The sequence below is a fragment of the Marmota flaviventris genome, chromosome 9 (assembly GCF_047511675.1).
Source record: "Marmota flaviventris isolate mMarFla1 chromosome 9, mMarFla1.hap1, whole genome shotgun sequence".
NCBI classification, from domain to species: Eukaryota; Metazoa; Chordata; class Mammalia; order Rodentia; family Sciuridae; genus Marmota; species Marmota flaviventris.
Genome location: NC_092506.1, coordinates 30,836,139 through 31,355,105, shown reverse-complemented (window position 1 = coordinate 31,355,105; position 518,967 = coordinate 30,836,139). Strand labels below are relative to the sequence as shown.

The 518,967-nt window shown below is 44.1% G+C and overlaps 5 protein-coding genes and 1 long non-coding RNA gene across 21 annotated transcripts; 3 read left to right on the top strand and 3 right to left on the bottom strand.

Moving 5' to 3' along the window:
* Positions 1-75,183: 75,183 nt before the first annotated feature.
* On the bottom strand, positions 75,184-95,652 carry Lmo2 (LIM domain only 2). Of its 7 annotated transcripts, none has more exons than XM_027936446.3 (5): positions 87,486-88,077; positions 86,508-86,745; positions 81,833-82,048; positions 77,197-77,443; positions 75,184-75,673 (listed from the first exon to the last, which is right to left on the bottom strand). In XM_027936446.3, exons 1-4 carry the CDS (start codon positions 87,784-87,786, stop codon positions 77,224-77,226), a joined length of 975 nt encoding a protein of 324 aa, XP_027792247.2. In that variant the 5' UTR covers positions 87,787-88,077; the 3' UTR covers positions 75,184-75,673; positions 77,197-77,223. The 7 variants fall into 7 exon arrangements, with proteins under 7 accessions (XP_027792247.2, XP_071472408.1, XP_071472409.1 ...); XM_071616307.1 differs by lacking the exon at positions 75,184-75,673 and adding an exon at positions 95,621-95,652 and having other exon boundaries at positions 76,437-77,443; positions 87,486-87,718; XM_071616308.1 differs by lacking the exon at positions 75,184-75,673 and adding an exon at positions 95,621-95,652 and having other exon boundaries at positions 76,437-77,443; positions 87,486-87,643.
* A 1,924-nt stretch (positions 95,653-97,576) lies between these two features.
* Positions 97,577-248,470, bottom strand: LOC139706869 (endogenous retrovirus group K member 7 Gag polyprotein-like). 7 transcript variants are annotated; one of them, XR_011708541.1, is made up of 5 exons: positions 248,362-248,470; positions 235,166-235,268; positions 219,850-219,948; positions 114,530-114,789; positions 97,577-97,667 (listed from the first exon to the last, which is right to left on the bottom strand). XR_011708541.1 is itself a non-coding variant. In XM_071616304.1 (3 exons), exon 3 carries the CDS (start codon positions 232,736-232,738, stop codon positions 230,627-230,629), a length of 2,112 nt encoding a protein of 703 aa, XP_071472405.1. In that variant the 5' UTR covers positions 232,739-233,282; positions 235,166-235,268; positions 248,362-248,470; the 3' UTR covers positions 228,956-230,626. The 7 variants fall into 7 exon arrangements, 2 of the variants coding, with proteins under 2 accessions (XP_071472405.1, XP_071472406.1); XR_011708540.1 differs by lacking the exon at positions 97,577-97,667 and adding an exon at positions 110,165-110,413; XR_011708542.1 differs by lacking the exon at positions 97,577-97,667 and adding an exon at positions 113,823-114,336.
* On the top strand, positions 144,613-154,853 carry LOC114093591 (uncharacterized). The gene is made up of 3 exons (XR_003582915.3): positions 144,613-144,676; positions 153,789-153,877; positions 154,621-154,853. It is a non-coding gene; the product is annotated as an uncharacterized lncRNA (long non-coding RNA).
* Positions 248,141-287,769, top strand: Caprin1 (cell cycle associated protein 1). Of its 3 annotated transcripts, XM_027936412.2 has the most exons (19): positions 248,141-248,297; positions 248,816-249,031; positions 263,445-263,507; positions 263,611-263,697; positions 266,101-266,339; positions 266,432-266,514; positions 269,864-270,001; positions 271,532-271,584; positions 271,665-271,754; positions 274,158-274,313; positions 274,396-274,504; positions 276,560-276,621; positions 277,639-277,749; positions 277,929-278,078; positions 279,151-279,301; positions 283,131-283,325; positions 283,824-283,924; positions 284,268-284,331; positions 285,879-287,769. In XM_027936412.2, the coding sequence occupies exons 2-19, from the start codon at positions 248,816-248,818 to the stop codon at positions 285,941-285,943; spliced, it is 2,133 nt and encodes a 710-aa protein (XP_027792213.1). In that variant the 5' UTR covers positions 248,141-248,297; the 3' UTR covers positions 285,944-287,769. The 3 variants fall into 3 exon arrangements, with proteins under 3 accessions (XP_027792213.1, XP_027792214.1, XP_071472404.1); XM_027936413.2 differs by lacking the exon at positions 248,141-248,297 and having other exon boundaries at positions 248,697-249,031; XM_071616303.1 differs by lacking the exons at positions 248,141-248,297; positions 248,816-249,031 and adding an exon at positions 249,422-249,565.
* A 4,118-nt stretch (positions 287,770-291,887) lies between these two features.
* On the top strand, positions 291,888-331,096 carry Nat10 (N-acetyltransferase 10). 2 transcript variants are annotated; one of them, XM_071616302.1, is made up of 30 exons: positions 291,888-292,042; positions 292,378-292,424; positions 293,978-294,100; positions 294,505-294,596; positions 298,502-298,673; positions 300,177-300,299; positions 302,418-302,479; positions 303,818-303,932; positions 304,014-304,121; positions 307,597-307,730; positions 309,132-309,225; positions 309,353-309,451; positions 312,097-312,233; positions 315,946-316,070; positions 316,509-316,659; positions 317,047-317,143; positions 318,713-318,829; positions 318,996-319,097; positions 319,189-319,263; positions 319,864-319,980; positions 320,950-321,080; positions 321,245-321,293; positions 323,440-323,536; positions 323,623-323,733; positions 324,631-324,803; positions 325,308-325,427; positions 325,798-325,896; positions 326,185-326,258; positions 327,304-327,387; positions 330,250-331,096. In XM_071616302.1, the coding sequence occupies exons 3-30, from the start codon at positions 293,993-293,995 to the stop codon at positions 330,359-330,361; spliced, it is 3,078 nt and encodes a 1,025-aa protein (XP_071472403.1). In that variant the 5' UTR covers positions 291,888-292,042; positions 292,378-292,424; positions 293,978-293,992; the 3' UTR covers positions 330,362-331,096. The 2 variants fall into 2 exon arrangements, with proteins under 2 accessions (XP_071472403.1, XP_027792258.2); XM_027936457.2 differs by lacking the exon at positions 291,888-292,042 and having other exon boundaries at positions 292,079-292,424.
* A 3,787-nt stretch (positions 331,097-334,883) lies between these two features.
* Abtb2 (ankyrin repeat and BTB domain containing 2) lies at positions 334,884-496,814 on the bottom strand. The gene is made up of 17 exons (XM_027936622.2): positions 495,506-496,814; positions 377,332-377,478; positions 371,087-371,300; positions 352,959-353,111; positions 352,011-352,176; positions 350,102-350,191; positions 348,578-348,679; positions 346,887-346,983; positions 346,375-346,510; positions 344,672-344,901; positions 343,133-343,311; positions 342,806-342,911; positions 342,587-342,689; positions 342,024-342,114; positions 338,297-338,365; positions 337,644-337,757; positions 334,884-336,373 (listed from the first exon to the last, which is right to left on the bottom strand). Exons 1-17 carry the CDS (start codon positions 496,386-496,388, stop codon positions 336,176-336,178), a joined length of 3,078 nt encoding a protein of 1,025 aa, XP_027792423.2. The 5' UTR covers positions 496,389-496,814; the 3' UTR covers positions 334,884-336,175.
* Between the last annotated feature and the right edge of the window lie 22,153 nt (positions 496,815-518,967).

Sequence of the window (518,967 nt, the reverse complement as noted above, 5' to 3'; positions counted from 1 at the left end):
CTTTTGTTCATGTTTTCTTACAGCCCATGAAACTTCTGGAACTGCCATTTGGATATATTTTAAGTGTTCCCTATTTGTGTCTTCTAATATGGTGGACTAAGTGTGTCTACAGCCAAGAATGGCCTGTAATCTCAAAGCCTGCCAAGATTGCTTTATTGAAATAAAGTCTCCCACCAGGCAAAGACAAAATGCACTATTCTCAACCAAGATGTAATACTGGCCAGGGTGCTGAACACCACCACCCACCAGTTCAATAGCGCTACAGGGCTGGGGCAGCCCTTAGTGTCTAGAGTCTGCCTGTGTCCTGTGGAAGCTTAAACAGTTCAATGGTTGCTGTTGATCTTGCACTGACATTGTACATAGGCTTGCATGGGCAAGTATTTGCTTTTTTATACTGTACAGGAAGAGAAGAAAAACAGGCTCTATCCCTTTCTGTACCCCAGAAGACTGATCTCTACAAACTCCTTCACCTGGGCTTCCTTGTTATCCAGCCTGGTGGGGCTTAGTCAAAGTTAAGCATTGGTGGGATATGGAAAGGCTGCCCGTGCCTCGCCAGGGGGTCCTTCTTTCTGCCCAGGAGGATGTAAGCCACCAGAAAAAATAAGTCAGAAATGATTCACGAAAAACCAAAGAGACAGAGTCAGAAAAATAGTTTTAAAGCAGAGACTCTGATAGATCCAGCTCACACAGGAGCTGGGGCTGGACGATTAAAAAAATGGCTCCTGTGGTTTATTTAAGGGGATGCAGCAAAGGCAGGGATAAGGTTTCAGGGGAGGAGTCTTGCTTCATGGTGTCTTGCAGTCAGCAGATTGACTGGCATCTTGGCCAGTTACACCCATCTCTGAGAGGCTGTGTGGCTGCAGCAGGTCACCCCATCTCCCGTGCTCTTGCATTTGGGTGATCTATTCCGATGGGACTGCCAAGGGAAGTTTCCAATGCCAGATCTACCCCCTCACTGGCTATGATGCTGATGTCATCCACACACAGCCCACAGATGGCCCCCGACAGTGGGATACTGGGGACAGAAAGAGAAAAGAGAAATCAAGGCATTTACTGTCCATCTGTGGAGGTTTGGGTTGTGACTGTGTTCCTCTGTGCAGACTCCTTTGGATGCCTGGTGCCCAATTCCCTCTTTCCTATCTTCAGATCCCCTAATTCAGATAAAACTGCCCCCTCACATTGCTCTTTCGGGATAGTAACAGCTCCCCTCTGGTGCTAACCCCTGGGCACCTCACTATCCTTAGTCCAGCTCAGAGCTCTGTTAGTACTCTCCTCACTGAACTCTGTTATGTTCCTTGGAATGCTTTGTCTATTTCTTGAGAGGACTGACATCATTTGCCTTCATCTACCAAGGCAAGTGATGCTGTAACAAACTCCCCAGTATACCTTATCAGTGAGCTGAACAAATGCCAATATAGTGACAACTGCAGGTTTGGACCAAACCTTCCACTCTACTGATGACACCTCGACTGAGTGTACTTGTGCATTCCACTGCACCTTATCTTAGAAAAGTTGGCCCAAAATGAATGGGTTTCCAAGGAAGAAGAAATAATCCTGCCTCCCAGGTGAACTTCTCAGGGACTTCTGTGCCACAGCCCAAAGAGACATCCTACTAATCTATTAAAGACCAAGTTCTTCTCCTGTGGAGGATGGCAGGGATGGAGGCCCAACCTCTCACTGTCCTGTTTTGGAAACAGCACTCTCCATATCTAAGAATTTTACTATAGGATTTGCATAAGAGATAAGTAACTACATTGGGGGCGGGGGGCCCTGTGGATACCTATGGCAGAAACCGTGAAAGCAATACAATCATCAGCAAAGCAAACCGTGTCCTGGAGTCTCCCATCATCATCTTCAGACCCACGGAGTCACAGATTATAGGGATCAACCTCACAGTGGATTGAGACTTTGGAAGTGGGATTCTACTTTCTTACCAGTCAAGTCCACAAGGGCTTCCTTCTGCTGCCAAGGCTGAAACTAACCCCCTCTGAGAAAAGAGAATATTACTGGAAAGGATATATGAAGATTCTGACACCTCATATCTTCACCTCATGTTGAGTCCTATCTGAATGGAAATACTCAGTTCTGTAGCAAAATGGAAATAGAACCTGCAAACAGAGCTTCAACCTGGTCCCTGATACCTTAACCAACATCAGGAACAGGTGGTGATCTACCCTTGAGACACAGGAAGTTCCACTCACTGGAAAACCTAGCCATTGGGCTCACTGGGGACTCTTTGGTAAGACTCCCATCTGACAGGCATGGCTCACTGATGGCTTGTCTCTGAGATGGGGGAACACACACACCACTGTCATAAATTGTTGGGGCCCACACACTCGATATGCTGAAACATCAGCCAAATGCCAGGTGCTATTTTTGGCTATAGAATAGACAACTCCAAGATTGATGGAAAGAAACCTTCACATTGTATTTCAATTAGAATCCTCCAAGAACTAAATGCCAAGACAGGATTAAATTAATGAAAGGTAGACTGGTATAGGAGTGGGAAGGCTTGTGAGGGACAAAAGGGAGGGAGCAGGAGTAGCCTTGAGACCATGACACAGGCCTAACACTTGTTTTTGTTGGGAGGGGTTTTGTTTGTTTGTGGTACCAGGAATTGAACCCAGGGGCACTTAACCACGGAACCACATCCCCAGCAGGGTCTTGCTTAGTTGCTGAGGCTGGCCTGGAACTTGCAATCCTTCTGCCTCAGCCTCCCTAGCTGCTGGGATGACAAGCATGGGCCATTTATGAAGAGACAAAAGAAGGATGATTGGGCAGAACGTTGGAGTGGACCACAGCTCGGGGAATGATTCAGCTAAGACGAGGAAGAGTCCTCAAGCCAAAGTTGTCATTTGAAGAAGTGTGGAGACCCCAAGATGGACCAACGTTAAGACCCTGTTGGACTTAGTCATTGGCTGGGAGCCACTCAGGGAAAGGATGGCCTTAATCCTTGTCATTCAGCCTTCTCCCAGGCCGTCACACACAGGAACATCACTAACCACCTGGCTATTTTGTCAGGACCTGGAGCCATCCAAAGACTGAATTAGTGAAGGCATCCATTATGGCACACCCCATGGAAAAGGTTAGGAGACAAAAGCTAAAGAGCTTAGTAACAGGCCTGATGGAGTAAGCAAGTTCATCTAGTTCATCTACAGGTTCATCTACAACAGCCCATTCAATCTACGCTCTGACCCACTAAAGTAATGAAGCCATCAGGACTGGGGACACCCAACCAGAACTTCATTCAACACATGGAAGCCAGTGTTACTGGGTAAGTTTGTACTTTTGGCCAACTCCGCCAGTCTGTCCATCAGTGGTGAACTCATGATGTCTACAGGCCACACATGAACACATGATGTCTCAGACCGGGTAACTCACAGCAAATGCTCTGAAGTTAGTGTTTCCAGATTTAACATGCCCACACACCACCAGCAGCACCACCAGGAGTAAAATTTTAAAAAGGGGGTAAAAAAATTTAAATGAGAACCAAACAACAAACGCCAAGAAACCCAGTTGAATTTGAATTATTTGTACTTGCCTATGCATATGTACATTAAAATAGAAATACCACATAGGACATACACTAAAAAAAAGTATTCATTCTTTATCTGAAATAATAAGCACATAAACTACCTACCTAGTTTTTCAAGTTATACTTTCTGATGATTTGGCTCACCTTAATATTTCCTTGCTTTACATTTGCCTAGAAAATTCCTTGTATTTGCAGACCATTTCATTTATATTGTAGTGGTTTATACAGTAGTCACATCCAACTCTTATTTTGGGGGGAAGGGGGACCAAGGGATGAATTCAGTGGCACACGACCACTGAGTCACATTCCTAGTCCTTTTTTATATTTTATTTAGAAACAGGGTCTCACTGAGTTGCTTAGCGCCTCACTGTTGCTGAGGCTGGTTTTGAACTCAGGATCCTCCTGCCTCAGCCACCTGAGCCGCTGGGTTTACAGGCGTGCGCCATCGCGCATGGAACATTCAACTCATTTTTTTCTCTGGTCCACTGAACACTCACTAATGAAAAAAAGATGTTCAATAATAACATCTTGGGCTGGCCAGCAGAATACTGTTTGCCACTGATTGGCTGCTTTTCAGAAACCTGGGTCTATTGGTGATTGGCTGAGCTACAAATGTGTGGTTATTACCATGAGGCTTCAAGGACTGGTTGGTTTTCGGAGCACGTTATCACAATTAGTGGTGGTTACTTGTTTGTAACTTGGACCTTGGACCAAAGAAAGATTTCTTCCTTTCTTGAATATGAAAAATCAGTACTATCAATGCTCATTTTTCCTTTTTGATCTAGCCTCATCCAAATTTGTGGAAAACACCATATGGGATGGTCTGCAGCTTTATGTGGAGATACAATCTTCAGCTATCTTGCATTTAAGTAACTTAAGCTTTAAATGTTGTGATAGAAAAATAACTCTAACTGCCAATATTTTATAATTTATTCAAAGAACAAGCTGAATACGGGACATGTAGGGTACTCTGGCAAAGTCAATACAGAATACAGGACTCAAACATTAAATACAAGACCTCTCCAGATTATAGAGGCCCCTGATAAAGCCACTCAAAGGGGATGTTTTCTGGTTGGTACTTGGACCTTTGACAAGGACAACCTCACAGTGGGTACTTTGGATCCTGAAAGGACACCATCGGGCTGAATATCAGAGCCCTTGAGACCTCTGAAGGGAGGCTGGTAGAACTTGGAAACAAGAGAATCCTCCAACTCCTGTAGCCTTCCAGTCTCCCACCAGTACCCCCCACGGATAGTATGAAACATAAGTTCAACATCAGAGAAATGTAGTTTTCAGCCCTGCAGGGCTCAGCACCAAACACATTATATAAAAGTGGCTCAAGCCAAGAGACAAGGTAGTTAATGCAAAGCGTGACACTACCCTCCTCTTTCCTCACTGTGTCTTTAGAGAATGGAGGGAATGTTCTCATAACTCAGATCAGGGATGGGCTGACTTTGCTTCAGATAATTCCCAGGGTAACTATTCCTTGTTTTATTCAGTTGTTACAGCAGGCTTTGTGAAAAAGCAAAAGTCATCATGAACTAATCTGCAATTTGCATATTTTACAATGAGCTCCAGGCTTCAACAGGACCTTGAATCTTCCTATGTCTCCCTGTTTCTTATATTTCCTTTTATCCAGGCTGTCAGAATAGCTTCCCAGTTGCTCTCCTTGAAGTACTTAATTATATTTATCCACTTAAAACTATATATATATATATATATATATATATATATATATATATATATATATATATATATATATTGTTTACCACATAGTTCTTCCCAAAGCAATGATTTCATTCTTTGCCTTTTTTTAAATCTTCTACAGCCAGATGAGGTGGCACATGCTTGTAATGTTAATGACTAGGGAGGCTGAGGCAGGAGGATCACAAGTTTGAGGCCAGCCTCAGCAACTTAGCAAGACCCTGTCTCAAAATATAAATAAATAATAAATACAAAGGGCTGGGGAAGTACCCAGTTGGTATGTATGTATGAATAAATAAATAAATAAATAAATAAATCTGCTACAGTGTTAACCACAGAATATTATCAAACCTCTTTAATTTAGCTTTTGAGATCTTCTGCAAACCTCTGTTTATTCAACAAACAGTTCTTTTCATTACACAAGTAACTTGTGGGACTATAAAAAGGAAAAAAAAAAAGTATCTTTCCCAAATCTCATTGCATCTTAGCTGTGTGTTTTCCTCATACAGACATATAAGAAATGTTGTGGTTTTTTAAAAGGGGGTTATGCTTATACTGTTGTATAAACTTTTAAAAACAAATTATGAATACGTTTCCTTCTTAGGAGACATTAATCTGAATTTAATACAAATGCCTGATGAGTATTGCTTAATATGAATGCATCATACTGTATTTAATCAGTCTCCTATTGAGATAGTTAGAAATTATCCAATTGTATTGCAATTAAACAACACTGTGATAAATATTCATATACCTTTGTGTTGGAATTGTTTTAGTTGTGTATATTGCATACATTTTAGATGTGGAATTGCTGGGTTAAAAGTCACAAGCTTTTTTCATTTGTCACATATTTCTAAGTGGCTCCCAAAATGACAAAACATGGAGTTCCAGATGTAGCAGTACAGACCACATTCTCTGGCCCACATACAGTGAAATCAGGAATGTATAATAAGTACGTGATCCAAAAAGCCCACTGACCTTAAAAAAGTGAATAAAAACAACCTCTTAATTCTTTGGTCAAAAAATTAAAACAGATATTATAAAATTATGTGGCAGTAAGACAGAATGACATGCAATTTTTATGTCTCTGCCAAAACTGTACCTTGAGCAAATTTAAAACTTTAAATTTTTTTTTGAGCAAGAAAGAAAAAAATATATATTAAGCATTTTGCTGAAATTAGAAAAGAACGCCATGCGTGGTGGTATACACCTATAATCTCAGTGGCTTGGGAGGCTGAGGCAGGAGGATCGAAAGTTCAAAGCCATTCTCAGCATCACATTACCAGACCTCAAATTATACTACAGAGCTACAGTAACAAAAACAGCATGGTATTGGCACCAAAACAGACATGAAAACCAATGTTACAGAATAGAAGACACAGAGACAAACCCACATAAATATAGTTATCTCATACTAAACAAAGACACCATAAACATACATTGGAGAAAATTCAGCCTCCTCAACAAATGTATGCATATGTAATAAAATGAAATTAGACCTCTATCTCTCACCCTGCACAAAACTCAACTCAAAGTGGATCAGGGATGTAGGCATTAGACCAGAGACTCTATGCTTACTAGAAGAAAAAATAGACCCAACTCTCCATCATGTCAGGCTAGGAACCAAACTCTTCAATAAGACTTCTAAAACACAAGAAGTAAAATCAAGAATCAATAAATGGGATGGTATCAAACTAAAAAGCTTCTTCCCAGCCAAGGAAACAATCAAGAGCATGAAGTGAAAACCTACAGAATAGGAGAAAATCTTTGCCACTTGCAACTCTATAGATAGAGCACTAATCTCCAGGATATATAAAAAAGTCAAAAACCTTAATACCAAAACCCAAATAACCCAATCAATAAATAGGCAAAGAAACTAAACAGACACTTCACAGAAGAAAAAATACATATGGTCAATAAATAGATGAAAAGAGAAATGCAAATTAAAACTACACTGAGATTTCCTCTCACTCCAGTCAGAATGGTAATTATCAAGAATACAAGTAACAATAAATGTTGATGAGGCTGTGGGGGAAAAGGCTCACTCATACATTGCTGGTGGGACTGCAAATTAGTACAATCACTCTGGAAAGTAGTATGGAGATTCTTCAGAAGACTTCAAATGGAACCACCATTTGACCCAGTTATTCCACTCCTTGGTCTATACCCAAAGGATTTAAAATCAACATACTACAGTGATGCAGCCACATTAATATTTATAGCAGCTCAATTCACAATAGCTAATCTATGGAACCAACATAGTTGCCCTTCCACAGATGAATGGATAAAGAAAATGTCATACATTTACACAATGAAATATTACTCTGCCATAAGAAAGAATGAATTTATGGTATTTGTCATTAAATAAATGAAACTGGAAACTGTCACAGTAAGTGAAATAAGCCAATCACTAAATACCCAAGACCTAATGTTCTCTCTGATACGTGGATGCTAACTCATAATAGGTGCGGGGCTGGAGGGGGGCGGGATGGGAAAGAATAGAAGGAATAGGACATAACTTTCCTATGTTCATAAACAAATACGTGACCAGTGTAACTCCACACTACACACAACCAAAAGAATGGGAAGTTAGGCAGGGCGCGGTGGCGCATGCCTGTAAACCCAGAGGCTCAGGAGGCAGAAGAAGGAGGATCTCAAGTTCAAAGCCAACCTCAGCAACTTAGCAAGGCCCTAAGCAACTCAGTGAGATCGCATCCTTAAATAAAATATAAAAATGGGCTGGGGATGTGACTCAGTGGTTTAGAGCCCCTGGGTTCAATACCCAGTACAAGAACAAACAAAGAATAAATACACCCAGGGGAAGAAGATACAGATAAATCAAGGTGAAATGAGAATGGAAGGAACCGGGGACAGGAAATAGTGAAATTGGCAAGTTCAAAATCTTGCTGTGTATGTACATGTGCACTCACGCACTCACACGCCTGGAATCAGCCCACATTTTGGTGATGGTTCGGCAGACAAGAGAAACTTGTGTGTGAGTGACATTCACAGTGGGATGAACTGGGATAACATCATTGCCAACACAAGGCACAGGTGGAAGTGATTAATTTAGTGGGTACATCAGTGAAGGGAAGCTTTGCACAGAAGGTGACAGCTGAGTTGAGCATCTTGCTAAAGGTAGGATTTGCCAAGTAAAATGACTGCAGAGACAGAGGTGTGGCGGTATCTAGGGGGGATGGTTTCAAGGTCTAGAATTTTTTTCCATGCCTCATCAGTTCTAGACTGATTAATTATACAATCTTATCAATTATAATAATATTCTTTCTTTTACAGCTGGAATTATTTTGATTCAGGTGCTCTAATTTTAAAGGCTGTTCTATATTATTAGGAATTATTATAGAAATAACTTCCTAGAAATTAACTATGCCATTTTATTTCTTATCTGTAATTAGCTGAAGAGGTTAGCATGCAAAGATATACTCAGTTCCAGGTTACCATATTCGAGATTTAAATGTGGTTGAGGAATGGAAGTCCATAAAATCCCAATGGAAATACTTTTTTTTTTTTTTTTCAGTACTGGAGATTGAACTCAGTGGCACTCAACCACTGAGCCACATCCCCAACTCTATTTTGTATTTTATTTAGAGACAGGGTCTCACTGAGTTCTTAGTGCCTCACTGTTGCTGAGGCTGGCTTTGAACTCTTTATTCTCCTGCCTCAGTCTCAAGCTACTGGGATTACAGGAGTTCACCATCATGCCCAGATCCCAAAGGAAATACTTTAATTTTAAATTTTTAGGCATTTATCTGTTGGGTGTCCCATGTCTACATTATGGTATTTTAAAATAAGTATATAATAAGAATGAGGTATAGAGCACTTCTTTTCCTAAGAAGTTACCTCAACCTCACAATTATTGCTGATCCATCTTTATGTCCTCTACAACTCTAATGAAATGTCACTCACATAGCTAGTATTAAAAAGCACAAGAGTTACACAGGAAGCAAAGAAAGTGGAGAAGACCATGCCCACAAGATGCTTCTAGTCTGAGTGGGCAGAAAATATGTATCAAGCTGAACTGCAAAAGACCTTGCAAAATAGAGCAAAGGCTCTCTCCATAAGTGCTGTACAATAAACCATTACATTACTTGGTAATTTCTTGAATAACAGCCTGCCCTAGGTGGCCCCAGAGTGCAAAGAGGGAGCAACACTGTAGTTGGTGGATGGATGGAGGAATCACCCACAAAGCCACTGGAGGAAAGGGAATGGGAGAAGGAGTGTGACTTGATACCCTGTTAATATTAGCAGTAGAAATGAAGGATAGAGTACTGAGCTCCTCCCAACACTAGACCCCAGGGAAAGAAATGTAACCAAAACAGCTGAGCAGAGTACCCTGCCCCCTTCGAAAAAAAATTTTTGGCATAGCTTCCCCACACTCATGAAATGTTATAGTCAGTAAAGTTGGGCCTCATAGAAGCCAAGAAACACAAAGACACAAAATTAGGAGGGGCTGTGGCTAGAAATAAAACATGGACCCACCTTCAAAGCACCTCCTTCTATTCCACCAGGCTGCCTCTCCCAGCAGCAAACAGGGTGGAGCTAAGTGGAGTTACACTGGTCATGTATTCATATATGAACATAGGAAAGTTAGGTCTGATTCATTCTATTGTCTTTCTTATACCTATCTCTTCTCTTCCCTTCATTCCCCTTTGTCTAATACAGTGTACTTCTATTCCCCCCCTTATTGTGGGTTACCATGCTTTTGGTTTTTTGGGATTGGCTCATTTTGCTTAGCATGATAGTATCCAGTTCAAACCATTTAGCAGCAAATACTATACTTTCTTTCTTATTTATGACTGAGTAATATTCCATTGTAGTTTTAAGTTGCATTTCTCTAATTGCTAGAGATGTCGAACATTTTTTCACGTTAGTTGACCAGTCGATTTATGGACACTCTTGTCCTTCAGTTCAATGAGTTTTAATAAGTGTCTAAATCTGTGTAACCACTGTCACATGTTCTCCATCCTCATCTCCCTCAGAGATTCTCTCATCCTGGCTGTCACTCCTTCCTGCATCTCCAGACCCAAGCACCTGATCTACTTTCTGTCTCTGTAGGTAAGTTTTACCTCTTCTAGAATTTACTATCCATGAACTCATCGTCTTGCATGTCTGGTGTATTCAGTGGTGAAATGTTGAAAAATTCCCTTTGAGACTGAGAATGAAACATGGCTATCCACTATCACTGCTTCAATTCAGCACTGCACTGAGGGATTTAGTCAGTGAAGTAAAGCAAGATAATAAAATACATGGTAAAAAATATCCTGGAAACCAGCTGAGCACACCGGTGGTCCCAGCTACTCAGGATGCGGAAGCAGTGGAATTGCTCATTGGAGGCCAGCCTCAGCAACTTAGCAAGATCCCGTCCCTGTCTCAAAAGAAAAATTAAAAAGAGCTGGGGATGTAGCTCAGTGGTAGAGAGCCCAGAGTTCAATCCCCAATACAAAAAAAAAAAAAAAAAGCTGACGTGATATGTAGATGATTCAATTATATGTTTGGAAAATTCAAAGGAAATCTACAGAAAATTTATAGAATATGAATGTGTCTTAAGTTTTCTCAGTATAAAACCAACATAGAAAATTACATTTCTACCCATGAATAAAATTAGAAAACTGAAATTTAAATTACATTCACTATAGCAATGAAAAATAGAAAGCACCTGGAAATAAATCCAACAGATATATGCAAGATTATTTGGAAAACTATGTAAAGACGTTAAAGAAACACTTAAACAAAACGAGAGCTTTTACTTTTTAAAATTTATTACAAATACATTTGAAGCAGTAGTAGCACCAAAATATAAATGATCCAAAATTAATCTGAGTATTCAACAAGAAAAATACAAACCCCAACAGATATCTTACTAAAACTTGACAAGCTTATTTAAATATTCATATGGAAGAGGAAAAGTTGAAAAGTCAAACCCCTTGATGAAGAAGAGCAAGGCGTGGGGAATTGCCCTACCAGATATAAATCTATATCAACTAGTTCAGTGTGATATTGTCCCAGGGACAGAAAACAAAGCAAACTAATGCAATAAAACAGCTCATAAGAGCACGAGATGTGTGAGAATATTGTTTCTTATGGAAACGGTGCTGTCTATAGCAGATCGGTAGAGGAAAGGTTGAATTTTTTCAGTAAAAGGTTCTGGGATCACATGGATCAAATGAAAAAAGAGGAGCAATAAAAATATGTAAGATATGTATAAAGCAAATGGCAAAATGGCAGATGTAAATCCTACCAGATACTAATTGCATAAGCATAAATGGGTTAAACACTTCAATTAAAAAGTAGATATTGGCAGAGTGGACTAAAAATCAAAAAAAAAAAAAAAAAAAAAACTCAAAAAGCAAACACAATTCAAATATATGCTGACCAAAGTGAATACTTCATTTTTCAAAGAAACAATTAGGTTGAAAGTATAAGCATGGAAAATGTATACCATGCAAAAAATAATCAGAAGAAACCCAGAGTAGCTATGCTAATGAAAAACAAAATAGACTTGAAGAATTGCTACTACAAAGCCTTAACAGGGAGCCAGGCGCCATGGTGCATACCTGTAATCCCAGCAGCTCGGGAGGCTGAGGCAGGGGGATCAGGGGTTCAAGGCAGCCTCAGCAATTTAGGGAGGCCCTGTCTCTAAATAAAATATAAAAGAGGGGGGCTGGAGTTGTAGCTCAGCAATAGAGCACTTGCCTCGCACATGTGAAGCAGTGGGTTCAATTCTCAGTACTGCATATAAATAAGTGAATAAAATAAAGGTCCATCAACAACTAAACAATATTAATACATTAATTTATATTAACATTAATATATTATTTATATTTATTAATAAATCAATCTATATTCAATTAGTGTGTTATATTACAAATTAATACACTATATTGATTTATATTTCTATTCATATATTATTTATGTTTATATATGTGTGTGTATATAATATATATACTTATATATATTTATATATATATTATATATATATTATATATATATATATATATATATATATATATATATATATAAAAAAGGGCTGGGGATGTGGCTCAGTGGTTAAGTGCCCTGGGTTCAATCCCTAGTACCAGAAAAAAAAAAAAAGACTTAACAGTGAAAGATCAACCCATCAAAAAGATGAAACTATTATATATATGGAGAACTCCAAAGCATGTGAAGCAAAAACTTAGAACAATAGTTGCAGACTTCAATACCCATCTTGCATTACTAGACAGAACATGGAAACTGAAAATTTGAGCAATACTGTAAACTGACCAGACCTAACAGACAGCTATAGAGGACTGCACCCCAAAATACCAGAACATGTTCTCTCACATGAGACTTTCTCCATGACAGACCAGAGAACAATCTCAATAAATTTAAGAAGACCAAGTATGTTCATGGACCACAATGAAATGAAGTTAGAAATCAATATAGTTTATTTCTATTGGTTTCTGGAGGGTGGGAAGTCAGGTCTAGCTGTCTCACAGGGCAGAAGTACGGAAACACGGAAGAGACCAAAGTCCCTCTCTCGAGCCCTTTTACACAAACAGCCATCCACTCATGACCTTGCTGCCCTCCTGACTCATCACCCGGCAGAGGCCCAGAATTTAATATTGTTGCACTGGGGGTTCATTTTCCATGAGTTTGGAGAGGGACACAAACAACAGTATCATAACATATTTGACTTCAGTGAAGCTCCACCCTTGTGTCACAGGCCAGTTCCCAAAGCACAGGGACAATCCATGGCCTCAGCATGCTAATGAGGGTGGACGAGCTCATGTGCACACATCCTGGAAGCCAGCCAGTGCTCATTTTGGTTCCAGTAGCCTGGTCACCAGAACCAGGTCACCCTGCTCACTGCTGCAAAAAGGCGTCCTCAGCACTGGGATCCCAAACTCTCCGGCAGCAGCTGCCCACAGTGAGAGGACAATGTGGGGCATGCCAGCACGAGGAGCGGCTGTGTTGCAGAAATCCAGGGGAGCAGGTGACAATGACCTCTGTGAGGGAACTCAGAGAAACCAGATCTGGGCAGAGGGAAGGAAGGGCAGCCAGGCCCCACAGCCCTGTTTACAGGTCAGGCTGTGTCCCTTCAGCACCCCCTACCAGGCTCTGCTTCTCATTTAGAGAAAAAAACAAAACAAAACAACAAAAAAAAAAAGAACATCTTTAGCCTTTGAACATGGCTTTCCAATTACAATTTTTAAAAAGTTAAAAAATTAAAAGTCATAAGCTTCTAAATAATTACATATGTTCATAATGCAGGGGGTGGTCCAAAATTCGCAAGTCTCTTGCTTCAGATGAAATACATTAAGCCTCTATGATTTGAATTCCGTGTCTGCCAAGACAAGGCGCTGATACAACATACCACACGGATGAATTGGGAAGTGGTTTACTCCTGTTATGTTGGAGCTGATTTAGAGAAACACTCCTGTACAACAGCCTCAGAAGTCAAGAAAACATCTTCTCTGCTGCACTCCCCTGAGGGGAGGTTTAGGGAACCAGCAGGCTTCCTGGTGACTCCCCAGAAGCCCTCCACTCCAGTCCCTGCACCGTGAAGCTCCACTTTCAAGTGCTTTACCAGTGCAGGTTCTGGGTAAGATTCCTCCTGCCCAAATGTTGTTTGTGGCTAAGGAAAACTATAGAGCTCACTGAACCGTCCAAACCCTTCCCTGCAGCTGTTTTCATAAGTAACAAAATCATCTTCCAGGTTTCTAAGCTTGCTCAAAAACAGTGCCATACAAACACAGAGTATCCTTCCTTTTGAAAATGAGAACCAAGCCAGAAATCAGAGGAAACAGCAAGAATGGACTTCCACAGAATAACAATGGCTGGCCAACGGGATTTGTAGCATCATTGGAACACATTAAATCTAAGTGCATTGGAGGGCTCACCAGGGGAGCTGGAGGTACAAAGCAGGAAGAACCTTGGAACTCAGTACCCACAATTTAACTCAGGATCTCTGTTTTTTTGTTTTTTCTTTTTTGTTCCACATTTTTTATTGGTGCATTATAGTTGTACATAATGATGGAATTTGCTGTTACATATTCATACATGCATATAATAGAACAATTTAAATTTGGCCAGTGTCACTCCCTAGCATGTCCCCTACTCCTTCCCCACCTTTACCCCTTCATGGTCCCTTCCTCTACCGATCTCCCTTTGGTTTTCATGAGTCAACCCCCACCTTTCTTTTTCCTTTTTCCGCTCTAGCTTCTGCATATGAGAGTAACCATAGGGCACTTGACTTCCTGAGTTTGACTTATTTTGCTTAACATAATGGTCTCTAGTTCCATTTTCCTGCAAATGCATAATTTCATTTTCCTTTATGGCTGAATAAAATCCTACTGTGTAAATATATATATATATATATATATATATATATATATATATATATATATACACTCCATTTTCTATATCCATTCAACTGTTGATGGGTATTGTTTTAGTTAGTTTTTTTTGCTGCTGTGACCAAAAGATTTAACAAGAACAACTGTAGAGGAGGAAAAGTTTATTTGAGGGCTCACAGTTTCAGAGGTCTCTGTCCATCGACAGCCATTGACACCTCTGTGCTGGAGGTAAGGCTGATTATCATGTCAGAAGAGTGTGGCAGAGGGAAGTGGCTCACCTATCCATCAGAAGGTAGAGAGAGCTCTACTTGCCAAATACAAATATCTACCCCAAAGCCACGCCCCCCAGTGACCCACCTTTTCAAGCCACACCCCACCTGCCTGAGTTAACACCAAGTTAATCCCATCCGATACCTAGGCTGGTTCCATAGTTTGGCTATTGTGAATTATACTGCTATAAACATGGGTGTACATGTGTCACTGTAGTATGACGACTTTAATTCCTCAGGACAAATACCAACTATAACTGGGTCATGGGGTGGTTCCTTGCCTAGTTTTTTGAGAACTCCATCCTGATTTCCAAAGTGGCTGTACTAATTTACAATCCCACAAACAGTGTAAAAGTGTTCCTTTTCTCCACATCCTCTCCAGCATTTATTGTTTATATTCTTGTAGGCTGCCATTCTGATTGATATGAGATCTCAGTGTAGTTTTGATTTGCATCTCTCTAATTAATTGATAATGATGTTGAACATTTTTTCCTATATTTGTTGGCCATTTGAATTTCTTTTGAGAAGTGTCTGTTTAATTCATCTATCCATTTATTAACTGGATTATTTGATTTTTTTTGGTGTAAAGTTTTTTGAGTTCTTTATATATTCTAGATATGAATCATCTGTCCGAAGAGTAGCTAGCAAAGATTCTCTTCCCATTCTGTAGCTTCTCTCTTTATATTCCTAATTATTTCCTTTGCTGTGCAGAAGCTTTTTAATTTGATGCCATCCCATTTATTATCTCTTGGCAATATTTCCTGAGCTTTAGGGGTCTGATTGAGAAAGTTGTTGCCTCAGTCTATATGCTGGAGTGTTGATCCTATGTTTTCTTCTAGGATTTACATAGTTTCTGATCTAATTCCTAGGTATTTGATCCATTTTGAGTTGATTTTGTGTAGGGTGAGAGGTAAGGATCTAGTCTTATTCTTCAATATGTGGATAACCAGTTTTCCTAGCACCCTTTGTTAAAAGGCTGTCTTTTCTCTAATGTATGGTTTTGGGACCTTTGTCAAGGATCAGATGGCTGTAGATGTGTGGGTTTGTTTCTGTGTCTTCTATTCTGTACTATTGGCCAAAGTTGGCCAAGGACCTCTATTTTATCATTGCCAGTTACAGAACCATTATTAGAAGTTCTCCAACTGTAGTATGGGGGAAAGAAGGCAGTCAGCTGAAAATACACAACCCCAGCAGTAAACTTCTGGTTACCCAGAAGACAGGCAATGAAAGAAGAAAAGTGCCCCAAACCATCATTTGCATGAGAACATTGTGCAAATGCAGTGGTTCAAAAATTGTGCAAATGCAGTGGTTCCTTTAAAGAATGCAGTGAAAAGTTGCTTCCACCTGAAAAAGCACACACACACACACACACACAAAAAAAAAAAAAAAAAAAAAACCTGCCTCCCCCCTCCCCAAAAGCAACACAACAAAATAGCCAAATGAACCCTAGGATGTTCAAAAAACTCTCCTGTGAAGAGGGATGCACAGGTGAAAAACTAATGTGAATCCACCTGATTTTAAATAAAAACATACCCTCCTGTCCCTGGAAGGGAGGAAGCTGGTCTTTCCTGTAGTAAAAGGGCTAGGAGTCCTGCAGTTTGTCTCACAACTGTGCAAACACCTGGGGGAACTGGTTTACCCTGGTTTACGCTCAATCCATGGACCAGAGAGCTGGGATCAAAACCAACTATTGGACCAAGAGTGATGGTGACAATACTCAAGGAATAGGAAGCTTTAGAAAATGACTTGTGGAGAAGTAATAATTCAAGGACACAGGAGCATTATCAAATGGCAGATTTTTTCTTCTCTTCATTCATAATTTGTGGTTTTTATTTAAACATATGAAACAAACATACCCAAAATGTTAATCATCAAAGTACATGATGCTGCTATAGTGATAGCACATATATTCCCTCTTCCAAATCCTCAAATCATTTCACCAGTTAACAAGTGTCAATGAGGTCCATTATTCCTTCTTCCTACCCAGGCTAAATAGTCCCGGGGTGAAAGTCAAGCACTGTCGTGTTTGGCCTGGTGGTCTCGGAAGGCGGGCAAAACCCAACTGGACTCTCTGGAGATGTGGTTGACCTTCTCGGATGAAATGAAGAGATCTCTGGGTGGTGTGTACCCACACCACATGCTGGAAGAGAACCCCACTCCTTTCTAATACTGAAGCTTCTGTATCCAAAGATGAGAAGGGAGGATCCCGAAGTGCCCTGCTGGAACTGTGGCTGGGGAGTTCAGGACATGGGCCCATTGCATCCGAAAAGCATCCTGAGGCAGCACAGTGTTATGACTTTTGATATAACCTATTAGGGAATTTACATACTTTTACTTTACGGAATAAAAAGCTGAAATAGCTGGGCATGGTGGAGCAGACCTGTAATCCCAGTGACCTGGGAGGCTAAGGCAGGAGGATCACAAGTTCAAAGCCAGCCTCAGCAATTTAGCAAGGCCCTAAGCAACTTAGCAAGACCCTGTCTCAAAATAAAAAACAAAATGGGCCGGGGATGTGACTCAGTGGCAAAGCACCCCTGGGTTCAATGCTCGTACCCCCCCCCCCCAAAAAAAAGCCAAAACAGAATTCCAAATGAATATGAATACCTCTTACTGACTTATTAAGGATTCTGAAAAGGAACAGTACTTTTGTTAATTGTGATAGCAATAAAAAAGTAAAAAGTTTTGAATTGGTTTGAGTACAACAATGTGCTAATAAGGCTAATTACACACACAAACAAAGAAGTACTTAAAAACAAAGGAAGAATTTTGCAGTTTTCTAAAATGAGACCAGGAAAAAAAAAATCCCTTTACCCTTTTTGGGCTCTGCTTTCTCCCTTCCCCTCTTTGCTGCTTGAATTTCACAGGCATTAACTATGGGCCTCCCTGAACACTGCTTTAGGGTCAACAGAAAGGTCCAGAAGGTTCATGGCTACCAGTCAGTTCTCAAGTACCAGAAGGACTTTACCTATGTTAGTTGGTTCTTTGCTACTGTCACAAAATCCCAGAGATAATCAACTTAAAAAGAGGAATATTTTGTTTGTTTTTGGTTCACAGTTTTAAAGATTAGTCAGCCCAGCTGCTTTTTGGCCTGTGGAGAACACCACCACCCAGGTAGGAATGTACGGCGGAGGAAGCCAGTTTATCTCCTAGTCAGGAACTAAATAGAAAGAGGAAGAGACAGGGGCCCCACAGTCTCCTTCAAGGGCATGCCGCCAACGACCTAAAATTTTCTAGTAGTCCCTCCTCCTAAGAGCTCCACCATCTACCAATAGTGCTACAGGCCAGAGTCCACGTCTTTAACACCTGAGCCTTTCTGGGACGTTCTATGTCCAAATCCTTTACTAAATCCTGTTGCCTGCCAGGTGCTTCACGTGCATTATCTCCTTTTATGGTCACCAGAAGCCCAGGATGTAGGGGGGATTTGCATCCATTTGGTGGATGGGCACAGAGAAGTGAAAGTGAGGTTAGGAATTTGCTCACAAAAGCTAGCTACCATCCCTACCTCTCATTCCACTGCACAAACCATCTTCACTATGTTGATGGCAGGCCACGTGCTCACTGCTGCACCTGCAAGTTCTCTGAGCTTAGGCTTGTAAGGCACCCAGGATCACGGATCATCCTAGACATTTGCCCTTTCCAGGGACACAGCTCAATTCAACCGAAATGACCAATCAAGATCATTCCCACCCACCTTCCAGCACACCCCAGACTTGAGGGGAGATGACACCTGCCAAGCTGCTGTGTCAATTTCAGGCTGTGGCAATACTCTGTTCCTTTTCCTGCCATTGTTTCAGCATCCAAGAATATCTGTTAACAAGCTTTTATTCTCTACTCCACCTAAAAACAGATGAAGAATCGAACACTTCAATGATTCACAGCCAACTAAAATGAAAAGACTAATTTAAAAAAAAAGCACACCATGATTTGTCACTTTAACCACTTTAAAAGTGGTTTTAAATACCCAAAATATCACTGCTTTCCATTCTGAGGACTAAAGAGTGCTACTTCATATAATAACGTAAAGCAGAGTATAATGTTCACAGTAATAATTCATGTAATGGGAATGTTTTTATAAGACAACACAAATTAAGTTAGAATAAAGAAAAATCAGACACCAAAAGTAATTCATACAGCTCAAAAAGAAAAATCTACAGCTTTGCCCTCACCCATACTGTGAGACTTTATCTAAATGTTAGTACTGAACACAGACATTATCTTAGACTGCTCAAGACATCAGAGATCTGAATGTTAGTCTCCACTATGCCATCTCCTGGCATCTGGGGGGAAAGCACATTTTGCAATGGATGGTAATACCCATTTTGTAACTTGATTGCAATATCTCTTGATGTGTTAGTGTCATCACTTTAGAAGGTGTGATATTGTGAAATATATATTTGGTCTTCCTGAGAAACAGCTCCTAAAATCCGTGGCATCTTGGAAGTCATATTGTCATGAAATGACTAGTGGCTGGAGACTGGTCACAGTAAAGATCAAGGCAAGATTAGAGGGTGGGACTTTCCCCAACTCCAAAGTCCAGGGAAGAGAGAAGAGCTAAAAGTTATATTGATCACCAATGACCAAGGATGTCATCAGTGATGCATATAAAATGAAGATTCCACAAAACCCCAACAGGACAGGGTTCAGAGCTTCTGCATTGGCGAGAACATCCACATCCCATGAGGATGGCCAGCCTCTGTTTGTGCAGATATGCTTAGGATTCTCCCAGACCTCACCCTATGCATCTTCTCATTTGCATGTTCATCCATATACTTTACTAAACCTTTAATTGATAAACTGAAGTGTTTCCCTGAGAGCTGTGAGCTGCTCTAGCAAATCAATCAGATCCAGCAAGGCTGCCATTTGCTTCTTGTGAGTATCTGGAGGTTATCCGTCAGGGCTTGATCAGCTTACAAGAGGAACTAAAGAGCAGCCTCTTAGATCCCAACCACTGCCTCTTCCAGGCCTTGGGACGAACATGGTAGAGGAGTTGGAGATGAGCTGGCCTCTGGGCCGGGCTCTAACGCTGACCCTGTGCGCAACTTGGCAGACCCTCCACCTGGTTTTTACCCATTGGTTTCTTTGGCTGTTCTTTTAAGAGACTCAAATGACTGTCTGCATTCAAAGGTTAAGGAAGCCTCTGATCAACCTGGGGGTTTCCACAGGGGTCGAGTCCCCTGTAATAAAATCAAGCAACTTGAATCATTGTAATTAGGTCCTCACGGTATATATTTTAATTTCATGAAATCAAAACATGTTTTTAACTTCTCATAACTCTAAACCCAAACAAATTACAAAGAGGTGAACAAAACGAACTTCCAAATAGACTTCTGTAGTAGGTGAGATCTGGCACCCACTCAGAGCACATAACAAAAACAAATTTTAAAAATAACTTAAGTGACTTGAAAGAAACCAAAAGCATGCTGTGGATAGTGAGTAAGAGTAAATCCAATGACAACTGTTTCCCATCAGCTACTTTTAAAATGTTTTCAGAAAAAAAAAAAAAAAGCTCAATTTCCCTTGTTAGCAATTCCTTCCATTAATCTTTTAATGTTCTAACTTCCGTTTTTTATTGTTTTGACACTGATGTGGTTGGAATATTTTAATAAAAATTCACAAAAATTTAAAACCTTTTTGAAAGAAAAAAAGACTTGGGGGTGGGGGCTGGGGCTTAGTGGTAACACGCTTGCCTGACATGTGTGAGGCACTGGGTTCAATTTTCAACACCACATATAAGTAAATATACTAGGTAAAGGTCTAGCAACAACTAAATATATATGTATAAAAAGAAGGATACTACACTTTTGCATGGCTGCTTATTAATTCTGAAATTCAGCAGCATCTTGGGACTAGTTACAAGTTTAGCAAAACAATTGCTTTCTAAGAAATAGAGAAATCAAACATGAGAACACATTACATTACTATGAAACAATCAGGATGCTGTATCTGAGAAATATATACTCCTGCCTCTAATCCAAGCTGGTTGTTAAAATATATACCTTCACCATAATTTTATCTAGTGGTTCACTCATCAGTCTTTTTTTCTTTCCATTCTGCAGTAACTTCCAGCACACAGGAGGCTTCCTGATGATCACGAATTTCTCAGATGAGTGAGTACCTGCCAGATCTGGAAATATCCTTAAGGTGGAAATAGTTTTGTTTTTGAAATTCATCAGCACCAACTGTCAGAACATCAGCTATAAGAATGACCAGAGTTCAGACAGTGAACGTGTCAACTTGCATTCTCTCTTGATTTCCTCCTTCAAAACCACAACAATGGAGACACTTTCACAGAGATCTGAAGAGACAGGCCACTGAGGCTGACGCACATTTCACCTGTACTTCTGGCTCCTGGATCCTCAGAAGTCTTCCTCCAAAACCACTACAGACAAAAAACACACCTACCCTGTATGGCACCAGTAACTTTCTTCTAAAGAATTTGAGAAAGTTAAACAAGCACTAGCGTCTCACATGTGGACTAATGACATGCCCAATGACTAATACTTGTGCACAGTTCCAGAAATTAGTTCTACCCGGCACTTTTTTTTTTCCTTGTAGTGTTGGGGATTAAACCCAGGGCCTTGCCCATACTAGGCAGGTATTCTACCACTGAGCCACATGCCCAGGTACCCAGCACCTTAGATGTTTTTATCCTCATTTTCACAACTATATCTTTGATATTTTATATGTATCATATGAATACCAGAAAGAGCTTAATAGAACCACTGGTCTAGGTTCCATTGGAAAAGCAGATACGAAGATGGTAAAGCAGTGGTACAGTTGAACTTGAAATTCAGGTTTCCCGAAGGCCAAGTTCAAGGAAATCTTTTGCAACATAGGAAGCAGCTAAAACAAACAAAAACAAAACAAAACAACCAAGAAACCTCTATCAACTCAAGAAGAAAGGTGTGAAAATAAACGGTTAGCCAGGAGGGCATCCTACCTTACCCATTCCATCCTCACCTGATACCTGATGTCAAATTCTCTGTCAAGCTCAAATACCAGAGCAGTTCCTAGCCACTCTGGGAAAACCCACAGGTCCACCTTCAGTCTGCACTGAGCAGGTGAGAACACCTGTGTGGTTCTAATATTTGCTTAGGAAAATACTTCTTAAAAAAGGACTTGTTTGCGTTTTATTAAAAAACACCGAGGAGGGCTGGGGTTGTAGCTCAGTGGTAGAGCGCTCGCCTAGCACGTGTGAGGCCCTGGGTTCACTCCTTAACGCCACATAAAAATAAATAAAATAAAGATATTGTGTCCAACTACAACTAAAAAATAAATATTTAAAAAAAACACTAAGGAAACTCCATAGCATTCAGAAGGAACATGATTATCAAAGATGCAAGATCATTAAGCATGCTACTTATTTTATATAAACAATTAAATTATTCATGATATTACATTTTTTTAATATTCACAATGACTTACAAAAATGTCCCCCAGAAAGAAGCCTGGGACTCACTTGTTCAAGATGTTTCTAGGGGAAAAATACATACATAGTTCTATATACACAAATGATGTTTTCTTAAAGTAAATTTGAGATTCACATTTTATCAAAAGATATATATTTAGGAGCACCATATCCACAGTGTGATCACACTTTATTAAATCTTAAAGCAGAAAAAGTTGTACTTGTGAATGTATTTGATATTTTCAAATACATTTTTACAAGAAATATGTATATGTCTAAGTTACAAAAATCCAAAATTTACATGCATCCTTAGCAATACTAGCATGACTAATACACACTCAAGCAATAATAAATGATAATGAAATCCTTCAAAATAAAAATTAAGGTTCTGATGCTTAATTATATTTCTGTATTTAAGGAAATTCATATGTATCTTACTAGGCTCACTTTCAGAATGATAGTCCTCTCCTAAAAGAGAATATATGCCAAGAGATGTGCACAGTGAATAGAACATAATAACTATTTTTAAATTAGACATATCATAAAATAGATTCATTTCACTAAACTTTTCTTCATCAATTTTAATTGAGTCCCAAACAAGTCTGTTTCAAATTGGAGGAGACTCATTATTCTTTGGAAGTAGGTAAAATATACTTCAACTGCTTAAGTGTGAGTTCAAATAACAACTTGGGCCACAGTAAGAATTTCATTTGGCTACTACCCATGCTCTACCCAGCCTTGCCTTGCCCCTACCATCCCATCTCACTCCCTAAACCAGCACATCTAGAAGGTTCACCTGCACAAATTCAGTGACACAACAGTGATGAGTTCTGGAGTATAAGTGCCATTTCTCTGAAGCACAGGACAATGTGAGTCCATATTATTCAACTACGCTTTGAAATGGTGATTCCCAAGATGATTCTTTCTACTTCTTCATTCCCAACTCAGTGACCAAGCCCTCTGCAATCAGGATTGTGTTGCCACAACTGGCTCCATACAAATACTTTCCATGATGTCCCCCAAACACGGACTAACTCCCAGACCCCGTGGAACCCTCCTGCCACAAACCCTTCCTATGGAAACTGCCAGGGTTCTCCTTCATTTAGAGTGCCCTTCACTTGCCTTCCAACCCCCGTCCACCATCTTGGTCCCATCTACCAACATCCCCACCCAGCTCCCAGCCTCCTTTATGTATCCAGAGACTAGGAAGGGTGTCTCACTACCTCCCTAATCTGGGAATCTGATCTCCACTTCTAGAGACACTCTGAGTCTCTCCCAGACAACATCACAGAATCATGGCCCTCACATAGCCATGCCCAGTCCAAACATACTCCCTGGCCTTCCACTTCCCCTGACACAGCTTCACCCTCCATGCAGGCCATTAAACCATGCTCCATTATTTCTCTCCCTCCAATGACTACAGACAACCAGAACTAATGATTATCGGTAGTTATGACAAAGGAAAAGTTGGGAAATAATGGCAGTGAACAGCAGCTTTGAGTACTCGCTACATGCCAGACACTCTGCATTTATTCAATTACATATTCAACTTGTATTTATTCAAATAGATATTCAATGACTCATGCAATTGCATGCAGGATCACCATCTGCAACCTTCCCCCAGTAAACCTGGAGCAAGACTACAACTGAGGCAGATGTTTCTGGCTGTGAATTTGCACCCTAATACTTATACATGGTTCAGAGGTTCTCTTTACCTGGCCTGGGGTAGGAACTGAGCCCCATCATCAGTATTTTCAAAACCTCTCCTGGTGACTGTATGTGTAGCCAGGATGGAGAATCACTGGACTGGAATTGATCTTGATCACTCTTCTGTTCCTTAAAATCTACTCCCCCATAGTGTATTGCCACTTCTCTTCCTCCAAGTTTTCCCAGATGCCTTCCCGCTGTGTGGAAATCTCTACCTCAGGAGTTCCAAGGTATCCAAGAAGTGAGAGCTCATAGGACCCATCCGTTGAAAACTTCCCTCCATTACACAAGTTGGTTGCAGGCCTTTGGTGATCCATTTACTCCACTGCCAAATAGTAGCTTCCTCATTAGCTTATTGGTCTATGAGACTGAAGCACAGATGCTATGTCTTGTGACCTGCATTCCTCAGCACCTGACTTGACACAGATGCTCAATAAAGTAAAATGTGAGTACATGAATCTTCACACCATTTTTTTTTTCTTTTCTTTTCTGGTACCAGGAGTTGAACCCAGGGGCTCTTAACCACCAAGCCACATCCCCAGCCCTTTTTTATATTTTATTACAGACAGGGTCTCACCGAGTTGCTTAGAGCCTCATTAAGTTGCTGAGGCTGGCTTTGAACTTGTGGTCCTTCTGCACACCCCCCCAGCCTCCTGAGCTGCTGGGATTACAGGCCTCTGTCACCGTGCCCAGCTTTCACATAGCTTTGAAGTAACAAAGGAAACTCCACCATAGTCCCTCAAAATCTGATGGTTACATCTCAAGACTGAGATCTCAGCAGGTTACAATATTTTCTAGAGATGGACCAAGTATACATCTGGATGGGGATGAATAGAAGTGTGCAACACCACAGAAAGAGGACATGGATCAGGTCACAGGAATGGGACTTGAAGATGGATTAGGAAGAGATGGTGCTGGGATGAAGGGTAGGGTTTGGGCCTTGCAGTGGGCCTGGAGAGCTCAGGAGGGCGAAGGAAAGGGAGTAAGACCAGTTGCTTCCACCAGGATGAAAGTAGCAGTGGAACAAACCAAGATATAAAGGCAAGACGGAACCATCCAAGTGCAATAAAATAGCAGGCATTCACAAAATGGTTAAGGTGGGCTGGGGTTGTGGCTCAGTGGTAGAGCACTTGCCTGGCATGTGTGAGGCCCCTGGGTTTGATCCTCAGCACCACATATAAAGAAATAAAATAAAGGTATTGTGCCCCCCTACAACTAATAATAATAATAATAATAATAATAATGGTTGAGGCTCAGTGCTGGGAGCTGAGTTTAGCCCAGCAGCATGAAGTCAAGTGCTTGGTCATGGAATAGACAAGGCTGCGGCTGGGACCAAGCCTGGGACTGGGCGTGTGGCTGAGGCCAGTGAATGGAAAAGGGCTGAGGGCACTGATTCAGGCACATGCCTTCATGATAGAAAAAGTGGCCATGGGAAGAAGCCAAAACTTACAGGCCAGGACTGGAAGGCCAGCCAAGAAGTTGGTTGCAATGGGTCGAGAGTTTGTGGCAATGTTTGGACATGAGTTTAGTCCAGATGGATAAAGCCAAGGAGGTTGGATGATAGGATGGGAAGAGGTCAGGACAGGGCTGGGCTGGGGCTGGGGCTGATGAGTAGGAAACTGTTGAGGCCTCTGATTAAGGCTCATGGATTTTGGTGGCAAAGGTGACAATAGGGAGTGGACTTACTTAACGGCCAAGACTTTTAGGCCAGGGATATAGAGATCTATTTCCAAAGGACCAAGTGTTTAGGACAAGGCTGAATGCCAACAGCTGAAGCCAATGGGGGTTGAGGCCGGGGTGGATAACTGTCAAGGACAGGATGGAGGCCCAATATTCCAGGAGGAAAAAAGTGCAGTGGGTAGAGGCCAATCCGTATAGAGCAAGACTTGAAGGTCTGATCTGTGAAGCCAGCTGGAATGAACCAAGTGGCTTCAGGCCAAGCATTGGGGAAATAGCTTATCCCAGTGGCATAAAACCAAGAGGGGTGGATCAAGGGAATGGGCAGGGGTATGCACAGGGCTGGGGCAGGGGATTGTTGACTGGATAATGGTTGAGGCCAGCAGTTAAAGCTGGTGGCTTTAGGTAGGGAAAATGGCTGTGGGGCGTGGCCAATGCTTAAAGGCCAGGATTATAAGGCCAACAATGTCAGCTGCTCCAATGGACCAAGTAGTGAGGGCCAAGTATTCTGGACATGATTCAGCCCAGCAGAATGAAGCCATGGGTGTTCCATCATGGAAATGGTATGGAGAGGGCTGGGGCTAGACCTAGGCCCAGGGTGGGATTCTCCACTCACAGATCAAATGCAGACTCCTTAGCATGGGGATGAGGGCTAAAGGATCAGAGCTGCCACTCCTGCTCCACAGCCTCACCTCACCTCCCTTCCAACTCCCCTTCCCCTCAATAGGTCCCCCGGCCCCCACCTCAGGACTCAATCCAGGCATTCCCCCCCGCCCAGGAGTTCCAAGAATATACAAACTACAACTACATCGAGCTTGGGCCTCAAGTAATCTGGATGCTCACACTAAATAAGCTAATTAACCATATGAAAGAAAAAATAAACTACACAAAATTACCTGTATTTAGTGTTAAAATTCAGGTCTGTTCCCCTTGGGCTTCTGTTTAAATGAGTTTATATTTGCAATTTGTTCTCAATGACAGAAGCAAAGCTAACGTTCACATTTTCCTGTCAATAATGGGAAAAGGTTTAGCATCCTTAATTTATGCGTTGGAAGCAAACTGAGACAAACTATAGTAACAGCTGAAAGGAAAAACAGCAGGGGGCATTTCACTAATTCACAAGGAAATGTAATGTTTTAAAAGCAAAGTGTTCATTTCTGAATCACACATGTGCCATCTGAAGCCAGGCATGGTGGCACTTGCTGTATTCCCAGCTACTCAGGAGGCTGAGACTAGAGAGGGTCACTTGAGCCCACCAGTTTGGGCAAAATAGGGAAGTCTCCCCCCCACACCCCACCTGCATCTCAAAACAATAAATAAAACAGATGCCATCTGGATGGGATATAATTGAAAATGTCACCTATCAGGATAAACAAGTTTTGTGGGGTTTAAAATCATTATTTATCTGAGTGATGTTAGAAGGGAATTCAAATGGTTTCTCTTCTCCATTCTGATGGAAGGAAGCAGAACTTGGCACATCTTTTTGGCATCTCAAAGATGAGTATGCTCAAACACATAAAAGCACGCACATAAATGCTCCAGGAATGCATCCTAGGAATCCTGGATTTGTGTGAACTTGAGAGGATAAAACTGGAAACTGTAGGAATCCCCAGGAACTGGGGACTGGATAACAACTTGTGGCTTATACACAAAGCAGCAAGGGCAGATGCTTTTCAACTCCAGTGATTTATTTGCCAAATTAACTGCCATTCTGTGCTTTCCTGTAAAATGCTAGTGGCTGACAGGACTCTCTTGGCCAATCTGCACATGTGGGCTCCAAAAACCTCAGCATCATGCCATCTAAGACTCAGCCATGTCTTAGATGAGCTCCTCTTTAAGCCAGTTGTACTTGGTTACAATCGTGGAGAAACGTGCAAACACTTCAACAGGTAGCCATGTCTTTTCTGCTCTCCATCCAAGTTACAGAAATCAAAACTGGATATGCTGGGTATGGTTTATGCAAGAACTTCAAATAAGTGACCTTGATCTGCAAGAAAGAACTTTCAGACCACAACCAAAACATTGGTGAATGGAAATATATTCGTTTGAAATTAAAATGAAGTATCTAGGTATGATAATTATTATATTTCTTGTGTTAATTCACTTTATTTTTGGTATGGGGACTGGACCCTGGGTGCTTTACCATTGAGCTACATTCTCCAACCCTTTTTATTCCTTATTTTGAGACAGATCAAAAACACATATTGCTGCTAAATACATGTAGTTAAGAAAAAAAAAAAAAGACTGACATAGGGAAATAATACAAAGAAATGAAAAAGATTAGAAATGGAATGTATAGTGCATTCAAATATTTTTAAAGTATGCTTTTATTATTTAGAACTAGTTATAAATCCAAAAGGAATATATTTCAAAATTCCCCTGAGATATTAGATATTTGTTTTTGTAGAATTTGCAAGTTTTTCTACAACTAGCCAGGTACTATAATCCCAGTGACTTGGGAAACTGAGGCAAGAGGATTGCAAGTTTGAGGCCAGCCTCAGCAACTTAGGCCCTAAGCAACTAAGCAAGACCCTGTCTCAAAATAAAAAATAAAAAGGGTTGGGAATGTTGCTCAGTGGTTAAGCACCCGTGGATTTAATCCCTGGTACTCCCCTACAAAAGATATTTTCTACAACTTATAAGATTACTTCCAAAATCAAAAGAAATGTTACCTGAAGTTTTGTTTAGTATTTCAAACTATTTTTTTTTTTGGTAGAAATTCTACTAAATAGATAATCAAAAGAGGAATTCTGATTTGAAAAGCCTGCAAGTAGAAGAGGCCCGCCAACAAAGGTCATTCAACAAGACAAAAAGTGGGGCTGGGGATATAGCTCAGTTGGTAGAGTGCTTGCCTAGCATGCACAGAATCCCAGGTTCCATCCCCAACACCACCCCTCACAAAAAAGACAAAAAGTATTTCCCCTAAGAAGAGATAGTGGTCTTGAAGAATAATTTCCTTGACAAGATGAGCCACAAAGGAACAAGAGGCCCACAGCACACCTGTGACTTTGGCAAGGAGGACAACTAAGACATACACCAGAGAGGAAGGCCAGCAGGGCCCAGCTAGGGGGCAGCTCTGGCCACATCCTAACTTTCTGGACCTGCCCAGACCAGTTTTCTGCTCACCTTCTTGCTTTTCATCTATCAGAGCTGGTCACATGGCTCAGGGATCCTGAACTCCATGTCCTCAGGGGAAAGCTCATTCAGTGAGTAGATGAATTCACAAAAAAATGCACATCTTAGTAAGGCTTCAAGAAAGAGAAACAAGGTTGCAGACTAGAGCGCTGGGGTGCAATTTAGGATGGGGCAAGGACAAGCCTAAGGAGACCCACTTGAGTCTCAGGAATTCAGGAAAGGGAGCAGCTGAGACTGCCCCGGATCAAGTGCAAGACAGAGGGGGTGTGGCCAGTGAACATGTGGAAACACTGGAAAGCGTAATGCACACCATTCTGTGCAGTCCTCACCATCATCATGCATTGGCTCCAGAGTGGGAAGCCATTCTCACATGTGATTGGGCACCTCCCTGATTGGGTGTGAGGCTCTCTGGCCAAACTGAGTCGGAGCTAATCCCCACCCTCTCCAGGTGCGAGAGCCTGTCCGTGTGGGGGTGTGACTGACCATTGACCCTGAGACCAATCACTGACCCTGACCTTGGAATGCTATTCCCCTCAACATTCATTGGATGGAATTTTCCCCTGAATTTCTTGTTCCCCAATAAAAGGCCACTCCCTGGTGTGCTCTCTCTCTCTCTCCTGCTAGTCCTGAGTAAGCCTTGCTGCCCCACCGGGTGGTTCGAGGTGAGAGCCAGAGGGGAGAGCCTTCTCGGACTTGGTCATAGAAAAAGGTAATTGAGTCTGTGTGTTTATTTCCATCTCACTAGTTAACTTCTATGCTACGAACCTCTTTAATGAAACCAGCGTGCTGGTCGCGTGGTGGACTCCGGCCCATACATTTGTATATAATTGCATTTCTGGAGATTTCTCCTTCTAAGCAAAGGGCACAACCGGGGTCATTGCCCAAAGTAATGAACATTGAGAAGAATTCCCTTCATGACTGTCTTCCTAGGATGTCCCAGAAAGTGAAAGAAGTGCTACAGATGTCCACTTGTGGGTGGTGCCTGCATATAGTGCCTGGCCATCATCAGAGGCCATAGGTATCCTATACATTTCCCTTGGGATGTGACGTATGAGCCTTGGCATAATTAGTGCTGATGCCAAAGACTCTCAGGGATTTTATTCATCTGCCCTGTGTGGTCCCCATCCATGAAACACACTCATGCCACGTGTCCTACCACACACTGGGAGCTGTTCAGTCCACCCCTTTAATTCCACTCCTCCTGAGCCGAGCCTTACCTATAAGCTTTAAGCATGGAAGACCTGCCTACTTTTAAATTTTCTATAAATATTATATATATAGATCACATTGAGATGATGAAGTAATACTTTCAAGCACACTCTTTAATTTTATGTTAAGCAACAATCTCCCTCGTGTTTTTAAGGCTCACAACCATGTGTGGAAATTTCCATGGTGTATCAAGGGGGCAGGAGTTTGGAGAATTTGTAATCTGTTAAGGTTCCTTGGCTCTTGACAGAGACTTGTCTATTAGTACATTAGACATTAGAGACATGTCTATTAGCCAAGTAGTGTGGTATGGTGGGCAGGGATTGCCCAGGCTCAGAGAGTTGATCTTGCCCAAAGTGACAATGACTGGTAAATAATAATAAAGCTAATGCTGAGTATTCCTTTTTTCTAGGCCTCGTTATCTTTACTCTCATTATCTCAAACCTCCTGCTCGGCTCTCCTCCTCCCTAAGCCTAGCACCTTCTCAAATACCCTTACACCCAGTCTATGGGGATACAGGGAGTTTTTCATGCTTAATGCTGACCTGACTACCTATTAGGCTCACTTTCCCATTTATGTATTTGTTTGTTGATGTAGTGCTGGGAATTGAACCCGAGGCCTTGCACATGCTGGCCAAATGCTCTGCCACTGAGCTACATCCCCGGCCCTTCACTTTATTTACCACGGGGGAAAGTGGTAAGGGGGAATACCTGTGAGTCTGTGACCCCTTGGGTCACAGGGAAGCCAAGCTGCTCCTTTTCCTCCTTTCTCTTCTATCTTTCATTACATTTTTCCTGCTCCAGTTTGCAACCCTTAGATGCAGAGAATTCTGCCTGAAGTAAGAGGCATGACCAGCAGGGGACAGCATGAGGCCATAACTTTGCCTGCGTAAAAAGTAATTTTTTTTTTAATAGAAATAGGGTCTCGCTATCTTGTCCACACTGGCCCCTAGAACTCAGGATCCTCCTGCTTCTGCCTCCTGAGCTGGGATTATAGGCACACGCCACCATGTGGGGTAAAATCAGCAGATCTTAATTGGCTGTTCTCCCCTGCCAAATCTGTCACCCTCAGGTTCCCAGCCCTGTCTGCATGTGAGAATCATCTCAGAAGGTTTTGTTTGCTTTTGAGACAGGGTCTGACTATTCCCCAGGCTGGCCCCGTGCTCCTGGGCTCACATGATCCTTCTGCCTCAGCATCCTGAGAAGCTGGGACTACAGGTGCCGGCTATCATGACCAGCTGGAAGAGCTAATGGCTGGTGCGTGGCCTCCACCTCAAGCCGGTTGCACTTTTTATCCCTGGGAGTGGCAGCCCAGGCACTGCTATTACTTTAGAAGTTCCTCAGGTGTTCTTGGCATGCAAAGTTGAAAAGCGCTAATGGAAAACACTGAGTCTCTTAGAAGTGTGAATGCTTTTAGGAATCACTTAGCCCAGCCCATTTGTTCCCATTTCACAACTCTAGGATAAACAGTGGGCTTAGGAGTTCCTGGGAGACAGAACCACAACCCAGGGACCCTGACATTTGGCCCAGTTCTTCTTCCTCCATAGCACATGCTCTTCCATATTTAAGCTGGACAGACCCTGAGAGGACACTAAGGAATGTCTCTTTCCTCCCCTCTGCGCTCAGGGTTGAGGGCCCTGGCTCAAGGATCTCCTCATGGGCAGGAGAAGTCCAGACCTGCCTGTAGGAATCACCTGGAGAACAGTCCCAGCCATGCAGGTGCCTATGTATGTGTTCCAGGAGACCAGAGGAGGGAGAGAGGAAGAGCTATAATTCCAGAAGTATTTCCCGGAGATTTCGGCAGAAGTGAAAGATTGATTGGATTTCAATGGCCCATGAATGGTGGGGGTTACATTTCAAACCAGAGGATCAGGATAAATCATGGGCATTGATGAAATCATCTAAGACGTGGAGAGCCATGGGCATTGCCGCCATAGACACAGAAAGGGCACCGCATGTGGACACTGACCTTGACAGGAGACCGAGGAACCAAAGATCTTCATGAAATGTGCCAGGGTTCAGCCTGAATGCAGTGAAGACTTGGGAAGGGTCTGAACCTGGGATGGATGCAGGACAGCTGGGCCTTAGAAAGATGCCTCTGGGGGAGGATGGGCTGGGGCAGAGATGGAGGCAGCACCCAGGGAGTTCCCTTGGGATCCTTCCTCTTGAAACCCTCAGAACATGGAAGGGATGTGACCTTTCTGGGGACTCTTCTAGGTCTGACAACTTATGAGAGTGTCACAACCTCAGGATAGTGGTGCTAAGAGTGAAAAGACATCTTTCCCCTCCTCCTTCTCTTCTAGTCAGGATGTTCTTAGCCCCAGAAACTCCACCCTGAGCAAGCTCCAGAGCGCAGCATTAACCCTCCACCCCACCTGCGTCTTCAGAGTGCATGATGGGCTGTGTCCAGGCCAGCTCTGCCCAGCCTCATCCTCCTCTCTGTACGACGACAGGTCTCCCCAGGCAAACTCTACCCTATATTTACACCACATAGCACTAGTGTTATGTGCCCCTGTCCTTCTTCCAAGACATCTGGCCACCACATTTTTTCCAATGCTGCGTGTTTCTGGAAAGGGCCTTGTCCAACCAGGTTTCCGTGTGGGTAATGTTTGGCTCATAAACATCCTGGCAAGTCCTGATGTTTATAAGATCAGGGTGGAGAGAAATGAGAGTAGCCAATTAATGTATCCTCTATTTCTTTTTCTTTCTTTCTTTTTTTTTTTTGGTGCCAGGGATTAAACTCGGGGGCACTCGACCACTGAGCCACATCCCCAGCCCTATTTTGTATTTTATTTAGAGACAGGGTCTCACTGAGTGGCTTAGTGCCTTGCTTTTTGCTGAGGCTGGCTTTGAACTCATGATCCTCCTGTCTCAGCCTCCCGAGCCACTGGGATCACAGGTGCTCACCACAGAGCCTGGCTATATCCTCTATTTGTAAAACAACACAAACTTTTCAGAACAGCTTGTCTGCTCCCTCTTTCATTGTTCACCAGAACCTTCTGAGGTAGACAGGGCAGACCACAGTGGGCAAGGATGCCAGTTCAGTCTGGCCAGTCGGGTAACAGAGAAAAGGTGTCCTTTAGCAGGCATTGGTGGAATTCATGGAGCTGAGGGACTAACTAACTGTGTGGGAACAAAATGAACAGACTACAGCTCTAGGCATTAATACACGGGTAATTTCACAAATATATACATGGAAAATGATTCTATTTATGTCAAGTAAGAAGGAGGAGGAAAGGGCTGGGGTATAGCTCAGTTGGTAGAGTGCTTGCCTTCTGTGCACAAGACCCTGGGTTCAATCCCTACCACAAAAAAAAAAAAAAAGGGAAGAGAAACATGTAAGCAGCATTGTTCAGGAATAAATTCCTGTGTAGTAAAACAATAAAGAAAAAGGCGTAGAAACATTTCATACAACCACCATATTGATAGGTCTTCTGGGCAGGGATTAGGACGCTCACTTTAGTCTTATTCTTTGAACTGAGCGTGTTACTTTGTTATGCTGGTATATGTGTGTATAACACATTTTACAATAAAGCAAATGAAAAAATAGCATATAGGAAATGAGAAATTGCCGCAGTCTGGCTAGGCAAAATAACCGGGGGATGACAAGCAACTTGTGAAGATTGAAACAGCGGGAGCTGCTTTATTACGGGACAGCAGAGGTATATATACCCAACTAATTACACAGAGCTTAACTTAATTAACATCATCTAGATACAGCAGTCAGTCATCAAGGAATTCTCATCATCTTAATGGCTCGCTGGCGTTACTTCACAAACCACTCCTCCTGGCAAAGTGCCAGGCACCATCTTGACTTAGTTGTGGCCCTCAACATCTCCCCCCTTTTGTTTAATTAAACAGCAAGTATGTGGCTTAGGGACTGTGCCTGTTTTTAGGTTGTCTGATACTACATACGGTCCTTACCCGTCATTGGATGGTCTGACCTCAAATCGTCAGCCTCCTTTCTTAGGTTGGTACCATTGTAATTGGATCTTACCCGTCTTTGACTACTGGCCCAACACACTTAATCATACTTGTGGATAGTGGTTTTTAACCTGCTACAAGCAGAAAGGGGAGGATACAAAATGCCAAGATACCAAGCCAATTGACGGCTCCTTTTGGAAAAATTGTACCACCGATGACACCATCAGCAAAGATACCCCGGTACTACCACAATTCATTGCATCAACAGATAGTTCACAATGCATACAAGTGACACACAGTCCAGGTAAGTTCTGCAAGCAGCTTAAAGCAAAGGAATCCACTAATCTGTCTATTTCTTCTTGAAGTAAATATTGTCGCAGAAGCTGTTGCAGCAGCAGCAGAAACAGCAACAGCTGTGATGATGGTGGCTGTAATTCCAAAGTCTCGTTTGGTTTTTAGTAACACTGGAAATCCCTCCACCCTTGTCCTCACCAGCACTGGGACGAAGGCAGGAACTCTGGCAATGATGGCTAAAGAAAATCGTGTAGCATTCCAGCAGGCACTAAAAAAACAACCTTCTGAACAATTTAGTACATTATCTCAAGGTTTTTTATATTTGAAATAGGCCTTAATGGTGCTCTTTATTCATTAGCCTCCAGGTGTGGGAGAACCATTATCGCAGATGTAAGGATCTTTTTGGTCTGTAGAAATCGCTTTAGTTAGTCTCTCTGGAATCACACAAACAGATCCCCAACTCCAGACAATCACTGGGTCAGGACCTTTAATGATAATAACTGTAAGCTGATGTAGCTGTGGTAAAAGCTGTAAATGCTATCACCATAATTGAAAACTGGAGTTCAGCTGTTATGGATTTGAGATATTGCTAACCCTGCATTTATCCACAGGAATAGCAAGGAGTCCCATGGCAGCACCTGCAGCAAATAGGGAAAAACTGACAACTCATTAGTTATTGGCATTAGAAATGGCCAAACTTCAGGGACGCTGGGCGCGTCCTCCGCTGCCCGCTGTAGCGTCCCCGGGCAGCCCCAGACGGCCCCGGGGAGTGTCCCGGAGTCAAACTGCCACCTGGCACAGGGAGCAAGAGCCTGCGAGACTGTGCCTCCAGGTCAGGTCTGGGTTTGGGCTCGTGGCAGTGGTGTGCTGCTCCCCAGGCGGGGGATGGGGAAGGGTGGCCGCTGCCGCTTGGAAAGTCCCTGCTGCGCTGTGACCGGCTCGCGCATGCACAGCCGCCGCGCTGCTTCACGCACCCTCCAGTAAAGAAAAGTATTTAGTAGTAGCCTTTTGTTGCAACTCCTTCCCTGATAGTCCTTCCTCCTCTGAACTTTCTTCCTCTTTCTGACTAGAGTTCCTGGGCTTTTATCAACGTATGCCCTAACTGTTCTTTGTTTTACTGGGGTGCCTCCTTCCTTCAGCAATTTACTTAACACCCTTTCAGCTTGATTTCCACCAACTTCTGATCCCATACTTCCGTAACAAAGACAATACAACACACCAAGACAAAACAAGACAAAAACACAATGTATCAATCTTCTCCATTTTCTCGAAATGGCCATCCTTCCTCTCGCCCTATCTGCTTCTAGGGACGAGCAGGTTTGCTCCCGTCCTATCTATTTCTAGGGATGGGCAGCTTTCCTTGTCACTTACCCCCGAGCGTCCCGGGGCTCCCCGTACAGGCCACCATCTGCCACAGTCTGGCTGGGCAAAATAACCGGGGGGTGACAAGCAACTTGTGAAGATTGAAACAGCAGGAGCTGCTTTATTACTACGGGACAGCAGAAGTGTATATACCCAACTAATTACACATAGCTTAACTTAATTAACATCACCTAGATACAGCAGTCAGTCATCAAGGAATCCTCATCATCTTAATGGCTCACTGACGTTGCTTCACAAACCACTCCTCCTGGTAAAGTGCCAGGCACCATCTTGACTTAGTTGTGGCCCGCAACAAGAAATTGGAGAAACAAGTACAGACACTTTCTCTGAGACATCTTCTATTTTCACAGCCACTTAAAAGTCATGCCAGTAAGCTAAGCATGCCTTCCCTGAGTCCCCCTGGCTGTGTGGCTCGTCTCAGATGGTAGACATTCCAGGGGTCTGTTTAATCTCCAGCTTTCCTCATAGGGTTGATGCACACTTCGCTTCTAGCTATTCTCACTTTTCTTTCTCTTCCTCCCTCCTCCCCTCCCTCCCTTCCTTTCTGTGCTGCTGGGGATCTGCCCCAGGGCCTTGGGTGTGCTAGGCAAGCACTCTACACCCTCTACACCGAGCTAAAACCCCTAGCCCTCCTTGCTTTTCATTTCTTGGCTTCAGAGTTCATCTTCTGGTTTTGCAGTGCTGGGGGTTGAGCCCAGGGCAGGGCGCAGGCCAGGCAAGTGCTCTGCCCCGAGCCACATCCCAGCCCTTCCTTCTCATCTTTGTGGACCAATTCTCCCTCTTTCAGTTATTTATAAAATGCCCCATGAGCTTATCACTGGGAGACAGGAGGCAATGCAACCCCACATTTTCCTCTGTGTGAACCGGAAAACTCATGTGCGGTGCCCAACCATGGAGAGACTTTATTTATTTTTTGCATCATACATTAATTAGTTCATTGAAGAGAAGTCATATGGGGAAAAAAGCCTCCTATATTTTTAAGAAGCACATGCTTTTCCTAAACACATAGGAACACTAGACAACACCCCATTTTTACTCAACAAATACCCATCAATACCTTATGGAAACAGTTATGTGTCCTGCATTTCTGATCTGAACTACTCACCAGTGAGACTTTGAAAGAAGTGATGTAATTGACTTCTGATCATGATCTGGATCTGTCATGATCAGATCTGCAGCATCTGATTTGTGCCCTGAAGAGCTATCAGCCACATTTGTATTTTATGAAACCACTTATGGTTCATGTATCTTTAATGATTCATGTATCTTTATTTATTTTATTTTACTTTGAGACTGGAAATTGAACCCAGGGGCTCCTTACCTCAGAGCCACATCCCTAACCTTTTTTATATTTTATTTTTTGAGACAGGGTCTCGCTAAGTTGTTGAGGCTGGCCTCAAACTTGCAATCCTCCTGCCTCAGCCCCTTGAGTTGCTAGGATTACAGGCATGTTCCACTGCGCTTGGAAGTTAAGATACTTATTATAACTAAAACTTGGACTGTGTTATTGGGTTAAATAACCTGGTGTTATTAACCTAATCTGTGGTGACTGACACTTGTACATATTGGAACAGTGCAAACTGAGGACTGCCTATAAATACATAAGTATGTGTGTACTTATAAATACAACATGCTACATAGTCAAAATTTATGTATATTATGTGCACATAATTTATGTCCTATATACACTTGGGCCAATGCTGCAGCTTATCGCTCCTGGGATACACACCTGTGCATCGTGTGACTGTACTAAATTCTGTAAGCTATTGTAACACAGTGGCAAGTATTTGTGTATCTCAACATACAAAAAGTATTGTAAAAAAATATATAGTATAAAAGATAAAAAATGATGCCATTGGATGGGGCACTTGCCCTGAGTGTAGCTTAAGGGAATAGAAACTGCTCCATCATGTGGGCAAGTGAATTCAAAGGCTGGGGACATGACGATATGCTATTTTAAGTTTAATAGATGCTACACACATACACTATCTGAATTGAACATTTTTTAAGATTTCTTCAACCATAAATTAATCTTATAAAATTTTAAGTTGTTAAAAAAAACTTTTTGACCCTGGTATTGCACTTAGCTTACAAATTCATTGTACAGCTATACAAAAATATTTTCTTTCTTTAGGTCTTATTCTATAAGTTTTTTTCTATTTAAGTTTTTTAATTTTTTTATTTACTTTTTAAATTTTTGTTGTTGTTAAAAATTAAGACATAAACACACATTAGCCTAGGAGCACACAGGGTCAGGATCATCAATATCCTGCCTTTATTGGGAGATCTTTGGGTCTTTGTTACACACAGGGAGCTGTCACCTCCCATGAGAATGATGCCTTCTTCTGGAATCCTTCCTGAAGAAACTGTCTAAGGCTGATTCCAGTTAATTTTTAAAAAATTATTTGAAAGAGCACATTCTAAAGTAATGCTTAAAATGTTTAGTAAACACGTAAACCAATAGCACAATCATATATAAGTATTACGTACCGTACGTAATTTTGTGTTTTTTTTATGACTGGCGGAGCAAAGGGTTTGTTTATACCAGTATCACCACAATCACATGAATAATATATTGTAATGCCACAATATTACAACAGCCATGATGTCACTAGGCCATGGGAAATTTTCAGCTCCATTGTAATCTTATAGGACACCAAGGTCATATACAGCCTGTCACTGACTGAAATGTTGTTATGTGGCACATGACTCTCTCTCTCTCTCTCTCACACACACACACACACACACACACAAATGGCTAAGATCAGGGGGAGAAATCTGACCACATCATGCGTGCTGCACCTGGAACCCCTCACAGATTGCTACTGAGATGAAAAATGCTATGACCACTTTGGAAAACAGTTTGGGAGCTTCTAATGAAATTAAAAACAGGTGTTTACTCAAGAGAAATGCTAACATATGTCTACACAAAGACTCATATATGAGCCAGGCACAGTGGCACACACCTGTAGCCCCAGCTATTTGGGAGGTTAAAAGTCACCATCCGCAAAGCAAGAACTAGTTTCAAAATAAAAAAATATTTTAAAAAGTAGAAAGGGCTGGGGGTTAACTCAGTGGTCAAGTGTCCCTGGGTTCAATCCCAAGTACACAAGAAGAAAAAAAAAAGCAACCCCCAATGTGAATGTTCACTGCACTTCTTATTTATAATAGCCAATCAGCAGAAACAACACAACTGTCCACCAACAGAATTCATCAGGACAAATAAATACAACTGTGCTCTTTCCACATGAGGGAATTGCACTCAGCCTTGGGCAACCTTTGGGGTGACGGTAGCAAAAATTACATGAGCATATACATTTGTCAAATGCCATCTCACTTTACACTTAAAATGGGCACATTTTAAACCCACATTATACTTCAATAGAGTTCCACATGATCTCATTGCTCAAAACTGAGCCCATAAAAGGGGAAAATTGATGCAGGTGGACAGAGGTCAATTGCAGGAGGGGCGTCCTTGAATAAGAAGTAGGGTGGGACCCAGTGCCTAAGCAGAACAGCGGGCTATTGGTAAAGTCAGGACAGTTTTGTGTTTTATCCGTGACACGGGAGGCAAAGCAGCAGTGGGCGAGACCAAGAGGAGCCACTGGTAGTGGGCTGTGCAGAGATGGAACATCAGTGCACAGTGAGGAGGAAAAAAAAAAATGGTCCCCAGGTCTGCAGCTCGCCCCTTTCCCCCTTCATGGTGACCTCTCCGTCTCCCACTCCTTCACCCCGTCACGGTCTTGATTTGAGCAGCTTCACGAGGCAGCGCCTTCAGCTTGTCGCGATCCTGCGGGAGCTCCAGGCCTGTGGCCTGAGATTGGCCTTGCAGGGGCAGGTCAGGGGTCTGTGGAGTGGGTGGCCAGTTTCCCTCCCTCCATGTTACCGGTGGTGTCCTGAAAAGCCTCTGCTTCGGTCCCCAGGTCCCTCCAACTCCCAAAGCTCTGGGGTCTGGGGTAGGCAGCAGGCTCCCAGAAGCGGTCTGCAAGCGGGAGCCCCATTAACTGAGTGGATGCTTGGGGGGGGGTCAGGAGAGGGCCCTCCAGGAATGGAGTGACAAAGGTGGTGACAGGAACCAAGAGGAGGGGCCTGGCTTGGCAGGTACAGGGCAGTACTGAAGGCCAAGCTGTCTGCCAGGCGGGGATGTGGGGAGGGACTAAGGCCTCCCAGAGGGAAGTCCTGGTACTGAGACATGGCTCCCCCCTGCTGCTTCTGGCCCCTTCTTCCCAGCTACCTTTAACAGTGACTGTGCAAGAAGGCAGCTCTAACCAGAGCTAGGTCTCCCAGCTCTCGGAACCATCCAGAGCAGTGTCTTCCTGCGCCCTGGCTCTCTACCTCTCCACCCTCCCACCGCTGTCCCAGGCCCTCCAGCTCCCACACTGGGCTCTTCCTGTGGCTAGAGGCTGTGGGCTGGGCTTTTCCCAGGGCTGCCAAGTAGAAGTGTAGCCAGGGAATCCGACGGGCTCTTCCAACCTGCTAGAGGATGCCAACTCCAACCTAGTCCATGTGGACCAGTTCCTCATGGGGTGGGGGGATGGGGGATGTTATGGACATCTGTCACTTCTTCAACTTTGATTTCTGTCGTGTCTGACCCTGAGGGGATTCTTACTTGGGTCTTTCCCAGCGTAAGAGAGAGACAAGCCTTCTGAATCTTGACTTTTCTGTGTCTATGGGCGCTTGACCTGCCAGAGTCCACTCTGAGCTCTGCGGTTTTAAAAACAGTATTCACCACTGAAAGCCACCTAAAAACCTGTGGCCTGAGAATGAAGTGCCTGTTATCGGTCGCCATTTAGTAGTTATGGACCTAGAACACCATTCGAAATGGAAAGCTTTTAAACAATCTTTTTTTTTTCTTCTAATATGTTTTTAGCTCCCTAAATAATCATCAGTTCAAGGTGGCTTGTGAAGCACAGGGCCACGGCCCCAAGGTTGGTGGAGACTGGGACCTGGGTAGACTTCCTTCCCTGTGGCCCTTCAGAGGGTGGGCAATAGCACTGAGGCCTAAAGGAGTCATCTGGTTCAAGGAACGTCACTCTTGAGCCATTCATCTTTGGTGCCAGGTGCTCCTCAGGCAGAGGTGGTGCCTGAGACCCAGGTGGGACAGACAGCAGCTCTGCTGGTCCAGCATGTTCCAGGACAACTTGGCATTGCAATGAGTCACCCCAAGTCACCTCACCCGCTCCCCAGGGGAGAAGCAACCAAGTTGCACATTCAGAGCCTCAAGCAATGCCGGATCTTCTTCCTGATGCAGACCGAAAGGCCAGGGAAGGACACTGGTGGTTTCCACCAGCCCTGTATGATCAGAAAATGCGGTAGGAATGAAATCCCTATTCAAAATACCAACCCTCCCCCAACAAACATATGAATTAGCATCAGAGAAGTCATTGCCAGGCCCTGGGGAATCTGTTTATTTCGTTGAACAGGGCAGTGGGTATTCAGGTGATATCCAGGCCTCAATGTCCTTCTCTGATGGTCAGAGATGGGGCTTTCCCGCCAGAAACATGCAGCAAACTGGGACCCTGGATGCTCCCAGGAAGTGAGAGGACAAGAGGAGGAGGAGAGACAAAGGAATTACCCGGGAGAGTGGGAGATGAAGGGACCAGATCTCACCAAGACCCCACTTGACTCTCTTGAGGCTAAAGACAATCTTTATAACAAAAGTCATGAAGAATCGTGCAACTGTAGCCCCGTGAGATTTGAAGAGGTGTGAGGATACTTCAAGGTTGGGTTCTACTACACTCAAGCCGTGTGACCTTAAAAAATAAAATCACCCAACTTCTCTGACCCTCTCTTTCCTCATTGACAACAAGGACAGCAAAGCACCCCTTCCGCTGGGTTGTTGTGAGCATTAAATGGTGTACTTTGTAGGCCAGCGCTTCCGGTGCACGGGAGCACTAGAGTTGGGGGTACCACTTGGATTGCGAGTCCTGTGGTCAAGATGGTTCACAGGCACCCATACTACCCAGAGAATCCCCAGCTCGGTGCTGTCGAGCACCTGCAGTCACTCCACTTTCCCAGTTCCTGGACTCCTGCAAAGCCCCCCCCCCAAGTTGCCCCCTCCCCTGGGGACCCCCATGAACAGCTCAGATATTCTCACAATTCCTCTCTGGCTGAGCCAAGCCTTTGCTCTGAAACAACCTCCAGATACTCTTCTGGTCAAAAAGTCAGCCACTGGAGCCTGGCCTCAAGGCCCCTCGGGATGAAATCTTCCCCAGGCATCTCCCCAGACTCCCACACACAGGTTCTAAACGGTTGGCCCAAGTCCTCAGCCTCAGGCACAGAGAGTCTGCAGGGTGGCCCTGCCATTCGCACGGTGCCATTCTCACTCCTAGGAAATATAGTGGGGACCCCTTCCTTTGCATGTGGCCAGCTAAGCCTCAGCTTCCTGTCATCTCCTCCTCTGCCCCTAAATTATGGAGTCCTTTGTATAAAAACAGTAAATAGGACCCTCCCCTGCCATGTGGAGTGACGGAATCCAAGCTCAGAGCAGCTCCCCATGTGGTCTGGCTGCCTGGAGGGAGGGCTCTAGGAGTCCCCTTGCTCAATTCTTTCCTGTCTCCTTCAGAGAAGCTATGGAAAAAATGGACCTCCTCTTTCCTCACCTCCAGCCTTTGCCCTTCCCAGCTTCCCCTGCCGGAGGCCAGCCCTTGCATGCCAGCCTCCTCAGGACATCCACCATCCATCCATCCCCTCCTGTCTTTGGGCCTTTGCCCCCTCTCTGCTGGAACCTTCCCATCAGTGTCTGAATAAGCTCCAGTCTTCAAAATCCAAGCCAGTCCTTGACTTTCTCGTGTTTCCCAGGCTGAGCAGGCTCCCTGTCCCTGGGAAGACTAGACAGAACATTTCTACCTACTGTGCCTAGAGTTGTGACATCAAGGTCAGGTTGACACTGCCCAAGTTATCAACCCTTTCCCATATCTCTTCCAAACCATTGTCCCACAGTGCCAGCTGCCTGCTGGACGCGACTCTCTAGACGTCTTGCACGCACATCAAAGCCCACTTTCTAAGCTGAGCTTCCTTCTTCCCCCTTCCTCATACAGATACCCTCCCGCCCAAGTGTGAAGTTCTTGCTGAAGCAAACACCTCATCCTTGCCATTGCCAGGACTTCCAGGTTCTTCTCTGGACTAGCCCTTTTCTTTTTCTTTCTTTTTATTTTTTTTTGTTTTTGTTTGAGATGGGGTCTTGCTATATTGCCCAGTCTGGCCTCCAACTCCTGGGGGCTCAGGTCATCCTCTCATCTCAGCCTCCCAAGTAGCTGGGACTACATGTGCGTGCCACTGCGCCCCGTTTGGACTATTTCTTGATTCTGCCAAGGTCATCTCAGCTGCATGACCACTCTACCTTAGGCCTTGCCTTTATGCATCGTGACTTCCTGGGTGTGCCCCCCACAGCACAATTCACTTCAGAGTTACAGCATCCCTTCCTGAAACTGCCAATCTACCTGTCAGTCTGTGTGCTAGACTGTGAGTGGCATTGCTGAAGATAGCATCGCTGTCTCTTGCTAAATTTGACAATCTAGTTAGTCTTAACAATCTGTCCTGTACCTCCATGGATGGGTGTGTGGATGGACAGAGCTCGGGCTGGTCTGGTTACTTGTTTTCTCTGTCCCCTCTCCCGCAGCCCTTGTACAAACGTACGAGCAGGTGAGTCCCACGAGCTCACCAGATACCTGGCTCCAGGTGGGGTTCAGGTGATCCTCCCACAGAGGAGAAGAGGGACCCGGGTCTCTTTTGATAAGGTAATAAATTCCTTCTCAGCTATTTTTTTTTCACAAAAGACCCTTGTCCCTCTCCAGTGTGTAGCTCTCACTGAAGCAAAACACCATTGTCCCAACTCTAGAGCCTTCTCGCCGTTCTTTTCCTTTTGTCTGAAACGAAGTTCCTGCAGCTGTGGCCCTGAAGTCACCCCTTCCCATTTCCCAAAGAGTCTTTCCCCATTAACTGCTTCCCACAACCTCTTCTCCATTTCCTCCTGATTTGAAAACCAGTCCCATATTCCCACTCTACATAACCACCAGGGGACCCCTTCATGCCCCCCCAAGCTGTTGCCTCATTCCTCACCAAAGTTCTTGGACAGCAAGTTCCACCCCCCACATCCCTTCCTCTCTCTGCCCTGTTGTGCCCCTCCACTACCCGGATCAGTTGGCTCCTCTTCCCCTTAAGCCCACTGCCTCTTCCTTGGTCTTCATGCTCCAATTCCAACTGCACCTCTGTCCAACTAAGCAACCTTGTGCCAGTCGCTTCCTGCCTGGGAGCCTCACTTTCCTCATCTGCAATTCTGAGCTGAGTTGCATGAGATAATAGCTCCCCGCAGCGTTGCATGAGAATGAATGAAATAATGCTCTCACGTGTTCCGTGTGTACTTCCTGTGGTCTTCCTGTCCCCATTCTCCCTATTAAAACTCTCCTCCCCTGTTCCCAGACTTCATGATGTTGCAGTACTTAGTGCTGCTGAGCGCCTTTCCCTCCTGGTGCGCTCAGAGCTGGTTAACACCAATTGAACTCAGTACCAACCAAGCAAAGCCCCCCACATTTTCCTTTATGTAGCTATTGTCATAGTAACCCGTTTAACGGATGGAGGCATTAAGGCACAGTGAAGGTACTAACAGCCCAAGAACACACGGCCAATGAGGGCGGATCAAGTTCAAATCACTTTTAAGGCCACACACACACTAGGCTATTTGCCACTCCTCTCTTCTGCCTCCAGTTCCCTGAAGGATCCAGGCTAGGTCTTGGGCTCCTCTTTCCTCCTCAACAGCTCTCCCTTTCCCTAATTCATTTATTTGTGTATTTATTTCCCAAATCTCAGTGCCCAACCTGCTTCCCACGTATGGGTTTGCCCTCAGTTTCCGCAGGCCTCTGGCCACCTCCTGCTTCCTCATCTCAGAATACAATAAGAACCTGTGGTTCCCCGGGCTCTGAGCTGAGTTTGCAGCTCGGTGAGAGACTTCCCTCAGCCCTGCAGGGTAGCTTCTTGCGAGCTGGCCTGTGCCCTGACTTGGATCACGAGTGTCTTCTCAGTGACCCTTTCTGCTACATGCACAGTAAATGAAGATGAAACTCTGTCCCAGATCATATCCCCTCCCTACAAGGCTATTTCTGCTCAGGAAACTATTAGGCATTCTGCCCTTGCCTCATTTTCTTCTTCTTTTTTTGGTACTGGGGATTGAACCCAGGGGTGCTTAACCGCTGAGTCACATCCCCAGCCCTATATTTTATTTAGAGATAGGGTCTCACGAATTTGCTTAGGGCCTCGCTAAGTTGCTGAGGCTGGCTCTGATCTCATGATCCTCCTGCCTCAGCCTCCCGAGCCTCTGGGATTACAGGTGTGAACTCTCACGGTGCCCAGCACCCTTGCCTCATTCGTGATCTCTGTTCCCCACAGCCCACCTCTCTGGGTAGGACAGCTTCCAACTGTCTCAGATTCTTCCCAGCTTCCTCATTCCAACTGCCCAACTGCCATCCCAGCCTTGACCTTTCCCTACCTGACCACCACAACGGGGCTCTGCCTCTCTCTTGATTTTTAAATGTTGATTCTAATAACATAAAGTCATTAAGAAAAATCCCCAAACACACGTACCCTGAATACAGCTGTGGGTCACCCATTCACTCCCTGTGGGCTAGAGACCAATAACTGGACCTGGGAAGGAACGCCTCGATGGAAGGGTACTGTTGGGTTCTGCTCTCGATGGTCCCAGTGATTGCTCCTTCCTAGTTTTTATGCCTTTGTGTGGCTTCAAGATTAGTCTGTGTGACCATGGAATATGGCAGAAGTGAAGATATGTCATTTCTGAGGATCGTTTATAAGAGCTATTGGACCTAGTGGCCCATCCCCACCCCAAAAAGCTCAGTGTGAGGGAAGGGCGCTGCTATGTTGCAGGGACACTCAGATGGTCCGTGAGGTGGGGCCTTCTATGAAAAGCCATGTCACGTGAGTGACCCACCTTGGTGGCAGATCCTTCAGAAGACTGCAGCCCTGACCGTAGCTTGCCCGAGCCCAAACCACCCACCCAGGCAGGCTGCTCTCGGCTTCTCGGCCTTCAAAAGCTATGGGATAATAAGTGTTTGTTACTTGATCTGAGGGTAGTCTGTTACCTGGCAATAGATAACTATTATAGAAAATGGGATCCGTTCCCATTCATGCCAGCACTTAATATATCTCTTTTGAGCTACAACGGGTCAGGTGCCTCCTGGGAAGGCAACAGTAAACAAATTCTTTGCCATCCTGCACCTTTTCACCTTGGCTGGAGGAGGCAGATCATTAAGAGAAAGATTGAGATGCCAGGTGGTCCTGCTCACGACCTGCGTGGGGAGCGAGTAGGTAACCGTGGGAGGTGTAGGCCGGGTGAAATAAAGACTAGGAAGTAATATTAAGAAATAAGCACAAAAGGCGAGAATTATATATATTAAAAGCTTGATGGGTAGAAGAGACCTAACAAGGAGAAAAGCCCACGAGTGCTTTATTTATAGTGGAACACACCAAAGGGACTCGGTAGGGAGTTTCTTCAGGAAAACAGGATAAGAGTGGGGAAAACAGGTTGTTTGGTGGTTGGCAGGTCACGCCCATCTCCGGGCGGCTGCCTTTGAACCTAGGGCTGTAAGCTAAGGAAGGCAGGGCACCAGCATGCTCTCAGGCTTCCTGCCTTATAATGGATTAAACAAATCCATAGCTCCTATACGGCTTCCAACAAGGTGGCATTAAGTGCTATGGAGAAAACTCAGTGCGAGGGAGAAACCAAGTCATGCATCACATGGGAAAGAGATGCTGCTGCTCCATGCAGGCTGGTGGGGAGAGCCTTCTCTGTCAAAGTGCTATTTGAGCAGAGACCTGAAGAAGATGCACAGGCACACACAGGGAAGAGCACAGAAGGCCAAGTAACTACGGACACAACTTGTGGCGTGGCATGTACTTGCTCTGAGGATAGGTTGTTTCCTGTCTGGTGGAGACTGCTGTCACAGCCTCCTCTCTTCCTGCCAGTGTCTTGCCAATTAGAACTTTCAATCTTCAGTAATATCAATTCCTTTCTACTGAAACCTCACAAGGATTCTTTGTTTCATACAGAATAAAAACTGAAATTCTTTTTTTTTGGTACTGGGGATTGAACCCAGGAATGTTTAATCACCGAGCCACATCCCTAGCCCTTCTTATATTTTATTTAGAGGCAGGGTCTCTCTAAGTTGCTTAGGCCCTCTCTAAGTTGCTTAGGGCCTCACTAAGTTGCTGAGGCTGGCTTTGAACTCACGATCCTCCCGCCTCAGCCTCCCAAGCTGCTAGGATTATAAGTGTGTGCCCAGCTGAAATTCTTCTCTTGACCTATTACATAAGCCCTAGAAAAACTGGCTCTCAGTTACTTCCTTGATCCTTTCAGCCCGTCATATTAACTCTCTCACTTGCTCTACCCCAGTTACATGGGTCTCCTTGCTCCTACAACTTGCCAGCAAACTCCTGCAGGAGACCTTCACTCTACCTGCGCTTTCTGCCTAGAATAGTTTTTCCTCCTTATTTTCTGAATGTCTTTTGTTTGAATCTCATCGTCTCAGGCCTACCTTGACCACACTATTGAATTCTGAAATCTGCCTCCCACTCTGGGTCCAAGCTCATTACACTTGATCTATTTTTTCTTTTCTCCATAGCACTAACCTCTTCCAATTCTAAACAACTTATTATATTTTTAATTTATTATGTATTCCACCCATTAGAATGTATGTGCAAAAACTGAAAATATCCTTTTTTAATTTCCTGGTGTTTCCCAAGTACCTGTGCTCCAGACACACAGTGGACACTCTATCCGTATTGGTTAAATAAGAGAATTAGTGAATGATTGAATGTGTGTTCCCATTTTCCCATTGATTGATTTGTGACATGGAGCAAGAAACTTCTCTAGTCTTGCTTCTTCTTCAGAAGAGTATGAGAGTGGTACATGTACACAATGGAATATTACTCAGCCATATAGAAGAATGAAATTATGGTATTTGCTGGTAAATGCATAGAACTGGAGACTATCATGCTAAGCGAAATAAGCCAAATCCCAAAAAAACAAAGTCCGAATGTTCTCTCCGACATGCAGATGCTGACTTACAATAGCTGAAGGGGTAGGGGGCTGTGGGGGGAGGGAAGGGAGGGGGAATGGGAATGGGAAAGATAGTAGAATGAATTGGGCATAAGTTTCCTATGTTAATATATGAATATGTGATTAGTGTAACTCCACGTACAACCACAAGAACGGTAAGTTTTACCCCATGTATGTACGATATGTCAAATACTTTCTACTGTCATGTATAACTAAAAAGAAAAAAACAAATTTAAAAAATCCTTACTTCATTAAAAAAAAAATTGGTATACCTCCACCAACACATACACCTAGAGCCTGTGTTTTTCAGCTTCCATTGTCTTCTAAATCCATGTCTTTGGTGTTCTAAGTAGTCACTCTGCTTTCAGAGAGCAATTCTCCAATCCATTATCTTTAGCATAAAGAATTAAGGGCTGGGGTTGTGGCTTAGTGGTAGAGTGCTTGCCTAGCATGCTTAGGCACTGGCTTCGAACCCCAGCACCACATTTAAAAAAAAAACAAAAACAAACAAACAAAATAAAGGTACTGTGTCCATCTACAACTAAAAATATTTTTTAAAAAATAATTATTGTGTAACTGTCTTGCTGACAACTTTGATTTATTTTCTACTGTACTCTCAAAAACACTATAATCTCCTCCTCATAGGTTACAAGAACTATGCACACTCTTCCTTGCTCACCACACACCAGACACACTGGCTTTCTCTCAGATCTTTAAACCTTTCAAGATCTCCTGCGACATCTCAGGACTTTGGACATGTGCTTCCCTCACCTACACCTCCCTCAGTTGCAGGATTCTGCTTCTTTGTAGAGAATTCTTCTCAGCCTCTATACTACTGTTTTTCTGTTGTTGCTGTTAAAATATCTCATAGCCCTTTCTAACTTTAATCCACTGCAATGACTGAAAGTTATAAACACACATTCATTCGTATGATTATTGCCTTTAAATATGTATTCCCCAGTGATCTTGAAGCTTCAAAAAAGCAGAATCTGTGCTTTGTTTGTGTCTGTATAGTTTTGGGGATATAATCAGAAGTCAATTATTTGTTGAATAAACAAATGAATAGATGAATTAAAAGGAAATAAGATGACGATGTCTTTACTTGTGATATTACAGTGCCTAGCAAATAAATATAGCCAAATTATATTGTTATATTGTATATTGTGTAATAATGAATGCCATCAGTATCATCAGTATGTACAACTACAATGCACCAATGAAAATGTTGGAAAGAAGAAAGAGAGAGACTCTGAGAGAGAGAGAGAGAGAGAGAGAGAGAGAGAGAGAGAGAGAGAGGGAGAGAGAGAGAATGAGCTTGCTCCCTTCAAGCTGTTCTGGGTAACAGCATCTTGCAAAATCCACCCGGATGATAGACAAAAGATATGGACAATGAGATCTCAACCCCAGGATTTCAACCATTCGTCCCTTCATATTGCACCAGGGGGACAAAACTCACGGAAAAACATCTCTTACTGTAGGAACAGTCAACTGACTTGGTCATGTACTACACCCCTCCATAATGTCCCACTGTGTAAAATTTGGGGTGTGGATATACAGACCAGCAAAGGAACTGGGGACTCATTAAGAAGCACCTTTGAAGGACGTGGATAGTCCAATGACAACTGTGAAAATCAAACACAGAAAGCCATAATGATATTCTTCTATTGGGTGTATATCCACATAGAAAAGTATGCTATATGTGAGAACCAATCACATATTCCATTAAGGTGGCTAACTCTGGGGTTAATGGTGTCAGGCAGGGGTACTTGAAGTTGTAGGCCATCGTTGTATCTGCAATGTTTATTTCCCGGAGAAAGAGAATTCTGAAGCAAATATTTCAAAATATCTGTCAACATTGTTAAATCCAATGGACAGCCTTCTGGTTTTATGCCTGCTCTCTATTTGACATGATTTAAACTTGAAAGAGCTATTTTTAAGTGCCTACCACAGAAAGGTCCACCCTAGCACCTGCTCAGTCATAGCTGAGGCAGGTTGTCTCCATCACGTGGGAAAGAGCACGCTCTGTGGTTCCCGGTAGGAAACCGGCGGGGGGGGGGGGGTGGGGGGTGGGGGGGGGTGGGGGGGTGGGGGGGGGTGGGGGGGTGGGGGTGGGGATCAGGTCAGAATTGTGATCACCAGAAAACAAAGGTGGCGCTCTGGTTGCTGTAGCCCAGCTTTTGTTTTCCCCTCCTGGCCTGCTTTGTCTGGGAGAACATGACATTGAGGTGAACATCTGAGATCTGTACCTATCCATCCCAGTTAATAAAAAATAGCCATAAAACCCAGAATTTGAAAAATCTCTGATTTTACTAACTCACAAAAATTGACTTCTTTGGGTGCTGAGGTAGCATAACTAGTGAGAGCCTTAATGCCCTCCAACAGCATGGAATTGTCCGGCAGCTTCTTTTTATTGAGCAATTACTATGGGGGCCAAGCTCTGGGTTAAGCACTTTACAAACACTAATTTCTGTACTGCAAATTGTACCTTAAAATATACTTACATGAGTGGCTGGGGTTGTGGCTCAGTGGTGGAGCATTTGCCTAGCATGTGTGAAGCACTGGGTTTGATTCTCAGGACCATATATAAATATATAAATAAAATAAAGGTCCATCAACGTCTAAAAAGTTTTAAAAACATATATACTTACATGATTTATTCTAGGACTTTGAAAGTTTTCTTAAAAAAAAAATATTGTCACAGCCAGGCACAGTTGTACACTCCTGTAACCCCAGGAGCTCGGGAGGCTGAGGCAGGAGAATGGTGAGATCAAAGCCAGCCTCTGCAACTTAGAGAGGACTCAAGCAACTTTAAAAAAATCTGAGAATGTGGCTTAGTGGTTAAGCACCCCTGGGTTCAATCCCTGGTATGCCCCTCTCCCCCAAAAGAGTCATTTTTCATCATGATTATAAAACACACACACACACACACACACACACACACACACTTTTTATTGGTATATCACAATGATTGCAGAACCCCTCTGTGCAGAGCTCAGCTCCTATTGTCTCATTTGGGGAGACAGCAGGGTGGAGCAGAAATAACTAGGCACTCAGAAGTTCCCAATCAGACCATCTAAGAGAGTGTTGCTTTTTATTAAAAAAAAAAAAAAAACTTATAAGATGAGGGTGGCTCCAAGCAGAACTGAACAGCTTTTTTTATTTTTTATTTGTTTTTTATGCCCCAGGTTGAGACCTGGTGTCAAAGAATCAAATATTGGTTAATATTTCTTTCCCTTTTCCTCTGCACTGGACGTTGGGTACAGCCTCTGTCACCATGCAAGTCCTTCTTATTAAACCTACCTCTCAACTGCACCCCCACTTTCCCTTTGACCTTTCTCCTCTACCCTGCTGCCTCCCCAATAGCTGGCCTGAAACCCCTGGGTTCCAGCGATCCTCCTGCCTCGGCCTTCCTAGAGGCAGGGACTATGGGTGTGAGCTACCAAGCCTGGTTATCTAATAACTATTATTCATCCTCCTCTTAATCATCATCATCAAACCAAGTTGATACTTAAAACTTCATATACATTATAAGAGGAGGTGTCAAAACCTGAACCCTGGACAGTTGGCTGCATTTTCCATTACCTTTCTATTAAATACTAAACCACACTGATATTTGTTTTCTTTTGGGGGCTGGGGATTGAACCCATGGCCTCTGGCATAAACTTTACCACTAAGACACACCCTCAGCCCCCATCCCCGTAAATGCAGCCAATAAAACATTGTCCTCAGCTTGTGTGAGCAATACAGTCATTTCAAGATATTAGATCCATTATCTCCGACTCCTTGCAGAGTCCAGGTCTCTCTGCGTTCCATCTGGAAGCGAGACTCTCCTGCTGCTCTGGGGGCGCCCTGGAGCAGCCACAGAGCGAGACCTGGCCCCTGGGACCTGGAGAGGCGCCTCAAAAGCGAACCTGGAGCCGGAGCCTGCTCGGGCTTGAATCCTCGCTCCCCGTCACCACCACCCTTCTCCTTGGGTCCCTCCCAAATATCAAGTCGGGCCCCCTTGTCTCTGCATACTCCTGTGCCCTCCTGTTCCTCACCTTAGCCTAGGGCGAAGAGTGACCCGCGATGCCCCGAAGGTGGAGCAGCGCCACGGGGCGTGGGAGCCTCGGGGCTACCCCTCTGCGCTGGGCACTTGGAGCTCCGCGGCCGCGGGCAGGAGCCACCACGCCATGCAAAGAGCCCGCGCGGAAAATCGCCGGGGCTTGTCCACCCCGGGCAAGGTCACCCTCGTGTTCCCTCCGAAAGGCGACCCTAGGAGGAAATACAGAGGCCGGGAGTAGCTCAAGGCAGGGGTACGGGGGTCGTCATCTTGGCCTCTGGGCTGGGAGGGAGGTCCCAGCCCACGCCCGCCGCGCACACCTGGGCGGAAAGCCAAGCGCAGGGAGGAAACTGTTCCCTGGAAATCAGATTACAAGGATCCAGGTTTTCTTTGGATGCTGAGATCATTGAAGTTGCAAGGTTCCGTCCTTATTTAGCGACGCAACGGGGTTAACTGGAGCTTCAAGGATTGGGACATTGCCAGAGAGGGAGCACCCCCTGGTGGTCAGTGCGAAGGTGGCAGCAGTTATCAACCTGAACTTCACAGGAAGGGGCGAGACCAGACTCCAGCCACTCCAGACACCCTTTGGCTGTCAGGGACACTCCCCCATCCAGACCCCACCCCTCTTTCTACCCCCAGCTCCATCTGGCAGTAGGAGGGGACTCCAAAGCATATACGTGGACACGTTGGTCCCCACGTTAAAGCTCTGTCCACACCGTCCTCAGAGCCTAGAATGGCGCATCTGAGGGTCCCTTTAATCTTGGGATAATGTGATTAAAAGAGGGTAGTTCCTGGCAGTGGAGTTCCTGCCATGTGGACGGGGAATCCGAGTCCTAATTGGCCAGTAGAAGGGTCACAGGCCGAGGGAGGACAGCCGTTTGCATCCATGATGGTGGGGTCTCTCGGTGGGGACTAAGGACAGCATTGTCTCTTTTCATATTTCTGCCTCTGTCATCTGCACTCCTGGTAATCCCACCTACTGGTGAGACTGAGGCAGGAAGATCCCAAGTTCCAGGCCAGCCTGGGCAATTTAAAGACACCCTGTCTTAAAAACTAAAAAGGGCTGGGGATGTGTGAGGCCCTGGGTTCCATCCCCCCACCTCCCTAGGGGTGGGGGAAATCAAAAAAGAAGAATAATCCACTGCCTCTCCACCCACTTCTTGTGATCCAGGTCACCAGGTCTAGTGGCCCCTGGCAGGACTGAGCTTCCTTGCTGGACATGTTACCCTGCTGTCCTGACCTCTCCTGTCTCGGGTGCCTGCTGGATGCTCCTGTCTTGCTCAGCCATTGTCTCCACCCAGGTGCCTTTCCTCTAGGTCTTTGCCTGCTAACATCCTGCCTCCTGGACAGGACTGGACTCAATTAGCCCCTGGGGGGAAGCCTTCCCCAAGCCCCATTCCTACCTCCTCAGAGTTCACACAGTGCTTTTAGGACAACATAACTAGTGGGCTGGCCGCAGCTTGGGCAGCTGGGGCTCGGTAGGCCCTGGAGTAGCCATCAGTAATATTAAATTTCACCATTTGGGAGTCGAGAAACAGACTCACTTGATATTTACTTCAAGTGCCTGGGGTTGTGTGATGGGGAGTTTGCATCACCCTGCCATTTAAGATTCTCCTACTTGTGGAATTAGAAAATATACCCAAGGATCTTGTTTCTAAGCAAGGTAGGGCCAAGGCCACGTCACCCTTTTCTTTGTAAGTTTGTGAGTTTGCACTGAAGCTTTACAACTAAGATGCTCAAAGCTCTCTCCACTCCCCTCGCTTTAAGCTCCTTTGTTTAGGAAGCCTGCTGGCTCGACTCCCGGGTTTTAGGGAGAATTTTTTTTCCTTTTGAGAGTTTGCATGGGCTCTCCCCTGACCCCCTCTTTCACTTCCTGCAGGGTCAGTGGATTCAGCCCTGGGGAGATTCCAACTACAGCTCTGCCCTCTGTCCTGGGGCAAGTGATGAAAGTCTTGAGCTCCCAGTCTGACTTGCTAGAGTGGGTGGCCCTCTTTAGAATTGTTTGCTATGTTCCCCCTCCCCTGTTTTTCCACCCACAGTGTGACTGAACATAATCAGATTCGGCTCCATGAATGTTCTTACAGTTATGAATTTCCTCCTTAGGCAGAAGATGGAAAGCAGTGCAAGTTAACTAGAGATAGAGATGGGTTGGGGGCAGCCAAGTATGGTTGTCTAGGTTGGGCAACATACAAGTGCTCTTTGTCTCAAAGAGGGCACAATTCACCTTTATCTGAGTATTTTATACAATTATTATGTTTACAGAAAAGATGGATTTTTTTAACAACCTCCCTGCAGATGGCAGTGAAGTGTCTTGTTTTAAGAGGCTTAGTGTTTTTTATTTTGCTTCTGCTCACAAAGGAAAAATGAGTCAATAATCAAAATCAACAACAGATCTAAAATAAATTCTACCTCTAAATAGGAAACTACTTTTTTTTAAAATTTTTTATTGTTGGTTGTTCAAAACATTACATGTTTCTTGATATATCATATTTCACACTTTGATTCAAGTGGGTTATGAACTCCCATTTTTACCCCGTATACAGATTGCAGAATCATATCAGTTACACATCCATTGATTTACATGTTGCCATACTAGTGTCTGTTGTATTCTGCTGCCTTTCCTATCCTCTACTATCCCCCCTCCCCTCCCCTCCCCTCCCCTCCCCTCTTCTCTCTCTACCCCCTCTACTGTCATTCATTTCTCCCCCTAGGAAACTACTTTTTGTAAATCATCTGTTGATAGATAAATACATATTACAAATTAAAAAAAAATCACTGTTGTTATTAGTGTACTGGCTAATTTAGCATTCCATACAATTGTATTCCATTTCACAGTTTGCTGTACCCAAAAAGTATTGCTGAATTCTCATTTGAAACTTACAGGAACTTTCATTTTTATACGAATTACCATCAAATTACATATGCTTAAATAATCTGCAAAATAAATCTTGTGACCATAAATTAGAGATTACCACTTAATGATCTGATAATTAGGTAATCGAAATTGCTTGTTGTGGATATCCTGTTAAAACTACTGATACCATTTAGAAATATACATGAGAGAAGATTATTGAGGAAAATAGCACAATGATGGAAAGTGTCTTCCTTTGGCAAAAGCTTACATAACGGCACATTGACATCAAACAACACTACACTTTAAAAAATTTTTTTTTAGTTATTGATGGACCTTTATTTTATTCATTTATTTATATGAGGTGCTGAGACTCTAACCCAGTGACTCACACATGCGAGAGAAGCCCTCTACCACTGAGCCACAACCCCAGTCCCAACACTGCACTTTTTTAAAAGAATGAAATACAAAACCAAAATAGTTGAAACTGCAGCAGAGGCAATGAATGAATAAATATTGAGCAAAGGTTAGAGATGCTGCATATTACTCTCGATTGTTGTAGACACAACCCCTGATAAAGCCACAGAGAACAGATAAAGCTGTGAGGACTGTGGCTGTCTAAAGAGAAAACATTTCACTTGCGGATGTTTGGGTGCCTGAGTGTGTCCCGTAGAGGAGAAGACAAAAGAAAGCACGGAAACTGTCGCGGGCCAGCCAAGGGCTGTGTGTGTGAGCTGTGAGCATTTTGAGTGCATGGGAGGACTGGGCTGGTGTCACTGCACTGTCTGGGCTGTGCCATGTACCTGTCCTTTTTGCTGGCTCCGCCTTTTGATCCCACACAGCACCTGAGATGGGTGTGACCTTCCAAGATGTCAGTCAATCTGCTGATTGCAAGACCTCAGGAAGCTAGACTCCACCCCCTGAAACCTGACCCCTTGCCTCATTTGGGTAGCACCTTCTGAAGTGTCTTCCCCTCAATCAAAAGGGCTTCAGACCGTGCTCCTGGCTCTTTTTTGTCTGCCCCCCCTTGTGGGAGCTGTGGCTAAGGAGCTGTCACCGAACCCAAAGAACAAGGTACTTTCTGTGTCTGTGTCTTTAGTCAGCCCAAATTCATCTGGAGTGACCCTGGGTTCAAACCCCAGCACCCATAAATAAGTAATCAAATCTAAAGGAGAGTCACGTACAGGAATGCCACCAGAAAACACAAGATATCTCAACAGAAGAGCCTAAAGAATATTCTAGGGCATTGTGTACTTTTTGTTTTGCATCTTTACATTTGGTATTGAATGATGCAGCACAAAATCTAGTTTGACAAGACTGAATTTTTTAATATCATCCAAGAAATTATATAACTACGCCTTTTGCCTCAACCAAACATTGGCATACATTGAAAAGGCATTTACGGAACATAAAATTTGAAATCATTGTTGAATATGGGATGAGAAAATTGAGTAGAGGCCATCTTACTGCTAAAACTTAATTAGAGGGAAGATGAGATGCATATTGATGATGGGAACAAAAACGTGGATTCTAAAATACAAGTATGCATACTTCTGCAAATATCATCTTTAAAATGCATCGCTGTGGGAGGCAATGGTGCACACCTGTAAACCCAGTGACTCGGGAGGCTGAGGCAGAAGGATCACGAGTTTAAACCAGCCTCAGCAACTTAGGCCCTAAGCAACTCAGTGAGACCCTGCCTCAAAATAAAAATAAAAAGGGTTTGGGATGTAGCTCAGTTGTAAAGTGGCCTGAATTCAATCCCTAGTATCAAAAAAGAAAAAAAAAAGTATTGTTCAGTATTGATTAGGATGGATTATAAAATTGTTATGAGCAAAATAGATAGGAACATAATGTTAATGTGTATCATTCCATTGAATGTATATGGTGAGTTTAGAAACTCAAGAAAAATTGTATTTACAAAAAGATATTATTGCTGCTAAACAAATTGCAGAGTTTGTTGACACTGATCCCAACTTCTCCAATATAAAAACACCAGAAGGAGAAAAAAAGATTCATTTAAAATGTTATTTCCTCAATCATTCCACCTATGATCCAAAGTCTGTACCTGTTTATTTTTTTTTCTATTTTGTCAAAAATATTTATTTATTTACAGATACTGATGAATGAACCCGGGGCCTTGTGTATACTAGGCAAGCTCTGCACCACTGAGCTACATCACCAGCCCATCATATTATCTTTAAAGGGAATGTTTATTTATTGATTGAGAAGGGGTCTCACGATGTTGCCCAGGCTGGTCTCCAGCTCCGGCAAATCAGGTGAGCCTCCAGCCTCAGTCTCCTCAGTAGCTGTGACTATCATCATGGGCCATATCACTGGGTTTAAAGGAAACATTTCTGTTGCTAAAAAAACACCATGACCTTTCCAGAGTCTTATATCAGTACTTCTCAAATGTTTAAATGCCTATAGAGCACTGAGGATCTTATTAAAATGCAAAATCTGATTCAGTAATCTGCATTGCGACTTGAGATTCTGCAATCCAACAAGTTCTTGGTGATGTTCTGATGCTGGGACCAGGGTCTGGATAGCTCATGGTTTTGAAGAATTGCTGTGGATATGAAATCAAAGTCCAGATAAAAATGTACCATTGAGGAGCTTGGGTGGTAGCTCCCTGGTAGAATACTTGCCTAACAAAATATGCTCCAGGCCCTGAAATCTATCCCTAGAACTGCAAAAAAGGGAAAATAAATAAAACAAGTCCAGCTGAAACTGGCTGATAAGTATGCTAAAGTGTATCATTTGTCAATGTATGTTGTTTAAAAAGCTGTCTTTTTAATATCAGGGGCTGGAGTGCTCAGTGATAGAGCACTTGCCTAGTATGTGTGAGGTACTGGGTTCGATCTTTAGCACCACAATAAAAATAAATAAATAAAGGTATTGTGTATATCTACAACTAAAAAAATATTTTTAAAAATATAATATCTTCATACAAAATATCACAATGTTTTTGTGGTAATAATTTACCATATCCATTTGCAAATAACATCGTGTCTTTCAAGCGGCAACTAATTTTGCCCATGATCTATCAGTGGAGAGTGTGGCTTATCAAAATTAAATGCAGCAGCTCTCTCTGTTCCCTGGTTACTATGAAATGAGCAGCTTCCCTCCACCATGCCCTTCAACCGTGATGTTCTGCCTCACCTGAGGCCCAGTGCAGTGGAATCAGCCACCCATGGATTGAGACCTCTGAAATTGTGGGGAAATCAAGACTCAAACATTCAAATAGCCAAGCTACCCAATTCAAAGGCAGATTGGAGGTAGACCTGAAGGTTTCAGAGATGACTCAGAGATCCCTAATTTAGTCATCATTCTGGAACAGAGAGCAAGATGTGGAAGAACAAGACCCAACAAACATCACGCTCTGCCAATCAGGGAGGAGAGACGTGCTGGACCAGTCTCCAGTTATTCCCAGGGCTCAGCAAGTCTCAGTGCATGGTGGATGCTTGGCAGCATGTACTGAATGGAATGTGGATGTGTTAATGTGGAGATCAACATTACATTGTGCATACTTTTTTTTTTTTTTGAACACTCTAAGCAGGCCTTACCTATTGGTATCCATAAGGACATTTAACTACAAAAATAAAGACTTCATTGGGTGCAGTGGTGCACACCTGTAATTCTAGCTGCTCAGGAGGCTGAGACAGGAGGATCGCGAGTTCAAAGCTAGCCTCAGCAATGGCGAGGCGCTAAGCAATTTAGTGAGACCCTGTCTCTAATAAAATACAAAATAGGGCTGGGGATGTTCAATTCCCCCCACCAAAAAAAAAAAAAATTTTTAATGTAGACTTAAAAAAAAAAAAAAAACTTAATAGCTTTCTGCCATCCCTCAATGTGCCTCCTTTTTAAAGGACTGAGAACTTAGATGCAGAAATGTTCAGGTGGATGCTATGATGCACCCACACTACGCAGAGCAAACGAGACATTTTCTGTTATTCGTCCCAGTTATATTTTATTTATTTGGTTTGTACTTTGCCTCTTCCTAAAGGGATTTGATATTCCATATGAAATTATGTGGGAGACCAACCTCGCACATGACTAAGTTAACTCCCCTGCTGGGCCATGTGGCGTCAGGCACCCATGCTACTAAACTGCCCCGCTCTTCTAGGGTTTGAGTGATTTGGGTCTTGCTACAGCCACATGGGTGGAGCTATGCTCACCTGTTCCTTTGTAATATAACCCCTTGCCCTGTTTAGGATAGAATCTTCCATGGAAGTGCCTTGTGTGTGTCCCCTCCTCTTACTGTGCCCTTGGGTGTGGCCTACCCAGGTGTCAGTCAACCTGCTGACAGTGGACATCATGAAGATAGACTCAGCCCCCTGAAACCTGACCCCTTGCCTCATTTGAATAGCTTCTCCTCAATAAAAGGGGTCAGCGTGTGCTCTCCCTCTCTCTCTCTCTTGCTGCGGACCCTTAAGGTCAGAGGAGCCATCACAGTGACCTCAAAGAAAAAGGTATTTGTGTCTCTTGTGTGGTTATTTCGTGCAGCCCAGTTAGCCCAGTTTAACTGGAGTGACCCCTGAGGCTTTTAGTCGTGAACAGAAACCCGGCAAAATTACGTTAATATAAAAGTTACAATTAAAAAAGAATAAAACAGCAATCACTTAAAAGGGAGCAAGGAGGACAGGCTTCCTGGCTGCCCAAATGAACCCTTTGCTATAGCAGGGACACGGATTTTGCCTCCACTCTGTTTCCTAATAGTCAAGGCAAAGGTCAAAGAGGGTGGATATAATTTTTGTTATTGGTTTAAAAAAAAAAAAAAGTCATATTCATCTGGAGTGAAAACTTTTCCAAGAACCAAAATCTAAAAGGAATTTTCATATAGATTCTTGTGTAATTGGTTCCAGAGCAGATGATGGCTTCGGAGGAATTTCCCCGGGTATCCAGCCACGCCCCGCCCCTCTTCTTTGCTTCCCATAGGGGAGGAAGGCATTGAACTAAGAACCTGGGAGACGTTGATTGCCAGGGAGCTAGTTGTGTCCTTTAAAAGTGTCTATGCATTTTTTTTTTAATTATAAAGGAGCCCATTTGGATAAATTAAGAAACAAAATATAATAAAATAAAACTCATTTGTAACTTTGTCATCACAGTTAATAGTTTGATATATTGCCCGCAATGAATAAATACATGAGTCCAAGCATACTAATTTAAATTTATATGATACTCAGATGTGTAAATGTATAAATATGAACACATATAGTGTTTATAAGCCTTTAGAATTGATTTATTTACATAGATATAGTTTGTATTTGTCTTTCCCTTAGTAATAAATCATGACCATTTCCCCATGAAAATTATTTTAATGGCTAATAATTCTTCATGAGAATAAGCCATAATTCAACTGTTTCTTGGTTGCTGGGAAATTTATAGAGTATTTTATTTTATTAAAGATATTACTTTGATATTTATGGCAAATATTTTCATAGTCTATGATTTGCCTTTTAGCTTAATTTTTCAGTGTCTGAAGCAGTAGTCTGTCTTTAGACTTCTGCATCGTGATTTTGCTCTTTGCTTTTTGCCTATAATGTCTTTCTCCTTAGATTCAGTTATTTGTTCAGGTTCAAAAAGCTGAAACTTGGATGCTCATTGTTCCTACTAAAGCATAGACTTCAGCAAGTAATTACTTTTAATTAGAAAAAGATAATAGTCACAGCCATAGGATATAAATTAAAATAGTGAGGAGGAAAAAATATGACCAAAAGGACAAAGTACCAAGTCTTCCTAAGAAGACTGTTCCCACTATGTTCTCTTCCTTGCCCACACCCTTGGAAATGCCCACCCTTGACCCAATTCTGAGTGTGCAGCTACCTTTCCTTCTAGTCCTTTCATAGTCTCTTCTCCTACACCTCCTTATATCCACTGGGATTATTTAATCTGATGTCTTGAGATCTATTTGGTTTCAAATTAGTCTATTTACTAATTTAATACTATTTATCAACAGATTGACCTTTCCTACCGATTGGAAATGATATTTGCTAATGTTCTATTATACCCGGTTTGTTACAATTCTCCCCCTCCTTCCCTCCCTCCCAGTATTTATTACCAAAATTGTTTGTAGCTTTCTCTTTACCTCTTACATTTTGTCAAAAATTCTACATTGCCAATATACTGATTTTATTAAACGTTTTAAAAACAGTATTACACATGGGCCCCCTGGTGCACACCTGTAATTCCAGAGACTCAGGAGGCTCACGCAAGAGGATGGCAAGTTCAAGGTCAGTCTCAGTAACTTAAGGAGACCCTGTCTCAAACAAAGAAAACAAAAAGATCTGGGGATGTAGCTTGGTGGTAAAGCACCTGGGTTCAATCCCCAGTGCCCCCCTAAAAATAGCATTACACACTTATTAATACTCTCAGAGTTCATAGAACATGAAGAGTATCTTTGTTCCTTGACACTTGAAGAATGTCACTTATGCAAGTTATATCCCAGAGCCTGCCTTGTAGGCCATTCCTCCGATTTAAAAACTAACATTTATAGCTAGGGGCCTATTAAGATATTTCACTTCTATTAAGTCTATCTTGATTATATTTTCTAACAAAACTACCATTACAGACAATATTTATAATTTTATATTTAAAAATATTTGTATAAAAATTTATGTGTATTCTCTTATATCAAGTATTCTCTTATAATTAAAAGATCCTGTGTCTTGGTTATATGGGCATTCTCATTAGTTTAAAAAAATAAATACATCAAGGGCTGGGACTGTAGCTCAGTGGTAGAACACTTACCTAGCATGTGTGAGGCACTGGGTTCGACCCTCAGCACCACATACAAACAAATAAAATAAAAATATTGTGTCCATCTACAACTAAAAATATTTTAAAATAAATAAATACTTCAAAATCACTGTAAGCCCACAATCAATTAAAATTAGACATCTTAAATATGTTTAAACCAATGGGAAGTCCATAAACAACTAGAAAAGTTTGCCCATCTGATGATCATATCCATAAAACACGAGCTATCAAACAAATAAGCTTTAAAACCATCAAAAAGAATTTTACTTTCTTGAAGACAGAAGTCTGACTGTTTTACACCAAATTATTAGATCTCAGTGATTGTGAGCTTCTAATAATGAATCATTTTTAATTTTCCATTATTTTATAATGAGTCATTTATATAACTTATGTAGAACAAGTGTCTTTAATAATTGTTATTGAGGAATCTTTTTTAATGTGAGGGAGGGTTTGCTAGTCACCTTTCTGTGGCTGTGACAAAAATACCTGAGGAAAACAACTTAAGGGAGGAAAGATTTATTCTGGCTTACGGTTTCAGTCCTTGGCCCAGAGTTTCCACTACCTCCCAAGAGAACCACCAGCTGGGGACCAAGTTCCCCACACACAAACCTTTGGGAGGCATTCCAGGTCCAAACTATAGCAAAGAGATAGCTCTACCAAATGTGTACCAAACAAAGCCCAGGTGGGCTGCTGGTAGCTCTGGTTTGGGTGGTATATTTAATATAAAGAATCAAATGACCCAAGAAATCCATTTGCCTATCTCAGGCTCCTGGCATCCTGAAAAATCCTGTTTCCTGTATTTGATGAAAAGAAACAAAATGTAGTCTGATCCAGGAGGAGACTTTCCTGAGCCTGGTAAGGACACGTAGGGTACTAAGGAAAACAGGAATCTTGGCTGTGGGTCTATCTCCTGCACATCCAGGAAAACCGACCCTCATACACCTCCCGGAAAAAGAGGAGCTGTGGCCCTGCCTGGCCCAGAACCCTAGAATCGGAACCTTGCCTGGAGCCTGCAGCAGCTGCAGCTCTGAAGTGTCTGGATCTCCAGTCACTCAAGTGCCTCCTTTCCCCACTCCTCCCTGCCTCTTCCCCTTCTCTTTACACCTGTTCTCTGGGTGGCTCAATTCATGGGAGAGAATCCACTAGGCTAACAAGGCCGCTCTTGCTCCTTCTGTACAAATCTCTCTTCACTGGGACCCCAGGCGTCCTCCTGCTTAGAAGGGGCAGCGGGCAGGAGTGAGCCAGGGGCTGACCAGGTAGTCAGCCTCTTGAAAAAATAGTCCTTTCCTTCAAAAGCACTCTGGAAAGAAGTTATCTTTACAAAGAGCATTTATTTCGCTGACGGTAAAAGTAACGCCTGTTGGTTTTTGAAAATACAGAAAAAGGTAAAGAAGACACATAAAATAATCACTGTTCATTTGGGGGTATATTTTCTTCTGCTTAATTATGTATAGTTGTGGATTATCTCTGTGCATATTTAAAACACATAAATTTGGGATTATATTATGTATTCCTCTTTCAACTATGTTGTGAAATTTTCCCTCTGTCTTAAAATGATTCTTCAAAACCACCCCTGCTTAATGAGCTCCCTCCTATTCCAACAAGAGACGGGCTATTGTCAACCGAATCACGAGGATAGGACAGATGTCGATTTGAACCAGATTCCATCTGTATGAATTTTCAAGTACAGGAGGGGCGGCTGTGGGGACAGCTCGGTTCGTTGGTGCTTTGGGGTTTTACCCCCAGGCCTGATTGCAAAAATAACTGGCTTCTGTGCCCAGGTCTCCTCTGGCAGCGGGGACGCCATCCACCAACAAAGGGGGAAGGCCTGGCACAGGGAAGGGGCTGGTGGCAAAGGGTTACAGGATTAGAGAGCTAAGCTGCAGGGCCGCACCTGGAGGCAGCCCCACGCACTGAATTTACAACAGGGGCCTGGGAGTCGTATAAATGACTGATGCTTCCTGATGCTCTTTTCCAAGCGAGCTGCAAAAATTGGCAGGGGCCCTTCAGTGTGCTGTCGATGTGTCTGGAATTCAAATAATTTGATTCCGAGATACAATGACAACGGGAAGCAAGGCGTTACCTTGAGACAATGATGCAGAGACGGCTGCAACCCATATTCATGGAAGAGAAGCACTCGGGGTTCTTTGCCATTCGTGGTCCACTTGGAAATCTCCATCATGCCTCGCTGCCGATGCCCTTACTCAAGGGCATTAAATTAAAAAGTAATGTGGCTGGTAATTCTTTTTTTTTTCTTTTTCCCTCACCCAGTCAGTGAAGAATGGGGAAAATAAAATAAAAACCTTGACTGAAACTGATATGTCTCTTTAAAAAAATGATGCTGACATTAGACACAGCTCAGGAGAGTACAATTTGAATACCGGCTTGGCATGGCAGCGAGCCACAGCCCTCGCTTTCTCCTCTTTTAGATTTGTCTTTGTTGGCTGCGCACGTTAATATTTTTCCAAGGTGTAATAGCTGGGAGGATTCCATCAGTAATAACAGGAGATCTGGTGAGCTGGTTCTGTTATCCTTCGAATCACAGGGCATTCTGCTTGGGCTGGTTGTCATTTCCATTAGAGGAACTGATAAGCAGATTCTGACTTTATATATTTGCCCAAATGGAGTGCTCTTGTTTGTAGAATGCTCAGATTTTCTGAATCACTTTAGTTTTTAAGCCTTTTCTTTTTTTAATGGCATTGCATTCTGGAGAAAAACCCTGGACAGGGACCATTATTATCTATTTGTTAGGATTTCAGGCTTCCCAGCGTGGCTTTCTCTGTCCATCTAGAAAAGGAAAGTGCTGGTCTTTCCCCTCCCCAGCTCCCTGATTCTGTTATCTCATGTGACCATTTATCACCCATGGAGGCCTTGGCAAGTTCCCAGGTAGGTTGACTCCATCTTTCCCACAAAAATCACAAGTCATTTATTGATCAAATTATGCTGTGTGCATGTATGAATATATCACAATGAATTTCGCTATTATATACAATCATAATGTACCAATAAAAATTTTTAAAGGTGAATTTAGCATATTTAACCTTGGAGGTTTTTTTTTCTTAACCTAAAGGTTCTCAGAATATGAACACTTAAAAATCATTTCAACCAATTAATCAAATCTCAGTATCTGTGGGGGTGATGGCTCCAGGATCCTTCTTAGACACCCAAGTCCTTGGATGCTCAAGTCCCTTATATAAAATGGCACAGTATGCAAGGCATGGTAGTACGTCCCAGTAATCCCAGCAACTCAGGAGGCTGAGGTGGAAAGATCGCAAGTTTGAGGCCAGCCTTGCCAACTTGATGAGACCTCACCTCAAAATAAATAATAGAAAGGGATGAAGATGTAGCTCAGTGGGAAAGCTCCCCTAGGTTCATTCCCCAGTATCACAAAAGTAAAACAAACAAAAAACCCACATAAGTATTTGCATATAACTAATGCACATCCCACATGTTTAAATTTATCTCTAGATTACTGGTCACACCTAATTCAATGTAATAGCATATCAATAGTTCTTATATGTATTAGGGAGAACGACAAGCAAAGTTTGTACATGTTCAGTACAGATCCAGGGGTTTTTGCTTTGTCTTTGGTTTGGGTACTGGGGATTGAACTCAGGGACCATTGAGCCACATCTCCAGCCCTATGTTGTATGTTATTTAGAGACAGGGTCTCACTGAGTTGCTTAGCACCTCGATTTTGCTGAGGCTGGCTTTGAACTCATGATTCTCCTGCCTCTGCTTCCCAAGCTACAGGGATTACAGGGGTGTGCCACCGCTCCTGGTAGATGCAGGTTTTTAAGAAATATTTTCAATCTGTAGTTGGTTGAATTTGTGCATGCAGAACCCAGGACAGAGGCACAAATATACCCAGCATTCACTGGGCAGCAGACTTGGTTCCCATTCTTTCTCTCTCACACAACCACCCTGTGAGGTACGTGGGTGTGTAGGGATTGTTATTCTAATTTTTATAATTGTGAGAAATAATTTATACATTGCCTTGTTTCTGCTACACAGGTACCTTGACAGACTGTCAAAAAGGGATGAATAGATAAAAATTCATCAACAACATACCCCCAGATCCAGTCTTTCTAGTTTCATGAATTTAGGGATTTTAGAGAACTTATGACATCAGGTTAATGCTCAAATAGCCAAGATAAATTCAGCAATAGAATCCATCCAATCTCATGAAACTTGCCCAGGAATGTAGTCAGAGGTCCATACTGAGATGTTCTGATTATCTTAAAGGTGTTTTGCTGGCTGTAGCAAAATAACCGGGGGGTGACGAATAACTTGTGTACGTTGATACAGCAGGAGTAGGAGCCGTTTATTGTAGGACAGGAGCAGTATTTATACATTCCACACAGCTTATCTAATTAGCATAAACTAGATACAGCAGTCAACCAATCAGGAATCTCCACACTTAATGGCTCGCTTTTGTTACTTCTCAAACCACTCCCTCTGGCATTTTGCCAGGCACCATCCAGACTTGTTTACGAACTCTAACATTCCCCTGGCAAAATGCCAGGTGTTATTTTGACTTGTTTACAGACTCTAACATTTTGCTACAGAGTCAGAATTACAGCCAGCCAGCATGGAGAACACTAGTCCTTACCAACCAGCAATTGTTTCATTTGCAGCTGTTTTTCCTGGAGCAACAACCAACTGGTGTGCCGGGGAGCCCGGGTATGCCTGGAAAGGGTTACGTTGGGTCCTATATGGCCAATACCCCTGGAAAGGCTGCTGGGCCATAGGAAGCTTCCCCCTTTACTGCAGGGGTTCTGTTGGGGCTGGGGCATGGAAACAGTCGGGAAACACAAGTACAGAATGTCTTCTTTTTACTTGTTCTTAACTGGGAATGAGAATTCAACCAAAATGTCCATTTCAATTCCTCATGGGCACACAAATGAGAAAATCATTCATAAAACAAGTCTCTCAAAAATAATTCAGGATTATGCCTGTTCTAATCTTGAAGAGTTCCTTTAAGAAAATCATATTTTGGTGGTCTCTCTCTCTCTCTCCCCACCCCCACCATGTGTGTGTATTTTTAAAGTGACACACAGGTCAGCCCTCTAGAATTTATTGCCGCCCTCTTGCCTTATTACTAGGCCAGGATGGCCTACAAGAGGTGCCAGGGGAGTCCATTCAGCAGGCCTCCTTTATTCCACACAATCTAGAGAGTCAGGTCCTCATGCTTGCAGTTAGCCACAGACATACCATCTTACTGGCATCCCATAGATACTAACCAAACTTAAGAGAGATTAAATTATAACCCAGAATACAATTTTAACATTCTAAATTCAAATGATTCAGAGAACTGGATGTTCCTGGGTCCACTCTCCCTGTAAGCAACTCATGAGGGAAGGCAGCCATAAGAGAAGGTAGCTGAGTGAGTTGAGGAGGCTGTTGAATAAGAACAAAGGCAGAAGGCTTAGAAATTGCTCTGAGTTCATGACTGGATTATCTGACATTGTATAAGGTGATTATATATGTGTGTGTATGTGTGTGTGTACATATACATATATATATAATTTGTTTAATTATATATAATTTAATAATAATCTGTAACATTCTGTTATTACTCTTGTGTTATACCTGAGGAGGAGACTAAGACTCAGAGAATTAAATTACCCAGTATCACACAGCTTTATGTGTGAGAGTAATATGGTTCAAAGATCAGAAAAGCGTATATTAATATATTCTAGTTCTATCAGTAAGAAATCATATCTAACATTTTAAAATAAGTTTTATTGAGATATGATTTACATATGACAAAATTCACTGTTTATTTTTTTACACAGAGCTATGGATAGAATCCAGGGCCTTGCTCCTGCTAGGCCCTCAGCCCAAACTTCACCCATGTTAAGTATTCAACATGTCTTAACAAATTTGCAATCATGTAACCATGACCACAGTCATAATAGAGAACAATATCACTCTGCCCTCATCCCCACATTCTAGCAACCATTGCCTTGGTTTTTGATCATATGGCAGTCCCTTTCCTTGAGTTTGTATAAATAGAATCACTCTGTATGTCGTTTTTGTGTCTGGGTTCTAGCTTAGTGCAAAGCTTTTGAGGTCCATTATGTTTTGTCCATCAGTAGGGTTCTTCTTTTTATTGCTGAGTAGTTTTCCATTTGTATATCTTCTTTAGTGAAGTTATCTATTCAAATCCTTGAGTTCCCTTCTAATGAATTGTAAGAATTCTTTATGTATTCAGTATGCAAGTCCTTTACATTTTTTGCAAGTATTTTCTCCTTGTGTATACCATTTAGAGAAAGTTTGTGCTTACTTCTTCCTAGTGAGACAGGGAAGTCACTGACCCAATGCAAATTTTTATTATAATATCTTGGACCAGGAGTAATGGTCATTCCTGGACCGTGTGTTATAGATCCAGAACCTGTATAAGTGGTGGCCTGAGGTTTGGAGTTCTCAGGGGAGACTTTTGTCTCATCCAGCATCCAGGCAGAGATCACAGACTTCCTTGGCATCTCTGTCTGCCTATGGAATTTTTAGTCCACCCTTTAACTGTGGATACAGCTCTTTTCCATCTCTATTTTACGTAGGTTTCTCACTCCGGACCTCCTGTATACAGCAATCCTCAGCTCTTATCCTTGCATGAAACTGCAGAGTAGTGATCAGAGGAGAATCTCAGCAAGTTTTCTGAACTCTGCTCTGGACCTAATAGTTTCTATATTTGCTTTTTCTGCAAATCAATTTTGCATTTAAAATATCTTTGAACTTACAGGTGGTGTAGGCTATTGTAGTCCTCTGTCTTGCTCAAATGAAACATTCTCCAGTTTAGATTTTATTTCATCTTTGTATACAGCTGGTCTGACTCATTGCATCTTCCCCATCTTCAGTTGTGCTGGGTTGGTTCCTCTCTGGTCATCTTCTTTTCGTATCAGCCATGGTGGGTGGCTTCCCCAGATTCACATTCTTGTCTAATGATCCCAGTTGGCCAGCAGTTACTATGATCTTGTCTCCTCAATCACCAAATAATGCAGGAAAGATTGTGTCCATATTCAAATGGACTTTTTCTTTTCTTAGCTCATTCCTTCTAATCACATTAAGCAATCAAAACTTTAGAGAACAAGCAAATTGTTTTGTAAGAGATACTCTAAAGCAATATTTCTTCAATGAAACATTATGCCCAGGATGGTTTAAAAGCTTCTAGTAATAGTGATGATTAAAAAAAACAAAACATTTTTTAGTACCTATTAAGTCATCTTAGCTACCTCTGAAAGCTTATCTGCATCATTTTTCTCCATCTCCATTGTAAATACCTAGTCCAAGCTACCACCATCCCTCACCTAAATTACATAATAGCCTACACCCGATCTGTCTAGAGTCCTGCAAGCACACAGCAGCTCGAGTGATATTTTAAAACTCTTTTGTCAGAGTATGTATTCCCACACCTGTAATCCCTGCGGCTCGGGAGGCTGAGGCAGGAGGATTGTGAGTTCAAAGCCAGGCTCAGCAATTTAGCAAGGCCCTAAGCAACTTAGCCAGATCCTGTCTCAAAATAAAATATTAAAAGGTCAGGGGATGTGACTCAATGGTTAAGCGCCCCTAGGTTCAATCCCTGGTACCAAAAAGGAACAGAAGAAAGAAAAAAACCATAAAGGCTCCGCACTTCAGTTAGAATAAAATCTGAGATCATCTGCAGATTTAGAAGATTCTGTGGGATTTGGCCTCATGGACCTCCTTTCCTTTCTGGATACTTTGGACTTCTTAGTGTTGTCTGAACTCTCCAAACTTGTTCTTGAATTATGACCTCTTTAAATTATGGCCGTGTCTATTCCCTCTGTTCTTAAGTGTCTATATGGCTGGATCCTTCCTGGCATTTGGCCCTAGCTCAAAGCCACTTCCACATGGAGGCCTTCCCCAACCAGCCCTTCCCAAGTGAAAACATCCCTCCACACCCCTTTGCTGTCTCTCACATGATCCTCTCTTACCTTCTTAATTTCATTTGCCATTATCTGAAATGAACATGTTCACTTATTGATTTATTTTGTCTCCTCCCTCTGGAAGGTAAGTGCTGTGACGACAGGGACTCTGTCTTGCTCACCCCTGGGTCTTCATCACCAAGAACAGTGCCTGGCCCACGGGAAACGCTCAATTCATATTTATTGAATGCATGCGTCAATGCCAGGAGCTATTCTCATTGCTTTCGGTAGATTTACCCATAATTTTTACAATAATATGCTAAAGTAAGTATTGTTGTCATCCCCATTTTACAGATGAGAAGACTGTTCATAACTAGACCCAGGTCCATTGGTCTCCAGAGCCCATTCATCTACACTACAGCCTCTGCCATTTTGTCAGGTAACATTAAATGTCATTTTTAAAAAGTTCCACGTTGGCAAATGCTTTGGACATTGTTTTCATTGATTACATCAGGATTTGAATTATATATATATATTTAGGTGTAGATGGACACAACACAATGCCTTTATTTTTATGTGGTGCTGAGGATCGAACCCGGGACCCACCCGTGCTAGGCGAGCGCTCTACTGCTGAGCCACAATCTCAGCCCCAGGATTTGAATTCTTTCTCCTTGGAGAAATAATCTCCAGCAGGCAGAGAAACATCTCTCATTTTGTCATATGAAATGAAATTGGGTTTAAATAAATCAATGAAGCTAGCGGCCACATAGTGTGTCTGGAGTGAGATGGCTGGATTGGGTAAAGTTCAGCCTTTCCCCCAGCCTCAATTTATCTCTTCTATAAAATTAGAATAGAAGTATCTTCTGCTTAGGGTTTTGGTAAAGACCATAATATTCATAGGATGGTGCATTTGCATGTCAAATGCTTAATAAACATTGATTGTGATAATGCTGCCAAGAATCAGAATTTTATTGCTGGAAAACTCTTAAGAGACAGTTTACCACTGATCGAGAGCTTAGACTGGATAATCTCCAAAGCCTTTTTACCTCTCCACTAAGACTGCATGATTCCGATCATTGCTTTTCAATCTCTCTGTGGGTGGGACCCATTTTTTAAAAAAAAATTTCAATCCACCATGAACCGAACTTTTGTATAATGCCACAAAAATTGGATGACTAGAACCACACAACTTTTAAAAAGCCACTCAAAATAAAAGTCCCAAATGGTTATCATTAGATGCAACAGACATGAAATTACTTCTTCAGATTGCCATAAAAGTTTCTAAATGTGTTTTAATTATAGCTCGTTGCATAAGAAATTACCCCATAACTCAGTGACTTAAAACAACAATTATCTATCTTACACAATTTCTGTGGGTTAGAAATTCAGGAGCAGTTATGTTAACTGATTCTGGGAGTTTCTTGTGAGAGTGTATCAAGATACAAGCCTGAAGGCCTGGAGTGGAGGATCCGCTTTCCAGGTGCCTCATTTACATGATTGGCAAATGAGTGCTGGCTGTTGGCAAGAGGCCTGGGTTCCTCCTTCACCCACAGGGACCTCCCCACAGGGCTGTCTGTGTGTCTTCATAGCGTGGCAGCTGGTTTCTTCCACAACAGTGATCCAAAGACGGCAAGTCAGAAGTCGGACAGTCTTTTCTAACCTACCCTCAGAAATCACATTTCATCAACTGTTCAGTGTCCTCCTACAGGTTAGACACAGGAGCCCTACTTGACATAGGTGGAGGAGGCAGCAATCACTGGGGACATCTTAACGAACGAACGGCTACCACAAATGCTCCTGACTTCCACATTTACCTGTCTGTCACCCAAGTTCTGAGTACCAAAAATTCCTAGAGATAATGGAAGTTCCTTGTTTTGCAAATGAGGAAACTAAAATCTGATGAAAGACATGTCCCTAAATAGTTGCAAAATCTGGACTCTTGATTTCGGCGACCTCTCACGTAGCCTTCATATCTGTTTTACCGACTGTATAACGAATGGGGAGCTTTTGCTTCGAGCAGCTCACTAAGCAATCAGAATGACTGGGGTGGGGACACTGACATGCTGAGATACTGCTGTTGTGGGTTCTCTTGGGATCACCACAAAGCCATCTTCAAGGTGGCCGTCAAATAGGACTATTCAGTGAGCCAAGTTCAAAAGTGTCACAATGTGACAATGGAAATTGATTTAAGCTTCAAAGATTCTTATTAACTTAGAGAAATGATGATTTTCCAGAAGAATTAATACATAGCCACTGGTAGAGAACAGAAGAGACTTTAGGGCTTTGAAGCATCTTTTCACTCAGTTTCACTCAGTTCTTAGATGTACATATAAAGTGTGCTAGTTTAGATTCCTGTCCCAATAATTCGCACATTTCATGGCCGAGTGATTAAATCTTGATGCTAATCACAAAGGAAATGTGGACATTTTTGTAAGCTCATTGAATGAGGTTGAGAAATAACCTGCTTTATACTAAGCAAATCCTCCTGAACACATTGCTCACATTATGCGGATGTGTGCAGAGGGGTTACTTGCTTGGGATAGAGTCTCTATTTATATGGTCGACAGTACATTAAAATTGTGACAAATGAATATGGTGTATCACTCAATTCTGGACTATATTTTTCTTCTCCTTCATCTCCCTTATTCTCCTAATTGAATCAAAAACCCTAAACAAGAAAAAGCGAAGCATCCTTAGTTTAAAAACAACTTTATGTTTGGAAATAGTTCCAAACGTAGAAAGGTTACAAGGTTACAAGAATAATAGGCATGTCTTTTCTTAGATTTGCTTTTTTTTTTTTTTTTTTTTTTTTCTGGTTATAGGGATTGAACTCAGGGGCACTCCACCACTTAGCCACATCTCCAGCCTTATTTTGTATTTTATTTAGAAATGGTATCACAGAGTTGCTTAGCACTTCACTTTTGCTGAGGCTGGCTTTGAACTCGTGATACTCCTGTCTCAGCCTCCTGAACCACTGGGATTATAAGTGCGTGCCACTGCACCCGGATAGATTGGCCTTTTGTTAATTTTTTAAGTACTGGGGTTTGAACCCAAGCACATTCTGCCACTGACCTACATCCCCATCGCTTTTGAGATAGGGTCTTGCTAAGTTCCTGAAGTTCTCACTAAATTGCTGAGACTGGCCTCAGGCTTTCCATCCTCCTGCCTCAGCCTCTCCCAAGTTGCTAGGATTATGGGTGCATGCCTCAGCATCTGGCTCATCTCCCCTATTATAGAATCACCAGGCTTCCCTCTTACCTGTTCATCCCATAAAAATGTATTCTTCTTTTCCCATATGTGTAACTTTGGCCTAATGCCATCAGTGATGGTAAAGAACTAGGTGCTTTACAAATATGAACTCCTGAAATCCACACAACAGCCTCCTGTGACAATTCCTATTTATTGTCACCACTGAGAAAACTGAAGCCCAGACAGGTTAAGGAACTTGCCTGAGGTCCTACAGCTAATAAGGGACAGAAGTGCCTCAACTAAGGCTCTTAACCCTGTGCTCTGCTAGTTTGAGAAAAGGCCTTCTTCCCAAATGAAGTTTTAAAGTACAGAACAAAATTTAAAAGAAAACAAAGTATATCAGGCAATAAATGCTACAAAAGTTTCTGAGCGTCTAAAATCATTTCAACATATACTATGTGTCAGGCAGGGCTAGGGTCTGGAGAAACAGGGACAAATGAGTCTCTCTCTCTCTCTCTCTCTCTCTCTCTCTCTCTCTCTCTCAATGGAATCTTCCTGTGTTGTCTGGCTGACCTTGAACGTCTGAATTCCCGTAGTCCTCCTGGCTCAGTTTCCCAAGTTTCTGGGATTAGAAGCTCATGCCACCGCACTTGGCTTAGCTGCAATTTCTTTTTATTTGGGTGGGGGTACTGGGGATTGAACCCAAGGTGCTTTACTACTGAGCTACATTGCCCAGCCCTTTTTATTTTTTTAAATAGTTTCTTGCTAAGTTGCTGAGGGCCTCACTAAATTGCTGAGGCTGGCCTTGAACTTGTGATCCTCCTGTCTCAGCCTCTTGAGTCGCTGGGATTACACTGCACCCCACTGGCTGCAATTTCTTAGTGAAATCAGGAAACAACTTTCACAAGCACAAGTGGAGGAAGGGGCATTGCTCAGGACGGTGTAGATTGCTGGGCCTCAGGGAAGAGAACTTGATCCTGTGGATACACAGTTCAACCCTGGAGCTGGCCTATTTCTAGCCTCTATCCTCTCCTATCAATTAGGAGACTCCTAGGCACTGCAGTCTGAGACCCACCAGGTGAGTAGCTGCAAATGGGGTCATCGAAGAGGAGGGGCTTGAACTGAGAGTCCAGGGTGAGGTGAAGTCAGAAATCAGCAGTGTTCACTCAGACCCATGTCTTTGCCTGTAAAGGAACTGAGTTTACATGTCACCCTCCCAGAAAGTGACAAAATCATGTTTTTTTGTTTTGTTTTGTTTTGTTTTGTTTTTAGCAGTGTTGAGGATCGAACCCAGGACCTGATGCATGACAGGAAGCGCTCTATCACTGAGTGACAGTGGTAGCTTAGTTCCAGAAGAGGAATTGAAACCCCTCACCCAGATGATGGCCTCAGCCCCTCCCCAACCAATGCCCAAACCACCACCCATAAACTCTGGGCTTACCTGCAGACTTGCTCTACCTACTTAAGGCCTCTGATCTTTGCCCATCCTACTCCCAGGTCTAGGACCATTTCAAATGTCACCTCCTCTTTACTTCAGACAGCTGCCCTTGGGCTAATTTCCCCTCCTCTGTGTTTCCATAGCAGTTTTTACATATCTTCATTACTGTGCTTTGTTTCCAGTTCTGGCCAAACTAAATTCAAATAGCCTCCAATAATCTGGGGTGAAAGGTCTTGGTTTTCCTTTTTCTGTGGATGAGACAGTGCCTGCGGGGTGAGGTGAGCTAGTGGAGGCAGCAGCGCACAGGGCAGAGAGTCCTGGGTTAAGCCAGCTGCTGCTTATTGGCCACAGGACCTCAGGAAAGTGACTTCACCTGTCCATGCTTGGGTTTCCTCAACTGTGACTGCTCAATTGACAACAAGTAGCAATCGACACAGAGGGCTATTATGTGGATTCAAGGAGTTAATAGTTACAAAGTGACCTAGAAGAATGCCTGGAATTCGGGAAGTGCTGTGTAAATGTTTCCGAAGTCATTTGTCATTGAAGTTCAAGTCCAAGACTTCGGATGTAATGCTCTTCCCAAGTGCTTTACTTTAACTTTGTAGGACTTCCAAGTTTTCCTGAGAAGTCTGATTCTTTAATTAGAGGCAGCAACGAAAGGTTTGAGCAGAAGACACTAATGAAGTGGGAGAAAGAGAAATGTTGCTGCAAACTGCTGAATCAAGGTGTAGGTCTGGGGAGGGTCTAGGGCGTGCAGTACAGAACCAGGCACTGACCACCAGAGGGGACTCCAGGAGATGGTTCCCTCTTTATAAATCTCTGAATGCCCTTCCTTGCAGGTCAGTTGTGGGTTAGACATTTTGGCACCTGGGCGACTTGCTACAGAGACTCTGCCTGAGCATTCTTGATTCTGCAAAATGGTGCTGCTGACAACTGCCAAGTGTCAGGTTCCTGCTTTGCTGAGGATGGAGAAGGGCTTGGCTGATTTCTTAAAATTTACGAGTGTTGCTACAATAGGGATTAGGAATAAAGCTTACATTTCCAAGGCAAGAAACTCAATACTACTTATAAGATCATTGCATAAATAAAAATCAATAATTATTATTACTAACATTGATATGATTAAAAATGATGACTTGAATTGCAATTGATCTGGTAGGCAAAGCCCAAGATGAACATTAGCTGAGTGATAAAGAATATGTAAGTTTTCAGTTTAGGGCTCATGGGTAAACAGTGTTTGACAACATATAGAAGAGTTATTCACTGATTAATCTGCTTGTCAAATACTGAATATTAACTTAGAATGCAAGTCTTCCTACCTGGGGGATGATTTAAAACAGCCATTCTCAAATTGTGTTTTAAAATTTGTTTAGTTGTTGATAGACCTTTATTTTAATCATTTATTTATATGTGGTGCTGGGAACCGAACCCAGTGCCTCACACATGCCAGGCAAGCGCTCTACCACTGAGCCACAACCCCAGAGCCCCCGTCTTCTCAAATTTGAGCGTGAGTCAGAATCACCCTCAGAGCTTGTTAAAACACAAATTACTGAGGCCCATCCCCAAAGTTTCTGATTCAGGGTGTTAAGGTGAAGCCCATGAATCTGCGAATCTTTTTAGCAAGTTTCCCAGGTGATGCTGATACTGCTGGTTCAGGGACCGAAGTTTGAGAACCGCTGAGTTGGAGCAAATGTCCCCTCGCCGGCAGCACATCCCCACCACCTGTGCTGGGATGCGATCTAATTGGATTTGTTTTAAATAGGCCACCTTAAGCAGTCAAATTTCCCAACCACTTTTAGTGTGTTACAGGCCAAAAGAGACATTATTTCATTATTTCTCCTCTAGAAGAAAAAGAAAAAAAAAAAGCCTTAGTGATAGAGCCTTTAAAGGACTCGGTTAATTAGCTGTAGCCCTAGCTGAATTTTCTGACATCTTGATAATTAAACACATTTAGACTTCTTGTTGTTTGCCAATCTTTTCATGAAATAATTGAAAAGCACATTCTTGGTGGAGGCTTCTCCTTCACCAGGATGCTCTGGGGCCAGTGTGCTGAGAGGTGAAGACCAGCAGGTGGCGCTTGGAGTCAGTTCATGATGGCAGCCAGGATGGAATGAAGGCAAAGCAGCCAAGATGCCTGCTTTAAATCCTCCAAGTAAGGTCCCCTTAACCGCTTGTCATAAAATACCCTGAGACACACGTCTTGGAAAATCGAAGTGTCAAGCTCAGCATCTTTGCCACATTTCAAACTAGGTAATTACCTTCTCTCCCAAAGGGAATCTGTTTTATGTATTTGTGTGCTTTCTAGGTTACAAGTTCCCCAAAGGCAATGATCTTGCTGCCTTCCTCTCCCTCCATACAATGCTGAAGTGAAATGCACATTTTACAATAACAATTTAATTATTCTACATCCCTCTGAGCTGCGTGATGACCTGTTATATAATTGCCAGTAATATAGAAACCTATATAAACCTCATATACACCCTTGCAATAAATTGAGGTTTTTATTTGACCTAGAAGTAAAAGGCTTATTTACTCCTCCTTTACAACAGAAAGAGCAGACTGTTTTCCTGCCATCCCAGATTGTAAGTCATTATCAAACAACACTGCATTTTGGTCGGTCATTTTTATTGTCTGCAGAAGTGTTTTTTTTTTCTTTACTACACACAACAAATACTTTGATATAATCTAAGATAATAAAATAGTTGAACAGCTTTGATTTTTTTTTTTAGATTTACATTTGTATAGAAACAATCTGTGGAACGCCTCACCTTAAAATGAAGGTGTCTAAAAACAGTAATTCATCAGCATTGCTTTAAATAATTGGTTAAAAGTTGTGGTCTCTATTCCCAACTGAAATGTGTCTCCATGCAGTTTCCCTTGGGTCCAAAGCTTAAGGCCTTGAGAGGGTGGCCAAGGATAAAAAGATGGCCACTCTCCTCTCTGTCCTTTCCCTGTGTAGAGGAGAGTGATTGGAACAGGGTTGTTACAAAAGCCAGGGACAAATGAAATCAACTGCACATCTCTTGTTTGCAAACATCAAAGTCATAAAGAGTCTTTATACAGCAACTCTCATCTATAGACGGGAAATTCCATCATGATGGCACAGTGCCTGCTTGCCCCCAAATGTTCCATTCTTCCTCTAATCATGTCAGTTACTATGGATAGGCTGTGGCCATCAGTTCTCTCTAAGGGCTGCTCCTTTGTCTCACTGAAGTCTTGGCCCTTGGATTATTTCAATCAGATGCTACAGCTTGGTGCCCAGTTAAGGGTCCACCATCCCCCAAGAAATGCCTTGCCCTACCCTCAAATCCCCAAAGTGCCTAAGAGTGAAGACCCCCATGGAGACAGTGTCTTTAGTGAATACCTCCCAAAGATGCCTGGGGACTCTGGCCTATATCATCCCGTTGATCTTAGTCCACTCGTAGATGTCCTGTTCGCACACGATGTCGGAGTTGATGAGGAGATATCTGTCCCCAACACAGAAGTGCTTCTGACAGGCGGCGCATTTGAAACACTCCAGGTGGTACACTTTATCCTTCACCCGCATGGTCATCTCATAGGCACGGATCCGCTTGTCACAGGATGCGCACAGACCATCTTGGCCAAAAAGCCTGTGACAAAAAGAAAGAAAAACTAAGATTCAGGGCAGAGGCAAATACCAAGAGAAGGGGCTGAGCAATGCAATGGGTTCCATCACGAAGGTTAAACTCCCGGGAAGCCAGGAAGCTAGGGAAAGCTGGACCAGTCTTTTCCAGGATGCAAAGAGTAGGCTGAGTGACACTGTGGCATTTCCTTTGGTGTTACTCCTTCCTCTTCTGAGCCTGCTCCCTGCCTTCAGCAACCACTCGCCATACCTCTAGGCTGCCCAGACTACCACTGTGGAAGAGACCCAGCTGAAGTGACTTGTGAGGGTCCCCTCCCAGGGGAACTTGCACTATAGAAGGGGAGCTGGAATGAGAGCCTTGGGCTCCTTTGAGAGGCGACCAGGAGTCTTTCTGAAGCCCCCAACTCTACCATGTTGACCGCCACTATTTTACCCACAGGGAGGTGGGCCTTGAATTCCCCACAAGTTGCCAAGCCCACTGCCCGGCTGCCAGGAGCTGCAGGAGTCTCCCTGCAGACACATGGGAGAATTAATTGTGCCTCAGAGACCTAGAGAACTAACAGCATTTCTCTACAATGAACAGAAGGTCTTAATTCATGGTCCTCACCACCCCCTTGGCATGAATCTCTGGGGACACCTCTCTTCTAACATCTAAATCAGGACTCTCCCTAGCCTCAGCAGTTTAACCACTTATTTCAAGCAATATTCAGTATCAGGGTGGGAGATGCGACTTGGGAGAGGTCAGTGTGATGCTTCTCAAAGTACTGGTCCCAGGAACCAGCAGTCAGCTTTGCCCAGAACTTAAATACACATTCTCAGCCCTGTACCCCAACCTGACAGAAATGCTGGGGAGAAGGTTCAGCAGTCTGTGTATTAAGGAGCCCTTTCAGAGCACTCTGATGCAGGCTCAAGTTTGAGACTAAGCCTTCTGAAATAGAATAACACAATCCTGGGATCAGAAGACCCAGACTCCAGAACCAGCCCTGAGTGCCTAAGTGACTCTGGTCTGGCCTTCGATTTTTCTGAGCCTCAGTGAATTGGCAGCAGTCTCAGTATCTTCCTCACTCCTGGCTATCAGAAGCATCATAAGGGCACATCAGGGCACCAAGAATCCAGGGCTAAGCCAACACCAGCTATATTTGCACAGATCCCAAGTGTGATCCAGCCATGCCTGTCTGTTGCACATCAATTTTCACACATGGCTGGTTACATAGCTTGTTAGCAGGTAGTTTCCACCTAAGACCTTTAGGACCATTTTAGGTAGATGCTTGTTCTTATGGGAAGTTTTTATTAACTTAAGAAAATCGGATAATCCATTGGTTCATTCTTAGAATTTGCAGGGAGGTGAGGGCAATTGCCAATATTTGGGCAAAATGAGTGAATGGCCTCAGAAGAGGTGGTCGGTGGGTAGAGAACTCACTGTCAGCACCAGGGCCAGTTCAGTTCCCCCAGATTCCAGCTTTCCACTGGGTGATCTCCGAGTATTTTCAAAGCACCGCCTGGGAGCAAAACTCATTAGTGGGGGAGAACATTTTATCCCACCGTAGCAGATGGTGGAGCTGTAGGTAACTGTAGCATTGGAGGTCACCGAGTGGAACGAGTTCTGGTTTCCTGACTGTTCAGTAAGTAAAGCTGGGGCCTAAGCAAAACGTACAGCCGAGAGAACAGTGTGCTTGGATCTGAGTCCAACTGCCTGAGGTGCGGGAACCTTAAGGAAGGAGGGAGCTTATTAGAGGGCAGTCAGGGGGTAAATTACAGCACATCAGGCAGCTAATGAAGGGAAAAACAAAGAACAAATATTTGGGAAACAAGTTCAGGTCCCAGCATCACGTCTAGCCAGGTCACTTAAGCAAATGACATCCCCTGCTCACACTTCTCTGTCTTCGGCTATAAAGCAAAGGGCCCTGTAGCCCCTTCCAACTCAGGTACTTTGAGAGTCTAATAGTGGTAAAACTAAACCAGGATACTTAACTGCAGCATTAACCTCAGGAACAAAGAATTGGTGTCTCAGGCTGGGTATCCCAGGAGCAGACCCTGTGGTGAGGATTTATGTGCAAATGATTCACTAAGGCTGCCCCAGGGGAGAGGTGGCAGAGGGGGAGGAAACCAAGCTGTTGCAGTCTCAGGAAGAGCCCTTGGAGGTAGCTCTGGCCTGATGCTCAGGGAACTCTGCAATGTAAGTCACAAGTCACATTTCCAAGTCTCCCTGGTCCTAGGCAAGGCTGTGGGGCTCTGGGACTCCTGCAGTGTGTGTCTCTGGCTAAGGCCCACAGGGGTCTAGTGGGGACCTGCACACTCATGCTCTAATAGATGCTGGTTAGATGCAGGTGCTGGCTGCTGAAAGTATACCTACGGGGGACAAAGGGGTGCTGCACACAAAGAATCGAATCTAGGGATCTGGGTTGGGCACCAACTAATGGCTGCAGTTATGTTCCCAGCAACACAACAGCAGCAGGGTTTAAGTTCTTTATGGGGGTCTCATGAGTGTTTGAGGCTAAATGTCTGAAAAGGACTGTATCAGGCGAGTCGGCCATTGGAAATTCCCACAGGGAGCTTATTCTAGGGTAAAGAGGGACTGAACCCCATTAGAGGACCCACTGAGTCATTCCTCCAACTTCCCTTGTTCAATTCAAGATACCGCCAGATATGCTAATGATGCTAGCAAACAAGTCCCCAGCTAAAGGACCATCCCTGCAGCAAAAATCATTTTTCTCCTCTGTCAAGAGGTGTCACATCTTAAGCTTTCTGCTGCCCATTTTAATAACAATAATATAAATATTAAAGGATGGAGGCGACGCCTGCACTAACGCAGAGTTAATTAACATGTTGCCTGGGAATGTAGCGGGGAGAAGAATTATTTCATGTCACCAAGACACAAGTTAATTAACATTGGGTTCTCCCAGACTATTTTTTCCTCTCCTTTTTGAAAATGGAAAAGATTAACAAGCCCAGGCAGCACTGATTTTATTCTTGAATGTTATATAAAACCGTGGAGATAGGGAGAAACCCGGCTCTTTTGACCTTACTGTATCTGCACTTCATTTAATAAGATTCAAATGATTCGACAGGGATGTAGTCAGGGGCCCAGTGGGAATCATTTACCCAGTCTGCTTTCTGACTGATTTGGCAGACTGGGACTGAGCAAAACCAGGTCTGTATTTATTGAGTTCTATTTTCTTGTGACTTAAAAAAAAGAAAAGAAAAATGAACAAAATGATAATCGTGATCATTGGGGGAAAAACCCTATTTTTTCAGAACAGCTAAATTTACAAAAACTTTATCTGGGAATTTTTTGGGGGGAGGGAGCTAATTCTATCAGTTTTTGAGTAAATACCTGCAGCATTCCCCCTGCCCTTCACATGTATAGTGTTTTTAGGGCAGATTAGGGATGAAGCTGCCCTAGTAGTAGCTTCCATGGGCTGGATGGGCCTAATGTTTTAGGGCTGCATGCTCTGCAGACCCTCTGCCACAGGAAGATGGCCAAGAACTGACAGCTACACAGTTGAGCAGATCTGACAGCAGAGGGCACAGAATTACCTCTGTGCCCTAATATGGCACAGCTAATATAGAAGTATGAGATACTAGAACATTCCAGGCAAAGGTATTCATTGAGAGCTGGAAAATTCCCATGACCGATAGTATGACCCAGGACAGAAAAGATGTCCTCAGCTCCCGTCCCACTCTGTGTTGTAAACTTCCTAGTCTACTCTTCCATTCTTTCATCTTCTTGTCCATTAGATTGGAAACTACTTCATGACACCGTCAGGAGGGCAAATTATAGAGGCAGCTAATGTCTACTTGACATGCACACACTTAGCCAAGTCCTCCACATGTATTATTCCATCCGCGCCTCCCCACTTCCTTGGAAGCAGGTACTGTTACTAGCTCCATTTTGCAGATGAGGAAACTGAGGATTCCAGAAGCTTGCCCAAGGTTATGGAGCTAGGAGATAATGGTGCTGGGACTCAACCTCCCCTGACGCGGGGGCCTTTGCCTTTATGTGCGTTGACTGTCGCCTTCCTACCACAAGAGTAGATGCTTGGAGCTCCATGGTGAGAATATGCTATTATTAAATTTCTCATCACGTAATATTGGAATCATACAAAAGATTTTTTATAACCTATATATGTTTTGAAGTATTAAAATGAGCTCCCAAGAACCCACCCCCAAACTTCTTTACAGCGCCCCCCCCAGTTCCTATGGCACTCCCTTATGTCCCTCCCCAATCCCATCCCCTATCTGCCTCCAGGGAGAACCACTATTCTGACTTCTGAGTTTATTCTTCTCTTGCCTCCACTGCCCAACCTCCTGCGGGCAGGCACCTCAGAGCCCAAGTGGGAGCTGGGGCCATACCCCAGACTCAGATGTGCCAGGGCTTGGGAGGGTCGGGAGGTACCTGAGATAGTCCCTTCGGCAGAGCTTCCGGCCCAGCTTGTAGTAGAGGCGCCGGCCCACCTCACCCAGCCGGCAGCCACAGAGGTCACAGCTGAGGCAGTCCTCATGCCAGTACTGGTCGATGGCCTTCAGGAAGTAGCGGTCCCCAATGTTCTGCTGGCAGCCACCGCATGTCAGCAGGGATGGGGGGATCTGCAGCACCTCATCCACTGGTTCCCTGGAGAGGAGGCCAAGCATTAGGGACAAGTTTACCAGGAGGAAGAAGGGCCCTGGGGCTCAGGAATCTCTCTGGGCCAAACAGGGAAACTTACTCCATTGCCTCCTGGTAACAGAAGGAGAGGGGACAGGACAACACACTCCAAGGTCAGATTGCCCAGAGACCCTGGCAGCCTTGAGTTAAGACAGAAGAGAGCTAGACTTCACGTCCTAGATCCTGGAAGTAACCTCAAGGCACCCAGAGGCATCCAAGGTGCCTGCAGGTGGCGCTGGACCCCTACCCACCACCCAGCACCATTGGGGACACCTCTGGCCTCCCTTTTGCTCCTCCCACCTTCTCCTCCTAGTGTCCTATGTCTTCCCAGTCCTCCCTCTTTTTGTTCCTCCTGTACCCAGGACCCTAGGCACTGCCTAAGCACAGAGAAAGCACCTGGCACCAAAGGAGTTGCTTGCTGTGGGGACATGTGACTACCGAGAGTGCTAAAATCTGCAAATCCCCCACTGAAGCCCCACGTCAGTGCACCTTAAGCCCCCCCACACCCCCACAACTCACAAAAACAGAGAGGATGCAGAAAGAAGAAGGCAACTCAAATTTTATGTTAGGTTGCTTTCTCTTTCCAAGAGAAAAACTTCATCAGGATAAAATAGGAATTCTCATTTTCTTTTAACAGAAATTCTACATCCCATCCTTTCTGAATGAATCCTTGGGGGAAAATCGCAGATATTAAGGCCACAGTCAAACTGATGTAGGACATCAGTTACACTTTCCTTACATGAAAATTTCTACAACGGCAAAACTGATTTGAATAAAGATGACTTAGGAAAGAAAGTGGGAAGGGGATGAAAACAGTGATCTTAAAGAAAAGAGTGGAAGGCAATTAAACAGCCAAAGGAATCTCAATCCAGGCAATTCCTTCACAATGAGGTTTTTTTTACAAAGCCATGCGTATGGGCTCCTGTTCACTTTACTTCACTAGAACCTGAACACTTTTGATTTAAATTACTGCCAAAAGAGAAAAGGAGTGGAAGGAATGATTCTAGCACCTGCTGGGAGATAGGAAAAACTTGTTGGTTTGTAATAATTAACATGTGCTGTCTGGAATCTTGTTCAAATACAAATCTATTTTTTTTAAGTCTATTATGTTTTTAAAAATGGACCTTCTTCCAATTGTGAAATTCCCAAAGGGACTTTCCTCTTGGGAACCTTGGAACTATAAATCTGTGTCTCCTATTTCTAGCTGGCACTCTTACCAGGTGACCTTGTGTCCTAATTGGCCTGAACCCACAAAGCTCAGCACCTATTATACTTAGGGACAATAAGACTCAGGGCATCAGTGTTTATAGCACTTTTACAACTTCAGGTGACTCTGTCCAGGAATGGATGAAGTACTCCTTAAAAATAGTTAATTAAGGATGCTGGAATTAAATCCATGCTTTGCAGACAGAGTATAAGATTGTCTTCTTTTAATAAAAGGAAAAGTGAAGCTGAAGCCAGTTTCTTTTTTTTAAGTATTTTATTTTTTAGTTACAGTTGGACACAATACCTTTATTTTATTTATAATTATATGGTGCTGAGGATCGAACCCAGGGCCTCAAACATGCTAGGCGAGTGCTCTACTGCTGAGCCCCAGCCCCCTGAAGCCAGTTTCTTTCGGGGGGGGGGGGGGGGTGGAATCAAGACCTTAAATATTTTTAAAGAATTCACTGAGGTCTTTGTTTTTATAGATTTACATAAGAACTTTGATTCTGACTTCTAAAAAATAGCAAATACCCTTGGCCATTTCTCCTGCATCAATTTAGAACTGCTTCTCTTCTTTCCACAGCCCAGTCTTACTTTGGGCTTTTAAAGCACTCATGGAGCCACAACCATGCTGGATGCCCCTGATGCTGCTGCTCACCATCTGTGAAGGAGGAGAATTTGCACTCAACTGATGCAAAACTGCCTTTAAAAATGAACTCCTTGGACTGGGGTTGTGGCTCAGTGGTAGAGCACTTGCCTCGCATGTGTGAGGCACTGGGTTTGATTCTCAGCATATAAATAAATGAATAAAATAAGGGTTCATCAACATCTAAAAAATATTTTTAAAAAATGAACTGCTCTTGTTACTCACAGGGTGGCAGAAGGGCCACCAACTGCATGACAGAGGAAATCTCCGTGTTCATGAACACTGGCTGGCTTTCTGTCGATAAACTTCATTTGCATATGCCTCGGGAAGTTTTTATCTGTATTTGGAGGTATGAATGTCATGACTCAAGTTGGCTTCCAACAAGCATGCAAGAAGCATCTAGCAAGGCATCAAGACCCAGTAAAAATGTAAAGCAAAAAGAGCAACAACAACGGTGATGGGCTGAGACAGAGGACAGACTAAGATACTGGCTCCAGCTATCTTTTTATAATTAATGATAAAGTCGGGGCTGGGGTTGTGGCTCAGGGGTAGAGCGCTTGCCTAGCATGCGTGAGGCACTGAGTTCGAGTTCAATTCCCAGCACCACATAAAAATAAATGCATTCTGTCCATCTACAACTAAAAAAATTTTTTAAAAAATTAATGATAAAGTCACATTATTTTGGGGGGAATGATTCAAGCCAATGACTGAGGGAGATTCACCCTCAAATTAGTATTTGACATCCTCCCAGAGCCTATCCTGGATTTCTGATAAAAATTCTCAATAATCTCCAAGAGAAAGGAGGAAAGATGGGCTGCAGCGACTTCTCACCTGGGCACACAGCAGAGGAAGGATGGGATACATGTACCCACACAGCAAGTATCTGCTGTATTATGAAGTTAGGATGTTTCCATTTTCTAATCTCAGGACGAAAAGCACAAACTTTGGAAAGAGCAAACTTCCTTTAGGTAACCAAACCCTCCAGATGTATCTTCTAATAAAAGGATTAGTGACTAAGTCCTGCTGCCTGGAAAAGACACTAGGCACAAATTCCTAGGATCTGCTCCCTTACTGTATGACTATGGTTTTGCCCAGTCTCTGAAAACTCTGGGCTCGGCTGTAATTCTAGATATATATATACACACACATACATACATACACACACACACACATACTTTAAATCCACTGTTTGCATATACTTAAAAAGAAAAAAAAGGAATGTTATTTTTCTCCTGAGAATTGGATTAAGGAAGCTGGGTCTTTGTTAAAAGAAACCTAGCTCCTCATAGAGCTGGTGTCTTAACCTTCAAGACTCAAGAGTAATGTTTATAATCTCATTGGATCCTGGTACTTCCTGTGTTTTATGAGAACATGCTGAGTTTTTATGCTGGCAACTGAGGGTAAAAACCCAGGTAAATAAACACCATAGAAGGCTGAAATTGGGGAGGGGGGTACGTGACTTCAAGCAGGAAAGCACGATTCTTTTAAAGCAGGAAAAGAAAAAACAAAACAAATGCCTCTTAAAAGCACAAATGGACAAGTCATTAACCAGCTCCTTTGGTCTTGTGTAACAAATCCCTTCAAAGGATTAGATGGGGACTTCAAAGGAATAAAAATTCAAAACCAGACAGCTAATGACTCTTAAAAGGGCATTTGTGTTGAGGAAAAATGATACGTTAAACCCCCTTTGCTCCCCACGTTAACACTAGAGAATGGGTTGGGATATAGGTTGGGAATAGGGAATGTTCAACACAAACCAGAGCAGGGGTTCGAAAAATTGCAGCACATGGTCATTAGAGCTCTGGTTTCTCCACCCCGCAATCCTTTGAAAGTGTGACATAAAAGAGAAAAAGAAAAAAACTTGTGAGACTCCACTCTCCAGAAAAAATACACCTATACTACACAAAATGGTGAGCTAATTTTTAAGGTTCACAGACCCCCATCGGTGGATTCCGGGTGGGGAGCCAGTGCAAATACCCAAATTAATTCCGGATTAGTTGTTCTAGAAGTCTCTGGAGCCCAGAGCAAGCTCCCAGGTGAACAGGTGGACCTCTGGTGCGCTGGTTACCCACGCTGCTGACAGCCGCTCCACCTGCGGACCCGGAAAGGGGCCATCGGGGACTCCGGAGGCCTTCACTTGAAATATCCCCCTTTCCAGGACCAAATGGACAAAGAGAAAGGGAGCCAAGAAAGGGCAAGAAGGGAGAAGGAAGCAGAATAAAGCCCTGAACACTCTCTGGGCTCCACCTGCGCTCCTCCGAGCTCCCCGGTGCCCGCGCCAGTGCAAACTTTCTGGCCCGCGGTGGCTTTGGGGAACGTCCCAGGTAGCCCATTGGGGGCCCGCAGAGGGACTGGGCCGGATCAGGTTCCTGTCCCCTTCCGCCCGGTGGGTCTCCGGGTGCCCTCAGAGAGTCACTCGCGAGGAAGGGGGAGCCCCGCGCAAGGCAGAGGGGTCCAAGGACATGGTGCAGGCGCGCACCTGGAGCCCCTCGCGGGCCGCCGGCGCCACCCGGTCGCTCCGGGGCGCGTGGCCGCGGACACCGTGGGTGGCAGGGGCAGGGGCGCCACACTTACTCAGTCGGGTCCAGGCTCTTCCTCTCGATGGCCGAGGACATTGGGGAGGGAGGCGGCGTGCCGGGCGGCGGGGGCGCTCCCTTTGTGGCGCGGGGCTGACCGGCTGCTGGGGCTCGGACCCCCTCGGGTGCTCGGGCGCCGCCGCCGCCGCCGCCGCCGCCGCTCCTGCGCCTCCTCTTGCTCCGGCGCTCCGGCGGCGAGCTCGCCCCTCCGCGCTCAAGGACAGTCACCGCGCTCCCTTCAAACGCCAAAGAGAGAGAGCGAATCACCGGGCTGCGGGAGCGCGGCGGCCGAGACGGGGGCCGGGGAGCGCAGCCTGGCCCCGGGCGGCTGCAGCAGCTGCTGCTACTCAGGACTTAACCTTCCATCCCGGTCCCGCCGCCGCGCCGCCGCCGCCGCCCGGTCCCGCTCGCGCGCTGTCGCCAGCTCCGCGTCGCCCGCGGGGATGGTGCGCGCCCGCCCGGCTGCCGGGAGCCCCTCGCACCTTCGGCCAGTGTCGCGGCGCGCCGCTCGCTGCCGAGGGCAGAGAGGGGGCGGCGGCCTGGGGGCGGGGAGGGGACCTAGCCTCTCTCCCCGGGCTTCCTCCTCTCTCGGGAAGGTCTATTTTCGCTCAGCTTCCCTCTGTCTCTGGTTTCATTTCCTTTTTCCTGATCACGATTCAAATACAATAGAAGGAAATCACATTTAAAGAGACAGATGCCCGTCCCCCCTCCCCTTTTTTTTCTTCCTATTTTTTTTTAACGGGGCTCCTGGGGATTAGCAATACAAACAGCAGCAGCAGCAGGACTGATTTGCCTTCTTAAAGGGGCCAGCGTCGGGGACAGAGTCGCTCAGTGAACACCTATCCTTGGAGAGGAGGCTAGGCTGCCACTAAATCATTCCTCAAGGCTTCCCCTCTTCCGCGTTTCCCTTTTGGTTTAACTAAGGCCGAAAGTATCCACCCGACATCTCAAGCAATAAAGAATGTGAAATAAGCACCTACAGGAATGCAGGCGTTCCGAGTGGCTGTCGCGCGCGCCCGTCCCGGGTTCGAGGTCCCAGGTCCACGGTCGCGGTGCGCGCGGATGCCCCGGACAGCGCGGCTCTGCTGGCGGCGGGCTTGTAGCTGCGTCTGCGCTCCAGAGAGGCAACTGGAGCTGTGCGAGCAGGGAACGCACGGACTGGGTACGCCTGAGCAGTGCTGGGGACAGCTAATCCTGTAGGGAGGGTGGCTGGGAGGGACCACGTTGGTCTGGGTCTCCTCTCCATCTGCTGGCGGCAGAACTCCCTCCCTCAGCATCTTTCAAAGAGCGAACTCCTGCGGTTAGACTAACCCCCTGTAAAGTGCCAGTAATACCCGACCAGAGAAAGTGTTTTTCCAAAGATCAAGAACATTAGTTGAGAGATGATTTTTGCCCTAAGTCAAAGAAAACGAAGGCAGACCTCATTTGGACATTCAGGTTTCTCCTTCAAGCTCGAGGCTGAGTTCTAGGAAGAGAAAGGAATGCCGAAGGGGAGAGGAGGAGGCAAATAGGTTGCCCTTCCATGGAGAAAAACTTGAGTACCTCTGGGCCTCAGAGTTCCGTGAAAATGTCTGCGTTCAGAAATTATTATTCAAGGCCCATTTGTGTATGATGCAAGTCATCAGGCTTGTAAAGAGGAAACGATCAAGTACTTTCAGAATCTGTAGTTTTTATATGAGTAGCATGGATCATCACGGTCACAGACATTTTATTCCCATTTGAAGCTTTATCTTCCCTGTTCAGAGCCAGATCCTCACACATATGACCTGAAATTACCATTGTCTTTGGATTCTTGTCATTTTCTTGTCTCCCTAAGCTAAGGCTTGGGTCCCTAATTTGTATGATTAAAACCTGTGTGTGTGTGTGTGTGTGTGTGTGTGATTGCCCTTTTGTATGCTTATGTCAAAGGAAGCCTCATAGGCACTTTTGGGTCCAAGGTGGACCTTCAGTATGTACAAATGACAATTTCCTGATCAGACCTTGTTTTCAACTTAAAAAAGAAAATCCCTAGAATTTTTAGCCAAGCCTAAATTATGTGATAAATATATAAATATGATAAATATGTAATCACTCTACTTTCATATCTATCAGAAAGGAGAATAAATATATAGGTTGTGATTGACATTCTAACTATAATGAGTCAATGTGATAATTAATACTGGAACTCTGGAACCAGGCTACCTGGGTTTGACTTAGGTTCTTAACTCATCAGCTAACGTGAGCAGGGAAAATTACTAAATCTAAGGAGGTACTGTTTGGTAAGTGGTTGAGTAATCCAGCTGCTTCTGTTCTAACCCACTTTGAACCACCTGTGTGAACTTGGGCTAACAACAGGATCCTCATCTATAAAATGAGAATGACAGGATTGATTACATGGATTGCTGTAAGGATTAAACAAATTAATGTGTGCAAAGTGTGGCATATAGATTTGTAATGGGATCAGGGTAATAATTGTTACAAAATGTATTGCATGGAAAGCAATGGACATATATTAAATTATCATAAATGGCAGTTGCTATGTTTTTTCAAAAAGATCATTGAGATAAAACAAGTTGGAAATTAAATCTAAAGTTTAAATGGAGATTTTAAATAAGAATTTCTCACTCAAATTTAAACAAACAGCTATTTCCCTGTGTGTGTGTGTGTGTGTGTGTGTGTGTGTGTGTTGGGTCTTGTTTGAGACAGGGTCTGACTATGTTGCCTAGGCTGACTTCAAACTCACAATCCCCCAGCCTCGGCCTCCTGAATAACTGGGACTGCAGGCACACACCATTGCCCCCAGAAACATTCCCTGTTTTTAAAAAGCAAATAGAGCAAGATCCCTTTGCCTCATTCCCTACTGCTCCTAAACAAAACGTAAATGCCTTTTCCTTTTTAATGTTCATTAAAATGGAACAACTAGATGCTTTTTGTGCATCTGCTTGCTTTTATTAAACCTGATAAAGTTGTTACTTTTCTTGCAACCATTTTCCATGAGGCTCAAGTCAGTTGTTAAAATTAAAGTATCCTTGGGTTCCAAAGGTAACCTCAAAATGGCCAACTTTTGGGCATAAACTTTTCTTTAAATAATATGCTTCTGCTTTGACGAGTGTGTCAAGAGAAAGAGATGACTGCGTATGACTTTGGGTCAGTTTCTTATCTTTCACAACTCTTTGGGGAGAACTTCCTGGAGAAGGTGCATATTTGAAATGGTATCTTAAGATTTCAATTTCACACACAGTGGCTGTAAGAAATAACTTCCTACTGGCGGGATTTCATTTCTATTCAACGGGCAATTAAATCGCTCAAATTTAAGTTTAACATTTAGAATCAAGTCTCAAAATGTGTTTTTATTATGAATAATTTTAAAGCAATCATGACCTTATTGTATCCTCCCATAGCAACTAGAGCCTTCTTTATGCAGGAGAGAGAGTCAGTCGAAATGAGGCGATTTGAACATGTAGAGTAGAGGAAATCTGTTCTTGATCCCTACACAATGGGACTGAAATTTAATTCCCTCTCCCTCTCCCCCCACTCCTTGCAAATCTCAAATACCCTGAAATTTAGAAATGTTCCAAGTTTTCCTTCCTGAATAAGAATGTTGGAAGAAGACTGAATCAATGTGCATGATGAATCTGACCCCAGATGGATCATATTTTTTTTTTTCCCAGTGGGCATTTTCTATTCTTTCAGCTTATTACATTTACAATTGTTTTCTAGGGAAGAACAGTTTCAAGTGACTAAGACTACATTCCTTTGCTAAAGTGGACTTCTGATAGAAATGTAAATGCAAATGTCATTGGGAAAATGCTAACGATGACAATGTACCTCTTTTTTCCCCAACCATTAGAAGCCAAGTTGAACATATGCCTTGCTAGTGGTGACATTCACAGAAATAAAAATATCTCTAATGTGGCTTCAGCTCCCATGCAAAATTCTTTAAACTACTGGGTTGTCACAGGCATCTGGCTCCCAAGCTCATTCGGAACATTTCAGGGTCAGCTGATGGATGTGTTTGCACAAAATGTTGGTTCTATTAGTAACCTCAGTGATAAATAAAGTCTGGTTTCCTATACAATAGAAAAGGGCCCTGAATAAATCTTCTAAAAAAAAAATCCATATCAACTGAGGGTTAGGAGGATGAGCACAGCTCAGCTGTTTACTTGCTGTGTGATTTGGGGGAAGTTACTTCACCTTTCTGAACCTCAGTTGCTATAGGCCACATGGGTCTCCTGGAATAGTAAGACTCAGCAGGGCCAAGATTAGGGTAAACCATGGGGATGCCTAGGAATTTTCCTAGGATTCAATATGATAACGTGTGTAAAAACGCTTTGCACAGCAGTGATGCAATGATAGCTGTTGCCATTACCCCATCTTTCAGAAATGATCACCACTATATCAGGAAGCAACAGTCTCCCAGCCAATCAGGACATCTGCCAGAGAATGTGAAGACTGGGGTGTTGAGCTCGTGACATCAGCAAACTTCAGGCTTTGGGAGCTCCATCTTTCAGCCATGAGCTTAGGACTGTGCCCAGTTGGGCCCTGGGTAGGCTGCTACAATGTCATTGCTTCAGTCACATCCCTGATTTGTCTATCCGATTTTCTCCCTTCTAATCTTTTGCAACTAAAAAAGGGGCAAAACCAAGTGCTACAAGAACTGCCCCCATGTCGGAAGCCGTGTCACATCTCCACAGCAAGTTCTTGGCAGAGGTAAGCCCATAGCATGTTCCAGTGTCAGGAGCCTGAGAATGTGACTTCCTAGCTGTCTCCTTAGAACCGGAGCCCAAAAGCTCCTCCCTCCTGGGCTTCACCCATCCCTGTTCCACCTGCAGCAGCTCTGAATTTATTGACCTTGATCTCTGCACTTTAGTTTCCATGTCTGTAAAGTGGGAATATGCAGCGTATATATCTCACAGAGCTTTTATAGGATTCTATGAATGAAACTTACTATATGTCAATTTCAGAGAGGAAATTGACATATAGTAAGTTTCTATGAAATATGGAAGCCTCCATGCCATCTTTAATGTAATATCTTGAAGAGATTCCAGGTGTAAGATAGTTGGACTCCCATTGATAATTCAAACCCTTTGATGGTCGAGGCAAACGAGACATAGAGTCCGCCGTTTCTTCTTCCCCTGTGGCCTCCATTGAACCCTTTTCCACTTCTCTCTTGGGTACTGGACCCTAAGCTTATTTGTTGTTCAAGGTGAGAGTTGGAGTGGAGCTGACTCTGTGCAATCTCTCTCCCTTCTCTGTAGCTAGGTGGAGACAGACACACCTGAGTGACACATCACAGTGTCCAGGATCCTGGACTGAACATTTGAGATCCAAACTCCTAACTGTGGCCCAGGCCCTATTGGCTGGCCTCTCTTATCCTCCTGACCTCTTCTCCAGCGCCTCTCCTCACTTCCCGGTGGAGTCACACTGGCCTTCTTCCTGCTCCTTAAGACAAATGGAGTTGATGTCTGGATGGCTTTTGCCTTTGTACTTTTGCCTGAGATGCTCTTTCTCTACACGATTCCTTAGCTCTTATGTGCTTCATTAAGTCTCTGTCCAGACATCTTATCCTCAGAAGGACCTTTTAAAATCCCACTTTTCATCACTCTCTAGTCCCTGGATTTTCTCCCTAGTATCAGCACGACTTCCTCTTTACTACCTATGCATTTGTAGGTTGTTGTTGTTTTGTTTTTTGGTGCTGGGGATTGAACCCAGGGCCTTGTACATGCAAGACAAGTACTCTACCAACTGAGCTACATCCCCGGCCCACATTTGTATGGTTGTATTGTCAGGCTTTGTTTTGGCCTTTCTTCTTGATGAGAATGTAAACTCCGTGATGATAGAAACTCTTCTGATTTGTTTCCAGTTGGATCTTTAGCACCCAAAATGTGTCTAGCCCATGACTGGCCCTCAATAAATAATCTTTGAGTCAATGAAATACAAATGGCAGCCCTCCCCCCTGAACAAAGCATGCAGGCACAATGCTAAGGTAAAAGTAGAGAAGGAATCTGAAGGCACCTTTTCCTTCTTGAACATCTCTTTTGAAATAAGAACATAAGCCCAGATATCATTCAGATTTGGGCCTAAGATTGATTTTGTGTGTGGGGGGGGAGTAGTTACTGGGGATTGAACCCAGGAATGCTTAACCACTGAGCCACATCCCCAGCCCTTTTTTATATTTCATCTAGAAACAGGGTCTTGCTGAGTTTCTTAGGTCCTTGCTAAGTTGCTAAGGCTGGCTTCAACCCTGCGATCCTCCTTCCTCAGCCTCCTGAGCTGCTAGGATTACAGGTATGTACCACTGGGCCCAGTTAAGATTGATTTTTTTTTTTTTTTTGACAGAGATCAGGCTCTTGGCTGCTAGAAATGCTAAGGCACTGTCAGCAAAGATGGCATTCTGACACATGACCCTCCTCTGCAGTCCCCCCTCCCACGAAGACTCATGTGTAGATGACAGTGAATCTACATGCAAAAGTACGGGCTTTGGAGACAGGTTTATGTCTGTCTCCTGGCTCTTTGACATGGTTTTAGGCAAGTTATGTAACAGCTCTGAGCCTCAGTTTCATTATGAGCAAAATAGGGATAATGATCTCTTTATCACCGGGTTGTAAGAATAAAATGAGATCATGCATGCCAAATGCTTAGCACAGTGATCAACATGGAGTAAGCACTCGATGGTGGCAGCTATTATTAGAATTAATTAAGCAAAGAGAACCTCTGTCAGGAGCAGAGTCAATCAGGGCAGGCTATTCTTGGCTGGAGATATATGTATGATGAATGGTGCCACATGGGAGCTCAGCTCAAGCAGGGTGGGGTCAATGTCCTTGCATGGGGTTCTTGTCTTACCTTTCCTGCTAGGGCCACCCTTGTGGGACAGGGGGGTTAAGTTCACAGAAGCCTAGCTCAGCCTCAGGTCAGGGAGGCAACATCAAGAGGAAGTGCCAGGAGCTGGCCCTAGTCACTGACTCTTCAGAGTCAGGAACTCTGGTGTGGGACAGTGAACCCTAGACCGTGGGGACCAGGCCACTGCTGGGGAAGCTGAGTTTTCCAGCATTCCTTCATAACTGAGGGCACTGAGCCTGCCAGAAGAAGGTGGCTCTGCCCTTTATGATGACATCTGCCTTCTGCCACCTGTCTCCCTGCCTTCCTGAGTGCAAACCTCAGTGAGAAGGAGCAGAGCTGGGATCTCCCCTATGGTGCTTTTGAGAAATAACCATCACTGAGGTTAGGTCCCCTTCAGCACAAACCAGGGAAAGAGCTGTTGGGCCCTTCTTGCCAGTTTTCTCTGCTTCCCTTCAGGCCCCACTCCTGTGTCTTACTGCTAAACTCTCTGGAGTGCCACTCTCTCCCCTATCAGCACCCAGCTCAAGGATTTGCGAGGGTTCCCTTTCATGCATTGTTGAACCTCTTGAGACCTTAGTTTTCTCATGTTCCTAGAGGGAGGAGATGGACTAGAAGATTAGAGCTGAAACTGTCTGTGTGACTCTGTCGTTCTAGCAGTTCAAGACCCAATTCCCCAGGCCTCCATTAAGATGCCCTATAACCCTGCCCACTGCATGGACCCGACTTTCTATCCCGCAAGCCTGGACTCTGAGCCTTGGCATCCAACCTGCCCTGGTCTCAGACACTGTGCTTCTGTCTATTTCTGTGTGTGGCCTGCTCTTTTCAGCTTTGCGCCTCTTTCTTGGCCTTGGTGCTAAAATAATAGAATGGCGAAGTGAAGAGGCTTTGGTATAAATAAACCTGATTTCTGAGTCTTTACTTTAGAATTTACTGTTTGGGTAATCTGAGGCAAATCTCTGGGCTTCAGTGCCTGCAGTGATAACATAGAGGCAATGATACATACAGGATTTGGAGTGGTCATTGAGATGTATGCAGTGTGCCTGTCACATAGTAAGTGCTCAGTGAACAGCAATGGTTATTATTATGGGTACAAAAGCAATCCTCTCATCTCTGATAATGGATCTTATCCATCAACCTTGACCCAGCTCAAGCTACATCTTTATCCCTAAGGTTTCTTGTTCCTAAAGCTTGTGGTGATCATCCCTTCCTGAACTCTTACAGCTCTTGGCTCTGGGACCTAGGTAGGTGCCTGGTTAGATTTCATGTGTGAACAGCTTCTTGCCACTTCAAAAGAGGACTCTTGCCTTAAGTTCTTGGAGAAGTCATGATTTTTATTTTTTGCTACCTCCCAGGATGCTGACATAAATTTGAAGATCCTCAGTTCTTCCTTTTGAATTGAGATGAATATCACACCCATGTTATCAATTCTCAAATATTCACAGTGACATTCACAAAGACCTGAAGGTCTCCCCATTGGTGAGGAAGGTGTCCCCAGAATCAGGATTGAGGATGGTTCATCACTGTTAGTCATAGACCTGGTAGTTAGAATTATAACACTCCTAGCAGAAAATAGGGGGAAAGCTTCATGACATTGGATTTGGCATTGATTTCTTGGATATGACATTAAAGGCACAGACAACTAAATTAAAAATGGGCAAATTGGACTACATCAAAAAAGACCTCTGAGCACCCAGCAGACTGAAAAGGCAACTCCTAAGAGTTAATAAAGAGATAATACATCTACAAATAAAGAGAAAATACATCTACAAATGATCTGTCTGCTGAGAGGTGAAGATCCTGAACATAGAAAGAACTCTTACAACTCAACAACAGCAACAAAAAACAAACAACCCAGTTAAAAAGTGGACCAAGAACTTAAATAGACATTTCTGTAAAGAAGACAAAATACATGGCCAATAGCGATGTTGAAAAGATGTTCAACATCACTAGCCAATTGGAGAAATGTAAATCAAAACCACAATGAGATAACACACCCATCAGGATGGCTATTATTTGAAACAAAACAAAACAAAATGAAAAACAGGGGCTGGGGGTGTAGCTCAGTGGTAGAGCACATGCATGTGGTCTTGGCTTTCATCCCCAACACCAAACCAAACAAAAACCTAAAAACAAAAAACCCATAAACAAACCAACAATCAGAAAATAACAGGTGTTGGTGAGGATCTGGAGTGTTGGGAAGACTTGTACATTATTGCTGACAGGGATGCAAAATGGGAGAGCCCCAATGGAAAACAGCACAGCAGTTTCTCAAAAACTTAATAATAGACTTACCATGTGATCCAGCAATTCAGCTTCTGCATGTATGTCCTAAACAATTGAAAACAGGGACTCGGACAGATGATTTGTACACTGCTGTTCATAGCAGTATTATCCACGATAGCCAAAATGTAGAAGCAACCAAGAGTTCATGGAAGATGAATGGATTAGCAAAGAGTGGCATCTGGGTACAGTGCGATATTATCCATGTATTGGAGCAAGTTCCAATACATGCTGCCTATACGGATGGACCTTGACGACACTGAGCTAAGTCAAATAGGCCAGGCAGGACAAACACTCTATGATTCCACATTTCTGAGGACCTTAGAGTTCCTGAAGATAATTTCTTAAAGACAGAAAGTAGAATGGTGGTTGCCAGGGACTGTGGGCAGAGGGGACTCATGGTTGAATGGGTAAAGCATTTCCGTTGGGGAAGATAAAAAAAAATGTTCTGGAGATGAATGGTGGTGGTGGTTATACGACAACGTGAATGTGAGTAATGCTGTACTTGGGAATGGTTAAATAGTAAATTTTATGTTGCATATATTTTACCACTTGCACCAAAAATACCTGGTAAGAATTAAAGACCATTCCCCAGGTGCACCTCTGTCTTAGGTGCAGAATTCCACATGTCAGGAAGCCCATAGCCCTCATAGGCTCTCCAACCTCTGAACAACCCTAGTGTGGTGAGGTCAGTCCCATGAGCTCTGAGACAGTTTTCAGGTCCCCAGTGGCAATCCCTACCCACTTAGGCCTTTGTGAACAGTGCCAGTCCCTCGCACCTGCAGAACCTTCTTTGCAGAAGAATGTGGGGCTCCAAATACAGGTAAAAAGTGTGTCATTTCTTATTATATAAAGCCACATCATTAAAGGAACTCAATACGCTTACATACATCTGCCCTCTCTGAGAATCCAAGAATGAAAAGAAAGTGTAGCAGGCACTGGAACCATTGTGGGGTGGGGGAGGGAGGATCTTATATGTAGAATATATAATTATATTATAATTATATATATATATATAATTATATAATTATTATTATTTTGGTACTGGGGATTGAATCCAAGGGCCCAGGGGTGCTCTGCCACTGAGCTATATCTCCAGCCCTTTTTACTTTTTATTTTGAAGCAGGGTCATGGCTAAATTGCTGAGGATCTCACTAAGCTTGCTGAGGCTGGCCAGGAGCCTGTGATCCTCCTGCCTCAGCCTCCCAAGTCTCTGGGATTACGTGTACACCACCACACTCAGCTATTAAAGTAACTTTAATGCCCCTTCAGGCCTCAGCCCATTTCCAAAGGTGGCAGAGCTGCTCTGGGCCAGCTGAACCTCTTCTCTCATGCTTTCAAGCTACCAGGTCTCCACTCTTATTACAGAAGGCACCTTGGGTCATATATTGCAAAGGATGAGCTATTTTAAAATATTCCATTTGTATTTACTGCATGGCCCTCCATCTGGAAATACCTTTTATCTGGCAACTTTTGCAAAGTGAACTGAATCTTGAAGGAGGTTCTGGCAGGTTTATGCTGGCTTCTCTATCATTCCAATGAGTTATTTCCATCCTGACCTTCGCAAGGGTTGAGCAATCGTGATTTGATATTGGAAACAGGACTGGCATGGAATGGCAGCAAGTCTTCCAGACCCTAAGAGGCATCTTTTTAGCCCTAAAAACACCCACTTGGAGGGCATGAGTCTAGCAGATTGACGTCCACGCTCTCCCTGCGATCGAGCATTATTTCCTTGTGATGTCCTCCCCATGGTGCCCCCATGACTAGGTCAGGACCCACTGTTACAGATCCTGCTCCAAGTTCAAGTCACATTTTATAATTCTGCATTTCATAATTGCTAGATTTTTCCTGGCTCCACCAACAACTGCTAGCACCTTCTGCTCAGAATTGAAACTGTAGCTCAGTATGAGGCACACGAGAAATATTGAATAAATGAATGAATGAGTTAAACAATTAAATCCATCTTACCTGCCTGCCTCTCCACCTGTGACTTCAAAATCCAGGTTGAAAAAAAAAATCTTCTTTTCAGAAAATGATAGGAACCCTCTGGTTTAGGTAACTAGGAGAAAGGAGAAAGAGAAAAAAAGAAAAAAAAAAAAAAGACTCCTTATCTTCAGTTGGGGGAATGTTTCCACAGGTCCTTGATAAACTAGGGGAAAATGCCCTCAGGGCTTTCTGATAGGGGACAGTGTCCTTGATACAGCACTGGGTGGGGCAGGCGGAGCTTTGGCACCAGGCAAAGGGATGGATTCTAACGGTTTTCTTGCTGGTTGAAGGGGCTGCTTCCTGCCCAGCTTCCCCCCACCCACTTCTTGTTCTTCTTCATGTACCAGCCCAGCTTATAAATGTGAAGGAGTGGCCCCTTCTCCAAACGTGTTGGGGTGGCCTGTCAGGAGTTGTCCTTATCGCTACTATGTGGCCTTTCAGTTGGATCTCCGCTGGCCTGAGGACAGTTCTGTTTGTCTCTGACATCCCTTTGAGCCTCATTGATCTCTCCAAAAGTTGGAGAGAGCAGCTAGCTTTCCGTTTGATAGGAGAGGAAATTAGACCAAAGCCTTTCAGATCTTAAGTCTGCCTAAACTCAAGAATCCCAGGGCACCTACTCATTAAATTCTGGCATTCTTGCTTTTTTTGAGAATTTATTTTCAAGAGGAAGGAGGTCTTCCTGAGGTAAAATTCAATACAGAGACCACATCACCTAATGAGTGGCATTTGTTGGATTTGCGTTTTGAGTAGATCAGACAAAAGATATCAGTTATAAGTAGATATGCCTGTGGTTGCAAATAATAGCTACCTTTTATTGAGCACTTATTATGTGCTGGACAATTTTTAATGTTTTGTCTTATTTAATCCTGATAACGAGCTCCTGAGATTGGTGATAGTATTAATTCCAACTTTACAGATAACAGAAACTGAGGGAGAAGTTTAACAACATGTCCAGGGACCTCCAGCTGCACACAGGAGATCAAATTTAAACCTCAGTCTTCTGACTCTATACCTTCACCCTCTTCACTATGCCAATGTCCCCTGAATTTCCTACATTCGCATGTTAACAGTACATATTCTTAGGCCCAAGTCTACCAGATGGAAACTTTCAGGGACATCAGAAGGCCTTTTCCAGTCTAAAGCAGCCTCCCTCGACCCCAGGTACAAACACACTACTATTTTATCTTCATTGCTATACTTCTCTCTATCTAATGTTTTCTTTTTCCCATATTTTATATTTTCTTATTTATGTGTTTGCATGTTGTCCTTCTTCTCCACTAAGGAATAAGCTCTATTATTACAGAGAAAAGACATCCAAAGTTTTATCTCCTGGACATCGAACACAGGGTAGTGCTTAGTAAGTACAAAATATTCAGTCATTGAATAAATTAGTAGACTGTCCAAAGCACCGTGTGAAGAATTATGAGTGTGGACCCAGGCTCTGGGGGAAAGAGGATCAGGTAGAATACCCATGTGTCTCCTGAGGCTGTGCAGAGGCCCGTGTTGGCACTTAGGAAAGGTATTTTCCATCCTAGAGAAAGAAACTCAATCCTAAGAAAGTTAAGTTCAAGCCAGACACAGTGGCACACATCTGTAATCCCAGCAGCTCAGGAGGCTGAGGCAGGATTGTGAGTTCAAAGCCAGCCTCAGCAACTTAGCAAGGCCCTAAGCAATTTAGTGAGACCCTGTCTCTAAATAAAATATAAAAAGGTCTGAGGATGAGGCTCAGTGGTTGTGGCCCTGGATTCAATCCCTAGTACCCCCCCGCCCAAAAAAAAAAAAAAGTTCAGCTCATGATGACATGGTGAGTCAGAAGGAGAGCAGGGCAAATGCGGCCCTTTCCTTCAAGGACCTTTCTCTCTTACTTAGGAAGTCAAAATGAACGCACACATCACAGAGAACAAATGCACCTGCACAGTGAGATGCTGAGTGGGGTGAGGGGCCCTTGGAGTGGGAGCGGGCCTGGAAGGCCATCTGGAGGAGGTGGCCATGGACCTGCCCCTCAGTGAGTACACACCTGGGAGCGCCTCGTATCAGGCTCATACTATGATCTTTGCACAGTGTTTCCTTTGGTCCTTACCAACCCCAATAAAGTAAGTATCGTGACTCTCGTTCTGTGGTTGAGGAAAAACTGAGCCACACACAGGCTAAAAAACTTGCTTTGGTTCACCAAGCTGTCAGACTAAGGAGGGATGAACAGTCAGTGACTTCTAAACTGGCTCTCTTAACCAAACCAGCAGAGAGAGGTACGTTTGGCAGAAAACAGCCCAAGTAAGGGTGTGGGTGTGGGGTTAGGAGTTCGAGGTACGGTACAGGGGTAGTGACGGATAATTCTGAGACTGAGTCTGAGGTTCTTTCTCTTTTCTTTTCTCCCCCTTTGTGCGGGGTCCAGATTTGATGACATCAATCAATGTCCTTTCAGCCTGGCACAGCATAGGAGACAGCAAGGCCTAGACCAGTAACATTGGTTGCTGGGTTTATGGTGCACAGAGAGAGTAGCCTGTTCATGGGGGAAGACAGCAAGCCCAATGTTGCGTGAAATCCAGCTCCTGGAATGTGGCCTTAGCCAGGTGCACATACAAATGAGCCTGGTGACGACCTTAAGCAGCAGGCTTGCTTTGGAAAGCCCAGGAGGGGAAGTTTCAGCCACAATGGGAAAGAGGTTTACTATGCCCAAAGGAGCGGTGGGGGGAGGAGAGATTTATCACTTTGGTGGTTTCTCAGATATGTGACATATGCTGAGTCAAGGGTCTCCTAGGAAGGATGTTTGTGCTCTGGCAGGAGGCACCATGGTGAGTGGTATTCTTCGGGGTGTGATGGGCTGGGCTGTGGTCATTACCTGCAATGGCTGGATGACTCCCTGAGCCAGCATAACTCTCAAGTCAGATGCAGGCCATGAAGGCATAGGCTGACATGGGGAAGGCTGTCACAAGATGTGCAAAGGAGGAAGGGTGCTTGGAGCACATTTAGCTCTGCATGGGCCGTCGGCCAGGCATCATAACTGGGGTAAAGATAGCTGGGCAACCTGGAAGGATCTAGAAGTGCAGGCCACACCCCTTTTGTTTGCCCTGATGGCTGCTCAGGATCATGTAATACTGCTGGTCTGAATATATACCAACGAAGAGTCGTATATTCCAAACTGAGAGGGATGACACCATGAGTGCCATATTGCCCAGGTGTCCTGGCATGGAGTAGGGAAACTGTCCCAGATCCAGGCCATCAGCTGCATCAGGCTTAGCCAGGTAGTGTTAACCAGGAGACTCCTAAATCACATTTTTAGGTTTAAGGGTTCCATAATGGCATTTAGGGCTGCCCATTTACAATGACAAGGGACATCTGCATCCCACAGCTGTGAGTGGCTGTCCACATTTTGGCATCTGTGGTAGGAATAGATAGCCTCAAACGTGCTATTTTAGAATATTGCTGTTGGCGACCAGGCTCTCTTTCGTCTTCTCCAAGGTCCACATGGTGGTGGGTGTCAGGCCAGAAGCTAATACTTCTGTCCCCTGTGGGATGGTCGCTGGGTTAGCCAGCCTGAAATCCATAACTGATGGGTGTTTTAGGAGACAGTAGTCCCTGCTTTCCAGACTGGTAGAAGCGGACTGTCAAGCATTTTGCTCTTCTCTCTACAGCCAGCAGGGTTTTCATAATTTTCTCCCCTTAGTCTGGCACTAATCCTTTGCGAATGGAGCTCATGTTTTGAAAGGTTAGAGGGCCAGGCACCGTGGTGCACGCCTGTAATCCTAGTGGCTTGGGAGGCTGAAGCAGGAGGATCACGACTTCAAAGCCAGACTCAAGCAATTTAGCAAGATCCTAAGCAACTTAGCAAGGCCCTGTCTCAAAATTAAATATAAAAAGGGCTCGGTGGTTAAGCATCGCTGGGTTCAATTCCTGGTACCAAAAGGAAAAAAAAAAAAGAAGAGAAAAGAAAGTAGAGGAATGGAGGAGCAGAGGAACTTGAACTGGGAGCAGGCAGTCAGATACGGGAACCCGTCATTTGGAGTCTGGCTTCTACAGTAACTTGATGAGAGAACTGACCCCGTAATGGGCAGGTGTATGCGTCCACCCTGGCTAGGATACACAAGGTGGCCCAGGGAATCTGGGGCAAAGGCTCATCACATCAATTTGCTATCATGAGTGCAGGCAGTTTCCGCTGTCATTCTACTGGGAGTGACATATTGTGTCCAGCTCTGTTTCTCCATGGATATGCAATATGCCTGGGGTAGGAGTAGAAATAGGTGGGAAGGGAAGGTAGCAGGGTCTTGTGGGAGACCTTGAAGGCTGCCTCCAGGGGTGTGAATTTAATGAGCCATTAGTCCAGAGAAGACTTTGGGACCAGGAAGGATGTAAGTGGCATTGCACTTGAGTTGGACCAGAGTGGGGAGCAGCAGGAGGCGGTGCTACCACGCAGGAGCTTCAACATTAGTCAAAGGCTGGAGAGGGAGGTGTGGGGCAGAGGGGGTGACTGAGTGGGCAAGGGCAGGGGGGACCCTGCATGACCAACCAAGCCTTGCCCTCGGGAAACAAGGCCGGTGCAGCCAGCACAGCCCCACAGCTCCTGGGTTGAGCACTTACTCTCTGCCAGGCTTTTCCAAGCACATTAATGCATCGTCTCATTTGTTCCTCACACTAACCCTGGGAGGTACAAATGACCAGCCTTCTGCATATGTGCCAGCTGCACAGACCATTCTCCATGCCAATGCCAGGAGGCTTCTTTATAACCCATGTCACAGCATCTCACACTCCTGCGTGAAACTCCAAAACTTCCTTCCAGCCAGAGCAAAAGCTGAAGTTCCACAGGCCCTACATGTCTGACCCTGACCCTTTCTGTGTCCCCTTCTCCTACATTATGTCCTTCTGTTTCAGCCACATAGACCCACTGGTCATCCTTCAAACTATCTTTAGGGTCTTTGCTTTTTTCCTTCTCTCTGGAACATTCTTCCCCAGATGCCAGTTGCTCTTGTTGGAAAGGTCTTCCTTCGTCACCTGAATAAGATGCTCACAACTCTGGTACCTGTTCCCTGACCCCTCACTGTATCTGCCCGTGTTACTTTTCTCCCTCGTGCATATCGCCTTCTGACATACCATATGTTTATTTGCTTATTCATTCCATCTGTCTACCTCTCTCTAGCTTGTGAGCTCTATTCAGGCAAGATCAATGTGTACCTTGTTGACATCTATGTGTCCCCTGTTTCTGGAATGGTTCCTGCCACTTATTACATACCAAAAAAAAAAAAAATGCTTGCTGAATGAATAACTAAAGCAAGAGTTGTCATCCTGATATGATGGAAGGGGAAAACCAGGCAGGACAGCTTGTGGTTGCCAAAGCCAAGTTCAAGCTCAGAAATTCTGGCCACTGAGTCTGAACTCTTATCCATTATGGCAGAGTACTCTCAAAGAACTTCAGACTTTTGTAAATGAGACAAGAGGTGGTTAATCAACATAAATGGGAAAAATTGGATGGGTTTGGATGATGATAGAGGACAGATGACAAATTCACAAGGGACTCTGCTCCTCTGATTCTGGCTGAACATCAGAGTCCAGGGATAGCCATTTGAGCACTTCCTGTGTGCCAGGTGCTATACTGGACACTAAGGATTTAAGAATAAATAAGATTGGCCCCCACCCTTGAGGACCATGACATCTTATGCTTAGATGGTGAAGTGTCAAAGACACACTCATGAATTCATGGTGCAGCAGCTAAACACTGCCAGCCAGGAGACGGGCTCAGAGCCAGACCCTGCAGGCCAGGCACTGGCAGGGTAAAGCATTGAACTTTCTGCATTTATTCAACAGAACAGGTGTATTGTGCCAAAGTAGGGACATGAGAGATAGAGAAGTAGGTCAGATAACGGACTATACTCAGGAGCTCACCAAAGTGAGGTGCAGACAAATATAATCATGTGCCACCTCACGATGTTTCAGTCAACAATGGACCACATGTACAACCGGGGTCCCATAAGATCATAACAGAAGTGAAAAATTCTTATAGCCTGCAATGTGTTCACATTTTAAGCTGTTTTATTACTAATGAGTCCAAAAGTTTAAAATTTTTCAAATTTATAATGTAAAAATATTACAGTAAATTACGGTTACGTTATATAAGAAAGAAATATTTAAGTAAAATCATAGCCTAAGTGTACGTACAGTGTTAATAACATCTACAGGGGCTGGGGTTGTGGCTCATTGGTTGAGTGCTCGCCTAGCAAGTGCAAGGCCCTGGGTTCGATCCTCAGCACCACATAAAAATAAGTGAGTAGAATAAAAGTATTGTGTCAACTTAAAAAAAATAAAATAACATCTACAGCAGTGCAGTCGAGGCCTGGGCCTTCCTGCTCACTTACCACTCACTCACTGACTCGCCCAGGGCAACTTCCAGCCCAGCAGGCGTCCCTCACAGCAAGTGCCCTGTATGATGGCATCATTTTTTTTATCTTTGACGCCATATTCTTACTCTAAGTTTCCTGTGTTTAGATACACAAACACTTCCCATTGCAATACAGTCGCCTACAGAATTCAGTACAGTGACGTGCTGCACAGGTTTGTGACAGGCTACCGCTGGCCCACGTGTGTAGCAGGCTGCACCACAGGCTTGGGTAAGTGCTGTCCACACAGTGATGTCCACACAGTGATGTCCACACAATGACGGAACCACCTGAGGATGGCATTTATCAGAAACTATCCCTGTCTAAGTGATGCTTGGCTGAACTTTCATTTATTCCTTCATTTGCCAGCTAGGAAATGAGCGCTCATCTTGTGCCAAACACTCCCAGGCTCTGGGTATAAAACGATGATGGATAAAGTAGATACCGTCCCTAATGCAAGGAATTTACAACCTAGGGGCAAATCATTACAATAAGTGATATTATTATTATTATTATTATTATTATTCCCATTCTTCACAACAAGATAACTAGCAAGGACAAAGGGCCAGCCACTGTTCAGGCCCTTGCATGATTTCTTTCATTTATTCCTCACAAGGGCTATGGGTAGCTCTACACTATGTCACAGATTAGGAAACAGAAGCTGCCGTCTCCCTGAAATCCAAAATGGTTTTCCAGGAGCACAAAAGAGAGCTTCACTCATTTAACCAGATAAAATCAGGAAGGCTTCATTGAAAATTCAACTTTCCAGGTGATGCCTAAGGCGGACAAGTTTGTCTAAGCAGAAACATCAGAGCAAAAACCTGAAATATGGAGAAATATGGAAGTATGATATCTTTTTCAAATGGGAATTATAAGATGTCAGCAAGATATGTCAAACCTAGCACCGTGCCTGGCACAAGGTACAGCTCCCAAATATGTGTTCCCCTCCACTGGTCCTCTGGAGTGGCTGCACTTTTTTTTTTTTTTTTAATATTTTTTAGTTGTCAATGGACCTTTATTTATTTATTTATTTATATGCAGTGCTGAGACTCAAACCCAGTGCCTCACACATGCTAGGCAAGCACTCTACCACTGAGCCACAACCCCAGCCCCTGGCTGAACCTCCCTCACAGTGTGTGTGTACACATACACACACACACACACACACAGACACTGTTTCTAGGGAGATCATGGTAAATACCAGCTTCTCTTTTGGATCCAAATAATTGAGTGGTCTCCCTTTGTGGTTGGTATGGAGGAACAAATTAGATGGGTAAATTAGCAGTTCCTAAAGACATTAGCAACTGCCAGCTAGCACAGCGAGCACCCGACACTCGGTGGGCCTCTCCGATCTCAGCCTGTGCTCTTCCTCCCTCTACGAGAGAAGCCGGAGCATCCAGAACACCATGGGGAAGGCTTAAAGGCTTGTGCCCTCTTCAGAATCTTTTTATTTTTAAAGGCAATTTTAATTACCACTTCTTCTGGCTCCTTGAAGAAGAAACGTGCTCCCTTGCAATCCCCCATGAGCTAGAGAATGCATGAAGCCTGCTCCCCAGCAGAGGATGCAAGCCCGGTGGGTCTGCCATCAGATGGAGGCTGTCTGCCCCCACGGACACCTTCTGGGCTAATTGCCCTGCTTTGCACCTGTTCCTTCTCGGGAGGCACTGGCACCTCAGCACCTGGTGCCAGAGCCACCTCTTCTCTTTGCCAGGACCCCCGCAGGCACCTGTGGACAGGAAGGTCCACTCTACAGCCCTGGGGAGGGGCATTTCGTTCTCATTTCTTGAGGTCAGGTGCTGTTCTTTGAGGGTGTTGCAGACCCAGAGTTTGGAGGGCTGGCCTATGGGGTGGGGGGTGAGCTTGTCCATCGGATAAGCTTGCACTGGGCTTTCTTGTGCCCGAAGCATGCTGTGCGGGAATCCCTAAGCCATTGGGGAGATCCGCTGCTGTGCCAGACGGCAAGCTCCGCATGGCCCAAATCTAACTCAGTTCTTCCTTCTCTGGCTCAGAGCGTGAAGGACACTCATGATCCTCAGCTCTGAATGGGCTCCAGGGCATCCTGCAGTTCTCAGGAAACCATCTTTGACTCTGCTCCCATGTTGCTCCCTGTCCCTCCTCTGGACATCTTCCCTGCACCCCCAGCCAATGTTTACTTTTCCCTCTTGCTCAATGTACCACTCTATTTCGGTAGAGAGGAGCCACAGGCTCTTACCAGAAAGTTCAGACACTCACACAGGCCTAGATTGGAATCTTGGTTCAGCCCCTTACTAGCGCGACAAACTTAGATGAGATACACAGTCTCTGGAAACCTCAGCACCCTCACTTGTAAAATAGGGACAACGATACCCACTTTGCAAGGTTGTCAAGTGGCTTAAACAAGATAACAGCAGGAGAGTTTGCACAAGGGCTATGTTATGTAATACATGCCACATTGTCTTACCCAGTAATAATTTCAGTTTATGGATTTGATCATCTCTTAAGTAGATATTAAATTCTTTTACCTTGACACTTCTTTTGACACCCTTAGGGCTGGAAGCAGTGCAAGAAGTCACTTATAAGTAGTTGCTTCTTTATTAGCTGAATAAAAGGAGACTCCAGGCTTGCTTTTTATTTATTTATTTATTTATTTTTTTGCCTTCATCACAAAACTCTTATCAGCTGTTCTCTGGGGTCTGCCTCCTTGATCCTAGACTCTGTGGCTGCTGCAGACATTCCTTTCCTTATGTGCCCCCCAAATCCCCCTGCCCTGCACTGTGAACTCTCTGGGTCCTGAAATCCCAGTTTGCATGTGCTCCTTGCCATTCTCCGAAATGATGGGCCTTAGCTTCCTCCCTTGCTTACATTGTCTGACTGCTGGGCCAGGTCCTATCCTAGGGTGACAGCTCACCCAGCCTCACCCCCAAGTCTCTTCCAAGCATTAGGTGCTCACTCGGATCCAAAGATAACTTTTATAGTCGATCTCTGATGGCACCTCCTACTTTCCAATTAGGAGCCTGTCAACCCCTGGGCCATCACTCTTCCTGCAGCGGCTGACAAGAGAGGCGACCGCTGAGACTGCGCTGAGAGAGTTGAGCAAAATTATTTCCATGGTGGTGATGGCATTGAGCACGAGAGTTGGAATCTCTAGTCCAGATTCCTCCTTCTCCAAGGAGGTACCTTATTCCTCTTTAAATCTGCAGCACAAACGTAGCACCTGGCACGCAGTAGGTACCTGATCAATGAACGTACAGAACTTGGAAAGGACAAAGACACATTGTTAGCCAGGGGATCTCCTTTCCCAGTGCTTTCGGAGAAATATTACATATTTCTTTTTCTTGTATAAGTAAATAAGAACGTTATCTCAGAAGTGATCTTTCACCAACTTTCCTTTCCTTGACTTCTGTAGCTAAAAATAAACTTACATCAGAAAAGAGACAGAGCTGACCCCTTTGTCCTCCCACTTCCATCCCTTCTGCATCCTCAGGTCATGGTGAGGCTCGCTAACATTCAGGGCCATTTTCAGAAACTAGAGCTGTGAAGGAAGTATGACACAATCCAACATTCTCTTATCTGGCAGTGTGGTCTGGTGGTTTGCACGGGGGCTCTGCAAGTCGGAAGTCTGGCTTTCTATTTCTGGGGCTGAAGGGAAACCGGGTAACAACAGTCTTTGCAGATCCACTCACTTGCTTTCTCTTTCTCGGGGTCCGTGTCATGAACGTGCATTGGATGGGCTTACAGGTTAGTCATTCAGGCAAGACAGGAAAGGCACCACCCTGCTCACCCTGCGCAAACCTTGGGTGGGGGGGGAAGCCTAGTGGTAATGGATGAAAGATAATGCAAAGAAATAGAAATTGAGGATGCTGAGCAAGAGGGTTTGAGGGTCTGACTGCTAGATTCCCTCCAACACTACCATTTCTCCTCCTACTACTAGTGACTCTGAAATCATGGGTGGCTCTCGGAGGTGGAGCTCCGGCTGGTTAAGGGGTATCCTGAGTTCCTGGCAAAGGTGGTAGGGAGGGAGCTAACCTAGTTTTGCCCCCGAGGAAGTAAAGGCAGAAGCAAGGAAACGAACAAGTTCTTTGATCTGAAGTAGAAAAAGGTGGGGGGGGAAAAGGGAGCAAAACCAAGAGTGGCCACAAATTTAATGGCATCAAAAAGGGACAAAAAGGAGAGGAGAACATGAAGATCAGATCCTCTGAAGGCCGACAACTGTAATGACACACTTTCTTTATTGCTGGACCTAGGGCAGTTTATACAGTGGCTTCAGAGAGGCCTCCAGAGAGGTTATCTGCGTCAAACCAGCCTGGCAGAGATAGAAACAGAAACCTCCGAGGAATTCGATCGCACCCCAGACTCCAAAGTAGGTAGAGCTTTGAATAGCCTTGAAATCAATAGAAAACTTTCAGCATTTAATCGATCGAATTATTGCACTATAACTACTTGAGATCTTGGGCTTTAACTAGAAAGAACAGGACCAGATGGGGAAAAATAGTCATTTCAACATGCCATTTCCTTCCTCATTTTTACCCCCCAGATCTTGAGGTCTCAATTCCTGCTACTGTAGTTGTTGTTTTAACAACCAGAAAGCTGAGAGACCTTTTTGAGGCTATCTTGAGAGAAAGATCCTGCAGAAGTTTCAAGCTAAGACTTGGGCGGGGTGATCCGTGGCATTTGCTGTGGGCTAACTATTAATTGGGGTCCGGAGCATTTTCCTCTCCTGTGTTTCCAGGTTAACTGCAATATGCAGCAAGCAGAATGGCAGACTCCTGTGGGAAAATTGTGTTGTGGCATCCCAGGATTCGTATCTCAGCAAAGGCTAGCTGGCTCGGTACAATCTGGGGTGCTTGGAAGAAAAAGCAATTTTCTCTGGAAGAGGTGATACCCAGAGAAGGACTCTTGCTTTGTAATCAGAAAAACCTGGATTTGAATTCCATCTCAGCCACTTACTCTCTCTATCTCTACTTTTTTTTATATATCAATAAATGGAGATGGTTAAACTCTCTGCTAAGAGAATTTAGTAAGCTAATACAATATATATAATTAGTATAATTTCTCATATGTCGTCAGCTGTGAGGTACTGTCCCTCTGTCCCAAGTGTTCTGAGACTAATTTCTTTTTAATTTTTATTTATTTGCTATGCTGGTCTCACTATGCCGCCCAAGCTAGTCTTGAACTCCTGGGTTCAAAAACTAATTTTCAAATACTAAAAAAAGTTGCCACTGGACTCCCAGCTTGTGGACATTCATGGAGAGAAGAATTAACTGTTGGCTCTCGAAGTGGCTGAGCCGATTTCAGGATAGTGACTGTGCCCCGTGATGTCCTCCTATTAAATAGAGCCCAGCGGTGTTAAGCAAGGACCCCATGCTGCACTTCCAGACAGCAGGCAAGAGCTTGCCTCCTTTTCTTTCCAGTGTGTTTCCATCTTTATTGACAGACTAGGTAGCTTTAGCTGGGTCTAGACAAGTCTGAACTACGCTAGATGCCCGCAGGGCACCCTCTACACCCCAGCAACTAATTACTGCAGGATCGAGGGACTTTTCAGAGGACAACTTGTCCTAAGGAAAAGCAAAGTTGAAGGGGGCATTTGTCTCATTTGAGGACAACAAGTAAGAACAGAGGGAGGGCAGAAATGTTTCTGAGAACAGCTCTGGGGCCCCCGTGGAGTCCTAGAGCAAGTAGCTATAATAAGAGGGAGTGAAAATTGAATCAAAGGCTTTTCACTGAAATGTCCAGGGAACAGCAAGGCCCGGGCATCGGGGCTGGCTGTTGGACTGTGAACAAAGATGATGACACTAGTGGCTTCAGAAGATGGTGCCCCTGAGGGTCAGGTTCAGTTGCTGTGGTTTTGGGCAACAGCACCCAATTCTAAGGTCATCACTAATTCACTAACAAGTTCATTCATTTTTTCAACACATTTTTCGACTACCTGTTATGTGTCCGGTTGGACATCAGTGCTTTTGGGGAAGAAATAATTGTCCTTGATACATGTGAGTTTCCACGAAGCATTCCTGGGGATTTTTTCTCCAAACCCATGGGAGGAGGGGGAGGATGTGATGTGGGGTCTGGAGCCCCCCCCCCCCCCAAGACCAGGAGCCAGGGAACAGTGAACTCCGGCCTGGTTACTATCTCTGCCAGACTATTGTTATCTGCTGGCTTGTGTGGTTTAGGGCTGACCCGTGTTGCTCGTCTGTAAAATGAATTGGCTCCATTATGTTGACTCCTAAGATCTATGTTTTATTTAAACTTCTACAGATTGGAACTCCAAGTCCTTATAATAAGCAATAATGAATTATGAACCAGGCATTTTAAAAAGCAGCTGATATTACCTTGTGGTCCTGCTCTGGATTATCAGCTTCTGGAATGGTCCACATCCCTCACTCCTAGCTTTTAACCCTCTTTGTGGTGGGATCAAGTGCTTCCTCCATTCAGCCTCTTGCTGCCATTCGGATTCACAGGCTCAGAAATAACAGCTAATCTGGATTTCAAAGCAAATTCTTTTAGTCTTTAAGTATTGGCAAATAATTTAAAAATCTTTCAAATTATTTAAGCATCCTTCCCCTACTAAAGACTGCCCATCCAATCAAATCCTGCTCACCCTCCCAGGTCTAAATCAAACAACAACCCCCTACATTCTCTAGGGGGACACCGTTTGCTTCAAGAGTCCTCAGAGATGCACATTGACCTGTCATACCACTTTTAGCACCAATTTGAGCCGGGTATTGCTGCCTTGCCTCTCCTGCTCAGGTGTGAGAGAGCAGGGAGCTGTTTTGCTCATCTCTATATCTCTAGGACCTGTGTAAGAAAACTGCATCTCTGCATCTCTCAATACCGTCATTGAGCAGGGCCCTTGTGTAACAGTATTTCAATTCTATTAATTGCTTCTAATAATTTAATTTTTAATCATTTAATATTTTTCATTATAATGCCTTGGATACAGTGTGCCTGGTGCCCTTCTGAGTCCTGCTAGGTGGGTGCTGTTTTCTCCAACAGAAGTCCAGGGATGGGCAGTCAACTGCTGTGGCTGAGCTAGTATATGGCAGAGTGACTTGGACAGAGATCCTTGTGACTCTGGAGCCCAGATGCTGATTGCCTCTCCCTTGAGGGAGTGGACAGTAGGGATGGTGCCATGGCCCTGTTTGCTTACTCTGGGCAGGACAAGGTGCACAGTTAGGCAGTGGGTTCTGAGCAGCTGTCCCTTGGGCACATGGGCAGACTCCCAGGGGTAGGTCAAGGCTGGAGAGAGGGCGTGTCCCTGGGAGGCTTCTGCAGACTTCACCTCCAGCTGGTGGCCCTTCACTTCTTATAACTGCACTGCAGAAAGGCCCCTTTGCCTCTCTGGCTGGGGACACATTTCCCCAGATTCCCCCTTTACCTGGGTTTCAGATCACATGCTCATCTCTGTCCACAGAGGCACCATTTCCACAGTAGGGCTAGGAGAGTTTGTCTTTTTTATGATGACATTAAAAAAAAAGTCTTTTTCCTTCCCACAAGGAGCTTTTAGCTCGAATGTCGTAACTAACGCTAGATGTCTTGTTACAAAGCTCTTCCTGCCTGGGGAGAAATATTTTGCACTCAAAACTCATTAAAATGAGTGGGGAAAACTGGGGGAAAGCAAAGCCTCAGTTATTGAGCACAGCCTGTCCACCTGTACCCCTGCCGCACAGGGTTCTGGGGGCAGTACTGATGGGCCACAGCAGTGGCTGTCAAAGGGCAGGCCTCTGACCTCCCACCATGGTTGCCTGGTCTGTCTCTTTTTCTGCCCTTGTCCTCCTTCCTCTTCAAATTCTCATTTTCTTATTTCCCATTTTCTCTCACCTCCTCACAGGCCTTAAATCTCTCAGGCATTGCATGGCCCCGCTGGGGGTACTCAGCCCAGAAAATATTTTGATGTGGTTTCCGAGCTCCAGCTGACCACGTCAGAGGCCCCCTCCCAACAGCAAGTGACTTCTTTATTAAAGGCTGTGAGGTCCAGATTCTAGAGTAAGCTCAAAAGGTCAGAATCGGGAACCAACACCTGAACTTAAAAAGGGAAAGGCCCACATTTAAAGAGCCAGGTTGACCCAGAGAGATCACCTTTCTCTCCAGTCCTGCCCTGCCCAGTTTCAGGCCTCCTACATTAGTTATTCTAACCTTGGCATCCTGATTCTGAGCCCCTATGTTCCTGGACTGACTCTGTCCCAGTTTGTGACATTGGTTAAAACTAATCTTTAGGTTAAGACCGGCCTGAAACCAGTTGCCAACTCCAGGAGGTGCCTCTGCTTTGGTTTGGGATTTTCCATCTGGGATGTCTTGGCTGTTAAAACCCTTTATATGACATAAACTTCTGCTCCTAAAGTTTTAGGAGCACTATAATGGGGAGGTTAAGATTGAACCCACTTCTGGTGGTGCATGCCTGTAATCCCAGCAGCTCCAGAAGCTGAGGCAGGAGGATTACAAGTCCAAAGCCAACCTCAGCAATTCAGCGAGACCCTAAGTAACTCAGCAAGACCTTGTGTATAAATAAAATATTAAAAAGATCAGGGGATGTGGCTGACTGGTTAAGCACCACTGGGTTCAATCCCTGGTTAAAAAAAAAAAAAAAAAGATTAAACCCAGGTGAATTCTACCACCGAGCTACATACCCAACCCTTTTTTATTTTTTCTTTTGAGACAGGGTCTCACTGAATTGCCCAGACTGGCCTCAAACTTGTAATCCTCCTGCCTCAACCTCCCAAGTAGCTGGAATTACAGGTGTGTGCCACCATGCCCAAAATAATATCAGCTGTTATCATTATTTTTAGAGACATTTTTATTACTTTCTAAATAAGAAACAAATTTTTTCCTTTTTCCTGAGACCTGAAAGTTTTTAAAAGATGCTTTTCATGGAAAACCTACCACTGAAGGATTCTGAATTTCCCTGAGATGGATGGGTCTTACCCATGTAGGTGGCATTAGAGAGAAATAGTTCATGGCTGCCTCTCTGGGCCTCTGGGAAGCCCACAGTTCTGCTTGCTTCCACCTGGCTCAGGTGTTTTCTGCACCAAAAAGGTACAGCACAGTGCTATCACCTGAACTAAGCACCTGCTTACTTCTGGTACTCGCTGTGATTTGCCTCCATCCTTCCCTTTCTGGTCCTTGAGAGTCCCTGGGGAGCCAACCCTTCCCCCTACCCTCAGTCCCTGTTCTCTGGATGGTGTTCCCACAATCCCACAGAGATGGCCATGTGACCATGTCTGGCCAATCACAGCCTTGTGTCTCCCTGGTTCCTGGAATCAGTTCAGAGAAGAACAGTCACCTCAGGTAGCTGATGTGGCTGCAGACATCTTGTCACCAAGTGGTGCTAAGATTGAAGGATGAAAAAGAACAGAGTCAAGAGGAGAGGCAGGGTTGGAGGGGAAGGGAGGGGGCATGGGTTTATCAATGATGGTGGAATGTGATGATCACTGTTATCCAAAGTACAGGTATGAAGACACGAATTGGTGTGGATATACTATGTGTACAACCAGAGATATGAAAAATTGTGCTCTATATGTGTAGTAAGAATTGTAATGGGGCTGGGGATGTGGCTCAAGCGGTAGCGTGCTCGCCTGGCATGCGTGCGGCCCGGGTTCGATCCTCAGCACCACATACAAAGATGTTGTGTCCACCGAAAACTAAAAAATAAATATTAAAAAAAATTCTCTCTCTCTCTAAAAAAAATTAAAAAAAAGAATTGTAATGCATTCTGCTGTCATATATATATATATATGTATATATATATATATATATATATATATATATGTATATGTATATATATATATATATATATATATAGAGAGAGAGAGAGAGAGAGAGAGAGGAGAGAGAGAGAGAGAGAGAGAGAGAGAGAGAGAGAGAGGAGAAGTAGAGGAAGATCAGGTCCCTGGAGCCAGTGTTGTATATTGATAAATTCCCTATTAGCTTTATGAGCTTGGTTTGAGTTTTCTGTGACTCTTTTAACCAAAAACATCCCAATGAAGGTTTAAGCAGTGGAAGAGAGTCTATTTCCAGACCTCATTTACTCATTAATCGAGAGCAAGTTCCTGGGGTACTATGAGGCCATGATACCATGGGTCCAGGTTCTCGGTGGGTACTCTGGCAAGGCTGTGTTTGCAGAGCAGTGACCAGGGATACAGAAAAACGTGGTCTTCCTGATGTCTTTTATCCTTATATTCTGCTCTAATATTTCCTTCTCCTATCGAAGGAGTTCACGGGACTACCACCATTTTGGAGGACATGGTGAACAATTACACTTTACTTTCAAAAAGTATCTTTCATCTTCCTCTCTCTCTTGGCCTGGAAGAATCCCGATGGAGAAAGTGTCCATATGATCCTACTGGGAGAAGGCAAGCCCCCGGGGCCAGGCATAATGAGCACTCCAGCTCCTTTGAGCTTGTTCATCTATGACAAATAGAAGTAGTCACAGCTGTTAAGTAGGTGATTATTCCTCATCTCTTCCTTCCTACCCGCATAAAATTGAAGACCTAGTTGTTATATATAGTTAAATTAGTATAACTAGTGAAACAACAAACTCAACATGTATAATGACTCAGCATAATTGAAGCGTCCCTCTTGTCCCCATAAAGGTACTTACTGAGTTGCCCGCAGTTGGCAGGGTGGGCTTCTTCTGCACCGTGGCTCAGATCCAAGATGATGGAGGCTCTGCCATCTTCAGTGTTGGGGTCCCCTCCTTTCCAGTCAGTTGAGTGGGGAAAGGAGCCCCAAGGGGAGCATTGTGGGGGCCAAACTTCAAGATGATGCATGTGACTTTCAATCTCATTCCATTGGATTCAGGTGGTGAATTCAGAATTGGATTGAGAATTCAGATAGTGGCCATAGCTGAATGGACAGCGCCTTGTGTGCCCAGGAAGAAGAGAAAAACATGGATTTGGCGATTAACTAGGAGTCTCTTCTATGCCAGATGGTGTTTCTTTTCTGAATCTGACTGGCACTTTGAGCTTGCGATTTCCTTTTCGTTTTTTTTTTTTTTCTTGAAGAATGCTAGCTAGATTGGGGTGATAAGGCCCACCCTACAGAAGCCAATTATTTCCTTTTTGTGCATTCAGGTAGATACTCAATACAGATTGGTTGAATGGATAAGTAAATCCAAAAAGATAAAAAGAAATGGAGCTTGTTAAATGGAATATATTGTTTATCAGATTGAGCAGTTTCAGTTGTAAATAACAACTAGAAATCTACCTTTCTTTGAATTTTCTATAACCAGTTATCTTCTTTCATCATCTTAGTTTGTTTTTTTCCTTTGGGGGGGGGGGGCACTATGCCACTAAATTACATCCCCAGTCTTTTTTAATTTTTTGTTTGTTTAAATTTCGAGACTGGGTCTTGCTAAATTGCAGAGGCTGGCCTTGAACTTGGTATCCTCCTGCCTCAGCCTCTCAAGTCACTGGGATTACAGGTATGTACCACCACACCAACATCATCTTAGTTTTATAGATACATAAATATTATAGAAAAAGTTAAAAGTTGTAGAAACAGATACAGATGCTCTTTCCCATTAAACTCATCTATTACCAAGTACCTCTGCACTGGGGCATTCCTTTGTGTGTCTAAGGAAACAGTGCCCTTTATCTCTTATCTATGCCTCCAGCATAAAAGAGCCCTGAGCACTTATTAGAGTCTCCTGTAAGGCTGCTCAGGCTAGAATATTGACAATCACATGACCCCGCTGTACCACTCCTCAGTATTTACCCACAAGAATTAAGCCCGCATACTGTATTGATACATGCATACCCATGTTTATCGCAGCTCAATTCACAATAGCCAAGTTATAGGACCAGCCTAGGTGTCCATCACTAGATGAATGGATAAAGAAAATATGGTATAGACACACAAGGGAGTTTTATTCAGCCATAAAGAAGAATGAAATTATGTCCTTTGCAGGAAAATGGATGGAACTGAGGAACATAATTTTGAGTGTAATAACTCAGACTCAGAAAAGTATTCTGCCTTTTCTCATATGTGGAAACTAGAAGAAAAAAATGGTGAAAAATAGAAGCCATGAAATTAGAAGGGAGAACATCAGGGTAGAAGATGGGGATGAGATGGGGGCAGGGAAGGGTGGCTGAGGTAAGGGAGAGTAAAATTGATGAAATTCTGATTTTTTTATATATATATTTCTATGTGCCACAATGAAGCCCATCATTCTGCATATGCACCAATAAAAAAAAATGTCTTTCTCTCTGTTTTTATTGGTGCATGATAGTTGTACATAATGATGGAAAAAATAAATTTAAAGACATTTTTAAAAGAAGTGTGTTTAATTTCCCAATTTAAAAAAAGAAAGAAAAATAAAATCTTCCTGCAGGCTTTTCAATAGCATAGTTTCCCCTTGCAACATTGGCATCTTAACTTCTTATTTTAAAACACTTGCTTTTCCATGGGCTGAGGTTGTAGCCCAGTGGTAGAGCGCTTGCCTTGCATGTATGAGACCCTGGGTTCGATCCTCAGCACCACATAAAATAAAAATAAAGATATTTAAAAAAACCTTGCTTTTTGAGTTGTTTTTATAGCTGGGATCTTATTCAGTCTTCACAACACCTGTGAAGGGGTTGTGAAGTCATCACGATTGCCAGGGACTTTATAAAGTCTCTGATACCCGGACAGTTGTTGATGTGTGTTTCTGTGGTTCACACACTGAGGTGGGCGTTGAGCTAGTGCTAACCAGGTCCTCTGCCTGCCCACTAGACCACTGCCCAGACAAGGGAGCTGTATTAATGTCAGATCACTGCCCCTGCCCAGTCCTGACTCCTCTTTTCTATTCTAAGTCAGAACTAGGAAAAGAAAAAAGACAAAAAAAAATCAAGATCAAGCTATCCCTCCTTTCTTCTATTTAACACAGCATCTGTAGCCAACCCAGAAAGCAGTCCCCACCCACAGACCAGGAGTTTGTCCACTCAACCTCCTGCCTACCGCATTTATCAACAAGAAATTTGCATGACTTCTCCATATTGTAAGCTCAGAGGCTTTCTGTGGTTATAGGCTGCCTCTCCCGGAGTAGACCCATTTCCCTCTAAACATTTAGAAATGTATTTTGAGTATAGCAGAACAGGGTTTTGATTTGATTTGTTTCTTAAATTACACAGTGGCTTCCTCACTTCTATAATCACAAGTCACTTGTTGGCACTGTATCACTAGGGGCTTACAGAGAGAAACAGGGTGATTTCAACATAATGATCCAAATAAAAAAGAATGAGAAATGAACCCTGAGCCACCAAGCCCACAGCAGTGTATATAACTGGTTTATGTTTAGCAGCGACCATGGCAAGTTTCTCTGATTTGTGAGCACAAAACATAAAGCATTTTTCCTGTGGATTATTTCTAACCTGCACATTTTTTTTTCCCATAGCCAGATTTGCCTTGACCCCAGGGGTGAACTTTAGAGAGCAATGCCTCTCACCAGCAGTTCCCATGATACTATTAATCCTGTTGTACGGCCAACGATTAATTATAACAATGAGAAGACATTATTCATCCAGACCTCCCTTCCTGCTCTTAAATTTATAAAGTCCCTGATACCCGGACAGTTGTTGATGTGTGTTTCTGTGTGTGTGTGTGTGTGTGTTTGCACGCACGTGCATGTATGTAGCACGCATGCCCAAAATAACCCAATTAAAATTGGGTGTAAAATACCCAAATGAAAAACTGAAAAGAAAAACATTAAAATAATGAAAGTAGTTGTATAAATGTATACACCACTATAAATAGTGATGCTATTAATGAAAGGTGTGTCTTTTACTGTATTCTCTTTGTCTAAAATAATTGCATTGTGGTTTTATTACTTAAATAATTAGAATCAATATTATTAATTTTAGATTCATTCAGCACACACACACACACCAAAAAAAAATACTCAAGCAGTTTATTATTCCTTCTGTGTTAATTGAGTATCTACTATGAGTATTGAGTATCTTGAGTATCTACTCAGTTGAGTATCTACTATGCACCATGGTCTGAATGGTAAGGATGAATAAGACACAATTCCCTCTCCTATGAGGGTTCTACTCAAATAGGGGAGACAGGTCATAAACAAGTGATTATGTACAGTAATTAATTAATGTAATCAACAAACATTTACTGAGAATCTACTATGTGCCCCAAATGTCTTTAGGGTTGTGGCTCAGCCATGAACAAAGCCTTCATGGAGTCTGCATTCTGACACATAAAGCTGTGTGATTCTCAATTAGCATGAGGACCTCAAAGGAAAGTGCTTGGCCACCTGACCTAGCCTGAAAGATCGGAATGAATTTCCCATGGAAGCGACAATGATTTTTAAGTGCCTCTGATAAAGCAGGACTTGGTTTGGCTGTCCAGGCCTGGAGAGCTCCCGTGGAAGGGGCAGAAGTAGCAATGCGACTGAATTCTGGGGGATGCTCCCTGCTGAGGTGTCTCTTGGTTCCATCTGCAAGCAGCAGAGGACCACCCGGGTGCAAGGGATGCTCCAGGCGACCTGTGGCCTCCAGGGGGATTTTGGAACTGAGCGTCCATTAGTAGTCTCTGTCCATTTTGGCCACCGTGCATTGTTTCTGGGAAGTCCTGATACAGACTCCAGCAAGGCCATTCTTCCCTGGCCGTGCAGACAGTAACTAATGGGCCTTCCTTCTGCAGACGGGAAAACTGGAGTGCAGAAGACAAATCCAGCCTGAGCTGGGGGCCTCTGCTTCGCTGGTCAGGAGCAACTCGATTTCTGGTTTGCCCCTCGGAGTGCGGAGCTCCGGGTCACCAGCCTGAACCGCTTAATGCACATCACGCCTGGGTCTACTTGGAAATGGCTGAAGGCGTTTAAATGGAACTCCCAACCTTTGTCCTCAGCCCCGAAACCACAGGTGAATATTTTGGTCTGTGTTGTATCGATCATGCCTCCCACCGGCACCGGGAAAAACGCTGTGAAGCAAGTCAACTTTCCAGTGACAAGGGAAGTCATTCTCCTAATCCGCTCTCACTGGACAATCAGGTTGACAAAAACCATTAAGTTTTCTGAGATTAGAAATTCACTGTCAGAGGGAGCCGTGTAGAGAGTTTTCCACTCCATTACACCCAGGACAATAACCAGAGGCCAAGTGACAGGAAAAGGCTGGGACTTTTTCAAGTTTCCTGTGTCCTTGGGTAGAAGGAAATAAATTCACAAGTGTCTCTTTTTGTAGGACAGGGGATATATATTATCTCATTAATCAATGTAACAACCGGTGAGGCGGAGTCTATTTATTGCATTGGACAGCAAAATATACTGGGGCTCAGCAAGATCGGGGCTAAGATCACCCCAGCTATTTTGTGGAAGACAGAGCTGAGTATCAGAGTCACTGGACTGGAGAGGTCCAGAGGCTAATCACCTACTTTCCTCTAGGCAGACCCACCCTTTAACTGCCCTTGAACCTGCTGCCCTTTGAAAGAGTCTGCGATTCTGTAGCAAGGAGAAGCTGGCTGGGGAAGTGATTGAGACCACAGCTGTGATGACTGCCAGATTTCTCTACCTCCTGCTGTGTGTCTTTGAGCAAGTTCCTATTCCTCTCTGAGCTTCCTCCTTCTCTTACTCATGAAGTGCTAATAACCTAAAATGTAAGGGCTCTTAGAATTAAATGAGGTCACACATGTCAAGCATTTATCATACTGACACATGGCAGGTACTTTGGAAAAAAAGGGAGTCAGTTGGTGAAGGAAGTGGCTTTGTTGCTCATATTTTTACTATAAACTTATATAACCACATAACTGAATATTTGGAAAAATACAAAAAAGAAAAAAATCACCTGTTTTCAAACAACTATAGTCATTATGCTGTATTTCTTTCGGTATTTTTTTCAGTGAATCTATTTTTCCACAGATAAAATTATTTTTTTTCTGTGTACCATTGCATCCTGCTCTTTTTCACTTAGCATTAGATTAAAATCACGTATTCGGGTTGCTTCCATTTTTATCTTAATAGCTGTATAATATTCCATCCTGTGGATATTCCATAACTGACTTCTCCACCCCGCCCATTGCCTGACATTTCAACTTTTTCACCCAAGTTCCCCTCTTATAAGCAATGCCTGGTTGAGCACTTCTGTGCATTGATATTCATACATACCTCTATCTGAACATGTACCACACTGGATTGGAATGATCTGTTTGGATGCTACCTTCTCTAAGAGACTGGAAGCTTCTGAAAGTCTGGAGTGGGTTTCCTTATCATTGTACCCCCACCATTGAGCATAGATGTGACCCAGAGCCTGAGAGTCGGTTAAGTCAAATATTTTCCCTATTTTGAATATTGACTTCAGATATTCACTCAGATGGGTTCCCAGAAATAGGATTACTGAATTAAAATATATGGTCTTTGGGAAGTGTTGCCAAATTGCTTTTCAAAGGGATTATATGAACTGACCCTGCCACCAGTCAGAAATGGCTTTTCATGTTCTTTGTGAAGAAACTAAGGGAGAAAAAAATTCCAGGACCCCAAAAACAAAAACAAATAAAACTTTGAAGAAGAGAAGAACAAGATGAGAAGACTTTAAATTTACCAAATTTAAACACATATAAATCCATCATAATTAAGTGTATGTCATATTAGCACAAGGATAGACAGAGAAGCTGACAGAATAGAGCAGGGAGCCCAGATATAGACCTAAACATGTACCTATATTTGCTTTATGGCAAAAATAGCCCTATAGAACAGTGGGGGAGGGGTGGCCTTTAATAAATGGTGTGGGAAAAATTAGTATCCATAAAATAGAATTGGATCCCTACCTCACACCATGCACAAAAGTCAACACCAGGTGACTTATGCCCTAAATTGAAAGGTAGAATAACAAAGCTAATAAAAGATAATATAGAGCCAGGAGCTGTGGCACATTCCTGTAATCCCAGTGACTCGAGAGGCTGAGGCAGGAGGATGGCAAGTTGAAAGCCAGCCTCAGCAACTTTGTGAGGTCCTAAGCAATTTAGCAAGACCTGGCCTAAAATAAATAAATAAATAAATAAATAAATAAATAAATATTTTAAAAAGGCCAGGAATGTGGCTCAGTGGTTAAGTGCCCCTGAAGGGCCAGCGTTCGCTCAATAAATACTTGAGCCCATTGCGGTGGCTCATGCCTGTAATCCCAGCGGTTTGGGAGTTTGAGGCAGGAGGATTAGGAGTTCAAAGCCAGCCTCAACAACTTAGTAAGGCCCTAGGCAACTTAGTGAGACTCTGTCTCTAAATAAAATATAAAAAGGGCTGGGGATATGACTCAGTTGTTGACGGCCCCTGGGTTCAATCCCCAGTACCAAAAACCAAAAAGTCAAAACCTTTCTGAGCCCATGGAAGATCTAAGGCAGGTGGTGAGCCAGGGTTGGCCTGCGGGCAGCAGTTTGCCCACCCCTGTCCTGTCGTGTGGCCACAGGAGAGAAAACACCCCAGTGTCTGGGAACAGCAAAATGCCCAAAAGCAGTAAAATAGATAAATAGAATAATATTCAGTAATAAAAATGAATAAACTAGAGTCTACGTAATATGGATAAATATTTAAGAGATAATATTGGTTACTGGTCCAGGGGTCAATAACAATAATAATCACTGAATAATTTTTTGGAAATGAGAACTTCTGGGTCCCACTGACTCATCAGAATCTCAAGGCAAAGGACCAGGAAAGTGCATTTTTGCAAGCTGACTGGCTATTTTTATATACACTGAAGTCTGAGAATCACACCTGGAGAGAAACTCACAAATACGTACACAAGAGTAGATGTCCACCCATGTTCCTATCAGCATTATTTGTAATAAACCTAAACAGAAAACACTCCAAATGTCCGAAAGCAGTAAAATAGATATATAGAATAATATTGAGTAGTAAAATGAATAAACCAGAACCTTAGGCAATGTGGATAAATATTTAAGAGAGAATATTGAGCACAGAATCCAGAAATCAAGGCCCAAAAGCATTGCGGACTTAAAGATTCTGTACAATGTCAATTTCAAAAGTAGACAAACTAAACTCTTTAACATTTGGGGACACATACTTCATTGACGAAACAAAAGAGAGAGAGAGAGAGAGAGAGAGAGAGAGAAGTTATCCTCATTACTCATTAAAATCAAAATCATTGTCTTTGCAGGAAAAGAGGGCTGTGTTTAGAGGGGAACATGGGGACTTCATAAGAGCCAGCAATGTCCTATTTCTTGACCTGAGCGATTGTTACATGCGAATTCACTTTATCATAATTTGTGAAAGTGTACAGCTCTGTTTTATGCATTTTTGTATGTGTGATATATTTCACAATAAAAAATTAAAAAGAAAAAAAAATAACTGCCAGGAATGGCAACTTTTTGAGCTAGCCCTGCGTGTGGAACCTGCCAGATCCACTTCACACCTTGACTTCCTGCTTGGCCGATTCCCCATAGCCCACCCAACTGCAAGTTGCAAATTTATAGGCCAACTGAGCCCAGATGGTTTCCTGCGATAGCTGCTAGGGGCGCGATAATGAATACGCGTCTCCCCGCACGGTCCTGAATGCGTTTTGGCAGGATTTTTACTGCAGGCGGTAAAACCTTGTTACAAAGTCCCTTGCTGTCTCAGGGGCTCGGCCACACTGCAGTTGAGCCACACTGCCTCTTGTTCCTGGCAGCCTGTCATCCCTGTCCCACATAGCATCCTCGAGAGCTGGCTTTTGCTCCATTGTCCTAGGAGGCTGTTTGATTGATTGTTACTAATAATCATTGCATTTCAGAAACCCGATTCCTGTCCTCACAGCTGGAACTTCCTCTTTGCACTAATTGGAAAAACATCCTCCGGGAAATGGGGCATTTTTATTGAGTCAGTCTTTGGCGATGACTGCATCAACTGGCAAGATGAAGTTTACAGCCGGGAGATAGAGGCTCTGAAACTCTCCTGGTGCGCTGGTCCCAGACCTGAGTCCAGGAAGCCAGGCTGACCTGACAGCTATCCAGACCCCTGTTAGAAGAAACTAAGGGTCACACTAGGGAGGAGCTAACCAGAGAGGCTCAAGTCAACCCAGGAGTCAAAGAGCCATCCTGGCTAGTGCTTTCCCAATTTTCTTTTCCTTCCTCATGAACAGTAGTTTTGAATATTAGATGCATAATTAAGACCACATTTCCCAGACTTCCTTGCAGTTAGGTCTGGTCATCTGACGAAATTCTGACTAATGAGAATGCAAGCAGATATGGTATATGGAACTTGTAGGAAGAGTCCTTAAAGAAAGGACCCATGTCCTTCTCCCTTCTTTCCCTGGCTGTTGGTTAGAATGTGATTGGAGCTTTAGCAGCCATTTTGAAAAATGAGCTAACTTTGGAAATGACATCCATGCCAATGGATAGCAAAATGCCGTAGTAGCCCTGAACTTTTGCAAAAGAGAATCTTCTACCTTGGTTAAGCTACTGCTTTGGGACATTCTCTGTCACTTGTAGTTGAATCCAAATTCAACTGATACAACTTTTTTTTTTTCCGCTTCCTGCATTGGGATTGAACTCAGTGCCTCATGCATGCTAGGCAAAGACTCTACCTCTGAGTTATTTCCCCAGCCCTTTTTTTCAAAAGTATTTTTATTTTGCAACAGGGTTTCATGAAGTTGCTCAAGCTGGCCTTGAACTTCTCATCCTCCCACCTCAGTCTCTCAAGTAGCTGTGATTAAAGGCATGTATCACAGTGCCTGCCTATTACAAACATTTTTTTTATATAAGAAGTGGAAAACAACCTCAGTGGTCCACAAGAAAGGATTGATTAAATTTCTTCACTCATCTGCTTATGCATTCATTAAATTTTTAAAGAGTGCCTACCATGTGCTTTGCTGTGATCTAGACTCTGATCTATTGGGGATATAGTGGTAAAAGACATCTTGTCTCTACCCTCAAGAACTGTTAGGAGGCAGGAGGCATAAATACGTGGACACCTACAATGTAGCATAATTAGTGGAACCATAGAGGCTGAGTAGTTAAAAAATATTTTAATGAGATAGGGAAAATGTGGGTGGCATATTGCTGAAAACAGTGGGTTATTAAAGATCATGCACAGTGAATCCAATTTGTAAAACAGCATACATATGATTTGTAGGGAGAAAAGAGCTGAACAGATGCAGACTTTGCCTGAACACCTTGCTCAGTGCTAGCACTTGGTAGGTGAACAATAAATGGTTCATGAATGAAATAATCTTCTGCAGGATGGAGGGGGGTTTATTCTCTATATTTTCTATACTTCCTCAAAGTTCCCCCAATAAATATGTATTCATTTTTTAATAAGGAAAAAATAACACCATTGGGAAGTGTGTGATGGATGGAGTTGAGGATCGAGGCAGAGCGCGCAGGGTAGTGATTTTCATTAGAAAGCCATCTAAGTGGTGCTAACCGGTCTCAAAAAAGAAACTCAAGCCCGAGGTGTGAGTTTGGCCTCTCCCTGGGGGCGGGAGTCTGCAAGGGTCTGGCTGCTCACCCCATGCAGGGTCTGGAAGCAGGCAGGGAAGTATGCCATGGGCTTTGTTCTACATTTTTAGTGGGGCAGGGCCCACGGCAGCCAAGTTATTAAGCACTAGCCCTATCACTTCGCTTCCCATGGCTCCTCTCCACTGGGCCCCCGGCCCCACCATTAAGGCAGCTGTTGTTGTTTTGTGGAGGCTAATTAACTCCACACTGCATGAAGCCAGACACTAATTGGCCCACTCACTTAATCAACTTTAATGTCTCTCTTCTGTTGGACTCGGCTGCTGCTTTCTGTTCCCCTGATCACCAACAAATGCAATTCCAGGGGAGCAGCAGCAGCAAGAGCCTCGGTGGGCACAGACGTCCCTAGCCCTGTCACCTACTATGAGGTGGGAGCGAGGCCATTTTGACTCTTCCTGAACTCAGTGGCCAGACCCTGAAGTTCCTGATCACCAGAGCATCTTGGGACCTGCACTTATTGCTTCTCTTCCAAGCATTACATGATGATCTGAGTCATCAGATGGTTGGTTCCTTCAGAGAATTGGCCTCCTCTCTGTCTTTGCTGACACATATTTAAGGCTCTAAAAGTCTAACTAACTTACATAACTACTACAACTACCTCTCATCCTGTGGGGTTTTTCTCTGCAGCCCTTTCTGATGCAATGTGAACACAGCATTGCACAGAGTAGCAACTGAAGTGTCCTATTTATCAGATGAAGATGCTAGGAATAAAAATATTTACATCTGTGATTAAAATAATACGCATTTTCCTGTAAGATTAGGACCAAGAAGTATTATAATCTGCATTTGGGGGGAGAGATGGAGGTTATCAGAGGGGAAAAATGACTTCCCACCAGCTATAGAGTGTGCTAGATAGTCCACTGTTCAAATCCTAATCCCTAGGACCTTGGATGTGTTACCTTACATGGCAAAATGACTTGCCGATGTGATTAAATTAGCATCTGGGGATGGAAAAATCTCAGAGGAGTTATACAGGTGGGCCCAGTGTAATTACAAAGTACTTACAAAGGGAAGACAGGAGAATTGGAGTCAAAGAGAGATGTCAGAACTGAAGTAGAAGACAGATAGAAGTGCTAAGCTACTGGCTTTGAAGATGGAGGAAGGGGCCACAAGCCCAGGAATGCAAGTAGCTTTTAGAAGCTGGAAAGAATAAGAAAACCCATTTCCTCCTGAAGCCTCCAGAAGGAACACAGGCCTTACCACACCTTGATTTTTGACTTCTGATCTCCAGAAATGTAAGCGAATGAATTCATATTGTCTCGAGTCACTAGATTTGTGGTAATTTGTTATAGCAGCCATAGGAAACTAATGCTGATTTTGTTACAAAATAAACAGAAAATGAACGTACTGTAAATATAAGAGTTAAAGGACTTGAATTCTAGCTCTCATGACATGAAGTCTATTTTTGACTGAATCAACAAGATTTTCCCATACCTAATCAGTCATGGTGATTTTGAATTCTAATTCCCCTAAGATGATGGTAACCGTGCAGGTGGAGCTGGGGCTTGGCTTCTTCTCCCAGCCAGCACACCAAATGCTTTCTTCCCAGTTCATTCCACACTTGCCACCTTCTTTGATGTCATCATCTTCCCCAAGCATCTAAAACCCAAAACCTCGCAATACAATCATCTGGGAAAACCACGGCTCTGTCTCTATCTGAAGATCATCTTTGAATCTCAGAACAGAGTGAATCACAGAGCTTGTGAGGGTTTGGTGTTTGAGAGAGTTGAGCATTTGGATTCTACCCTCCTCTTATGGTTTGGATATGAGATGTCCCCCAAAAGCTCTTGTGGGAATATTCAGAGGTGAAACGATTGGATTGTGAGAATTGGAACCTGATCAGTCCACGCTAGTTTGAATGGACTGACGGTGGTAACCCAAGGCAAGTGGGGCATGGCCAGAGGAAGTGGGTCATTGGGGACTGCCGTGAAAGGGCTCATCTTCCCTGCAGTCCCTTCCCCCTCTCTCTGCTTCCCGACTACCAAGAAGTGAGCAGCTTTCCTCCACCCTGCCCTTTCGACATAATGTCCTGCCTCACCTTGGGCCCAGAGTAATGGATTTGGACATCCAAGAATGAAACTTTTAAAACTGTGAGCTCCAAAGAAACTCTCTCCTCTATTTTTCTTGTCAGGTATCTTGGTCACAACAATGCAAAAATAACTAAAACACCACTCCTACTTACTTAAAACACACCTCCATTTCATCTTCTATTGTAAGGATGAACCAAGGTAACCCACTTCACAGACTTAGCATAACATTTGCTGTGATAAATATACAGTAGGTATTGGTAATAATAACACTGACTCAAATCAAGCTCCTGGTTCATGGAAGCCTGAGGCCCACTCCTTCACCCTAGCTATACTGATGTCCTTGGACCTGCAGAACTGTGAGCTGAATAACTCCCCTTTCTTTATAAAGTACCCTGCCTTCAGCATTTTGTTATGGTAACAGAAAGCAGACTAATACATCAGGTAATGGGGATTCAACTGCCCCACCATAAAGCAGTGGTTCTCAAATTGTTTTGTTTTTTTTTTTTTAATTGTTAGTAGTGTGGTTTTGTTGTTGCTGCTGCTGCTGCTGGTTTTTGATTTGGGAGGGGTTAGGGCACACTGGGGATTAAACCAAGGGGTGCTCAACAACTGAGTCACATCCCTGGCCCTTCCTATTTTGTTTTTGGACAGGGTCTCAGTAAATTGTTTAGGGTTTCACTAAGTTGCTGAGGCTGGTATCAAACTTTTGATCCTCCTGCCTCAGCCTCCTGAGTCACTGGGATTACAGGTGAGTGCCCCCATGCCAGGCTGGTGGTGCTTTTTTTGGTATTATTTTGGGCCCTGGAGACTGAGCCCTGGGTGTTCTATGACAGCTACATCCCCAGCCCTTTTTATTTTTTGAGACAGGTTCTCTCTAAGTTGCCATGTCTGGCCTCAAACTTGAGATCCTCCTGCCTCAGCCTCCTGAGTTGCTGGGATTACAGGCATGCACCACCATGCCTGGCAGTGGTTCTCAAATTGTAGCATGCTCCAGATTCACCTGGAAGGGACTGAGACCCACTTCCAAAATTTCTGATTTCAGAAGTCTGCAGTGGAGCCCAAGCATTTACCTGCTTGACATGTTCCCAAGTGACACACTCTGGATATGGTCTGTCCCCCAGAGGTTCATGTGTTGGATACTTAGTCTTCAGGGTTGTCATGTAGAGGTGAGGGGACCTTTAAGGGGTAGTGTCCAGTGGCAGTTCACTGGGGAAGCTGCTCTCATAAGGAATTATGATAGACCTCATGGAACCCCTGAGTTAGTTCTCTCAAGAGCAATTTGTTGTAAAATTCTGAGTGAGTCTGACTCCTGAATCGCTCTCTGGGCTTCCTGTCTGGTGATGTGTTCTCTCCCTCTTGCATATGCTACCACCGTTGTGATCCCATCTATCATGAGGCCTTTACCCCAGCTACACTGATGCCTGTGCTATGTCCTTGAACCTGCAGAACTGTGAGCTGAATAACTCCCCTTTCTTTATAAAGTAGCCTGCCTTCAGCATTTTGTTATGGTAACAGAAAACAGACTAATACATCAGGTAGTGGGGATTCAACTGCCCCAGGGACCACACTTTGGGAACCACGGATTTAGAGCTCAAAGATGGTGCCTTCTTGGCTATTTTTCCCTAGTGCCAAGCACAGTGTTTGATATATAATGGGCACTCAACAAATATTTGTGCAATGAGTATGTTGCCCCCCCCCTCACCCAGACCCATCTCCCTTGAGGCTTTAAATGTCGGGAAGCTGCCCTTCACCATAAAAGAATTCCATTCTCTATCTTTTTTATCGCCATCATATTTACTACAACTTGGCGCCGACAATCTCCTCTTCATAGACTCCCTGTTTTCCCCTTGAATACCCTCCATTTCCCCAGTGAGTGTCTCTCCCCTGGATCTCAACCTTTTCCATTAACTCCATGCACTTCACAGTCTGTTCCAGGACATCAAACTTTAATTTAAACAGAAAATAATCAATAAGCTTAGCAAATTGCCCATGGCAACCTCTGCTGAGTGAATCAAAGGGTTTTATAGGTAATTTAAAGGGTGTCTTCACTCATCCCTCAAGGTAAAGCTTAGCACATTGACAAGAGCCCTTTTCCGCCCTGGCCCAGGAAGCCCTGGAAGGAAACGGAAGAAAAAGGACTTAGGTCCTTGGGCGGGGGGAGGGTGGGCCAGGAAAGAAAGCCCTGTCTTTTAGGATTAAAAGCTTCTAAGGAAAAAAAGCACTTGACATTCAGTATTGAACCCTGTGTGAGGTTTTTTTTTTTTTTGTTACAAGCAAAAGAGACAGACTCCAGATACTTCAGAAAATAAAAGTAATGCCACACTAGAGGATGTAATTGAAGAAAAAAGCTTATAAATAGCTGGGTCTCAGAAATATTAGAAATGAGGGTCATTCTCACATAAGCACTATTGAGGGATGCACACATGCTCTTTTCTGTTTCTTTAAAAAATTTTTTTTTAATTTTTGTAGTTGTTGATGGATGGCATACGTTTATTTTATTTGTTTATTTGTATGTGGGGCTGAGGATCGAACCCAGTGTCTCACATGGGCAAGGCAAGCACTCTACCACTGAGCTACAGCCCCAGCCCCATGTTTCTTATCTTTTGATTCAGAATTCATCTTCCAAGTGACCATCTGCCCATGCAGAACAGTTCCACTAAGAATAAAAAAAAAAAGTAAGTGGAGAGGGAGGAAAGAATATCAAGGTGTGGAGTTATAGAAGAAGAAAATGGTAAAGTCGGGCCGGCAAAGACATGTTTCTATTATAGAATTTTTCTGGTGTTTGTGAGTAACTTTTTCCAAATGTGAGTGCCCAATCTATGAGGATTTATGTGATCCTGGGGCCTGTGTAGACTTTGAAAAGCCATCAAACACACAGCCTGGTTATCTACCCATGCCAGAGAAATGTCTATCATTTTCTGAGACTCTCTTCAGCCTCCTCTGAAGAGATTGCCCAACTCCTAAATTCTTGCAGACCAGCCATTCTTTTCTCTATCTAGGGTGATATTTAAAAATGTTTAAACTGGTTCTCAATAGGCATGGACTGATCAAAATGATCAAAGCTGTAAAAAACCCATAAAACCAGACTGGGACATGCTAGTTCTGTCCACTTTCTATTGCTATAACTTAATTCCACTGACTAGGTAATTCATAATTTAAAAAAAAAAAGAAAGAAAGAAAGAAATTTATTTGACTCAAGGTTCTGAAATTTGGGAAGTTCAAGAACAGGTGATTCTATCTGGTAAGACCCTTCTTGCTAGTGAGGACCCTGCAGAGTTCCAAGTTGGCTCATGGCATCCCATATGCAAGAGGAACTGAGCATGTTAGTTCAGGTCCCTCATCCCCTTCTTTAAAGGCCACAGTCCCACTGAATTAGAGCCCCACTCTTATGGCCTCGTTTAACTTTCATTACTTCTCAAAGGTCCCACCTCCAAATACTGTAGCCAGATTAAGTTTCCACCTCCTAATACCCTACAATGGAAACTAAATGTCAACATGAGTTTTGGGGCCATTCAAACCATAGCACCAACTGACCTTCAGTTTGGTGTCTCCTTAACCTAAGTGGGGCATTGAAACCTGACCCTTGTGATCTCCATAGTGAATACCTAAAATAGCTCCTCCGTCCTTGAGAAGTACTGGGTTCTTCTTTCCTGACCCAGAGCTTTAAAATCTCCTAAGGAAATGCCATGCAGTCTGCTACTTTCTTCCACCTGTTGGGTTCTGGAGCCACATTGCCTGGTTTGAAACCCAGCTCTGCTACATGCCACCTCTGTGACCAAGTGATTCACTTGCAATGAGCCTACCTGTTCATTTTTAAAAAGGAGATGTTAATAGGCCTGCTTCATAAAGGTTGTTGTAAGAATGAACTGAATTAAAGCTTAAAAGGTCATAGTTGAGTCAGGCACACCTGTAATCCCAGCAGCTCAGGAGGCCAAGGCAGGAGAATCACAAGTTTGAGGCCAACCTCAGCAATATAGCAAGGCCCTGAGCAACTTAGGGAGACCCTGTCTCAAAAGAAAAAAAAATAAAAAGAGCATAGTTGGCATTCAATAAATGCTAACTGTTGTTACTAATACTATTAACATTTATCTTCTGAAAACATTAAAAATATAGAGTCCCAGAACCAAAAAGAAATCAGGGTCCTCAAGAAAATTGGTGTTGAAAGATTCTTTGGAACCAAATGTGTTCAATCCCTTTCTTGGATAGAAAGGACACTGAGGCCCTGGGCGAGGAGTCATTTGCCTAAGGCCATACAGCAGTTAGTGGAGCACCTTGACATTGAGCCAGACTGCTGCACTGAATGAGCAGCATGTGTGCATATAGTGCTCTGGTCAGCCTCATGCGTGGACCAAGAAGGTCAGTCCCTATGAGGAGGGCCTGGGGCGACTGATAATGGAACTTACCTTGACACTGCCTGTGCCTTGCACCATGCTGTCCCAGCGTACCCTGCTACCCCTGGGAGAGGTGATGGGGAAGGTAAGGTGGGCAGTGAGAGACCCCAAAATTAGAATCAGAAAACCTGACTGCTAATCCTAATCTAGCTTAGCCACATCCTTGTGGGAGCAACTAGCATTTCTGGGCACCCTTATTCATCTCAGTGTTTTTAATACCATACCATCTTATTGAATTCCACTCCACCTTGCAAGATTAAGAATAAGTAGTGTGCTTACAAAATGAGAAGTATGTTTAAGTGAGTCAGATTTAATCCATGTTTTAAAACTTTTTATTATGGGAATTTCTAGACATGCATAAAAGAAAAGAAAAGAAAGAAGATCATGAGTCTCCATTTATCCATTCAGAGCTTCAACAATGATCTCACATGGCCACTCTTATTTTATCAGTATTATTCTGCCTCATGCTTTTTCTCCTCTACCATATAGCAAATTCCATACCTATCATTTCATCTCTAAATATAACTCTAAATGATAAGGACTCTTTTGTAAAGGTTACCACAGTACCATAATTCTTTTATATCATCAGGTAACTTTCCTCTGGTACTTACATAATATTCTAATTGTTTTCTTAAAACAGTAGTTATTATTTTAACTTTATATCGTATCATTAACATTTTACTATACCATTAAACATTTTTCTAAAATGCAATATTTGAGCATGCCTGGATCGGTTATTAACACCAGTCATGTTTTTAGGTATTTACATTATTTCCAAATTTTTACTATTAGAAGTGCTTCAAATAACCACCTATGGTGGATGGCTAGGTGTCTCCAAATATACATTTTCCCCTTATTTCTTGGAGCAAAACCCCAATTTTACTTGGTGTGACAAAAGATAACTAAAAATTCCCCTCGAAGTTAACTGAGGCCAAGTGAACAGGTGTCAGCCTGGGAGATATAAGTAGAAGGGTAGATGTCCCTGAGAAGGCTGCGGAGAGGGGCTCCCTCAGCTAGGAAATACTCTATTTTTGTCCTCTTCCCCTTCTCATTCCTCCTGCTTAGGATACCCGTGGGATGGCTGGTGATGGTGGGCAGGTGCCATGTTGAGCCATTTAAATGGAAGCCACATAATAAGGTGGTTTAACAGAAGGATAGAAAGACCCTGGGTCTCTGATGATCCCAGAGTCAGGGGTCTGTTTACCTCCAGACCTCCTCTGTGTGGGCCAAAGCAATAGATGTCTCCATTGTTAAGCCTTTGTTTATTGGGATTCTCCTTTGTATGCCATTGAACAAAATTCAACAAAAATCTTTGTAAGTGCCATGATTATTGTGTATGACACCTCAAATTCTTACCTTGTGCAGTTGGCTCTCAAACAACATGGGTTGGAACTGGGCAGATCCTCTTATACTTGAACTTTTTTTGAACAAAACAATTTCTAATTTACAGACAGCCTGGCGCAGCACCACACACCTGTAATCCCAGTGGCTCAGGAGGCTGAGGCAGAAGGATTGAAAGTTCAAAGCCAGCTTCAGCAACAGTGAGTCACTAAGCAATTCAGTGAGACCCTGTCTCTAAATCAAATACAAAATAGGGCTGGGGATGTGGCTCAGAGGCCAAGTGTCCCTGAGTTCAATCCCTGGTACAAAAAAAAACAAAACAAAAAAAACCTTGCAGACAAATCATGTAGCCTAAAGTATCAAAAAACTTAGAAAAAAATAAGTATGTCAAGAATGCATGAAATATATGTAGATAATAATCTACTTTATCATTTACTGTTATAAAAAATACACACAAATATATTGTAAAAAGTTAAAATTTAGCAAAATTTACGCACACGTACAGGCTGTACATGGCACCATTTGCAGTCAAGAGAAATGTAAAGATTCGGTGTTAAATCATTACTGCATAAAGATAACTATAGCGCATGCTGTACTGTAATAGTTTTGTAGCCACCTCCTGTTGGTGTTATAGTGAGTTCAAGTATTGCCAGTATCCACTGAAACCTTCCTGGGACAATGATCATCACCCCATGAACAGTTCATCTCTCCTAAAAATTACATATGGCAGTAAAAATTAATGTCTCCTCATTCTCACATAATTTTTTTACTATATATAATACATATCCAAAATATGCATTAATCAACTATTCATGTTATCAATAAGGCTTCCAATTAACAACAGGTTACTCATAGTTTACTTTTGGGGGAGTCAAAAGTTATAAGTGGATTATAAGGGTGCTGTTGGCATCCCTAATTCCTGTTATTCAAGGGTCAAGTATATTATAGATACTTGTGTTTTCGTCTCCCTCTCCCACTAATCTGTAACCCTTGAGGAGTTTTATCTTTTTATCCCACATAATACCTATTCCAGTGCCTTGCCCAAAATAGAAGTTTAAAAACTTTTTTTTAATGAATGAGCATATGAACGGGGGAATGTGTGACCTTGAGCAATTGACTTAGTTTCATGAAAACTCAGTGACCTGTTATTGAAAACTAGACAGTGTAAGAGTTTATCATGAAGGGGAACAAGAGAGCACAGCACTGAGCAGGCCTCGAGGTGGGAATACTCCGGCCTCCACACAGAACAGCAGGACCATCTGAGGCTGGAGTAGAGTTATCAAGTGGAAGAGGGGCAGGTATGAGATTGGAGAGGACTTTTGCTGCCCAGGCCGAAGATTTCTATTCTACATGTGAACTTGCCTCCTAATGACATGACCTCATAGACAGTGCTTACCATGGCCCCTGCCACAGCATAAGTGTTTAAGACATGGTAATTGTCATTATTCCCATGACAGGTGATAATGTCATTACTAACAGGGAGAGATAACTGAAAGAGAATGGGTCAGGAGTCAAACTTGTGGTCCACTGATGAGTTAGGAAATTACTCAGTCTCAAGACACTAGACAAGTGGAGATGCAGATGACAGAAGACCAGACAAATGACTGACAAACTTATGTTAGCCTCAGGACTCTTCACTCTAATGGAATATTTCATGAGCAGTGGATAGCAACAGATGAGAGTGGACAGAACAGCAGGACCATCAGACTAAAGGTGTGGGGTTCTCGAATATCATTGCCACCTGCTCAGCATTCCCTTCTTCCTCACCATGGTGGGCCCTCAGGGGGCTCTCAAAGCCCTATCTAAAAACCACGAGACTGATGCTGAGTGCCATTAGTCATTAGAGAAATGCAAATCAAAACCACAAGGAGGGGCTGGGGATGTGGCTCAAGCGGTAGCACGCTCGCCTCGCCTGGCATGCGTGCGGCCCGGGTTCAATCCTCAGCACCACATACAAACAAAGATGTTGTCCGCCGAAAACTAAAAAAAAAAAAAATATTAAAAAATTCTCGGGCTGGGGCTGTAGTTCAGTGGTACAGCACTTGCCTAGCATGTGCGAGGCACTGGGTTTGATTCTCAGCACCATGTATAAATAAATGAACAAAATAAAGGCCCATCAACAACTTAAAAACATTAAAAAAAAAAAAAAAAACCACAAGGAGGCAAGGCACAGGAATTTTAGGGCCGTGAAATTACCCATTCAGACTAGGATACCATAATGGTAGACATGTCATTACCCATTTGACAAAACCTGTGGAATGTACAACACTGAGCATGAACCTAATGTAAACTGGGGATTGGGGTGATAATGTTTTGATGGTCCCCTGATGTAACAGATGCACCTCTGTGATGCAAGATGTCCGTAGTGGAAAAAATGTGAGGGTGCATGTGTCAGGAGGGGGGTGTATGGGAACTCTTTGTATTTTCTTCTTAATTTTTCTGTGAACCTAAAATAGCTCTAAAAAGTAAGATATATTAATTTTCTATGAACCTATAACGAGATGCCTCTTCACATCCACTAGTGTAGCTATAACAAAATTTTTAAAAGGAGGAGGGGATAAGGAGTTGGCAAGAATATAGAGAAATTGATTGGAACCATACCACATGGCTGGTGAAAATATAAAATGGTTTGGCCACACTGGCCATTCCTCACAAAATTAAAAATAGAACTACCATATGGCCAACAAAGCTACTCCTAGATATTTGCCCAAAAGAAGTAAAATAGGCATTGAAAAAAAAAAACATGTATATAATATTCATAGCATCACTGTTCACAGTAATCAAAGGGTGGAAACAACCCAAATGTTCATGGAAAGACAAACAGATAAATAAAATCTGGTATATCTGTGTAGTAGAATATTATTCAGCAATAAAAAGGAATGAAGTACTGATAGATGCTACCACATGGATGAACATCAAAAACATTACGTTAAGTGAAGAAGCCATAGACAAAAAGGTCACATGCTGGGTAATCTAATTTAGATGACATCTCCAGATAAGGCAAATCCATAAAGACACAAAGCAGATTAGTGATTAGCAGGGACAGGGGGAGGAAGGGGGATGAGAAATAACTGCATAATGGCTATGTTTTATTAAGTATATTTTGACTAATAGCTATTATTTATCATCATCATCATCATCATTACCTAAACCCTAAGGGGGAAGGGAATCCTGGAAAAGTAAGTTTTGAAAGGGTAAAGGAAGTACAGAAAGGACCAGAACATGAAACACGGACAGGTGTAAATGTGGTATATTTACACCTGAAGCCCTGGAAATTTACCAGATACCATCTCTGAGAGTAATGGAGACAATTATATAGTTGGAGGGCTAAATAGAGAGCTATCTGTAGCCAGATCTAAAGATTGGGTTCTTCATAGCCAACGAAGGTGAAACAAGATACCCTCCAGGGCTCCAAGTTCAAGAGGAAGGACTGATAGAGAAAAAAAAAAAAAGCATGTAAAAGTGGCTCACTAATCATGATTTATATTGATTATATGTTGAGATAAAAATATTTCACAAGTAGTGAGTCAAATAAATATATTATTTAAATAAATCCCCCCTTTTTATGTGGCTACTAGAAATTTCTGCACTTCCGTTATACTTCCATAGGACAGCACTGCCCATTAGAATTACATTCTTCTTCCAGGACAGAAGTGGAACTGTCCAAGGTTTCTTGGTAGAATCTATCCAGCCTGAAGTGCCACCTGGGCATTCAAACTTCCCACACGGTTCCTGGGGATACATGGACATCTCCGTCCCAAAATAACACAACCAACAGAATCCATGAAGCAAATCAAATTTTTCTTGAATTGTGGATATGAATAGGTTTCTTTTTATTGATTTTTTTAAAAAAATAAATGATAGTGGAATGCATTACAATTCTTATTACACATATATACCACAATTTTTCATATCTCTGTATAAAAAGTATGTTGACACCCAATTCGTGTCTTCATACATGTACTTTGAATAATGATGTCCCTCACATTCCACCATCCTTGCTAATCCCCTGCCCCCTCCCATCCCCTCCCACCCCTCTTCCCTATCTAGAATTCATCTATTCCTCCCATGCTCCCCATCTACCCCACTAGGAGTCAGCTTCCTTATATTAGAGAAAACATTTGGCATTTGTTTTGGGGGGATGGGTTAACTTCACTTAGCATTATCCTGTCCAATGCCATCTGTTTACGTGCAAATGCCATGATTTTATTCTCTTTTATTGCTGAGTAAAATTCCATTGTGTATATATGCCACATTTTTTTTATCCTAAATAGTTGTTTTAATTAGCTTTTTCGCTGCTGCTACTGAAAGACCTGACCAGACAATATTAGAGGACCAAAAGTTTTTTGGGGGCTCAGTTTCAGAGGTCTCAGTCCATAGAAGTCCAGCTCCACGTGAGGCTGAACATCATGGCAGAAGAGTGTAGCAGAGGAACAGCTCACATGGTGATCAGGAGAGAAAGAGAGAGAGACCAAGTGCCAGATACAAACATATACCTAAAGCCACGCCCCAATTCCCAGGGCCTCCTCCACCACACCCTATCACTTCAGTTACCACTCAGTAATCCCAATCAGAGGATTATTCATTAATTGGGTTAAGACTTTTAAAACCCAATCATTTCTCCACTGAACTTTCTTGTATTTTCTTACAGGTGAGCTCTTGGGGGACACCTCACATCCAAACCTTAACACAGGTACACTCAAAACTTAGTTCTTTAAAGTAATTGATTTTCTCAAAAGAATGGTGGGACTATAAATGTAGTGTCCTTAGCGGGGAGAGGCCCCAAAACACCCTTCCTCCACACCCAATATGTCTTTCAGAGACCCAGATGGATAAATGGAATAGAATTTGCAAAACCACTCGAAGTCAGTCAGGAAACTGTGAAATATTTATTCCGTGGCAGAGTAAAGATTGCACATTTTCTATCAAGATAGAAAATAAGAACAAAGATACAAATAGCTAGTCCCCTGAACCACCATTTTAGTCATAGCCTGTCTGTGCTTTTGGCTATGTTACAAAATGAAATAAATCCCCTTATAATCCTTCACACTGGCTCCCAAATATATTTTCACAAGCACCAGAGCAGACCCTTCGGGCATTTCTTCCCATAAATGCTCATCTCCACTCACTTCCCCTGCTCCCCATCCTATCCTTTTACAAAAATGGTGAACTGAAATGATTTTTGTGCAGATTGTCAGAAGGGGATGGGAAGGGGGGGGGGGCAATGGCAGTGGTCCAAACAGAAATCACCCTCTCACGCTCAACATCCTTCCCGAACTCTCCATAATCCTCTCCAGATCGCACACCTTGCTTGGCTTCTCCCTTCACTCAACACATCAGAATATCCATTTTCTGCCTAGCAACATTCTCTCACATTGTTTAACCCCTGCGTTGTTACTTAACACCTCACACCATTTCTAGGGTCTTTGAATACTGCGACACTTCCCATTAACCTTCACCCCTGTCCCTAGCTCAGTCTGACTTCACGTAACATGCAATAAAAATTTGTGGAATGACTGAATGGAGTTGAATCTGATATTTGCCAACTCTGATAAAATAGAGGAAATCAATGTCAGTTTTTGCAGCTAGATAGGGAAACAGGACAGCTATATAAAATGATCTGTAGGAGAAATTGCTTCCAACACTTTACTTTCAGTTCTCTGAAGGAAGCTGTTATAACAATGGACTATAAATACAGGGTGAATGCTATATCAGTACAGAAGCAATTCTAACAGTGGTCTGGAAGAGCCAAGAAAATCCAGCTTCTTCGCCTCACATATATACACAGGTGCGCTGAGTGGAATGAAATCCACTTAACTTGATTTTATGGACAGTGATTCATGCAAACTCAGTTCCAAACTGCTCAGCATGGCTCAGTTAAATAAATTACAGCAGGAGTAAGCCAGCCAGCGGTAAGGCAAAAGACAGAAAATAAACTGGAGGTTGAGGATTGAAATTTTAGGAGAGCCTGGTGTGCCAGAATCATCTGTCTTCTGTGTGTTCTGAAGGGTCCTTCAAGGTTGAGGCCCTGATTTGACTGATGAAGAAACTGAGTCCCAGAGAGAACTGCATACATGTCCAAAGTCACTCAGAATGTAGCTGGCAGAATCAGGGCTGCTGGGTCCCAGGTTGGAGGGTGGGGGCGTGTCATCAGGATCTTGAATGTCTTGTTCACTGCCACAGTGCCAGGCACACCTGAGAGGGTCACTAAAGTCTGAGTCTGCCAGGCTAGGGACAGCAAGGATCAACCTGAAGGTCAGAGAGGGAAAGATATATCTAAGACCTAGCACAAATTCCCACATGTTCAGCTATGGAGGATACAGCTCCAGGCTGCCCTCCCTAGATCTCCATCTTCTAGCCTTCATCCTGGGGAGGCACAACCAGCCTACACTTGTGGCTTACACTCTGCTGCTCAGTGACAGGCCTACCATAGTGTCCCACCCCTCCCTGGAAGCTTCAAATCTCTGGTATCACTGCCCAGGTGTGCTAATACATCAGCAAGGGTGAATTTGCCTCACCAACCCCTTAGCGCCCACCAGCACTGAGCAGAAAATAGGACTACAGTGACATTTTTGGAGTGCTTTGTCAGATAATATTGTGTCCTTATAATTGCCTGTCTTTTATTTATTTATTTATTTTTGCCCCCAAGTTATCTTGAATTATTTATTGTTTTTCCATTGAAAAGATTCTTACACAAAGGAAATAGTCTTAGCAATTAGGAAAACTGCAAGATAAATGTAATGCATGGCAGTTTTAAAGCAGCTGCAAATTCTTTAATAATTGTCCCATCAAGAAATGAGGTCTAACGCTGGGCTCCGTAGTGCACACCTGTAATCCCAGCAACTTGGGAGACTGAAGCAGGAGGATCACAAGTTTGAGGCCAGACTGGGCAACTTAGCAAGACCTTGTCTCAAAATAAAAACACAAAGGGGTGGGGATGTAGTTCACTGGTAAAGAACCCCTGGGTTCCATCCCCAGTATCAGGAAAAAAGAAGAAAGGAAGGAAAGAAGAGAGGGAGGGAGGGAGGAAGAGAGGAGGGAAAGAGAGAAAGAGAAAGAGAAAGAGGGGGGGGGGGAGGAATGATATATCCCCTCCCTTTGAACCTGGGCATCTGGGCAACCAGTGCCTCTCTTAGAGTATGGGGGAGGTGAATGTATATATGAGTTCCAAAAAGGAGTCATGAAAGATTATAGAATTCACCTTGTATTTCTAGACCATCCATTCTTTTTTTTTTTAATTAGAGTTTTATATTTTTACATAGTAGTTGGGTTCATCCTGACAAACTCATACATGTTTGAAATTCTATCTTAGTTTATGACCCCTCCTTTTTCCCACTCCCCCTTTTCCCTCCCATTTCCCTCCCTTCTCCTCATCTATTCTACTAGACCTCCTTTTACTCGCTTTCCTGAGGTCCTGGGTTGGATCCCCAGAACCACCAAAAAAGGGGGGGGGGGTAAGATTGTAGGATACTTAATGATGTGGATGGATGTGGAAGATTTATAGCTTAAATAAGCAAGATACTAATTGTGTATATGGTGGTGAGCTTTTTTGGTTCTTCCACACTACCCAGCACAATTGTAGGTGTGCCACGAGGGTTCAATAACTCCTTGTTGATCAATACTAGAACATCAGGAATAAAAGCTTAGGCTATCTCCTCTCCCATCAAAGTATCATTTTCCTGATTTCAACTACTTTTCAACTTTGGTCTTCATCTTATTCTAAATCCACTCACGAATAAGTATGAAAAAGTGCTCATTCTCATTAACTATCCAGGACAAGCAAATCAAAACCACACTGAGATAACACTCAGCACCTGCTGAAATTAAAAAGATGAACTGTAGAAAGTGTTGGTGAGGAAGTAGAGCAATAGCCACTTATGTATACCACTTTGAGAATATTTTGATTTGAGTTATAAACCAAACACGTACACCAGCGATGTATGACCCAGCAGCCTGCGCCTGGTTAATACTCAGCATAAATGGGTGGGCAGTGGCACTAACAGACACACACAGAGGGAGACTCAGAGCAGCATCATTCAGAATGGCCACAAGCTGGAAACCACCCATGTTGCCCTTTATAATAACATTGCTAACCTGAGTTACATTCATGTGGAGAACTCTCTGTAGTAATGACAGTGAGTGAGGTACAGCTTCAAGCAAGCAACAAGACAAAGTAGAACAAAAGAAGACCCACACTAAAATATATATATACTCACATTATTATGTAGTTCCATTTATATAAAGTTTAAATATCTAAAATGAAACCATAGTATTAGAACTCAACACAGAACTTATTTTGGTGGAGCTAGGTGAAGGAGTGATTGGGTAGGCATGAGGGACCTAGACGGGAATCACCCAGTGTTTGCTTCATAACTCATTGAGCTGTATATTTAATGACCCATGTGCTTTTCATGCATATGGGATATACTTTGCAGTACATTTTGAAATATAATAAATTAAAAGTGAATCATACAATAGACATGGCTTTACAACACTTTCTAAGAGTAAATGCCTAACACATTGGGGGTGACTGTCTTTTCTGATCCTCAGGGGACAAACGGGTGTCCCTCTTCGACTTAACCTAAATTCGCAGGAGCCTTGGGGTACTGCCTAAACAAGAGGCACAGCCCAGCTCCTGATGGTGGAGCCCAATCTGGCAACAAAGTGAGGCCAGCAGAAATCCTAGTTGGGGAATTTCTGCAAAGAAATAAACAAGGTAGGAGACCCACCCTGTGAGCACTGGTGGCCCAGGGGAGTCAGTCCCTCTGCCTGGGGTGGAGATAGGCAGGCATTTGGAACTGAACAAAGCTCCTACCAGCCCCCACTGAAGGAGCTGTTTGTTTCCAAAGGCCTGATGGAACAACTAACTGTAAGCTAGGGAGAGGAAATTACACAATGGATGTTGAAATGTGGGCTTGTTGAAAAGTTGTCACTCGAGTAATGAATGCCCTATTTCCTGTTTTTTTGCTGAAAGTTAAATGTTGGGCATAATTAGCTAGTAAAAAAGCAAGCTTGGCAGCAGAACAAAAATAGCACATTTTGGGAGCCCAGGCCAATTAAAATTGTTTATGCAGCCATTTAGCAATATTTTTCTCCAAACTATTATGACTGGGAAATATGCAGCATGAGACTGTAAGGCAAGTTCCTCAGAAGAAAAATGGCCCACACAATGATCCTTTAAACAGCCTGCTGTTCTCAGGGGATTTTATAATAAGAATGAGCACTTCCATCCTCCTGCTCCCTGGGCCTCCTCGAGATCTTGAGAACGGTATCAGTCACTCTGGAGCGGGCAGCCCTCCACGAGGCACTGCAACCTGCTAATGTTAAGATTAGCCAGGCTCCCCTATGTGCTAGAGAGGCCAACGATTATGGATTTAGCAGCCTAATGCAGTCATTTAAATCATCTGGCCGATGCCATAATCAGACCGAGTGAAACGTTTCTGTTAATAACCGGACAGTCTGGCTGGGGTTAGGATTAGTTGATAGAACTCAGCAAAATTGCCTTTGGCCAAGTTTGTGGCAATGCCAGCTCTTCTCCTTGCTCTCTCCACCACTTTATGTGCCCCTGATAATCTTCCATCTCCAGTGCTCAGATTATTTCTTTCTTTCCCTCTCCGGCCTCCCTATCAAAACCTGCTTTCAGATTCTTCATTTATAGTAGGGTGTAATGATCCGATAACAGCTTTAAATGTTAGTGATCACAGCTTCTAGCTAAGAGATGAAGCTTTGATTATGGAATTTCAGACACTATCCAACAGGCTCAAGGGACAGGGTGGACAGTTTGGAGGCAGGGAGCTTCTCAACATCCCTAAAACTTTATCCAAGGGAAGTGGCCTGTTTTACTTGACTTACAAGGTTAACCCACTTGGCTGAACCCCATTGTTGGCTGATAGCAGAGACATCTCTGGAGGTCTTCACCAACTATAGATGTTGAATGGCCCAAGAGCGCCGGCACATTTTGTCTTAGCTTGGCCATATTCTCTGCTAGAGTTCTAGAAGGCAATTCACAAATAGCTTTTCATCCTAAAGACACTGAGGTGACAGCTGCTCATGGCGTGGGCGGGGGCACCTAAATCTTTAAGCCTTCTGCCATTGTGGGTAGTGGACAGAATTATTCAAACAGCACAACACTCATTCACATGCAAATTTTATACATATAGATAGAGATATGTGTGTGTGTGTGTGTGTAATTAGAAACAATAATTGAGCTTGTTGTCAAGGGCTCTCCTTGGCTTGACCAGCATCCCTGTCCCCCTTTTCTATGACTACTCTTACTGACTTTGTCAGAACTTCTGGCAGCAGAAGACCATACCATTTGTCTCACTTTTGTGCCTTGTCCAGTCTCTGTCCCCTGCCTGTGCTCCTTTCTCTGCATGAATCCAGATCTCTCCCATCAGATAAGGTCAACCTGACTCCGATTTTTATCCTCAAAGATACCTCTGGCCACGATGGTCTCCTACTCATCTGAATTCCTAAAGCAATTACTCTTCAACCCGCCTTAGTCAACAACTACCTTCCACGTGTCCGGTTTTGCTATTTAACATGGTGGGGGAAGGTAGGAAGCATGGTAGAGGGTCAGCCTCCCTCCCTCCACCCTATAGACATTTGAATCAGAAGGGAACCCTGGTCAGCTTTTCCAGACCAGAACTAAATGAAGTTCCTGTCTACGGTCCCACCCTTGGGTCCTCACAGGAATTTCCTGTTAACCAACCACCCCTCACCCCCCTGCCATTTCCTTTCCTCCAGGCCTCACCTCTGAATCATGAATTTCCCTGCTGCCTTCTCCATTCTCTCTCTCTTTCTACTTTGATAAGCATTACAAGGTTTTCCAAAATAAAACCTTAGGAGATCCACTCCATAGACCCAAACAAGCCACCAAGAGACTTTACTCCAATCGTCAGGGAGATGTGGGGCAGTGACTATAACCCTTAGGTTGTCAGTCTTGTGTCATTCATTCATTTGTTCATTCAGAAAATATTTTCGGAACCTATCCAAGTGTCATTGTCTATGCTGGTCCCAAAGGAGACAGCAGTGAACAGATAGCCAGCCACTGCCCTCCTTCTTCAAGGTGCAGGTGGTCCAGCGCACGATCCAGGTGGGTCAATGAGCAGATTCTATACGGTGGTGATGAGAGAGGGCTAATGTCTCCCATGCCCATGAAATTCTGTCTTGTTACCCAGTACCTGTCCAAAATAGGGCCCATAGTACTCTTCTGTAGCATTTCCAGAAGCTAAAAGTTCTTCAAAAATCTCAGGTTGTGGGGCTGAGGCTGTAGCTCAGTGGTAAAGCGCTTGCCTTGTGTGTGTGTATGTGTGAGGCACTGGGTTCAATCCTCAGCGCCACATAGAAATAAATAAAGATACTGTGTGTTCATCTACGACTAAATAAACATTTTTTTAAAATCTCAGGTTGTTCCCACTACCTGTTAAAATTAGCAGCAATCTTAAGAGAGGAAAAAAAAATGTGTTGGTCACAACACTTAGAGGATTCTTCATGGATTTCAAGACAGTAATTGGGTCATGCATCCAGCCTTCTGCCAGGTGCTTTAACTGCCTAATGTTTAAAATTAGGTGACAAAGGCAGTAATTTGAGCACTAATGCTAAGCTATCACTTACTAAACACGTGTGTGTCCACTGTGGAGAACTTCGCATAGGTCCTAACTTTCACTTCTCATACAGGGTTAGCAGAGAGGGTCTGATTCAGCATACCCTGGACCAGACACCTCCTTTGGGGCCTCTAGCCCCAGTTCGTCTACCAGTGAACTTCATTATTTTTGCCTCATCTGCCCCCACACCCTCCTCTTTTCACTCACCTGCTTTAGATACAGACCATCTTACTGTCCTGTCGCCCTTTGGCCAGAGGGGAAATAAGTGACTGGAACTAGACACAATCAATGTCCTTTCCCTTGAACTTGAGTTCTGAGAAGCTTGGCTGGTGCTGATCTAGCCTCACTACTGAGTTCCAAACAGACTTTCCATTATATCTTCCTTTGCTTACGTCCACACAGTTGATTTCTGTTGCTTGCAACCAGCAAACCATAACCCAAACTGTCGCTAATTACAACGTGATGCTGACAAATACAAACCTCATCATTCTTGTTTTGTTCTGAAGAGAGAAAGCCTATGCTTTCCAGAATTTGCAAACCCCCCTTCAGCGCTTTGTGGGAAAAGGAAGGCTCTGGCGCCAGGGCCGTGGACCGTGCAACGCTAGAGAGAAGAACTGCCTGACAAACAGCCAATGTGCCAGATGAACGCTTTCAGGGGAACAAGGGTTGCCTGAACACTATCGATTCTGGACCCACTGATGGTTCAGGCTGGGAGACTGGGTGTGACAGCTCGGCCTTGCTCCGTGCGGTAACACACCTCCTTGTCAGGCCTATTTTCCAGCGTCAGCTGGGAAATGGGAGACTATTAAGGAAGCACCTTATCAGGAACCCAGCTCAGCGTCACTGGGGAGACGGTGGCAATTAACATGATGGAAGCTGTGAAGCCACCCAGCTCCTCCTGGCCAGGTGCAGAAGAAATTAGCAGGAGGCCTCTTAACTGACTGGCTCCAATAAGGTAGGGAGGGGCCCTGGGCAAACACTGATGCTCCATTTTCTCTGACTGGGAAGATTCCCACCTATTCCTAGCCATCTTGTGATCTGCTTCCCACACACCTTTGCTGGTATCTATCTATATCACCCTTGTCCCAGTTGCAGAAGCAATAGTAACCTCTGTCATCTAAATGGTGTTCTCACAATTATGCCAGGCATACAGTGTGGTTAAGGGCCCCAGCTTTGAAAACCAGAGTGTCTGGGACAGATGGGTGAATAAGAGAGACGCTGTCTTTACTGTTGGGGCTTTCCAGCTAGAGGAAGCTGGGAGAGAATGTGTGAGCAATCTTGTTTTGAAGAAATTCTCACACCAGTGTCATTGCTTCTGTACCCTCCCATTCCAAACACATACGATATAAAGGAAATAAAAGCTCATCTACAAACTGGGAGACCCATTTCCTGCCCTGCAGGAATTCACAGTGCGACCTCAGAAAAATCCCTTTGCCTCTCTGAGCTCAGGTTTTTCTGAAATATAAAATGAGGTAATTACTAGCTGTTCTCTGACTTAGTCTTCCTCCCCTAAGAAGCAGATGCTAAGAGGGGATTGGACGTGTGAGGATGTAATGAGGGGAAAGGCCCGTGGGGAACACAGAGAGTCGAAGATCTAGATCTGAGAGAGCCTCAGACCATGACATAGGCCTGACTATGAATCACAAAGAAAGAAGGGGTAAGTGGAAGCACCTTAGACTGTCCTGTAGATGAAGGGAGGTTCAGCAAGGCTACCAGGGAGGCCTTAAGCCAAACCTCAGAGTTCCCCTGCTGCACTCTGTGGTCTGCAGCAGCCATGCAATGTGTGGCCTCTGAGCAAACACAGAGATAGGTCTGGAGACCTCCTGTAGTTAGAGGTCTGTAGGATGCATCCCTTTGGCCACCATAATCTCTGTACTTCCTGGATGCTCTGATGTTCGACGTGCCGACAGACCCAAGACCTATGGTGGCCTCCAAGGGTCTGACAGCTCACTGGCCGGTGGGTGAACTCTTGACCAGCCCCTGCAGGGCAGCTGCTCTCGGGCACTCCCTGATGGCAGAGTTGGCAGGATGTTTATGTTCACTTGACACTTTGGGATCAAATGCTTCCTGTCTCTACTATTTTGGGCCTGGCTTTGGTCTACAGAGAAGGGAAGTCAGGGGCTTTAGTTTTCCTCCTGTCGTCTTTGTTTGAAGTGAGGCCAAACAAAAGAGGCCCTACGCGGATTACATCTGTCCTGCCCTTCCTAGAGACCCCGCGCACCCCACCCCCAAGCCCTGCAGCTCCCATGAACGTGTTCACCCGTAGGAACGTCCAGATGGGTCTGGGTCAGAAGAACCTGGACTTGGGTTTCTGCTCCACCACGTCTAGCTGTGGAACCCTGGACACATGACCATCTCAGTGAGGCTTCACTTTCTCATCCATAAAACAGACCCGTAGTCCCTCTCTCATAGAGTCATTTTGGGGATCGAATAAGGCCCAGAATATCTTTAGTACACGACACTTGTCAGTGGTGGCATTTCCTACATACCGCCTGTCTAGTCTGATCATAATTACCTTCAGTATTATCTGAGATGTTGCAGTCTCAGAAATTTCTCCTGTCCTTGGGAAGCGTGCAGTCTAGGACAAGAATACACACTGAGATTAGCTGCTGGGGTTTGGGGGGTTGGCTTGGAGAAATTTGTCACAATCAGATCAGCCTCGTTCCTTTCTCAATTTCTGCAGGACTTTTCTCTCGTGTCTGCACCTCTGATCTCCTGTGCTCATCTCAGACCAGCACACAGTACCATGTAGAAATGGGATCAAGGGCACTGAAGGTGCAGGAAAGTGCCAGATAGGTCAGGATAGTGCCAGATAGGACGCATGACAGACAAAACAGGAGCAAGAGGTGGGCCACCAACTCCAGGTGATGAAGGGCCTTGTCGACCACATTAAAGAATTGGACTTGATCTGAAGGTAAAGGGGGTGCCGTGGGTGGGTTTTGAGTAGGAGAATGATGTCATCAGATTTGTCTGATGGCTTCAGGACAGTTTGCCAGTGTTAGCTCCCTGTCCTGAGGAGAGCTTGTTCTCTGGAGAGGAAAATATGAAGACAAAGTCCTGAAGCTGCCCCCACCCTTTAAAACCACTGCCTGCTCAAACTTTCCCTGACCTGTCCCATCTGAACAAAAGCCCCTGGGCCAGCTGGAGAGGTGCCTCGTTGATTACTTGTTGATGACTCACGATTCCCTTCCCCGAGAGGACGGGCGCTGATGTGTTTTCTCTTGATAACTCTGGCTCCTTTCGAGCAATAGGACTTCCTGTCTGATCTGAGAGCAATTGCTATACCTCAGAGGAGAAAATGCTTTAAGCAAATCCAGTGATAACAGAGGCATTTGCTCAACCATTAGCACTGGGTTTAAGAATGAGCCTTTGGGTCCCCTCATATCCAGACCAGTGTCTCTAGATCCATTTGGTGGAAGATTGCAGTGGCCAAAAGGAACCTTTCCCCAGGGTAACCAGGACTCACGCCCCTAAGCACTCCTGGCTCCTCTGATCCCACCCCCAGAGGCCAGCTCCAGGGGCCTGTGAACAATAACCCCAAAGTTTGGTCTTCTTGAGGCAAGTATGAGCTACTCAGGTCAAACTGTGCCCCTGGATCTGTCTGTGTGAATGGGCCTTCAGGAAATCTGCATGAAGACAACAGCAGAATAACAACTGTCTTTTTCCCTACCTTGAGAAATTTGGAAATAGAAAATTCCACCTCCAGCCAGGCACAGTGGCACACACCTGTAATCCCAGTAGCTCTGGAGGCTGAGACAAGACCAGGAGTTCAAAGCCAGCCTCAGCAACTTAGTGAGGCCCTTAGCAACTTAGCAAGACCCTGTCCCAAAATAAAATATAAAAAAGGGCTGGGGATGTGGCTTAATGGTTGAGTATCCCTGGCTTCAATTCCTGGTACTCAAAAAAAAAAAAAAAAAAAAAGATAATTATACCTCCAAATGAGCATTCCTACCAGAGATCATTAGGTGCCAAAACTGTAAGTTTCTGGTATCTTCTAGAATATCCCTAATTCTTTGCTTGCTATGTTAAGACTGAGAAAGAGATAAGAGGGAGACAAGAACATTCATTGAATTTGCTTGGCAATATACCACTATTCTAAGCTCTGTGCATATGTATGCCACAGCATGTAATCCTCCTGATGATCCTACCATACAAGTACTATTATTATTCCCTTTTTAAAAAAGGGAACTGGTCACAGAGGGGTTAAGAATCTTGAAGTTTCTAGAAGGCACTCATCTCTGCCTCCTTGTCACTTAGCGCCTAGTTGAAACTCAAGTATTTGCTAAATAAATACTATGATGTGCTGACCACTGACCAGACACTTAATCCCCTCAGGGTCTGTGTGCCTTGTTAGTAGCACTCTCTCTCTCTCTCTCTCTCTCTGTGTTGCAATCTTTGCGCTCATTACCATTCTCACAAGTGACCCCTTTGTGTCTCAAGGGGAGACTGTAAGATTCTGCGGTCTTCTTTAGCAGGAAGTTCTGTCCAAAATTAGATGCTTCGTCAGTGCTATTATCTGATTTTTATCCATTTTCCTTCATGCTGGATGTGGTGAGTAAAATAATGCTCCCCCAAAACACCCTAATCCACAGAACCCATGGATGTGCTGTGCTGTATAGCAAAGGGGGATTACATGGAAAGATGGAATTAAGGCTGCTGCTCGGCTGACCTTGAGCTGGGAGAATCTCCTGGACAAGGGTGCTTATAACTGAGCATTAAAGTCAGCCCTGAAGATGGAACATTGCTGACTTTGAAGGTGGAGGAAGGGGCCATGAGCCAAGGAACTTGGGCAACCTCTAGACTACCTCCCAGGGACTTCAGAAGAATGCAGCCTCTTATACCTTGGTTTCAGCCCCATGAGATCCATTTCAGTTCCAGAAGCCAAATACTTTTGTAAGATAATAAACTCATGTTCTTTTAAGCTGCTAAATTTGTGATCGTTTTTTACAGCAGCCATAAAAAATAAAAATGAACACACTGGTACTGAATATACAGTGATGAACAAAATACACATGGTCTCTGTTCTTAAAGACAGCTGGTTGGATATTCCCAATGTGTAGGGACCCTGACCTGGCAACAGTCCCTAAAGCACATTAGGTCCCAGGAGCATTTCTGGGGCAGTGAGAGATCTGCCCTTTCTGGGGCCAAGAGCCTGTTGGTGGCACCAGGGCTCCCCTAGGCCTACTCAACTTCCCTACTGGGGCTACCATTATTATTTTCTATTTGGGTGAGACCACACTGAGTGTTTTGCATACATATCTAATTTCATCCTGGTCACGGCGGCTCTGAGAGAGAGATTTTAATTTCCATTTACCATTTAAGAAACTGAGGCTCTGAGAAGAAAAGTAGCTTTCCTAAGAGCACACAACTGGTAGGTAGCAGGTGTGAACCCAAGACATATCTGACTCTTGAGCCACACAGGCAGATCAGCTCCTCTCGGCCTCCCCACCCCCATTCCCATCTGTAGGCAGTTGCAGGGCCCACTTGCCAGTTCCTGTAACAGGGTGGAGTCCTTTGTTTGGGCAAAGATTGTTCCCACCCTTGTGCACAGAGGGTGTTTTTTTCCCAGAAGCTAAGATAAGCATGATTCAGGATAGTTCATGAGGGGTTGTTCTGGATAAAAATCCTTGGATAGAGTGGGTGGGCCAGGGCAGCACCCAGCGGTATGGAGAGGCATGCCAAGCCTGTGACCAGGGAAAGGGGTTCTGTTTGTGGGAGCTCTGGCCCAGGGAATGGCCTCTAAGGAAGCTGAGACTGGAACCTACTCCTCAGCCCAGGCTTCATGGCCAGCCAGCTTCATCCTTCCCCTGCCCTCCTCCGAGTAGAGTCAACTTGATCCAGCCCTCGGTAGACTTGCTTTGGGGAAAATAGGAGGGAGTCATTAACAGCAGCAATGCCACCAACAATAATAAGAATAACCACTATTTATTAAATGTTTATGCACATTAAACTAATTCCATTCAATCCTCATAGTCTCTGATCCTCCCCACTTGATAAATGGGGAGACTCAAAGAATGAACTTCCCAGAATCACACAGCCAGTGAATGCAGGACCTGGTCTCCTTAATTCCAAAGCACATGCTGTCTTGGAGTTGGGGACACACTTTTGATTGCTCATATGAGAGATGTAGGAGGGTGCTCCATTTCTGCCTCCATTTCTCCCATGATCCTGGCCGTGGGGAGGCTCTGACCGCCCATGTGAGAACCTTGCTGTGGGACTTGGGACTCTCTGGCCAGCAAAGGGTGCCTATGACTATGGGCTGAGCCACGCTATCACACTGAAGTGGAGTGGAGAGGAAGTGACTCAATCATCAAAGGCCTGGTCTTCCTCGGGGAACTGTCCCTAATCACAATTATCCCACTACAATAATACCGTTTCAGAGAGGCTGCGAGCCGGGGCACTATGTAGCCATGTAAACTGCTTCCTGTATCTGCCAAACCCAACAGCATTCGGCAATTAATAGAATCCAGCTCGGCCAACTTCTCTGATAAGACCAGAGCCATGCTCCGGCCGGCCTTGTTGTTCTAATGACGAATCGCCCTCGTGTTGCAAAGTCATTCTCAGCAGCCTGGGGGGGTGGGGAGGCCAAGGAGAGCCACGCACATTCTGTTTGGTTCTGAAATTTCATGGAGGTAAAAATTATTTTCATCCTCCTGCTAAAGAAAGGTCGTGACTATCTGGGCCATCCCCAAGACCCTGGTGTTTAATGAACACTGGGATTGAGCAGGACTCCTGCAGCCTAGAACACAGACCCACACACAAGCAGTCTTCATGAGGGGGTTCCAGGGAAGAAGGAGTTAGAACAAGTGAATACAGTGTGGCCTCTGAATTGTATCTGGGACATTCAAGATCCTCATCGTAACCTGCTTTTCAGGGCCTAGAGAAACACTGGAGAAAATGACCTAGCCCCACAAAAATTCTTTGTGGTGCTCTGGATGCTGTTGGGAGGCCACTTTCCCACAGTTAGAGGACCTCACGGAATCTCCATTGGTTGACTAAAGATGGCAGCCGGGTGCAACTCTGCTGCCCACAGTTCAGGGTCAAAGCTGGTATGTTACTGCTACTCTTCCCATTTTCCTATTTTCCTTTGGTGACCAGCGCCCTCATTTCTTGTCACTGGGTGGGGCATTTTCATTTTCTTGTGAAGGGTCAAATGTCTACATTCTCTGGGGGGGGAAGCTGACTAATTAATTTGACTTGCTTCAGACCCCTAGGTCACATTCCCACGAAGTCACGCCTGGTCAAGCAGAATGAGGGGTGACTCTGCCTGTCCTCTCAGGGGAGCTCTCAGGGGACTTGCTCACTTTCCCCTCCAGAGAACAATGCAAATGAAGGCAAAGGGATTTTTGCCTGAGCAAGGCCCCAATAACCTTTGGGGAGGAGGGCGAGGCCCAGAGGATGTGGGTGTTTTAAAATTGGCCCTGGCTTTGCCGGAAGACTCTCTTGAAGTGATTTGCAAATAGTACCCAAGCAGGGTAATTTCCTCTGATTTAGGCCTTTTGTGTTGCTGTTCTATGTTGAGCCCATTCTGATGAATTTTCTTGGTAGAAATCTCTCTTTTAAACTCTTTAGTTTTTCTGCCCTAGTAGAAGGGATTGGGGAAGGAAAGCGGAGGCAGAAGTAAGGAGGACTATTTTTTTTTTTTTAATTTTTAGTTGTAGTTGGACACAATACCTTTATTTTATCTATCTATTTATTTTTTTGTGTGGTGCTGAGGATTGAACCCAGCGCCTTGCAAGTGCTAGGTGAGCATTCTACCACTGAGCCATAACCCCAGTCCCTAAGGAGATCAATTTTGCATGATGAGAAGTCATTTGGCTGTTAGGATCCCAGTTTTGTGGATGTCCAGTGCTTTTTAAATTTTTTTTTATTTTTTATTTTGATATAGGGTCTCACTAAGGTGCTTAGGGCCTCACTAAATTGCTGAGGCTGGCCTCAAACTTGAGATTCTCCTGCCTCAACCTCCTGAGTCACTGGAATTACAGGTGTGTGATACTGTGCTCAGCTCCACTCAGAATTTTTGAGAGTTTCCTTTCCTGAAGTTGGCCATTCTCATTGGAGCCTGTCCCCACCCATCAATTTCATGGAAGGATGAGCAAGATCAAAGAAATCAGAAGACTCATCCAACTTTTTAAGCACCTAGCACTTGCAAGGCGCTGGGTTCAATCCTCAGCACCACACACAAAAAATAAATAGATAAATAAAATAAAGGTATTGTGTCCAACTACAACAGTTGACAGGAAATGCTTTGAGAGTTTCATGTGTTTTATTATGGAGGAATCTCCACTCCTCTGACAATCAAACAGTTGGAGGTGACTTATGGGAGCTTGTTCTGGAGACCAAGCCCACCCCAGTGCCCCTTGATGGGTGGAACATTTCCTTCATCAAACGTACTGGACGGAGCTTGATAGAAAGATGCAGGGGCTCTCAGAGGTAGGGCCGTGGCTCTGCTCCTCCAACGCCAGGAGGTTGGGCCAGATAACAACTGGGTAGAGGCTTCAGGGAGCCACAGGAAGAGGAGCACTAATCTCTCAGGCCAGGTTGTGTGAGCAACTGGAAAGGGATCTGGAAAGGAATACTATGGTCTTTGATGCCCTCTATTTGAGCCCAGAGGTCCTCCCACACCCTTCTTTGAATCTAACAGTTAGCTGCCTCTGAGAATGATCTTTAGACTCTATCACACCAAGTTCAAAGAGAAAGCCTGACTTTAAGTTGCTACCTAATGAGAATTGCAGTTCAAATCCCTTGGTTTATGGTCATATTAAGCAATCATTACTATCACACACATTAGAACCTTAAGTTACTTTGGTAACTTAACCTTAAGTTACTTTTTACATCCTGGGCACTTAGAAAAAAAATCTATTCATCCATCTATCCAATCATTCACCCATTCACCCATCCATCCATCCATTTACTTATTCAACAACTTGCTTCTGAGTTCCCACTGTGTAACAGATGCTGTGGTAGTAGGTATGGGGAATTACAGTGAGTAAAACCAGACAGATTCCTGCCCTTACAGAATTTAAGAAGTGTTGGAAACATTTATCAATCCAATAAGTATTGAAAAGTGCACAGAACAACAAATCAAATCAAGTGTTATGAAGAAAAGAGACAAAGTTCTGAAGGAGCTATTCACAAAGGATCCTATGAGACTGTGGGAACCAGCAAGGGTCTTGCTGAGAAAGCCCCCAAGGAGATGGTGTGTATCTAATTCACTCATTTCCCATGTTTCCCAGAGTGTCTGGAATAGTCTCAGAACATGGTGGGTATTTGATAAATTTTGATGGTGCAGGAGTTCGTGCATGTGTTGGCCATGTTGCCTGTTACTATGATTAATAGGCTGAATGAAGTTTATATCCATGTTACTCTCTAGAGTTTATATGTTTTCACATGCATAATTTTTTTGATCCTAGAATGCCCTGAGTAGTAGGAAAGATGGGTATTTTTCTCCTTGTTTGATGAGTAAGAGAACTTACAAATTCCCCTGGGGTGGTATGGTGGATAAAATTGGTTTCTGAATATGTCTCTAAGTTTTTTTTTTTTTTTAAATGAGATTGATGTATGAACCGGTTAAAGCAGACTGAGTAAAGCAGATATCCCTCTCCCATGCAATGGGCCTCAGCCAATCAGTTGAAGGTCTCAATAGGCCAAAGAGATAGACCCTCCTGAGAAGGACAGAGAACTCTTCCTGCTGACTGCCTTCAAACTGGGTCGTGGGTTTTTCCCCAGCATTTGGACTGGAACCACACCATTAACAACCCTGGTGTCGGGTCTTGACACTCACACTGGAACTTACACCATTGGCTCTCCTGTGTCTCCACCTTGTTGACTGCAGGTCATGGGACTCGTCAATTTCCAAACTTGTGTAATTGTATAAAATAATTCCCTCTAACCTGTGTGTTTGCTCTCTCGCTCTCTCTCTGTCCACACACACACACACACACACACACACACACACAATGGATATATAATCTCTATATCTATATATGTCTCTCTTGTCTATAGCTATCTATCTCCTACTGGTTCTGTTTCTTAGGTAAGTCCTAACTAATTTCCCTCCCTTACAGATAAGGAAAATGATGCCCAGCTCTTTTCAACCTATCCCAAACTCAACCCATCATCTTCCCTCCCGGCCACACACCCCTGGGAACTGAAGGTAAGCATCCTGCTGGCCTCCCTGGATTTCTCTGATCTCTTAGATCTTGACATTATTTGTACTCTTTGGGGTTCCCCTTCCTCTTTTCGCTCCTGCTGCTGATCCCCACTGCCAGATCCTCAGCTCTTCCCTCTGGGTGGAGGCAGCATCACCTGAAGGACTTCCATAGCTGCAGAACCCCCTGACCACTCACAGTCAGAATCATCCTGACCCAGCTCCTCCATCTCCAGGTCTTGCCAGCCATCAGGGGCTTTGAGTACCAGGTCCAGGGCCACAAGTTCTTTGGGCTCCAGGGTAATGTTTTAGGTCTCAAAAGGTGTGTTTTAGTTGACACCAAACATGAAAAGAAGAATTGACATTAATAAATGTTCAGACAGGACTGGGGCTGTAACTCAGTGGTAGAGCGCTTGCCTTGCATGTGTGAGGCACTGGGTTCAATCCTCAGCACCACATAAGAATAAATAAAGATACAGTGTGTTCATCTACACCTAAATAAATATTAAATTTTAAAATAAATAATAAATAAATAAATGTTCAGACAATGCTGAAAAAAATAATTTGCCGAACTTTATAAAATTTCACCTTAATAGAAAATAGGTTCTTTTTTTTTTATCACTTTGAAAGAATTTCTGAGCATGCATAATGATTATTGCGTCGTTACAGATATATGTAAAAGAAATGTGTTTGTAAGTAAATAATTTCAAGAGTGACAATCACCAAAATCTTGTGTGCTTTTCCTACAGGAAACAAAAACACGTGCATTTAACATGAGATGTAACATTCCTGGGGCCTCTTAAAATGCTCTCTTCATCTCCAGCCTTCCCTGCTTCAATACCTACTGCCATCACTCATGCACACCCTGGGCCCCTGCACATTCGCACCCACCTCTGGTATTCAGGGTCCTCCATAGTCCAGCCCCTCCTGCCCTGTACCATTCATTCATTCAACAAAGTCAGTTGATACTTGTTGTCATTGATCTTCTGACTTGGGCCTGGTTCTAAGAGGGATACAGCACAAAGCAAGACCAACATGTTTCCCACTCTGCAAAAACTTGCACTAGATTGGGGGGTCTAGAAGGGGAGTAGGACCTGGAGATAGCCAATAAGCACATAAACAAATAATGAGAAAAAAAACTATCAAGCTTATTTGAAAGAAAAATAAATAAAGGTAAGGAACTTAGGTATGGTTAGAGGGCAGGTGCTCTTTTTGCAGTGGGTGGCTAGAGAAAGTCTCTCCAAGCTTACCACCCTGAGGCCAAGACAAGGATTAAACCAAGGAACTAGCCAGGCAAAGGTCTGAGGGGAGAGAGTTCCAGGCAGAGGGCACAGCCAGTGCAAAGACCCCGAGGTAGCTATGGGTCTGGCAGGTTGAGGAAGAGCCAGGCTGCCAGGGCATCTGCAGCCAGAGTGAACAAGAGGCTAGTGTTTGGAATTGAGGTCAAAGAGCTGGGGTGGAGGAGGCAGGATATGGAGGACTCTGGTCAAGCCTCAGCTCCCCTGCTCTCCAGTATGTTCCTTCAGCTGCTCCACTCGCAAATGCTGCCATGGTGTGGGAGGCACTTTAATGGCTGACTGGTTCATTAAGCAGCAGCAGCAGTTTGCAGAGCCACAGGGCATCATGGATCTGCCAACACCTCCCTGCGACAGGCATCTCTGTGGGCCGGGCTAGCCAGGCACAAATTACCTCACTAAACAGCCACCACCTGCCAATTCCAGCAAAGGCTTTCATGCCCCCCCTTGGCTTTGTTGCCGTAAGAGTCCCACTTGACGCCCACTAGTTTCCTCTTAAATGCCAATTGCCCCCATCGTGTCAGTCCTCACAACTAGGAGCCGGATGTCTTTTGCCTTGACTGGGTATCACAGCAGACAGGCCCAACGTGGCTCCTTCACGGTCATATTCTGACTTAGTATTCATGATTCTTAAAATGTAGCAGGAGTTAAATGAAAGCAATAGAATTCAGGGCTCTCCTAGTTTAGAACTCTGTGGGGACTTGTAAATATTTTTTCCCATGGATGGAACACATTTGGCTTCTATCGAAAGGTGTTTGGGGTTGGCTGAATTGCAGCTAAACTTGACCAATAATATTTACAGAGCACCTCGGTGTCAGGCACTGTTTGAGACACCAGTAGAACAGTGACCATGACACACCAAATCCTTCTGGAAGGAACTTTCACACAGAGGGGGAGAGAAACAGCCAATGACCAAGTACATAATAAATGATGAGGCATGTTTCAATAGTGATAATCCCTGTGGGAAAACGGAATGAGATGAGATAGTGGCTGGAGAGTGGGGGCTGCCAGAGGTGTAGGCAATACTTATATCCAGTGGCCCAAAACAGCCTCTTCCAGAGGATGGCCTCCCAGAGAAGACCTGAAGGAAAATAGAGAACCAGCCATGGTCAAGACTCAACTCTCAAGGGACAAAAAGTACATACAAAGGCACTGAGACAGGAATGGGTTAGCCCTTGGGGAACAGAGGGCCAGTGTGATTGGAAGGCAGTTAACACAGAAGAGAGGGTTAGAGAGGAAGCTGGCATGGGCATCCAGAGCTGGGTTGTGTAAGGTGGAGTGGGCCATGGTAAGAGGCTTGGATGATTTTATTTTAAGACAGGGTTTTGCTAAGTTGCCCAGCCTGGTCTTAAACTCCTGGGCTCGAGCCATCCTTCTGCCTCAGCCTCCCAAATTGCGGGGACTAACAGCATGGGTCACCTCACCCAGATCGCATGATAAGGCAAGAGAACCCCTTGAGGACTTTTAGGCTTGCTTAGTGGTTTAAACAGTCTACTATGGCTTCCAGGTAAGAAGCCACCAACAATTGAACCTTTTATTCTTACAGTGCTTTATTGTTTACAGGGACCTTTCATGTTTGCAGTGCCATTAGCATCACATTACAAATGAGATGAATAGAACTCTTTCTATTTTATAATGGAAAACTGAGGCCCAGAGAGCTTTATGTGACTAAGCCACGTAAGAGAGCCAGCAAGTGGTAGGACTCAATCAAAAGTACTTAGTGCAGTGTCTGCTTCTTAGGAAAAGTTCCATGGATATGGATTGGAAAGAACTTGACGAGCAGTGACAGTTCCACCCATCTGCTCTTTTGCTGTGGCCAGAAACAGCACAAACATGACTGCCTTGTTCTTTTTGCATGGCTTCAGCCAGAGGAGCACTCTCCTCTTCCAACCAACCACCAGAATGTATATCAGGATGCTTAATCGTGGTTCCATGGGAGATCCTTGTACCTTATATCATAACCATGTTCTGCAGATGCCCATCCCCTCAAATTGTTAGTACCCACAAACACAAAGCTAATTCCTGGGCTATAACTGAGCATGTAATAGGCGTTCATATAAAACAGAAATCTTTCCAATGCTTCCTATCTTCCAAGCACTGATTATTAGTATCGTCCCAAAATTGTTTCAGTTAATTCTAACAGCAACCATCTTTGAGAAAGGGACTATTATTATCATTTTATACATGAAGAAACAGAAGCTCCGAGATGTTAATAAGGCGCAAATGAGTCCAAAGCCCATGCTGTTAATCTCTGTTGTACTTCCTTCTTATTCGAGGTATGGTATCTCTGTTTTTTCAGCCTTGATACTTGGAACTTTAAGTGTTAGAAGTAGGACTCCAAAAACAAACAAAGTGTTTTCTGCTGCAAACACATGGAAGAGTACTGTGAAACTCTCTGAGATTAATCATTAATCCACTGGTCTACACATCTGTCCATCCATCCATCCATCCTAGTAATCACCTTTCCCTCTAATTTATGTTAACACTTAGAAGAAAATATAAGTACATCCTATAGGGGCTGGGGTTGTGGCTCTGGGCTAGAGCACTTGCCTAGCATGCATGAGGCACTGGGTTCTATCTGTGGCACCACGTAAAAGTGAATAAATAAAATGAAGGTATTGTGTCCACCTACAACTAAAAATATATTTTTTAAAAATAAGTACACCCTACAGATGGTGGGGGGGGGGGGGTCACAGGGGAAAATTGAACGAGGTCTGGTTCTTTCATACCACTTGTTCCTTCCTAAATTACGCCCGTTGCACTGCAGAAGAAACAGAAGATGGGTGACAGCCATGTTGAAAAAACAGGCTCTTTACCTCTTCCTCTCATTATTACTGCTCCTGTCATCTGTGGGAGGGGTCTGTCTGGAGCCTCTGCCTAATTTGTCGTCCCAGGAAGGCCAAGTGTATCTCAGAAGCTCACACTCAGACATGCAATCTGTTGCTCATCTGGATCAGTGGGGCCTGGGAAAGCAGAAAGGCATGTAGGTGCAGTGCAGTGCAGAGGGTGTCCAAGGACCTCATGGTGTCCTCCTCCTGCAATGCACCTTGTCCAGCTCCTTAACCTCCCAGCTTCAGTTTCTTCATTTGTTTAATAGAGTATTAGGTCCGGATTTTCTTTTTCCCTCATCTCCTTTATTTTCTCCAACACAAAGCCTCTGATATGAAAGAGGAGTTCTTGTAAGATAAAAATAAAGATGGAGGCTTTGTTAATAATGAGTCAAAATGAGACAAAGATCAGTAGGAGTGGGTAATATTAACGAGAGGCAGGTTTGTAGATCCTGTAGCTATTAACCCCTAGACTCAAACAAGCAAATCAGAGGAAACAAACTAAAACATCTGGAAAGATCAGGCAGGTAAGAGAAATGAATAAGAGCCATGACTGTCCACACAATAGGGACTTGTGAAGGCGGCATGAGAGATGTGACTAGGTAGGATACAGTACTCACACCTGCAGCTCAGTTCCAAGATTCAGTGCCATACAAGGAAGCCATCTCAGTGCTAACAGATCATTCTGGCTTTTCAAGAAAATCCCTAGATTCTGGTTGTATGTAAAATACTTTTTTTTAACATTATCTGGTAAATCAACTTTAAAACATGATATGGGCCAATAAAATATGATGTGTTAAGGGAAGATACTTATTCCCTTCTTGATGACTCCTCATTAGAACAGACTCTATAAAGGCAACATTCCTGGCCTCTCCTGACCCTTCACTCATCCCTCTCCCAATGGGGAATAGTACCTTATGATTGGTGGGTTTGGCAGGAGAAACTGGCATCCATCACAGACTGCCTTCCTCACCCCTTTCCTCTGGGTCCTGCATGCTCCCAGGGGACATGAGGTAAGCTCTGATGAGGGCAGCCTACCCCAGTCCAGCATGGGTAAGTCTGCCTAATTCTGGGATTCCACACTCAGAATACTGTTAACCTACAGCTGCAAGCTGTGTTTTCCAATATTCGTTTTCTTACTGGTTAACTATCACCTCCATCAGATTGCTAGCTAGTCTTATTTCTGAGTTGTTTCATAATTAAGGCAGAGAAAAGGGGCTCTATTCATTGGCTCTACCTCAAGACTCCAAGAGTTAGCTCTGGAGGGGGCAGGGGTGTGGCTGGGGTTGTGGCTCAGCAGTAGAGCACTCCCCTAGCACATGAGGCACTGGGTTTGATTCTCAGCACCACATATAAATAAATAATATAAAGGTATTGTGTCCACCTACAACTAAAAAAAAAAAAGATTTTTTTTAAGAGTTAGCTCTGGTCTCAAGTCATAAATATGTTCCCCATGGCTACAAAAAGAACCTTTGGATGCATAATTAGGACCTGTCCTCATCCATCCAATCATGGCAAACACAGAAGTCCTGCTTAGAGCTTTGAGTATCTTTTGGTGATTCTCCAGGATGGACCTTGGAAAGATGGGGTAGAAAAGGTCCAAGAGATTGTGGAAGATAGGAAAAGAGGAAGGGGAATACAAAAGGGACATCAACATCTAGATAGCTATCAGAGGAGGATATTATATGGATTAAAAAATGACTTGTTGGAGAGACAAAAGAATGTTTAGTACCATCTCCTGAACATCTCGCATATTTGGGTTGACCTAATGATGTTATTTCCTTTTAAGTAATAGTCGATACCTATGTACCCTTCTTAAAGATAACATTAAAATAGTCACATCTCCCATGCCGCCTTCACAAGGCAAAAGGATCAAATGAGTTACCTTTTGAGAATCTGATCATAAAACCCTTGTTATCTGTATCGTCAATAAAATAATTCAAGATGCCAAGAAGAGTCAAAATCACTTCTCCTAAAACTCACTTTCCAAAACCCCAGAGCCCTAAAATCATATGTTCTTTTCTTGAGATGATTTAACTGCCACTGGGAACAAGAGAAACTAAGACCAAGAACAAATGTTAAATAGCAAAATAAACCATTTTGAGACTGATTCATCAGACATTTATTGAGCATTTACTACGTGACTGCAGCAGGTCTGAGAAATGGAGATGCAAAATTGAATAAGTCCCCTGAACAAAAAGAGTTTAGAGCGGTGGCAATTTCCGGCAATTCAATGTGCTATGTTTTTGTTTTGTCTTATTTTAACTGAAAGTATATTTTTAAAGAATGTTTGGGAATTATAGCCCTACAATAAAATATGTTTTGTTTCACTTCCTTTAGCTGTTATTTTATGACAGCACTGACCTTCTGACCAAAAGCAAAGTTTTGGCCTTTCTAAATATCCCATATTGGCTGGGCTTAATGGGTTTTCAAAATAAATGGATTGGATTTTTCAACCTGTCAAAATACAGAGCACAAGGGCTTTTTAAACTTGAGAGGCCTGCTCTGAGTGCAGATTCAGGGTCCACCCATCTGCGCAGGGGAGCGAAGGGCCAGCTTATCAGCAACCTGTTATTTTTGATGGAAGCAGAGGTGACCAGAACAAAGAAATGAGCTCAGGGAGGTCAGACCAACTTAAACAGGATGTCACCTGGGGTAATCAAGGCGTGAGATGTCCTGGACTCTCTCAGAAGGGAGTTTAGGAGGATTTTAGCTCAGACAGAATCCTAAGCTCCTGACAGCTCCTGCAGTACCAGCCCAGGAAGGGCCCAAGTAGGAGCCCAGGAAGGGGGCGGGTGAGGCCGCCAGGAAGGTGATCTGGTGCCCAGTGCACCTTAGAAAGGGTTAGCTATAAACGATGCTCTGCGTTGCCAGCAATGGAGGGATGAAAGACGCTTCAGCATTCAGCCCGTCTGGATTTGTACCCTAGCCTCTCTACTTTCTAGCCACGTGGCCTTCAGGAGAGCCTCAGTTTCTCCCTCAGTGCAGTGGAGCTGATAATAGTCCCAACTTTATAGAGCTGTTGAGATGGCCAATATAACAACCAAATAGAATAAGTTCTCCCATAAATGGACACCTTCTGACAGCCCAAGTACTCCATGATCATGTCCAGGGTCTCTCAGAGGTCAAGGGGCTCTTTACAAGTGAAGAAACATAAAAATGGGATCAAAGGGAAATCGTGATGTTTTAATGGTTGAATTCTGTCAGTGTGTCTTTGTGTCTGCATCTTAAGTTCATTTAGACATAATATATAGGACTGGAGATACAGCTCAGTTGGTAGAGTGCTTGCCTAGCATGCACAAGGCCCTGGGTTCAACCCCTGGCACCACCAAAAACAAAAAAAAAAGTTAAATCTGGGGCCACTGTAAAAGTCCCCTCCCACCCTAAGGCCCTCTTTTCTCCTTATATACGAGAGGGCTTTATGACTCTTAAGTCCTGTTTCCTCAGATCTCCTCCCGCCCCCACTACCATATTTGCTGTATAATTTTTAAAGACTTGATTCCAAAGTACATGGAAAAGAGGAGGAGAGGATTCCAGAGGTCATTTATGATACCTCAAGGGACAGAAAAGCCTCACAAGGAAGGAGCCTCCTCTGCAGGAAGTGCCTTTACCCGTACCATTAACAAAGGGAAAGGCAACCCCTTCTAGAGCATATTTCTCCCTCAAGGCCACAGGAGCTAGACCTCTCTGCTACCCCGAGGTTAAACTCCTTGCTCTGAATGAATTCTAGGAGCCAATTACTCTATGACTGTGTGCTTCCTCTGTTGGAACAGACTCAATGGTACTCTTCTTCCCCTTTCCACGTGGGCAAGAACTGTTGTCAAGATCAACAGGAAGAATCCTACTTGATGAAGACCTAGAGTCTTCATAAAGCGGGGTGGGTAGGGGTTAAACAAGCCAGACAAAAAAGAGAAAAAGGGAGGGAGAGAGAAAGGGAACCAATTACTAACTCTGTCTGGCCACATTTAATAGCTCCTTCTTGCCAAATGGGTTGGGAGATCAGGAGCACGTTTCAGAAGGAGGCTCATGAGAATCCTGCTCAGACTAGGCAGTGTAGGGGGTACAAGAACCCAGCAGGACAATCCCACATTTCTATTCTGCTGGCTCTGGGTCCTAGCAGATCATTAAATGAACATCAAGAGCTGTCCCAGGTGTTGGGAATTATGGGACAGAAGGGTTTCCAGCCAGGGTGTGACATAAATCAGGGAATGGATGCCCACAAACAAAGGGAAGCACCTATCAGCACTTGGCCAGTGAACAACCTGGGAGCTACAATGGCATAAAGCAGAGAAGGTTGATGTTGCCAGTTTATATTGCTTCTGTCTAACTGTTACTATGAATTGCAGGCCAGGGAGCAATGTCAGGAGCATATTGAACTAGAAAAGCATAGTCCATGATGCTCCCAAGTTTGTCTTCTTTTTATTCTTTATTATCCTTATCACCTTGACCTTCACCAGGAGCACGGTTATCATCATTATTGATCATTTCTATCATCATACCTTGCTGTGCACAATCTCTCACAGTTTATAGAGAACTTCTTTATCCACAATGACAATTTGATCATCACAGTAACTCTTTGAAGTGGAAAAGGCAGTATTAATATCCCCATTTTCCCAAAGTGTAAACCAAGGCTTGCAGGAGGCAAAAGGCTAACACTAAATCACACACAAGTTCAGGTCTTTTGTAAACACTGACCATCTACAACACTAAAACTTTACTCTGAGAACATCAAAATATTTAACAACTGATAAGATATGGGTACCAATCAATCAGGACAAATACCACGCACAAGTCATGGATGTGGCCATTCTGGTTCATGTACCTGAACGTATCCCAGATGTTGGACCTGAGACCACTCCTCCAAACGCTGCCATAGTGTGTCTTTGGGTCCAACCTTCTCTGCCAGTTGACATAAGTTCCCAAATTGAATAGCAAGATGAGGCATTAAGAGGCAAGAGAGTGGGTTATCCTAATAAAGGGGGGCCTTTCAGTCTGTTCTCCTTGACAGTCTTTGGACCAGGGAGTAAGGGAGGGAGGCATGTAGAGGGGGAGGGTAAGGTGGCTATGTCATGGGTCTTTGAAGTCTGAGTTCTTCAGAGCTGCAATGTTGAGTTCACGCCAAGCCTTAAGAGTGCCCTGAGGGAACCACAGGGCTTCAGACAGGAGAAAAAGCCAGGAATCCGGAGGCAAGTAGAAATGGGATTGGAGTGGGAGCCAGTCAGGAATGAAATGAGGAGCCTTTTTCTCATCGGAAAGTAAATCTGCTCTTGCTTCTCCTGGATCTAGAAAATGGATAGATATATTGATCTGGCTCAGATACAGGGATGTGGGTGGACAACAGGTAGTCAGCACTTTCATCAAAGCCAACAGAGAATGTGCACAGTATGAACTCAGAAATGACCGGAAGATAGTCAGCTTCAGAAGCCACCCCTATTTTCCATTAATGTTACTCATTCTATTTTCATACCTAGTTTTATCAACTCTTCCTATGTATATTCTTTGAAAAGGATCTTATTCATCTCAAAAGTAATATGTATTCACAGTGAGAAAATTAATATAAATAAGCAAAAAAAAAAAGAAAATTAAAACCATCTATAATTTCTCTATCTAGAAATAACAGCTTAATGTTTATAGACATCCTTTGAGACTTTTCCCCATGCATAAAACGATCATCATCATTACAATGATTTACAAAAATTTATTTATTTTGTGCCTAATGTCTTGTCTACCTACCGTACCTGAAGTTTAGAGTCATTATCTTTCTTTGACAATGTGGACTTAATACCAGGAATCTGAAAATATTTTATTGCTTGGGTATCTTGTTGATATCATAAAATCAGAGGCAGAATAATATTTATTAGAAATATCCAAGCCCAGGGCTCAGAAACAAATCGCTTGTGCCTGAGCAGCATTCTGTGTTTTCAAAGTGGCCATGTAAAACTCAAAGCTCAGTGGAACCATATATCACGACTACATAAACAATAATAACAATTCTTGATTTATATCTTCATATTTTCTGCCTTGTTCTTGCAGAAAAGTTGGTAAAGGCTGATTAGACTGTTACACCTACTTTTTTTTTAGAAGATGGAAGATAGGAGAAAATATTACCACAATGAAAGGAGGAGAAAGCCCAAAGGAAAAATCTGTTTTTTAAAAATCGAGAACTTGTCAGCATGATACACAGCTCTGAAGATTAGAGCAAAGCAAAACAAATGTGTGAGTTATTTCTCAGATCAAAAGTTTCAATCATCTTTTGGGCTCACTTCTTAGATATTTGGATATCTGTGAATGATAAGCAAGATGGCAAACTGAAAAGAAAATTCCAGAATGAGACATTCAGGTGAAAGGGTCTTTAACCGTGTTTCTGGCTGCGGTCTTCATCAAAAGCATTTCTCTTAGTGGGGGGGAGTGGAGCTTAACATTAAGATAAAGGTGCGTTCCTCTTTTATGATGATAATCCTGCGAAATTGATAGGAAGCAGAAATGTGTGCAGAGATATGTCACCAAGCAAAGGGCCCCAGCCTCTCCACGTAAGCAGACCTGGAAGAAATTATTCTGCAGGGTTTTTTTATAACACATTATTATGTGATGACTTCTCAGAGAATTTCTATACAAAAATCATTTGTTAATTTGGTTAATTCAATTTAGTTTGCCGAAGGGTCGTAACAATTTCCGAATCCATTTATTTGGAATCTATGACATCTTCAGCCTAGCCTATCTGAGTCTTAGTGACTTTTTTTAAGTGTTGATGATAAACCCCCTGGTGTTTATTGGTGTTTGCTTGTCCTGCTACTCAGCCAGTTGCTCTCTGAGGTGAAAAAGAAATTCGGTTTAGTCTGCATCTTCATTAAGCAGAAAAGCCTTACTCATAGGAAAATGTAAGAAAAGACCAAAAGAACGCAATGTTTAGTTTCTACTGAGAAAGTTTCAGAAAAAATAAAATAAAATTGGTGAGGGCTGAGGAGCTGAATTCGATACTGATTCTTACATGCTAAAAGCAATAAGGAGAGAAAAGAGAAGAAAACTAAAAAAAAAAAAAAAGCCGAAATCAGTTCTCTACTCCATTGTTTCATATCTCAGGAAAACAAGCAATAAAAGAAAATTCAGGTAAAAAAGCAATGCGGGGGAGGCAATAGAATAATAGAAATCAAAAAAAGTGGGAAAGGATGCTGTGAACAGAAGAACAGTTTGTGATGCTCATTAAAACAAATATTTACTGAGCACCTATATTAGGTACGAGTGCTAGGCATAAAGGTAAAGGAGACAGGCATGGCCCTGGGCCCTCCCATGAGTGGGAGGGACAAAAACCAAGTAAACAAATATGTAGACAAGGTGAACATGGCCTTGGTAATTACAGTGCATCAGTGCATGGTGATGGGGAAGAAGGGGCAGTAGGGAACCTACTTTCAATAGGGTGGCCACAAAAGTCTCAATAAAGAAGGCACTTTTAAATCTAAAGAATGAGAGTAGCCCCCGGGCACTCTTGTTTTAGGTACAGGGAATGGCAGTGCAAGAACATCAAAGCAGGAAGAGGGGGAGAAAGAAGACCTTGCAGTGAGGAACTTGGATTTTGTTCTAAGAGAAGTAGAAGGTAGTAAGGAATTTCAACAGGGAAGTTCTGAATCTGGTTTGTGTTTTTAAAAGATCACGTGGCTCTACATCATACCATATGCATAACTAACTCAAAATGGATTGTAGGGGCCAAGCATGGTGGCACACACCTGAAACCCAGTAGCTTAAGAGGCTGAGGTGGGGGGATCGCAAGTTCAAAGCCAGCCTCAGCAACAGTGAGGCACTAAGCAACTCAGTGAGACCCTGTCTCTAAATCAAATACAAAATAATATTGGGGATGTGGCTTGGTGGTTGAGTGGCCCTGAGTTTAATCCCAAGTACCCCCCCCCAAAAAAAAAAATGGATTGTAGACCTAAATGTGAGAGCTAAAGCTACAAAACATTAGAAGAAAATACAGGAGTCAATCTCTGTGACCTTCGGTTAGGCAATGGTTTTTCAAATATGTCATCAAAGCTCAAGTAACAAAAAAAGAAAGAAATTATTATTCTCAAAATTAAAGATTTTTGTATACCTCGCAGAAAATGAAAATATACCTCATAAGCTAGGATATAACATCTGAAAATAATATACCCGATAAGGAACTGTATGCAGAAAATTAAAGAACTCTTACAATTAATGGTAAAAAGATAACTCAATTTTAAAAATGGGCAAAGAACATCAGATATACAAATGGACAATAAGCACATGAGAAGGCGTTCCATGTCATTAATAATTAGGGAAATGCAAATCAAAATCACAACACAGCACCACTTTATACCTACTAGGGTGGCTATATTAAGAAACACAGACAATAACTAGTGTTGGTAAGGATGCAGAGAAATTGTAAAATGGTATAGCCACTTTGAAAAAAGATTTTGGTAGCCTCTCAAAAATGTCAAACATAGTTAGCTGGGTGTGGTGTTGCAAGCCTATAATCCCGGCAGCTCAGGAGGCTGAGACAGGAGGATTGCAAGTTCAAAGCCAGCCTCAGCAATTGTGAGGCACTAAGCAACTCAGTGAGACCCTGTCTCTAAATAAAATACAAAATAGGGCTGGGGATGTGGCTCAGTGGTCGAGTGCTCTTGAGTTCAATCCCTGATACAAAAAAAAAAGGAAAAGAAAAGAAGGCGGCTATATGGTCACTGAGAGGTGAGTGGAGGGAAATCATGGGATTTCAGGCTGGGTGGAGGGTGGTGCCATTTACCATCCTCCATCAACTACAGGATCAAATTTGGGTCCAAACAAGAAAACCTATATTGAATCATGTTCTTATCCCTAAGAGGTGGGTATGTTTATCCCCATTTATGATTTAAGATACATGGCTCAAAGAAGTTAAAATAAACACCCTATAAGCATCGGTACTATGACTCCATTGTTTCATTGTTTCACACCTGATTCTGACATTAGAAATGGGGAGAGATTTTTAAAACAGAAAAAGTAGGGAGAGAGGAAAAACAGGAGAGTTATACTAGAAGGAAGACCAACAAGGAAAGGTCAGGCATCTGTCTGGATCACTTTTGCCTCTTGCTTTTGGCCTAAACCTTGCCCACGTTGTTGCCAAGAACCAGAGGACCCTCCCAACTTTTGTCCTTAGCTTCTAGTTTGTAGCCAGAGGCCGTTAATAAGTCTTTGCTGAATGAATCCTCAGTTAGTAGAAGATGGTTACTCATTTGTTCAACAAATATTTAAGGGTGTGGCCTACACTGTTCTGGTGCTGGCACAAAGCAAGAGTCAGACAGATGTTCAACCTCACCCATGGTGAAGAAACCCCCTTCCCCTACATTCCCAACAGATGGCCATCCCACCTCTGCTTCAAGATGGAAGGTCACTGCACTAAAATGTAACACCTTTTAATTTTAGACAGCAACACCTTTTATTTTTAGATAGTTCCTAAATTCTTTTTTCTAAAAGAGAGTGGCCTCCTCCAGCTTTCTATCTGAAGACCAGAAAACCACAGCATGGTGGCCCACGCCTGTAATCCCAACAGCTCAGGAGGCTGAGGCAGAAGGATCATGAGTTCAAAGCCAGCCTCAGCAGCTTAGCAAGGCCCTAAGCAACTCAGTGAGACCTTGTCTCTAAACAAAATACAAAAAAGATCTGGGGATGTGGCTCAGTGGTTAAGCACCCTGAGTTCAATCCGCAGTAGCAAAAAAAAAAAAAAAAAAAAAAAAAGATACAACATTTTTCTAGAATTTCGTGCATATGACAACCTGTTGCATATTTGTAGATGATTCTTATGTCTCTCTCAGGTCTTTCTTCTAGTTTAGACTAAATTCCCTTGGTTCCTGCATAAGTTCATGCTCTGATATCATTTCTACAGGAGACACTTTTCATTCCCTCATTCATTTAAACTTTACCAATGATTTATTAAGATACTTTGCTAGATCTCATGAATGAAGAAATGAAGGGCATCGTCCCTTCCCTTAACAAATGCACGTTTCACTAGGGGAAAGAGGCATTTAAAGAAACAACTTGAACATGTCCTATTTTTATGGGGACACGGTGCTGCTGAATGGAACCACTGAGTCTACAGATGAATTTTAACCTGTGCACTATGGAATTGTTCTGTTTTGCATGTCATTATCATATTGCATAATGACCACCAGAACTAAAAAGATGGTAGGAATTCTTTTTTTACATTTATTTTTTAGTTTTAGGTGGATACAATGTCTTTATTTTACATTTATATGGTGCTGAGGTTCGAACCCAGGGCCTCATGCATGCTAGGCAAACACTCTACCACTGAGCCACAATCCCAGCCCCAAAGATGATAGGAATTCTGAAAAAGAATATCTTCACCACCCAGATCTGAATGTTGTAAATCTACAGCTGCAGACCAGGACTCTAATTAGTCAGTCCTCCAGTATCCATGGGTTCCACATCCTTGGAAACAATCTTCCATGGATCAAAAATTTTTGAAAATAATAACAGTACAAAAATAAAAATTATAAACTATAGTATAACAAACTATAGTATAACATAGTATTTTCATTCTATTAGGTGTCATAGGTAATCTTGAGGTGATTTAAAGCAACAGGAGGCTATGCACAGGTTACAGGTAAATACTATGCCATTTTACATAAGAAACTTGAGCAAACATAGATTTTGTATATGCAGGGAGTCCTAGAACCCATCTTCTATGGCTACCGAGGGACAACTATAATTTATTTAGCAGGTGGCTAGCTAAAAAAAAAAAAAACCCTGATATTAATTTCATGAACTGGTATCAGGCCCATCTTGTACTAATGAAATGAAAGAGAGAGAGAGATACAATTATTTTTCTTTTATTTATTTTGGTACTAGGGATTGAATCCGGGGGTGTCTCACTTAGAGATATCCCCAGACCTTTTTATTTTTTATTTTGGGACAGGGTCTCACTAAGTTGCTTAGGGCCTCACTAAATTGCTGAGGCTGGCTTTGAACTTTCGATCCTCCTGCCTCCGCCTCCCAAGTTGTCAGGATTACAGGCAGGCATCATTGTGCCCAACCATTTTTTCATTTATTAATCTCTGATAAATACCTTCTCATTTTAGTCTGGCAAAGCTCTCAGATATAATACCAGGCCTAGGAACCAAGGTTCAGTTTCAAGTTCTTCTACTTCTACCTTCAGGACCTGCCTTATGATCTGTTCAGGGGATTAAAAGAAATAATAAATAAAAATATCTGGCATATTTTCCAGTCCCATGGCTTGGAGTCAATAAATGCTAGCGGTGCATATACATGGCTTATTGGTTCTTCACGATTCTTTAAAGCCCGGGTCTGGATACCCAGTGCGAGAGTTGATGCCTCAACTTCTGTCAACTGCAAACTTCAAGTGCCTTCGCATTTTCAATCACTCCACCCCAACTTGGGCCTCCCCCGCATCTGCTTCCCCTCAATTCCAGGCTTTTCTTGGCCCACGCTTAGGGCTCTCAGAAGGTCAACAAACCAGCATCGCCACCTGGAGGACAGCATGAGAATCTGGGTAGGAAAACAATTGCGTGGCACCAGATAGAGCAACTCAGCTGTTTTGAGCTGGCGCTAACGAGGCCAAGTTCACAGGTTCATCCCCAAAGGGGCCAATTAGCTTTACACTGAGAGACTCTTCAGAGCGCAGCCCCAGCCTCTGCCCTTGGGCCCCGAGTCACACGTGTGTGGCTGTTGCTTAGAAAGTGGATTCATCAGGCTCAGACCATTTTTCATAATTTCTTTAAGAAACCAATTGTAAAGCAGAGTGGAAACAACCAAAAACGAACAAGACCCGCTCCCTACTCTTAAGGAAGCATTAGGCTACAGTGGTGTTTCCCCCAGAGTCCTACGACATTAATAAGAGTTATGTGAATAAATGGCTCCAGTGTTAAATTAGTTGGGAAAACATTGATCTAATCCAGGTCGGAGCTTTTGACATGCTTTTTACATGTGTCCTGCTAATTTTCCAGGAAGGAAGTATAATGTGCAAGTCTCCCAGATTTGGACAGCCACAGGCATCACCCCCCACACACTAATCATTAAAAAAAAAAAAAAGAATAGTAATGAATCATTTGCCCAGAGCATGGCTATTTCTACCAGAATGTCTATTTTAAGAAGTAACTCATCCACAGGGAAAGGTTCATGGTCTATTGCTAAGATTAAAAGTTTTAAAAAGCAGATTATAGAACAGTATCCCATTTTGAAAAGATAGAACAAAGATGTATGTGCACTTGGGAAAAAAGGGCATAAGTTGAAACGTTAATAGTGGTGATCATTTTGTTGGAGTGGTGGTTATTTTCCCAGTTTTCTGCAGTGAACATGCATGTAAAGTTTACAATAACACCACAAAGTAGGCATTCTAGGACAGAATGCTATCTTCATATGATTATTACTATACAACACTCTAACATTTAGTGAATGATAACTAACCCATGAATTGCCAGACTATCTTATCTCAACTCCTCATTTACCCAATAGGCATGCTAGCATTTTTTGCCCCCAATTTAAAAATAGAAAAAAAAAAAAGAAGAAACAGAAATAAACCCTCTAGAGCCAGAACTTGCACCCATTACATGCCTCTTTGCCATTTGCTCCCAACGCCCAACAGCCATAAATGCACATGCACATACATATACACAACACAAAGAAAGGTGACATTGTTCCTCCAGGAGAGACAAGAGGGGAACAACAAGATGGCCTTGCTACACGACTACTCACTGCCATTTAGTAAATGCTCATTCATGCCACAAAGTACTCTTCTTTGTCATATATGAACATGTAAATAGATAATAGCTGGGCTCTCCTAGCTCCTTAAGATCTGCCTTCTGCAATATTGCTTGGGGCGCCTCTCTCTTTTCCATCCCTTACTAGCCACCCAAATCCCCCTAGAACTATTTATTTCCCCCATTTTATCGGATAGATCAATTCAGTCCTCTCCAGCCTCTCTGCCCACAGTCAGCTCCAGTCTCCCCTTGGTACAGCCCAACACCATCACTGTGCTCCGTTAAACAGCTGCTCTTGTACCCAAGCATATACTAATTCCTCCCACTCATGACTTTCTATCAATCTCTGGGGAAGGGCACAAAGAAAAATTCTGTTTCCCTACTGATATCAAGCAGGCCCACCTCCCTTAAAAGGCAGAAGTGGCTATTGTCAGTTTTGGTTTAAAATGCTATTTTTCTTTTCCATTACACATATCTTATGCAAGTAGATTCTTTCATTAATTCCATTCTACAGATGAACAAACTGAGGTCAGGTAACTTGCCTATGGCCCAGCACAGGTTCATGGCTGGATCATTGTTTGAACCTCATGTCTCCATCCTCAAGATATAGAGAACGAGGACACTGAGCTTCAGGACACAAGATGTAACTGTTATAATATGAAAACTTCCTTGGTCGACTCATTTTCTTCAACATAAGTTAGGATCAGCCAGCTGGGAGAGACCCCAAGTGAAGCAAGCACACAGTTCTTCAGCCTTCAGGTCCCACAACCCAGTTTTTAAATAGTTATTTATGGTTTACCTCACTGACATAAGTGACCCATTAATAGAAAAATCCCTGCTTTTTCTTCTGCCCTCTAACCCTATTCCTGTTTCCCCTTTTGGGGGAGGGGAGTCATCATATCCAGAAGTCATGCAAATTCAGTATATTTAATTTTTTTTTTAGAGATCTTTTACTTGGCCCTTCTTGGGTCCAAGCAAAGATGGTTACCAGGCCCTTTCCTTCACTGTGTGGCACCTTTCACCCAGTCCAAGGCCCCAGATTCCTACAAAGTTGAACAAGCAAGTTTTTTTTTTTTTGTCCTTCCATGCCCTCTGGGTGAGCTTCCGGCCCACTTTTCCCATCAGCTGGATCTTAAAAGAGTGAGCTGGGCATGGGCAGAAAGCAGCACAAAGCCATCCTAGACAACTTGTGTCATTACATCTGCAAAATGCCACCAGCACCTTTGACCAAACGCTAATACTGCATGACTTTGACATCTCGTGATGTAGCCGGAGTTTGAGAAATAGGGCTGGGGGTTGATTGGGGTCCTCAAAATAAATCTTTTCTATTGCCATGAAGCAGTTACAGTTGCACAACTGAAATACCAGCCCTTCGGAAAAGCTATCAAACCCACTCATGCAGTTGGGTAATAGCATCATCCAAGGCATTTCGTGGATGCCTGGTATTCGAAGCACAGTACAGACTGAGTTAAACAGACACAATCCATTATGTGAGACATTTCCAAGACAGGATATGTTTCTGGTGCTTGCAGTGAAACGGGCTCAGACAGATGCCAAAGTACCCCTCTCAGAGGCCAACATGGTATATTATAATAATAACTAACGTTTATTGGGTCCCTTCCATTTGCCAGGTCCATGCTACATGTCCCACATATATTGTCACATAATCTCAGAGCAACCTTTGAGGAAGGGGCTATTATTACCCCTGGCTTACAGATGGGGAAAAGCAGACTGCTAGTTGTTAAATAACAGCCCAAGAGGACAAAGCTAGTAAACCCTTGAGCAGATTCAAATCCAAGTCCCAGCAACCATGGTCCACACCTTGTTCACAGCAACACACCTGTATGATTCTGGCAGAGTGGCTCCGGAGTGAGCTTCAGAGTTGGATGGCCATGGATTCCAATTTGGGCCTCATGACTCCAACAAACCACATATATAATCTCTCTATGTTAGTTAGCTTTCTGTTTCTGGAAAAAATACCTGAGACAAATAGTTAGGTGGAGAATAGGCTTCAGTCCATGGTCGGTTGGCCCTCTGGCTTTTGGGCCTGTGGTGAGGCAGCCCATCCTGGGAAGGAAGTGCATAATGCAGCTAAGCACTTATCCTCTGATGGAAAAAAAAGAGAGAGAGAGAAAGGAAGGAGGAGGGTCCCACTGTCCCCTACAGGGCACGCTCCCCATGACCAGAAGACTTCCCAGTAGGCCTCACCTCTTCAAGTTTCTACCACCTCCCAATAGCACCAAGTTGGGGACCAAGCTTTTAACACATAGGCCTTTGGGGGACATTCCAAATCTAAATTATAACAACCCCTAAACTTTAATCGCTTTTTCTGCAAAACATGGTTACACTGATGCCTAACTTGCAAGGAAGTAAATAAAGAGATATTTTTGTAACCATATTAATCCAAAGACCCACGTGGATCTGTCCCAGAACCAAATCCTGTTTTAAGTGCATAGCAGGAAGAAAAAGACTCCTATGTTGAAAATTGTTGTTTTGCTTCATTTATCAAACCTCTAATCCACAGTAGGCACTCAATTATTTGTAGCTGTGATAATTCTTCTCTTTTTTAATTTTTTTATTTTTAGGTTAAATCTTTAAATAACCAGCCCAACCCATCTAATTGAACCATCCTACATCTCCTCCACCATCTTTTCAAAAACTATGTTTCTCCTCATTTGTACCAAATCAGAACGGGGAATGGGTAGCAGCAATTCCACCTTGGCAGCCCCAAGCCATGTTCCTTTTCCTGTCCTGTGCACTCATCTCTCTGGTTTCTAGTCCTTGACGACACCTTGGATTTCAGCAGAGTTTCTGCCTTCCTCAGCCTGGAACCTGTTTGGATGTCACTGTCACTCAGCTCCCACTCAACTCTTGGCTCCACCGTTCCCTGGATTTCAGCACCACTCATACCTTTGCTTGAGAGACACTTTCTCTGTCATCCCAGGCTATTTCTCAGTGAACAGGGTTCTGTTTGGGGTCAGCCAGCCCATGTGGGAAGAAGAAGACTTCCCCCTAAGAAGCCCACTTGGACCCCTGTGCCTCGAAGCAGCTAAAGCAAAAACAGAAATTTATATCACTCTAAGGGGAAATTTATGTCACTGAAGAATCACTCTTCTCAGTGATTTTTCCACATGCCAGGCAGCCAAAATCCACTGGGCTATCCAGATAATTGGACTTTGGGGATGTGGCTAAATCTTGCCTGACCAGAGAAATTGTCTCGCCCTGGAAGGATACTTCTTCCTCATCTCGGTGGTGGCTCACTAAGCCAGTCTGTCATGAGTGGGCTGTAGCCTGTTTCCTGCTACACAAAGAAAGCAATGAAGGTCAACCACCACTGCTACTATCCTGTATCAAACTCCATACTCAGTACTAGGTGTCAGAGCTCTGTGTTCATCATCTCACTTAATTTTCACAATAAAAGTAAGGTAGGTATTATCCCCATTTAACAGATGACAAAGCCAAAGTTCAGATACAGTTGAAATAATTTGTTCAAGGTCGTATAACAAATGCACAGGAGTGTCTGAACTTCTGACTCCAAAAACCATGCCCATAATCCTTACCGGCTTAAGTAGTTGGTTATGGGTCCCTTCACACACCCCATGCACACCAAATCACAGACTCCTTAAGGACCAGGACTTTTTTCTTGTTCATCATCCCAGGAACTGACACTTAGGTGGTCATTTTGTAAACGTATTCCTAATGGTATTACATTAGTGTTATAATTTGTACACAACATAATTAATAGATTAATATAAATATCCATTGTCATAATGATACTCCGGTTATTGATGACTAATTCTGCTCCCTCATATGTTGAAGTATAACATTAGAGAAACACGCCGAGGCAAGCATATAAAGCAGGGTTTATTTAAATAGGGGTAACATAGACTTCTCCCGGGAGGGAGAAGGGGGCCATAGCTTGCATCCTGGAATCCCAAGAAGTGAGGGTGTTTTGCCTTTTTATATGTCCTAGGCTTCCTTTGTTCTTCTGCCCTCTTCCTCTTATCTTTTATGATTAGGCCAGAGGGGCCAAGTTGGAGTGATCTGGGCAGGAAGGGGGCGTAATTAACAACTCCCTGTAGGGAGGGGCCATTCCTGGGACAGGTTACCACAGCAACAGGTTGGAGCAGGGGCAGGTTCTTGATAAGGGTGGAGAAAGGCCTCTGAAGGAATTAGCATTGCAATCCCTCCATTCTCTGGATCTGACCCTTGCCTATCTGCCTGCCTAATTCTGGCTTTATTAACATATCACTGATGGCTTTCCTTACTAACTGGCCATTTGGACTATTTCCAATGTTTAGGTTTAATAGCTAATATATTAATTGGTTCTTACTGGAACATGAAACGGGAGTGAGAAGTAGAAGATGAACCTAATAAGAGAGAGAAAAAAATCTGCTTATTTCATGAAACTGTTTGGGGTGAATCCAATTGAGTTATATACTAATTACAAAAAAAAAAAAAAAAGAGAGAAACAGTTCTGAAATCATGATGACAAAATTACCTTTTCTGGTAAACTTAAATATCACAATTTTCATGAGAAAAATGCTCACATTTAATATATTGTAAAATGCTCACATCCCTCTCTCTAGGTAAGATACAAAAATTGTTCACAAGAGAGAATCGGTCTACAAATTGGAAAGTGCAATTTGGTGGTGGGGGATATGGCCATCTTTTAGTAAACTGAATTTGATTAGTAATGTTCCAGAAGGGAGGGAGGGAGGGAGGGAGGGAGGGAGGGAGAGAGAGAGAGAGAGAGAGAGAGAGAGAGAGAGAGAGAGAGAGAGACTATATCACTTTAGATCTGTGGTTTCTAGCTCAGATTTTTAAATTTGGTTTCCCGAGTGCTTTTGTTAGGTAACTCTCAGGTACCCTCTAGTGGATGAGATGAAGAACACTTTGAAGCCTGAGGAACCATCTGTGCATTGTGTGCCTGAAAGTAACCACAGCTCAGTTTCCAGGTTTATATATTGAAGGAAACAGGAAAATTGATTATTTTAAAGAAAGACTTTATATGTTTATAGTTATAGCTGATGGCAGCATTTGATTTTAGACTTATTGATGTGAATAGGCTTTAGGCTTGTCAATTTTAAGTAACTGGTACTAAAAATTTCCCTTTGTCACAGCAATAATTAATACAGCAGAAGGCATTGACGCATTTATTGTTTGATGTTAAGCCAGACATAATACATGATTGACGTAATGTTTTTACTGATGGAAATTGCTTATCATACTATCCCTATGTATTGTAACAATTAACACTAGATATCAAGATAGAAACTAAGAACCTAGTCTACTGCTGTATATTATTTGCAGACCTGTTGCTATCCTTGGGCTCCTCGCTCAATCTGTGAGGTACTAGTCACATAGAGGGACACTATAAACTCATAAGGTAGAAACTCCACAACATCAGATCCGTCCAGATAGATGTGTAGACATACAAACAATATGAAAAAGCAAGAGAAAAAAAAAACTATCTCAAATAACCCAGACTGCCTCAACAGTAGACTCCAGACACCACAGTGGAAGAAATGTCAGAGATGGAATTCAGAAAGTTCATGGTCAAACTCATCTACGAGGTAAAAGATGACATAAGAAATTAAATCAGAAAATATAAGAAGTGAAAGATTATTTCAACAAGGAGATAGAGATCCTGAAGGACAATCAGTCAGAAATCCTCAAAATGAAGTGATCAATAAACTAAATAAAAAATTTAATGGAGGCCAGGCATGGTGGTATACACCTGAAATCCCAGTGGTTCAGGAGGCTGAGGCAAGAGGATCGCCAGTTCAAAGCCAGCTTCAGCAACTGTGAGGCATTAAGCAACTCAGTGAGAACCCTGTCCCTAAATCAAATACAAAATAGGGCTGGGGATGTACTCAGTGGCCAAGTGCCCCTTTCAATTCCTGGTCCTGTCCCCCAAGAAAAATTCAATGAAAAACATCACCAATAGACTAGACCCCTTGTAACAGAGTTTTAGACAATGAAGACAAAATATATAATCTAGAAAATAAAGCTGACCATGGGAAAAAGATGTTAAGAGACCATGAACAGAACTTCCAAGAAATATGGGACAGCATGAAAAGACCAAACATGATTTATTGGGATAGATGAAGGATCAGATATACAAACTAAAGAAATGCACAGTCTTTTCAATGAAATGATATCAGAAAATTTCCCAAACTTTAAGAATGAAATGGAAAACCAAATACAAGCGACTTACAGGGCTTCAAATACGCAAAATTACAACAGATGCGCACCAAGACACATTATTATGAAAATGCCTAACATACAGAATAAGGATAGAATTTTAATGGCTGCCAGAGAAAAGCAATAAATAACATTTAGAGTGAAACCAACCCAGATTTAAGCTGATTTTTCAACTCAAGCCCTCAAATCTAGAAGGTCTTAGAATAATATATACCAAGCTCTGAAAGAAAATGGATGCCAGCCAAGAATACTATACCAAGCAAAATTAAGCTTCAGAATTGACGATGAAATTAAAAACCTTCCACAATAAACAAAAGTTAAAAGAATTCATAACTGGAAAACCTGCACTATAAAACATATTCAATAAAGTATTTCATGAAGAAGAAATGAAAAATAAAAGTGAAAACAGCAAAGGGAGAAACTAGAAGAATAGTCAATCAAAGGAGAAACTAATTTAAATTAAAAACCAGAAATAAATCAAAATGACAGCAAATAAAAATCATATCTCAATAATAACATTGAATTAAATGGCCTGAAAGATGTAGACTGGCAGATTGGATTAAAAAACAAGACCCAACAATATGCTATCTCTAAGAGACTCACCTCATAAGCAAAGACATCCACAGACTGAAGGTAAAATGAGGGGGAAAAAACATATCATTCACATAAAAAATATATCATGGATCTTGGAAACAAGCAGGGGTTTCTATCCTCTTATCAGATAAACTAGACATCAAGCCAGAGCTAATCAGAAGGGCCAAGAAGGACATTTCATACTGCTTAAGGGAATTATTCATCAACAAGAAATAATAGTCATAAATATTTATGCCCTAAACAATGGAGCATCTTTGTATATCAAACAAACCCTTCTCAATTTCAAGAAGCAAATGGACCACAACACAATAATACTAGGTGACTTTAAAATGTCCCTCTCATCAATAGATAGATCCTCCAAACAAAAACTAAATTAAAAAGCTATTGAACTAATAAATACAATTAATAATTTAGGCTTAACAGATATATATAGAATATTTCATCCATCAAGGACCAAATACACTTTCTTCTCTGTAAAATAGACCATATCTTATGCCTCAAAGCAATTCTTAGCAAATATTAAAAAAGAGATAATACTTTGCATTCTAGCAGATCATAATGGAATTAAATTAGAAATCAATGACAAGATAAAAAGAATAGAAGCTACTCTAACACTTAGAGATGAAATAATACACTATTGAATGACCAATGATAATAGGAGAAATCAGGATGAAATAAAAAAAAATACTTAGAGGTAAATGAGAATTATGACAAGACTTATTAAAATCTCTGGGACACTATGAAGGCAGTGCTAAGAGGAAAATTCATTGCACTGAGTGCATTCTTTAAAAAAAATAGAAAGTCACCAAATAAATAACCTAACATTACATCTCAAAGCCCTAGAAAAAGAAGAACAAATCAACCCTAAAATCAGTAGAAGACAGGAAATAATTAAAATCAGAGCCAAAATCAATGAAATTGAAACAAATAAACAAAAGAAAATAAAAAATAGATAAAACAAAAAGTTGGTTCTTTGAAAAATAAATAAAATCAATAAACCCTTAGCCAAGCTAACAAAGAGAAAGAGAGAAAAAACTCAAATCACTAAAAATTTATGATGAACAGGAAATATCACCATGGACACTATTGAAATTCAGATGATAATCAAAAAATGTTTTTGAAAATCTATACTCCAATAAAAAAGAGAATCATGCTGACATGGACACATTTCTAGAGACATGATCTACCCAAATTGAAACAGGAAGACATGGAAAATTTAAGCAGATCAATTTCAAACAATGAAATTAAAGATGCCATCAAAAGCCTACCAACAAAGAAAAGCCCAGGACCAGATGGATTCTCAGCCAAGTTCTACCAGACCTTTCAAGAAAAACTAACACCAATGCTCCTCAAATTATCCCATGACATAGAAAAGGAGGGACCCTTCCAAACTCAATTCTATGAAGCAAGTATCACTATGCTATCAAAACCAGACAAAGACACATCAAGAAAAGAAAACTTCAGACCAAAATCCCTCTTGAACCTAGATGCAAAAATTCTTTATAAAATCCTGGCAAATTGCTTACAAAAGCATATTTAAAAGATAGTGCACCATTGCCGCAGTCTGGCTGGGCACAAAATCACGAGCCACTCACAGCCTTGTAGATTCAAACAGCAATTCTTTATTGCCAAACTCACACCGGCATTCTACAAACACAAACACGTTCTGGGCCAAACCCACGTTCTGGGCAAAATCCACCCACTCCACCGGGCTCTGAATCCCAAATACTCTCTGAGTCCCGCGAGAACTCAACAGGAACTCAAGGAGCGGGCGCCCTGAGGCAGCAGGATACGCCTTATTCCCAGCAGGGTACACCTTAAACCTGGAACCGCCCTAAACCCAAGGAGCAGGATACTCCCTAATCCCAGCAGGATACACCCTAAACCTGGATCCGCCCTGGTCCTTGAGCAAGGTCACCTTACATGCAATGTCACTGCAAATGACCTGGGTCCAAAGGCAAGCCCATTTCTACAATGGAGAGTCCTTCCTCTAAGCAACATGGAGTAGGCTGACAAAGAAATTGCCATGCATCATTCCTACTTGGCAATGGCTCTCAGCACACCATGATCAAGTGGGATTCATTCTAGGGATTCAGTGTTCGTTCAACGTACAGAAATCAATAAATGTAATTCATCACTTCAACAGACTTAGAGAACCACATGATTATCTCAATAGATGCAGAAAAAGCATTTGACAAAATTCAGCATCCATTCATGTTCAAAACCCTAGAAAAACTAAGGATAGTAGGAACATACCTTAACATTATAAAAGCTATATATGCTAAATCCAAGGCCAATATTACTTTAATGGAGAAAAATTCAAAGCATTCCCTCTAAAACCTGGAGCAAGACAGGAATGCCCTTTTTCATCACCTCTGTTCAACATAGTCCTTGAAACCCTAGTCAGAGCAATTAGACAAAAGAAAGAAATTAAAGGGATACCAATAGGAAAAGAAGAGCTCAAACTGTCCCTATTTGCCAATGACATGATTCTATATTTAGAAGAAAAAAACACATCAAAAAGCTTCTTGAACTCAAACAATTTCATCAAAGTAGCAGGATTAAAATTAACACACATAAATCAATTGTATCCTAAATACCAATGACTTATCAGCTGAAAGAGAAATTAGAGAAAACTATCCCATTCACAATAGCCTCAAAAAAAAAAAAAAAAAAAAAACCTTGAGAATCAATCTAACAAAAGAGATGAAAGACGTTACCATGAAAACTATAGAATAGTAAAGAAAGAAATTGAAGAAGACCTTAGAAAATGGAAAGACGTCCCATGTTCTTGGCTAGGCAGAATTAATATTGTCAAGATGGCCAAACTACCAAAAGCACTATACAGGTTTAATGCAAATCCCATTAAAATTCCAATAAAATTCTTCATAGAAATAGAAAAATCAGTCATGAAATTTATATGGAAAAATAAGAGGCCCGGAATAGCCAAAACAATCCTTGGTAAGAAAAGTGAAGTAGAAGGCATCACAATACCAGAGCTTAAACTGTATTGCAAAGCTATAGTAACAAAAACTGCATGGTATTGGCACCAAAATAAATATGTGGACCAAAGTTACATAATAAAGTACACTGAGACAAACCTACATGAATATAGTTATCTCAATTAGGCAAAGGCACCATAAACATACATTGGAGAAAAGATAGCCTCTTCAACAAATGGTGCTGGGAAAACTGGATATTGACATGTAGTAGATTAAAATTGAACCCCTATATCTTACCCTGCACTAAATTCAACTCAAAGTGTATTAAGGACCTTGGATTACACCAGAGACCTGTGCATACTAGAAGAAAAAGTAGGCCCAACTCTCCATCATACTGTCTCAGGAACAGACTTCCTCAAAAAGATTCCTAAAGCACAAGAAATAAAATCAAGAATCAATATATGGGATGGCATAAAATTAAAAAGCTTCTTCATAGCAAAGGAAATAATCAAGAACAAGAACAGAGAGACTACAGAATGGGAGAAAATTTTTACCACCTGCACCTCAGATAAGAGCATTAATCTCCAGGACATACAAAGAACTCAAAAAACTTAATACCAAAAAAAACCAAAAACAAATAACCCAATCAATAAATGGGCAAAGGAACTGAACAGGCACTTCACAGAAGAAGAAGTATATATATGTATGTGTGTTTATATATGTGTGTATGTGAATATATATGTGAAAAACATATATATATGAAAAATGTTCAATATCTCTAGCAATTAGAGAAATGAAAATTAAATAAACTGAGATTCCATCTCACACCAGTCAGAATGGCAATTATTAAGAATACAATAACAATAAATGTTGGCAAGGATGTGGGAGAAAATTTTCACTCATACATTGCTTGAGGCACTACAAATTGGTGCAAACACTCTGGAAAGCAGTAAGGAGATTCCTCTTGGAATGGAACCACCATTTGACCCAGTTATACCACTCCTCAGCTTATACTCAAAGGACTTAAAATCAACATACTACAGTGATGCAGCCACATCAATGTTCATAGCTGCTCAATTCACAATGGCCAAGCTATGGAATCAATCTAGGTGCCCTTTAACTGATGAATGGATAAAGAAAATGTGATTATATATATATATATATATATATATATATATATATATATATACAAAAAATGGAATATTACTCAGCTGTAAAGAAGAATGAAATTCTGGCATTTGCTGATAAATGGATGGAACTGGAGAATACCATTCTAAGTGAAATAAGCAAGTCACAAAAAACCAAAGGTTGAATGTTCTCTCTGATATGTGGATGCTAACACATAATAAAGGAAGATAGGGAGGGGAAGTATAGAAGATCATTGGATAGACAAAGGGGAATGAAGGGAAAGGAGGAGGGATGAGAATAGGAAAGACAGTAGAATGAATCTGACATAACTTTCATATTGTTCATATATGAATACATGACCCATGTAACACCACATACATTCAACATACAAGAATGGGATCAAAATTGTAATAGGTTGCACCCCATGTTCATATAATATGTCAAAATATACCCTACTGTCCTGTTTACCTAAAAACAACAAATAATTTTTTTTTTAATTTCCCTTTCACCACTTTCTTTTAAAATGTGAGTAAAAAATTAGTCGGATGGTTTTAATCATTTAAATAGATCATGAAGCATCTTTTCAAAGGACTCATATGTAGGTTAAAGAAAACTATTTTCACCCAAATGTAAGGAAAAAAAAGTAACAATATAACCCAGTTATAATTTGTGTATTAAGAAAATGACATAGAGAAGATCAACAAAATGTGATCTGTAATATATTTGCCCCCAGATGGTATGTTCTCTTAGCTGAGAGTCTACAGAAGTTTAACTCATCCCTTCTGTTTTGGTTTTACACTGAGATCATGAACTTCTAATAATGTGTCTTTTTGTGGTAGTCACTCATGGGAAGAGAATGTTCTGGGCCACAAGGCACAAGCTTTCCAGTTTGCTTTATAGCTCAGGTTATATTTGTGAATTTAAATGTCAGCATTCTTATTTATGCAAAAACGTGTTCTTGTATACACATTTACTTGTTTAACTAGCTAGTTAGTTAATATAATTATAATAACCATACCCAACTCTTAAGCATGTGTGTTTTCCCCCCCTTTTGGGGAAAGGGGCATGAGAGTGAATAACATAGGGAACTTTATATTTTCTCTAATATTTGAAGTTTTTTACAATAGTCATGCTTAACTTTTAAATCATAGATGCATTTAATTGCTGTATTCAATTATAGAAATTGAGAAGTTAAAAAAATTCCTCAACAAAGTCCCCAAATGCATCTCTCAATATCCCACATGCCTAGACTAGCAGAAAGAAATTTAATTTTCCTAAGCACAGTCTATCCACTGGAACACCTATTTCTCTCCAAAAATCCCCTGTCTGTGCTTATATCCAGAGGACAAGCTCTGGCTAGATGCTCCTGAGTCCCTAGTACCGAAGCTTTGGGTGCCCCCTTGAGGCTTAAGTACTCCACAGCACTACCCAGCTCTGGCGGTTTGAGAAGATGCAACCCACAAAGGTGACATGGTGTCAGAGCTGAGATGGGACAGTTCTTTAAGATCATCTTGTCACTGCTGTTCTTGGTGACCTTTAAGTTCTTTGTGAAAATCGTTTCTTTCAATGGAAAAAAAAAATAGAAAGGTCATCCTCATCAAACACTAAACTTCTACTAGTTCTCCCCCTCCCTCCTTCATCTCTCATCACCCTCCTTAAGCTTGTCACCCTCTCTCTCTTCTTCCCCCTCCCTCCTCCACACACATCATTGTTGTCCAGTATTGTAAGCACACCCCCTAATTTATAGCTTCACCCTCAGCATGCTGACAAAATCAGATTTCCACACCTACAGAATGAAGACCAGAGCCCAGGTCAGAACTAACTCATCAGAGTAAATGCCATCCCCTGGGGATCTGGGAGCTGTGCAAATTCTCCTTGTGACATTCTTCTTGTCTCCATGTGCAATGAGAATCTAACCTCCAGGGCGTGGTAATAAGCTAACATTTATTGAACATTTAATATATGCCAGGAAATGTTCTCCGAATTTAATTTTATAAATAATTCATTTAAACTTTACAACATCCCTCCCTGATAGGTGCTATCCCTCTTTCCATTGTATGGATGAGAAAACTGAGGTCCAAAGAGCCTCCAGCCAGGCCTTGTGCTCTGCTCCAAATGCCACATGAGTTCTCAGCTTCTTGTAAGAAAGGAGCATGAGAGCCAGGCACAGTGGCACACAACTGTAATCCCAGTGGCTGGAGAGGCTGAGGCAGGAGAATCATGAGTTCAAAGCCAGCCTCAGCAACTTAGCGAGGCCCTAAGCAACTCAGTGAGGCGTTGTCTCTAAATAAAATATTTAAAAAGGGCTGGGGGGCTGGGGATATAGCTCAGTTGGTAGAGTGCTTGCCTTGCATCCACAAGACCCTGGGTTCAGTCCCCAGTACCCCCCCCACACACACACACACACAAATACACACACACAAACACAAAAGGGTTGGGGATATAACTCAGTGGTTAAGCACCTCTGGGTTAGATCCCTGGTACCAAAAAAAGTGGGGGGGGCATGAAATTTGTATGGGGTGATTCTGTCAAAATCACCTGCTACTTCTCATGCAAAAGGCCCTGGGTTCAATCCCCAGTACCACAAAAAAAAAAAAAAAAAATCACCTACTAAAGAGCTCTGCAGTCTGTACCTAGAATGGGTTAAGTCCAGGCTTTTCATGCTGGGCTGCACATATTTCCTAGACAGGCAGACTGCCATGGATTAGCCATGCCAATATGGTGGGTTCATTATTCAGGAGTATCAATTTTCCTTCAAGCTTTTTTTCGAGAATTATTATTTTATAGTAAAACTAATTGATGAGTTAAGGAGTATAAATGCAACATTTTGTATTTTTAAAATTAAAATAAAAGAAAACAAAATTGAAAACATCCCCCTGGTGAAGGGTTGTATCATGGAATCTTCTAGGACTTTTCATGAGTTAACTTGCATTCCTGCAACTGTATCACCTGCTGGCAGGGTTGGCTTCATGGGTGTGAGACCTACGTAATTGTAACAACCATACTTACTTTAATGCTCTGCAGCTACCATTTTGAAAATCTTGTGAATTTTAAACTAGGGGCTGTGCATTTTCATTTTGGATTGGGTCCTGCAAATTAGACAGTTGATCCTACCAGGGATCTTGTTAATTTGCAGGTCTTGATTCAGTATATTTAGGGTAAGGTCAAGTTACTGCAATTCTGACAGGCTCTTAGTCATGCCTGCTGTTGGTCCAAGGACCATGCCTTGAGTGGCAAGACCTGGCCTTTCTCTCTTTTTTCCTATTTGTAGAATCAACTGGGGAAGAGAAGAGTGAATCACAGTGATCAAAATCATAGAAGTTAAAAACTTGGGTTTTTACTACCACTTTCTCTGTAAAAAATCCACAAATTTATTATTCTCCTTACGGCTCAATTTCCCCATCTGCAAAATGCAAATAAGAGTCACTTCATAAGATCACTTTAAGGATTAAATGTGTGTGAAGCTTCTCACTTTCAGATTGCTCAATAAAGACAAGTACTTTATGGGCTGGGATTGTGGCTCAGCAATAGAGCGCTCATGTAGTATATTGTGAGGCCCTGGGTTTCAGCCTCAGCACCACATCTAAATAAAGAAAATAAAGGTATTGTGTTCACTTACAACTAAAAAAAAAAATTACAAAAAAAAAAAAAAAAGACAAGTACTTTAAATGCCTTAAATGGTAGCTAAGCTCAAATTCCCAGAGGAAAAGAAAACATAATGAGAAAATAACCTCTTCCATTTTCCAGTCTTGCACCTGGGAAAAAATACTCTCAGAAACAGCAATTCTATTAAAGAGAGCTCATAGAACCTGCTTATACTTTATGGAAACACACTTTGCCCACTCCATGGGAAATGCAATCAGTAACAAGAGTTATAAATACTATGCGAGTTTGCTAGGATTGTTATAACAAAGTGGTACAGAATGGGCAGCTTAAACAACAGAAATTTGTTTTCCATAGTTCTGGAGGCTAGGAGTCCAAAATCAAAATATTGGCAGGGTTGGCATAGCTCTGGCCTCTTTCCTTTACTTGGAGATGGTCGTTGTCTTCATTTGGGATGCCATAACAGATTGGCATAGACTGGGTGTCTTAGATAACACTTACTCCCAAAGTCAAGAAAGCTGGGAAGTACAAGACTATGGTGCCAGTAGAACCAGCATCCAGTGAGAGCCCCCTTCCTGGCTTACAGATGGCTGTTTTCTCATTGTATCCTCACATGACAGAGGTCATGTGTCCCTTCTTAAAAAAGCACTAATCCCAACGTGAGAACTCCACCCCCAGACTTAATTACCTCCCAAAGGCCCAACCTACTAATACTATCCCTTGGCATTAGGTTTCCAGCATGAGAATTCAAGGAGAAAAAAAGACATTTGGTCCGTAATAGTCACCCTCTTCCTATGTCCTCACAAGTTCTTCCCTCTGTACATACCTGTCCTCATCTCCTCTTCTTGTAAGGACACCAGTCATTGGATTAGGGCTCATCTTTATGAACTTATTTTACCTTAATTGCCTCTTTCAAGACCCTATCTCCAAACACAGTCACATTTCGAGTTATTAGGGGTTGGGACTTTAACATAAGAGCTGGGGTCAGGGGGACGGCTACATAATTCAGCCCAAAACAAATACAGAGAACAAAACCAACTGGAAATAGTATCAATGGACCAATGGGAAAGCCATTCTTAATTATGGCATTCATTGCCACTTATTCTTAAGTGAACACTACTTATTAAGAATTTTTCTTCTGTGGTAGCATGTGCAAAGGGCTTTTGAGTCCAAAAGAGCTGGTTTTGAATCTCTGTTTGGCCACTGTTCGCTGAAAGCATGGGCAAATACTTCTTGCCTCTGGGCCTTAGTGTTCTTATAAAATGAGAATAACAATAATACCTACTTCACAGGGTTATTGTGAAGATTAAATTAAATAATTTTTGTGTAACAATTTTTTTTACCATTCTTATGTGGCAAAAGAAACTGTTGGCAGTTTGGCATAGATGACCTTTGAAGATATCTTTACAGCTTCCTTACCTAGGGAAACATCCAGGGGGCCTGAGCGATGACTTTGGCGATGAGCCCACTAAGTGGGTGTGGCCCACCTTTAAAGCTTAAATAACAGAGAAGACTCCCTCCTGGCTTGCAGGGCTCTGGGGACAGAGCTAGGCGCCAGTTTGCAGAGCAAGCTCAAGGATATTCTCAAGGGAAAGACTCTATTCCCTTTCCCTCCTCCCAAACCTTCTCCCTGAAATGTAGAATTAGAGAGATATATTGGGATGAATCTGGGCAACCCAAAGAGAGTTCCAAGAAAGAAAAAGCAATGGATCCAAGGAGGTAAACAGATATGGGAATTGTAGCCAGCCTTGACAGTGAACCAGAAAGGATATTATCAGATGCTGATTCTGGGTCCTTCAAGGGCTGGATGCTTTAGGCCAGTATAGTTGATAAATAAACTGGTGGCTAAAAGCAACTTTAGAGGCTCAGCTCTTTTAAGGGTGACAAGGGGCATCTGCACTGATGAAGACACTTCCCTGGAAAGCTGTTGGTGAGCCACTGAGTTGGTGAAATGGGGTCCCACTCCTGCTGCAAGGCTCTGACCCCCTATCACAAGCAAAAGAGACTGGGAGGCACATCAGCATCAGCCCTTCTGTGGCCATCTTGTGATGTTATGGAGAAGCTAGGGCATCTCGTCACCATTATGGAGCAGACTGGCTCCCTAAGGACATGGAAAAGAATAAGAACCTGGGATGAGAACCTTGGCGACGAGCCCACTAAGTGGGTGTGGCCCACCTTCAAAGAGTTCCTCCACCCCATCAATCAGCAGATTCCACTCTAGCAACTGTGGTCATATAGGAGCAGAGAACTGAGAACTAGCTCCTGGATTTGGCCACTGTCCACCGTGGCCAGCTTCCACCACCCTCAGTACAATCAACCCAATTAAATAAAATCAAATCAGTCTGAACTTCTCCACCTTGAGACACTTGTCAGGGTTCTTGGGTTCCAGGACACCTAAAGGAAAGGAGGATGGAGCCATGGAACCATGTGGACAGGGTAATTGGACTTCAAAACTTGCAGCTCTAGCCAGCAGGTGGAGCCTCAAACAATGCAAACTGGGAACAGACTGAAAAGATGATATTCAATCAGAGGGAAACTTCCAACAGACAGCAACCTCTCTGACACAGAAACTAACCTTTGAAAACATGGTAGCTATTACTATGAGAAACTCAATTATTCATGCAATAACCTTCTGTCCCCTCCTCCGCCATTTAATTTTCACAAAATGAAAAGGAGGAATTTCTCCCTAATAGTGGAAGAGAGAAACTCCAGTCAGGAATAAAATTTCCCCTCAACTTTAGGGGATTGTGTAGAAGCTACGAAAAGTTCTCCCTTGCACTTTCTCACCTCTCCTTCTACCCCTACTCTTTTTAAGTTTCAGTCGCCCACCATAGCTATAACCATAGCAACCCAGCGGGTGGGAAATGATGGAGACTCCTACTCATTCTTTTAGATTCAGGTAAGTCTTTACCTTATCTGTGAAGCCATTTCCAATCCTCCCCTTCCGCCTAGGAGGAGACTATCTTGTTGTGATCACATTGAGGACGTCCCAGGCACAGCTGTATTAGGACACTTGTCTCATTGTTTGAGAACCCTATTCACCTGTCTCCATCCTTGTACCACAGTCCCCTTGTTCATAGTTCACCTTCAGTGCAAGGAGGTGCACGAGGGCCTGGCTCATGGGAGATGCTCAGGGCATTTCCCACTTATGAATATTGGAAACTGAAGGGAGGAAGTGAGGTGACATCATATGACACTGGGGTGGGAAGGACTGGAAATCAGGTTGTCCCAGTAATGGAGCTGCGCCAGAGTGGCCTAAGAGGCACTGACAAGACAGCCAGGAAGAAAATGGAAATCATCCATAGCCAGTAAAAGGGTGTCTGGCACGCAGGCAGGCTGCGAGGGGAACAAAGGGAGGGAAGAAACTGGAGAAAGCAATGAAGATAGAAACCCGAGAGCAGAGGTGAGGGTGGGGCAGAGAGGGAGAAGCTGAAGTTCAGATCAGTCTACAGGATAAGAGATTCATGACTGAGACCTGGGGAGAGGGGGCAGGAGACCTAGTTTTAAATGGCACCAACTGAATTGTGGAAGGAGAGAGGGAATCTTGCAGGATTCCACCATAAAGTCAGGGAAAGACATCTGTGCCAAATGTTCCTCATTGGCTCAGGGAGATGAGAAAGGAATAGATTTGGTGTGAACACCTTATAATCACACTGGCAACCTTTTAAGCCATTACAGATGTCATCTAAAAGCAATATGGAGTGATAGCCAAGCCCACCTCAGCTCACATACCAGCTGTTCCACTTACTGTTGATGCAAATTTAGATAAGTCACCTCATGTCTCTGAGCTTCACTGTTTCCTATAAATGGAGGACATTAAAACCTTCCTCAAGGGCTGAATTTGTGGCTCAGTGGCAGAGCGCTTGCCTAGCATGTGTGAGGCACTGAGTTCAATTCTCAGCAATGCATATAAATAAATACAATAAAAAGGTCCATTGACAACTTAAAAAAATATTAAAAAAAAAAAACTTCCTCAAAGGACTAATGAGAAAATTGAAGATAAGGTTTGTAAAGTGCTTAGCACAGGGCCTGACACAGGGAGCCACTTAACACTAATTCTACCCTTGTTCTGGTTCTTTCTTTTTGATGTCAGCCAGGGTTCCTCAAATGTTTCTTCCTAAATCTATCTAAACTGCACCAAATCTTAATCACGAATTATTTTTTAAATGAGGAGGGAGGTAAATGTTCAATATGACTGCATAATCCAAAATTAGGACAGATGTTCCTTTTCAGAGTTTGCAGAAGACCATGTGGGTACTAGCTAGCTTTTGAACTCCATTCTTCTCCCTATCATCTGTTAACCTGGAGGACGCAATGGATGCAATCTGTGCCATTTTCCCTCTGTTCTTTCACCTTTGAGTGATGAGGCAATAATCATTGCTGCTGGAGCATTTACTCAGCCAAGCTATTTCACCAGCTTTTCATCCTCAAATATACTCTTTGTTCCCCAACTGAAAATTGGGCTGTCTTTCATGAACAGAGATGACACCCTGATACTCTCCACTTTCAGTGGGCTTTGTTAGCTTTCTTAGGATAACAATAGGTAGTGGTGAGCTGTCCATAAACTACTTCCCCTGGGATCTCAGCCTTATTAGTCAGAAACATGATTGGAAGGCTGAAGCAGTGGGCTAGAAATTTGTGCAATTACAGTGCCAACCTTAGCCATAAAACTGTCCCGCATCAAAGGATAGATGGGTGGACACATAGACTGAAATTTCAAATAAGAAACCTCGAAGATGATATCATCTCTTTGTATGATAACCATCTTACCTAGGGATGGAGGGGATAGTCTCTTATATATTATATCATTATCTATTCTCAGCACATCACCTGTTGTTTGTCACTCGATTATAGTTAAAATGAGATTCTGTAAGCACACTGGGAGATATAAGGTCTACAAGGAATCAGTGTTCAATGCATGGCCAAACTAAGGGCAAAAGCTACATTTTATCCAGTTCACCACTGAGAGATATTTGGACACTCAGTAGCTCTCTTTTTGACACAAATCTGATCATTGAAAAATTACCCAGTGAAATGATTAGCATATCCTAATGAACTAAAGTCTACACATGCTTTATTCCCAAATGAAAGTGGGTCCTATGTGGATTTTGCCAGTTGTTAGATATGTGACTTTTGTTTGGTTTGTATGTATCCTCTCTGAATCTCAGTTTTGTCTGTAAATTAGAAAAATAGTAATAAAATAGGAAGAGAGGAGTTTACAAACAAGGCACAAGTATAATATTAAACAACAAATAATTAGAAGAAAAGAAAGGAGATTCCAGTTAAGGGGTTTTCAGTTCCTTATATTGTCTAGGAGTGAGAGATATTTTTGCTAAAATATTTATACCTTTTATTGAGTAACCAATATAAGAATAAAAATAGAATATGTTATGGTTTGGATATAAGGTATTCCCCAAGAAGCTCATGTGATAGATAATGTAGCAATGATCAGAAGTGAAATGATCAAATCATGAGATTAATTAGCGAATTAATCCAGTTCATGGATTAATAATTTGAAAGGACTACTGTTCTGGTGATGACTATAGACAGGTAGGGTGTGACTGGGGCATGCCTTTGGGGTTTTTATTTTGTCCCTGGTACCTTCCTTGCTCTCTGCTTCTGGGCTCCCATGAGCTAAGGTGCTTTCCTTTGCCATGTCCTTCCACCATGATGTTCGGCCTCATTTGGGCCCAGAGCAATGGAGTTGGCCAACCATGGACTGAACCTCTGAAACCATGAATCCAAAATAAACATTTCTGGGCTGGGGATGTGGCTCAAGCAGTAGCGCGCTCGCCTGGCATGCGTGCAGCCCGGGTTCGATCCTCAGCACTACATACAAACAAAGATGTTGTGTCCGCCAAAAACTAAAAAATAAATATTTAAAAAAAGAAGGATTAACATTCAGTCTAAAAGACACAGTCAATACTTTTGAAAAAAAATAAACATTTCCTCCTATAAGTTGTTCTTGTCAGATATTTTGGTCACAGCAATGAAAACTGACCAACACGTAGTATAATTTTCTTATGAATAGAAGAGAAGGGAGGAAATATAAAAAAGTCAACTCATGAAGGTAGGAATTGAGTAAAAATAAATAAACAAAGCTTAGCAAGAAAAACCAAAATAAGATGATAGATGTGATGTTGTGAAAGAGACATTTGCTCTTCATTCTGTTTCCTGACATACAGCTCTGGAAATCCCGGAGTGATAGGAGTATCTTTTTTATGATAATAAGTCCACGGAGGTCATGAAGACCTCTAGATAGCTTTGGGATGGGGGCTGGTCACTTGCAAACCAAGCAGTCATTAGAAGGTAGGGACCTTGAGCCCCCACCTCCAAACCTCCAGAGAGGAGAATGAGGCTGAAGGTTCAATTGATCACTGATGTGCAATGACTTAATCAACCATGTTTACATGATGAAACATCCATAAAAACCCCCAACGAACAAAATACAGGGAGCTTCCAGACAGCTGAACACATAAAGGTATCTAAAGAGTAGTGTGTACAAACAAGGAGTGGGGACTCCATGTCCCTTCTATGCAGCTCTTCATTTGGTTGTTTATCTGTACCTTTTGTAATAGCCTTTATAATAAATGGGTAAATGTGACTAAAGTTCTGTGGACTGCTCTAGCAGGTTAGTCAAACCCAAGGAAGGAATCATGGGGACCTCAATTAGTAGCCTGTTGGTCAGAAGCAGAAGTCACAACCCAAGGCTTGCAACTGACATCTAAAGTAGGAGGGGGACAGTGTTATAGGCCTGGATGCTCAACCTGTGGAATCTGAAACTATCTCCAGGTAGACAGTGTCAGAACTGACCAAATTAGAGGATATACCACTGGTGTCCTCTGTAGAATCCACTGGAAGATTGTTTGGTTTGTATGTGGGAAAATAGTCCTTACACATGGGGGTAAGTATTCTGTGTTGAATGTTGAATGTTAAGAATAAGGAAATATGGGTTAGGGTTGTGGCTCAGTGGTAGAACATTTGCCTAGCACGTGTGAGGCATTGGATTTGATTCTCAACACCGCATATAAATAAATAAAATAAAGTTCATTTTGACAACTAAAAAAAATTTTTTTTAAAGAAAAGGAAATATACCACCTTGGTTGGTTTTTCTTAGGTCATCTTTAGCAGAAATAACTCAATACACGTCAGTAATAGTAATAAATGTAAAAGGATTAAACTCACTAGTTGAAATGCAGAGATTCTCTCAGATTTTTTAAAAGAAGAAAAACCAACCATTTGCTTTTTAAAAGAAATATCTTTAACAAAACAAACAAACAAATAAGAAATATCATTTTAAAAAGATGGAAACTACTTACCTAAATAAGCTACCTAAAACTCTGTGTGTGTGTGTGTGTGTGTATATATATATACACTTGCTGATGCAGGACCTCATGTATAGGACCTCAAGCACGCTGGGCAAGAGATTTATCACAGAATATACTCCCTCCTAAAATTAACACTTACACAGAAGTAAACTGAAATAAAACTGATGTAGGTACATTCTTATTACACAAAATTGACTTAAAAAAGTAAAAGCATCACTAGGAAAAGACAGTATTATCTTGGAATGATAAAACAAATAGTTTACTAGATGGTTATAAATATTCCTGAACTTTTATGTCCCAAACAATATGGCTTCAAAATATTTATGACAAAATGGCTAGATTTACAAAAATAAATTGATGATTTCTAATCATAACCTGGAAATTTTAATATGCTGCTTTCAGGAACTGGTCTGAAACTCATCAGCCTCTGCCACATTGAAGGGCAGCAACCATGGCTCTACCCAGCCCAGAGTCATGGGTTTCACAAGGGCCACAAGGAGACCAAGCAGTGAACAGACTGAGGTACACATGCTGCTACAGGTACCTGATCAGGCATACACCAAGTGTGTGGGGAAAGTGATCAAAGAAGTGTGTGACTTTGCCCTATATGAGTGGTGAGCCACAGAACTTCCTAAGGTCTCCAAGGACAAACAGGCCTTTGAATTCAAGAAAAGGGTGGGGACACTCATCTGTGCCAAGAGGAAGCAAGACAGCTGAGCAATGCCTGGCTGTCATGAGGAAAGCAGATGCCAAGAAGGGCTAAGTCCCATCTCCCCTCTGCACATGATAGGTCCTTTACAGGAAAGAAAGAAAGAGAGAGACCGGAATGAAAAAGACTGATAAAGTGGACAAAAGAAAATTAAAAAGAATGTTTAAAATTTAAGTTGATTTAACCAAAAGACATATAATATTCTATATTCAATAATTCAATAGTACACATTCTTTCTAAGCATTTGTGGAACATTTACAAAAGTAGACCCCAATCTAGGTCCCAGAGAAGTCTCAACAAGCATAAAATCATTTCTTTCATCCAAACTACATTTATCTGTCTAAAATACAACAAAATTAGAAATCCTTTAGAAAAACATAACCGCTAGGCGTGGTGGCACATACCTGTAATCCCAGTGACTTGGGAGGCTGAGACACAAGGATTTTGAGTTCTAAGCCAGCCTCAGCAATTTAATGAGGCCCTGAGTGCCGCAGTCTGGCTGGGCACAATTCAGGAGCCACTTGTCAAAAGAAACGAACTTTATTTTTAGAACCACACACACCAAACAAAACAGCTCCTCAGGAAAAACCTTCAGAGCCCAACTGCCACCACTGGCTTCCCACAAGCCTCTCAACCTCCCCCACTCCTCCTGCTCTTGAGGCCAATTGGCTGGGTCATGTGGGCGGAACCAAAAAAAGTCCCCCAATGAGCAGCTCCATAGTCTGAAAGGGCGGGGAAACAGCCTAATGAGCATCACCGCAGAGGAGCCAATCAGCTAGAAGTTGCTGGGGCCACTGTGAGCCAATCATCAGCTGGCAGTATGAAAGTTTGCTGGAGCCCCTTCGGCTGTGGCTCTCAACACCTGAGCAACTCATTGAGACCTTGTCTCTAATAAAATATAAAAAAGGGCTGGTAGGATGTGGCTTGGTGATTAAGCACCAATCCTTGTTAAAAAAAAAAAAAAAAAAAAAAAAAAAATATATATATATATATATATATATATATATATATATCACCTTATCACAGTGTACCTCTAATATAATGTCATTGTTTGGATAAGTGTCCCCAGAGGCCTATGTTAAAGTCTAAGTCACCAACCTATGGAATTATTGGAAGGTGGTAGAAACTTTAAGAGTAAGGACTTGGTGGAAGCAAGTCGGGTCATTGGGGTGTGCTCTTGAACGGAATATGAGGATCCCAGTTCCTTCTTCTCTCTTTGCTTTCTGGCTTCTATGAAGTGAGCAGCTTTCTCTATCACATGCTTCCACCATGATGTGCATTCTGGCCATAAGCCCAAAAGTGATGGACCAACTAACCATGAATTGAAATCTCCAAAACTATGAGCCAAAATAAATCTTATTTATTGATTTATTTATTTGTTTATTTGTTTGTTTGTTTATTTATTTATTTTGTACTGGGGATTGAACTCAGGGGCACTCAACCACTGAGCCAGCCCTATTTTTTGTATTTTATTTAGAGACAGGGTCTCACTGAGTTGTTTAGCACCTCGCCATTGCTGAGGCTGTCTTTGAACTTGAGATCCTCTTGTCTCAGCCTCCCAAGCTGCTGAGATCATAGGCGTGCACCACCGCGCCCAGCTCCAAAATAAATCTTTACTAGTTTTTATTAACTCAGGTATTTTGTTACAGTATCAGGAAGCTGACCAATACATGTAGTTAAATATCAATTAAGAAATTATGATGAAAAATGTTCCATATTAGTAGCTAAATGACAATCAAGTTACCATATAACAGCAGCTAAAGTGCTTTTGAAGACAAATTTATAACTTTAAATTCATATGTTAGAAATAAAGTTTAAAAAAATAATTTGCACGCAATTAAAGAAGTTAGGAAAAGATCTACAAGGTCATATCACGAAAAAAGAAAAGTCTAAAGACAGGCACAGAAGTCAGACATGGTAGTGCATACCTGTAGTCCCAGCTACTCAGAAGGCTGAGACAGAAGGATTGTAAATTTGAGGCCAGTCTAGGATATTTAGGAAGAACTTATTTCAAAATTTTTTAATTTTTTCAAGAAGGTGGGGAAGGTAGTTAGGTGGTATAGCACTTGGTTAGCACGGATAAGGCCTGGTTCAATTCCCAGCACCATGAACACACACACAAACACAAGGCACAGAAGTTAATAAAATAGCAAATAAAGAATAAGAATATCAATAACACAGACTTGTTTTGTTTTTGTTTTTGTTTTTGTTTTTTGCTTTTTGAAAGATTAACATAACAGACAATAATAAACAATATCAGAAGTGAAAAGGTCTACATGATTGTTACAGATGTTCCCCAAAGGCCCTGTGTTAAAGGCTTGGTCTCCAGCTTGTGACACTGTTGGGAAGTGGTGGAACCTTTAAGAGGCTGGGCCTAGTGGAAATAGGTGAGGTCATTGGGGGTGTGCCCTTGAAGGAGATGATGGAACCCTGTCCTCTTCCACTTTCAGTCTTTGCTTCCAGGATGCCAAGCAATGAGCAGCTTTGTTCCACCACCATGGAACAAAGGCACAGGGACAATTGACTGTGTACTGAAACCTCTGAAACTGTGAGCCAAAACAAACATGTCTTCCTTTTAAGTTGTTTATCTCAAATATTTTGTCACAGTGATAGAAAACAGTCTAATGCAATAATGGAGTAAATTTTAAAATAATAAGAAAATACCATAACCAACTTTATGACAAGATATATGAAAGGTAAATAATTAAACAACTTTTTTTAATATTTATTTTTAGGTGTAGATTGACACAACACAATGTCTTTATTTTTTTATGTGGTGCTGAGGATCGAACCCGGATCCCGCCCGTGCTAGGCAAGCACTCTACTGCTGAGCCACCATCCCAGCCCCAGTTAAACAACTTTTTGGAAAATATAACCTACCGTAATTGAGTCAAGAAGAAATAGAAAATATCAGGAGACTTCATAAATCAGTGAAAAGTTGAATCAGTAATTTAAAAATCTAACAATAATAGAACATTGAGAAATTATTTCTTAGCAGTCAGATTAACCAAACTCAAAATCTCTGACAATGTCAAGAGTTGTCAAAGACAAAGGAAAAATAGAATTCTCAAACTCAGATAATGAGAATGAAAATTGGTGCCATCACTGAGAGAGCAATTGGCAATATGGCTAAAATTATACATCTATACATACGCTATGCCCCAGCAATTCTACTTCTAGGAATTTGTTCTAAAAAAAAGTCTGGCACATGCATACAAGAACAGATGCACAAAACTGGCCATCATAGTATCTTTTGATATGGTTAAAGAAAAAGAAAATAGAAAGTTCTGTTAATTTCTATCAGGGAACTAGATGAATAATACCTACAGTTAACCCTCTATATCCATGGCTTCCACATCTGAAGGTTCTACCAAGAACTGAAAAAAAAAAAAAAGAATTGATAAAATAATTGCATCAGTAGTGAACATGGATAGACTTTTTTCTTATCATTATTCCCTTAACAATATAGTACAACAACTGTTTATATAGCCTTTATAGTGTAGTAGGTATTATAGGTAATCTAGAGATGATTAAAGTATACAGGAGGATTGTGTAGGTTATATGTAAATACTACACCATTTTATATAAGAAACTTGAGCATCTGCAGATTTTAGTGTTCCTGAGGGGTCCTGGAATCAATCACCTGCAGATACCAAGAACAACCACATATGTATATGCATCTTACCAGGTGTTGGGGGCTCACTACATAGTGGGGAAAATGAATGAACCCAGGGACATATTTCAACATAAATCAATCTCTCTCTCTCTCTCTCTCTCTCTCTCTCTCTCTCTCTCTCTCTCTCTCTCGGTACTATATCCCCAACCTTTTAATATTTTATTTAGAGATAGGGTCTCACTGAGTTACTTAGGATCTTGCTAAGTTGCTGAGACTGGTTTTGAACACGCAGTCCTCCTGCCTCAGCCTCCCACACTGCTGGAATTACAGGCATGTGCCACTGTGCCCGGCTCAACATAGATAAATCTTTAAAATATAACCTTGAAAAATAAGTTGCAGGGCTGGGGTTGTAGCTCAGTGGTAGAGCACTTGCCTAGCATGTGTCAGGCACTGGGTTCAAATCTCAGCACCATATTTAAATAAATAAACAAATGAAGGCCCATTGGCAAATGAAAAAAAAAATTTAAATAAGATGCAAAAGGGCACCAACAGTGTAATAAGTATATAAAAGTGTTAAGAATACCCAAAATAGGGCTGGGGATGTGGCTCAAGCGGTAGCGCGCTCGCCTGGTATGCGTGCGGCCTGGGTTCGATCCTCAGCACCACATACAAACAAAGATGTTGTGTCCGCCGAGAACTAAAAAAATTAAAAATTATTAAAAAAAAGAATACCCAAAATAATAATTCAGATAAATAGATAAATACATGGATAGTTTTAAAACCTGGACCGGAAGATTCAAACCAACTCAAAAGTAGTAGATTCTCTAAGAAAAAGGGAAGGAAATGGGACGGGAAGGTACTCAATCACATCTCTAACATTTTATTTCTTTAAGGAAAAATAAACTCAAATGTGTCCATTCATAGCAGTGTTCATGGATATCCATTAGTCTATGTATTCCCTTCATGTGCTTGAAATGTTATGACACATTTTAAAAATAGGGAAAAAGAAATAGTACCTGCTCTGTCTTCTTTTATAAACATCTAAGATATTTTTCTAGTGTTCTGTAAACAGCTGTCCTGACAGTGGATGTCCATGACAGAGCCTGGGGCCGGATGGGAAGCCAAGCCTGAGCCTCTCTTGCCTGCAGTTCCCACAAGGTCAATGTTAAGATCATTTCCAAGAGGGACTGCTGACTTGAGCTCACATGTCATGTCAAAAATGAGTATAGCTGAAGTATGGGCAGCCACTCAGGAGTGAAGAAAGGGGGCCAAAAGGAGGCACAATGTCCCGGGGAAGTGAAAACGAGAGCCCAGGGATTTAAAAACACAAAGAGGGAGGCAGCAAGAACAAATTCTGGAGATGAAGATGGAGGTCGGTGACAGGCAGATTGGTACAGCAGCTTTATGGGAAGGGTCCAGAAAGGAGCAGGCAGGGGGCAGGGTTGTCACTACCTCTGTGAGAAGTGTTACTTTGCAGTTTTGTGACATTAGTTTCCCTTGTTCCGGTGGCTTCATTGAGGATGCTTCTTGGGCTGGATTCTCAAACTCCCTTTCAAACACATTTCGCTTTGTGTTGCAGAGAAGAAGAAAAAAAAGGTTATATTTGTTGTTGATTAAGAGTATGGACACCAAGGTCAATCACACTAGAAGCTGATTTCTGGCTCTAAAACACAGTAGCTGTGTGCTCTTGGAAAAGTTGTTTTAATTTCTCTGAACCTTCACTTTCTAGCTGTAAGATGGAGTCATAGAGAGGCCTCCAGCACAACGATGTTAAGGAAATAATTAGCAGCATGGTGCCTGGCACATGAAACACTGAATAAGTGTTGACTGTTTTCTGGGAAAAAATAATAATCATATCATGGCTCTATGTACTGTGAGTCATCTAAAAAGAAAGAATGCACTTCAGCAAATGTAGACTCTTTTCTTGTTCTAGAGCAGCCTCCGGAGAGATCATTCTAATGACCCAACTAACAAAAGGCAATTGGTCCTTTCCAGGCTAGTCCCTTTGCAAACAAATGCTCAGTGTGGGTTTCCAGGCAGCAGGGCCCTTGCCTCTGCTGTTAATCATAGCTGATTACAGAAGCCTTGTCAGACCAGTCGATCAGGACGCATGGCTTTAAGAAATCTCTCTTCGTTTCCTGTCTAGCCAAGTGTATAAACTGAGGTAACAGAGGAAATTGGCTCTAACACTTGATTAAAAAAAGAGAGAGAGAATTAAAAGAAACTATATTCTGGAACCAAATAATGGTGAGGGTTGCACAGCCTTGGGAATGTATTAGATGTCACTGATGATAAATTTAGGTTATGTGTACTTTATCACAATGAGAGAGAGAGGGAGAGAGAGAATGATGCAAAGTTTACCCCTGAAACCTACCAGGTACACAGAATTGCTACAATTCCAGTAAAGAGCAGAGGAGATAAGTAGTCATGTGTGAACTAACAGAGCTTAATGAAAAAATACCATGCATATAAGACAAAAGTAGAGCCGGGTACAGTGGTGCAACTCCAGAGGCTGAGGCAGGAAGATTGCAAGTTCTAGGCCAGCCTCAGCAACTTAGCAAAACCCTCAGCAACTTAATGAGACCCTGTCTCAAAATTAAAAATAAAAAGGGCTGGGCAAGTGGCTCAGTAGGTAAGCACCTTTGGGTTCAATACCTACTACAAAAAAAAAAAAAAAAAAAAAACTGGGTAGAATTTACATTTCTTAAGAGCAGCTTAAAATTTACCAACTCTCCTTTTCCTAGAATTAAAGTCAAACATGGGTTATTTTTAGCTTCATATATTTGAATTCGAAACAAGAATGCGTTAATTAGAAAACTTCTGACATGTAAGATCTTTTGCTATATGTTAAAGTATATCCAAAGCGACCAAACTTGCATTAGAACCTCACTTTTGACCTTCAAAGACTAGCTCAGGAAGGAAAATCTCTTGTAAGGGAAAGGTCCCAACTCTATCTCAGCAGTCATGTGTTGCTTAACGAGGGTGATACAGTCAGAGAAATGTGTGGTTAGGCAATTTCGTTGTTGTGTAAACATTAAGAGTATACTTAATCAAACTAAGATGGCTATGACATGACTAGGCAATATAACCTTATGGGACCACCATGGCACATTGGTGGCTAAAATGTCATTTTTCGGTACTCGATTATATATGCAATAGGCATTACTGAGAGATTATGCTGTGCCCAGCACTTTGCTCCACTCATTACAAATCTTATCACATTTCAACATCACAAAAATTGTATGGAGGCAGGTACTTCCGTTATTCACATTTTACAAATCTGAAGTTGGGAGCTATTAAGCAATTTTCCAAAAGTCTCAGTGGTTAAAAGCAGCAGAGGCAGGATTAGAATTCAGGATGGTATGATGCCAAATCTTGTGCTCTTAACACTAGCTATGTGGCCTCTCTGTCCCCCCAGTGGAAAACTCAATTTGACCATTTTTGCTCCACCTCCTGGTTCTACTTCCCTCTGAGTTGGCTTTGTTCTCACTAAGGCTTAGTCCACCTGGCAGCAAAATGGCCCACCAGCTCTGGGATTGTGTGGTTCTTAGCATCTGTGATTTCCAAAGGGGAACAGGAAGAACAATAGTCCGAGGGGCACTCTGTGGTAGGTTCCCTGCCAAATGGTTACCAACAATTCTTTCCTTTCCTGTGTGGGCATGTTGCCCCTCCCATCAAAAGGGGGCATCTATTTCCTTTCTTCTTGAACCTGAGAGGGTTTCTTTGACCAATACTCCTTCTGAGACTTCTGAGGCCAGGCTTTTAGAAGACTGGTAGCCTCTGTTTCTGCTGCCTTGGAACCTGGCTGCAGTGCCCTAAAGGAAGTCCATTCTACCACTGGAGAAAGGCCACACAGGAGGCCTGCAGATGAGACGCCACATGGAAGGAGGCACACAGAGGCACCTCAGCTGTCAGTCATCACCAGAGCCTCAGACCTTCCAGCTCAGCCCAGCCACCAGCTGAGCACAGCTGTGGAGTTTACCCAGCCAATGCCAAAGGGAGCAAAAGAGCACTCTGTCAACCCCCGGCATCATGAGAAATCATGAATCAATGTTGTTTGAGGCCACTAAGTTTTTGGGTGGATGGCTACACAGCAATTGGCTTGGCATGGGGACGCACCTGTTTCTACCTATCATGGTTCCTGGAGCATGCAGCCTCTGATTTAGAAAAGATGTTCTTTATTTGTGTCTTCCGTTGAAAGCTCTGTGAGTATTCATAAAATGCTGGGCAGATGGAAGGAAAAAAAAAAAACAAAACTGTGTCACTTGTTTTCTGTGGGTTTCTGTTAATGCAGTAGAAAGAACAAGGACTTTGGGGTCAAAATACCAGAATGTGATTATAGGGCTCTTCCTCTTTCTGATATCACTTTTGTAAAACCTTAGAAATAACCTTAATTTTTCCCTTTTGCAGAGATGACGTAAGATTTATTGCACAAACATTCTCTGAGCTTTTTCCAGTAGACCTGACACTATCTATTACTTTGTAAGCTCTTTGAGGACAAGTTCTTCGTGCCATCTCTTTTTCTAAAGTTCCCAAAATAATTTTTGAATGAATGAATCATGACAGATCCCGGTGACACAAGGATAAATGCAGAATTGATTTCCGAAAACTCAGAGTTCATGGCAAAGAATGTGTACAAAACTACAAAATGATATGCAAAATTTAGTTATTATTATTTCACCTTTTAAATACAATGATTCCTTAATTTATTCATTAATTTACTACCTCTTGCCACCTTATTCCCAAGAGGATTCGCAGAAGCTTTTAAAAATATCCTTAAAGGACAAAATACAGATAAAAAATCAGGGCAAAGGGAAAAGAAGGGTCAGGAAAATGTTATTAATCTATAACTTAATTGCAACATACTGTGGCTTTTAACCTTAAATTTTTAAAGCCAACATCCATTGCATTATTTTTATTGCAACATTGATTGATTTAAGCCAGTACCATCACTTAAGATAATTAATCTATTACTAGTGCCAAGATTTCTAGAAGCAACAAAGTCAGTTAAATTAGCCAATTATAGTTGTGCCATAAATATTTCCACCTGGATTTCACTGTACATTTCAATTAATTTCACTCAGTAGGAAGGGTCCTGGAAAAACCACCTCTCCCCTAGTTGGGTTAAATTGATCTGTTCAGGTTAGGAATCTACCCACTGTGTATATCGGGATCAAACGGGAAATAGTAGAGACTAGTAGATTAAAAATGAGGAAGCACCTAGCTAGAAAACAAGCCTAAGACCCCTTCCTCTATCACTTACTAGATAGGTGACTTTGAGAAAGTCACCACTCCAAGATTCTTTCCTTGTCAGTAAAATGGGTGGAATAATAGTACTTATAAGATAGGTTTGTTGCAAGAATTAAATGAGATATTCTGCGTAGCACATATACTACATTGCCATAAACATTACCTTTTATCCCCATAGTAGTAGAGAGAGAGTGGATTACAGAAGGGTCTTTGGTTCTTGGAAGCTGTACCTTTAAGTCTGAGCAGGTGGGTATTAATTAGGACACTTTGGTAGCAAGTGGATTGGAAGTGTTACTGGTAGTTTGAAAATTATTAATGGGCTTCTATATTTAGCTTGCCAGAACACATGGTTTTCACTCTAGTCTTCATGAGAATCCTTCTGCCTAGGAAGATTTAAAATGTCCCAGAAGAATGCAAAGAGGAAATCTAGCTTCTGGCATTCTGCACTCCTCAAGCTTTGCAATTCTGACCACGAAGGGAGGATTTTATTTCTTCCTGCACCATTGCATTATTTTTATTGCAACATTTATTTGTCAGGGTCCAGACCAGTGTACTACAGAGTTCCATACAGGAGGATGAAAGTAGGAAAGTCTGCGTGCCCCTTCCTGGTATCAGGGGTATTGGGGGAGGAAGGCTAAAGAAAAGAAGGCAAACCAAGCATATAAATGTGGGTTCTAGTTTTCCCTTTCTGGGCTTCAGCAAGCGTCTAGTGCTGCATCATCAGTTTGGTCTCCATGGCAGAGACATCTTGAGGGCTGTTCTAAAGCAACAAGCAGAGCAGCCACAGCCCTTAAATATGGTAGCTGGGTCAGGCAGAGGGCTTCTTGAGGTTTAGGTTTCAGAGCTGCTTTCAACATCCAGAGCCTGCAAGAAACTTGCTGTGATGGAACAAAGCTATCCATTCTGTTGCACAAGATGGTGGACACTGGTGGGGATGGACCCTTGGCCCAGGGCCACAAGAAGAATGAGACAGAGGCTCAGAGGTCTGCAGCCAAGAATGAAGAGAGGAGGCCAAGTCAGCAAAAGGAAGAATTCACCACCTCCTCTATCTCTACCTCCACCTTCCAGCACCCTCTCCATAATGTGGTTCAAAGAAACTTGTTCCATAAGATCTTAGTTAGACCCCTTTCTGGGAGTTCACTACTTCATCTCTATAATGAAGAAATGGCAAAATCTCCAAATATCCCTCTAGTCATAAATTTTGATGATTCTGCAATTCAAGCCAACATCAAATCTTATTCTTATGCACACTCTTGCAGTATTAATACAACCTGCTAGAGACTTAAGGTCAAAAGGCAAACCTGGTGTCCCAAGAATTGCAGTAGCATTATAAAGTCTCACATTTAATGAATCTCAGAGATTCAACCTCAGACAACTAACCTCTGTTATTGTGTTCAAGTAAGAGATTATACGTAATTAACACACTTCTACTTCATGAATTTCAAGGATCAGCTATTAAAACTACATTTCTTACTGTTCAGCATTAAAAAGAAACAAACTATTGATTCGTGTGACATAGATGAATCTTGAAATAATTATACTGAGTAAAAGTAGCTGGACATAAAAAAGTTCATGCCGTCTGATTCCATCTGTGTAACACTTTCTGCCTATAGTGACAGAAGGTAGATTAAAGGTTGCTTGGAAAGGAGGTTAAAGGACCCAGGGGCGATTACCAGGAGTCATGAGGAAATTTGGAGGTGATGGATGTGTTTACTATCTTGATGGTGGTGGTTTCATAGGTGTATATCTATGACAAAAACATGAAACTGAACACTTTACATGTGTGAAGTTAATTGTTTACCATTTGCCTGACAATAAATCTGTTCTTAAAAACATTAAAATTTTTAAGGTTAAAAAAAATTATGTATTCCTTCATTTGTCAATTGCAAGAGCTAATATGTACTGAAATTCAAATGTAACTATTATACATAAGGGGAAAATAGTAAAAGAGGGTGCATGTGTGTGGAGAGAGAAAGAAGAAAAGTCCAAAGCAAGACTGAAACCCTCCCCCCCCCCTTTTTTTTTTTGCAACACTGGAGATCAAACCTACAGCTTCATGCATGCTAGGCAAGTATTTCACCACTGAACTATTAGTCTAGATTGGCTAGACTTGACTAAAAAGTGGTCATCACTTTAGAAAGTAATAAAATGTTATGATAGTATGTATCTTATATTTCTCACATATTCATGGTTCAGGATATTTAAAGTTCAAGAACTTAAAAAAAAACAATATTGTCATTTGTTTAGGTTTCTCATGTCAGCAAATAAGATGCCTTTTTTTTTTTTTAAAGCTTTGCCTGCAACTAAAGTATGCTGTCACCAGTGAACAGTTATGTCTCAGTTACAGGTACAAGATACAATTGGCAATCCTCCTACCTCAGGCATAGTTAACCAGGAAAAAGCAGGAGAAATGAGTATTCACCTTTATTTTTTTTTTTTAATATTTATTTATTTTTTTAGTTATCGGCAGACACAACATCTTTGTTGGTATGTGGTGCTGAGGATCGAACCCGGGCCGCACGCATGCCAGACGAGCGCGCTACCACTTGAGCCACATCTCCAGCCCAGAGTATTCACCTTTAAAAGACTAAATGAAAACTCTTAAAGGTGATGCTTATCAATATTGGTTATGATCATTTGATTTAATTTAAATGGAATAAGAATTTTAGAAATCAATACTGATTCAATCAGTAATTGTGTTCTTTTCTTGCAAATTCCTAATTGTTTTATCTTTCAGTCCTCTCCTTCAGAAAGGAAAGCTTTTAGGAAGCAAGCACTATAACTCAACACAAAAACATGAAAAAAAAAAAAACAAGTGTGTCAGAATGGCCCAAACAAAACTCCCTTGTTCTGCAGAGATCTGTGGATTCAAAAAGATTATCAGAAGACCAGCTCAGTTTATGTAAGAGCACATACACACTGTTAGTGAGATATGCAGAACACTTTCTGTCTCCAAGGCACTGAACTGGGATGCAGCATGATTAGGGTCATTATGACAGTGGGCTTTGCTTGTCCAAAGTCTAAAATTGACTTTAGATTTCTTCTTTTCCAGGTAGTGAGGTTTTCAAAGCCAAGTTTCAGGGCACATGGTGACAACTTTTGTGGGATAGGCTGACAATTCCAGCTATATCTCAAATTCAATGAAGGACCCCTTTATTCGGGAGTAGTAATTGAAAACGCAGACTCTTAGAGTCAGCGATTATGTCTCATCTTCCTGTCATTATATAAGTACCAATGGAGTGCAGTGGCACATGCCCTATAATTCTAGCAGCTTAGGAGGCTGAGGCCTGAGGGTGGCAAGTTCAAAGCCAGCCTCAACATAGTAAGGTCCTAAGCAACTTAGCAGGATCCTAAGCAACTTAAGGAGACCCTGTCTCAAAAAAAAAAAAAAAAAAAAAAAAAGAAAAGAAAAGAAAAGAAAGTGCTGGGGATGTGGCTCAGTGGTTAAGTACTCCTGGATTCAATCCCTGGTAACAAAAAAAAAAAAAAAAATGTAGACTGGGCCAGAGTACCACTGAGTAAGAAGATATAAATAAGGAAGATAAAATGTGAAGTCATTTCTTCTGGGATGGTGGGTGGTAAGGGGGCAGGACAAAGTATTTGCAGTGAACATTTCCTTTATGAGTAATAACTCCAGGGTATGCTTATAAAGAAGCACTCCTCCCCCGTTTTAGTCACTTGCTTTAGGTTGGATGAATCCAGCTCCAATTCTATAATAAACCATGTGATTTCCTTAAGCCAGTCACTGTGCCCTAGCTCCCCTGGGTACCATGATCTTTCCAAAATAGGCCCACAATATAGTTTAAGACAACTAGACATGAGGAGACATGGGGACATCTGGACAGGGGAGAGTTTCCTTTCCCACCAGTGGGAGGACCATGAGACATCCTGTTCTCCAAAAGAGTGGTTATGAGGACTAGAGGTTTGACCTGGCTAGTGGTTTTTTGTTTGGGTTTGTCTCTTTTAACTGAAAGCAGAGAGCTTGGAGCTGCCAGGAATTCACTTTGTGGATAATAAAATCACTGCAAGAATGGGAGTGTAGCTTAGTGGTAGGTAGAGGGCTTGCATAGAATACACAATGTCCTAGGTTTGATATTAAACAAACAAATAAAATCAGTACATCACAGGGCAGAGAAAAAATATGGAAAGAAACAAGTTTTTAGTTGAAATTATTTGAGCTGTTGGATTAAAACATACCCTGAAGTCAATTCTACTGCACTTCCCTTAGGTAAACCATTAACCCCTCCTTCATTGTTTAAATGAATTTTTTTAAATGTGAACTTTAAGGAGTTCTTAGTAATCATTGATTATTTTATGAGTTGTGGACAGACCTAAAGATTCAAGACAAAAATGGTCATAATGGTAAGTTTTTATGTTATGGAAATTTTATCATAAATTGTTAAAATGCAACAACATCTGGAAGGAAATGATGCCCAAGTTCATGTATCTGGAACTCCTGAATACCCTGAGGTCCTAGAACGGTCACACTGTTATTCCAAACCCACGTGTTCATAGTCCTCCAGGAAGACATTTTTCTACCTTAATGCAGTAGCTTTTGTTGTTTTATTATTTCTAGGCCATTTGGGAGAGTGCTAGCTTTCAATTAGGTACTTATTCTGTACCAAGTACTGTGCTGAGTAGTTTCTGTGTATTATCCAAGTTTCTTTTTGTAGCTACTATGATTACCACCCCCAATTCTATAGCTGGAAACACTGAGGGTTAGAGGAGGTAAGGAACTTGCCTATGCTCACGGTTGGCAAGTAACAGGACTAAGATTTGAATTCCTTTGGGACCACGCTCAAGGGTAAAGGCTCCCCTATTAATGTTAGTTATTGGTGGAGGAAGCCAAAAAGGCTGGTCCAAAGCCTCTGAGGCATACAGAAGCTCTAGCCAATGTTTCCTCCTCTCCAGGCAACAAAAACAGAAAAACAAACAGTGGGTTACTAGCACATTTACTTCTGCATCAATTATATGGAACCCTAGAATCGTTTATTTCTGATAAGAAATTTCCCAAACAATTCTGCTTTGGGCAGGAAAGCAGACAGCTTCTGCATTTGCTGCTTTCAGATTGTCATTGTATATGCCAGATTGTGTCAGCTGTGGGTAAAGAAGATGGGGGTGGGGCAGGACAAGAGTTGGAAAGGGGGACTGAAGAAGAGACTTTACGGATTCTGTCTGACTTAAAGGCTGTGGGTTTGGACATGTGCCCTGAGAACAAAGGTGAATGTGAGATGTGGCATGAGTTGCTCTCCAAAGAGATGGACTGGGGATGCCCCAAATTCTAGAATGGGCTGATTATATAGCAAAGAATAGGTAGAGACTGGTGTCCAGATCTCCAAGTCTGTCAGGAATGGTCTATCAGAATATCCAGGCTGGGACTGTTAACCAAATGTCCTTTCCAGAAAAAAATTGCAGGGAGAAATTGTTGAAATTGCTGCTAAATGTGAGCACAAGGAAATGTCAACAGCACCTAGTATTTGAGATTCATTTGGTGTGAAGTACCATGCAAGCTTTTTTTTGCATTATCTCATTTATTCATCTTCTGCAAGGTCTATATAGGTGAGAAAAGTGAAGCTGGGAGAGTCAGTTAGCTCACCAAGATCTCTAGTCTCTCTAACTACAGATACCTGACTCTTAATATGATTTCCATGGGGGAGGAACTGAGCTGAGACCTTGAGACTGGGAATAGCATTTTGGCTTGTTGGTCCATGTATAGAAGCCTGAGACTGCTATGGTTTAACACTTATCAGAGTGGGACAGACTCTGGAGAATTGATTCTCTGAGTAGTCATAACTTTCATAATTTGTCAAAAAAAATAATTGCTAAGCTGAGTGCAGTGGCACATGCCTGTAAACCCAGCTGCGCGGGAGGCTGAGGCAGGGGGATGGCGAGTTCAAAGCCAGCTGCCCCAAAAGCTAGGCGCTAAGTACTCAGTGAGACCCTGTCTCTAAATAAAATACAAAAAAATAGGGCTGAGGATGTGGCTCAGTGGTCGAGTGCCTCTGGCACTCTACCCAGGATGGCTGGAAGATTGGGTCTGGTTGGCATGCTTTTCTTTTGCAGTCCTGGAGATGGAACCCCTGAGTTCAATCCCCAGTACGCACCCTCCAAAAACATTGCTGAGCTGTAATGGTAGCTGATTATCATAAATGATAATGGCTTTGAAACTTTTTCCATCTTTTGCATCATATGTAGACAAACTGGTTCATTTGACAAATGTTCACTGATGTCCTACTATGTGTTAAGCATTGTTCTTGCATCTAGGAGTATAAAAGTAACCAGGATATTTCCTGTCTTCAGGGAGCTTATCATTTACTGGGAAAATAAAATACTATGTGCCAAGTGCTAACATAGAGGTATATGAATAACTCTGCCACAGAAGCGTTACAAAGATAATACTACAGCTGGGTTGTGAAGGATAAGAACGCTTCCAGAACAATACAGGAAGAAAAATTCTAGGCAAAAGAATTGGGGTCTGCAAGTATGTGAAAGAATGCAGTCTGTTTCCAGAATAGTATCATAATTTCTGAAGCTAGAGCATGGGCTGAAGAAGGATTTGGTAGGAGAGGAACAGGATGGAAGAGGCACAATTCCAGAACAATTCATATGTCAAAAGGACTTTAAAATATATTCTCAATATTTTTTTTTGATTGGCTGAGAGGTAAGAACAGGGTACAAGATTTGTATATCAGTTTGTGTGTAATCAAGAAGGAGAAACCATATAATAATTATAGCATGAAAGTTTAATATAAAAAATTATCAACTGTAACAGGGGACTGGAGTAACAGAGGATCAAGTATTAAGAAGAGAACGCTAAGGAATGTAGGAATAGCAAATATATCATATAATAGCAATTCTTAAATAACTAACAGCCATTAACCCTGGGCTGAGTTAGATGAGGGATACTGGGGATTGAAATTGATCGAATTGTGGGTTGTTGTTTTTTTAAAAAAAGTTGTAGATGGACACAATACCTTTATTGTTTATTTAGTTTTATATGGTGCTGGGGATTGAACCCAGGGTCTCACACATGCTAGGCAAGCGCTCTGCTAAGAGTCAGCCAAGTATATGATGCATGGCATTTTTGGTTGAAAGGTGACTCCAGCAAGCCATTGAGATGATATGATTATGTTAAGATTTGCATTCATATGGATATTGGACTCCTGCTGTTCACCTCGGCCTGCTAGGGACTCCTGGAGAGTTCCCATTGGTTGGGGAAGTACAGTAGGAGGGAGTTCCGGGGGAGGAACTTCCTCTGGAGGGGCCGGGAGAACGCCACATGGGTGGATCAGCGATCTTCCCGGGGGCGTACAGAACATTGGCGGCAGTTTCAAAAAATAAAGTTTGTTCCTGCTTGAGTGGCTCATGATTTTGTGCCTAGCCAGACTGCGGCATTTGGTGGCCTGTACGGGGAACTCCTGAAGCTTGGAGGTGAGTAAAATTGCTCGCCCCTGAGGGAAGGCGACAAAATGGGTGACCATTTCAAAAAACAATGTGTTCTTGTTTTGATTTATTTTGTTTTTGTTTCAAGCTGCCTATCCCTAGAATTTTCTCAGGCAAACTGGGAAAAATGGTTGGCTCAAGGTTTGAAGTTGTTCGGCCCTGAGAAAGAGAAATTGATACAACTATTCTTTGTTCCGTTTTTGTTTCATTCTGTTTCGGTTTTGTTTTATGCTATCTTATTGGGTTGCATTACCTTTATAGTAGATTAGAAACTAGTAAAAAACAAACCAAAAAACTGTGAAGTAATGTTTTGAACAACCAACAATAAAAAATTTAAAAAAAAAAAACTGTGAAGTAAATTGTTAGAGGTCCAGACTGTGGTAGAAAACATGTTAGGTCAAGCAAAAGAGAAGGTCTCTCGAGCTAGTCAGACAGAGGAAAATTTGAAGAAAGAAAGCTTAGAGGAAAAACAACCATCAGGTGGGGAATTACAACAGGAGGCTGCTACTAACTCCGTTCTATCACCAGAGGGCGTAATTCAACCAACAGCTCCATCTACAGCTGAGCGGCCCTCAACTCCTGTAGTTGATGGATGGAATCCTGAGGCAGGACCCCAAAGATTAGCATGCCCTGTACTTGAGCAGGCAGGAGGGCAACGAATTCACCGTGCTTTAGATTTCAAAACAGTGAAGCAATTAAAGGAGGCTGTAACAACCTATGGGCCGCAAGCACCTTCACTGTGAGCATGGTCGAATCCATTACCAACTTAGACATGACGCCAGCAGATTGGGCTAACATGTGTCGATCTGTGCTAAATGGAGGACAATATTTGTTATGGAAGGTTGCCAATGAGGAATTTTGCATGGAGACAGCTAGGCGAAATGCAGCAGCCGGTTACCCTCAAAGAAATCTAGATATGTTATTAGGAAAAGGACCTTATGAGGGTCAATGGTAACAAATTGAATATGATCCTGGTGTATACCCACAAATTGCTGTAGATGCAGTTAGGGCATGGAAAACTTTACAGGGGCATGGAGATTTACAAGGATAATTATCTAAGGTAATACAAGGAACTAATGAACCTTACGCTGAATTTGTAGATAGGCTTATTCAAACAGCTTCTAGAATATTTGGAGATACAGAACAGGCAATGCCATTTATAAAACAACTGGCTTATGACCAAGCAAATCGTTGCTGCAGAGAGGTCATTAGACCATGGAGACATGAAGATTTAAACACATATATTAAATTATGTAGAGACATTAATGAACAAGGGCAAGTCTTAGCAGCAGTACAACAGGCTTTAGATGCCAGGCCAAAAACATGCTATAATTGTGATCAAACAGGACATTTTAAAAGGAGTTGCCCCATAGGAGGAGGGTTTAACAAAGGTAGGTATCAAAGGAATAGAATACCGGGTATTTGCCCACGATGCCGTAGAGGGAAATATTGGGCTAATGAATGCCGTTCTCAAACCACCATAGATGGTATTCCATTATCAAAAAACAGACAAAAACCAAGTGTTTACCCACGATATCATGGAGAAAGGCATCAGGCTCCATTGCCAAAAAACGGACTGGAGGGCCCAATGCTCCGGGGCCCAAAACCACAAATATACGGGGCAATGGAGGAACCCAGCAGCACCATCAAGGTAGTGCCCAGGACGCATTATCCATTAAATCCCTCATCAGACAAACTAGAGGGAGCACAGGGTTGGACATCTGCGCCTCTGCCAGAGCAATACTAACTCCAGATATGGGAGTTCAAATCATTCCCACAGGAGTAAAAGGACCTCTTCCCCAAGGAACAGTAGGCTTATTATTGGGACGCAGTTCTTCAACACTAAAAGGACTTATGATAAGTCCTGGGGTAATTGATCCCGATTATGAGGGTGAAATAAAAATTATAGCTAGTTCTCCAAGAGGTATATCAGTAATTTCACCAGGAGATAGAATAGCACAGTTATTAATAATACCCAGCCTGCATGATAAATTTTCCAGTCGTACTGTAGAAAGAGGTTCCAAGGGATTAGGCTCCACAGATGTATATTGGGCTATGCTGTCTTTAAATTTAGATTCTCACCCCATGCTAAAACTAAATATTCAAGGACATGACTTTAATGGGCTACTGGACACAGGTGCTGACCTTAGCATCATATCTCGTCAAGAATGGCCAAAACATTGGCCATTACAACAAGCCACTCAAACGCTTCGAGGCCTAGGAGTGTCAACTAATCCCCATAGAAGTGCAATGGTATTAGATTGGAAGGATCCTGAAGGATGTGAAGGAACTATACAGCCCTATGTATTGGATCATCTTCCTATAAATTTATGGGGACGAGATGTCCTAGATCAATTAGGTTTGACATTAACAAATAACATCAATCCTAATGTGCCCACTACTAGGGCTAGACAAGGCTTTAGGAAAGAAAAAAGATTAAGAGAACAAGAACAAGGTATGACAGCACCAATTCAAATATATCAAGAAATAAATAGACATGGATTGGGTTTTCAGAAAGGGCCACTGAGACAATCAAAATTACTTGGAAATCAGAAAGACCAGTGTGGGTTCCTCAGTGGCCCCTGACTAAAGAAAAGATACAAGTAGCCCATGACCTGGTCAAACAACAATTAGCGGAGGGACATATACAACCTTCTGTATCTCCCCATAATACTCCCATTTTTGTCATTAAAAAGAAATCTGGTAAATGGAGATTACTGCAAGATTTAAGAGCCATTAATAATGAGATGGTTATTATGGGACCTGCTCAATCAGGGATTCCCCAATTGTCTGCTTTACCAAAAACCTGGTATGTTTTAGCTATAGATATTAAAGATTGTTTTTTTTCAATTCCAATTCATCCCGAGGATAGTCCACATTTTGCATTTACTATCCCTGCACTAAATCATGAAGGTCCTGATCAGAGATATGAATGGAAAGTACTCCCTCAAGGGATGGCTAATAGTCCAACTATGTATCAAATTTATGTTAACAAAGCAATCCAGCCACTTAGAAATCAAAATCCTGAACTACAAATATTTCACTATATGGATGATATGTTATTGGCACATAAAGATAAAAACACATTGCTAGAATGTTATGCCACACTTACAAATTTATTAAAAAATTATAATCTAGAGATAGCAATAGATAAAGTACAATTAAATCTTCCAATTAATTATTTAGGAGTTCTATTATCCTCAACCATGGTCGGTCCACCAAAAATTCAAATACAAGTAGATCAACTCAAATCACTTAACGACTTTCAAAAGTTATTGGCAGACATAAATTGGATAAGGCCTTATCTAGGCATACCAACAGGAGAGTTGGGACCTTTATTTGATATTCTAAAAGGTCCATCAGATCCAAATTCACCCCACATGTTGACGCCTGAAGCAAGAAAGGCATTAAAAATCATTGAAACATATATGGAAAATATGCATTTGGATAGAATTGATATAAGTTTGCCTTTATTATTTATTGTACTACCAACAAAAAATATTCCTACAGGAGTATTTTGGCAAGAAGGTCCATTATTGTGGATACATTTATCTTATTCTCCTAACACTATTCTTACTAGGTATCCTGAGGCTGTAGGACAATTAATACTCAAAGGAATAAAAGCAGCAAAGGGAGTGTTTGGGATTTCTCCCAATAAAATTATTACTCCATATACTATGGATCAAATTGATGAGTTAGCTAATGAGTTAAATACTTGGGCAATAATCATGTGTAAATCTAATGTTTCATTTGATAATCACTTACCATCTAATCCTTTGTTGTCTTTTTGGTCTAAGCATCCTGTAGTTTTTCCAAAGATGACAAGAAAAACCCCTATCATGAATGCTCCAAATATATTCACTGATGGGTCAAATAATGGTACAGCAGCAGTAGTTACCCCTGATCAAACTTTTACATTTTTAGTACCCAAACAATCAGCTCAAAAGGTAGAGCTTAATGCAATATTACAAGCTTTTATGATGTTTAAAGATTCTGTATTTAATTTATTTTCTGATAGTCAGTATGTAGTTAATGCTATAGTATCCCTTGAAGATGCTGGTAGGATTTCCCCTTCTTCTACTGTTTTCTCTTTGTTTTCCACTATACAAAGTCTAATCTGGGACAGAAATGATCCATTCTTTATAGGACATATCAGGGCACATACAGGATTGCCTGGAGCCCTTAGTTTGGGCAATGAATTAGCAGATAAATCTACACATGACATACATATTTTCTCCACAATAGAAGAAGCTATAAATTTTCATAAAAGTTTCCATGTCAGTGCTAATACTTTACAAAAGCATTTTAAAATAACTAAAGAACAAGCCCGACATATAATAAAACAATGTCAAAATTGTGTGACATTTTTACCATAAGTTAATCTTGGAGTCAATCCTAGAGGACTGATACCTAACCATATTTGGCAGATGGACATCACACACTTGCCAGAATTTGGAAAATTAAAATATTTGCATGTTACAGTTGATACTTCTTCCGGATTTTTGATGGGCTCCCTTCATGCTGGAAAAAAACTAAAGATGTTATAGCTCATTGCTTACAAAATTTTGCCACTGTGGGCGTTCCAAAACAGTTAAAAACAGATAATGGTCCTGGTTATGCTTCTACCTCTTTTAAACAATTTTGCTCATCATTTGGCATTACTCATATAACAGGAATTCCATACAATCCACAAGGACAAGGCATAATTGAAAGAGCTCATCAAACTATTAAAATGTACTTATTAAAACAGAAGGAGGGAATTGGAAAGGGGTATATATCCCCCAAAGATAAACTTAAAATAACCCTTTTTACTCTAAACTTTTTAAATTTGGATTCACCAGGGCTTAGTGCTGCGGAAAGACATTTGTATCCAAAAAATGTACATAAGCCTAAGGTACTTTGGAAGGATATTCTAACAGGACAATGGAAAGGTCCTGACCCAGTGATTGTCTGGAGTCGGGGCTCTGTTTGTGTTTTTCCATAGGGAGAACAGCAGCCGATTTGGATTCCAGAGAGATTAACCAAAACAATTTCTACAGACCAAAAGGAAGATGATTTGACTCAAATCCATAACAGCTGATATCCAGAACTCCAGCTTGGCTATTCTTACATCTGCAACAGTGATTAACCAGGATGCTTTTTTCAATATCTATTTTATTATTGCTTTTTCCCACATCATAACGTTCTATTTTATTTTTGAGCTCATACAGACCTAGGTTAATGTTTTTCTGATCAGTTTTATTTTTTGACTGTGGTGTTTTTAAACATTGCAATGGAGATTTCACCTAGGTAAAGCTACAAGGCCTTTACTATTGTCTTATGTGTTGTATGTTACGTGTGCACACTTCTGTTTTGTGTTGTATGTCTGTATGTGCGTATGTCCATATATCATATATGAGGAGTGCTCATGAATATGGATCCGAATTTTTTTTATTATTCACGTGATTTTAATAGTTTAATTTAATTTGGGTAAACAGCTGTTGAGGATTGTTTTAATATATGAACAAATAGGAGGTTAACAGATCTGTTTGTTTACTTTCACCTTTCCTTTTCATTATATTTAATAATTCTGTTCAGGATAATGTAAATTGTTCTAAAAATTGTTTTCTTAGTACCTGTTGAAATGTTACATATTTTTTTTTAGCATCATTGTCAGAATTCCTATTTTCATCCCAGTGCCGGTGAAGACAAAGATGAAACCAAACTACAACTTCTTCGAGAGTTATCACAACAAACTGTATAAACTGATACATCAATGATTAATAACTCAACAAGTAATGCTCAATCAATGAGTTGATTTATTTTGGGAGGATATGGACATATTGATAGATTCCTCCGCTTTGAACTGCTTACAGAACTTGCCTGGACTATGTATCACTTGTATGCATTGTGATCTATCTGTTGATGCAGCGAATTATGGTAGTGCTAGTGTATCTTTGCTGATGTGTCACCAGTGATGCAATTTTTCCTAGGAGCCGTCAATTGACTTGGTGTTGTGGCATTTCTGTATCCTCCTCCCTTCTACTAGTGATGGTCTAATTTTGGGGGCCAACAGAGGTGAGGCAAAGAACCTCACCCCCCCACTGGCACCAAGGCCAAATTTGGGGGCCAACAGAGGTGAGGCAAAAAACCTCACCCCCCCACAGGTGCATAGGCCTATCCACAAGTATGGCTATATGCTGGACTGGTAATCAGTGATGGGTATGATCCATTTGCAGTGGTATCAACCTAAGACAGGAGGCTGATGCCTAGAGGTCAGTTTTCTGATGACCGGTAAGAACCATATGTTGAGGGCTGGGGATATGGCTCAAGCGGTAGCACGCTCGCCTGGCATGCGTGCGGCCCAGGTTCGATCCTCGGCACCACATACAAACAAAGATGTTGTGTCCACCGAAAACTGAAAAATAAATATTAAAAAAAAAAAAAGAACCATATGTTGAATTGGACAAACCTAACAGGCACGGTCCCTAGCCACATTGCTTGTTGCTTAATTAAACAGAAGGGGGGAGATGCTAAGAGTCAGCCAAGTATATGATGCATGGCATTTTTGGTTGAAAGGTGACTCCAGCAAGCCATTGAGATGATATGATTATGTTAAGATTTGCATTCATATGGATATTGGACTCCTGCTGTTCACCTCGGCCTGCTAGGGACTCCTGGAGAGTTCCCATTGGTTGGGGAAGTACAGTGGAGGGAGTTCGGGGGGGAGGAACTTCCTCTGGGGGGGCTGGGAGAACACCGCGTGGGTGGATCGGCGATCTTCCCGCGGGTGTACAGAACATTGGCGGCAGTTTCAAAAAATAAAGTTTGTTCCTGCTTGAGTGGCTCGTGATTTTGTGCCTAGCCAGACTGTGGCAGCGCTCTACCACTGAGCTACAACCCCGGATCCCCAATTGTGTTTTTATTTATGTGTGAATATGCCACAATGAAACCCACCATTCTGAAAACAGATTTTTTTTTTTTCTTTTTTCTTTTGCAGTCCTGGAGATAGAACCCAAGGCCTCACATGCTAGGAACATACTCTCCGGTAAGCTACATCACTAGTCCCGAAAGACACCATTCTGTGTAATGCAACTGAACCAAATTAAAGAAAAAAAGAAAGAGTTTTAGTAGTTGGTCTCCAAAGTTGGTTCCATGAACCATTCCTTCCAGTGGCCATGCTCTTGCATAGTCCCCACCCACAAAGAATCCCGGATGGCTTTACTACTTGCTTGAACCAATGGAATGCAATGGAATGCAATGGAAGCGATACTGGGCCTCTTCTGGGCCTAAGCCTTGAGACTCTGGTAATTTCTGCATCCTACATTGAGGAGCTATGAACTGCCATAAAAAGAATTCTGACTGCCCTATTGGAAAGACCACACAGGGAAAGAGATGCCCTGACACTCTATAGAGAAAGTGGCCAGGCCCTCTCAGCATGCCAGCCAGACCCAGTCTTCCAGTCATCCTGGGCATGATGTGAGTGAGCCCTCTGAGACATGGTAGCTTCATGGAGACCCCAAATGATTACAGTCCCTGCTGGGATCCCAAGGAGCAGGAGAACCAACCAGATCAGCCCAATCAACCACAGAATTGTGAGAGCTTTTTTTTTTAAAAAAAAAAAAAAAAATTACTTTAAGTCATTAAATTCTGTGATAGTTTGTAATGAAACAAAAGATAACTAGAAAGAGGCATCACAAAAATTATCAGAGAAGCCAGGCATGATGGTGCCTCTCAAGTTAGGTGGGAGGATCCCCTGAGTTCAAGACCAGCCTGTGCAACACATCAAGATCCCATCTCAACAAAAGCAACACTATCAGAAAGATCATCCATCCAAACATTCTCATCTGGCATGAGTTTATTAAAGACCTAAGAGTTTTTTCAAGAACACAGATTATTTGGGGGCTCGAACAGAAATAGGATTCTGGTCTCAACTTTTAGTTGAATATTCTTTTTGCTATGTCCTGAAGTATGAAGAGAGGAGCCTTAACTGAGGGTTTTTTTTGTTTTGTTTTGTTTTGTTTTAATGATGAAGAGTAGTTTTGCTTGAACAGAACCATACAATTACTTGGGCTTTAACTTAATATTCATTTCATAAAAGTTGTCAATTGAGTTTTTTCTTACATTTCTAAGTTTAATTTATGGATCTCATTTTAATTATAAATTTAGCAATGGTTTTTAATATTCAGTTGGTTAAAATTTAACAGAGTAAATTCTCCCAAATAACTACACGTGCTCCTTGACTGAGGATGGGGTAATGTCCCATAAACCCATCAGAAGTTGAAAATACTATAACTTGAAAATTCACCTAACACACCCAGCCTGCAAAACATCATGGCTTAGACAAGAACTTCAGTGTGATCAGAACACTTTCATTAGCCTGCAGTTGAACATCGGAAGAGTTTTTATGATATATTTAAAGCCTGGGAAAAGGTCAAAATTTAAAATTCAAAGTATGATTTCTATTGAACTCGTATCACTTTCTCAACATCATTATAAAGTTGAAATTCATAAGTCAGGGACTGGAAATATAGCTCAGTTGGTAGAGTGCTTGCCTCACATGCACAAGGTCCTGGGTTCAATCCTCAGCATCACCAAAAAAAAAAAAAAAAAACAAAACCATAAGTCAAGCTATTTTGGGGCTGGGGTTGTGGCCACTGGTAGAGCACTCACTCGGCCACTGGTAGAGCACTCACCTTGCAAAACCTGAGTTTGATCCTCAGCACCACATAAAAATAAATAAATAAAATAAGGGTATTGTGTCCAACTACAACTAAAAAATAAATATTAAAAAAATTAATCAAGCTATTTTAAGTCAGGGACCATTTGTAGTAACTAATAATATTATAAATTAAATTTGCATAATACTGCCCCACTTCCCCAAGCACTTCAAATAATTTACAGGACAGACTTGCAACTCATATTTGCAAAATCTTCTTAAACACTTAAACAATTATTGTAATAAATCAAATAATTTTATGTAATAAATCAGCTTCTCAGAGAATCTAATTCTGTTAAAAATTATCTAATGTTCTTCAGTTTAAAATGACAAATCTAAATAAAGATAAAACAAGATAATTTATGAGATTCTTTAAGATAAGACTGGCTAATTTGTGAGATTCTCTAATGTGCTTTAGACTCTTAAATATTAGACATAACATTGGTCAGAATACTCTAGGTCATGCTGTAATAACAAACATTCCAAAAAATCTCAGTGACTTCACATAACAACTTGATTTCTCACTCACACTAAATATTCGCTTTAGATTAACTGAGGGATCTGTTCTAGGTCCTGCTCCCTGTGGGACCAAGGCTGATGCAGAAGCCACTAAATAAAGCATTTAAGGTAGAGGGAGAAAAAGAGTATGCCAACTTGTGTGTTAGGTCTTAAAGCTTTTACCCCAAAGCCATGCGCATTATTTCTGCTCACATTTCTTCAGCTAAAATAAACAAATACTTACCCACCACTAACTCCAAGCAACCAGGAAAGTAAAGTTTTTAATCATATTTCTTAACTTATAATAAAGTGGAGACCTAGAAATACTTCATAAAAATATCACTAACAGGGGCTGGAGTTGTAGCACTTGCTTAGCACATCTGAGGCACTGGGTTCGATCCTCAGCACCTTTTAAGTCAGGGACCATTTGTAGCAACTAATAAAACAACCATCACAGACATGCCAAGTAGGAAATGTGTATGCGATCATGAGAAGCATAACACTAAACTTAAATTATGTTATTGGTTTGACATGCCCAGTAGTGTGTTGAAGAAGCCAGTTTGTACCAGCTTGTTAGCTGATTGTTAAATTTTCAGGAAATTTGCAAGCCCGTTTTAAAGTCATTATTAAATATTAAATTATGTAGGGCTGGGGTTGTAGCTCAGAGGTAGAGTGCTTGCGTTGCGCATGTGAGGCCCTGGGTTCGATCCTCAGCACCACATAAAAATAAACAAATAAAAATAAAGTTATTGTGTCCATCTACAACTAAAAAAAATTTTTTTTTAAATTTAAAAAATAAATTATCTTAACTTATCATTAAATAAGTAACATTTAAAACAAAAGGCTAACAAATACCCAAACACATTATTCTCTAAATATTCAACTACATTCTACTATTGTCTGGGCTCTGAAGGTTATTTACATCTGTTGTATCTGTAATGGTACAAATATTTTATAATAGTCTTCTGTTATACATCTCTTCCAAACTCTGTTCAGTGACATCTTATTGTTAGTCTACCTAATTAGGGATGGTGGAAATATTGGTTTTCCATTGCTATGACAAAATGCTTGACAAAATACTGCATACATACAAAGAAAAGAGATTTGTTTAGCTCACAGTGTTGGAGGTTCAAAGGGATGGCACTGGCATCCACTTTGCTCTGGTTAGGGGACTCTTGGATTTGTCACTTGGTAAATAACATCAAGGTGGGAGTACCTGAGAGAAAGAGAGGGGGAGAGAGGGAGAGAGAGAGAGATCACATGGTAAGACAGGAAGCCAGGGAGTCTGAGGAGGGGCTGGTCTTGCTTTCTTTTAACAACCATCTTTCAAGAACTAACCAAGGTCCCACAAGGACTATATTAATTCCTTTCAAGGGCAGCACTCCCACTAGGCCCCACCTCTAGAAGTTTCCATCACCTCCTACTTTGTCACACTGGGGACCAATCTTCTAACACATGAACACTTCAGGGATAAACCACATCAAAACCATAGCAGTGGGAGTGGTTACACTATGGAAATCAGCAGATACCACAAGTCAGGGCTTGATTTATTGTTATGTTGATTGTCTAGACTCAAAAAAGTGATGGAGAAAATGTTAATAATACAGTTTAAAGTATGTGGTATCTATAATGGCTTTGTTGTGAATGGCACAAAAGATGGAGGGAACATTCTTCCAGTATTCCAAAACTACCGTCTTGGCTGGGCACAGTGGTGCACGTCTGTAATCCCAGCATCTTGGGAGGCTGCAGCAGGAGGATCATGAGTTCAAAGCCAGCCTCAGAAAAAACAAGGCGCTAAGCAACTCAGTGAGACCCGGTCTCTAATAAAATACAAAACAGGGCTGGGAATGTGGCTCAGTAGTCGAGTGCCTGAGTTCAATCCCTGATACCAAAATAAATCAATAAATACTATCATCTTACTAGGTAAAGAAGTGGCTCATGTCACTGAGAAACAAGTGGAGTTTGTTTCATTTTTTCTCACTGATTGATGTAAAGGAAAATGATTGACACTGTCCATATTGAAACTAGGCTTGCCACTTGTAACCACTGTAAGAGTTAGGCAAAAATCAACAGAAGTATTTTGTGACGATCAATTTGCCCTATAGAATTTTAAATAAAAAGCATTATATGTCTTATTTGTAAGTTGTTTTTATTACATTAAAATATAAACATATGCACATATATACATATAAATGTATTTACAATATATGAGAGACACACACATGTTCTAAGAAGATAGGGAAAAACAGTTTTTCCTATCCTGCTATCTCCTCTCATACAGTCACTCAACACTTCTGACACCAGATGGGAGGTAGATTCCCACACACCAAGCAATTCTGCAGATTTTCCAGAAGAATAGCTGGGTCTCCTCTAATTCAATTCATTTCTAACAGTTCCTAAGGATAATGTCAGATCCCACAGGTTGAGGCCTCAGTCCCATAAGACTTCCCCCACCCCAACTTCGGATACTAGTCCCAAGCACATATTGTGATCTGTGCTTCTAACCAATCAGCCATATAGTAGGGTTCTCACAATCCTTTCCTCAGGTTCAAAGGATACAGGTGAACAACTAGATAAAAAGATACATGGGGTAAGGTGTAGAAGTATCCCAAATGCAGAAACTTCCCTTCCAAAGTTCAGGTGTTTGCCAACCTGGATGCTCTCCAAAACCAGTTCTTTGGGGGGGTTTATGGCACCTTCATTACCTAAGCATAACCATGGACCATTGGGGATTAACTCAACTATTAGTACCTTTTCTCTCCCTACAGGTAAAAGGGTGGGGCTGAAAGTTCCCACCCTCTAATTATACAGTTAACTCTCTGGTGATCAGTTCCCATCCTGCCACTATCCAGGAACCACTAACAGACAACTCCCTAGAACAAAAAATGCTCACTCAGAAAATGATACTGTTCTTAGGAGCTCTGTGAAAGGATCTGAGGACAAAGACCAAACATGGAAATGAAAAGATTCTCCTAGTGCCCCTACCTATGAAATGGGAACAAAGATAAAATATATATTTCACAATATTACACATGTGTATAAACTTTTCCCCCAGAGCACCGGTTGTTAAACATTCACCAGCATATTGCTCCTACAGTCTTAATATACCTTCCTGGACTTTTAATCTCCTGCAAAGGATTAAGTCCTCAACCTTTGTAGTGTAAACGTTGACGTTAATGAAACCTTCCAGAGTAAGCCTGAGAGACACAAAATGCCTGTGGCCAGAAAGACAATAATAATTATCATCATCATCTTCCTCCTCCTCATCATCACTGTGGCAAAACTTCCCACGAAGATAAAAAGAACTTGAACAATGGGCTCCCTTTTGCATCATGCAAAAGAAAACTGAAGGTTCTAAGTCCATGAGAAGATTCTGGGTTTCAAGAAATGAAAGGGTCAATGACGCTGAAGAGCTGTGGCAGAGGGAATCCAGGGTGATCTTGGTTGAGAGCACCCTGGGTATTGACTATCAGTCCAGATCTAGAGACTACCCTGCCAGAGTTTGTGTGTGCAGAGAGGCCCGGCTCCAGGGCAACAGTGTTAAGCTCAGGTTTCAGCTGAGCAAGCAGGCAGCCATCTAGGAGCAGAAAAAGCCAGGCTCAAACCTTCAGTCTAATATTCAGCTTCAAAGCTTTGGGAGGCAAGCCGTGCTAATGCCCCAATTTCAGAAGACTTTTGGCTCTAAGTTTCAGTGTTAGCTGAGATTTGTTTTCTAGCGAGGTAAGAGAAGCTTAATTTTTAAAAAGGAAGAGGGAAAGGGGGAAGCGGTGGAAGACCAATCTTAAGCTGGGTTCAAATCCAGCACCATGGCAAAGAATGTGACAATCAGTTTTAAGACAGAATGGAATGATAATGAGGGTTCTCACCTATACAAATCTTATCAGGTTGCCAAAGGCAGTGTCTCACCAGAGGTAGGGAGATAAAGGTAGAGAATGTTTCCTAAAGGAAGGAAGGTACTTAAAACATAGTCTTTCTTTTAATTAAAAAATTTTTGCCTTCTAAATTTAGGTCCAACATCAGACAACTCAGACACTCTAATCTAAATAGTATCTCTAGATCTTAGCTAAGTTATTTAAATCTCTATATCTCTGTTCTTTATTATTGGTAAAATGGGGAGAACAACACTTACCTTGCTGGGTTGTTGTGCAAATGGGACCATATTTGAAGAGCTCAGCATTTAGTAGGTGGTCAATAAGTGGTAATTTTAATTATTTTTACTTAGGCCTCTCAATCAGAATCAGACCAACAGTGTTTAATACTAGATTTTTTTTTTTAAGCATAAGAAAGTACCTGACTTTTCTTAGGACTTATTTCTTTAATATTTTCCTCTAAAATTAGTAACTGCTTTAGTAATGATTTTGGCAGAAAGGTTATTTGGGATGTTATTAGAGTAGGTTACCTAGGATTTGAGAAAAACTGTCTGGTTGAACAGGTACCATCTTCATTCACATTTTTATATTACCTAAATTTCAAACATCATGTGTAGGAAGAAATAAATAGCCTCTGAAGGACTGTGCAAGGCAAATGTATAAAAATATCTGTATACTTTGGGAAAAAGTGCCCCTGGCTATTCTGATATGTGTCCATAAATATTTATTTGAATGAATGGATGTCCAATCCCTCAAGCCCCACAGTGAAGAACCTCTGGGAACATATTCAAATTCTATTGCCAAGCTGTGTTTACTTGCCCTAATTTCCAGTTAACTTTAACTTGCCCAGAGGGTATGTGGCACTACACTTTCACAGACCTTCTAAGGATTCCTGGTGGGTCCTTGGCTCTGCCCTAGCCCAGAGCCAGAATATACACAGGTATTTGTGGGTTGCCCCACTTGTTTTCCCACAGTCAATTAAAGGGAAGGACCCAATATAAATCCAGTCTCATTTTTTTTTTTTTTTTGGTGGTGGTGCTAGGGATTGAACCCAGGACCTCGTGCATGAAAGGCAAGCACCCTACCAACTGAGCTATCTCCCCAGTCCCAATCTCATTTTGAGAAGCATAGAAGTGGGATTAATTTTGCTCTTTTCATGAGAGCAAACCATGTGTTAACTTTGGGTTGTCAGCCTCTTTTGAAGACTCCACAGAGATTGTTGTATCCTTTTAGGACTCTGGTGCCAGAGGGGGAATTCCACCCACAGTCCCCAAAGATTGACTGGGCTCTGACTCAAAATGCCACTGATTTCTCTACTGTACTTCCTCATTTTGTTCAGACTGAATTTCTCACATTCTTCTTCTTACATTCTAGTGTGTCTGCCTGAAGCACTGGACCCATGATTTGCCTCTCCACTAACAGGATCTCAGCAAATGATAGTCAGAAGTGATTCATGGAATTTCACTAATGTTAGGGGAGAGTGAAAGCTGAGAGGTGCCTTCACACCCTCGCATCAACAATGATGAGCTTGCAGCTTTGAAATTCTGGAGTCAAGGTTCACAAGATCCCAGAATTCTAAACCAAGTGTCATTGAGGCTACTCTTGTGAGAATATTCCAAATTTCAGTTCTACAACCTCTTTCCAAATATTTTTGAGGAAAACTCTGGAATCCTGCTAGTCAACTGGGTAAGGTCTTAGAGCATCAAGATTAAAGGTATTGACATAATTATGACTTCATTTATACTCTAGCTTGTGAAGTCTGAGACCTGAGAGTTATGGGTAGCTCTATGTCATTGCTGTTCTAGTCTAGTTGTCTATGCCTAGAAGTCCTTTTCTAGAAGTCCTTGGTTGCCACAAGTACCACTGCCACTTGTTAGCAGAGCCAGATTATATCACTGCTGAGATTTCACAGGCTAAACTCTGACAATCTCGCCAGGGTGCAACTTTAGTCTGATATCTAATTCCATTGGATTTAGTATAAATACTCTTCGATTCACAAGGCAGTAATGCTCTGTGATAGACTCCTGAAAGGGATGTTGCATGTCCCGTCCGGCAGGACACATCAACGTGGGCAGCGAACCTAGATGGGGAGGAATGAAGGGACAAGAGACACAGAAGGATGACAGCAAGACAAAAATTCTGATCAAGCTGCAAACTTTTATTGTTCACACAGGGGTATTTATATGCTGGGGATGGGGAAGCTCTCTAATCAACAACTGCTGGATGTGGGTGGTAAAACTGCCAGGTGCAAGATGTCTGATGATCCTGATAACCGCAGGATGTTCCAGGGAGATAGGTGGCTGCAGGATGTTCCAGGGAGATAGGTGGCTGCAGGATGCCTCCCAGGCAGGATGTCTCCCAGGGGGCTGTCAGGCTAATCTTTGAAGGAGAATTTCCTTCTAGTCCCTGACATCTCCCCCTTTCTTATATAAAATATTTGACCATACTTTACCGGCCATGTTTTTAGGGGGTGATAGAGGCTCTGTTCCTCTAGGAGGCCTTAGAATATCTCCTGATCTGAGCGAGCGTCTTCACTAGGAGATTTCGTGGTGGCCTTGGCATGTTTTTGGAGGAGACGGCTTTGAGGGGGAAGCATGCCAACCGCCATGCACCAGAGCGTGTCACTCAGAGGTCTTGGGTTTTGGGATCCGTGGATCCATCCTCCTGCAGTCCTTCCTGCACCCTCCGTCATTATGGCCTAACGTCCTCACTCCATGGGTGAGTCCTCCCCCAAGCGGAGGAGCCCATGGAGGAGTGAACCCTTATGGCAAGGGCAGAAGATGGTTGGTCAGAGCTGTTACTTATACTTTTATATAAGAAAGAGAGATCTGTGGGGATGTAAACTTAAGAAATAAGCCTGAGAGAAGGGTAGAACATCCTTTTAAATGTTGGCAGCGCGGTCTTCCATCTCCAGATGATGATAGTGAACCTGTATGGGCTTAGAGGCCAAAATATTAATCTGTTCTTTAATAAATTGTACCAGCCTGTTTATAATGCAGGGTCCTATGGACACCATTAAAAGCAAACCCAACAAAGGGCCTAATAAGGGAAGAAGGTAGGGTAAAAATCCATTAAGCCCAGTCCAGAGGGGATTTTCAAATAGTTCCCTTCGTCTCTTTTCTAGATCTTCTTGAAGCTGCTTAATTTTAGTGCGTACTATGCCTGATTTATTGGCATAAAAGCAGCATCTTTCCCCTAAGGCCAAGCAAATACCTCCCTGGTTAGCTGTCAGCAAATCTAAGCCTCGTCTGTTTTGAAGGACCACTTCCGCCAGGGAGTCTATTTGGTCCTGTAAATCTTTAATAGTTCCTGATAGAGTTTGTACATCATCTATAAGTTGTTGAGATAGGCGACGGTAAGAGTGTATAGCCGTGCCTAAGCCAGCTGTACCTGTGCCCACAGCAGCTGTTATTCCAAGGCTGGCAAGGAGTGGTAAGGCCTGTATTGCCCGCCTGTGTCTTTTGACTAAGGTGTCTAGGCTAGGAATGGGTAGAGGTTCATCTCCTGGGACAATAGTTATATCAGGGAGTAATAAGGCAAGAACACAGCCACCGGTCCAATTCGCTGGAAGCCTGGGGAAGGCTGAGTTTCCTCCACACATAAAAACTGTGCCATTGGGGGGACAAAGAGATGGGGTGGGTGAGGAGTAATTTTTTACTGTTGAGCAATTTCCAAAGGAAGTAACTCCAACATCAATATCATAGGTATTATTCTGCATCGTGCCTAAAAGACATGATGTAAAAGTGCCTATAGGCTGTACTTTAAAAGGAAATCCAGGTTGGCATGTATTATCACTGTCTATGATAGAATTAATAGCAACTGCCATAGGCATGATTGCCCCTGTTGTCATGCAGAGCCAGCAATCACCAGCAAGGGTGGGGTTGGAATTATTAAGCAAGGAGAAGGTAGTTTCCAAAATATCTAATGTATTGGTATCTAAATCTGGGAGCTGGGATTTAGGCAGCATTAAGGGATGATATGTGAGCTCAGGGATTTGGGGTTTCAAAAGTTTGATTATCTGAAGATGCTTGACAGCATCAGTGGGTCCTCCACCATCAGAGACCCCTGTAGGGGCCTTAATGGGCCAGCAGGAGGGTTTACCAACAGTGCCTTGGCACCCAGCTGACTGTAACTTGGTATATATGCCTTCTCCTCCCCGGTCAAAGAGGAGGGGGGTATAATGAATAGTGGTCCCCTCTGCTGCATGAGTTTTAGTTAGGGTGGCTTCAAAAAATTGTTCTCCCTGCTTGTTAACACAAATTGAGGCTGACGCATAACAAGAGACATGCATAGCCTGGGTATGCATACAAGTTGCAGAACAATTTTGGAGAGCTTTACTTGTACTGGGGGGAATAATCTTTGGCTTGTTAACACATACCCATTCAGGCTGATGAAATCCTCCGAGTTGATGGTTAACCTCAGCACGGAGGTAAGCCACCTTAGTCAAGCAGTCAGCAGTCTGGGTCCAACTAGTGGGAGCCTGAGTCCAAGATCCTCCCCTGCATTCACAGGGGGGGCCAAAAAGGTACTCCCTGATGTTGGAAGGTGGAGGGCTAAGGCCTCCGTATACAAACCTGTCCAGCAGAAGTGCCTTAAGCAGGATCCTCACACAGATCATTGGCTGCATCTGCAAAAGAGGAAAATTTGTCCTCAGGGGGAGGGCCTCCGTCCCTGGGTTGAGGTAAGTCATTAACCTGTTTAACCAGGCGTTCTGGTAACCATCTTGGGGCTGCTTGCTCTTGGTCCAAAACACAAGCTGAGCCTCGTCCCCAGATGAGGACAGGATCTGGGCCTTTCCATTTATTTGTAAGGGGATCGCGCCACATTACAGGTGGGCGAACAGAATTGGACGAGGGATGCCAGTGTCTGTCTGCGGCCGAATGGCCTTCACTGTCTAGGGTAAGAAAATTAAGGGCAAATAATGCATGGTTAAGGCGATCCCTGGGAGTGGTAAATACAAGGGCAGAAGCCTTAAGGCGGGTTAGCCAAGTCTTTAAGGTAAGGTGGGCACGTTCCACAATGCCTTGGCCCTGAGGGTTGTATGGAATTCCCGTAGTATGACAAATTTGTAAGGTAGCACAAAACTGTTTAAACTTGGCACTGGTATATGCAGGACCATTATCTGTTTTAATATGTATTGGTTTACCCATTACAGAAAAGGCTGAAACAAGATGAGAAAGGACATCTTTGGTAGCCTCTCCAGAATGTGGTGATGCAAAAATAAAGCCACTGAAGGTATCTATAGAAACGTGTATATATTTGGTTTTTCCAAATTCAGGAAAATGAGTAACATCCATTTGCCAAACCTGATTGGGCAGTAATCCTCGGGGGTTAACTCCCAAGTATTGAATGGGGAGGGAAACAGCGCAAGCAGGACATGTTTTTACTATTTCTCGTGCCTGTTGCCTGGTAATTTTACAAAGTAATTTAAGGCTCTGGGAATTTAAATGGTGAAGATTGTGTAACTCCGTGGCCTTTTGAACAGAGCCAACAAAAATTGGAAAGATGGAATGAGTTGTTGTATCAGCTTGGGCATTACCTTGTGTTAGAGGGCCGGGAAGATCAGAGTGTGCCCTGATGTGTCCTAAGAAAAATGGGTGTTGTCTGGCCTGAATTAGCTGCTGAAGCTGGTGAAACAGAAAGGCCGCATTGGAAGAAGCCTTAATGGCGGGTGAAATCTCCAGCAGGGGCACAGAGTGAGCAATGTAGGCACTGTCTGTATAAATATTAATAGGCTTATCAAAAAATGTTATAAAAACTTGTGTTATGGCAAACAATTCCACAAGCTGTGCTGACTGATAGACAGTATCAAAGGTGGTAGGCTGGTTATTGACAACAAAGACTGTTCGGCCATTACTGGAACCGTCTGTAAAGACAGTAAGGGCTTGAGGAATGGGAGCCTTTTGAGTAATTTTGGGAAAAATAAATGGATGTAATTGGGCAAAATGTAAAAGGGGGTCATTGGGGAGGTGGTTATCAATTGTTCCCAAAAAGCCTGATAGGGCAATACCCCATTCATCCCCTGTCTGTAGTAAAAATTGGGTTTGGTCCTTAGTATATGGAATTAAAATATTATCAGGGTCTTTGCCAAAATGTTGTCGAGAAAGCAAGCGACCTTTGATAATAATAGAAGCTACCTGAGCAGGATAAACAGTAATAACCTTGGAGGATGTGGTGGGTAAATGGACCCAAAGCAAGGGGCAGCCTTTATTTTTAAAATGTGGATCCCGCTGCCAAAATATTCCTGTGGGTGTATGAGGAGTGTGTAAAATAACTAGAACCAGAGGAAGGTTATAAGAAATTTGTGTAACAAACTGTTGGGCAATGGCTTCTGTGACTTGGTTTAATGCCTGTCGTGCCTTGGAAGTAAGCTTTCGAGGGGAGGAGGGGTGGGAATCACCTCTCAAAATATCATTAAGGGGCAAAAGTACACAAGTGGGTAATTTTAAATATGGTCTTAGCCATTGAATATCTCCCAGTAATTTTTGAAAATCATTAAGGGTGTGAAGATGGCCAACACGTAGTTGTATTTTAGGAATTTGGATCTGATTATCTTGAAGTTTAAGGCCCAAATAGGTATAAGGGTCCTGTGTTTGAACCTTATCAGGAGCTATCTGTAGTCCCAAGGTAGTGAGGGCTTTGTAAAGGCTCAAGTAACAATTATTAAGGTCATGGGTATTATGTGCAGCAATTAACAAATCATCCATATAATGTAAAATATAAATTTGTGGCCATCGCTCTCTCACAGGGTCTACTGCTTGAGCCACGTATTTTTGGCAAAGACTAGGGCTGTTGGCCATACCTTGGGGAAGAACCTTCCATTGAAATCTCTGCATAGGGCCCTGAAAATTAATGCGAGGGAGACTAAAGGCAAAATAGGGTCTATCCTCAGGATGTAAAGGAATGGTAAAAAAGCAATCTTTTAAGTCAATAACCATTTTACAATAGTTTTTGGGAATAGCCACTGGTGTGGGAATGCCTGGCTGTAGTGCTCCCATCGGGCGCATAACTTTATTAATGGCGTGCAAATCTTGTAAAAGGCGCCACTTGCCTGATTTTTTTTTGATAACAAAAATAGGAGTATTCCATGGTGAGGTTGAGGGCTCTACATGGCCGGCTGCCAGCTGTTCCTGCACTAACATGGAGGCAGCCTCCAATTTTTCTTGGGTAAGGGGCCACTGATCCACCCACACAGGAGTCTGAGTCTCCCAAATAATCTTATCTGCATGGGGTACAGGAGGGTCAGGGACCGACACTAAAAATCTGAATACCCAAGTCCATACGTATTTGTTTTTTGTATGGGTTGTATGGGCTCAACCAGTCCTTGTCTCAGTCTCCCAAGGCCTGTACCAGGGACAAAATTTATACGAAGCATTTGATGAGTCACCATGGAATTGGGACTGGCAAGAATAACTTTCATTTGACTCAAAATATCTCGGCCCCATAGGTTAACAGGGAGGTCAGGAACAACGAAAGGAGTGACAGTTCCCTTATTACCCTCTTTGTCAGTCCAGCTAAGAGCCCTAGAGCTGACCAGAGGATTTTTTGACTGTCCTATCCCTTTAAGGTCAGTCAAGGATGGGGTGAGGGGCCAACCTGATGGCCAGTATTTTTGAGAGATAATTGTGGCATCAGCCCCAGTATCTAGGATTCCTTGGAAGTCCTTTCCTTCAATAAGTAAGGTAAGGGTGGGTCTATTGTGAGAAATGGGCTGAACCCAATACACATCAGAGGAGCCCAAGGAGGCAGTTCCCCACGGTAGGGTTTGGGCAGTGGAAGTGCCTCCTGAATCTAAGGGAAAGAGTATTAATTGTGCAAGTCTTGTTCCTGCTGGGATGGCCGCAACTCCATTAATAGCTGTGGCCAGTATTTTTATTTCTCCAGTGAAATCATTATCAATAATGCCAGGGAAGACCTGAACACCTTGTAAGGTAATAGAGGCTCTTCCAAGAATAAGGGCACACGTATGAGATGGAGGGGGACCCATAATTCCAGTGGGTATTATCTGGGGCCCTTGTATGGAGTCTAATATTGTATTGGTGGTGGCACAGAGGTCCAGTCCTGCGCTGCCTGGGGTGGCTCGTTTGAGGGAGGCAATTGTGGAGAAGGATTTTGAGGTAGGTTGGGAGTTTGGGAGGGAACAAACCTTATTGCCCCTGGGTTTGTCCTGGGGGAGGTCGGGGCCAGGGGCTGGCCCCGCAGGGAGTTTCCCGAGAAGCAGGAAGAAATAGGCTGTCCAAGGGCATTTGTCTTAGATCTACACTCATTAGCCCAGTGACGACCTTTACCACATCTAGGGCAAAGGGTGGCTGGGGGCAGTTTAGCCCCAGTTTGAGGAGACGCTATCCCTAGGCTTTGTTTGCCTGTCGGACACTCTCGTGCAAAATGGCCAGGTTGTTTACAAGTAAAGCAAGTACGTGAGCCAGGATTGCGAAAGGCCTTGGTAAAGGCAGCACCTATGGCAAGACCCATAGCATGGGCTGTACCCACCCCGGCACAGAGTCTAATAAAGTCAGAAAGTTCCCCTTTGTCCTTATGTGGTCGAAGAACATCCTGACATGCGGGGTTGGCGTTTTCAAAGGCAAGATATTTTACAAAGGTGCTTTTGCTTTCGCTTGGTCCAAGTAGGCGCTCCGCGGCTAAGTTAAGCCGGGCAACAAAGTCGCTATAAGGCTCGTCAGGCCCTTGTCGAATTTTTGCCAGGGAAGTGGTAGCCGAGCCCTTTTGAGGGAGGCGTCTCCAAGCCTGTAAGCCAGCCCTCTGAATCTGCGCCAAAAGTCCAGCAGGGAAACGCGCCTGTTTAGGGTTAGTGTCAAAAGGCGCAATGCCCACTAGCTTAACATAAGTCCAGGATTTAGAGGAGGCCTTAGTTAAATTTTTTTGAGCAGTTTCCCGACAGTGCTCTTTGAAATCTGCATTCCATAACAGGAAGTCTCCGGCACTGAGGGTAGCTCGGGCTAAAAATTTCCAATCATTGGGAGTAAGCCACTGTGCGCTGTGGCTCTCTAGTAAAGCCAATGTGTAAGGCGCAGTGGGGCCATAGTGAGCACAAGCCTTTTTAAGTTTTTCAAGAAAACGCAGGCTTAATTTTTTGTAGACACTCTGGGTTTCTTCCTGCCTAGGGGTGAACTCCTCATCCTCTGAGCCCTGATCTTCCTCTTGCCCTTCCCCCGCTTCGTCCCCTTGATCCCTTTCTGCCACTTCCTCCTCTAGATCCTCCTCTGAGTCTTCAGCCTGGGCGGGCTTATCTGTCTGACTGCGGGTGACTGGGAAGGCGAGAACTGGCCGATGGCTCGGCTTAGCCTTTGGGCCAGCTCGGGTTGACTCCGTGCCTAAGGCTAATGAGCGGAGCTCAGAGTCAAGGGATCTTAATTCTTTTAAAAGTTGGATCTGTTCCCGTCTATGTTGGAGAGACTCTCGCAAGGGAGCCAGGTCAGGCAGGGGAAGTGGAGAAAAGATATCTGAGGGGGCAGTTGGCCCCTGAAGGGCCGGAGCACAAAAGGCAGGAGGGATATAGGAGGGAGGTGGATGTGTGAGTCCTATAGACTGTGGCAGGGTCCTGAGAGGTGGCGGGTCTTCTGAGTGGTAGGGGGCTGCTTCCTTCTCCAAGGTAGCCTCCTCCCCAGGGGTCAATGTGTCTCCAGGATTTAAAACTGGATAAAGGTGGTTGGAAACCGTTGGAGCCTTATTTATTAGGGTGGGGTTTTGAGCGGGACCAGGAAGGTTCCCAGGGTCCTGGGGAGACTGAGAAGGGTCTGTGTCTATACTAACTGAAGGGCATGCTGAGGGGGGACGAGAGGTCTTTTGCATAGCCTCTTCCCCAATCCTGACAAGTTTTAAGGTACCATTATCAAAGGGTGAACTTTTAAGAATTTCATTAATTAAGTTCCAGTAAGAAAAGGTGGGAACAGGCACCTTTTCTGGGCCAAAGGATTCATAATAATCTTTTAAACAGTCTCCTACTCTAAGCCATCTTTTACCATCAATGGTCCCTTCAAGGGGAAACCACGGACACAATTCTCCTATGTATGAAAAGAATAATCTTAAGTCCTTTTTTTTAACACACGCCCCCCGTGTCTTGAGGGCCTCCTTGAGGCCTGACAAAAATAACTCATGTGACGAAACTGCTTGTCCCATGGTGGGTCACTCACCTTGCGTCGTCCTCACTCTCCTCCTGGATCTGTCTCTCGGTCGTGTCTGCTGAGGCGATCTCGCGCTCCCGCTTGGCCAAGTCTTCCCGGAGGACGGCGTTCCTTCTCAGTCAAAGGCTCGAGCCCCACGTTGGGCGCCAAATGTCCCGTCCGGCAGGACACATCAACGTGGGCAGCGAACCTAGATGGGGAGGAATGAAGGGACAAGAGACACAGAAGGATGACAGCAAGACAAAAATTCTGATCAAGCTGCAAACTTTTATTGTTCACACAGGGGTATTTATATGCTGGGGATGGGGAAGCTCTCTAATCAACAACTGCTGGATGTGGGTGGTAAAACTGCCAGGTGCAAGATGTCTGATGATCCTGATAACCGCAGGATGTTCCAGGGAGATAGGTGGCTGCAGGATGCCTCCCAGGCAGGATGTCTCCCAGGGGGCTGTCAGGCTAATCTTTGAAGGAGAATTTCCTTCTAGTCCCTGACAGTTGCATAGTAAAGATTTCTGGATCCACTGGTATATGCTCTGGAACTAAATTGGCACCATTGGAATTAAGAGCAGACCTTCACACCATTCCCAAGTTTAACATACTGAGGCCATTGGTGTTAAGTCAATATCACCTACAGCAGACGGAGCCAAGTTCTGTCCATTGGCCCAGGGCCTAACATCCTTTGAGAGATGATTGGGACTGATCCACTCTGTCTTTTCATGCCTGTTTTCATTGCCACACTCGTCACTGGTCTTCCATCACATCAGTTGAAAGAAAGCGTGGTCCTTAGACCAGCAACATCCATAATATTACTTTGTAACTTACAATGAAATCTTCAGGCTCCACCCCAGATCTACTCAGTTGGAAACTCTGGAATTGGGGCCTAAGAATCTGTGTTTTAGCAAGCTCTCCTTGTAATTCTGATGCACACTGAAGTGTGAGAATGACTGTGACTATACCATGAGCCCCATGGTACTAGCTGGGTCCTGACTCAGCTTCTCACTCTCCTCCTGTACCACCCCTGTATGCTCTGGAGCACCTACTCTGTGATCCGAGCAGATTTCCCTATACCTTCCACTTCTTCCCATGCCTGCTTGCATTAGTTGAACCTCATCTCTGTGGTTGTAAATCTGTATGTAGATCTATTTACTACAGGACAGACTCTTATCTCCTTTTTTTTCCACCAATATTTCTAGACTACTACCTTTTCCCCATGCTTGTAAAAATTCCTATTCCTTTGAGGGTCCTGTCTTGTGATGGTTAATTTTATGTGTCAATTTCACTGGGATGCCCAGATATCTGGTAAGACATTATTTCTGAATATGTCTGTGAGGTTGTTTCCAGAGGAAGAGATTAGCATTTGAATCAGCAGATAAGAAAAATGAAGACCTACCCTCACCCATGTGCAAGGACATCATCAAATCCATCCAGGGCCCAAACAGAACAAAAATGTGGGGACGAAGGGCAAATTCTCAAATTTCCGTCTTTCTTCATGAACTGGGACATTCATCTCCTCTGCTAATATGGTTCTTGGGACTTGGGACTCCAGGACTTATACTTAGAACTCTGTTTCTAGGGACATGGGAAGTCATTGAAGAATTTTAAGCAGCTGATGCAAATGGCCTTTCTTTTGAAAAGAAAGGATTGGCTAGTGTGGAGAAAATAGAGTGTGGGGGAGGCATGGACAAGGCTGAGACACAGTGAAGAGGATTCTGTGGTGTGACAGGGAGATGAAGGTGGTGGACTAGGGAGGGAACCGAATGCTTTCTCTGTGCTTTTCTCTGGTTCTAGAACCAGTAGCATCCAACCTCAGGGCAGAGTCTCAGGCCTCGCCCCTTACTCCCCCTCACCCACCGACTTTCATTTAACTTCTAATCCTTTATGTCCTCTCTCATTCACAGCAAATAACCTTCACCTCTTACTTTACAGGAAAAATAAAAACAAAAAGAATCCATCATGCAGGAATTCCTGCCATTTCTAGCCACAGTACCTATGAATAGCTACAAGTGATTTTTTTTTGGTCCATTCATTCTAAAAGAAGTATCGCTCTGACCATCACTAAACACTCTTTCTGTGCTCACCATTCATGCATGCTCAAATCTCTGCCTACATATTTAAAAAATGTAAATAACCCTCCTCCACCTCCAGCTGTCCTTCTGTCCCAAAGCCAAACATCCTAGAAGAAATTTTATACAATTTACTTTCTTTACTCTCCAATCACTTCTCCAACCTTTTTGTCCTGGCTTTGGCTCCATCTCTTACCAGGGTTTTTAATCAACTCTTGCTGCTAAAACTATAGAAAACATTCAGTCATTCACACTAGTGTGCCCATACTTACTATAAGTTGTTGAAATGCTTTTGTACCGGTTTTAAAAGGAACTGTTGTCCCAAATCCATGAATACAGCTGGGCATGGTGGTACATACCTGTAATTCCAGCAGCTTGGGAGGCTGAGGCAGGAGGATTTTGAGTTCAAAGGCAGTCCTAGCAACTTAGTGAGGCACTTAGCAACTCAGCAAGACACTGTCTCTTAAAAAAAAAAAAAAAAAGTCAGGGAATGTGGCTCAGTGGTTAAGCACCCAGTACCAAAAAAAAAAAAAGAAAGAAAAGAAAAAATCCCTGAATCCCTGAATGCCTGTTTCCTGCTCACTGTTTCAACATGCCCCCATAATTCCTCATCATCTGGTAAGTAAAGAGTTAAGGCCAGGCACAGCAAGGTTCCTTCCACCCTGCTCCTACATCAGGCTAACATTCATTCCAATTGGTTGGTGTCCAAGCCACACCAATAGTTAAATATTTTCAGTAAAACTCACCCCAGCTAAAATCACCAGATTTCCCAGTCTCCATCTTGCTTGTTCAAAATTATTTAACACAGTTGATTCTTTGAAACAGTTTCTTCCTTTGACTTCTTTATGCCATCACTCCTGGTTTTCTTTTCTTTTCTCTTTGTTTTAAAATTTCCTTTTTCCTGCACTTCTGTTTCCTGGACTGCCTTATCCTATCCTCAGATCCTTTAAGTATTGGCATTGTCTTAAGTCCTCTTACCTTTTCTTTTTTGGTACCAGGGATTGAACTCAGGGGCACTCCACCACTGAGCCACATCCCCAGCCCTATTTTGATTTAGAGACAGGGTCTCGCTGAGTTGCTTAGCGCCTTGCCATTGCTGAGGCTGGCTTTGAACTCTCCATCTTCCTCCCTCAGCCTCCCGAGCTGCTGGGATTACAGGTGTGCACTGGTGCCCAGCTGGTCCTCTTATTTTTAATATCTCAACAGCTCTCATTTATTCTTACCACGAGGTTTCAGTTACACTCTCAATTTGAATGAATCCCACACCGAAGGTTTAACCAAGGTCTCTCCCCTCAACTCTACGACGATTCAATCATGTGCTTGGCAAATCCATTTGGATGTCTCATAACCCAACAAACTTAACGTGTATAAAAGTGAACTTCCATTTCCTAGCACCCCATCTGGTCCTTCTTCAGGGATGGTTCTACCATCCACCCAATGCACAAATCAGAAACCTAGGAGTCATCTGTGACTCCTCTCTCTTTCTCACCACCTTCCCACATTCATTCAATTACCATGTTCTATTTATTCCACCTCTGAAATACTGTATACATAATATATGTATATTAAATCCATTGAAATTGCTCCCTATGGTTCACGCTACTGTGGCCTCTATGATTATAGTGGCCTCTTGTTATTCTTGCATCCATATCTGCCTTCCTCTAATCTATTTTTTGCAAAGCAGCCAGAGTGATCTTTTAAAAATGCAAATCTGATTAGACCAATATATCCTGTTTCACTCTCCTGAGGTTCAAAATGAGGTCACATTCCTCTCAATGTTCAAATCAGATGACTTGGAGCCTTCAACTCGTCTCCCTTGTGTGATAACTTCGGATTCCAAAGGTTCAGGTTGTCTTAATAAATAGAACTGGAAATTTTGCTCAGATTCTTTTTGCTTGCTGTGAGAGTAAAACACAAGATTCTACTCGATCCTCTATCCTTGTGTAGTCCTTATTTATTGCTGTGTGATCTGCTGTGACCAGACAAAATGTCCACCAAATAGCTCAGGGCAATCCTCATTCAATGAAAGAAAGTATTTTGATGATCTGGGGGCCCAGCAGCATTTCAATACTACAAGTAGGAATTAAAATTTTTTTAAAAAAGTGTTACATTCAGTTACGATGGCTCCGTGCCATGGTAAACCTAGGATCCAAATGTTCAATCTCTTCCCTTACATCTCTCTTTTAGTTCCAACACAGAGATAAATCATGCTTGTAGGTGTCAGAATTTGTTTTTATTTTCCAAGGCAAAGCCTTAATGGCTTTGTGAATTAGGGCACGCAGATTGATTTGTTTCTGTCCAAGTCTACTCTAGCAGCACACAAGGCCTAAATGCATATGGTGCCACCGGAGTCAAGGAGCCTGGGCCCCAATACCCACCATCAGGAGGCACTGGAAGTCTATGGAGTCAGGGTGTCTTCAACTTCCTTCCAAGTAATTATGCCTCAGTTCAGTTCATTTTTAAATAAAATGTCTTTGGTGCTTCCTAGTTTCTGTCTTTAATTGGTGTTCTAAAAGCAGGAATCCCACAAGCAACCTTCTTCCTAAGTCCTCACATGAAATCAGCAACCCCCTCCTGTTTTTTCTTTGCAGTGCTGGGGACTGAACTCAGGACCTAGCACATGGTAGGCAAGTGCTATACCACTGACTACATCCCCAGCCCCTTATCTTGAAAACCTTACCTATGAATATCTTTAGGTTTCTGTTCTGATACTGCTTACTTTAAGCCCTTTTCTGTTCTTTTACCATTTTAATCAGTTCCTATGGGTCATCCTAACTCAGTTTCCAATCTAACTTCCATATTGCATCCACTGGTCTTTCTAACTAATCCTGCCACTGTTCTTCTTGCAGCTCTTTAATTAATCCCTGTTATCTGTTGCAAAGAAAGAATTCTTATTGTGAGATCCATGAAACAGGAGTCCATACACAGTATCAGAAGAAATGTGAATTATTTCCATACTTTTGTATGTGCATTTTCCCAGTGAGATGGCCCATAATTTTCTTGAGAACATCAGGGGAATATATTTTCATAACAAGGCTAAGGGCTACAGTTCAAGTTCAAGCTGTTTAACTGGATGAAAGGGGCTTTCATGAACTTGTCATTAGTAGGTCTTATCATCTGTAGCTCCCTCCTGAAATCCCTCCCCAATTACTGCTCCAACAAAATAGAATTGTTTGTGATTCCTAAAACATACTCTATGATTTTATGCCTCTATGAGCTTTTGGGCTTATTATTAGGGCTTACCTCTTTACTCACTTTTGTATGTTTGTTTAAAAATAAATAAATAAATTATATATATATGTGTGTGTGTGTGTGTGTGTACACACACACACACACACGTATCTTCCAAAGTCCAGCTCCAGCAACATTTCTAGAAAGTCTTTTTCTGATTTCCTTCCATAAAGAGTTAAGCACCCCCACTCATGTGCCACCGTTCCTGGTACGGGCTTTTGGTTTTACCCTTAAAAAAATGAAATACTTTAAGTTGACATTTCAATTGAAGTATGACATACTTATACAAGAGTGCAAATTATAAGCAAATAGCTTAATTGAGTTTTATAAAGTGAATATTCCCATATAAATACCACTCTGATCAAAAGACAGAATATTAATTACTAAGACCTCAAAAGCCTCTCTTCTCCCTCACTCCAGTTGTTACCTAATCCTGGAGGTAACCACTGTTCTGATTTATCTTGCTATAGATTAGTAGTTTACCCATGTTGTATTGTTCTCTGTTTTTATGTGTCTAGTTTCTTTGATTACATTATATGTGTTATGTTCCTCCATGTCATTGCTAATAACCATGATCTGTTCATTTTCACTGCTGTATAATATTTCAACAAATATACCACTTAGATCCTACTATTGATATACATTTAAGTTGTTTCCATTTTTGGTTACTAAAAGGTCACAATGTTACTATAAAAAATTCTTGTACATGTCTTTCAATAACTGTACATTTGCATTTCTACTAAATATATACATACATAGAATTTCTGTATTATAGGATACATTGAATATGCAATTTGAAGAGATAATGCTAAATAGGATTCTAAAATGGTGTGAGCAGTGTATGCTCCCACCAGCAGAGTATGAGACTTCTAGTTGTTCTATGTTCCTTGTACATTTCAATTTTTAAAACTTTAACCATTTTGGTGACTGTGTACTGATACCTCATGCGGTATACTACCCTAGATTTTATTTCTTTTTCTGTCTACCGTCTTCAACACTGATTTCCTCAAGGCCATAGTATTATGTCTTATTCAATATGTGAATCAACATGTACAGCCTGGCACACATAAATTGCCGAGTGCTGTTAAGTAGATAGATTTGCAGGAATAATAAGGAGCTGGAGACTCCTTCCTTATGCTAAAATCAAACTTTTAGGCAAGCAACTGTCTATCTTGCCTAAGTTTAAGTCAAGTCCGAATTATTAGACATGCTTGCATATCCACCCATTGCCGGTATATTTTCCTGGAACTCTCTTCCTAAAGTCTCATCACCTAGGTACTTTGTAGCATTGGCTGGCAGTGTAGACATCAGAGCTGTGACAATCCTGATTTATAAAGTATAAGACCTTGAAATGTGATTCTCTTTCCCAGGTTTTCTGGCAAACTCATACCTAAACCACCCAAAGAAGGGAAGAATCTAACTCTTGTTTAAAAATAGCCAGCAAAGCAGATCTAAACCACAGTGAGATACTACTTTTCATTGTGATACACTCACTAAGGGCTGGGGATGTAGCTCAGTGGTAGAGTACTTGCCTAGCATACACAAGGGTTCAATTCCCAATACTAAAAGGAAAGAGAGACACACTCAGATATTCACTAGTACAGCTAGGTTAAAAAGACAATAATATTAAAGGCTGTATGCTCACATTCTAAAACCTTAAAAAAAAAAAAAGACAATAACAAGAGTTGAGAAGGATGTGAAGAAATTGGAACCCTCTTGTATGGCTGGTGGGAATAGAATGGTACAGTCACTTTGAAAAAGACTTTGGCAGTTGCTTAAAAAGTTAGAGGGGCTGGGGTTGTGGCTCAGTGGTAGAGTGCTTGCCTAGCACTTGTGAGGCCCTGGGTTCGTTTCTCAGCACCACATAAAATAAATAAATAAATAAAAGAATCGAGTCCATCTACAACTAAAAAAAAAAATATTAAAAAAAAAAAGTTAAACAGAGTTACCATATAACCCAACAATTTTACTCTAGGTATATACCTAGCAACTTAAAAACATGTTCACACTACAGACTTGTACATGAATGCTCACAGCAGCCTTATTAATATAAATCAAAAAGTGGAAATAATCTACAAGTCTATTAGCTGATGAATGGATATGTGGAATTATTAGTACAATGGGATATTGGTCATTGAATGAAATACATGCTTCAACATGGATGGATCTTGAAAATACTAAATGAAATCATCCAGACACAAAGGCCACAAATTGTAAGGTACCATCTACATAAAGTGTCCAGAATGAGTAAATCCATAGATACAGAAAATAGACTAGTGAAAACCTGGGCCTGGAGAGAAGGATAAACAGAGTGATTGCTAATGGAGTACTAATTACTTGGGGGGGGATGATAAAAATATAGCAAAGTTAAATAATGGTGATAGTTGCTTTACCTTCCAAATATATTAAAAACTGCTGAATTGTACACTTTGGGTTGAATTTATGATGTGTTACATGAGAATAAAGTTGTTATACAACAGTTTTATTTTTTTGCACAATTTATTTCTTAGCTGAATTATTTGCAATAAGCTTGTATGACTTGCAATTCCTTAAAAAGCAGAGGTTTAAAAAATGTTTTTTTTTTCTGTGAAAAAGTTACACAAATGTATTCCTTGCCACACTATCATCCCTCCCTTCTCCTCCTCCCCCTCCTCTTTTACCCTCCTCCTCCTCCTTCTTTTTTTTTTTTTTAATTTTCTTATCAAACCAGCCTGGATCCTCTTAAAGAATTGTACTTTTTTTTTTTCTTTAGGTGAATAGGAGCACAGAATTCAGCTTTACCTCCAAAAAACATACAGTAATGTAATCTTGCAGTAGGACTGTCAGAGGCTTTGGGATTAGACAAGGAGGGCCTAGAGAAAAATTGGCTTGTTCCTTCTCTCATTGCCCTCTGAAAGCAAAATCTGGAGAGAGGATGACTAGCCTGTTTAATATAAAACAAAAACCAGCAGCAGAAAGTATTATTTTATAATATACTATATTATCTTGGATTACTTTGAAAAATATCTTCCCCTTAGATTTTTCCTTGCTTCTATAGTTAATCTTTTTAAAAGTTGCTCTAATTCAATAGTTCTTAAAATGTCGTCCCCAGACCTGGAGAATCAACATCACTATAAAACTTACAGGAGTCTTAAAGCGCATGGTATGCAAACATCGGCCCCGCCCCGCCTCTACTCATTCAGAAGCTCAGGGGGTGGGTCCAGCTAGCAGGGCTTTAACAAGGCCGGCCAGAGATTGGAGGATCGCCGCAGTCTAACTGTTCCAACCCGCCCTCCTTTTTCTTGCCTATCAGCTTTTCCAATGTAATGTACCTTAGTGCACTGCAGACTTGCTGAGTCACCCTTCCCTTCCCTCACCCTCACCTGCTATTCACCATTCTGAGTGCATTCTTTTCTCAGCAGGTCTCTCTCCACATTCTCTCCTCCCCCATCTTGGAATCCATTTGTTTCTTCCAGAATCAGCACTTGAGTTCGCTGTCCTTTTCTACCTGCCAAGCCATTGTCAACCTGCCCTACTTAAGAGATTCTTAAAACACTCCCTGAGAGAAAAAAAGGCAACCATGAAAAAAATTTTGTTTGAATATTCTTGGCACTTATTTTTGTGTGTGAAAATGAGTGGCATGTACAGTCAGTCTTCTAATATGGAACAGAGATTCACAAACTTGAATGTGCAAAGGGGAGTTTTTTGTTTTTGTTTTTTTTTTTTGAGAGAAATTTTTAATATTTATTTTTCAGTTTTCGATGGACACATCTCTATTTTTATGTGGTGCTAGGATCAAACCCAGTGCCCCGCGCATGCCAGGCGAGCGCGCTACCGCTTGAGCCACATCCCCAGCCCCCAAAGGGGAGTTTTGAGTTTTAAAATGTTTAGCTGTAGGTCTCAGATTCTTGAATGTAGATGCTCTATCCCTGATGGAGTCCAGGAATCTTCATTTCAACAAGAATCCCAGGTGATTTTGAAGTTGGTGGTCCTTGCCCACTCGAGAAGCATAGCATCAAGGATGAGAACTAGTGAGGTTTTATACCTCTCCCCTTTGCAAATTTGAATCCACTGGAAATCTATACAAGTGGAAAAAATCCAAAATACAGGACCTATATCTTTCCATAACATTTTTCATGTCTTCAACGATTTAGTGCTTAGGAGACCTTTAAAATTTTAGATTCTCAGGATTAAAAAAATAAATCAGCCAAAAGCTGTGGCACACTCCTGTAATCCCAGCAACTGGGGAGGCTGAGGCATGAGGATTGCAAGTTTGAGGCCATTCCAGCAATTTAGTAACATCCTGTCTCAAAAAATAAATAAAAAGGGCTGGAGATGTAGCTCAGTGCTCCTGGATTCAATTCCCAGTACTGGGAGAAAGAAATTATTAATGCCTGAAGGGTATTACCTTTGAGGGAGTTGTGCTGTTAAGTATTCTCATTTCTGAAATAATATATATCCTGACTAGTTGTACTTACAACTTTGAATAAGCTAATGACTTTTTATATTCTCCCACTGTGTAATTTTGAGATACATAATGTTTTAAACCTTATAAAATTTGTGGAGCAGTTATCACTTGAAGGGAATTATTTTTCTCCAATTATTGTTCACCGAGGGTTGTGTTAGTGGGAGTAATGATACACAGTATATGTGCTGCCTGAAAAAGACCAGGATTAGGCTGCCAAGATGGAAGATGATGATCTGTTCCTAGTTTAACTTTATTTTACACTTTATTTTCCAACAAACTACCCCCCCCACCCCCAATGTCATTTCAGTGTTTTTGTTAAGTGCTAGAATGAATAACTATTATTTTTGGTCTCTTAGAACAGACATTCCCAACCTTGGCTTTATTGACATTTTGGCCTGAATAATTCTGTGTAGTTTGTTCTATGCATTGTAGGATGTTTAAGGAGCATCCTTGGCCTCTACCTACTAGATGCAATAATACCATCCCCTCGAATTGCGACAATTAAAAAATATCTCTGGACATTTCCAAATGTCCCTGAGGAACAAAATCACCACAGTTTGAAGACCACTGATATAGAAACCCTGTTAAAACAATATGCAGTTCACATAAGTACATGGAAGATTTTAATTTTAGAACCATTGACCAAAGTATTTTTCCTCTTATGTTGAAAACCGTGTCTAGTTTTAAGACTGTTCCTTAAGAAACAACAGTATTATTGGTTATAGTTGTGCATGCCTATAATCCCAGCAATTCAGGAGGCTGAGGCAGGAGGGTTGCAAGTTCGAGGCCCCTCAGCAACATAGCAAGCAAGGCCTTAAGCAACTTAGTGAGACAACAGTATTTTGTGAAATCTAAGAAAACTGAACTTATTCTCTACAAAACATGAAGCTCTATTTCTTTTTTTTTTTTAAAGAAAGAGAGAATTTTAATACTTATTTTTTAGTATTTGGCGGACACAACATCTTTGTTTGTATGTGGTGCTGAGGATCGAATCCGGGCCGCACGCATGCCAGGCGAGCGTGCTACCGCTTGAGTCACATCCCCAGCCCATGAAGCTCTATTTCTAAGTGTAATATTACAGTTAAGAAGTGGGTGCACCAGATTGGACAGGGGGGCATCGGTGAATGGGAATGGGAAAGACAGTAGAATGAATTGGACATAACTTTCCTATGTTCATATATGAATAACTGCTGTCTTCCCCTTAAAAAATCTCAGGTTAGTGGTGGCTCATGGACACATAGCCAATTAATTTGGTGAAATTGTCACTGAAAAAGCAGTACTGGAAAAATTATGACAAACATCCACTGATGATTTGGGAGACTATTTATAAACATTCTGTTTTCTATTTATAAACATTCTGTTTTCCTACTTATTTGCTGAGAAAAACCTTTAAATGTCCTATTTCTACTATTGCCTGGCTTTGCATTAGGAACAGAACAAAGTTAAACTGGGTGTGCTGGCACAAACCTCTAATCCCAGCGACTTGAGGAGTTAAGCAGCAATTTAGTGAGGTCCTAGTTTGCAAGACCCTGTCTCAAAATACTATAAAGCATAAAAAGGGCTGGGGATGTAGCTTAGTGGTAAAGCACCCTTGGATTCAAACCCTAGTACAAAAACAAAAAAAAGTTAAAGCATCAAGAAACTGACAGAAACAGTCTCAGACCCCTTTCTGACAAGTAGGAAATAGACAAACTTGGCTTACTGAGATCACGGCACTGAACTGCGCAGGAAGTCAGCCTAAAAACAGTTTTGCATTATATTTATTGGTCTTCTGGACCTGCTGACACTGCAAGAATTCACAAAATCAAGGAAATGGAATCGAGATGACATACTATAGGAAGTGAAAGCACAATAGCTATATATGTTCACCAGATATATTGGGTTCACCCAGTTTCTTACCAGGCATCTGCTAGAATAGCATTTCTTGATCCTCTTATGAAGGGGTAATGTAACCTGGCACACATTGCATGTCTGGACCAATTTGACTACCAGAGACACTCTCCTTATGGGCACAATTATTAGCAACACCTGAGATATGGCTTCACCATCAGCTTGAATCTACTGAGTGACCACTAGGAGCAAAGCCTTCGGTTGAACTGTGATGGATGTATGCCAATTATTGCTTTAAGCCAAGAATTTGTGAACTTTCTTGGTAAAGGAAGAGATGGTATTTTGTTATGCACACCCTACTCTCTGTGTCACAACTATTCAACTCTGCTTTGTGTGGCATGCAATTGACCATAGAGCATTTCTTTATGAAGGGATGTGGCTGTTTTATTTATAAAAACAGATGGAAGGGCCTGGGGTTGTGGCTCAGTGGTAGAGCACATGCCTTGAATGCACAAAGCACTGGGTTAGATCTTCAGCACCACATAAAAATATTGTGTGCATCTATAACTAAAAAAAATATTAAAAAACCAAAACAGGGATGGGGTATAGCTCAGTTGGTAGAGTGCTTGTCTAGCATGCACAAGGCACTGAGTTCAATCCCCAGCACCACAAAAAAACAAAAACAAAAACAAAAAAAATCAAACAGATGGAGGGCCACTTGGACACAGGACTGTAGTCTGAGGATTCCAGTGTTAAGTCACAGAACTTTCAGGGTCACTACTGTGGAATAATTTAGCTTAGCTTGCTATCCTATGGGTTGTGAAATGGACTCATTTGATATCCTATGGGATAAGTTGAACCCCCAAAAGAGAATCTTTGTTTTCTGTGTTGACTCACTCATCTTCTCATCTTGCTTCCACTTAAACATCTTTTCTTTTTCTTGAAGATCCTAATTTAGCTACCATCAGTTTTTACCTGGGGTAACTGCTGCTTGGTTAAATATCAAGGAAAAGCGGAAGGGATCTCTCTTTAGCACATCACAAACCCTTTTCAAATCAAACCTGAATCATTAGAAGTCTCTCTTTTTTTAAAAAAAATATATATATAAATATATATATTTATAGTTGGACACAATACCTTTATTTTTATGTGGTACTAAGGATCGAACCTAGGGCCTCAGATGTACTAGGTGAGTGCTCTACCACTGAGCCACAACCCCAGCCCCTAGAAGTCTCTTTCTCATACTATGACATGCACCAGAATCACCCAGGAAGCTTATTAAATCACAAATTGCTGGGCTTCACAGAAATTTCTGCAGGTCTGAGAATTTGTCTACTGGACTATATATCTGATCTCAATAACAATGGTCAAGTTCTGAGGAATCAGTTATTTTTCAAACTTTAATGTACATAATAACCTCCTGAAGATTTATTAAAATGCAGATTAACTCAATAGTCTGGGCTGAAGTCGGTGTTAATGTGATGATAGTTGATAGTGGTTGGGTAGAGTATACTTGGAGTTGCATTTCTTGTAATCTTTCTTTCCAGCCTCTAGGCCAAGTATAATTGTTTATCATAGTGCTAAGTATAGTTTAGGTCCTTACATCTTGAATAACCTTAGATCAACTTTCACTTCTCTCATATCTGACATACAACTGGTTAGCAAATCTGCTGGCTCCACTTTTACAATACATAATGAATCAACCCTAGTCATGACCTTCACTGTTTGACCTTGTCCCTAGCTACCAAATTTGGGCTGGATTATTTCAATGGCCTCCCACTGGTTTCCTAGCTTCTGCTCTTGCTCCACCCTATCACCTCCAAAACACTTTCTGTTAATTCTATCCACAGCTGCAATAGTGGTTAAACCACAGGTTGACCAAGAAACTGAGACTCCCTCTTTCACTCAGCAAATGCCACAGTCCTCATAGTAGCCTATCAGGCTGTACAAGCCTGGCTCCTTTTTGTCTTGGACTTCACCTCCTATTGTGCTTCAGCCATGGTGGTCTCCCTGCTTATCTTGGTACTCTGTGTTCCTTTAACTGAAAATTCTTCAAGGTAATTGTTTGGCATTCTTCTGCACTTCCTTCAGCAGTCCTGGTTCTTATTATCACTCAGCAAAGCTTTCCCTTTATCAGTTCAGACATGCACCTGTCTTCCCCCTACTTTAGACTGTAAGCTTCCTGAAACCGAAGCCAGATTTGAGGATAGGTAGTTAGTGTAGTTAGGTAAATAGGGTCTAATATCAAGTAAGATAAAGATAATGGAGGCCGTTATAGAGAATGCAGAACAGCACTTGGGGAAATTGAAATGTTCATGTCCCCAAGGCCCCAACTCATCCTAAGGAACTGTTAATGAAACAGCTCCCAGCAAAGTGCTAATCAAAAACCGCCCCAGGCCCTTCCTGCCCAGATTTCTCCTTCAGCCCACCTATCTCCCACCTTTTGAGTCTTTCCACCTGCATTCTATCACTGCAAGATAAAGGGAAACAAAAGACTTGAGTATGGGAAAACTTAGCTATAAAAAAAGGGAAGATCTCCCTCTTCCACAAATTCTGCCTTTTGGGTCCCCTTCTTCCTCAGGGGAGAAGTCTTTCTGCTGTCCTTTAATAAAGCCTCCACTTTCCACTCTACACTTGCCTCTGCGTGCTTCTCTGTGTTATACTTCAGCATTTGGGGAAGCAAGGACTTGTCACCGGTAAACAGCTGTAACAAAACTAGAGATTTTGATCACAATCCGTAGCACCAAAGAGTTCCTAGCATACACTAAGGTGTTCAATAAATATTTGAATGACTATTATAAAGAGACTTTGCAGCTAACTGTAATATCTCAAGGCCAGAGGCTGTTGTTTCCCCAGGATCCCTCAGGATGCACAGTTGCCAGCCAGTATTACACATTTTATTCCTTAGGGAATAGTGGGTTTGGTAGAACTTTCATCCAAATCTCCTTTTTCATGGAATTTAAATTATAAATTGATAATGTACTGTTTCTATACAACATTATTTTGCTGAATTTTCCACTGATTATAATCCTTTTAATACATTTCCCTCCAGCAGTTGGTTTCTCATTTTATTTGCTGTCCACACCCACCCCACCCCAAGCCCGGAATAATTCTCTTGGAGGGAGAAAAAAATGGTATTCCATTCAACACTCTTTTAAAGTTTTAGGTAAATCTAAAACAAACGAAATGCCTAATAATTCATAATACTTAGGCCTATAGACACATGTCAGCCCAGAGCGGCCGAAAATGATTTTTAACTTGAGCCCGTAGTTTCAAGACTTCAAAAGCCCCCAACCACGCTCATTCCCCACGCATTCTACAGAGAACTCCTGGGTCACTGGGTGATTGTTTTGTGGGGAAGAAGCCAATTGTCCTTTTTTTTCAGAAGACCTCTTGGGGTGAGGAAGTTTACACGCTCTGCATTACAAAAGGAATTCTAGAAACAGGGAATGCACCATCCACCCACCCCACGCCCCTTTGCCCCCACTCCAACCAAATAAGGGATCTTCCTGGGGCAGTGGCCAGCTCCACAGCAGCTGCTTGACACCTATTGTCCCCGTTTGGACGCCAAGCGACTTCGCCTGAAGGACCCCAGCTTCGATTTTGCTCAAAACTCAACACACCGCTACTACGAACTCCAGGGTCCGTTCCGACCTGCTCCATGTGGCCGGCCCCCGGCTCAAGGGCTTAGACCATGCGGGGAGGGGGCAGGACAGGCGCTTCCCGGCAGGCGTTCGCGCCGGGCAGCCCGACGGCTGCGAAGGCCCCAGCGCCCCGCTTCTCCCGCCCCCCGCGCCCCGAGGGCTGGCTGGCTAAGTCCCTCCCGCTGCCGGCGCTCGCCACACTAGGAGCGGCTCTCGGTGCAGCGGGGACAGGGCGAAGCTGCCTGCGCCCACGGAGCGCACGACACTCCTCGGAACGCAGCGCCACCCTCGCCCCCTCAGCTGCCCACTCGGGATCTCTAGCGGCTCCGCGCGCGCACGGTGAGCGCCACCTGGACCGAGGCGCTGAAGGGGAAGAGGGCCGCTGCACCCGAGTGTCCTTTACCTCCGGACCGGCCGGAGCGTCGCGAGGGGCTTGTCCTCAAGTCCTCCCCACTCCTCCAGCCATTTTCAGTTCCCTTCTCCACCCCTGGCCCTGACCTCTCTCTCCCCTCCCTCGGAAGGCGACGAGTCCTGGCCCGCCCCGGTGGGACCGTTGTACTGGCTGTTGGCGGCCGCGCTGGGAGGCCCCGCCCCCGGCCCGAGTACGGTGCCCCGGGGCGGGCGGGCCGAGCCTGGGCTCGCGCGGGGGAGGGGCGGGGCGGCCGGGCGCCCCGCTGGCGGGTCGCGCGCGCGCCCGCGCTCTCTTCCTGCCGGCGGCGCGCGCCGCCCCCTCCCCCACCACTCGCGCAAGCTCCCGCCGGCTGCGCGTTTTGTCCCGCGTCTCGCTCCGTCCGTCTCCTGACTCGCCGCTCTTGTCCTTCCTCCCGCTTTTTCTTCTCTCTCCTCTCGGTCTAAAGATGCCCTCGGCCACCAGCCACAGCGGAAGCGGCAGCAAGTCGTCTGGACCGCCACCGCCGTCGGGTTCCTCCGGGAGTGAGGCGGCGGCGGGGGCCGGAGCAGCTGCGCCGGCTTCTCAGCACCCAGCAACCGGCACCGGCGCTGTCCAGACCGAGGCCATGAAGCAGATTCTCGGGGTGATCGACAAGAAACTTCGGAACCTGGAGAAGAAAAAGGTGCTAGTAGTTGGCGGGAGAGGGAGGGCTTGCGGCGGCCGGGACCGGCGCCCCCCGACCCTGCAGCCGTAGCTTTGACTTCCTCCCATGTCTGGCGCTTCACCAGGTCCCGCCGCCCCCACGCCGCGTCTCCACGGTGAACCGGCGCTCGATGCCCGCAAAACGGGCTCCTAGGGGAGGTGCCTGTCACCTGATGCGGACTCGCGCTGCCCCAGGCCTCTTTAGTCCTCCCGCTGTGGGTCTGGCCTCTTGGCCTGCGGGGGTAGGATGCCAAGGGCGGGGGCCTGTAGCCAGGACCTCTCTCTCACCGAGGCCGGGTGTCTTTGATGGGGCCAGTGGGGAAGAAATGGAGCGGGCCGGGTGGGGGACAAGGGCTCAACCGACTGCCTCGTGGAGTTGGGTGGCCTGCGTCCCCTTGCCGTGGGGTTTGTCCTCTCCGTTACCGGCTCCTCGAGGCCTGAGTGGCCCCTGTGCTTCCCCGGCAGCGAAGTGTGTTTAGAGCCTGGAGTAGGGTCGCTCTGTCGTCGGGCCCAGGTGGAGTGGGTCTTGGATTTGCGGTCCTCCGCCCCCCTCTGGGGGGCTCCCCTGCGTCTCCCTCTTTGTTTCAATTGTGTAGGTGCCCCCGGAGCCTCAGACCCAGGACTGTCGTGAGATGATTTTTTGCTGCGACTTTTTGCCCCTGGGGGACTCTTAAGGGGCAAGGGGACTGCAATGATTGAGATTCGCCGGGGGTGGGCCAAGGGTGGACTGGAGACGGTCGCTAGGTCTCCGGGCACATGGAGAGAGTGTCTAACATGGCGGCGGCTGCGGGGAGAGGGAAGCGCTGTACAGGAGCTGCATTGTGAGCACAAAGCGAAAGCAGAGGGGGAGGGCAGAGACCAGCAGCCGCCCGGACTGGCCTCCCTCGCCCCCCTCCAAAAAATCGAGCCACACCCACAGTTTAAAAAAATTAATTATTTAACTATTCTAGGCCATAACGGTGAGATGTGTCTTCATGTGTCTTCAAGTCGGCCTTTTGTTTTATGCTTTCAGCGCAGGACAGTGTATCAGCTGTGTGTTTGTGTTTGTGTGTGTGTGTATGTGTGTGTGTAGAACTAGGTAGAGAAAGGATCTTCACAGAGTAATTCAACTTTTCAGTAAGATTAGCAGTGGAAAGGGTGACACAAATAGGTAGTACAAAAAATGGGGTGATTACATCTGATTATTGTACTAACTTGCCTTTTACCTTAAAAAGTGAAATATAACTTTGATAGCTTCTAATTGCCTGTTTCTAGTGCATTTAGTGTAACATCTCAAATTATAAAGAAATCACATTAAAATGCATATTTAGCCAGCCACCTGGCTGTTACTTCAGGTGTTGATAATGTTTGGCTCAAATTTGGGCTGTGTGAAGTAAATTGGAAAAAAATGGCGATATTTAGGTCTCAGTTATTTTAATTGCTTATTTACATTTTGGGGAGAGTTTTAAAACAAATAGTAAGCTTTGATATTCTTCTCATTTCCTTCAGTGTTGAAGGTTGGGGACTTTACTTGAATTTCCTGGACTTTATTTGAAATTGAGAGAGATTAAATCTTGAGATCTAGTTCTTTTGATTATTGTTTTGGTATACAAATATGTCTTAATATAAGTAATTGGAATAATAGATTTATGTATTAATGAGGTAAAAAGTATTTTAAATAACTATAAAGGTGGAATAGAGTAAGCTTACCTAAGGCAACTATCTTCTGAGTCTTGTGGTTTAGCTTTTGCTACCCTATTTTGAAATTGAGACTAACTAGGGTATCTTTTTAAATTCTCTTTTTAAAAAATATTTTATAGTAGACGAACACAATACATTTGTTTTATTTTTATGTGGTGCTGAGGATCGAACTCAGTGCCTCACACTTGCTAGGCAAGTGCTCTACCAACTGTTATAACTCTAGCCTTTAAATCCTTTTAATTCAGTAAACATTTCTGTTAATCTGGCTGATGCTTGAATGGCTTAACTTTCAGAATTTCCAGGAATTGTCTTATTTTCTTTTAGAATGGGAATATTAATGGTGTAAAATGTAAATATAGAAATGTATATCCTTCAAAGGCATTCATATAAAGTCATATACTGATTAGCAGCCAATCTATTAATAAGGTGGCTTTTGGATACTAGTGTTTAGTTTATCTGAAAAAGTACAAGAAAGCTAATTTATAAGCCCTCGAGAGAACTTGAATCAAATGATCACTGGTGTATAGTTGTGTATTAATTACTATACATTGGCATCCTTTTTCCCTAAATGATGGCAGAGAAAGAAATGTATTTGGTAATATTAATTATAGAGATTATTGACGGGGCAAATAGTACTGAAAGATTGCCTTGTAATGATGGAGATTCAACAAACTGCACAAAATTAACATATTTAGTATCTCAGTTTCTGTCTCTGTGTTTTGGGGTGCTAAATAGAGGTGGAAAGATCAAGTTACAGTTTGGTTAGACTTTCTTTTTAAAAAAAAATATTTATTTTTTAGTTGTAGTTGGACACAGTATCTTTATTCATTTTATGAGGATCAAACCCAGGGCCCCGGACTTGGGAGGCACCACTGAGCCACAACCCTAGCCCTTTGGTGAGACTTCTTGATAAGTCACAGACTTACCTACTTGTTAAATAGTTGAGGTAACAGTACTTATATTTTTTACTTATACATTTTACTTTATGAGAAACTCAAGGCTTTCTCCTAATTTAAACACATGGTTTTTATTTTTTAACTAAATGATTGCTGTGTGAGAGGATTTAATAACTGTTTTTTTCAGAAGTGAGCCCTATTTCTAATGCAAAAATAGAGGATTTGCCTTACAATTCGGTTTTGAATTCCTTTTTAGAAAAACTCCTTTCTTTTCAACTGGATTATTATTTTTTTTTTTAGTCAATTTAATTGCAACTTGTGTTTGAACTGTATCTCATTCTTACCAGTCAACACTGGAACCTTCTGGGCCAAAATGCTGGATTGTAAAATCAAGTATGTTAACAGAAATGACTAATAGATGATATAGTATCACTTTAAAAGAGAATTGAAATGAGTGTATTTCATTTGGAAAAAAGTTACGCATTTTCTGATTATTTGAGCCTTTAGAGGAAAGCTAAGCATCTGTTCAGTGAAAATGCATGCTTAACGTTGATGAAATATGATCCTATTACATAATGCAAGAAAATGGCTAGGTGTTTTTTTTAATTTGGGCTAATAAAAAGTACATGAATGTTAAGGAAGAGAAAAAATACAGTTGTGATAAAGAGAATCAAATGTAAAACTTGATTCACAAATTTTTTAACTGATTATAAAATAGTAATATTGGATTGAGTGATTTACTACCTAGTTTTCATCATCAGTTCATTTGTACAGAATTGGGCCTTAGGCTATGCAAGATAGTATTTTGAAACCAAGTCCTAATGTTAACTGAAAAGAAAATTCACTTGATACTATAACATGAAATCAATTTTGAAGTAGAATAAGGGATGTGTGAGTAGATGATATTTAAATGTTATACTCTGTAAATATAATAGTTTTACACTCTAGTGACTTTGGTAGATGAAAGATTAACCAGTGTTCTCTTGCTTAAAACAAAACAAAAAACCTGTAACCAATATGTAACCAAAACTGATGCCAAAAAGTAGTGTTTTTATACTGCTCCCTAAAGTCTTTAGGTACTTTATGTCTTTGTAGTTAATATTATTTATGTAAAAAAGAATGTGAGTTGTGAGGATACTTTTTAGAACATTGCTCTGTGCCTCTACTTAGAATTTTTGATGCAGCTGTTGTACAGGATTTATTTTAAGTATTTTGGAGTAAACCCATCCTTAACTATTTTATAAGTAAAATCTTTTTTGGGGCTAACATCTGAATTTTCTTGACATTTAGGATCTCCAATGTATCAGCTTCTCCATTGGTTGCAAGAGCTATTCCTCTGCAATGCAGAAGGCAAGGTTACTTTGTTTTGCATTCACCTTGTCTCAGAAAAAAAGGCTGTAATGCTTAATTTGAGGACAAGATTACTTTGTTTTGCATTCACCTTGCCACAGGAAAAAAAGTTATATTGCTTAATATTTCTCTCTTTCTCTCCACATGCGTATGTATCAAGGAAGTAGTTTAAAAGGTTAAGCTGTGAATTTCTATGATAATATAGGTCTGTCTCTTTCAGAGGTGAGCACAGAATCATAAGTATTATAATGGAATGGATTTTTTTTTTAACCTGGCCAAAATATTTTACTTTAGCATTTTTTGTGTGTGGCAAATATTTGAATATATTTTGTGTGATTTACAGATTGAGCTACAATTTACCATAATTTTAAGTAATTTCTTAGGGCTATGTGAAGATTAGTACTATTTCATATTTTAAAAAAAGCATGTTTGCTTGTAAAAGATTAAACCACATTGTTATAGAATCTTTTTTTAAGTTTTTTTTTTTTTTTTTAAGGAGCTGAAAGACACCCTAGAATTTAGCCACAGTTAATTTTATAGAAGAGGAAATAGAGATGCTTATATAAAAAGACCCAGGTTGGAATGGGTGATTTCCAATGTCTCTTGTAATGTTTTATGGGGGTAATTAGAATTTGTAGCGTTCTACAATATTAGTGTAATTCTTAGTATTTAATTGTTGTGTAGAACCAAGTAAGACCTTTTGCTTCAAATCCTTTAAATTAGAATTTCTTCGTTTTGACAAGCTAAATGAGAAAGAAAAATGCTTTTCATTTTCAAATTTTTTGATCTTTACTAATATCTTATTGCTGAACTTTCTAGGTTGTCCACATAATGGGGTTCTGAGAACATCAGTATGGTGAAGTCCGGTGTATCAGCTATTGTTGTAATGATATTTACTTTTTAAAAAAACATTTATTTTTTCTAATTAGTTGAAATTAACTTTTAAAGCTTAAATTGTGAAGTTTTTCTTCTTGAGTAGGTAAGCCCCAAATGTACATTTGCCATTTTCCACTAAAGCGCCTGGTATATTGTAAACCAGAAAAATTTTGGGAAAGCATTACCAGTGGAGAGAAATAGCAGGTGTGACAACCTTTCCACCTCAATTCTTGTGTTCCAAGTTCCTAGATATCTTCTAGTAAGTGGTTCTTCTCCCCCCCCCCCCCCCCCCCCCGCCCAGGAAGTAAATGATAGATATACATTGGCGAAGAGAGAGAAGTGTCAGAAGGGAAGTTCAGCCAGTTAGAACTGAAAATTGTTTAGCTTGAGCTCATTTTAAAATTTTTTTCTACTAATGATATTGTTAGATAGAAATATGAGTGTAAAAACCACAAATAGAAAGAGACCTTTATTGGGTAGAGTTCAAAATTCATACTTCCTGAGGAAAGAGGAAGGTGTGCTTTTTGACTAAGCTCAATTAAAGTAGTCTGTTTCCTTTAATAACTTTTACTACCTATTGTCTCTACCCCTCACATCCTTGACATTTTTTACTGCTTTATGTTCTTAACCTTGATGTTTTTCTAGTTGGTGGTAATCTAATTGGGGCCAGAGATTATCAATTTTTGTATTCCATTGTGTGTCAGACCGAGTGCTTCGTTGCACATATATGTTAAGTATATTTACAAGTTTGATTGTCATTACGAAGAGATATGTGTAGCTTCATTAACAAAACTCCTAAGATGGGAGGGAAAATCCATTAAAATTGATTAATCCATGAGGGTAAAAATGCTTTTTGTACAGTTATTTACTTGCAGTGATTTTTTTTTTTAAGTTAAAATGGAATTTTTATTATTGTTTCAGGTGGGCAGCAATTAAAATACTCTGGATAATAAGCAAAATTTGGGAATAGTCATTTAGGAGAGCAAAGATAATGCTTCACATTAGAACTGTCATAAGTTAGACATTTTTGCATTTCGGCCAATACTGTTATTTAAACATAGAATTAACTGTTATGTACTTTTTTTTTTTTTTTAAGAATTTTAATATTTATTTTTTTTTTAGTTTTTGGCGGACACAACATGTGAACCCGGGCCGTACGCATGCCAGGCGAGCACGCTACTGCTTGAGCCACATCCCAGCCCCTGTTATATACTTTAATCACTAAAAAACCCCTCCTGGTCTCCATTTCGAATTAAGATTCACATCTTTTTGCATTGAACTCTCAAGGAATGTGAAATCCTCATGAGTAGCTTGGTTAAAGCAACTAATAATTCAAAAGGTATCCTTTGACACTGTAATCATTTGTTTTTTTCAAGTTTACAAGCTTTAGACCTTTTTTTTTTTTTTTTTTTTGTGGTGCTGGGAATTGAACCCAGGGCCTTGTTCGTGCCGGGCAGTATACTTTACCACTGAGCTACATGCCAAATCCAAGCTTTAGATTTTTCTTAAAGTGGTTTTTTTTTTTTTTGATACCTGGGGTTGAATCCAGAGGTGCTTAACCATTAGGCCATGTCCCCAGCGATTTTTTTTTTTTTTTAAATTTTTGTTTTATTGAGAGACAGAATCTTGCTAAGTTGCTCAGGGCTTTGCTGAGTTGCAAAAGATTTAAACTTGGCCTCCTTAGCCAAACTGCTGGGATTATAGGCCTGTGCCACCCTGCCCCGTGACTTTTTAAGATACTTAATTCAAAATAAGTGATACTAGAACATATAATTTTTTTTAAGGTGGACACAATATCTTTATTTTTATGTGGTGCTGAGGATCGAACCCAGTGCCTCACTCATGCCAGGCGAGCATCTTACCACTTGAGCCACATCCCTAGCCTGATACTAGAACTCTTTATATTTTTATATTTATATCTTCATATATACTTTTTGAAAAAGGGTCTCACAGGCTGGCTGGGAATTTGTGATCCTCCTGCCTTACTTAGCCTCCCGATTTCCTGAGATTGCAGGAGTGCACCAACACACTTAGCTATCTTTTTTTAAACTCCTGAATACTTTTAACCTGCTTGAAAAATTATCCTGTAATGAGTTCTTAGATGACATCTGATTTAGCATTCTTTAACTGTTCTCAGTGTTCAGATATCTGTCATTCCTGACAGATGTTCATTTATTCTTTGCTTTACCTAGTTTTCTAGGGCCTGGTAAAAGCTAATTTTTGAGTCTGTTTAAAATTTGGACTTTCTTAAGTTGTTGACGTTAAGAATTATATTCACCCCCACCAATCTTAAATATTCTTTCCTGTGTTCTGGAATAGCAGACACTATGAGTATGCTTCCGGCATTTGAAAATAGTTGTTAATGGATCTTCTATGAATTGCTGTGTATGTTTCTCTACTGTTGTTTTAAAAGCTGATGGAACTTTTACTTATTATCTTTCTTGTCTCATGAATTTTATAGTTACTGAGTCTCATTTTAATTTAGGGAAAGTGAATGGAAAGCAGAACTCAACTTGTCTGTTAACTTGAGCAAAGTCAGAACTGATGTTTCTCTAGGTGAAGAGTGGGGTCTGCAGGCATTGATGACTTGAAATAATATCTGGAAAAGCCAATCAAGATTATGGAATGTTGAGGAAAAGAAATCTTTATCTTTCATTGTCTGCATTTGTTTTTCTGTACTCTAGAAGCTATTTGACCTGAATACATAAAAGTATATCTAGGTGGTCTTACTTTTTTATTTTAGACTTAATTTTTAATTATTGTGTCCCAGTTTAGAGGTCTCCTTAATTAAGAATAGGAGTTACATGGCTTCCCTGGATAACAAGATTAGTTTTTTTCAGATTTTATTTGTTTCCTGTCAATCTTATGACTGCGGTTACCTAGTTGAAGAATATTTATTTATTTATTTTTGAGTTCTCTCATCTCCCCATTTTTTTTGAATGTATAATTTAAAAATATCCCATTCGTTTATGGAATTTGTTGGATATAATAGTAAAGGGGCAAAGCTTAGAGGGACATTTGTCTTGGATATCCATCTTGCAGTACTGATTGAAAAACCCATTCAGTAATGAAAGTTTGATGATGAAAAGCTCAGGGAAGACTGGAAGATTCAGATGTACTGTGATTCAGCAACGTAATCTAATTTGTGAAGGGAAAGGAGGAAAACATCTCACCAGAAGCAGAAATGAAGTGTGGCAACAGCTGGAATCCAGGGAGGGGGACTGAAGCACAAAAAGTTTTTCTGTGACTTTAGGCAAGTTATTTAACTACTGTCTCAGTTTAGGATAAGGTGAAGTAGGATTGATAATAGACGCCCCTTCCCACCCCAACCCTCCATAGGGTTAGCTGCCTGATAGTTTAAATTTGAGTGTGACTTAGTGAATCAAAGAAATAAATGGGAGATACAGTGGGACTAGGTAGTGGGGTAATTATTTCTCAGTACCACATGACTCTAAAGCCTTTTGACATGAATGTAGTCACATCTCTGTTCCATGATTCCTTTTCAGAGACTTGGTAATCTGGGAGATGACCTGATTTTTATCTTGCCCAGGTGATGCTATAAATCAATTTTTGGCCAGGGTGGAGGTACTGGGATTGAACTCAGGGGCACTCGACCACTGAGCCACATACCCAGCCCTATTTTGTATTTTATTTAGAGACAGGATCTCAATGAGTTGCTTAGTGCCTTGCTTTTTGCCGAGGCTGGCTTTGAATTCGTGATTCTCCTGCCTTGGCCTCCCAAGCTCCTGGGATTACAGGTGTGTGCGACATTTCTGAAGAAGCAAATCTTTTTTTTTTTAATATTTATTTTTTTAGTTGTAGATGGACAGCATGCCTTTATTTCACTTACTTATTTTTATGTGGTGCTGAGGATCACATATGTGAGGTGAGCGTGCTACCACTTGAGCCATATCCCCAGCCCCTGAAGAAGCAATCTAATGCTAGAAAAATAGCTGGAGAAAAATTCTCCAGAAAAAAATGCTTAATATTCATTTTATGTATTTGATATGAGTAGTTGGTCAATTTTTCTTTATCACCATTTTAGGCAGACAAGTTCTAACCTGGGAAAGAACAAAGCTGTGTTTGTCTGGAATTGTTTTCTCCTATCTTACCCCTGTTTTTGTTGTTAGTGTTGGACCTGTCAGTGTAACAAGCAAGTCCTTTTATGTTGACTTGTTCATACTACAAATTTTAAATCCAAATGGAAAGATAGTCTAATTGGGCTTTGTGTAAGTCACTTGAATAGTCCATAACAATAGGAATTAAAAGGCCATAATAATGATATCATTTCCGAGTAGTCTATTCTTTCAAAGATGAGGCAACTTGTAGTATTTGGACCAATGCAATGCTATATCCTTTCCCTTATCACCTAAAGCTACCTGTTTTGCAAAGCAGAAATTGGATGAATTGATTGTCCTAAAGAAGCTTTTTGTTTCTAGTGCAAATTTTCACATCACTGAATTTAATCATAAAGTATTTTTTCTGGGGTTAATTCACAATGAAAAGATATGATAAAAGTACCACTTAGGGATACAATGTAGTAACAGATCACAAGTGAATCTTATGCAGGTGTTAACTAGATTTATAAGCTGACTGGAAATCACCAGTCAAGTTTTCAATTTTTTTTGCTACTGGAAATTTAATGCAGGGACACTTTACCACCCTGAGCCATATCCCCAGCCCTTTTTTATGTTTTATTTTGAGATAGGGTCTTGCTGAGTTGCTTAGGGCCTCACTAAGTTGCTCAGGCTGGCCTTGAATTTGTGGTCATCCTGCCTCAGCCTCCTGAGTTGCTGGGATTACAAGGTGCACCATTGTGCCCCACAAGTTTTCTGAATTCTTTAGAGCTGAACTTTTTTTTTTTTTTTTTTTTTTTGAGAGAGAGAGTTTTTAAAAATATTTATTTCTGGGCTGGGTCGTGGCTCAGTGGTAGAGCACTTGCCTCTCATGCATGAGACTCTGGGTTCAATCCTCAGCACCACATAAAAATAAATAAAAATAAAGATTTTTTTTAAAAAAAATATTCTTAGTTTTCGGCGGACACAACATCTTTGTTTGTATGTGGTGCTGAGGATCGAACCCGGGCCACAGTCATGCCAGGCAAGCGCGCTACCGCTTGAGCCACATCCCCAGCCCCTAGAGCTGACTTTTAAGTGACGTATTTCCAAATTGAGGTTGCCTTGTGCTGGTTTCTAAGGCCACAAATTTTATCTTTTTTTTTTTTTTTTATATTAAGGATTGGACCCAGGGGCACTAAACCACCGAGCCACATCACCAGTCCTTTTTTATTTTGAGATAGGGTCTTACCAAATTAAGGCGTTGCTAAATTGTTGAGGCTGGTCTCAAACTTGAGATTCTCCTGCTTCAGCCTCCTGAGTCATTGGGATTACAGGTGTGTATCACTCCACCTGGCAGAGTACTGTATGAGTGATTCAAAATAGTTTCTTACTTCTCAGTACTATTGGATTTGCTATTATAAGAGAATTATAATGTTTTTGACCTATGTGAGTGTTTCTCAAAATTAGGTATGCACAGTCACCCAGTAAGAGTTTGGTAAAACAGATTGCTGGGTCCTAATTCAGTAGATTTAGGGTAGTGCCTGAGACATTGAATTTCTAACAGTTTCCCAGTTGATACTGATGTTGCTGGTTTGAGAATTATGAGCATCATTGATAGACCAGCATAGAGTCTTTGCTGTGTAAGATCTGATTATATATAACAGTGGAGAGAGATCCTACATTATACTGGTAAAGAAAAAAACTAGTGTCCTCTAAAACAGTCTTTTTTTTTTTTTTTTTTAATTGTGATTCAGTTGTTTTGTTATTGAGTTTTGGTTACTTCTTCAGTGAATGCATTTCTTAGTATTTTGGCCAGGCTTAGAAACCTACTTTTCTGAAGTGTGAGCAAGGTTCAAGGGATAGACAATGTATTTCTAATAGTAGTGTAGAAGGTATTAATTGTTAACAGAAGAACTTTTGTAATGCTATGACAAAACTCTATTGTTATTAGAAACTATAGCTTGCATTCATTTAGCTTACTGCATTTTTTTTTTTTAGCGGGGACGGGCGAGTACTAGGGATTGAACTTGGGGACACTTGGTCACTGGGCCACATCCCTGACCCTATTTTGTATTTTATTTAGAGACAGGGTCTCACTGAGTTGATTAGTGTCTCACTTTTGCTGAGACTCTCGCTTTGAACTCGGGATTCTCCTTCCTCAGCTCCCCAGCCTCTGGGATTACATGCATGTTGGGATTACTGCATTTTTTGATTGGGAAATTCAACTAAGTATAAGAAACTGTGGTGTGCTTTTTGGGAATCCTATGTTAGAGATTTTTGAGATTGTTCAGTTATGACTTGACATACTTCTTTCATCATAGTTAACTATTTGTTGTGGTTGTAGACATCCTTCTCACTTCAAGAATTTCAGCTTTCGAATTGTTATGGGTTGGAAAGCAAAAAACATGTTAACAATAATATAAAATTTATGTGAGTTTAGTAAAATACATCTTTGCTTTGGCAGTGCAGAGTTCTTTTTATTTTTTGTTTGGTCACATTGGGGATTGAAGCTGGTTGTGCCCAGCCGCTGAGCTACATTCCCAACTGTTTTAGAAATTTTAAAATTTTGAGAGAGTCTTGCTAAATTGCCCAAACTAGCCTCAAACTTGCAATCCTTCTGCCTCAGCCTCCTGAGTAGCTGGGATTATAGGCATGTACCATTTTGGCCTCGCTTCTTTTACATAATTTGCATTGACAATATTCTTTACAGATGTTTGTACAGATGTTTGTGTACCAGGAAGCTAGAGTTTCATTGGTGGCTACTTTTCATTTTTCTTTTAACCTTGTTCCAGTTATTACCTTGTAACAGACTAATCCAGAATTTAAGGTCTTAAAACCATACATTTTATTACGCTCACAGATTTCTGCTTATCTCTCAGGGATTCAGACAGGGCACACAACAGGGTTGATGTCTTTGTTCTATATTGCCTGAGGAAGAAAGACTGACTTTTTCACTCATGTTGAATGTCTGGCCTGGGGTGACTTGAACACAGTATTGCTGACCAGAGCTTTTAAATGAGACCTCCCTTCATGGCTTGCTTCATTTTTAGCATGGCAACCTCAGGGTTATTGGATTTCTTGTATAATGGCCAAGGGCTCCAAATACAAGTGATATAGTGACTAGTAAACAAGGCAGAGATGCATAGCTTTTATGGCTTGGCCTTGAAAGTCAGACAGGATCACTTATACTGTACTGGTTTGAGCCCATAAAGGTACAGTAGCAGGGGAATTGTTCTAGTTCTTAATGGGGGAGTACCAAGGTCACATTGTAAATCATATATGGGGCTGCAGATGTTGTAGCTATTTTGGGAAAATGTAATCTGCCATAGCTCTCAGGTAGGCTGAATATTAAATTTGTTATTGTGCGAAAAATTGAAGCTTTTTTGCTATTGATAGCTTATCCTACTATACGATAGTACAGGCTCACAGCTCTTGAAAGTCCTAACAATATCCTGAAATCTTTCCCATCTTATCTTTCAAATTGCATGTAATTATAATCATTTTTATTATATGTTCATTGCAGAATATTTAATTAAAGAGTACAAAATAACTCTGAGAGAGATATATAGTATACTGTGTATTAATTTCTAGGTTTAACAAAAATTTCTTTATATACTAATATAGGAAAAAAGGAAGATAATAAATGAAGAAAATAGTAAATGCAGTGTCACTAGCACGCCCTACCTTCTGCCCCACTGTACTTTGTTTAGTTCAGAATTTTTGCTATAAATTAGCACTGAATTTTAGGCCCTTCTGTTTGCAAATCTTCTATTTATCTGTATTTGTTTAGGTAATGGATATTGAACTCATAGGTACTTTACCACTGAGCTACATCCCTAACTCTTTTAAATTTTGTATTTTGAGATAGGGTCATATTGCCACTGCTAACCTTGAACTTGTGGTCCTTCTGCCTCAGTCTCCCAAGTCACTGGGATTGTGGGAGTGTGTCATCACACCTGGCTATTATCTTTACATTTCTAAATTTAGGATTCTGACTGTAACTCTTTTTATTTTGGAATATCCTGAGTCATAAATTAAAAGCAGAGCTTGTTTAGTTTCTTGTTCCTAAAAAGAAAAACAGATGCTGGCAACAGCAGTGCATGCCTGTTAATCCCAGAAACTTCAGAGACTGAGGCAGGAGGATCACAAGTTTGAGGCCAGCCTCAGTGACTTAGTGAGACCCACAACAACTTTGTGAGACTCTCAGCAAAGGACTGGGGATATGACACAGTGGAAAAGTGCCCTGGGTTAAATCTGTAGTTCCAGGGAAAAAGAAAAATAGCCTTTTCTTTCTAAAAAGGAATGAGCTGTTTTTGTTGACCCTTAGAGTGTTCTAAGGTATTTGAGCACATCTTTTGCAATTGGGGTTATGCTCACCAGATCAGTGTAAACTATTTTTCAACCAGTAGACTTGAATTTTATACCTCTTTAGCTGAAGACTTATAGATAGTGTGAAGTAGTTCAACTAAATAAAATTGCATACTTTCCTTAACTTTTAATGTTTTAATAATTATCTTGGTTTTATTTACATCCAGTGTGACTCATTGTGATACCTTTAAATTAAGGATAGGGTGGTTATGCAAGTTGATTTGTTTCTGGTACAAAGAAAATGGATTATTTAACCTAACAAAAACAAAACCAAAAAAATTTCTATTGCTTTTAACCTGGTTTCTGAAGCCTCTTTATCAAAATGTTGCTTTGTATTTGGTTTTTTAGTTAGTGTTACTATTGCTAAGTAACTATATATCTTCAAAATTTATTATGGTTATTTTTCCTCTTAGTTTAGATTTGTTTTATTTCCTATCTTCCAACCCTTAACTGAATTCTTGACTCTTCTATTACCTAAGTATCTTTTTTCTTTAGGATCTTATCTAATAGTAGTAGTCTGGGAAACCTTCAAAATTTTCAACTTAGTAAATAGTGGTCATCTTAAACTAGAAGATCATTTTTTTACCTTTATCTTTAATTACTAGCAAAGTTGTTGATTGGTGTACTGCCCATAGGTGAAAATAGTAACTTCGAAATATCTCATGTTGTTCAAAGATGCATAAAGTGTATCAAAGACAATTTGCCCATGGATTTATTCAGGAAGATACCCTCTTTTTGTACTATGTATTCATATGGATCCTTTGAAGGAGGGGAGAAGGGAAGGGAGGCCACAAAAATTTAACACTATAAATGTCGGATATGCTTATTGGGTGGAAACAGAATCCTCACCAAATTGTGACTCTCTCCTATGTGATTAGGAACCATATACCTGGCCTATCTACCACTTTTTTGAGTACCCTGAAAGATAACCGATGTTGTTTCATTGATTTACAGGTATTTGATATCATTAAGCAATGGTGATTATTTAAATTTATTTTTTAGTTCAATATTAAATGTACTGTTTAATATGTTACTTAATCTGGAGTATATCTCAAGCATTCTTACAACAAAATTTGAGAAAAACATTGAAGACTGCTTGGTTTTGTCAGTTTTAACTTAAGCTGGTATATACTTTGTGAAATGTAATTTTTTTTGTTTTTAATAGGGGAAGCTTGATGATTACCAGGAACGAATGAATAAAGGGGAAAGGCTTAATCAAGATCAGCTGGTAAAGATGTTATATTTTATTAAAGATTTTGTGCTTACTATTTTGAAGAATTTTGTAGTTCTCATGATTCTAGTAAAGTTGGGTTCTGTTTTTGTCATTTTAGGATGCTGTATCAAAATACCAGGAAGTCACAAATAATTTGGAGTTTGCAAAAGAACTACAGAGAAGTTTCATGGCATTAAGTCAAGATGTATGTAAACGATAATATATGTTTATGAAATGCTAAAAATAGGGTTAGTGGAAAAATTTGTGTTTTGGATTTTAGTTCTTCCATTACATTTATAAGCTCTCTACGAGGTGAGAAGATTGGATCCAGTTATATCTTTTTTGGTACCAGAGATTCAACCCAGGGCTGCTTAACCACTGAGTCACATCCTCATTCCTTTTTTTGTTTTATTTTGAGACAGTCTTGCTAAATTGCCTAGGGCCTCACTAAATTGCAGAGGCTGGTCTCTTTCTGCCTTAGTCTCCCGAGTCACTGGGATTGCAGTTGTGTGCCACCAGGCCCAGAGGATCCAGTTGTATCTAAGATACCTTCCAATTCTGTGTATTTTGTTGTAACACCTGAAAGATGTCTTTTAAAAGAACTAAGTTTTGAGATAGGACAAAAGTCATAAAATAGTTACCTTAAAAATCTCATTGGTGGGGCTGGGGTTGTGGATCAGAGGCAGAATGCTCGCCTCTCACATGCGAGTTACTGTGTTCGATCATCAGCACCACATAAAAACAAGTAAATAAAATAAAGGTATTGTGACCAATTACAACTAAGAAAAAAAAATTGAAAAATCTCATTGGTATAAAAAGTTAGCTGTGCAAATATACATAAACATTTTCCATATTTCCTTTAGTTCTACTGATCATCTTGCAGTTCCACTAATTAACAGAAAATACAGAAAATTAAGTGTTCTGAATAAGTAGTTTGAGGAAAGGCTAGCAACTTTGAAATTATAAAGTTATCTCTGATTTGATAAAATGACAGTCTACTACATGGGAAGTAATACAATACAAGGATTAGGAGATCTGACTCAGGAAACAGATTGTCTAGGTTAAATCTGATTCTACCACTTGTTGTGTGACTTTGGATGAGTTACTGTACCTGTATTAATTAAGGTGTTCCAGAGAAACAGAACCAGAAGACAGGGAAGAAAGGCCATCATAATACATCAGTTTTCTAGTCTATAAAGTGGTGATAGTAGTAGTCCCTATTCATAGGATTGTGCCTAGAAGAGTATTTGATTCATAACTAATATATTTTAAGCACTTAATGCTATCTTATTATATTTGATGAAGGAAAAAATTTTGATGATTTGCCACAAACCGTAATGTCTTAGTTTGTTTTGTGCTTCAATAACACCATAGACTGGGTAATTCATAAAAAATGAAAATTTATTTCTCATAGTTTGGGAGGCTGGGAAGTCCAAGACCAAAGCACCAGCCTCTGGTGAGGACCTCCTTGCTGTATCCTTTTATGTGGTGGAGGTGGAAAGGCAGGAGGGTGAACTCACTTCAGTAATCCCTTTTAACAGCAGCATTTATCCATTGATTAACTTTTAATCTTTGTATTGAGGAGATTAAATTTCCAACACACGAACTTTTGGGGACTCCGGTAGTTCCAGGTAGGGGTGTGTTCCACTTAGAATACAACATTTCTGAAACCACTGTCACTGAATAAATTATAATATCTGTATTCTTCTTTAACAAAACTTTTGTCTGAACCTTTAACTTCATTGGCAGTAAATTTATTTAATATTCAAGAACTTAAACCTGGCTCTAGCCTACCTTTTCTGGTTTTCAACTTATTCCCTACTTGTGCTATTTAATTAAAAGTAGCTATCTTTATTACTTCTTTTTTTTTCTTCCTTTCATATTCCTGCCTCTTTGTGTTTTCTATCTCTAGCTACCTAAAAGAGACATTAAACTGCCCCTCCTAAGATTTAAATACCATTTATTTTAATGGGTGTCACTTTCTCCTTGAAAGCTTTCTTGTCCTATCCTAACTTATCTGTTCATATATATCATTCATTTACTTTCCATTTATTGGTAATGTCTCATTTGTCCACTCTGCTACCGTTTATGGATTTGTCTTGTAACCTTTATCATTTCTCCAAGGCCTCTTCCATTTCTCCCTTTAATATAGATTTCATATGCCCCCCACCCTTTTTTAATTGTACTGGGGATTGAACCCAGGGGTGATCAACCCCATTGAGCCACATCCCATTTTTTTTTTTTTTTTTTTAATTTTGGGACGGGGTCTGCCTGAGTTGCTTAGGGCCTTGCTAAGTTGCTGAGGCTGACTTTGAATTTGAGATGCTCCTGGCTTAGCCTCCCAAGGCTGGTTGAATTACAGGTGTGCACCCTTGTGCCTGGCTTTTTTTTTTTTTTTTTTTAATTTGTGTTAGTTGGTTCTTGTGAAGTCTGAGAAAGGAGAAAGGTGGAAAGGAAAACACTGCAGTGACTTCAAAAGACTAACCTTTTTGTATCCCCAAACTGATGCTAAACATTAAAAAGGAAGAGAGAAATATTTCTTGTAAGTTAGTGGAAGGTACTTAAAAGCTGTAATTTTGGTGTCTTATAGTTTTATATTCTCTTACAGATTCAGAAAACAATAAAGAAGACAGCACGCCGGGAACAGCTAATGAGAGAAGAAGCTGAACAGAAACGTTTAAAAACTGTTCTTGAGCTACAGTATGTTTTGGATAAATTGGGAGATGATGAAGTGCGAACTGACTTGAAACAAGGGTTGAATGGAGTACCAATATTATCTGAAGAGGAATTGTCATTGTTGGATGAATTCTACAAGTTAGTAGACCCTGAACGGGACATGAGCTTAAGGTATAGTCCTATTTGATAATAGAAACTTCTGAGTATTCAGTTGTTAATAACTGAAAGGTAATTAATTAGCTGTTTATTATTTTTATTATAAGGCTGAACGAGCAATATGAACATGCCTCCATTCATTTGTGGGACTTGCTGGAAGGGAAGGAAAAATCTGTATGTGGAACAACTTGTAAGTATTAAAAATGTCAGTTTTCTAACTTTTAAGAATTTTTCTTCTTAACAGTAATGTTTAAAATTTAGAAGTGCATAAGTTGCACTCATCTACTGTTTACTTTTATATTTCCTTTTTGCATCCTTTTTGGGCATGTTTGTGATATGTGTTTTGTCAGAACTAGTGACTGCTGGGCACTATTGCACAGGCCTATAATTCCTGCCACTTAGAAGGATGAGGCAGGAGAAACGAAGGTTCAAGGCCAACCTCATCAACTTAAGGAAACCTTCTCTGAAAATAAGTAATTAAAAGGACTGGGGCTGAAGTTCAGTGGGAAAGTATCCTTGAGTTTAGTCCCTAGTACCCCAACAAATCCAAAAAACCACTAGTGATAGTCTATAAAAATAGAAGTCCTAACTTACGGTTTTGTGTTTTTTGTGGTGCTGGATGTTAATCAACTTTTTGTTACTATGACAAAATTCCTGAGATGGTAGGAAGGAAATAATTTCAGAGATTTTGGTACATGGTTAGCTGGCTCTGTTGGTTTGGGACTGTGGCAAGGCCAACATTATGGGGAACCTGTGGTGGAACAAAGTTGCTCATTTCAACACAGTTGGGAAGCAGATAGCCAGGAGGGCCATAGGGTACCAATATTTCCTTTAAGAGTGCATCCCCAATGACCTAACTTCCTTCCACTAGATTTTGTCCCTTCGTTTTTTTTAACCTTTATTTTATTTATTTATTTTTTAAAATATATTTTTTTAAATTTTATTTGTTTTTATGTGGTGCTGAGGATAGAACCCAGTGCTTCACACATGCTGGGCAGGCACTGGACTGCTGAGCTACAACCCCAGCCCCAGACTTTTCTCTTGATGGTTCCCATCTCATAGCACCACAGGCTGTCAACCAAGCCTTTACCATGGATCATTGGGGGATACTTCTAAGCCATTGCATTAGGTGTCTAACACAAGCCCTTGCGCATTTTAGCTAGGCAAGCTCTTTACCACTGTGCTATATCCAAGTCACTTGACATGGTTTTACATATAACTTTAATTGTGCTTGAACTAGATTTATATCAGATTGACTTTCTAAAGTTGTTGGTGTTAAGTAGGGACTGGTTTTTCCTTATGGCTGAAATTTTGTGAGAACATTTTATCTTATACATTTTACCCATGGTTATTGCTTTAGCCTTTACTCTTTAGTTCTTAGACTGCTGTTAATTGGACTCATTATACCTCAAATATGCAGTGAGAAATTGTTTTTCAAAAGGTTGTTGAAGTTTTACTATGTCACTAAATCAAGTTTTTTAACTATGGTAAATCAGGGGGTGATTTTCTTTTTTTTTTTTTGGTAGGGGCAGGTACTAGGGATTGAAACAAGGGGGCATTGTACCCCTGAATTTCATCATCCCAGGTTTATTTAAAATTTTTTTTATTTTTGGTATCTGGGATTGAACCCAGGGATGCTTAAGCACTGAGCCACATCCCCAGCACTTTTTATATTTTGTTTCTAGAGATAGGGCCTTGCTATGTTACTGAGGCTGGCTTTGACTCATGAGCCTCCTGCCTCAGCCTTCTGAGCTGCTGGCATTACAGGTGAACACCATTGCATCTGGCTTTTTAAAAAATGTTGAGACAGGGACTCACCGAGTTGATATAGCTGACCTTGAACTTAGAATCCTCCTGTTTCAGCTTCCCGAGTTCCTGAGATTACAGGTGTGTGCCACGGTGCCTGGTTTAGAATGGAATTTTGTCTTTGCTGTTTAGAAGATTGAATTAGGGAATTACATTTTTGAAAATACTAAGGCAAACATGTATATTTATACATTGTTTCTTAGCTCTTAGAATTGACTTGGATTATTTGCTTTCATTGGCAAAACTATGAATTTTTAAAAAATTTTAAATATTTATTTTTTAATTGGATGCAATATATTTTATTTATTTTTGTGTGGTGCTGAGGATTGAACCCAGGGCCTCGCACATGCTAGATGAGTGCTCTACTGCTGAGCCGCAACCCCAGCCTGGCAAAACTATGATTTAATTAGCAAGATTTTAAATATATTTGCTTTAAGAAAATATGAAGTGCAATGCATTTCTGTCTCTTCATGTAAGAAATCATTTTCTTGATTTGTTAGCTTTTATTACATGTGTTTCTTTATACAGCTCTTCGGCTTTTTAAGTTTTATTACAAATGTGGATTTAATTTATCATTGGAGGAGGTTTGATAAATTGTTGGCTTTATTAAATTGTTGGCTTTATCAAGACTCATCAAATTTTCTTGCATTATTGTGTGTAATAATAAGGATTACATTTCTAAGTTTGTAGTTTGTTTTTTGATTACAGGCATGCACTACTGTACCTGGCTGATAATAGTTTTTGTTTTTGTCTTTAATATTTTTTTAGTTGTTGATGGACCTTTTTAAGATTTAAATGTGGTGCTGAGAGTGAAACCCTTCATACATGCTAGGCAAGCGCTTTACCAGGGGTTACCAACCCTAGACCCTAGAAATAGTTTTATTAGGATTACTTTTATAAAACTTTCATAATAAATATGGCCCTCAAAGTTTATTTTTCTGTACAGTGACCAATCAGGGAATGGCCTTATTATATACAGATTTATAATACAAGGCGAGTTAATCCAGAATAATTTTGTGTATACCTTCCTAGCTCCTTACTTTTTCAATATCCTAGCATACTATATAGACTCTTTTTGTTTGCCGTTTGAGTTTATCTACTTCTCTCTTTTTCTTCTACTTTTATGTCTTTTTATATAATACAGTTGCTTAACTGAATCTACTTCCTTTCCTCCCCTTGAAAATCTTTCAAAGACCTTGATTTAATATATTTTACATGCATTTTTCCTTTACTTTTAGGGCATTCACAATGTGGCCTTTATCCAGTCTTCTCCAGCATCATCTTTACTACTATGCTTTTTCTTATTCCTTGTGCTTGAGTCACAGTGATCCTTTTCTTTGCTTGAATTTGGCACTCTTCTTTGCATAGGACTGTATAAATGCTCTTTCCTCTGCCTTGAAACACTTTGTTTACCTTTTCTCATCTCTCAGCTTTTGTAGCAGTTACAACAGGAAAACCTTGTGTGGTCTGACTAGATCCAATATTTTAGGCCTGTGTGTATTACTTCTCATGATGTAATTTTACTGTGTTTTTTTTTTCTTTTTGGACACAAAGCTTAAATAGGTTCTTCTTTATCACTCTGTAATACTTTTCTGTTCTCAGTGAAATTTATAATCTTATGTATACATGTTTTCGTGACACATGTAGGTGTTTTTCTTCTCACAGTATTTGTAGAATGTTGAATCTTTGCTCATCTGATACTCTTAACTTTCTAATTCACATTCTTTTTTTAGATAAAGCTCTAAAGGAAATTGTTGAGCGTGTTTTTCAGTCAAACTACTTTGATAGCACCCACAACCACCAGAATGGGCTGTGTGAAGAGGAAGAGGCAGCCTCTGCACCTATAGTGGAAGACCAGGTAGCCGAAGCTGGTGAGTACCTAGGCAGATATGAACTTTTGATTTAGAGTTCTGAAGTTTACTTTGTTTTGCTACAAGTTTTCTACTTATTTAGTTATTATATACATAAAAACAAATTTTTAAAGAAACTTTAGAATTTCTTTTAAAGTTGTTGGTGGATAAAATGTCTTTATTTCATTTATCTTTATGTGGTGCTGAAGATTGAACCCAGTGCCTCATATGTGTTAGGCAAGCACTCTACCACTAAACCGCGTTCCCAGTCCTGAAAGAAACTTTTAAGTGTGACAAAATGTTAAAAACAAAGTATACCAAGAGTAATTCCCTCTCAGAGAAAAAATGAACAGTAAAGTCCTTCCTTGAAATATTCACTCCATCATTTGTTTTATGATTTTGATCATCACAGTTACAAACTGGTAGTTCTCTTGCTACAGAATTGATGGGCAGGAGTTTGGGTGAAAGCCACTTCTTGGTAGGGTTTTGAAATAGAATTTTGTCTGACGTGTCATATTTACTGCTATTTATCATACCTGTCTATAGGGTGAATAATGCAAGTTTTTTTTTAATTTTTTGGTAACATCTTAATTTTGAACTATTAATGTGTCAGTGACGCGGTCTTTTCTAAGTGGTTTTTAATACCTAGTAGAATATTTTAAATTATGTTAGATACTGTGACTACTTTTAAAATGAGTAAAACTGTGAGTACATTGGACATTGTCAGAGTAATAGTAAAAGCATGAGTTCTAGAATCAAGACTATTTGGGTTCAAATCTCTGCTTCAGTGCCTACCAGATATAGAACTTTGGACAAGTTATTGAAGCTGTTTGTACCTCGGGTTCTCCATTTAGAATGTAATATGTAAAGTGTATGAAGTACCAAGTTCATGGTTATCATTGTACAAGTGTTAGTTATAAAGTTGAAACCAGAAGTACATTGTTGAAATTGATAGTAGCAGATCAACAATATAGGGCAGTGCTTTTATTTTTCCTACGAAATATGTTAAAATGGAGAATAAGATCTTAATTTGTATGCTGCTTTATACTTAAGAGAATAGAGAAGGAATTTAATGTGCTAGCTCCGTATTTACATTATACACCATGTAGAATAATCTTTACTAATACTAAAGTAATTTATGTTGCAATAAAGGGAAAGAAAACTTTGTAAATAGGTTACTAAAAAATGGTGAAATATAGGACCTTAAAAGATTGAGATGTTGAACTATTATTTGGACTTCAAATAAGAATTGTTGGTTTTTTTGTATCATTTTAACATCTAGAATATTTTTTAGAGCAATTTAGTTTCACAGGAACATTGAACAGAGATTATGGAGATTATCCACTTAATTCTACCCATACATCAGAGTGGTACATTTGTTACAATTGATAGGCTGACTTTGGCATGTCACCCAAAATCCAGTTTAGCATTAGAGTTCACTCTTGGCATTGTGTATTCTACAAGTTTGAACAGATAAGAATCCACCATTATAGTATTAAACTATTTTCACTGATTTAAAATCCTCTTTTTTATCATGTTTTAACCTTTTAGAACCTGAGCCAGCAGAAGAATACACTGAACAGAGTGAAGTTGAATCAACAGAGGTATGAATTTTTTCTTTTTATGCTACCTTTACCTTTCTGTGTCTCAAACCGACATCTCAAACATTTACTTTACTTTGCAGTATGTAAATAGACAATTTATGGCAGAAACACAGTTCAGCAGTGGTGAAAAGGAGCAGGTGGTAGATGAGTGGACAGTTGAAACGGTTGAGGTAAGATTTCTGTATTACAAGGTGATTCTTTTTGTCTTCAGTAATTTTTTTCTCTCCTGAGGACCAACTAAGATTTTTTTCAGCATTTTATTATAATAACAAATTCACTATACAAGACTGTTAAAGATCATTCATTTATTCCTGTGTATATGTACTAGAATTGTTGCTTACTGATTTGATAAAAAATTGTTTGTATAAAATTTATGAGTTAATCTGTCAAGTAGAGAATTAGGGTCTCTTACTTCAGATTGATCTGTTAAAATCTGATCCTCCCATATTGGTATCTTCAAAAGAACCCACCTCTTTGGGAATAAGATGGGGTGTCTTCTGGAGGACTTCTTCGCCCTAATGCTGTTTTGGTCACCAGGCTTTGGATTTCCTCATGTTTCTTGGTCTTTTCTCTCATTAAGCATTTTTTTCAGGTCCTCATCTCTAGTTCATTGGCCCTCTTCGTATTCCTTCTCTCTGCTCTCAGAATAGAGAACTTATCCTGGCATAAGTTAGAAGAAAAGCTAGCTTAGTACTTGTACTTGAATTTCCTCCTTGGTATGCCTTGTTACTATAAGAGATTTAAAAAAAAAACAAAAACAAAAAACCTTACTGGTTGGTCCTAGCTGTGTGTGTGTGTTGCTGGGATTTGAACTCAGGGCCTTGTGCATGTGAGGCAAGCACTGGTCCTACCTAACCTTTTAAAATCCACTTTTAGTGTCTCCTTTATACCTCCAAAGTGTAGGAAATACTTTTAAGCTGAGGGTAGTGTTTCTCTGCTATCAGATTATTCTCCAAAAGTATAATTACATTAGTACCTTCAGGTCTATGTTGAAGTATCAAAATGCACTGTTGATAAAATGGGTAAAAGATTGGGCCTTGGGCCCGGGGCTATGGCTCAGTGGTAGTGCACATGCGTAGCATGTATGAGGCATTGGGTTCGATTATCAGTACTGCATATAAATAAAGGTCTATCAACAACTAACACCAGAAGGATACTTAATAGGGATGAAAATACTATTCCTGTGAAACCCTAACAACAAAATAACGTATGTTTGCCAATAAGGAGTGCATTTCAAAAATGTTACAAGAGGCTTAGAAGTACAGTTCAAAAAGATCTCTAGTGTTATGAGTTGTATAAGAGGTGTGCCAATTAGGTGGAATAAGTAGTTATATGTTTTAGTGGAGTCAGGTAATTGGTATGTTTTAGAATGGATATAGAAGTGGAAGTGAAAGTTGGGCATGGTGGCACATCCCTGTACTATGAATGACTCAGGAGGCCAAGCACAAGGACAAGATAGCTTTGGAAACGGCAAGATCCTGTCTCAAAAATCAAAAATAAAAATGTCTGGGAATATAGCTCAGTGGTACAGCACCCCTGGGTTCACAGTGTATGTTTGAGGGTGGGAGGGAGTAGAAGTGAATTATTAGCATATTTGTTTTAATAACAAACAAAGATTTGTGTTGCTATAGGAAAAGGTTGGGAACTAACACACAGTGCTTTGAAGTTGAATGTTTGCATTTTATTTGACATGCATATTATTGTACTTAACCACTGTGTTAATGATTTGTTCTTAATATCTGGTCAGTGGGTCTTTTAAGGGCTAACCATATAGGATTCTGGGAATTTTTGGAACATCTGAAGTTGCTAGAAGTCAGATAAGTTGGTTTTTATAATTAATAGCTTAGTGATTTTTATCTTAGTGATTTTCCTTTTGTTTATAAAGGAAATAAGATGATTTCTCCAGGCTAAACAGATATAATTTTCATGATCTTAAAAACCAGAGAGTATGAATTTGAAGTAATAAAGTAGTGAGGATTTCTAAGCAGACTAGAGATTTGTCAAATAATTTCCTTCTCCTGGTTATGGTTCTCCATAACCAGGAGAAGGAAATTATTAGAGTTGGGGGAAAGACTGGTAGAATGAACTTGGCTTTTGTAGCAGTTTAGGTTGGATGGTAGAGTTTGATCCTACCTTGTTAAATGGAAGAAGAAATGTAAGAAATACAAATTTTGATGATAATAATAGCCAACACTTCTTAAATGCTATCTCATATATATATATATACACACACACACACACACATATGATGTAGATATATATGATGTATATAACAGATCAAGTTACTATAGAGGAAATAGTAGTTTAAGCAAAGTACATTTTTGGAATAAAGCAAAGGGAGTCTCTCTTTGAAAACAGTTCATAAAGTAAATTTGAGATGCTATATAGTATCCTGTGAGATTGAGAATATGGTAGAAGTGATGCCATTAAGTCTGGTATACTGTTGTCTATTTGAGTAACTACTTCAAAGCCTGTTGTCTTTGCTGTATAGATGGCAAATGTAACTTGGGGACCACTTAATAATAATATAATGAGCGGAGTTTTATTCTTTCAACACTTTCTCTCCACTTTAGGTAGTAAATTCACTCCAGCAGCAACCTCAGGCTGCATCTCCTTCAGTACCAGAGCCTCATTCTTTGACTCCTGTGGCTCAGGCAGATCCTCTAGTGAGAAGACAGCGAGTACAAGATCTTATGGCACAAATGCAGGGGCCTTATAATTTTATACAGGTAAGTATGGTTTAGTACTTTATAATAGAAGATTTAAGTGTTCCCACTATTTGATTTAATTTCATTATATTGTAACTTACAGGATTCTATGCTGGATTTTGAAAACCAGACACTTGATCCTGCCATTGTATCTGCACAACCTATGAATCCAACACAAAACATGGACATGCCCCAACTGGTTTGCCCTCCTGGTTAGTAACGGTACATTTTTATGTGAGATAAAATATAGGACCCACTAGTGGTTTCAGGGTTCACAGAGATATTTTAATGCTTGCTTAACTTATTTTTTTTTTTAAAGAGAGACAATTTTTTTTTAATATTTATTTTTTAGTTTTCGGCAGACACAACATCCTTATTTGTATGTGGTGCTGAGGATCGAACCCGGGCCGCACGCATGCCAGGCGAGCGTGCTACCGCTTGAGCCACATCCTCAGCCCCTGCTTGCTTAACTTTTGATCCTTCTCTTTTAATTTGAAGAGAAATTTCAGTTGTAATTCCTTAGTTTTTTAACTTTTTTGACATACAGACATACAGAAAAATGCATGCTCATTTGGTGAGTTTTCACAAACTGAACTCACCAGCATCCAGATTAAGAAAGTATCTTGTGTCCCCTTTCAGTTACTAGTTAACCTCTTCCCTAACTTCATGGGAACCACCCAATTTGCCTCACACATGAGGCAAACACTCTATCACTGAGTTACAATTCCAGCCCACCCAATTTCTTCTTGACTTTATGGACCATTTTTTCCTGTTATTGTACTTTTGCAATTTTGCTTCAAACTTAGCCATAAAAATAAAGGTGACTCTCTATGGAATCTTTTTAGGAGATTTTCTGAGCATTTTCCTATATCAACTCTTCACATTATTTGAACTAACACCAAATAGTGTCAGTACTTTGTATTGGGTTAAATGGATTTTCTCTCCAGGACTATCAGTAATTCTGAGTCTTCTTGTTTTTTCCCTCCAGAGTATATCAGTGTAGTGGCACAAAGTGGTAAACTAACAGTGTTGCATAATTCAAAGTGTCATAAAAAGTTGCTGAGTACAAGCATGTTCAGTGACATCATTTTGGTAAGGTAGTTAGCATTTCTTGATAAGTTAAAGGAGTTCATATCTCTACCAAGAATTACAAACAGTCAAAGGCATGCTAGAAAATAGCCCCAGTTTTTAATGTTCATTTTCTGAGCTCTACCAGAAAAATAAGATGTGTACTGTTCCTAGCCTGTAAATTGTGCCAAAGTCAATACTTATAATATGGACACGGCTTATAAGACTGTTAGATATACAGGTAATGCTAGTCTGTTAGACTCTTTAGTGGAAATTGGTAGTTTCTAAATGACTAATCAGTGGTTCTTTTTTATTTTATTTTTTTGGTCCATGTCTTATTTTCATATTGCCATTAATTTCAAAGTATTATTGATTTTTGATGATCTATTTAACCATGGTTTAGGAAATGACAAGGGTCAGCAGTGGGCGTTATTAATAAGATGCAATTAGACATCTTTTTAAAGCATTTTATAATTTGTTTTTTCCTGTGGAGTGCAATAATAGGGATTGCACTCAGTGCCTCCTGCATGCTAGGCAAGCACTCCACTACTGAGCCCAGCCCCCCCCAAATTTTTAAAATATATTGTAGTTTATAATGCTAAGATTGTAAATTGAATGTTATCTAAGTTCTTGAGTATGCTTAGTGTTCCTTTTCCCATATAATAGGCTTTCTTTTGGATAACACTGACAGTGATTCTTTTTTTTCCTCTCTTTTCATATACTTTCTCACTGACATCTTCAACTCTTCCAAAACACAAAATGAAAGCAATTTTGAGAGTAAACTGATAATCACTATCAGCAAACCCCAAAATGTTCTATTAAAAGCTAAAATCTCACCTGTACACTTTATATCTTTTTATTTTTTAATGTACCAGGAATTGAACTCCGGGGCACTTGGGCTTTGAGCCATATCCCCAGCCCTATTTTTTTGTATTTTATTTAGAGACAGGGTCTCACTGAGTTGTTTAGCACCTTGCTTTTTGATGAGGCTGGCTTTGAACTGAGATTCTCCTGCCTTAGCCTCTGGGTTTACAGGCGTGTGCCACTGTGCCTGGCCTTGCATCTTCTTTTTGTCTTGATCAAAATATCATTAATAATTTGGTCATAGAAATTTGCCGTTAGCAGCCATATTAAAAGTATTTAGACATTTCTTTAAGAAACCTGATTTTGTGTAACAATAGTTTTTGTTGATTTTTCAGTTCATTCTGAATCTAGGCTTCCTCAGCCTAATCAAGTTCCTGTTCAACCAGAAGCTACACAGGTAAGAGTGATCAAGTGTATCAATTTTTAGCCCTGTGAATATTAGCGTTGGTTTATTTATTTACTTTTTAACACATTTATTTTTTGGTACTGGGGATTGAACCCAGGGGTGTTTTACCACTGAGCTACATTTCTAGTCCTTTTATTGTTGATTTTTTTTTTTTAAAGAGAGAATTTTAATATTTTTTAGTTTTCGGCGGACACAACATCTGTATTTGTATGTGGTGCTGAGGATCGAACCCAGGCCGCACGCATGCCAGGCGAGCACGCTACCGCTTGAGCCACATCCGCAGCTCCTTTATTGATGATTTTTAAGGGAGGATTTTGCTGTTGTCCACGCTGGCCTTGAAGTTGGAATCATCCTGCTTTAGCCTTCTGGTTGCTGGGATGACAAGTGTGGGTTACCACACTCAGCCTAGTTGGCTTATTATATTTTATTTTTAAAATATTTTTTAGTTGTAGATGGACACAGTGCCTTTATTTTGTTTATTAATTTTTTTATGTGGTTGCAAGAATCGAACCCAGTGCCTCATACATGCTAGGCAAGCGTTCAACCACTGAGCCACAATCCCAACCCATTTAGTAGGCTGCTTACTTTTTTTAAAATTCTGACTCCACTCCTTTTTTTTTTTTAATATTTATTTTTTAGTTGTAGTTAGACACAATACCTTTATTTTATTCTATTCATTTTTACTTGGTGCTGAGGATCAAACCCAGGGCCTTACACGTTTTAGGCAAGTGCTCTACTGCTAAGCCATAACCCCAGCCCAAGTAGTAGCAGACTTATTTTTTAAAAAAAAATTTTTTTTTTTTTTAAAGAGAGAGAATTTTAATATTTATTCTTTAGTTTTTGGCGGACACAACATCTTTGTATGTGGTGCTGAGGATTGAACCCAGGCCGCACGCATGCCAGGCGAGCACGCTACCACTGGAGCCACATCCCCAGTCCCGCAGGCTTATTTTTTGACAATTCAGTTTTGTAAGAAGAAAGAAACCTGATTTCTCAATTTCTGTCTAGGTTCCCTTGGTTTCATCCACAAGTGAGGGGTACACAGCATCTCAACCCTTGTACCAGCCTTCTCATGCTACAGAGCAACGGCCACAAAAGGAACCAATTGATCAGATTCAGGCAAGTCCTACTATAAGACTATATAACTTGTTGAGGCGTTTATTGATGAATTAGGCAAAGATACTTTATCATTTGTACTGTGGCCTTTTTGAACCTACGTTGCTTTCATGAAATAGTTGAGCTCTTGACACACACAGAAAATTTTGTGTTAGCTAACTATTTATTCGTTTTGTGTTTAGGCAACAATCTCTTTAAACACAGACCAGGCTACAGCATCATCATCCCTTCCTGCTGCTTCTCAGCCTCAGGTATTTCAGGCTGGGACAAGCAAACCTTTACATAGCAGTGGAATCAATGTAAATGCAGCTCCATTCCAATCCATGCAGACGGTAAGCAAATTAATTCAACTAATATTAATTACTTAAGTGTGTACTATGAATCATGCTATATTGTCAACAAAGAAGATTCATTTAACGTCTTGAACCTGTATCTACTATAACTGCAGGGTTATATTTATTTGTTTATTGTGTGTGGTACTGGGGATTGAACCCAGGGCCTTGTGAATGTGAGGCAAGCACTCTACCAATTGTTCTCTGTCCCCAGCCCAGGGTTATATTTAATTAAACATCTAACTCTGTTAGAATTCTCAAAGGTAAATTTGAACATATTAGTTGTGTACTTGAATCTTCTTCTTCTTTTTTTTTTGATATCGAGGATTGAACTCAGGGGCACACAACCAGTCACATCCCCAGCCCTGTTTTGTATTTTATTTAGAGACAGGGTCTCACAGAGTTGCTGAGGGTGGCTTTGAACTCATGATTCTCCTGCCTCAGCCTCCCTCGCCACTGGGATTACAGCCATGTGCCACTGTGCCCAGCCTCCATCTTCTTTTTGTCAGTTTTCCCCTTTTGACTTGATTAACAAAGTTTAAACATACAAAAAGTAGGCCAATACAACATCTTTATAGTCCTATCTTAGATTTAAATAGTTGATATTTTGCCCTATTTGCTTAATCTTTTTATTTACCGGAATATTTCCAAGTAAAATTCAGACGTTATACTTTACCGTGATTCAACAAAGCATCTTAAAATTGGGGAGTTTTTATAAAATAATGATAATGAAATACTGTAATCTGTGGGATACAGCTAAATCAATGCTGAGAGGGATGTTTAAAGTGGTAAATACTTAAAAGTATTAACTTGATTAAAACATGAATAAAAGAAAAAAATAAATTTATAATTTTCTACAAGTGATATTACATTAGGAACTAAAATTGATCTTTCATATGTAAAAAGCTTAAGGCTGCTGTGTGCATGTTAAGTGGTATATGGTAATATATGTACTCATACATACATTTTCCCACATTGAGGTTCATTGCGGGTTATTGTTTACTAGCATCAAGATCTGCCACATTCAAAGAAGGCAATAAAGGGAGAAACTAATCATTTATTCACTTAACAGGTGTTCAATATGAATGCCCCTGTTCCTCCTGTAAATGAACCAGAAACTTTAAAACAGCAAAATCAGTACCAGGCCAGTTACAACCAGAGTTTTTCCAGTCAGCCTCACCAAGTGGAACAAACAGAGCTTCAGCAAGAACAACTTCAAACAGGTAGTCAAACCAGTGTCACTTTTTTGGTTGCTTGCTTTCCAACAGTTATTGATAGTATTAGGACAGTTTAAACTTCAGAGTACTGGTGGTCAAAAGTTTTTGTTTTTAGTAGTGGATCGTATGAATTATTTTCATTGCTAATCCTGAGTTGGGTCCATACTTTGTGTGAATTTTGTGCAGTTTTGGAGGCCTTGTGCCTTTTTCCCTCTGATCACTGAGCTTTTATAAATATATTTTTTTGCATAGTTTTACTGGAATTAATCTTGTTTGACTTAGTATAAATTTTTATCTTTCAGATCACTTTTAATTACTTATTGTTTAGACCCTGCTACCATGCATGATATATGGCAATAAATCAGTCATATAAAGTTGAATTGGGAATTGGTTTGATTTTTTTTTTTTTTTTATTAGTAACATTTGTGAATAAATTTTAGTGACTTTATTTTGTGACAAGGTTGAAACAAAATCCTTTTTGGCAAGTAAGTTCATAATATGGCCAATTCTTACACCTATCATAGTAATAATGTGAATAGATACATTTAGATTTCTTTATATGTAAGATCTCTAGAGTATCCTCTTTAGGTTTTTGGTTAACTCCTAGGAATTTTAGTGGAATCCTTCAACAAACTAGCAAATCCTCCTAAAGTGTGAAGAGTTAATGTCTTAATCTTACCAGACAGTTTAAAAAAAATCTGAAATTTTCTAATTATTCCATTTCTTGATAATCTGAATCAGCATTTAAAATTTTTTTCAGTAGTAAAGTCTTAACAAAACCTATAATATTAATACTTGTAATTAATATGGAGGTTGAATCATCTATAGTCTGGTAGAAATTTGTCAAGTTATGCTTATGCTCAGCTTCTGAATGTTAACCTAGGCTTCTTGCTCTGAGGCTCCTTTATCTACTTATCCTCTGTATCCATAAAGTTATGTGTGGTACAGGTTTATTTTAAGCCTTTAAATATCACACTGATATACTTATGTTTTAGCCATCTTTTTGATGATGTGATGAAATTAATAACTATATCATTTGACTTGGTTAATTTGCCCTTTGTCGTTGGATTTGAAACTCCTTCCCCTTTGTGTTCTATTTGATATTTTCTAATTTTGAATCACTTGAGCTAGATAAACTTTTGTTACCATTTCAAAATACACATTTATAACATTTACAGTAAAAATGAAAATGAGTCCATACACCTTGCTTTATTGATTGATTGCGGATACTCTACCGTTGAGCCATATTCTCAAACCTTTTAACTATTTTGTTATTTATTTTGAGACAGTGTCTTGCTTAGTTGGTAAGGCTAGCCTCAAACTTAATCCTGCTTCAGTCCTCCAAGTAGTTGGGATTATAAGCATTGTTTAAAAAAAAAAAATTTTTTTTCCCACTGAGCATGTTTAAGGCCCTGGATCCAATCTAAGCACATGCTCTACCACTGAGCTACATACTCAGCCCCCATCTTGTTCTTGTGAACAATTTCATACCACCACTGTAATAATCATATCCTGTCTGGACTACTAGAGTTGTCACTTAACTTTTTACTCCCTTGACTAACTAATCTTTTAGCCTGCTCTATTGTCCACACAGTAACCAGAATGATCATTTTAAAAAAGTACATCAGATGTCTCCTATTCAAAACCTTTCTGTACCTTCTCATTACATTTAGAAAAGATACTCAAACACCTTGGTTTAAAAGATTGTTTCTGATCTGGTCCCTGCCTTTATCCTAGTCTGTATCTTATGTATCTGTCCATTTTCTTCCTATATATCTACACCAGCCACCGAAAAGTTCTCTGTGACCCATTTCTTTTTAACATAAAACTATCATCCACTGACAGTTGTATGGCTGCTTTTATTTCTATTAAAAAAAAAAAAAAGACATTTTTTATTAAGTGATCAAAAAATGTTTGTGTAAAACTGTATATATGTCATGTACATATACACATATTGAAATGGCTAAATTGAGCTAATTACACATAAATTGTATCATACTTCTACCAGCTTTTGTGATGCGCATATACAACTACTCTTGATTTGCAAGAATACCGTACAGACTTTAGTTACCATATAGTATAATAGATTTCTTGAACTTATGCTCTTGCATTGCTTGCTTCTTTTTTCAGGTCTGTGCTCAAATATCAACTCACAGAGACCTCTTTTTGTTACTGTTTCCAAACATAGCTCACTTTTGGTGACACATTTATCCTATTTTATCATTTCTCATTAGAAAAAAGCTTATACATGGAGAATTATAATAAGGAACAACATGAAAAAGATCTGACAAAGATCTTTGCGTTTTCCTTTTTTGTTCTTTATTTTTTTTTAAATTTTATTTTGAGACAAAAGTCTTGCTAAGATGTCAAGGTTGGCTTGAATTTGTGATGCTCCTGCCTCAGTGTCCTGAGTAGCTGAGATACAGATGTGTGTCACTGCACATGGCTTGGCTTTTCTTTATAGAATATTAAGCTTATATTTTACAAATGCTTACATGGAAGCTCTGCTATTTTAAAATAAAGGTCACACTTGAATTGTTCTGCTGAGAGTTTCTTGCAGTGAGGTTTGACCAAAATGAATAAATTTCTTGTTGATAAATGATTTGAATATTAAATTTTTGACTACATGCGTGTGAATGAATGTTTAGATAGAAAATTTTATGTGTATTTGATACTTGTAATTTTAAATTTGGGGAATGTATTAAAAAGTTAATTTGTGTAAGAAGTTTATACCTTGAGAAGTATAGTTTGGGGCAATAAGGAATTCAGAAAGGCGTGTCTCTTCTTCCTAGGTATTCTCTAGATTTTTCATTGCAAAATAGAATTCTAAAAACTAAAACTGTATCTTGAGTTTCTTGAGGGCATAAAATAGCTCAGTAAATATTTTCAAGAGTTACAGACCCTTTTCTCTCTGCTTCAAAATGGGAAATCTCTGGCAGGCTGTTGATTTGACCATTGTTCCTATGTTACGGGCTTTCCTTTGTCTTGTTACTACTATTCTTTACCTCCCAGAGGCACTTCTAGCAAATGTTTTTTTCTTCCCTGTGAACATTGTCATACCAGATATGTGCCACAATATTTAGTTTTTGGAAATTTTTACATCTAGAATTATCTGTGGAAGGGAGGGTGTGTGTGCAAGGTAATGTGAGCTTTTTAGAATCTTACCTTCAAGTGGGTTGAGTTGCTAGTTTACCATTTAACTGTCTGGCTATACTTGTTATTGTGAAGACTTTGAAATGGGATCAGGCATCGTGGGTTATAAGGCGGAGGCATTTGCTAATTTAGCCGTGTTATTGATGATATATTCTGCCATTTTGCTGCTTAGTTATGAGAGCATGGATTTATGCATTTCACTAAGTTCCAAGGATAATTTGAAAACAACAAAAATACTAATTAGGAGCTTTATAATGGAAAGAAGTATTTAAATGGCACACATAGTAATTACAGTGGGTCCCTTTTGCTAAAGTGTAGATGGCACACATAGTAATTACAGTGGGTCCCTTTTGCTAAAGTGTAGACGTCTTTCAGAAGGTGTTAATAATACTTGCCTTTTCAAATCATCTGTTTGAAAGGGTACAATTTTGTATGTCTTGCTTTCAAAGATTTGGAATCATTGTTGGAGAACTTTAACCCCCTTAAATTTAATCTGTGTGAAGGAGAAAAACAGGACTTTCATTAATGTATTGTTTTTCCTATTAATAGGTAAAATTTTTAAAAAGCAGAACTAAACTTTAAGGAGACACTAGAAGATAGTGCTTACAGAAAGCTTTTGAGAGAACAAATGGTAGTGATCTGTGTTTATTATACAATATTTAAACTATTTTTCTTACTATAGTGGTTGGCACTTACCATGGTTCCCAGGACCAGCCCCATCAAGTGACTGGTAATCACCAGCAGCCTCCTCAGCAGAACACTGGATTTCCACGGAGCAGTCAACCTTATTACAATAGTCGTGGTGTGTCTCGTGGAGGTTCCCGTGGTGCTAGAGGGTTGATGAATGGATACCGGGGCCCTGCCAATGGATTCAGAGGTAAAAGGGGAGGGGAAAAAAAGTTTGAAATACTTTTTACTGTTTCAAGTTCTTTTCTTTTTTTCCAAGTTCTTTTCTGATTTGTAAAATATATAGAAATATCATGGTTTTGAGGAAAGGTTATAGCCATCTCCACATTATCTCTTGGGTATAATTTAAACATTTGAAGTGTATATGTATTCAGTTATTTAAATGACAGAGTTGAGAAAAACTTGTTATTTTCAAATCACTGTCAGTCTTTTGAGAGAGAATGGTCTTGTGTATTACTAGACCTTATGGGGATTTGCTTTTTTTCCTTTAATGTATGTGTCTTTTCATATGTGGGTGAAAATCGCATGTTCTAAAGCAATTGGTACTTACAGATACTTATAAAACATATTGGGTTAGCATAAGGGATTAGAACTAGCATGACTTAGGGTTTTCTAATTCTTTGTCATTAATAAGAAAGTAAAAATTCCTTGTGAAGATATTATTATTATTTTTTGTCCTAAATTTTAGGAGGATACGATGGTTACCGCCCTTCATTCTCTAATACTCCAAACAGTGGTTATACACAGTCTCAGTTCAGTGCTCCCCGGGACTACTCTGGTTATCAGCGGGTAAGTAAACATAGGATGGGTCTCAATAACTAATTTGGGATTAATTTTATAGTGTCCAAGATATTTTTTAATAGAAAATGATCACATTGACTTTTCTTAGCATTCAGTGTAGATCATTTAAATAAAGTCTGACAAAGAATTTTGAGAGCAGAGGTATATATCTCATGGAATATTTTTGAGAATAATACAAGTACAGTAATTACAGAATAGCTTTTAGCTGTGATATTGGAATGTCTTCAAAGAATAAGAATTCTGTATTATGCAAATGTTAGATTGTAAGAATAGTTAAATGGGTAAGCATTTTTTAAAAAGTCTTTTCAGTACTAACTAGCTTGTCTTTTAGGATGGATATCAGCAGAATTTCAAGCGAGGCTCTGGGCAGAGTGGACCACGGGGAGCCCCACGAGGTAATATTTTGTGGTGGTGATCCTAGCTCCCAAGTGGAGCTTCTGTTCTGGCCTTGGAAGAGCTGTTCATAGTCTGCATGTAGGTTACATGTTAGGAATACATTTATCTTTTCCAGACTTGTTGCTAGGGATTAAATGAAATGCTCTGTTTCTAAAAAATATAATCTTGAATCCAAATTTTAATTTTTGAATGACTTTCCCTGTTACTATATAAAATTGTCTTGAAAATGAGAACATTTTCTCTTCCTCAGAAAAAGTGTTTTTCCAACTGGAAATTATTTTTCAGGTCCTAAAACCTGCTAAATGTTTTTAGGAAGTACTTATTAAGACATTTTTGTAAGACATTTTTGGAATGAGATTGAACATTTATATAAATTTATTATTCCTCTTTCATTTTTGAAACATGCATATTATATTTTAGGACCAGAACCCCTTTAATGGCCAAATAAGCCATAGTTACATTTAGAGAACCATTTAGAAATGGTAGAACTAATTAAAATTTGAATACCTTTTAGACCACTATTAGTGATCAAAAGATCGAGTTATTTCCAACTTTAAAATGGAACCCCCCCAAATTCTTACTAACATAACTGAACTGTACTTAAAAATTAGGTTTTCAGAGTTTTTTCTGTTTTGTCTTTTACTATTGCGAAACTACTTCCTATTTGAGCAGGAAGATCACCTATTTCACAGTTAGATCTAGCATTTCATGTAATCTGAAGTTCTAAATGGTTCTCTGGTTTGAGGAACGTTAAACAACAAGTAAGTTTCCTCTAGCTATTGGCCATAACATGTATAAAATGTATATTAAAGAGGAATTACAAAGTACTTTGATTTGAATGCTATAGCAATCGGCCAGCAAAAAGGTGCATTTTTTTTTAAGTTAATGGATCACTCCGGAATTACTGACTTGACTAGAAGTATCACAGATTATTTGCATGTGAATGTGGGTCATGTTCTTTCCCACCTTGTAGCATATTCTATGAAAGTTGAGTTAATTGATAGCCAAAAATTGTTTTAACAGCATGTAAAAAGTTATTTTATCTGTTACAAGTCATTATACAATTTTGAATGTTATGTAGTTTCTTTTTAACAGTTTAGGTAAAAAGGTCTGTTTTCATTCTGGTGCTTTTATTAATTTTGATAGTATGATGTTACTACTGAAATGTAAGCTAGAGTGTACACTAGAATGTGAGCTCCATGAGAGCAGGTACCTTGTCTGTCTTCACTGCTGTATCTATTCCCAACGCCTGATGACAGTGCCTGGCACATAGTAGGCACTCAATAAATACTTGTTGAATGAATGAATGAATGAGTACTGGTGGAATACTCCATTAGCTCTACCCTTCCTTTAGCTAGAGAACATTAGCAAATTTGCGCATGACAACTTCCAAGAGGTGAAACTTGAACGCAGAAGAATTGACCTCTTAAACCTAATAATGTGGTGACAAGCTGCCCACATGCTTCTTGACTTCAGATGAAAATCTGCTTGAAGGCAAAACAAATAATATTTGAAAGAAAAATCAAATGCCATTTTTGTCTTCTAGGTCGTGGAGGGCCCCCAAGACCCAACAGAGGGATGCCGCAAATGAACACTCAGCAAGTGAATTAATCTGATTCACAGGATTATGTTTAATCGCCAAAAACACACTGGCCAGTGTACCATAATATGTTACCAGAAGAGTTATTATCTATTTGTTCTCCCTTTCAGGAAACTTATTGTAAAGGGACTGTTTTCATCCCATAAAGACAGGACTACAATTGTCAGCTTTATATTATCTGGATATGGAAGGAAACTATTTTTACTCTGCATGTTCTGTCCTAAGCGTCATCTTGAGCCTTGCACATGATACTCAGATTCCTCACCCTTGCTTAGGAGTAAAACATAATATACTTTACGGGGTGATAATATCTCCATAGTTATTTGGGTGATAATATCTCCATAGTTATTTGAAGTGACTTGAAGAAAGAAAGAAAACAAGTATGACTTTTTGACATTGGATAAAAGCTACAAATCAGCCCCAGAGTTATTTAATTCAATGGTAATTGACAAAACAAAAATATTTTCCTTGAAAGGAAGATGGAAGGAGTGGAGTGTGGTTTGAGAGAACAACTGCATTTCACAACTTTTTCCAGTTAAATTGGAGCACGGAACGTTTAGATGCATACCAAATTATGCATGGGTCCTTAGTCACACATGTAAGGGTGGCTACCAGCTTTGACATAGCACTCTTCATCCGGCCAAACAACTGTGATTAAAAACACATGTAAACTGCTTTTTTAACAGCTGATACTGTATTAAGACAAAGCCAACCTGCAAATCAGGCTTTGATTGGCACTTTTTGAAAAACATGCAACAAATATGGGATATAATCTGGATGGGCTGCTTCTGTACTTAATGTGAAGTATGTAGATACCTTTTGAACACTTAACAACTTCTTTGAGACAATGACTTTTATAAGGATTGGTAGTATATATCATTCCTTATGACATGCACATTGTCATCACTAATCCCTGGATCTTGTATCGTTACCTGAATTGGTACAGGTACCTATGAAAATCTAGTGGATAATCGTAACACTCTTGGTCACGTGTTTTTCCTGCAGCTTGAAAGTTTTTAAAAGAAAAGGATATCAAATGCCTGCTGCTACCACCCTTTTAAAATTGCTATCTTTTGAAAAGCACCAGTATGTGTTTTAGATTGATTTCCCTGTTTAGGGAAATGACAAGACAGTAGCTTCAGCTCTGATGGTATAAGCAAAACAAATAAAAACATGTTTATAAAAGTTGTATCTTGAAACACTGGTGTTCAACAGCTAGCAGCTTATGTGATTCACCCCATGCATTGTTAGTGTATTTTATGGTTATCTCCAGCAGCTGTTTCTGTAGTACTTGCATTTATCTTTTGTCTAATTTAATTCTAATTGAATTCCCCTTTCTTCATGGAGGCATTCATGTTCAAAGTGGTGATTCGATTCCTTAGATGCATAGGGAAGAGCCTCAAGTTTGATGGAGATGGTGGACAGTTTAGTAGTGAATTAGCCATATGTACTACATTGAATTTGTGCTAGCAGTTTGAGCACTAGTTCTTTATGCCTATGAACCTAATGCTGCTTGTTGTCCCGTTCCACCTTGACTTCATGGAGAATTAATCCCACCTATTAAGCAAAGGCTACTAAGTTAATGATATTCTCTGTGCAGAAATTAAAATTTTATTTTTTAGCCTTTAAAGAATTTTTCCAGTAGGTACTTGGCTCCTTAAAAACGAAAATTATTCTCAAAACATTCATCATGAGACAACTGGAGTTTTTGCTGGTTTTGTAACCTAAAATGGATAGGTTGTTGAACATTCCACATTCACAAGTTTTGTAGGGTGGTGGGTAATGGGGGAATCTTCAATGTTTATTTTAAAATAAATAAAATAAGTTCTTGACTTTTCTCATGTGTGGTTGTGGTACATCATATTGGAAGGGTTATCTGTTTACTTTTGCAAATGAGTATTTCTTTTGCTAGCACCTCCCCTTGTGTGCTTTAAATGACATCTGCCTGGGATGTACCACAACCATATGTTAGTTGTCCTTTAGGGGGATGGGTAAAATTTTCATGCTTCATTGGCTAATCCCTAGATGATGTGTGCTTGCAATCCTATGAAAAACTAAATTTGCTATCTATAGAAAATAGTTTCATGACATTTAAAAATCAAAGTAAACTTGGTCTTTATTCAGTGATCAATTAGTATGAATCAATTCAGAGATGGGAGAAATGCCTTCTAGGTTTCAAACTTCTGTGCATTAGTGCAGATGTGAATGTGTAAAGGTATTCATAGTTTGGTAACATGTATTTTTAAAAAGAACTGTTTGTTCATTTCAAAATACTATAATACGGGGGTGGCATTCTGTTATCACATTTTAAATGTAAACCTTTCATTTGTTAATTCAGACCACATTTTTTTAAGGAATGCCTGATAGGGCAGAGAACTTTTCAAAAATCTCATCAGGATCTGAATCTTGGTACTCAGTATTCTGTATAATATGTGAATGCTTGTCTTAGCTGCAGAAGGCCTTCTATTTGCTCAAGTGAGTATTTTAGCAGTTAAAAGGAAGTGGTTACTATATAGTATCTTGGTATAGCAAGAACACATATAAAATACTTTTGTACGTGCACAATTTTAGTCATTCACAAGGATAATGAAACTTCTTTTTTCAAAGTTTCACTAAAGGTAGAATGTCATTGATGACCTGAACTGATTAGCACAGTTTTATTCCCAGATTCTAGTATTCATAAAGAATATGGGAGAGATTTCTGATCATTGTATCTTGATATTAAAACAAATGACTTCTCAGTGTTTTTTAATTAACTTTTAACAATTCTTTTGTTTCCCTATACATACAACTTTGTTGTGCGGGAGACTTTCCATTTAAACACGAGACATGAAAATGTGTGCTTATTGTCAGGTTTATTGAGGTGCTCAGTTGACAACCAGTTCATTTTTGTAGAAGGTTATTGAGCAAGTGAGCTTTCTAAGTGTTTTAGGAAATTTATTATACTGTTCATTGTATTTTCAGTGATGTATTTAATTAGAAGAAATGAAATGCAGATAAGCACTGAATTCGTACCATTCTTTTCAGCCTTAAGCTCCCAAATCTGCAGTCCATTGGAGTTCTTTCTAAGCACAGTTATTGACTTTAAATTTTAGTTCAAAGAATCAGTAATTGCCCCGACTTGTCCCTTTTATAAGAAGTAAATGGGGCGAAGAAATTCCTAGGAAAATTAAAAATAAATTGTTAAGGTTTATTTCTCTGTCCTTTCCAAACTCCCAGGAAAATAAAGATAAATTGAGCCTCATCTCTTTTTCCCATTTTGAGTTCTGTTAAGTTACTGGAAAAGACTAGTAATGTTTTTAATCACATTAGATTAAATTATACGAAAACTTGTTTCCTACTTATCTTTGAACAAAGTCTACTCAGTTGTATATAGCATTTAGCAAAGCTCTAAATGAAGACATGTTTGTGAAAGAAGAAAAGGCTTAAATCTGTCTGGTAGTCTCATCTTTTAAGAAGGCGAGACAACTACTTTTCTGTTCCTGTCCTACTTTAACAAGGTGTTCTGAGGCCTAATCCCACTTTGATGCAGCAGTCTGGCTCTTTGAGTATTTCAAAAGTTTATCTCTGGTCTACTGAAAGCATTTTTTAAAGTATTTTTTTAAAAATACTTAGTTATAGGTGGGCCCAATATCTTTATTTTTTTTTTTATGTGTGGTGAGGATCGAACCCAGTACCTTACGCGTGCTAAACAAGAGCTCTACCTCTGAGCCACAACCCCAGCCCTAAGGTATTAAAATTTGTGTTTACATTCCTGTAAGTATTTAGGCACTTAACCACTAACTAGGCTCCATTTTGAGTTCTATTAAGCACTAGCCATTCAGTAAGAATCACTGTGGTCCCAGCTTCCATTAAAAAACAAAAAATGTGACTATAGCAACATAGTTGGCAGTAGATATTAAGGCCATTACTCCTGCATGGCCTAGTTAAGATAGATTGGAGGATAATCAATCTAAGGCTTGAAGGATAAGTGGTAAACTAGATCAGGGAAAGAAGCACATCCAAAGATCCAGTCTACATTGACAAAGAATACTTGACTGGATGAAGTGCAAAGGGTAAGGGTTAATAGAGGTTGGAAACACCAGTAAGGACTATTACGAGCAGCTTTACAATTAATGATTCATGTTAAATTTACCTCTTATGAAGAGATGGAAACCACTGGAGGTTTAAAAGCTTATTTTTCAGGGTGGGGATAGTGGGTCACCCAATAAAATTGCTGTTGGGGCATTCATTGCACTGTTGAGAACAAAATAATGTGGGCCAGGAGAAATAACGTAGGTAGTACATGCTGAAGTAGCTTTCTACTGTGATTGTAACATAAGGTGGGAATTGCTAGTAAGTGGATGTTATAGATTTCACTGGCCACTGCTTGGCATCTTTCTGATTTTCTCCAGTCCTTGGTTGTCAGACTTCATCTATCACCAAGTGATCTCATCCAATCCCACGATTTTGAATAAGTGTTTCAGTTAAAAGTATTTGCAGTTCCTAAACTCCATCCTAACTAAATGTCTTGATTTTGAGTGTTTCTGGTCTTTCAGATTGACCTTTATTGATTGCCACTCACTGGCTGCTTTCAATTTATGGAATTGTTCAGGGCAGTTATTTTGGGTACCATCTTTTTCTTTGAAACCCTGTATCTAATCCTTAAACATCTGTTTCTACTGGGAAGTATCCCGAGTCACCTAATACTACCATTCTAGAACAGTAATAGCTTATGTTCCTTCTCTGTTTTTAGCCCTCCTGTGATTATTATTATTATTATCATTTTTGCACAGCAGCCTGAGTGAACCTTTCTAGAGGGCAAATCACTTCCTTTTCACGACCCTGTCCCCCCAAATGAAGTGGTTTTCCAGCAAATAGAATTGAATTCTAAATCTGGTCCACATTATGTTGGGCTGCTTGCCTACCACATTTCACTTGCTTGCAGTCTTCTGGCCTCATTGACTGCTAAGCGTTTTTATCTCCTTGGAGCCTTTACATTTTTTGGTGTGGGAAGACTATTCACTAACATTCTTGAAGCTCACTCTAGATTAAGGTCTTTTTTTCCCGGTACTACCTCAAAAACAGTACCCTTAGTGGATACTTTAACATTTAGAATTTACCTTAAAGGGGCAGGATCATTATGAACTAATCCCCTGTGAACAGAACCGTCTAGCATATTGACGTTTTTGTTGAATCAATTTATAAAATTGTGATGATGGGTATTGGACAAATGCCCGTTGTAGTGTAGCTGGTCACATTAAAATCTGAAATGCCTGTTTGGGAAAGGAACTTCAAGAATAAGAATTCGGTTTCTGACTAGTTATGATAAGGGATCTGTCCCTCTTCCTCCCCAAAATAATGACTACAAAAGTATGTGTGGGTAGTCACGTTCTTGCACTGGGAGCTGGAGGGGATATTGAAGAGCAGAAATCTAGGATTAGTATTAGAGAACAGGTCTAAGGGGACCCTACAAAGGTCGGAAATCAGGTGGAAAATCTGCAGAACTCCACAGACAGGTTCATGAGATCAGTACCACGAGAGTTGAGGGTCTAGTGAGATGAATTAAAAAAAAGATCGGTGGTCTGAGCTTCCTCATCGTGTCACATCAAAGGCAAGTACTTTAAATACTTGCACATCCCTGGAGGCACCGCCTTTCGCATAACGAGGGCAACAGTGAAAACCCTGAACACCGCGTGCTGCACCTGGCCTGTGGAGACACCTGCTGCTAGCTCCCTACACTGCGCCAGGCACTGGTGGTGTGGACATGAAAGCGTTTGTCTTGCGTTGCGTAGTAGGCTTAGCAAACACATAATTGCACTTGGGGTCCGCTTCAGCCACCAGAAACTTACGCAGCGCAGTCGCGGTGGGGAGTCCTGCGGTAGCTCCGCCTCCGCGGCCTCTGACGCCATCATTCGCCGACCGCGTTGAGAAAGGTCCCTTCCCCGTCGCCGAGTCTTTGGTGTGCTCGTGCACTCTCTGTCTGCCGGCGCCTGGGCGGAACCGCGGCGGAGTGCGGAAAACTCTGCTGACGGCCAGGCACTCGCTAGGGGCAGCCTACAGCATCCTGCCCTTCTGGAGTTGTTCCGTTTCCCCACGTGCTTCCGCTTCGCGCTGGGCTCCCGGCGCAGGTACGTGTCGCGGGGCGTGCGGGGCGGCTGGAGATTCCTGCTAAGATGGGCGTTCGTGTGGTTCCTGGGTCAGAAGCGGACTGGCCGGAGGAGGAAGCTTGTGCATCTAGGCTAACGCGTGGCCCGCCCCCACGGCCCCCTCTCTAGGACGCTCCTACAGGGCAGATTCCCCTTCTGCGAGACACAGCGTCTTGGGCTTGCTTCCCTGCGCTCTCGGGGATTGCGTGGAGTAGTCTCCGCCATCCAGGGATCTCTAACTAGGGCCTAGTGGAGAATGGGTGGGTGACAGCACTTGCCTCTTGCGGAACTGACTCCCTCGCTGTTCGTTCTTGTAGCCTAGGCTTTGAACCGAAGCTCTCTGATCCAGGATTCTCCAGTGCTCGTGAGTATTTAACTATGCGCACACATTCATACTCCTTGTTTGGTAGTCGTATTTAGGACTTTATATTATTTGACAGTACAGCTAATGATGCCTGGCACGTAGTCATTATGTGTAGATAGATGAACAAATGAGTGAATGAAAAAATAAACATCTTTACGTGTCGTCAAGGCCCTCTTCATCTTTTACGCCTTCCGTGACAGCTCTATCCACAGTAATATCAGACCTTCATCAGACCCCTTATTGTAGCTGCTATTTGCACGTCTAATTTATATATATATATGTATATATATATATATATATATATATATATATATATATATATATATATTTGTCCTTTATGTCTTTTTCTTTTTAATATCCCCCTTAGAGAGAATGAAAGTTTGAAATCAAGGATTTTGTCTGATACCTCTGGGGCTCCCATAGTAACTGGAACAAAAAGCAATCTCCAATAGTTACTTTTTTTTCGTGGAGTCTTTATGTGGCTAGAAATATAATGCCTACAAGCTGAGTAGATTGGCAGACTGGAAAGAGCTCAGGCTTTGGAGTCAGATTTAAGTGTGAATCCTATCCTATCACTTTTCTGCTTTGGGATACTTGATTTTTTTTTTTTTTTTAAATAATAGTTGTCTCTTTACTTATAAATAGGGACCACTGATTTTGACAGTGTTTTAATAATAACACATGCTTGGAAATGTTAAAAGGGACAGTTAAAGCACAGTTAAGGTTCCATTAATAGCTTTATTAAAGCTTAGAATTAAGCAAATACTGGAGATTCTTGGTAGTGTGGTATTTTATGTTGTAGTGGTGTAATTGATATTTGTGATATTTGATGTATGTATTATGGTAATGATGCAGCATTTTATCATGGGTAATCACATAACGGGTATGTGTGTGTGTGTCTGGCAATGAACCCAGGGCCTCAAGTATGCTGGGCATTCCCCCTACCATTAAGCTATATTGAGGTCTGTCTTTACAAAAGCTTCAATATGGTTTTCCATCACTTGCATAAACTTGTTTTTGACCTGACAGAATTCCAATCAGTTGATTTCTTTTCCTTAACTTTATGAGTAACATATTTAAAAATCAATCAATAAATCAATCAGCCCATTCAGAAAAAACTACATTGCATCTTGGCCTTTCTTTTTTAACCTCTCTGAGTCAATGGTATCATAACTACTAGGACATCCTCTCATAAGCATCTATATCCATATCTTGAGGTAGTTTGGAAAATGCCTTTGATATATGGCTATATCACTATATATTTTGTATTCCTAATTTTTTGAACGTTCAAGTCCTGATTTTTCTTAAGCTCCCTGGAAGAGTTATGAGGTTTGCCTCCCTGCTGACCTCCCATGCTGAGGGAATAATTTCTTTACTCCCAAGCCTGAGTTTCCTGATTTTAAAAGCAGGCTGATATCTTTCCTATGGAGGATCAAGATGATACATTAAAAGTGGCTGGCGCAACCCCTTGCCCCAGAAGAGACAGCTAACTAGTGCTCCTTACCCATAATCTGCTATTTTGTCCAGTTGTATTTCCTTTCTTTCTCTTTTAGTGATAGTTTTTCACCATGCATCGGAAGAAGGTGGATAATCGAATCCGGATTCTCATTGAGAATGGGGTAGCTGAGCGACAAAGGTCTCTCTTTGTTGTAGTTGGGGATCATGGAAAAGATCAGGTAAGACCTGGTAAATACTCTCTGAGTTATCTTGTGTCCTGCCCCAGAGTCAGTATGTTACAACAGGCCCTCTGGGGTTTTAACATGTCAATTACGATCCCTTTGACTGCTAAGGTGCCTAGTAAGAACCTTTCTTTCATTTCTTAATCGTGGTAAATTCTCTCTACTTTGATTTATTAGCAAACAAGCCAAAAGTCTGTGATGCTTAGGGTGGTGTACTGACCATCAGGCTCAGTGTATGTGACCTAGCTTCTATTCCCCATCTGTTCTCTACTTGCCTGTGATCTTGGATGCCTCCCTCCCCTGGCTGTCAGTTTAATTTCTAATCTGTCAAATGAGGACTTGGGCCTAGTGGTCTCTGTGGTCTCCTTGGTCCCTGAGGTTCTGACTTTTTTCTTTGGCAGGTGGTAATCCTCCATCACATGTTGTCCAAAGCAACTGTGAAGGCTCGGCCTTCAGTGCTGTGGTGCTATAAGAAAGAATTGGGGTTTAGCAGGTAAGCTTGGCCCTTAGATGACACAATCCTCTTATTTTAAAAGTAGGCTGATGTCTTTTCCTGTGGAGGCTTAAGATGATACTTTAAAGGTGCCTAGCACAACCCCTTAATTAACAATTCCTGCTGGTTAAAACCCAGGAAACAATTCCTTGACACAGATTATCACAATCTTTAGTGGAGATGACATTTCAGAGGATATTTCTAAGTGGGGAAAAAAATGGAGCAGATATCCTTTCTTCATTCCCAACAATAAATTTCAGATAATTTTCATACTCTTTGAGGTGTACCCAGCCCAGTGCCTTGTTTTAAGGTTCTCTTCCTGTTTTTCTGAGCTGATCAAGCCCATCTAATGCAAATTCCTTCAGTAGCCTTTCACTCTCCTTTTTTCCTTTGCAAAGAGGGGATTTTCCTCATCCTGTGTCCAAGGAAAACTCTAGGTCTCCTGTCTGTTTTTCAGGACCTTTACTGGTTTTCTTCTGTTGGTCACTGCACATCCTTTTGAATTTTCTTCTTTTTCCTATAAACATGCTCAGTTTTCCCCATGCTCAGAAAATGATTAGCTCCATACCTAGCTAAATGTCCTTAGGCTAGCATTTGCCTTCAATTTTACTGACACACACCTTAAAACGAGCCTCATTTACTCCCTACCTATGTTCTTTGTGGTCTCGCTTCTGAAATGTACTTGTAGACATCCCCTGAGACCTGAGGCCTAGCACAGCAATTTTTCTTCCCTCTTTCTCCTTTTCAGAGCTCTTCTACCACTTCGCTGCTATATGGTAACAGTTATTTGCTGAAGTCTCAATAGCCCAGACTTCTGGCTGTAAACACCAGACCTCCACACAAATACTCTTAAGCACCAGGGGGAAAATGTTGAAGTATCTGGGATAGTTCATGGAGCCTAAGAGGCTACTACCATTTCTGCTCTGCTCAGGGGTGGTCTGGAGCCAGAATGCCCTTGCTTCCCATTCTTTCTATCTCTGCTGCCTACTCTGTGCTTTTTCATTGCAGACCAGCTTTCTGTTTTCTCCTGTCTCTTGGTAGAAACAGAACTTGATTTTTATGTGTTTCAGGTCTAACCATGTGGAAATCAGACTTTATCCCAAAATTTTTATAGAAAGATGCTTACAAGGTGGGGCATTACACAGTGATGGGGGTTGGTCACATTAGTAGAAACCTTGCAGTTCTCCTTACAACTCAGCCTGGAGGAGTTTGGGGTGGAGTGGGGAGTACTGTTTCTTGGCAGAGAACCCATTCTGTGGTCACCTTAGAAGTATTCCCTTTTTTTGGTCTTTGTGCTTACTTGGACCACCTTCCTGAGCTCTTCCCTTGCCTATCATGATATCTCCTACTGTAAACCTAGCCAGCATCTATGGTTCTGTCCTTGGGTGTCTTCTCACTCCTTCACCTCCAAGTATGCTGTCTTTGATGTTGACTCTCAGATCCTGTCTCTGCCTCTGGCTACTCCATGCTACATCAAACCTCCCTGCTCTTAGCTCATGCCATCTCCTCTGCCTGGTATTCTTCTCCACCTCTCTGTTACCACCTACTGACATCCTCCCCAGTTTTCAGCACCTGCCTCTTTGATGAAGCCTTTCTGAGTTCCTCAGTCATACTTGATGGTTCCTCTTGTCTTCAGTGCTTGTCCTCATCTTAAATGCATGTTACCTATGCTCTTGTGTTGGAATACAGTCACTTCTATACTGTGACTTAGGGTATTTTTTTTTTTTTTTTTTACTTCCAAGTGATAAGGTTATTTATCTTTATATATTTTTATCTTATTTATCTTTATATATATATATATTTTTTACTTTTACATTATCTAGCATGTTTGTGGTGGGCATGCAGTTAATATTTGTTAAGTTGGATTTATTATTAACAGGTTCTGAAATTATTTTATTTAAAAATACTTGAGCTAGGTGTAGTGGTACATGCCTGCTCAAGTGACTCAGGAGGCAGAGGCAGGAGGATCGCAAGTTCAAGACCAAGTTCAGCAATTTAGTGAGAATCTGTCTCAAAGTGAAAAATAAAAAAGGGGTGGGGACGTAGCTCAGTAGTTGAGCATCCCTAGGTTCAATCCCCAATATTACACACACACATAAAAAGAAGCTTGCTTCTGCCTAAAAGAAATCAGATTTTGAGTAAATAACTCAACCTTTTTAAAGTTATGAAAGTCTTATTATAAGAAATATCAGCCGGGCGCTGTGGTGCATGCCTGTAATCCCAACGGCTCAGGAAGCTGAGTCAGGAGGTTTGTGAGTTCAAAGCCAGCCTTAGCAACTTAGCAAGGCCTAAGCAGCTCAGCGAGATCCTGTCTCTAAATAAAATGTAAAAAAGGGCTGGGGATGTGGATCAGTGGTAAAGTACTCCTGGGTTCAATCCTGGTATTAAATAAAAGAAAAAAAAAAGTAAACAAAATGCAAAAATACAGAAAAAAATACAAAAATGCAGAAAAACAAAGATAAGCCAGGCATGATGGTGCACACTTGCCTATAAAACCAGCTATTCTGGTGGCTGAGGCAGCAGGATTGCAATTTTAAGGTCAATCTGTGCAAGATTGTGAGACCCTGTCTCAAAAAAGAAACGACAGGGGATGTAGCTCAGTGGTAGAGCACTCCTGAATTCAATACCCTGTTCTGAAAAACAAACAAAACCGAAAAATGAAAATAAAAAGTACTCATAATCTTACCACATGGGCCTTGTTAACATTTAGGTGTCTATCACTGGTATATAGTTATAAATCATGATTTGTATTTAGTTGTGCATAATTGTTCATAATTAAGCATGTCATTACCACTGAGCTAAGTCCCTGGCCCCAAGCATTTTTAATATAGGTTAAGAATAAGAATAAATCCTGTTGCCTTTTTTTTTTTTTTTTTTTCAGTACTGGAGATTGAACTCAGGGCCTTGTACCTGCTGGGCAAGTGCTATACCACTGAACTTCATCCCTAGCCTCTGTTGCATATCTTTGAATTTTGTTTTGAGGGCTTCTGATTTGTAGTATTTTTTATTTGGTAAATGTGAGATTGATGTGGAATCATGCAGTTCACACAGTGTTTTGGGAAGATTTGTCTTTTAAATTTAACCCACCTGGTTAAATTATAAATTATGCCTCTTGTAGTTCTCCCCCCGCCTCCTTGTCTTGATCTGGCAGAACATCATGCCAAGTCATGAACCCCAGGCACACGCTATGAGGAGAGGTGGAGATCACCTCACCCATCTGCCTCTGCTCACGGAGGAAGTGGAGGTCTGCAGGGGGAAGGGCTTTCATTTTAGCTGTAAATTAGAGAACCAGTTATAAGCCATCATTCTGGAATGGGGAGTAAATCTTTCTGTAAAGGAAAGGTAAATCTCAATTGAATATTCAGGGCTTTTAAGATCAGAAACAGTTCAGGGATTTCTGAGCCATGTCCACCTTCCATTCTAATCCTTGTATCCTGTATCGTTATTGTTTTAGATAAGAGCTGCCCTTGAGGACATGATCCCATACTCTGGGCAAAGAAGTAGAGGAATTCATTTAGGAAACATGAGTGCAGTAACCTGCCATTGCCCTGTCTCTCCCAGGCCTCTGGGGAGTAGCAGTGTAGTTGAAACTTTGGCTTGAAACTAAGGTACCAAGGCCATTTAGGTTTGGATTCAAGCTCTGGCCAAAGGCAAGGTTTAAGTGCTAGTTTTTTAAAGCAGAATAATTTGCTCAAGGTACAACAAAATAAGGGAATAGTTCACACATAGGCTGATCTGCGACTTAATCTTTCTGCTCCAGTGCCTCTTCATGTTGCTTCTCTAAAATGAAGGAGTCCAAGTTCCCTACTAGCTCTGGAGGGTGATCACCAAGTCTCTCCTCTGTTTCCATGTCCTTTACCTCTCTGGTTAATTGGCTCTTATGGGTTGGGGGGTGGCGATTGCAGTCACCGGAAGAAGAGAATGCGACAGCTGCAGAAGAAAATTAAGAATGGGACCTTGAACATAAAGCAAGATGACCCCTTTGAGCTCTTTGTAGCGGCCACAAACATTCGCTATTGCTACTACAATGAGACCCACAAGATCTTGGGCAATACCTTCGGCATGTGTGTCCTCCAGGTGAGTGACTTCCTCCAGCCTGTGTATTGCTTCCACACTGAGAACTGATATATGATAAGAACAGGTTCTTACCCCCGATATACCAAGCATTATTAATGGAAGACTTGGCCACTTTGCCAAGGAAACCAGATCACTAACCCTATAAAACAAAGAATTTTCTGCTTAAGTTAGCAGCTGTCTGGAGACCCCAGAACTTACAATGATGTGCCAGCTAGGTGATCCTAAATTAAAGCTAATAAAGCAAGCACGGGGAAATTTGACTGACCCTGGAACCTCAGATCCTTATGGGCACGCATGGAGACTTCCCTGACCCATGAACAGTGCAGCTTGTTTAACCAGCTGGATAGAAAAGTTTGCATCCACTTGTGTTGGCTCCTGAGTGTTTGGTAGCATAACCCCACATACCCTAAAATCCCTTGCTTCACCCCAGAAAGCTGCTTGGTGAATTTATCCACAGATATACATTCTCTTATCGGGAAAGTTAATAGACTTAAGTTTCTCATGTTTCTTTCTTTTTATTTCTGGTGGGTATTTGTTTTAGTCTGTGATTTTTAAAAAATCCACAACAACCCCTTTCTAAAAAAATTTTCATACACAAATTCATGTTTTTAAAAAATACTTATTTTTTATTTATTTATTTTAGTTGTTGTTGAACACAATACATTTATTTTTATTTATTTATTTTTATGTGGTGCTGAGGATCGAACCCAGGTCCTCACACATGATAGGTGAGCGTTCTACCGCTGAGCCACAACTCCCGCCCCAAATTCATATGTTTTTGTACTTATTATGTTATGCACTTTGATCATGATTATGTAAATTATAAATCATATTTAAGAGAATATAAATTAAGAAATGGGGAAATCAAGAACAGAAGTTCTGTTTTCCTTGCATTCCAGTGGGTTGTTTAATACACTGCTCACTAGAAAAGAGCCTCAGCCTCCTTTGTCTTTATCACTAATTTGTCAGGAGTGTTGTGCTCCCAGCCTTTACCTGGTGCTGGAATGAGGGCTTCTTTAAGCATTAGCTCCCCCGTGTGGTGCAGTTGAGTTTTGCCAAACAACTTCCATCTGTAGACATGTTAGAAAATGTAAACATGTTTCTGAAATTTGACTATAAATCAAATGAAGTTTGGAAGACTTACCTCCACACAGGATTTTATTAGAGATTATTAGAAACTTTTTTTGTGTGTGTGTGGTGCTGGAGATTGAATTCATGGCCCTGTGCGTGTGAGGCAAGCACTCTACCAACTGAGCTGTATCCCCAGCCCTAGAAACATTTTTGACATATAAAACCATGTCTTCCTAACCCTAAGGACCAGACTCTCTTTCATGGTGCCCCTAAGGGGTTGTGAGTGTGTTATGTGTTTCTTGGTGAGCCAGAGTGGGGGTATATGGTCTTGGGTTTCTACCCGAAGCCCGGATTTTGGCTTATCACCTGGCCTTTGGTTAAGTATCTCTGGGGTGCTGTTTGCATTACCAACCCTCTAAGGTCTCCTTGTAGGATTTTGAAGCCTTAACTCCAAACTTGTTGGCCAGGACTGTAGAAACAGTGGAAGGTGGCGGACTGGTGGTTATCCTGCTCCGGACCATGAACTCACTCAAACAGTTGTACACGATGACCATGGTAAGGGTCGGGGTTTTTTATTTTTTAAACATAATCGTCGGCGTTCATATCAGTCTGATTTTGCTCTAGTCTGCTGTAAGATTTCCTATTAGAAGGTAGATAGCCTCTGGGAGCTCTTTGAGAACAACTAATGAAAAAGTCACTGTAGCTGAATCTCAGGGGCTCTGAGTATGCCTAGAAATATGAAATTCAGATATGATGCAGACTATATGTAACTAAATATTAAATATTTTTAATATAATAATAATTAAATATTCTTAATATAATAGTAATAATAAGCCAGATATGGTGATTTAATCCCAGTGACTTGGTGGGCTGAGGCAGGAGGATTGCGAGTTCAAGACTAGCCTCAGCAATTTAGGGAGGCCCTAAACAACTCGGCAAGACCCTATCTCAAAATAAAAAATAAAAAGGGCTGGGGGTGTGGCTTAGTGGTCAATCCCCAGTACCAAAAATATATATATATTTTTTTTTCCTAGAATAATATTCTGCTAGAGCTTATTTGTGTTTTGCAACAAAGGGACAATTGGCAGAATTCTCTCTGGCCCTCATCTTCTAATAGTTAATGAAGCAACGTTTGCCAGCTTTGCTTTCAGTTTGGCAAGAATTTCAAATATGGGAGTGGTAGTTTACTTCCTAAACCATGACTGAGGACATGGTTCAGAGTGGGGTGTGTTTAAAACAGATGCAGAGCTGGTCTCCTGGCTGGTATTGCCACATTGGTGTTCTTAGAGGCAGTTTCTAAGAGCTGCCCATGACCCAGCAGCTCAGAAATGGTGTCAGGATTGGCCTCTGGGTTGAATGAGCTATGTTTTTCTGGTGAGATGGACTTTCCTCAAATCTTGAGGCTGCTTCCTGCGTTTATCACTCCTGCTGTCACTTGCCACTGTAGCCCCTCTTCACACATGACCAGCACACTTTCACCCCTGGGCTTTGCACTTGCTGTTTCCTCTGGCATGTGCTCTTTTGGATTTCATCATGACTCACATCCTTACTGCCTTCAAGTTCCTGTTCCAGTATCTCCCCATGAGTGTGATCTTTCTTCATACTGTTTAGAAGAAGTGGTTCCAGCTGTAACTCTTTAATCTTTATTATTCTTCAAAGTACTTGACAACGACTTTTAGTTACATATTTGTTTTTTTGTCTGTTCTCCTACATTAGTCACTTAACTTGATGGAAGCAGGAACTTAGTTTTGTTTTTTTTTTTTTTTTTAGTTGCAGGTGGACACAATACCTTTATTTTATTTATGTGGTGCTGAGGATTGAACCTAGAGCCTCACACATGCGAGAGGAGCACTCTACCGCTGAGTCCCAGCCCCAGTTGTTTTTTTTAGTTGTAGGTGGATATAATACCTTTCTTTATTTAATGTGGTACTGAAAATTGAACCCAGGGCCGCGTCACACGTGCTAGGCAAGCACTGTACCACTGAGCTACAACCCTAGCCCTAGGACTTAGTTTTTCTTATTGTTGTTTTTCTTACTGATATTTTCCCAGATCCTAGAAGAGTGCCTGGCATGTTGTAAGAACTCACTAGATATTTGCACATGACTGAAAGACTTTGTGCCAATAACACTTTGTTTGTTCTTCCTGTTTCTCTTAACATGGCTGACTGCTTACTCTTCCAATCTCAGCTTATCATCTCTGAGAGACCCTCCCTTTCTGCCATATATAAACAGGCCCCTCTCATTGTTATCCCCACACCCTGTATTTCATTTGTAGCATTTGCCAAAATGTGTATGTATTTACTCATTGTCTTCCTCCAACCATTGGACTGTAAATCACATGAGAGCAGAAGTCTTGCTTCATTCATCAGTGTGTACCCAAAAGTCTGGTCCACCTAGTTAGCAGGTATATTTTATTGAGTCAGGGTGCTGGATCAAATGTTGAAAATGTCAGAGATGAGGTGAGGGGAAGTTGATTGGGATTAGAAGCATTGTGTTTGGTGTCTGATCCCAGTTCTAGCAAAGAGCACTTAGCCAGTTCAGCAGAGCAGATGGGAGTGGATTTTCTTTCCCACAGGGTTGCTCATGTCTCCTGTGATAGAACTTTGTATCTGAGCCCTGGGCCTCAGTGTTATTTAGATGACTTTGTTAATGGATGTTGTCTTGCTTTCTTAGGATGTGCATTCCAGGTACAGGACTGAGGCCCATCAGGATGTCGTGGGACGATTTAATGAGAGGTAGGTCTTAAGGATATTTCTCAGTTCCTTCCAGTTGTTGGGAAGCCAAGGTGGGAGAAATATTTTTATCTTGGACCCAACTGAAAGCTTTTGTGTCAGCAGAGGCAGTACAGGCTTCCAAAATGTGCAATTCTTCAGCAGCTGCAGCTGGGAAATGATCTGGGTACAGTGCAAGGGGGTGGAAAGCTGGTGTCGGGGTTTGGGACACCTGGACTCAGTCTTGCTGCTGGCTCTGACCAACCCAGTGGCCTTAGCCACGTTCCTATCCCTCTCTGGCTTTAGCCTACTCATCTTTGAGAGGTTGGGAGTGGTCTATCTGGATCACCATTTCCTGTATTTCACAGAACAGTTGTCTTTTAGAGGGACCTTGTGACAAGAAGACTCTGGCCAGCTGAGTGGGACATGCTGACACTGTTTTTCCATTATGAAGAGTCTCACTTACCTATTCTAGCCTCAGAAAAGTCTTGCAACAGCTGGCACTTGTTTGATTGTTTCCCATTCCCAAATTAATTTTACCATTGAGCCTCCTTGTAGGGACCATCAGTTAACAGCCTGTGTAATACCTTGAGAAACTGGCCTAGATCAGTGTTCCCTTTGGGATTATTGGCAATGTTGGGAGACATTTGGACTGTCTTGACTTTGGGGGTGCTGAGGGAGAGAGCTACTGGCAACAGGTGATTGGAAACCAGGATGCTGCTTAAAAGAAATCATTATCTGGTAAAAATGTCTGTAGTGCTGAGGTTCAGAAATCCTAGCCTTGATGAACCTGGGGCCTCTCTGATTTTTTAACATCCTCTCATGCTTTGGCTCAGTAGAATAAGGACAGGAGGAGCAGCTGCATGTTACTCAACAGGACAGAAGCCTGTGGAAGTATCAGGAAAGGCCCTTTTCTTGTGGCATGGAGGATGTTTGAATTGTGTAGCAAGTTAATTTTTCTGTATATAGGGAATTCAGTGTTGTATTTCTTCAGGGAGCTTTCTTTTCTCCTTATTCATTTGTGTGTGTTGTGTTTCCATGTGTGACTGGTGGCCATATGGGGCTTTTGGAGTAGAGCCACATTAGTGCTAAAGGGCTCCAGATGATAAGAAAAGGACTAGAGGACCTAGCAAAAGCAATCATGGTTGTGCATCTGGGATCTTGGTTTTCTTGATTGCCACATAAAATGTGTTCAGGTGTCTTGTAGAGGAGGCTCTGATTATCTCATTGCTCTCTAGTTGGGTTCTGGCTTTCTGAGATGTGGGGCCCAGTGATCTTCCTGAAGAAAAGCAACTTGTCCCCTCTTGTGCAGCATTGTCTGCCTCCTCAGCACCTCACCTCAGGGCTGCTTTTGTCCCTCAGGTTTATCCTCTCTCTGGCATCTTGTAAGAAGTGCCTTGTCATCGATGACCAGCTCAACATCCTGCCCATCTCCTCCCACGTGGCCAGCATCGAGGCCTTACCTCCACAGGCTCTGGTGAGTCTGGGTCCAGGGCTCAGGGATTTGGGGGAGCTGTGATTTCTGTAGTGGCAAACCTCTTCCTCTTTTCTCTGGTAGGATGAGAATCTCAGCCCTTCTGCTCTGGAGCTGCAGGAGTTGAAAGAGAGCTTGCAGGACACCCAGCCTGTGGGTGTGTTGGTGGACTGCTGCAAGACCCTAGACCAGGTGAGTGTGGGTTTAGAACTGCCCTATCCCAGGGTCAATGACACAAGGATAAAACGGTGTGCACAGAGCAGCCACGGCCCACTCAGGATGAGTCAAGACTAGAGACGCCTAGAAGGGCCTTTTTTCTTGTTCCCAGGTGTGCTCCACAGCAGCAGGGCTGTTCTTCATGTCTGGGTTTGCAAAGGAGCTAATTCAGGGAGCGGGGGTCATGGGAGATGGACAGATGAGATTTCCAGAAGAATCTTCTCAGTGCTTTTTCCATGATAGGGTATTTATAATAGCTAAAAACCTGGAAGAACACAGGATGTGTTTAATTTCAGCTGTGTTGGTGGTGTAGAGGTTTTGCTTATGGCTCCTGTAGAATTGAGGAGAGGGGAGCGTGTGAGGCCCCTTGTACTTACTTCATTCCAGTGTGAACCTGATGAGAGCCCCTGGGGTGGCATGAACAGCAGGCTGGGTGGGAACTGCCAGGATGCATTTCTTTGCTCTATGACGTAGCCAGCACTAGTAAACTCAGCTTCTCCAGTGTCTTTCTGCCAGCTGGGCACACCCCAGAGGACTTCAGGCTGCCAGGTGTGTTCAGGATTCTGGTCCAGCCTGAGCCAGATGAGTGGCACAGGCCTCTTAGCATTTGGCTTTGCCTTCAGAATGGAAAACAGCTGCAGTGACCCCGCCTACTGGGGCCTGAGTCCCAAGAGGCTGGTTTTCCTAGTCATCCTGGAAATATAATCACTAGCTCCATAGCTCTGTATGTAGCCCAGGCTGCAGGCTCTAGGCTGCTTTGAACCTTTTCTGGTACCTTCTGTATCACCAATCAGAGGGATGAGAAATAGGATAGAGGAAGGGAGAGAAACTACGGTACTAGTAATAATGTTATAAAAAAGCAAATGGCCAAGCAACACAAACGACATCAGTATGAAAGCGAACACATTGAGAAAACGGTATTTCCACTTGGCAGTCCCACTCTGCAGAGACACTGCTGTTCAGGGTTTATCATGTGTCCTTTGACCTTTCCCTGCACATGTCAATGGATATTTCACTGTATAAGGTGAGAGTGGCTCCTGGTAGACATTTGGGCTGGTTCCAGCTTTTTTTTTGCTATTATAAACAGTATTATCAGGGTACATCTGTGGGCATTGTATCTAGGACATGCTTCTGAAAAAGAAATTGCTGGGTCAGGGGCTGTGGGCATTAGAGTGGGTGTCACACAGTTGACCGAGCTTCCGACAGTGTGCAGAAATGCCTTTTGCTCTGCGGCCCGGCCTGCACTGAGTGCAGCTAAACTTGTCAGTTTTCACCAGTCTCATGGGAACTTCTGATGGTTGCTTTAATTGTTACTGTTATTATGAGGGAGACAGGTACTTTCTTCGTCTAATCATAGGTCACCTCTTTTTGAGGTGAACCAGTTTGCTTGTGACTGCCCATTTGTTAATTGGATTGTTGTCTTTTGTCTGTGTGTGTGTGGGTTTTTCATTTTAGAGTGTGTTTTTAGTCCAGTTAGGTTTAGTCAGCGTTCACAGGTTGCCTAAAGTAAAACAAAAGATAACAGTATTTAGCAAGGGCCAGGTTAAGACAACTAGTACCTGGATCCCCATTGAGCATTGCCATCTGGAGAGACTCTGGCTTCCTGAAGCTGCTCCCTTCCACCCTGTCAGCCTCCTTGCTGGTCCTAGAGAAACCAAGCTGCACTTCCACCTCAGGCCTAAACATTTGTTGATCCCTCTGCTAAAGTACTCGCCCTAAGAGAGACACAGGGCTACTTCCTCAACTTCCTGAAGCTGCTCCATTTCCTCTCTGTCCATCTGTCCATCTATCTGCTCAGGCCGGCATCTCTTTAGTGTTTTTCTAGTTTGCTGCCTTAATGAGCGAGACTGCTTCCTAGAAGTGGACAGGCCAGGCTGACCATGCACCCCGCTTTGCAGCTGGGAATCCAAGTTTGCGGTAGTGTCACCTCTCTTCAGTGCTCCTGGCATCTTGCTTCCCCTCTAGGTGCGAGGCCTTCCTAGATGCTGGGCTTAAGAGTTAATGAGGGACACCTGCTTCTTGGAGTGTGCCTTCTAATGGATGAGACGGGCCCTGCTTAAATGAAATTAGGAAATTATGGTGTAGTAGAAACTGCTGTGTATAACATAGAAAAAGAAAAGTGGCCAAGAGGGTGGGGGCATGCCAAGATGGGGGTTTTGTGGTTCTAGATACAGTGTTCAGGGTGGCCTCATTCAGGTGACATTTGGATCAAGCCTTGGAGAAGTTGAGGAAGTAGCCCTGTGTCTGTCTTAGGGCGAGTACTTTAGCAGAGGGATCAACAAATGTTTAGGCCTGAGGTGGAGGTGCAGCTTGGTTTCTCTAGGACCAGCAAGGAGGCTGACAGGATGGAAGCCATGTGAGGGGGAAAGAGTGGAGGGCCATGCAGGCCACACGGAAAGGGCTGTGGCACTTACACTGTGAGGGATGATTGAAGTGGAGGGTTTAAATATAGTCTTGTCTCCCCACAGCTTCCAGAGGCATCCCCAGGCTTATTTGTAAAAGGATCCTCTGGTTTGAGCTGCACATGGGCTGTGGTGGAAAGTTGGTGGAACTAGGAAGGCCAGTTATATGGCTGCTGTCATAGGGGAGGCAGGACAGAATGGTGGCCGTGAGCAGTGTGGTGGAGGAGGATGGTGAGGGCTGTGTTGAAGGGTTACTGCCTTGCTGACAAGATTTGATGATGAATAAGGGATGGAGGAGAATGCTGAGAATGCTTTTGGCCTAGATAATCAGACAGTTAACTGAGATGAGAAGCTTGTAGTGGAGGAGGTTTGGGGGAACATTAAGCATCAGTTTCAAGTTTGAGGTGTCTGTTGCACAGTGGAGCTGTACAGGAAGTAGTTGCATGTACCCAAGAGTCTGGAGTGTGGGGAAGAGGTCTGGAATGGAGATATGAAATTGTCTTGATCATCTGATTGGTATTTAAGGCCTTGGCACTGAGAAGAGATCAAGGCAGGGACCATCATACTGAGGACAGCAAATGCACTTCTGGGCCTTGGCTCATGGTCTGACAGGAGACCCAGGAGCTTGCTCTGGGTTGCCCTTAACCAGTGTCAGCTTTGCATCATTGGCTTATGGGTGCCCCGTGCGTTCTCTTGAAGAGCTGCAGTAACTTGTCTTCAGCACAGGGCAAAATGCTTGAGTTGAGTGCCAGCGAACATTCCCACCCCTTTAGGAGACCAATAAAATGAGCTCCCTGCTTTCGTACTGGGAGCCCTCTTGATAAGTTCTTGTCAGAGTTGTGTCTCCCTAAATGGAAGTCCTAGTTGCCTGTGAGTTTGCTTGCTTGGCTTGATCTCATTTTTGTGATTGTTTTTGGTCAAAATATCCTAGTGTCTGGCATCATGACCCAGGATTGAAAATTCCAGGTGATGAGCAGTGCTTTTTGGCCTGTAAGAAGTGCCCTGTGCCTTTCTCAACTCACCTGATATGTTTGTTTCTCTTTCTACAGGCCAAAGCCGTCTTGAAATTCATCGAGGGCATCTCGGAGAAGACCCTGAGGAGTACTGTTGCCCTCACTGCTGCCCGTGGACGGGGAAAATCTGCAGCCCTGGGATTGGCTATTGCTGGGGCAGTAGCATTTGGGTAAGGGGTCTGACTCTCCATCTATAGGACCTCTGAGCTTTGAGGGGATAGTGTGCAGGTTTTGAGGTCAGGAGACTGGCAGAACTGTTAGCTCAGGTTCCCCATTCTCAGCTGGTTCACTGTGATTTCTCAAAGTCTTGGGTGCCTGCCTGGAAACAGCAACAGTTTCCCCCAGGACACCCAGAGGTGCTGTGTGCACACACACCCCACCAGGGCCTTTGTTTTTTGTTGTTTACAGTTGAACAAACACAAAAGCAAAGGATGTGGGGTCAGAAACTTTAAAATTTCAGGGATGAGAATATATGTACTTTACTGACCAAAGTACAAGTTGGATATTTTAATGATCTTGATTATTAGGTCTTATGCCAGGTGCAGTGGTGCACACCTGTAATCCTAGTGACTTAGGAGGGTGAGGCAGAAGGATTGCAAGTTTGAGGCCATCCTTTGCAACTTAGCAAGAACATAACTTGCAAAAGGGTTGGGGGTATAGCTTGGAGGTAGAGCACCCCTGAGTTCAATCCTCAGTACAAAAAGAAAAAGGTTTGGGGAATGGGTATGTGATGTAGTTCTGTGGTAAGGTAGTGCTTGGCACTAGCATGTTTAAAGCCTGGGTTTGACTTCCTCAGTAATAGGAGGGTGGGGGAAAAAGTCTATTTTTGAGGAGTTGCCTTTGAGTATGTTACTTTTTTTCTTTAGTCCTGGGTGGAAGATTTATGCAGTTGCTAATATAATGTGTGCTCCCATGCAGATATGATAGTGGACCTAGAATTTTCTTTGTTCTATATGCATAATCTTCCTTGGCCCTCATTTCACCCCTGTGGTCATTTTATAGTTAGGTAAACTGAGGCCCAGGGTGGTCCAGTGACACCCAGGATCTCCCATCAAGTCACTGGGGTAGATTTGGGGCTTAACCTTAGCTCCTGACTTCAGCTCTGTCCTTCCTGCTGCTCCATCCATACCACTCAGCCTCTTGGCCATGAGCTTCCTTTGTACTTAGCTAGGATTCTGGAGGTCATTTGTGGCCTTCACCTGGCCGTGTTTGGAAACCTCAGTGCAGCTAGTGCCGAGTATGAGGCTCATCCTCTTGTCAGGACGCTGGACTGAGGCAGTTTGCTGGTTCTGCACGCTGACAGTTGTCCCCGCAGTGCCTCTTGTGCTTTGCCATTGCAGGTGTTGGTAGTTGAATGTTGCCTTTTGTACCTTGTTAATGTGTTTTCATTGCTTTGGGAAGAAAAATTTCCTCGGGTCTGGAGATACTTTCCTTCTCTGGCAGGTGTCTGCCTTTTTATCCTGCTATTGTCTCTGGTTATCCCCAGAGTGACAGGAGCAAACAAAAATAGTTTTGCGTTTTTAATTTTCTTCAATTTCTTAACAGATCCTCCCTTTTTTTTCTTTCTGTAGGTACTCCAATATTTTTGTTACCTCTCCAAGCCCTGATAATCTCCACACACTGTTTGAATTTGTATTTAAAGGATTTGATGCTCTGCAGTATCAGGTTAGAAATCGGGATAATTTCTTTTGATTTAGTGCTGGTTTTAAATCTAGGTGGTCTTTGTAATGTTTGCTTGCTTCTTAATATTGAATTTCTAAAGCTCGTCATTGGTTTGACCTTTTCCCCCTAGGAACATCTGGATTATGAGATTATTCAGTCTCTCAACCCTGAGTTCAATAAAGCAGTGATCAGAGTGAATGTCTTCCGGGAACACAGGCAGACCATTCAGGTGAGGCTCGTGCTCAGATCCTGGAGGATGTAACGGACTCTCTGAATTTTCTTCCAGGTGTCCTGTGCACGGTGTAATTGTTGTAACAGTATTATATTATGAGAAACTGTTTCCAGATTTCCAGCTTTTTCTAAAGATGGGCATTAAGTCAACAAATGTGTGTAGTTTGATTGAAAAGTTGTAGTTCTGCCCCACGAGTATGGACTGTGGGATTGAGATTAAGCTGATAAGCAAAGAGAATCATTGTTCTGACATCAGTTCTCATTTTGTTTAGTTACTGCAGGTTTTGAAATGGTGCATCTGTACCTAGAACAATGACTTCACTATTTAAAAGAAAAAAAAACTTTGCAAACTGTGCTCTTTGTGGTTTAGCCAGTGACCTATTTTCTTTTTTAAACAGTATTTTCCCCAAAGCTCCATAAATCTTGGGTGCTCTGTAAACCTGAATGCTCTGCTCTTAGTCCAAAGGCTGCAATTTTGTTCAGTCTCTTAAAGGCATCTGTGTGACAGGCTTATAGAAGGGACCAAGTCTGCCAGACTCTTATCGTAGTGGATTCTATGATTATTTTTGGAGTTGTTGTGGGGGAGGGAAGTGAGCTAGGTGAACTTGGCAGTTTATGTTCTTGAACTTTAGTGCATATCAGAGCATATGATGTGCCTGTTGAGTAGGAGTCTTTGATAAAAGAATCCAGATGATAAACAGTGTCCTGTGTCCATGCCTTTTACACCTGAAGGATCTTAATTTTTCTCATTGGGTCTTTTTCTAGAATCTTCGTTCTACGTACTTCTTCCCACCTTTTTTTTTTTTAATATTTATTTTTTTGGTCATAGGTGGACACAATATCTATTTTTATGTGGTGCTGAGGATCAAACCCAGTGCTTCGCTCTCTACCTCTGAGCCACAACTCTAGCCCCTTCTTCCCAATTTTGCTTGATTTCATTAGCAACAGCAGTCTTTTCTCCTCTCAGCTTTGTGTTGGGGGTGGGGCTGGAGGCAGCTGCAGGCTATGAGAATAAAGAGACCTGTTAAAAAATCGAAAAATACACTGGTCAAGAAGGAAAACATTTCTCTGAAAGACTCTGGCTCAGCCCTTGCTCGCTCTCAGATTTATAATCAAATACTGGGTTCCTTTTGTCTCCAGACTACAGTATGAGTGCAGAGGAGGTGAACCGGCTTGTGAGACCCCGTTTATGTTCCTTTGAGACATTCTTCTTGCTGGAGGAGAAGGCCTTTAGATTAAAGTGTCCATGACCCCTGGGCCGCGTTCTGTGCTTCCATGACAAGCTTGTTTAGTTTCTGCCCTTGAAAGTAAAGACATGGGGCCTGTTGAGAATGTGTGTCCTGTTGCCAGAAGTGAGTAGGCTTGTTCTCTCCCTGACCCAGAAGCTTCAGTTAAGCAAACAGTTAATGGGATTGGGATGAAATATTTCAAAGCTGCAGGCAAATATTAAAATAACACTGAAATATCCAGCGCTGAGATTTTAAGGAATGTTGACATGTTGCTGATTTCATGATTAAGGGTCATTTTTATTTTTGAGAACTTGCACATCAGATGCAGTTGAAGTTCCTCTTGTATCCCTCCCATTTCCTCCTGCCACTCCCTGTAGGTAACGGATTCTGAAATTGGTGCATTTCCTTTCCGTTTCAGTAGTTATTACATAATTTATGTCCATGAACAGTAGTGTACGTACTTGTCCTCCATGGTGCACCTTTCCTTACTCAACATTCACTTTGAAGATTTGTCAGGTTGAAGCTTATAGATCTGATGGATTCATTTTTAAGCACTTCATGAGTAAATTTGTTTCTAGAAGTGGAATCCCTGGGTCTTAGGGTATGCATAGATTTTCAGCTTTCTTCTGAGTTTGTTTCACTAAGTCCTCACCCAATACTGGGTGCTTAACAGCAATTTGTTTTGTCTGTCTCTGTGTGAAATGGTATCCTCTTTATTGTCTTTAGCAGTTCCCCAATTATTCATGAGGTTGAATTATCTTTGAGTATGTTAATTGGCTATTCAGGTTTCCTCTCCTGTAAAATACCTCTTCATGGTGTTTTTAAAACCACTTGGAAAATAGCAGGAAGCCCTGCAGAAACTGAAGGGGTTGTTTGTATGCATAAGGACATGAGTATGTTGGTTAAGAATAGTCCAGAAATTTTCCCACCAGTGTAGGGGGATTGGTGGTCTTACACGGGGGTGTGTGTGAGGGTGTAGCATCCAGTTTGAGAACCTGAGGTTCACCTTGGGGGTCCAGCTGTGCCACTGGCTCCCTAATCTGAGTCTGGGGAAAAATGGGAAGAGGCATGAAGAGGGAGGGGAAAAGCAGCCACATCTGTCAGCTGTGTAAGTCAGGCTCTTCTGCATAGTTGTCTTACTTCTTTCTAGAGCAGCCATAAGGCAGTAGGTACTTCCTGTTTTACAGAAGAGGAATCTGAGGCCCTGTGACCTGTGCAGGGCCACACAGCTAGTGGCTGAACTGTTGGAACCCAGGCGTCCCACTCCATCCCTGTTCCATTCTTGCTCTGCCAAGTAAATGGAGAGAAGAGAAAGGGAACGGGAGGCGGGATGGAGTGCCTCTGTCTGCAGTTGCCAGTCCTCGCCGCTGAGGCTTTATGGCCATATTCGTAATCTGAACACTCTCTCCCACAGTACATACACCCTGCAGATGCTGTGAAACTGGGCCAGGCTGAACTCGTTGTGATAGATGAAGCTGCCGCCATCCCGCTGCCCCTGGTGAAGAGCCTGCTCGGGCCCTACCTTGTTTTCATGGCATCCACCATCAATGGGTAAGGCACCGTGGGTACGAATGGTTGCTCTTAGGTTCTTGCAGATCAGGTGGCATGTAATGAACGTGGCCTGGGCCTGCAAACCAAGTCTGAGGCTCCAAGGCTGCTTCATTCTTTTCTCAAACTTGACTCGACCACTTCATAAATTTTTACTCCCCTCTGGTCTGACATTAAGTGAGCAGCATGAAGCTGAAAAATTTCAGAACCTGGGGCTGGAAATGTAGCTCAGCAGTAGAACACTTGCCTAGCACGGGTGAGGCTTTGGGTTCAATCCCCAGCATTGTGCCGCCAAAAAAAAAGGTGCGGGGGTGGGGTGTGGAGACAGAGGTGGGGCTGTAGCTCAGTGACAGAGTGCTGGCCTGACATACAAGTCTGAGTTCTGTCTCCAGCCTGCCAAATGAGTGTAGTTACATGTGATGTGCTGGGGAGGCCAAAGCAACACAGCCCTGAGTTCATTTAAAAAAAAATTGAGGAGTCTATGTGATGGGTGTCTCCTGAATGTGTTTTTTAATAAAGAACACAGATTGAGCTGGATGCTGTGGTGCATGTTTATAATCCCAGCGGCTAGGGAGGCTGAAACAGGAGGATCGCAAATTCAAAGCCCCTCAGCAACTTAGGCCCTATGCAACTTAGACCCTGTCTCAAAGTTAAAAAAAAAAAAAAAAAAAGGGGGGTGGGTGGGGTGGGGATGTGGCTTAATGGTAAAGCACCCAGGTTCAATTTTGAGGGGAAGGGTACATGCATGTACCTCAAAAAAAGTACATGCATGGGAATATCAAATTATGTCTTAGAATTATGTGAAATAGCAGGTTTATATTGGCATAAGAACTTTTTGAAAATTTGAAATATTCAGCTGATTTGCTATGGAAAAATTAGAAAATAAGCAAGGGAAAAAAAATCAGGGGCTGTGGATGTAACTCAGTGGTAGAGCATGTGCTTAGCATCTGTGAAACCCTGGGTTTGATTCCTAGCATCAAAAAGAAAAAGCACCTTAATCCAGCCATCCAAAGATAGCTTTCTTTAGAATTTTACTTTGTTTTCTGTGCATCTATTTTACTTTGGTTTTGAACAAGGAAAACACTTTGTATTATTATAAATTTGCCTTTCTTATGTAACAATACATTAACTCTTTTGAGATCCATAAACATGTATTTTTTTCACATACATATTTTTTGGTTGTAGATGGACTCAATACCTTTATATTTTTTTATGTGGTGAGGATCAAACCCAGTGCCTCTCATGTGCTAGGCAAGTTCTCTACCACTAAGCTACAACTAGAGCCCCAATATGTATTTTCATTAATATCACTATCCACAATGAAAGTATTATGCTGAAAATAGTAAGTAAAATGGATTTTTTACCCTTTTAACAGCTTTGGGATATAATTCGTATACTATATTTACCCATTTAAATTGGTGTTTAGTAAATTCAGAGTTGTGTGACCATGTGTACTACAATCAACTCTAGAACATTTTTATTACTCTAAAAGACATTCTATACATCATTCTCCAATCCCTCTACTCTCTCCAAACCCAGGGAGCCACTCTTTGTAGATTTGCCTATTCTGGATTTTTCATACAAATGTAATAATACGATTTTTTTTTTAACTGGGGGTTGAATTTAGGACCATTTTACCACTGAACTGCATCCTTAGCCCTTTTTGTGTTTTATTGAGGCAAAGTCATGCTAAGTTGCTGTGAGTGGTAGGTTGCTGAGGCTGGCCTTGATGCTTGCGAGTCTCTGCCTCAGCCTCCCGAATTGCTGGCATTATAGGCGTGTGCCACTGCATCTGGTTCAATATGTGGTCATGTTTTAGTGGTTGGCCTTTTTCCACTCAAGCCAGTGTTTTGCAAATTCATCCATGTATCATCTGTATCAGCACTCAGTATGGATGTACCAGTTTTATTTATCCATTCATCTGTTGGTACACATTTGAGTCTCTGCCTTTTGACTGTTAGGAGTAATGGCACAATGATCATTCATCTGTAGGTTTCTGTGTGGATGTGTTTTGGGTTCTCTTGGATGTATGCCAAGGAGTGGAATTGCTGGCTCAAATGGTGACTGTGTTTGACCATGTGATGAACTGCCAGATGGTTTTTCTAAGTAACTGCACCATTTTAAATTCCCACAAATAAGCAGTGCTTGGTAGTCCCCTACCTGAGGTTTTCACTGTGGTCAACTGCAGTCGAAAAATATCAATGGAAAATTAAATAACTTACTAGAGCATATTTTAAAAAAGTTTTATTGTTAATCTCTTATTGTGCCTAGTTTATAAATTCCTTTATTGTAGTTATGTATATTCATGGACCATCTTGGAATATGTTCCCTGAAGATAAGGAGGGTGACTTTATGAGGACTCTAACTCTCCCACGTCCTTGCTAATACTTGTTGTGTCTTGTTGATGACAGGTGTTTCTGGTGGTTGTGAAGTGATATCTCCTGGTTTTTATTTGCTTTACCCTGGTAACTAGTGATGTTAGACATCCTCTGCTTGAGTCCCTTCCTTATCAGATACATGATTTACAAAAGTTTTCTCCCATTTTGAAGGTTTTCCCACTTTATTGATAAACTTTTGTGCACCAAGATTTTTTTTTTTTTTTTGGTCATGCCAGGGATTGAACTCGGGACCTTACACATGCTAGGCAAGTCCTGCATTACTGAGCTATATCTCCAGCTCTAGTTTTTCAAATTCTGTTGTGCACATGTGTGTACATATATATGCACACATATATGAGATACATGGAATTCCTTTTGAGAGAACTTTGTTATTGTGAAATGGGGAGGAATGAAGCACTTAATCTAGCTTTTTGATCATGATGTGACAGTATTTGAGTAAGCATTTAAACAGTCCTCAGTGCCGTGAAATGATGTAATACTAACAGTGAAATGGAAAACCTGTGGAATAGCATGTGCCCTGAAGTCACACATTCTTGTGACTTAGACAAGAATGAAATGCTCAAAAATGAAGATAGCTTGTTCCATGACCAGATTATAAATGATTTAACATTTTTCCAAGTATTTTGTCAGTTGTTTTATATCACCTTTAAGTGAAACTAGTGATGAAAAGAATCTCTTGGGTAATGGATTTATCTTGAATTCCAGTGTGTGGGTCAGTCCCGGTTAACTCATGTGTGCTACTTCTAGTAGCGGCTTCCCCCATATTAGTTGACATTTAACTTTGTACTGGTTTCCCTGTGCTAAAGGCTTTAACTTGTGTCATCTTTTAGTCCTTGTTTATTGTACCAGGAACTGAGCCCAGGGGCACTTACCCACTGAGCCACATCCCTAGCTCTTTTGTTTAATTTTATTTGGAGATAGGGTCTCGCTAAATTGCTTAGTGCCTTGCTAAGTTGCTGAGGCTGGCTTTGAACTTTTGATCCTGCCTCAGCCTCCTGAGCTGCTGGGATTACAGGCATGTGCCACTGTACCCAGCCTCAGTCCTTATTTTTTTGATTCAAGACAATTGGCCCAAGTGTGTAGAATAATGTTCTTTGGAGGATGAAGCTAAAAGAGACCCCATTCTTTGCCTGAATGGCTCCGAGCCAGGCCATCAGGCTGCCTTCTGGATGTGTGTGTGCTGTGCTGGAAGTCAGATGAGCAAGACTATCCTTGAGGAGCAAGACCTGGTGTTTCAGCAGGCTGGTCCCACCCCCATCCCCTCAGGGTGGGCTGGGGTCCCCGCCCCGCGCCTGACTGCCATGCATTTTTCCTAGCTATGAGGGCACTGGCCGGTCACTGTCCCTCAAGTTAATTCAACAGCTCCGTCAGCAGAGTGCCCAGAGCCAGGTCAGCACCACCGCCGAGAACAAGACCACGACGACAGCCAGACTGGCATCAGGTACCCTCGGAACCCTGACAGGGCTCTGAGGTTCACAGCAGGTCCCCTCAGACCCTCGTGCTGCATCCTTGCTTCTCTGTGACCTCTTGGGCAGTTACCAAGCTTTCCTGTCAGAGAGAGATGGGGTCCCCAGGAGGACTTTTCTTTTTCTGGCTATAGCTGTCGGGGGACCACGTGGGAGCCTCACTTGGGCCCTCTGGAGGCTGGACCCTTGTCGTCCCTGTCCTGGCACATGGTTGCATTGACTTAGCAGACCCCTGTGGGGTTGTTCTTGTGGCAAGTTGACTATCCACCAGAATAATTTAAAACTACCCCCTTTAAATACTCAAGACTTGGGTGTCTGGGTACCACGTGACAGAGATAAGGGTAGCATTCTTTCTTGCTCTGTTAGTGCATATTTAGTAATCAGTTCTAATGGTGTGTGTGTGACTTGAACAGCACGAACACTGCATGAGGTTTCCCTCCAGGAGTCAATCCGATATGCCCCCGGGGACGCTGTGGAAAAGTGGCTGAATGACTTGCTGTGCCTGGATTGCCTCAACATCACACGAATCGTCTCTGGCTGCCCCTTACCTGAAGCCTGTGAGCTGTATCCTCTGGGCCCCACTGGCCCTGTGAAAGGGAGGGGGGGCGGTACAAGAATTAAGAGGTTTGGGGAGAGGTACAAGTTGAACATTCTTGCTGGGTATTGTGTCACTTCTAGTCCCGTGTCCTGACTTGGGGGAGACTAAGACAGGAGGATTGCTTGAGCCAGCAAACGGTTCAGGGCCAGCCTGGGCAACATAGTGGGACACCGTTTCTCAAAAAAAAAAAAAAAAAAAAAAAAAGTTTCTAGATTTCCTCCCTCCTTTCTTCTCCAACCTTTGTGTGTGTGCTCTGGGTGCTGGGCTCCTCCTCACAACTGAGGGGAAACCTATACTTCCAGGGTTCCTGTTAGGGCCCTCTGGTTTGTTTTGATTGCTTAACTCCCAGCCAGGTACTATGTTAACAGGGATACCCTCTTCTGCTACCACAAGGCCTCTGAAGTTTTCCTCCAGCGGCTTATGGCCCTCTACGTGGCTTCACATTACAAGGTAACTGCGCTAACCCTGCAGAGAGCTTCCACACGGAGCAGCTGAAACTCCCTTGGCAGTCCTTTTACTTGTCTTTTCATGCCTTTTGTTACCTGGTGGCTCAGGGGACCTTTCCACTGGGACTTTAAATGTCCCAATGGTGGTGAGGTCCCATGGTCTCACTGGAGAAGTTGTATCCCCGGCGTAGTTTGTGTGGCTAGTGTTGGGCTTCTGGCTTTGCACAGAGTACAGAATTCTTTTTTTTTTTTTTTTTTTTTTTATTAGTTGCTCAAAACATTACAATGATCTTGACATATCATACATTTGATTCAAGTGGGATATGAATTCTTTTTTTTTTTTTCCCGTGTGTACAGATTGCAGTATCACATTGGTTTTACAGCCACATTTATACATATAGCCATATTAGTGTCTATTGTATTCTGCTACCCTTCCTATTCGCCCCCCCCCTTCCCCTCCCATCACCTCTCTACCCACTCTGACACTTTACTCTTTTTTTTTTCTTCCTCACACCATCTTATATGTAATTTTGCAGTGGGGGTCTCCTTCCATCTTCCGTGCGATTTCCCCTTCTCTCTCCCATTCCCATGCATCTCTCATCCCTATTTAATGGTAATCTTCTTCTCATGCTCTTCCTCCCTGCTCTGTTTTGAGTCGCCCCCTTTATATCAAAGAAGACATTCGGCACTTGCTCCTTAGGGATTGGCTAGCTTCATTCAGCATAATCTGCTCTAATGCCATCCATTTCCCTGCAAATGCCATGATTTTGTTATTTTTTTGGTGCTGAGTAATATTCCATTGTGTATAAATTCCACATTTTTTTTAATCCATTCATTTATTGAAGGGCATCTGGGTTGGTTCCACGGTCTAGCTATTGTGAATTGTGCTGCTATGAACATTGATATAGCTGTGTCCCTGTAATACAGAATTCTTCATGTAGTTCTGAGAGTGGGAGCTGGAGAAGATGGAGAGCTTCGCCTGTTTTTAAAGAGCACTTGTATTTCTCACCTGCCTACTAACCTGACAGGTTGAGATACCATCGCACTTACTGTAACCCAACTGGCCTGAGACCAGCTTTGTACTGCTGAACTCTTTTGTTTTTAAGAAGTGAATCTGATGGCTTAGAATATTGGGACCCTTAAAAAATTAATGGGCGGGTTGGGAAGGATACTTTTTGAAGCTCTGCATGGTATTTTTATGGATATTACAGATAGCCTTTAATGGAAAGCTGAAGAGTTAGATTTGATGGTGATTTTTCTTGAAATTGCAGCCTCTGGAGGAAGTTCACTTATTGGCTATGAAATGGTGCTAAACCTCTTATTCCACTCAGTGGCCTCAGCACTGAGAGGGCAGCAGGCTTTGGAGGTTCAGTCCTTCCTAAGCCATCGTGAAGAGTCTCAGCCTATTGTGATGCTAGAAAGGTGCCTGGCTGGGTTCTAGTGCCTAATTGGCTGTGGGGATGGTGGTACTGCCAGTACCCCATGGCTCTAAAGAGGCATTGAGTCTCTTGAGTCAAGGACAAGAGAAGGTAAACATTCCCTGCTGACCTGAGCTTTGTGCTTGTACCTGCAGAACTCTCCCAATGATCTCCAGATGCTCTCTGATGCACCTGCTCATCACCTCTTCTGCCTTTTGCCTCCCGTGCCCCCCACCCAGAATGCCCTTCCCGAAGTGCTTGCAGTTGTCCAGGTACAGAAGCAGAGGCATCCTTGTGGCATTGCCTTGGGGAGCACTTGGACATCAGTGTGGGAGGGGAAGCTGCTGACTCCTGGCCTTGAGCCAAGTGACAGGATCTGTTGGGGTAGGTGATCTGGTGTTGTTCAGAATTTGGAGCTGTCTCCACTGTCTCCCTCAGGTGTGTCTTGAAGGGGAGATTTCTCGTCAGTCCATCTTGAATAGCCTGTCTCGAGGCAAGAAGGCTTCAGGGGACCTGATTCCATGGACAGTGTCAGAACAGGTAAAGGGCTGTCCCTGGCACATCTGAGCAAAGCTGGTGGTGTTAGGAGATGTTTGTGTTGCTAAGTTACTGCTTTGTGTGTCTTACATAGTTCCAAGATCCGGACTTCGGTGGCCTTTCTGGTGGAAGGGTCGTTCGTATTGCTGTTCACCCGGATTATCAAGGGGTAACATGTTCACATGCCTTTCGACCCTGGTGTGCTGTTGGCTTTGGTCATGTTGCTGGCAACTGTTTGGGGCAGATGTACTTAGTTGCTTGAATAAGAAGCTGGTTAAAAAGCAAGTGAAGTTCTAGGCTTTTCTCTGCTCTGGAGATTTTAGCCAGTGCTCGGGGGTAGCCCGGCAGACAGGATGATGGGGTATGCTTCCTCTTGAGAATAGGGAACTTGAACCAGGTTGGCTTTCTGTAAGTACCCTCTGTCACTTGGAAAGGCCCATAAGAAATTAATTGTAGAAACATCCCTGTCAGTGGTATAGTAACAGCCCTGCTTTGGGGCTTGCTAATCTGGAAACCAAATAGCATAGCCAGCCATCCTTGGCCTCAAGTAGCAAATGGGCTGTTCTTGATGGGGTAGACCTTTGTAAGAATTGGGGTGACCCTTCGTTCAGTCTTGAGTCTCGTCTCTAACTGCATTGAGGGATTTCATTGGTACCCTTTATCAAGTGTAGTTTAACCAGGAGTGAAGGCTCTAGAAGTGATGTGGGGACTAGAAGTAGCTTTGCCTAAGAACATCTCTTCCCTTTGCCCATCCCCCATTTGCTCGTAGATGGGCTATGGCAGCCGAGCTCTGCAGCTGCTGCAGATGTACTACGAAGGCAGGTTCCCTTGTCTGGAGGAAAAAGTCCTCGAGACATCCCAAGAAATCCACACCGTAAACAGTGAGGTGAGTGTGTTTGGGCAGGACACCTGTGCTGGGTGTGGGAGGATAGTTCTTTGGGACTTGAGGGGCACCACTGAGAACTGTGTAGAGGTCTAGGCTCTTCTCTACTTAGGGAGGGGGCTGCTTCTCCAGCCTAGTGCTTGAATGGAGATCCTCAGACCAGTACCATTAATATCACCTGGAAACTTGTTAAAAATGCACATTTGTAGCTGGTGTGGTGCATGCCTGTAATCCCAGTGACTTGGGAGGCTGAGGCAAGAGGATGGCAAGTTCAAGGTCAGTCTCAGCAACTTGGTGACACCCTGTCTAAAAATTAAAAAAATAAAAAGGTGTGTGTGTGGGGTGTACTCTGGCGCTGTTGCTTAGTGATAGACCACTCTTGCATTCTCTAGTGGGGGGATTGTGATCCCCACCCCAGATCTGCTGAATTGGACTCTAGTGGTGGCTCCCCAGTCTATCCAGTGTCTGACGTATGGTCAAGTTTGAGAAGCCTTGCTGTGCAGCATCCCCCTTGTTAGATCTCAGACTATGAAAGTTCATCAGTCCTTGCTAAGGATAATAGCAGTTGATTGACAGCTTTTCACATGTACTCATTGGTCTTCATAGTGCCTGTGTGGGAGCTAGGGAAGGGATTTTGTTTAATGTCGGACACAAGACATTTTGTCATTTTTTTCAAGGTCCCAGAGCTGTCAGGTGACAGAACCTGGACTGGATCTTCAGAACCCTACCTCTGTGGGTTCTTAATTTTATTAGTTTTTCTCAGCTCTTTTCCTGCCTTCTCGACCCAGAGCAGTGTGATTCCACACATACCCAGGGTTTAGGATACCTGGGAGTGATCACCTGACTCATTGAAATTGTTTGAAAACTGCAGGAACAAAGAAAGAAATGTCTTCTGGTTTAGGTGTGTGGGGTGCTTAAGAATGTCGCTAACGCCCTCCCTCTGGGTGGTGTCCTTTCCCTTTGTCTCCCTAGGTCAGCTTGTTGGAGGAAGTTGTCACTCCCCGGAAGGACCTCCCTCCCTTACTCCTCAAACTGAATGAGAGGACCGCTGAGCGCCTGGATTACCTGGGTGTGTCCTATGGCCTGACCCCTAGGCTCCTCAAGTAAGTGCCTACCTATCCTGTTTCCCTGGCATCACCTCGATAGTGAAAGACTTCTGTGGGCCCTGTGTCCTGGGCAGCCAGTGTCTGTATGCCAATTCCCTGTTCCTCCTGGCCCTTGCCACTCCCCAGAGGGTACACATGATGATCTGTTCTCCTTTTTGCAGGTTTTGGAAACGAGCTGGATTTGTTCCCGTCTATTTGAGACAGACCCCGGTGAGTGAGGCATTGGGCAGAGCCTTGGTGAGGAATGAGGTCACCATTGGCAGCAGGTCTGTCCTTGCACAGAGCTCTGGTGTCTACTTATGTGCCCTAAGCAGCTGTCCCTGCTCCTCTGCATAGAGGTAGTATTTTGAGGACACTGAAGGAGCCTCCTCCTTTCGAGGCCATATAATCATGCATACAAGGGGCATGCCTAGCACATCTAAGCTTTATGCTTCATTATAGAACAGCAGAGGTACACATGGACTTGTTCATCAGACTGTAGAATCCTATAAACTTGGGGTGGGGTGCCTGAACTTTAGGAGTACAGATGAGCAGTCTTGTATTTCAAGTTGCTATCTGAAGGAGGCACGAAAATATGTGGCTATGACAGAGCTGCTGGATTATTGAGGGCAGATGTGAGAATTAGGGACTTTCAGTTCACTTAAAAATATATTAGCACCTGCAGAGAATCGGGTGGTTTAAAGAGATAAACCATGAAGCTTTTTTTCTAATGGATATAAATGGCAGAAAACTGAACACAAGCTATCTTCAGAGAGTGAGATGTTCCGTGAAGAAATCTAGATTCTAGCATAATCTGGCACCAAGCTGAGGGGCAGCCTTCGTACTGCATTCCCTGGACCTGCACCACTTGACCCTAGAGCTGAAGGAGGCAGTGGGGCTGGAGATGAAGTTTGGAGGGTCACCAGCACAGTCATACTAGAATATAATCCATGAGAGTGAGGATTCTTAGGTCTGTTTTGTTCACTCATGGGTTCTCGGCACGTGTTCAGAGAATGGATGAATATTGACGAAGCTACTGGACATAGAAGGGTGTGAGGCCTTGGCTTAATGTGTAGGAGGAGGAGCAGGGAGACGCAGGCTGGGAGACTGAGAAGGAGCGGCCTGATCTGCAGGAGGTCAGGGAGTGTGGTGTTAGAAATTGGGAGTAAGGAGTTTCAAGGAGGGGACTCAGTTGCTGTTTAGAGAGTAAGAGGACAGAATTGACAAGTGGATTTGCCAGCACTGGTGATGGGAATGGGTTGAAGCTTGCCATCTGATTGGAGACAGTGCGGGGGGTGGGGGGGTGGGGGGGTGAAGGACACAGAACACAAATGGACGTCCTTTTCTGATGCAAAAGGGAGCAAAGAAACAAGGTGGCTAGCGGGAGAGCGGCAGGGAAGGTTTGTCAGGTGGGAGAGTCTCGAAGTTATGCCTGCACCCTGCAGGGATGGTGTCCGTGGTGGCACAGGTGGAGAGGGCTGAGTGCAGGCCTGGAGGTGAGGGGTGGGACTCGAGCAAACGGGCAGCCACTTCATCCCACAGCAGGAAGGCAGGCTGAGTGTGGGTACTGAGGATGCTGGGCAACATTTAGAAGGATGGATTCTTGGATTGCTTGTTTCCCTAGTGAGGGGAACAGCCGAGGGAGTGTGGGAAGTGTGATTTGGAGCATGCAGAACTGGTACACCCTGGGTCATATAGTGTCCACTTGAGGGTTCAGAGTGGACCTAATGAAGACTGCTGGGTGTTCAGCCACTTGTGTGGGTGCGGAACAGCACATGCATGGGGTATGTCCTTGTCAGTGCACCTGGTTGGGACTGGGTGGATTTGGCCATTGAGGGCAGGAGAGTGCAGGGTGGTAAGCTTCAGCGCAGCCCTGCCTCGCCCTGGTCTTGTGCTGCTTGTGACTTGGTGTTTTGTTCCCTGAGTGCTCTTCTATGGCAAGTCACTAGGTATTTTTTGTGCTGTGGAATTTGTTATGTAGTAAAAAAAAAAAAAAACTTAAACTGTGGTCTCACCATCACTGTGTTAGCCTGAGCTCGCACGCCGACTGCCAGTTTGGGATTGAGGGCGTGGCCCTGGAGTCTGTATTGTAGGGCACCAAAACCACATTGACTGGATCAGGCTGCGTGTAAGCTGTCAGTCCTGAGGTCAGAACCTACACCTTTAGGAAGTTGTGTGCAGGTGATCTCTGAAAGCTTGTGTGGGAACTGAGGTGCTGTGGGGAATGAGGGCGAGGCCCTGCCACCAAGGGTCTCTGCTGGCTGGGGAAGGAGAAGGGGTTGCAGCACAGAGCCCTCCTCTATGTGCTCACCCTTCACCACCAGTGGACCCTTTGGATAAGGGGTTCTCGGTGCCAAGGAGGAACATTTGTCTCCAGAATGACCTGACTGGAGAACACTCGTGCATCATGCTGAAGACTTTGACTGACGAGGACGAGGCTGACCAGGGAGCCTGGCTCTCAGCCTTTTGGAAAGGTAAACGCAGGCGGAGTGGAGAGGGCACAGGGGGTTGAGGAGCCGGGATGCCTGCAGCTCACTAACTCTGCCTGATGGTCCCGCAGATTTCCGAAGGCGATTCCTTGCCTTGTTGTCCTACCAGTTCAGCACCTTCTCTCCTTCCCTGGCTCTGAACATCATTCAGAACAGGCACGCGGGGAAGCCAGCCCAACCTGGTGAGTTGGGTGGGATGGTGGTGGAGAAGGGAGTGTGTGGGTTGTGGAGTGGGGTTGAGGGCCTGGTTCTAACGTCTCCCACCCACACCTCCCTTCACCATGACCTCTGGGATATGACTAGACATAAGAGTTATCACAGAAGTTCAGACAGCAGCTAGCTCTGGGGCCTGATTTAAGTCCTGGAATCTAGGGGTAGTGACATTGTACAAGGGGTACATGGCCAATCTGTGGAAGTACTTTGTGCACATCAATTTTGTTTGAATAGTTAAAATGTGAATATTTTAAAAATATATTGTTAATAGCTGTTTTGTTTCCAGTTATAGATATACATATGTGTGTATACATAATTTTATATATTTATATAACACGTGTCTATATACTTTTTTTGCCAATTGCATTTTTAAAGATTTTTTTATTGTGGATAGACTTTTTTTTTTTTTTTAAATATGTGGTGCTGAGAATTGAACCCAGTGCTTCCACACATGCTAGGCAAGTGCACTACTGCTGAGCCCCTGCCCCTTGCCAGTTGCATTTTAATGGAAAAAAATCATGAGTCCCTTTGGCTGCACTGGGCAGAGCAGAGCACGTATACTTTCTGTGAGGCTGGATTCTGAGGAACAGTGATGGTGGGAGAAGGGTGGTGTTGTGTCCCTTTGACCTTAGGGCTCGGGAAGCCTTTCCTGGACTGGGTATTGGTGTGGGGACTCTGTCCAAGTCACATGCCAGTTGTCCCTCTGCCTGGCGTGGAACTGCCCCCTCCTTTGGGAGGAGTCTGTGCACAGTCAGCTCAGGTTGTGTTGGGTCGGTGGCCAGGCACTTGTAGGTGGGTGCTGCATGTGCGGGTGCCATCCCTTGGCTCCTGGAGTCCTGGCCATCTGACTTTTATCACCCCTGCAGCCCTAGGCCGAGGGGAGCTGGAGGCACTCTTCCTCCCCTATGACCTGAAGCGACTAGAGATGTATTCACGGAACATGGTTGACTATCACCTCATCATGGACCTGATCCCGGCCATCTCCCGCTTGTATTTCCTGAACCAACTGGGGGACCTGGCCTTGTCTGCTGCCCAGTCGGTAGGTTACTGGTGCTCATGTGGGGGCAGAGCAGGGAGGGCTGTGGAGGTATCTATGTGCCGGGCATTGGGTTGGGCTCTTTGACATAGATTGACATAGCTGATAGGTAGGTCTCGGCCTTATCCTACAGGTCTAGGGTTAAACGCTGTACCCAGCTGTACATTTAGTAAGTGGTCAGCAGCACTTGAGTCCACGTTCTTCCCCCCCAACACGTTGCTTTGATGCCTAATTCTGCCTTACCAGAAGCCCAGGAAACCCCAGGCATGTAATGCAGTCCTGAAGCAGGTGTTTGTCAAGATAATAAAAATGAGATTGGGGATTTCAGGAGGGAGTGTTTCTTGATGGTTTCAGTGACAAGGTGAAAGAGATGCCAGAATAAACAACGTGGGGCTGTGACTTCTACCAGATAGGTTTGGTTAAAAGGAGGATAGCTGGTTCTCGGGGCCATTTTAATGGGTCAGGGCCCGTCCTGGAGGCAACTCCAGCTGTATTTTTATCTTCTAGGCTCTTCTCTTGGGGATTGGCCTACAGCATAAGTCTGTGGACCAGCTGGAAAAGGAGATTGAGCTGCCTTCGGGCCAATTAATGGGACTTTTCAACCGGATCATCCGCAAAGTGGTAAAGGTAATCTCGGCCTGAGAAGAGTTTGGTCTTTACAATAATATGACAAATCCACTCCCTGCCCTGTGTCTGAATGACTGTTAACGGGTGGTAGTATTTGCTGCAAATCTACACAAACGCGCGCGCACACACACACACACACACACACACACACGTAGACGTTTGGGACATTGGCTGAATCTCTTAAAGTTCTGGGTTCTCTCCTGGGGTCCATTTTGCGTGTCTCCCCATTGTGTTTGTATGCTCTGAGTGCTCCTGAACTCTAGAGCACAGCTCTGCATCTTGGAGATGTACCTTTAAGACACTAAATGCCTGGGTAATGAGTGACTGAGTTCCTGTTGCTTTGTCACCTTCTCCACATTGTCTTTTGTAGCTGTTTAATGAGGTGCAAGAAAAGGCCATTGAAGAGCAGATGGTGGCAGTGAAGGATGTGGTCATGGAGCCCACGATGAAGACCCTGAGTGATGACTTGGTATGTCCCTGCTCAGGGCTTCAGAGTCCAGAGTTTGTTCTCGTCAGTGTGGCCTGTGATTGTGGGATATCTTCCCCATCCCCTCGTCGAGTCCCTGTGCTGTCTAAGCCAAGTAACACTCTGCAGGTCTGAGCCTGCGTCTTTGTTGCACATGGGCCTAGTGGTACCTCCTGCCGAGTGTGTGGAAGGATAGGAACTCGGCGTCTACTGGTGTAACTGTTCTGTCCTTTGGGGTACTCTCTGCTCCTGTGTATTGTTCATCCCTTGACTCTGGGTCCTTGACCACAGGATGAAGCAGCAAAGGAATTCCAGGAGAAACACAAGAAAGAAGTGGGGAAGCTGAAGAACATGGACCTCTCTCAGTAAGGCCCCTCTTGTTTAAGGGAAGGGTCAGCTTTAGGGCCTGCATCCTTCTGCAGGTCTCTCCTCAGCCACAACCTTGGTGCCCTGGAAGCTGGTCCAGGGAACCAGTTTCAGGAGCCTAACAGCTAGAGAACCCTGAAGAATTGAGACTGAAGTTTCAGAGGAATTGGTTTTCCCAGATCCCTTCAAGTTGCACTCACTAGGTCCCTGGAGTTCTGTGTCATGCCTCAGAGGCCCCTCTCGGAAGAGGGGATGGTAAGCAGATGAGCACCTACTTTTTAGGGGTCACATCTGTGCATTTGACTCTTCGTGTGAATTTGTTTGAAGAAAGTATTCTGTTTCCCCAAATCGAAATTCCCTGCGCGATAGCCTTCTGTGCTGGGCATCTTGTTCTCTTTTGAGCTTCATCTGCAGTGTCCTCTTTCCCTCTACACCTGAAGGTCAATGGATTTGACAGTCCCTGTATGTCAGGACTGATACCTCTAGAATTAATGACCTGTGACCCTTTGTGCTGTGTTGTCTGTGACCTGGTCATGAGTGATGTGGTTGGTGTGAGTTGGGGTGGCCAGGATTCCCAGGTCAGTGTATTGAGTGCAGTTTCTGCCCTCCCCTTTGCCGGATTAACACTCTTGATGTTCCAGGACTATTGGATCCAAAAGAGGTGGGTCAGGGCGGAAGGCGGAGCTCTGGGCAGATGCCTGCAGGTGGGAACGAGGAACGGGATTGCAGGGGCCAGTGGCTGTTCTGGGCAGTTGATGAGAGTCTCGTGAGAAGCCAGCAGGCTGCCTTCCATGTGGGACTGTCCTCTCACTGGCGCCTGATGGCAGGCCTTGCCAGCTCTGTTGTTATGATACTTCTGTCCTGTGGAGTGAAGCTGCACGACTCAGCCCAGCCGCGTGCCTGTCCTTTTCCCTCTGTTCTTCAGACCTTAACATGGTTCATCCTGGCTTTCACGGCAGGAGCTGAGAGTGTTGTCACTGATCTGTTTTCTTTTAAGAGTCCTCTCCTCTCTGTCAGGTTTTGACATTTCCCCTCTTTTTGTAGGTACATAATCCGTGGGGATGATGAAGAGTGGAATGAAGTTTTGAACAAAGCTGGGCAGAATGCCTCGATCGTCAGCCTGAAGAGGTGAGGGTAGAAGTGTCGCGTTCCACGACTAAACACTCAGGGTTCCTCCAGGTGAACTGGGCGGCACAAAGTAATCGTGCAGAGATGGAGAAATACCTTTTTCTTTGGGTCCTGTGACGGCTCCTCTGACCTTAGGGGTCTGTAGAAAAAGAGCGAGGAGCACGTGCTGAACCCTTCTATTGGAGAAGCCATTCAAATGAGGCAAGGAGTCAGGTTTCAGGGGGTTGAATGTAGGTTCCTGATTTCTGCTGTCAGCAGGTTGGCTGACATCTAAATAGGCCATGCCCATCTCGAGAGCTGCGTGGGGATAATGGCAGAGCAAGCGAAAAGACCAGAGCGAGGCCTGCCCAGGCAGAGGGGCAACATCGGTTCAGTCTACTCTGTGCTCAGTGCCTATAGCTTGCGCGCGCACGCTCGCTCGCTCTCTCTCTCTCTCACTCACACACACACACACACAGAGCCTGTGCCTGGCTTTTGCCACATCTCCACATTCTCATCACTCAGGGCTAGGGGGCGCTCGTTTCCTATGTGGCAGCTCCTGACTTACAGTCCCACACAATGACAGGAGCCTGGTGTAGATGCTTTGAGACAGAAGCCATGGCTTGTCTTTCTGCTGAGTGTGCCAGGGCCCCCTTTGTACAAACCAGGCCGGGCTGTCTCGGCCTGGGTCTCCTCCCTCCTTGGGTACACCAGCATGGCTGGGGGCGTCGCACTGCCACTGGCTGAGGCTGACTAGGCTTCAGTGCCACCGTCTGCCACAGAACAGCAGCATGAGGGTTGTTTTATTATCTTCATTACTTTAATGATGAAAAATGAAGTCTCTGTGTAGGTGACTTCCCAAGAAGCACCCAGCTAGTGAGGTACAGAGCCAGATTTGGGACCAGGTGTGTCCATTGCCAAAACTAAGTTTGAGCTGCCACCCCATCCTTCCTCAAAACTAGCAGTTCTCAAAATTTGGGTCTTAGAATTCCTTTCTGTCTTTAAAAAGAATGAGAACCTTTGCCCATGTGGGTATACTAGCTGTTGCTTCCCATACTAAGAGTTAAAAACTGAGAAACTTTAAAAATATCTAGCAATTTGAAATTAACAATGGACTCATTGTGAGTTTTTGTTTTATTATGTGCTGGGATTGAACCCAGGACCTGGCATATGCTATGCAAGTGTTCTACCACTGAGCTGCACTCTCGACCCTCATTTGGTTTCTTGTTTTGAAAAGTGTATATTTTTTTTCTTTCACCAAAATCTGTGAAACAAATCTGAGCCCAACATGACTCTGATAGCGATGCTTGTTCCTCCTGTTCGGCACATTTACTCTGTTGTGCTGTTTTTAGTGCTCTCTGGAAAACTGAACATTTGTGAGAGAATGAAACCAAAAAGCAAATGATGTTATCATGAAAATAGTTCTGAGCTCTAGACTTTCCCAGTGGTCCCTCAGCTGCTCTTGAAAACCTTCACTCCAGGCTTCATCTGCCAAGTGCTGTGTTTGCCATCGACAGCATGGATGCTTGACCTGGAATCTTCTAAGTTTCCCTTAGGAATAGCATGAGGCCCCCTCTGCTCAGGGTCTTGCCAGATGAGACTGGAACTGCTGGTTTGGGGTCAGTGGGGAGGGTGAATTCTTTTTTTTTTTTTTTTTTTAATGTCACTAAAGATTTAACCCAGGGGATACTTCACTGTTAAGCTACATTCCTGGACTCTCTATTTTTTTTGAGACAGGGCCTTTCTTAGTTGCTTAGGACCTCACTAAATTGCTGAGACTGGCCTTGAACTTATGATTCTCCTGTCTTAGCCTCCCAAACCACTGGGATTACATGGTGCGTGCGCTACAGTGCCCAGCAAGGGTGAATTCTTGGCATTGCTGTGGTTACTGATGGGGTTTCCTTAAAGAGTTTATATTTTGGGGCTGGGGTATAGCTTGGTGATAGAGCACTTGCTATCGTGCATGAGGCCCTGGGTTCAGTTCCCAGCACTGTAAAAAGAAAAAGGAAAAAAAAAGAGTTAGAAGCATTTTGAAAGGAGGCCTGTGGACTTCATGTAATGTTAATGGTGTCTGGGCTGAACTGCTTCTTGTTCTCATCTATTCCCAGAGCAAAATGCAGGAGAGGACAATTTACCTCTGAGGCTTCCTCCCTGGAGAGGCGGCCATCAGCAGGCACCCAGGGGCCAGCTGCAAGGTGGAGCCCAGTGGTTTCCCCTTTGGGTTTCCTTCTACTTAGGAAAAATTAAGTAACAGCAGCACATCAGAAATGATGGTGGGCTTTCCTTGGAGTCTTGTGCTTTGCTTTTTTTTTTTTGAGAGAATTTTTTAATATTTATTTTTTAGTTTTCGGCGGACACAACATCTTTGTTTGTATGTGGTGCTGAGGATCGAACCCAGGCCGCATGCGTGCCAGGCGAGCACGCTACCACTTGAGCCACATCCCCAGCCTGAGTCTTGTGCTTTGTGTTAAGAACTATCTTTGGAATCATGGGGATGATTTGTCTGGTTTCCATGGTAACCTGGATGGTAGGAGGGGATCTCCCTTGCACCTTAGATGTTTCTTAAGGTGAGGTCTTGGAGGGGAGGAGGTGCAGCACCCTGAAGAGAACCTAGAGTTCTGGTTTTAAGATATAGATTGGGTCCTCCACAGACTCAAAGCTCAGTTGGGGTAGGTGCTGAGGTCTGTGTGGCATATCTTGGACCCCCAGCGTGACACCTGTCCTCCCTTCCCATGGGTTAGCAGAGAACATTCTGTCTGATGGGGTGTTGTTGCGTCAAGTTGCAGACGGCAGAGACCATTTTTCAGACAAAGCAGATAGAGGTGTTTCAGGTCTGTGCTGTTTCATTGTTTCTTTCTATTTCTGGTGTGTTTTTTCCTTCAGTGACAAGAAAAGGAAGTTGGAAACCAAACAAGAACCTAAACAGAACAAGAAGTTGAAGAAAAACAGAGATCTAAAGAACAAAAAAGATATGAAACTGAAGCGGAAGAAATAGTGAAGAAAAACTTGGGTCTCAATGGCCGCCTGTGAGGAGGTACCTGACTTCCTAAGCCATCTCTGGGTGGCAGCCTGGACGATTAGAAACAATTGGGGTCCCAACAAACGCACAGGTGGGCTGTGATGAAGTCTGTAGGCCTGACTGTGCCCCTCTGTGGGCCCTACTGACTGAAGACCAAGTGACTCCCACACGCTTCTGCTTCCAGCGTGGTGGCTGGGCCGCCTCTGCACCACCAGGAGTGTGTCTCTCTCGGCCTCCATCCTGGCCCTCCTTTCCCATAGGTTTGGATTTCACTGTGGCCAGCTTCTCGGCCCGGTTCCCACATGTGGGAAAGCCATGCTGACTGTCCCTTCCCAGGCCCTGAAGTATTCAACTTCCTGGTGATGTTCAGGAGGATGCTCAGTGGCTGCTGGGTCTCATCTTGGACTGTCCCAGTGCCCTGAGACTCTAGTGCACCCAGTGGCCGCTGTTGTGTGCACCAGGGTTTGTGGATGCCATATCCTGTTCCACTCCTGGCTTAGGCTTGTTGCCCTCAGAGTCTCAGAAGAGCTCGAGCCTTTAATTTAAGTCGTATGTGACATCTGAGTCCTCAAGACCTGTTATATCATCATTTGGGAAAAAATGTTGGGCAAGGCCCTTTTGCTAGCAGGGTTGAGGGGAGGGATAGAGAATCTATTTTTAATAAATAACATCCTAGCAAGACTATTTGCCTGTGGATGCTTCTGAAATTCATGTCTCTGAATTTGCTTCTTACCCTGTTTGTTACCCCTGTGGATCTGGGCTGCTGGGTAGAATTTGGAGGGTTTGGTGTCAAGGCTAAGGATGGGCAGCGTGCTCGAGCTCCCAGCCCAGGAGCCTGTGGGAGAAGCGGCAGGTACTGAGAATGGTGGTGTGGGGCCAGGAGTCGGCTAGCTGGGCCTCCTTTCCTTCCTAGCTCCTGTTAGGTTTTTTTGGTCCATCCTGTTTGGAGACAAATTATCTGGTGGCTTCACAAATACACTGGTGTGTGTCTGGTTTACACTGTAACCCGAGTGATGGAGGCTTGTTTAGGCCAAGTCCAACTTACCTTGCTCCACTCCGGATGTAACCTGGGCTGGTAGAAGTCTAATGGAAGGGTGGTGGCTGGATGCGAGGGTATTAATTAAATTCACGACTCCTGGGACTCTTCCCAGTGGGGGAAGTGCAAGCTTCCATGCCTTTTCTTAGGACTGCTGTGACTCCTGTCTGGGACAATGGGGCCCTGGGTGAGGGGGCCTTTGTTTCCTGGATCTGCTGTTTCCTGCTGCAGACCTTGTGTTGGGACTTCAGGAAGGTCTGCTTAAAGGACACGGGAAGGTAACTTCATCTGTTTCTTCAGGTGGGTGCCTGAGCCTGCCTGCCTTAGCAAAGTGTGGCCCCAAAGCGGAGTGAGCGCTGGGTGGCCAGAGGATGGTTTAAATTACTGAGCACATCATCTGCCAGGTAAGGAGGCCCTTGTTGAGACTCTCCAGCCCTGCAGCCTGTCCAGCTGGCTCTGCTGTTGGGTACAAGGTGAGAGGCTCTGAGCCAGGTGCCCATAAATGCTGCCCTGACCCTCACGGAGACCTTGGGCACTTATGGTTCAAATGTTCACACCAAATTTGCATTGAAATTTTAATCTCCATTGTGAGAGATGAAGAGGTGCCATTGTAAGAGAAGATTGAGTCAGGAAGGCTCTGTTCTGTGAAGGGACTGTTATTAAAGTCATCCTGTCCCACAGATGAGCCCACTCGCTGTGCGAGGCCCTGTGCTTCCTCAGGCTCCCTAGGGTCTCCACAGCAAGCAGGCCCTCATCAGATGTGGCCCCTCAACCTGGACTTCTCAGCCTTCAGAACTGTAAGAGAAACTTACTTTCTTTATAAGCTACCCAGTTTCAGGTATTTAGTATCAGCAACAGAAAGTGGACATATGACCTCACTCTGTGTGCATTCCAGGTTCATGTGTCACGTGTGAGTGGTATGCTAGAAACCACCTCCCAGCTGAGGGGACCAGTCGAGGGAGTAGATGGGGAAGAGCTTAGCACTGTATAACTGGCACGGCGAGTGCCAATACCCAGATCTAACTAGGGGAGCTGCTCAGCCATGTGCCAGCTCTAAGACAAATGCCTGCTATTTTCTAAGCAGTCCTGAGCTAAAAAAGTCTCATATGGACAGCAGAGCATGCCTGTACCTGGACCTTTGGTTCAGGGTGATAGCTCCATGTCTTGAGATAAGGTGCCTAACTTCTGAAATATCTTCATCCTCTGCAACCAAAAAGGCAGTCAATGTCCCACCAGCTGTGTGGAGTTCTGGCTCTTTTATTTGCAAAGCGAGTGTTCCTAAATGGGTCTCTGTGTTCTGCAGTCTCTTGAGTTCTCCTTCAAACCTGAAAGGACAAGCCTCCCCCAGACCTCACCATCTGGCCCCCAGACAGTGTCATCTGTAAAGCTCTACTGTTGCGCAGGAGATGTCACTTGTAAAATGAATTCAGATAGGCCATCTCTGAATGCTGTCACGAGGACAAGGAAGAGGCTGAGAAGCCTGAACAAAGGATTCCTGAATAGCCTCCCCCACCCCCAAGCCAGGAGGGGCTTGTGCTAGCCGGCTTCCTGGCTTCCACAGCTCATCTGGTCCTGCCAGTCCCAGGGGACTCAGGAGTGACCAGGAGACACAAAGGGATTGCTGAGGCTGGGAGGTGGGGGAGGGACAGAAATAAGTGACCGTCACCTTGGAAAAATGTAGGCTCGTTATCTAAGGCCCTTACAAACGGTAGGCAGCCTGGGGGCCTGGAGAAGGGTGGCTCCAAGGAAGGCCCTGGGGCTCAGGCTGGGGAGGGGTGATGGAGCTCTTGATTCTGTAAACAACTGGTTAAAACGAGCAGTTTCTGCAAAGGGCTTCAAAGGCCTGGGCTTCCTGGTAGTGTTTTTGGTTGGCTCTGGAGAAAGCTATGACCACCCTGCCTCTGGCATGGGGAACGTCTGGTGGGGAAGGGTAACAGGCAGAGTGCAGAAAGGAAAGTGAAGTATTGGGCGGGGGATGCAGAGGCCACCACCTGGAAGGAAGGTGGCCCAGGGTCGACTCTGGCACCCCTGGTGTCTGGAGAGGGACCTCCTTAGGGGGTGAAGGCCCAGGCACCTGCTGTGCAAATGCTGCCCGCTCAGTGCCATGCACTAGAGTGAACTCTGTGTTCTGAACTCATGCTTTCAGCTGGGCACCCTGGGGCTCCTGTCTGGCTGCTAGTAGCCTGAAGCTGGCAGCTGAGAAATGCCCCACCATGATCCTGATCAGTGGCCCTGGATTATAGGGAATCCAGCTGCTGGGGTAAGTGAGCAGGTACTTCCCAGCCCCTGAGAAGAAAGTCTTTTTGTTGTTGTTTTAAACCTTTGTATTTCTGCTATACATAGGCTCAGAGGGGCTTTTTAGCCTCCCTACCCCTCTTCTCCCAAAAGAGAACCACTGATCCACCTGGAACCAGAGCATAACTAGACCTTCCTTGCCTTTGAGGCTGGAAGTGGCCCTGCTTGGGGTGGGAGGGTTGGACATAGACTCCTGAAGGGCAGCCCCTCTAGATCACCAGTCTTGGGGAGGGACACCCTCTCCACCACCTTCAGGGCTTTTGTACAAGGTGGTGCTGAGTGTGCTTCCTCCCTGTGGCCCCCAGATGGCGCTGTGTTCTACATGGTGCAGAGCTCCCTCACCCTGCTGGGTCCAGTGCCCAAGCTGGGCCTCAAGCCACCCTACTTGGCCCCCACCCCAGCAAAGCCAGGAAACAGGCCTTTCCCTGGACTGGGACTGACTGCTGAAGGTCGTCGTTCCCCACTCTGAATCCCGGTGTGTTACTAAACCACAGCCACTCTGGGTCAGGTTCCCAATGACCGGAAGAGTTATTCTTCTAGACTAGGAACATTTAAAAAAATTTCTGCCTGGAATTTGCACCTAAAACTACAACAGGGCCTAGGAAAACTTTGGTCCTGAGTCACTGGCTTACCATACTCCTCTACTGTCTCTGCCGGGGTCTCTGTACTTGGACAGTCCACTGAGCAGAGTGTACAGGCAGCAGCCCCCACCCCAGGGGCAGGTACCTCTCATCAGGCCAGGCCTGCATGGAGGTACTGTGTGGGCCCAGTTTGCGGATACCCACAGAGCTTCTTCATCCCTTCCGTGGAAGGGCCTGGATCCGGAGGTCAGGAAAGCCCCCATACCTCTCCCATTCCTCAGTCTGGCTCCTGTCCAGTCTGATGCCACATCTGTGCTTAATAAATCATCATCTACCTCATTTTACAGGTGAGAATAACCAAGCCCTAGTGAGGGACAGATCAAGACAGAGGTTCCTGAGGTGAGTGTGGCCACAGCACTGCTTTGGAAGGGGATCCCCCCCACACACACACCCTAACCCGTTCAAAAACCCAGAACTGAGTTCCCGGGAGAGACCGGGAACTCAGTTCTGGGTTTTTGAATTGGTCCTTCTGGCCCCTCCCAACCCCTGACAGAGCAACCCTCTACCAGGAGCACTGAGGCCAAAGTTACTGTTAATGAGTTTATTGTTAATAAAACCATGGTACATTTACAATAAGTGACATTAATATACAGTTACTGTATCATACAATATTACAGCAATAAAATAACACCTATTCCTTTGTACATCCAGCTCAAGCAGCTAGTTGAAAATATTTTCTAGGATTGCAAGCCCCAGGGGCTTTTCAGGCTGAGCAAGTGACATCTCCTGAAAATGCCTGGGGCTTTTGATGAATAAATAGTTTCTAAGGTGCAGCCAGGCTCCACCTAGAGCAAGCTGTCTTTGACGTTGCCCCAATGTCTGGTCCATAATAAACAGGCCAGTTTTTGGTCTCTCTCTACCCCAGGAGAGCCCAAAGACTGGGAAGTTGTGGGGGTACCCTGCTGAAGGGCCTCTTCTCCCAGCCCTTCCACCACTGCCCTGTCCTTTTTGCCCAAGAGCCACAATGAGAAGTGGGCCCTCTCTCTAGTCCTGAGTTAAAGAAACCTTTCATTTGAGAGACTCGGCCAGGGAGGACGAGTAGGTGCTGCCGCCTGAGCCAACAGGTAGCCTAGGTCTAGGCCTGAGGTTCCAGAATCCCCCCTTTACTTTGGACCCTAACAACAGCAGCCATAGCTAAGGCCACTGAGCTCTGCCAGCACCCTGGCCTCAGAAGCCATCAGCTGGAATTGCAAGTTAGCAGTCCTAAAAAGAGGGTCTCTGTCGGCCCAGGCTCCAGAGAAAATGGAAGACTCAAAGCAGGCCCCTGCCAAGCCTTTCAAAGGCACAGCCTGAAGGACAGGTGCGGGAATTTGGGCGGCCTTTCCTCTGGACACTTAGGAAAATACCAGCTTTTGCACCGAATGGTCTGGGCTCAGAGGTTACATTCTGTACATTCATTAGTATGCCCACCGTCCCAAGAGCCCCAGCTTCGATGGTCAGAGCTCAGTGAGGCCCAGGGGCAGGTACAGCTTGGAGCAGGGATAAGTTCAGGAGCAGGTCTGACCATCTGAGGGGAAAGGGCATGCGGTGGGGGTGCTGGGAAGTCCTTAAGGTAAAAATGTACAGAGAAGTGCCATACGCCCCTTTGCCAGTCACTGGCTGTTGAATCCATTAGCTCAGGGTTGAGGCTGCCTAGCATGATGGGTTGGCTCAGGGCCATCTGCCTACCCAGGATCTATCAACACCAGGGTGGGTGTCTGGGGGAAGGAAGGGAACAGCCCCATGAGCGCCTATGTCTCCTCTTCAGGGCCCTGGTGGTTCTGTTCCTGGCACCTTTATGTACCCCCATGGTGTGGGCCAGCTGTTCCCGCTTCTGCCTCACACTCGGGAAGTGACGTAGACAGAGTGCACACGCTCGGCCAGGGTGCTCTGCAGGTCCTGCAGCGGGTCCAGGCCCTGCACTTTGCTGCTGCGGCCGTAGATGAGCTGCCGGAAGGCGTCCTGCTCCAGCAGGGCTTTCATGTGCTTGAGGAAGAAGCCCTCGCAGAACAGGGCCAGTTCTGGGGCATTGTGGATCTGTGGGCAGGGAGAAGAGGGGTGAGGTACACTTGCACAGACTACCTGCAACTGCCCCCCCCCCCAACCTCAACCCCAGATGTCACCCACCCAGGGCCAAAGCCCAGCTTAAACTTTGCCCTGGCCCCAGGGGAAGTGTTCCCCATCTGCATCTTGAGGCCACCTCCCCCATATCTGAGTCCCTTCCATAAGCACCTGGGAGCAGGTCCCATTGGTTCAAGTCCTAGCTGTGCCATCAAGAGTATTATTGAAGTCTTTCTTTGCCTATGTCACATGAGTGACATCTTATTGAACAGCAGTCATCCCCCTTGCTAAGAGAAGGGACTGTCTAGCGTCCAGCACAAGGCTTAGCACAGGAGTGCCCACTTGGTGGATGCTCATAACTTAACTGAACACACGTCAGCTGGCTCTGGGCATTAGGTGCTGAGGTCACGTCTCTACAAGGCTCTCTGCAGCTAATGTTCTGGGATGGGGGAGACAACAGCCAAGGAATCAGCCAGATAAGGTGATTGCAGACAGTGCCCAAGGCTGCCAAGGAGATAAAAGCTGGTGATGTAGAGTGATAGGGTGGCTTGTGGGAGGTCTGGGGACATCTGACGCAAAGGGCTGGACTTGGGAAGAGGGAATGGTTTTCACAGGAGACCTGGGCAAGCTGAGAAGGCAGGCTAGTGTGTCAAGGCAGGGGTTGTGCTGTGGTTCCTGGGGAGCACGTTGAGGGTTGGCTCTTTAGTTTGCAAGCAGTGGGAAACCTCTGAGGGCCTCAATTAGGGGGTGATATTTGGACTTTCAAAAGAACCTTTTGGATGGCAGAAGAGAGGCAAGGGAGTAGGGGGATGAGGCCAAGGCAGTTATCAGAGATGAGGTTGCAGAGTGGGGACAGGAGATGGAACGGACAGACTGCTGATGTCTAGCAGAAGTAGGTGACCAAGATGTGGGAGGTTTTTTTTTAAAAAAAAAATCAAAACTAATGGGTTTTGAGTCAAGCAGATTACAGTACTATTTGCTGGAATGTGGAAGACAGGGTGGTGGGAGGAAGCCAAGGGAACTTGAGGAGTTGATTTGACACAGACTCGGTTACCGCTCTGGTCCACAGAGCTCCATGGCGTGGGGCCAAGCTGGAATATGACCATGTGTGGGTGGCAGTGATCACAGAGGGGGTTGCTGCTAACACCTCAGCACCCTCCACTGCCCTTCCCATGGTGTGGCCACTGAGCAGAGCCAGTGGAGTAGTGTGTGACTGGGAGGTGGCTTCAGTGTCCCTAGTGCTCACCTTGGCATATTTGTAGGTGTTCACAGCGCTCTCCACACTGAGGGTCTGTGAGCACAGGATCTCGCAGTGCCTCTGCAGGGCGTCCAGCTGGAACAGGCTGGCAGCAGACAGCAGCTGGTAGGGAGGCAAAGCAGACTTGAGTACTTGTGACCAGGCTTGTGGCCTGGGCATCAGAGAGTGTGCCCTGCTTCCTCCAAGCCTTAGGCCCAGCCTCGTTGTTGTTCAGTTGCGGGGCAGAGGTGATGGCCTGGATTTGTTTTTGCTCTAGGCCATCTCGGTATTAACAGGGACAATGGGGGAGGCACAGAATGGGTGACAAGCAATGTCAGGTCTGAGTCATGTGCTTCATCTACATGAGCTGCTGAACCAAGCACCCAGGCCAGCAGTGGCCAGGTGAGTGAGAGGCCCAGGAACCATCTGTCCTTTTTTTAACCTGTGGGCTCAGTGCTGTACACAATTCCCAGTCTCCAAACTTATTTCAGAACTGTTCTTGGCAGATGAAAGGAAGGATCCAACAAGGAAGCATGAGGTCCTCACAGAAGTCACCTTCCTCCCCTTTTACCCCTCCAAATGTTGTTTTTGAGAGTGGGGCTGAGGCCTACAGGCGCCTAGAGCTGGAGAGCACACATGCAGAGAAGATGAGGGACGCTCACCTCCAAGATGTCAGCAGTGGGGATTTCCATGGACTCTGTCCCTCCGTAGTACAGGTACTGCATCATCATCTGCCATGGAAGAAGCCCTTGGTGAGAACCAGTCAGACACAGCGTGCAGGTCCATACCCAGCCCCCAGGGTGCTCCCCTGGGCCTTCCCATCTTGCCTTGCTGCAGTCCCCTAACTTTGTCTTTTTGCTTAGAGTGGGATTCTCAAATGCTGTGTTTTCCCTGAAATGCCACCTCTTGCAGCCATCTCCAAGACCATCTCCTGACACCTTCCTTGGATGATGGGCTCCTGTCCCTGGGGTGGGTGGGGCTTCCCTTTTAGCCTCATGACAGCCCTGGAGGGAAGAGGGCTTGGCTTGAGTCAGCCACTCATGTCTCCACACTGCTCTTGGCTTGTGTTGTTTAAATTCTACACGTGGAGCCAGGAAGGAGGCGAGTCTCCGAGGGGACAACTGTCTAACTTGCCACCCTCAGAAGGCCATATGTGAACACTCAGGCAGGTCTGTCCCCTAAAAACAAAGTGTAGAGCCTAGGTCCTCATCTGGGGCTCACATCTCTGCCTGGGGCTCTCAGGAATTTGGTGGGGGGTCTGCCATCACACTGGAGCCTGGTGAGGTTCCCAGCTGGAAAAAGAAAAACAATTCTCTCGGGTTGGCTGAAGAAACAGCCCCAGCAGGGCCCTGGCAAGCGACTAGGTAAACAGGCTCCAGCCCTCCAGCCGGCGCAATTGGGCTCTAACGGACTGGCCTTCAGGCCAGAGAAGCACCAGAGGGTCTGGGAGACAGCCCAGCGGTGGGAAGAGGAGCAGCCTGCAGGGGCCAGGTACTGGGAGACATCAGCCTGTCCCCAGGAAAGTGGGCCTCGTGGGCCTTGTGCAGCCCTGGAGGGAAGCTGCATAGTCATATTATAATTGCACTTCCACTGTCTGTCCCTTGGGATGGTGCATGTCTTAGCCCTTCTGTGCTGAGTGGCAGTGCCTGCAGGACAAGGCACAGATGCTAGATGCCCAGGGTTGGAACAGGGTAGGTGGGTCAAATCTTCCAGGATTCTTTGCTAAGGGATGGCCTCAGAGCAGCCTCTTGGCAAGAGGTTGGGGATCTAGGCAGCCAGCTTGTGGTCCCCTGCCACAGCCTGGAAGGCCACCTCGTGCTGGCTTTTAGGAGCTGATTTCTGTAAGCCCCTGCCAGCAGTAGTGCGTGGACCTCCCTGGGGTCTTCCCGATGCATATGGTCCCCAGAAGCCAGGTCAGAACTGCTCCCTTGGAGCCTTGTGGAGGGAGGCTAATTTTGCATTGCCTGGCAGCCCCCAACAGATGGGGTCACCTGCCCTAAGGGCTGCCAGAGGAAATGCCACAGGCAGGACCAGCTGTAGAGGGATGGCAGGCTTTCCTTCTGCTGTGAGTGGGCCACCAGGAGACTGTAGTGCAGAGACAGGACCTCAGAAGCCATGTCAGAATGGCAGGATTGGGACCTTTGGGGCTGTTCTTCAAAGGCCTAGGTTTACCATGCTTGTTAAGTCTCTAGACCTACCATCCAATATGCTAGCCCTGGCCAGATGTGGCTTCCAAGCACTTGAGCTGTGACTCGTCTGGATTAAGTTACGCTGTGTAAATACACACTGGATTTTGAAATCTTGGTATAAAACATCTCAGTAATTACATATTAAAATTAATTTAAACTTTTTTTTTTGGTTGGCAGGTAGGTACTAGGATTGAACCAGGAATGCTTTACCACTGAGCTACATCCCCAGCGCTTTTAATATTTAGTTGGTGAGGCTGACCTTCAACTTGTGATCCTCTGGCCTCAGCCTCCTGAATTGCTCAGATTACAGGCATATACCAGCACATCCAGTTAATTTAGTGTTTTAAAAAATCTGACTACGATATTTTAATCTGTAATATGTGATTCTCATTATCTTTATATGAGATTTGATCTCCTCAGGTTTCTGTTTCCTCCATTAGAAAACAAAGGTGATGAGCTCTTTCCTTCCTTCTCAGTTCTATGAGAGCTACTGAGGTATCTGGGGGTGGCTCTGTTAGGAAACCCTGATCCTGGCTTGTGGCTGTAGGCTGATCCCTCCAGGGGAGCCTGGAAATCAGGAGTGGATGTTTGGGGGGGCCTCTCCTAACTGCAGAGTCTGTATACATAGACCCCCCAAGGGATAAGTCCACCATCAGCCTCAGAGGCCTGGGGAGGAGGCAGTACTTTCAAAGCCATGTGTGCCACAAATATTGGTCCTGTTCCTATTTAACCTCTCGACTAAGCCTGATCTGCTCTGCCCTCCCTTGGCCCAGCAGGTAAGCAAAGTAGCTTTGCTGGGCAGCCAGCTCCACATGTCCCAGCGGTGTCACTCTGTCCCCACTCTCCTCCAGATCCGCCTCTGTTATGACTCCACTGTGTTCTCCACCTCACCTGAACTTTGGGTTTCTGGACCAAACAAGTATGTGAAGCTGCCCCAGTGAGTTTGACAAGGGATGAGAAAGAGGGAAGGGGAGACGCCTCCACACTCAGGCCAGAACCTAGGGTCTCTTCCCTGCTTCCCCCACCCCCATTCTCCCCTGGTCAGTTACTGCGTCCCATCCATTCACCCTGGTCCACTTTCCTCTATCTCCTGCTGGGGCTCCAGGTAGAGTCGTGCCCTCTGGTCCTTTCTAAATGTAAATGCTGCACAGGTCTGGAGTTTGAATCTTGGCTCTATCACTTCCCAACTGTGTAACCTAAGCCAATACTCAACTTCTCTGTGCTTCTGATTCATCAGCCAAACAGGGGATAACAATATGCCTATGTCCCCTAGGGCTGTGATGAGAGCCCATCCTCCCCAAAGCCTTTGAAGCTTCCCCAGTCCAGTTTTTGGGTCCAAGTCCTTCAGGCCATGGCTTATTCCTGGTGGTTCCGAATTGATAACCCATGGCCTCTGCATTTGCTGTTCCCTCTACCTGGAGCTCCTTCTCACTGGTCTTTGAGACGGGAAGATGTGCCCCCTCATCTCCTCACTTTTGGGGGAAACACCCTTTTCCTGTACCACCAGACCCCATGCATACCCCTCTGTTTCATTTCTTGTCTTGCTGAGACTGGAGATCCTGTTACCTCTCTATAGTAAACATGTGACTCAAGGGAGCATGGGAAAGGAAATCAGCCATTCTGTTGGTGGCTCCCTGTACATCCATGCCATGCTATGCTTTCTGTTATTTCTTTCCTTAGATGAAACCCTCTTGGCCTCTGGAGGAGTTCAGCCGGAGAGGCTCCTCAGTTTTTCCTGTCTGGCCAGGGTTTGATGCTTGGGGAATGGAGCGTCTCTCATACCAGCCTTTCCCCAGCTGCACTATGTGAGTGACCCACCTGGGCAGCTTATGAAGGTGTAGGGTCTGGGGCAGGAGGCCGGGGTGGGCCAGGGCCTGTTTCCAGCAAGCCCTCAAGGAGGCTCATTGCCGGGAGCTCACGCTGATACAAGGGCCCACACTTCAGGCATATGCCCATCTGAAGATGGTCTGGAGCTTCAAGTTCAGGACCCATGACAGGCTCTGAAGCCACAGCCCCACACTGGGATGGCTCTCTGTACACAGGAGGACCTGAACATTCTCATCTGACCACGAAAATCAGAGGGCATGAGGGACAGTGGAAGAGCAAGGCCAACTCATAGCTGTACCTAACCCCAGAGGGACAAGGGTAGGCTTGGGGGAAGGCACCCCGTCCCAGAAGAGCATAGCACTGAGCTACATACCTGAAAAATGTGGTACTTCATGTCGCTGATCTCGATGGTCTTGCTGCTGTCCCCATCTTGTTCTGATCTATTGGTCATTAGTGTCTTGAACCTGGGGCAAAAAAGATGAACCAAGGAGAGGCTTGAACATGACTTCTCACTCCATCATCGTGGCGGAAGGCACCGTCTGTCGCCTGACCAGCAATTGGAAGACGGAGCACTGTAAAAAATGACTGCTGTGTTCCCAAAATAACTTGAGGCAAGTGACATTTTATATCATCCTGGGATGATGGCTGGCCTGATGACTCTGGTGGAGCCCTGCCTCTTCATTTCAGAAGCAATAATTCAGCAGGACGGACAGCCCTTCCTCTGAGCTCTCCTGTTACACTCTGGACCCTGCTCCTACTGTGCCTGCTATGCAGTCTGTCTCAGCACCCCGCCCCCCCCCCCCCCCCCATACACACACACACCAGGGGTAGAGGGGACTCTGGTGACAGGAAGGGCCTGCAAGTGCTACTGCTTCTGGCTGCTCTGCTCTAGCACCTCCAATCTGACTAGCTGCCGCTGTTACCCGTGGCTCGTACCTGTTGGAAGCTGTCACCAGCAGGACTTTGTGTGCATAAAACAGCTTTCCTTCTACCAGGAAGGTCACATCTGACATCTCCTTGTTGTTCAGAAAGTGAGGGTCTGTGAAAAGGGTAAGACGGGAAACTGGCGGAGGTGCCCACATCTAGGGCTCCTAAGTGTGCTGAGGGAGGGGATGGGGCACAAAGGGCAGAAAAGGAAGAGGAGACAGGCCTCACCTAGCCTGGCTGGCAGGGTCTTCCGGATCTCTGGGATGCTGGGGATGGGGCTGCTGCCGTAGCAGTGTGTGAAGATGGTGGCCAGCTGCTGGATGACTGAGTCATTCTGTGGGAGGCGGAGAGGGCCCATGAACCACCACTGCCCCTCTATTGCTGCAGATATGTCAGTTTATTTCAAGGTTTAGGCTAGGATTACAGCAGCCGCTGTCTTGTTCTGCTGGAACTGGCTTGGCCAGACTACAGCCCAGATAGAGCTTCGGCCTCTGCCCTCGCAGCCAGGCTGGACAAGCCCCGCTGCTAGGGTGCCCATGTCTTGGTCACACTCACCTTGCTGGTCTTGAGGATGTCAAACATGAGCTGCAAACCCTCGGTCACCAGCTCCTCATTGTATTCCTCCTCCTTGATGGAGCTGAAGTCCCGCAGCAGGCTCTGCACCACCGAGTACCTCGACTGGGAGAAGGAGGTCCGCAGAGACTCGATCCAGATGTGCAGCTTCCAGGGGACACCTGCCAGTGGGGGAGGCGTCATTCACCTCGCAAGGCACTTCAGCACAGACCCTATGACAGGCTCTCACCATGACCCCCTACCTGGCCACCTGCCCCATCCCTGTGAACTGAGTGACAACTCCCAGTGTGGCTGTGTGATGAGAGCACTAATTCATGTAGAGGCCTCACTGGTCAGCCAGAGGGCCATCTCAGGTTCTCATCACCTGAGGTGGAGGAATGACTTCAGCCCAAGTGCAGGGGATCCAATCTCTAAAAATCCACCACCAAACCTGTGGATCTCTTTCCTCATTGCTTGTTGGGCCCTAGAATTATTTGCTGGGGAAGATCCACTAATTCTGGAGGGGTGGCCAGGTAGACGTGGATACCCCAGAAAGTATGCAGGACATTCAAGAACAAGGGCCCCATCCTATACAGAAACCTGAAATGAACCCTGTCCTATCACAGAGGGGTTCCCAGCAGCCAGCTTGGTATGCCAGTGCACATCTAGGTGTATAATGTTTACCAGTTCCCTGGAGTGTGTCAGCGGGGCCACAGAGTAATTTAAAACTGCTATGTGAAGTTCAAGACAAAAACCAGTCATTCCTGGCACTTAGAGTGGTAGCTTCTCACCCCGCAGCCTGACGGAATTAAAAAGGCCCCGTGGCCTTGCCCAGAGACCCAGGGAGGTGGGTGGGGCCAGCACACTGGGCAGGAGTGATGTCCCCATTTCCCAGCAGAGCCGCCTCGCTGCTTTTCTGGCCCAGCCCTGAGGGTTTGTGCACTATGGCCCTGGGTAATAACAACATTGCTATCACAGTGGGTACCAGGTATCATAGTGGGTACCAGGCCTCGTGCTTCGGGTGATGCCTTCCCATTCTTAGTTGATCATCAGCACTAAACCCATGGGAAGAGAGGCATCTGGGACTCGGGTACTGCATGGTGTGCAGCTAACAGGACCTGGCTCAAGTAGGTCTGTCTGACCAGCCTCCCTGGAGGACACAAAGTCCTCAGCCTTGTACACCCAAGCACTGAAAGGTTGGGCAAGCAACCGGACCTGGTGACTCTGTGTACAAATCCTCAGGGTGCCACAGAAGCTCCCAGTGCTCTGTTTCTGGGCTGTGACCAGGGAGGAGGGCAGGCCAGAGGCACTAGCAGGCATGGGGCCATGACTTCCTGATTTGTCACTGCTAAGGACCATCTGAGGCCCAGGGCATCACTTGTCCTGGTCAGGGAGCAGACATGCCCCAGCCACACCTGTGCTCAGCTGCCCAGAGGCCTCGGTCTACCCTGCAGGTCCCAGCCCTCTGGCCTGCTGGGTGACTGCATGCCCGGGTGTAGGTGTGCTTGCTGTGTGCATGTCTGCACGCCTGCGGGGCCTCACCCAGTGCCCTCAGCTCCATGGTGATGTCCACGTAGCCGTGCTCAGCGCTGTAGTACATGGCCTCCTGCAGGGCCTTCGTGCGTGTTCGGCTCAGCCGCATGGGCCCCTCGCTGCCGCTGCCCTGGCTCGAGGTGTCACTTTCCTCCACGCCTTCAGCCAGGATCTCCTCCAGGGACAGCACATCTGCTTTGGCCTGTTGTGGCTGAGTCAGGAGCTTCCTCAGGACATTCCTGTGGGCCAAAGGATAAGACCTGAGGTCCCCTACATGAATGGGCAGTGCCCATCTGAGCGGCCTTCTAGAGCCTTGTGGCCCAGATGGGCTGCTGCAGGGCACCTGAGGGCTCCTTCCCCTCCCACAAAGGTACCCATCTCCAGCCATCTGCAAGAGAAAAGGGAGGGTGCAAGGGACCCCACCCTTCTGCTATCCTGTATTACTGAGGTATCAAAGGCTTTGGGGCTAAGCAGTCCCTGACATCTTGGCTATGGGATCTCACATAGACTGAGCCCTGACTGCTCTGTCACCTGTAAGACGGGGCACTAGCATCACCCTCTCCAGACGCTGATATTAAGCCACTGTGCGCCTGCAGAGCCTGACGTGTGGCAGCAACTCCTGTACAGCAGCACACATAAAAGTGCCTGAAACAGGGACACACCTAGGCAGTCCGCATTTGTTCTCGAGTCAATGAGGAGGAAGTGAATAAGACAGTACGTAAGCAGTCCGGTCCCCGTGCCGTCCTATGTGGAACTCATACAAATGTAGAATGGGAGGCTCAACAAGTGCCGCGTCCCCCAGGCTTCACCGGTTACAGATTAAGACCGACCACATCTTGCTCTAGGTCACGCTGGGAGCAGTGCAGACCAGCCTCCTCCTGTGACATCCTGGGGTGGCTTCAGCACAGTGGGACCCAAATGTCACCTAGGGGCCAGGCCTTCTCCACACCTCTCCAAACTCACAGAGCCTGTGTCCCAGAGAGGCAGAGAAACAAACAGCTGCCCACAGGGTGGAGAGGCCACTGGGGGGTAAACACAGTGCAGAGTGGGGCAGAGAGGCCCAGGCAGGATGGACAGACTGGACCAGAAGGGAGGTGAATTTAGGTGGGTGAGTACAGAGGACAAGAATGGGGGACCAGGCACTGCAAGAACACAAGACTTGTGGTGAGAAGCCACCTGAGAGCTGCAAGCAGGTGACTGGCCCACCAGCCCTTTTCTGGCTCCTCCTTTGCCCTCTAATAACCTCTTTTTTCCTCTGCCTGCCCCGCCACTCCAGGACGGTCTTGCTGTAGTTTGACTGTTAAAACCCTGGGAAGATCCACCATCTGTTTCTGGAGCAAAATGTGATTTCCTGCAGAGCCACAGGAGCTTCCACCTGGGTGAGCCATACACTTTGTGAAAGTCCCTAAGGTACCCTGAAATTGCCACTAAGCATGAAGGGGAAGTGATCTTGAGCAGACCCTGCAGCTAACTTATTGGAAAATGGGACTGTCTACTCAGTTCCAGTCTCTGAGCCACCCACCACCAGTGTCCCCAGGCCTCCACTGTTTAGGCCCCTGTGGATCTGCATCTTTCTCATTGACATAGGCTCTAGCTTCTGGAAAGGCTGCTCTTCTGCTACCACTTGGGGTGTGTGTGTGTGTGTCCAGGCTGCTGAGAGGTTGTTTTAATGCCCCCAGGTCAGGTGGGGCAGGCACCCTGGGGGCAGGTACCTGTGGCCGTGGGCGGCTGAGTGGCTGAAGCAGTTCATGTCTTCGTGGAGGGAGGACGCCATGCCATTGGCCTCGAGCATGCTGAGGAGGGGGTCGGCGCCTCGGCCCAGCAGCAAGCTGACCAGTTCGTAGTTCCCTAAAAGACAAGGGGTTAATGCCAGGTGGCTGACCAGGAATGCTGAGGCAAAAGAGATGGGGACAGGGGCACTCTAAACTCTGAATACGGGCGTGGGGAGCCACGCTGACTGCATGTGGTGCAGATGGAGTGCTGGTGAGAGGTAGAGAGGAGGAAGGTGTATCCTGACCCACCTCCCCTGCTGACCTGTCTGGGGACCACACTCAGCAGAAACACTGATGGATGGGGACAAGGGGAAACTCCCAGTGGCCCAGGAGGGATTTCAAGCATCCCCAAAGGGAGTGTGTGGCCAAATGCCCAGCCTGGTGATTCCACAGGGTAGACGGAGCCTCCTGGCAATGAGCGGTCTGGCTGGGCAGGGCAGTGGGGTACCTACCAGCCGCAGAGGCCAGCTGCAGGGGTGTCTCCGCATAGCTGTCCTCACCACTGTTCACTGCTGAGCCCTCCACATGGGCACCAGCATCCAGCAGCAGCTGCCAGGACACAGGGGGAGGACATCACTCAGTGCACAGGGGGGCTGGGGGACAGTTCTCCCCAGGCATGTGATCAAGACACGGCTCATCCTGGCCCCTGAAGAACTGGACTTTTAGAACTCCTGGTTACCCTCAGGGCTCAGAAATTCTAGAAGCTTCAACTCCACTCTTGTGAACCTGGGCCATGAAATTATGAGTCACTGCTCTTTTTCAAATGCTTTCCCAAATGCGTCAGTTACCTTTCTGAGAACTCATACAGATGACAGAATAGAGAGTGTCACTTGTGACCTACAGTGGGAAACTGAGGCCCTGGGAGGCAGCAGGGTGCCGTTCTGGACACTGACCAGTGAGTGACCCAGGGCAGAGACATCAACACCCTGAGCTTCAGTCTTCCCTGTCTGCAAGATGGGAGGAGAGGCCTGCCCTGTGGTGCTGCCGAGATTAAATGAAGTGAATCGGCTCAGCCCACGATGGGCTGAAGAGCTAGTACCCCAGGCTGGCAAGTGAGGGAGCCGGGCAGAATGTCACACACTGTCCAGGACAACAAATGGCCTCTCCTTGCTCCATCAGGGGCAGGCTTAACAGATACCAAGTAGTTCCAGGAGGGCTGGGCCTGGCCTGGCCCTTGGGCAGGGGCAGTGCCTAGGCTGACTCTCAGATCCACTCGAGGGTGGGGGGGTGGGGGCCACCTGCTGGAGGCTTGTCAGTCAGAAATCAGTCACTCCCACTGCCTGGGTCAGTGCAGAGGAAGGCCTGCCCGACAGGGTGAAACTGGGCGCTAGTCCAGGCAAGCCCAGGGCACACCCTATGGGCCCTCTGCTCAGGTGCTCATAGGGCAGTAACTGCAAAGCAGGCCAGGTGAGGTAGCCAGCCAGGCAATGACCACTTGGAGTCCCTAGTATAGGTCAGGGTTAGGTTGACAAACACTAATAAGCTCGATACAATCTGTGCCCTCAGAACTTCCAATCTATCAGGGGACAAGAGATAATATGGGCTTCCATGAGGAAGGGCCAGGAAACCCTGCAGGCACCAGTGACCCGAGGACCTGGGAGTTGAGTGGTGTGTGGCCGTGTGCCTGCTGCTCTGCCCACAGCTTCCATTCCTAGAACCCCCACCCTACCCCACGCCAGCGGGGCATCCTAGGCCAAGGTGGGCAGCAATGTAGCTTGGCTTGACAGCTGAGCTGTGCCAGCTATCCTCTCTCAGGACCTGGAAACAGACCAAGCCTATACATGGGGAGGGGGCAGAACTGGAAGGACACCAAGGCATAGAGCCAGATTGTCAGTACACACAGAGGTCAGAGGTGAGAAGCTCCAGCATGTGCTTAGGGTGCACATGTGAGAGGAACTGAGGCCTGACTTGTTCTGCTTGGGTCTGGTTCTTGTTTCCCACAATTCTACACATATCCTTCTACTTGCTCCTTTCTCGAGGCACACTGGGTGGGCTGCTGCCCTGCTGATCAGGGAGCCGGCTTTAAACAGTCTCTCTGAGGTCTGATTCACAGCAGCTGCCCTTAGGGGTGACACTGGGGCGATGCTTGGGGCCCAGTCCACCTGGGAAGCAGGGGCATGCTGTGCACCTGGGAGGGGCTCACCTGGACTACAGAGATGTGTCCATGCAGCACGGCAAATGTCAGGGAGGTCCAGTGCCTGCTATCAGGGTGGATGGAGGGGTGCCTGGGAGAGTTGCTTGGAACCTGGAGAAAACAACACATGATTAGGGTAGATGACCTTAGGGTAGGTGACATTCCTGGGCAGGTGACACAGGCATCTTAATGAAGGGGATGGTGAACTGGAGTCAATTCAAGTGCTTTCTACCTACATTCAGTTGGTAACGTCTATCTGGAGCACTGTGTGGATAAAGCTCAAAAAGAAAGGGTAGCAATTAAAGAAATGCAAATTAAAACTACACTGAGATTCCATCTTACTCCAATCAAAATGGCAGTTATAAAGGATACAAGGGACAATAAATGTTCGTGTGGATGTGGTGAGAAAGGTACTCTCATACATTGCTGGTGGATATTGGTGCAACCAATTATGCAAAGCAGCATGGAGATTCCTTAGAAAACTTGGAATGGAGCCACCATTTGATCCAGTTATCCCACTCCTCAGTCTATACCCCAAAGACTTAAAAACAGCCTACTACAGTGACGCAGCCACATCCTTTTTTTTTTTTTTTTTTTGTGGTGCTGGGGATGGAACCCAGGCCTTGTGCCTGCGAGGAAAGTACTCTATCAACTGAGCTATATCCCCAGCCCCACATCCATGTTTATAGCAGCTCAACTCACAATAGCTAAGCTATGGAAACAACCTAGGTGTCCTTTAATGGATGAATGGATAAAGAAAATGTGTGGGGTATGTGTGTATGTATGTATATACACACACACACAATGGAATATTCTTCAGCCATAAAGAAGAATGAAATTATGGCATTTGCCAGTAAATGGATGGAACTAGAGAATATCATGCTAAGTGAAATAAGCCTATCTGAAAAAACCAAAGGCCAAATGTCCTCTGATTTGCGGAATAATAGAAATAGATTGGACTAGACAAAGGGTAATGAAGGGAAGGGAATAGGAAAGACAGTAGAATTAATTGATCATAACTTTCCTGGCCTTGTATTTGTATACACAAACGGTAAGTCCACATCATGTACGACCACAAGAGTGGGAACCTAATAGAGTAAGTTATACTTTGTATTTTGACAGAATATAAATATATATTCTATCAGGTATAACTAAAAATAAAAAAATTTAAAAGGGTAGATGTCCAATTAATGATGTAAATATTCTTGGGCAAAAGATGGCAGAAGACCACATTATGTCTCAGAGACACAGGGAGAAGTATTTGGGTATGATGGGGAGGGCTTGGGGTTAGGCTGGTAAACGGGGAATGGTTCTGTAGAAAAAGAATCCTGGCCATTCTCTTTCCCGTCAGCTTACCCTCTCAGCCCAAATGTTAAGGAAACTGTTCTTTGTAATGATCTCTGTGTATTTTTTATTTCTATTCTCTTGAGACATCGACCCAGTTGTCTGAAAAATCACCCACAGCCTGTCTAGTGGAGACCCTGGGGTGCTCTTGCCAAGTGAGGGCCTGGCACTGTCCTGCTGCTTGCTCACCTGGACATCCAGATTTGCCCCAGCATCAATGAGCATCTGTACCATGGCCTCGTCCCCCGCAGCACACGCGTACATCAGCGGTGTCATACCCTGTGTGAACCAAAGGCAGGTGCTCAGCGGTCTGGAACAGGACACGACACCCCATATCCCGTAGGCCTTTGCCTCAGAAATGCCAGACGTGGGTCTCCTGCCTGACCCAACTGCTCATCCCGAAGTCCCCTGCACCTTGTGCATCCTAGGCCCCTTGGACACAGGGCACCCGCAGGCTGAGCAGTTGCAATCCCACAAGCTCCGCAGATACCAGAGGGAGACAAGCAAGGGCCCACAGCCAGACTTGGGCACAACAGCTACCTCTGCCGAGGGAACTATAAACTGTACAAGTTACGAGTCCTCTCTGGGCCTCGGTTTCGTCCTCTTTAGCACAGGAATGACAGCTGTGTCTACCTCACAGGGCTGCAGAAAAGAGGGTGAGTTTATACATAGACGGGGCTGAGCACAGGGAGTAGGCTGGCATCGCCACTGTTATGGAGGAGGACTGCAGGGGCCCACCCTCCCTGCCAGGGCAGGGGTCACTATGGGTGGGCCACATACAGCAGCTGGCTTGGTCACTGGGCTGTTCCCGCGAGGCAGGCTCTACTATGAGCTCCGCTTCACGGATGAGAAGCTGAAAAGGGGAATTAACTGCGGAACTGGGACAGGAACCCAGGTCTATGTGAGCTCTGAAGCCGGTGCTTTGCAGCGTCACAAGAGAGAGACCGAGATTCCTATTTTGTGTGGCAGAGTAGTCCACGTAGGGGCTCCCTCCTGGTTTGGCGGGCAGTTCCCAGCGCTGCCTCCATGGCGGGTGACAGGGCAGGGGGAGAGTGCGGAGCTATCTCTCAGGTGTAAGTGTGTAGATGAGTCTCTTTACCTCACAATCCTTGCCTAGTGCCCAGAGATACAGAAATGGCCTGGTCACCCACACATCATTCTACTAACGCCAAGTTTAAGGAACAATAGGCTGAGCCTTTGTAGAAAAGTCAACAGCAAAAGAATGAAAATTTGGCTTGTTTCACCCCTCTGTTCACACACTTGACTTTTTGCTCCATGCATCTGTTCACAAGTCTAAGCTTAATGTAGGCTCGAAGCCCTGGAGGAACTACCTTTCGGGTTGTTTCTACCCCGTTTTCAGGGACATCCAGAGGCTAGCGAGGCCTCGATGGACAGATTCTAGGAGCACCATCATACTGCCAGCAACCTGAACAATCATATCAATAGCAAAGCCCAGAGTGAATATCTACTGAGCATGCACTAGCTGTTAGTGGAGAATTCTCAGCATCACCCCACATGGCGGTACTATGACTCCATCTTAGAGGTGGGGCCATAGCTCCCTGGGGAGGTATTGTGACTTGTCCAAGGTAGACTAAACCCTCAGTTTGTCGAAGCTAAAGTCCACGGGCTTCCACATTGTGCTGCTGAGGGAGGGGGACAGCAGCCAGATGAAGGCTCCCGTGAAGCCCTGGCACCTGTTTTGACAGAGAGGCCTGTGCGAGATCCAGTGAGAATGTCAAGTCCACAAAGGCAAAGGGTTTCCATGGGCCTGGTACAAGCAGGCCCGTAGGTGTTAGGGATCACGATCCATAGCTTGAGGCTGAACTGACTCCTCTGAGCTCTTTCCCAGCCTTGTACCAGCTGAGACAGTCACCAGTCCTCTAGACAGGGAAGAAGAAGTCACATTCCCAGGGTTGTCCAAGGGGTGCCTGGGAACGTCCAGGCTGACATTCTATCTAGAATGGGAGACAGCTCACCTCTCTGAAGCACAGAGCTGAGTAACTCTCAGGTTTCTGACAGAGGGGACTATGTCTCTGGCAATTTGTCAATCCCTGAGTCTGGTCCCTAAGCCCCTCCTCGTGGAGCTCTCAGAAGTTACCTGGTCATCCATGGTGTTCACCCCATCCGGCCCCAGGGCCTCGATGGCCTGGTTGATGAGGTCCGTCCTCCCGCAGTTGAGCATGCGGAAACCCAGGTCCTGGTTGAATTTTTCAGTAGCAGCTCGGGCATCCAGCCTCCGGAAGGAACTGAAACAGCACTCGGGTCTGCACAGAAGAGACCAGGAGGTGTGTGAGCGCGACATACTAGGACCCTGCCTGTCAATGACCCACGACACAGCTGGACTGGGCTAACGTGTACAGTGAGCATGGCTAGGGTGGGGGAAGGACTGGGACCAACACTCGGGTCAGTCGTGGTGGTCTCACCATGTTCTGTAACAAGAAGAGCACACACTTGTTTTTCTATAAACAGGTTAAATAAGTGTGCCGAGCTCTGGAGAGCTGTCAACTGTCAGGGATCAAGCTCTGAACTAAAATAACCTCCCAGGGGCTGCTCTGCAGAGGAAACATTGGCCGATTGGACCTTTGCTCAGAGCAGGCTGCCCTCTACCTAGAGTGTGCTTATGGTGGCCAAGTTCTAGTTGCCGCTGTGTCTCTCTTTAAGAGTTCCAGGGGAGGCCCAGAAGTCCCAAAGGTAGGGAGAGGTCTGGAATCTCACTTGCAATCGACTACTAAGGAGAGTTGCAGATAAAATGTGCGTCTACAGAGGGCAAATGGCAGATGCCCAACGGGCAGCTTCCGCTGTGATCGTTGGTTGGGTCAGTGTGGAGCATGGTTCAGGCCTGGGCCATGCAGATCAAGGAGGCCATAATTGGGGTTTGGGCAGAGGTAAAAAATTTGGGTTTGGACAACACTCGGTCTTGGCATTTGTAGAGAACACCCTTAGAGCAGCTTGAATGGGCTGTAGCCCCAGCTCTCTGACCCCCTCCCACCACTAGAGGAAAAAGGGAGAAGAGGAGAATTTCCAGTGGCTGGACACGGGTACTTACTTGAGCTGTCGGGGCTCGCAGTCCAGGCCGGGTAGCAGGAGCCGGGCCGCCTGCCGGATGTCGCCGCTGTCCACCGTGAGGCTGCGGCGGTGCTCTGCATAGGTAATGGCCACGCGCATCCACTCCATCAGCGGTGGCAGCAGCATGAAGGGCCTGGGAGCAGCAGAGAGAGGTCAGGTCTCGGTGGGACGCTTCCTGAAGCAAGGGGGCCCCTTCGGTTCATGTGGTCTCAGAAAATGGCCACGAAGTCGAATCACCCCATAACCTGCAGGCTGCGAGGTGTGGAGGGGACCTGGTCCTTCTGCTCAGAGACCTCAACTGCCCCCCATTCCACAGAAAGCTCGTCAAGGGTCAGGAGGAATTGCCATGATGGCTGTACTAAGCAGAGCTCAGGGTCTATAAATGGCAGTGAGAGGAGGCCTGCCCCCTCCAGGGATTCAGTGGCCAGGTTCTCTCTCTGAAGGGGGGAAAGGTTGTCCCCTGAATAGTAGATGCAGACCCAAACTCTAGACACGTTAGTGTCACCTCAGCATCCAAAATACCGTCTTTAACTGCCGTAGAGTGCAACCTGGGTTTTCCGGGGCTGCGGGGCAGCTGGATGAGATGAGACACGTCACACCACACATGTATAGTTCACGGCCATTGCTCCCTTGGCTGGAGCCCAGGCTGAGGTGGTCCCTACAACCTCCTGGGTCAGCCCAGGGTGGCTCCAGCCTGGTACTCAGGGAGGAGTCGCAGTCCAAAGTCCTATGGGGAGATCAGTCCCAGGAGGCCTCTGTGACACCAAAAGCCCACGGCCATGGTGCAGGACAACTGAAGGGTCGCCAGTAAAGCTGCTGAGTTGCAAGTTCCAGGGGACACCTTTCAAAGCATGCTATGTGCCACCAGGGGGCGCCATTCACGCCATTCATGGTGACTCGATGGTCACCCAGCCTGCTGTCCATCCGGAATGGGCTTCCCTCACAGGAGCCCAAGAAGGCAGCCCTGGAACCCCGCCCCTCACGGCTGTTCTCTCTGATGATAGCCCAAGAGTTGGCCTCCTGTCTAAGTCCCCAGCCCCTCCTGATGCCCCATCCCACAACCCTTCCTTTTAAGCTAAGCCAGGGAGCAGGCGCCAGGCCAGGGCAGGCAGCCAGGCCCCACACACACCACTTCCTGATACCCGGGGCTCTCAGGCAGTGGGCCTGTGTGCCACCGTCTTTCCGCTTGACACACTCCAAAGCACTCCAGCCAGGAAAAAGATGTGCTCTCTCCCTGCTCAGTTTCTTCAGGTAACCTCCAAAGACTGCCCTGTCACTTATCCCATGTCTCTAAAACCTCAGGCTATTGCCATAGTTTTAAAAGTTCCTCTCCTTGAGGGCAAAAGATGCTTAAAACACACACACACACACACACAGTGAGTGAGAGAGAAATCAGATGTGACCTTGAAAGTGGCTCTTTTGGGAAGCTATTCTGATGTTCTGGTTCTGCTGGTACAGAAAATCTATCTGGGTTTGTGTCACTGAACTGGTCTACCATGTGGACACAGGGAGGCCACAGGCTGGAAAGGCCTCACAGTGTCCTGACCTTCAAGGGGGCCCAGAGCCTCACTCCACTTTATCTGGCCCTGAATACCTGTTACCAGGACATGGCTGACCAGCAGCCCTTGAGGTTCTCCAGCCCACCCTGCCCACTCCCAACTCTTCGTCAGAGGGGTCAGTTTTCGACTCTGCCTGTCTAGATTCTATTTGTCCTTCAAGGCCCCATTCCAATGTCACCTCTTTCCAGAAGCCTTCCCAAATTCTCTCTCAAAGCCATCTCTTCCTGCTCTGAAACCCCCTAGACCTCAGTCTTCCAGCAGTAAAGCTGTGTCCCGTGTTCCTGCTAATGTCAGGAGTGGTGCCCTCCTCATCTCTGTATTCTCCAAAGCCTGTGCAACAGATCCTCTGTGAATGTTTGCTGAATGGCTGAAAGTAGGGATCAGCATCAGCATCACATATCCAGGCCTTCAGTTATGGGCCAAGTCACGTTTCTTCCCAGTTAAGAATGACGTCTGATTTTGAAGGGCACAGTGTTGACTCACTAGAGTAGGAAGTTAGAACTTTATGGGGGAACTTGTGTAATCTAGAGAGGAAAAACAAGCCGTTCACAAATTATCCCTCTGCTAACAAGATCTCCCTTGATTATAACTGCTCATGTGAATTCCCCCCTGCCAAATATTTTTTTGTGAATTTCAAAAAAATACCATTCAAAAATTCATTACAAGGCTGGAAGACAATCTCAGAGAGACACTTGTACCTACCAGTCCTCCTAATCTGAGGAGACGACTTTGGTTAAACCATTAGCAGTGGTGACTGACGTGTAAATAAAAAGATAACTGGTGGCTCTGCCAGCCATTCTTTCCTATTGTGGCCAGAAGCCAGGATGATGTGCCAAGTGCGGCTGCTAAAGCTCTAAGTGGGCATCTCCCAGCTGCACTATGGGAAACCCAAGAGGGAGTTTGGGAAATCATGAAGCCTAACCAGATGGTGTCTTGACTCATTCTCCCGCTTCATGCCTCTTAGAACTCAGCACATGAGAAAATGCAGTATTGATAACCTCAGTGGGTGTATGCTGGGGACTGGCTCATGCTGCCTCCATTGTATCATCTTGCTTAGGCACTGGAAAGTTGAAAACCATACTTCCCAGACTCCTTTGCACCTGGGGTTCAACATTCAAATTAGATTTCCCCATTAAGATGCTGCTTATGAGTTCCTGTAAGTGACTGTGAGGCAGAGGCCACCTTTGTGTTCTCTCTGTTTTTGTTAGTAAATGAGGTCATGAAAGCATCAGATCTTTTTCCCCCCTACATACAGAACATTCCAATGTCTACTTTCTTTCTTCCTTATGTTCCAGAGGCAGTGCAGTGGTGGTAAAAGCAGCAAAGACTTCCTGATTCTGGCTTTAAGGTGTTGTCCTTGCAGCCATTCCTGAAGGCTCGGTCTAGAATCTGCTCCTGAGGCCCTTCCCGTAATTCTGTTAGTGCCCAATACCCTTCCTTAAATCCCTTCCTACTTAAAATACTTAGTGCAGTTTCTGTTTCCTGAATTAAACTTTGATCAATATTCTTATAATACAGAGAAATTTAGATCATCCCTCTGCTTCTGGGTAGTGGTTAGTACCCATCCACTGCCAAATAAGGCTGTACCTGCCCCAGTCCAACTTTGTCAGGCCTTTCTCCTTAGCCAACTCACTCCCTGGCCTGAGGTCCTAGAACAGGTGAAGAGATAAGCGATTCACAGGCTTTCTCAGCAACATGCCCCCCCCCCCCCCCGGGGGGCTATGGGTTTCAGGATGCTGTTTCCTTTCTGGTAATTTCAACTAGCCCACTGAGCTTGTTGAGTAGAGCTGGCCTACATTACTGGACATTCTGGAAAATCCCTATAAAAATTCCCATCTGCAATGGCCATGACTGTGTTCTAAGTCCAGGGTAAAAGGGCCTGGAGGAGCAAGGCTGAGGACCACTGATGCATGTGCTTTCCTCAAGGTCTCTCTGCCTTGTTCCTTCCCAAAGCAGAAGGCCATTTCCCACTTCTTGCCTCTGCCGGGCCTAAGCCCAGTTGCAAGTCTTTCTGTGCCAGAGTGTAGGTGTCAGGACCAGGAAACCTGCCTTGCCCAGTCCTTCTGCCTCATGAGTTTCTCTCAGCCTGGGTCTGATAACTCAAGAGTAGTGGTTCTCAGATAGTTTTGGTTTCAGGACACTTTTCATACTTCTAAAAATTATCAAGAACCTCAAAGAGATTTTAGGTGTGTTATTCTATTGATGCATGGCCATCAGAAATTGAAACCGAGAAAATGCTAAAATGCATGAATCTATAACTAACTCCATATCCCATTAGCTGTTAGAGTGACATCACCATCACATCACATGGTGTCTGGAAACCCCTCTCTCCCATGACAAGGATGAAAATACAAATAACATCTTTTTTTTTTTTTGTGGTACAGGGGATTGAATCTGCTCCTGAGGCCCTTGAATGTACTAGGCAAGTGCTCTGAGCTATACCCTCAGCCCTTTATATTTTATTTTGAAACAAGGTCTTGTTAAGTTGCTGAGGTTGGCCTTGAACTTGAGATTCTTCTGCTTTAGCTTCCAGAGTGGCTGGGATTACAGGTGGGGGCCACTGTGCCTGGCTGCAAATAGTATCTTCTGAAAACAAGCTGTGGACTCCTAGAAAGAGTCTCTGGGACCACACTGGAAGGACCTCAGCCTTAGAAGACCATGGTGGATCCCTAAGACAACACTGCTTGGGGTGGGCAGGCAGTAGAGGCATGGGGCAGGACTCTCCCCTCTGGTGGCACAAGATCTGGGGAAAATGCCAGTGTGGCATATGGTTTGCATGCACAATCCTGGCACAGGGATCTGAGGCTCCTAGACCCCTTCCCTGAGGCTTCCTCACTTGGAGAAAGTTCTAGTTTCTTCAATACAATTGAACTTGGGCATATCATTACTCTCCTCGGGCCGGGCCTGTTTTTCTATTGAGAAAGTGGTGAAGTTAGTGGCTTGTAGACTTTTTCAATGATGAAAACCCCTCTCCTCTTGTTTCAGTGATTCCACATGAAAGTAGCTGTGCCTTCTGCAGAGTTCAAGTGCACGGGCTCTGGGGCATTCCCAATGAATCAAACGTGTGACTCCATGCATGTTGGCTCCCCTCTCCCAGCCTCAGTTGCCTCATGAGCAAAAGGGGTCTAAATCAGAAAACCACCTCCTAAGATGGTGGGAAACACATATGCAAAGTGCTGAGCTCAGTGATTGGAACGTGGTCGTTCTCTGCAAACCTTAACTATGACTGTGAGTTTAGTATCTGTTGATAGAAAAAACACACAACAGCAACAAAGGCCATAGGAATCTGGTTCTATTAAATGCCTCAGCCCCAGCCCTCCCAGTCCAGCCAACCACCCCGCCTCCTCCCTGACAGCAAGTATAAACACGTAAAGCCAGCAGAAGCCTGCCCGCGAGCGGCCCACCAGTGCTCAGCCCGGCTCATAAACCAGAGAAAACAAATGCAACCACTATGCTGAGTGTGGGCTGCGGGCTCTCTGGCAGCACCGGCTCTCCGCCTTGGCAGCAAAGAAACAGAGACAGGAGACCCAGGTGTCACTACTGTTCGGTTTCTTTTCATCTCTCCCTTGACATGAATCACGTCAATGAACCCAACAGTATTGATCTGAAGGCTTCTAAGGCTCCTCACTAGGACCAAGGCTACAAGACCCATTTTCCCCCTTAGGAAAAAAAAAAAAAAGAATACACTTCTTAAGGTCTTGGTTTTAAGAGATCCCTGCAGCCTGGGGTGGGGCAGGGCGGCCGGTGGTGGGGGGAGAACCCTGCCTACTCCACAAATGTATGATTTATTGGGATTACAGTCCTATAAGCAGTGTCTTAACATGGAACAGGAAACGCCTCCAATTTCCAGCTTAAAGCAGGCTCTGTTCTCTCTTGAGGTGGGCAGGGCCTGGGGCAAGAGTCAGGTTGGCAGATGGGCAAAGGCCGGTAACTGGAGGCCAAGTAACTGAGCCCCAGGCAGGAGGATGCCTTGTGCCTCTATCCCCAATCTAATGTGCTGAGTGTCTACAGCCAGCAGCTTTGTCCCCCTCTGTGCCCTAGAGGAACTGGGCACAAAGACTGCATGTGTTGGCTGGGAAGGGCCATGAGACCAGGCCCAAGCTTGGCCTTGGGAAGCAGGGCCACCCCCGGTTTCACTCCCCGCCCCCCGGCTGTGTGCACGGCAACTCGGGGGTGCGGGCCTGATTTCCTGGGCTGCAGGTAGGGGAGGCACATCATGCCTTGCTCCCTCAGGAGATTTCCCCATCAGCCTCTAAGTTCGGCCCGCCCCTCCTGAAAGCATCCTCCGAGCCCAGGAAAGCATGAGCCAGAGAAGTACAGGTGATGATCAAGGGAGGGGGCCTCCACCAAGCTTCCTACCCTCAGACCTAAATTCTTCCGCCAACTTTGCTCCACCTTGAGTGGGAGTCGGAGGCAAACTCAGGGTTGAATAGGGTCAGGTCCCCTCACACTCCCCGCTTCTCACAGATCTTCCTGTGAAACACGCTGCTCCCATGCCCCTCCCCATCTTGCCGTCTGGGCTGGGTCTGGAGGTGGCAAGTAGTACTGCAAAGATGGCCTGATTTTCCCAATCAAGCGGTGGCTCCACAAACACAGACTTCTCTGAGAAGGTCGGGGTTGGCTTGGAGTGCTGGCCCTGAGGCCCTCTCCGTGGCTTCCCCGAGATTTCCACAGAGCCACTGTGGCCCAAAACCAAGCCAAAACATCCATGTAGAATAAAACCAACATTGTCCCACCGAAGTCAGATTCCACTCCCAGCACAAAGGAAGCAATTCTAGTCCGGCTCACATCTTGGACTAATTATTTTTCTAGAATTGCTGGGTAAACCAGAATGGTTTGGCTCAGCTTAGAGTCAGTGTTGGGCATGTTTCTCTCTTCGGACCCCCAGGCCTGTCTCACCCTGCCTGAGTCAGGCTGCTGGGCAGCTGACCTGTGTGTGTGGTCAGGTGACTTCCGTTTGAGGTGGGGCTTTAGACTTTCTGTGGGGGAAAATATACTTTTCTTATTAAGACTCATCTGAAACAGATTAGAGGTGCCTGATAAAGCTTGCCCAGACATGCATTTGATAATTTCTAGGTTTTTTTTTTTTTTCCCCCCACTATTGGGGTTGATGTGCATGCCAAGCACTTATTCTACCTTTGCCACATGCCCGACCCTATAGGGTCATTTATTTATTTATTTTGAACAAGGTCTCACTAATGTTCAGGCTGGCTATGGGCTCCTAGACTTGAGCAATCTTCCTGCCTCAGCCTCACTAGTGGCTGAGACTACAGGTGTGCACCACCACACCTGGCTGGGGATACATATGGAGAGCCATTTAGAACCACGTGAATCATGATGAGCTGGGAATCATTGCCCTGCTTTTGTCCCATGGTTGAAGGGCAGCCTAACTGCAGTGGGATGGAAGTCAACTATGTGACACAATTGGGGTACGTAGGAATAAGAGGAAACCACTCACAATCAGCACGTACAGTACAGAGTGTACAACACACCAGGCACTGTTTTACATCTATTGACTGATTTACTCCTCATACCTGCTTTGTGAAGCTGGTATTATCACAATGCCTACGTTACATCTGGGGAAACTGAGGGCTAAAGAGGTGAAGAGATTTGCCCCACATCACGCACCCAGCCAGTGGCAGCGCTGGGCTGTAAACCCAGGCAGCGTGCTTCGAGTCCGAGATCCTGGACGTACACTCACTGACATGGGTCAGTCATCTGGCCCTGGTTTGCATCGTCTTAGAGATGAGTTTTAGGCACTGTAACCTCATATAGTAACTTCAGATGATGTGACTTAGTCTTCCGACTTGTATGGGGCAAAAGTGCACCCATACAACTATTCTTTTTGCACTTTTGGCATGGTACTCAATAAATTAGACCTGGAACCCTTCATTATAAAACAGGTTTGTGTGACATGGTTCTGCCCCACTGCAGGCTTGTTTATAGTAGGCTGGGCTAAGCCAGGATCCTCAGTGGGTTGGACGTATTAAACACGACATGCACTTTCCACTTACAGCATTTGCAACTTACGGTGGGTTTATTGGGATGTACCCCATCTCACACTGAGGAAGATCTGGAATGTGTCACCCAACATGGACCACTCTTCAGAGGGAAGAGGGTTGCTACGACTATCAGCATCAGGACAACCAGGCAGGAGGTAGAACTGCTGTGTCAACACAGTGTTAGGTCACTTGGCTAAAGACCCTTTGCCCCCACGTCCCTCTGCCTGGCCCATGCTGCCCTCAGGCAGCGGGTGGTCCTGTCCCTCCCCCAAGCCAGCTCTGCAGGTCTCTGTTCTCTCCTCCAGCTCTGCACTCTGCCCCCACACAGTACTAACCCAATTTGTAATGCTTTCATTTGTTTCTGTGGGGTTTTGTCTGCTTTCTCCTTTGGACTATAATTTTTCTGAGGGCAGAGACTATTTTGCTCACTGGCGTCTCCCCATCCCTCAGCACAGGAACCCACCAGGAACTCAATTATTGAATACATAAGTAAGGCCAGGCACGTTTGCCATCCTGGAGGCCGAATCCTCTGGCTGCCAGCATGTTCTCAGGGCTCTGTTCTTACTCCAGAGCTCTCTTGTGAAGGGGAACTACTTTATCTCTGGTCCTGGAGGCTTGGGTAGACTTGGGTATTGGCAAATGATTTTCTTTTCTTTTCTTTTTCCCCTTAAAGTATATTTTTATTTGTAGATGGATACAATACCTTTATTTATTTATTTTTTATGTGGTGCTGAACCCAGCCCTCACACATGCTAGGCGAGGGCTCTACGACTGAGCTACAACCTCAGCCCTGGCAAATGATTTTCTTCAGATAAAATGAAAATAATTTCCAGATAAAAAGAGAACTGTTTCCCATGAGAGCTTCCCAATCAGGAACATGTGACAGCTCAGGGCTAGGCAGTCTTTGGGAAGGTGGCTGGGATGTTGGGGTGGAATTTTGCTGGGGAAGGAAAAAGGTAGATGTGGTTGTGCTAATCTCCATGAGACCTTAGGCCTTGGTGGAGGATACACAGCCATCTTTTCCTTGGTGGCTGGGACTGACTCTGGGTGGGTGAGATGGGCTACATTCCAGTGGGGAGTGCACGTGGGCCACTGCCCCTTTACCCTTTCCCATGCAGCAGGGAAGGCCGTGCCTGAGCCTTGCAAGGTGCAGGGCATCTGCCCCATTTCCCAGGCCACAACTTCCCAGCATGACTGCCTAGAGGGTGGGTGGCTGGTCCAGCAGGCCAGGGTATCACCACGTCCCACACACTGGATGGAACAGTGTAACAGCAGGCCTCCTCTACTTCCTGGGGAATGTGGCTCTCTTGGCTAATGGGTCACATCTCACCTACAGGGCCCCATGGCTGCCATATGTCAGAGACTTGTTTTCTTCTTCCTTGCTTGGGGTCTGTGGTAACTGACCAGAGACCACAGCTCTTTCACTATCTGGAAGCCAGAGAAGTGAGGGCCTCTAATCTACTCAAATACACTTCCCTTCCATGAGCACTTGCCTCTGCCAACAAGGCAACCTTGGGAGAACCCCAGGGTTCACCCGTCCTGCTTTGCTCATCTAGTGGGACAGGGATGGGGGTCTTTCTATTCAAATGCCAGGCTGTGGGACAGGGATGGGATCTTTTTGTCTAGGCTCTAGGAAAAGGTAATTCTGTTCAAATTCAGCCTAGTGTAATCTCACAGCACCTCTGTCTGAGGCTGAAAGATGACCAATGTTACATGAAAAGCTTCTGGAAACTTCTGAGAGGAAGCAAAAGCATGCAGCTCTTGAGGCTGAAAAGGATTATGCATGTAAGAAATTCTTAACAGGCAAATAGTGGCTTTGTTGATGGAGATGGGGCACTGGGAATGGGTATGTATCCGAAAAGACAAAGAACAGGCTCCTAGGGTGGGGCCTTGACTCTATTTTCTGCACCCACATCCCAACTACAGCCTCAGGTAAGGCTCCAGCATGGGCTTTTAAGCAGCACACCATCACTTCTGGGATTTGCTGAGGGCCTAGTACATGCCAAGAAAGCACGAGGCCATTTACTATATTATCTCTAATCCTTACAGCCACCCTGCAAGGGAGGTATATTATTAGTATGTATTGAACAAAAGTGAAAACTGACCAAGACTAGTTAGCTAGTCAATGGTGGTTTTTCTGCCCTTAATAAAAACAAAATGAGCACCCTAGGATCTGTCACGATACCAACCTGTGGAGGAAATGCCCCCCTGGCCAGCAGAGAACCAGAAGGAGGCATTATTGAGCACCTGTGCCTTGGGTTCATGTCACCAATCTGCCCAAACTTCAGCTTTTGTACTCAAAGCCTTATCAGGCCGCAAAGTTGGCTGGGACTGCAGGCTGGACCCCAAAGCTTCAGGGATGGACCCCAAGTTTAAGAAGGCTTAAGAGCTTCCTTCCAAACCTACCAATAGTAAGGAGCGTGGAGGGCGAGTCACAGCTATCAGAGGTGCTGGTGTTGGGGGAGGAGAGAACTCTGAAGAGCTGCTTGGCAGGCAAGTAGGAGCAGGCCAGAAAGCAGCCCAGCCTGGCTCCCGACAGGCCTCAGCTCCCATCCTGCTCCCATCCTCAGGGGCCAAAAAATCTCCAGCTCAGCCTCAGAAGCTGCCTTAAGAAAGCAAAATCAATTCGCTTTAGAGCTGGGATTTCCCTGCACCAAGGCGCTCTTAGAATCCTGGAGGACTGTGGACAAAGGGGATTGTTCCTGCCTGTGTTAGAAAAACACTCCAAACCAACACCAAGCCTGGGGCCCCGGCAGTTCCCAGTCGTCTTTTCTGTGAGGACTAGCGGGTACAACAATGGGACAGGAAGTTGTACGCACAGGGCAGCCCCCTGGGGGCACTTGTCCCGGGCTAGGATCCCATCTTGTCTTCGTGCTGTTATCTGGCACCGCCACTTCCTTTGTCTGCTCCAAATCCCTGGCTTGCTCCTTCCCTTATGCTGGGCAGATGCCCACACTCAGGCTGGCCACCCAGAGACAGCAAACTCAAATCTGACGGGAAAGAGGCCCTAAGTTGCTGGGCACTAGCTGCCCAGGGCACACTGGGAAGAGGAAGTGCTGACGGAGAGACCCAGTCCCTGAGTCTGGACCTCGCTCTCTGGGAGGGGAGGATTTACCACAGTGTGAAGTCACTGCATGAGCACAATCCAACATCCTGCCTGAGCTCAGCTGCCTCTTCCCTGCTGTGACCTTGGGCATGCATTGGACCCTCTGGGCCTCAGTTTGCTCATTCATAAATGGGAATGGAAGCAGCTTCCCTTAAGAGCTGTGGTGCGGATCAGCTAGGACGCTGTGTAATGTGCTTCACAGGCGCTAAAGCTTTGTCTTGATGCCTCTAGTCTGTGCAAAATAACCAGATCATATCACTCCCAGGTTGGTAATGGCAGCCCATTATGCATAGGCTGCATGGCCAAACCCGCGAGCACCAGCGACACGATACACCATTGACTACAGAGAGTACCTGATACTTGGTGTGCTTGGTGTTTGATCCCATGGCAGAGAAAATATCCAGGTTGTATAGTTCTTTGAAATCCTTGGGTGGTGGGTTTGTAGAAGTCTTTGTTCAAATCAATCTCTTGGGGACATCTGGTTTACCTCATTTTCTCTTACTCACCTGGCTCCTGGGCTACCAGGAACTTATCTGATCCGAGTTAAGGTGAAAATAAGGGCAGGGACCAAGGAGGGAGGTATATAAGTAAGAGAGAGAGAAAACATGCAATTCTGAGTAGATACAACTTTTAAATTCACCAATGTTTTTGGATTATTTGTGCATTAAACGTGATCTAGCTATTTTAGTCCTTCCATAGGTTTACGATAATAGTAATGATACTGATGTGAGCAGCTACCATATATGGGGAGCTTATTCTGTGACAAGCCCTTTTCATGTATTACCTCATCTGATCCCCACAAAATCCTTTGGAAGTAGGTCAAGTCATTTTCCGTTTCAAGCTGGGGAAATGGTAGCTTGGGAAATTAAATAACTTGCCCAAAGTCACATAACTAGTAAATGACAGAGCAGGGACCCCATATTATAGCCTAACTCTTAAGGAGCTGAACCATGAGTCTCTACCGCCTATTTTGTGAACTGAACAAAATACTGTGTGCCAGGGACTATTCTATGTGCTGAGGACCTCAGGAACAAAGCAGATCTGTGGTCTTTCCATTAAAGGGGTCGGGAAGGGATAGACAAGTAAACAATTACTTAAGCAAGGCAATTTCAGAGAGAAAACAAGAGGGTGAGGTGATAGGGAACAGCTGGGGTAGGCGGGACAGCTCCCTGGGTGCACTGCACACTACCAACAAGTCGGTTTGGGAGTTACTGGCTACGCCAGCCTGGGGAATACATGGAAGCAAGTTCTTAACTCACCCAATAGCTATTATTTCATTTACTTCCATTTTGGGTAAACAGATGGAAATTTAATGCACAGAAAGGGGGAGAGGAAGAGAAAAAAGAGCTTAACATTGCAAATCTTCTTGAAATGGTATTTAGGGGAATCACAAGTCAGTAGCATAAAGCCACCACTGCCATCATCTCTATTATTTGATAAGAAAACACTTTCGCAAGCTGAGCAAAAGATTAACGAGCCTGCTTCTTTAGACTGAACACACAGCCTATCGGTGGGTGCCTCTGATTTATGTAAAAAGCTCTTCGAGGGGAGCACTCCCCCTTGTGCATCTGGAAGGGAACAAAGAGGTGCCTGTCCTCACAATGGGGCGTCGCTTGTGTCGGGGCCACTTGCCCAGAACTTGGGGTTCCACCCAAAGAAGCAGGCTTGGATCTCTACTTTAATGGGGAAAAAACATCAAGGCTGACTTAATCAGCTCAAGAGTCAGAGGAGGAGGGGCTGGACTTGACCCTGAGACCCTAGCTCTGTGAGGATGCGCTTCTCCACTGGAAACCTCTGACCTGCAGCCTGACCTTGAACCATTTGCTCAACAACAATCAGTGCTGGCTTAGGGAAAGAACTAAGTTTTGTTTGTTTTGTTTTTGCAGTGCTGGGGACTGAACCCACTAAGTTACATCCCCAGTCTTTTTTATTTATTTTGAGATAGGGTCTCACCGAGTTGCTCAGGCTGGCTTTGAACTTGCCATCCTCCTGCCTCAGTCTCCTGAGTTGCTGGGATTACAGGTATGCATCAATGCACCTGGCTAAGTTTTGTGTTTCTGAAATGTGGATCCGTTTCTGTCATGAAACATGTGCTTTGAAATACTAGAAGTCCTTCTGTGACTTTTGCTGCTGAAGTCACCCTACCCATTTGAATCTCTTGTAGCTGTCCCTCAAGGCCCAGGTAGCCTGCTCCGCACCCCTCCCCCAACTACTCCAGCCTTTCCAAAGACCCTCCAGAATGTGGTGAAGGTGACGAGACTACCACAGAGACAGACTGTGCCAGATACTGTTCTAAGTGCTTCATGTACATTAATAATGAACGCTACCCCACCCCGATGAAGCTGGCACAACTGGGGCTTGGGACCTAAATGACATGCAGGAGGCTGGATAGTTCACAAGCGGCTGGGCTGGGATTTGGATCCAGCAGACTGAGGGCTGACCTACTAATGCTCTGTCCTGCAGCTGAGCTTCCTCTTTACATGGGCTGTGGTTTTGCTCACTTCTTATTTCTCTCTTGTTTTTCTTGCCCTCATTGGGCTACAGACTCAAACACTGACGCCAGTCTTTAAAATTCTCATTTATCCCTTCTCCACTGATCAACAGAAGTACAGGGAGAAATATGAGTTAATAAGTAAAGCACTTCCAGTGTGTCTGTCCTTAATGTGTGCTCTCTAATGGTGGCTGTGACTCACTGTTGTCATGGTGTTTATAATAGTGGTAACGCTATTCCTAGTTGTATCATTAATCATTATTATTAATGGTAGTGGTCATATCAGCAGTACTATTGGTAGTGGTATGAAGAATGGAAGTAGTAGTCTCACTGACCCAGATGTCACCTGAGAATCACGTTTTAAGAACTGCCACACTAAAGCTACATATCTATGGATGCTTGATATTAGTCAGATTGGACAATGCAAATCTGTGGAAAAAAGATGAACTTTACAACAAGAGTTCTGATTTGAACAAAACCCACATTTTAAAGTGAGGTATACAGCAAAATTTGGGCATTGAATGGATATTTGATGTTCATAAGCATTATTCTCTATTTGAGGTCTGATAATTGTTCTGACCTTTTAGTGAAACATTGAAATATTTATTTACAAAGGACATGAGTTCTGGTGCTTGCTTTCTGGATATATGCTATCATACATAGACACCACTGTCTGGAGAGTTGATAATATTAAGCAATTAGTGTTCATTTTGTGCTGGTGTGACAATGGTTACATTTTTAACCTTTATCTTTTAAAAATACAAACTAAAATATTTATAAACTAAATATGATGTTAGCATTCATTGCAGAATAACCTGAGGTTTGGGAAATGGCTGAATGAGATGATTATCTGTGAGTTGAAAACTGTTGAAAGTGGGTGATAGTAGACACACAGGTGTCTATTATAACTGCTTTATCCAATGTATGTTTGAAATTTTCCATAATAAAAAGTTTGAAAATAAATGCAGAGAGAGGCTATTCCGAATGTAAAATGGGTCATCTAAATTTATTTATGATCATTATAATAACAGGAGGAAGATGGCACTTTTTAAAGTGTCAGGCTCTGTATTGCCTCATTTAACCAAAGTAGCCACCCTGCTGTAGCCATTATTTTGCTGATGAGGAAATGGAGGCCCAGGAAGACAAGCTGAAGTGTCATGCTGCTAGGAGACAGCACACCTAGAACGACCCAAGGGCCTTGTGGAAGCTTCCATCACTGGGCGGCCTCCGAAGCCACAGGTAGGGGCTTCAGGTAGAGTGGGTGAAACCTACACTGCCTCCAAGGCTTCCAAACTCTGTTCACATACTTGCTGGAAACTTCTTGGCTAGCATGACAGGGATCAAGGCAGCTGAGAGGTGGACCAGACATACATTTATCTTCCCCCAGGATTCACCTGGACCACAACCTCAACTTCTGAGCGTGCCCCAGGAGCCCCAGCAAAAGAACTCTGTGGGAAATGGGGACTAAGATTAGTATCACAGCAGCTTCATGTCCCTCCTGAAGCTGCCTGGTGGTGCAGGGCCACATCACACTGCGATGGGCGCGTGTCTGGGTGGGTCTGGGTGGGGCTCTCCCTCAAGCACAAGGCACACAGTGACAAGGAGCTTCTGGACCCTCTACTGCCTCCTTCCCCGAGAGGCTCACACTCTTGGAAGAGGGAAGAGCGAGGAATAAAACCCAGCCATGAGAAAGAGCTGGACTGTGGGAGAGGGGACCTTCTTGGCCACAAGCTCAGAACTCTCCTCACTTTGGTCCTCAAATCCTGGCTCTCTGGAGCTTCATTCTCTGCCACACTGCCCCTTACCTCTCCTGGGTACCTGTTTCTTCTTGCCACATGGTCACTGCCTATGTGGCTCCCTCCGTCTAACATAAATCAGCTCATAATCATAGGAGTGAATACTTAGCAGGCTTGTGTCCCAGGACAGTTCTGAAAGTGTGCTCACTCATCTCCCCTCACCTCATGGGTGACAGTGAGAACTCCTGATAACGGTCCACAGAACCTGGGCCTTGACAGCTTTACTGACTGGCTGGAGGTTCAACGGAGCAGTAGGGTACAGTTTGAAGGCTGGCCTTGGGACAGCAGTTCCCTCCTCAGGCCTACTTCAGTTGGAGTCATGACACCAGGTAGTCATGACGCTAGGCTCCATCCCAGCCTGGGCTCTCCCAGCTTATGTCCTGGACACGGCAGGCCCCAGGCCTCCCTCCATAGAGGGTCATCATGCAGGACTGGGACAGGCTGGGGCTTAAGCAGGACAGGTCAGATGGTGGCCCACCACCATGGCCGCTCTTCCTGGCTGTCACTCCTTCAGCGCCCCTTGAAGCAGAGGACTGGTTCAGCTCCCATGTACCTCATTCCTGTACCTCTAGCCATGTGTCTCTCCCTTCTTGCTTCTCGATGACACTATCATCCAGGTATTTTTAGGATATCCTCCTTTTAGTATTGAAATTTTAAAAATTAGAATTTTTCTCCCTAATGGTGGTTCCAATTTTCTCTTGAGCCTAATACTCAACTGAAATGATTCATGGAAAAATACCTTTGCAAGCAGTTGACTTGTGCCGCAGACTGTGGCTTTAGATAATTTGGCATCTAAACACACACGTGTGTGTTACCACCAGAGCTCAGCTGTGACAACACATGCAGATAAGCCGCAGAGAAACCCGAGGCTGTGTGTCAGAGCCCTGGGGCTGGGAACTCCTGGGGGAAAGCCAGAAGCTGCTTCTACACAGAGACAGAGCCACGTCACGGCCTCAGGGCCAAGAGGCCCAGCCCCGGGCAGTAGGCCTGGAGAGAGCTCTTGTCCTCTTCTCCCAGCCACCTTTGCTTGGGTGGGTGCCCGGATCTGGGCCTCGCACCCTCGGGAACCTTACCAAACAGCAAGCAAGTCCCCTCTGCTGCTCCCCAGATGTCTGCCTTGCCCCTCTCCTTCCCAGCCAACTCCTCTGACCACAAGGCTGTCGCCTCAAAGCAGAAACAGCTGGAGCACAGAGCGCTCTGGCTCCCCCTCCCACTGGATGCTCCTTTCAGAATGCCTGGATCTTTCTGAAGCCTCTCATCCTATGTCAGGCCCCGAGTGTCCTCTGCGACCTTGCATTTACTTTCCAACTTCCAGAGAAACACAGTGATGACGGCATCATGATGACACTGGTAATAATAGTGCGGCAGCATTCACTGGGAATATATACCATGCACATATCACTTACCAGGCCACAGTTCTTTGTGGCCTCCCAGTGACAGATGGTTAGGTGGAGGTATGAGGAGCACGGTCTGTGTGGCCTTGGTCAGTTACTGAGTCTCTCCATGCCTCCATTTACTCATCTGTAAAATGGGGCTATGAAGAGCACGACTTTCCTGGTAGCGTACATACCTGTAAAGTGCCCCACACAGTGCTAGCACCTGGTAAAGCTCCATCAATGCTGCCATCTCTGGATAACCCTCCCACCTGCCTCCTTTACCACAGGGGAAGCTTGGAACCTGGCATAAAGGCCCCAGGGTCCCTGAATGCCAGAGCTACTGTTGGTGGCCAGGCCACCTGATTCCAAGGCCACTGCACTCCCAGCTTCTGGTGTTGCTGTCTGTCCACAGGCTGGCCACCACTTTTCCAGTGGCTATTTTTAATGAACCGCGAAGCAGGAACTGACCTTGGCCCCTGTATATTCTCTGTTCATTGGAGAGGTGCCTGGCTATGGAGCAGATGATGCCATGCAGTGCCACTCCAAGACCACGGGCAGCTGGGGCAAGGTCGCAGGCCACCTTCCTCCACATGGCCTCGCCTGGGCCCTACTGTGTGGTGAAATGGATGCAGACGGGGTTTCCTAAGCCGAGTGCTATCATCCCTGCTACCTGGACCATCAAGCACACAACCTCCGAGCCCCTGGGGGTATCCTGCCTTGAATGGCCACCTAGTGGCTTCCAGATGAGACTCATGCCAGCACATATAGGACTCAGGGTAATTATCAAAAAGCATATCCTCTAGGGAGAGGATTTTAAAACAGGTAGCCATCTAAGTGGACCAATTAGAAAAGGCGTCCTGTCCTCAGGCCGACATGGCCCTCCTGGGTCACCCTTGTACAATACACGACCTGTTTGTTCTTAGTGGTCCTGTCCTCAGCTGGGAAAGGGCCGGGGCCTTGTGGAGACGGCACTGGCAGGGAGACAGCAGACTTGGATGCTGGGCCTATTTAGGCACAAATCTGATGGAGATGAAAGAAATTCCAGGGCCCCAATGTTCTCATCTGTAAAATGAGCACACGGAGCAAAATGTGCCCAAGATCCCTAACAAAAATGATGACCAGCTTGACATCATCAGCATCAAAAGAGGTGACGGTACCAATGTCAGAGCCAGTTACCAATGAGCCACTGTCCTGGGTGCTTTTTCTTAAAGCATCAGCTCATCCAATCCTCAAGTAGAGAGAAGGATCTCATTTTATCTATCTATCTATCTATCTATTTATTTTATTCATTCATTCATTCATTTATGGCACTGGGATATGGCACCCAGTACCTCAGATGCCTCTGAGCTGCATCCTCACCCTGTTTTTTTTTTTTGAAACAGAATCTTAGTAAGTTGCCCAAACTTGAATTTGTGATCCTCCTGCCTCAGCCTCCCAATTAACTGAGATTACAAGCATATGCCACCAAGCAGAATATTTTGTTCTTAAAGGAGCAACTGAGTTTCAGAGAGCCCAGCTAGTGGGTACTAGAGGTGGCACATATAACACTGAGGCTAAAGCCCATGGTCTGAGCTTCACTGACCCCATGCTGTGACTGCCCTGGGGTTAAAAAAAAAAAAGAATCCCAGGCAGCCCCTGTAAACTCCCAGGCCACCTCCTCACAGTCAGGTGGCCTGCTCCAGGGCCCTTCTTGCCTTGCCAGTCAGCTGTCAGTCAGTTGGCCAATGCACATTTGTAAACACATCCTACTAGGAGGTCCATCCAAGGATGATCCCTACCGTTCATTGTTCAGGGTCATTCTTGGGGGATCCAGGTTGGGATTCTCCATGGACTCCATCTGTGGACACCGCAGGAAGTAGTAGAGTGTGTGGAGGGCATCCGGGGACCAGGTGATGGGCTGCGGCGGCTGGCGGGCCTGGCGGGCGGGGCTGGTGCCTGGACACAAGGGGTGGCGCCCCTGCATGTGGTGCATGGCTCGAGAGACCAGGTCACCTGGGGAGGGGGGGAGAGGGAGAGAAACCCAAGACAAAATGAGATCACAGCCCACATGTCCCAGGGATGCTTGTGCTTAAGAGAACCAGCTCCTTTCCCTTCCTGCATAATTACTATTTACCCCAGAGTCAACAGGCGGAGGTGGAAACTGTCACCTAGATGCACAATAGCAATTTAGTTTCCCTTTCATTTCCAGTCTTGCCTTAACAGCTAGTTAAACACTTGGCTGGGCTGGTCTCCTCCAGAATTTATGCTAATGTGGTTTCTTTTTCAACATCCCCACTCTCTCCACCACCCCAGGGGCCTTTACCTAGCTGTTTGACCAAGGGAATTTCCCTGGGTCTCTCCTCCCAGCCTCCAACAGCCAGTGACAAGCTCTGTGGAAATTCTCCCCTATGCTGTCATGTGCAAAGTCCCAGGACTTCAGAGCAGAGAGGTACTTTGACCTCGATCACTCAATGCCAATGGCCACCATCATCCAATAAGTGCCACTATGTGCCAAGGGTGCAGTTCCCTAGAAACATGATTTGATTCTTATGATGCTCAGGGGTCAAGTTTTATTCTCATTTTATAGATGAGGAAATTGAGGCTTATTTGATGAATAAATTCCCTGGCCCCATGCATTCTCCTGGTCACGGGGAAGCTGAGGGGCGCATAGGTGGGGTTTAACTAGTTGTGGTCATGGCTAATGAACAGAAGAGTCTATATTTGAATCCAGGTCTGTTTGACTCCAAAGTCCATGAACTTCACTGTGAACTGGGCTGAAACCTGCCCTATTGGAGTCTGTGGGGTCCCAGGCCCCCATATCCTGTGTTGCTTCTGTCCAAGTTGAATCTTTTCAACATCCCACCAGCCCTGGACAGGAAATGTCCCATCATTGTTTGAGGTCACAATGCTGAGAAAGGATGGGCTGAAATAGCCCCAGACACCTGCAGGCACCTCTGTTCTGGAAAAGTGGCGCCGCTGCATTCTCCTCAGGCCTGAGAACTCTGGGGGCTTCCCTTAGGGGTCATCATGTCCCCCTCCCATGGTGGGTCCTCACAGACCCTTCTATAGGAAGCCCTAGGACATGGCTTACCCTAGGGCGGCAGACATGAACAGGTTATAATTTGACAAGTGAAGTTTCTTTAAATGTACAGCAGAGCCAATCCATTCATTTATCCAATTAATCTTCATTATGCAGCTCTAGGAGTCTGGAGCTGCTTTGTAGTATCCCGGGAGCCCTGCACAGGGTCTCCTGCACACTAGGTGCTCGGCAAACGTTTGGAGAGTGAACAAAGAAAGCCTTGTGCATGCATCTCATTTGTAAAGACAACTCTGGTAAGGCATGACTTAAGCTTATTTACTGCCAAATTTTCCCAGGACAAGCACAGGGACGGTGTCTGGCTTCCAAACAGGTATGAGTGACACTCATAGAATTAGAGCTCTCTCCAGAGTCCTCCAGGTCCCCACTCTCCCCACACTGCTCATCCTGCAGTTGTAGTTAGCTGCTGGGGTGCTCCTGGTAAACCCCAAAACTGCGACAGCTGGGGGCAGCGAGGTGCTGACACCCAGCTTGTGTCCAGAGACTGAGTGTATGGGTCTGGGGCAGGACTCTAGCATTTGTAGTTTGTGAAAGGTCTCTGGATGATTCTAATGTCTAGTCAGGTTTGAAAGTCCTCAGAAAACTGATCAGAGCCTAGATTCCAGAGTCAGATAGGTGTGGCTTCAAATCAGGGCTCTGCTCCTCCCAGGCTGTGTGCCCTAGTATAATTGTGAGAGCCTCAGCTTCCTCATCGGTAAAATGGAAATGACAGTACCTACTCTGCCAATTTCTAGGATTCAAAGAAATAATAAATGTCAAACACTTCGCATTGCATTTGGCACAGAGTAAGTGCTTGGGGAGGTTGAATATAACACTAATATTATTCATTATTTATTAATTGCTATTATTCCTCTTTCTACAGTTACCTCCCGAGGAGCTCTTCCTTCCAGGACCACTGCCTGTGGCCAAACACTGCCCCATGATTCCCAGGACGGGAGGAGCCTGAGCCCTGACTTGCTAGATCCCAGCCCTGCCCTCAGGCTCCTGGGTGGCAGAAACCGGCATCCCAACCAGCAGGCCACTGGCCTCCCACAGCCAGTTGCACGGCTAAGCTGAAACCTGGCTCCTGTTTCTCCAGGTCTAAATGTCATAACATTTGGCAGGACCACAGGACCACAAGAGGGAGAAATCAGAGTCTGTGATACCATCAAAGAGACATGCTGTTGAAATATCATTCCAAAGGCTCAACAAGGTAGAAGTCATTATCATTAATTATTTTTATTGTTGTTTTATTGTTATTGGTGGAGAACCCTTTGGCAGCACATTTCTAGCCAGATTGCAGGAAAAGAAAAGGAAGCTGTCCCTAAAGACTTCCTAGTAGGGAAGCCAGGAACTAAGAGGTTCCCCAAAGCTTTAGGAGGACCGTGAAGGTGGCGGGAGCTGGAGGTTCCCGTCTTCTTCTATCCAAGTCCCCCTATGAATGGTTTTCTCTCCAAGTCCAAAAAGACTAGATGCCAAACATTAAGACCAAAAGCTTACACGGTTCTGTAGCCCATTTACGGCCAAAGACAGAAGCTTGCTCTGGTGATTTTTCTCCTTGGCTACCTTTTGTTTTCTAGGCTGTGTGACAGATAAACTCTCATTTAATCTCAAAACCACCTTGGAAGAGAGGCATTTCCATTTCACAGAGAAGGAAACAAGCTCACGGAGGGTCGGTGATCTGTGCCGGTTGTACAGCTAGTATGTGAATCAGCCTCCCATGCGTGTGCTCCAGACGGCTGTACCCTACTACTGAAAGTGGTCTGTGAATTGGAACAGGTCCCCAGACTGTTATTGGTTCACCAGTTAACTTCAGAAGTGGACAGTGAATTTAAAAAAAAAAAAAAAAAAAAAAAAAGCCCATAGCAATTTGACAAGAGTAATTTTATGTCTAATAATAATCTGAAAAAATTGGGCTTGCATTTCACATAGTCATAGTTTTGTCTATCTTATTTCATTTTTCTAGACATTCATTTTTATGGTACTTTACTAAGTTTCTATCTGTAAGGGAATGGCGGGGATGTCATCCTTGGCCCTTCCCCAGGGCTAGTTTATGAAGCCCTGGTCCTGCCGGGCTGGGCTCCTTCTGGAACACAGGTGGCTGCTTCCTTGTACTTGAGAATCCATTGATCCTAGGCTCAATGAAACCTTGGTCTGAAGCCCAGAAACACCCACCAGGCAGGGAAAAACAAGCCCTCAGCCCTTGTTAACCATGAAAGACTTGATTAGAGGTGCTATGGGTTTCACTCTGGTCTTTCCAACCCTCATTATGAGCCATCAAATAAAAACAGCAGGCGAGAGAGTCTGGAATTTAGCACTGTCTTCAAAAATAAGGCCTTTAACATCTGGCTGCCTTTAAAAAAGAAGTGCTTCGTTTTGTTTATTTCTTATTCCTTCCCTTTAAAATTTTCATGGGTACAGAGGGACAGAGCAAAAACATTAGGACCTGAGTTCTCGGTGTAGCTGGACCTTATACAAGAATGAAACCTCTTAACCTACCTGGCAGGCTGGTCTTGGCAGGGGGTAGAGAGTTAACGCATGTAAAAACCAGGGTAAACTTGAAGGTCCAAGGTGCTTGTTGCCAAGTATCACTAGCCTCATTAAGTTCTTTAGTCTCAGAGAGAAAAATTACAATATCTGCCTCTACCTCTGTCTCCTCCCTCCTCCACAGCAGGTTAGTAAAACTTCCAGTTTCAGAGGGAGGGACAGAGGGAACATGGTGCGTGACATAGCCTGTCTCTGAAGAGATGCTCTGCAGTGACCTGAGCAGTGGCGGGGCCGGGATGGGGACCACGCCGGGGTTTAGGAGATGGAGTTGGGTAGGATAGAACTCATTCCTTCTAGAGCACACCTGTGCACAAATGCATGCTCACCAATACACACATAAATCCTCAGGTGCAGTTCGCTGTGCCAGGGACTGTTCTATGCACTGGGGACAAAGCAGTGGACCAAAGAGAACAAGTCTCAGTCCTCATGGAGCTGACACTCTAGTCAGAGAGGAGAGATGAATGGCTATTTATAAGTAAATATGAGGGTCAAGTGGTGGTCAGCATAACCCCAAAGCCACAGAGGGTAGCAGAGGGATGAGGGCGGGAGCTGAATTATACAGTGCCATTTGGGTGGAGGCTTGAAAAAGTGAAGGACCCAGGTGTTTGGGTGACAATGTGGCAGGCAGAGTGGAAAGTTGGCTGGGGACAAGGAGGGCACTTGACCCAGGCTGATTGGCTGTAGTGTGGTCGTGAGAGAAGAGTGGCAGGGGAAGAAGCCAGATCATACATCAGCTCGTGGGCTATGGTGATGATTTGGGGCTTTAATGAGTGTGCTGAGAAGTCATCGGGGGAGAGGATAGATATTGAGCAGATGAGTGACATAGACCGTTGCATGTTTTAAGTGGCTTCAACTTGGGCAGAGTTGGTAGCAGCAGAGGTGGTAGAAAGGGGCAGACTAGAACTCAGGATAGTTTTAGAAGGTACAGTCAACAGAGCTTAGTCCCCGCTGGGGAGGCTTCTGAGTATCCCCCATGTGCTTGGCTTGGACTGTAATGGGTGCCAGAGCCTGATCTTGGCCTTGGCTGTCAGATGCTAGATGTAGGCTGTTGGCCACAACTGGGAAGCCTACAGCCATAAGCAGCTGAGCACGCAGAAAGCCAGACCCCTTGGGAGGCGAGCTCTGATCCCTGTCCCTGTGACTGTGGGGACAGCACTTTTCTTCTCTAACCTCAGTTCTCCCATCAGGACAAGCCTGACTGAATTGTTCTGAGGAGTAAATGAGATCAGTGGCAGAGGTTGGGCCTTGCACAGGTTAAACCCTCAATTAATATTCAGTGGCTAAAGGAACCCAAGCTGCTCTCTCATGCATGGAGGTCTAAGAGACCTCACTGTGCTCAGGCAGGAGAGCTCATCAGAACACAGACTGTGCGTGGCCCAGGATAGCTCACCGTCCAGGAGACATTTGTCAGGGTGGAGATCAAGCCTCACCCCAGAGCCCACTTCCTTTAGGGTCCCTCTAGGGCAGGGGACCCAGGCCACCAAGCACCAGCTCTGTCAGCTGTCAGGAGACAGGAAGCTGGAAGTCCTCTGTGACCTTGAACCTTCATTTCCTGTCCTGGGATGTGGCAAGAATAGAGGAAGCAGTATTGTGGAGGAACAGAAAGACTTGTCCTTCACTGTTCAGAGGCCAGAAAACAAACAAACAAACAAACAAAAAACCACAAAAAAACAAAAAACTAAAAACAAATTAAAACAAACCCTCACAAACAGGGAAGGCTGGACAGAATGAAGCTTTGTTTCCCATGCTGTGACCCTTGGGATGTGTCACCATCCTCCACTGGGTGGTCTCAACAGGGTAAGGGAGAAATAAGGAGGCAGAGTATGCAGTTTGACTTCTTAAATAAGTGGGGTAGGTAAGGAGAGGGAGAGTGCAGGATACAGCCTGGGATTCCCAACTGTGTCCCACAGAACCCCGGGGTCCTGGCAGATGCCGCAGCTGGCAGACGGGGGGCAGGAGCCATGGACCACACCCTCCTTCAGCCAGGGGGACACAACTGTTCCCTTCTGTTTACTATACTGAAGCGTTAGAAACAGTATTGGTTGTAAATTCGGAGGCTTTTAGGTCAGGCAGGTGACATGAACAAAGAAGGCCAGTTCTGTAGCAAAGCAGGGAGACTCCAGGCCACCCAACCAACTGCGGCTTAGCTCCGGGCAGGGCTGGGGAGCAGGGCTACTAGGACATCAGAGATTTCAAGAGAAACCAGAAGTCCAGATTTTATGTGTGGTTATGTCCACATGCTGACCAAGTCTTACATGTCCGTGGGCCACTAGTCTGCCACCTTAGGCCTACGAGGATCTAGCTTTCAGGGGGGCACATGGAGTTTAGAGGTAGTGGCCAGAACCAGATGGCGGACCCTTCCTTGCCCCCCCCCCTCAGACCCCTGCTCTGCAGTCCGTACAGATGCCGAGGCCAACTTACTCAGCTCCGAGATGCTGCCCACGCAGGTGGCCAGGAGAGACTGCTCCAGGGTCCGGAGCTCCAGCTGGGCATAGGCATCGGCTCGCTCATCGTGGCCCAGGGACCCTCCATTGTAGGGACTGAAGTACGCGGGGAGGGAGAGGACACCTGTGGGGAAGCAAGATGGAGAGGTCACACTCGGGAAGGCAGGAAAGCTCCTGGGGCCTCGGTCGCCATGGCGGGGCTCAGCCCCCATCCCCTTCCTCTGATGCAGAGGGGCCAGAAGGGTGCACCTCTCCCTGAGCCTTGAGGACATGGGCCTTTTTGCTGTGCCTGGTACTAAGGGGGTCAGAATGAGAAGTGGCCCACCGTGGCTGTGGCTTTAACCTGCTGGATACCAGCCTTTGATGGAGTTGCTCCAGGACCTGGCCTACGCAGGCTCCCAGGCCACTCACTGAGTATCTACCGCAGGCCTGACTGGCCCCAGGATTGTGCTCCTCAGTGTTGTGTGATGACAGAGACGGTTTTGTTTCCATGGTGCTCAGGGGTGGCTGAGTCAGAGGTGCTCTCCTGCCCACCTAGAGGCCAGTGTCACCCACGGAGGCCTCTCATTTCCCCAAGTTATCCCCTTTCTTCTTCAAGCCTACATGGGGCTGGGAGCTGCCACTGAAGAGGAACACTGCCCTCTCCACTCCAAGAAGGGGACTCATCCTAGCCCTTGGCCAAGTCCAATTAGCGTTTCTCATTAGCACTTCAACAGCCAGGGAGCAGAGCTGTCAGGATAGATCCCAGGGGGTGACAACATGCAAGTCTCTCCAACTCATTGTGTGTCTTCTTAGAAAGCACCAGAAAAAGAAGACAACTGGCCATTTGGTTTTTTGGGATTGGCTCACTTTATTTAGCATTATATTCTCCAACTCCAACTATTTACCTGCAAATGCCGTGATTTTATTCTCTTTTAATGCTGAGTAATATTCCATTGTGTATATATGCCACATTTTCTTTATCCATTCATCTACTGAAGGGCATCTAGGTTGGATCCACATTTTAGCTATTGTGAATTGTGCTGCTATAAACAATTGATGTGGCTGTGGGAAGGTGGGTAGGAAAGATGGTAGAATGAGACGGACATCATTACCCTAAGTACATGTATGAAAACACGAATGGTGTGACTCTGTGTTCAACCAGAGATGAAAAATTGCGCTCCATTTGTGTAATATGAATTGAATTGCATTCTGCTGTCATATATAATTAATTAGAATAAATAAATTTTTTTTTTTAAAAAAAGAAAGCACCTACAAAACACAATCAGCCTGTTAAAATTACATGTTGCTTCTTTAAAGCATGTGGCCACAGAGATTCCAGTTGCCATCAGAGCCTGGGATTCCCAACTTCTGGTAACTGCTGTTTCTCTCTCAGTGCTATTTTTTTGTCCCAACCTTCCACCCCATTTTTTTTTTTTTCTTAAGAAAAATACCCACAGAGATTTAGTCACCTTTGGGAAAAGCCTCCTAAAATTTCTTGAGATAACTGGACAGCCCCTGGGCTGTGGCCAAGTCTGGGTTAGAACCCCTTGTCCTGAGCCCGTGTGATGTGACCAGGATGCACTGGGTGCTGCAGCAGAGCAGGACCACGGGGCCTTGGAGTGGAAGTTCTAGGCTGGCACTTGACCAGTGGGGTGCTCTCGGGAAGGTTCCTTAGCCTCTCTATGCCTCAGGCCATCATCGAGAGCCCCAGTCCACAGTACCAGTCGTCAATTCCTGCACCAGCACATGGCTCAGAGCGAGGGCTATCCTGGTGCTATTTTATTTTATTTGGGAACACAGGCTTTATTTATCTGTCTCATTCATTCTCCATATTCAAAATCGAAGGACTGACACTGGAAGAGCATCCAAAACTCGCTCAGGTAGGCAATGGAACTAAGATTCAAATTCAGGTCGGGATGACACTAGAACATGAACACATCACCCAGGCTCCCCACTGGCTGACCCCGTCTGGTGGGTCTTGTGTGATGACAGCCCCTTCCCACCCATGGACACCCCCTACTGAGCCTTGAGTCTCTCTCTCTGGGTGCAGGGCAGCCTTCCCCTAGCCCAGGCCCCGGGGTGTCTTCCTCCACCATTCTGTAGGTTCAGTGATTGATACATATCGGCTCTTCCCCAGAGCCAGGCCTCCCTGTCCTCCTTCACGCTGAAGTGACCGAAGCCTGCCCCCATGTGCCTCTCTTCAACCCTTGTAGATGACAGCAGGCCTGCCACCGGAGCCAGCGCTGACCCTGCAAAACATGGCATCAAAGCAGTTGTTTCCCAGGGAAAGCTTTGTTTCCCTAGAGGAGGAGGAAGAGCATGTGACGAGGTCTCCCCCAACCTCCTGCCCAGGCCCTGTTCCTCAAGCAGCAATTCTCCCTGACCACTGAGTAACCAAACACATTAGGAAGAGCGGGTAAAACAAAAGAGAAGGCCATCCCAACGACAAGCTGCAACCCACAGTCGGGCCCACAGCTGCCAGAGCCCTGGCTCAGCCCGGCTCCTCCCCTCCTCTCCCTTACTCCACTATAGAAACGACGCTGGAGACATGTGGATCAAATTTACAGTGCTTAGGGCAAGGGGACAGGAAATTCAGCTGATTTGTCAAAGGATTCCCAGAGAGAAACATTATGTCAATAGATCCAGTAACAGGAGCTGGCAGCTCCATTAATACCAGTCTCCATTTTCGTAGTCCTCACCCACCCAAAGGGGCTTTCACTTAATACCATGGCAAAAGTAATTATGAACCTATCGTTAATAATAGCAATGGATAGCATCATGTTTCTGTGTGCCTTTTGCTTTTAAGAGACTCCTGACATCTAGTAACTGATTATTCTAGCGAGGGAGTCGGGCAGTGGTGGTATGGGAGGACCACAGCTGACTTTCACTGAGGGCTTGCTTATGTGCCAGGTACTGCAATAGCAGTTTGCATATGTCACCACCTTTATGCCCAGGACCGCAGGAGGTATTACCCCATCTCACAGATGGGGAAACTGAGGCAGGACAAAGTTTAGTGCCTTACAGAGGTTACCAGAAGCTGAATGGGGCTGGAAACTAATCTCTTCATTCTTGAGCTCCTGAAATGAAATGACTTCCTCCTTTGGGGCACCTTGTCCTTCTACAATTAAGCAACCCCTAGGATATTTAAGGAAAGTCTGTTTGGGCCTGAGGTTTGATGGGAAGAAATGCAAAGACAGAAAAAGGACTCCTGGAGGCCTCCCCTGAAACCACAGCGGGAAGGCCCCCCCCCCCCCCCCCCCCCCGTCTTTCCATGCAGCTTGTCTTCCCGCTCTGCTCCTGAAGAAAGCCTCCTTCGCATCAATCCTAAGTTTTTCTCGGTCCCACATAAGCTCATTGTTCATCAATTCTTATTAAACACGGAAAATATTTCCTTTACACTCTCTCATTGACTCCATGTCTTCTTTTCCCAATTCCCACAGGGGCCCGGGGGCAAGGTCATGTCTGGGAACAGGAATTTCAAAAACAAAGGAAAACCCCTAAACCAAAACAAAAACAAGAGAAAAGGCATCCCTTTTCTTTCATTCAGTAGAATCCTTACGAAAATTTATTTGTTCTAGTCATGATGGAAAAGCAGGCATGCAGGAGTGTTCCCTTCACTCCTTTATTAATTAATAAGGACCCCAAATCAATTCCTGCTACCGAGGAGACCCACCAGCAACACTGGGCTCATCACTGTGCAGATGATGAGACAGAGCACGTGACCGGGTTGTCCTCTGCCTCGTTCTTCTATAAATTCTGCATTTCTGTTGGGACAGCGCTCTACTCAACGTGCTTTTGGTAAGGTGAAGCCTCCACATCTCCCCAGCGATAAACAGGACCATAATCTTCAATTTTTCTCATTCTGGCTGCCTAACCCTTGAACCTTGGAATTCTTATCTTGCTCCTTTACTGTCTGCTCTCTGAGTGCAACAGGGCATCCACCGGGTGCCCACAAGAGACTCTGAGTCATCCCTACTAGCCGTCTCCTCCTCCCGCACCTCCAACCCACCACTGGGCCTTGCTGCTTCTGCCGCCTTAATATCTCAAAAACCTGTCCCTCATTCTGGAGCCTTCCAGGATCCCCACCGCCCTCCTGAAGAAATCCAAATACCTCTGCACAGGTAAGAATACATAACATCTTTCCTTTAGATTAAGGAAGAAAATAATTCTGCCAGTAAACTGGCACCTCCCAGGACATCGACAGGTATGAAGCCTAACACCCCAGAGCCTCGTTTCTATAGCCTGTGTTCCAAGTCTTGGTTCTGCTATGGTCCCTGGGGTTGGGGTTGAGGTGGAGATGGGGCAGGAGCCAGCCCATTTACTTTCCAGGTGATTTTCCACTAGTGCCCAGAGAAGGCGCTATTGAGTGAGGTGGGCAACCCGACTGGTCCTGGAGGCCACCATCTGGGAATCTAACCTGGATTTCTGCTTGCAGAGGTACAGCCTCCTTCCAGCAAGTGCCAAGCCAGAGCAGATGGCGGCACACTGGGTTGACAAACCAGACTTTCAGTGCAAAGGAATCGATGGGGATTTCATCTATGTATCTGCCCAGATGGGGGGTTAATTTGATGTCCGGCACTGGTCTCTAGGCACCCACTGACCCCTAGAAGCATTTCCCCCTTATCAGCTCAGAGTTGAACTTCTGAACTGTCAGCAGTGGGAACATAGTGGGAACACAGCCTATTGCTATTTCCTATGGTTTAATTTCCCTCCCAGCTATGACACCATGCTCCCATGCAGGCTTTTCAATGCAAAGACATCCTTTCTGTGCAAACTGGATGGGGGTGTAGTTCAGCTTTTCTGACCATTTGTCAAAAAGCCATCAAGGCTGGAACTTAACTGACCTCCAAACTCAGCAGCCCATTACTGACACACGACTTGTCAATGTGCCTTCTGAGAATGACCCCATGGTCTGATGCCTCGAGAATCTCTGCACAGAGCCATTGCTGTCCCTCTGCCACGACCCCCCGCCCCCAGATCTGCCAGCCCTGGCAGGGATTTCACTGGCCAAGGCAGCAAAGGCCACTGCCTGTCCCGCTTCTTTGAAATGAAAACCAGGATGCAGGGGATTACTCCTTTATGGCCCTTGTGAGGAAACGCACAAGGCAGGGCCTCTTCTGCCAGCTTTCTTAGGCGCTGGAAGCTTGGGTGGAGTTCAATTCGTAAGCTTCTGAAAATAAAAATTATACTGCCCCACTGAATGGTTTCCAAAGAGTCCACATGACCCAGATCTTTTATTTTATTTTTTAAAAGTGTTTCCACCCTCTGATCTTGGGTTTTATATATAGGACATTTAATGCCCAATTGTCGTCTATTAGTCATCCTCGAACAAAGCACTGAAAAGCCAAAGGATGGAAATCCTCCAGAGAGACACAAGCGGGCACAAGGACGGCCTCAATGAACGGTCACTCGACACTCTGAGTTCAAAGAGGCTGGGGACACGGGGTTGAATTAAGGGGACACTGCAGGAACTAAGGGGAAAAACCTTGACGTGGCGTGAAACAGGCCTGATCAGCTGCCATCATCCGCCTATCCGTGACTCATCAAGAATGATCAAGAGCTAATTCCTGGGCAAAGCTATTGCCTTGAGATGTGACCACTATGTTGTAATGCCCAAGAGTTCAAGTAGAGAGAAGATGTTAGGAGATGACCAGGGGAGGGTGTGCGTGTGCGCGTGCGGCGGGGAGGAGAGAATGCGCGCGAGTGTGTGTGTGTGTGTGTGTGTGTGTATAAGGGGTCTAAAATGAGTTGAGGAAGCACTTTTTTTAAATCATAAGTTAATGATCCATGGAGTTGGGTGCTCACAAACAGGGATGGGATCAATAAGCATCTGAACCCCTTCAAAGAAACCCAGCAGGGGCTGCTATCACAGTGCCCCCCGTGCCTCTGAGGGACACAAGCTTAGATGGGCTGGGTCACTTGATTAAGTATGCAGCTTAATGGCAGAGGTGGGATCCTGACCCAGTGTGCCACCCCAGGGGACCCCGGAATTCACACAGCACTGCCTCTCCTGAAGGGGCCAGGGTCCAGCTTGGGAAGGAAAAGCCCACCAGGCTCTCCCTAGTCACTCCGGGCCCAGGGCTGTTCCCCAACCCTCGCCCCCCCAGCTTTCCCCCTTCTCGAAGGGCAGGAAATTAAAAGCAAATAATAACCATGCTCTGGTTAACACCTCACCTGGCTAAGTTACCAGAACACCACCAGTGAAAGGTGGTCTTCCGGCAAAGTCCGGCCCGGGGCCAAGAGCTCACCATTAAGCAGTAAAATAATAACACACGTTTATGACTGCCCAGGGAGCAGGTGGCCAGGGAACCCAGGGCGAGATCAAAGGGTGATGGAGCACAACATGCTCCTGGCCAGCAACCCCCTTCCTCCTCAGAGTGGTAAAAAGCAAACCTTTCCCAATGGTGGGCTGGGATTTACCTCCCTCTGGAACGCTCCATCCCTCGAGCTGCTCGAGGAGTTGGTGGTGGGCTGCCCCTTCTCATGCAGCCAGCTCCTTCAAATCTCAGAGGAGCTCCAAGCTGGGCAAGGACTCGGAGGGGAAGAGAAGGACCACCATAAAACCAGAGGGCATCACAAGTCAGTGCAGGTGACCCTGGGAGTGCTGTCCTAGTCGCGTTATGGTGATTCATTTAATTAAGGTAAATATCAGTTCTCTCATAGACCTAGAGGGTGACTATGGGGTGCTTGTAAAAATAAACAAACTAGTAGAGATCATGGGATTGCTATCTGATTTTTTTTTTTTGAAGCAAAAACTCAATAAGATGCAGTCTGTTCCCTGCTGTTTCCCCATTTTTGCAAGAGAGTAAAATAAAGCCAGAGTAACCATGCAGATCAATTTCAGGAAATTAAACCTAAAGGTGAACTCTGGAAAAACCAGCAATCGTCACAACATTGGGCAGTGTGGGGCAGAAAACCAACATTTGAACTACTGAGGTTTTTCCAGTGGAAAAAGATCTCTATGTTATTTTGAATACTTTTAAAGAGATTCTGGGTGGCCTCGATCCAAAGGATTGATGTAACACACCAAGAACTTGAGTGACCTCGGAAGCACGAGTCTTGGAATAACCTCCCACTAAAAAAAGGAAAACCCCAGCACATGACCGTGGTCCTTTGTCACAATCTGTTCTTGACCCACAGCGGTGAGTGCACTAATTCCTGGAGGCCAAGGACAACAGTGAGCCACTTTTGTGTACGGACGATATATTTAATAGACACATACAGTGTAGCTGTACCGAAGAGTGCCTGTCTAGCATACATGAGGCCCAGGGTTCAATCCCCAGCACCACAAGAAAACAACAAAAAAGACATAGTCCCAGAGAGAACTTTCAGAACTTAAAGACAGGGCGGAACTGGACAGTTGAGAGTCAGACCCTGAAGTATCAACCCTTTCCCCAGCTGATCCTCCCAGCCGCCCAGGTGAGGCTGGTGCTCACCGCGCTGGTGTTATAATAATGCTTTCTGAATTACTACGTTTTCCAAACATTTATAAATATGATTTGTGGGTGAAATAAAAGCAGTTGTCGTGAGAGCTGAGAGGGGACAGACATGTCATCAGAGGCTGAAGAGGTGACAGAATGTTTCTTTTGAAGCAAAGCTACACCTTTTACTTCAACTAATGCACAAAACTGGTTATTTGAAGTTAAACTTTTAAATAAAGTGTTAAAACACTATTAACTAGTTACCCATACAGAGCTCAGACTGGAGGTCCTCTAATATCAAAGATGGTTACTTTTGCAAGGTAGAAGTGTACATTACTTTCCCCCCATTCATCTTCAGACTTTTTAACAAAAAACCATTATTACTATAACCATCATGAGCTCACGGAGGCAAAAAGAAAAATAAATCAAATAAAAGGAAAGCCTAGTGGTTTTTATAGAGACTTTACAAGTAAATTAATAATAAAAACAAATAGTAGATAAGGGAAAAGATTCTGCTAGACTCAGGTAGAGGCGGTTCCATGCTAATAACAGCAGGTGAGATCTGTCTAGTGTCTCACCCCAGACTCGGCCTTGCTGAGAGCCAGCCCTTTCACCTGGCCCCAGGTGGTTCTGACACAGACCTGGGTCCCCCCGTGGGACTTTCTGGGCCATGCGTTGCTGCTGTGTTTCTGTGCAAGCCTGCAGCCACAGATGGTCCGACCCTCCCGCACCACAGTGGCCTGGCCAGGTTGCACTCTGCTGAGGTCTGAGAACAGGGAGAGTCCAGCCCCACAGCCCAAATCCCTGCTGAGAAAACGGAGGCTGGCCTGCCCTGCCTGGGTGGGGAGCAGACAGGACGGGCGGGAGGGGGAGCAAGGCTGTGCCTGCCCCAGTGATTCCGGAGCTGCTAGGGAGCAGAGTGCCAGAGGGCAAGGAGGGGACAGGGTCAGGGCTCCCAGCATCAGCTCAGACATAGGGAAGAAGAGTGCTGCATACCCGGGACAGACACAAGTCACTCCTTGGGGGTTAAAAACACTGCAAATATTGCAAGGTCCAGGACAGATGGCCAAGGCATCTAACATGAGCGTGTTAGAGAGAAATATACTGCACTAGAGTCCTGCTCACAAACAACCAGCTTCAGCCCATTTGGGTTCCAATTCCAAAGGGGTCTGAACATTAGACTCCCCAGATAATGTACGAGTAGGCGTCAAGAGAGACGAGGGTTTGGAACCCAGCTCTCCTACTTACTAGCTATGCGACTCTGGACTAGTTACTTCTCCTTTCTGAGCCTCCACTTGCTCATCTGTATAATACGCCTACTGATAGCTCCTGATTTGTTAGATTGTTTAAGGATTAAAAGAAATGATGGAGGAGGATACTTGGGGAAAGACCTCACACATAAGACGCATACAGTAAATAGAAATATTTCTATGAATGGTCTCACTGTCAAGGGCCAGTGGCTTTGGGATAAAGCCACGAGATACTATATAAAAGCTATTAACACCATGGGGAGGAGGGGAGGAGCCCATGGCCTCTCTACCCTGTTTTCTTAGAGGCCGCTGCGGCTCACATTTGTACAAAATCATGCTGCACTGGCTGCAGATGGGTCATTTATTTTGCATTTGTTCACTCATTTACTCAAAGTGGTGTCCTGATTACCTGGTGTGCTAGCAGCAGCTGTGCTCTGGGGACAGGAATAAAGGGGAACAGAGGGCCTCCACCCTTGTGAAGGCAGAGCACTCAATACTGCACTCCAAGGGCCCCAAGGGAGCCAGCAAGAGGAGGAGGAGGAGGAAGGTCCCTGAGACCCGCTGTCCTGGCCTGAAGTGGGGGGGAGGGAAGGCGGGGGAGAGGCCATGGGGAGGAGAGTCAGCTTGGCAGAGCGGCTGGATGGGTCTTCCCCTTTCCTCAAAGGTCAGAGTAGCAGCTCTACGCAGCTTTGCGGACTATGCGATCTCTCAACCTCTCAACTCTGCCAGTGTCATGTGACTAGACAAACAAGTACGGCTGTGTTTCGTGAATGAAACCATGGACCCTGAAATTTGAATTTCACATTATCTTCATGTGTCATGAATATTTTTCAACCATTCAAAAATGTTAGATCCACTCTTGGCTGGGGGGCCGTAAAAAAACAGGCAGGGGGTGGGGCCCGGGGCCAGGAACCCTTAGGAGGACTCAAGAGGGACAGCCAGAGAGTGTGACAAGCTACAGGCACAAAAGCCTAGGGACTCACACTCTGCCAGAGAACCAGGAGGACCCACTGAAGGGATTTGAGTGGGTGAGCGACAGGGTCATCTGTACACTCGAGGAGGTGGTGGCCAGGGCTCAGGAGAGTACCATCCCAAGGGTCCACTGCTGGCCGGAGACACATGCCCTGCTATGGAATTCACAGCCCAAATCCCAGGGGGCCAGCCACTGCCTGCGCTCTCCCCATCCAGCCGCCCATTCCTGTCAGTGTTTGTACTGATCGCTGGTTGCTTCCACCATTCAGCAACTGTGAATGAAGCTGCTATAAACATCTGTGAGCAGGATTTTGTGTGGACATAAGTTTTCAGCTCCTTTGGGCAAATACTAAGGAGTGCAATTGCTGGACTGTGACGAACACAGTTTGTTTGGGAAGGAAATGCCAAGCTGTCCTGTTACGTGGCTGTGCCATCTGGCACCCCCAGCAACGCACGAGAGTTCCTGTTCCTCCACGTCCTCACCAGCCATGGCTGGTGTCAGAGTTCAGGATTTTGGTCAGTCCAACAGGTGCAAAGTGGTGTCTCATTGCTGTTTTAATCTGCAGTTCCCTGATGACAAATGATGACAGGCATCATTTCCTGTGCTCATTTGCTACCTGATGTCTTCTTTGGTCTGATAAGGTCTTTTGCCCATCCTAATTTAATTTTTTATTGCAGTGCTGGGATTGAACCCAGGGCCTGGAGCATGCTAGGCAAATGCCACTGAGCTACATCCCCAGCCCTGGCCCATTTGTAAACTGGGTTGTTTTCTTCCTTTTGAATTCTAACAGTTGCTTGTGGATTTTGGATAGCGGTCCTTCATCAGATGTGTCTTTTGCAAATATTTTTTCCTCATGTGTGGCTCATCTTTTCACTTTCTTGACAGAGTCTCTTTCTCACAGAGCAAAAACTTTTCATGGTAATAAAGTGCAGCTTATCAATTTTTTCATAGACTGTGCTTTTGGTGGTATCTATTTAAAGTCACCCCCAAATCCACAATCACTCGATTTTCTTGTAGGCCATTTTCTAAAAGTTTTATAGTGTTGCATTTTACATTTAGGTCTGAGACCCACTGTGAGTTCACCTAGGGGAGAGCGAAGGTCTAGGTTCCTTTACGGCATGTGAATGTTTAAGTTCCAGCACCATCTCTGGGTAAGGCTGTCTCGGCCTTGGCTCCCTTATCAAAGGTCAGCTGATGGTGTCTGTGTGGGTCTATTTCCAGGCTCTGTTCTGTTCCACTCATCTCTTTGTGCTGAAATTGCTGTGCTGTGCTATGCTCAGCATTCACCCACTTATTCAAATCTCCATCATATGCCCGTCAAGTACAGAGCTTGGTGCTGGGAATACAGAGGTGAATGAGACCTGGGTTCCTGTTCTAGGAGAGGAGAATCACGTGGGCAAATAAAACCTCCGTGACAAAGACCAGAGGGGGCAGCTGCAGTAGGACTAGAAGTATAGAAGGGGAGCCCCACAACAGGGCAAGGGAGGAAAGGCAACAAGATGTTTCAGAAAGCCCCCGCCTCCCTTTACCAAAAGACTCTAAAGGGCTTGTTCAGAGTTGAAGAGAAACAGCCACTCCCTGGTCATCCCATGGCTGAGCAAACTGCATGGTACAGAGTGTGGCAGGGGTGGAGGAGGACAGAGGAGGAAGCTCTTTTACTGAGAGGAAGTTCCTGTAGAACATTCATTCTCAGAGGGCACACCCCTCCCAGAGTTCACTGTGCCACTTCCAGGATCTTGGAGGGCACCCCGATCTTTCCCTGAAAAGATGTAAGAGAATGGCCACTGTGAAGCCCCTCTCAAGTGACCTGTCCACCACCTTCCTGGCTAACAGAATCCCAACACTGTCTAGAATGTTATGCAATATGCCAGGGGACCTGGCAGACACCTACCCAGGCTCCCTAACAGATTATCTCATTGTCCTTAACACATATCAAAGTCTTCAGGAGTTTTGGAAAGTATTTTGTATTTATTTATTTATTTTCTGATTAAACGGGATAGGTTTCCTGGATGGCAGGGCTTTTGCTTTTTTCAACTGCCTAGACTGTGATGCATTCACTGAAGAAGGTGCAGCAGCAGCCAGTGTACCTCCAGAAGGCAGGTCCTGCTGTATCACATGAAGGGGTAAGAGGGAGACCAGAGCCAACATGCTGGGGGCGGGGGTGTGTGTGAACAAAAGGTAGGAAGAAATGGGTTTCTTGATGGTCTCACCAGGCAGCTAAATCACACTGTGAACTCCCTGCCCCTGAACTTGTGAAAAGTAGGCCCCTCCTTGTCTCAGTTTGCTAGGACTATGGAAACAATACACAACAGGATAGCTTAAACAACAAAAATGTATTTTTTTTCAAAGTTCTAGGGGCTAGACCCTGGAGATGTGTCCACGTGTCAGCACGTTCCTCCTGAGGTCTTCTCCTTGGCTTGCAGATGGCCGTCTCCTCCCTGGGCTTCTCTCTGTGCTTGCCTGTGTCTTCACCTCTTATAAGGACACTAGACATTTAAGGCCTGTCCTCATGGCCTTATTTTACATTCATTGTCTCTTTAAAGGTCCCGGATCCAAATGTGGTCACATTCCCAGATACCGAAGGTTAGGGTTTCAGTATCAGATTTTCATGGGGAATAAGACGCAAACCAAAGCAATTGTGCTTTCTGTGATTTGCAGATAAAGCGACTGTCTGATATGAGAGAGTTGCTATAAACCAGTAGCTTTGTAAAACAAAACAATTTCAAACTCTGGAATCCTTTGTTCAAACAAAATCACATGAAGAGTCCCAAGGCAAAGCAGACCCCAGCCTCAGGACCGACATCTCTGAGAAGCAGGCTGAAAATGAAGGATCCAAGCTCTCTGTCTGGTCTGGCTGGAGTGCGCATGCCCTTGGCCTGCACAGAGAACAGGTGGCTCTGGCTGAGTCTTCCGAGGGCTCAGGTGGCAAAGGCAACCCCAGCAGCATTTAGCGTAGACAGAGGAGCGAAGCCGCCTGCCTCCCCAGCCTCCCCAGCCAGTTCAGTGCTGCCATGAAGTCTGCGGAACTCTACTGCTTGTGGTTTAATTTAAAAACATCAGATAGACAAGAAGGGGAAGAAAGACTACCGCAATTTTACTGCTCTGAGATGGCATGTCCTTCGGACTTCAGGCTGCGCACCAGCACGTGTAAGTTTTAAAAAGATGTCCCTGCATGCACGGGAGGACTTTCTCACCTGACACCGCACGGCTGTCCTTCTGCAGCCTCAAGTGCTGTTCCTATCATTTTCAATGGCTGCAGTGCACATCATCCTAAAGGTCCACAGCACGTACTACTGCTACTCTGGGGGAGTCAGGAGGGCCCTCTCCAGGGCGGCGGCGTGGTGGGCAGTGGTCCCCGAGTCACATCACACCCCAGGGCTCTAGCGCTGCAGGAGCATCCTCAAGTGAGGGAGGTGCCTTGCCTTCTACCTGGGGCCTGCAGACAAGGTCAACGCAGCAGGCTCCTGCGGGCAGTGTCCAGCTCTATCTTAACCTGAAAGCCAGCCCTCCCAGACAGGAGTTCCTTACCCAGCGCCTTGGGACCACAGGCTCTCCTGCCCAGAAGACTCTAAGGGTGTGAGACGAGCACTTGAGGCCTTCAGGTGCACACAGGCCTGTTCCCGAACCCAGAGGTCCCTGCCTCCCTGTGGGAAAGCCAGGACCCTCCTGCTTCCCAGGGAGGTCTCTTGCTAAGCCTCTCCCTTTCTGGGGGGAAGACAGAGCCTGGAGCCAGCTGTCCTGGGAGGGTGGGCCTTCTCTCTCTGGGGAGTACCTCCGCAGGGACGCCCTGGGCATGGAGAAGCCCCCGCCTGTCTGCAGAGCTGTGTGTGACCTGTGTACTCAACACTGCAACTTTGGGCTTTGGCCCGAAGCCCCTCGCTGTTTGTTTTACAAACTCCTACTTACAGTCTCAAATTAGGCTCATTAAAAAGCCAGCTCCCTGTGGGGCTATAAACGTCACATGGACAAGCGGAGAGTGAGTTTACGAGGCTGGTGTGTGATCTGCCCACCAACACTGCAGAGCGGGACCCAGTGGAAACAGTGAATCAGCCTGTTTCGGCAGCATCCCTCTCCGAGCTGAATCGGGGTTGGCAACCAGCCAGAGAAGAGGTGGTGGGTGTAGCCAGTGCAGGGGGCGGGGGGGGGGGGGAGGGTGGGGTGGGGGCTCGGGACAGTCTCTGCATCTTCTTTGGGTCTGAGCAGTTCAACTGAGGGGATGTCGCTCCTGGAATTCTCTCCTTTCCTGCTCCTTTGAAGCCCCCCAGCTCCACTTCCATCCCCCAGAACCATCAAGAGCTGCGTCCTGCCAGCTCTGGCTCATCCATTGAGCACACTGACCTTATCCTTCCACCTGTGTTTCCCCTGCCTGGGGGCCCCCATCCCAGCAGGGGAACTGACACCTCTGCTTACCATTTCTGCAGTGCCAGGTGCCCTGTCTCGAGGACGGCAGCAGGTCTGCAGCTCCCCAGGATCCGTCTCATTACTCGAATCATCGACCAGTCAGCATGTCTCAAATTACATGGGAGCAGAGGCAGTGTTCCTCCTGGATCTTACTGTCCATACCCCTAGTCAACTGCCCGTGGCAAAACTGAGGTACAGTCAAAATCTTTTAATCTCCTTGACTAAGTCTCAGCAGGCAATTTCTCTGGCCCAGGCAGGGCCTTAGCCCAACCCAGAACACGCACTCTGTAGAGCCACAGCTGGAAGGGACCACAGAAAGCACCCAGCCTCTGGTCCTGCTTGAGCCTGTTCAGTCATGTCCCATCTTTGATATGTTGTCCTTGTTCTCATGTCTGTCCCTCCTTACAATACCCTATGTGGCTGTGGGAGGGCACAGTACCAGTGACCAAGAACTCAGTCTCCCTAAGAGAGCTCATCTGCAGCTCCAACAGCTAGAAAAGTTCTCCATTAAAGCATTAAACACATCTGTCTTTTGGCAGTTTCCACGCCTAGGCCTGTGTCTGGGCCCTGCAAGGTTAGCGGTCTTCCTGTGGTGGGGACCTGTGTCTGCCATGGCTCCTCACATGAGATGGCTCAGCCCTGCCTAGGATCCAGCAGCCCAAGACTTCATGCACAACCGGGGGTTGTACTGTCTGGGCAAACCCCAACTGGTACAGGGAGTCAGAGGACCAAACCCTTCCTGGACACTGGAGGGCTCATGACCATGACCTCCACACTGATGGCTCCCTCTCTTTCTACCCAGAGACTCTTCTTCACAGAACTTCCCCTACTGTGCACAGGGGAGGGTTAAGAACACCAGCTCACAGGCTGGATGAACCCCGTCTTACTTGCAGGGGGGCCTTGGACAAGAACATCTTCTCTGGCTTCACTTTGCTTGTCTGTAAAATGGCAACAGCGTCTGAGCGAAGACTGACCAGGACCATGCACATGTGTGCTCAGCACAGTGGCACATAGTGGACAGAAGGTGTCGTTTGTCTCAGGGGGTCATGTGACCTCTAATGGCTTCTACACTCTGCCCCTCTCCATGGTTCTCAGGCTTGAGGTAGGCACAATCTGTACACCCATCATGGTTTTACTAGATTTCTGGCTTAGAGAGGCCAGAAACTATATTCTTTGTCATATTGCTTTCTTTTCTCTACCCCTATGCAATTCACTTAGCTCCAAAAACATGGCAGGTTGTAAGTCTGCCTGTAAGTCTGAAAAACTGTTCAGAGAGGGTGGGTTGATGTCAGCCTTAAGCTTCAGTAAAAAGATTGAGATATACTCAGTAGTAAAGCAAACTAGTGGCTTTGTCTTCAGGTGGCACTGTAAGTTAAAGGCAAAAACATGTACCCGTGACGTAATCCCTCCAACTGCATGTCTAGTGTGGAGGTGGCCAACAGCCAGGGCACAGATGTTGGAGGACAGAAAAACTGCCTGCTCCAGCGTGGACTTCAAACATACAGAAAAGAGAGGCCTGTCAGTCTGGCCTCCAACGGGGCCCTCCTCAGCCCTGGTCCTGGGCCAATAGATGGCCCTGGAGAGCAGAGCGCTGAAGTGTTGGTCTGCGAGGCCCCGCCACTGTTATGGCTGATGTCGCCATCTGCAAACAACAGCTCTGCGGCACTCATTCTAGCTCTTCTATGCCTTTCCCTTAAAAAGAAAGATGTGGGGGGAGAGAGAGGGAGAGAGGAAGATGGAAGGAGGGAAAGAGAGAGGAGGGAAGAGGGAGAGAGGGAAGAAAGGATCTGCATGAAAAATAAACACCCATGCCACGCAAGTACTTTGAACTTGGAAGCCCCGTGGCATTTTCATAACTGCAAGTTTTAGAAGAAGCCACTGTCTATTTGGCTTGTTCTGCCTCAAATAAACACTGGGAATGCAGAGGCGAGACGAGCCATCACTGCCTCCCCTCCACTCCCGGAGCCCAGCCTCTTAGAGGGGATGGCGTTCACAGAGGCTCCCTTATAGGGGGAGAAAGCAAAACCAAGACCCCCTAACACAAATGGCAACCCTGTTTCCTAAGGGAACAGCTGACACTGGGCGGAGGAGAAGGAGGAGGAGCAGCAGCAGCAATGGGCTCAGAGCAAACTGTCCCAAGGACTCTATGACCTAACAGTGTCCCCATTTACCATAAGATAACAGATGCCCCCAGCATTAAGTAACCTGCCCAAGACAGCACAGCCAGCCAGCAGCGGCCCATGCTCTCCACTCCACTATGGGGAGACAGGCCCAGCATTTATGAGTCCAAGATGGTAATTTAAAAAAAAATTGAAATATAACTCACATAGCATAACACTCACCCTTTAAAAAGGAATAGTTCAGTGGTGTTTAGTCCCTTCAGAGCTATGAAACCTTAACGGCTATTTGATTTCACAACATGCTCATCCTCCGCAAAGAAAGAGGCACCCATTTGCACTCATTTCCCATTCTCAACCCCTGAACCACCAACCCAGTTCCTATCTCTATGGGTTGGCCTATTCTGGATATTTCATATGCACGCAATCACACAAAGTGTGGCCTTTTGCATCTGGCTCCTTTTCTCTGGCATGTGTTTAAGGCGCTTCCATGTGGCAGCACGTATCTGTGCTGTGAGACTTCTTTTTGTGGCTGAATGACATTTATTGCATAGACACACCACACTTTGTCTCTTCAACTTTGATGGACATTGGGTTTGTTTCCACTTTTTTGGTTATTATAAATAGTGCTGCTTTGGACCATACAAGTTTTTGTGTGAACGTAAACTTTCACTTCTCTTGGGTGTATACTTAGGAGTGGAATTGCCCGATCATGTGGTAATTCTGTATTTCACTTTCTGAAGAACCACTAGCCTGTTTCCCACAGTGACTGCACCATTTTACATTCCCACCAGCGGTATGAGGGTTCCAACTCCTTGTTGTCCTTGCCAACACCTCTCATTCTGGCCACAGCACTCCTAGTGAAGTGGTATTCCATTATGTGATAGTTTCAGAAAATTATTTATTGTTTCCTGATCAATTGGTAATGAGTTCTGTGCTAGAACACTCTTCTTTAAAAGAAGTGTCACCACAAAGGACATGGAAAAATAAAAGCACATTTAACAAGAAATCAGTTCATGAGATTTGAGATAATTCTTAAGGATTGAGTTCTCCCGCTAGCATCCTATTCAATTATCATTAGAAGAATAATCAATGCACATTCACTACAGCAAATATGGTCAAGAGCAGGAGAGAGAATAAAAATCACTCACAATCCTATCACTTAGAGAGAAGAGTTGTGGATACATTTTTATGACTACAGTGGTTTTTGTTTCTTTTATTGTCTCAAAAAGTATTTTCTGTGCCATTATATGTCTTTGAAGGTCACTGCCACCTGTCTCAGATCTCCTAGCCCACATCATTCCTGTTCCTCCAGATGGGTTCACTCTCTTGGGAGATCACCTATGTTCAGTGCTCAGTGCCTGCACTGATCTCCCTGTCGACCGGGGAGGGGGAAGAACTCTCTGCAGCAGCCCCTGGGGAGCCTGCAGGGTGGATGGGCACACACACCTCCTGCACACTCTGCCTTTCCACCTCCCTGTGATGGGGTTTTGATGTGAGAAAGCAGAGCAGGGGAGCGGGTCCATTCCAGTTCTCATACCCATGCCACCATCCCGTGGGGATGCTAATCCATCTCATGCTAAGAGGCAGCACAGCTCTGTGAAAAATGTGAAGGTCCTATGGGGGTCTGAATGGGAGAGCCTAGAGCAGTGCCTAGAACACAGGATAGGCTCAAGAATGGTACCTGGGGCAGGTGTTAGGCAGGGAAGGCTCTGATAAGTTGCCAGAGGGATGACAATCGCCTCACCCAAATGACAACAGCCCCTCCCTAAAGCACTGGTGGCCACTGACTTGCCGGGTTATAGCACCCCTGCCCTGCGTGCAGGGGCCACAGACCTTCGTCCTGTCTGCTGGAGCTGACCTGGCAGATGACTCAGCGCCTCTTCCACTCCTTCCCCTTATATTCTTATCAGAAGATCTTAATGCAGATCTGGCAACTCTTTTCCAGCTCCTGAAATCCTCCGTGTCTGGAGAAGGGGTTTTCCCTATTCCTGCCTCCTTCCCGGCTGGCTGGGGTCAGGGCCAGGTAGGCTGTCCCCGGAGGAGGTGCTCAAAGCAGCCCGTGAGCTCACACAGAGGAGCTTCCGGTGAGATCACGCAGAGGAGCTATTTGTGGACACCTTGGCGGGGCCAGCTGATCGCTGACTCAGTGAGGCAGTGGGAAGGGAGGGGGACTCCCATCTCAAGTGGGAACCTGGTGACAGTTGAGAACCAGAACTACTAGGTTCTCTCCTCCCTGGCCTTCTGGAAAAGTCATGTGGCAATTCTTTATCTTCTGGAGAGGAGAGGCAGTAATCAGAACCTCAGAGTTGCTGGAAATGACCCCAGGCTTCCCCATCGGGAGATTCCTGCCTTACTTTCACTGATAACAAGACTGAGTACCACACCCAGGTGAGGCTCGCCAGGGAGAAACTGGGACCGGTCCACTCCTCAGAGGAGAGATGCAACTCCCTCCTGAGCCAGCTCCTGAGCCACCTCTCACAGGACTTGGGCAAGGTGCTTCATGCAGAATCTTTTTCTAATGAAGATACACAGCTATCAGGCAGTGGTAAGCCTTGGGGACATTCAGGTAACAAATTGCCTAGCACTGAGCCCGTCCCAGGTTAACATGGTAATGCTTCCTGTTCCTGCTACACTTAGAGGATCTGGGAATCCCAGTCAGTTCTGCCACAGAACAGGGCCCTTTTTGCTCCTTTGAAGCACATATACAGATTGCCGTATTTATTTGCTTACATGTTCAATGCCTGGCAACTCTCCCCACCCCGCAAAACGCAAGCAATGCCTACACAATGTTAGACATATAGTACATGCTCAATAACATCTTCTGGAAATAAATGAATGCCATCAACAACAACAATGCCAACAACAACAACCTGGGTAAGTTATTAACTTTGGACCCTAGTTTCTTCATCTGTAAAGTGGACTTGTTTTTTTTCCACCGGTTATGCACAAATCATATAAAGCACTAACCCCAATGCCTAACATACAGCAGAGTTCAATAAATAAATGGACTCTGTTATCACCTGCATCAGAAGGGAGGAGAATCCTGAACTGCTACATACCAAGTCCTTAGTGAATTAGCCTATGTTAATGAGCCGCACTGGAGCTGGGAAGAAAGAGAGGAAGATCAAAAGGAGCTGGTGGCTACGATCCCACCTTCCTAAGAGGATTTGCCTATCAGAGCTGTCCAGGATGCTGAGTGGGGGTCCCCTTGGCTTCTCAGCCACAAGCTAAGGGTCCTGCTGACACCCCTCCTAGGCGGTAGACACAAGGAATCCATCACTAATTGCCATGTTCCAGGGCTTTTCCTGACCCAGGCTAAAGGCACTAACTGGCTGCAGGAGATCAGTATTAGCTGATTGAACAGTTTTTGTGCCTCAGGTAAAGAGACAAGGCCAGGAAGTCAGAGAGGCGCCGGTCCTCCTTGAAACAGGCCTTATGGGTAGCACAGGCCTAAATAAGAGAGAGCGAAAGAGACAGAGAGAGAGAGAGAGAGAGAGAGAGAGGTTTTTTTTTTTTTTTTTAATCTGAGGGACAGAAAGTGCATGAGCAAGCTGTGGGCAGGGCAGGAATGCAGCCGGGTCCCTGAGGCCCAGGCCCAGAGGCAGGCTGACCCTGGAGAGGTGTGGGTAGAAGGTCGTCCCTGCAGGGTCTGGTGGGGACAGCTCTACATGGAAGATGTTGGGTGGGAAGTCCCTGCAGATTCTTGTTGGGAGAGGAAGATTAAAAATGGAAAAAAGAGATAGACTGGAGATAAAGGGAAAAGAAAAAAGAATCGAAATACAGTTTTTCCCTTTGAAAGAAGATGTCATGGGAATAGTCTCTTCATTGGAAATGCAAAAACAAAACAACAAAAAAAGAAAAACACATTTTGGAATAGTTGAGAAAATATGGAAATTTTCTCCTTCCTTTGCTCTTGTAAACTTAGAGAAATTACATTTGTCTTCCACCTCTGGCCTTGTGCAAAAGGCAGAACACACACAACTCAACTTTATATACTTTTTAAAGAAAAAAAAATTCTTTCTGATTTGGGCTGGTTCGTCTGATGGGTTCAGAGAGCTTAATTCTAGCTGGAGAAGGACCGCGGGGCTCCCGAGTTCCCTGATGGCAGTATTTTAAGCAGCAGATTATAGGTAGCTGACAGCCAGAGGACCCATTCTCTTTTGATGCCCTCCCTGCGTCCCTCCCCCGTTCCCTGATTTACTCCAGAGGCCTCAGGGCCCAAGGCCAGGCGGGGATCTCCAGGGGAACAGAAGTGATTGAGATGCCAACACATTGGGCCTGTCGGCCAGGCCAGGAGGGAGGCGGAGGACAGAGAGACAGAGCCGAGGAGTGGGGCAAAGGCCTCACAACAGCGGCACAGACCTCTCCCCCGTGGACCTGCGTTTTCCCAGCCCTAATCATTCTGGACAGCCTCTGCACCCCAGGGGTGCCAGAGCCATCTGGGAGCCCTCAAGTAGTCCCATCATTTTCTGAATATTTGGAGGAATTTTGAAAATTCAGTCTATTTTTCAGATATTTGGTGGAGCTGTTCGGGCAGCTATTATCTGAAGGGGAAATGATATCTTCTCCTTGGTGATTCTCAAGTTTGTGAGAGAGCTGAATGTAAGCATGCAGAGTCAAGTCATTTAAATTGCATGAGGGAAGTAAGCTGTTTGGAAGTATTTCTGGACTCATGGCCAAGAGCAGGGACTCTGGGGATAGACTGTCCACCTCTGGATCATCTTGGATGAGTTTCAGACCGTGTGTGTGTGTGTGTGTGTGTGTGTGTTTGGAGGTTTTCCCAGCTGTACAAGGGAGCCCACACCGCCATCAGGCTGCTCTGAAGATGAACTGAGCTAATGGACGCACAGTGACCTTTCAGGGCTGGCAGTTCTATAATGATGACCATGACTGTACCTTCCTTCCTGGTTCTCCTGGATGCTGTGATTTCAACTTGTTTTCCATAAATTCTTTTGCCAGATTACTATGATTACGATATGAGCATGCCTGTTGCAAAGGATAGCCTCACATTCTGACGGATCATCTGTGGCAATCTGAACTTTCCCAGTCCAGGCAGCCTGGGGCTCCAGGCTGTGCAGTAATGAAGAAGCCAGGCCATCCCTTTAGAGGCAATGGGCCATCTCCAGCTCCCTAACTTACTGCTGCTAGTGGGATAAGGATCTAAGCACAAAGTGTAAATGCCTGGAGCCCTGACGAAGTCCCCAGCCAAGGAATGAGTGCTGCGCGATCCCCCATCCTCAGGGGCAGCCACCCCGACCCCTTCTCTGCCGCCTCCCCTGGCCAATGACAGCGACCCTAGCCCCGGGGGCTGCCAGGGCTCCAACCGCTGCCGGCCGGGGGTGCTGCTGCCGGTGTGGGAGCCAGACGACCCCTCGCTGGGCGACAAGGCCGCGCGGGCGGTGGTCTACTTCGACGCCCCCCAGGAAACAGGCCCTGCCCACCCATATTTTGTGGCTCTCTGCCAGTTTAGGAGGATACAGCCTGACTTGGACCAGGGTCATCCTGGTTGGAGACACTCCAGCTTCTACAAGAGGAACTGGTAGGGGACCTGAGCATGGTCATGGTGCTGTGGCTGTCATCAACTTCCTCTTCCCTCTGCAGAGGGCAGCTCAGGGTAGAAAAGAGCAGGCTGCCTCTACCCAGAGATGCATGGGCATTCCCAGGAGGTCAATCTCCATCTCTCATCTTCCCTGATACCACCTGGTCCTAGGGACCATCAGCACTCAGCTGGCTTCCTGAAATAACCTCGCTGATCTCCCCATTTCTATCTTTGTGCTCTGTCGCCAATAGGACAAAGCTGTTAAAACCCGGAAGTCTAATCTGAACATGCCATTCTATTCAAAGTCCCTTCATGACACTCCTCCCACCCCAGGCCACTCTGTGAGTAAAAAAGTCTTTAAATTGGCCTTAAGCCCTACAGAGTGCCCATACCCCATCTCTCTGGCTACTTCACACTGGTCTCACTGTTCTCAAATATACCAGGCATCCTGCAGCCATGGGCCTTTGAACTTGCTGCTCTCTTTCTGAATTGCTCTTTCCCCATGTGTCTGCATAGCTACCTCCTTCAGGGCTTCTCATGAACCTTCCCAGGCAGTCTCCCCAGACCTGGAGCTGCTTGTTTCTGGATCTCCCTATTTGAATTCCCTGCAGGATTCTTTTCCATAACACTCATACCATCAAATACACTATATGTTCTCCCCGACATATACCTGCCAAAGTGCAGGACCTTGACCACTGAGAGGGGCCCAAGAGCAGGACTTTGCTTCCTTCACTGCCCACCCACTGTCCACAGAGCATCCCACATGTCGGCACCGGGGAAGACAGGGACAGCAAAGATGTCCGATAATAAACAGGTATTGGATGGATAGATTTACGCCATCAAGCTCATTCACTCTGTTCCCACGGAATGCTTGGGTGACTTCAGTCCAAGCTGCTCTTTTTCTAGAAGGGCTGCGTTATGGCCTGGGGGTTAAAGCGAGGACTGTGTTCCATGCTCAGTCACAGTGAGGCTCTGGGCAAATTCTTAGCATCTCCGCCTCAGTTTCCTCCTCTGTGCAGGGGAATGGTTATGACTTCCTTCCTGGGGACTTGTGGGGATTAAGTAAGTCAATACTGCAGCTTCCAAGGCTGTCTGGAGGGGAAAGGAGAATGTAATCATGTATGCCTGCAGACATCTGGAGGGCTGACCAAGGGGACAGGGAGAGGAGGTGGCCATCACCCAGGCCCAGTCCAAGGGTTCCTACCTCATCCTCTGAATTTCCAACCAGACAACATCCCTGCTGCCCAATTACCATGGAAGGGGTGAGGAAATGGAGGGTTGGAAGAAGGAAGGAGAACCCAGCAATCCTGTTTTGCTTTCCCTGCCTTCCAGAGCTCCAATGTTGGTAATTCATTGTTGTTTTTTTTCTCAGATGTCAATCTTGCATTTAACTTTAGGTAGAATAAAGAATCGGTCATCTCCTGTTCTGGCACATAGGCATCTTTCCCCTTCCATCATCACTGAACAATGCCAAACTTCTAGGATCCAAACTGAGTTTACGGTGAAAACAGGTCACAGCCCCCAAAAGGCTGCAGGGAAGAGTGGCCCTCTTCTGAGGTGCCTTGTGATGGTCCCACAGGTTGACCTTGCTCTCCAGACCCTTGTTGGCTTCGGCGAACAAGGAAAACCTGATGGAGAGGCTGTGAGGAGAAGCCCTGATCCTGCATCTGAAACCTCTCTGCAGAGAGGTCACTATTTACGGTCACTGTGCCTCTGGGACCCTCTCACTCTGAGGTCACAAGAGGACTCTACGGTACAAATGAGCTTCTGCCTTTTATAAATACGATCAGGACTCCTCTGTGCATGGATGATGCCACCTGCCTCTCTTGTTAGTGGTGCAGATCATAAAGTACCTTGTGTCACCCTGAGTCAGAGCTGACCACACCCTCTGACTGAAGGCATTAGCAATGAACCAAGAGGGCAGAGGGACAAGAGTGGGTGGGAAAAGGGGGCCCAGAAGACAGCCTCTTCCCACCACTGGGAACTCCCAGGCTGCTTCAACTCTTGGAATTCCGATCTTCCCATGTGATGGTGACCGCCAGGGGCTTAGTGCATAGGGTGCGACAGACACACAGGGGCAGTAGAAGGAGCAGGATGGTGATGGCAGGAACACTGAGAGCATCTTCACTCATGCCACCCACACAGGCTCAGGGAGCAGTGACTGCTGGGCTGTGGTGGTTCTTCCCATGGGAGAGAGGTGGGGGAGGGGTGAGGTACAGGAAAGTCCTCTAGTAGTCATGCCTGCCTTGACTCTGAGCAGGGCAGATGAATATCTTGGTGTCCCGGGGCAGCAGGGGATTCTGCGGGTGTGGTAGGGGTAATGGCCAGTGGGGGCTCCCCATCCTGAGGCCGTGGACAGATCTACCTGGTCACCACAGGCTGATGGCCACTGTGCCCTTACTCAGCACTGAGCTAGATGGCTCCTGCGAGCCCTGCCTAGGCCAATCCTGGGGGTCTCTACGGGGCACCCCACTATCTCTGCTTTCCAGAAGAGGGAACTAGAGCTTATAGAGGTCACACACTCGTGGCCACAGCCTCAGAGGACCAAGGTGAAGCAACAGGAAAGCCAGGCTTCTTTCAGACCAGCTCTCCCGCTCCACAGCCCTGCCCCACGCCCAGCTCACCAGCAACCTGCATGGGTGCTGATCAGGAAGCAGGGGACGTGCCTGATGGTGGGACCTTCTACTTTTTAAAAAGCTGTCATGCCCAAGATTATCTTGCCCTCTTCAGGCCACCCTGGGGCCCTGGGGCAGGAGGTTATCATCACCACACTGACCAGGGAGGAGAGGAATGAGGAGATGGACCCACTTCAAATCCTGCTTCTGCCAAGAACTGATGCCAAGGACCAGCCTGGTGACCGTGGACCGATCAGCACAATTCTAAACTGTGATGGCTCATCCATTATCCCCTCCTCTAGTGGAAGTCACTCACATCTAAAGAGTTCTCACTGCATTCGAGGCCCTGCCAGCCTCCGTTCAGTATGGCGTTTAATCTGCAAAAATAATCCTGGGGGATAGGTCCCAGTCTTATTCCTATTTTATAGATTTATTATCTCAGTGAAAATGGGAACAGCATTATCGATTCCCTTATGAGGCTTCTATGCAGATTCAGTGAGGTCATTTATGAAAAATATTTGGCACAGACTCAGCATTTGGAAGGTGAAAGCTCGAAGCCCGTGGGCAGACACCAGAACCCAGCCCCGAGACACCCAAGCAGGGTTCTTTCTCCAAAGACACACCCAAGCCCAGGTATCAGGGCGGTGACTCAGCAGAGGGCATTCCAGGCTTGCAGAGTTGTTCTGGAAAACCCCACCCGGTTGTGACCAAGATCCTCTGTACCCTAGGAGAAAAGGGGACACATCTGGCCCTCGAGTCCAGCACAGCAAATTAGCCCCACTGCTGAAATTCAAACCACCGCTGTTTCGTTCAGCACCTGTGGGCCACACCTGCCCTGGAAAAGGGATGCTGGCCCCAGAGGTATCCCTGCTGATCACGAAGAGTTGGTTTCATTTTTCCTCTTGTGTTTTAAGACTCACTTCCAGTTGTTAAATGAATAAACAGCTTCAGAACACTTAGCAGATACGAGGGTAATCTCTCAGGACCCCCCTGACCTTTAAAAACTCACAGTAAAAAAAAACGGGAGCGGGCGGTGAGGGGTGGGAAAGCAGATAAGCAGCAGCTTCACCACAACACAAAGAGACCAAAAGCCCTGCACATTTTCAGCATGTGACTGGAATAATCCACAGCTGGGCCCCTCGAACAAAATGCAGGATAACAATGCACACAAAAAAACAGATACCCAGCGGCCTTTGTTGTGACTGACTGAGCCCCCGCTGGGTGCCACGTTAAGCCTTCCTGTAGATCATCTCATTTAATTTCATTCTCTCTATAGCAAAGGGACACACACCGGGCTCTGGGCCAGTTGGCCTGGGTTCATCTGAATATCCACCCCCACCACACCAGCCCTGTGACCTTGGTTTAACCTCTTTGGGCCTCAACTTCTTCATCTGTAAAACCAGGACACTCGAGTCTACCTTGTACGACTGTTCATGAGGTGAAAAAACCCACATAAAACTGCACTTAGATCTGGAATGCAGGCCCTCGATGAACGTCAGCCACGGTTGTTATGTGATGGCTGTGAACAACACCAACTGGCACGTGGGGCATCCGTCTCATGCACCATAAAACCAAACCTGAGACTCACCAAGGTCACGACCTGCGTAGGTCCTGTGCTGCTTCCTCTCCAGGATGGTGCCTGTGCCCCACTGGCCACACTCCTTCCCCGGTCATAGCTGAGGGACGAGTACAGCCCCCTCCCATCGGATCTTCCTCAGCAGAGGGCCACGGAGGGGGCATCGCCTGGCAGCCAACTCTGCAGGTCTGTGCCTGGGCCTCAAACCGCCTCTCAGCTGACCGAGGTGCTGAGACAGCAGTTGTCCCCAGGGCAGTGGCTTTTGTTTATTTGCCTTTTCCTCCTGATCTAGATGAGGCTGGGGAGGGGGCAGGGTGACTCACAGGGATACCACTCTCCCAACTTCAGACTCTCGCATGTACGTGCACAGTGTCTCATCCTAAAAGGAAACGTAAGCTTTGCATGGGCCGCTTCCTCCGCCCGAGCATTAGTGTGGCTGAAGGCCCAGGTCCCACCAGCTCCTCTCCAAAGCTGTTCCCAAGAATGGGGAACAACTGTCTATGCTGGACCACATGGTAAGCCAGGGGATAACACCAGGCCCCTGATGCTGCTGCCACAGAAACATCTGGACCCCAGCAGAGGAAGCCTTCCGTACCCCAGGGCCACAAATGCCTGTCATTTACAGTCAGCCTTTGCTGCAGCTCCTGGCAACACGTGTCCATCTGCAGCCCTCTTCCCCAAATGGCCGTGGAAGGATGGTGGGCTGGCTGGAACCAGGCTTCTGGCTCTCTGCTCTCCAACATGCCGAGTTGAACCCCTCTTCACTCCTAGAGTGCCTCTGCTCCCACTGGCCTCCATGCTTGTGGACATGGTGCCTTGGCTAGACCCAAGGCCTCAGCACCTAGCTTAGGCGTGGCACACAGCCAGGCTCAGCAATGCCTCTGAGTGCAGATTCATAAGCCGTGGACCATAAGCCAGGACCACGTAAGCCTCATGCCGGGCTCCGTCCCCACAGAGGCCCAACACTGGCAGAAGCCCCTGTTTGGATGTGCAGGGTGTGGGTGGCGAGTGTAGGATCTGCCAGGAGTCTGAGGGTCTTAGCAGACTTGTTGGCTCCCCAATCCCCCCTCTCCTTTTCTAAGAGAATTATATTCAAAATGAAGACTCTTTGGCCAAACAAAAAAGCAAAGCATTTTTGGCAGGCAATTCTTGGGTTCTTAAACCAGTTAGACAAGGGTGGCCCCAAGTGGGCAGGGTCTTATCCAAGCTGCAACAAAGGGGCTCTCTTGGTTGTTCTTTAAGAGATGAATCTTGTGTCCCCACACCTTGGTCTCAGTATTTGCACAGGTGGCCATTCCAACTTGCTTTCAACCTTATTAAAAGCCTCACTCATTTCTTTAGGTTGTTTTATTTTAAAGTTCCTATGTAGGATATGCAAATAAGTTTCTTTGAATTGAGCCTTGGAATGCTCTACAAATCCCTTTTTTCCAGAAGGTCAGTTTTTTAAAAGCTGGGCCAAGGTCTTTTGGGTGACTGGGTGGACCTGCGGTCACCACTGTCACTGGCTGTGGGGCTGCCTTCTCATACTGGCCCCGCCTCTGCTCTTCTGCAGGATTCTGCTGCAGGGGAGGGTGGGGACAGGTCTCCTGTGGAGTCAAGGCCCAGTTAGGACCAAAGAGCAGGCTGCAACATCTCAGCAAACCATCAACTCTCACCACAATCACAGTGATCACTGGCAAGTGATTGTGCACTTACCAGGAACCCTGCAAAGCGCTTTAAGCACCACTGCATGGAAAGCTCTCAACAGCTTTATGGGAAAAGCTATTCTTGGCACCATTTTATACCTGAAGAAATGGGTTCAGAGGCACAGGAGAGAAGGACGTTGTTGAGCATCTCGTGCCTTATGCTAGGCAGAAGGCGCACAATCCACCCTCTGTATTTGCTAAGGATAACAAAATCTGCCAATGCGCAGGTCCCTCATATAAAATGGAATGGTATTTGTAAATAACCTACACACATCCTCCCATATACTTTACATCATCTCTAGATCACTTATACTACTTAATACAGTGTAGACACTATGTAAATAGTTGTACCCCATTGTTTAGGGAAGGAAAAAGTCTGTACATGTTCAGTACACACTTTTATTTTTTGAACGACTTCCATATGTGGTTGTTTGAATCTGCAGATGCAGAACCCACAGATATACAGCGCTGAGCTGACTGCATCTGCTAAGCATGTGACACGGGTAGAGAGAAAGGAACAGCTACATGTGGTGGGCTGAGGTTCTTGCCCAGCTCATGAACCCACAGTGGGGAAACCCCCACTTCCACAAGAACCACCCAAGGAACAATGATCCATTTTTTTTTAAAAAAAGGTTTAACTGCAAGTGTCCCATACAAATGAAACTTTTGCACCCCTTTTAATTATAACTCCATTTCCATTCCATATTCCAAGGTAGGCATTATTAAAAAGCAGAATGTGGACTGGTCCATTCCAGAGGTGGCTGTGCTTGGGCCACTGATGTGCTCAGAACCCCCAATTCCTGCCCCCTTGGCATCCTTAAGAATGTATTAGTTCCCAAGTTTTTTTTTGTTGTTGTTGTTTTAAAGCGGGGCACAGTAAGACTGGGGGTATTTCAGCTGCAAAAGCCATGGAAGGAGGCATAATCTATTGCCTAATGTAAAAACCATCGAGGTTACATAAATGTGAAAACATGTGAGTCCAAGGTGGCTGTGCCTTGGACCCTGTGAATGTGCAACTGCCCCAGTTTGGATCCTGAATATTCCCAGTGGCCTGCCAATTAAAGGCCTGGTCCCAGGGTGGTGCTATTAGGAGGGGGTGAAGCCTTTAAGAGGTGAGCCCAGTGGGAGGTCTTTAGGTCATTGCCATGGAAGGGAATTGTGGCCCCCGACCCTCTTTCTCTAATTCTCTTTTGCTTCCTGGTGATGAGGTGAACGGTTTTGGTCCATCACATGCTCCTGATGTGATGTGCTAACTCACCACAGGCCGAAAGCAATAGGGCTAATCCATCATGGACTGGAACCTCCAGAAATGTGAGCCCAAACAAACCTTCTTTCTTTTTTTTTTTTTTTTTTTTGGTACTGGGGGTTGAACTCAGGGGGACTTCACTACTGAGCCACATCCCCAGCCCTTTAAAAAAAAAAAATTTGTTTAGAGACAGTGTCTTGCTAAATTGCTGAAGGCCTTGCTAGATTGCTGAGGATGGCTTTGAACTAATGATCCTCCTGCCTCAGCCTCCGGAGCCATTGGGATGATAGGTGTGCACCACCATGCCCGGCAAACTTTCTCTCTTTATAAATACATTAGCTCAGGTATTTTGTTATAGTGATAGAAAGCTGACCAACACAGCACCATTGGGAGGAGTCAGAACAAATGGGACCAGGGCTCAATCAATGACAGAGCTCAGCCATTCTTTAGGTTGTAAGAGTGAGCTCTAAGAGTGAGTTTCAAAGTCTGACTGACTTGTAAGTGTGGTACTATATGGGTATTAACCAGCAATTGAAAAGCTGGGGAGAGTGGTGAAATAATTGCTTCACATAAAAAAAAAATCCATAGCTGGATGAAAACTTAAATGAGGTTCTACAAAAGCAACCATTGTCAAGTGACATTGACCAGAATATCCCCCAAAGGCTTCCCAAAGAGCACTTTGGGACTATCCTCTGATGCCATGTTGCTAAGGCCTCGGACAGTTACAGGGCACCTGGGTAGCTCATCCACACTTCTGAAAGACAGCAGGCTGCCAGAGCTTGAGCCCACCTGACCTCTACTTCAGAGCTTCCTCCAGGTCAAATCTCTCGTAAGCACCTGCAGCTGTTCTACATTGGGAAGGTCCAAGAGCCCATTTGCAGCCCAGTTCTCGCAGAGCTTGCTGAGTGCTGTTATGCCAAACCTCTACCTGGCTCTGGAAGGGAGACCCCTGGCAGTGCCCAGTGACCCTGAAGCTGCCCTGGAGACTGGTGATGCCTTGAGCTGGTCCTGGAAGAAGACCTGGAAACTCAGGCAGACAGATGGGAGTGGGGATTCTGCAACAGCACGGGGAGAAGAGGATGCTGAGGGGCTGATGTTACGATGGGTGGTGGGGGAAGGCTGGAAGGTAAGTGGAGGCTGAATCAGGTGGTGAGGACCTGTATCTTCCCTACTGGCAATAAGGCGATCTGAAAGAGACCATGGCCCAGGTCTCTTGAGGCCTAAGTGTCCTCTAGCCCTACCAGACTGTGAGCTGCAGAGGGGCCGAGTGGCCCGGCATCACGCCCATGCCTAGCCCAGGTGTGTGTGCAGTAAGTACTTGCTGAGTAAAGTCAGGATGCCCACGGATCCCGAATGCCTGCCTTTCCTGCCCGAATAGCTTTGTTTCCTGTGAAGAGGAAAAAGTGGGATTTAGTGGCATCACATGACAGTTTTAGCAACTGAAACTATTTCTCCAATGACCCCTAGGATCAGCTTTCTGCCAACACAGACATCAAGTGTGGTTCCAGAAAAGGGGTGGACGTGGAAAGTGAACAGTCAGAGCAGAGCGATGCTTTCTCGCCCCAGGCTCCAGACACCCCACCCCCCCGTCGCTGGAGTGACAGTCTGAGAGGGCAGCACCCACCCAAGCTCCTTCCTGCCCTACACAAACTCTCTGCCTCTCTCAGCAGAGCTGTAACTGCCACCGGTGAGACCTTCCGTGTGTAAGGACTTTATAAATTACCTTCTGCTCCGTTAGTCCTCAGGGTAACACGGGGAGGAAGACATTACCAGCCCCATTTTATAGATGAAAAAACTGAATTTTAAAGGGTTAAGTAACTTGCCCAAGGTCACACAGCTAGTTGCGGGTAGGACAGGACCCACACCCAGGTGGCCTGTCTCACCTCAAACACATGTTCCTACTCTCTACACCTTCCCCTCCTGATCTCTGGGCTACCCTCGCGGATAGGAACACCAAAGCTGGGGGGCTGAGGTACGGACATTCTACACCTGGCCTCACAGCAGCCTGGCTATTGTGGAGGAAAGGTAGTAAAGACTCTAAGAGCCAAGGAGGTGACTCCTCCCTTCTTCTATGACAACCAAAACCAAAATAGATCAGGCAAGGCTGCCCAGGGGCGTGGGCTCGGAGCCCTGACTTCAGAGGGCTTCCCGATGAATCACGCCTGGTGCAGAGCAAGCGGCCTGCTCAGACGGTGCTGCCACGTTCTGTTGTGCCTGTGGGAGTGGCAGCGGGAGAAGCAGGGCTCCTGGTGGGGAGAAGACCTCAGAGAAACCCAGCCAGAAACTCCCCCAGGCTCAAAGGAGCGTGGGGTGGCGGCTTCACCGAGGGAACTCTGTCCTCGTCCTTCTCCTAGGTCACCCTGGGTCACCACTGACCAGGGGTCCCGACCCATGCCAGCGAGTGTCAAGTTCACTGGGGAAAGCCAAACATCCTCTATAAGAGAGAACATGGTCCTGCTGGAAGGGCAAAAGAATTCTTTCCTTGCTGCATCTTACTGCATTATGAGCATCGGCGTGAGGCTCCTGAACTTTTTTCTGGGGCCAGGAGTGATGCAAACAGGTTGTTTTTCAGCGTTACAAAGATGTAAGGCATGATGCCCAAAGAACTTCAGATGGAGTTGAGGACACAACTGTCCCTTAGGAAGCTCTGCAGAGCAATGCAAGATATCTGCAGTCAAATGAGAAGTGATGCACTGCAGGATAAACCAAAAATGGCCCTTGGAAGAAGGCAGAAGACGGGAATCTCCCTGGTGACTGGAACTCAGGAGCCATGGAGGGCGGCTTCCCTCACCATATCCCACCCTGAGCACTCTTGGTGTGCTGTGGGCAGGACACTCAGGAACCCAAGAGGCCACAGTGCCCACTCTGCCCAAGAAGGGCTCAGGATCCATCCAGGAAAGAGGAGATTTTCATGAAAGATCCAACGTTGAGAGCAAACCCTAGAAAGAGATCCTGAGCTCAGGCTCCTAAGTTGAGGAGGTGAGCCCATTGTCAGTGACCACCCGATGTGGCTGTCCTCACATGAAGGTTGGGCCAGAGACCCACACCACCGTGCCTGGGAGAGAGGTGGCTAGAGCCAGCCTGCAACTGGCCCCTTCCTGGCTCCCCGCATTCCCCCCCCCCCCACTTCTGCCCATTCCCTGAAGTGACCCCAGCTCTACCCTTGCTTAGGGTTGACCTCTCTCTAGGAGTGGGCACTGTATGAAGTTTCTGAACCACTCAGAGTGACCACTGCTTAACCAGCCCACTGGGCCACCAACACCTGAGTGGATTCCAAACCTGCCCTGTTTACAAGGAGGAAAAACACAGAGGAGGAGGAGGAGGAGGAAGAGAGAGAGACACACACAAAGACAGAGACAGCGAGAGGATGGGGGAGGGAGGGAGAAAGATGCCCCCCGTCCTTGTCTCGGCACCTACCTGAGGCTCAGGAGCTCTTCTTCCCTTGGGCCCCACCTGCTTCTAGTAATCCTCTTCTGTTTTATTTCTACCTTATCCTCAGTAAGGTTTTCGTAACTTGCAACCCCAAGCGTCCTCCCTAACCTGGTGCTCGAGCCAAGGAGACTAGCAGCTGTCCAGAAGAGGAAGGGTGATCTCCAAGGAGCCATTGGTGACCAGGTCCTCTCCTGCCTCAACCCAGGCAGCTGCGGTCTGCTCCTGCGTGGCTCAGGGCTGGGCTCCACCCCTCGCTCCACAAGACGGAGAGCTGCTCTGGCTGCTGCCACGATCTGTGCAGGCCTGAGCTCCCACCTCCACGCTCCTGAGAATCCCCATCTCCACCCAAGGTGAGGCCCAACCCGAGCTCCCTCCTTGGCATCCTTTCAGGAAGCTGTGCCTGCTGCTAAGTCAAAAGTGCTGCGCCCACACCCTGTGAACACAGTGAGCGTGGAATATCCCTGCTGCCTTCTCCCGCCTCACCACCTGCACCCAGGCCACCTGCTGTCATCACACGGTCCCACGTGCCCAGAGGCCACACCTGGGCCAGGAGCACCAGAGGTCCGGGATTCTCTCTCCTCCTTCCGAGTGGTGGGGAGCAGCATTCCAGAGCCAGCGGCTCCCCTGGCCCCTGGCCCACTGCACACCTAGTCCAGCTCAGAGAAGCCGGCCCTGCTGGCTATTAAATCCCTGCTTACGGGGGAGCCGCAGAGGAAGCTAAAGGCCCGTGGTTAGCACAGCTCCTTCCTGCCTGGAAACGGTGCCTCTGCCCTCCACCGCCCACTGGAAGGAGTGAGACCCTCCCCTTACTCTCCCAGTGAAGGGCTCTTTATTCAGTACTCGGGAACTTACGGCTAAACTACTTTGCTTGATCATCACTCTCGTGGGTTTAAAACTACCCCTGCGCCTTTCCACAGGGAAATTCGCCGGTCCTTCCCCAGCTCACCATGAAGGCATCGTCTGTGTGGATCTGCAGTTTCCTATGTGGTACAGTGGTGGTGGTGACAACAGACCCACAGCTCAATAAATCATGACTTAGTGACTTATTAAGTTATTTAAGCAATTATCGAGCACCAGACACTGAGCCAAGGGCTTTCAGACAGGATTTTGCTGAACCATCATGGTGTCCCTGTAAGAAAGGTCCAGAGGGGGAAGGTGAGGACCAGAGGAGAGGGGCTCCCTCCAGGGCCTGCAGCTCAACTCCATCGCCCACACGAGAACCCTCCTCAGACCATCAGCTCCCAGAATGAAGAGAAGCTCCCACGCCACCTGCTTCTTACATCATACCCATAACAGCTTCGAGTACGGTGACAGTAGTCACCAGCCCCGTGCAGCTATCGAGCGTTCCAAACAAGGCCAGTGATTGTTAGGAATAGAATTTTTACCTTGATTTCATTTTGGTTAGGTTTCAGGAGCTGCATGTGGCACCCATACTGGATGGCGTGGGTACAAAGCTGTGTCCTGTATGAAGAAATGGCATCCACGCTGCCTCATTCCATTTTCCCAACAGAGAAACAAGGCAAGGGAGAAGAACCCCACTTGCAGATGAGCAAACAACCCCCCAGGTTTGCTCAGTTTGAAATGAATTAAAACCCTTCACTTCTCTATTTCCACGGCATGACTTTTACCAAACAGGACCTCCACACGCAGGGCCTAGAACAACTGTCCTGAGCAGGGCGGATGCCTTCCCCACGAGCACATCAGATTGGCACCTTTCCCTGCTCTGTGTCGGGAAGTAAAAGGGAATCACACAGTGGAAAGTTCCAGGTAGAGAGCAAAAAGGACGAGGTACTTGGGGTTCGAGACCTGCTCAGCTGGTTCTAAGTGACCCTTCTACAAATGAGGGAAGTGAGGACAAAGTCAGATGTATTATCTTCCCGCTGGAGCCAACAATGGGGGGGAAAGAAGTGTGACACCCCCCCCCCCCAATCATTGGCCTCGAGGACATTCTGATGGCTTCTCAGATGAAAACTAACTCCTGTGCATTTGTTTTTGGGTATCACTACACCTCTCAACCTCAGAACATCATCATTCATCTGAAATGGTACCCAGTCCGTTGGGTGGGTATTCAGGCCTGACCAACCCCCAGTGCGGACCCCCTGCTCACCCCTATTTCTTTGTGAAAACCAACTGGTGAATCTCAGCTAACTGTGATGCCCATACTAGAGTCAGTTTGTAATCTTCTGGGAGGAGGAACATCTAGAGACAGAAATACATCACACCAGGAAAAAGTGAATTTAATAAAATACAGACTGAAAATAAACCATTACCCCGCCCCTAGTGACCAGTGCGATATTGTTGGGTTCTTGTCCCCGCCCCTCTGGTCCCTGGCGAGTGCCCCAATTCTGGGAAAGGCTCCCCCTGGTCTTCTGAGTCAGGAATACTGCAGTATTTCAGCCTCAGGTTTCCAGCGGGGAAACAAGCCCAGTTTTGTCATCTATTTTCTGCACCTCTGCTGTAATAACACATCATTTGTGGATCTGTGCTAAAGCAAACACCATATGGTGGCTGTGTAAAAAGCTGTCCGGGGTTCTGACCTTCGAATTGGAGGGGGTTTGTTTGGGAAAAGGAGGCAATTGTGGCGGGGGGAGAATCGCATCAGTAATAAGACCCAGTGCCGGCAACCTGTACAGTGTGGCATTTGGGGGTGCGTGCTGAGAAACAGGGCTGGCACCAGGTTCCAAACTCTCAGGTGAGATCACGGATGACATTTTTTCTTTCCCAAGTGAAAAAATGGTTCCTGAAGTCTATTTTCCCAGTCCTTTTATACACACACACACACTCTCTCTCTCTCTTTTCACAGGGAACCACAAACTACTCCAAAAGAAAATTTTGTCCTGAAAAGTCTTTCTGGCAAGTTCTCCATTTGGTGGACTGTCACAGCCACACAGCTGCAAGAATGAGACAGAGCCTACCCTGTCTCAGGTCCAACATTTCCTGGGTGGCTCTGAGTGGCCACAGCGTCACAGCTCTCCCAGACACAGCCCTCATAGCCGTCAATTGCCTTCTCAGCAGTGTAGCTACCGAAGCACAGACTCATGAAGTTAAAAAAATTCTAAATATACAATGTAACTTCATTATTCCTCACACACAAAATGATCCCCAAGAGCCAGTATGAGGAGCAGCTGGCCACTGTCCCGCTGAGATAGTTTGTTAAGAAGACAGGGCTCGAGGCTGGCCTCTGAATTCTGACTGGTCCATTTTGACCTGAATAAGTCCATTCTGAACATGCTCAGAGGACCACGGTTCTAGAAAGGGCTAATGCCCCTGGTCCTCACCTGGGAGGAAAAAATTAAAAGAAAATTGATTCAAGAGTCAATGTATGGACGTGGCAGCTGAGAAGAAAAACATGACTGAAGTGTTTAGAGTTGTTTTTTGTCAAATGCAACCTGAGCACCTAACTTTCCAGCAGGCCTCTGGGACTCCAAGAAGCAAAGGAGAGTTTTAGATTAGAAAGGGCCATAGAACCCAGACTAGGAAAGAGCAGCCTTGCTGTTGTATACCCAGAAGGATCTGGTAACCTCTAGAACTTTCTGTAATGAAGAAAATGTCTCTCAAACACAGTAATCACTAGTGGATACTAAATACTGGAAATGTGACTCATGCAACTGAGAAAATTAAATTTTAATTTTAATATTAAGATGTAATTTTAAATAGTTACTTGAGGCTAGTGGCTATCATATTGGACAGCAAAATAAGGTCAAACCTCAAATCCCCCTTTATGAAAAAAATCTAAGAATGATTTCCAGCAGGGCTGACAGTTACTTTTTTTCTCAAGTTGCTGGGACCCAGGTCTTTAGCCTTGTGTGTTAGAAGCACACACCTTCTAACACCTGGATATTTGGTCATAAGACCCAGGATGCCAACATGACAACAGCTGTCTTCTGGCCACTATGGACTCTGACGCACACCTCTAAGAATTGTAATAATCCACGGAACCACCCAATCTCTCCCAAGCACATCCCACATAATCACGGCCAGCATTGCCTATCTTCCCAGCCAGCCCAGAATCCCTCGGGCAAGGCCAGGGCACCTTCAGATGGAGTTCTCTCATCACTCCAGAAACTCTACTGCCAGGATCCACCCATTATGCTCCATCTCCACAAAAATCTCAAGGTCAAGGGCCCTGTGTCATATTTGATGGATTTTCACGCTGACTGTAAACATCCTTCCACTGATTCCGACAGTTACCAACCACTACTGTGCAGCCTTCTCAGGCTTTCCCATAGCTCCTTTGAACACGGCATGATGGTTTACAAATGTCTGTCCTACTTTATTATTTTTACTTAATCCTCCCAAGGACAGAGAGGCAGAAGGAAGTGCTCTCACCTCTGATTTTTAGAAGAGGAACACCTGTCAAGGATTTACAGAGATGGAATTAATGACCGGATAGAGGACTAAAGATAGTCTTGTGTTGCAAGTTGTTCGACCTCTTTCCACCTGTACAGCGGAAACAATGGCAGTACCTGCTTTGTAGGGTTGCTGTGGAGTAAAACACATACAGGCTTCGCAATGGTGCCTGGCACCTAAAAAGTTCTACAGAAGTGTGTGCGCTCCTGGAGGGGTGTGTATGTGTGGTGGGCACAACACAGGTTTACACACCTGGCTGATTTCTGGTGCACTGCTCTGCTCACGTGATCTTATGTGTGAAGAGATTAACGCATTTAATGTGCTTGGCAGAGTCCAAGGACTCTGCTCTTGTCCATCATTGCTATTGATATGATTAGGCAACTGTACTCAACCTCAGGCTTGGTAGAAGTTTGTTCTAACAGCCCTCTGGGTCACCTTTCCACCCCAGCCTGTCCTCTGTGCTCCCACAGTCCTGCACTGTGAGGTTACAAACCTGTGTCTGGCCTGGGTTCCTCTGTCACACCACTGAAATTGAACGAGGATGGAAGCATCAGATTCAACAAACAGCTTTGGTGTGAAGTAGGTTGGGGAATTTTCCGCAGGACCAAAGTAGGGAAGGTCAGGGAGGAAGTGCACTAGCAACCTGAGGCCCTTATACGTAGTTGGGGTAATGGCTAAGAACCACCAGGGACACTTGCAAAAGTCCATCAGATTTTTGATTGGAGGAGTGGAGAGGAGGCATACAACTCTGTGGAAGTCCTCCCCTACCCAGCTCCCTTCCCTCCTAGACACAAATAGGTTCCTCTGTACAAAGCAGTCTTTTGTTGACATTAGGTCCCCTGTGGGCTGTCTCTTGCTCTCCTTTTCAGCAGGTGGGCTCTGGCCTGGAGTCCCATAGAATGGGGACTGGTGATGCTTCCAAAGCTGAGGAAAATACCCCATCAATGGCTTTTCAGAAGTGGCTGGGTCACAGGGTCATGTTTACAGCTCAGCAACCCTACAAGACCAGCACTAGGCCACAAGTCCCCAAACACCTCCCCAAATGAACTTAAAACACAACAAAAACAAACAGGGTCTCCATTAAGATGTCAGGCGAGGCTCTAGAACAACTGCTTTCCTGGGTGCCCCTACCCAGCCAGGTACAGAGAGGGCAGAATTACACCCTACCACAAACTCCCCACTCAACACAAAAGGGCGACTCTCTGAATTCAATAGCCCACCTGATCATAGCTGACACAGTACCTGCGCTCAGCAGGGCAGCAGGGTGCCTTCTGAATAATAAATATGCGAAGCCCCAACCCTCCATCACGGTGTAATTTGATGAGGGCAATTCAACTGTTCTCTGAGGAGGACACGTCGGCAGGCTGCAGTCCAGTGCTTGGAGAAGGCAGAATTCCCAGATGCAGACACTCCCCAGAATACTGTCCAGAAACACAGGCCTGCCTCCTACCAGGGATGAATCTGTACTGATAAGGGATTACATGGACCTTTGGCCCAGGATTGCCTCATTGGAAGGATGACCTGTTTCTATTTGTACTGGAATAGTTACCTATTCCATGGATTTTCTTAACGCATCCTATCTCATGCTCCCTCATTTTAGAGGGAGAAAAACAGACGCCGCCCTTGGAGACCTACCCAGAGTCATGCAAAACGCAAGGACAGAGCTAATAAAAAGTTCACCTCCCCCAACATTTCAGGTTTATACCAATTGCATTATGTGAAAAATGTAATGATTTTTGCCCGATTTTTATTCCTGAGGAATGAAGATGGTGATAATGAGATCTATAAAGAAGGACAATGATCAGACTCCCGTCTTATATTTATATTATAGATGAATACAGAAGTCAGGCTGAGCATGGTGGCAGGTGCCTGCAGCTTCGGCCACCTGGGAGACTGAGGCAGAAGGATGTACTTGAGCCCAAGAATTTGAGGTCAACCTGAGCAACATGGTGAGACCCCCCCCCCCCACCTCAAAAACAAATAATAGATCAGAAGGAATTGGGAACCTGGAAGGAAGAGACCTCAAGGAAACCCAGTGCTTACTCAGCTGCATGGAGCTAATCCAGTTAGATCTTCTGCATGATGGGCATTGTGATAGTTGATAATTATCAGCATTCTCACTCTTTAAAATTCTATCATTCTCCTCTCGCTCCCCTACACAAGACCTAACCATGTTCATAATTTGGTGAATAAGCTGCATTCTTCTGGCTCTTAACAAGCACCACACAGTGCTGTCTGTACCACCCCCCAAATTAAATCAGACTTGTTGCAACACAGCTGCAGCTACTGGCTGCCAGCGTTTCAGAGGACAGCACAACTTCCGACTTGGCAGGATGGCTGCTGGTTTTCACAGAGCCCTTCCAGCCCCCAAATGCCACTACACCCCTGGTTTGGTGAGCCCAGCACCCAACGTGAAAACAACACCTGCTCACACCCACATGTGAAAAAAAGGGGTGTGGGGGGGGTGGAAGCAATCATTCTCGTACCCATTCTTTGTCAGACAAGTAACTGAGGTCCAGAAACGCGCTAGGCTTGGTGCTTGGCACACGGTGGGCTCTCAATACATGGTGACATTGGTTAGGACCAAGTCTGGTTAGGACCGAGTCCTCAAAGGAATACAAAGATGGTTCTAGCTAGTCCCCTTTCGTCAGCACTCTTGTCATTTAATTCTCACTCCTCTGATCTCCAATCTGCGTACCTCCTCTGCAGATGTAAAAGGCTCAGAAGTAAAGAAATCTATCCAAGGTCGGGCCACTGTATTGGAGCCAAGATTTAAGCCTCAATCTGTCTGATTTTTTATTCTCAGAGCCTTCAAGGGGCTCAGAGCCAGTGGAATACACAAGACAAAGGAGGGGCTGGGAACAGGCCTCTTAAAACAAAGCTAACAGAGATGCAGGCAAGGCTGTGGGTGTCTTCCAATAATACCTCTAGCATCTATCAAATTTATCCCCAGCAACCCCCCACAAGTGAATCTTTCTTCCTCCATTTGCCTTGATGAATTACAAGGCCCCCGGCAGGGACTATTTCTTCCTTCTACTTTGTTTGGAGCATTGTCCTAGCAAGGCTCCAATAAAGGGCCATTATTAATGGTGACAATAATGCAAGACTGTTTTCTCAAAGGCCTCCGCCAGGGCTTGCCAGATCAGCGCCATGCTACTTCCTGCCACTTCTTGCTGGTGGCTTCCACCTGTGAACCTTCAGCTGCTCTGAGGCAGGTCCCCAGCACTACTCTCTACATCTCGATGTCTGAAACACTCACCACATTCTCACGGGCCCCAAAACCAGACAGAGAAGAGAGCCCCAACAGAGCATGTCAGAGTGACAGAAGAGGTTTAAGGAGGCAGCCGCAGGGGGTGAAATGAGGCTAAGGGGGGAACAGGGACCAGGTTGGATGTGGACTGAGCTTGCTCACAGTTCAGGGACTTCAGTGCTATATAACTCTGGGTTTAGCATCAGGAATGCTTTGTTGATGACTCTGGTCTACATTAGGCCCTTCGGGCTTTGAGTAGTCTGCCAATTAGGGGTCATCTCTTGAGAAATGCTATTTTTGATGGGTACAAAGGATATACAGAGGGAAACCACTGTTTGTACCAGTGTTTGCATGAGAGTCAAGTTCGTCCTTCACATTCCCAAACTTTGGGTTCTGGTTAGAAATTCATTAAAAAAACTCAGTGAAGATGAAATATGGCTTTTTATAGCAACAGAAGTGGCCAGCATGATGAAGCAGGGTGGATATGGAGAGAAAGTGGGCTTTAAACACAGAGTAGATCCTTTTATTTGGAGTTTCACGTTTTCAAAGTTTCAGCATCCACAGTCAACTGTGGTCTGAAAGTAGAAAATTCCATGTTTTAAATTGTGTGCTGTTTCAAGCAGTGTGATGAAAACTCATGCCATTCCACCTGGGATGTGAGTTACCCCTTTATCCAGTGTATCCACACTGTATATGCTACTCGCCCTTTGGTCACTTAAACAATCTGATAGCCAAGATGGCTATTATCAGATTGACTGTAGAGGTATTGCAGTGCTTGTGATCAAGTGGCCCTTATTTTACTTAAAAGGCCCACAGTGCAAGAGGAGTGATGCTGGCAATCCGGAAGTGATAAAGAGAAGTCATTAAAGTGCTTTGTTTAAGTGAGAAAGTGAAAGTTCTCAATAAGGAAAGAAAAAAAATCACATGCTAAGGTTGCTAAGATCTATGATAAGAACAAAATTTCCTACCCGTGAAATTGTGAAGGTGGAAAAAGAAATTTGTGTTGGTTTTGCTGTCACACCTCAAACTGCAAAGTTATAGTGATGGTACATGAGTGCTAGTTAGGAAGGAAAGAATCTGTATGTATTTTTAGCAAACACAGCATTAACAAGGGCTCAGTACTGTGCATGGTTTCAGGATCCCCTTGGGGTCTTGAATAGATCTTCCATGATGGGGAGGTTGCCAGCCCAGGGTGCTCTACTTTTCCGGGTGAGGTCTCTTTGGGGTCTGACATTTGACAGGCTTTGCTCTGCAAGATCAATGGTCTACCAGAGAAGTCTCCCAACAACTTCTCTAAGGGAGGTGGTGGTCCTTACCAGTCTTCTCCAATGCCAACAGGACAGACTTCACACACCTGACCTAGAGATGCTGTGGAGAGGAACCTAGAGGGGGTGTGGAGGGGACCCTGGACCAGAAGTGCAGAGGATAGGGCTTGAGGTGGAGCGTCTACTGAGGGTGCTCCCTTGGTGCAGATCTCTTTAAGTCTCTCAGTCTTGGGTCCTTCCTCTCTGAGACAATCTTTAAGTTATGCTGCCACTATGATGAAAAGGCAGCAAATCAGGGGCCCGTGGCGATGTGCGGATCACGGCCCCTTCCCAGTGCCGTGGATAGGAAGAGGGATGGTTGGAGGTCTGGGTGCAGCCAGCATTCCTGCCACCATGCAGGGGAAGCAGGAGTGAACTGATGCCTCTGGGAGTTTCACTTCATGGCCTGAATCCATGGGAGTTTGTCCAGTTACTCCTGGGAGACCTTTTAAACTTAATCAGAAAATATGATTTTGTTTGACTTCTGCCACTGACAGCTGAGCTGGTTGTTCTCTTTCAGTTTTTCTCCTCAAGCTGTTCATAGAACCTGCAGGGAGACTTGAAGCCAATACAAGAGTCAACTCCAATGCCCTCCCTATTCTGGACCAGTGGTGGGTGACCTGGACTGGCTGTTCCCAGTGTGTCCCAGAGGTATGGGTGTACATGCTGCTTCTGCAGTACGAGCCTGAACGGCCCTGACCAGGCCTCTCCCCAGCCTCGCCATGCCTCACCCCAGGGGCCTGGCCTGGCTTCCTTCTCCTCTAGGATCTCTTCCAACCCAAAGACTTCACAGGACCTCCCTGTTCCAGTCTTGGTCACGGAACGGGGAGGGAGCGATGGAGGTGGAGATGGGAACGAGGAGATGCACGTGGCTGAGCCAGTTCTTCCACCAACTCAGGACCTCACCAAGCCACCTTACTTCCTTGTGACTCAGAGTCCTCATCTAAAAAGCACATAGAAGAAAGGGGATCTGGCCAACTCCTCCAAGGAGGACTCAGGGACAGAAGAATAACAGGAACAAAAGCCACATGCTTCAGAGGCAGGCCTCTGGCGGGCTTCAGCAGCCGAGCTTTGGGCCGGGCCACCCACACATCAGGGTTCTGCCCAGCAGAGAAGGTGGGTGGGGAGGGCCCTACCAGGGTTCCTAGCAAGGCCCTGGAGGGTGGGGAGGAAGACAATGGGAAGAGGATGCTAAGGCAGGTGCCTTCTTCTGACATCCTGGGGACACTATGGCAGTCTCAGCCCATGAGCTGATGCACTTTAAACCCAGAGATAGCTCAAGGCAGGGTGTGTGTGTGTGTGTGTGTGTGTGTGTGTGTAGTATTTTCTTCCAGAAGCTCCAAGCAGACCCACCAGCTGAGGGGAGGCGAGAACCTGGACTGAGAGGTTCTGAGCCCAGGCGTCTGGTCCCACCTCTACCACCGAGTTCTATGGGACTCTGGAGCAGTCGCCTCCCCTGGGCCTCAGTTTCCTCATCTGTGAGCTGAACCGGCCGATGAGACCTAGCCCTTCTTGCAGGGCCATTACACTCCTTCAGCGGGCAGGGAAACAGTGGTGCGTCTTGTTTTATTTCTGAGCAAAAGCCCTAATTGTTCTCAGCAGCATGAACTCCTCTATCTAAACCACAGCCTCTGCTCCCCCCACCCCGCACCCCTCCCTCCCTCCGAGACCCACAGGCCCGTTACAGAACATTCATTTATTTTTCTTTGGTGCTGGGGCTGAAAACTCTGATGACTAAGCCATTGAATTTTAATATGCTACTGTGCTCCTTGGAGGCTTCCTTCATTTCCCATCCCACCTCCCCGCCCCCTGCGCCCTCCGTGGACATGTGGTAGTCGTTAGGAACAGTTTGATGAAGTTTAGGTTTTCAGGGTGGAGGAGGGGTGGGGGAGGGTGGGTGGCGGGGCATGATAAATGGACACAACGGTCCAAAGGGCCATTCGGAAAATAAACATAAAGCTCCTTTTGAGTGAGCCCACTGAAAACACATCGCCAAAAAGCTTCTTCCCTTTTTTGGTGGCGGGGAGGAAGAGAGAGATGCGGGTGGAGGAACAGGGGGTTTCCTCTGGCTGTAAATGAACACTGTTCAGAGCAAGAAACAACTCTCTCTGTTGGCAGCAACCAGAGGTGCCCATTAGGCGCTGCCAGCCATATGTCACAAGTGTGGCATCATCCCCCATGGCTCGAGGCTGTGTGTCCAGCTCACGGGTGCCTGGGAGGTGGCAGCCCTGGGAAAAGCCAGTCAATACTAGTGGAATTCCATGGAAAAACCCGGATCACCATGGCAGAGGGGACAAGGCCACTGAGGCGCAGGCTTACTGACTTCTGAAGCCCCTTGCAGTCAGAGGTCCCTCCAGGACCACCTGGAACACCCCTCGGCCTCCTTCCCCTCCCAGTGGAATTACTTCACACCGCCCCCATTGCACCTCATGTGGTTCAAACACCCAAAACCTTGGCCCTGAACAGGACTGGGTAGACTGACACCAAAGAATCAGTGTTGGTGTTCTTAGGTCCATGATGATACCTTCCTGTTTGTTGGTTTTGCAGTGCTGGAGTTGGAACCCAGGGCTTGGCACATCTTAGGCAAGTGCTCTACCATAGAGCTACACAATCCCCAGCCTGATACTGATATTTAAAAAAAAAGATTCACACTGCAGTATAAAGGGGGAGATTAACATGAAACACTTTAGCAACAAGAACAAAGCGATAGGTGAAGTGGGACAGGCTCATGACAGCTGATAAGTCTGAGATGGCTATGTTGGAGCTCCCCAGACAACTCTTTACACTTACTGGGTGACTGAAAATACTCGTAATTCAGGAAATGATCTTTACAATCCTAGACTTCCAGTGGTAAGACTACACTTGCAGCCCTATTTCTTTACCAGTGGGCGAGCTGGGCATTTTAAAGGAGCCACCCCCGTGGGGAGAAGCAGCACCTTTGTCTTAGGTGCAGGTGTCAATTGTCTGCTGCACAGAGCATGGCCAGCCAGGTGCTACCTAAGAAGGAAGTATCAGTGTTCTTGGGCTTTCCTGGAGGCCCCTGGAGACTTCCCTTATTAAATCCACTTCCACACTGGGATTTTATTTGGAATATCTTCCCAAGGATCTCTCGGATGCATTCTTCAGATGCATGGCAAGTGGCTAAGAAAATGACAGTTCATTCCTCTCTCAGTTTCTATTGCAAATAACACACAGATGTAGGCAGAATATGCCCTTCCATTTTTTTTTTTTTAAGTTAGCAACTGATTTTTCCTCCTCCACATTTGAGAGCTCAAGTAAACAAGTTCAGATGACCACAGTAAAGAAATACTCTCTTTGGAGCTACTGGAATGAGAAACACAAGGCCGAAGGCACCATCGCTCTGGGATATACTGCCCCTTCCATGTTGGTGGATGCTGGGGACCAGCTAGAGGAAAGACTCTGCTCCCTGATGATCCAGCAGAGCAGCTAGGAATCAGAGGTCTGGGTCTGCACCAGTTCTACACCAGCCAAACCTTAGACAGGTCACTGGAATTTGTAGAACAGGTATCATGCCAACTGCTTCGAAAGACACTAACACACTTTACTGTGGGCCAGCCACTATATGAATTTTTCAGGGCTGCAGTAGCAAGATATCATAAACTGGGTGGTTTTAAACAACAGATTTTTTTTTTCACACTCTTGGAGGCTAGAAGTCTGAACTAAGGTGTCAGTGGGGCTCTGCTTCCTCCAAGAGCCTGGGCAACAGCACTTCTCCGCACTTCCTGGCTTCTGTAAGACCATCAACCCCTGTCTTGTGGATTCATGCCTCAAATCTCTGCCTCCCTTGCCACAAAGCATGCCCCCTGGGCACCTCTGGCTCTGTATTCAAGTTTCCCTCCCACTATTAGGACACCAGCCATGCTGGATGAGGGGCTCACTCTACCCCAGTGCAAACTCATCTCACTCAACAAATTCTATCCCCAGTGACTATTTCCAAACAAGGTCCCATTTGGGGGTATGAGGGATCCGGGCTTCAGCACCTGTCGGGGGAGGGGTGCACAATCTCCTCCCTCGCGCTGCCCTCAGGCTTATTGAAGCAACAGCTCTCTCTGGGTATCCAGATGAGGAGAGGCTCTGCAGACCGGGGCTGCTTGGCAGTTAATACTCTGGAGCAATGCCCACTGGGACAGGAACAGCCTCTTCTCTTTTTGTGGTTAATGCTAAAAGGGAGATTGGGTTTACAAAAAGTGCTGTGGTTTCCATCAGGAAGTGCCCCTCGCGGGAGCCCACAGGATAGGACGGTTGCTCCATGGGAATTAAGCTGAGAGAATTCCCGGCTTTGTCGTGAAAGGCAGATTTGTTGTGGGTCTCCGGAGATCTGCCTCTATGGCTTTAGATCTGAAAATACTCCCCAGGCCATCTACTTGCAGCAGCACGTGTGTTGAAATGAGGGAAAAGCAGGGGCATCGGGCCACGGCCCCTCCACCATCGACCCCAGCTTTTCCTGTTAAGGGTCAGACAGTATTTTATGCTTTGTGGACTGTGTGGCCCCTGTCGCCGGGACCCAGCTCTGCTGCTGTAGCCCGAAAGCTGCTACAGATAATAAGTGGGTGAGGCTGCGTTCCATGAGCTGTTATCTATGAATGTTGAAATTTAATTTCATACAAATTCTATATGCCACAAAACACAGTTTGTCATTTCTAAATGTAAAAATAACAATCCTATTGGTCAGAATATGGCCCCTGGACCACAGCTTGCCCTGATCTCCACACTTGAGTATCAGAGAGGTTGCCGGGTCTCCCACGGCACAGCACTTGGGTTATATCACCTAATTTCTCGAGGCAATTTTACAGTGCATAACATAGTTTATAGAATCATGTGACCTGGTCCTCTTACCCAGCCCATTGTGAGGCACAGTAGATTAAATTATCCCCATTTTATAGATGAGAAAACCAAGACTCTGAAAGGTCAGATGCCCATTAACAAGTGGTAGAGTGAGACTGAAACTTGTCTTCTGACTCCTTATCTGGTGACCCAGCTAATAGGCCACATCACCCAGATACACTCCAAATCAGCTCCTCACCCACAGATCACGCACGTACCCTCAGCACCCCATGTCTAGAAACCTGCTGCAATTAGTGCAGGACTCGGAATTCTTTAAAATCCCCATCCCCAACCCAGAGGCCCAGGTGAAGCTTTGGCCTAAGAGAAGGAAAGGCTGAGAGCCGCTTTTCACTGCTCGAGACTCCGTATGACAGAGGTTCAGGGTCATCCAGGGCTCAATTAGCTCCCAGGGAAACTACTCTGCTGCACCTTTGGAGACAGGTTTTTCCTTCATTATATCAGAGGGTGTCAACTAGATGCGTGTGGGGCCAGGAATGCAAGGTCAGTAAATTCTGGGGAATGGGGGAGCCTACAGAAAATTGGGGAACATTTGCCCCATCTAAGGGGGGTCAGATACTACTCAGCCTTCACCAACTGTTACCAGATCTGAAACTCTCCCAAGCTTTATAACATAAGGTGTGTGTGCGCCTGTGTGCACATGCATGTGTATTCTGTTAAAAGAATATTAGTTTAAAAGACATGCATAGACCCCCGTGTGTACCCTCTAGTCTGAGGTCTGTATCTAATTTTAGGTTGGTGACATCGCCTGGTTGTATGTACACAAAAATGATGTCCTGGGGACTGGGGATGTGGCTCAGTGGTAGAACACTTGCTTGACATGTGTGAGGCCCAACTGATCCCCAGCACCACAAAAGTAAAAAAAAAAAAAAAGTTCTTTCCTAAAAACACTCATGGCTGACAACCAGAGTTGGGATTTTGAGAGCAAGGAGACAGGGAGAAACAAGCAACCACATGACCCTCATAATGTAGGAGGGCACAAGGGGCGGGAACGCCTAGTGTTTGGAAGTAAATGAACACTGAATTATTCAAGGCAGGTTCAACTCAGGGTGGAAATAGAAAATAAGTCCTTGCTATGTCCTGACTCTGACTAAATTGAACTTGACGATACCCTGTCACAAGACACCTCTGATGGAAATGAAGATGATAATCGCAGATGCCATCCAACCTGGTGATTGATAATGCTCCCTCTTTCAAACCCCCACCGTGTCCTTGAATCCCAGGAAGGTGCCTGGCTTGGGTCCAACCATCCAGACTTTGGCTCCAGGAGAAGCAGCTCTGGGCCATGTGAATCTTTCCTCTGGTGGCACATAATGACCTTTGGTCAACAATGGACCTCATCTATGACAGTGGTCCCATAAAATTACATCTCCTGGAGAGATCAGGGTTGTCTCAGTTTGTGTGAGTGCACTCTCTGGTGTTCACATATAGACGACATCACCCAAATGACACTATTGTCAATTGATGCATGACTTGCCTTTGGAACCATGGGAGTCCCTCCCTCCTAGGGACAGGGCTGGAGTTGTCCTTGTTTCTGGCATCCTGTGAGCCAAACTGCAGCAGAATATTTGACTGGTTAATGCAAGACTGTGTATCCCTAGTAGGGCTTAATGTTTGTTGTAAAGACACATGGGAATCAATATTTATGGAGCAGCCATGAACCAGGTACTTTTTCCTTTTTGATATTTATAATAAAACGAGGAGGTGAGTACTACCCAGTGGCCCTCCTGCTCCCTATGGAGCCATCCAACTTATTTACCATGCCAACCCCAGTTTCTTCATCCGTAATGGTAGAAATGAATAAAATGATGCATAAAATAATGAGTATAAAGTATTTAGTGCTTGGCCTACAGTAAGAAATCAATACTGTGTTGGTCGTGGTGTGTTTTGTTTGTTTGGATCTTTTACTGTGAAATAATCATAGATCCCCTGAGAACTGGCAAAAAGAAAAAAAAAAGTATAGAAATGTTCCATGTGCATTTTGTCCAGTCTCCCCAGATGTTCACACCTTATATAACTAGATTATACTAGCAAAGCTATGGAACTGACATTGGAGTGTTATGTATGTATGGTTCCATACCATTTTATCACACCTCTATAGAAAATTTTTATAATTACAACTATTTTATAATTTATAATTATCATGAGAGGCAGAACAGGGCTGTGATGAAGTGTGCAGCCTCTAATTCCAGACTGTCTGGATTCTAAAACTACCCTGGGCATTACCAGCTGTGTGACCTTCAGCAAGTTACATAACTGCTCTGTGCCTTAGTCCCCTCATGTATAAAAGGGAACACCAATATGGGAGCAATAATTTTTTTTCATGAGGTTATCAGAAGGATTAAATAACATGTAACTTTAATAAATAGTATTGGCATTTAGTAAACACTCCATGATTTTTAACTTTTACTATGTTTACTATTGTTATCATTTGGGTCCCAGGAAGGAAGGCAGGTGAGAAAATCTTGGCCTGAGTTCTGTCCCAGGGATTAGACCCTCTTTTCCCTTGGTATTCATCAAGGTTGTGATGCCTTATGGAAATGAGACAAGGAGACACTGGGGGTCTGACGTTGCTGTTTTGTTTTGGAACAGACCCTACTGCAATTTGGAAAGAAAAGGGGAGGCTCCCAGGATGTCTCTGTGGGGGAACCTTGGCTAAGCCCACTGTCTTGGAGAGTAAACTGGGGGGGGCTCTCCCACCCCACAGAAGCCTGCATTTGGCCTTAGATGACAGCATCCCGAAGGGCTTGCTTGGCTTTTTTTTTTTTTTTTTTTTGTACTGGACATTGAACCCAACAGCACCTGCCACCGAGCTACGTCCCCAGCCCTTTCTGAACAGGGTCTCCCTAAGTTTCCCGGCTAGTTTTGAACTTGCGATCCTCCTGCCTCAGTCTCCACATCACTGGGATTTCAGGTTTGCCTGGCTGGTCGTCCATCTAGTCAAACTGTGGCCCCTTGACGGGCTTCACAGTGAAGCAACATGGCAGATCTCAGAGGATGTGAAAGAAACAGGACCCCTCCCCAGCCACGGGTCTGCTGGAGGAGAGCTAGTGGTGGTCGCACCGTCTGGCTTCAAGCTCAAATTTCCTAAAAACTGACATCCCCTTACGCACTAGTATTGGAGCAACAATCTAGAAAAGAGGAAGGCAATCAGACACTTTTGGCCCCACATCAAGCCGTTGCTATGGGGAAAAGGGATAATAATAATTATGCTAACAGCTGCCACTTACTAAGCACTTACTGTGTGCAAAGTGCACTCGATTCTCAGGCTAATTTATGACGTGATACCATCAGCCCATCTTACAGTAAGAGAGAAGAAGGTCACAGCTAGTGAGCTACAGAGCCAGGATCCAAACCAAGGTCGATGGACACCCCGGCTCTGAACAACCGGGCTGTATTCCCTACCAGAGGATGGTGGCGCGTCTTACAGAGACTCTCATTCTGGCCTTTATGAATAATGTTATGGTCCACTTAGTTGGCCCATTTCTGGTTATTGTTCTTCTAGTATGATCTTGTGCATACAGATATATCTTGGGTCACAAAAACAAAACAAGATTTTTTTTTTTTAAGTATATCTTGAAAGGAACGAAATAAAGAAGGCAGGCAGGTACATTTCTTTCGCCATGGAGGCCTTGCTGTGCTCTGGCTGAGAGGGACAAGGTCAGAGCAGGGATTGGCAGAACCCCATTTCAGTCCTAGGATCTTACTTGATATGCACATCAGCCACGCAGACTTGGCTGGGCACCACACTGTTCACACTGCGAACGTGCCTTGAAAACCGAGGCAAGACCCCGCCCTGGAAACCTTTCCTGCCTTTCCACTTCTAGCTCAGGCACAGGCTGCCAGTCACTCTAGACTGCGTGGGGCGATGACGGCACTGGAGAACTGGACCGGCAGCCTTGACCGTCTGACTCCTGCCTGGGGCCCCTCCCAGCTGCACAGAGGGGAGGGATGTTTCCCAGGTGGCGATGACTCACCTGGACTCCAGGCTGGCAAGGCCCGCACAAGACCCCTCAGTCAGCTTCGTGCATCTTAACCCCCACCCCCCACGGGACCCACTCGTACACCACACCAGATCCCCTGATAGAAACCCAACGGGAAAAATTCAATTCTACCATTTGGAATCTACTTGGCTTGGGTCCAGGACAGCATTCCTTACTCAGGACCTGACTCAGAACAGGGTTGTTGCCTAAGGCAGAGGCTGCGTGAAGCAGGGTCTGAGTTACAAGCGACGTCCTCATGCTCTTGGACTTGGGGCTGTAAATGATGACAACAGGAGAGCTGGTAAATACCCCGCCCCCACCCCACCACCAACACGGTCCCATGCCTGCTGTGGAAACAGCAGACCCTACTTTGTCCAGAGACAAACTGTGGGGATGATGGAAGGCCCCAAGCTTCCCCCGCAGACTGGGTGTTTCCTTTTACCCTAACCTAAAGGGACTAAAATAGCAACCTAGATCTCTGATTTCCTGACTTGAACCAGCCACAGGTGCCCATGGTACCAACTGCAGCCATGGCTTTGGTACCAACCGCAGCCACCCAGTCTGCCCCGAGTCATCTCCACTCACGTGGGTCCTCATTCTGTGCTTCCCTTTTGGGATTGCCTTCCACCTGCTTCTACTAGCTGGTATTACCAGTTTCCCTCAGCTGCCAGGTCTAGTTCAGGGTAGCTGTTAATTACGCTCAGCATGCAAAGGCATAATCATTCATTCTGCCATCCTTTCATGTCAAGGACACCAAAACTTCCGATTCAGAACTCCCTGCATTGGCATTATTCCTTCCTACCAGTTCAGCTAGACACAGATGGGAGAGGCTGTGGACAGAGAAGGCAACAGTCTTGCAGGAGGTGACACAGGGGAGCCACTGCTCAACCCTCCAAGTAAGGCCAATGTCACATACCTGAACCGAGAACTGTGCACATTTAATTTACCAACTCGCTGAGCTTCCAGAAACTAGAAGTGGCACTTGGGCATACCAGTGTGGGAGGGCTTTGAACTGACAGGTCAGAGGTCAGAGCCTGTTTCTTAGGGGATCCTTATGAATGACACCAAACTAAAAAAAAATGCCATGTTTCAGGAGGGGGAAAAAGCAACATTAGAGGGCCATGTCAAAAAATCCTGACTCAGTGTGATCATAATTCCCAAGGCAACATTGTTGAAGGTCCTGACCAATTTAAAAGTTTTAAAAAGCATTTAAAATAGATTGCCTTTCTTCTCCCCAAAACTTAATCAGTTATTCTTGGCTGCAAATAAAACCAATGCTGGTACTTACTTGAAACTATACTTCATAATCCGGTTACTATTCTTAAGGGAAAATATTAATATATAAAAGCCTACTTGGTTATATATACCATGTGGAAAAAATATAGGGCAACAGGATTCTTACACACACACACACACACACTCCCCTCTCCACCTCTGAGCCCCTCCTCTGCCCCAAGCCTGCCATTTCATCTCTGTTTTATTGGCATGCACATCTGGATTACATAAATTTCAAGTATGGTTTTCAATATTAGTACCGCTTAGGGTTACAATAGTTGACAAATCTTGAATGCTAGGACGTCAAATCAAATTAGATGGACCCGTCACAGAAGAGAAAGGGTGAGAGGGATGTGGGAGTGGGATTCTGCAATAATAAACAAGAGCTAACAGCTGATCCATCATTTCTTGTTTAGCGGGCACACAGATTATAGAAGTGACCTAACGAACTCTCCGATCCAGCACAGTGTTGACCTGCAGACCCACGTCTCCATCCTTCACCAGAACAGTCCCAGGAGGTGAGCAATGAGGCCTGTCGGGGGCCCTGGGAGTAGTACGTCCCAATGCCCACGGGACAGCATTATGAGAATGCTCACTTTCTCAAATGAGCCTTGTCAAAGCAATTCCACTTGCAAGGCAGTTTTGCAGATAAGTGTTATCTCCAAAAACAAAGTATGTGAAAGATATTTTTCAGGAAAAATCCATCACCCTGCGGTTTTCATATACTCCTGGCCAAACTTCCAGTCAGAGTTGAGACAATCAGGGGAGGAGCCTGCTCTGGAGATGCCCACTTGGCTGAGAAGAGAGTGTTTAAGGCTTCAATGAAACACTTGGATGCAGTCCTGGTTAATCAAGGGGCTCTCATGTTTGAAAGTTCAAATTTTACCTTTATTTCTGAAGTTCAGGTCTTGCCCCAATGGAGTCAGTTTTGAGCATATCCCTTCAAGAGTACAGTGGGCTGGTGAGAGTACTTTATGATCAAGCCTAAAACCGAGTGGCTGTCCCCCTCCCCCCAAAAAAATTATGGAACACTTTCTGTCCCAGCAGAATCAAATAAATAAATAACAGAGTCTCCTTTCAAAATATCTGTATATTGCTTTGTTACACAATTTGGGATAATTAAATAGCCCAGAATATCTTCAGTTTTCTTAGCTCCTAGAGAGGCTAATAGATGGCACATGTAAGAAGTGTTCATGGTGAATGATTTGGGCACAACTGGGCTAAAAAATATTTAATTTGTTTATTACAGGACTTCTCAGAGCTCTGAATGTGTAAATGTGTTATAAAATGCAAAACAAACAAACAGTGCAATGCATTTTCCAAGCATATTTGGCTACGGAATCCTTTCCTTTGGTACCTTCTTAGAGGACAAGTATCCTGAGAATTACTTTGGGGACTGGTTGATCCTTAAGTCCTCTAGTAAGTAACCATCAACCACTGATAAGGAAAGAAACAAAGGCTGTGCAACATGCTAACCTTCATTTTGACACAAAGGGGTGAATGTCACCTGTCTCTGTAGCTGCATGAGGAACAGAATCTGTGCCCTCTTTGGCTTCCTGCAGCGTGCACAGGGTCTCAGCTTGTCAGTTACGTTGCTTATTGCCTTCCAGGCTTCCCAGAGGTCCACCGCTCTGCAGGAGTGCACGCTTTACAGGTGCCTTCATGACAACTAGATCACTGCACACGCAAAACCGAGAGCTGGCGTTTCCAAGTTGTAAACACCTGGGAGTCACGCCCCAGGCCAGGCTACCATCAAGCTGTCTGGGAAGAGACCCAAGGACCTCGTCCACTGTTGAGGTGTAATAACCCCAAGACCATGACTGATGCCCAGGGTGGTCTCATGTCTAAAGGTTTGAGAAACGTACATACAGGGATGCAGCTTTGCGGCCTGCTGTGTCTGCCCAGGTGTCCTGTTTACTTCCTAGTGTTCTAATAGTCACCAGGGAAAGATAAACACAAACCATCTTCTCACTCCAAACCATGAACCATCCAGTTACTGCAGCAGAAAGAGCATCATCGGCACTGCCATTTCTCGGAAATTCACTAATGCTGAGCACTTTGCAACACTAGAATCTGGGAGAGGTCTAATCTTTCATTTTACAGATGAGGAAGTGAGGCCAGAGAAGTCAAAGATAAGAAAAAAGAAGGCCAGAGAAATCAAGGCCTTAGTAAATTAGGGGCAAAGCCAGGGTTTGAACCCAGATTTATCAGGTGTCACAGTCTGAGCTTCCCCCACCTATCTGTCAAGAAGCCCTCATGAACCCTGACTTTGCACCATGCACAGTGGTGGTTCCATGGATCCGACTGGGTTTCTGCTCTCAAGAAGAAATAAGACGTTACTTACAATTCCAGGTCTGAGGCACTGAGACCAAATCCCCCAAAGGCATTGACCAACACTTAGGAAGAAAATGCCTTTTGACAGCCAGTCACTATTCCAAATGCTTCTCATAAATGAACTGATTTGGTCCTAATGAGAATCCCTTAAAACAGGTACTGTTATCCTCATTGTATAACTGAGAACACTGAGTCACAAAGAGGTTAAGAACTGCCTGAGGTCACACAAGCAGGACAGACCTGGAACGGGACTCCAGTAGGTGCAGGCTTCACAGCTACACTCCACAGCATGGAAGAAGAGGGAGGAGGCGAGCCTGGCACCAAGACCAAGGCCAGCCCAAGTTCCTGGCTGTGGCTCTGCTCTCTGCCTGCTGGGCTGGGCTAGGCTGGGCTGGTTCTAACAGCCAGCTTGGAGGGCACAGCACCACACAGTTTTCACTGTGTCCATTTGGAATGTCCTTGCTCAAAGCCCACAGTGACCCAGAGCCCTCTCAGCTCCCAAACTCCCCTAGCTCCCCACCTCCACTTTTTTTTTTGCCAGTTCAGAAAGTCGCGAGCCCAGAGATTGCATCCCTTCCAGTGTACAGGTTCAGACATCACTTAGTGCACACCTGGCAAGAGTTCTCCAAAATGATAGACTCAGATCCTGCTTTTACCCAGGCTGGCTCTCAAATCCCCATCTGCCCTCAGTGTGAAGGCCACTTCATTCTGGCTCCTAGTTCTGCCTGGCTAGAAACTACCTCCACTTCCCTGACCATGCCCATGCCTCAGATCTGTTCTGGCTCCTACTGAAATCCAGGGTGTGACCCCAATGTGTACTGTAGTATCATGCTTCCCACCCACTTTGAGGAGTCTAGTAGCTCCCCTTCTGTGGAGACAATCCTACAATCCACCAAGGCTTTGTCAACCATGCCTTAACATTCTAGCGCATGGGGCTGGGGATGTGGCTCAAGCAGTAGTGTGCTTGCCTGGCATGCACGGGGCCCTGGGTTCGAACCTCAGCACCACATAAAAATAAAAAAAATAAAGATGTTGTGTCCACCGAAAACTAAAAAATAAGTATTAAAAAACTCTCTCTCTTAAAAAAAAAAAAAAAAATCCTAGCACAGTCTCTGTGACTGCCTGCTGGGGGCCAGAAAAAAAAAATTTTTTTTCCCCAGAAAACCCTAAATGATTCTCAAGAGCCATGTGCCAAAATGAAGCTGTTCCACCAAGCTCCAGTTTGCTGACAGCTTATTCCTGAAGCTGATAGGGACAGATACAAAGTTCCACCCCAGGAGGAAGTCTTATAAGTCTTACCTTCAGCCTTGTAGCTCTTGATACATTGTTTTTCCTCTTTTGTTTAAATGCTACATTTTAAAGCTATGCATTCCAAATGTTATTAAGTAAACCAATTATACCATGAGCAAATATTTTGGTATAGGTCAAGTTCATAGCAGGGCTGATAAATAGACAGAGAGAGAGGAAAAAAAAAAAGCTGTAAGCCACCATGCCCAGCAACAGGTGATGATTACTTAAATCCATGCTACATCTTTGTCCATTCAAGCTGTTATCACACAATACCATAAACTGGGTGGCTTATAAACAACAGAAATGTATTTCTCAGTTTTGGAGGCTGGGAAGTCCAAGGCCAAGGCAGATTTGATGTCTGGTTCACAGATGGTGCCTTGTAGCTTGTCTTCTCAAGGCTCACAGCTTTGGGACTTTATTTAAAAAAAAAAAAAAAAAAAAAAGAGACACTAGCCCCACTGGTGAAAGCCCCATCCTCAAGACCTAACCACCTCCTGTATCCCCTAGGAGTACTGCATTGGTGATTAGGTTCCTAATATTACTACTTCCTAACACCGTCACATCGGTGCTTAGCTTTTAACATGAATTTTTTTTTTTTTGGGGGGGGGAGAACACAAACATTCAAATCACAGCACTATAGAACATTCCATATAATGAAATATGTTACAAAGCATTAAAAATGAGTATGTGGAAGAACTGTATTTATTGACTTAGAACTATGTAACATATTAATTGAAATATACATACATATATTATGTATGTGAATATTGATGAGTTCACACGTGTGTGCCACCGCGCCCAGCAAGTGAAAAGTAGATAGTAAAACAGCAGTAAGAGCAAGAGCACATTACAAAAATAAAATAAAGTCCCTATAACGTATACTTGAAGAAACAAACACCAAACAATGAGGTTATAGATGATTTTGATGTGTTCTTAGCAATTCATATTCCTAAAGGCTGTCCATGTGTTGAACACATGGACAACCTTTCCTTATATAAGGAAAGCTACCAAAAAGTTTTCTTTTGTAGGGAGGGAGATAGGGGATGCAAAACAATTTTAAGAGTTTTTTTAAAAAGTATTTATTTTTTAGTTATAGGTGGACACAATATCTTTATTTTGTTTTTACAAGGTGCTGTAGATTGAACCCAGTGCCTCACACATGCTAGGTGATCGTTCTATCTCTGAGCCACAACCCCAGCCTCAATTTTTAGTTTTTTTTTTATTAAAGAAGCAGTATATGTCCACTTAGCAAGTATAAAAATATATATTGAGGAAAAAATACCGTCCCATGTATCTAAGTTTCAAATTTAACCAAAGTCAAGTAGTAGTAATTTAGAGCATGGGTTAAGATGGAAAATTTTAACTAAATGCCAGCCAGGCTAGAAGGTATTATCACGAGGTGGCCCTGGAGGGTAAAATCCATTTTTTTTGTAGGTGGTCTTACAATAGAAAACATTTTCCCAAGAATAGGTAGAAGCAGCTGCCAGGAAACAGTCCCAGGGGCTTCAGACCCACATTGGGTTCCTCATCAACCATGCTTTAAACTGGTCTTCTCCTGTTCCAACAAGGTCCCCTCCAAAGCCAGGAGGGAGGGAGAACTCTTTCCTGGATAGTTTATAGAACTAAGCTGCTGAGATCTTGCACCTCTTGGTAGGTCTAAAGGGGAGCTTTTCTGGCTTTATAATGTCTGTAACAGACCCTATCAAACTGTGCCATGCACTTGAATCCCTGGGATGTGGTCAAAGCACAGATTTTGATATGGGAGGTGTCTGGAGTGGGCTAGAGTTTGCATTTCTAACAAGCTTTCAGGTAATGCCAGTGCTGCTGGTCCAGAAACCACGCTGAGGAGTGAGGCCCTTTCCATGGTTTCTCCAACAGGAGAACAGAGCTCAGCCCAGCAATGCTGAGCTGGAATGAGACAATGGGCCAAATCTCATCACACAGGAGAACAGCAATGGCTCTGCTTTTGAAAACCCTTTAAGCTTCTCAGGCTACCAGAAATCAATTAGCAAATGACCCAAATGGAGCCCTAAAGGACTTTGATGATTTAATGGTCCTATTGAAATGGGGTTATTTGCCACAGTGACCAGCAAGATGGGCACAATGCCTGGAATGCCTTAGCAAAGGCTCCGTATAACCAGACTCACTCCTGGGTGCCTAGAAAAGGTAAATTAGCACCAATATTCTCTTCAGAAAAAGAACACTAATAATACAAATAAATCAACTCAAGTCATTATTGATTGGCATTTATGAAAGCTAATGCTGGAAGAAAGGTATGAGTGTGGAAGACAGGTGAGGAGGTCCCAGTTAGGGTGATCAGAAAAGGGTGAACAAGAAGCAGGGGATGAGTAACTACAACGACAAAGATGGAGAAAGCAGAGGACAAGAAAAATGGAGAGAGAAGGCCCCAGTTGCAGCTGGAAACCTGTCCCGAGGTCCCCGGAACAATGGCAGCAGGCTCCGTGTTTGCTCACACCCCACTTGATACTGTCTGGACACGAAGGGGCGTTAATGAGGCTGGGTGGAGAGGCGGACTCCATTTTTCATCACTGACAGGCAGACGGGCCGTCCTCAGCCCAGGACCCAGGCCAGTCAATCAGCCACCAGCTCTGCTGTGTATAAACACCTTCCCTCCTCAATCAGCAAGGGAGGCAGGTGCTGGAGATCTGGTCACGGTCAGTTGGACAATCTGATAAAGCCTTCCTGGGGTCGCTGTGGTCTGAGAATAGACCCAGCATAATTAGACCAGGCAGAGGGGCTGTCAGACAATCCAGGCGGAAATAACAGGGCCTCTGCCAATCAAAGGGAAACCCTATGGAGGGGGTGGGTGGGGAGGGGGGCAACTGTCGTATGAGTGGATGGTGGGGGAGGGGAGGTTTCCCCGAGGCTGGCTGGTGACTCTGATGGGGCTGTGCAGCTCATTATGTGAGCCTCAGAGCAGGGCGGGCGCTATCGATCACTATCGGGGGTCTCGGGGGATTCATCACTATGCAGCAGGACCTGGTGTGTGCTTTGCTCTGGCAGTAACGGAAGAACATGGCAATATATCCTTGCCCATGGAAAAACAAGGTACCCCCCATCTCCATTATCTTGCAGGTCTCTTACCCATGAAGGTGCAGAAATGGATAATCACAATAAAAAGTCCCCAACAGGTTTGAGGTTTACAAAGCCCTCTGTACATGTTCCCTCAGGAGGCCAGGTGTGGGTGATGCGTGAGGAAACACAGAAGCCTGCCGTTTGATCCTGAGCTCTCCTCTTTACATCCCAAGGTTCCCGCCCCAGCATTCTCCTTCCAGGCCCATCTCTAGGTCCCTTCTTCCGGTTCTTGCTTCTCACCATCCCTCACTGTTTTCATGCCATTTCTTCCTTTCTACTCACCCCCCCACCCCCCGCAAAACAGAAGCCTTTTAACTCTATTATTCTCAACACGTCCCCTTGGAGGCTGAAAAACATATTCATGGGCATTATGCTGAGTGAAAGAAGCCAGTCTTGAAAGCTAACCTACTGCACAATTCCATTCATATGATATTCTGTCATGATGGAGAAATGATTGGTGGGTGTCAAGGGGTGGGGGAGGGGTGACTAGCAAGCAGAGCAGGAGGGAGCTTTTGGGGGTGATGGTGCTGTTCCCTATCTTGATTATGGTGGTGGTTACACAAATGTATACATGTGTTTAGATTCACAGAATTATACACACAACCCCAAAAGTCAATTTTACCCTATGGTAGTTTAAAAAATATGCATACCAATAGAATGGATCTCTTCCTGAGATGGGGGTGGGGAAATGCTATGACTATGAAGGGTCAACTGATCCTAGTCACAAAATAGACTCACTTCTCGAAAATTTTCCAATTTTTGAAGATAGATTTCTATACAACACAGCCTCTGTGCACAAGCCAGAGTTCCACGTGTATTTCTTGACTCTGGGGACCCCCTTCCACTGCATGCAAGGTGAATGGTACTGAGATATGGCCAATGGCAGTTTCCTGCAATCAGAGGAACACTCTAGAGCCCAGCATGTGAACCTCTGGGAATCTCCCTGACCCCTCTCCCAGGCACTCCCTCCCTCTCTCAAAAACTGGCCTTCTTTCCCTTCCTCGAACAACATCAGCTATCCCTACATCCCTGCATGATGTGTGCTCCAGAGAGGATCACTCTGTTCCCCACCGTATCCAGGTCAACTAGAATGGACCATCCAGGGGTTCTCAAAATGGAATGAATAAGCCAGGGAGAATGAAGCTTGAACAAAATGGGGGGAATAATGGGGCTGCGAGCGGTGTGTGGAACCCCAAATCCATGAAAATCCTCTTGCAATTTTCTAGAAGTTTTACATCCAAATATTTCAACCCACATTCGCTGACATTTTATTATTAAAAGTTTCAAACACAGCAAAATTGGAAGCATTTGAGAGTGGACCCCCGTATAACTACCATCTAGAGTCTTTCATGTACACTTTGCTATTCTTTTATTATCACATATTTACCCACCTCTCTTTTTATCCATCTGACTTTCACCACCAGTTTCTATTTAATCATCTAAAAACATTCCATTGCATAAACAAAGAAGACAAACCAGAGATAAAGACATTCTCTATAGCTGTCCTAAGAACAAAAAATAATCAAAGACTTCCAATACCTGGGTCTCCTAGAAGCCATCTTCCCCACCCACGTTTTCTGAGCACTTTGAATCAGGTCTGAAAAAAAATTGTAACAGGACAGACAGAGCCCACTGGGTGGGTTATTTTCCCACTGCATCATTAGTCTTCATAGTCATGGTCTCTGCCCAGGGGGATAGTGTTTTCGGGGGCTCACAGGCCCACAGGGAGATGACAATGAAGAATGACCCTCTGCAGCAGTTCCAAGGCCACTCCCCTCCCCACCAGACTTCTGTGTTGCTGCAGAAACCACCCCCAGGTGCGAGGAAGGCAGAGGGGTTTGCACAGAATATATATGGAAAAGCTGTGTTTTCTTGCCTCGTCACAAAGCACGGCCTTCTGCCGGGCACTCCTGCATCTGGTCGTGACATCAGCAGTGACCTTCACAGTCCCTCTGGGGTTATTAATCACACTCCCACCTCCACCTCTGCCTTCAAATGGACACCAGCAACGTGGCCATTCTTACTGAGGTCCTGTTTGTTAAATGGGAATCTGCTTTTCCAATTCTGCCATCAGCATTGCTTGGGAAACTGGCTCAGCCCTTGAAGAAAGTGGGTCAATGACATAAACCTATGATCAGTCAAGTTCTGACAAGGGTGGCAGGAGCTAATCCAATAAGGCTCCTGTACTTTGCAGTCCAGGAGGACCTGACTTGTTAATTCTCAAACATCTGAGTGCTGAAGAGAACATATCCAGCTTCAAAATGTACCCAGCAGCCCTTCACATCAGGGTGAAGGACCACTCTGTCATGTTCTCATTTAGAATCTGATATAGATCCTTTTTCCCCAGGAAAAATAAAGTGTACATCAACACTACATTTTGCAATTAATTTCAGGGGTTCACTGTAACACATCTACAAAGTCCCTAAGTCCTAATAGCCATGGTTAATATTAACATAGATCTTACTCTGTGCTGAGCACTGTGCTAAGTATTCAATCTGCATTTTTATTATTCAATCTCCCAATCCACTTATCATTCTCATTATTAGCCCCATCCTCAAGATAGGAAGTGTGGCTTAGAAAGGCAAAGGAATTTGCCTCCTAAAGCTAGTAGTTTGTAGTTTTTCTCTACCTCAGGTGCCAGGGTCTTCAGATTCCCTGTCCTTGTTTCTCTCTTTTGTCTTTGGGTTTCCCTAAGAACTCCTCCTTAAATAGAGAGTGTATAATTTAGGTCTTTTAGCCGTAACCCTGTATTACGATGTTGGAGCCTGATGATGCAGTGGTAAGGCGTCTTCCTGCCTCCAGAGCTACACAACTTGTAAGGAGCAGAGCTGGAATCTATCCAAACCTGACCACAGGACACTGGAAAACTCATGGCACAACCCAATTCTGCTTGGGCCATAACTTGAAGCTACCCTGACCCTAAGTCTTCCTTTACATCTAAATGGCTTGTTCTGGAGTATGAAGTCAACTGATGAGAGAAAGCCCTCCCAGGCAGGCCAACTGGGGTGCATCCTGGGTATGAGCCATAAGTGCACACGGCCCTAGGTCCTAAGCAAGGAAGCCTAGGGGCAGGTAACTAAAACCTAAGAATGGCAAGTACATCCCCAGAGGCAAAGTATATTCCATAAGAAGCCAGCTCCATAGCAGATGTCAAATTGAACATGTGGACCTAATTCCAGCCAGATGTTTGTTATTTGGTCCACACATTTTTTTTTTAATTTAAATTTGAATAGCTTTTAGGCAGAGCTGATAGCTGACCGTAGTCCTCACTATGTCCAACTATCTTACATTATTCCCAATTGTTTTACCTCCAACAGCTTCATTAAAACAAGTTAACACAGATCAAGGGCCCAGCTCCTGAGGGCAGTCAAGAGAACTCTAAATCGCAGCAAAGCAGTTGTACTGACCCTACAATTATTTTTGAAAGTAGACCCTCCAGATATTCCCACCCGCTCCACTACCTTGGACTTTATTAACCGCAAAGAGCCCCACCCCTGACTCTTCAGAATGCCAGTTTCCATGGTAGAGAAGCTCACACTTCTCTAAGCACACCAGAGTCAGGTAGATGTTGACTCCTTTCACTTTTGTTTTCCCTAATATCAGAAAAATGAAAGTTAATAAAAGCCTTTGGGTATGAACATTTGTCATATGTTAATGATATGTTATTATTCACATGCTAATATGAATAATAATATAATTATATAAATATTTTCATTATAAAATTTTCACACATACATATAAAAATAGAATTCAAAAAGATCCGAAAGGGTTAATTATACAAGTGGTTATAAAATTCTTGTTCTTCATGGAAGGCTGTAATTCATTCCTTGTCATGTGTAGCCTTGGGTAGTTACTTGAATCTGTGCACCGATGCATTATGCACAGTTAGATAGCAGTCTTCATTAGAATAAAGGCCATTACTAACAACAACAAAAGAATTCTTTAAAAAGTAAGTAAACAAACAAAAATCTTTCTCCATCTGGTCTTCTGCTAAGAGTTATGATATTTATGAAAGTTTGCAGTTTTATTTTTGCAAAAACATGGCAATAGAGAGAAGCTGTCTTATTACAGAGAAAGTGCATAGTGTACAATCTTGCTTGTGGTTTTTGTTGGTTTGTTTTTGGTGCTGGGGATTGAACCCAGGACCTTGTGCATACAAGGCAAACACTCTACTAACTGGGCTATATCCCCAGCCCCTTGCTTGTTTTAAAGGTGCACACTACATAGACAAATGAGGATACAAGGAACCTGCTGCCCCAAGATGTGCTGACTTGGCATGCTATTTTTGCTCTGAAGGCCCTTGGGAAGAGCTGCTGTAGAAAGGGCCTTTGGAATTGCGTTTTTTTTTTTAATCTATATCAAGCCATGACAACTCCTGAGAAAGAGATGCTACTCTTGCACCAAGAAAAGAAGAGAATCCTACCACCAGTGACTTAGAATTGATGTTACGATGGATCCATATAAATAAATTTCTTAAAATAATCTTTAGCTTCTGCCATTTTGCATCCTTCCATATACCTCCTGGTGACCTTCCCTGGAATGTACTCCCCCTAACCTGGATCCCAAGGTCTTATAATTTCCTCACAAACTTATTATTCTTTGCCCATAAGGTATGAACACTTTCTGTTCTGTGTGGGTCTTCATTCTCTTAGAAGGGTCTTCATGTACATGTAAAAATAAAATGTGTATGCTTTTCTCTTATTAAGTCTGTCTTGTGTCAATTTAGTTTCTAGATCCAAAGATATCAAAGTAATTACTAAGATGAGTAGAGGTGAGCTTTAGCTCCCCTACTTACACAGATAGTCCTCAACTTATGATGGTTCAGCCCACAATTTCTGGGGTTTACAATGGTGCAGAAGCAACATGTAGTCATAGAAACCAGACTTTAAATTCTGATCTTTTCTAGGCTAGTGATATGTGGTATGATATTTTCTTACAATGCTAGGCAGCTCCCAGTCAGCCATGCACCAACACTCTACAATATTGTGTGGCCAAGCTGGGATGTTCAGTAAGTTAGGTATTTGATGTAGTTTTTGACTTATGATATTTCAACTTATAGTGGATTTATTTGGATGTAACCCCATCACAAATGAAGGAGTACCCTATACAAAGAGAAAAAAATGATGTACAATGAGATATCACATCATATCTGTTAGGAGGGCTACTACCAAAAAATAAAAAATAATAAATGCTTGAAAGGATGTGCACTTGGAACCATTGTGCACTGTGGTGGGATTGCAAAATGGTGCAACTGGTATGAAAAACAGTGTGGCAGTTCCTCAAGAAATTAAAAATAGAACCACTATGCAATTTAGTAATTCCAGTGCATATATATCCAAAAACTAAAAGCAGGATCTCCAAGAGGTGGTACACACCCAGGTTCACATGAGGGCTTTTCACAGTAGTTAAGAGGGGGAAGTAATCCCCATGTCCATCAATGGGAGAAGAGATAACAAAACATGATATATATGTTATATATCAGGTGAGCTATTGTTGAACAGGTACAGAGTTTCAGTTTGGCAAGATGAAATTTTGGAGATTTGCTTCATCACAGTGTGAGGGTACTTAATGCTATCAAACCATATACTTTGGGCTGGTTAACACTATTATACTGCTATGTGTTTCTTACCACAATCTCTAAAAAATATGTAAAAAATAAACATATTTTAAAAGAAAGGAAGGACGGATACTTCTAAAATTTGGTGCATTTCTGGTGTTAGGACCCTGGGGTTCTATTTGCTCTTTAATGCTTTATTTTCTTGCTGTGATAGAATGTTATCAGGAGAAAATCAGAAGACACTTGCCATTTTAAAACAAGAAAGTTGAGCTTAACAGAATTTTAAGGGTAGCAGACAGATTATACATTAATAACCACTACCTGGGTAGGAGACTCTCTGCCTGAGGTAGTACGCAAGAGCAGACCCATCTGAGATGTCTAGGCTAGAGTGATGGCCATTACATTTATGACCATTTGAAAAAGAAGGACAGAGAAAGAGAGGCAAATACATGTATCAGAACAGCCCACCAGATTGGATAAAACCTTTTAACATGCACTCTGTCTGCAATCTAAATGTCTTAAATGGCATGAAAACGATTCTATTCTTTCTAATCTTTATTTTGCTTCTGTCTTCAACAATATGTCTAGATGTTCTATTTTTATACTCTGAGGGGGTCCTGAAAATCCCTCCCTTTTGTAAAGCACCATAATGTGCTTATCTATATGTTTTTATTTTGACTTTCTACATTCCTGAAACCAGAATGGAGCTTATGCCAGGAGTGGTGGCCCATGACTATAATTTCAGTGACTCAGGAGACTGAAGCAGAATTCAAGTTCAAGGCCAGCCTCTGCACCTTAGCAAGCCCATGTCTCAAATCAAAATTTTTCAAAAAAGGGGCTAGGAATGTAGCTTAGTGGTATGGTAGAGCACTTGGTCAACGTGTGTGAGGCCCTGGTTCAATCACCGCACACACACAAAAAAGAACACAGTTTACAATTTATGTGTATGTTAAGTACAGACTTTCTGACTCCCCAAAGTTAATTCTGAATCATTAATGAAGAAAAACAGCATGTATATTAAATCACTAAAGAAATATTATACTAAGTGCAGGGTTTGGGAATTTAGTGGTACTTGGAATAACATTAAAATTTTTTTGGAATAGTAATGAAAAATAACAAGCCCACCAAACCCATAATTTTATGAATAATATTACTGAGAACAAGCCTGAATTTTAACAACCAATTTAAAGAGAAAGATAAGGAAATGCAGTCAAGTGATTTTTAGATGTGGATGAAATTGTGAGATAAAACCGAAATCACTAAATGACAAAGGTGTAGAAGACACTGAACTAAGGCATCTGTCTTTCTGAGTGGAACTATCTGGGCTAATGGGGCATTCTCCCTTACCAATCCATGGATCTTCCATATTTCCAAGATGGCAGCTGGAGTTAAGGTTTGCATTGTAGCCAGGGAGCAGAGAAGGCTGATGTATCTTCTGCCAAGATTACATCTAAATCCACCCTGATTTCAGCAGTCCATGCCAATTCAAGTTACCCCAGAAAAATACTTTCTTAATCTTAAAAGTGTGGTTCTTCTCTGTAACATGTGATAGTAGTTGAAGATATCAGATCTTAAGTAGCTCATGAGTCACGTATGGCATATATATATCACCTATACATCATTCAGGGCAGGCAGCCTTCAAGAACAATGTCAAAGGAAGAAATGGTATGGAACAAAGTAGTATGTGCTGAAGAAGACAGAATAATTTTGACTTGAACACAGATGGAGAAGTATCTCCAGGAATTCCACAGCCAGGACTAATAGCTAAAATTACCAGCTTAAACTATTTCCCATGTTCATTCTCTGAAGTGCTATAAATGGAAACTGTTATAAATTTTTTTCCCCAATAAAGTGTTCACATTCTTCTTTCTAAGACACTAGAGACTAACACTCGTTTAAGACCAACTGAGGAAAAATAGCATTTACAGCCACTGTGCAAATCCTGAAAAACTTCATCTGCCGAGTGGAAGCACAGCAAGTGGCTCCCGGGTTTCCCTGGCTCCCTGCACGTGTGAGAGACCGGGGTCTGTCATTATGTGTGCATACCAATGAGCCTCAGATCTAAGTCAATGCCACTGTGATCCCCAAGGAAACAGGCTAAGTGTTCATAACAGCCTGAGAACTTTGGGAATTAGAGGACAATAGTATTTTTTTTTCTAATTGGATCAGAATCAGCTTTGATGTCTTCATCCCAAGTGGACCAGCTTGGCATCCCCGCCAGCCTCTTGCTCTGGGAAGAGGGGTCTGTAAACACATTCCCGGTCTGGAAGGAGAGGAGCTCTCCTTTGTCTGTAGAACATCTGGGCTGCCAACCAGACAGTTCTGCTCCCCAGGATCACGGGGTAGGGCACAGGACTCGCTGGGGTGGGACAAAGGACTGAAAACTGTTCCTCCAGCTCCTCTTGATTATGTTTATTTTTAAGAATTGTTTTGTGTTGTTATTATTTAACATAAATGGGCTGCTTTGGGTTGGACAAAATAGCTAAAAAAGAAACATCCCTGCTTGTAGCTAATGAGATTTTTTTTTTTTTTTTTTAAAAAAAGGCTTTTACAGTGGCTTATACAAATAACACAAAGGTCCCATTTAAATGGGTGCATGAGGAATCTGAACTCAACTGATTTACACATCTAAGACATAAGCCATATATACTAATTTGCCAAGTCCTAACCCTCACCAATATATTTTCTAGATTGACTGAACTGGGGAAGGGAGAACCAAATCTAAATAGACCTTAAATCAAGCATATATTTCATTCTGCTGGTGACCCTGGCCTAAGGCCACTGGATCCAAGGCTGCATTCCTTTCTCTTCCTCCTTTAACCTCCCTCTCTCCCCAGTAATGAAGGAAGGAAAAGCCACAGTGTCCTGAAGAGGACTGGGAATGATTTAGCAAGAACTTACTTGGAAACTGCTAAAACAGCTGCAGAGCTATACGTCTTGAGGCACACAAAGATGCTCTTTCCTCCTTTGCCAATTGGTAAAGTTTTGTTGGCTTTAACCTGAAAACAGCCAGTTTCTGTGAGGATTCTTTTAGTCCTGCTCTGTAGGGATGGCAGCCCAGCCGGGGCCACTGGGTTCTACTCTGGGCAGGAACCAGCCATTTTGCCTTTGCCCTACTGGGTTGTCCTTTCAACAAACAGTAAAGAATCTTCCTATGAGAAACAGTCAAGGGTTCCACCTGAAGGATCTTCCTTTCTGTTGGGGTGGGGGGGTGATGGAAAATAAGCAGTGGCCAGTGGGAAGAAAAAATGAGCAGGGAAAGAGAATGGAGGGGAAGGGAAAGCCGAGCTCCCCACAGAGAGGTCAGAGAAACTCCTGCAGCAGGCGGCAAAGACCTGCAATAGGGCCACCTGGGTGCTGGTAACAGCACATGCAAAGCCCAGAGGGGCTTTGGAAGTCGCTGAGGAAGGCAGGGTCTGATCACAGAGAGCTTGGATTTTTTTCCAAAGGGCTTGGATTTTATGCTAGGTTTGATGGGAGGTCTTTGGCCAGGGGACTCTCATGGTAAGATTTACATTTTTAAAAACTGGCTCTGGTTTTCAGAAAGCAAGAGTAGGGGCAGGGAGACGGGTCAGGAGGCTATGGATGCAGAGGAGGGGAGAGGACAAGTGGCTCAGACTACAACAGCAGTGGCAATGGTGTCTCCCTGGCCGACAGATTGGGTGTGGGGTACGAAGAGAGAAAAGTCAAGAATGACTACTAGGTTTGCAGCAGCACAGTCCAAATGTGCCATTTCCTGACTGAGGGGGAGCAGGGAGGATGAAACCGGGAGCTCAGTGTGGGTCCTGTGACACCAACGAAGCCGCAAGGAGGCAGGTGGAGAGTCTGGGGTTGAGGGAGGCAGGCCAGGCTGGAGGGGCAGTGTAAGAGTTCAGATCCCAACATACCACCCAGCAATTGGCCTAGATGAAGAAGAGGGCCAGAGCAGAGCCACCCAGGGTGGAACCCAGAAAGCTCTGCTAGCCCTCAGGGGGAGAAGACAGCAAAAGGGACCGAGAAGGAGAGGACCCTGAGGGAGGAGGATAAGCCAAGGGAAGGAACAGCTGCAAGAAGGGACCAGCTGTGTCATGCTGCTGAGCCACGTTCATAAGGTGAGGAAAGAAATTTTCAGGCATGGACACACACACACACACACACACACACACACCCCACACACAGTGTAAGAGATGGTAAAATGCAAACAGGGAAATTCTTGTTGTATTTTTGCAACTTTCTTTATGCCTGAAATTATGCCAAAATACATGAAAAAAGAAAAAAATAATGTTTTGGGGAGATCCAGGAAGACGAAGGGCAGAGCAGGGCCCACTGAATCTGACAACACAGAACCTGACGATATAGACTGATCCTCCTGAATCCCCAATCCTGAAACCAAGCAGCTCAAAATCCAAAACTTGTTGCATGCTAGTGTGACACCGCAAATGTAAAACCCACACCTGACCTCATGTGACAGTTTGCAGTCAAATACAGGTGCATGAAAAATACTGTACAGAATTACCTTCAGGCTATGTGTATAAGGTGCATAGTATACATAGATTTTATGTTCAGAATTGGGTCTCATCCCTAAGTTAATACTCCATTAAATGTATGAAAATACTCCAAAATCTGGCAATGAGGGGTATCCTGACCCACATGCAGGTCCTGGAGAAATAAAGAGCCACTACCCGTTAAGGCTCTGGGGGTAGCAATGTCCTCTCGAAAAACAGCCAGGTTGCAGTTATGACAAAATGGAGAAGTAAGTGTTTACTGGAAAGAGGAGGAAGATGCCCAACAACTCTGACCTGGCTCAGAGACCTAAAAAAGATTAGCACCATATCTTACTGATGAAATTTAAGATGACTCTAAGCTCAACTTTTGTTTTTATATATGATTTAGGAAAAAAAACCCTAATCATGCAAAAAAAAAAAAAAAAAAATATATATATATATGTATTTTTTTGCAGCACTGGGGATAGAAGGTTGAAGCTGGGTAGGCAAGTGAGCTGCACCTGTAGCCTAGGAAACACTTTTTAAAGATACTCCCCCCAACACACTGGAGATCGAACATAGGGTGTTCTACCAAAAAGCTACATCTCCAGCCCTTTTAAAATTTTAAGACAGGATCTTGCTAAGTTGCTGAGGCTGGCCTTGAGTTTATGATCCTCCTGCCTCAGTCTCCTGAGTCGCTGGAATTACAGGTGTGCGCCACGGTACCTGGCTCTCTCGAGGTATTTCACTAAGGAAAATGGGTTTTGTCTTGGCACTTTATGTACATATTTCTTTTATATTCCCACTCCTCAGCTTCTACCTGGCAGCCCACAAGTATACTAGGAGTTTATGAATGAATTTTCTTTTAAAGATCCCTCACCTCTCTTTAGCTTTTGTACACCGAGCTTATTCTTGCTCCAGTTTTTTCAACTACATATTTTTTAAGTAGTAGGCTAAGAATGCCAGCCAAATCCTGGTTAATTTTTTCTAATATATTCTAGGGTAGAATACCCTAAAATGAAAACATACCGCACCAAGACATTTTCAAGTTTGGTATAAATGGACAATTTATTCACCTTTATGACATTCAGACTCAGTCCTGTTTGAATATGTCTTCTCCAGTGTTCTGGTGCGTTGATGTCATGGTATTAAGAGGTGGGGCAGCCTGGCATGGTGGTGCACACCCGTAATCCCAGTTATTGAGGAGGCTGACGCAGGAGATCTCAAGTTTGTGGTCAGCTTGGACAACTTAGTGAGACCTTCTCTCAAAACATAAAGGGCAGGGGATATAGTTCAGTGGTAGAGAACTTGCTTAGTGTATTCAATCCCCTGCATTACTGGGGGAAAAAAAGAGGTGAGGCCTTTGCAGAGTGCTTAGGACATGAGGTCCTCCCTTATGAGTGGGATTAAACCTCATAAAGCCTCATAAAGAGGCTTCACTGTTAGGTGAGCTGGGCCTTCCATATTCCATCACTTGAGGACATGGTGTTCTTCCTTTGGAGGATTCAGCCCTCATCAGAAAACCAAACCTGTGGGTATCTTGAGTTAAATTTCTCAGTCCCCTGGCTATACGAAATAAATTTCTGTCCTTCATAAATTTCCCAGTCTCAAGTTTCCTTTAATCTAACACTTGGAGAGGCTAAATGATTTACCCAAGATCGCAGGTGGTATGTACAAAACAGAACCAGAACCCAGGACCGCTGGTTGCAAGCACTGAAATCTACGTCCTCAACTCACTGCAAGTTGGCCAAACTCGAACACTCATGACATACCCTTGGCATAGGACTCAACCCTGAATTTCTACCTTTAAAGTACAGAAGATTACAGAAAGAAAATTGGGGGTGGGCGGGGGGAATCTTACTACTTCTTCTTTTAAACCAATTACTTTAAAAAGCCATGTTACTTTATGGTCTTCCCATTAAAAAGAAGAAAAAAAAAAGCTCCAAAACAAAAATACTATTAGGCTTGGGAACACCAAAGCAGAAGAATTTAGCCTGTCCTATAGACAACTGGGCCTGTGCAGATGCTTAAATTAGTAAAGATTCCTGTTCTAATTTCAGTCTTGGTACTTTCTCATCCACTTTGAAATTCCAGTCCTTGAACGGCTTGAGTGATTGAAGATGCAGCTTAAGGTTTCATAGGAGCTTTTCAGGGACGTCTGCATTAATCCTCTGCTCCATGCAATGTAGAAAACATTAAGCAAAAATTTCTGAAGTTAAAATATGTACTTAATTCCCACTACAGGGGATGGATCTTTTTAACAGATGTTTTTCTGGAATGGCTGGTGATTGTAAAATAGGAAGAACTGAAAGAATCAAAGTAGGTAAAGGGGATGGATTGGGCAGGGGCAGGGGCTGGGTTTGGGAGGCAGGAATGGCCCATCAATTAAGTTTCCAGACTGTTGCTAATGAAAAATAAGCTGTCTATGGATCGTTGCTGGGACATTGCTATACACGGTGGTCACGGACCAGAGAAAACAAACCCAAACTGATATTAAAAAAATAATAATAATCATTTAAGTAAGACATTCCTCTGATGTGTAAGCCAAGATCTCCAAGGGTATTGGGTTCCCTTGTTTGGAAGGACTGTGTTTGGGAATTCATGGCAGTTTACTCCTTGGGAAAAACAATGGAAGCGGTTGTTTGCCACGTCAAAGGAGCCTCCGGGCTTCTGGAGGTGGCAGTTTAGCACATCCTGCTCCATCGGAGAGACCTGCCAGCCCACCACTCTTCTTAAAAAAAAAAAAAAAAAAATTTTTTTTGAAGCTGTATATGCACACAATGCCTTTATTTATTTTTATGTGGTGCTGAGGATCGAACCCAGTGCCTCACCTGCTAGGCAAGTGCTCTACCACTGAGCCACAGCCCCAGCTCCCAGTGCGCCGCTCTTGATGGGACACCTTAGATCAGCAAATGAACCCTGTGTGACACATTTTAGGAAAGTGGACCTTTTCCTTCATTAATTGGCTTCTCATTCCCTCAGCTCAAATTGACAGCAAGCATGGGGGCCTCAAACCAAAGGCATTAGATTTTGCCCCCCTAGGGCTCCCATTCTGCATTGCAAACAAGAGGGTTATACAGCTAACGTGGGTGACCTAGGAAGCAGCAGAAGGGGTCTGAGTTAGCATCCTGGCTCCCCCACTGACTGGGCCTCAGAACTGGGGTCAGCCACTTTACCTCTCTGTGCTCCAGTTTTATCTGTTAAATGGGGAGGATGTCACTACCGACTTTGGACAGCCATAGGGAGGAATGAACGAGACAAGAATAGAGAGGGTGACACGGTGCCTGGCACATAGGGCTTTCTGCTTCCATTCATGGTGGGCCAAAGGCAAAGGCTGGGAACACCTTCAAAGGTAAGGAAGGGGTCTCTTTTATGGCTCTAAAATATACAGTGTTTTCTTTTAAAGAAGCCATTTTGCAGCCCGCTGGATCTCACTGCTATGCTAGCTCAGCATGAATACCCCCCATTAAGAATCATGTCACACCCTTGCCTCGCAAGTGGTGGAAACCCAAATCAGACGGCATTCAGCTTTGGGTAGTGGGAGACATACGAAGGCCTTTCAATTTCCAAAGCCATGATCAGAATGCAATGTTCTCGCATCAGGAGTTTCACGTTTTAGAATTCAATTACAAAACCCTACCATTTAGCTTGTTAGGCTGGCTGCTCCACCCCAGAAAGAGTGACAAAAGACAATTTTTACAGCCAGGCTGCAAGTTCCAGTGCCATAAATCACTGGTTATCAGGATGGAGTGGGACTCATTAATACAAACGAGAAGCCTGAAAGGCACCCATTAGCATGCTATTAATTTGTTTGACGATCTACAGCGTGGCAAGAGCTAAAATAGTGAGGCTGGGCAAAACTGCATTTCATACAGAAGAATAATCTGGTCCCATTAATTTCTGTCATGGGCTTGCCAGATGTAATTGGGTATAATCAGACCTCGTACATCTCGCCATAGCTTTTTCATCTTCTGTGCTTTTAAAAGAACACGGGGTGGGGGATGAGCTTGAAGTCTCGGGGCTCAGTAAAGATAACCAATGAGAACAGGTTTTAAGGTGGTGCACCTGTTAAGGACTCTGAGTGCCTCTACCTTTTGGGTGTTTACTCTGCCTTTTGTGTGTTTGCTTTTCGTGAAATGAATGTGATTCATAAACTCTTTTCCAATTGGGTCAACTTTATTATACATCCACCCATTCATCCAATTTATTGGGGTGTGGGGCAGGACAGGGACTCATTCAATCCCTGTGGGTAGATGTGAGTTTCTTCCATTTTTGCCAGTAGTGAGGGGGCATGAGGAAGGGAGAAAGACTGCAGATGTTTTATTGACATCTTTGTGATTTTGTGTTTTCCTCCCCAGCTGCAGGGCATTTCTGTGGTTGGCTGGCCTTTCAGCCCCCAGAAATCTTACTAAAAATAGACTCACACCCTTGAAGGGCTCTGACATCATGCTTGCTCACCTGGGTCACTACTGTTAAGAAGGAAGTCAGACAGGGGAGCTGCCCATGTGCTCCTAAACAAGTCTCTTTTTTCTTTCCTGTAGTAGTTAGTTCAAAGGGCACCATCTTGCCATGAAATGAATGGAAGAAAAGAACTGTTTCAGGATTTTTCAGATGGTGGAATTGAAGATAAAGGTCTATAAACCCTGCAATGATCCTCCAAATGACCACTTGACTATTTAAAAAAAAAATCTACATCAATGAACATGTAATTTTCCTGCCCAAAGTTAGCATAAACAAGCCCACATACACTGATGTGATCACATCCATCAACAAAACACGCAGGCCTGGCCTCAAAGCTGAAAGGCAGGGAGAAGGGAAACCCACGGGCTTCGCCACCCCGAGAACACACTGCTTAACATCACCCTCTGAGCACTCAAACAATTCAGCTTTTCCTCAGTACAAGACCCTGGACATTATTAAACATTTAAACATAATCTGCGCTCAGGGTATAACATTTGGTAAGTATTATAAAGTATGAAGAAGAAAAAAAATCATTGTGTTTCTATCCCTCTGAGAGGAAATCCCTTGGTGTATTTCCACACACATGTGTGTTGACAGAACTGGACCACAGTATATGTACCATTTCTTATCTCCACTTTCTTTCCTAAACGTGGATATTTGGGAAGCATTTTCCTATACATTTCTTTCAAAGACAACCCCCCTCCCTGCACTGAGGATTGCACCCAGGGATAACTACCACTGAGCTACATCCCCAGCCCTTGTCATTTTTTGAGATAGGGTCTTGCTAAGTTGCTAAGTCTGGTCTCAAACTTGCCATCCTCCTGCCTGAGCCTCCCAAGTTGCTGGGATTACAGGCATGCACCACCGTGACTGGCTCAGAGATGTAATTTTTAACAGGGCTGCATAAGTTTCACTATATTCAAGCACTGTGATTTATTTAACCATTCTCAGATGACATGGAGATGGGATTTTAATCTCTCCCTGGCATCTCTAAAATTAACTCTCACCTTCCTGTCCAAAACCCATGAGCTGACAGATGCAAATCCGTCGAGGAACATTCTCCTTGGGAAACTTGAGAGCAGGAATTCTTGCTATGAAGGTCTCTGGTGTGAGATGAGCTGCTCAGTCCCTAGACCAAGAAGCCAGAAGGGCTCCAGTCACAGCCAGAAAGACTGCTGAGATCAAGCCAGAGAGGCTGGAGATCAAGAGCTGGCCTGGACCTGCTATCTCTCTCGCCAGCTTGAATTGGTCACTGAGCCTGTGGCTCTTGAGTGACTCACTGTTTGTGGCCTTGAGACCGTCTCAGGGAAGTAAGCAAAGCAAGATATCCCTGGGATCAGCTGATGCCAAAGAGGCTTCTAGCTCCAGAAGCCTGACCTCTTCACCCAAGTTTTAATACTGTCTCAGGGGTGAAGAGGTCAGGCTTCTAGAGCTGTGAGCCTCCTAGGGCCGCGTCAGAAGGGCAGCTGGGAAATTCCTGGTTTATCATTCAGAAGACATTACCAATTTTCCACCAGGGGTTGTAGGCTCCTTGGAGTCTAGATATGAATAGCAGTTGTATTTGATGGTATCTGTCTTGGAACGCAGGTTTAGATCAGCATCTGATAACACACCTCCATCTTGATTTCCTGGCTCTGGCAGATTTATTCCTGATGCAGTTTCATTTTCCACATTCCTGTCCTCTGGGCCTTTGACATACAGCAGAGGCCACAGGGCAGTTTCTTTGCTTGGAGCCAAAGAGAGATCTCACATTTAGCACCTCCTACTTTCCACTGTGCTGTTGGTAGTTAGGAAGACCACAGCAGACCGTTCATTTCTCTGGTCAAGAAAGAGAAAGAGCCTGGTGCAGTGGTGCACACCTGTAATCCCAGAGGCTCTGGAGGCTGAGACAGGAGGATCACAAGTTCAAAGCCAGCCTCAGCAATGGCGGGAGAGGCACTAAGCAACTCAGTGAGACTCTGTCTCTAAATAAAATACAAAATAGGGCTGGGAATGTGGCTCAGTGGTTGAGTGCTCCTGAGTTCAATCCCTGGTACCTTAAAAAAAAAAAAAGAAAGAAAGAAAAAGAGAGCCTATGAGAACCCAGAAAGAGGTATGAAGGTCACTTTCTGGGCTGAGCACATCCCTAGAGCAGCACCAGCCACAGGCCAGCCAACCACAACCGCTATTCTGGGTATGCCCCAGCTCACAGCTAACGTATTTTCTAACTCCATCTTCCATTTTTATTAACCAGTCAAGCATGTTTTACTTTACACTCTGATAAGAGGATCAGAAACAGCTTTCCCACATCTAAGGTGATCTTAATTAAATGTAAGGAATACATGAGCGGCGCCGTGTGGAAGCTTCCAGCCAGAGGAGGAAGAGATCTCCTATTTTCTTCTTTAACTGCCAGCTCCAATGCACTCTCCACCCTTTAGATAGCAATTCACTTCTCAAGCATTTAACCAACGTGAACAAGAATATTAGCAACACTCACATGAGACTAGGTACAGCACTACTGCAAGCACTTCCTATAAACAAACTTGTATGATCTTCCTAATAGCTTATGAAGTAAGCACAATTCCCATTCCACAGGTGAAAAAACAGGTCAAGTAACCTGTCGACAGACAGGAAGCCAGGAAGTGGTAGGGCCAGGATTTGAACCCAGGCAGTCCAGCTGCAGAGGGTTTGTAATCACCACAAGCCCACAGTGCTCTGATTGAAATGGCACAGGGATTTTGGTTGCCATTCCCCTCAAAGGGTCAGGTCCCAGAGACAACATGGAATGGGAACAGGAACCTGCTCCCTCTGCCAGCCTCAGTTCCCAGGTGCCTCTCACAGTGTACTTTATGCCTCTCAGGAGTAATTTTAGCCACATGCAATTTCTGCCACATGTGCTGACATCACAGCCTAGCACCTGAGTTGAGTCAGACTCCTTGGAGCAGCACCTGGAACAGCACAGCACGTCAGCGGGGGACAATGGGCTTCCACATCAGGACTCACAGCTTGGGCTAAAGAAAACATGGACTCTGAATGTGCACACAGGTGCACTTGAGCTAGAAGAGACCCTTGCATCCTCTGGCTGCAGATCAAAATGTTAAGCTGCATCTGCACACCAAAATCAACAGCCCACGCCCAAGAGACTGTGCATGGGCCCCCACAGTGACTTGGGGCAGCGTTTTCTTGGCATGTGGGTGGTGGAGCCTTTATGGGACAGGCCTGCTCCTCCATGCACACATTTGCTCTCACGAAGCATGTTTCTCTCCTCAAACAGGAAAATCTTGCAGTCTGAAACATTCAGTATTCACAAAGGTCCAGCTAGCAGGGTAGTAACACCACATGAGCCTGTTACCCAGCCAACTGACAAATCTGGTCAATGGAGCAGTTGTTGAGGTTTTACTTTTCTGATAAAAACACTCGACTTGTGGCTTGGGGTTTGCCTGGAAATGTGTGAAGTAAGGAGATAGGAGGCAAAAGATACCATAGTTCAATATATTTCACTCAAGATGATTTCTATCTTCAAAGAGACAGTTAAGAAAGAACAAAAGGAGGACTTCACTACGACCTTTCTTTTTGAAAATGTTCCAACTTACAGAGAAATATAAAGGATAGCACAATGAACATCCCAGTCCCTTCCCGACATTTTCCAAATATTAACATTTTGCCACATTCATTTTAATTTTTGCTGAACCATTTGAAAGTTGCAAGTATGTGGCTTCTTTTATCAATATTTCAGCACGTGTAACCTGAGATGAAAGACACTCTTCTGTATGACATTTCCATTCTTAAGAAAGTTAATATTGACATTGTAATGTCATATAATATCAATTCACACGATTATATTAATTTTTAATACTAGTAAGAGTCGGAAAAACCTGAATTAAGTAGGATGATATAATTTGGTTGGATTCAATGCATTTGTTAATAAAAATAATTCTAAAATGGATCAGCGTCTACTTTCTAAGAACAGCACAGTGGGTAAAACTGAACTTTCATACAATGAGGAAGTATTTCCAAGGTCTCAGCAACATAACTCTAAACTAATTTCTTTATTCTACAACACTGGATGAAGCCCGGAGCACATGAAGCCTAGTGTAAATTTAGGAAGTTGGGTTTTTTTTTTTTGTTGTTGTTTTTTATAAACACACTGCATGAAGTTTGTGTTCTTGCTTTGTGCACCAACAAAAGTATTCTTGCTTAAGGAAAGAAAGACCAGAAGGTGAGCCATGTAGTTGTTGCACTCTTATATTTCTTCCAGGCAAATATTACTTTCTATAAATCTTCAAAGAAGTTTTTAGAAAATTCTGCTCTATGACAGTTCCAGTGAGTTCAACATGTAGCCAACACTTAAAAATGCCTAATGACTGGAGTTTGCATACTTGGTTTTCCAGCCATAGCAAGCAATGGCAATGACAGAAGCATACTAGGATGGGGGAGGAACTTAAAAAAAAAAAAGAGAGAGAAAGAGAAAGAGAAAGAAAGAGGAAAGCAGAAGAAATTGAGAAGACTCAATATGGATCTATGGAGTGAGAGGTTGTTCTCCCTGCATGAATCCATGAGTGAATATTTCAGAGTTCGGTGTCCTAAGAACTGAGTCCCAAGGATGTCTTAAGTCACCTGCTCTCCTGCAGATCTTTGTTGTTACTAGCCAGCATTCCTTCCTGGTATCAGGAGAGCCAGACAACAGCAACCAAAGCCTATGGGGCTCGGGAGAGGACAACACATCACTAGGTCACCAAATGAAGTTCCAAACCACTAGGTCGCTTCTCTAAAACACCTGGATCTGAACTGAGAAATGACCGACCATGTCCTCTCAACCCGATCCAGTGTTTATCCCTTGTCTTCCTCTATGCATGGCCTTTGTCGCCACTGCCTCCTAAAACTCTTGGAGGACTGATGCCTCACATCCCCACACCCAGCTCTTGAGCAATCCACCATCCACAGAACTCAGCAAAGACCAGGAAATGAAGAAAGCGTGCACGGTCAACAGAAATGCCACGGATTGCCGATCGTGGCTCTCCCAGGAGAGCTCCCTGGAACTCACACAGTTCTTCCTTCCTTTGCACACACTTCCAACAGTGTCATTTCCTTGGGGACACAGGCTGTGCTCTTGGTCTGATTCCTTCATTACCTATAGCCATGAGTCTGGCCCCACAGTCAGATGAGGGTCTCAAAGTCACAACATGGTGGAATATATAATTCTCCTAAGCCTCAATTCCCTTGTTCTTATAATACAGTCTGTTTACAGTTCCTTTGAGGATACTGTGAGATGAGAGACTGAGGCACAACCTCTCAGGAGCTCCTGGGAGTAAACCCTCACCTGGCCACCTCTCACTCCGTGACTCTGAACAGGTTTCCTCATTTCTCTGTGCCTTGGCCTCCTCACCTGTAAGATGGAGATAATAACAGGAGTGATTGCCCCACAGGTCACTGCAAGAATTGTATGAGTGGACACATGTGAGCTCAGGACACCAAAGACAGAGCAAGCCCTGGGTGGATGCTCATGACCGCTAATCCCTGTTGCTATGCGTAGATTTCCTGGCCCATCACTCCATACATACCAGGTACTCAACAGAATCTACTTGCTGAAAGAAAGCTGGTTGAGAGCAGACCAGTTTGTTCAAAGCAGCAAGAAATAACAGCAAATGGCATTAGACAGGCTTAAGATTTTACAAAAATAGAGAGCAGTCATAAAAACTTCAGACTACAGCATGGGGCCATTTAATATTAAGGTCAACATCTGGATACATTGTGGGGTCCCTCAGTGAATCACCCCCTGACCACCCAGTGTTGTAAAAACTGAGTCACTGGGGCCATATTCACGTCTGCTCAGCTCACGGTTTAAGAAAACAGGAAATGGTGTGGAACACTTCAAATGCCTTAGTTCTACCTCAACCGTTAAAGGTTGGCTGCAAAGATAAAGTTTTGGTACTTATAGGACACAAATGTGCAGCCGTCCTGGATGTCTCTGCCCCTATGGTTTCTGATTAGCTGAGATTTTAGCAGAGGCACGTTCACCAGGAAGCTACAGGCAACTCTCCCCTGCCCAGGTTCCTTCCAGAGCCTCATAAGAGATCTCATGTTGGCCACATGTAAGATGGACCATAGTCAGCTAAGACCACTGTCCCTCCACTCCACCTGACCACATCTCCCCATGCAATCCAGTGGGCAGTATTAGCACCTGGGTGAAGGGACCTTGAGAGTTGGGGATACAGTCGACTGGGCTCAGTGGCTGGCAGTTACCTCCACATGGAGTTAATATGTTACTAAACATCCCAGTAAGCCAGTGACATTCAGAAGCACCCCTATTACCAAATGTGTGGTGACACAAGGGTGCAGGGCCAGAGGTCACACCAGAATGTGTACTTCAGTGCTCAGCACCAGAAGTAGGCGAGGAGGGGAGGAGAAACAAATTCACAATTCAGGAAGCCAGAAGCAAATCTGGAAAATTCTTCCAAATTTCACAGCTCATAAAAGAAAAGATGTGACTGCAGTTTCTCCAAATTTGACAACAATCCTACACAATCCTTGACATCACCAATAGTGAATTATGAAGCTAAAATACATTTTTAAAACTATCAGTGATAAAAGAAAACCCTCAACTTTTGGTTACCTATTCTAATATTAGACTAGATTGTGCCTATAGAAAATAGTACAGAATCACTGTCACATGAAGAGGCGATCACAGTCAAAGAATTAGCAGGAAAAAGTGGGTCATGGGTTAATAAAATGATTTGTCTGGATTGTGTGATATCAGTTTTAAAAAATGTTTTGTAGGGGCTGGGGTTGTAGCTCAGTGGTAGAGCACTTGCCTTGCATGTGTGAAACACTGGGTTTGATCCCCAGTACCCCATAAACATAAATAAAATAAAGGTATTGTGTCCATCTACAATTAAAAAAAAATAAAAATATTTTGTAGTATTTTCTCACTCTAAATATATATTTGCCTTTACCTCTCACTTTGCATTCATAAATTTTTATTCTTCATACCTGTAGAAAATTTAGGCTTCACAAAACCTGAGTCACATCTGCCTGTTGCTCATTACTTAGGCCTGAGCTTGAGTCTGATCCATGGTGTGATGTGGAGGTATCTCCCTGCAGAACTCCATGGGGGCTGGCTCTTGTTTCTAAAAGGGGGACAAGCACAGAGTGTCTTGTCTCTTGCTTGTCACTGAAATGAGATAAGGCATGGAGACAGCCGAGAGCCAGGAAGAACTTGAGCAGTAGTACCACCTCTAAGCACCTCTCCTGCACACGCTGAGGACTTCCACGTCCTTACCTTTGGATCCATTATCCAGGTTTTTATTTACTACTTTGTCTACCCCACAGATACCTCAGGATGCCTTCTCTCCCAGGTCCTCATCCTGGTCCCTCCCCTTCTCAATGCCTCAGCGTCTACCCCATGTGCATGCTGGAAGTGTGAGGCCTGACTGACTGCTCCTGCTCCTGCCCCACTTTCCCAATCAACTTCCAAATCTGTCACGTGGCTTCTTTCCAATGCTCCCAGACTTTCTCTGCTTGCCTTGCCTCTCTCCCCTGGAAAACTTCATGGCCTCCATTCGGGTCTCTTTCTGCCTCTAGAACAAATATACAAAATAGTGTGATATTTCTGGAAGGCAGGCAATTCCTTAGAGATCCTTCTTTTCGGCCAAGGTCCTAATGGAGGATACCAATCGGGTTTACAATGACAGTCTGGGGGACACCCAATGAGGCCCTCTCTCTGTTCCTAAAGGGCCCAGCAGGCAGCCTGGGCCCCTCCACTGCCCTCTGGTTCTGACAGTCTTGCCTCCTGAGAGGACATTGTCTGCAGCTCTGGCTTCTGCTGCCTCCGAACTCCACATCTCATCCGGGCAGACCTGGCAGGCCTCATGCACACCCTGGCTTGTCAGGCCCCGGAAGGGCTGCCGTGACGGGGAGGGAGGCTGACAGGAGCACAGCACTTCCATGCTGCAGACTCAGAAAGACACATCACAAGTGCTTCTAAATTTATCTGCCTCCAGGAGGTCTAAAAATACCCAAAGTGGGGCTTAGTCCCATGGACACCAGAGCAGCTTGGACAAGGCTTCAGCTGTCCTCCTCATTTCTGCAGAGGACACTTCAGATCAATTTAAATAAATCTGCTCTAAAATCTCCTGCAATATAAATGATGCATTGAACCAGTCCCTCAGCTGTGCCTGAAACCAGATCAAGGCAGAGGATCACCAAGGAAGAAACGTAGGAGCTGCCACCAATACGGCAATTGGGAGTAAAGCTGAAGTTGTTCTCTAGGGATGAATAGAAAAAAAAAATTGGGTGGGGGATTAAGGTGTCTTTGGGGGGTGGGGCGCTGAACTGGGGACTGAACCCAGGGATGTTCTAACACTAAGCTACATCCCCCATCCTAAGTTTAATTTTGAGTCAGGGTCTCCCTAAATTGCTGAGGCAGGCCTGGAACTTGCAACCCTTGCAACTTGCCTCTGACTCCCTAGTAGTTGGAATCACCCAGCAAGTGCCTATTTTTCATGAGAGGCAATTATTTCAATGCAATCCGGTTCCTAGTGTTCTTCTGTCTTAGGATATAACATAATTTTTATGCCATTTCCCTTTTGCCTAGAGTAGAGGAGGGAGCAAATGCTATGAGTGGGCCATCAACTACCACTCTGCTAGGGCAGGACTTTTGATTAGCCCTTCATTCAGAGGAAGGGGCTCACCTCAGTCTGGAAGAGCACACGGCTCTGCCTGCCAAGGCGTCTTCACACTGACGGTACACATCCAGATACCCCTACATGGTTCCTTTTTGGAATCCCAGGAAAACCTTTGCCATCTACTCATTTTTGGAGGATTTCTACAAGGCTAGAAATGCTATACTTGATGTAGAAGATTGGGGCTCAAACTGACAAAACTGAGTTTTTCATGCACTGCGAACTGGGGATGGTGACTACCTTCAGGGGATGCCTGGGGGAGTATAAGGTGAGCTCCTTGAAAGTGCATCATCAGGGCTGGGGATGTAGCTCAGTTGGTAGAGTGCTTGCCTCCCATATACAAGGCCCTGGGTTCAATCCCAGCAACACACACACACACACACACACACACACACAAATGCATCACCAGGAATTCCAAAGGGGCTGAAAGATATTTACTGCAGGGGAACATCTGGTATTTTATCCTTTCTACATCAAAAAGACCATACTCAGAGCTGAGGTGGTGGCTCAGTAGTAGAACACTTGCCTAGCATGTATTGAGGCACAGGGTTTGATTTTCAGTACTACATATAAATAAATAAAACAAACAGGTCCATTGACAAGTAAACAATATTAGAAAAAAAAAAAAAAAAGACCATACTCTAAAGTGTTCCAATATTGAATGGGTTTGCAGTCCTATAGAGTTCCCATTTCTTTCTTCTGTACTAATTTAAGAAAAATAGGCCCTCCCTAAGGATATTCCTTTATCTCAGACAATTCGGCAGTAGCAGCAATAGCACTAATGTTTATTGCGCACTTTCTATACACTATGAACTATATACACATGTCTCATGAATTATAAGCCAAACCTCTCAACAACCTTGTATAAGAAATAGGTTCTATTATTCTCATTTTATAAGAAGAAATAGCCTGAGAGAAACAGTCATTTGTGTTAGGTTAGAGAACTAGCCAGTGACAGAGCTGGGCCTCCAAACACAGGCCCAAGCAACTCTAAAACCCGTGTTCTTTAAGAAAAAAAGAAAAGCCCATTCCTTAGCAAATATAACTACACATGCCAAAATTGAGACTAATCTTGATTTGTAAATGGGCCATGAACTGAAAGGGTTAACAATAGTTCATTGTCAATGAAGCGATTTATATAGGAGCCCATGTGCATTTTCATGCTCAAGGAGTTCTGGAACCTTCCCTGCAGTGAGGTCAGCAGAGGGACAGCGGCTGGCAGTAGGAAGACAAGTAAGAGGATGACCAGACACCCTTAGAACGCACTCCTGGCGCTGGCTCGAGGGCTGGCTAGCAGACAGGCCGTCCCATTGGCTGGCTCCTGAGCACCTCAGCGGTCTCCTGGGTAGGATGTGGTCTGACCGCATTCTCTGAAGTGTCTGGTAGCTCCTTGCAGGCCACTGGTGCAGAAGACGAGCCAGCCAGGAGCTGTCTGCATCCCTATCACATTCACCAGAGGGGGTCCCATCTCCTGGCCTGCTGGGGCCGGGGCTCCCAGGTTAAGTTGAGGCCCCCTCTTCCCTAGTAAGCAAACTAGTGGTTGTAACCTGGGGCATCTGACAGGTTGATGTTTGGAGAACACCATCTCAAACACCCTGGAGGATGGGAGGAGCATTACCACCCCGCGCACACCCCCCCCCCTGCAGAGATGATGCTGTAGGCCGTGCCACATAAGCAAGGGAGAAGAGACACTGAGGGCTCATTTGCCTCCGTTTCTTCATCTGTAAAACAGGGGTAACACGGGACTTTGCAACTCCAAGGAGAAATGAGTGCACAGGTGGAAAGCCCGCAGTCACTAGTTACTACTTACTACTACCACCTGGGAAGAGTGGCGAGAAGCCACAGATTCACTGTGTAAACCCCACCCCCATCCTTGAGGGGACTTTCCCCAGTACCTTCAGCTCATGTCAAAGCTGAGTTCTTCCACGTGGGGACAGGTCACAAGGGCATGACCTTTCTCTGACACGATGCTGGGGTGGTGCTGCCTGTGGTGTGGGGAAGGAGTGGACTTGCTCTGGAAACTGAGGGTTCAAGTCCCCCAAATTTACAACAGTAAAGGACAGGGGCTGACGCTGGTGACAGAGAAGATGGAAAACACTACCAAGAATACCAATCTTTGAGCCAGGCACGGTGGCCCATGCCTGTAATCCCAGGGACTTGGGAGGCTGAGGCGGGAGGATCTTGAGTTCAAAGCCAGCTTAAGCAAAAAGTGAGGTGCTAAGCAACTCCGTGAGACCCTGTCTCTAAATAAAATACAAAATAGAGTTGGGGATGTGGCTCAGTGGTTGAGTTCAATCCCCAGTAAAAAAAAAAAATATATATTAAATTTTGATTTTCAACATCCAAACCCTGGAGTGCCATGTGGAAGCCAGGCTGGCTGGCCAGCCTTTGGATGACGGTACACATTCAACAGTATTTGTTGCATGAAGAAGGGAAGGACTAAAGAGACCAGGCAGATGTGTGTATTTTTAGGGGCCTACTATGTGGCATACTTTGTGCTAAGTGCTGCAGGGCCACGGTCTTTTTCTCTTCTGCCCACCAGCAGCAGGGGAGAGGTGGGGATAATTCTCTGCAGATGGTCAGTGTGCCCTCAGCCTTAGGACTCTGGCACTCTGCACGGCAGAGCCTAACCTTCACCCCAGGTATCCCCAATTGGTGCCTGAACCCTCTTGGCAAGACCACCCCACGCAAAATGAAAAGGGAGCGGGGTAGCCTTTCAGGTATTAAGAATTTCAAGATAGTGACAGCCAATCATTAAGACAAGTGCAGCCTTCCAAACAGGGAGCCCCCAGTGACCACCCACTCGCATGCCCACGAGGCTGGCTCTGTTCTGAGAAGTCAAGGGGACACCAGGCAGAGGTGTCATCGGCCGCACAATGGTCCCCACAGTTTTCATTTTGCCAAGTGCCAGCTCATCTCTCCAAACGACTTCTCCAGAAAGCTGTGTATTATCTTACCCTCTTTTCAAAATACAAAGACTGGAAAAATCCCTGCCAGAAGAGCTCAAAATTCCACATTAAAGAGAGGCTTGCACTTGAGTGAGCCTGTCTTCAGGACAGGCTGCATTTGCATGTGGCCACGTGAGCAGCAGACACTCTATCCGTGGAGGCAAGCTCGCCTGGCATTTAGAAACCTAAGTGGGACCAGATCCTTGGTCGAGGAGCCCCAATTACCACAGAGCGAGCTCCTGATTAAAACCAGCACTCTGAGGTTCCTGGATTTCACTGAATAAACACACCCCATTTGGACTGACTGGCTTCTGCTGAGGGGGAGAAATGAGTCTCTGAAATTACCTGAGTTTGGGGTCTTCCTGACCAGGGCTCTGAAGGTCTGGGCTTAAATGCCCATCTTTGGGAGACTCCTGAGATAATGGAAAACTATATTTGGGCGCCAGGACGCTTTGGGGAACACAGGCCTCAGACGCTCAGAAGGAATGGAAACAATTATATTGATTCCAGGGACGTGTTCTGGTTTCCCATTCTCCTCTCCCTGGTCCAGCTCCCTTCTCCCCATCCCAGCTCACCCACAGCCCTCGGTAGGGAGGGAAGGGTGAGTTCTGGCTGGTGCGTCCCTGAGGCTTGTTCCTGAGATGAGTCTCATCCTTGTGGGTACAGGTCTCCTTAAATGCAGGTTCCTTTTCCTGCTGCTCTTCATGGTTGAGACCGTCTTTCCTGACAATTCTTAGTGCTTCTGACATGGACAGAATTCTACAACCTCAATAGCTACAACCCAGGTAGCTAGGTGGGGAGCACCTTCCCTTCCTAGGGTTGGGACTCAGAAGGCTTAGGATAATTTACCCCAGGCCAGCTTACATAGCAACTTCTAACCAATCTGCATCAAGCTGCTAATTAGATGTTTGCAATGAAATTTTAGAGGAAGAAAAAACTATTTTGCTTTGACCCAACACTTGACGTGACAAGAACCAACTTTGGGATCAAGTGGTCAGACTTGTTAGACCAGGGCTGAACACCTGAGGCTCCTCTGCTTATCCACAAGGCAGGGGAGAAGCCACAGGGGAGATAGCAGCAGGGACTGTTCTCAGCTGAGGGCACCCAATGCAAGGCTGTATTTCACGGTAAGTTCCACCCTCTGGCCATCATAGAAGAACTTGTGACATGGATATTTGAAAAGTTGCAAGCCACTCCCTTTAAGCCTTTTCCCACCAACCATCAGCAAATTGAGATCCTCTGGATAGACAAGAACGCCTCAGAGCAGGGAAACTTTCACTTTCTAGAAACAATTGCATTTTAAACTCAACTTCAGAGCTAGCCCCACTGATGGCCCTGAGCCTTCAGCTCCTGCAGGAGGCAACAGATACTCTTGGGATCGTATTCTACACTCTATTCATTTGCTCCCCCAAAACCCACAGGCTTAAGTCAGTGACCGAGTGCAAACATGTGTTTACCACAAATATTTCATCATCAAGTCCCAGGCTAAGCCAAGAAATAGCAAGGCCAAGTTACTTTTCCACTTGTGCTGCTGAAGCCCAATTTTACAGATAATCTGTGAGCTCCAGAATGGCTTTTTTTTTTTTTTTAATACAGCTTACTTAAACATGATAAAACTATAATAAAAACTGCCCACAAAGAGTTTCCAAGAATAAATAAAGCTCAGCTGGGTCTGTTCTAATTGAGTACATTAGGGTACACAAAGGACCTATGTGTGCCCAAGGCCTTAGTAGCACTAAAAATACATAGGAAGTTTATGGCATAGGTTCTTACCCTCTCTGTGTTAATGTCCTCAGTGGGGAAGCCAAGAAAAGCACATAGAATAGAATGTGAAGATCTGGCAAAACACTTGGCTCCGTTGCTCTTAACTTTGAAGTCCTGGTGTATGAAGGACCCAGGGTGGAAGAGGCCCCGGTGCCCCCGCCAGTAGCAAGACTATAGTACCCAGGGCACCTCTTCTTCCTAGGATGGGGCTGGGCCCACAGACTGCTCAATAAGGAGGCAACAACTGGTGGAACAAATGCAGATGACCGATAGTGCAGCAAACTGCAGACTTGGTGTGTTGGAAACCTGGTCCCCTGTGCAGTGTTGAGAGGTGGGACTTCTGGGAACTGGGTCATGAGGGTGCTGTCCTTATGAACGCATCCATCAATTCCTGGATTACTGGGTTATCTCGAGTGGCTCTGTAAGAAGAGAAGGCTCTCTCCGACCTGCTTGCTCTGTCTCTGGGCTGCCTCTGCCACAAGAAAGCCCTCACCAGATGAGGCTGAGCAGAGGCTGAGCAGAGGCCAGCAGCATGCTCTTGGACTTCCCAGCCTCCAGGGCCATGGGCCAATAAACCTCTATAATTGACAAATTATAGAGTGATAGCGATTAAAAACCGATACAGACACCAGTTGGTCAATAAGATTAAGAATCCCTTATTTTAAAGGCAACCCAGATCAAGCCCCAACATTTCCCAGAGCAGAAAACATGGACTCTGAAGGTTGAAAGGCAGAAGGTCACTCAGTCAGCTGGTGGAAAAGCCAGGAAATGACTCTAGAGTCTCAGCTCCTAAACACACAATTGTGTAGTCATCGAAATTCCAACTGAGCTTTCTGGGCAGTCCAAAAGAAGGTGGTTTTACCAGATTGTGAATCACCCAGTAAGTACAGAGTCCAAAAGCCCAGGGGATTAATTACCATTTAGTACCAGTCAAGGAGTCAGAGCTCAATGTCCAGCACCCACAGGTGACCCATAATGTGATAAGAATCCAATTTGTTACTTCCAGAACTTTCTTGGGCAGCTGTCCAAGATAGTCCCCAAACCCCACTATTTAGAGAAACAAGATGTTTTAAGGCAGAAATACCAAAAAGTACCACCTCAGGGCTAAAGAAGGAAGCCTGCCTACCTTTCAAAAGAATTGCCCTGGTTATTAGCCTGAGCCAGCAGGATTGCCAAAAGCACCTCTTTCCAGTTTGAAATCCTGGAGCCAGAGACCAGCACTGTCTTAACAAGGCTGGCAAATGTCCTACAGCTAAGGGACAACACCGTGTCAGCCCCACAGAATAACAGGAGTAGCACTGAAGCAGAGATCACGCCAAACTCCGTGGCAGATGACGTGGGGCGAGGCAATGGGATGAGACAAAATGTTCTGCGGCTCAGATCTGATACAGAGGAAGCCTTGGCTCAAACCTCCCTTCCCACCCACAATCCCACTAACTTTAGTACCTAACTCAGTGGAGACAGTCAGAGTCTTCAGCAGAGTTCGATTGCCCTTTCTTCTGACTTTGTGGTAGAGGGGTGAGTCCACCGGGGACCAGCTGATACCTGGAGGCAGGGGAGGGGAAACCTGCAAGCCCAGAATGGGCTGGGGGCAAGAAAGAAATGGCCAACTGACTACTCAGCACGCAGCTGGAGGGCTGCTGTCTCTGTGGGGTAGTTAGTGAGGTGGGCTCCGGAGTGGTCTGGACCCGGGCGTGAATCCCTCACCATCATTCTTCACCTTGTGGTAGATGATTTAACTTCTCCCAGCCTCAGTTTTGACATGTGGAAAATGAGACACTGCTGCTTCTTAGAGAGCAAATGTGTTAAAGCGAACTCAAGTGTATAAAGCATTTAGCCTACAGCACCTGGAGCCTGCGAATCCCCAAAACATGCTACCTAACTTGATTTTTATTCTCCCATGGCTCACTCCCTAGGATCTCTACTAACAGAATGGGACATGACTTATGTCTGTTTCTTTCAAATATACACATGGGTGACCCAAACAAGAATTTAGTTCGGGCTTTGAAGACAGATTTTTTTTTTATTTGGAGAAGGAGCATTTTTAAGGATGTTAGACTTGGACTAATTTTTAAATATTTTGCACTTCCTGGGTAATCAGCATAGAAGGCAGCATCCTAAGAATCTACTTAGTGGCCAAGGCAGTCCAGCTGTTGATGAAAACTTGTCCTGGTTTGAAATATCATGGACATTTATTTCAATTTCCTGACTCCCACAGCTATGCAGAAAATTGTCACACGTCACTTGGATGGACATGCTTCATTACAGCAGAACCTTTTCTCCAAAACAAAGTAGACCCTGGAAGCCCAAGGGGCCACTGTGTGGGTTGGGTTAGGTACCTCTTTCCTTCTCTCCCCTAAACCTGAGCACTAACTCCTCAGGGAGGAAGACAGACACCATGTGTCCACGTTAGGGAATCACTGAAATCTCCATCTTGCTGTTCCCTCCTGAAAACAGTGTAGTTCTATTAGCCAGCAGCATTTGTAAGCTTACCAAAAGAGGTCCTGTACCTTCCTTTCAGCCATATGCCCCAAAACCTTCATATAGTTTTAGCATTTAAAGATGTTTTATCTTGGATTAAATCTTTGTAAGGAGAGAGGAAACTGCTTCATATTGCCCTTTCTACTGTGGTCTGACCTTCCCAAATATTTCTCAACAAATCATAACAGTGTTCCCTGATCCACAGGAATTCCAATGGAAAAGGAGAAACTAACCAGTCAATGTGCAGAAGTAGAGTGTTTAAGCAGGAGGACAAGAATAGAGTTTGAAGGTTGAGTCTTCTGTTCCATTTCCTCCAAAAGTGAAAGCCTGTTAGATAATATTGCATCCAGAAAGATGCCTGTGAACTAGTGTGCATAACATTTGGGATGCAATAAAAAGTGGTTTAAACAGTTAGGGGCATCATTATGTCCTGTAATGGGAAGTCCTGGGTAGGGTGGTTTTAGGGTTGCTTAGTTCTGTGATCAATACTGTTATCAAGGACGCAAGTTATATTATTTCCCCGCCTTGGTCTGTATCATGATGCTAGATTTTGTGTGATTTTCTCTGTAGAGTCATTAGATGGCTGCAGCTACAGCTCCAAATGTATCCCCATTCAAACTTGGGTCATCCTTCTAAGAAAGGAAAACTCTTCCAGAAGCCCCACCCAGCAGACTTCCCTCATGCCTCAGTGGCTTGAGCTGGTTTACAGACCCATACCTAAACCAATCACCATCAAGGAGACTAGAATCCTGACAACTTTCAGGAGAGTCAGGCCTCACCTTTGGGCCAAATAAAGAAAGTCCAGGCTTTGAAACACACTGCTTCTGACTCCTGGTCAAACCGCACTGTCTTAGCAACAATGAAGGATGGGACAGAGGGTACCCAACATCCATATGGGAAGCAACCCACTTGTGCCAACAGTAGTTCACAGTCTTCCCAGGCTTTGATCAGAAAGGCATGTAAAAACTACCCAAATTGCAGGTCTGCTGTCAAATACCTTTCTTGTTATGGAAACACATTTGAGTTAATGATCACATGCAACGTGTGGGCCTTGTTTGGAACCTAATTCACACCAAACAACTTATGTTTGAGGCAAAGCAGGTAATTTTAAATATGGACTAGGTTCTCGGTTATAATAAGGACATTGTGGGAATTCGATGTGAGACATTGCATTAACAGGTAAGCAAAGGCTTATTTTTCAAAGGATACATATTGAAGTGCAATGAAGTCTGCTATCTGCTTTTAACCTACTTCAGACAAAAAAGGGAGGCACAGATAAAGCAAATGGTACAGTGGTGGTAACTAATGAACCTGTGTGATGGATGTACAGCTCGCTATTTTTTTAAATGCTTTACATTTTTTCATGATTAAAAAATTTAAAAGCATTTACTACGTAAGTCATGGTATCTCTGATCTTGCCTTACGAAAGCTTCCTGTGCCTTAAAGTTGGTCCTCTTTAAGGCCTTTACACTTTCCTCTCTCCCTTTCTGGGAATGTCCCTCTAGACCTCTGCATTATCGGCTTCCACTCACATTTTAGGTCTCTGTTCAAATGTCACCTTCTCACAGGATCTTTCCCTCCCACAAGTCCTCTCTCTTATGAGTCTAATTGATTCTGTTCAATACTCTCTCCCTCTATTCTACTTATTTACTAGTTGTCTATTTCTTCCAAGTAAGACAATCTCCATGAGAATGTCTGGAATATCCTTCACAAACTTTATTTTCTTTTAAATATTTTCTTTTAGTTGTAGGTGGACACAATACCTTTATTCTCCTTATTTACTTTTATGAGGTGCTGAGGATCAAACCTAGTGCCTCACACGTACCAAGGGAAGCACTTTTCCACTGAGCTACAAACCCAGCCCTCCTGTACAACCTTTCTCCTGTGCCAAGTCAGCACCAGGCATTAAAAAAAAGAAGGCACTCAAATATTGAATGAATAAATTGAATTTTCTCTTTTTAGAAGCCCTCACCAACACTAAGCAAAATGATCACCACTTATGGAACACTTTACATATATTCTTATTTAATTCTCATAACAATCCTATGAAGGCAGATCTTATTATTGCACCATAACTGAACTCCAAGGACTGCTTTAACCCCTATACTAACTGTAAATACCTGTCAGTCATGCTGCCAGTCCTATTCCTGGGCACCAAAAGACATGACCAATGGATCTCTCTCAATTCTTTCTTTGGGCCTGGGTTCAACACATTGCTCCACGCAGTTCTAATCAGTTGATCAGGTCTAGTCCATGAGGTGATATCTATGTGCCATCCCTACACTAGGTCATGCTATGAAAAAGCAGGTGCCAGTTTGACTTGAGTTACCTCTTCAATAGTTCTTCCTAGGGTCGATTTCTGCCTCTTCAGGAAATGCAAAACCTAGTGCTACAAATAAACCTCAGCCTTGGCGAGCAATATTCCCAGACCACTGGATCAGTCTCCAGAAGGTTATTAAATAGCACAGCCCAGCTGCCAGAGCCTTCTGAGGCTTGGCATGCAAAGAGGGGCTCCCCTGTGGGGACTGCTGGCCGTCTCTGTTCAGCTACAGATCAGAATTTCCAGCCCTGCTACTCTTTAGCTTGCCACACCCTTCTGCTAAGAAGGCACAAGAAACACAAAGACACCAAAGCAGGAGTCAGGCCTACGCCCAGGCCAGGCCCAGCCTCTACCGGTATGTCCCTGGCAGGCTGCTTCCCTCCTTCCCTCTCTGCTTCCACATCTGAAAACCACACTGGTAGGCCACCTTTAGAGTCCCTCACAGTCTAATTTCAGATTCAAGGTCCATGTCCAGAGCTTTGGTATTATGTGTGTAATCCCTGGCACAGAGAAAGTCTCCTATAAATGTTTGCAGGAGAACAGGAAAGAACTGGCTTTGGAAAAAAAGCCTCTTAAATGGACCAATGGACCATCAGTGTGCTCAGTAGAGGGAGGGCTGGATGTGGCAGACAGCATGAGCTCCTGGAGGCAGGTCTGGGAGTTTGCCATACCTTCCAATGTGCACTCTTCCCCTCTGCAGACCCTTTGATAATGCAAGGATGAAATTAATGGGCTCCCAGTTCTGCTGATTGCTGGCGAGGCAATCTCAGGCAGGTCAACCTCTCTGAGCCCTCATTTCCTCACTTAGGAGGTGCAGATAATCACAGCACCTACATAAATAGGACTGTTGGGATAATGACATAATGCCTATAAAAACTTAGAACATGGCACATGGTAATTGCTCAATGAGGTTAGTTATTACTCTTACTACTAATATTGGTCTATACATAATACAGACCAGGAGGGAAGGGATTTTGCTGCCCAGTCAGATGGTGGATACACGTTTACTAAATGAATGAATGGGGTCAAACCAACCGTTCATTCCTTCCAGGTCTTTCCCCTTTCTCTGCACTCTAGTGGGTTAACATAATCTCCTTCAAAGCTAGATTTTATATAGAGGATAAAGGGACCTAGAGGGTGGTGAGCTTTCTATCCATTCCACTTGTATTAGAAAAACACTGACTTTAAGTTCACTGTGGAAACTTAAGTATATTCTTTTTCATCCTTTTACCACTAAACAATCATGAGGAGATATAGTCAAAACACACAATGGATGAATTTAAATAGAATACTAAAAAGTGTTCAAATGATACGAAGTCAAGAAAGGGGAGAAAACAAGACAGAGTGAACAAACAAATAATAAAATGAAAAGCCTAGATCCAAAGAATCTAGAATTACAATAAATGTGAGTAGTCTAAACATACCAGTTAAGATACTGATTCGGAGAATAGATAATCACAAAATACAACTATATGCTGTTTACAAGCTATTCACTTGGGATATAATGGAGACTAGTTAAACATATGGAAAATACATTATGCAAACATATATCAAAAGAAAGCTGGAGTGGCTATAATTAATATCAGATAAAGGAGACTTCAGAGCAAAGAAAATTACAAGGGATAAAGAGGACATTACCATGCCAGCTTTTATATAAAGTATCTGAGAAGATGAAATTTCCAGAGGGTGGAGTGAGCAACTCAGGAAGACCGCGGCTCTCTAGCCCAGCACTCCACGCCCCCAGCAGCCTGGGGCCCCAGGAGCAGGAGAGAGAGTGTGTGGCACTCACCCCCCAGGCCTCTGGCACATTCAGTTACCCTCACTCCCTGGATTCCTTTCCAATTGCTATTCATTTTTGAAGGAAAATAAGCCTCCAAGTGACAGGAGTCAGGGAACTTGTTGAAAAAGCCATCCCCAAGGTCACACACTCACTCTTTGGGAATAAATTCTCAACTTGACAGCACCATGCCGTACTTGGGACTCTATGTCCACGCTGATAAGAGTTTGAGAGAAAATTCCCTCACTTTTGCTCTTCCTCCTCACCCACATATATATATATATTTTTTCAAGAGAAACCATGTAGGGGGGAATAAAAACAAAACTCTAAAGCCAAATGATCCTGCCCAGGAGAAGTCCTGCATCCTGTGTTCTGCTCCTTGGATGTTGGCAGGATCTGGTTTAAACAAGCCTCCAGCAGCCACGTGTGCACGTTAGCATGCACTGTCCGCCGTCTGGCCTCCCAGACCTGACTCCTCTTGTCTGTTTAACACCTCCCAGCCCACATGCTCCAAGGTGTCATCTAGCCCAGTGTGTGGAAATGCTGAGGATTACAGGGTGGTCACGTCAGCTCAGGACAACAAAGTCTACCCAATTCCCAAACAAAGATCTGGTTTGTAGTTGGCCTGGTCCCACTGTCCGGGTTGCAGACAGACTGGACTGGCAGCGAGTGCCACAAGTCAGACAGATGGAGAGATCACGTGGGTCAGAGAGGCTGGCAGGGGGCCCACCTAGTGTCCTTCTGGAAAGGCTTTGGCCTCAGCAGTCAGGCAATCTTCTTTCCTCCCAGGCCTCCAGTTTCAGGAGTGATGAAATCTGTTATCAGGGGAAAACTTGTTTTGACAGTGAGAAATCCTGCAACGACAGTCTCCGTCCACGGTACTGAGGTGAGGGACAAGGGCTTTGCAGCTGGAGACAGGCTGGCTGAGATGCTCACTTGCTTGGTGACTTGGGGCAGGTTGCTTAATCTTTTCAATCTTCTGTAACTTCCTTGGGAAAATGAGTTTGTTAGTTTGTGCCCTCTGCCTGGTATTGTGAGGATTAAATATGACAATGTATGGAAAGTCCTTAGCATGTACCAGCACATAGTAACTGCAGAATAGATAGTTTGGGTTGTTATTGCAACTGGATCATTCCTTCCTCCAGAGCAGAAAGCATTCCTTTTGTGCCCTCTGTGATAACTACTGTGATGCTGGCCATAGGACAGGCATTCACGGAGTCCTGTTGGCTCAACATCCATACTATCTGGATCTACTTAGCTGTAGGTACTTCAAAAGGCACATTTAATGACATCCCTCCTTGTCTGGTTTAGTTTATGAAATGGAAAGCAAATTAGCTGCTTAGCCATCCAGGATCCTGAAAATATACAGTCCCTAATATTGTCACAGCTTCCACGTGCATCTGCTGCTGATTTTAAAAAAAGGATCTGTGCAATGAACATTTCAATAATATCTGACCACATGCAGCTTGAGTGGACAGTCTCACTAAAACTTCAAACATGTCAAGGTGGCATTGAATTGGAGGTAGACTGGAAAAAAAGAGAAGTGGCATTTTAATCCACCGGGCATAATTTAAGATACCATTAAGTCAGAAATAAATCCAGTCTTTGAGCTATTCAGAACCTAAGTGGCTCTCTCCGTCAAACCTATAATCTGAATATTTAAGAGGCACTCTAAAGAAGTGCTTTTCTTCTAGAGAGAAAAAATTCCATTAGAATAAATGTATACTGAAATTAGTGAGCATAACAAATAATACTTGCTCTAATAGCAGCATCAAAAAGATACTATCATTAATGGTCTGTTGAAACTCTTCCAATGAAGAAGTCACCCTTTCTTAGCCTAATGAGGCAGGTGTGTTTTTCTTCAAGATTAGGTCTTCCATTCTATTTCTCCTCCAGATCTCCCAGCATCATGCCTCTGCAGCACCCATCCTTCCCTCTTCTATCCACAGCCCACCTGTGGTTCTCAGACCAGGAGGGTTCCTAGTCTTCTGTTCTAGCATGGGGTGGAGCATGTGACCCTTGACTACAGTGATTGGTTTGCTTATGGACACGTGACCTAAATCAGGCCAATCAAGGTCAATGAAACAAAAATGCAGGATTTTGGTTTGAGCTTTCCCCCTCTCTGTAGAGGGCTTCAAAGCTGTTTGCTGCAGTCAGTTTACAGTCATGGGGGAAGTCTGCCCAAATGGAGGCAACCAAGAAACAAAACTCAGAAGAGAAAGCAAGCAAGAGAAACAAGGGTTTCAAACACACCACTGAACCCCTGAATCCAAGCGCACCTGAAGCCAACCATACTTCAGGACTTTTAAATAAAAGTAATAACTTTCCTTTGCTTAAATTTATCTGTACTGTGTCTGCAACCTGCAAAAGAATTCTGTTTCATAAACTTGAAACAGTGCATTTTAATTAATTATTTTTGTGGTACAGAGGATTGAACCCAGGGGTGCTTTATCACTGAGCTACATTCCCAGCTCTTAGAAAAAAAAAAAAATTTAAGACAGGGTCTTGCTAAGATGCTGAGGCTGGCCTTGAACTTGTGATCCTCTTGTTGAGCCTCCCGAGTAGCCAGGATTATAGGCGCAAGCCACCATGCTCATCCCAGAAATACATTTGTAAGTGGCTAGCTATGGCTTCTCACCTTCAGCCAAATTACTTAGAATATAAAAATGTTGCACGGAATTCTCAGAACTCCACCTGCCTTGAAGGATCAGCGTAGGACTGACCATTTCTGCAGAACTGGTTGCCACCTTAGAAATGCCAGGGACCACTGCCCAGGTCACCAGGTCCTGGGTAATGACAAAACACTGGTTCCTTGAGAGATCCAACTTCTGGTCCCTGCTGGGTCATTCCTGAGCCATAGAACCTCAAATAAACCCTTCTGTGCTTCATCTTCTTCTTGAAGAGAATGAAGCCTTTGTCCTAACAGAGAGAATAGGAGGCAGTACTGCAAGGTACTTAGGAATATGATCCCTGATACAGGTAAAGCTTGGTTCAAATCCCTACTTGACCCTCAACTAACTCTATGATTTTGGGAAAGAGGCTTAATTTTTCTGAGCTACAACTTCCTTCTCTGTAAATGGGAATAAATTAGAATATTATTGTATAGGGCTGATTTTAAAGATCAAATAAGGTAAAGTTTGCAAAATGTTTTTTTTTTAATTTTAATTTTTTTAGTTATAGATGGACACAATACCTTTATTTTACTTATTTATTTTTATGTGGTGCTGAGGATTGATCCCAGTGGCTTGTACATGCTAGGTAAATGCTTTACCACTGAGCCACAACCACTGCCCAAGTTTGGAAAATGCTTAGCAATGCACCTGATATACAGTAAAGACATAATAAATGGTGGCCATAACAACTGTAATATCAGAAAAAGAAAGAATGTGAAAGTACTTTGTAAAAATCCTAAAGCATTCCCACCTATATCAGGGATTATTGTCATCACCTCTCTCCTAAACTGGCTGTAGTTATAATGTCATTGCGTGAAGTAAAGGCAATAAATTCAATGAAGTCAATTGATAAATTGTTCTCGGCCAAGTAGAGGGACAGTCAGTATTTGTCAATGGGGCACAAGGGTGCAAACCCCATGCTATATAACTCTCATTTCATCAAGAATTAAGCACACTCTCCAAGAAATATGTCTGGGAGGTTCATGGAAAATGCTATCAATAGCAACCTGTTAAATGTCCCTCTGGAGACCTGGAACTGTTCCCGAGCTATGCACAGTTAGGCCCCTGCTGAACTTTTCCAGAGCTACATCTGCAAAAGCACAAGAAAAGTCCCCTTCCTGATTTTTCAATTTCTTTTAACACCAATTTCATGGGCAGAATGCAAATGTGCTTCTTCATGAATGAGAAATTTGAGTTGCTGGACTTGGTGGCAGAGATTTCCAAGAAAGCCGAGAATGCTGCCTTATAGCAGTGCCCGCCTGTCTCCACTGGTACCCCCCCATCAAACGAGGGGTGCTGGATTTCAAATGGGTCGCTCCCAGCAAAGGAACAGAAGTAGTGGAACCCAAACCGATATTCCTTCCAGATGGCTGAAAAAGTCTCCCCAGCTGAAGGGGCTTTGGTTCTCTTAGTTTGGAGACTTTTAAAAATGCAAACACAACAACCCTAAGAAGTACTCCCCACAAACATATAAAAGGGTCACTTTCAAATCACCTAAGGATTGCTTAATGTGGAAAAAATTAAAGCTTGAAAATCGGGTCCATAAAAATGTAAGGAGTCTTGGAAAAACAACCCCATCTGACGTTGCAGTCCTCGTTCGGGAAAATAGATAGACTGTTCTCTTACTCTCTTTCCCAACTGCAGCCTGTATACCAGCCGTGTATATTTTGGATTCCTTCCCATCCTACCATGATTTCCTGTCTAAGTCTGGGTCCCATGGTAACTGGAGAAATTTGGCATGCTGTCTCCCATGCATTGGCTGGCCACACGCAGGATGCCAAGTGGGTATCTCTTCCACAACAGACGTGTGTCTCCCTTCCAGCTCCGTTAGCAGGGTTATGTTCAGACTCACCAACTCTTACTAATAAAGTCTTCAGTTTCTAAACAGATCCTCCCATCCAGCCTCTCTCACTTACTTAAGAGGGAAACAAAGATTTATTGCAGAATCAGAAGACCCTTGTTTTCAAAATTATATTGCCTGGGGTAGCAGAGCTGCAAGGTTGTCAGAAAAAAATAAATGGCATGCCAACTAGCAAAAGTGTCCAGTAGTTCAGGAAAAGCAAAACCTCATTAGGGATGGGCAAAAGGGATCCTTAACAATGTGTTTCCCAGTGAGAGTCCCAAGGATGCACTGACGTGAATCACGTGTTTCAGATGTCTGGGACCTCACTTCTATTTATCTTTCAGCTCTCAACCCAAACGACACTGCCTGCAGGACTGTGACAACCCTATACCCCCAATGTGGCTTACGGACCTCATCTTCCAAGCACAGCACATTACGGAACACACTGTAACCTCCTGTTCAATTCCTGCTCAAAGCTCCCAATAGGCAGGGACTGTAGCCTCTCACCTTCATTCTGACATAGCACTTGACATAAACTAAGTGTTCGGTGAATGTGTGTGGAATGGCCTGTGGGCAGACCACAGCCCCAGATCACATCACAAATTCAGGGAATTTGCCCTCATAACCTCTCTGAGCCTCCTACCAACTGCACAGTCCTACTTTCTCCTTCACGAAGGCCTGCTACCCTCAGGAAAAGATGTCATAAAAATCACTGGATTGAAGCCAAATGGAATCATACATCGTAAAGTCTTACCTTCCCCAAGTGCACCCCACTAACTCAGGTGCTCTCCTCCACTTTGACCTAAGGAAATAAATGATCATTGTAGCATTTCAGGTGATCATAGCTGTAGGGATATTTTTGTTTGTAAGTTGTTTTGGAGGAGCTAGAAGTAGCCCCTCCTACTATGACAAAACCACACAACAACCAACCCCTGGCCCTGCAGCAAACCCAGCATCCAGGGACCCTCCCCTCCCCCAGCCCAGGGCAGCAAGGGCAGCCCAGTCTGCTATCCAGCAATGCGTCTGTTTATTTTGCTAATAGAGCAAACAGACCCTCTTTGAAACAGAGGCAAAAGCAGCAGAACTCAGTTTTTCCTGCCCATTTCCTCTGCTGAATTAAACAAGAACTGGTTTCAGTAGGAACCCCTGGATAGAAAGCGGGTTCAGAGAATCACATGTCATGGAAGGGCACGGAGGGAGAGGAGTCACTGTGAATTACAATTGGCACAAGGGAAGCACTGCTTCTCTAGGTGAGAGACAGGCACAGTCCCTGAAGCCAACAATGGCCACCACAGAGGGCATGTAGCTTTGCCTTATCCAGTATTACCTGCTGGACGAATCTGCCTTTAGAGATTTACATGTGCCACGCATTAGACTCTCCCAGCTGGACCACAGCACGACCCTACCTTTGCACTTCTACACACAAAGAAACTGAGGCTTGGAAAGGCTTAATAATGTACCTACCCTCAGAAGTTCAAGAATAGGCAAAACTAATTGGTGGCAACAAAAGTTAGAATGATGGTTACTTGGACGTGTGGGAAGTGGTACTAGGGAAGGACCAGGAGGGCAACTCCTGAGGTGGAAGGGTTTTAGATCTTCATTGTGACCTGGGTAGTTTGCACAAGTGTGTGCCTGGGAGAAAATTCACCAAGCTGTGTGCTCAAGATTCTGCACCACATGCACTTCAATTTAAAATACAGAAAAAGCTAAGAATGTCTCTTCCTCAAACCACACAGTGAAGAGCCCAAGGTCACCCTAACTCCAAAGTCTATGTTCTTGTCTCCTCTGCTTTGTCAAGTTCACTCATTTATTTATTTTTGTAGTACCGAGGATTGAACCCAGGGCCTCGTGCATGGTAGGCTAGCACTCTACCTCTGAGCTGTATCCCCAGCCCTGCTTTGTCAAATTCAGAGGAAAGGAGCACAGCATGAAGGTCATTTATGCCCGATGCCACAGACCTAGGAGCATGTTATGGGGGCATCTCAAATGTCCTCTGTGCTTTCCCATCCATTAAGAGAAGGGAATTACGGGTAAAGAAAAGCCGTAGGCAAAGGTCATGGGGCTTGGCGGTGGCAATGAAAGCAGAGAGGTCTAAGAGCATCCCAAGGCAAACACCGTCCCGTCCAACCCAAACGTTTCCTTCCCTTGGAAAGAAAATCTCCTGGCTAACGTGAATGCTCCTAAAGTGACTCTAATGAAAGCCTTCCATCTGGTACAGCAAGGACAAAAACAGCCCTGTCTTTGTTCAGCCAGTTTAGACTCACACGGGAGTTTATGCCTAAGACCTGCACCAAACCTGAGAAACAAGGCAACTTAAATACCCCCACTGTTCTGGGTTCCCCATGTGGAAGCCACTGTGGCCGGAGGAGGAAAAAACTTCAGTTCTCAGAGTATTCTGCACAAATGACAGGCAATCTCAAAGGGCATTAATGGTGGCTTACAGCATGGCCCAGGTGGCTCATGGCATACTAATAATAAATAGCTACCACCTATTGAGAAACCATGGACTTTTAGCCTTAGGTGAGTGAATCTGATTTAGCATAATCTTTGGCTCATGACCACTTTTAATTAGTTCCATTAATGTAAGCTCACCTCTGAAAACAAAGCTAGAGCCTCAACAACCATCTACACCTAACTCATATGCTCCTCCTCCTGGAGTCCTCCCTCCCCTTCACTCTGCCCAGGAGCCATAACCATCCCCTATTTTCCCCATACCCTGACTTTTCCTTTTATACTGTACTTACTATCTGTATAATACACTCCTTTGATATTTTTTTTTTGTCTTTAACTTCATAAAAACTGTATATATAATCTATTTTTTAAATTAGTTTTTTAGTTGTAGGTGGACACAGTACCTTTATTTGTTTGTTTATTTTTTTATGTGGTGCTGAGGATGGAACCCAGTGCCTCACACGTGCTAGGCAAGCCCTCTACCACTGAGCCCCAGCCCCAGCCCTGTACACATAATCTTTTGAGCCGAGTTTTTCACTACAGTATTGCTACAGTTCATTCAATTCCTATTTTTCCTCCCAGCCATTTGCTGCCAGCTGAGCCCAGGTACCTTGTAAGAAGCTTTGCTTCTGCGTTTCAGCCCCATGAAGCAAGTACTACTTTTGACAGACTAAAAAACAAAACAATCAGGCTAAGACACCTGCCTAGGTCACATTTAAAAAGCAGCGGTAAGTGGGGGTTAAACTCAGATTTGTTTCCAAAGCCCCCATCTTGCCCTGTAACAGTCAGCTGCACTAGCACATGGGTGGGTTCCCTTCCTATTCCAAGGGAAAGGTCACCAAAGGCACGCCCCTCCTCCTCTAGTAACCACCATGATGGCCAACTCCTGGACACTCATGCGCCAGGACTATTTCAAGCATTTTAGAACATACCACTCATTGAATTCCCGCAACTATCAGAACAAGGTAGGCAGCATTACCTCCATCCTATAGACAAGGAGACTGAGGCACAGAAATGTGAAGTCACTGGTCAGGGAGGAAGTGGAACCAGGACCGGAACCCGGGCAGCCCAGCTGCACATGCACACCCTCAACCCAAAGCCCTGCTGCCCCAGCCCTTGTGACAGCCATCCAAGCAGCCAGAGTGCCCAGAGAAGATGAGTGCCAGCTCAGACGAAGTCTGTGCTGTTGTCTGTCAGTAGTGACAGCAGCACCCCCAGGAACTGACTTATTTACTAAGGAGGGTCAGGCACCAGGCCTCCAAAGAGGCAGGGGAAGAGTTGCCTGCAGGGTTGGTAGGGAAGGGGAAGGGTGAGGAGAAACAGCAGACCATCAGAACCCAGCCCCAGGGAACAGCAGAGCTCACTGGCTGCTGATCTCAGCCTGGGTCTGAGGGCCGTGAAAAGGCTCTGAAAGCCAGGGCCGGAAGGGTCAGTGGGCAGTGCCTTGAGGGGGCACACAGCATCCTACTTACAACACAAGAGTCTTACTTCACTCGTTTCCAATAGCCTAATGATTTGAGTATAATGATCAGCACAGAAGGTCTGGGCTTTGAAGCCTGATAGCACTTTCCTCAACTGCTGGTTCTACCTGCTCGTGAGTGACCTCGGACAAGTCATTTCAATGTTCTTTAGTCCTCAGTTTCTTCATCTGTAAAATGGGATATAGAACCTCAAGCTGATGGTTGTAATGAGGACTCCATGAGATTAACTCAGGAAAATCACTAGAACCTTGCTTATCTCATAGAAGGCACTCAACAAATATCTCAGGTCTGAGAAGACTACACGAGATCATTGGCTTCCGTTACGTTTTCCAAGGCAGCCCTGCTCTCCATCTGCCCCTGGGCAAGTCGCTCTGAGTGGGTGTCCATCCTGCTCCTGAGGAGACCCTCAAAAGGCCAGCCTTCAGTGCCGCGTCTTCCCAGCCTCTCTTGGCCTGGCCTTTCCCAAGCTGTGCCCCCTCAAGGGGGATCTCTGCCTGATGTACAATCTTAGAGGAGCCCAGAAAAAACTCTGACTCCCAGGGATCTGAACCGTCTCAGGAGCAGTGAAACAACATTGTCCAGCTCCTCTCTCTGCCTCCCTCGAGTGGATTTAGCTTAACGTAGCTAGGGGAAGTTCCAGAATGTAAATTTCTTGAGTGCCTCTAGATGTTTCTGTAAGCAGTCAGACCTGGAAATGGCAGACCTTAGGGCCTCCTGGGTTTCAGGAAGGAGGAAGAGCTGTGCAGAGTCCTGCTGCAGGTCCACACATGCTGGACCCTTTAGAGGTTTGGGCCTGTGCTGATAGAGGACTAGGCTGCAGCACAGATAGCAAACAAAGCAACTATTTGGCAAGAAGAGTCTGAGTTACCCATTTACCACGAGAGATCTGTCAGTTCCAGGGAAGCCCCACAGAGGACAGCGAGTGGTCAGCCTGGGAGGGCCCCACTGTTCCACAAATGTGATGTCATATCCTGGCCTCACATCCTTCCCTTCTTCTTCTGGAAGCTTCTCTGTGAGTAGGGCCTCCCTCAGTAGAACCATGCACAGAAGTAGAGAGGGGATAGCGTCATTTCTCAGTGGCACTTGGGTTTCCCCAATTTAAACCCAACTCTTGTAACGACTGTGATCAAAATTACTGAATTCCCTACAAATGGTTCCAAGTTATTTGGAGTTCATTACAAATGGCAGATTTAGCACATTCTGGGTGTGGGAAAATGAGCGGCAATTGCATACACACATGGGCACTTCACACCACAAACAAATCCTATAGAAATAATCCAGCTCTGAGCACACTGTGTGCTGGGGTGTGCTTGTTACCCAGCCCAAATCAGCAGGAGGGAAGCAGGCTGTGGTCACCATGCAAGGTACTGAAATGACAAATGTACTGTCATGCTTTTATCTTCACCATCTGCAAAGGAGGAAGAGAAAGGGGGAAAAAAAAGGACCACGTAGAGTTCATGATATGCAAATTAATTTACACATTCACTTTAAGTGCTAACCACCTTTGGATCAATTTTTTTTTTGATTAAACAGATATTACATGGTCAAGTAGAAAATGCAAATAACGCATGACAGAGAACACAGGCCACATGCCGTTACTAGGAAACCATGATGATGAGGATGGTTAATCCCCACAACCACTCTGCTAGGTAGGTCCCAGAATTCTCCCCATCTTACAGAGGAGGAAACTGAGGCATAGGAAAGCTAAGTAATCAGCTGTACGACCTAAGTGAGTGAGTGGCAGAGTTAAGGTTTGAACCCAGGCTCCAGGTATGGTTGACTATCCTCTCAGTCCCCTCTACAGCTCAAGAGAGGCCTCTCTTCATCCTCACTCTTCTCAAGGACACTCTACCCAAAGCCATCTGTGTCAAGATCGCACCAAGGGCCGTTAGGCTCAGCCCTCATAGCAAAGGATGCAAAAGGACCTCAGACAACAAGAAGCACTTAGAACCTGAACCTTCTGGGTAAACTTCATGTTCTAAAAGCCCCAGATTCCAGATTCTGGCAGTAACTCCTGGTGGCCAGTCTCCAAGTGGACACCAACAGGCTGGCTTCAGGCAAAATGCCTCTGGAAAGTGCTGACCTCCAGTGGGGGCAGAACAGGCAGTTCTGAGTGAAAGGGAGCTCGGAAGAGCTGCTGGTTCAGACAAACAAATAACCTCTGCTTTGAGACGGAAAAGTCATTCAACAAGGCCCCAAGGAAAGACCAGAAGAGCCTAGCAGCAATGCCAAGGGCATCTACCTCTGAAAGACACTTTGTGGCTCAAATGGAAAAATGCATGTGAAACATTGTAACACATGAATCCTTACTATGTATCAGACATTGTGCTTTCTATGCACATCCGGCTATTCTGTCTTTTAATCTTCAAACAGTCCTGATAAGGTATTTTAAAAATCATCATTTCACTAATAAGGCAACTATTTCAGAGAAGCGAAATGAGTTACTCTAGACAAGGACACACAGCTTGGAAATCATAACACATGTCCTCACATCAGGGCTCCAAAGGTTAGAGCCGCAAGAGTCAATGGCCTTGATCTCTACTTCCACAAGTCTTCCTGCTACTGAAAACAGCTTCTAAGAAGCTGAGGAATGGTTAAAAATTTCAGACCTGTAAGAGCTCAGATAGCTGGTCCCAAGCGACTGACTGGTGACCCAATCTATTGGTCACGTTGGCCCAGAGAACTGTCTGTGATAATGGAGATGTTCCACATCTGCACAACCCAATATGGTAGCCAATGGGCACACTAGAAATGTGACTTGCGTGATGAAGGAGATGGCTTTTCATCCTTCCTGAATTTTACTAAATTTAAACTTCATTAGTCGCACATAGCGAGGGGCCACGTTCTTGAAGAGAGCAACTCTGCAGATTTTCTCACTGCATGTTAGATTTCCTGGGCACCAGAGGATGAAGCTGCAAGGACACCCACAGTGTCCCAGGGCAGCTCTCAGTACAAAGTAAGAAAGAAAAAGTTCTCACTCTGGAGCAGATGCCATTGCTATGACTTGGAACCTTTGCAGTTGGGAGAGAAAGAGTGAGAGATGGCCAGTTCCCAAGCAAAAGGGCTCTCAGGTTTTATTTTTATTTTTTCCTTTTAAAAAGGGGAAAAAAAAAAGAATATATTAAAGGGCCCCAACTAAATTACCTAGGGAAGGCTGCCACTTTTTCTGGTGACAAATGCCTTTGGCTTACGATGACACAAGGGCTCAAATATGGTAAAAAGGAAAAGCCAGAAGGGTAAACAAGAAGAGGCCCAGCACTCTCTGAGGTGTCATAAATCCAGAGGAAACAGACTGAAAGAGAGAGAAGCTTCCAAACATTCTTCCTCTTGAACTATTTTAAGCAACCGATACACACAATTTCTCAGAGCGTATTTCATTCACAACAACAGAGAGAAGCAATGTGCTTCACGGGATACATTTTTAAACAAGCAGAGCAACAAATACCTACACTGCGGGCTGTGTGTCCCATTGGCACCCCACCGAGTGGCGTTGCTATTTTAAGGCACCTAAATGGGCACATTTGTTGAGAAGCAGCAAGTGATGCTTGGCCTTGCTTCAGCCACCTTCACTCCTGGGACCAACCCATTCATTTCTTGCTCAGGAAATCATTGCATATGCTTAGTCTCCACCCAGATCACTCCTGAGGACAGGAGGGGACAGCAGGGCGACTGCGAACTCCGGAGCACAACGGCTCTCTTGAACTAGCTACATCACATGGACTTCCTTGACCTCAGTTTCTTCAGCTATAAAATAGCAATAGGAAGAATACAGATGATAAGAATTACATAACACGCGGGAGGCCCACAGCCCAGGGCCTGGTACCTTTGTAAAGGCTCCATTCATCTTGGGACTGAGAGTTGAACCTCTTGGTTCTCTGGCTGGGGAGAGACCGTGTGGTTGAGCAGTAGAGAATCTGGAGGAAGGCTGCCTAGGTTTGTTAGTCTTATCCAGTATGACCAGTGTGACCTTGGGCAAGTTCCTTAACCTCTCTGGGCTTCTGTTTCCTCCCATTAAAGATGGGATTAATAATACCCACTGCATTTACCAGTGGGGTAAGAATCATGACTATGGGGTGCCTTGCCATGCAAGCCTAACTCTGCCCTTCCCAGGCAATTCAGTTTTCTCTTGGGGTTCCATGGAGATCACTACAGATGAGGCGTGAGCCAGAGCAGCATAGCTGTGAAGTGAAGGAAAGCCACCATCCTGGGTGGGGCGACAAAATGAGCACTCCAGGACAATGATGCTTTCACCACTAATAATAGCTAATGTCTGAGCGCCCTGTGTACCAGACGCTCCTGAGAGCTCTACCCACACGGTCCGGGCCCTTCTCCAGACCATTCAGTTAGAATTTCTGGAGGTAGGACCTTCAGACAGGCACACGCTTTTATTTTCAAGCTGTCTAGATGATTCTAATGTGGAATGACAGCCACCCAAAGGGACAACGCTGTGAGACAGAAACTACAGCCACCCCAGGGAACGCAGGAGGAAAGCCGAAGCTCAGAGACACCAGGGAGCTGGTCGTCAGTGAGACAGTGGGCACTCCTCAGCTTTCTCCCCTCGGCCACTCGGTGCCCCGCCCCTCCTGAGGGGCAAGGACCAAGCCACCTCAAGGGCCCTTGGCTACTCCCACGCCATTCTGAGACCTACGCCAGGCCCGGGGCCTGCTGATCTCCAAGGAGCCGAACCTGCCTGGAAATGGTCTTGCTCTTCCAAAATTAAAGGACATTCATGCAAAGTCACAGTGATTCACAGAACAAGTGGACCTAATTAAGCAGACCCCATGCTAATGACAGGAAATGACAGAGCTGATGATGGTCACTGAAGGCTGCTGGCTGCCTGCACGGACGCCAGCAAGCAGAGCTCAGGGGCTCTTCAGGCCATCAGCTGAAGGGATGGCAACACCGACCATGGAATCTCGCTGCCTGAGTCTCGGCCCAGCCCTGATGGACTGTGCCCACCCACTGGAAGGGGACAGGAGGCAAAGTTTCAACCCACCATATGCTTAACGAAGCTCGAGGTGGCCTTGCCTCCCAGCCAACCTCCTATCTGGTATCTGTGCACTGAGTTTGAAACAAGCAACCCAAATGGCACGGGGACTCTGGCTCAGCCCCGCTTTCTCATACTTCAACCGACAGCCACTGTCTCTATTTCGGTCTACAGCTCTCCCCTTCTTTCAGTTACTCAGATGGGAAACTTGTCATGCTGATTCTCCTCTCATTCCTCACACATCCGAGCTGCTGGCAAATGCCACTGGTGCCAACCTCAGAACACACCCCCGATCCTCCACGGCCGCCCTGGTCCCGGCCCCCATCTTCTCTCACCTGGGTTATTTTAAAAAACCTCCTAACTGGTCACCTTGATTCCAAGCTTGATGCTATAGTCCATTTCCACAGAGTGGAGAGAATGGCCTGGTTAAAGTGCAAACCAAATTGTGTCACTCTGCTGAAGTCCCTCAATGGTTCCCAGCTTAGATTTATACCACGACCTTCGAGGCCCTACCTAACCACATCACCATTTCCCCTCTGCATGCTGCCCCCCGCCCCAGCCACACCTGCTATTCCCTCCACTTGGAGTTATCTTCTCCTGCCACGCTGGCCTCCATGTGGCCTGCTCTTCCTCATTATCCGCAGGGCCAGCACTCTCTCTTCTTCTGATCTTTTATTTATTTGTTTTATTGCCAATATCTGGAACAGTCCCGGTACACAGTAAATCCTCAGTCGAAATTTGTTAATGAACAAACCACACTCTGAGTCTCTCCCCTGCTCCTAATCCAGAGGCCCACCACCCTAAACACTGTCTTCTCCTTAAAGACCAAAGTGAGCTGGGCACAGTGGTGCATGCCTGTAATCCCAGCAACCCAGGAAGCTGAGGCAGGAGGATCACAAGTTGGAGGCCAGCTTGGGAAACTTAGTGAGATCCTGTCTCAAAACAAAAATAAATAAGTAAATAAATAAAAAGGGCTCCAGATGTGGCTCAGTGGTAGAGCACCCCATGCATTCAAACCCCAGTGTGTGTGAGCGGGGAACCAAGAGGGTAGAAAACACTGCCTAGGACACTTTCTGAGCATCCACTGGACAGGCGAGGGGTCATCCTGATGTCTTTTCACGCAGCTCTACCCCTGAGGCCCCGTCACCTGCTATTCAGCTAGGTCCCAGCACAGTTCTGGCCTGTGTGACGTGTCCTGGGAGGATTAAGGCCAGAAGAACAGCTGCAAGCAACTTGCTTCCAAGTTGAGTCTCCAAGTACAAGCTGATTTAGCCAGCTACAGAAATGAGTTGAAGAAAAAACCACCGGGTCCCCAGTTTTCACGAAGCAACTCGTTCCTGGACACCAGGCACTAGCCCTCAGCTGACTTTCAGCTTAGGATCTGGAAGATGGTTGGGCTGGTGGGGAAGGGGGCCACACAATCCACCCCGTTTACCTTGCTTCCATCCCACCTTCCCAAGTCCTGCTCAAGCCTGGGGTCTAGGAAGGAAGTTAGAGTCCCGTACACCTCAGAGCACCAAGCACCACGTCTCGGCCTTCAGAATTCCTGGCAGCCTGTCACCCTCAGTTACTCTAATTTTCCCTCCTCTTTGAAAAACCGGCCCTGCCAACTGCAACAAACAGCATTTAAAAATATCTTGCTGGATTATACAGGACCGCCTTCTAAATTCCTTACAATGCCTGTCTCTGTCCCACATAGGATAAAGAAGGGTGTAGCATATTTAATTTTTTTCTCTTTCTAGCTGCTCCCCAGCTATAAATACCCAAGTCTGGGTAGACAGGCTTCAAACACTGGCTGTATGAAGTCACCTCAGAGCTGGATCTCGCCACAGTGCTGGCCTGCCAGGGCCTGGACACAGCTGTCAAGTGCTTTAGGTCAGCCAAAAGCACACAGAACTCATCTTCAGGGCAGGGGAAAGCAAAACTCTAAGTACAGTAATCACAGTTCATGCTAATAGAAAAACTATGGCCCTCAGTCCTGCGACTCAGCTGGGCCTTCAGAGAGCACATCCAGTTCCATCCTGGGCTGTTTCTTTCCTGAGGATACTAATTACAGGGCTTGACCTTAGAGAAATGATTTCACAGTGTCCTTGTGGGGTCCAGAAACATTATCAGAGACCGAAAGGCCCCTGGAGAATCTAGGCCAACCTCTTCACACCACAGACGGAGAGCTCCAAGAAAATACAATGATTCACTCTGGTCACAGAGGGGGCAAACTTCAGCCCAGAATTTTCTGGATCCAAATCCACAGTTGTCTGCACTGAATTGTCGTAGACACTTCTGCACACATACTTGCCTGGAATGTGAGCCTTTGCTGGGTTTACTAATAGCTCTCCTCACAGCAAGTACTCATTTTCCTACTCTAAAGAAGAAGGGGAAAAAAAGTTTTAAAGTTTTCAATCAAAGGGGTTGCAAGCATAGCTCAGTGGTAGAGCACTCGCCGAGCATGTGAGAGGCCCTGGGTGGATCCCCAGCACCATGAGAAAAAAAAAAAAGTTTTCAGTGAGAGCGTGTCCTCAATTGTAGGGATGGTTTTTCTGACTAGAAGGCCTGTTTTACACTTTGAGGGCCAAATTCAATCTCTCCCCAAACCTAACCTTATAGCTTCAGTATTTCCAAGCTCTTTTCCTATTTAATTTTCTCTCCTCATGGGACACTTCCTAGCTCACTTTCAAAATAGTGGACCTCAAATCACTAACTATAAATGACCCTGTACGTACTTTTGCAATAATGTTCATGGAGTTTATCTTCTGAAGTGACAAGAAAATTCCTTCATAACACTGGGGTCAGGAAAAGGACAAACACCCAAGTTATTAGCTAAGCCCCTGATGATCTTTCACATTTTGCTGTCAGCAGAATTTGGCTGGACCCTAGGGTGTTCAATCCAGATGAAAATGAGCTGTAGGGTGGTCTGCAATATCAAGCATGTCACATGATTGAAATCTTTCTCGATGCTCTAGAAGCACCTGAAGCAAGCACCAGAAAAGCACTAGACATCTGAGAATTGAGCTGTCATTGGATAAGGCCCAAACTGGAAATTAAACATATCAAGTTAGACTTAAACCCCCCCCCCCCCCCAAAAAAAAAAAATGTTCTGGGATGCTTTTATCTCATCTTGTTTTATGCTGCTCCCTACTTCCACAGTGGAGAAGCCTGCTTTGGCAAGATCAAATTCAATGGTCTCATTTAATGAGTTTGCCAGTCCCAACTTTGATCTGTACTGGGATGGCTCTGGCCTGAAATGCTCTGCTCAGGGCCATGGAAGAACCAACCAACTCAGAAGCCAAATTCAACAGGATAAGTAAGGCCGACTGAAGGTTCCTCATGCCCTTCGACCTACATTGGCTTGGGTCAGGTCCTCTTCTGTTACTCTTACTGCTGGGACAGCAAATGGGCTCATTTTTGAGGTCCAGCTTTCAATCAGCAAGAGGAGTAATGGGACTCAGGGGCTGTGGTCAAGATGAGCTGGGAAACAGACACACTCGATTTCTGATTTATAAAATCAGTTTTGGAAAACTCTTGTCCTGCACTCTGGCAGGCTTCTTAACATCTGGATAAAAGATGTGGGAAAGTTTTCCCTTTTCCTGTGTTATCTCCCCTGCTCCTCCTCCTCCTCGTTATATATCTGAAGCTCCCAGCCAAACAGGGTTACTTGCTATTCTCCAACACACACATCTTGGCTTCCAGGTCTTTGCTCACACTGTTCCCTCTGTCTAGGGACCTCTGTGCTCTGCACAACCTCCCCAGTTCTCAGTCACAGCTCTGCCTGACATCCAGTCTTATACACTCACTGTACCTTCCACAAGACGCCTTGAATCTCTTCCACCCACTTGGGTGACTGGGATTGGGATCACTCTCTAATCATCAAAAGCTTCAAGGTCCCCATTTATGTGCTGGACAGCGTATCTACCTTTCAGAGAGGATGAGGGATTGAATGAATTGGCTCAAGTAACACACTCATAATGGGTACCAGATGCAGTAAATGAAGGCTATCAGCATTGCTCCATCATCATTTGAAGCACTGATTACAAATTTCTTCACAACTATCCATGATATGCTCGCATCCCCCACTAAACTCCTCCCCCGATGAGGACTCTTATCCGCCAATCTCCTCTCTGCCTTATACAGAGCTGGTGTTTGGTGAGTGGTAGGTTAATGAGGCTGGTGTGGCACCTCTCAGGTTTACTTGGGTTGTGTTTCTTAATCATTTCCTCCCAGTCCAACATGCAGATCCAAACAGCCAAAGCTGCAAAAACCATTTAGGTCTTTTTAAAAACAAGCAAGTTGACCACAAAGTATGTTTACATGACACACCAGCAAAACACAAAACACCTGCCATCCCTGTGGCTCTTGACTTGGCGGCTGTAACAAGCCCGGTCCAATATCCACAGAACTGCTCCCTGGGGGCCTGGAGCTTTGAATCCACACTGTTGCTGTCACTCTGGCAGGGGTGGGCCTGAGTTCAGGGGTAGCAGTCTGATCTCAATCCGCGCCACCCCCGCACCCAGACAGCTTTGTCCTGGGGACAATCAAGCCATAACTGAGCAAAGTGTCAGGGGGTCTTTTCCAGATTCCACCACATGTTCCTAGCTCCACACACAAACTCTTAGTCACCAAGAAGAGCCTTGTGACAAATATTTGTCACTCTTGAGATTTGGGCCATGGTTTTCCCCTGTATGAGAGGCTCCCACTTTAGCAAAAGCAAACAAAATTAGTGCATTCAACATGCTTGAAAAAAAAATGACAACTAATATTCTGTATGCCAGAAACAATGCAAGGTTCCTCACAGAGAGATGCTTATTAAATCCTCACAACCATCCTATGAGTTGGGAACTATATTCAGTCTTAGCAGTATTTCTCTGTTGAGGTGACACCTGATCCCCAAGGGATATCTGGAAATTTCTGGAGACATTTTTGGTTGTCACAACTGGTGGTGAGAAGAGGGTGTTATGAGGCATCCTATAGTGCACAGGACAGCTCCAGGCCAAAAAAAGAAAAAGATTCAGAATGTCAGCAGTGCTGAGGTTGAGAACATGGCTTTAGAGAAAGAAGGTAAGGCATCCAAGTTAAACAACCTGCCCAGCATCACACAGGTCCCAAGTGGAGTTTGGAGGCATCACACCCAGGCAGTCCCAACCATGCCGCACTCTTCTCACCAACTCAGAAGCTTCTCTACTAACCCCAGAGCACTGAGTGCATCAGGGGCAACCGTCCCGGGCAGCCAGAACCAGCCCCTCATTTCTCGCCAAAGGAAGGAGACTTGGAGTGAGGGCACAGGTCAGTAATGGACAGAGCAATTTGGGACCCAACTTGGTCTCCAAAGCCAGGGCACCACTGTTATGCAGGCTCCTTCTGTCCCTGTGCAACTAACACCAAGACTTAGCAGCCGGACACCATAGTGGAGTCTAAGGAAATCAATTCCACCTTCAAAAAGGCTCTTCTCCCAACTCCTAGGGAAGATTGCTAAGCTCTCAAGATCAGTGGCCTAAATGCAGGGTCACTTGAGCTCTCCCTCCTTGGCCTGTCCACCTTCCTTGAGCCAGTTCCCCTCACCTATGGAGGAGTGTCATGTAGCAACTCTGCAGCTTTTCCATCCAGCTGAGCTTATTGATCACCTAGAAGCTGCCTCTTGTATAGCCCTCCCTGGGTAGCAGAGCTCCCCGCCCCATTAAGAGCCATAATAACGGCTCCTTCAAATCAATGGTACCTCTAGGGCACACTCCCTGGGCCAGGAGAGTCTCTGCTGGTCTAACAAATTGGAAGTGCCTGGAAGTGGTAGGCCATTAACAAATGGGATCTGTAAGAAGTAATGCTGCTGCTATGAGTCTTACCCTAACTGCCATCTGAAGAGGGTCAATGCTGACCTCTTTCTTGCTACCTTTATTCTGTGATTCTCTACAGGAAAAGCCCAGGCTTGGAGACTGAACAAGTGAGGGCTTAATCCTTGCTCTGTCATTACGGAGCCGTGAATTCCAGGCCCCTGGAGACCCCTCTGTGAAAGCACATCCCACTCACAGGATTTTTATGGGGATCCAGCAAGGTCACAGATGAGAAAAAGTGCACAGTACCGCAGAAAAGTCAGGCCTATTACAGCAGCTGAAGAATCACAGAAACGGGTCAAATCATCTACCCACCACCCTATTGGCAAAGTCTATATCCTGATGGGGAGGTGAGAGGACAAAACTGAGGACCAGTGGCAAAGTGTCTCTGCTTCTTTCTGAACCTCAGGTGTTGTTTATGCAAAGCAGGAATTGATTATCTTGGGTCATTCCTTGGACAGGAGGCAGATGGGTGGGCCACAGGTGCAATCTCTTTGGACCAAGTCATCAACAGACATTGTCCTCTCAGGCCACTGTGCTGGCAAGGGGAAGATTAGCATAGTTTTTTTTTTTTTTTTTTTAAGGATTAAACCTAGGGGCACTTAACCACTGAGGCATATTCTCAGCCTTTTAAAATTTTGAGACAGGGTCTTACTAAGTTGCTAAGGCCGGCTTTGAACTTGCAATCCTCCTGGCTCAGCCTGTCGAGCTCAGTATAGCTTTTCTTAATGAAACTTTCCCCTCAGTCCTCCTGTTGACTTACCTAAGCAGCCTGTTGGATCTTTGCTGTGAAACCCTTCCACATTGGGTTCAGCACACGAAAGGCAACCTCTTAACTAAAATCCCCCAAGCTGACATTTTACTCATCATAGACAGCCTTGGGGAGCCTGCTAGCAATGAGGGTATCAACTGGCTGAATGAAGTCCCTAAGATGTGGTGACCCCCCAAATTGCTGCCTCTACTCACCAAGAACCAATTGAGATTCTCTGCTTTGTTAAAGGGGGAAGGTTCTTCCAAGGTGTCAAAGGAATTCAAATACAAATTCTGGAATTAAAAATTAAAACTGTCATCTGCCAGACAAGCATTTACAGAGCATCTATTATGGGTTAGACACTGTGGGAGACCTAGGGGAGATGACAAAGCCTGTGAGGTCACAGTTTGATGAGAGACAGACAGAAAGAAACAGGAAATGATTCAAGAAGATTCCCTGGTGCTGTGGGAATTTCAAGGAGGAGGGGCTCCTCCAGCTGTGGGTGGGAAGTCAGGTGAAGTCTTCTGGAGGAAGCCGACTGACTCCAGCTTGTTCCTCTGCCTACTTAAGCCTGGGGTTGCATTTCTCAAGCAAGGAAAAAAAAAAAAAGTTATCATGTCCAAAGCTTGCCTTGATTCAGTTTTACCGACTCCCTCGTCTTCAATAAAATGGTCAGAAGGAAGGGGAGCTGCCCTCCTCTCACACTATCCAGGGTGGAAACTGATTAAACAGCAGCTCACAGTTCAATTAACCCCTGCTCCTTCCGTTGATTATCTCAGTGGAAATCCATCCTGCAGTCTCCTTGATAAATGAATCCTACAACCAGAAGCGTTTTCATCCTGGCTTTAGAGGCATCCCCTTTATTTCTTGGCTGAAAATGAGATGTTGAGGCTTGCCTCGCTGATAAGTGAATAATTCAGAGAAGTCCTGGTCATTATTTGTGGCCAGAAGGTCCTTAGATAGTTGTATTGATATTATTGGCTATTGCTAATGAAACTTCAGAGAGGTCTTCCTTGTCCGTCTTAAATTAGCCCCAGTCTTAAATTATCCTATTACTCTGTCCTTTAAAAACAAACAAACAAACAAACAAAAAAAACCCTAACCACAACCAAGAGTAAATTCTTATTTGCTTTTTCTTATTTTCTCTACTGGATTATAAACTTTATGAAAGGAAGACTCCCCTTGCCCACCACGTAATTCACAGCACATTTCTTTCTTTCTCTCTCTCTCTCTCTCTCTCTCTCTCTCTTTCTTTCTTTCATAGTGCTGGGGATTGAACCCAGGGCCTTGTACATCTGTGCAAGTGCTTCACCACTGAGCCACATGCCCAGCCCTTCACAGCACTTTTAACACTGGTGTTAAAAGGTTCTTCCAAGGTGTCAAAGGAATTCAAATACAAAATACAGGGTCAGTGCTGAGGAAATACTTGTTGAATGAATTGTTACTATTTATTGAGCATTTATTATGTGCTAAGGTCTTAAAATGTATGATCTCAATCTTCGTATCAATCTTATGAGCTAGATGTTACTATCACCCATTTTATAGATGACACCACTGAGGCTTGGATAGTCAACAAGTTTCCCCCAGGTCACTCATATAAATGGCAGAGGTAACTTCAAACCTCATGGTGATTTCAAAATCAGTGCTCTTTACCACTATGATAGAGCAACCCTTATGTGCACCCTGGGTACTGGCTGATCTGGAGCAAGATCATTCTTATCAATATCCCTTCATTTAATTGAAACTGAAGAGGATTTTCTCAAAGATCAGACAATCATTAAAATTTAGTAAGAAAAATCGCCAGGAAGAAACCCAGAGCTAATGCTCTGTACCAAACTCACATACAGGGAGTTTCTTGAGAAATAGAAGAACGCAGAGAGGGAGTGTAAGGAGAAGTTTCTACTTTCTTGGAGCCCTCTGTTTATAAATACTACTCTATTAAAGTGGTTTCTCTGCTTCCCATAAGGAAGTCATGAAGATATCATCGTTTAATGACATTGCCCTGGGATCTGAGACATCAAAAACAAATGAGCAACAATATATAACTTCTGCAGCTCTATGAAGCTGGAATCATGTTTTATAAACACTACAGTACTTTTATCATCCATCTTGGGCTGAGCAAAACCATATTTGTCCAGCATTCTGAGTAATGGACAAGAATAGATGGATTAGGGCTCTTAAAATTCCTAGTTGGAAGACATTAAAAGTTTAAGAGCTCTATATAGCTGAGTCAAATGCATGTGCCCATGCTATATAATTAGGAGGCACAACAACAATAAATATATAATTTAAAAGACGAGACCAGCAGGACAAGAATACTAACCAGCACTCTCCCTCCCATATGTAGCCGATCCCCAGTTGGTCTTCAGCTGTGCAGACTGTAACCTTGCTGGTCTTGGAGTCATTTTAATATAACAAAGGTTCAGATCTTTCCATTTCTTTCCTAAGCAGTTTATGCTTCTCTCTGAAGTCGGCTTTCAGGCATAAGCAATTCATTGCTCCTCAACTAAATATTCATTTTACCTTGTCTAAAGGGACTTAATCAATCAGCCTAGTTATGGTTTTGAGAGGCCACCCCCTGGTTTTCATGTATAAGAAATGAGTATTCATGTCACTAAATGGAAGCCAAAGCTCACCTTGCCTGTAAAGGAGTTCCCTGGAGACTAGCAAGTGGAACAGACGGAGCTATTCTGGCTCTCAACATCTGAGGAGCTTTGCTGTCACACAGGGAGTCCTGCTGCCTCAACTACCATGGCTTCAGGGCTGTTTGGGAGTGGAGGTCGGGATGAGTTAAAACCAAAAACCCATCCTGTAGAGAAAAATCCCAAGGAGGACTGATTCTTGATAAGCTATGGCTCCTTGGTTGCAAGCATTTTAGACTATGACACTGTTTGCTAGCCATTCCTGACCACTTTGCATTTTTAGGTTACCCTGGAGAGGCAGCCGCTCTTTTTAGCTTCAACTCTGCATTTGGAAAAAGTTTTCCAACTTGCTGAGCACAAGCTAGGAATGAAAGTCTTGTTTTGCACCCATTGTTCCACATTTATTCTAGTAGTTTATGGAGTTAGGGCTCTGGTCTTTTCGCCTAGGAGCCTTTGAGTTCCGTCTGGGCCCCCCTTCAGCCAAAAGTACAAAACTCTTCCCCTGGACTGTGACAGCTTGATGGAAATCCCCCTGCCCTCCACTTCCTCTCCAGGAGCTGGTGTTGCTGGTGGTAAAGCCATGAACTTGGAGGGAGAAGCACAATTACCAGCTGTGACATCACCAACTGAGTTTCTGGATTGACCTCAACTCTGACCTAAGAGGAGGAAACTGAAGGTCAAAGTCTCTTCCGTTGCAGGCATCTCCTTTGGCAGTGCCAGCACTGAAAACCAAAGCGAGGAATGTTAAGGTGAGCTGCACTGGGTAAGCAAGTGTCTTCAAAATCGCCTATTGTGTTGATTTCTCTCCTTAGAAGCTGGACTAATGAAAACCAAGCTGTTTCTTCTCCCCCAGTGGTTAGCAGCTTGAACTCTCTGGAGCATGCCAGGGTTCAAATTCCAGTTTTGTCAATATCTGTGATCTTGGGCAGATTACTCAACTGCTGAGTATCCTGGTTTCCCTATCTGTGAAATACCTACTTACTGGAAAGTCAAACCATGTTTGTTCCTTTTTTGTTGTTGTTGTTGTTTTTTGGTACCTCAGATTAACTCGGGGGCACTCCACCACTGAGCCACATCCCCAGCCCTTTTTTTGTATTTTTATTTAGAGACAGAGTCTCACTGAGTTGCTTAGGGCCTTGCTAAATTGCTGAGGCTGGCTTTGAACTTGCAATCCTCTTGCCTCAGACGTCCAAGCTGCTGGGATTACAGGCATGTGCCACTGTGCCCACCTTGCTCCATTCTTACACCACAATCAACACAGAAGTCTTCTCTCAAAAAGTGTGGGAATTCCTCCTCAACAGCAATTCTGCAATAACAGACACCAGCTGGGTATTCTCTAAGTTAACTCAAGTCTGACACTATGTGAGAGTGTCAAATCTCATGGGTTGAGGGTGCAGTACCCCCTGCATTGTTTCACTGTGCTTCTGATCATCTGGCTATAAATTGGGGTTCATAAAACCCCTTCCTCAGGTTTGACTAATTTGCTTGAGTGGCTCACAAAAACTCAGGGAAACACATTTGCAAGTATATTATAAAGTTATTACAAAGGATACAGATGAAGACATGCATAAGGCAAAATATGGGAGAGAGAGTCCCACCCTCTGGCAACCTCCACTTGTTCAACTACCCAAAACTCTCCAACCATGTCCTTTTGAGTTTTTATTTAGACTTCATTACACAGGCATATTCATTAAATCCTGGGCCATTGGTGATCAACTTAACCTTCGGCCTCTCTCCCTTTCCCACCAGTTTAGGAGATGAGGCTGAAAGTTCCAATATTCTAAAGTCCTGCTTTGGTCTTTTTGGTGACCAGTCCCCACCCAGAAGCTACTGGGTCAACCCAACTCATTAGCATACAAAAAGGCACTACTGCTTTGGGATCCAAGAATTTTAGGAGTTGTTTGCCAGGAAATGGGGATGAAGATTAAATATATATTTCACAAGCTCACACTAGCATATAAAAGGAGTTAATATAGAAAGTGCTATGGACAATGACCGACACGTTAAATGTTATTTTAAATTTCAGCTATTATGAGTACGTTAAATTAAATTTGATTTTGGCTCCCTTTATCCCCTTCCAATAAGAGCGCAAGGATGTCTAACCAGAGCACCATTCTAAATAATTCATGGTGTCAACTCCTGAAATTGGAGTCTGAGAGGCATTTGCTGTTGAATGCCTGTCACACCCTAAACCTTACCAGGGAGAAGGTCAAGTACTTTGCTTCTATCCTTTGCACTGAAGCCATGTCATCCTTCAGAGAAATGCAACTACCCAGTGGTTCCTTTTCTGGATCTGACACCATGCATCTGCCCATGCCCCCACCCCTTCATCATAATGTGGTTTATTGAGTGGGTCATTGTTCTTTTGGGGAAAGCCCAGAAAGTTGTGCTTTTGATTCAGCATGGGGTTTCAATCACCCACTCACCTGGTTAATGACAGCTTGGGCAAAGCCCTGGGAGCCAGCTTGTGCTTCCCTTTCTGGGAAGGGGTTTCAGGAATCACCAGATTCCATAACCCTGTGGTGCAAAGTGTTAAGAATCAGCCACTCCCCCTCCATCTCCCATGAGAGGCCCTGATTCTGGGTATCCTTTAACCCAGCCAAGACTAAGGTTCAGTAGGAGCTCCTGGCTCCTACTGCCCATTCCACTAGGCAAGACTTGGGTCTTGGAGTTTGGACCTTTTGGCAGCTGCTATTGGCCTGAAGAAAACCAGAGATAAAACAGTCTATCTGTCCAGTTGTTCAGGAAAAGCAACAACTAGAAAATCAGCCACGAAGGGCAAACAGCGGCAGGCCAGCAAGCTTAACTTCAAGAAAGGTTCAGGAATGGCTTGGTCCAGAGACTCAATCTCACCTAAACAGCGAACGTACCATAGAAAGTCACAATGCCACACAGAACATGACGGAGCCGATTGGCCATGATTTTATCCTCCAAAAGTCAGACACCTATGACAATCTCTGACAAGAGATTTTTAATGAACTCCCCCACCCTCAGACCAAACGCTTTTCCCGGGAGTCCTGGCACACGTCTTAAGAAATTCAGTCCCTGAGTAGCCCACCCCAAATGTGGGTCCAGGCTGGCACACTTACCATTGGCGTTCTTGCCGCAGATGAGATGCTCATAGGGCTGCAAGACACCCCAGAGCTCAGCGTCGTTGTTGATGACCATTTCCAAGGCTTCAGCGGACACCTCCCCGCCACCTGCCCCACCGCCTTCGGGGCTCTGGCTGGCCAGCACCCTAGCCCGAATCTCCTCCACCAGATTCTCCATGCACGCGGTAAGCGAGATGGCCGCGTACTCGTGAATGCGCACAGAGATGCGAGTATCCACCATCCAGCGGAAGAAGCGGCCCACGGAGAAGGTGAGGCCGCAGCGCGCCGACTTGCCCCGGCGCAGCCCGTCGCCGGCGCTCATGCTGTATAGGGACAGTGCCTTGACCGCGGCCAGCGCACAGCTTTCGGCCAGCGCCCAGCTGTGCACCAGGCGCACAGCGCTCTGAACCTCGAAGCGGGTGCACTTGGCGTGCAGAACGCTCAGGCGTTGTGCCTCCCTGGCCACGCGGATGAGAGCCCGGCGGAGCAGCCCGGCCAGGCGCCTCACCGCCTCGGCGGAAAACGCCGGCAGCCGCCGGCCTCCGGCGCCTTTGCGAAGCACCCGGGCCACGTCTCCTTCGGTCCAGGGGAACTCCTCCAGTTCTGGGAGCCGCGGGCACCGCGAGAAGAGGTCGGCCACTTCTGGATCCTCGGGCAGCACCGTGTTCACCGTGTCCCAGCTGTTGTGGCGGCTGTTCATAGAGCCGGAGTAGCACCACCAGGCCGCCCCGCGGTGCTGCTGCGCGGAGGAGTTGAGCGCCTGAGAGTTGGACTTGGAGGACGAAAGGCTGAGAGAGCGGCACGAGTCCCCGGCCCCATACCCGGAGTCCAAGGTCAAGTCCTCCAGCGTCTTCAGTGTGGAGCTATACGTCCCGGCCATGGGGGAGCCTGCCGCGGGCGGCCTCGCCAAGCGAGGGGCGCTCACAACTCCATGCCCCCTTCCCCAAGTGGACAGAAATAAGCTCTAGGCTCTCCGAGGCGCCCTCCTTCCTCTCTGCGCCGCGGGGCTCGGCAGCCGCATCGCCCGCCCGGCCGCAGCGGGAAGGTGGGAGAGATTCGCGGAGAGCTGGAGCCCCAAGCGCCCGGCGTCCGGACCTGAAGCTGTCACTTGGAATGGCTCCTCCTCGGCACTCTCCCTTGCCCACTTCAACTCTCCGCAAGCCGAACGTCTGTCTTCCACAGAGACGAAATCCCTAAAGAAGCGGGCGGCGACAGCGTCGGCAAAAGGAGGAGGTGGCTCAGGGCGCAGCGTTAGCCCGGGACCAGCCGGCGAGAAAGCGCTTGACAAACTTCTGCGCTGCGCCGGACGCCAGCACAGCTGGGTACCCGGCTGCGGCCCGCATGCAAATAAGCCCAGAGCGTTCACCAATCAGGAACCGCAACGAGCGGGAGCAACAAATGACATCGGAGAGGGGCGGACACTATGCAGATTTCACTCCGCCTCGGGTGAAACCCCGCGGCGGCGGAGGCGGGGCTGAAGGCCGAGGGTCGCCAGAAGCCTTTAGGATGGCGGTGGAGGAGGGGAAGAAGCGAGCTGGCTGCGAGGTGGGGAGAAGAGACCGGGAAAGGAAGAATCGGAACGTTAGACTCCAGAGCTGACGATTTAAAGAAAAACGTAAAGGAAAAGCCCCTGTGCTCGATCCCTTTCCCGCCATTTAGGCTTTGGGAGTTAGCAGCTCCTTTTCATTCCCTCTGCAGCGAGCGAACGGGGGATGGGGAGTGGGGTGGGGTGGGAGGCGGGATAGGAAAATGGGGAAGGGGATTAAACCAGGCGCCCCGCCTCTTCCCTAGATTTTCCGCCCAATCCCTCCCCTAGATTTTCCGCCCAGCCCCTCCAGGTTTCTGAGATGAAACACTAGTTGAGTTTGGAGCGGGAAGGGACGCCCCTGCTTCTCCTAAATCCGTCTGGTTTTCGTTACGTTGCCTTTAGGCTCCAACTGGAACAGAATTTTTTTTTTTTTTTAACCTGGGATCTGAGGAATCTGATAAATGGACGAGCTCCAATCGCCTCCACGAATACTTTTCCCCACGCCCTTTTTAGTTTCACACCTAATTTTTCTGAGTATAACTTTGGAGGGACAGTCCTAACATCAGATTCTCAAAAGGATCCACGACTTCCCTGTTAACTCTGTATAATACCACTTGCTCTCAGGTGGATCCGTTTGGTCCAAGGCGGGAAAATACGTGTATAGGGTTATTAGAGGATGCGAAGGTGGGAGAGCGGTCCCTGCACTGGCTTGCGCTCGAGCAAGATGCAGGTGTTCTGCTCTTAATGGTGAACCAGTGAGATGCGGAGGTGGGCGAGGCTCGTGCCTCCTTGGGACTCAGTTGACTTGGGGTAGAGCGAGAGGTTGACCTCTAAGAAGCGCCCTGGTAACCCTGGTGTTGGGGCAGGGGTCCAGAAGCGGCTAGAGAGAGCTATTGGTTCCAGCAGAACCACGCACGTCCCGCTGCGGTCCCCAAACTATTCACACATAACTATTCACACACACGTGCACAAACGTAAATTTGCCCCCTCCAGCGGAACCGCAAAATCAAGGAGGGGATTGTGCTCACGTTTACTGCAAGTTGCACTCCCCCACTCCTGAATGGCTCCTTTGTGTTGTATTTTACACAGTTTTGACCTTGGGCCGTGAGTTGGATACGAACTAGAAAAGTCTGGTTTGTCTCTTTCCTTCTTAAATTAATGGTCCTTTCCTCTGTGAAACTGCCTTTTATTTGGCAGTTTCACTTAATTTTGCCTTTACGCTGGTCTTTATTTATATTTATGCAAGGTCGCCGCCTGATGGTTACAATTGGGAACAGAGTCAAAGTTGGAAGTCATAGGAAAGACACAAGTTGGCATCAAATTAACAGAGGAGAATACGGTCACGTCTTTTGGAAATGAGAGTAGAAATCAAAGTTGGTAATGAGGTTCAACTTGTCAAAAACGCTAAAACAAAATGTATGCAGTTAAAAAATGAGTCAAGAGAAATATAATAAAGGAAATGGCGCCCTCTAATGAGCATCTAGAGGAAATGAGCTTCAAAAAGGGGTTTTCTATTTTCTTTGTCTATACTCTGCAAAAGTAAAGAAAATTGCTTAACTGTAAATGTACAAGGGGAAATTATCTGGAGTATTTCTCCAGAAAAAAAAAAGACCATTGGGGTTTATATTAATATATTTAAATTACTTGATGGCTTAAAATGTAAAGATAAGTATGCCTTCAGCGGAACCTTAGGATCCCTTGAATGTTAAATTGCACCCCCAGGATATATATATGCAGCAAGTTCAATATGGGGAATACTACCAAATAACTGAGTTTCTTTAATAAATAAATTGCAAATCAGTGAAGATCTGGAGATGAACCCAAACCATAAAAGGGACTTAAACATATTAACCAATTACACAATCTGTGGGTTCTATTTGGAATTTGGAGTTTTCTTTAAAGTCAGTAAACATTTCATATTATGAAACCAATGGAGCGTTTGTTTATTTGAGGTGGTTGGGATTGAACCCAGAGCCTCCAGCATGCTAGGCAAGCACCCTACCACTGAGTGGCATCCTCAGTCCTTTGAAACCAATATTTGTTTATGAAATCATTGGTACCTTTTTGTTTTGGTCATGGTGGTGTGATTACACTTAGTAAATATTCTTGTCTTTTACAGAAACATACTGATATTAGTGTTTTGTAATTTTCTCCATTAAAGGGGGAAGGAAATCCCTATGGAAAAAATCAAGTAAAAGGACTAGAAAGTCATGAAAGACTATAGATCTCTTAACTTCCAATCCCCCCCCCAAAGTCTTCTTTTTAACTTGAGGACTGGAGGTGCCAAGTAAACCCAAACTGCATCTGTGTTTATATTTTGGGGTTTTTTTTAATTCTTAAGTTTTAGGTGGACACAATATCTTTATTTTACATTTATGTGGCGTTGAGGATCGAACCCAGTGCCTTGTGCATGCTAGGTGAACACTCTACCTCTGAGCCACAACCCAGCCCCTGTGTTTGTATTTTGTGTGATGTGAGAGAAGGAAAAGGAAAAGGAAGGCAGAGATGGGAAAAGATATATCCAACCATCTGAGAAGTGAACCAACTGATTGATTTCAGTGAATTTTTTGTGAGGTTGGCAAGCACAGTAAAATACAAAACCTTGGACCAAAAAAGGAAAGGATGTGTGTGTGTGTGTGTGTGTGTGTGTGTGTGTGTGTGTTTAATTAAGGCAACTTGGTGGTGATGTTTTTAAATTTAGGAATGAAAATTATATTAGAAAAAGAGAAAATGTCATCCTTCCTCAGACCTGGACCAGATATAATCCTTGAAGGAAAAGAGCTGCTTGTGTTGATGAGCAAGATGAACAGAACATGATAAAACCACTTCTAACATTGGGGAAGTTCCCAGTGGAGTGAACAATTTAAAAATGGAACTGGGATTGCCCAATGAAAAATCACATAAGGAGGAAGCTTGAAATGAAGTTTAGAAACTTTACCTTAGGAAAGGTCTCCTATTTGGATATACAGTTTTTTACCAAATCAAAACCAACCTGGAATTAGGGGACAAAATACCCTAAAATTTATCCAAAAGCAAAGGGATTATAAACCTACACATTGAAGCACAGACAGAGCTCTCTCATAAGAAAGCCCTTGACTTTGGAGGGTGGCCAAGTTTTTGGTTTGCGGATCACTGTTGAGGCATTAGTCACATATATCTTGTATGTGTGTATGTGTGTGTAACCTCTGCTGGCCAAGAAGGCATATTATAAAGTACTTTAAGCAGGGGAGTGACATGTTCAGATTTAGGGATACAGATTTGAAATAAGCTTATAGTGGAGGAAACATTACCTGCTTGTTAGTTTGTAACCTTTCTTTCCTCCAAAAATAAGCTCCTTTAGGGCAGGGAACTTCTCAGTTGTGTTCACCATGTTGCCTAGGTCAATGTGAGCATAACAACGGAACTCAAGAAATATTGGGTAAATGAACAAATGAAACTAACAGAATGGTTGGGACAATTTAATAAAAAGTCATGTTCTTAAGCTGCCAAGGAAACCTCATGTGCTTAGGAATTTGGGTTAAGGGGAAATTGTGACATCTGGACTGATATTTTCCTGGTACTTCCCTATAGAACTCAGGCTAACCCTGGGCTCCCTGTCTGTATTAGGAAGGGATTCCTAATCAATGACTTGGGAGGGGGTATCTGTGAATTACCTTGCCTACAGCATTTTTTTTTATGTGAGGATGAATTTGCATCTTTCTGAGGAAAGAAAGTTTATGCACTGCTGTCCAATAGAATTTTCTGTGATAATGAAAATGTTCTATGTCCTATCCAGTACAGTAGCTATGAACCACATGTGGCTATTGGCCACTTGAAATCTGGCTGGTGTGACCAAGGAACTGAACTTTGAGCTTTATTTATTTTTAAACTTAGCCCTAAGTGGCTAGAGCTACAAGATTGAAGAGCACAAGTCTATAGCCTTTGTGAAAATCTCAGAGGGGCTGAAGAATCTCAGAGGAGAAAAGCTCAGGGTCACTGTCAGAGTGGCCTCCCTGAAATGTTGGCAGAATGCTGGGGCAGCTTTGTCAGAAAGGGGTCTTGGGTAATAAAAACCACTTGGGAAAGTCCTATCTACAATCTTCAAAGGAATGTGAGCCAAGATGTCACAGATTCTGTTAAATTGGGAGGAGAGGATGTGGGGAGGAGATGGACTTGTCCCAAGGATGGCAAAAGACAGCACAAGACCAGGGGACGCAGAGAATCAGCTCCTGTGTTTGTGTGCACAAATGCAGGGTCCAGGGAGAGGGAGGTGCCTCTATCTACTTAGGTATTTATACCCTTAGATTTGAAAGACAATCCAAGCCTGGGTTTGGCAGAGACTTCAGATCAAGCTAGGAATAGCTCAGATTCAAAAATCATACAGGCCTTTGGGGAATGATAGTGCTGGAACCAGGCAATAGGCAAAATAATTAGCATTCAGGGAGCAGGCCCCCACCAGAGTGACTGGTATAAGACTCCAGTTCCCGAGTCCTGGAATAGGGGGCAAGGAACTTCAGGACAACACAAGAGTCAACAAGGACTCAGTGGTTAGGACGGTGTGGTCCTAGGCAGGGGCTTGGGTATCAGGTTTTCAGAAGGAGGACAGGAACAGTAAGCAGTGTAATTCAATCCTGAATCCCTGGGTGCTGGCCTAGGTCTCCTTAACTATTTCCTGGCAAGTGCCAGGCTTGTACCAGAGTGTGGGATGGGGTGGGGCTCAAACAGCCTAAGGGATGGCCTTAGCCTAAGCAACTCCTTTTTAAAAACTCTACTTTTAAACCTGGAGTCTCACCAGGCACGCCTATGGAGCCCTCCACTATGATCGTCAGGCATAGCCCTGGGATAAACAAGTCACTTCTCCCAACCCTGACAAGCTTATCGGAGGGAGGGCAAGAGGCAAGAAGCTCAGGGTGGGGACCACCAGACCAGATGCTTTCACCCCAGGGCAAATGACATCACTGAGAAATCCAGTGGCAGCTGATAGTGATTGAAAGGGTGGTCAGAAGCCCCAATATTCAGTGTAAATGATGTAGCAAATGAACAGACCTTCAGCCAGCCGACACCGATGCGCATGCCAGAGAGCCTGATGAGGGCCTGGACTGACATCCCAACTCTTCTCATCGTTTGCCTGATCCTCTGCATCGTCCTCACCGCTTTCCAACTCTACAGCCACATCTTGGCCCTGGTGAGAACTGCAACTTCTCCCTACCTCTCTTCACCCGGCTGTCAGCTCTACCCCAGGAGAACCCTGCCTCAGTCCCTGACTTGATCACTGAGGTCTGAGTCAGTGTGCATCTGCTGGACTTAGAGCCTAAGGCTTGAGACTTTAGAACTGGCACTTGAGCTTGGAATTCAGCGTGAACGTCTGTCAAGACCTGTCATGATTAAGAGTGTTTGGAATTAATCTAGAATTGTTTGCTCTGGATTGATTTTGTCTATTTCAGTGCCTAGCATTACAGATTGTCATTTTTCTTGATTAAGAACTTATAGAGTGAAATGGTACTGAGTGATTTGGGTGAATAAAGCATTGAAAAGGGCAGAAGCGCATGGACATTCTTTATTTCTCCCCCTCGACTGCATAAGTCACACCTTTGCCCATCGCAACACAGCCCCAACTTCAAAGGTAGAGCATCCCTAGCAGGGAATCCAGAAGATGATAATGAAAGACTTGCTCGTTACATCTTGATCTATACAATCGTTTAGGTTCTCACATCACTTAACACTGCGCCTGAGAATGGGTGAGGATTTAAATGAGTGGTTTTCAAACTGCTTAGTTGAGAAATTCTTTTTCCAGTTTTACACAGAACATTATATGAAATACAAAAAAAGCAGAGGGTTTGATTTTGGGGTTTACATGATAAGCTCAAGTGCCAGGTCTAAAGTCTCAAGCCACACCTATTCTCTCCAAGTTCCCAAATTTTCAGACAGCTGTTGAGGAACCCCATGGAAGTCCCAGGGCCTTACAGTAGTTTTGACAACCACGAGCCTTGGTCCATGGTTACTTCTTTGACTCACCTCACAGCTTGGTGCATCTAGGGTAAGAATGGTACAAAGGAAAAAAAAAATCCTCTCTCAGATGCAAAGACAGCTGAAAAGATTGATGGGTAAACAGAGTGCCAAGATTAGCAGATCAGCTTTGTTGTCAAAAAAATTAAGTGGGACATTCAGCTGTTGAAGGGGGAACCAATAATGTAGAAATTGTGAAAAAAAGCTTTTTTTTGTATACCAGGCAATGCAAATTAGCCTACTCCTTGTATAGATATTGTTTCTGGACTTCAAGACTAAAGAGACACAGATAGAGTCAGCTCTCCATATTCATGAGTTCTAAATCTCAGATTCAATCAACTATGAATAGAAAGTATTTTTTTTTAAATGTGTCTGTACTGAATACCTACGGAGTTGTTCCCTAAACAATACAGATAATATCCATTTATAGTGTAGTATTTTATTTATTTATTTATTTTTGGTACGGGGGATTTAACCCAGGGGTGATTAACCACCAAGCCACATTCCCAGACTTCTTAAATATTTTAGTTAGAAACAGGGTCTTGATGAATTGCTTAGGGCCTCACTACTGAGGCTGGCTTTGAACTCATAATCCTCTTGCCTCAGCCTCCTGAGCCTCTAGGATTACAGGTGTGCACCACTGTGCCCAGCTAGGTATTACATATTTAGAGTATTAGGTATTATATTAAGCATAAGTAATCTAGCAATGATTTAAAGTACATGAGAGGATATGCAAATCCAATGCCATTTTACATAAGAGATTTGAGCATCTGCAGATTTTAGCTTGGGGTGGGGTGTTCCTGGAACCAATTCCCTACGTATACTTAGGGTTGACTGTAATTTGAAACACAGAGCCCCAAGGTGGTCATGGAGAAGGAGAGAGTACACCTCTCCAAAGCATATTCTACAGAATGGCTACTCTCATATTATAGGCTATGAAAAAGGATATGGTTTGGGAAATTTTGCACTTTACTTCTCCCTCGAGTGTTTTTGTGATGTGCAATATTTTATTTATGGCTCTACTAATGTTTCTTTTAACTCCCAGGTGAAGCTGGGCAAGGACACTCTTTTTTAAAAAAAATATATTTATTTTTTAGTTTTAGGTTGACACAATATCCTTATTTTATTTTCATGTGGTGCTGAGGATCGAACCCAGTGCCTCATGCATGCTAGGTGAACACTCTATCACTGAGCCACAACCCCAGCCTAAGGATACTTTTTATTCCATAATGCTGCTCTAAAATAATCAACTTTTTTATTAACTCGAAGAAGAGAAGATACTAACCCTCTTCCTATGTCTGCTCAGGTAGTTACGTAAAACAGGACCCTGGGAAATCTGGATAGATCTTAGAACAGGTCAGGTTCACCATCTGACCTCTGCATGAAAATGGAGTTTCATTATCGTTGAACAAAAATGTGATTCCAAAAAATGTAGTTCCAAACCTAGAAGGAAGAGAGATAGGGATGGTGTTGGGTGCAGTGCAAAGGTTTAATAAAGATTGAGAAGGTTCGTGAAGCAAATAAGACTGGGGGATCACCCCAACAGGAAGTTCTGCCCGCCATCCAGATGACATCACAGATTTGTTAACTGATATTAGAGACAAAGACATTGGGAGCTTGGGGTTCAAGGGCAAGAGTTTTAGGGGATAGGCTAGATCACAAAATTACAGAGTAGACAGGACAGAAGCCCCACCTGGTTATGGTAATGTTGCCAAATCCCCACAGGTAGATAGATGTTCCATATACAGTTACCAGTGGACTGCAGTTGTGATACAGAGAATCAGGATGGCAAGAGTTAACTATGACATTCAATTCCGATATTTATCAAATGTCCATCTTTGGAGAGTCAGCTTTCCCTCTAATTAAAAATCAAGTCCCAGACCTTTCTTTCATTTTCTCTCTCTTTTTTTTTCTTGGTACTGGGGATTGCACCCAGAGGCACTTCAGCAATGAACCACATCCCCAGCCCTTTTTGGTTTTGGTCTCACTATGTATCTTAGGGCCTCACTAAATTGCTGAGGCTGCCTCAAACTTGGAATCCTCCTGTCTCAGCCTCCTGAGTCACTGGGATTACCTGTATGCACCACCATACCCAGCCCAGGCCCCTTTCTTGGAGATCCTGATTCAGTGAGCCCAGAGTATGATTCAGGTATCTTAAACAAGCAACACCAGGTGATTCTTGGTAGGCAAGTTTGAGAGACATTTGTCTCTTATGCTTCAAATCACCTGAAAAGTTGCTTAAAATAATAGTTCTCAAGCCTTACTTGCAGAAATTCTAATTCAATAGGCCCAGAGCCCATGAATCTTCATTTTCAACCAACAGGTCCCAGATGATTTAAAGCCTAGGCAACTTGCTATTTAATATGCAGGTCGATAAATTTCAGATGCTTCCAGCAGGGGGCGCTATAAGCTCTCACCTGAAAAGTCAAGTTCTTTTCTCACGAACTGGAAATTTTTTTTTTTTTTTTTTAATTTCCTAAGAGGATAGATCGAGGATCAAATAACTATACCTATTGATAAATTCTTCCCCAAATCTGAATATATCTTTGCCCTTTAATCAAAGATGTTCAGTATTATGATTATAAACAGTCTCAGCCAAGGATGACTGAATTGCAGACAAGCTCAGAGGAACTGACATTGAGTTCAGACAGTGACCTCTTTAGACTCTTCAATGCAGAATTTAAAAAAATTAGAAGCACCAATTTGTGATGAGAGTTTATAAATCAGTTACAAAGGGTTAAAAACCGAAGACTATTTTAATCTTTAAAAAAATACTCCAAATCAAAGTAGGGCAATTGAAGAAATTAGTAAAATTTAGGGATGACCATATTTTAATTCCTTGCTACTCCCTTTTCTTCTCCCTCCTCCTTCCCTATATCTTCTTCCTCTAGTCTACTGGAGGGGTGACCTTATTTTACAGATGAACTTTGGGAATTGGAATTTTCTTAACAAACTTGGTCAGCAAACTAGGATCAGACACCAGATTAATAAATAACCAGGATTTTATTTCTACTTCAATGATTTTAGTCATACACTTAGGAAACACACACACAACTTTTTCTTATTGAAACTTTCAAACATATGTGAAAATAGAATTGCATCATGAGCTGCTACATAATCATCACCCTTTAACAATTATCAATTTGTGGTCAACCTTGTTTGTACTATAACTGATTTCCCCATCTCCAGTATTTTTTAAAGCAAATCTTAGACATTGAAACTGAGGAAAAACCTGAATAAATCCTCTAGATTTAATCTGCTTCACCAGCTCTTAATCCCTTGCTTTTCTAAACTTAACTTCCTTCACCTGTTTTTAGTTCATTGCTTTTAGTTGACTACAAAGCACCAGTTTTAGAGGCATAGACAGCACCTCTGTATGTGGTGATCACTGATGAAGTTTGATTACTCATACACAGGCAACCAAGTACTTCCTGGTCTCCAGTTACCTTTCCCTACACCTACACCCATAAATATCCTCAGCCTTATCCTGGGGGACATGGACTTCACACTGGCTTTCCCTTCTCTATGCCCACCTTATAAATCAGACCTTTTTTTTCCCCTGCAAAACACAGTTTCAGAGATTGGCATACAATAGTACAGATGGCAAACTGGGCCTGGTTTGCAAACAACCTCAGAACATGAAGTAACATCCATCTGTGAAAGTCTACATGGCTACGGGACTCAGTAGACTGGAGTGGTCCAAATAGCACCACTGATGATTTGGGCTTTACTTTCACATAAGGAAAATATATTTATGGGTCACAGAATATATCCCTGATACCAAGAAGACATTTGCAGATGTGACTCTGCTTTAGATGATGGGGCTCAGAGTATATCTGCCTAGGCATCAGTCTCCTCTTCAGTGAAAGTAACTATATTATCAGTAAGAATAATTACTATTAGTCTGTTTTCTTAATTTCCAGAGTGAACCAATATACTCTATAAACTTTTAACAAGAATCTGTTTTTATAACATTGAAAGGAATAACTAATAATTATTTTTTGTATATATTTTTTGTTTTTATTTTTAAATCATTGTAGTTCCCAAAGTTTAAAGAGGGATATTCTGAAAATTTATATTATGGGTCAAGAGTAGCACTTTTATTTTTAGTATGTATATTTTTTTGTTTAAAATTTGTATTTAGAAAAATAAAATGAAGACTAGAAGTAACCATAAACTCACCAGTTAAGGTAGGAAGTACAATTCTTTGTTTATTCCTTTAGGCCTGTGATACTGGTGTTGAGAGTCAGGTTTGAGTCAGTCCCCTTCCTCTGGTGTTAAAGATGGAATATCCGAGAAACACTGAGGCAAGAGCAAAAAGTTTTATGTAAAGGATAGAAGAGAGAGAGAGAGAGAGAGAGAGAGAGAGAGAGAGAGAGAGAGAGAGAGAAAGGGACAGAGGTTCCTCCACAGAGGAGGGGGTCCAAGTTGGTGTCTGAGGGAGTGGGGGTGTCCTGCTCCTTTTATACATTTTAGATTTCCTTTGTTCTCATGCCCCCTCCTTCCCCCCTCCTTCCCCCATCCTGCCTACATGACCTAAAAGGTAGAGTGATCCAAAGGCGGGAACAAAACCACCCAGGGGTACAGGCAGGAAGGGAGTCACCCAGGGGCCTACTCATTAACAACTCCTTGCAGGGAGGTATGGAAAGCAGTGATTTAAATCATGGCCTGTCTGACTTTTGTGGCTGCATTTGTGCTGGGAGCTACCTGTGCAAAGGTGCAGGTCAAGATGCTCCAGTTGCTATGGTAATGCTACCCAGGGGTGGCATGGTTCTATCAGTCAAGAGCTCAAGTCAGCACCTTCTCCCAAGGATAGAGAATTCTTTGCAAACAAGATGGCCTTAATGTCTGCGTCCTTCAGATTGCCTGCTTTGCTGAAATTTCCTCACAATTACCTAGTTGATGAAACCTATATAATGAACTTGCTAATCTAGCTCTGGAGTCAGTCTGTCAAGCCTCTCCAGGGCTTGGTTACCCACCTGACCCCAGTTTTTTCTCCCTACATATGACTAGTTGTCTTTTCTTTATCCCCCATGATCCTCTTATCTCACTTAATTAACTGCCCCATGCAGCCAAGAAAGATGAGAGTTTCAGGAACTGGCACAAGAACAGTGACTTGAGAAGCCCAGGCAGGGAGGAACAATTCCCTGGAGGCAGGTAACCTTGGCAACAGGTGGATGAGGAGGAAGTGCTCTGGAGGTATTAGCATTTTATTTCCTCTTGAATCAGCCTCCATCTCCTGACCCAATCATTCATTACCTACACTAACTGTCCTTTTGCCCCCGATCACAATCCTCCCATCTGATAATGAAACCCTTAATTCTGTAAGGGGAAATGGCTGCTTTGAGCTGAGAGAGGTGATATGGGGCAAGCTGTTTGGGTTTCCCTTTTAGGGATGTACTGTGTCAGTCCAGGGGAAAAAGTCTGGTTTGGAAGCAACAGGTTGTAAAGTCATCTGGGTGGTGGGTGTTTCTATGAGAGAAACAAGAAGATACAAGTACTAGATGAAATTAATACAAAATAAATGTCATAGCATCTGGAACATGTCAATTAATATCATCATGATGATAGAAACCAGTAATCTTTCATCAAGAGGTACCAGAGCTAAGAAGTTGTTCACATGACAAGGACATGGCCTCTAATTGGGGATGTAAAATCTTTAACATTGCCAGAGTCATCAGCAATGTAAACATAACACTTAGTTTTTATAATGTCATAAATGCCCTTATAAGATGTAGTTAAGATACATAATGCTATCCGATTTTTGTAAAATACCTTTTTGATGGCATAAACCTCTGTGTTTGGTAGAGATCCCTTTATTTCTATTACTAAGGCTGGGTAATCATACTAACAAACACAGATCAAGCCTACCTGTGTAGGATTAGGAAAGCTTATAGTCCTTAAATTGATGATTGACTAAAAAGCTTCTGACTTTGATAGTCTCTTTTGATAGTCTCTTTGTCTAAGAATCCCTCTCTTGTAGCCTCCAGTCCTACTTACGCTTGGTGGGGATGACACAAGTGTACATCTAAATTATATTAAAAAATGTATTGTCATTCCTTTTAAATGCCTAGATATGGCTGGACTTTGATTATAACTTGTTTTGCTATGTGTTTAAGACTGAGCTGGTCACATTAACCTTGTTCCTATCTATTGTTAAGAGTCAGCTGAGGGCTGTGGTTGTAGCTCAGTGGTAGAGTGCTTGCCTAGCATATGTGAAACACTGGGTTCAATTCTCAGCACCACATGTAAATAAATAAAATAAAGGTCCATTGACAACTCCAAAGGGGGAGTGGGAAGGAGTCAGCTGAGTTCTCTCAGGTGGTCACTCTTGGGAACTTGAGAGCAGCCTCTTGGTTCCTTTAGTGCCATCTGCCAGGATGAGTCAGGGTCTTGTTGACCATGTGGCTTCTCTTGGAAGCATCAGAGACATCTCCCTCTCCAATGACCCTCCTCTTTGCAGCATGTGCCCTAGTCAACTTCCTGTTCTCCAGGTTCTCATTAATCTCCCTGATTGGGAAGTCATGTGGACCAAAGTCACAAAGCCCTTGGAGAAGTCCCTTTGTGTTCCCTGGGTTCAAGCTGTACTTAGAGGGCAAGAGACAAATATTGATATTTTCTTTCTTTCTTGGCCCTTTTATTTCATTAACTTTAATCTCTAAGCTTTGGTTTTAAACATTTATCAAGCCAGTTTTACCAGTCTTAAAGTAAGAGTATTGGGTTCTACCTTTAATGTCTATAACTTTATAGTTATTTACCCCTTCTATTTAATTGGGGTCAGTATTAGTACTGGAAGTCAGCCTTACATCCTGTCTGTAAAGCCTATTATCTCAAATTAACTCAAGTTGTTATATTAGAAGTTATAGTTCTGTAAGGCACTAATAGATAAACAGCTAAAAAGTTTACAAGAAAAATATAAAATGAAATTAATAAGAGTAAGAACATATTAAGTTCATATATAGCTATGAACCAAGAAACATAATTTTTATAATCCCAAATTTTTGTTTTAAACTTTAGTTTGAAGAACACCAGATTGGTACCATGATTATACTGATGTTCTTATATTAACCAAGTTTAGCTTTTAAAGAAAAATTTAGACTCAGTAATTGTAGTGTAATACTCTAAAATAACAGTTGTTGTTTAACTGAGTTGTACAAATCCCAAGTCCTTTAAGACTAGTGCTCTAAATAGTACAACTTAACAGAATACAAGAAATTATCTTGATAGATAAGAACAGATTAATATTTTAAGAAATCTTTGTTACTTCAACCCATAGAGGATTAAACTTTGGTTTATATCAATACATTAATATTTGACCTTATGGAAAAACCTTGAATAACTTTAACCGATTGAGTTACTCATGTATAACCAACTTAGTTACACACAAACTTTTTTTTAAAATATTTTTTTAGTTGTTGATAGATCTTTATTTTACTTATTTATATGTGGTGCTGAGAATTGAATGCAGTGACTTACACATGCCAGGCAAGTGTGTTATTGCTGAGCCCCAGCCCCAGACCACACACAAACTTTTTGAAATTTACCCTCCATGAACCTTCTGTAACTTACTTAGACATTCCACAACTTTTTACTTTACCATGCAAAATACTTTCTCATTCAGAAACATTTCTTTTTCCTTCTACTTTCTATACTAAAATATATTTCCATACCTAGAACCTTCTTATATTTCTTTCCTAGCTGTTGACCCCTTTTAAAATTTATATTCTGAAACAACCTTATGAAATTTCTGAATTTAGACAAATTACTCAATTTCTTAAATTTTTAAGTTGTAATTGGACACAATGCCTTTATTTTATTCATTTTTATGAGGTGCTGAGGATCAAACCCAGGGCCTTGCACGTGCTAGGTGAGCACTCTACCCCTGAGCCACAACCCCAGCCCATTACTTCATTTTAATATGATGAAATACTTTGTTTTTATGGTACTTTAATTGACACCCAACAGAAACCTCTTATACTCTTTGCATATAAATTATATAAATCTTAACTTTTAGTAATCTTGTTTTAATGAAGACACAGAACAAAGAAATCCAAAACTTTTTTCACTTACCATTTATGAAAACACACATAATGTTTAAATATATTACCCTTATGAAATTTTAAGAAGTCAAGAGTACTTGATTTTATATTTAGCAATGTTTTAGCACTTTAACTTTGTTAATCAGATGTCTCCTTAACAAACACATTTATGATTAATCCCATTGATGTTAAATCTAATTTATTAATTTCTAATTGTAAAAGCCAAGATATCAGACAGGTATAGTAAACAGTACTAGCCATCTCTTCCTTGTTGAAGAAAAATCCTAGAAACAATGGATATTATATTCTAGACATTTTATAGAAAACAACATTAATTGTCTGACCACCTAGAAAAACTTGTGTTAGTAATTTTAAAGACATTTTTCTTAAAAATATATTTATTTTTAGTTTTAGGTGAACACAGTATCTTTATTTATTTATTTATTTTTTTGTGGTGCTGAGGATTGAACCCAAGGCCTTGCACTTGCTAGGTGAGTGCTTTACCATTTGAGCCAAAATTCTGGCCCTTAAAGACATCTTTAGTCTCATCTGTTTACCTAATTTAAATTGAAAATTTTCTAAGTAACATAAACTAAAAGGTATTTGGAGCCATTGTTCATTTATATTTTGATTTATGAGTGCTCATTTATCTGTACTAATTTTAATACCATGTACGTGACATATGGACATAAGCACGTATATAGACACAACAGTACAGTACACAGGTATGCACACTAAAAAAAACAGGTGGGAAATAAAGATCTTATAGATTTTTGTAGGTAGACATTCACAGGTAGGAGGCAATGCTACAAATGTTTATTAAAGCCTCTATTAGATTTAACTTGTTAGGAATTAAAATACAGTCTATCAGACTTTTTACATTATGATTTAAATATAGGGCAGGCCTGTACAGTTGGAGATGCTAGGTGTAAAGTCTAACAGCTATGGTGAACACTGAAATCAAAGGTTCAGGTGGCATCTTGTCCTCCATGGCTTTCAAATGTATTTCCGACATCACCATGTCTATGTCCTACTTAGGATTTTGTAAAAGGAAATTTTCCAATGTATTTGAGAGTTAACCCTTGAAAAATTGGCCTCTGAACAAAGACAGAGTATAAAAATTCTCTATATGTAGACAACTATAAGATAGATATAAGACTGATCAGAAAAATATATTAATTTAGGTGCACAAGATCAAATGTGAATTCACCATAAAACCATGAGCTCAAAAATAAAGACTTTAAAAAACAAGAATTCTAAAAAAGAAAAAAAAAAAAAAACGACATGGCCATAATTACCCTAGTAAAGGAGCATGCAGAACATCTTTATAAGATCAGAGTACACTTTTGGCTCAGATTAGAGTCAGTTTAGATATATAAAGAATGTGAGAGTCTTGAAGTCCTCAGGTAAAGATTGTCAAAGAAAAGATTTGTATATATAAGATTATTCCACTTTCCCTTTACTGTGTTCCAGCATTTAGGGAGGAACTTGTTAAGAAAGCAGCATGGTAGATTGCCAGAGGAGATGAGATAGCCAGCCATTTAGGTCCTACAAGTGGCCTGAATTTAAAAGTGATACTTTTTTCCCCTTTGGTTTCAACCTGTTCTCTGCAAGCCTTGTAAATCTTGCAAGTTCTACCGGGTCTCTGCGATTTACATTTCAAATGCAAGCTTTGGAAAGATAGAGATCTGGCAGAAGCTAAGGGAAGCTGCTGTTTTGTATAAAACCTCACGTATAGGGCATTTTAACCTTTTTTTTTTTTTTTTTTTTCATTTTCCCAGTTGGTAATCAGGCCAGGTTGCCATGCAGAAAATCATGAGATATCATTTCCCATTACTTTTGAGGACAAGGCTTCCCTCTGAACATATGAAACAAATGAACGAAAGAGCTCATCCCATAGGTGCCTGCACCCAGGAACTATCACTTTAGCTAGGGGATGTCTCCCCAGTTCTGGAGCCTCTAGTCCTGGGCCTCTAACTATTGGCATAACCCATGTGCTCTCTCATGGGGAGCCATGAAAATAATGCAAGCCTCCAGATTATCCACCTTACTGTGTGACTTGTGATTCCCTGGGAGTACATGGGACTCTTTTTGAAATGTCTGTGTGGAGCCCCTCTGCCCCATTAGTTAATGAACTTTTGGGGTGGAATTTGGCCTCATTTAGAATGAAGGATTATAGCTGAGTCTAATTTAGAATGAAGGATCATAGCTGAGTCTAATTTTTTTTGGCAATTTGGGCTTTTAAAATAAGGTCTGAGAAGTCGTTAGTCCTGGATAGGAACCTTGGATTATTTCCTTCCTTTTTACAGAACAACTTGAGCTGTGGAACGGTATTAAAATTTACATTTCCCTCTGATGGCCATTATTCTCTATCATATAGAGAGGTATATGCCAAACACCATGTTTGGCAGCAGCAGAACAGTAGGGATAAAGGTTGGAATACAGAGTTTATGCTCACTGTGGGCCAAAGGAATCCTCACCCCCTATTGTTTTCTTTTACTTTTAAAAAAAAGTTTTATTAAACAACACTTTTTTATGGTTTGTTTTTTGTATCTGGTGCTGGGGATTGAACCCAAGGCCTTATGCTTGATAGGCAGATTCTAACACTGAGCCCAGAGTAATCTTTAGAGGGCTATGGGTACAAATCTCCCTTTTTGCAGTCAAAAAAGCTTGGGAGCACAGAAACAACAATGGGAATTCCTGCAGACTTATAAAGGTTGTGAACAAAGGGAACCTAGACATTTCCTTATGAACCATTCCAGGTCCCTCTCTCAACCCTAGAATCTGAACAGCTAGAGTCTGATCTGGGAGGGGAGGGGAGTGTTCCAGAGGAGTGAGCACGGGAGAGTCCAGCATGGCTCATTTGGAGGTGCATGTGTCCTTGGGGCTTTTGCCAGTGCCACCTGATCGACCAGTTGCCATAGGCTAGCCCATAGGGCAGTCAGGAGAGGATTTGGGGGAGGAAACTTTGGGATTCACCAGGAAGTGGTCCTGGCCAGAACCTCACAGTTGTTTCAACCTTTTGTCTTTCTCCACCCATCCAAAGGCAGACCAGGATTAAAGATATTGTGTACTCATGCCAAATGCACTCCGAGCCTGGATAGACTAGTGAAAAAGGGCTTTGGCAGAACCCAACATGCCTGACCCACAGAACAGGTGATTAGGAGCCACCTATGCCATGAATCCTGTTACCTGAGTCTTGTAGAATGGCAGCTTGCACTAACTGCATTTCATCAGCCAATGAGTACTCATTATTCCATCCATCCATCCATCCAGAAAGAAACAGAAGGCTGACCTCTGAAGGATGGGGGGTGAGGAGGAGCCTACCCTTGTGATGATCTCCGTGGGACTTCCAGAGATGATACCTGGGTTGAGAATCAGGTTTGAGTCCTGTTCTCCCAGTGTTGAAGATGGAACACCCGAGAAGTGCTGAGGCAAGAGTAAAGTTTTATTTGAAAGATAGAACACAGAGAGAGAGGGGGACAGAGGTTCCTCCACAGAGGAGGGGGTCCAAGTTGGTGCCAGAAGGAGTGGGGGTGTCCTGCCCCTTTTATACATTTTAGATTCTCTTGGCTCTCATGCCCCCTCCTCCTCCCATCCTGCCTAGGCGACCCAAAAGGTGAAGGGATCCAAGGGTGGGTACAGGCAGGCAGGGAGTCACCCAGAGACCTACTCATTAACAACTCCTTGTAGGGAGGAACAATTCCCTGAAGGAAGGTAACTTTGGCAACAGGTAGAGGAGGGGGAAGTGCTCTGGAGGTATTAGCATTTTTTTCCTCTTGAATCAGCCTCCATCTTCATTCATTATCTTCACTGACTGTCCTTTTGTCCCCTCCCCCCACACCTCACCAGGTTAGGCCTTCTAAAAATTTCCCTTCAGCTTAGCAGACATACATTTCTTAACACAGACACATACTCGTAAAATATACTTTACTGTTATTCACAGAGATGGGTTTATACACTACATATTTTCTACAAGAATTTTCTTCATAGAAATCTTTCCAAGCTATTAACATATCATACTGCAGTCCTTTTAATGACTGAATAGTATTCCACTGTACATAGTACCATAATTTCTTCGGTTAGTCCTTTATCGAGGAACTTGCTTACTTGCTTTCTTCCTTCTTCCTTTTTTTTTTTTTTTTGCTGTACAAAGAATATTTTGATAAACTTTCTTATGTGTGGGTCTTTTCCACTCACAAAGCTATTTCTGTAGGATAATGCATTAGTCATCTTTCCACCCCTATTATGAACACCTGAGATAATCAACTTAAAAACACAGGATTTCCTTTGGATCAGGGTTTTGGAGGTTTCAGTTTGTGATCAGTTGGTCCTGTTGCCTTTAAGCCTGAGAGAGGGGCACACATCCGGTGGGAGTGTGTGGTGGACCAAAATCACTCACCTTGGGGCCAGAGAGGAAAACAAAGAGCAGGGAGGGACTGGGGACCACAATCCCCTGTGAGGGAACACTCCCACTGACCTAAAGACCTCCTGGCTGTCACCTCTTGAGTTCTTCCACCTCCCAACCGTGCCACCCTGGGGACCAAGCCTTTAACACATGAGCCTTTGGGGACATTTAAGAGCCAAACTCTAGCAGACAAATTCCTAGAAGTGGGACTATGGGTCACACTACATGGCCTTAAATTAAAAAAAAAAAAAAGATATATCACCCCCGCAATGTTTCACCAGTTTATTTGCGGCCTTCTGTATCCTGGTTATCTTCCAAGACACAATAGAGTTCCTACTCTCCTGGCTTCTCCATGAAACTTCCCGTTTCCAGTCTAGCCTATTGTAACCTGGAACTTTCTAAAACCCCTTGTTCCTTCATTTCATACATGACTATTCTTAAAGCAATGTTAGAGATTTAGTGAACAAACCCCCAAAATCATCTTGAATTTTTTTGTCTCAGAACAGGAACTGCTGGGTCTTCTCCAGAGGGCTCTTGTTCCTTCTGGTGGGGCCTCCAGGAGCCGTCCCCTCTATGAAATTTTATATACCCTCTCAGACCCCACCCCCACTCCATGCTCTCATTTCTGCCACAGTATAAGAAAGGCCTTCATTCTTACCATAAGCACCTGGAAGGAAGAAGTTTTATTTCACTTCCAGGTACTATGGTAAGAAAGAAGGAAGGAGGGACATTATCATGTCTGCCCAACAATCTAATTGTTTCAAGTACATTTGCCTTTCTTGCCCAACCATCCCATGATTCTCAAAAATATTAACCTGTTTTATATCTCTTCCTCCACATTCTTATCTCCCCAGAGCCTAGCAGTTTAAACCTAGAACAGACACTCCACAAATATTTGTTGGATTAAATTCAGTTAATTTTAACTGAATTATGCCTTACTTACTGATTACAAATAGAAACTCTGTAGGCTTACACACATTTTGTTTATGAAGATTGCACGGCAAAGGATCTGTAAATACAAAATGCTGCAAATTTAGAACATTTAGAACACTCTCCTAAACAAGATCAGGTAAATTAGCTAGAAAAAAGCGAAACCAGAATTGTAATGTGGTGCATCATTTAAACTAGCAATGGAGGAAGTGTTGTCTAAAATCCACAAATGAAAAATACCTACGACCCCCTTATACAGTCTGTGTGATTTATTCTTGCTTATTGTCAGTGTGATATTATGTAAAGTGATGTCTTAGGCTGTGACTGCCTCAAAGACTTGATGGCATCTTAGACAAGAGTAACTTGTCCATTTGGCTCAAAGTCTGAAGTAGAGCCTGCTTTCTATAATTCTTGAGGGGTGACGACGATGTCATACTGCCATCTGCCTTGTCAAGGTATCAGAGAAATAATAACATCTCTTGCTCAAACTTAGCCTGGAAACTAGTGTCTAAGGAGTCCTAATGGAATTCTTGGGATAGAGGCTTAGGAATCTTGTCTTTCAGTTCTCAGTAACATGACTCCAGAGTTGATTCTAAAAGTTGATAACTGGAGTCTTGGGTTGCATCCAGAAATACTCCAGGCAAGTTGAGTAGAAATCACTTTAAAATATGCTGTCACAGAAGCCCTGGTCCATTATGTGTCCATCATTGGAGGAATCTTCCACCTCATTATCCTGCTTCTCATTTTCTTTGAAGACAAACATAAGCCCCAGACAGCAAGCTGTTCTTTGTTTAAACATGGATAGCATGAGGATTGTCTGCTTGGAGTCCATCAATGTCATGTTCAAGTTTGTGGCAGAAAACACATCTATGGTATATGGTGAGCCATGGCTGAATGTGGCCAAGCAGAAACTTGCCAAGGGTGCATTTAGATAATTTGCAAATACTGATATCATAAAAATATCACAAAGGGGTAACCTGCAAATTATCCCAGGCAAACTGCCCATCAGGCTTTAAACAGATATCACACTTCAGAATAAATAACCATCCTGTAATTAAGAACAAGAAGGTATCCTCCAGTCAGCTGCAGGGGTAAATAAAGATCATCGAACTGCAGCCCATGCCACATGCACTTTTTTATTTTTTGGTAAGTAAACACTATTTTGAATAATTATAAAGAACTATTGTGGATATACTCCAGAGTAGCCTTATGCCTTCCACCAAATTTTCCCTATTATTAACCTCCTATATTAGTATAGTGCATTTGTTATAAGTAATGAACCAATATTGATACTTTAAAAATGCTTTGGGGAATAATCGTGTGGTGTTTTGAGGTATAACTATTAAATAGAAATTGTATTTATTTAATGCATACAACTTGATTGCCGGCGGTGGGGGGGGGGGACAGCGCTAGAGATTGAACCGAGGGTTTTACATATGTGCTATGGTTTAGATATGAGGTATCCCCCAAAAGCTCCTGTAGGAGACAGTGCAGGGAAGTTCAGAGGCGAAATCATCGGATTATGAGAGTCTTAACCTAATCAGTTCATTAATCCTCTTGAATGGATTAACTGGGTGGTAACCAAAGGCAGGTAGGGTGTGGCTGGAGAAGATGGGCCATTGGAGTTGTGCCTGTGGGGTTTATATTTTGTCCCTGGTGAGTGAAATCTCTCTCTGCTTCTTTGTTGCCCTATCCTGAGCTGCTTTCCAACTCTACTCCTTTTTGCCCTATGTTCTGCCTCGTCTCGGGCCCAGAGCAGTGGAGTCAGACATCTGAGACCTCTGAAACTGTGAGCCCCAAATAAACTTTTTTCCTCCTCTAAAATTTTTCTTTTCAGGTCTTTTGGTTACAGCAGTGAAAGAAACTGACTACAACAACATGGTGGGGAAGTATTCTACCATGAAGCTACATCCGTAGTCCTTGCTATTTTGATATATGTGAACTTTGCAACTAAAAAGATTCTATAGAGATATATTTACAGATGTGGAAAGAGGTGTCTAACATATTGTTAATTTTTTAAAAAGACAAAGTACTATGCAGGGTATATTTTGTTTTTGTAAATGAGTATCTATAGATGAATTAAATATAATATATTGGTCGTGGTTTTCTCTACAGAGATAAAATATGGATTGTTAAAAGTAACTTTTGCTTTCTCTGTCTTTTCTGAATTCTTTGTAGAAAGCCTGTTGGTTTTAGAATAGATTTTTTTCTGTATATATTAATTGGGTTCAAGTGTGATATTTCCATACCTACACACATCACGCCCGATGAAATCCCATCTCCCTTTTTCTACCTCTCATCCTTCCCAATCTCTTATAATAACTATTCAACTTTCGGGGTTACTTTTTTAGGGAGAACATGAGGCACTCATCTTTCTGTGTTGGACTTATTTTATGTAACCTAATGTCCTCCTGTTCCAGCCATTTTGCTGCAAATGATAGGACTTTATTTCTCTTTATGGCTGAATAATATTCTGTTGTGTATATACTCCACAGTTTCTCCATCCATTTGTCTGTTGATGGGCACCTACGCCAATTCCATATCATAGCTATGCTGAATAGTGCTGCAA

Bases quoted from the DNA above. Each gene is read 5' to 3' on its own strand.
- Lmo2 (XM_027936446.3), bottom strand. From the start codon at position 87,786: ATGCTGAGGGAGGGAGTTCTGCCGCCAGCAGATGGAGAGGAGACCCAG. The intron at 86,746-87,485 runs GTGCTTATTTCA...TGGCGTTTGAAG, and splicing joins GAACGCCTGCATTCCTGTAG to GGAGCGCGGTGACTGTCCTT. The intron at 77,444-81,832 runs GTACCTCCCGAC...TTTTTGTCACAG, and splicing joins TGCCGAAGGGACTATCTCAG to GCTTTTTGGCCAAGATGGTC.
- LOC139706869 (XM_071616304.1), bottom strand. From the start codon at position 232,738: ATGGGACAAGCAGTTTCGTCACATGAGTTATTTTTGTCAGGCCTCAAG.
- Caprin1 (XM_027936412.2), top strand. From the start codon at position 248,816: ATGCCCTCGGCCACCAGCCACAGCGGAAGCGGCAGCAAGTCGTCTGGA. The intron at 274,314-274,395 runs GTAAGTATGGTT...TGTAACTTACAG, and splicing joins GGCCTTATAATTTTATACAG to GATTCTATGCTGGATTTTGA. The intron at 283,925-284,267 runs GTAAGTAAACAT...CTTGTCTTTTAG, and splicing joins ACTACTCTGGTTATCAGCGG to GATGGATATCAGCAGAATTT.
- Nat10 (XM_071616302.1), top strand. From the start codon at position 293,993: ATGCATCGGAAGAAGGTGGATAATCGAATCCGGATTCTCATTGAGAAT. The intron at 294,101-294,504 runs GTAAGACCTGGT...TTTCTTTGGCAG, and splicing joins GGGATCATGGAAAAGATCAG to GTGGTAATCCTCCATCACAT. The intron at 316,660-317,046 runs GTATCCTCTGGG...ACTCCCAGCCAG, and splicing joins TTACCTGAAGCCTGTGAGCT to GTACTATGTTAACAGGGATA.
- Abtb2 (XM_027936622.2), bottom strand. From the start codon at position 496,388: ATGGCCGGGACGTATAGCTCCACACTGAAGACGCTGGAGGACTTGACC. The intron at 371,301-377,331 runs GTAAGTTGGCCT...CCCCCTCCCCAG, and splicing joins GGGCAGCATCTCGGAGCTGA to GTGACCTGGTCTCTCGAGCC. The intron at 346,984-348,577 runs GTGAGCCCCTCC...GTGTCCTGGCAG, and splicing joins GACACATCTCTGTAGTCCAG to CTGCTGCTGGATGCTGGTGC.